The sequence below is a fragment of the Vulpes lagopus genome, chromosome 10, assembly GCF_018345385.1.
Source record: "Vulpes lagopus strain Blue_001 chromosome 10, ASM1834538v1, whole genome shotgun sequence".
Taxonomy (NCBI): Eukaryota; Metazoa; Chordata; class Mammalia; order Carnivora; family Canidae; genus Vulpes; species Vulpes lagopus.
Genome location: NC_054833.1, coordinates 86,087,897 through 86,575,483, shown reverse-complemented (window position 1 = coordinate 86,575,483; position 487,587 = coordinate 86,087,897). Strand labels below are relative to the sequence as shown.

At 52.1% G+C, this 487,587-nt stretch overlaps 3 protein-coding genes across 16 annotated transcripts; 2 read left to right on the top strand and 1 right to left on the bottom strand.

Moving 5' to 3' along the window:
- Positions 1 to 643: 643 nt before the first annotated feature.
- Positions 644 to 61,515, top strand: CHD5 (chromodomain helicase DNA binding protein 5). Of its 2 annotated transcripts, none has more exons than XM_041773131.1 (42): positions 644 to 821; positions 10,173 to 10,300; positions 15,692 to 15,871; positions 18,386 to 18,504; positions 19,152 to 19,390; positions 21,023 to 21,147; positions 22,506 to 22,629; positions 23,154 to 23,320; positions 23,483 to 23,704; positions 24,788 to 24,994; positions 25,213 to 25,424; positions 27,788 to 27,919; positions 28,004 to 28,112; positions 29,191 to 29,382; positions 29,468 to 29,668; positions 32,918 to 33,055; positions 33,155 to 33,276; positions 34,082 to 34,255; positions 34,633 to 34,774; positions 35,959 to 36,090; positions 38,283 to 38,400; positions 39,658 to 39,782; positions 40,849 to 41,080; positions 41,238 to 41,348; positions 41,697 to 41,869; positions 42,474 to 42,648; positions 43,053 to 43,145; positions 43,355 to 43,443; positions 43,733 to 43,866; positions 44,260 to 44,404; positions 44,787 to 44,946; positions 46,961 to 47,040; positions 47,294 to 47,411; positions 52,211 to 52,300; positions 53,072 to 53,086; positions 53,357 to 53,465; positions 55,269 to 55,401; positions 55,832 to 56,027; positions 56,858 to 57,021; positions 57,147 to 57,261; positions 57,360 to 57,413; positions 58,036 to 61,515. In XM_041773131.1, exons 1-41 carry the CDS (start codon positions 743 to 745, stop codon positions 57,365 to 57,367), a joined length of 5,727 nt encoding a protein of 1,908 aa, XP_041629065.1. In that variant the 5' UTR covers positions 644 to 742; the 3' UTR covers positions 57,368 to 57,413; positions 58,036 to 61,515. The 2 variants fall into 2 exon arrangements, with proteins under 2 accessions (XP_041629065.1, XP_041629064.1); XM_041773130.1 differs by having other exon boundaries at positions 52,949 to 53,086.
- Positions 61,516 to 62,024: 509 nt separating this feature from the next.
- On the bottom strand, positions 62,025 to 146,372 carry KCNAB2 (potassium voltage-gated channel subfamily A regulatory beta subunit 2). Of its 6 annotated transcripts, none has more exons than XM_041773124.1 (17): positions 146,272 to 146,372; positions 114,823 to 114,951; positions 113,702 to 113,743; positions 88,542 to 88,585; positions 87,817 to 87,854; positions 79,971 to 80,050; positions 77,229 to 77,273; positions 75,206 to 75,250; positions 74,469 to 74,512; positions 73,259 to 73,345; positions 72,391 to 72,435; positions 69,567 to 69,652; positions 67,746 to 67,866; positions 67,360 to 67,454; positions 66,414 to 66,534; positions 65,979 to 66,067; positions 62,025 to 64,717 (listed from the first exon to the last, which is right to left on the bottom strand). In XM_041773124.1, the coding sequence occupies exons 2-17, from the start codon at positions 114,897 to 114,899 to the stop codon at positions 64,439 to 64,441; spliced, it is 1,338 nt and encodes a 445-aa protein (XP_041629058.1). In that variant the 5' UTR covers positions 114,900 to 114,951; positions 146,272 to 146,372; the 3' UTR covers positions 62,025 to 64,438. The 6 variants fall into 6 exon arrangements, with proteins under 6 accessions (XP_041629058.1, XP_041629060.1, XP_041629059.1 ...); XM_041773127.1 differs by having other exon boundaries at positions 64,575 to 64,916; XM_041773126.1 differs by lacking the exon at positions 72,391 to 72,435.
- A 255-nt stretch (positions 146,373 to 146,627) lies between these two features.
- On the top strand, positions 146,628 to 263,378 carry NPHP4 (nephrocystin 4). Of its 8 annotated transcripts, none has more exons than XM_041772535.1 (31): positions 146,628 to 146,844; positions 147,841 to 147,908; positions 153,914 to 154,087; positions 159,857 to 160,009; positions 168,552 to 168,724; positions 169,778 to 169,842; positions 172,705 to 172,860; positions 181,910 to 182,046; positions 183,996 to 184,177; positions 184,848 to 184,974; positions 200,620 to 200,802; positions 207,023 to 207,161; positions 221,562 to 221,623; positions 223,557 to 223,667; positions 225,003 to 225,151; positions 225,300 to 225,491; positions 225,937 to 226,124; positions 239,362 to 239,522; positions 242,364 to 242,541; positions 247,934 to 248,059; positions 250,593 to 250,804; positions 254,402 to 254,628; positions 254,814 to 255,000; positions 255,804 to 255,887; positions 258,384 to 258,540; positions 259,117 to 259,202; positions 259,736 to 259,821; positions 260,909 to 261,080; positions 261,709 to 261,888; positions 262,118 to 262,261; positions 262,818 to 263,378. In XM_041772535.1, the coding sequence occupies exons 3-31, from the start codon at positions 153,953 to 153,955 to the stop codon at positions 262,956 to 262,958; spliced, it is 4,293 nt and encodes a 1,430-aa protein (XP_041628469.1). In that variant the 5' UTR covers positions 146,628 to 146,844; positions 147,841 to 147,908; positions 153,914 to 153,952; the 3' UTR covers positions 262,959 to 263,378. The 8 variants fall into 8 exon arrangements, with proteins under 8 accessions (XP_041628469.1, XP_041628466.1, XP_041628471.1 ...); XM_041772532.1 differs by having other exon boundaries at positions 259,114 to 259,202; XM_041772537.1 differs by having other exon boundaries at positions 225,000 to 225,151; positions 250,596 to 250,804.
- Positions 263,379 to 487,587: the final 224,209 nt, after the last annotated feature.

Here is a 487,587-nt window from a genome sequence, read left to right as displayed (position 1 = left end):
CGGAGGGGCCCTTCCCCAAGGGCCGAGCACCTTCTTCTTCCAGCCTTTCGAAAGGGCCCGCTGGGTGCGGGGCGGGGAGGTTCCCGGTGCCGCCCGCCGCCCGCCGCCCACGGGGCCCGCCGCCCTCGGGGCCCCGCCCCTGCGCCCGGGGGGCCTCCGGGGCAGGTCGCCTTCCGGGCCGGCGGCGGCGCGTTCCCCGCCTCCCACCGGCCCCGCTCCGTCGAGTCCCCGCCGCCCGCTCGGCCGCTCGGCCGCTCGGCCGTCGGGTCCCCGCGCGGGCGCCTCGACGGCTCCCCCTGGCGGAGCGCGGGCGCGTCCCCCTGCACGCGGGGCCCCGGACTAGTCCCCCCAACTTGTTCTCCGCCGTTAACTAGTCGCGCTGCCGGAACGATGGGATGGGGTTGCCACAGCAACAGACTGGACGTCACAATCCGGGCATGTGTGCCGCCCCCCCGCCGCCGGCGCTGCCGCCGCCACCCTCGGCCGGCTGCGGGACTCGGGCTGCGGGGCGCGGTGGGCGGAGCGGCCCGGCGTTGCGGGGAGCGGGGCGAAGGCGGCCGAGAGGAAGGGGGTCGAGACGGAGGGGTGGAGGTCCGGGGGGCTGGGGGGGCCGGCGGCCGCCATCTTCTCACCGAGGCCGCCTCGCCCGCCGCGCGCGCCCGTCCGGCCGCGCACGGGTTAAGGCTGGCACCGCGCCCGGCGGGAGGGGGGGCGCCCACCTCCCCTCCCCCCCGCGCCGGGCATGCGGGGCCCGCTGGGCACCGAGGAGGAGCTGCCGCGGCTGTTCGCGGACGAGATGGAGAACGAGGACGAGATGTCAGGTGAGCGGGGCGCCGGCTGCGCCCGGGCCGGGGGCGCGGGGGGCGCGGGGGGCGCGGGGGGCGCGGGGGGCGCGGGGCCCGGCGGCGCGCAGGAGGGGCAGGAGGGGCGCCCGGGCCGCGGGGCTGCGCTCCCGCCCTGTGGGCGCCGCGAGGCCAAGGGCGCGGGGCCGGGCGAGCGCCGGGGCGGGGTGCGGTCGGGGCCCGCGGGACGCGGCGGGGTCGGGCGCGGGCGGAGGCGCCCCGGGCGGGGAGGGGGCGCGGCGCCGCCGGCTCAGCCCCGCGTGCCCTTGAAAGGGGCGGGAATCGCGCTCGGCTCCGGGCGCCGCGCCCCCCGCCCCCCGCCCCCCGCCCCCCGCGGCCCCGCGCCCCGCGCCCCCCGCGCCGCGCGCCCCTGGCCTCGCGGGGGCAGGCGGGACCGGCCCCCGCCCGCCTCGGCCGGGGCAGCGCTGGGTGGGGCCGGAGGTGCGGGCGGACCGCGAACGCCCTGGCGGGGGGCGGCCTCCCCTCCCCGGGGCCGCCGGGGCTGCGGGCCGGGGCGCGCGGGCTCGGACTCGGGTCCCCTTACCGGCCGCGGGGTGCCGGCCCCGCCGCTCCCAAACACTTTCCCGCGGCCGCCGGCGCCTGCAGCCCGCGGTCGGCCGGGCAGTGGCGCTCCCAGCGCATCCAGCTTTGGCCACGGGCCTGACGCCGGGGGCCGCCGCCCCAGCCCTGCCGTCCCTCTCGGAATTGAGCATAAACAGGGCTTGTGCGGCAGGGGTAACCCTGTAGGATCATCCTCTAGTTAACTGCTCACCATTTGTTTGGGACGGTTTTCCTCCTGGCCCTGCAGGGCAGGGCCTCACCTCACCCTGTCAACCAGCCTCCCTCCCTCCCTCCCTCCCTCCCTCCTTCTTGGAGACTCTTCTCCTCTTCCGGGCACCAAGTCAAGGGCCCCTTCTGGGCTCCTGAGAGACTCGTGGGAAGTTCGGGGGCCCTCCCGAGCCCAGGAGTGTGCTGTCTGGCCCCAAAACTGCCTTGGAGGGAGGGCGAGTGGGACCTACTGCAAATTGGCACCCCCAGCCGCTGTGTGCAGGGGGTGAGAGGCGGAGGACCCAGCAGGCCGCAGTTCCCCAGGCTGCTCTGAGTCTTCCTGGAGAGGGGATTCCCCCCAGATGGCCCCGCCCACTGCCCCCTCCCCCTTATTCGCTTGCTTTAACGCTGTGACTAGGGCCCCTCCCGGGGCTGGCCCCACTGCCTTTCAGACAGTCTGGCCAAGTTTGCAAAGATCCTGCTCTAGTTAGGGGAGTGGGGGTGAGATGGCCCCTTGTGGGAGGGGGTGCTTGGACAATAGTTGACTGTTAAGTCTTTGGGTGCAAGGAATTAGGCCTATATCTTGGGAGAGAACAGAGAGGCCCATTAGCTGCACTGAAACCCATGGCTGTTTCCTACCTAGGAGGCTGACTCCCCCCTAAGCTGTTCTCTGACTTCCTCAGGCATTCAAGGTGGTGCTTGGGGCGTGGCCCCTTTGTGGCACTGATGGGGCAGTGGACAGCTGAACATGCATTAGCAGGCTTATTTCCGGGACTTCACTGAACCCCAGATGGGGTCCCCTGTCCCCTTTCCTCACATGCTCTGGCTCTTGGTGGTTATGTTGGGACTCAGAGCATGGGGAGGGTTGATGGGCACCTGCCTCACTCTCTTTGGGTGAGAGAGGTCAGATCACCTGCTCACTACCTAATCTCCCTGTCCCTTCCTCCCTCCCATGCCCATTGCTCCAGGGCAAGGTGGGGAGGAGGGGTAAGGTTGTCGCCAGGGCCTCTGGAAGCAACCCCAAAGCCCTGCAGACAAGAGGTCCTGCTCCAGCCCCTCTGGCCTGGGGATTGCAGCCCCATCCTTCTGCAGGGGTCTTCCCAAGCTCCCTTTCCACATGCCTGGCCCAAGGCTCTGTCCCCTGCTTCTGGTTCACTTCATAGCCTTCTCTAACTAGACCTCACTGACCACCCTCTCCTCAGGAGCCAGGGTCACCTTTGAAAACACAAATCAGGCCCAAACTCGCCTGACGGATGGATCGATGAGCTCTTATTCTATTCCACCTTCATCTACCCCACCCCACCTTGTTCCCAAACTACAGCCACCCTGGCCTCCTTGATGCTTCTGGAAACCCCCAAACTCCAGACTCCATCCTGCCCTTGAGCACTGGCTGTGACCTCTGTCTGACCCACTCTTTTCTCTGCTCCTGGCTGCCTCCTTGCTGTCAAGTAGGTCCCAGCCCATATGTCTCCACAAGGAGGCCCTCCATGAACTCCTGGCCCAAGTGTGGCCTCAGCCCTCAGGGCCATTATAATGCTTTATTTTCTTGGCAGCACTTCCTACCACCAGTGTGCTTCTGTGTCTGGGCTCACCCCTTGAGTGTGACCCCTTTGATCTTCAGCTGTGCCTGGCACCGGGCACCATGGGTGCTTGAGAGGTGGTCGTGGTCTCGAGGTCTGAAGGCAGGAAGTCCCTGGCTCACCCCTGGCCTCCGGACATGGTGACAGCTTCAGCCCAGACTCTGTGTGTCTCTCGAAGTGCTGGCCAGCTGGCCCCTGAGCCCTCCATTACAGCTGCTGTGCAGGCCTGGGCCTGAGCTCAGGGCTGTCACCCACTTGGACCTGGGGTCAGCTGGCTCTGAGACACCGCAGCGTGCGAGGAGGGAGGAGCCAGTGTGTCAGGAGCGGTCATACTAATTTTTGAGTCTGCAGCAGTTGGACTCGTTTTTGTCAAATTTTTCTCTCCATTGTGCCCATCTTCCCCTCCCCCTGGGCTGTGTTCTTGTTTTCCACACAGGACTCGGCCGGGCCAGCGCTCTGGCACTGTGGCAGGTAGGTGAGGCTGCTGGGAGGTGGAGGCATGGTGGCCGCCTGCCGCTCGGGCTCGGGCTCAGGCTTGGGCTTGGGTTCGGGGCCTGGCAGCTGCCAGACTCTCCAAGGAGTGCTGAGGGCTGGTCGAAGTGAGGACTCTGGGCTCAGATGGGTCCTGGCCCTGCTGCTTGTTAGCTGCCTGACTCCGGGCAAGCTCCCCAGCCCCTCTGCCTCAGTGTCCCCACTTGTGGAATGGGGATATGGCACTAACTACCTCACAGAGGGTTATTGTGAGGACTGGTGAGACAGTGCATGTGGAACATTTAGGTCACAGTACCCACACATAATAGGTCCCCAATAAACTGTGACTGCTATCAGTATTGTCCAAGGGAGCAGTTGACCTTCCTTCCTCAAGGAAATGCTTCTGAGACTTGCACCCTCATGTAGTAAGCTGGGGGTATGGAAGCCTGGGCTTGCAGAGAGAGGGAGAGAAGGAGAGTCCCCTGCCTTTTCCTTCAAGTTCCCAGCCTGGTTGACCCTAGTCCCAAGGGTGGGTTTCCCAGTGCTGGTGTGCCCAGCCTCTCTTCTGGCTGGGCAGTGTGACCACTCTGCCCCAGAGTCACTTGACTGGCCCATAACTACCACCACCCCATGCCCACAGGACTGGCCCCAGTCATGTGAGCATTTTAGGCTTCCTGCAGCCCAGGAGCCAGGAGGCAGCCATGATTGGGAATCATAGCCATGATTCCCAAGGTTCATGCCTTTTTTTTTTTTTAAGATTTTATTTATTCATGAGAGACACAGAGAGAGCGCCAGAGACGCAGGCAGAGGGAGAAGCGGGCTCCACGCAGGGAGCCTGACATGGGACTTGATCCCACGTCTCCAGGATCATACCCTGGGCTGAAGGCGGCGCTAAACCGCTGAGCCACCTGGGCATCTCGGTTCATGTTTTCTTAACTCACTTCAACCCCACGGGGAAATGTGGTTTTGGGGGGTCCAGGGAGCCTGTACTGTTTGCTGGGAAGAGGGAGGTGAAGTGACCAGCATGCTGTGCCCAGTGCCTTGGCCTGTGGGATATTCACATCATTCCAAATCGATCTATCATTTACCATTTCATTCAGTCACTAAGCCTCCTATTAATCTACCCACCCACCCTCCCATCAAATATCTCTTCAACCAACCAACCAACCAACCAACCAACCACCCCCAACCAACCCCAACCAACCATACACGTATCACTCCCCATCCATCCATCCTACCCACAATGTCCATCTATCCATCCATCCATCTATTCATTTTACCCACTCTCCATCCCTCATTTATCTCATCCATCCCACCCACATCATCCATCTATCCATCCATCCACCCATCCTACGCACTCTCCATCCCTCATCCATCCATCTGTGTCCCCAGCATAGATCTATCAAGTATCTTCTCCGAACCAGGTATGGAACACAGCATGTGATGTCTAATTTTCTGGGGCTTTTGCAGGTAAAACTTTTGAGACTTTCTGCCTTTTCTTTGGCTCTGTCTTTATTTCTCTCTCCCTGTCTCTTTTTCTCACTCTGCCCCCATGTCTGTTCCTCTGTCTGTTTCCATTTGCCTTCCCTGAGTGCTTGCCTCTGCTTCTCTCTCTGGCTGTCCCTCACTTTCCCTCTTTTTGTCTGTTTCTCTCTGGCCGTCAGGTATGGCTCCCTATCCCCTCCCTCCTTGATTCTCTTTCCTCCTCCCCGCCAGTGCTCTGGGTTTGCATGGGATCCTGTCCCTGCTTGCCCTCTCCTCTCCTCATCCTCACTCTCTCTCTGGCCCCAGGCCCTTAGGGTAAAACCTTACCTCTTCCCCTCACCTGCCTGCCCAGAGTGCTCAGAATTGACGCTTTCTTTGATGAGACGCCAATGAGGTGATGTCTGGATTTTGTTAAATGTCGTAAATAAATTACCAATCCTCTCTTGGGCAGGAGTACTGACCACCTATTATCAGCAGAGGGCCTATGGTGTAGGGGTCTTCCAAGGACTGATGTGAACCTTTGTTTTGGCACCCTCCTCTCCCAGGGTAGCCCTAGAGTGGCCTTGGGAATCCCTGGCTCAGCAGTGCTCAGACTGGAGACCCCCACCCTCTATTACCCCTCTTGGGGCCCTGGGCTCCATCTGCTATCACCGAGCATTTACTGTGCGCCTCACAGCTTCTAATTCTCCAATACCCTGTGAAAAAGGCACCGCTAGGCTCTTTAAGGATGAAGAAGAAATGGTCTCAGCTGGGAAGGGCTGGGGGCCACCTGCCAGGAAGGGGTGGTGATTTGACCTCTGTATTCCCCTGTCCCTCCCTCCCTCCTGGCCACCAGATGATCTTGTCCTCGGCTTGGGTGGTGGGTTGGAGGTAGAGAACAGAAGGAGCTTCCACTCCAAGCCCCAGAGAGAATGGTGGATGTTGAGCCAGGTCCCCATCACTGGCAGATTTGGCCGCTTCTCTGGACTCTGGCAGTGGAGTTCTTGTCCCTCCACTTGGCTTGGGCCCCCAAATCCTTCAACCACCCTCAAATCAGAGGTCCTGACTTCCTCCACATCACATGCTTTCCTTTTGCTCTGATCACCTTGCATCTGCAAAACTCCCTGGGGGGCTGCATTCTTGCCCAGAGGAGGGGGCAGGGGCTGGGCTGAGCAGAACCTGCTCTGGGGGTGAGTGTGGGGTGGACTAGCCCTGACCCCCTGAGGGACCCCTGTGGGACTTTCCAGAACCTTCCAGACCAAGGGCTGGCCCAGGGTGAGGCCCGAGCTCAGCCACAGGCAGTGCTATCAAAATGCCTGCTAAGTAAATATGGGGAAAGTCTGAATTCTGGGGGGAGTTCCGGTGCCTGGGGAAGGGTGGGGGTGAGGACCACGCATGGTGGTGGGAACTGCCTGTCTGGGTTCCACCCTGGCTCTACCAGCTGTTGGTTGTGAAGCTCCATGGCTAAGTCATGAGACTGCTGAGCCTCAGTTTCCTTCTCTGCAATTGGGGGTAATAGAACCATCTCTCAAGGTTCCTGTTTGGAGTAAATGCGTTAATACAAATTAACATACACTACCTGCTCCAGCCGAGTTGCAGGTGGCACGTAGGTACTGGACTGTTACAACATGTTACCCTGAGAAGGGCCCACCCAGCTCACCTGGGCTGCAGCTTTAAATGGCTCAGTGAGGCCAGCCCCAGGTTCCCTAGGGCGGAGCCCAAGCCTATGCAGGAGCTGGGGAGAGGGCTGTGGGGAATGCAGGAAAAAACAACAGAGATATCTCTCTTTGCTCCTCCGTCACCCTGTCTCTGTGTCTCTGAAGCAGCTTCCCCCGCCCCCTCCCCCTGGCCTGCTCCCGACCTGGAAGCTTAGGAGGTAGCAGAGATAACAAGGCTAATGGGTCCTAATTATAGCCCAAGTTGGATCGATGGAGCTTCAGGCCCTGGAGGGGCAGGGCTGGTGTGGGAGGGCAGTGCGGGGGCAGGCAGGGGGCTGTGGGAGCAGGCAGGAGGTGTGGGGAGCTGGCGGGACATGGAGTCCCTGGGGTGCTCTTTCCTGGGGCCCTCACCCAGGGTGAGTGGGATCCCCCCTTACCACTAACTGTGCCCTGAGGGGGGCCGGGCTGGGGGCTTGGGGAGCAGCCGAGGGGCACCAGGCAGGGTTGCTTAGCTATGACTTTCGAGGTCTGGTTTTAGAAAGCTCAGAGGCTGTTACAGGAGATGTAGGAGGTGGAGATGGGGCCAGGGTGGAGATGGTGTAGGGAATCATGAGGTGTTGGGAAGGAGTGTCACAGAGCTCATCCTGGGGTGTCCTCAGGGCTACCAGAATCTGTTCAGGAACCAGAAGGGTCTGTCAGAGATGGGGAGTGGACGGGGTGGGGTCCCTATCCTAGTGTGCCAGCTCTGGAACCTTCCTGGAGGAGGGATTTAATCAGGCAGATGGCCCTGGGCCACGAGGTCTTCTGGGAATGGAGGAGGGGCTCTGTCTCTGGGCAGAGGGTCTGGGATCTTATCCTCTGAGGATCGTTCTGGGCATGGATTAGGGCTACCCTGTGGGGCACCCCCTGGCCCCATACCCTCCACCCCAGGCAGATAACCTCCGGCAGCCACCTGTTCATCCCCTCTGTGTTCTGATGGCCAGTTGGTCAGTCAGTGACCTTGTGCTCAGCTGGCCTTCCCAATTTGGGGGACTGCCCTGCCAAGGGAACGGGTAACTTGGGGGAGGTGGCAGGAGGGAGATGGCCCCTCCCGATTGCATCAGCCCAAGCTTCTTACATAACTGGTGCTGGGCATTGCTGGGGTACAGGGGTGGCTCTGCCCAGGCAGTCTCCCTGTGGCTCTAGGGGAGGTAGGGGCAGGTGTGGGGGTGGGCCGGTGTGGACAGACAGCTCTGTCACTACCTCCAGACCCCAGGATGACTCTGGGGGTCTCTGTGCACATATTCAACTGGTTCAAAAAATCCCTGCCCCTCTGGTGCCAGGGCCAAGAGGGACAGGATGGGACAGGGTCAACTTGTGCAGCTCTGCCTCAGCCTGGCTCCGCTCAAGACCTGGCCCACATTAAACTCCGCTTTGGGCTGACCTGCCACTGCTTGGCCCTGTGTGCCATAGCCCTGGCCAAGCCCTGGCAGCTGTGTCCCCCTGTGCCAGCCAGGACCATGGAGTTGGCCCTCTGGGGACAGCCAGCACTCTGGCCACCTTCTCTGCAGCAGCTCCCAGTCTTGCAGGGAGTCTCTCTCCATACCTATGTTTGCCCAGGAGGATGGGGAGTGCTCTGGGGCTCTGGCGTGCCCTGCTGCCTTCCTCCATGGACTCCTGGTGGGGGAGAGCTCTATAATACGGCGACCTGGCCCTGCTAGAGGGGGCCTCAGGACCGAGGGGTGCCCAGACAGTGGTGTAGCCTGCACCTGCCCCCGGTAGGGACCAGCCCTGTAAGGCACTAGGGTAGGAGGCCTTGCACTTGGCCACTGGAGTCACCAGCGCCCTCTAGCTGCACCCAGAGGGTGGCGATGGGAGCCACAGGACCTGGGGGACTCTAGGGGACAGGGGTCCAAGGCAGGGGCGGGGGGGTGAGGGGCCCTGTTTGGAGGACAGGTGTGTCCATGTATGTCCGGGGATGTCTGCACTGTGATGTGCAGCTCACATGATCATTGACCACGATATGTGGTGGTAGGCTTCCTGGGGAGGGTGATGGGAGCTTTGTTTCTTTTAACTTGATTCAGTGGGGACACTGCGCCCTTCCCCAGTGAAGGTCTCCTGGGCACCCTCCTCAGGGGCACAGGGTGGCACACCCAATCAGGCTGAGATTCCCTGTTGTGTGTCCCCTCAACCCCTGTGGGGGTGGATCCCCAGTTGGTTCTTCTCTTTGCTCCCCTGGGTGCAGGGGCATGGGGTAGGACAGCCTGACTGTGGGTGCTCAGGGCCCCTGGCTGGCATGGAGCGCTGATCTCTGATGGGCCCCTTTCGTGGACCTGGGAGGTTTGGTGGCTTTCTTCTGGATGGATCTCTGCTCTGGAGGACCCTCCCCACTCTCCCCTTCTTCCTCATCTAACACCACCCCCACCCCCAGGAACTCAGGGCTGGCTGCCCTTTCTCATTTCTGATTTCCTGAGTGGGAGCTAGGCCCCAGGGCCACATGTCAAGCCCCCTCCTTTTTGGAGGGGGGAGTAACATGAAGCTTGAAGCCAGCTGCACACTCACACCTGTCCCGCTCCCCTCTTGGCCTTTTAAATTCATGGAGGAGGGAGGGGAGCTCGGAAATCGTGGCTGCTTTTGGAAAACCCACGTGTGGCGGATGCAGCATCTCTCTGAATTTCACATCTTCCAGGGTGCCCAGCCGGAATGGGTTTGGCATCCTGCATGTGTGACTGGGGGGTGCGTGTACCGTGTGGGTGTGTGTGCGGGTTTGGGCGGGAGAGGCAATGTGGTCTCTGATCCTCATTAAGGGGGAACCTGGCATCCTCTTCCTTGATCTCCCTCCAAAGCCCTCAAGGACCTTGCTTGTGGCTCTAGGTGGTCCTGAGGTGATGTGACCCGTGCATCCCCATTAGTCTTGCATTCACAGGCCATTTCCCAGCCACACCATGGGCAGAGGGCAGAAATAGGCCCTGACCCCTCCCTGGAGCCACCCAGAGATGGCTTCATGACTCTGTGGGGCTGCTTCCGCCCTGGGGGAGTCATGCCAATGAGGATTCTTAATTAGCTGCTCATTTTTGCTCAGAACATTGTTGCTGAGCTCTATCTTATCAGGGTGGGTGGTTATTGTCCATTTTACAGTGAGGAGAGGAAAGGTCTAGAGAAGTGGGGACTTGTGACACAGCCCGCCTGATATGGGACTCTGCTCATTGGGTCTGGTCTGGTGGCTCTGAGGGCTTGGGAGGAGGCTGGGGCAGGCAGAGGCACTGTCTGCTGGGAAGGGGTGGCAATCGAGGTGGCAGGTGGATGCCTGTGGAGCTGGCTGACCCTCTGGGCCCTGCCTCTGCCTTTGTGTCTCTGGGGGCTCCCCGAGGGGAGCACAGAGTAATCCCCTCCCACTCTGACTCCTCCAGAAGAAGAAGATGGTGGCCTTGGAGGCTTTGATGACTATTTCCCTGAGGAGCCGGTGGGCCTTCCCAAGAAGAAGAAATCCAAGAAGCTCAAGGAGAACAGGTCCAAAGGGAAGCGGAAGAAGAAAGAGGTGCGTGGGGTGCCCTGCTGGGGTCGGGCCAGCTGGCGGGTGGGTCAGGGCTCCAAGGGGTCTCGGCTGCTCTGTCTAGGCCTGTGGAGAAAGATCTCAGCTGGGTTTGAGTGCGAGATGCCAAAAGCAGCGTGTCCTTTGTGGGTTGGATCTGAAATGCCCTGACCTCTTAAGCAGGATGCTCCAAGGTCATTTATCTTTATGCCACAGAACGTAGATGGTTTGGGACTGGCAGGATCCTGGAATGCAGGGACAGACCTCCTGGTTGAGTCATTGACATGTCCCCACCCCCCAAGACCTGAGGCTCTGTGGATGTTGTGGGCAGAGAAGGGGTGGTGCTCGTGTGCCATGCCGAGGGCAGGAGCTTTGGCCCCCCGCTTCTCCTCAGCATTTTCTCTCTGGCAGCTGTTTTCACAGGCACTGGACCCGGACAGGAGGCCCAGTGCTCTCTCTGGTCTTTGGTCTCAGGCCTTCAGGCTGGGTCTGTCCAGTTCCCAAATGCAGATGTAGGACCACCAGTGGTGCCCCAGGCAGGGCTGAATTTTCTCTCTCCTTCCTGGGCACAGAGTGCAGCAGGATTCCCCCACCCTGCTCTGGCCAGGAAGGAGGCTAGAGGTGGGCAGTGTCTGCACTGTTGAGGCTGGGGCAGAGGGCACGTATTCAGCATCTGGGAAGGCCACTGGTGTCCAAACCTGGGGGTGCTGGTGCTTACCTCTCCCCTACCCTGTGCTGGGCTCACTCAGGTCTCATCCCTCCCTTCTTCCCCTGGACCTACCTATATCTGTGTTTTTCTGGGCCCTGTGTTTCTGTGTCTCCCTCTGCTGTTCTGGCCAGAGCTTGGCCTCTGCCTCACCCACCTCTTGCTCCCTCACTCTCTTCCCTCCTCCTCCCCATTTCTCCTCCCCATCCAGCCTGGTTTCCAAACCCCCAGTCATAGCCCTCTCCTCACTTGCTCACCATCTCTTCTTCCTTCTGCTTTTCACCAGGGGTGGAGGGCTGTGTGGATGGGAGGCCTGCAGATGACGACGGGTGGGTGCTGCCTGGCAGGCCCCCAAGGTGACCCCGAGGTCATGGCCACCCCCTCCCCTGTACTCCCAGCTTGGCTTGGCCAGCTGTCAAATCTTAGAGGATCTGGAGCAGGCTATAGCCAGAGAGCAGCATCTTGGCCCCACATGCCCCCCACCCAGCCACCTGGGTCCCTAGGACATGGGGAGGGGGATTTCACCCTGTGCTCGCTTCAGCTCTGACTAGGTGGCCCCAAGATTAGGCGGTACCCAAGATTAGGTGGTGGGTGGAGGCAGAAGAGGGGCCTCAGGTTTTTTTTCTTTTGGCAGGGGTGGGAGTTGAGGCGGGGTAGGGGGGTCGGGGGGAGGGGGGATAGGCCACAAGTCGTGGATCGTGATTTACATAAAACAACCGGGCTGCAGCCAGAACCTGAGCATATGTAGATGAAGCTCCTTGTCAGGCCCAGCGCAGGAGGGAGAAATGATTTCAACCTGTACTGCAGCGGTTACCATAGCAACCAATTATTCAGTGCTAAATTATAACTGTTTATAACACTCGTGAATGGGAAGGCTCATATTTCATTCTTTCTTTTTCCCTCTCAATCTTGAAGGACCCCAAATTGAGAATGACCAACTCTCTGAATCCTCCCTTTTGAGTGTAAATGCCGCCTTTATCGAGAGATGTGGTGTGTGTTGAGCGCTGGGTGCAGAAGGAAGGGAGAGGCGGGAGATGGAGGCCCGGATAAAAGGCATCCAGGCATCTGCAGAGCTGGAGAGGAGGAAGGGCGAGTGGGGACTGCCCACTGGGGGTTCCCGTGGCCTGCACAGGTGGCATGGTGTGGCCTCAGTGGGCCGGAGGTCAGGGCAGAGAGCCCTCCTGTTCACCCCCAGCTCCCCACACATGCAGTCTGGGTGTGGTGTTTCAGCAGATGGATTCTGCTGGGGACTCGGAGTCCACTAAGACTCCTGCCACCAGGCGCCTCCTCCCCTGTAGTCATGCCTGGGGCTACGGTAACCCAAAGGTAACCCAAAGGACATCATCGTAGCCCAAAGGACAGCGTCAAGGTCAAAGCCCCGATTCGTGTTCATAGCCTCTGGTGTGGCTTGGGGCTGAGGTTGCTTTAGGGCTTTATTAGGACGTTATCGCTCCATGCCTGTGTCTCCTCCCTTGAACAAGACTTGGCTCAAAACCCCTTCTGTAAGTTCCAAGATACTGGTCTACCCCTGCTTCTTAGCCATTCTTTCCTTCTTGCCTCTGGCTGGTGCCACATCCCTCAGGTCCTGCTCCTGGGTCACTCCTCTTCGTGTTGTTTTCAGAACCACTTGCTGCCCTTCCTCTTGCCCCTTTTTTTGCAAGGAAAGATTTGGGGGGAAGAAAAAAGGAGGCCCAGATCTTGAAGGGTCCAAACAGCTGGATGCAGAGATAATGCTGTGGATACAGACTTATGCCAGTGGGAAACCAGTCTCCAAAGACGTGTCCTGCACCTCCTTCCTCAGCCAGCACCACACCCCACCCTGAGCAGTCAGGAGGGCTTGGATGAGATTGGGGTGCAGGTGGGGGCGTGCCCAGGCAGTGTGAACTTCCATTTGGTGAGTGGAGAAGGCACTGCCTGGGAAGGATCAAGGAATAGGTGGTGAGTTGGGAGAACTGGGGAATCAGAGTTTTCTTTCCTACAAGGCTTTCTCTGGTGCAGGGAGAAGTCTCTCCTTTCCCTAAAACAAGGGGCTGCCACCACTGCCATCACCCAGGGGGCCACTGAGGCACTGTGGACCGGCAGATGTGCCCTGCCATAGCTCAAACTCGTTCCACCTCTCCTGCTCTGCCACTTAACCCTGGAGTGGACCAGGGCCAGCCCTCTGGCAGTGCTCAGCTTGGGGCATTTCGCCAGAAGGTGACAAGCTGTGTGCCGTCTGTGGAGACACACAGACATTGAAATCTGCTGGCGGTGCCTTCCCCTCTCCCTCCTTCCCTCCCTCCAGCTCCCTCTGGGCCCTGCATTTGGAACTGTGCTGGCTGCTCCTCATCTCTCCTGCACTTGGAGTGTGGCAATGCCTTCTTCCCATCAGATGGCCAGGTCAACCCTCCCTCAGGTGTTTGCCACAACAGCCTTTTCTGCTGGCATCAGGTTGCCCAGCTGCCCTGTAAGTGTCGCCCAGCTGTGGGCACTCACTCTGTACTTGGCTTAGCCTGGTTCTGACTGGCAGAAACAAGAAGGGTGAAACTAGTGATGTCCTTGTCTGTCATCTGGCCCACATCTTTGCCTTCCAGGAAGAGTTGGGGTCATGGGTGGTTGGGTCTCTCCCATTTCAAAATGTTTGCAGCCTCCTCTCACACCATCTCCTTTGTGCCTCTTGTCACCCTTTGTCAAATCCTCATTTCACAGATGAGGAGGCTGAGGTCAGACCCTAGTGACTTGCCTAGTTCCAGGCTAGCAAAGGACAGAGCTCTGAGGCATTCTGTGTCTTGTAGACTCCCCAGGGAGCCCCAGGACCCACGGTCGGGCCACTCGACTCTTAGCTGAGTGGATATCAGGCATGGGTCTTCCTGCCTCATTCCCGGTCTGAAGTGTGGTGTCCACCCCAGGGCAGCTACAGGGCCAGCCCATGCCCCTCCCTCCGGCCGCCCCACAGCCTCTGTCCAAGGTGCTGAAATTCTTGGCAGCCTCCTTTTCCCATCCTTACCTTTGCTGGGGTGAGGCCTGGGGTAGTGCCTGTCTCTCAGGTCTCTTGAAGGGTGGTCTCTTGAAACTGGCCGAACTTTACACCCTCGGGGTAAATAGATGTCCCTGTCTGACCCCTGCCTCCCTAGAGGACTGTGGCAGAGCTGGGAGCTGTGTCCCCATGGCTCTGCATTGGCATTGCATTGCCCTGCCTTGGGAGCAGGAGTGCTCGATAAGCTGTCCTGCCCCATGCAGGTTCTGGCAGCAGCCAGGACCGTCTTCACCCCTGGGGCCCCTGCACAGCGAGTCAGTATTCCGGGAAACACCCAGTTCCGGAAAAGCGCAGAGGCTCTGCTTTCTGCCAGCCTCCGGCCAGTGCACTGACTCAGCGGCTTAATGAGCATAAAAGGTTTGGGAGCAGAGAGCCCAGTGGGAGACAGTTGGGAAGTGCAGGGAGCCTGTGGGGGAGTCCTTTTCCAGCTGCATCTCCGGAAGAGCCTCCCTCCTGGGGAAAGACTCTCAGCTCTTTACAGTGTGCCTGGAAGGGGCAGAGATCTGCTGGGGCCCTCCCAGGAGCCTCCAGACAGACCTGCTGCCCTCTTCCCTTCTCTTGTCAGCTCTTCTCCTTCTCCTCCCTCATCCTGCCCCGTCCCCACCTCCTCTTCAGCCTTCCGCCCCCCCCAGTGGTGTCTTGAGCTCATTTTCCACCTCTCCAGTTCTCCATCTTTTCCATGACTCTCTTTGCTCACCTTGAAAACAGTAAACAACCAGCTCAAAAATGCCAAGCCCCATGCTGGTAACTGGAGCCTCAGTGCCCAGCCTCTCCCACAGACCCCAGCCAGGAGGGGGTTGGCAAGGGCTTTGCCAGTCCACTTGCATCTGGAAAGGCGGAGAGTAAACAAACAGCCTCCTCGGAGGGACAGTGCCTTTCTGGTGGGGATGCTCTGGCTGTGAACGCCCTTATCTCCATATAAATGGGCCATTTGCTGCCTGTACAGACGGGAAAACTAAATCAAGGAAGCCAAGCTTAAGAGCTGCCTAAATTACCTTGTCTCCTCTGGAGAGGAAGCGGCCAGGGTGGGGGTGGTAGAGAAGGTGGGCTCGTGCCATCACAGCTTCTGGAGAGTCCACAGACAGATGGAACTGGGACATGTGCTCTACATTAATTACAGGTTTCGTTTGACACATGCAGCTCCATTGGGTGCACATGCACACAGAGGTTGGGTGCTGGCTCACACCCCCGGCTCTTCACCCACCATTTCCCCAGGATTTTTCCCGTGCCCTTTGGGTTTTGGCTCTGGACATTAGGTTCAGCGTGAATTCCTGGGTCCCAGTCCTCTCCAGCAACACTTGTTAAAATCCTAAAGTCCGTAGAAATCTGATTCTGATTGAAGCAGAGCCTGAGCCTCACCCTGGGGCAGTCAGGGCAGGCAGCACTGAACTTGCCCAGGGGGGAAGTCTGACTTCACCAGGGCCTTGTCTCACCTCACACTCCACCAGGTGCTATGGCCCTGGCACTGAGGACAGGACCCTTGTCCAGTGCTGCCTTGGGGCAGCCCCTGTAGCTGGGCTTGTGTTGAGCTGTGAGCAGCAGGACACTGAACTAGCCGAGTGGGAAGCATGGGCCAAGTGACAGTGTCAGGGGCTGCTGAGGAGAGTCCTGCTGCCCAGGACTCTGGGTTTTCTTTGGGCCTCTGTTGCCCTTACCATCTTCCTCTCTCTTCTAGGGGAGCAATGATGAGCTGTCGGAAAATGAAGATGATCTGGAAGAGAAGTCAGAGAGTGAAGGCAGTGACTACTCCCCCAATAAAAAGAAGAAAAAAAAGCTCAAGGACAAGAAGGAGAAGAAAGCCAAGCGGAAAAGGAAGGATGATGATGAGGATGATAATGATGATGGGTGTCTAAAGGTAACCTCTGAGGCCTGGCTGGCCAGGGGGCCTGGGCTCCAGCAGGACAGCCCTGCCTAGATGGGCTGAGGCTTCAGGTCGGTTCTCTGCCTTCTGAGCCCCTGTGAGCAAAGGGCTGGAGCACCCTCCCCACGGGTGTGTGTGTGTGGTGGGGGGTTTGGGGGCAGGTGGGCCTGTGGGTGTGAGTGTGTGAGGATGTGCGTGGAGGTTGGACACAAGTGTTGAAGAAAACTGTGCACCAAGTCCTGGAGATGCTTTTGAAATAACGATGGGTGACATTTCAGGGTTTGGGAGGGAAGTGAATGGCCTCTCATGGACGCTGATGCATTTTCTGCTCTTCTACTGAAGCGCACAACTCTTTCTGAGGAGAGTGGTGTTCTGGCTCAAGTTTTGTGTCAGGAGCCTTTCCCTTGGAGCACTTTGGGCAAATAAACCAGCCAATGGAGCCTCTGCCAGCAAGAAGCGGCCAGCCAGTTCTGCTTATGGTAGAAGGGGAACTTGGTTACTCAGCATGTATCTTGAATTTCTGGCCATGTGGGCATCCAAGAGGGTGTCCCAGTGAGCACGAGTCAGGGCAGCTATGGATTGGCCTGCGGCTCTCCCTGGGGGGGATGTGGCTTTTCTGTGAGTGTGCAGGATGATGTGAATCCCTCAAGTCTCAGAAGCCAGTTCAGGGTTCCTCCGGGAGGGGCTGGGCTGGGCCCTGGGCCCAGCTCTTGGGCTGTGGCAGATGTCAGCATGTCCTCGACAGAGCACTCTGCTTCCTTCATTCCTTGGGCATGGTACGCAAGCTCAGTTTGGGCTAGCCTTGTATTTAGAGATAAGGTCTCTGTGAATATCAGTACTGCCTGGTGAGGCAGGAATGGTGGCTGTCAGTGGCTGGAGTTAGGAAGCACCCTGCTGTCCCAAAACCCAGAGGGGTTTCATTAGCCAGCAGGTGTGTTGTGAGTCATCTGTGACTGATAAGAGCTGAGGCCTGACAGCTTGTAGGATGAACTTGTGGGCAGGATCCAGGGTTCTCCTGTGGCAGTGTCACCTGCTCACGCTGCTCTGCTTCCTGCTGGGAGCAAGGTCTCAGGTGCCTCCAGGAATGGCTGTGTGTCATGGGGACTAGGGGCCATGGGAGGGTGTCCCACACGGGCACACCCCTGAACTGTCATAGAGAACAGGGTACTGGGAAGCAGGTTCCAAGCCTCGCTGCTTCGCTGGGCAGGCAGATCTGGTTCTCAGGTCTTGGGATGGAGGGAGGCTGAGTGTACCTCCCAGGTGGCCTCCTGTTGTGGAGCGGACAGCCCAGCTCTGAGGGGCTTAGGTAGTGATGCGGTCTGTTGAATGGGTGTCCCAGGAGTGCAGAGGCCAGGGGGCTTCCAGCTTGGGGTGTTCCTTGGGCCTGTTTCTTCACATCCCTCAACCCTGCCTCTGGAGGGTCAGCTCCGGGCTGGGGCCAGGCACCCTTGTGCCTGAGAGTGGGCTTCTTGTCCACCCACGGCCCTGTCCGGCAGCTGGGAAAGCAGGCCCGAGGTCCCTATGGGGACAACCCCCCGCCCTCCCCCACCGGCCCTGGACTCACTCCCACCTGGGCCAGTTACTGGGCTGGGGTGTGACCTGCGCCGGTTGGCTGAGTGGGTGGGTGGGGGGGTTGGGCTGCTCTGAACCCTGCGAGATGGGGTGGGGCCTGCTCCCAGCACATGTGCTGACCTGTTGGGGGAAGAGGGAGTAGGTGCTGTCACCCTGGTCTACCGCTGGGGAAATAGGCTTGGAGAGGTGAAGCAGCTTGCCCACTTCTCACTGCCAGTCTGTAGAGCCGTGTCCGTCTGGCTCCAGAGCCCAAGCTCATGGCCAGCACCTCACCCCCATCCAGACTCAGCTAGCCTGGCTGTCTGGAGAGCTCATTATGTGCCCTTGTGGGGAGGTCCCTCACCTCCTTGGGCCGTGGTGCCCCATCTGGAAAGTGAAGCAATAGCCAAGGAACCCTTTCACATGTCTGCCTTCAGCTGGGCTCTTGTCCCATGCCCCTACCCTGGCTGGGGCCTGCCTTCCTGGCTCTGGAAGCAGGAGAGCAGTCTGTCATTTCATGGGGTCCACGTGTGACCTACTGGGGGACATCCAGAGGCAGCCTCATTTCTCCCTAGCAGGGTTGAAGGGCTACCTGAGGCATGCTAGCTACCCAGGGGCAGCTGCCCTTTAGACTAGCCCTATAGGCTGCTGTTCTGTCGTGGTGCTCCAATTCCCAGAACATATTCTTTCCAGAGAGAGTTCTGTTACTTTTTCTGCCCTGGTGTGCACATAGCCACACCCTAAAGCCCCCTACACGAAACCCCAGGTTTGGCCCTGCACCCCATCATGAGTCAGTGCCTGAGCTGTGTCCCCCCCAATCAAGGGGCAGGTGGGTTGGAAGGCAGAGGGTGGGTAGGAAGTGCACACAGTCTTCCCACCCGTTCTGAGACCTCCTGGGTGGGGGCGCAGGTTAGAAGGACCCTGCTCTGACCCCCCCTCTGGCCTGGGTGTCCCTAGGAGCCCAAGTCCTCAGGGCAGCTCATGGCCGAGTGGGGCCTGGATGACGTGGAGTACCTGTTCTCCGAGGCTGACTACCATACGCTGACCAACTACAAGGCCTTCAGCCAGTTCCTCAGGTGGGCCGCACTGCCAGCCACTGTGGCCAGGCGTCCATGGGAACCGCAGGTCGGGGGACAGAGCCCTGGGCTCTTGGGGTGCAGGGGGGCCATCAGGCTGACACCACCCCTGGGCAGAGCTGGCAAGAAGGGCAGGAGCCCTTTCATTTTAATAGATGTCCCTGCTTTCTCTTGTTGGCCCTGAACCCCAGGGTGGTGGTCCTGGTCAATCCTCAGGGCCTTAAGCTCTCGTGGCCTCTTTTAGTTCTGTCTTGTGGCATCAGAGCTTCCATCTGCTTCCCTTTTGGGGCTGGCATGAAGCAGAGGAGATGGTATGCTTGGAGCTTTGGGACTTGTGCACCTGGCCCCTTTGGCTGGAAGAAATGGGGTCGGACACCCAGTGGTCCATGGCAGGCCTCTCCCTCTGGTCCCTCAGGGGGTACAGGGTCTGGAATCAGATCGCCAACTGCATAAACGGAATCAGGAGTGTTTCGGGGTAGACTGGACTCTCAAGCTGTATCTTCTCCCTTGCGCCCTGTCTTGCTTTCTGCCTGGTTTTCCCAGCCTAGGGGCTTCTTACCCTAAGTGTGGGAGAGGAGGGGGTGCCTAGGTCATTGCATTGGGGGGGTGTCTCATGCCCTCCACAGCAATGCCTTCACCCCACACAGGCCGCTCATCGCCAAGAAGAACCCAAAGATCCCCATGTCCAAAATGATGACTGTTCTGGGTGCCAAGTGGCGGGAGTTCAGCGCCAACAACCCTTTCAAGGGGAGCTCAGCAGCAGCAGCTGCAGCAGCAGTGGCTGCGGCTGTGGAGACAGTCACCATCGCCCCTCCGCTGGCCATCAGCCCTCAGCAGCCACCCCAGCCTGTACCCATCCGCAAGGCCAAGACCAAGGAGGGCAAGGGTAAGGCTGTGGGTGGGTGGGCACCCCCTGCTGGCAGAGTCCCACCCTAGACCCTCTAGCCTCGGGCAACTGGGACAACTGAAGTAGCCTTGACCAGAGACCCAGGGCCTTGGCCGACCTTGGACCCACTCACCCTTTCTCAGCTATCTTGTGGCATGGTAGCTTCCATCTGCTTCCCTTTTGGGGCTGGGGTGAAGCAGAGGAGATGCTGCGCTCAGAGCATTGGGACTTGTGCACCTGGACCCCTCCGACTTGGCCTGGAGGAAGGGAGAGGGAGACTCCCCATGTTCCTGGAAGTCTGGGGATTCTTGAGCTTGAGAAGGTATCCCAGGGTTAGCCTGTTGACACCTCTTATCTGAGTGCCCAGCCCCTGGGGTCATGGATGGGTATGAGTGTGGTCATGGTCAAGGCTGGCTTCCCTGGGAAGCCCGGAAGGAGGTCCAGAAACAAAATCAGACTCAGTGGTGGATATCTGGTGTCTGGGGGAAGAACAGGGACAGCAGAGGCTCTCTATGATTTCAAGTTCCCAGGGGAGGGGCCTTCCCTCACTGGAGGATTTCTGGTCCCATCGGGGTTGAGACTGGCATCAGGCCCAGGGCTCTCCAACATGGGGTCGCTGGTGGCTCAGCCCTTCTGGGGCTCTGACTGGATTTTGATGGGGGGCCGAAGGGGCTCTAGGAACCCATTGTTTCAGCCCCAAGGAGCTTTGGTTTCTAGAATAATGGGCCCCTTTTTCCAGGTCTCTGCAAGGGCCCGGAGGGCAGAGAGACATGGAGTTGAGTCTGCTCCTCTTCTCCTTCGTCACTGTCCTCCATCCTGGGCCTCTCCAGCCTGCCTTGCTTTCTCATTTCCTCTTGGGCTCCAGCCACCGAGCTATTGATTCTGAGCTGCCCATTCAGAGCTTGAAAAATTGAAATAGATTTTCCATGGCGCCACGGAGGTTACAGCTGGGTTCCTAGCCCCATCTGTGTGTGATACGGCTGGAGGAGGCCCTGGAGCAAGGCCACCTGCCTCCAGAGCCCCACCTTCCCTGCTCAGCCCAGTGGGAGAGGCTGCCAAGGGGTCATTACTACCCAGGTGGCTAATTTTCCTGTGGCCGGCTCCATAAAAACAGCCTCAACCCTGCTGGCCACCCAGGAGCTGGTGTTTGCTGTGGGTCATTGGCACAGATGGGGCAGTGTTGAGTGGTGTCAGTGTTGCCTGGGCCTGGGGATAACCTGGCAACCAGGGAAAGGGCTTCTTGCCCTGGGCCCAGGTATGGACCACAGGGGGTAAGTGTACTCTTGGTAGCCCTGCTGGCCACAGGGGCCCCATGGCTTCTTTCTGGGGAGAGGGGACAGGATGGGGCTGTTCCCAAGATGGCTGGCATTCCTGCCATTCATGGAACAGGGGCAGTGGTGGCCAGAGCAGAGATTGAGCAGGGCTTGTTTTCTGGATCCCCGTTACTTGCTATGTCACTTTTATGCAAGGATTTCATGGCTCTGAGCCTTAGCCTTCTCACTTGGAGAGGGGTGGCAGCAGAAGGACCCTTCTCTTATGGAGTCCTGGGGGTGGGTTGTAGGGGCTGACTGTAATCATGGCACTGGGTGAGCAAGCCATGGCAGGTGCAGATTATCCACTGTCACTTTTCAGGTCCGGGAGTGAGAAAGAAGATCAAAGGTTCCAAGGATGCAAAGAAAAAGGGAAAGGGGAGAAAGGTCGCAGGGCTCAAGTTCCGCTTTGGAGGGATCAGCAACAAGAGGAAGAAAGGCTCCTCGGTGAGTGTGTGTGTGTGTGTGTATGTGTGTGTGTGTGTGTGTGTATGTGTGTGTGAAAGAGAGAGAGAGAGAAAGAGAGAAGGACGGCTGGAATGTGTGTGTGGATTTATGGGCATGTGAGTGTGTAAATGTGTGTAATGTGTGAGTGTGTAAATATATGAATGTGTGATAGGGTATGCTGGGATGTGTGAGTGTGAGAGACAGCGAGACCACAGGTACTTGGCTGTGTGTGTGGCTGTGTAAGCAACCTTCAATACATTCTGCATGTGTGTGAGTGTGCTTGTGCACATGTGTGCGAGGTGAAGGCACGGTGATTGGAATGCAGGGCTGTTAGTCCACTGTCCTGAACCAGGACTCTGGAGGGGAGCTCCCTGTCTGCCCTGCTGGGCTGGGGGCTCAGTTCTGCCTCTGCTCCATCTGGGTAGCAGGTAGGAGAGTCAACTGGCCCTTGAGAGTTCTGATGAGGCCTGCATGCCCAGGTCTGCTGGGAGGCTGGACCCCAGGAAGGTGGCATGTAGGCAGGAACTGGCTGGGCTGGGGCTCTGACCCTCCCTTGCCCTTCCACGGCCAGCTCTGGCACCAGGTTCAGACTAACCCTAAGTCCCCATCTGAGCCTTTGGGCCTCCCTTCTCTATGGGGGGGGGCATACATGCCCTACCTCCACCCCCACAGGGCACCTGTTTCCCACACCTTGCCCTACCTCTGTAGAGGGGCAGAGTTGGAAGCCATTTCTCAGTCTCTTGGTAGAGGCAAATGACAGGACTTGAGTTTAGCTGCTCTAGAGGGGAGTACAGAGCAGCAGGTAGGACAGCCTGGAGCTGGTGGTGCAGCTCAGCTCAGCAAATATTTGTTGAGCACATTTCCATGTGCTAAGGCTTTCTGCTCAGCCATGGTGGGCCCTCCTCCAGAGATGTTCACAGTCTGGAGGGTGTTTAGGAGATACATTGGGAGGGATAGGCAGATGGGACAGACCAGACCTGGCACACAGGCTGTGCAACAGGTCCAGTTAAGGAGAGAGCTGGGAAGACTCCTTGGAGGAGGTATCCTTAGGGCTTTCCTTTGAGGGATGAGTAGGAGTTTGGCAGGGTGGAGAGCAGACCCAGGGGAGAGGTATGGAAAATGTGAGTTGTGTCTGAGGGCTGAAGGGAAGGGCTTGGGGAAGGTGGTAGGACAGCAGGCTGGACTGGTGGGTGGGGCTTCAGGATTTCTAGTCAGAGACTAACCACAGAGAACACTGTGCCTCTGGAGCCCTGACCATGCCCTACTCTACCCCAACCTGTGTCCAGGCCGGTGAGGCCCTTGGGGACAGGCCCCCAGGGCAGGCTCTAGGCTCACCAGGCCCTCCCCTACCCCTGCAGAGTGAGGAAGATGAGCGGGAGGAGTCGGACTTGGACAGTGCCAGCATCCACAGCTCCTCTGTGCGCTCTGAGGGCTCCACTGCCCTGGGGAAGAAGAGCAAGAGGCGGCGCAAGAAGAAGAGGAGTAGGACTTTCGGGGGAGGGGGTTCCATGGCTGTCCTGGTGGAGGGGGGTTGCAGAGCCCCACCCTGGGTTAGCAGGAGGGGGGGCATCCTCATGCCTCAGCCTTTCCTGGCCTTGGCCAGGCAGTTCACCTGTGCTTCCTCACCCCATCGGTCACTGTGGTCAGAGGGGTCTTGTCCCAGTGAGGTTAGATCAGACACTTTTGTTGTAGGCCCCCTGGGGCATTTGCACTAGCAAAGGGGCACTGGAGAAGGAAGTGCTTCTTAACCTCCTGCACCATTCACCCTCTATTCCTTATCCTCTCCCTCCTCTTCCCTCCCTCCCTTTTATCTATCTTCTACCCCTCTCTCCCACCCCTCTATTCCCTCAGCCTTTCCTCAGGCATTTGTTCACCCCGCCTGTCCATCCACCATCCATTCATCCAACTATTAAACACCTACCTGTGTGGGTCCAGCTGGGGGTGGAGATTGGTTGGGCACTGGGAGTGGGGACCAGGCCCTCCACTACCACTCTGCCCCTTCCCAGTTGACGATGGTGATGGCTACGAGACCGACCACCAGGACTACTGTGAGGTGTGCCAGCAGGGTGGGGAGATCATCCTGTGTGACACCTGCCCGCGGGCCTACCACCTCGTCTGCCTTGACCCAGAGCTGGAGAAGGCTCCCGAGGGCAAGTGGAGCTGTCCCCACTGCGTAAGTCACGGGCAGAGGTCCTGGGGCCTGGCCCCCATCGCGCAGTCCGCGGGGAGGTGCGGGATGGGAAGAGGGGCGTGCGGGAGGGAGGGAGCGAGTTGCACCGTGCAGGGGGGGTGCCGGGCCGGCCCGAGGTGCCTGCACCCCGATTCTCCCCTCCAGGAGAAGGAGGGGATCCAGTGGGAGCCAAAGGACGACGACGACGATGAGGAGGAGGGCGGCTGCGAGGAGGAGGAGGACGACCACATGGAGTTCTGCCGCGTGTGCAAGGACGGCGGCGAGCTGCTCTGCTGCGACGCGTGCCCCTCCTCCTACCACCTGCACTGCCTCAACCCGCCGCTGCCCGAGATCCCAAACGGTGAATGGCTCTGCCCGCGCTGTACTGTGAGTGTTACGCCCGCCCCGCCCCGCCCCAGTGCCCCGCCCCCCAGTGCCCCGCCCCGCCCCAGTGCCCCGCCCCCAGCGGGCTCTGCCCTCAAAGGCCTGGCTTCCACGGGGCTGGGCCACGCCCACCACGGCCGTGACGTTACAGGCCCCGCCCCGCCAGCTGGGCCCTGCCCGCCAAGGCTCCGCCTCCGTAGGGCTAGGCCACGCCCACCCACGGAGCCTTGCCAGGAGGGCCGGGTCTTTGCGGGACCGGTCCCCACCAGCGCTGGTCCGCCCCCTCGCCAAGACCCCGCCCACCGCGAGCCCCGCCCCCTGGAGTCCCGCCCACCATCTCACCGAGATCCTTTCGTCTGGAGACCCAGACAGTTTTCTCTGAGTCGTAATGAAGAAACAGGTGGTGATGACCCTCCCACCCCACTCCCAGCACAGCTGCTGCTCCTTGGGCATCTCTCTACCGCTTTCCAAGTTTCCCAGTATAGGCCTTGGTTATTCCCATTTTTATTTTTATTATTACTATTTTTTATTTTTTTGGTTATTCCCATTTTTAGATGACAGAACTGAGGCTCAGGGAGGTTAAGTGACTTGTCTCAAGCCGCACACAGCATAACTGCCCCCTCAGGCCCTCCTGCACCTGGCTTCTGTCCCAAAGGCTGGGGGTTATGAGAGGGCAGGAGGCAGGGAGAGAGTGGCACCTCCCACCTTGCCCCCAGTCTCTGTATGGATTTGAGGGCTTCATGCTCTGAATTGTCCCCCAGGCCCACCCCCAGTGCTGGGATGCCTGCCCTCTGAATCCTGGGAGGTCATGTGGCCAGTGCTGTTATTCTGTGTGCATCTGGGCTTCTGGTGTGGGCGCGTGTGTCCGTGTGCATGTGTGTGCACACACCCATGTTGCCCATCTCCTGTGTGTGCAGCATGTGCAGGCTCCCGAGGACAGGGCAGTATCATGGAGTCACGGTGGTCCTGACTTAGGGAGCAGGGAGGCTTGTTGGAGAGAGCCATGTGACAACCTGATGTCACCAGAGCCTCAGGGTGGGGCCCCTTGGCTAAACCCTAAACTTAGGGACTCCCCTCTGTTCACAGTGCCCCCCACTGAAGGGCAAAGTCCAGCGGATCCTACACTGGAGGTGGACGGAGCCCCCTGCCCCCTTCATGGTGGGGCTACCAGGGCCCGACGTGGAGCCTGGTGTCCCCCCACCCAAGCCCCTGGAGGGCATTCCGGAGAGAGAGTTCTTTGTCAAGTGGGCTGGGCTCTCCTACTGGCACTGCTCCTGGGTGAAAGAGTTACAGGTGAGGCCCCCTTACCCCCTGGGCAGGTGTGGCTGTGCTAAGGCTTCTGTCCTGAAAGGTGTTGGCTAGCACCGAGTACGGGGCATTATTGGGAGGCAGGGAGGGGGAGGCTAAAGGTAAGGTTGTCCTGCTGGGGACCCGGCAAGGGGAGCTGGGTCAGGGACATAGGGGGGCGACAGACCCTGTGTCTCCTGTGACCTCCGCCCCTCTGCAAGCAGCTGGAGTTATACCACACGGTGATGTATCGCAACTACCAAAGAAAGAATGACATGGACGAGCCACCACCCTTTGACTACGGCTCCGGTGATGAGGATGGCAAAAGTGAGAAAAGGAAGAACAAGGACCCTCTCTATGCCAAGATGGAGGAGCGCTTCTACCGCTATGGCATCAAGCCTGAGTGGATGATGATTCACCGCATCCTGAACCACAGGTGGGTGCCCAGTGAGGTGCCTGCAGGTCGGGGACACACCAGCTCCTGTACCCTGTGGAGTGGGCACAGGACTGTATGTGGGTGCAGCGGGGGCAGGAAGAGGAGATGGTGGGCCCCCTCTGTCAACAGTTTGACTGCCCCACTGGAGGGGGTGCCATATGCACATAAATCTGTTTGTGTACACATGTTGTCACATGTGGACACATGTCATGTTCACGGTGGGAGTACAGTTCCAAAGTCATGTATATAAAGGGCAACTTGATGAACAGCCTGTGATGCTTGTACAGAGTGGGACCATCAGTGGGTCAGGATGCTTGTGCTCCTGCAGTAGGGTCCTGGGCTCCAAGGTGGCCTCAAGTCTAGGGGTGTATATGCAATTGATCCTCCTTTATGACAACAGCTAACACTACTGAGCACTATCTACCTCGACAGGTAGATGTTTTATTTCTATCCCTTTTATGGATGTGCCAACAGGCACAGCAACGTTAAGTCTCTTGCCCAAAGTCACACAGCCAAGGGGTGGTGGAGCTGGGATTTGAACCTAATGAGTTATGATGGTAGGATTTCCTTTCTTGGCCACTATTCCAAACTCCAGTGCCCTGAAGCAACTCTTGGTTGAGTAATCTGGAAATGCCCCAGGTGAGAGTGATCAGAGGCTGCGGAAAGCTGGATAGAGACCAGGGCAGGAAGCCTGTGGATCCCTTGAGTTTGGCTTTGGTTTGGGGAGCAGTGGGAGCTCTTGCTGATTCTTGAGCTCAGGTGCTTGAGAACTGGCAGTGGCTAATGAGCTCTGCCCTGGAGGGGCTCAGGGTCCAGCCAACCAGAGGCGTCCTGAGCAGTGGTAGTTGGGCAGTGCAGAAGTTAACCTGAGCCAGACCCAGGTTCTAATCCTGGCTCCCCATTTCCTGGGCACTGTGCTTCTGTGTTTCTCCTGTGAAGTGGGATCACGGGAGTGCCCCCCAGGGCTGTTGTGAGGGCCAGAGGCACGTGCCAGCACCTGCTAGAGCAGCTTTCAGGAAGAAGGTAGGCAGGAGTGCCCTCTTCTATCCCCAGCCCTCACTTAGAACAGTTCATTTTTTAAAAAGATTTTATTTATTTATTTGAGAGACAGAGAGAGAGAGAGAGAAAGAGAGAGAGCGCAAGTGAGGGGAGGGGCAGAGAGAGAGATAAGCAGACTCCCCACTGAGAGTGGAGTCTGACTTGGGGCTTGATCCCAGGACCCTGAGATCATGACCTGAGCTGCCCAGGCACTCTGAGAATGACTCCTGTAAAGAAGGTTAGATCCTATGCAAACCTAAGCCTCCCACTGAACTGACCTGCAGTTTTTAACCTTTATTAAATTCCACTTTAAAAACATTCGTGGCAATCTTCCTCCCTGCCTTTAAGGCAGGGCAGGTGAATTTTTCCTACATTTTTTACCCCAAGTCTGAGTAATGACTAAATATTTATTAAAAAAAAAAAACCCAACCGTCAGTTTCCATGGTGATGGGGGATTGGTTTTTCCCTTAATGGTACCCTGGCTTGCAGCAGCCACAGGTTTTTTGATGGAGTCCTGGCTCTCCTGACCCCAGCCCAAGCTTGGGTACCCACTCAGCTCAGGTTGGGTGGGAGGCTTCGAGCACTCTCCCAGCAGCTGGAATCAAGCTGAAGTGCAGCTTGCTTCTCTGGAGTCCCCCTTCCATGCTGTTAGCTTGGTCTTCAGGTCCCCGTGTTCCCAGGGGGTTTCAGAAGAGGTGACCTCACCTACTTTGCAGAGATGGGACCAGGATGGGCATGGCTCTGGTCCTTTGAATTTTTTAAGTTGAAATACAAAGGCCTGGGGTGCCTGGGTGGCTTTGTTGGCTAGGCATCTGCCTTCTGCTTGGGTCATGATCCAAGACCCTGGGATCAAGTTCTGCCTTGGACTCCTTGCTCAGCGGGGAGCCTGCTTCTCCCTCTGGCTGCTGCTTCTCCCACTTATGTTCTTTCTCTCTCTCTCTGACAAATAAATAAAATCTTAAAAAAATAAAATACAAAGGCCTCTGGTCAGGGGAGAGGACTGTCCAATTCAGACCCCCTGCCCTGATAGGATTGGCCACTGTGATGGAGGTTGGAAGTGTCTCAGGCTCTCTCCTCCTCTGTGAGTGTGGCCTGTCCCCTGTCCCTCTCCAGCATTGCCACTCACCCCATATTCTCATCCCTGGTACTCACTGTGTGGCCTCAGGCAAGCCGCTTCACTTCTCTAGAGTCACTGCCCTGGTGCTTTCCTCTTGGCTGGGCTCATGATCCCTAGGGCATCCTGTGAGGTACCTTCCCAGACTCCCTATACCCCCACCCAGGCCACCAGCCCACCCCTCCCCTACCACCCATGTGCTGTGTTGCAGCTTCGACAAGAAGGGGGACGTGCATTACCTGATCAAGTGGAAGGACTTGCCCTATGACCAGTGTACCTGGGAGATTGACGACATTGACATCCCCTACTATGACAACCTGAAGCAGGCCTACTGGGGCCACAGGTATACCGGCCACCGGGCTATCCCCAGGCTGCTGCCTCCTGCTGGCCTGAGCTTGGCTCATCTGCCTGCCCTTTTCTTTCTCAGGGAGCTGATGCTGGGTGAGGACGCCAGGCTGCCCAAGAGGCTGGTCAAGAAAGGCAAGAAGCTCAAGGACGATAAACAGGAGAAACCGCCAGACACACCCATTGTGGATGTGAGCAGGGAGGGGGCAGTGGCTGGGGTTGCTGGGTCCTGCTGCCCCAGGCTGGGCCTTGGAGGCTGGCATGTTCTGTGGATGTGGTGCGCTGGGTGCCCTTGGGTTCAGTCCATTTAAGCCGGGCAGCGGACGGGACAAGGTGATGAAGACCCAGCCCTGTCCCACCAGGGCGAGCTCCACCCCAGGATCTAGGGCCCCCAGCCTGATGCAGAGTGGTACCTCCCGGGGCACAGAGGCCTGGCTTCCTGTGAATTAGAACAAAGTGGGGGGCAAATGGTCTCTGCTCAGCACACATGTTCACATTACTTTAAAGGAGCTAATTCCCAGCGTTTTAATCAATTTCAGGAGCACTGCAGCTGATCTGTAATTCCGCACTATTCTTAGCTTTCCTGGGAGAGGAGACCCTCCCCAGCTTGCCTTACCCCGGCTCTGAGCCCAATAGGGTGTGGAAGGTTGACCTTTATTCATTCAGCAGACTTCTCTGGGGTGTCTGCCAGCTGTTGGAACAAGGACTTTGGCCCCATTTCAAGAAGTGTTCATCTCCCCCGGGCCCATGGCGGGTACACACAGAACCTGGGGGTTCAGCCTGGAACTGGGGGATGCCAGGGGAAGGCACATGGGCCTGGAACATCTAGAGGACTTCATGGGGGAGGCAGCCTTGAGCTGCAGGATAAAGGAGACAGAGAGTGATGTTTAGGATCAAGGGAAAGAAGCACTCAGGCATGCACCAAACAAATGTTGACCAAGTGTCCACCAGGTCCCAGGTACCATGTAGGGCTTGGGAGGCAGTGGTGAACAGGACAAGTATGGTGACTGCAACCTGGGCTCAAAGTCAGAGAACCCAACAATCAGGAAACCACCCAATTGGAAATGTACAGGGCGGCCACAGGAGGACATGGGAACACCTAAGCCAGACTGGGAGTGTTCCAGCCAAGACCTGAAGGATGCATGAGTAGGCAGGCTTGAGAGGAGTGAAGATAGAATTCCAGGCAGGGGAATAGTGTGTGCCAAGCCCGGGGCTGGGCTCTTGTGCCCCAGATTCAGGGAGTATCTGGACCTCTCTCCTCCTCTGTAGCCCACGGTCAAGTTTGACAAGCAGCCCTGGTACATTGACTCGACGGGTGGCACGCTGCACCCGTACCAGCTGGAGGGCCTCAACTGGCTGCGCTTCTCCTGGGCCCAGGGCACTGACACCATCCTGGCTGACGAGATGGGGCTGGGCAAGACCGTGCAGACCATTGTCTTCCTCTACTCTCTGTACAAGGAGGTGTGTGGGCAGGGGCAGGGATCCCTGGGGGCAGGGGGGCAGCCACAGGTGGTCAGCCTCACTGTATCCATCTGCCTGTCTCCAGGGGCACTCCAAGGGGCCCTATCTGGTCAGTGCTCCCCTGTCCACCATCATCAACTGGGAGCGTGAGTTCGAGATGTGGGCACCCGACTTCTATGTGGTCACTTACACGGGGGACAAGGAGAGCCGCTCCGTGATCCGAGAGAATGAGTTTTCTTTTGAGGACAACGCCATTCGGAGTGGGAAGAAGGTGTTTCGCATGAAGGTGAGTGTCCCTTAGCCCCAGGGGGACCCTGGAGAGGCTCCTGGTCCGCCCCTGGTACCATCAACATGCTGCATCTGGGCAGGAGTCCCTCAGCTCAGGCGCCTGCCCGTGCAGGCCTGTGGCTGGCCAAGGGCTGCTCTTCAGGCAGAGTTCCGAGCCGTGTCAGTATCCTAGGGCCACTGTAACAAAGCACCGGAAAGAGGGCTGAAAACAACAGAAACTTACTTTCTCCTGGTTCTCGGGGCTGGAAATCTGAAATCAGGGTGTTGGCACAACTGTGCTCTCTCTGAAGGCACTAGGGGAGGATCCGTCCCGCCTGCTCTGGCTTCTGCTGCCTGTTGGCGTTCCTTGGCTCATGACTACATCACTCCCATCTCTGCCTCTGGGCACAGGGCCGCCCCTCATACTATCAGTGTCTATAGAGATGCCACTCATACTGGATTCAGGACCCACCCTGGTCCAGATGGTCTCATCTCAACTGATTATACCTGCAAAGACCGTAGCTCCTAAAAGGGGCACATTCTGAGGTACAGGGTGGACATGTATTCTGGGGGGGAGGGGGGGGGACATGATTCAACCTGGCACACCAGCTGTGTGACCTCTCTGTGCTTCAGATTCTTCTCACCAAGATGAGCTAAGAGATCTGCCCACAGGGTTGTGAAGGGTTCACTGAATGAGCTAGGCAGGGTCTCTCAGACTTGATTGTGTCACTGGGGGTTGAAGGGCGGGTTCTGATCCAGCCACTCTGGGGTGGGGCCTGAGACGCCACATGTGTGACAAAGTCTCAGGAGATACGGATGCCTCTGCTCCTCAGACTCACTTTGAGGAGCACTTGGGACAGTGCACGGCACGTGGTAGGCCTCAACTCATGTTAGCACTGACCTTAGCTGTGGCGCTCGGGGCTGGCAGTCACCTCCCAGGAACCCCGGGGGTTCTCACCCCAGCTTGCTCCAGCACCGTGGAACAGCTATGACCCCGGGGGATGCCCGGTAACTATTTGTTGAATGAGGGGATCACTCAGTGACCCCAAAGGGGTCAGGTGATGGGCCTGTGGGCCAGTAAGTCACAGAAACCTCTCCTGAGCTCACACTGGGGTCCTGTGATGTGCTGGGCATGCTGCAGACTCATCTCTTTTCTTTTTTAAAAAAAATTGTGGTATAATAGGGGTCCCTGGGTGGCTCAGTCAGTTAAGCATCTGACTCTTGGTTTCAGCTCAGGTCATGATCTCAGGGTCATGAGGTTGAGCCCCACGTCAGGCTCTGCCTTAGCATGGAGTCTACTTGGGTTTCTCTCCCTCTTCCTCTCCCTCTGCCCCTCCCCACCGCATGCTCTCCCTACCTCTCTCCAATAAGTAAATGGGTGCCTGGGTGGCTCAGTTGGTGAAGCGTTTGCCTTCAGCTCAGGTCATGATCCTTGGGTCCTGGGATTTGAGCCCCTCTGCCCCTCTCTCCTGCTCTGATCTCTCTCTCTCTCTCTCAAATAAATGAATAAAATCTTTATAAAAAACAAATCTTTTAAAGAATAAAAAATTGTGGTAAAATACACAATCACAAAATTTACCATCATAACCATTTTGGAGTGTTGTCATTAGGGCCACTAAGTACACTCACTTTTTTTTTATTTTTAAAATCTTTAATTTATTTATTCATGAGAGACAGAGAAGGGGGCGGGGTGCAGATACACAGGCAAAGGGAGAAGCAGGCTCCATGCAGGGAGCCCGATGCAGGACTTGATCCTGGGTCTCCAGGATCACGCCCTGGACCGAAGGCGGCGCTAAACTGCTGAGCCACCTGGGCTGCCCAGTACACTCACTTTTTCATGCAGCCATCACAGCATGTACCTCCAGAACTTTGTCATCTTGCAAAACCCAAACTTGGTCTCCAGCAAGCAGTAACGCCTCTGCCTGCCCAGCCCCTGGCACCCACCCAGCTTCCTCCCTCTCTAACCTCGACGACTCTCCATACCTCCTTCGCGTGGGATTGTGCAGTATATGCTTTTCTTTTTTTTTTTTTTTTTTTTTTTATTATTATTTTTTTTTAGTATATGCTTTTCTGTGTTTGGCTTCCCTTGCCGAGCGTAATATCATCCTCATCCATGGTCACACGGGGCTGGATGCCCTCCCTTCTTAAGGCCGAATAACGTTCCACTGTGTGAACAGACCGCATTTTGAAATCTGTATTCACTCATTTGTCCACAGATGCTTGGGTTGTTTCCACGTTTCAGTTCTTGTGAAACGTGGATGTGCCAATATTTGTTCAGATCCCTGTTCCACTTCTTTGGGGCCTTTCGGGTCTGTCCCCAGAAGTGGCTCTGTTGGATCCTGGGGGGACTTTGTGTCATTCTGTGAAGAACAACCTGTGCTCTTTGGATTCTCGTGGCATTCCTCACATACACAGGATTGTGCCCTTTTTACCAGATGGGAGACTGAGGCTCTGGAGATTGATGAACTTGACTGAGGTCTAGCTCAGAAGGGCAGGGTCTGCAAACCCAGAGATGCCCCTCTGCCCATCTCAGGCCCCTTCCCACAGGGACGCTGGTCACAGGGAGAGCCAGGACGGGCTCCTTCCTTTGTGGGGCCCAGTGAAGAATGAAGATCCATGGCCCCTGGTTCTAGTGCAGGAAACAGCTTTTCCCTGTGTCCCGTGGTCCCTCTCTCTCCCCAGGATGTGGTTTTTATTGGCTGTTTAATGTCATGTTCCCTCAACATGGGGCTACCCTCAGGGTGAGTGTCCCCCATGCCCGGACCTGGCCTCCACGAGGGGCTTGAGGTGTTGGTGTTTGCTGGGCAGAGGCCTGGGCACTGGAGGCTCTACTGTCCCGTCGGCCTCCCCTTATGAAACACCAATTCAATGATATAATTACTAGGAATTTCAAGTCAGTACCTGCAGAGCATTTAGCCTCAAATGCAGGGCCACTTCTCTGTTAGAATCCTGGCTCAAGCCATCCATGGGCCATGGGAGCCTGGGGGTGCTTGCCCAGCCTGAGACCCCACGGGCCATACATAGGGACAGGGGGGCGTAGCGGAGTGACCTGTGAGGATGAGCACAGGCTCATCTTCCTGGCTGCCCCTCAATGGCAGTGTTTCCTTTGCTCGGGGAGCGGTGCCTGGGTCTCAGCTTAACCCTCTGCCCATCCTCTCAGTCCCAGGGCTTCTCTGGGCCCTCGGGGGTCCTGCCACCCTTCCCGTATGCCTCCCGGTCTCTGGAGACCCTATCTGCTCCCCTCCCAGATGCTCTTCTTCCCCTCCAGAAAGAAGTGCAGATCAAATTTCACGTCCTGCTCACCTCCTATGAGCTCATCACCATCGACCAGGCCATCCTGGGCTCCATTGAGTGGGCCTGCCTCGTGGTGGACGAGGCCCACCGGCTTAAGAACAACCAGTCCAAGGTAGGTGGTGCTGGCTGCTGGCCCCTGGAGCCCCCACCCACCCCCTGGTGGGCCAGCTGGCTGCCCCATGCCTCCTGACCAGCCTCCTTCCCCTCCAAGTTCTTCAGAGTCTTAAACAGCTACAAGATCGATTACAAGCTGCTGCTGACGGGGACCCCCCTTCAAAACAACCTGGAGGAGCTCTTTCACCTGCTCAACTTCCTGACTCCAGAGAGATTCAAGTGAGCTGGGGGGCCGGGTCGGGGGGCCGGGCAAATGGGCAGCCAGGGAAGGAGCGGGAGTGTCTGATGGCGGCACCCCAGCTGCTTGCTGGAACTTGGCTTCCTCATCAGTAGAATGGGAGCGTGAGCAAGGCCTGCCCTGAATGACCTGTGCGGGAGGGGCCACGGGGTTGGCAGGTGCTCAGGGGACATGGTGACTGTTCCTCGAGGAGAACCTGCGAGTCCTTTGGGGCTCTCCTCCTTACCCCCATGCCCAGGCTTGTTCCTTCCTCTCCATGGAAACCCAAGTGACCACATGGGTGCAGAGATGGGCACAGAACATTGGGGGTGGCATTGGATATAGGGGCAAACCTGTGGCCATTGGGAATTCTGGGGTCTCCTTCCTTGGCCTCCCTGTCTTCACTTACCTCATTTTCCGGCTCAGAATGTAGGGGCTCAGGGTAGACAGTGCTGACTTTGGAATTGGGAGGATAGATTGGAGGGCAGGCTGGACCATACAACCTTGGGCCCCCCTCAGGCTCAGTTTCCTTTTCTGTAATATGGGTAAGCATTCTAGAGCCTTCATGTCCAGGATAGCTTTGAGGAGAGGAACATATCCTATGTAGCTGAGAGAGCAGTGCTGGGGCGTTGGGGGTGGGGGGGGGCCCTGACTTAGATGGACACCTAGGGCTCCCAGGCCCAGCAGCCAACCGGCCTGCCCTATGGCCCTCTGGTCCCCCCAACCCCAGTCCTGGCTCCTTCTGCAGAGGGCTTTGGCCTGCTTCAGTCCCCTGCTCCTGGCTCTTATCCCCATTCTTTCTTGCAGCAATCTGGAGGGCTTCCTGGAGGAGTTTGCCGATATCTCCAAGGAAGACCAGATCAAGAAGCTGCATGACCTGCTAGGGCCACACATGCTGAGGCGGCTCAAGGCTGATGTCTTCAAGAACATGCCAGCCAAGACTGAGCTGATCGTTCGTGTGGAGCTGAGCCAGATGCAGAAGTGAGTGGATGTCTGGCCCGTTGGGGCCCCACCACAGAGCAGTGGGCCTCATCTCCCCCTGGGCTTGTCTTCCCCCAGGTCTGACCTGACCTTCCTGCACTGCTTCCCAGGGTGGTGGGAAGGCTCTCTGGCCCCACTGAGGACTTGACTTGCTTTTTGCACACATTTCTTTGACCTGTTCAGTGGTTAGGGTTGGGGCTGCCCGAGTTCTTGCACTGTCCCCAGTAACTTGCTGGGTGACTCCAGGCCTCCCCTGGTCTCCTGTAAATTGTGCTGGCTGGAAGCCCCTGGCCTCCCTGCAGAGCAGAGTGTTCTCTCAGGGACTGTTGTGCCCTGGTGTCCAGACCGCCTCTCCTCCCCTCCTCGCCCTGCTGCAGGAAGTACTACAAGTTCATCCTCACGCGGAACTTCGAGGCACTCAACTCCAAGGGGGGTGGGAACCAGGTGTCGCTGCTCAACATCATGATGGATCTGAAGAAGTGTTGCAACCACCCCTACCTCTTCCCAGTGGCTGCTGTGGTAGGTCCCTATGGCCACCCCGTGGCCACTGTGGTAGGTACCCATGGCCACCATGGTCAGGGCATGAGGCTGCTGCCGTGTGTTCCTTTTGCCCACTGCAGTGTGTATCCACGGCTGCCACAGTGCCCCTGGCTGCTGTGGCAGGCCCTCTGCCCTCCACCCTCCCCGAGTATGAAGACTTAGAGGTGACATAGGTCCTCTTTATGCCAAGTTTCTCTATTACTACCTCCATCCATTGCTCAGGCAAGCCCTCTCCTTTCCTTGCCCCTTCCTTATGACCATAAAGTAGTGGGGGATAGGGAGGCACCCCAAGGTCTCCTCCAGCCTCAGCATCAGGGGACCCCAGGTTGATCTGGTTGTGCTCAGTCACGCAGGGGGTCAGGCAGGCCTGAGTGGTGCCCCGGGTGATTGTGATATGCAGCCCTGGGTGAGAAACTAGATCCCAGCCCTGTGATCTCAGCAAAGCCAATTGTTCTTCTCTGAGCCTCGACTTTTTCCTCTCTAAAACGGGGCAATAGTACCTGCCTGAGAGTGAAGGCCAGATGCAAAAGTGCACGTGAGGTGCTCTCACAGGGAGCTTGGCATGGCTGTCCCTGTCACCACTGTCACTACTATTCTGGTTCTCACTGAAACCCTCGGCAGTTTAGGGAACTCCCAAGGGGAACAGACAGATGCGTGCGAGGTGTGGGGGGCTGTCCTGTGGGTGATCTGCCCTTGAGGCAACCCAGGTCACTCTCACCACTCTGGCACAACAGGGGCTTTCAGACGGATGTAGGTCCTACCCAGCTGGGGTTCAGGGTTGGCCTGGCCAGGAGGTGCCCCACGGTGACGGCGGAGACTAGGCATAATTCCTTCTGGGAAGCCGGCTTAGTTTAAGACTCTCATCTGCCTGCTTCCTGATGTCCCTGGCATCTTGGTGGAGTGCCAGTAGGGGGAGACGGAGGGCGGGCCAACACAGCTGCGCTCTGCCTGGGAACACTGTGCTGGGAGGGGACCCGTGAGATGCATGCCCTGGCCGTGAGATGCGTGGCCCGGCTGCTTCTGCTGAGCCTGGCCTGACCCTGGGCTCGGGCTTTGTGCTCAGCCCATTACTGGGCCTCTGTCCATCCCTGCGGGCCTCAGTGCAGAGCCAGAGAGGAGAGGGGATGCCTCCCCCAGTGCCCCACCTTCTGCTGTGTCTGCAGGAGGCCCCTGTCCTGCCCAATGGCTCCTACGATGGCAGCTCCCTGGTCAAGTCTTCAGGCAAGCTCATGCTGCTGCAGAAGATGCTCAAGAAGCTGCGGGACGAAGGGCATCGTGTGCTCATCTTCTCCCAGGTGAGCTGGCCCTGAGTGGCTGGCTCACCTCTCTGCCTCCCCCAGCCTCAACCACACACACTGCAGAGGCCATCCCTGCTAGCTGAGAGCACAACCCTCTGGCAGCCCCCAAGGCCTGGTGCTGTTCCCATGTGAATTGCATGTCAAAAGCCATTCTGCTGTGTCCTGGCCTGACGTGGCCAAGGAAAACGGGCTGGGTGCCAAGTTCTAGGCACCCAGGGCATGTTGGCTACAAAGGCCAGTGTTGTCCTCACCACCCACCCCTTCTGGCCTGTTCCTCTCCAGGCAGTGAGCCCGCCTTGGTGTCCAGGCTGGGACGACAGCCCTAGCCCCTCACCCCTGCAGTCTGACTTGTCACAGAGGGGCAGCCTTGGGACTTGTTTGGGAGGAGCCTGCATGGGGGCGGCTCTGGGAGGCCATCTCCAGCACTTATAGCATTGCCTCTTGGGTGGTCAGAGGCACACTGCAGCCTCGGGGGTCTGCTGGTTTGTGGGCCCTGTTCTTTCATTCCTCTGGTTGCATTTGTGCTCCATCAGACTTTGTGCTCAGCATGGGGCCTGTCCCTGTCCTTGAAATACCCACGGTCCAGTGTGAGAGATGGAGGTAAAGAGATAGTTACTTAGTTCTGGGGTCTGTAGTGGAAGTCATAAGAACGTTCCTGTGGGGTCCTGGTGAAAATGCTCCTGTCTGGTGAGGCTGAGCCAGGCCCCTTGCTCATGGCCACAGGGTAGGATGTGTCTCCTCTGTGTATTAAATTCAACTCATAACAGCTGCTCCTGCCTGCAGTCCCCAGTCCCATCACGAGCCCACAGGAGGTCAAGGGATTTGGGGAAAGCTGACTAAGCCTGGGTCTGTGCACTGGGCTGGAGACCATCCAAATTCCTCCAGCCCCCTGCCAACATAAGACAGGATTCTGGGCTGAGGCCTCAAGGGACCAAGATAGAAGGAGCTGCAGAGGGAAAGTACCAGAGACAGAGCCTTCCCATCTGAAATGAGCCTACAAACTTCACCTCTGAAACTCATGACAAAACTGGACGTTGAGATGTCCCACAGAACAGTAAGTAGAATCCAAATGAAAGGAATCCTAGAATAGCCTGAAAAAGACTTCAGACAAACATGTTTAGGATCCTCAAAATTGATGGAGTTAATAGCCTCCCATCAATCAAAAGAAATCAGTTGAGCACAAGCAGGAAAAAATGAAACAAGAATACTTGCACAGGAAAAGGATCTGCGTGGAACTGAAATAAAACACTTCCAGATTGGATAAGCTCTCAACCTGGTGAAGGCAATGCTGAGGCATGGGACCCAGCCCTGTGGGATCTCCCCAGAATATAGCTGAGAGAGAGAGAGAGAGAGAGAGAGAGAGAGAGAGAGAGAGAGCTTAGGAATGAGAAGTTGCACGGAGGATCCCTGGAGAGGCTCCTGTAATCCTCTGACAGCCGCAGAAGAAGTAGAGAAAACAATGACTAAGCTGGACTCAGAGTTTGCATAAGGCCCCAGGCCCATCATGGGGAAATCACATCACTTCAGACTTACTACCTACAAAGGAATGATGATCAGACTGTCCTCAGACTTCTCAGCAGCAATAGGTGACAGGAGACAAGTGCAAATTTGCAGTACCCTGTGGGAGTAGATTGTTTTATATCCAGCTGAACTATCTCTCAAGAATGAAGGGAGATACACAGGGGTATGGGAGCCCAGAGGGGCTGCCTTCCTCTTATAAGGGGGAGCAAAACCAGGGAAGACTTCACAGAAGAAGTGCTGTTTGAATTCCCTAGGCAGTAAGGGAGTGGGCATTCCAGGAGGAGAGTCCATGTAATTTGAGATGGCTGGGGGTATGATGGAAGCATTGAGAAATGAAGCGCAGGTGGACTGGGCACTAAATCCTGTAAGCCTGGAATGCCAGAGCAAGGAACTAGGACTTTCTTCTATGAGTTAAGGGCAGGGAGACTGCCTCATGCTCAGACCTGTGTTTCAGGCAGATGGCTGTGGGGCTGGCATGGGGATGACTGTGGCTCCAGGGGTCGAGGTGGTTCTTCAGAGAGCCCCATGTCTGGTCTGCCTGGGTCCTGCCTGCCTCCTCACTCAGCACGCTGTTCTATCTTCCCCCAACTGTCATGGGGTCCTTGCCCACGGCCCCATGCGGTTCCCTGCTCTGCGGCAGCCCCTCAGGCATACCATGTCCCCTGCAGATGACCAAGATGCTGGACCTTCTGGAGGACTTCCTGGAGTATGAGGGCTACAAGTATGAGCGGATTGACGGTGGCATCACGGGGGGCCTCCGGCAAGAGGCGATCGACAGATTCAACGGTAGTCCTGCCTCATCCAGGGTTTTTGTTTTTGTTTTTTTTTAAGATTTTATTTATTCATGAGAGAGAGAGAGAGAGAGAGAGAGGCAGAAGGAGAAGCAGGCCCCATGCAGGGAGCTGGATGTGAGACTTGATCCTGGGTCTCCAGGATCATGCCCTGAGCCAAAGGCAGATGCTCAACCACTGAGCCACCCAGGTGTCCCATCCCAGGGGTTCTTGATTGGGATCCCATGTCTGCCTTTTCTCCCAGGCTAGGCTCTTAGCCAGGCCACCCAACTGATGTTCAGATTAGCTTCCCCTCTAGTGGCTGAAGAAAGCAAACCCATCCCTAGATCCTAACAGCTGCCCCTTATTTTTCAATGCTGAAAGGAATTCCATGGAACCTCTGGGGGCCAGCTGGGGTGCTAAGGGGCCCACGAGGTAATACCTGTTCAGGACTGAGAACCAGACAGGGAGGAAAGTACCACCTGTTACTAGATGGAGCTGACCACCGAGGGTCCGGCTGGTACCTGTGGGCTTCTGGTCCTGACACCAGATAAACACCAGTCATGAGCAGAGCAGGGCAGAAGCTGCCATCGTAAAACACAGCGGGAGGGATGATGTTGAGCACCTGCTCCCTGCGGGCTGCTTCCTGGAGTCAGGGAGGAAGAGTACACCAACATACTCCCAATCTGCTCTCTTCCTTACCTGGGAAGGAGAGGCGAGGTACGCTTGCTTGCTCTTCAGTGAAGGACACAGTGGAGGGGGGAGTGGTCAGGTGACCCAGGGCCTCTTTAGGGGCAAGATTTGCAGCAAGTAATGAGCTGTTTCCCTGGGGCCTGTGGCTGTCCCCTGCTTTCCACCGTCAGAACAGAGCTGGGGCCTCACTGCCCGGATGCCCAAAGGATGAAGGACTGAGCTCTGCAGGGCTGACCTTCACCAGAGATGTTCCCCGTGTTTGCTGGCTATTTGTAGTTTGTTCTTTGCCCATCTGGGCTTTGAGAATCAACTTCCTTCTCACTCTGGCTCCCTCCTGTTGGGTCAGGACTTGGCACACCTGGGGGCTAAGTGGGGCTCGAGTGGTGCTCTGTGCCCACCCTGGGCCCCCAGCCTCTTCCAGCGTCCCTGGCAGCTATGGTGGTTGTTGTCCATGGTGGGGTCACAGTTCCTGGCATCCCCCTCCCCTCTCGTATCCTCGCCTGCCCTGCTCTCTGTGGCAGCCTGGTCCCTCCCTCCCCTCTCTGACCCCATGTGCACCAGCACCGCCTCTTTTCTTCAGCCCCTGGGGCGCAGCAGTTCTGCTTCCTCCTCTCCACCCGGGCGGGTGGCCTGGGCATCAACCTGGCCACAGCGGACACAGTCATCATCTACGACTCGGACTGGAATCCGCACAATGACATCCAGGTCTGTGGCCCTGACACCAGAACCCTCTCCGAGAGCCCCTTACTATCCCCTGGTTCTGTGAACTTTCCATCCCTCACCCTCAGACTGTTTTGGGGTTTCATGTCCCCCAGGGCCAGCCTCATGGAGTCCCAGCCCCAACAGGGGCCCCAGGAGGTGAGTGGAGGCTTGCCCCCACAGTTCTGGCTCCCTCACTGTACAAAAGAGGAAACATCTAGAGAGGGCAGGCATCGTGTCCAAGGACAACAATTTAATTTGTGTGCCTGATAACCCCTGGTCCGTCCCATCACTCTTTGGAGCAAGGCCATGGAAGGATATAGGAGGGAGTCCTGGGGCCCAGGGAGAGCCAGTTTAGGAGGAAGAAAGGGAAATAGAGTTAGGAGGACAGCCTGTGGGAGAAAAGATGAAGGAGGGAGCAAAAGGGGCTGCTGAGGAAGGCTGGGAGGGTTGGGGGTAGGTAGGAGTTGTGGGAGTAGAGACATACGCTGTTGTCGCTTGGCTACCCCACCTGGGGCAGGGATGGATTCACACACATGCTGAGTACATGGGGCACACACATGCACACACACTCATGTCTCATGTGCATGAGTACCTATGTGTACCTATGCACAGTCACCTGCACAGATGGAAGTACACTAGGGTCGCATCATTACAACATGTAATGCACGGAGCCTCAGGCAGTCCTCATAGCACCTGGGACAGCTTTGCGGCCTTGCTGCCCTCCCAAGGCGGCTCTGCAGTCCCATTAGTGGCTCCCTCCAAGGGAGTTGCAGCCCCATCTCCCTATGATGGCCATAAGAGCCCCACATGGCTTCAATATATCCAGCACCTGGGCTCTACTGCCTCTGGTGTACAGCCCTGCCCACCTGCTGCCATGCCTGGTTCTACCTGTGCAGGCCCCCAGGAGACTACCCTGATGCATGCACTCCATGTGGTCACACAGCTGTTCCATGCAGAACATGCCCATGAGCACATGTCCATACCCCCTCTCCCCATGAGATGCCCGGCCCTGCACCCCTAGCCTAACCTTTGGCTGAGCCCCAAGCCCTGAGCTGCTGCTTGCCCCCAGGCCTTCAGCCGTGCCCACCGCATCGGACAGAACAAGAAGGTGATGATCTACCGCTTTGTGACTCGGGCCTCAGTGGAGGAGCGCATCACACAGGTGGCCAAGCGCAAGATGATGCTCACGCACCTAGTGGTGCGGCCCGGCCTCGGCTCCAAGTCTGGCTCCATGACCAAGCAGGAGCTGGATGACATCCTCAAGTTCGGCACAGAGGAGCTCTTCAAGGACGATGTGGAGGGTGGGTGTCCAGGGTGGTTGGGGGTGTGGCCTGGCCCACCCCACCCCACAGCCTCTCTCCTCTGTTCCCTGTCTCCTGGCCAGGGTGGGCAGGGCCAGTGTGGCATCTCTGGGCACTGCCCCCGCCTGGCCATGCAGCCCCTCTGACTGTCCTACAGGCATGATGTCTCAGGGCCAGAGGCCTGTCACGCCCATTCCTGATGTCCAGTCCTCCAAAGGGGGAGCCCTGGCTGCCAGTGCCAAGAAGAAACATGGCAGCACCCCGCCAGGTAGGGGCTAACTCAGCCTAGCTCCCAGCTCCTCCTGCACTCAGTGTGTCTGGTCCTGGAGAGAAAAGGTTTCTCCCCAGCCTGCTGCTCTCTTTCTGTGTTTTGTCACACTCCCCTGGCCGTCCCCACCGGCCCCTGCTTTGTGTAGTCACCGACTGTCCGTGGGCAGGCAGTGGGGCTGTCAGGGGGCAGGTTCCACCCTGGCTTCCCCCTGCGGCCCCTGCTGGGGGCTGAGAAGGGCCATGGTCCGGAGCCTATTCCTATGAGGTCCTTGCGAGGGATCCGGAACCCCCCCCCCCCCCCCCCCCCCCCCGTGAGTCCCTTCACTCTGCACCCCATCTGCCCCAGGTGACAACAAGGACGTGGAGGACAGCAGTGTGATCCACTATGACGATGCGGCCATCTCCAAACTGCTGGATCGAAACCAGGACGCCACGGACGACACGGAGCTGCAGAATATGAATGAGTACCTGAGCTCCTTCAAGGTGGCCCAGTACGTTGTGCGCGAGGAGGACGGCGTGGTAAGCCTGAGGCTGCGGCCTTATCCCCGCCCTGCCCCTGCCCTGCCCCCCTGCCCTGCCCCCACCAACACAGCCCCGCCCCCGCCTCCGGCCCCGCCCCCGCCTGCCTCTGACCCCGCCCCCACCGCCCCGCCTTGCCCACGCCTCCCCGCCCATCTCCACCCAGCAAGCTTATCCCCCACGGAGGGCCAGCCCCTGGGTCTCTCCTGAGTGGCCTCTCCACTTCCTCCTCAAGTCCCACCGCCCTCGGTGCGGACTCTGGGTACTAATTATCATTTAGGAAACAAGGAGCCTCCTGAGGGCAGGGGTGTGGCTTATTCAATTTTGTACCCCTGTGCCTGGTGAGGCTAGGAAATACTTAATTGGTGAATGAGTGAATGAACCAATGAATGAATGAGTGAGTAGACAGCTGTGACAGGGGCAGGATGAAGGCCATTTGCGTCTGGGGTGATCACAGTGTCGTCCTCGAGTTCCCAGAGGGTGAGGTGCAGTGGAGGCAGGACCAGGCTCTTAGGAGGCAGGGGTGCCCACTGTTGGCCCCACCCCTGAGCCACGGGGCCTGCAGGTCCTGCCCTCACCGGGGCCCCTGTGTCTGTGTGTCTAGGAGGAGGTGGAGCGGGAGATCATCAAGCAGGAAGAGAACGTGGACCCTGATTACTGGGAGAAGCTGCTGCGCCACCACTATGAGCAGCAGCAGGAAGACCTGGCCCGCAATCTGGGCAAGGGCAAGCGCATTCGCAAGCAGGTCAACTACAACGATGCCTCCCAGGAGGACCAGGGTACGTGGCCCCTGCAGGCAGGAAGCCTGTGGATGCTCAGAGTAGGGGCTGCACTGGGGGACGCCAGCCAGGGTGCAGTGTGTGGGGCTTCTTGAGAAAGGGAGTTTGGAGCAGGTGTGGGCTTTTGGTAGTCCGGACGAAGTAGATGGATAGTGGTCCAGTGACTTTAGCACTCTCACGGTGTGACCTTGGGCAAGCCTTGGTTTCCCCCATCTGTAAGAGAGGGTTGATCATGGGATGATGCCTTGGGATCTGGTGCAGGGCCGGTGGGATTCAGTAAGCTCTCAGGAGGTCCCCGGGGGGCTATTTTCATGGTCACTCCCTGCTTGGCTGGAGTTTAGGGGCTTGGCACAGCCCTGGGTGTGAGGGGCTCACTCTGCACTTTCCCTCATGGTCCCTCACAGAGTGGCAGGACGAGCTCTCAGATAACCAGTCTGAATATTCCATTGGCTCTGAGGATGAGGACGAGGACTTTGAGGAAAGGCCAGAAGGGCAGAGTGAGTCTGGGACCCAGACCTATGTCCGGGAGCTGGTGGTCAGCCTGGAGTCCCTTGGGGTCCCCTGGGAGTGTCAGGATGGTCATCCATCCTTTGGAAGATGTCCTGAGGGGTCCTGCTGTCTTGGGGTGAGTTGGTGGGCGGGGTGGGATGGGGGGGTCAGGACACCCCGGGCTCCAGTGAGGTGTTGTGATGGGGCTCCTTCCCAGGTGGACGGCGACAGTCCAGGAGGCAGCTGAAAAGTGACCGGGACAAGCCCCTGCCACCTCTTCTTGCCCGTGTGGGTGGCAACATCGAGGTGGGGCCCGCCTGCACACCACTTACCCACTCCCCTTCCCCCTCCTCAGAACAGAGAGCTCACCCTTGCTACAGCTCTGGGGTATGGAGTAGGGGTGGAGGCAGGAGGGCGAGGGGCTTGCCCAAGGTCGGAGCTGTGTAGAGGTGGGGCTGGGACACACCTCTGCCCTCTGGGTCCTGCCCCAGCCAGGGGCCTCTCTTCTGGGCTCCTCCCTGCCTCCTCCCCTCCAGATGTCTTTCTTTCTATCCCTGGATTGTCTGCTCCTGCACCCCGCTCCCTGCCCACCCAGGTGCTGGGCTTCAATGCCCGGCAGCGGAAGGCCTTTCTGAACGCCATCATGCGCTGGGGCATGCCCCCCCAGGACGCCTTCAACTCCCACTGGCTGGTGCGGGACCTCCGAGGGAAGAGCGAGAAGGAGTTTAGGTAAAGGTGGTGGCCCAGGGTGTGGTTGTCTGCCCTAGAGTGGGCAGGATCCACGGGGCGAGCCACAGGGCAAGCCACGGGTCAGGATCCATGGGTCATGCTGCATGACCAGACCTCGGGCCGGCCTTCTGGAGAATCCACTATTGTCTGAGCTCCAGACCTGGCAGGGCTCATTGTAGAAAACACTGACTAGCTCCCCCTGAGCTGGACCAGATCCAGGGCAAGGGCTGTCCTAGGAGGTGCCCTTCCCAGGAGAGGTGCCCTCTGACCTTCTATGGAGGCCTATCCCGTAGGCCTAGCTGGGAGGCCAGTGATGGATGATGGTTCCAGCCAGGGGCTTTGCTGGGGGTCCTGCCAGCCTCTCAGAGGGTCCTTGCTGGCTTCCCATCCCAGAGCCTATGTGTCCCTCTTCATGCGGCACCTGTGTGAGCCGGGGGCTGATGGTGCAGAGACCTTCGCGGACGGTGTGCCCCGGGAGGGCCTCTCGAGGCAGCATGTGCTCACCCGCATCGGGGTCATGTCACTAGTTAGGAAGAAGGTGGGTGAGTAAGTCTTGCCCAGGCCTTTCCTGGTGGCCCCCCCTGACCCTCGTGTGCCCCCTGGGGGTCAGCGGGCAGAGGGCAAGTGCCCGGCTCAGGACTCGGAGTCAAGCTGGAGGGACGACTCTGAGCGCCTGTCTGGGTGGGGATGGGGTGCTGGTGGAGATGGCAGGTCACAGGGCAGAGGACACACAGGGAGCCGGGGCTGGGGGTGGGCCTGCCATAGAGGTTTGCGGTCAGAAGTGCATCTGGCTTGACCAGCCTTGGAGGGAGGTGGCATTCACCCCAAGCCTGGGACACCCCCTGTTCCAGCAGCACCCTGAGGCCCTTTGGTCTGAGCTGAGACCATCCCCCTCTCTCCTTCTCTGCCTCCTGCCCCAGGTTCAGGAGTTTGAGCACGTTAACGGGAAGTACAGCACCCCGGACTTGATCCCCGAGGGGCCCGAGGGCAAGAAGCCAAGCGAGGTCATCTCCTCGGACCCTAACACGCCAGTGCCTGCCAGTCCTGCCCACCTCCTGCCGGCCCCACTGGGCCTGTCAGGTCTGGGCTCCAATGACCAGGGGGGAGGGCACCTGGGTCTCGGGAGGTGGCAAGGCCCTGGGAGATCCTCCCTTCCCCCCACCAGCTTCTGCCTGCAGATCCATCTCTCTTCTCAGAGTTTTTCATTTTCTTTTCTTTTCTTTTTTTTTTTTTTTAAGATTTTATTTATTTATTCATGAGAGACACAGAGAGAAGTAGAAGGAGAAGCAGGCTCCCTGCAGGGAGACCAATGCAGGACTTAATTCTGGGACCCCAGGATCACGCCCTGAGCCAAAGGCAGACGCTTAAGCACTGAGCCACCCAGGTTCCCCAGTTTTTCTTTTTAATGGCTAATCACATACCATGACACTCAGTCTTTAAAAATCTTACTATTCAGTAGTTATTAGTATATTCACAGGATTGAATTGCATCTGATTCTGGAATGTTTTCGTCCCCCAGAGAAAAACCCATACCTGTTAGCAGTCATTCCTCATTCCTTTCCACCCTAGCCCCCGGCAACAGGCAAACCTTTGTGTCTGTGGGTTTGCTTGTTCTGGACCTTTTGCGTAGATGCAACTGCATCTGCCCTCATCCTCTAGCATGTTTAAGAGGTTTATCCATGTTGTAGGGTACGTCAGAGTTTCCTTCCTTTTAATGGCTGAATAATATTCCATTGTGTGGATGAACCATATATATACATTTTTAAGATTTTATTTATTCATGAGAGACACAGAGAGGCAGAGACACAGGCAGAGGGAGAAGCAGGCTCCATGCAGGGAGCCCGACGTGGGACTCGATCCCGGGTCTTCAGGATCACACCCTGGGCTGAATGCAGCGCTAAACCGCTGAGCCACCCAGGCTGCCCATGAACCATATTTTTGTTTATTCATTTGTCAGCTGACAGATTTGGGGTTGTTTCTAGTTTTTGGCCAGTGGGAATAATGTGTCACTGCGAGCTCTGTGGCTATGAACATCTGTGCTCAAGTGAGGACACATCTCTTCGTCGCATTTCTCTTGGGGCTGTAGCTAGGAATGGCGTTGCTGGATCACAGGACGTAACATGTTGAGGAATTACCAGACTTTTTCAGTGGCCACATCATTTTACATTCTCCCCCACCACGTAGGGTGATCCCGGTTTCCCCACATCCTCACCAAACATTTGTTCTCTGACCTTTTGCTTCTAGCCATCCTAGGAGGTACAAAGTGTCTCTCTGTGGTTTTGATTTGTGTCTCTCTGACAGCTGGAGACATTGAGAATCTTTTTTCATGTGCATCTGGGGCATTTGTATATCTTCTTTGGCAAAATGCCTTTTCAGATCCTTTCCTTTTTTTAATGGGTTATTTATCTGAGTGTCTTTTTGGTGATGCATGTATTTATTTGGGCAAAGCATCTTCTTCCCTTGGATGAACCTCGGAGGCCTGGCACTGCCCTACCGATGCCCAGGTGACATATGAAGTCTGAGACACTTTGCCTCCAAGGACATGCATCCTGCTTCTGGGCACAAGTGTCCCTTTGGAGTGGACAGTCCCTTTGGAGTGGACAGGCCCTATGCGAGCCCCGTTTGCTCATTTATGATGTGGGACAGGATAGCGCCCACCTCCCAGGCTTCTCTGAGTATGAGAATCACCGGCACTTGGCAGTGTGTTGAGAATCAGCTCAGTAAGAGAAGTCACACAGCTTGTCAGCCAGCCTGAAAGTGGGAACCACATCTAGCTGTTCTGGCTCCAAGGCCAGCCTCCACCCTCCTCTCCTCCCTGCTTTTAGATGGGGGCCCTGCTGAGGGTAGCCCTCTCCAATCAGCCTGTGGCTTTGGCCCCACTGGGCCCAAGGTCCTGCAAAGATCCCCATGTGTGCAGGCTTAGACTGGGGTCTCTGGCTCACTTGGTTTGCCTGTCCTTTTCCTGGAGGCACCTGGCCCAAATGGAGCCTCCTGAGGCCAGGCCCTAGCTCTCCTCTCTGGCACCCCCATTTCCTGCCCTTTACCCCCTGCCTGCTCTCGCCCACCTGTCTCACTTCTTTCCTTTGATCTTTCAGACAAAATGGAAGCCCAGCTAAGCTACATGGATGAGAAGGAGCTGGGGGTGCAGAAACCAAAGAAGCCCCCAGAAATCCAGGTATGAAAGATGCTGTTGTCTGGGCCCCTGGTGGGTGTGGGTTGGGGGTTGGGTCTGGGGACTGTCTCAGCCCTTGCTTGGTCAGCTGGAACCAGGCCTTCTGGCTCCAAGTGTGGGCCTCCAGGTCTGGGGGAGCAGGTTGGGAGCACAGATGGGAACCAGGAGAGTGGGTTCCCAACCCAGTGCCTGTCCTCTGCCCCTGCACACTGCGGAGGCCCCAGGCCCTGCAGCATCCCTAGCCTGTCCTCCCCAGGCCCTGCCAACTGCCCTGGACAGAGTGGAGGGCGAGGACAAGCATGAGAGCTCAGATGGCAAGGAGCGACTGGAGGAGACGGAGAAGGCCCCGCCATCCCCAGAGCAGCTGCCAAAAGGTGTGGCTCCCCACAGTCACTGCCACCCCTACCCCCAAACCAGAGTAGCCTCTGGCCTCAGCAGCCTGGGCTCAGAAGAGGGCTGCCAGACTACACTCCACTCTGCCTCTCCCTGACCGGGTGGTGGGCTCCATCCTAGTATGATAGGATCCCCAGGATGAGGAGAAAGCCTGGGGCGTGGGTCTCTACAGTGGACTTTAGCATTTCATACCATGCAGAGTTTGGGGGTTATTGGGCTTTTTTTTTATATATATAGGTTTTATTTATTTATTCATGAGAGACATAGAAAGAGAGAGTCAGAGACACAGACAGAGGGAGAAGCAGGCTCCACGCAGAGAGCCTGATGTGGGACTTGATCCTGTAACTCTAGGATCATGCCCTGAGCCAAAGGCAGATGCCCAACCCCTGAGCTACCCAGGCGTCCCTGAGCTGTCTTTTTATTAGTGATTTCTGTTAAACTGTGGTTGGAGCACACGAGTCTAATGATACTGTTCCTACATGATATCGATGAAATCTGCTTCCCAGCATAATATGGTCAGATTTTATAAATGGTCATGTGTGGTTGTAAAGAATGCCTATTCTCTCTCTGTGTGTCTCTTAAAAGATTTTATTTATTCATGAGAGACACACAGAGAGGCAGAGACATAGGCAGAGGGAGAAGCAGGCTCCCTGCAGGAAGTCTGATGTGGAACTCGATCCTGAGACCTTGGGATCATGCCCTGAACCAAAGGCAAACGTTCAACCACTGAGCCACCCAGGCATCCTAGGATTTGTTATTTTGAGTCTCAATGTAGAATTTTTGTCTTTTAGCTGGCAAGTTTGATTTCTTTATATTTATTGTAATAGCTAGGTATTTGGATTAATTTTTACTGTCTTATTTTGTGCTTTATAGTACATTTGCCTTTTTAAAAATCTTTCCTGCTGTCTCTTGGATTGATCAGACTTTGTTTATATTTCCCTTTCTCTCAATTTGAAAAGTTTATAGTCAATCCTATTTTATACTCTTAAGATTTTTTTAAAAAAAGATTTTATTTATTTATTTATTAGAGAGTGTATGTGTGCATGCATGTGAGAGCATGCACGAGAGAGAGACAGAGAGAGAGAGAGAGAGAGAGAGAGAGAGAGAGAGAGAGAGAGACTGAGCAGGGGTAGGGGGAGAGGGAGAAGCAGGCTTCCCACTGAGAAGGGAGCCCAATGTGGGGTTTGATCCCAGGACCCTGAGATCATGACCTGAGCTGAAGGCAGACTGAGCCCCCAGGCGCCCCTACTCTTAAGTTTTTAACATGTAACCCTCTTGGATAAGAGAAAGACTGTGGGTGGCTCTACTCACTTCTCATTTTCCATGTGCTGCTGCTCAGTGTTTTAGCTTCAACTTGTTTTCATTTTCCAGATTTGTTGTGGCACTTATTTTTAAATTTTTTTTTTTTTTTTTCTAAAATTTTATTTATTTATGATAGGCACACAGTGAGAGAGAGAGAGAGGCAGAGACACAGGCAGAGGGAGAAGCAGGCTCCATGCACCGGGAGCCCGACGTGGGATTCGATCCCGGGTCTCCAGGATCGCGCCCTGGGCCAAAGGCAGGCGCCAAACCGCTGCGCCACCCAGGGGTCCCTATTTTTAAATTTTTAATCCTTATTTAGATCTTACCATTCTTACCATTCTTAGCACTTTTATGTTTGCGTCCTTGCTCTTCATTGCTTTGTTCAATGCTTTCTTCTTAAAGTATACCCTTTTAATGGTGCTTTCAACAAATTTTGTGTGTGGAAAATTCATTGTGCATTATTTTTCCCTTTACTCTTGAAGAATAATTATCAAAGCACAAGATAGGATAGAGGGGTTTCCCTCAGCATTTTTTTTTTTAAAGTAGGCTCCAGGCCCAGCATGGGACCCAACATCAGGCTTGAACTCATGATGCTGAGATCAAGACCTAGGCCTAGATCAGGAGTCTGACGCTTAACTGACTGAGCCCCCCCAGGCACCCCTTCTCTCAGCTCTTTGAAGATGTTTATTTCCCATGTATTATGGTTTCTGTTGTGCTGAGAAGGCTGCTCTCAGGGTAGTTGTTTTGCTCCTTTGTGGGAAACCTGCCTTTTCTATCTTCCCTGAAATGAAAAGACTGTTTTAAAGATATTCTGTTTATGTCTGGTCAAGCACGGTATCACTACAATGGAATTTTTATTTCTCTTGCTGTGACTAACTGTAATTCTTAAAGCTAAGTGTGATGTCTTTCACTGATTGTGAGAAAATTCTCAGTCATTCCCTCTTCGTCCCCATCCTGTTTATTTTTTCCCGGCCTTCCAATCATTCACCGATTCCTTCATTCATCCGGCACATATGTATTGAAGACCTGCTGTGTGTAGGGTACGACCCCGAGTACTGGGGCCATAAGCAATAGACCAAAATAGCCACAGCCTTTGCGTGGAATTTGTATTCCAGCGGGGGAAGCAGGCGATCAGTGATAAACAGAAACATGTCTTTGTTCAACAAACTCCAAATGCAATGAAAAAAAAAAAAAAAAGCAAGTACCAGGTTAACCAAAGAGGGGACTGGTGTATCTTTCACATCTTTTTTTTTTTTTTAAAAAAAAAGATTTTATTTATTTGCTCATGAGAGACACAGAGAGAGAGGCAGAGACATAGGCAGAGGGAGAAGCAGGCTCCATGCACCGGGAGCCCGATGTGGGATTCGATCCCGGGTCTCCAGGATCGCGCCCTGGGCCAAAGGCAGGCGCCAAACCTCTGCGCCACCCAGGGATCCCCTTTTTGAGTCATCTTTAGATCTAACTTCTGCTTCTTTCTTTATACTGTTTTGTTTTTTCCTACTACCCATTTGTGTTATATATATTATATGGCAGCAAAACAAATCATTATAATCTGTTCTTTTTTAAAAAATTATTTATTTATTTATTCATGAGAGACATAAGCAGGCTCCTCACAGGGAGCCCAATGTGGGACTCGATCCCAGGACCCCAGGATGATGCCCTGAGCCACTGGCAGAAGCTCAACCACTGAGCCACTCAGGTGTCCCTGTAACCCCAGTCTTTTGTTTTTTTTAAAGATTTATTTATTCAGAGAGAGAAAGAGAGGCAGAGACATAGGCAGAGGGAGAAGCAGGCTCCACACAGGAAGCCCAACATGGGACTCGATCCCAGGGCTCCAGGATCACACCCCAAGCTGCAGGTGGCGCTAAACCGCTGCACCACCGGGGCTGCCCTCTAACCTCAGCTCTTAAAACAACACCCATTTACGAGCTCACGGTTTGGTGGGTCAGAAGTCTGGCTCGGCTTGGGTGGGTTCTCTGCTGAGGGTCTCGAAAGACTGATGTTAAGGCATTGGCTCCGGTGGCGGAGTTCTCCCCTGGCAGCTCAGGGAAAAATCTGTTTCCCAGCCAGTTCTTGCTGGCTGACTTCCACTCCTTGGGGTGGGGTAACCGAGGGCCCATTTCCTTGCTGCTGTCGGATGGGGCATGTTCTCAGCACCTAGAAGCTGCCCACATTCCTTGCCCACTTGGTCTTCAGGCTTCAAGCCAGCAGTTGTGTGCCAAATACCCTTGATGTTTCGAAACTCTGATGTCCTTTTCTGTGACTGGTTGGAAAAAGTCTGCTTTTCAAGGGCTGGTGTGATGAGGTCAGGCCCACTCACATGATCTCCCTCTTTGAAGTCCCCTGTGTCCTATCCCACACCCCACTCCAGGGCCCGGAAGTCTTGGAGGACATCTCAGATTTCTGCAGTGAAAATGTTTAAAATGTTAATGATTGTGTATTTTATTTCTAGAAGTTTTAGGTGGCTTTTTCTAATTTTTCTTTTTTCGTGAACTTACGGATTCTCTCATCTTTCTTCTCTCTCTCTCTCTCTCTCTCTGGTGGATGGATAAATGGTTTCTGAAGTTTGGTTGGGTACATCTTCATGGGATTGTTTTATACACGGGAACCCATGTCACCTGAGTAGCAGGAATGTCCTGCTCCGTTTCCAGAAGCCCCGGCCCCTGTGGTCTCGCTAGTGGTCTGGCTGGTCTGGGACCAGTCTTTATGGGACTCTCTCTGTTGGGGCAGCACAATTCAGATTCCATGGTCCGCATGGACTCTGCATGGGGTTTGGGCTCCTTGCTGGAGACTTTCTGCCCCTGGATTCTGTGCAGGAGCCAGGCTTCCTCAGCTCAGCCATGAGGCATTGGATGGAAGTTTCTCTCTTTCACTGAGCACCTGGCATCTGGAGGGTGTTGTTGGAGGGTGTTGGATTCTGGTTCTCTGGTCTTCGGGGCTTGCAGTCTCATCCTCCCTGTCTGGGTGTCAAGACACAGCCCCCCCCCCCCCCCCCGCCCAAGCTTCTTCCTGGCATCTGCTCCCCACCTTCTCTTTATGGCATCGACAATTTCCTTTTCTCCTTGTGAGCTCACTGTGTATTTTTCCAAGGTGATAGGTTTTGCCTGACATTTCTGGGTGTTTGTAAGAGGGTTTTGATTTAATGAAGTCCTGCTGTGTTACCAGAACTTTGAGACCTCTAGTAGTTATCATTGTGGTAGGGAGGATATTGAGACTGTGCCTTGAGGAGTTTGGGGGTGGGGTACTGCTAGGGTAGGAGTGAGGGGAAGGGGCAAGCCGACAGGTGTCGAGGGGGTCCATGCCCTGTATCCCTGCCTTCCTGGAGGATCCCTCCCTGATGGCACTGGTTGGACTCCTCAGTGAAGTGACAGGTGGGATTCTGTGTGTGGCTGAAATGGAGTTGGAAAGTCAGCAGCCCAGAGCCCGTTTTGTCTGTCTCAGACCTTTCCCTACTCTACAAACACCCTTTGTCTTGCAGAAGAAATGCTTCCTGAGAAGGAGAAAATTCTGGACAAGCTGGAGCTAAGCTTGATTCACAGCAGAGGGGATGGCAATGATTTCAGGCCAGGTTTGGGGCTCTTGTGTGTACTCTGTCCTATGTCCCTTGGTCTCTTGAAGGCACCCTCTCTGGACCTTGCTGGGCCTCCTGCAGCTTCCATGGGTACCACCATCTACCCGTTACTCACCTGGCCCAACTGAAGCTGGTGGATGGGAGCCTGAGCCCACCAGCACCAGGAGTGGGAGTCGGGGTGGGAGGAGATGCCTTCCCCTTTCCTAATCCCTCCCATGGCCCCAGCTATCACCAGAAAGGAGAACTTGTCACAGAGTTTGGCCTGGAGCATTTGGGACTCCCATCAGAGACTTTGTGTACCTGTAGGTGCTAGAATGTTCTGGAACACTTGTCACATCAGACCCCCCAGGACAGAACTGCTGTCCTTTAATTTAATATACACTTTCACAGTGCTGTGCCCCATGTTCCCAGGTGGTCTTGAGTGAGGGAGTGGCACCTGGGCCTGGAAACCCCATCTCTGCTTGGGACAGAAGGAGGGGCTGCTTGTTTGTCTGTTTAAAATCCCTCTGGACAGTGAGCCCATGGAGGATGAGGAGATAGGGTCCCACTTGCCTTTGGGTCCCCAGGCCCCAATGCTTGGCACAGAGAGGTCCCTGGGTAGCACCTTTCAGATGGGTAAATGAATATGGGTGTGTTCTCCCGTAGATGACACCAGAGTGGAGGAGAAGGAGCCCATTGAAACACAGCAAAATGGTGACAAAGAGGATGATGAGGAGGGGAAGAAGGAGGACAAGAATGGGAAGTTCAAATTCATGTTCAACATTGCAGATGGAGGCTTCACAGGTATTGCGGTGAGGCGGTGGGCAGAGACCTAGTGTGGGTGTTGTCACAGTCTTCCTAACTATGGGAGTCCCAGGAGTCTGGGCATATGGTTATTTTATACTAAAGTGTGAATACTTGATAAAAGTGCATTATATAACCTTTCCTGGTAACTGGAACACTGAGCTTCCAGGGGTGGGGAGACGGTGGGTGGTGAGAAAGAGACCTTCCTATGCCTGCTTCTGTGAGGGACTGGGGGGCACCTCATTCTGCTCCCCTTGGCTGGCTTCCCAGAGCTACACACACTGTGGCAGAATGAGGAACGTGCTGCTGTGTCCTCGGGGAAAATCTACGACATCTGGCACCGGCGTCATGACTACTGGCTGCTGGCGGGCATCGTGACGTATCCTTGGCCAAGCCAGGCTGGGCAGGACTCTGGCCTGTTCCTCTGTGGACCTCAGGGAGGGACATGGGGTGTGTGGGATAAGGAATCAGTAGCCAGCGCTTCTGATCAGGTGCCGAGGACCCTTTCCCGCTGGTGATGGTGATGATGGTGACAACCATAGCTGCGGCTCATCCCTTTATGCTCAGTGCTCACTCCATCTGCACAGCAGCCTTCCAGGGGGCATCATTGTTGCCCATCACACAGGGGAGGAAACCATGCTCAGAGAGGCCACGGGACTTACCCAGGGACACACAGCTAATAAGCCACAGCCTACCTGTCTGACCACAACAAATACCCCTAACTCCCACCTGGGACATACTTCACCTCCTTCCTGTGATGACGCCTGGAGGGTGCATCACCATTTGTGTTTGGCTAGCATTCATTCATTCAGTCTTGATTGCTCGTGTCCTATGTGCCAGGCATGGAGGATGCAACTGTGAACAGCATTCCCCAGTCCCTGTCTCCCTGGGGCTCACATCCTGCTGGGGACAGTTGGCGAACGCTGTAAGTTAGCCAAGTGTGGCGTTCAACAGAACATGATAGGGCAGGCAAGGAGCAGGGGGAGTGCTGGAGGTGACCGTTGCCTTTTCTCATAAGTGGTCAGGGGTCACATTTGAGCAGAGACCTCCCAGAAACAAGGGGAGAGCCACACAACTGCCTGCAGAAAGCCCCTCAGCAAAGGTGACCTTCATGACAGCCTTGGAACTGGCTGGGAGTGTTCTAGAACAGTGGTCAGCAACCTTTCCTGTAAGGGTCCAGAGCACAAATATTTCAGGCTTTGCAGCGTGATTGCTCTGTCATTGTAGCAAAGGCAGTGATGGACGATAGTGATCCAGTGAGTGTGACCACGTTCCAATAAAGGTTTATTTTAAAAAAATTGGCCGGGGGACAGTTTGGCCTATGGATCGTAGTTACGATTCCTGTTGTGGAGGTGAAGGTGTTTGGAGCCAGTCTGCCTGGGTTCCAATCCTGACTCTGCCCCTTGCTCACCGTGAGACCTTGGGCGAGATCATTTTATTGAGTTTCCTTGTTCAGTTGACGGCTCCAGGGGAGGATTGTTCCTTGTTCCTCGCCAGCTTCTGGGACAGCTGTCAATCCTCGGGTCTCTTGGCCGCGAGGTCACGTGGCCATCTTCCCTGGGTGTCTGTGTGTCTGGGTCCAGATTTCTGTTTTTGTTTTTTTTTTTAAGATTTTATTTATTTGAATTAGCATGAGTGGGGGGTAGGGGCAGAGGAAGAGGGAGAAGCAGACTCCCCGCTGAGCAGGGAGCCTGACGTGGGGCTCCGTCCCAGGACCCTGAGATCATGACCTGAGTGGAAGGCAGATGCTTCACTGACGGAGCCAGCCAGGTGCCCTAGATTTCCTCTTATAAGGAGACCAGTCACTGGATTCGTGCCCATCCTCATCCAGCGTGACCCCTTCTTAACTGGATTGTAGCTACCAAGACTGTTTCTGAACAAAGTCCCAGCCCCAGGTGTGGGTGTTGGGACTTGTTAGGATGAAAGGGTTCAGTCCCCAAAGCTCTGTTGCTCTTGGGGCTCCTGAGGGCCCCTGCTGGTGTTTGTTGATTGTCAGGTTGTCATTGTCAACCTGCTCACCTCTTGGCCAAGGTTGATGACCGACTGTTCAAAAGCACACAGCCTGGGCTGCTGCAGCTGGGATGCTGGCACCGGCTGGCACTGGGTTGGTCCCCACTCGCTCTTCCCTTGCCCATTCCCTGCCATCCATGGTCGGGTTTGCCCTTAACGGAGCCACACCCAGGCATGGCTATGCCCGCTGGCAGGACATCCAGAATGACCCAAGATACATGATCCTCAACGAGCCCTTCAAGTCCGAGATCCACAAGGGCAATTACTTGGAGATGAAGAACAAGTTTCTGGCCCGTAGGTTCAAGGTCAGTCCCAGCAGGGCCAGAGCCTGCGGGGCAGGGGTGGGGGGCTGTTGCTGCAGGAGGACGGGCTGCATGAGGGGGGCCTGGGGCAAGGCAGGACTGACTGAGCAGCAGCCCGGCAGCCCCCTCCTCATTTCCGTGGTCCTGGGCCAGGCTGTCCACCAGGGTTGTCCTGTAGTCCACCAACAGTGTGCTGGGTCCTTGATCTGGGCCAGGCCCCGCTGAGTGCGTGTCCCTGCCCCGGGGAGGATGGTGCAGAGAACCCAGATTGCGGAGAGTTCCGGGGCTGGGAGCTCTAAGAACAGCAAGGGTGGACTGATGAGCAGAAGCACAGCTTCCCTCCTTCCCTTTCACCCATTCCCAGGCCCAAAGGGGTGGGTGCTGGTGGACGGGGGGTCGGGCTGGCACTCAGTCCCTCCTGCCACATCCCCAGCTACTGGAGCAGGCGCTGGTCATCGAGGAGCAGCTCCGGAGGGCTGCCTACCTTAATATGACCCAGGACCCCAACCACCCAGCCATGGCCCTCAACGCCCGCCTGGCCGAGGTGGAGTGCCTTGCCGAGAGCCACCAGCATCTGTCCAAGGAGTCCCTTGCTGGGAACAAGCCAGCTAACGCCGTCCTGCACAAGGGTGAGCCAGCCTACTTCCCGACGGTGGGCCTACCTGCCTTCCTCCTGCCCTGTGGATCCTTGGCCTTGATGAGGGCACTATGGGGCAGGGGCCAGCCCCATGAGCCAGTCAGGGAGAGTTCAGCCCCTCCAGTCTCTGGACTCTGTCTCAAGGCCCTGGGCTGGGGGTAGGTAACACAGAAGTCTATTTGACTTACACTCTTGCTTATGAGGCCCTGACAATATGCTTTAAACACGTTATCTCTTTAATGCTTGTGATATCCTAAAGTGGTAAGGTTTATTGCCCCATTTTATTTTATTTTTAAAGATTTTATTTATTAGAGCACTAGAGACAGCAAGCACGAGTGGGGGGCAGAGGCAGAGGGAGAAGCAGACTCCCTGCTGAGCTGGAAGCCCCATGTGGGGCTCAATCCCAGGACCCTGGGATCATGACCTGAGCCAAAGGCAGACAACCACTGAGCCACGCAGGTGCCTCTTACTGCCACATTTTAAAGACAGGGACGTTCAGGCTCAGGGTGGTGAAATTAATTGCCCAAGATCTCCCAGGATTCAGACCTTTGACTCCTATGCTCCAGAACTTCTGGAAGCTCCCAGGCTGGTCAGAGGGACGGGGGAGCAAGGTCAGGCTCACACGAGAGCCTCTGGATCTTCTGAGCACTGCTGTGTCTGGGTGACGCCTCCCTGGGAGCTGGGGGCTGGTGGAGGGCCTGGTGGAAGCCTGGTATTGGGGCAGAGTGTCTGGCTCTCTCCCGGCAGCCTTCCGGCCCCTGGGGAAAGGCTGCTTGCAGGGTGGGGAGCAGCAACTCCTCTCTCCCCCCTTCCCTCCTGAAGTCCTGAACCAGCTGGAGGAGCTGCTAAGCGACATGAAGGCGGACGTGACACGCCTCCCGTCCATGCTGTCCCGAATCCCCCCCGTGGCCGCCCGCCTCCAGATGTCGGAGCGCAGCATCCTGAGCCGCCTGACCAACCGAGCTGGCGACCCCACCATCCAGCAGGTCAGGTTTGGCCCATGCGCCCTGGGCCCAGTCCCCACCACGCACTGTCAGTCCAGGGTGCCCTGTGCTGGGGCTTGGGCGGGGTCGCAGGAGCGTGACCTCTCAACCTGGGTCCTTGCCTCCAGGGCGCTTTCGGCAACTCCCAGATGTACAACAACAACTTTGGGCCCAACTTCCGGGGCCCTGGACCGGGAGGGATTGTCAACTACAACCAGATGCCCCTGGGGCCCTATGTGACCGGTAGGTGCCCGTCACTTCTGGGCAGCATGTGCAGGGGCGCCCCTGGGGCCTGGCCTGCCCGCAGCACCCCGGCAGCCCAGCTTCTGTCTCTCCCGCAGATATCTAGCTGTCCGCGTGATTTCCCTCTGTTGCAGTGCTCATTTCCAGCTGAGGTAAGCCGGCATGGGCATGTTCCCGGGCCCTGGTCCCCTCCTCAGGGTGGCAAGTCTGGCCCTGCCAGGATCAGCTTGGATTCGCCCCTGGGTGGGGTCCTGCATGTCTGGGCATGCGTGTGTTCATGGAAGTGAGCCCCAAACCCAGGCCTCACGGTTCTGCCTCCACTGCCCAGCTGGGTGGCAGGCACCCCAGGACATCTACTCCTGTCTGGGGGGCAAGGGGGGTAGCTCAGGTTCCGAGGGGCAAGGGGGTAGCTCAGGTTCCGAGGGGGTAAGGGCTGATGACTGGGAGTAGGGAGCTCATTCCTCAAAAACTGCCAGTTTACTCAGGCCTCCTCCACCTGGACCGGCGCCCCCCTCCCCGCCCCTGAGTCCTGTCTGTCCTTATAAGAACTGTGGCTTCGGGTGGAGGCTTGGGGGTTTCCAGGCTGACTGCCCCCTCAGCACACTCTTCCTAGGGCCTCTCTGGCACCCTCAGTGTGACGGGGAGATCCTGGAGCTCCTTCCAATGGGAGTTGGCTGGGGCAGGTGGAGGGTGGGTGGCTGCATGGTGTTGGGTGCTCCCCTCTGATGAAGACCTGGCGCCTCAATGGGATGACCTGTAATCTGCCTCTTGCAGCCACGCCTTCCGGGCCACCTTCCCGACCCCCACAGGAGAGAAAAGCTCCCACCTTTTTAGGAGCCATGCCACCTTGGGACAGAAAGGGAAACTGAGTCATGCCATCACATGGGGGACGAGGCCCAGCCTGGCTGGGCTGGAGCCCGGAAGTGCCACCTCATCATATCGCAATTGTTCCACCCGGCGTCACACCCACACCACACTGGGACGTGCCCCTTGGCCACCTTTGCCAGACAACTTCTTAGAGGAGATTTCATTTATTTGTACATCTTTTGCACTTTCTTATTGAAGACTTGAACGAGTCTGTCTTGATAAAAGTTGAGTGACGTATGGAGGGATGTAACCTGCAGCATTCACGTCTCTCTCTGTCAACGGGCTCCAGACTGTACGGGAAGATCCTAGAAGCCCTGCTGCTGCCCCGTGGACTCAGCCCGCCTGGGGAGCCCTCAGCGTGCCCCCCAACCCCACCCCCCACCCCGTCTGTGCTGCCTGACTGCCCGTGTTCTGGCCCCCTGCCCCTTGGGGCGCCCCAGTGCTGAATGGGTCAGGACTGGGGATGGCTGTCCAGCCCAAGGGTAGAGACCTTGGCTGATGCCCAGGGCAGGGAGTTTATTCTACCCCCTTCCTGCCAGGGCTGGAGACCACCAGGTATGTGCTATCTCTGTGGGGGAGGGGAGCTGTCAGCAGGTACGTGGCCCTGGCCCAGCAGGTCTTGCAGGACCTGAACTCTTATCACCAGCGGAGGGCCTGTGGTCCCTGCCCTGCTGCATGGCAGGCCACGGCATGTGCTCCTGGGAGGGAGGGGAAGAACCTGTGCGAAGGGCATAGAGGCTGCTAGAGCCTTAGTCTCGGCCTCTGAGGGCAGGGGCTTGTCCTCTGTTGGGGTGTGGTTAGCATCCTAGCAGAGAAGGCCACATTGGCTCTGGGGATGGCCCTGGAGACCCTGGCCCTGCCCAGTGCCCTAGGAGGCCCGTCACACCCACCTCTAGATCCACACTCCCTGTTCATTCTCCTGGCCACACCTTGGAGCCTGGACTTATCCCTGTCTTCCTGCCCCTGGTGGGGTCCTGACCTGGTCACTTGCCACCCAGGTTGGGGCCACGGCTGCCTTGCTGTGTTGTCAGATGGCGTAGAGACAGGGGCCTGGACCTGATGACTCCCCAGCCCTCCTAGCTGGAGCATCCCGGGCTTCCTGCCTTGTCTCCTGTGGGGAACAGCCACTGGCATCCCTCCTGCACTCAGCCAGTGGGCTCCTGTGTGGCCCTAGCTGGTGGGGAGGAGTGGGCCAGGCCCAGGGGCTGTGTTTGATGCTTCCTCGGCCTTGGCTCAGCCTGGAAGGGTTTTCCCAGCTTTGGGCATGGGGCTTCCTGGGGAAGTGCCCCGGCTGTAGAATCCAGGATGGGCCAAGGTGTGGGGGCCTGTCTTGGGAGCTCTTGGGCAACTGGCCAGCCCTCATGGGGTCCCAGGTGTCCTCTGTAAATGGCTCTCTGTAAACCCCTTGAGGGCTAGATCCCAAAGCTGCTCCATCTTGGTGTCCCCTCGCTTTGGTCTCAATCAGCACCTCCAAGGCTGACTCTGCTCTGGCACCGTGGTGGGCACAGGGGCGAGTATCCTGAAGGTGGCATGCTGGTTTCTGGGACATTGCCCCCTGGGAAGGGCAGGGTCACCTCCAATCCACTCGGTTCCTGCAGTTCCTGCACGTGCCTGTGTCCTCTGGTCAGTGCCTCCCTGCAAAGGCTCCTGGCTCAGGCGACAGGCGAGGTGACCACATGAGCACCCCCCCCCCCACCTGCCCTAACCCAGAGCCCTGTGACACTCTCTCCCAGACCTCACTGGGCAGTCTTGCCTCTTCTGGCCACAGAGGATGGGTCTTAAGTGTCCAGCCAGGAGGCACATCGTAGGGCAGGGGTCTACATCTCCACTCTTGCACTGAGGGCCAACAGTCCCCCTGTTGTCAGCCCTTCCTCCCAGGAAGCCTCCCTCTGTCCCCCGATCCTTGCTTCCATGCCAGGCCTCCCCTTGCCCTCCTCTACTGGGCCAGAGCTGGGTACCCACAATGGCCAGGTCTAAGAAAAGCTCAGCTCTCCACGATCTGCACCTGGAAGCCCGGGAGGGGGGTACTTCAGGAAGTTGGAGAGTGGGTTTCCGACTGGCTGGTTTGGGAGAGGAAATGGATCTCGGACTGTTTTCTTAGTTTATCACTTATCTCCTGCCACAAGTGGTGGCGGGGAGCAGGGCGTCCGCTGTCTTTGACATCTCCCGGCTGGGTTTGGTTTTTGCTGCTGGCAGAAGGAGGGGCTTTGCGTACAAGCAGAATCCTAGAGCACCCGCCCGCATTTTTGTTTCCAGCCACCCTATTATTTATACCAGTACTGAGTAGGCTTTCTATCCAACCATCTTTGGGCCACAGTTTTGGAAAGCATTTCCCTCCAGGCTCCCAGGTGACGGGGAGCTTGGGCTGCCTGACCGGGTCTGGAGGGCACCCCCACCCTTGCACACACCTGCCCCCGAAAGTGCATTCCATGTGAGGAGACCCTCCCTGCAAGCCAGCTTCAGGAGCTCCTTTGCTTTCTGGAAGTTATGACCATGGTCCTGCTGGTCCCCATGACTGGTCCAGGTGCCTGCCCTCCTGCTCTTCGGGGGTCCCTTTCCAGGGTCCTCTGGGGCCTCCCCGGCCCAGACTGTGGCTGGTCGAGTCTTGCCGCAGTGACACTGTAGCTCTTGCTCCCAAACGTCGGGTCCCAGAGCTCTTGAGGGCCTGCGAGGGTCATGTAGAGGGTGGGCTTGAGGACAGGAGTGCCTCCAGGGCTTGGTTGCGAGGCGGGGATGAGGTCTTGGCCTGGCCGTGGCCTCAGGTCCCTCCCCACCCTGCCCTGAGCCTGCGGCTTGTCCTGTGCCCACCCCTGTCTCTGTTGAGGAAGCCGGCTCCTGCCCCATTTTCTATTTCTGGAAGTTTACAGGTTGTGGTGCATCAGCCCAAAGTCATTGGCTTTGTGTTTTGGGTTTTTTTCTTAGTTTTCAGATTTTTTTTAAACAAAGTATTTTTTTAGGTGCGATAACCCAGAAAGGGCCCGTTAGGTATGTGTGTATGTCCTGAACCCCTGACGTGGAGATGGGGAGCTCCTGTGTGCCGGAGATGAGGCAAGGGTCCTGCCCTCTGTGTGTTAGAGCATGGGGGTGTGGGGGAGCAGACCCCCACCCAGGTTGGCATCTGGCCCAGCCAAGGGGGCCGGGCCCCTGGCCCTGGGTACAGCTCCAGGCCAACAAAGGGGCCAGGGTCTTTGGGGTGAGTTGGGAGGGTCCCGGCCAGGGGGCTGGAGCTGGAAGCTGAGCCCCTGTGAGTGGCGACCTGTCCGGTCCCTGGCAGGACACACGGGAGGCTGGACAGGGACTGCAGCCGACACAATCCCCTTAACTTTGTACTCTGTGTGTGTGTCTTGGTTTTCTGTGTTTTAATAAATCCTTTGGGAAAGGATTCAATCAAAGTGTTTTCCTAGATTCTCATTCATCTAGGATGGGGTGGGGTGGGGTTGGGGTGTGGGGATGGAGTGTCCCCCAAAGCCACCTCCCACCGGAGAAGCAGGGCCTTGTGAGGCAGAGGGGGCTGGCTGGGAAAGGGGCGATGCCTGACTCTCCCCCCTGCACCTCTAAACGCCAACACAACATGGTGTCAGGGAAACACTGAGCTCCCAGTGGAGGGGAGCCCCCGCCTCCCGGGGCCCTGGTCTCTGTACCCAGAGAGCACAGCAGCCTCCCAGCAACCCAGCTTGTGTGTGTTGAGCGTGGGGGGTACCCCTGTCCCCAGATTACTTGGGCTGAGGGGGCCTCAGTCTCTGATCCCAGTCTCTCTCCCCAGGACCCTTCTTCTCAACCCCACCCTTTGCCCCAGGGACAGGATTCCGGGGGTGGGCGGGGAGCCCAGCTTTTTCCTTGCCTCCCTACTGCCAGCAGCTGGACCCCTGGAAATGAGAGGAGCAGAGAGCCGCAGACCCCCGACAGGCTGGGGTTTTATTTATCATTCCATAAATACGGTGGCTGAATCTCGGCTGGGTGTCCTGGGAGCGCGGGGCGGAAGGCAGTCTCTGCCTATGGTAGGGAGTGCAGTTAGCTGAGGAGCCACGGTCGGTCGTTAAAAAAAAGGGGAGAGAAGAAAAGCGCATTATTTACACGACAGGAGGGGGACAGAAGACGGAGTGAGCCCCTCTGTCATTCCTCGGGACCTCGGATTCGCACTGGATTTGGGATGAGAGATGGTGGGGGCTCCGAGCGTCTGCAAGGGAGACCGAGCCCCCCTGGCCCGCAGCCCCCAGCCCAGGCCTCTGTCCTGTGTTGGGCACACCCAGAGGGCTCCCCAGGAGCACACTCTGCCTCGACGGGAGGGCCAGAGGCTGGCGGGCGGGCGGCCGCTGGGGCTCCGAGGGCCTGCTCTCGACTGGGGGGGGGGGGCGTCAGGCCAGCTGGCCCTTGACCCGCGCTGGGGCATGGCCGCTCCTCCAGGGCTTGCCTCCTATTTCCAGACTCCGGCTGCCCTTGGGCCCGCCTGACCCCCTCCCCCCACACCAGCCCCCTTCTAAGTCCTGGGGTGCTCCCCCAGGGGGCTGAGCCCTGTCCTCCCTGCTAGCGGCTGTGGAAAAACTAGGACACCTTGGGCCCAGGCTGTGGACGGCGCCCCAGGCTGGGAAGCTGCTTGGGTCCCGGCAACAGGCATTTCGGCCTCGGCCCAGCTCAGCTTTGAGGGCCCTTGTCTCGTGTTTGGCCAACATGTGGCCAACATGCCTGGCCTTCCCAGCTGCGGCTCCTGGTGAGAGGGCCCCACTGCCAGCCCTGCTCTATCTCTCGGCAGTGGGCAAGCTAGGGGCAGCAGTGTGAGCACCCCCAACCCCGCCAGCTATCACTCTCCCCGGTGGAGGGTGGGCCATCTGGTCCCTCTGTTCAGCTGGGGCTGCCTGGCCCGAGTGGTGGTGGGGGGTGGCCACAGCTGGAGTGGAGGGGCCCTGCTGGGGTAGGCTCACTTCCTCCCCACCCCTGCAACCTGCAGCTTGTGGATTTGGTGGAGGTGATGCCCAGGGGCCTGGTGTGGGAGAAAGGGGGAAGGTTCTAAACTCCAGGGTCAGCACAAATGTCAGGAATGGAAATTGTCTGCCTCCCTACCTCAGGCCTCGGCCCAGCTAGCACTGGCCAGCAGGCCCTCTGGGAACGGCAGGGAGGAGCCCCTCCAACAGCAGCTTCTTTGAAGGGCGAAGCAGGACTGGCTTGCCTGCTGCAGTGAGGGTGGGGATGGGGGTGGGGGTGCATCAGGTGTGGGTGGCCAGCGCTGTCCGCCCAGACCACCTGGACTGGAGGCACGTAGGCGTCCTTCAGAGTGGGCTCCTGGCTCCTGCCCCCACCGCCAGCAGAGGCCCATACCTCAGGACCCCGGGGGCCGGGACTCCTGGCTATAGGCCCCTCCCCCATGTTTCTGGGGCGGGGGCTGACAGTTCTGTATGTCCTTCCTCAATCTGTTCTAGGCCGGGAGGGAATGCCTAAGTCCAGCCATCCTGGCCTCTTCACAGGGTGTGCAGAGAGCCGGGGGTGGTACTGTTGCCTGTCTGCCTGGGGGACAAGCTCCGGGCACCCTGACTTGGCACCCTACCATGGGGTGCCTTGCCCCAACCTGATCTGAGGCCTTGAAGAAGGCACTGCTCCAGGGAGAGGCTCCTGGGGTCTTTTCCTTGATTGTGGGGGCCACTGCTAGATGTTCAGGCCCCCTAGTCCCTGGGCATGCAGCACACAAAGCCCTAGGGACCCACCCTCACTGAAAGGGCCTAAGGGTGGCCTCTCTGCATCCTTGAGGGCCACAACCCAGGCAGAGCAGAGTGGGCTGCCCTGCATGTGGTCAAACCCAGTGTCTAGCTACGGATGCGCGACCTCAAGGCCTTCTGGGGTAAGGACAGAGCCCCTGGCAAGGAGGACAGTGGGGCCCTGGAGAGACCTGGGCTGGAGCCAGCTCCTCAGACCCCTCCTGTGGGCTTGGGGCTGCTCTGGGCACGGGGCTCATCAACTGTGTGCAGGGAGGCAGCTGGCAGGGTGATGAACTCAGACCCCCAAAATTCCCGTGGGCCCCAAACTGATAGTGAATCCCCCTGGATCTCTGCCCCTGCCAGTAAGGGTGGGGGTGGGGGTCAAGGGACAGCACGGAAGGCCCCAGAGAGACCCGCTGGGGCAGGTGGTGGTGCTGAAGAAGGTGCAGAATGAATCTGAGGTCAGGCCCATCGTAAAATCCTGGGAGCCCTTGACAAGAGGGAAGTGGAGGGGGACCCCACTGGGGAGGCCCTGCCCAACATCCAGTGCCCCAGCAGAGGGGGCCACAGGAAGGGCCAGCCCTGGTTTCCTCTTTCCCACCCCCAATACCAAGTGGGGGTTCTCAGCAGATGAGAGGCCAGCCCTGCTGCCCCCAGGACACAGGCCCGGCCTGGAGGCATCTCTGGGAAAGGCGGAGGCTGGGAGCAGCTGGGGTGCTTTCTTCTTGGAGGGGGAGTAGAGGCTGTAGGTGGGCTCGGGCGGGACCGCTCCAACATCCTGCCCCATCAACGCGGCCTCCCCGGCACGGATCTGAATTCGGTCCCGCGAAGCAGTGAATGGTGTCTTGCAGCAACTTTTGAGATCTTTTCCCCACGAGGAGGACATCTTGCCGTGATGTTTTCTGTTTGATGCAAACCACACCCCTGATTTGGCTTCAAAACGGCTTAAGCGAGCGAACAGAGAGACTAGGAGGGAAAGAGAAACTGTCCGGGCAAGCGGCCGGGGGCTTCTTAGGATCTGTAGTCCTTTTTGCTGTAGGGTTTATTGCCCAAAATACTATCAATCTCGTGGATAATGGAAGACGACAGTTTCGGAAGGACCTGCGTGCGAGGACAGGAGCTAATCAGAATCCCACCCCTGAGACTGGCCCGGCCTGTGGAGGAGGCTGGGTGACAGTCTTCGGGCCACTGCTGGCCTGGCCTGCCTCATCGCATCAGACTCTCGCCCAAGCAGGTGGGCACTAGGCTGCTTCTGTGTTCCACAAGTTCTGGGGCAGAGAGGAAGCCTGCCTGGGTTTATCGCTGCGCCTCAAGCTCCAGAATGCTCTAGAACAGTCTAGAAGGCATAAAATACAGGTTCCAGGGCCAGACCCCTGATACCTTCACCCCCAAACTACTTTTCCTAGCCTTCCATACTTCAACCAACAGCAAGGCCACCCTTGCAGGTAACGCAAGCCTGTGGGCGGCCTCTTCCTGTGCTCACCCTGGTCCCCATCCCGTTGGCCTCACAGTCCTGAACATCCAGGATCCAACCCTCTCCAAGGGGGCCTGCTGTCACTTCCCTGCAGATTTCTCCTTGCCCTCCTCCTGTTCCCTAAAGGCTTTCCTCCACTCAGCAGCCAGGGGGAGAGGGATCAGGCCCTCCTCTGCTCTGGAGGGGGGGGCTCCTGCTCACCCAACAACCACCAAAGTCCCTAGAACCCTGGGCACAGTCCCCCCTTCCCCTGCCCCGCCCCTCTGCTCCAGGCCACGCCCACCAGCGCCTCCTTTGCTCCTGGCGGTTCCTCCAGGGGTTTGTAGGTGCCACTCCTCACCCTTGGAGCCTTTGCTTACATGTCATTCTTTCAGCAAGCCTACCCCCTGACCCCCTTCAGCCTGGACCACGGCACCACCTCCCTTCTGCGCCCACCAACTCCCCTGCCCTTGCTCTGGTGCTTATCACCTTCATATTCCAATTTCCTCATTTCTTGCATTCAGAGCTCACTGTCTGCTCTTCCAGAGCAGAGCTTTTGGTGGCTCGCTGATGTAGCCCGGACACTTACAACAGTGCCTGGCACACTGTAGGTGCCCAACAACATGGGCTGGATGAATGACTGACTAGGACCTTGAGTTCGGTTCAAGGGTTTGGGGGTGACACATGCACAGCTCCCCCCCCCAACTCACCTGTATTGCTCCAATGTTCTCCATTAGCTGGTCTGCACTGGAAGCACCCAGGAGCACAGAGCTCACTCCCTCATTCCTCAGGCACCAGGCTGGGGCAGTAGAACCAGAGGTGAGGGAGACACACCCAGGGCAGGGGCCCTTCCTGGTTCTTCCCTGTCCCTAACTGGGCCACAGAGATCCAGCCTGTGGGCCATGGGGCTGAGGGTGCCCAGAATGTCCCTGGCAAAGGCCTGGTACTAACAGTGTCCAGGGGGAGAGGTGGCCCAAGTGCTCAGGGATGACCCCCCACCCTTGTCTCCCCATGAATGTAGGGGCCCTATTACCTACTGGCTAAGGGAGGCAGTGGCCCAGGCACTCAAGGACTCCTGACATGGCCCCAGGGCCAGTACTCAATCCTTCCCCCTCCACCCCCACCCTCACCCCAGGTCCTGTTACCTATGGCTAGCTGGGGGAGTGTGCAGCCCAGACGCTCGGCGATGGCCTGCAGCTCCTTCAGCTTGGCCTGCTGGCGCCGGCCCTCCTCACTTAGGATTTTGTCCTTCAGCCACTGGTAACCCTGGTTGTGGAGGGTGAAGAGCACAGCCTACAGGTGAGGGCAGGGCACCTGGACCTCTGGATGCAGATGGCTGATGGCTTGTGCCAAAGCAGCATCCACCCCCCTGCCTAACCGTGTCCCGCTGCAGAACAGGCCCGGGCAGTCAGAAGCATGGGGCGTCTAGTCTGAAAGCGCAAGCCTGTGGGGCCTCTGAGCCAGGCAAGGAGCCTGGCAGCCTGGCGACGAATGCTTTGGCCTTTGGCCCAAAGGTCTGGGGGAGCTGTGGTTTCACCTGCCCCCACTCACGGGATTGCAACGCTTTCCAGGGGACTCCCTGACTTTGCTGTGGATGGGGCAGGAGTGGGTGGACAGGCCATCCTGCCCTTGAACCAGGCCCGGGGCTCCCGTGCGGGATTTGCCCCGACCTGGGCAGGCCTTTCTCTGCCTGCTCCTCATCCCTCAAGCCCTGCATTTTGGGATCCTCCAGAGGTGTGTCTGTGCGTGGGGTCTTGTCTTGTCCCAGGAGACCTCCCCCGATGGACAAACGAAGCAGCCCTGCGGCCTCTAGCCCGGAGGTCTCAGTGATGGGCCGCGGAAGGTGGAGGGGCTACCTCGGGGCAGGCGCCGACCCGAAGAGTCGGTGGGCCCCCCGGGGTTGTGAAGGTTGAATGGGGGGCAGGGGGTGGCGAGGGAGGGGAAGGGCCTTCTCCCCGCGGCAGCCCTTCCAGAGGTGGGATCTGGTCAGCAGGGCTCCTGGTTCCCACGCCCTGGATCCGGCCCCGCAGCACCCTCAGTGCGAATTGCCTGTGGCCGGCCATACCCTCCCCGGCCTGGCCGCTCAGTCACCTTCAAGGAGGCTCTGGAGTAGGGCGGGATGCCACTGTCGTACTTCCCGGAAACGATGCCGCAGGCCAGGGGGGACCAGGTCATGGCGCCCACTCCTGGGGGAGGAAAGCCAGGCGAGGTCAGGCCCAGGGGCCCGAGGGTGGGAGGGCCGAGGGGCGGGGCCAAGGAAGGGGCGGGGCAAGCGCGGCGGGGCGGGGCCGGGCCACGGAGAGGGCGGGGCAAGCGCGGAGGGGCGGGGCCACGGCGGGCCGAGCCGAGGGGCGGGGCCACGGAGGGGCGGGGCCACGGAGGGGCGGGGCCACGGAGGGGCGGGGCCACGGAGGGGCGGGGCCACGGAGGGGCGGGGCCACGGAGGGGCGGGGCCACGGAGGGGCGGGGCAGCCCACCTATCTTGTGGAAGAGCTCGGGCAGCTGTACCTCCACCTTCTCCCGCTGGAACATGTGGTACTCGGCCTGCTCGCAGATGGGCGGGATGAGGTTGAACTGCCGGGCCACGGAGTAGGCCTCCTACGGATGCACACAGGGCCGTGGATGGTCCCTGTCGGTCAGGGGTCTCGGGGCTGCCCGCGCAGGAGGGGGCAGGAGACAGGAAACAGCTGGCGCACCTTCTCTCCCCCCCGCCCACCTCTGCCGGCAAAGGGGGGATGCTCTACAGCTGAAGGCATGGGGGAATGCATAACCCAGTAGTGAGCCTTGGGTTTGGGCACTTGTTGGCTGGGGTGCCTTGGGCAAGGAGCTTGCCCCTCTCTGCCTCAGTATCTCCATCTGTGAGATCAGTGAGCCAGCGCTGTTCACAGCCTTCAGGACAGTGCAGGCCCTGTTTTTATCATGATCATTATTCCAGGGCTCCAGCCCTGGGAGGATGGTGGCAGTGGCAGGAAATGCAAGGTCAGGAGGGGAGAGTGGCCAGCATCAGCCCATTTCTGGGAATTGAAACTCAAGGCCTGGACTCTGCAGACTCTCCCTCCACTCCCACCACATGGGTGTGAGCCAGGGCCGGTGTCTCCAGATGGACTCCTGGTGAAGCCCTGCCTGCCAGCCCAAGAGGCCCTTTCTCCTTTGGTGTGAGACTCAGCTACTGCATCTGTAAAATGGGGATAAGACACTGACACCTCAGTGAGCCCTGTGCTGGCTCCAGGCAGCCTAAGAAAAATGCCAAATGCTCATTAATGCTGCAAATGCCAAAGGCTGATTAAAATCACAGGCTTCCAGAATTGTGTTGAAGTTGAAAATTCTGCTTGATTTTTTTTGATGAAGCAGAAATCCAGGACTCATTAGAGGAGAAACCCCCTCCCAAGGACACCGGGGTGTGGGGAATTCTGGGGGGAGGCTTGGAAGCAGGGGTGGCAGGTCAGCCTTGGAGATAGTCCTGGGAAGACCTGGTCCCCAGGCCTCTGCTCTCCAACCCCCTGGGCTCCCAGTTGCCTGCCTCTGAGCACAGCACCACCCTGCTGACTCTTGTGGGACACCCAGAAATATGGAGAAACATCTGCAGCCCTCTGTCTCTATGGCTTCCTGGAGGGAAGTGACAAAGGAGGGGCTGCTTCCCTGAAAGTGAGGGTGAGGGAAAACATCACAGACTATGAGATGGAAGCCGGGTTCCTGGCAGCGGCTCACGTTCTGTACAGCTTGAGGATGGACCTCAGTATGAGCTGTGTGACCTTAGGTGTGTTACTTAACCTCTCTGTGCCTCAACATCCATATCTGAAAAACAGGACGACAGCAACACTCACCTTGTAGGGTGCTGTGAGAATTAAATGGGAGTTGGTCCACAGGAGCCCTCAAATCTAAGGGCAACTGGAGGGTCGCAAAAGCTCGGTGCAAGTGACTTGCACTGTTACTGTTGCTGAGCGCAAGCTGAGCTCCTCTGCTAAGAGCTTCACACCTGTTCTCCCAGATAGTCCTCAGAACAACTTCCTGGTCGGGGGGCTAGGTCATCCTAGCAGTTTTGTTTCACAGGTGGGGAAACCAAGGCTCAGAGAGGTTAAACCATCTTCCCAGGGCCACACAGTGCTGGGATTCAAGGTTAAAAGCCTCGCCTACAGATGTAGCTGCCACATATCACCATATTGTCCCTCGCTTAGTACCTAGTTATCTGTGCCACTGGGTTCAGGGACACCGAATCTGCCAGAGTCCAGGTGTTCATTCCTAGAAGGGTTTAGGGAGACTACGCCCCAGGACACACATACTCGGTGAGGTCACCCTACCATGATCTCCATGGAGCTCCAGCGCGACGTGCCCCAGTACATGGCCATCCCCTGGTTAATGACGTGGGTCATGGCGCGCACGGTCTCTGTCAGGAGAGAAGCAGAAACTGCAGGTCGGGGGTGTGGTGACCGGGGGGCCTGGGGCACAACCTGGGGATATTCTGCAAATACAGGTGGGGCACCGGGAGGAGGGGGGAGCTGCGAAGATGTCTTGCAAGCAGTGTACTTCCTCTCCAAAGTCGGGTGTGGCAAGGGCTTTCAGGGACCACAGGAAAAAGCGAACCATGAGCCAAGAAGCTGGTCTTGAAAATAACTTCCCCAAAGAGTAACAAGTCCTTTGGGATCTTTGAAAAATGGGTACTAGATGGACTGTGGCCTTTCTATGGCAGATTGGAGAAAGGAGGGGGGAAAAAGGTGAGATCAGAGAACGTGGTTTTAGACTCTTAAATGGGTGGACTCTCTAGTTTGGGGAAGAATCCGATTGGGAAAAGGCAACTGTGTAAACACAAGTTGTTGCCTGTTTTAGTTTCCTGCATCGATCTAGAACATTGAACAGAGCGGTCACAGGGCATCTTCCAGGATAAAGGGCTGGTGGGGGTACCCTGGATGCTCCCAGAGGCAGGGGCTATAGCATGGCGCTCACCTCGCATCCTCCAAGAGCCAGAAGTAGACACAGAAAGCCCTGTTTGTTGTATCTGCCCTGGATTCTCAAACCAACCCAGTGGCAGGCAAGGGACCCTCACCCCGGCTGCATCACAAATTCTTCCCAGGACTCAAAAAAATTTTGGAGAAATAAAAATCCGCCAGTGACAGTCTTCCTACTGCTCCCATGCCAGGCTGCTTCAGTCCACGGGGATGTAGTGGTTTTTGAAAACAGACTTGGCCTCAAATTTAAAAATCTCAAACGTCTCTTAGCTTTGTGGGGAGAAGGGCTGTCCCCTCAGATGCCTCCCTGATCCCATACAGTGCTTGCAAGTCCCGCTGCCAAAGCCAGGGCAGGAAGTAGGGCCGAAGAACAGGTGTCTCTAAAAACGAAGCAGCAACCTTGACCCCTGGAAGTCCCATCTATTCCCAGGTGGCTTGCTCCTCATCTGCTGCTGAGATGGGGTGGGGGGCTGGGGTCCTGGAAGACGGGCAGGGGGTAGGAGAGGAAGAAAGGAGAAGGCAGGCCCTGTTCCCAAAGCTTCCCCTAGGAAGGCACAGGCCCTCCGGCACTTTCTCCCACAGAGGGCAGCACCTCTGTTTTTTGGGGGGGTCACCCCTCCTAGGTTCCCTGAGCGCTCCTTTGGCCAAGGTCCCCTCTTTCAGTGGGTTTGCCTAGGACCCCTGCAAAACCACGCCTGGGCTTCCAGGCCTGCAGGCCAATCCTGCCCTCTCCTTCCTTCCAAGATCAGGGACTAGGCTCCTTTGTGCCCGTCCTCGGGAGGCGGGTGGCGGGGAAGCTGGAACCCCGGCCCCGACCTCTGGCCAGGTTGGACTGTCAACACCATTCAGTGCGAAGGAGAACCACCCCTGTGGGAAGGGTCGAGGGTCCCAGGAAAAGATCTGCCCACACCCAAGCCCAAGCTCAGGCTTCCGGCCAGCTGTCCTCATCACGTTCTTTAGAAACACTCTCAGCCCCCCACCCCCACCCCCCGTGACCATGCAGCATAACCACTGATTCTTTTCAGCCAAGGCTTAGGCCCACATGCCAGAGAGGGAAGTGGAGGACACCCCCATTCGCCAGCCTGGCTTCCTCTCCTCATGGGGGAAATGAGGGCCAGGACATGATGCACTACACTGCCCCTTCCATGCAGGGAGGAGAGGCCACCGGGGCACGAGCTCACAAGAGCCTGCAGCTGGCCTGAGAGAGAAGGGGTTCCAGGCAGTGGCTGGCTGGGTGTGCAGCCCACACACAGCGCTCTGTGCTTCTGCCCCAGCCCATGTCAGTGGCCCTAGACACAGGGATAATTAGGGAAACTGTCCTCCACCTCAATATTTAATGCTGTGGAACAGAAGCAGGACCAAATCCTTATAGCTGCTGCCAGAACCCACAGTACCTATCCCCTGGTCACAAATAATACATGGGAGGGGTCAGGTGGCAGTGCCAGTTGGCAGACAGGAGCCCTTCCATTGTGGGTCACAGCCTAGCTCCCAGGGAGGCCATGGCCTGGCCTGGGTGTGGGGTCCTGGGGAGGCCCTTAGCTTAGGGGTGGGCAGAGCCGAGGCTGTACAGCACGGGATGAGAGTGGCAGGTGGCCGGTCCTGTCCAGGGAACATGAGCACCCCACACACAGCCCCAATGTTCACGGTAGAGCCAGCATGCTGTGAGTGGGCAGCTTGCCCACCCGTGTGTGTTGCTTCTGCCTGAGGCAGGAGCTTAGCAAATGTGACCTATCAAGCTAAGACTTGTTGGAAGCCACGTGTTCTGGGGTCCCTGATCTCCCCAACCCTCTCCCAGACCATCCAGGGTCAAGGTTTCAGGCGCTGATGGCAGCATCCGCAGATCAAGAGGAGCCCTGGCAGACAGACAGCCGGCCCCGAGGATAACCACCGCAGTGCCAGGCAGGGGAGGGGCGCGTGGGTCATGCACAGGGGGTGGGGGTCGGGGGTGGGGAGGATGAAATGACAGCACGGGCCAGGCAGGGGGGCGCGGGTGGGGGCTCCACACCGCTTGGCTTTTTCCTTCACTTGCAATATGTTCTCATAGGGCACTTATTTTTCCTTTATGCATTTTATGGAGAAGTTTGTCTTGGGGGAAAGAGAGTGGTGTAAATAAAACCACCGTCTCATAAAATGCAGCTTGGACACAGAAGTCAATTGTCGGGCTAAGGGTACTGTGTACCTTCTATGATGAATGTCCTTGACTTGGAGGAACTAAATGGGTCCCCTGGTGATAAAGAAAGATTTAAAGAGACCAGAGTTTATAGCTGTGGGAACACGGAGAGGCACGGTATGACACAGGGCATGGGGGTTGAGGCACAAATCTCCTTCACAGAATATTTGTTTGGTTAAAAAAAACCCAAAAAACCAAAAACAACAAAAAACACCAATCCAACCACACACACCGCATACACATATATATACACACATGTGTGCACGGTGTATATATATATGTATATGCATATATATATATATACACATATATATAGACAAATGAAGAAAAAAATAACTTGAACACAACTTAATTTTCCAAATCCCTGAAGCAGCAAAGCACAAATGAGAAGTCTGGAGCGGGAAGTTGCAGAGGGGTTGGGGGTGGGGGCAGAGATCGCAGGGAAGGGGAGAATAAATAAGCGCCAAAGAAACCAAAAACTGCTTTCCAAAGCCCCTCGCGTTGTTTTTTCTCCTCTGAGTAACCGTTTATCCCCCAGAGCAAAAGGCCCCTGAAACCTCCCCTCAGAACACAGGGCGGGAATGTGATTGAAAGGAACACAGCAGTTGCAAACAGCCATCGTATAGTGACTTCATGTAGCTACAAAATATTAACAGCTGAGAGGAGAGAACATTCCACACAGTTCTAAACCCAGGAGGGCAGGCGTGGAACCGGGCAGGGGTGGGGGGCGGTCAGCCTGGAGGTGTCGGGGCGCACCTGCGGGTGCTGCGGGCCGTCAGAGCCCGCCCCCACCCCTGCCCCTACCACCCGCCGGTGCCCTGTGGCCCGGGGTGTCCCCGCAGGGTCCCGGTGGTGGCAGCAGCCAGAGACAACCTACCTTCCATGGGCGTGTTGGGGTCCGGGCGGTTGGCAAACACCACGTCCACGTACTCCAGCTGCAGCCGCTCCAGGGAGGCCTTGAGACCTGCAGGGAGGAGTCAGAAGGGGCCGTCAGCATCTTCACAGACCTTCCCGGGCACAGGGGGCTCAGGGAGCAAGAGGAGAGAGAGACACGAGGCCCATGGTGCCGGGAGCTGTGGGGCGGTGTGGGACACATGCGGGCACAGGCCACCCGAGGTGAAGGGAGGACTGACGTGGGCACACCCCCAAGTGGGTGGCGGTCGGTTCTCTAGGCCCAATGCTCTGTGACTGAATGGAGAGGTGACTTCCTAGGCCCCCTGGTGGCCCTGAGGTGATGGGGGGCTGCATCCACGTCCCTAAGCCAAAGGCACAAGTCACGCAGCAATGGGTCAGAGCAGAATTGCTGAGCCAAGTGCTGGGGCCCGGTGTGGGCATCTGGGGACCAGAACCCCTTTCTCATTGGATTTTTAAAGGAGCGAGTGTAGGGGCACCTGGGTGGCTCAGCAGTTGGGCGTCTCCCTTTGGCTCAGGGGGTGATCCCGGGTTCTGGGATCGAGTCCCACATCGGGCTCCCCACAGGGAGCCTGCTTCTCCCTCTGTCTTTGCCTCTCTCTGTGTGTCTCTCATGAATAAATAAAATCTTAAAAAAAAATAGAGGAGCGATTGTATTACCTTGATGACAATGAGCAAAGATGGAAAAAGCAGGAAGACAATGCAACCGTGGGATAAACCAGACCACCTACTCGACCTCCCTCCTCTCTCTCCATTCCTGTGAGAGGAGCCCCCCGCTGTGTCTGACATGCATCCTCCACCCCGGGGTTCTTCCCGGTTCCCCAAAGCCCCCCGAGGTGGACACTCTTCCCACACCCATTTTACAGATGTGGCCACAGGGGCTTGGGGAGGTGATATGTCCCCTCTCAGGATCACCAGTCGGCACAGGGTTGCAGCCCCGGCCTGTCCTGTCTTCCCCGAGACAACGCTGCCCATCTGAGGGTGTCAGGGGCCCTGCTCTCATGCCTCGGAGCCTGGGTGAGGGAGAGGGTGGGACCAGAGCATGGGGTGTCTGTAGGCTTAGGCCCCACGTGCATCGGCGGTGGGGTGGGAGACCTTGGCCTTCTTCACTTGTGCATCTGCAGGAGGATGCTGTGGGTTTGGGGGGCCATGTGGGGCCAAAGCGCCCCCCTCACCTTCTATTATGTGCTTCCTGGAAAGGCCCCTCTCGGTCTCCGCTCTGAAAAACAGGATGACAGTGTGTGTGATGTTGTAAGCGGTTTTGGGGGAAAATGTTTATGATTCGATGTTAGGCAAAAAAAAAAAAAAAAAATAGGTCAGTGCATGTCACGTGCGGTCTGATTCCACTTGGGATAAACCACAAGGCTATGGGGATATGCTCATGCAGGCTGGGAGGAGGGTCGCTGCTGCCTGGCTGTCCTGGGGGAGGAGGGTGGTGGTGGTGGTGGTGGGGTCTGCATTTCAGTTTGTTCTTCTGTTTCCCTTGGATTTTTTTTTTTTTTTAAATTAAGAACGAATTGTATTTACAATTCCTATGAAGCTGGTTTTTCCAGCCTTGGAGAGAATGTGGGGCTGGACCCCTAGAAACTGGCAGGGATGGCCAGGGAGGGTGGAGTGCTGTAGACAGTTCATGAATTTCCTGTGTTTTCTAGAATTTCTAGAATGTTACCTTTGTAATCAGAAAAAAAATCACAGACCCACAGAAGTAAAAATAAAAATCAACCAAAGTTTGAGTAAAAGGACACTCAGCCAAAGCTGCTTTTCTGGAACGTGATGTCAACACGGATGGGCACCAGCCAGGGCAGATGGCTGCACACAACTCCCCCAGCCCCCCTCCAGGAGCCTCCCAAATCAGGGGTTTTGGCTTCTGGACCTGGCCCCGCCGGGGAACATCGCCTGCCAGGGCACTTACTTTCCTCCCCAGAAGATCTTGGTGGTGATGACCAGGCTGGACCGTCTGCAGAACAGAAGAGAAGGGGTGTGACTGGACGTGGCTTGGAGGGGGGCTGGTCTTCAGCTTTCACAGAGGGTCCTGAATCCCTTCCCATTTGGGAGCATGGGGATGTGAAATAGGTACTTCTCGATTGTTCCATGTTGGTGGTGTGCAAGTCCAGGGTCCTGGGGTTCCCCATAGAGTCAGGAGACAAGCCACAGATGTGACCAACTCACTGTGTCACCCCAAGTCAGGCAGTGGGGGCTGGGAGAGGATGAGGTCTAGTGTACTGGAGCCCAGGGCAGGAGATATTAGGTAGACTTGGCCTGGGGAATGGAAGGCGCTGTCCCTGCTCCCGTGGGTTTTGTCAGGGAAGAAGCAGGTGCAGGAGGACGCTCCTGGGAGGTCGAAAGTCAGGGCTGCAGCACATGGAGGAGCTTCAGTGAGGATGGAAAGAGGCGAGGGGGCCCAGCAGTCCTACAGGCTTTTAGCCCTGGGAGAGCCGGGTGGCCCTGAGGGAGGGACAGTTGGGTGAGGCAGGATCCTGGGTGTGAGGGAGTTGGGGTTTGTGTGATGGAGACCCCACAGGGAGAGGAATGGATTCAGGTCTCCTGCTACAAACCCAGGAGAGGCAAGCACTGCCGCTTGGTGCTGGTGGGATGGTGGGGTGATGGTGGCCCCTCCACATCTGATGGAGAATGTCCTCTGTGGGAGTGCCTTCCTCCCATGGAGGGGTGGCGGCGCTCAGGAAACGGCTCCTCAGAGCCAGAAGCTGTGTACCCCAGGAGCTTCATGTCCCGGGGGGTGACTTAATATGTACCTCCCCCTGTATTCTTCTACGACATAATCAGGGCCCTCAGTAATATGTGCAATTTCCTTGAATTACAGAGTGAGGGGGAGTTTGTTTTGTGATGAACTAGAGCCGAGGAGAAACAAACAACATTGTTGGGATCAGAAGAGAGGTGTCAGTCCTCTGTGCCCAGTGGCCTCGGGGGCCTCTGAGTGGCACTTTCTGGGCAGGGGTGGGTGGGCCCAGCTTTAACAATGCTTCCTCTGAAAATAAAGACATGTGAGCCCCAAGGGGTCCCAAAGTGTAGTCAAGCGCCTGGCCTGGTCTGTCCCAAGGAGGGTGGGGACCCTGTGTGACAAGGGGCCTCAGGCTTCTGAGCTGCTTGGGGGCAGGGGGAGACTTGGTGGGTGGCTATGGTGAAGACCATTGTCTTGACCATTGGCTGCCACTCCCTGGTGAGTGTGATGCCCAGCCCTGAGCCCGGCAGGTATTCTATAGACTCAGGCCCTCAACCTACCAGGGAGTCAGACAGTGGTCCCTTGACAGGCAGGGACCGTGAGGATGGGTAGATTCCAAGCCCAGAGAAGGACTGTCCCTCTCCTCAGTGGCTCTACACTCAGCTTTACAACCAGGCCACCTGGGAAGTCTTCACGTCCAGATTGTTTTGGCCTAACGCAAGTCAGGCTGCAGCCCAGGACCCTGGCCCTCCGAATCCCTGCAGGACCAGAGGTGGATGTCAGGGCGAAGCAGGCAGAGCGCGATGTAGGGGGAGCCCCCACAAGGACCTCCACTTGACTTCCCTCTCCAGCAGAGACGCCTCTTGTCTTGGAGAGCTGAGTTTGGCACCCCACTTGGTGACTCAGCCTAAGCTTCCCACCTCTGCACAGCCCCCCACAGTGTGAATACTTCATCTCCCTGGAGGGAGCATGGGGCTGCCTCCATTCTAGAATATTCTTCCCCTTGCCAGTGAGAAAAAGTCTGAGGCTTCCAGGCTGTAGAAGGGCTGGCCAGCTGCCTGAGGGCCAAAGAGGCCAGATCTGAGCAAGCTCCACTTCTAAGCAGGCAGGAACAGCAACAGGACCCACACCAGCATGTGCCCAGAACCCAGCGGACGCCTGCCCCTGGCGGTGCCTCTGACCCTCCGACTGGCCTTCTGCAGGCTTTTCCCTGCGTGCACCCTGGACGCCGACCCAGAGAGAACACGGTAATTACCTCCATCCCTTCTTCTTGATGATGTTCCCTAACACCACTTCGGCCCTGCAAGAAAGACCGACACACAGGGATTTCATTACAGCGTGACAGAGACATTAAACCTCGCCCTGCCATGACAATCTGCCACTTGGTTCCCTCTGTGAAAATGCCACTGGGGCCAGAGCACTGGGCTGTTAACAATGCTCATCTTGGCTCGGGCAGCTCATTCCAGAAAGAGGAGAGAGCCCACCAAGCAGCCGTCATTCCCCATGCAGGTGGCCGAAGGAGGTGACCCTGTGGGCGCCTGTTTTAGCATAAGTGGCTCCGGCTCTCACAGAGATGGAAGGAGCCGATGTCCTGTTTGGCGAGGCCAGCACCACCCCATTTCCCATGTTATGTGGGCGACGTTTCCATAGAGGTGTATTTTTTGAAAGCTAAGTTATTCATCAAGTGCATCCTCTCTTTTCAGAGACAATCAACATGTATGCAGGGCCAGGGGCTGGATTTCCAGCAGAGTGCACGGGTGTGTGTGTGCGTGTATGTGTGTGGCTACATGCGTGTCTCTTGTTTCTTGCTCTTGAACAATAGAGAGACAGATGCCATGCTGACTGCTCTCTGTTCTTTTTGGCGTCACTCTGGCCCTGCACCAAACTCGGCCTAGCCGGGGTCATGGGTGGGCTGCTCCCGCCTTGCTTGGCACCGCAGCCCTGGATTAACTTTTAAGAACTTTCTGCTTGTAGCAAAATGTTTCTGAGCAAAAACAACAGACGGCGAATGATCCATACCCAGTGCTACATTCCAATTATAAAAGCGCCTGAGTCATCCACTCAGAAATAATGGGCTCTAATTTGCAAGCTGTTCAGCATACATTCTGAATGCTCTTCATTTATGGTCAAGATGTACAGAAATTCACTCAGCCCTGGGCCTCCTCCTTTTATTGCCTTGGTCCCTCATTTATGGGACAAAAGATTGGGATAAGGAGGAAGGGAGAAAAGCAAGCAGGGGTCCTGGGGTGATAGGAGCTACAGACAATCAGCTACCCAAAGCCTGTTGCTTGAGGCTATGAATTCCTGTGGCCCTGAATTTGGTAAGCCTGACATCTGCCGAGGGGGGTGGTGGTGGGGTGCACAGAAATCCTGCAGCTCTCTGCTAAGTGCCCAGATTAGCATCAGCATAAGCAGCAGAGGACTCAGCAAAATATGCACTTGGTGCTCTGGATAGCAAGAGGCACAGAGCCTGGCCCACTGGCCACTGGAGCTGCCCGGCAGCCCCCGGACCAGAGCTGCTCCCTGCCTGTCCCTTGGTACATGGTGCCTGGCTTCCCCTGGGGGTTACTGCTGGCACCGAGCCATGGATGGGGGGTGAGCAGGCATGTCCAGCTCTGGGCTGGACTGAGACGGAGCCACAGAGGCTGGTGGAGGAGCGAGGAGGGCAGGATGAAGGCAGGGGGCTCCAGGGGCAATGACCCACAGGAAGCCACTCCCTGAGTCCTTGGCTGCTGGTAAGGGGCCTCCATGAGGCTCCAAGGCTGCCTAGTACCTGGTGTGCTTGCCTTGATATGCCAGCGCTGGTATCTAGCTAACCAGGGGGAAGTGAAGACAGGGATGGCGAGGCTATGGCTGCTATGGAGCAGAGTGTGCGGGGCCCGTATGTCTGGAGCCAGAGGGGATGGTCCGGAGCTGCCTCCTGCACGCTCTCAAATGGGCAGCAAAACTGAGGCACAAGCAGGGCCAGGGAATGGCCTGGGCTGCTGAGGCCAGTGAGGGGCTGGCCTGAGCCTGGCATTTGTATTGGGCTTTTCTACCTCTGACCCTCTGGCTTTAGTTCATCTGTCTGGAAAGCATTTCACTTTGATGGGAAGAAGCTGCCAATATGGAGGGGTAGGGAGGGGGCTGTACATCAGGAGGGGCAAAGGGCTGCCAAAAGGGGCTGGAGAAGATTTGGGTATCCCAAGGAGGCCCCCAGGGCTGTCAGGTCCTCAAATCCTGAGTTGAGACTTGAGAAAAGACCCAGCTGGGCTCCCGATCCTCAGTGCTCTGGGCCTCAGGTAATGACCCAGAGGCTTCCAGGCAGATGCTGGCCCTGTGGCCACGCGCCCCTGCCAGCCAGGCTGCAGCCAACCCAGCTGATGGGAACTTGGCTCGCCCCAGGCAGGGGGGCCGGAGGGAGGACGAACAGAGAGCCAGCAGATGACTTCACAAACAAAAGCTGACTTTTGGAAACCCGATGCAGGAGAGTGGATGATTTGATTACAGCTAGTCTTTAAAATTGAAGCCAGCAGCCTTGGCTGAAGAGGGCTTTTACATAATTGAGTAGGGAAGTTCACTGCCAAGATGGGAAGTGCTTCCTACAGCGCTCGGCTGGCCAGACTCTGCTCTCCGCAGCTCGAGAGGCCCTGCGTTCCCTGCAGCCCTCACTGCACCGTGAGGACATGAGACTGTCAGACCTGTGGGGCTGGTCCAGGAGAGCCTGGGACCACAGCTTGATCAGGCTTTGGCCCAGCACAGCATCTTCGGCACCAGGGGGACTGTGGTCATCGTGGACACACGGGGAGTTTAGCAAGTGGCTGGTGTCCAAGTGTTCTGCAATTTTGGCCTCATAAAAACAGCACCTTCTAAAGCCATTTAGAATCTGAAAAAGCAGGCAGAGTGGGAGGCACATTTGTGGACACCTGGGACCCAGGATGGGAGGACTAGCAGCTCTGGCTCTTCCCAGGGAAGCCGTGGCCTGCACTGCATCCTCCCGGTGAGAAAAGACACGTACTTGCCCGCCGCGTAGACTTCTGCAGTATCGAAGAGGTTGATGCCATTGTCATAGGCCAAGGTCATTAGTTGCTCTGCCATCTGAAATGAGAAAACCAGAGCTGCTTGCCGGCAGCACGGTCTTGCCAGGCCAGGGGGGGCCCCTGGAGGCTCCAGGGCATAATCCCATGCACCCCGAGGCTCCCCTCATCCTCTCTGCCACAGGACAGGCATGGAGCTGCTCTCAGGAGCATACCCACAGGGAGGAAAGAAAACAAAGTGGGCTGTGCATTTCATGCGAGCAGGGACCCCATCTGTTGGGTCATCACAAATCTTAGCACCTATACTGGGTTGGAACAAGCCCCCAGGAGGAGTGTGACAGATCTTGGCAGAATGAATACTTTTTTAAAGCTATGGCTGGAATGTGTGCTGTGGCTGTAGGCCCCCCCAGATCCTTCCCAGCAACCACCCGAGGCGGATACGATTATTGTTTGCAGATGGAGAAACTGCCATCCTCAGCTAGCACTCCGGCCCCGGCTGGCGCTCCTCCACTGCCTGGCAGGCAGGAGTTGATGAATGGTGCCCAATCTGCACACGCCTTTGACCAGATTTTCCTCCTCAGGCTGCTCTAAGGGTGAGCTTGCGCTCCACCAGCAATGACCCTCTGGTAGTGGGGGTGAGGATCAAGGAGCTGGGGTTAGCCCCCCTGTAATTAATGACCTCTCCAAAATGCAGCAGAGAATGCTGGTCCTCCGGACCGTGCAGGTGTCCCTTTAAGAGTCACAGATGCAAACTCCTCCGCCCCTCACTTCTCAAAGCTCAGCTCAGAGTGCCAAGCCTCCCTCCCCAGCTACCCAGGGTGGGGTGAGTAATAGTTAACAACCCTCAAACACTGTGGGACGAAAAGCCAGCCATGTTCGGCTTCCTGCAGATTCTCTCAATACCAAACTCAGAGGCCCCATGGGCCAGGCAGATATGGAGAGTGAGGCTGGTGGCCAGTGGGGTCCACTGGGGTGGGGAACCAACACTCAATCATTGCCTGTGGGAAGGCTACATCTTTTGAATTTTCTTTTTTAAAGATTTATATATTTGAGAGAGAGAGTGAGTGAGAGAGCATGGGGTGGGGGGCCTGAGGGAGGGGGAGAAACAGACCCCACCCCTCCACTGAGCAGGGAGTCCCGACATGGGGCTTGATCCCAGAACCCTGAGATCATGACCTGAGCTAAAGGCAAACCCTTAACCAGCTGAGCCACCCCAGCATCCCTCTTTTGATTTTTCGAGAGAAGCCAGAGATCCAGGGTATTTGGGGGCGGTAAAAATCTCCTAATTTTCAAATGTTGGCAATGAACCCCAAAGATTTCTGATACTGAGCAGGCCAAAGTGAACCCCCATTTGTTAATGGCTGTCACTTGAGTCAGAAAGCCCAGGGTGGGTGGAAAGGCCATTGGTGGAGGATTTTCTGGATCCACCTGCAGGGCTGATTGGCTCCACTGCAGCTCAAGTGTAATCATGTGTCAGATGCATCCATGCACCCTCCTGGAAGGGCCTCTTCCTCCTCCTATGCATCTCTCTTCCTCCTGGGGCTCCTTTCTTCCTCTCCAATGCTCCAGGTATACACTAAGCTCCTTCACTGGCTCACCTCTGTCTTCAACCTGATTTTTCAGGGATGAGTCCTGCCAAGCTGCCCGAGCTCTACCCAGAAGAGCACCTCGTGCTGGGCCCCAGCCAGGTTATACAGACAATGTAGGGGGGCCTGCTGCCTCTGGAGAGGGTTCTGATTGGGTGACTCAGAATCAGGGCTTTTATTTTCATGTTTCAGTCCCTGTATATCTTCTTATATATACTCCTATCTTGCTTACCTGGAGAACAGTATGCTACAGGTATTCTTCTGAGCTTAGAAATCAGCCCGTATTGGTTTATGGAAAGATCATCTTTATTCTTTTAAAAAAATTATTTAAAATAATTTTAAAATTGTGGTAAAATACGGGTAATATAAAATTGCCCACTTTAGGCATAGGATGCTGTGGCATTAAGTACATTCACATTGTTGTGTGGCCATCACCAGCACCTGTTTCCAGAGCTTCTACATATTTCCAAACGGAAATTCAGTCCCCATCAAACACCAACTTTCCATTCCTCCTTCCCCCAGCTCCTGGCGCCCACCCATCTGTTCTCCGTTTCCAGAATTCTGATTCCCCTAGTTACTACATACGAATGGAGTCCTACAGTATTTGTCTTTCTGTGACTGGCTGACTTGATGAATTTAACACAATGCCGTTAGGGTTTATCCATGTTGTGATGTGTGTGAGCATTTCCAGGGCTGGGTCTGAAGGGTGGTTAGGAGTTTGCCAGGCAGGAAGGGGAAGCATGGAGGGTGGGGCGGGTTGTTGCAGGGAGAGGCTGGTGTGCGTGGGGGTGGGCCGTGTGCCGGGTCTCACCCGTCCCATGCTCAGGTCCAACACCGGGGCATCCTCCTTTACTCATCTTTCTCTCACTGTGGCATCAGTACTGCTAGCTCCTCCTTGAAGCTGATTCAGAATCGGACCCTCCTGCCCGCCTCCACCTGGTCCCAGACAGAATGCCCTCAGCTGGGTTTTTGTGGTAGCCCCTAACTCTCTCGGCTTCTGTCCTTGCCCCCAGTGCCCTACAAAGTGGGGCAAAGTGTGGTCCATAGACCATCAGCATCAGACATGTGGAATCCCGGGTTCTGCTCCCAGCCTTGTGCATCAGAACCTACATTTTAACTGGATTTCCAGGGGACTCATGCATACTTTACAGTTTGAGAAGCATCCCCTGTCCTTGGGAGACTGGCTCTCTCAGTGGAACAGCCAGAGTGAGCCTTCTGAGTGAAGTCAGGTCAAATTTCCTCTGTGGCTTCTGTCACAGACGGTCAGAGCCAGAGTCCCCACAGAGATCTGCTCCCTCACTTCTGACATATCACAACCTGGGGCACCTCCTGTGGCCTCCTGGAGGCTAGGTCCAGCCCCGTTCCCTTGGCCTGGAATGCTTTCCCTCTGAATCATCACATGGCTCACTCTTGCTTCCACTTTCCCTGATTAAAAGCATAAAATGTGAGCCTACATCCCAGTCCACCTTTCCCTGTGCTCTTGTTCTGTGTTTGATTAAATAATAGTCCCTTGGGGAGAAGAAGGGTCTTCATAACATGATGACATCAAAGGTCTTGAGATAGGGGACGCCTGAGTGGCTCAGCGGTTGAGCGTCTGCCTTTCAACTGAGGGTGTGATCCCAGGATCTGGGATCGAGTTCCGTATTGGGCTCCCTGCATGGAGCTTGCTTCTCCCTCTGCCTGTGTCTCTGTCTCTGTCTCTGTCTCTCTCTCTCTGTGTCTCTCATGAATAAATAAAAATCTTAGAAAAAAAAAAAAAAAAGGTCTTGAGATAGGAGCTGATCCTGGATTATCAGGTGGGCCCTGCATGGTGCCATAGGTATCCTCATAGGAGGGAGCAGAGGGAGGTCTAACAGGAGCAAGAATGTGACCACAGAGGCAGACATGAGTGAAGTGGCCACCAGAAGCTAGAGGAGGTGCAGGACAGTCCCACTCTACTCCCCAGAGGCGCCACGGTGAGTGTGACCCTACTGATGCCCCGATTTCGGCTCTGTGATCATGATTTTAGACTTCTGGCCTCCAGAGCCATGAGAAAAGAAATTTATCTAGTTCTAAAACCACATAGATGGTGGTGGTTTTCTAATGCAGCCACAGGACATGTCTAGCCCTTGGAGATAAGATGTGCTTACTGTCTGTCCCCCTCTCCAGAAAGACAGCAGCCTATGGCAGGGATCTGATACTCAGCAGGTGTGAGGTGAGTGGACACTGTCCTTGGCTGGCTCCGGTGGCCTCCAGACTAGCCTCCCTACCTCCTCCCTTCCTGCCCCAGGGAGGCCTCCCTCGTGGCTCCCTTGGCAGCCATGGCCAACCCTGCAAGGCATGCAAGTGGGGAAGATCACAGGCGCTGACACAGAGGCACCCACCCCCATTTCCCCTGTTGCCTAGCAGAAAGACGTACACAGGGTCTGAGAAAGAGAGTGAGGGTTGGGAATTCTCAGGGTTGTGCTTTATATTTTTTTCTTTGCTAGGATTTTGGCATAATTGGTCTCCCAGGTTTTTCCCTATTTAAAAAAAAAACTTTTTCCAGGTTTTTCCTTAAAGATTTATTTATTTTAGAGGTGGGGGGAGTGAGGGTGTGTGCGTGCATGAGTGGGGAAGGGAGGAGAGGCAGAAGGAGGCGGAGACAGAATCTTAGGCAGACTCCTCACTGAGCATGGAGCCTGATGCAAGTTCTGATCTCATGACCTGAGCCAATATCAGGAGTTGGACACTTAACTGACTGAGCCCCCAGGCGCCTCTTCTTCCAGGTTTTTCTATATGAATATATGCTTCTTCCCTGCCAGACTGCAGTTCTAACACACAGACCGCTGTCGGCGCTGTTTCCCACACGCTCGCTCCTGGACCTGTCCCCGTGTTCTTTAAAACATGACCCCTAAAGACTTGTGCTCTGTGGGTGCGCCCTACTTTGTGGGGGAGCCTCTATTTTGTGACTGTTTGGATATTTCCAACATCAGTGTTCCCAAAACCAAAGGCAGGATTAATTTTGGGAGACATGTGGGCCTCCTCCCTGCCCTTCCTTCTTGGGGGGCAAGGGAATCCATCCCACCCCCCTGGAGTTGGGAGCTGGCCATGGTGGGCTCTGAGGCAGAAGCCCTGCTGCCATTCTCTGGGATGATTCTCCAGGTAGACCCTGGGCACCTGCTCCACCTCTGGGGCTCTGCTTCCTCCAAGTGGGGTAATAACATTTACCTCCTTGGGTTGATAGGGGGCTGAGTGCCATAATAAATGTAATGTCTGTAGCCTCTACCCTTATTAGATATTTAACACCAGGCTGCTCGGGGTGGGGGGGGGGGGGAGTTCTTTACTTGAGCAGCCAAGTTCTTTACTAGAGGCTGGAGACCTGACTCTGACCAGGGCAGTTCCAATGGTTGGCCATGTGATCAGAGGTTTGCTAGCACTGTCTGCTTCCTCTGTGGGCTGGCTCTGCTCTGCCCGGCCCCCAAGGACACCCTCCCCAGGGCCACAGCCCCACAGGCGTTTGCGGACACCTGCTGTGGCCCCAACAGGGAGCACACACGTTAGTTTTTGCGGGCCAGATGGTCCCTTGGCAACTTGTAATGTGAAAGCAGCTACAGACAGTATGTAAATGAATGGGCGTGGCTGCCTGCCAATAAAAGTTTATTTATAAAAAAAAATGGTTTGTGGAATTCATAGACAAACAGTAGAACAGATGTTACCAGGGGGCTGGGGAGTTATTCCCTCATGGTCACAGAATCTTGTTTGGGGTGATGAAAATGTTTGGAGATAGACAGTGGTGATGGTGACACAGCAAAGAGAATGTACTTAATGCCATGGGACTGTACACTTAAAAATGGTTAATGTGGCAAATTTTATATTATGCATATTTTTACCACAATGAAAATGGTGAAAGTAGCAAGTTTTATATTTCATATATTTAATTAAAAGTAAAAAAAAACCCAGGGGCACCTGGGTGGCTCAGTGGTTGAGTGTCTGCCTTCGGCTCAGGTTGTGATCCCAGGGTCTTGGGATTGAGTCCCGCATCGGGCTCCCCACGGGAAGCCTGCTTCTCCCCCTGCCTATGTCTCTGCCTCTCTCTGTGTGTCTCTCATGAATAAATAAGAAAAATCTTTAAACAAAAACAACAACAAAAACAAAAGAGAAGAGAAAGAGGCTGGGGGCTGGATTTCTCCTGGGGGCCACTGCTCACTGACATTCGTGGAGTCCTGCCGCGGAACGCCTGTTGGCCACATTAAATCTACCAATTCCTCACTTCTATATTCCTGTGGCACCTCGGTGTCTTGTGCACAAAAGGCAACTCTATAAATGGGACTCTGTTTCTGGACTCCTTGGCAGGCCAACCATCTTCCTTTGGACACGGGCTTAGCAAGGAACACAGTTTTCTGCATGGCGCACCCATCTGGAATGCCCAGTGGGCCCGTGGCCTCCCTAGTTTTGGGGAGCACACCTGTCCCTCTGTAGTCTGGAATGGTCCTTGATTCCTTGTAGTGCCAATCCTGCTGGCTCAGACAGGGCAGGCGGCCAGCTAGAGAATAAAACGTGGCTATTCTTCATCTGAACCGTGGCGAGGTGGGCCTCTCATACTTGACGTATTGATTTTTTTGGACACTAACTGTAGGATTTAATACGAAAATTCTGCTGGTTTCTTCGTTCAATCATTTTCACCTGCCAGGACCTTTTGGGAACCTCGAATCTGTCATGTATTGTATCTGCCATCCTCCCTGCCTTGTGTCATCTGGAAATGACTCCTAATATCTTCATATATGTCACCATGTACATGATGGAGACACAGCAGAGGTCAGAGCCAGCAGGGCCACCACTGGATCGTTAATCAATACTCTTTGGGTGCAATGGATCTATTTGGTGAAAAAAAATCACCTAAATTGGACAGTTATCACCCAGGCACTTTTCTGTATCTCTCTCACAAGGGCATCACACACAAAGGAGCTACTGCCGTTTGGAAATGAAGTCATTCTTCTCCCCAGCAAAAAAGAGGCAGGGGAGTCAGACACTATTTATTTCGGGTGAACCACCTGGACTCGGGGGCGCTGACCTTCATTCTAGGTGCTTGCAACCAACCTGGTAGCTAAAGGCAAAACAATTCCCTGAACTTAAGGACTCCTAGCTTTACCCTGAAACAGTCCAGAGTCAGAACCTCAGAACAAGGGCAAGTAGTTCTACAACCAGCTACTGTCATAAAAGGAAAAAGGAACAAAAACACAAATTAAATACATTTTGATTTTGACAGAAGCGAAGCTTTTCCTTTGAAAACTAACTGAGCAATCACAGCTAACAAGGTCTCAGATGAACTCACTTATTAATTTTTAAACGCAACCTTTCCAAGAGTAAGTAGGGCAGACGTGAGGACAGCTTGGCATGCAGATGTCCAGAGCTCTCTGAGCGAATGCCACTGCTCCCCCTCCTGAGATATTCACTCACTGCCCAGGAGTGCACACTAGCCCGGGGTTGTACCAGCCCCGCCACCACAGTTGCCAGCAGCACCGCCTCATGGTGTGAAGAGAGGAGCCCTGGCGAGTGCATTCGATTGCAGTGCACAAGACGAACAACAGCCATGGGAAATGTGCGGTTCGGGGCTTGGTAAGATGTAAAGCTACTCAGAGTCTTCAGCTTGCAGCATAATTTGCAGAATCTGCATTCTGAATGACCTCAGCAGATACGTACTTAAGTTTCAAATCCATGGGGGTGTACGCTGTTGGAGCAGCTTAGAAAGACACTGGGCTGTGTAATTTGGAAAACATGGGCTCCAGGGGCACCTGGGTGGCTCAGTGATTGAGCGTCTGTTGGCTCAGGTCACGATCCCGGGGTCCTGGGATGGAGTCCCACATCGGGCTCCCCGCAAGGAGCCTGCTTCTCCCTCTGCCTATGTCTCTGCTTCTCTCTGTGTGTCTCTCATGAATAAATAAAGAAAATCTTAAAAAAAAAAAAAGAAAAAGAAAACATGTGCTCCCTGTTTCCTGGCTAGCGGTGGACTAGATGGTGTGCAGAGGAGGTGACCTCATGGACACCCCAAGGCACCCAGCTGTGGAGTGCAGGCATCAGATTTGGCTTCTCTTGACAACACCATGGCTCACCTCACCCTTCTCGCTGCCCCAAAGGGCCACGGCACCCTTGAAGAACAGAAAGAGGGAGGCTGCGGTGGCTGTGTGAGCACAGGCCCGCTGGTTCATGCGGTGGACTTTACCACGCGCCTGATGTGGCCAGCCTTTACTGGGACCCGGGGCCTGTGGGAGCCCTGTCTTACCTCATCAGTGATCTGGCCTCCGAAAGTCACCCATGTTCCTGGAAGGAGACACATGGGCTCAAGTCAGAGAACCTCTCCAAGGAGCTTGGGCTTCCCCCAGGGTGCTCCGTCCCCAGGCTGAAGGGCTTGTGGAGCAGCCGTAGGCCATCATGCCCCCCTGCTCTGTGGTGAGCATGTGTGGACACCTGGCTTTCGGGGCAAGTCTCCCTCCCTTGGGGACAGTGGGCGCTTGGAGCAGGCAGCTGGCTGCAGGTCTCTGAAATGCTTGTTGTGGCTCCAGCTGATGCAGCTCGCAGTCTGCTGACCTGCCACAAGGAGCAGGATGAGGGATACCTCCCTGAGAGCGGGCAAGATGTGACAGCCGTGCCCTCGTTCTTGCTGGGTGGTGTGTGTGTTGAGGGGTGTGTGGGGAGCATATTGAGTGTACCAGGGAGGTGGAGGGACAGTGTATTCTGGGAACAGAGCTCACATTCAGGGAAACAGGTAAAAGGCGAAAATCAAATTGCCCTTTATGAGGACTCGGTCATGTAAGGAGAGAAGACGCTCTCCAGACACACCTGGGGCCAGGGTGCTTCTCTGATTTTCTGGTGTGAGGCAGGGAGCTGTGTGTGCACAGGGCCCCCGGTACTCCCCTCCCCTCCCCCAGCCCTCCCCAATCCCCCCTCCTCTCATGCCTCCCTAAGCTTCCTTGGGTGACAGTGGACCAAGGGGGCCCCCACACTCACCGAGCCCCAGGCAGGAGACCCGCAGGCCGGACTTGCCCAAGTTCCTGGAAAACAAACTTGGTGTGAGTTCTCATGACCAGGACAAGACATGCCAGCCAGGCATGGGCACCCCCACTGTTCCCAATATCCAACCCCGAGCTTGCCCCCCCACTCCAGTCAATGTGTCTTTTGAGACTCTGAAGACAAGGGGTCCTTTGGGGAAAGGCCTGGGGCTCACCTGCCCTTGGGGGTAAAGAGCCAACTGTCTATTCCCCCTGTGTGCTGTCCCCACACCAGGGCAGAACACATGGCTGGGCCATGCTGGTGACCATGGCAGAGCCTGGAGGGCCACCTCAGAGAGACGGAGGAGTGGAATGGACACTGTCTCATTTAATGGGTTGAAACAAGGCTGACTGGGGCCTTGTGGTCCCGGCCATCACGGGCCTGCCAAGGTACCTGCCCAATGAAGATCCCCAGGTCCACACAAAGGGGCCACAGGCCATCACTAATGTCCTTAGGAGGCTGTGGAGGGTGGCAGTGCCCTGCTGAGGACTGGGATGCCCATCTGTCCTGGCATGTGTGACCTGGCAGAGGCTGGCTGGGGGCCTGCAGGGGCAGCCACAGGCCTGATGGTCCTTAAGCATCATGTCACCCATCTCCAACAGCTCTGTGGGTTGGTGTCTTCCTTTTCCCCATATTCCCATCTTAAATACGAGTACCCCGGACCTGCCCAGGAGCCGAGGAGTCAGGATTCCACCTGGACAGTCAGCCCCGCAAGCATGCGCCCCACCATGACAGCATTCCCCCTTCCTCATTCACAGGGAACACAAGATATGAGCCGCTCACAAGGTAAAGTTGGCCAGGACAGGGTGAGAGTCTACTACTCTCAGGGGAACCCTGATGCTGGCATCCCGGTCTTGGGACCAGCCTGGGTGCAACACCCAGGCAGGCCATGGGAAGTCAGAGAGTAGCAACAGACTCAGGGGTGAACCCCAGCCTCCTTCCCTGAGGGCTCCAGCTTTTCTTTAGGGCACCTCGCTTCCAAATTCAGGGGATGCTGTGTCCTCAGTTTCTGCACCCAAAACCAGCCCCCTTAGACCCTCAGCAGCCTGGGTTTCTTGGTTCCAAGACCCCTAGACCCTGCCATATCAAAGGGAGTCACGGCGTGTGGGGAGGGAATATAACAAACTTGTCAATGGTTTGAGCCACCGAATTTAAAGTAGTTCTAGAATGCCCAGGTTTCTTTTCAAATTTCCCATGAAAACTGGCCCAGCTGCCAGCCCACTGTTACCTCCCTTTTTCCTCATGTGAGAAACAATAGACAAATCAAACAGCTTTGAAAGTTACTGTGTTTAAAAACTGAAATCTCCCCCCGTTCTCCCCTACACATCAGAGAAATAATCTGATGGTGTCCTCAACACGGCCCATGTGTTCTGACCCAGAGCAGCTCGCATTGGTGGCTGCGGAAAAGGAAGGCGCGATATTATCTCGTCGTAAATGCACACAATGCTATTGCATCTCCATAAGCCTGTGGGAAAATACTTAGAATATTCCCAATTTAGCTTCAGATTTGCTACGAGAGATTAAAAATATAATACATAGGAAATGTAAGGGCTGAGTAGTCAAAGACATAACCTAAAAGTTTTCTTGTGCCCTTTGAAACATGCTGGAATCGATGTTGCTTCTAAGCAGAAAGTGAATTTTTGTTTTGTTGTCTATAAATAAACTGGAATTAAGAAGTCTTTTTTTTTTTTTTTTTTTTTTTTTTTAAAGAAAGAAAGGGGCACCTGAGTGGCTCAGTGGTTGAGCATCTGCCTTTGGCTCAGGTTGTGATCCTGGGATCGAGTCCTGCATCAGGCTCCCCACAGGGAGCCTGCTTCTCTCTCTGCCTCTCTCTGTGTATCTCTCATGAATAAATAAATAAATAAAATTTTAAAGAAAGAAAGAACGAAAGAGGCACAACCACATCACCTATAGATGGTGCATCGGGCCAGGCCTATTTAACAGTGTGGATAATTTTCGCCATGCTAGCTAGAAAGTACCTATGGTGGGAAATCAGAGCATTGTTTAAAAGCAGTCTGGTAAGGAAGCAAAAGGGATTGAAAATTCTTTTATTTTATTTTTATTTTTTAAGATTTCATTTATTCATGAGAGACAGAGAGAGAGGCAGAGACACAGGCAGAGGGAGAAGCAGGTTCCCTGTGGGGAGCCTGATGCAGAACTCCCCGGACCTTGGGATCACGACCTGTGGCAAAGGCAGACGCTCAGCCATTGAGCCACCCAGGTGTCCCAGGGATTGAAGATTACGGTCAGTGGCTCTTAACTGTTTGGGGGTCACAGGCCCCTTTGAGAAACTGACGAAGGCTGTGGATCCCTTTTGTGGAAATGCACACGGACATGAAAACCCTAAGAACCCTGTTTGCAATGCCCCGGCGTGCACAGGGCCCCGGGTACCTGGTCTCAATAAATACAGGCGCTGGAAGGGAGCCTGAGCTCCTAAATCCTCAAAACTAACTCCTGCTTGTGACAATGGGGAGCAATTTCCCAGCCAGGCTCTGCGGAAGGCTGTTAGGTATGTCCCCCTGAAGTTCCCTTTTGCCAGCGTGGAACCAGATACCAGAACGCGCTGCGTGTTCAGAGGGACGAGCGGCTTTAGCAACGGGCAGGAGCTCAGAACACCTGGCTGGGTCCGCCTGGGTCTGTGGCTGGAAGGGGCATCACCCCTTGCCCACCAGGCCGGGATCTTCGTTTCCACTGATGCCAGTGCTGGGACCCACAGCATCCGGCTCTCCAGCTGCTTCTCCACCCACTGCCCACAGGAATAATTTAACAAAACTAGGACACCGCGTGATGCTGTAATTACCTCGCTCAAGTTGTCTCCCCGATAAAATGACGGTATTAGTTCTGCCATCCGCTGCCAGGCCTCGGGAGAAGGAATGAGAAGGGACAGGGTATCTCGGGGCTAAAAGCTTTATAAGGACGGCTGCTCGGTGGGGGTGGGGAGCTCAACACATCTCTGCCTTGTCTGGACCAGGGCTGGGGACCCACGGCTCCTTGAAACTCCCAAGACCCCAACATTGCTTCCTACAGATTTTTCTCCCCTAATTAAAACTTGATATACTGATAAAATAGTTGGCTAAATCCCTAAACCCAAATAATGTTAGTCCTCATGAATTTGCCTTATGTCTCTCCTGTGGTCTGGAAAAATGCTAATGAGGACTCCTGGATTTAACCTCTGCTGGGGGAGGGGAAGAAGCACTCATGCCCATCGTGTTAGCTGCCGGATGACCCGCACCCCTTGACACTGCACCTCAAACCCCGGGGAATTACAGGTCCTTTAAAAAGAGTCCGAGGCCTTTAAATTCAGCCATCTGGGTGGAGGACAGCATTTTGGGATTGACGGATAGCCACGTGGCCTTCATGAGCTGGTATGATGAATGTGGGAGCCAGGGTGTTTTTTGACCAGCCATTGCACTGGCAGGTGACAACCTGTTTATGGGTCTGTCGCTCTCCCAGACTCCAGCCTCCCTATGGATAGGCCTGGGCTTCTGTGTCTTCATCCTCAAATTATTGCTGACATCAGCAGGGTCTCAGGGGTGCTTGTTGAGTAAGCGGGGGTGGGGCGAGAAGCCCAGGCACGGAGGCCAGGCCCTTGGGACTGAATGCTGCCCCCCCTTATTCACAGGGCTTGGCATTGTGATTCCCCCACATTGAGTCCCTCTTGGGGCTGGAAGGGGGACTCTGGCCATCCACCTTCACTTCCCTTAACACCAAAGGCTGTGGCTGGAGGTCCCTTCCTGGCCAGCTTCCTATAGAGGTGGTCAGAGTGGGGGGTAAATACCAATCAGACTCCCTGCAGCCCCTATCTGCATCCTAGCTGTGGCCCTGGGACAGTCACTATAGAGTGACCCCATGAGGCTCGTACCCTATGGGGCAGATACCTACTTGTAAGACAGGTATTCTGTGCTCAAGGGCACCCAGCAGTTTGGATTCTGGCTCCCACTTCAGCCTCTGTGAAACTACACTGCCTGCAGGTCTACGAACGTACCCTCCCCGCCCCCACTGTCAAGAAGGGCTTGACATATAAGCCCTACATGTAAGGACAGTTGGGGGTCCCTTAGTTAGGAAGTGTTGGGGCTGGATCTGAACCCAGCTATTTGGACTACAAACCCCCTAGCCTAGTGAGTGCCTCCCCTTACCACCTCCTTCCTGCCTCCTGCACACACAAGTGCATATGCACGCACACATGCACATCCAAACTCATGCATACATGCACCCATGGGCACACACACAGAGATACACACACATACATATGCACACATGGTAATCTTGAGCACTTGGGCTCTTCGAGATGTACCCCTTAATGGATCATAGGATCTTCGGCAGGAAATCATGTTAATAGCCACATTTTCCATTTACATAGCACTTCACATTTTTAGAAATGGTCTCACTTATATTAATTCCTTTAATGGTCCCAGGATTGACTTAAAAATAGCAGCAGGTAACAGGTATCTAACTCGATATATATAGTATGTTTATTCTTAGCTTTTGATCCCCCCTTAACAAAAGATATAAGCCAGCAGGGCTTCTAGACTGGAAAGAAGTCCATTCTGGATTGTCCTCACTAAGCTCAGAGGGTGGGAACACAAGCTTTTCCTCCAGAGGTTCATAAAAGAATATCAAATGCCCCCAAGGGCCCAGGGAAGGAGGGGATATGGACGGAGATGCTAAAGGACTCAGAGCAATTCCAAAATCCATCTCCAGGAGGCATGGGGCTCAACACGGTTCTTTCACGTGTGGTCCGACTTCAGGCATTGGTTTGGGGGAGATTTTAGATGTTGTTAGGGGTCTCTCAACACCTTTCAAGTTGGCAGCACCGCCAGCTAGAAACCCAGACACTCTTCTCAATTACAACTAGAATCTTCTGTGGCTCTTTCTGAGCCTATGTGACTCTTTGGGTCCAGATGATGCAGATTGTTTGCTATAAGAACATCATTTCCCAAGAACATCATTCTAGAAAGGACAAAGAACTAAGAAAGGCCAGACACCCAAGCAAGATGCCCTAGGACCTGCCCCCCACCCTGGCATCCTTTATACAAAGTTGGGACTCTCCTCTTCCACCGGGGCACATCCTACGAGCGTCTGAGCAAGACCCAATGCCTGTATACCCTCCTTCCCTGGGCCTGGGGGAGTCTAGCTCAGGTCCAGCAGGGAAAATTAATTTCATCACATGATTCACCCAGTGGTCCCTGGATATCAAACCAATGCCTCTCATGATGGCCTAACTGCAAAGACCACCCACGGGCCATCTTCTGGGGCCCTATGTGCCCAGCGGAGGGCAAGGAGGACAGGAGGCCTGTGGCCAGTGCTGGGGGTTCCTGGGAAGAGAAAGTATCACAGCGTCCTCCGTCCTCTGAGGGTGGCTTGGTTATTATTATTGCCCCCTGTCCCACCCCCATCAAAGGAAACAATTGAGCAGAAGGAAGGAAGAGAAGCCATCATGCACCTCCCTGCCGCAGGAGTGATGAAGAAGAAACCTGGGGCTGACCCCGAGACGTGATGGTATTTGTCACCCAGTCCACCCAGTGCTAGGAGCCCTCCCTGGCCTCTCAGTATGCCAAGTGCCCACATCTGACACGGATCTGCAGATCTTCCTGGCTCTCCCTGGAAGATCCCTGGTGGGGGTGCTGGGAGGCAGCCTTGACCCCGCGAAGCCACCCCGGGGCCCTGTACCTATATTTCATCCCGGACTGCTTCACGCTGTCGTCACCAGCGCACGGGAGGCTCTGCATTGACAGGTGTCCCAGGCTCCGGGCTACCATGGCCACCGCACGGAAGCGGCCCCGGGAGCCCAGGCTGGGGCTGCTGGCCGCTGGGCGGCCCAGCCGCTCCTCGGGGCCCCGGCCCTTGAGGCTGTGCTCTGAGCACACGAAGGACACCTGCATGCCGAGGCCGGTGCCCCGCTTCTGTCGGCGTCCCTCTCCTTCCAGGCTCTGAAGTCAACTGCTCCTAGAAGCCCTCCTTTCCCTGGGATAAGATTTTATCCCAGAAAGCCACGAAGCTGCAAGGCGTTCCTTCAGGAGCGAGGACTTCCCAATGCAATGACAGAAAAAATCCTGTGCAGTGTCCGAGGGGAGTGAATCAAATGTCCAGACTCGTCTAGAGATCTCATCAGAGGGAAGTCGGAAATCCAGGTGTGGGGGTGGAGTTGCCACCTCCTCTCCCCTCACATCTGTCTCGGCTCCGTGGGTCCTTCCCCTGCCCTCACCCTGGTCTGGCTCAGGCTGCCTGAGCCCCCAGCCCGCCAGTGTCCAGCCGGGCTGGGCTGCCAGTCACTCCCGACCTCTGCATGACATCGCTGTACTCCCAGGGAGAAGGCAGAGGGAGGGCGACTCCCGTCAGGGTGGCAGCCTGGGGGCTGAGCAGGCTGCTGCTGGGGGGTTTCAGGGAGCAGCTGCTTTTCCAGGCCTCCCGGAGCCCAACTCCTGGCTCTACACACCATGGGCTGTTGGGGCTCCCACCAAGTAAATTAGGTGAGCGGTGAGAAGCACAGGAGGCATCTAGCGATTCATTATTAATGACACGGGATGCAGAGCCGCCTGCCCTGGCCGATCCCCGGGAGACCGGCACTGGCTGCTCCAGGCTGACAGCCCGCACGCAGATGGGCAGGCGCGGCCGCCAGGAGGGCCGCCGAGCTTGAGGGCAGCTGGCCGTGGCCAACTCCAGCTGCTGTGGTTCGCACCCAGGAAAGCAGGGCTTCCAACAGGGCTTGGCGCAAGGAGAAGTGGAATCACTCAAAATGTGGGGAAAAGACCTCTCTGTCTAGACGATGTAACGCAGACGACCCGAGGAGAGAGAGCTGGGGGTCGTGGACTAGAGACCTGGGAAGTTCTGGCATGCCACAGTTCCTAGCTCACTGCAGACGCTCTGTAAATACTTCTGGAATGAATGAATGAATGAATGAATGAATGAATGAATGAATACACCTCTCCCCATTACCCCATCCTCCTTTCCCACACTCTTGGGTTCAGTATGAAGCTGGAAGCAAGGCTCTCCTTCTGGAACAAAGCTGATGGGGTGTCTTGAAACCTGAGGAAATGCCCCCAATGGCAGGAGGGGTTAGCTTCACCTTCTGACCCTGAGCATGCCATTCTTTCCCTGCAAGGTTAGCCCTGGCCAAAGCTGCTTTTTGGGTTCTTTCTTGCCATGTAGGAGGGGCAGAGAAAAAGAGCTAGATGGGAGGTAGGTGGATGGGGTCTCATTCAGGATCCGAGGCTAATTTGCTGTGTGATCACAGGCAGGAGGCCTGCCCTCTCTGGGTCTCCACTAACAAAATGAGGGGCGTGGTCTGAGAAGATGCTCTCTCTCCCAGCTTGGACCCACAGGGCCCTTCCACACCAGCTGGCTGTCCACTCTCTGCTCTGACAGGACCCAGAGAAGAAACCACCCAAAGATGTTCGTGATGGATGGTACCTGAACTTGTTTTCAGCCCTGGCCCTGCTTTTTTTTTTTTTTTTTTTAAGATTTAATTTATTTATTCATGAGAGGCACACAGAAAGAGGCAGAGACGCAGGCAGAGGGAGAAGCAGACTCTTCACAGGGAGCCTGATGTGGGACTCGATCCCAGCACCCCAGGATCACGCCCCAAGCTGAAGACGGACGCCCAACCACTGAGTCACCCAGGTGCTGCTTGGCCCTGTCTTTTTGACACAGATGTTAAGAGTGAAACCTTGTTCCTGTCCTGGTCTCCCTGCTCCGAGCTGGGCAGCCTAGGGCAAGTGATTTTCTCTCTGAGCCTCAGTGTTTTCAGTGTCCGACACAGATCACAGAGCATGGTCAGATCACAAATGATATATACTCCTGTGACCCCTCAGCATGAAGGAACAGCTTTCTGGAGGTGGGAGTCGGTCTAGGCCCATGTGTAAGACTCCCACCTCTTCACTGGTGACTATCTTCCTCCCCAGGTCTGACGCGGCAGCAGGAGACACCCTCTGCCACCGAGGGTGATGCCTGGACCCAGGGACAGAGCTGGGCCTTTGCCAAGGCAGCCCTAGCAGGTCATAGACATCATCTTCAGATGCCGGGGGGGCTCCTCAGGACCCAGAGGTCCAGCTCTGCCTTCTTCATTTACCTGTCTGTATAAGCCACGGGCCTGCCTGTCCCTTTCTGGTCCTCTCGAGTGGCAGGGGCCAGGAAGGTGAAAGGGCAGCTTGCATGAACCCTTCTAGGAGTGGACCCTGGTTTTAGGAAGCCCACAGGCCTGCCAAAGGGGCCGCAGAGGGGCAGCCTAGGGCAAGTGATTTTCTCTCTGAGCCTCAGTGTTCCCAGTGGCAGAGGGCAAAGTGTCTGCCTCCATTCCTCCAAGGGCTCATGGAGCTAATAGTCTAGGGCAAGGTTGCTCGACTACCTGGTCAGGATGCCAAGGGAGCTTGTTACAAATGCAGATTCACACTGACCTACTAAATCAGCAGCTCTGGGGCTGGGCCCAGGAAGCTGTGTTTTTATCAAGAGCTGCTAGCCGTGCTGTGCACCTGCTCTAGGGAATGCCAAAATCTCCTACTTCATTCTTCTGTATATATTTCATGTGTCTGTGTTCTGACAAACTATCAGATCTGGCATCTTACTGTTCCTCAGGGGTTCCTCGTTGGTGTGCTTTAAGCAGCTCCAGGTTAAAGTGAGATTTCACAAAGACTTAGTCACCACAGTGTGTAAAATATCATCTGCCTCACCATACAACCCAGCAATTCCACTCCTAGCTATGTGCCCAGAGAACTGAAAACATATGCCCACACAAAACACTTGAACACAAATGTCCACAGTAGCATTATTCATCATAGCCCCAAAGTGGAGACAACTAAAATGTCCATCCACTGATGAATAGATAAACAAAATATGGTCCATCTATACAACAGAATGTTATTTTGCCACACAAAGGAAAAAAGCACTGACACTCACTCAAACGTGGATGAACCTAGAAAATGTTATGCTAAGTGAGACAAGCCTGACATGTGACAAAAGGCCACATGTTATATGATTCCATTTATATGAAGTCTTCAAAATAAGCAAATCCATTTAGACAGAAAAGAGTTTCATGTTTGCCAGGGGTTGGGGGGAGTGGGGAATTGGGGAGTGATAACTACGTGGGTATAGGGTTTCTTTTTGGGGTGCTTAAAATGTTCTCAAATTGATTGTGGTGACTTATAATTCTATGAATATACTAAAATCATTGACCTGTATACTTTAAAGATATGTATGGTATACACACTATAAGTCAGTAAAGCTGTTGCCAAAAAAAGTGCCTCAACTCAAAATATGCCTCAAAAGCCACTGGGCCTCACTCTTGCTGTTCCCTGTGGGAGCAACCTTCCTATTTCTCTGTCTTGGAAGTCCTCCTAGCCCTCTGATATCACCTCAGATAATATACACCATGTGAACCCAGGCCCCCCAGGCACCACGTTTCCCTTCTCCAAGTGCCACCAACTACGCTCTACCCAGTGATGCATCAGGGTTCTGGGAACCACTTGCTGGTTCCTCTCGGCAAGAAGCACCCCTCCCAGACATTGGCAGGCCAGAGAAGGGTCCTGCACTAGAACCCCAGCGCTGGTTCCACCCCATTGGAACATATGGAAATGATAGAAGTGAATATTTTACCTCAGAACTCCCCAGGGAAATCTAGGACAAAGGGGTGCTGTTCTCAGCAGAGAACTGCCACATGGAGCAGGTGGGCAGATAGGTGTTTAAAGGCTGGTCAGAGTAAGTTTACACTTGCCTAAAACAGGGGTCATTGTGACTTGTGATACTCTTAGGAGGTCTCAAGAATTAAACAAGAGTGGAAAAGCCAGAAGTCTAAACCCTGATCAGAACTTGCCACACCTGGACACCTGGGTGGCTCAGTGGTGGTTGAGCATCTGCTTTTGGCTCAGGCCGTGATCCCGGGGTCCTGGGATTGAGTCCCACATGGGGTTCCCCACAGGGAGCCTGCTTCTCCCTCTGCCTATGTCTCTGTCTCTCTGTGTCTCTCATGAATATATGAAATCTTAAAAAAGAAAAAGAAAAAGAAAAAAAGCACTTGTCATGATTCAAGATCATCCTGAAAGGGCTGCTCCTTTGCAACATGTTTAGGTGAAGAGAATGGATTACAGACCTGCACTGGTCCACTTAAAATGGGCTTTAAGCAGAGGCATTGAGTGTGGCTGGTGGATTTTGACACATAACAGCTTGTCTGGTTCTTCTTCTGCTTCTCTAGTACCTGCTGTTGTTAAAACAAAGCAGCTAGTTCCTGCTGCGAGTAATCAGAGGAATGGCCACCCCAGTTAAGCTCTCCTCTTTGTCCACAGAATGCCACTACGGAGAGCTTCTTGGGAAACAAGCTTCTGGCTCAGCCACCTGGAATCCACCCTGTGCCTCACCTGCCCCAGGAGGGCTTGGAGAGACAGGAAAGCTGCAGCCCAGTCTGGCCATTCCTTTAAGATGGGACAGGCTCACAATGGGAGGTGGTGGGTGCTCTCTCCATACAGCAAAGCCCAGAGAAACTTGAGGCCTGGAGTAGAAGTTTTTTTTTTTTTTTTTTTAAAGATTTTGTTTATTTATTCATGAGAGATACAGGGAGAGAGAGGCAGGGAGAAGCAGGCTCTACGCAGGGAGCTTGATGCGGGACTCGGTCCTGGGACCCCCCAGATCACGCCCTGAGCTGAAGGCAGATGCATAACCGCTGAGCCACCCAGGTGTTCCTGGAGTAGAAGTTTTAAAGATGGCTTTAAAAAGCACAGACAGCAATATTCACTCAAGAGTGCGGAGGAACGGCTGCATCCTGCAGAAGCCGGGGTGTCTCCTCTGTACCAGCAAAGCTGCCCTGACTGTGCCAAATAGAGCATGTTTTGCACCCAAAGGTGACTTCCTGCCCAAGGACAGGGGGGTGAATGCTGATGGGTTAGGGGCTTCTCCAGTGGATGGGAGGTCCTGCCCCTGAAGCTTCTAAGAGCAAAGGGTGGCAGACTGGTGGCCTTCCTGGAGGAGGCGTCATCTGATAAGTAAGAGCTAAAGACCCCTCAGGGGCCTCCTTTAGGACCTCATATCCCAGTCATGTCCAGTGCTACCGGCCCTAGATGGGGAAAAAGTTAATGCCTGGTATAAAGCAGCTGTGCTGTACCCGAGTAAGTGCTTCTGGCACTTTCCTGAGAACATCTGAGGCACCACCAGCAGCACCCACACTGCCACTGAAGCAGTGCTTGCTGGGCCAGCCACTGTGCCCAGTACTTTTTGTGCAGTTGAGTTCCCACCCACCCTGCCAGGTGGACGCTGTGGTGGTCCGTGTACACTCGAGGGAACTCAGGCACAGGGGTTGAGTCAGGAAGGCTGATGCTGAGTCAGCCCCCATTCACAGAAGTGGCAGGCTGGGAGGTGAGCAGTGTGTCGGTGCCCCCTCCCACACAGGACCCCTGCTCTTGGACCCTTGATTAAAGGGTGAGGGCTGGGGGCAATCCCGGGGGGCTGCCTGGTGCTGTCTATGGATTTGATTGGGCTATGCTGACCCCTGCCTTTCCAGGTGGACCACGCAGAACCAGCTATGCTGGCCCCCATCCTTGCCCAACGAGAAGGGCCTCTTGGGGGTGCATCCCCCCAAATCCCAGGGTGGAGGCCTGAGGATCTGTCCTGCTGATAGATAAACCCCCTGATTCCCGAGGCAGGCCAACCGGGGAAACACCAGGCTGTGCTGTGAACCGGTTACAGAGCAATCCACCAGTGGAGGTGTTAGGATCACTATGGCCCCTCCTATTCTGAGAGGTGGAGGTGGCCATGCTGACACCGTGGTCCTGGTCAGCCGTCCACAGAGACCCCTGAAACACCCATGCCTGCTGTCATCCCAGCCCCTGCTCCTGTCAAGGCAGCTCTTCCTGAACCACTGGCTGGTCTCACCACCTCCCTCCCTGCCTTTCCCCTCCTTGTCTTCCACACCTGCTCCTTGTCCACACAGCTCCTTGTCTACACCTCCAAGTGCCACTGGTCCTGAGACCATGTTTCTCTCCCACCAGCGGCCACGCCTCGAACTCTGAGTTATATCACTTTCTTACATGGTCCTCAGGACAATCCCCTGAGGAAGTGCCTACAGTCACTTTCCAAATGGGAAACTGAGCCGTGGAGAAGCCAGGTGACTCCTCCAAGGTCATAGAGGTACCGGCAGGGAGCTGGGATTCCTCCCCAGGCACTCACCCACACTCTTGCAGCTCAAGGAGTCAAGTTAGCCCTTGGGACCTGTTGTGGGTAGAAAGGCACCCCTCCCCAAAAGCTATGTTGAGGTCCCGACTCCCTGTATCTGTGACTGCAAACTTATTCGGAAGGAGGGTCTTTGTAGATGTAGTCAGATTAAGATGAGGTCGTCCTGGAGGACAGTGGGCTCAGTGGTGGGCATCCTTATGTCCAGGTACACAGGGAAAACAGCTGTGTGAAGATGGGGGCAGACTGCAGTGGCACATCTGTGAGCCAAGGGATGTCAGGCTGGCAGGCAGCCTCCAGAAGCTGGACAAGGCAGGGAGGGAGCAATCTTCCCCTAGAGCACTTGGAGGGAACCGGGCCTGCCCACACCTGGATTTCAGACTTCTGGCCTCCAGAGCTGTGAGAGAATCAGTGCCTGTTGTTGTAAGCCACCATGTGTGGTACTTTGTTGTGGCAGCCGCAGGAAAGTGGTACAGGACCTTTCACAAGGTGGACTCATCCCCTGATTCCCCCTCAGATGGGTCCACACTCTGTCCCTCTCTGGTCTCTGCTCTTTCTCTCCTGCCTGTCCATGGAGGCACACCTGTCGTGCCCATCTGTCCTCAGGGATACACCTGTCCTACCCACCTGTCAACGGAGACACACCTGTCTTGCCCACCTGTCCATGGAAACACACCTGCCCTGCCCACCTATCCTCTTGCCCATCTGCCCTCTGAGACACACTTGGATTCCCTGTTCTTCCAGGAAGCTCTCTCTGACAGTCCAGCTGCAAGGGATTTCCCGTAAATAACCAAGGAGCTAGGTAGAGTCTGCTCAGTGAACCTGACCACAAATCAAAAACCGCATGGTGATCTTGCTGGGTCGTGGCAGGAGCCCATGGTCTAGGGCCAGAACTTGCAGGTACACAGGCCGGCTCACCCCACCAGAAGCTGACGGCCAAGCCTCCTCACCCAGGGCCCTCCTGCCCTCCCTGTCTGGGCTGCATCAGAGGCGCAGACGCTGCCTCCAGTCCTGTTGCCAAGGAAGCAGCAGGGAGGAGACACATTTTACAGGGGAATGTTCTGGAAAGGGGGTTCGGGACAAGACCATTCAGTACCATCCAGCAGATACCTATAGAGGACTGGGATGCTCTAGGTGCTGAGAACAAAGGAGGGGTGCAAGAAAGAGGGCCAGCAGGGAGTGTGAGGATGACAATGGGACAGGATGGTGGGTTTGAGGATGGCCTGGGAGGCCTTTGTTAGACCAGGTGCTCGGGAAAGCCTCCCCAAGGACCAAGATGTGATTGGGGGCAGGGAGCTAGCATGAGAAAATCTGGGGGATGAGAATGTACAGAGCCCCGAGGAAAGAATGAGCTTGGCACCTTCGAGATCCACAAGGAAGGAGTTTCCTGAGTAGGAGGCAGAGGGGTCTAAGCTGAAATCAAGGGCCCCTTGGGCCTTGAAGAGGACATGGGGTCCTTTCCTGGTGCCACGGGAGGAGGGAGGAACAGAACTGAACCAAGGTCTGGGGCCAGGCCTTGGGCTGAAGCTGCTGCCCGCTCTGGGGCCACATCTCAGGACCCCCCCACCCCTGCTCCCCAATCCCTACTACCAGGTGGGTGCGCTCACACGGGCATGTGTGGATTTAAAAATTCAACACATTTTTTTTTTTTTTAAACCACAAGAGTTGAGGAAAGTTAAAAAGAAGCGAAGGAAGTTAACACGAAAGCTTTTCCCCCAGCTGTGAGCTCAGTTCAGCTGATAAAATGCTCAGGCCTGGGGCACAGCTGTCCCCTTGCTCCACCGAGCAACGCTTATCTGGAGGCATTATCTTTTTTACATTAATATTTAAGACCGAGTTTAACGGAGTCACAGCCCTGCTGCTGGCAGGGACGTTAACTGTGGAGCGGCATTTATCTGGGATCTTTAATAACTGCAGGCATTAGTTGCAGAGGCCCCTGTTTCCCGATAACCGAAAACCCCCTAGAGGCAGCAAGATGAAATCCGCCAGATAAAGAAGGGGCCTCGCGGGTGTGACAACCTTTGGCCCATCGAGGCGAGGCACCGTGATTTTCTGTTCCCTTCTGCTCCCTGGGAATCCGGTTTTCCCCAGGTACCCCGCCCCCCTGGTTAGTCCCCCACGTTTCAGATGCGGCCCAAACTTTCCTTGGGGTGTCAGACAAATAAGAGATGCGTCGCCATCTCCCCCCGCCCAATATTGGCTTCCTGGTGCTCCCCAGAGCACCACAAACTGGGAGGCGTCAAAGAACAGAAATGGATTCTCTCCATATTCTGGAGGCCAGAAGTCTGAGATGCAGATGTGGGTGTGGGTAGGGCCATTTCCCTCCTAAGGCTCCAGGGGACAACCCTGCTGCCCCCTCCTCCTCTTTCAGCTTCTGGGGCTGCAGGTGTTCCCAGGCTCCTGGCCACGTCCCTACTCTGCCTCCAGGCTCACGTGGCCTCTTCCCTGTGTGTCTTCATCTGACCTTCTGAGGGCGCCAGTCATTGGAGCTGGGGTCCACCCTGCTCTGGGGGAACTCATCCTGACGTATGACATCCGCAATGACCCTACTTCCAAACAAGGCCATCTTCTGAGGTTTGGGATGGACATGAAATTCTGAGGACTTCACCCTGGTGCACCTGCCATCATGAACTGTGTCCTTCCCAGGGGAGGAGGACAAGCTCCAGCCGCCTCACCTCATCCTACTGCCCTCCACCTTCCTCGCTCAGGTCCAGCCCCTCTGGCCAGATGTCCTCCTGTCTCCTTGGCCTGGATGGTTCTACCTTGCATCCTCAGATGGTTCGGGGGTGTCTCAGCTGTACCTGGCCTGTCTTGCTGCCTTAGGTGGTCACTTGCTTTTTTCGACTTCCCTGCATGAGGATGGACCATCCACGAGGGTGAGGACCCGGTCCATCCTGTTTGTGTGGCATCTGTCCTGTTGTCAACAGACCCTTAATAAACATCTGCTGAATTAACGACTGAGTATCAATGACGAGTGCCTCCCCCTGCCTCCCACACCAGTCTCATCTCCCTCTTGAGATATTTCCATTAGAATTGGAATTAGAGCTGTTGGGGCCAAACTAGCTGACACTGTCCCTCCCTTACAGCTGGATTTAGAGTACAAAACCTTAAAAATTCTGCCATCTAATGGACTCACAGCAGAAGTGTTTATTTCTTTAAATGGCAACCACACATTCAAACAATGAGCCACAAGTCCAGACACGGTCACTACAAGCAAATGTTAAAGCCATAGGGCTGGTCTCTGTGCGACTCTCCCGGGAGCCAGCAGACAAACCCTGGGGCCTGCATTAGATAAAAGCCAAAGATCTAGGGTTGCCAGGTCAAATACGGGACACCCAGTTAAATCTGAACTCCAGATAAACAATGTTTCAGTATAAGTATGACCCAAATACTGCGTGGGATATACTTGTACTAAAAATAAGTTAAAAAAATTAAAAAAAAAGTTTATTTGAAATTCAAAGTTAACAGAGGAACAAAGCTGCGTATGTGCAGTTTATAAATGGACATGCCAGCTCTGGGGCTCTTTGGCCACTCTCTGAGGCTCTCACAGGAGAAAGTGGGCCGACCTGAGTGCTGCCCCAGATGCTGAATTCAAAGACGAGCCAGCTCAACAGAATGTCCTTCTGAAGTTCCAAGGAGAATGAGCCCTGCACGCCTATCACCCGGAGAACACGGGGGACGCTGAATCCACGGCCTTTGCTGCAGACCCATGTGCAGGTGCAGCCGCAGCTTCAGAGGCTGCCTGTGGAAAACCACTTCCCCCGGGGACGGCCCAGCTTGAGATCAGACAAGAGGGGGGCACATCTTTGCCCCCAGGACCCAACCTGGGTTTCTGGTGCCAGGTCGAATTTATTGCAAGAGATGACGAACAGAGCACTTGTGTTAATTCATTGTCTAGTCCACCCCGATCCTTAATCTGTCCCAGTGACGTCCCAGGAAGACCAATGAAACCATGCGGTTAACCCCTGCTATAAAGTGTTTTCAAGAAACCACGTTCTTTTCCTGCACAGAGTCACACTGGTGACAGGGCAGGACTGTCCCTTAGAGAATGGACTTTCATTTTCTTTCATACATTTCTACATGGTTGGACTTTTTAAGCCTAAACTATTTACCCCAATGTCTGATAATGTCACTCTCCGCGTTTGCTGAGTGGCAGCCGTGTCACAGCACCTGCTTCGTCCCGCCCAGCCCTGGCCCAGCCCTTACCGGTACTTCATGCCCGTTCTCCGGGCGGTGCAGCCATCCAGGGAGAGGCCGTGCATGCGGAGGAAGCTCTCCATGTTCCTGGCCTGGGCGGCCGCCCGCACCTCCCGCAGCCGCTGCAGCTCCAGCGTGTCGGTCTGGCGGACGGGGTGCAGGGCCCAGTCCGAGTGACACCTGCTGCTTACGCTCCTCAGGCTCTCGCTGTATGTCATGGACAACATGGTACCGGCTGGCCTGGGAGCCGCTGCTGTCCAGACGGGAAACGCGGAGTGGCGATGCATTAGATAAAGGGCCACCGTCCCCAGTGCTTAGCGGGGTGCTGTGCCTGGGGCAGGGGGTGCCACAGAGACACATCCTCCACCCAGAGCAGGCACAAAGGGGCTCAGTGCCTCAGGCCAGGGCCCTGGATGAGAACGCTTCCTGGCATTGGAATCTCAGTCCTCGATGTTGCACCCAGCTGGGGTACAGGCTAGGGTGGACACTGGCTAAGCCACGTCCTCGGCCCTCACAGCCCCTAGACAAGCACAGGCCAAGCTGCATTCCAGGAGTGAGAACCCAAAGGGGCTCCAAATGAAAAGAGGGGCAGGAGAGCATGCAGAGAAGCCCAGGCCCCCCCAGCCGAAGGCACCATGTCACAGCGCTTCCTGGAGGTGTTCCCAAGATCAAAGCAGGTATGGGGCTGTCTCCTGGAAGGAGTTTGAGCCACGCCTGTCAGGGAGGCAAACTTGAGGGTGAATACCCGAGAGGAGCCGCCCGAGCAAAGCCTTGTTCATTTGTTCACAAGAGAACGCTACCCATATACACACTCCCTGCCTGCAGAAAGTGCCACGGCACCGGCACATTCTTCGGGCTCCATCCTCCGTGATCATTAAGTATGTCACAATCCACAAATCTTGCAACAGAAAGACTGAGTGGGATGCGTTTAGGGGGAGTGACAAGAGAGGGACAGAGGTTTAGTACAGATACGCAAACTGCCTCGGAAATGTGCGGAACTGTTGCTAAAATAGTCCTCCTAAGGGAGGATGACCGTCTCTCAGAAACTAAACACACCACAGTGTCTGTCAATGGGGAACTGATTACATAAATGATGGTCTATCCCTATAATGGAAATTTGTGCAGCCTTCAGTGAGGCTTCTACATGGATTGATATGCGATGAATCCTAAGAGATAGTAGTGAAAAATACCACAAGGCAAGGAGAAGAGGCATGTGCACAGAATGTTAGCATCTGTGTTAATGCCCGTATGTATGTATGTAAGTGGGTGAATCAAGGAAGGACGGTCCCGAGGCCGCGGATCCATATTCTGCAGTGACTTTGGGCAGCAAAGACACGGTCCCAGGGTCAAGGGTGCTCTGCAATCTGGGTACTCCCCCCGCCGCCCCACCCCATGCCTGACCACAGCCCTCCGCCCTGGTGTGGATACCAGTGGGGTGGCTCCAGCATCATCACCAAGACAGAGGTGGGGTGGGAGTTGCTATTTTGCAGGGTCAGTGACAAAGCGGGATCCGGGAGCCCAGCCCCGGCAGCTGGAGGAACCGGCAGGGTCCCCACCTCTGTCACAAGGGACATCAAGTTCGATGATCCCTGGGAGGGGCTGGAGAAACTGTTGTGGGAGCTGAGGCAGCGGCAGAGGCTGCGGCTGGGTCCCTGAGGGGAGCGGCGGTGCCCCGGGCTGGCCCCCTCCTTGAGTAAGCTCTGCCCCACCACCTGACACTTCGTAGCTCCCTTTCCTGCTGTGATTTTTCTCCATAGCCATATGCTTACCTGGCCTGCTAGAATCACCTCTAATCACCTTGTTTCTCGCCTCGGATACCCTGAAGGTCAGGTCTGGGAGGGCGAGGACCTTTCCCTCTGCTTTTACCAGTGAGGCTCAGTGCCCACAGCAGAGACTGTGCCCTGCTGGCTGTGTGGACAGCACCTGGCAGGGGTAGACTGGCTCCCTGCCTCAGGCCTGAGCCCTAGCAGGGTGCCTTCTCCTGAGGGAGCAGGGTGGGGGGGTGCTCAGAGGCCAGGCCTCCTAATCACCAAAGCTCTGACCCACAGGGAGGGAGTCAGCAGGGCCCTACGACCTCTGGAATCCCCCAAGGGTTTGGATTAAGGTCTCTGATGGATGCTAAAGAGGGTGGAGATGTTCCTGGCCTGAAATTCCCACGTTCCAGGAGACTCGCTATGGAGGCAGTGGAGGGGCCCAGGGCTCCAGGATGGGGGGTGTCTTAGGAAAGGGCACCATGGAAGCCCACAGGCAGCAGCATGGCTCCCTCCCTCCCTGCCTGCTGGCTGCTCACCCCCTGCTAGCACACCCAGGGGCAGGACAGTGGCTGGCAGCTGCTTTAGATGTGGCAGTATGGCCAGCTGCTTGTCCTGAGTGGGGCAAAGGCAGGCCAATTCTGGCTTCCCTGGGGGTCCACCTTCAGAGAGAAGAGCAGCCTGGCAGGCTGGGGCCTCAGCAGTTCTTCCCGAAAAGCAGGACCCACCTCAGACGCACGTGTTCCCAGCCAGGCCCACCGAGGCCGGGATCAATAACCATTAGCTTTCAATATATTACCCACAAAAAGCAACCTAGTCTGGTTTGGCTCTGGAAGTCCGGTTAAGGGTCCTGGGCTGGGTTGGCGGCGTGGCTAAGCAGCTAGTGTTCTGGACAGGGGCAGCCTTCTCTGTCATCTACTCTGTGCAACCTGCGAGGGCACCTTGATGGCTCCAAGGCTCAGTCTCTGTGTCTGTGAAGTGGGATGAGCAGAGGCTGATAGCATCAGCTGTGCAGACAAGCCTGGACAGCTGGGCAGGGCCTGGTGGTGGGACTGGGAGAGGGCCGGGTGTGGGGAAGCGGCTGCCAACAATTCCGCGGCATGGCATAGGACATGTTAGGATAAGTGGGAGATGAAAACACACAGGCTGGGGGCAGGGGATAGAGGCTAGAAGGCAGGGCAGGCCGCTGGAGTGGGCACACATGAGCATGAGCTCGAATGATGTAAGGATGTGCTATCTACCAGACATTGCTAGGAAATGTTGCACAGGATGAACGCGGACATTAACGATCCGGCCCGGTCTTGTGCAGCACATGCTTTCCTAAAATTTCTAAATTCACATCACTCATTCTTAATGAGATGGATGCAGCGCAGGGTGCCGCCAGGATTTAGGGGGTACCCTCTCTGTGGGCGCTGGGGTCTCCTCTGCTTGTGACATTTCCTTGTAGCGTGCCTCATAGCGACCTTGGGAGCGGGCCTCTGGGTGTCACCTGCAGCATGGAGGGCGCCCAGAGCCTCCTGAGGAGAGCACCCCCACGACACCAGGACAGGGTTGGGCCAGGGGACTCTGCAAGAGTTGGGGTGTGGGAGAGCATGGTGGCCCTGGCCGGGTTGGAGCGGGGAGGACCTGGTGCCACGATGGCACACAGTACGAGAGGAGCTGGGCAGTGTTCCTCGGCTCCTCCAGGGAGACAAGACCCCACCAAGGAGGAAGGACACAGAAGGCACGCAGGTGCTCTGGTGGCTGGCAGTGCTGCCTTTCGGAGAGGACAGAGTCGGGGTCCCTGGGACTCCCTCATGCTGGGGCTTATTCCCAGCTTTCTCCCAGGGTGACTGGAGCAGGCTGGGGTAGTTGGAAGAAAGGACCCTAGGAAGTGCCTGCTGGGAGAAGGGAGGGCCCACTTCCGGGGCTCTTGCCTCAGGTCCCCCGCTTTCGGGGTTCAGAGGCACAGTGACTCTGACCTTGCGTTCCTCCTCCTTACCATCCGTACCCCGCCCCATCTCAGGGAAAATCAGCCCCCTCCTCAATAGCTAATTACAGGTACCTGCAGATTCCTCCCGGAGCCACAGCCGGGCCGCCTTCTGCAAATCTATTCTTGTGGAGGGAGGGCTCGCGGGGATTCCCGTAAAACGAACACGAACACCATGACAAGGAAAAGTGAAGGGGAGGCATCGGCCTCATTAAATCAACCAGGACCACAGGCTCCCCGAAGGGCCCTCTACCTGGAATTTCTGAACTTCGGTCTGTTTACCGAAAGCCCCCAAAGCCTGAAACGTGAGGCTTGGAAGGAATCCCGAACGGCTCTTTTAAGCGGTGACATTTGTTTCAATATTAGAGAAACCAGCCCAAGTTTCTGAAAGCGGGGATGCACGGGGAAGCTGCGTCATTCCGGAGTGTGGATGTACAACGCACAGCATCGCAGCAGGGCAAAAGCAAAGCCACCTTTGCTCGAAAACAGTCAGCAAACCAAGGCCCAAACAGGCAGCCCCCCAGCACCCCGAGGCATGTGTTTCCAGAAAGATCTTTCTGACAGCCACCAACCCCCACCTGCTGTCATTCTCGGGAAGCCCCCAAAACGCTGAATCTTAATGGTAAACCCAAGACGGTGAGGCTGGACGTCTAGGTCTCCCCGAGACGAGAAGATGGACATGGGCACCCGGCAGGTCAGGGAGGCAGGGAGGCAAGCGTGCTCAAGCAGCAGAATGCCCACCCTCCTTCCTCCCACTGTCACCCTGCAGTTACCTAGGGCCAGCTTCTTTGGGTTTTTTTTTGAGGTTTTCTGCCTTGAAAAAATATATAGGGGGTCTAATTTCAGATCAGCCAAATGCATCCCCCAATATGGCCCCTCTGTGACTTCCATTCCTGGGACACGTGTCCCCAGGCAGCAACCCCTAAGGAGGTGGCTGCCCCTGGACTCCTGGAGCTGCGGGGGCCACTCACCTGCCTTCCGGGCGTCTGCTCGTTAAAAAGGACACAGTCTAGTTTACTAGGGTTCACCAGACGCTCTAAGGATCTGGCGCAGCAGCTGTTTCATTAGGGAGTGTCACTGTAGAACGTCAGAAGCAATTGGTGAATGAGAAGCGCCCCACGAGGGTCGAGTTTGGAGGCAGGGAGTCCATTAGTCTATTAGGGCATTTTCAGCTCAGTGAGAGAGGCTGAATTATTCACGAGTGTCTCTTCCCCTAAAAGCCCGGGAAGTGCAGCTCCGTGGTGCAGCCTGGCAAGGCCCGCTCTTGGCATGGGGGGCTGGGAAGGGGCACTGACTGGGGTCCTGCCATTTCCCTTGGGTACACTCTCTCATCAGGCCTTCACTGCCCGCTCGCCAACAGGTGCCAGAGACATGGCCCACAGGTCCCCACAGGTGGGGAGGGGCAGGCCGTGCTTCTGGTTGTCTGAGGCCAGGACCCAGGGCTTAGAGCTCTGCCCACCACGTTCCCATGTCTGTGGGAATGCGCTGAGGGTTCCCCTAGGATGTGACCACCACCCGGGGTGAAGGGGTTGGGGCCAGGAGAAATCTGCCCTCAGCCATGCAGATGGACATCCCCCCTCCCTCCTACTGGGACGTGCCCCAGATTGGTATATCCTATACTGTCTGTACCTATAAATGGCCAGGAGGTTCTGGACGTCTGCTATTAGAACACACGCTACCACTCGCTCCAGACAGGGGTGCACCTTTCCTCACATCACACATTCAGACCCGGGCTTTGGAAGATGCTTTGAGGCTGAGCTCTGGGCTGAGGCTATGCTGAGGCCCTGCTCCAGGGTCATGACCCCAGAGGCACTTCTCATCATCCTAGGATCCCAAAGAAATCTCAGTATGACTATATCTTGCAGCATGAGGGATTCTGGATGGAGGCTGACTAGCTTCTGCAGTGACAAAAGTGCACATGGTAGCTGCTCCCCAGACAGGGAATTGCTACCAAGACCCAGAGTAGAAAGCAAACAAAATGGGAAGTGGGACGCGGAACTGAGAATGGGCAGTGGATAGTTCCCTGGAAAGGCCCCAGTGCTGAGACTGGGATGGCTGCTTTCAAAGGCACGAGCCTGCCATGTCAGGTCCCTGATATGCTCTGACCTGCCCCGTCCCCTTCCCCTCGGGCTCCGTGTCCCTCTGTCATTTCCACCTCCCTCTCAGCACCAGCTGTCAGTCACTTGGGAAACATGGCTCCTCACATCCTCTTCTCCTGCCCTTTACTCTTCTTCCTGTGGCTTCTGAGGCTCAGTCCTTCTCCATCATTCCTGGGCTCCCTACATTCAGCCTCTCCACCTGCCATCTTATTCCTTCCCCTCACAGGGCTCTGGTCTCTGCCCTGCTCAAACACCATCGATGGCTCCCCAGTGCCCACTGGATGTAGTCCAGGCTCCTCTGCAGGTGCTCAACGCCCTTCTCCACCTGACATCCATCTTCCTCTACAGTCTGGACTCTGCCACTGTCTGTCCCGCTCCTCATGGCGGGGTCTGTGTTTCCATCACTTCCTGTTCTTGGCACCTCTTCAAGCGGTAGCTCAGGCTTCTACTGGAATGTTCCTCCTGGGCTCTATGCTGAGGACTGCCTGGCCTCCGAGGCCCTTGCTCAAAGCCCTCATGCTGTCTCCTCCATGAAGCTTTCCTTGACTCTCAGCTGGCCAGGCCCGTTCCTTCCTCGGAATGCCAACAGCTGTTTGGACTTCTCCCAAGACAAGTACTGCCATCTACATATTATTGGTTATTTGGGTTCTGGGATAGATTGCACTATGGTTCCAGGTCCTCTAACCCCCCGGTCCCCGCTCTGCATCACGTGACAGTGGTTCTCCTATGGGGGTGGGAGTATATTTTCCTGCCCTTTCACATCTGGCAAGGTCATGAGCCCTGCTTTGGCCAGCAGAATGAGCAGAAGCACCAGCGCACCGCCTCTGACTATGGGCCTTTAGAGATGTGACACCCTCCTGCTCTTCCTCCGGCACTTTTGCCTGGAATAGCCTCTGGTTTAAAAGGACAGGAGGATGAACATCCGGCCCCACCTGCAGTTCAGACCATGTCCAACTGAGCCCAGCCTCCGTGAACTGACATAGACACAGAAAACAAGAAATGCACGCTTCTTGTCGTAGGGCACTGAGTTTGGAGGCTGTTTGTTACAAGGGATCCTCTGGAACAGCTGACAGACATAGGGTCTCGCGTCCCTTATTGGTCTGTGAACTGTTCTGAGGGTGGGGCACATGCCTCTAACAACACCTCTGCCTCGTCAGGGGAGGGGCCATGTCGCCAACTGTCTTAATCTCTTGTGGCTGACAAGAGGTGCCCCACTTGGAGTGGCACCCAGGAGGTTCAACAAAGATGCCACTTCGTTAGAGATCATCATCGGAGAACCCACAAGAGACACCTGAGTGTCGATGAGAAGAAACCACACTGGAGATGCAGAGGGTGGGATGGCTAGAGCCCGTGGGCATCAGGGACGCGGTGCTGGGAGGCCCAGATGGAAGTCTGCGCATCTGGGGGGGCGGTTCTCCAATAGAACTTGCCTCAGGGCAGGACAGAGGGTTCCCCGGGAGCGGACAATAGGTTGGATCTGTGAGACCTCGAGGGCCAGCAAGGGGCGAGGGACTCTCTTTTGCTTAAGCTCTGTGATACCCCACAATCTCCTGGGCACCCCCCTTGGCATGGCCCTTCTGGTTGGTGGTCTAGGCCGCAGTTCTGCTGCTGGCTGTCTCACTCCTCTGCCCTGAGGTCTCTGAGGATATAGTTCAAGGTCACATTTGGTCTTATGGGCGGGTTACATCTCTGGGACAAAAGTCTCATCTGCATTCTTATACACCGTGCTGTCATCCGTGATGGCAAATGAGTCATCCCAGAAAAGTATCTGTAAGGCCAAGTTCATATCTAACTGTTTTCAGGCAAAATCTTATCTAGCAAAAATCTCAGCCATCTCTTTGGGGCTCTCTGTAAGGGGTGAGACCCTGTGGGAGGCAATGAAGCAGTGCTGAAGTTCACCCGAGGACCCAGGCCCATGGCCACATTCAGAGGTGCTGAGGCTGTGGGAAGGAAAAGCTGGGTGGAAACCCAGGGCCAACCCCAGCACCCACTGCCCCCAATTCCCTGTGCATCAGTGGTAACCGCCCCCCTGGCTCTGCATTGGTAGGTGGGCAAGGCCCTGGGGGCTGTCCCAGACAGAGACCTCCCAGGTCTGAATGCCAAGGCACACACCACATACTGGGGCCCCACTCCCAAGAGCCACACAGAGTCCCCACAGTCCTGACGCTGTCGGGGCTGACCAGTGGCTTCCTCAACCCTGACACTTTCCCAACAAGAGGAAGATGGCCATTGGTGTAAATTCCCAGAGTTACAGACTACCTGAGAAACACACGTCTTTGTGGCACGCCTCCCCACTCCACAGGTGAACTGTCCAATGGAGGAACGGACTCGTTTGGGAGGACTTTGCTGGCTGACCTGCCTTGGCCTGGGCTGCAAAGCAGGGCCCCTTGATGCCACGTCTCTCTGGGGCACAGCCTCGCACCGAAGAACACGGTGGTCCAGTTCCCCAGTAGGGAGATGCACCAGAGAAACACCAGCAGGTCCACCCCTGGCCCAGGTCACAGTGGATCCACACGCCCCAAGAAAGGAATTGGCCTTTGATTGCAAATCAGCTCAAACCCAAAAAGAAGGAGAGATGGTTGGGTTTGGCCTGCGTCGTTTACTCAGATCACCCAAAAAGCACAAACCCCATGACAGGAAGCACAGCACCCATAGCCTGACAAGGGAGATCTTAATGTAGATCTGGTGAGAGTTAAGCAGGCATCAGAAGTCCATTTGCTCCAATCATATCAAGTTCTAGAGCTCAGCACACATATGGAACCCGACTTCACGCTGTTCATTGGGACATTACATCATGCTGTATGCGTGGGCCCTGGGAGGGAACCAGAGCCCAGTCTTACTGGGGACCTTTACTTCCCAGAGATCCCCAGCCTGACCTGGATGGGTGTGGCCCTCCCGCCGGCTCCCCTGCCTTTAGCTTCTGGGGTTTGGGGAAAACAGAGAGCTTGTTACCTGTAAAACTGGAGCTGTCTTTTGGGGCTCCCATACCGAGTACTGCGGACAGCGATGGAAGACAGAGAAAAAGGAGAGAGAGAGTCCACAATTGGCATTAGCCACAGAGAGATGCAGGCCCAAGGAAGCACCAGCGACACCCCGCAGCCAGGCCCCACCCTGCTCTGCTCCGGACTGCTGGGAAGATGCGTGCCCAGGTACCAAGTGCTCGGCGGCAGCGCCACCCAGTGGCACACGGAGGCAGAAGCCCGGTCGGTTGGGACGCGGGGGTCCTCTGGTGCCTGGTATCATTCCCACACAGGGCAGGGAAGCAAAGACAAGAGGTAAACCTGGGAGTGCAAGTCTGGTCGAGTCTTAATGAAATGTGCTTTAGAACGACCGTACAAAACCCTCAAACCAAGAAGTGGCCCGTCCCCCCACATGCTGGTGAGTCTTTCTGTGACCACGGGGCTCTTTTTAGGAATTTGATAAGAGAGGGACACTCCTTTTCCCTGTGGGTTCTACGGATACTTGCTCTGGATCAGGCCCTAACAGCCACTGAGAAAGCCCCAATCAATTGAGGGCTGATGGACCCCTGGGGTCCCACCTGGGTCCATCTTTGGTGACAGCTATTGCTGTCTGGGTGCTGTGTTCCGTGCTGTTATCCAATGCCTTGCGTGCTCTCCCCGTGGGTCAGCCTGGATTACTTTCCAAATGGAAAGACCCAGAGCTGGATTTGGCTTCCACAGAAGGAAGGCAAAGGGGGGCTGGTGAGCAGCTGGCTGTCCCCACTCATCTCCCCAGGGCAAGCTCTGCGACTCCCTCAAAGGGAGGTGCATGAGAAAGAAACAAGCTGGGGAGGGTCCCGTGCTCACTTCCAGGCCTGCTGCTACCCATGGAATGCTGCAGAAGAGTAGGGGACAAGTCTAATCCTGGCTCTATTCCACAGGGAAAATCCTGGATTTTAAAGGCTTCCATTCTTTCCTCGGAGAAAGTGCTTGCCTACACACACCTCAGAGCCCTGGGGAGCTCCCTCCATCCTTCCCTCTGGATCAAGGGCTGGTGACTGGCCTCGGGGACCCCTTCTCAGAGGCAGGACTGGACCTGAGGGTGGCCTGGGTAGGTGGGGGGCAGGGAATCACCTGTAGATCATGCCGGGGGAGCCTGTCTGCCGCAGAGAGAGCCGAGCCGGGGATCCTGTCGTCGATTCTGGATACATGGGGCCGGCCTCACTTGTCCCGACCTGCTCTCTTCTTCACAGAAGGAAGATTCTGTAGGAAAAGCAGAGTAGAGGGGAGGTAGTTCAAAAAACCAGTTTGGTTTGCCCACGAGGCTCTGTAATGCTGAAGGTCCAGTTTGTGGGGCATCTTACATCCCTCATCAGACAGACAGACAGACCAATACATGGGGGCTCAGACAAAGCTGATGGTTGGGGTCACTGGTTCTGTAAAAGTTTCCTACTCTCCCACCCTGATGTGTGACGATGTCCTTCCATCTCCACAGCTGCTTTCCTGAGGGTCTGGGAGCCTTTTTCTGGTGGTCCCAGGGACTTAGAACTTCGAAGTGTTTCTCCTGTCCCAGGAAGTGGCACCACCATCCCCCAGGCTCATGCTTGACTTCAGCTTCTCACCCTCTCCCAGCCCAGGGGAGCTTGCTGGTGTCACTGTGGAGCTTTCTGGAATGCAGCTGGTCAGATCGGCTCCTGCCCAACTGGTCCTGGCAGAGGTGACAAGCTATCATGCCTGTGATCAGGTGATATACTGTGCTTTCTGTCTTGCTAGCACTCTCTCCCTTGCTGGCTCTGAGAGGTAAGCTGCCATGCTGGAGAGGCCCATGTAGCCAGAATGGAGGCCCTCAGTCTAATCACCCACAGAGGAGTGGCTGATATTGAATCCAGGCTTTGGGCTGATCAGGTGATTCCTCACGAGCTGCAATGCTGCAACCCAGGCTGACCTCTCCCGGGGCTCCTTGTCCACATGGTCCTGTCCACCTGCACCTGGTGGGATGGCTCCAGGCAGACCTGAAGGCCTCCTGGTCACCTTTTCTTTCAAACTCTGGGGTTCTATCAGGGCCACTGTCACCAGATGGACCAGCCTGACTTCCCCGCTGCTCAGATCTATACAAGAGGCACAGTGCCTCTCTTGCAGAACGAGGATGGTTACATGGCTGCGGGGGAACAGAGTCCCTGCAGCCTTGGGGGTGGGGGGGCTTCAGAGGCAGCCTCTCCTTTACGCTCATCAGGTGCCCCTGGAGTGGGCTGTACCAGGTGACTCTGGGCATGAAACCCAACAATCTCACCAGAGTTGTTAACCTTAAGTCAGAGGGCGGTGGGTTCCCTGGTGAACAGAGCACTTGCTGAGGCCTTACTGTGTGCAGGTGCTGGTGGCTGCCCTGGACAGGAAACCACAGCCACAGAGCTGTCAGTATGCAGAGCCCCAGGCATTGCATCCAAACACAGTGGTCCAGAGGTCACCGGTGAGGAAGGGTGGCCACAGGCGGCTGGGGCGGGGGGGGCAAGATGTCTTCATAGGGTCTCGTGGAAGGAGGTGGTGGCCAAGCAGCCCAGAGCAGGCCAGGATGCCTGTGCCCTTAACTGGGCTTAACTGGGGGATGTGACCCACCCCATACCCCACTCTCTCCTCTCTGGCTCTCCCTGGGTCTACTGAGCGGTGGAGTCTCAATCCCCAGCTCAATGTCCAGAAATCCAGAATGGCAAACTCAATCTGAATTTGAGATGCTGTGGGGACCAAGAGTCTCTGACTCCATAGATGTGGGGTGTGCCCAGGAATCTGCATGTTTCAAAAGATTTATTTATTTATTTATTTATTTATTTATTTATGACAGAGAGAGAGAGAGAGAGAGAGAGTCAGGGAGAGAGGGAGAGACACAGGAGGAGGGAGAAGCAGGCTCCATGCCGGGAGCCCAACATGGGACTCGATCCCGGGGCTCCAGGATCGCACCCTGGGCCAAAGGCAGGCGCCAAACCACTGAGCCACCCAGGGATCCCCAAGAAATCTGCATTTCTAACTAGTTCCCAGATGATGCTCGTGTTCCTGGCCCAGGGACCACACCTGAGGACTGCTGACCTGGAGCAGGAATTTATAGATGATGAACAACGGGCCAAATCCAGCCTATTCTGTAAATAAAGTGTTACTGGGACACCTCAATGCCCATTTGTGTGTGAACCATGCCTGTGCTGGTGCCACACTGTGGCACTGAGCAGCCATAAGAGACACTGTCTGGCCTGCCAAGACTCAAACATTTACTACCTGGCCCTTTACAGCAGAAGTGTGCTGAGCCCAGTTGTAGGCCTCTCTTCTCTCCTCTCCAAGGCCCCAACGCCTCCCCTGCCACACTCCTCTCAGCCCTTGGCTTTGCTGCTTCCATTTCACTGACAAACTAGGAGCAACCAGAGGCCAGCTTCCCCAGCCACCATCGGCTCTCAGAACATTCTGTTTTCCCTCCTGCTGCCACCTGAACGACCCAGCCACGGCCACAACCACAGCGCCCACCTGAACACACAGCCCACTCCCGCCCTGCTCAAGGGTGTCCCAAGTCTTATGCTGATTCTTCCTTCTTTATGGGGCGCTGTCCTCTTCATATACCCCTTACTAATTCTCTTGCCTTAGAAACCAAAAAGCACAGTTTATTGGATCCCCTTCCTTCTCCACCAACTGTCCATCTTCTCTCCTTCCATTCACAGGAAAATCCCTCAATAGTTGTCCTTTCTTGCCTACGATTCTCCCTTCTGCCTTCCTTGCTCTGAGGAGGCTGCACTTGCCAAGGTCACTGTGACCTTCCCACTGCCATGTCTGGCGGGGCAGTTTGGGGGTGACAGCGGGGTTTCCCCCACGCTCTGGGCTCTGGGGACCTGCATGTTCCTGGCTCGCCCTCCTGCCACCCCACTGCTGCTTCTTAGTCCCCTTGGCTGTTCCTGCTCACTTCTCAGACTTGGAATCTTTTCTCTCTTCCATCACACGAGGTTCCTCAGATTCCCACCTGTCTCCCAGCTCTGAACTGTGTGGCCAGAACTCCTGCGGTTATATATCCAGGCCTCATCTTTCCCCTGGATCCCAGACGTATCTATTTTATTGCCCTACGGGCATCTCTCTAGGGCATGGAACTACCACCTGGGGTCACCTGTCCCACGCAGAGCTCCTGGTCGCCTCTACCCTGGCTCCCCTGTCACCATGGTTACCCCATCATAGTCATCTTCAGAAACATCCAGAATCCCATGCCTGTCCGAGTGGTCCCTGCTACCTCCTCCCTGGCCCAGGCCACCCTTTCCCTCTTATAGGTCCCCTCAACAGCTTCCACCTTTACCCCTCATTGTCCACCTTATAGGAGCCAGAGCAATCCTACTAGAACACCAATCAGATGTCATTATAATTCTCGAAACCTTCTAGTGGCTACTCATTTTATGCAGGGAAAGCCCGAAGTTCAGCAATGGCCCAGCTCCCCCTTCCCTTTGACCTCCTGGACCTCATCTCCCACCACCCCCTCGCTCACTCTGCCCTGGCCACACGGACTCCTCTATGTCCCATGACCTCAGCAGATGCTCCAGCCTTAGGGCTTCCTTCTTCCTGAAGCTCTCTGAGCTCCCGTGAACCACCCGAGGGCCCCCCTCTCTGACCTCTGCGTCTTTGAACAAAGGTCACTTTCTCAATGAATCTTCTCTAAACACCTTAAGTTGCAAACCCCATCTCCCCATGTTCTGCTGGTCCTTCCCTACTAATTTTTCTCCCTAGTGCTGTCAACTTGCAACGTGCCTCATACTTAGCTAGTGTCCCAGTTATGGTCTGTGGCTTCCTTGCCTTACGATGCCAGCACCATGCATTTATCTGCTGTGCTCTCAGCTGTGCACAGCACACAGAAGACTCTCAAATGTTTGCTGAATGAATAAATGAACGAATGCATGAGGACTCTGAGCTGGCCTGCTGGAGGTTCATCCAGGGAAGGCACAAGGGAAGGGGCCAGGCATGGTGTGCTAACGGCTCACAGACTGCCTGGGGACCCGGGGTGATGGGAGGGCCAGGGGACCCTGCTCACATGGGGCACAAGGGCAGTCTTCTCTGGATGCTGCAATGCTCTGTTTGTCTCAGGTGTGGTGCTTGGGGCGGCTGCAGGGACAGGGACAGCTGGCCACCGGTCCCACCTCTTGCCTCTGCCTTGGCTGGACTCTTGATGGTCAGACTCCCTCCTAGTCAGTGGCCAGCTCCCTGGCCCACAGCCAGGCACTGGCCATGCTCTGGTGCCCACTTCACAAGGGACAACAGGCTTCATCCCTCCTGGGGAGCTGCTACCTTTGCCACCTGCCAGAGCAGGGAGGGGGCTGGTGCGCCATGCCCCCCACCTCACGTTCCACTGACCTGCCCAGAGCCCACCTCCACCACTGCCACAGCCCAACCCAGTGGCCGAGCCCCAAGAAGCCGATGTCCCAGGAGGATGTTGCCAATCCCAGGCCCTGCGGAGGGAGGGAGGCAGGCAGGTGGGCAGGGCAGGGCATCATCCAAAAGTGATGGCACTGGAGGAAGGCTTCAGAGACCACTTGGGAAGTGACTAGGCCCAAGAGGGGCAGCTGGCTCAGGGTGCAGGCTGAGGGGTCTGCAGTCTGGGTGCCCCCGTCACCTGCACTCCCACTGGGTCTGTGCATGACCCTGAGCAAGCCATCTGAGGCATTCTCGGAGAACCTGAAGCATGGAGCCCATCCATACTCTCATAGGAGTGGATAAGGAAGACACCAGAATGCCTTGAACCCAGGAGGGAAGATGTTGGGTAAATCCTAGCTTTGAGTCGTTGTGGGAAGCGAGTCTGGCAATGACAACAGGCCCCTTGGAATCAGGGGCTCCCCCTGTGGGTGCTGCCTTTCTTTTCCTCAGCTCACTATGCCGAAAACTTTTAATCATCACTGTTGTAGAGAATCAGCACGGCCACCAACACTCGGATGTTCTTCATCCCGTTCACCCATTATCTGTAACTGGTCTCATTGGCACGCCTCCCCTCTGCCCTCTCCTGTCTCTCCACTCACACTCATACTCTCATGTTCACACACTCACACACTCACGCTCTCATGCAGTGTTCTCACACTCATGTACTCTCTGCCACACTCACTCATGCTGTCACACACACACATTCATACAGTCACACGTGCTTTGGCCAATGGAATGAGCAATGATAATGTGTCAGCTCCAGCCTCAGCCATGGAGACTTGCCTCCACTGTTGCCACAGACGAACATGCCCCAGATCACCCTGCGGGTCCAAGGGGACAGCTGCACATGCGAGAGCCACCCGGCCTAGCCTGAGCACTGCCAGCTGCCTCGGGATGGGGGCCAGCCACCCCACAAATGTGACAGAGGAGTGCTCATTGTGGCTGGACCCCAGCACCGTAATGTGGAAGTGCCTTCAGCCCTTCTGGGAGCACGTTCTGCTGGCTTTACCCTTTAGGGGCATCCTTATTACACGAAGATACAACTTTGGTGAGTCGCGAGAGAGACTTCCAGTTCCTGCAAAAGGCCTCCACTCATCTGCCCACTGCTGGAGCATGAGAAAACTTGGGTGGCGAGAACCTTCACTTAGCCAGATCTCCTGAGGCGAACTTAGCACTTCGAGCACTGAAGAAACTGTTTCTGACCCAAAACCTCACCAGGGCTGCCGTGCACACTCCTGTCCTCCAGGGCCTGCTGGATGACACAATCCCACCTTGTTGGGTGACCCAAGGAGACCATTTCACGTGTCAGGGAGGGAGGCGAGGCCCAGTGGGCTCAAATCTGCTATATGACCTTGGGCAACCCTTTCAACCTTCCCAAGTGAAACAGGAGAAGGGGAGTCAGGGGGAATCCGACAGGCTCCCAGGTGGGGGTGCACTGTGTGGGCCATGGGCTCGGTCTACCTGTGGCTGGCCCTGGCGGAGGGCAGGTGCTGGCCAGGGCCTGGTAGTCTCCTTCCTCAGCGTCTACACCACAGGCATAAGGCAAATGGAGTGGCTCTTGCACAGATGTGCCCCAGCCTCCTCCAGGTGGTGGTCTTCCAGAAAAGCACTTTCTAGGGTCCTCAGACTTGTTACCACATCTGCTTTCCCCTGCTGCCTCTCTGCTTTGCTCTCAGGGGCTGCTCATCTTTTCCACTTCTCCAGAAAAAGACTAATCTCTCGTGGATGCGACTTGTCACACATAGGTGTGACTCGGTGTCGTGACGGGACCCATGTTTCCTGGGTCCTCTGTGGCTGCATCCCAATTCCTGATCATCCTGGCAGCTCGGAGCCTCCAGAAGGCTTGTTGCTACATAGCTGAGGCCTTAAGAATGACGACACTGTATGAGTTATGTATTGCTATGTGACACGGGTCAGCAGTTGAAAACAATGAGGATTTCTCATACAGTTTTGCAAAGTCAGGAACCGGGGACTGTCCTGGCTGGGCAGGTCTGGCTTGGAGTCTCTCCTAAGGCTGCAGTCAGGGTGTTGGCTGGGCTGAGGTGTTAGAGGTTTCATGCACACACAGGTGAGGAGGGGCCCTGCTCCCGCTCCTCACCACCTGGGTCTCTCACACCAGTGCAGCTGACTTCCCCAGAGGGAGGGGTTGAGAGACAGAGTTGTGATGTCTTTTATGCCTGAGGCCATTCTCTCGGATGCAAAGACCAACCCAGATAAGGGGGTGGGTGTGAGGCCCAGGAGGTATGGCAAGGGTCATTACCGAGACATCAGGCATGCACTGTTCCCCACGTTCACTCCTTCCCTATGTCCTTGGAGATCCCTGGGACGTCAGCTCTGCCAGGGCGGGGAGCGTTGTCTCCAGAAGCACCAGGCACACAGTGGGTGCTCGGTGAACACTGCCTGAGAAGAAGGCAGGAGAGGTTCACACTGTCGGGTGTGGTGGACACTGGGTGGTCCCTCCCCCGGAAACCTCAGTCTCAGTGCTTGGACTCCAGCTCCTGCTTCTTGAGCTCATGTCACTTTGCATGTTGCTTCTTGAACTCTGGAGATCCTTCCTGCCAAAGCCCCAATGTACCACTATGACTATTATATGGCACGAAACCACTGCCTTGGATGAGGGCGAAGCTGCAGGAGCCATGGCAGCCAGTATGAGCCTCGCGAAGACACAGGAAGAGGTGTAACCGCTCACAACCACCCAGATCCGGAAGGGTGCTTGCGTAACACACCCTTCCTCTCTGTCCCACAAGCAGAGTGCCGCCAGATGAAACCCCACTTCTCCCTTGTGAGCTACAGTGGCGGGGAAGAGTGAGGGCTGCTGATGAAGGCCTGCGAGTCTGAGCATGCTTGGGGATTGGCTCTGCCTGTGGGGTCGTCTTGGGGAGCAAGCAGAGAGGCCCAGTCACTGGAGGGGTGGCCCAGGGGTCCGGGGGGCAGTCTGGAGATCCACAACCCAACTCCTAAGTAGCATCATCAGGTCTTGCTCAGACTGGGGTTGGGGGGCGGTCAGAGAAAACACTGAAAAATTAGTACAGGCTGCGTGCCACGGCCAGGACCCCCTGCTCTTTGCCACAGAGAAACCTCCATCATTCCTCCAAGCTGCTGAGCTGTGGGAACGGGGAGGTATGGTGACCTGCCAACCTCACGTGGTCAGATGGCAGCAGAGGCACTGGGACCAAACCATGGAGTCCCCATAAGAATTTCTTAAAAAGATGGCAGACTAGAATTTTTCCGTCTTCAAAGCAACATTCAAATGCCTGTCCCCTTATTACAACCCAGCATGGAGCTTGGCTCAGGCCTACACTCTTGCAGGCAGAGGCCCTGTTCTTATCTAGTTAGTGCCACAATTGATAACAAACCAAAACATCATGGCCAACAAATTCCAACTTTCCCAAAGCAACACTGAAACGCCTCTCGCCTCACGCAGCCCACCCAGATCCACACCTGCTTCTCATGCACCTGCAGGCTGAACGCCTCCCAACTCCTCCCGGAAGCAGAAGCCCTGCTGTAGCTCCCAGCTACATTCAGGGTATGCACAGTGATGGACAGGGGTCTGCCAGGGTCAGTGGCCAAGGGCCCCCAGTCTTTGGAATAGCTGCCCTCCCTCCCTGAGAGGAAATGGAAGCTTCCACCGTGGGAGCTGTGGCTCCCTGGGCTCCCCCCTGATCCTGTCACCCACAACTGGAAGAGACCCTCACCTGGCACCTGGGCGGAGGGGGCCTCAGGGCTGCGGCTGGTCAGGGCAAGAAGCAAGAAACAATCCCCCATGTGCTCGTGCTCCAGAATCTTTGTAACCACAGGCCTCCCCTGGGGTCATTCATTCAGCAAAGCTTTACAGCCCTCCTGCTCCACCTTGGGAAGCTCACGGCTCTTCCTGCTGCCTCCCTCTGGCCCCCCTGACCACACCCTGCACCCATATCCTGTCCTGGCACAGAACTGGAGGAGAGAGCCAGGTGGAGGGATGGGGGACAGCTCTCTAGGAGGCACTCAGCTATCTGGGTGGGGAGGAAGCCCCTTGGGCAGCAGGGAGCCCCCTGACTACCCCTGCGCTCCTCTCCTGCCCGATGACCACAGGCGGCCAGGTGGGGAGGGGCTTCAATGGGTCCTCCAGCTACCCTCTGCTTTGCCCTGCACTCAGCTCTGCAGGAGGGAGGAGGGGTAGGGACCCATTCGTTTAAGGCAGGGACCCTCACGTCTGCCTGTGAACCTACTTTCCACTCAGAGACGGGAAATCCCTGGCCAGGGGTTCAGGGGACAGCAGATGGGCAGGGATCCCTCCAGGAGCTGGCAGGGGTTGCTCGACAGTTGGCACATCCTCCCACCCCCCACCGGCAGGATAGAGGTGGCCCCACAGTCCTTCTGATCTCCAGGCAGCTCCTGTCTTGTTGCCCAGGGATGAAAGTGGACGCCAGCAGCTCCTGAAGAACCGTGACAGCTCTGCTGGGTGCCGTCCGCTATGCCCCACCCGCCCGCCCCAGCAGCTGCTGGGTTTTGTGGGGGGCCTGCCGTGTCCCTGAGCGAGGAGGATGCCTGCGGCTGCTCGGCTGAGCTGCTGCGACAGACGGCCACGTGGGCTCTGCCTGGGTGCAGCCAGGTGTCTGCAGGGAGGGCCCCCTGCCAGAAGCAGCCAGTTCCGTGCGGGCAGGGGGGCCCCCCCGGTTCTCAGGGGAGCACTAAGCCCTGCTCAGGTTGCCGGGGTGCCCACCTCCTCCAGCACAAAACCCATTCAGGGAACAGGACCCCCAAAAGACCCCAGGTACCTGCTCCTAAGACAAGGCCATTTGGGCCTGTGTGAGGTGGAAGGCGAGGTGCGGGACCACGGGCCGAGCAGGAAGTTGGTGGCAGCCCTTGTGGGAGGATGCCTGGCGGGCCGCCCGGAGGCGCTGGGGTGTGGCCTCCACTCCCAGGCGAACAGAGGGAGGGCCCCAACACCCTGACACCCCTCAGCAGCTCCCCTCCCTCCCAGGGCAGCAGTGAGCCTGTCTCTCAGCAGGGGGAGGGACAGATATGCAGCCACCACCTAGTCCTGGTGATCTCAGAGTTCCTGCCTCTTGGCACCAGCTTTGTACCCAGGCTGTGCTGCATGTCTTCCACCTGTGTCCCCTCCTCTGGGCACCCCCACAGCCCTCCAGGGGTATACTGCTGCTCCCTCACCCTCCAGATGATGACTCTGAGGGGCAACGCTCAGGCCCATGGCTAGGATTCAAACCCAGCCTGAGCTCTGCAGGGCTTTGCCTCACCTGTCTTCCATCCTGGCTCCCAACACTGTGCCAGGACCCAGCAGCTTCTAGTCAATGATGTGTGGGTGGGGTGGCTCAGGAGGATGGGTGCCCTGCCCTTCCCTCCTGGGGAGGCCCCTCGCCTGAGGGAGCTTGAGGCCAAGGCTGGACCTGAATGGAACATTCCAACGTCCCCTGTGGCAGCCACCTGCTTGTGCTGAGCTGCTGCCCCAGCCACCCCCTTACCCACGGTTCTGGAGACTGGAGTGGGCTCCCTCCTTCCCAGGGTGGGCACAGGGCTCTGAAGCCTTGGCAGGGAATCAACCAGCTTGGCCCATGTGCATCAGACCGAGGGTGCCACTACAGGTCCCCAGCAGGTGTAAGACCCAGGCAGGGTGATGGGAAAAAGAGGAGAGAGGGAGTCGTAAACAGTTTGGGGCACTCAGTATCTCCTAAGTGACAAGAGGTGAAGAGGAAGGAGCAGAGAGCAAATGAGATGATGGAGAGAGAGGTCGTGAGGGGGTGAGCCCCTCTGGGCTTCACTCCAGTCTCCCCCCAACCCTGTCACCCCCACAGGCAAAAGCCAAGGCCCACGAACACCACATGGCTCTCAGGGGAGAACTGGGATGGGAACCAGGTGTGTCTAGACTGGTTGCTTTCCTCCCGTGTCCCTGGAGCCTCTGCTGTGCATGGGGATGGAGCTGTGACCCTGTGGGGCTGAGGAGGCACCATCACAGATATCTGGGCAGCAGGCAAAAGTTCAACATTTCAACCCACTGACTGGCTGCTCTGCACTTCCAGATGCAGGGAAGCAGCACTCATACCTCAGCGTTGTCCCGGCCCTAAGTGTTCATTGTACCTTAAACAGGAGGGCATGTGACTGTGACATACCGGCTTTCCTTAGAAAAGTCTGCTGAGTCCAGGAGCTGCTCCTCTCTGGATCCTGAGGAGTCTGAGCCCCACATTCACGCTGGGTCACCAAACATGACTGGCTCAGCTGCCTCTCGTGAGCCCTACTTCCAAACTGACCTCCCAGCTGGTGTGGCCTGGACACATGGCCTCCCAGCTGGCATGGCCTTTCCTGGCTTCCAGGAAAGGTTTGCTTTTCTCATGGAAAGGGGTAGAGTCTTCTGGTACCTTCTTCCCTGTGGAAGAGGCTGCTGACCAAGTTCTGCCATTTTCAGCAGGAGTAATGCTGGGGGTTCGAGGGAGTCTCAGGCAGGAGCAGAGGTAGGAGATGGCACTGCAAAGGTCCTACTGGGGTGACCTGCAAGCAAGCACTGTCCCCAACGACTCAACCTGGTGGTCCCGGGACCACCAAAAACATTCTCCCATTAAGTGGGAGCCTCACAGTGGTTCTGGATACTTCCACAATGTAAGGAGCAAGCCTTGACGTAACTCACGTTCCTTTGTGTGTGTGGGGGCAAGTTCCTCAGGAACTTGTAGCAGGAGAACTGGTCTTGTGCATCCTAGACCCCCCTAGTGTGAGGGACAGAGAGTCAAGGTCCAGGGCGATGGAGACACTGGTTCTGTCTGCAAAATCTCCACGTTGGTGTTTCTTGAAAATCTCCACCCACAGGGAACTCTGAGCTGGTGAGTCTCCCTGGGACCATTTAAATGATGAAAACGATTCTTTTTATGTTATTTAAAATTGGTGTCCTTGTAACTATACCCACTAGGCCCACTTTTGTTCCCTGGAGACAAATCCGGTCTCTGTGTCTCAAGGCACACAGAGGACATCTGGCATTGCCCACCTGCCATGTCTTTCAATATTTCCACATGAGTTTTCTGACTTAATAAATATAATTTGGGTCAGCGTCACGCAATATGCTTCACTTGGCTATCACACAAAACCCTTACAAGACTGTAAAGGCGGCTGGATGACTCCAATCATGCTGCTGAGCACGCTGGGCCCGCGTCAGCTGGCTGGTAAGTGGAGGGTCAGGGATCTGACCCTGGAGGGTCTGACTTCAGAGCCTGGGCACTTAATTAGCCACTGCTGGGTATGGCCTCTTTCTGGAACATCAATACCGAGGTCACATCCTTCAGTTTGCTGTTTGCTGAGATCCTTCGGGAAATGACAAGTCACACGGACCCGAGAGCAGCACCTCATGACGGCCTTGGTCGGCAGTGAGGGAGGAGAGGGGGGCCTTGCTCTGGGAGAGGGTTTTGCAAGGTCTGCGGGTCCATTCCAGCCCATCACCTGTGTTTGCATGGCCTGTGAGCCAACAGTCATTTTCATAGTTTTAGGTGGTTGGAAGAGAAACAAAAAATGAGTATTTCATGGGAATGAAAATCATAAAATTCAGATTTCAGTGTCCATAGAGCCACGGTCATTTTTTGTTGGTCTGCTCTGGCTGCCGTAACAAAATGCTGTAGCCTGGCGGGGTGGGGAGTTGGCATAGGTAACAGACGTGTATTTCTCCTAGTTCTGGAAGGTGGAGGTCAAAGATTTAAGTGCCAGTGGATTCAGTGTCCAGAGTCGTGGTTCACAGCCATGCAGCTCTTGCTGTGTCCTCAGGTGGCAGGCTGCGAGCTTGCTGGGGTCTCATCGTCATCTTATAAGGGCACCAATTGCATCACCCTCACGACCTTCTGGAGTCCTAATCACCTCCCAAAGCCCAGCCTCCATATACCAGCACATTGGGGGAGGGGCAGCACTTCAAGACATGAATTCAACACAGCACATCCAGATCCAGCTTCTCCCCTCCCTGGCCTGTGCCCAATTTGCCTCTGGGCTCAGGTTTGGGTCTTTATCTCCTTCTGTATGCTGCTCAGCACTGACCAGCAAGCATGCCCTTGGTCTCCGTTGTTTTGTCTCTTGCATTTGGGTGCGTTGTGGGTGGTTTGGTGCCTTTCCAGCCAGTCCTGGGGTTCTGCTGAGTTTTCATCTCGTGACATCGCAACCTCCCACCTGGGGATTGGGCATGCTAATCTACTTTAACAACCCGTACCCAGAAGGCAGCCCCACTTCGGTGCTAGTATGACTTGTAGGATTCTATCCATTCCTGTCTGAACCTCACCATGAGGAGGAAGCAGCGGCAGGAGGGGCCCTTTGTTGATGTGGGTGCCACATGTCACAGTGTGGTGGGTTTTTGTTGGCACGTGCTCAGCAATGCTGCCACCCAGCCAACAGTCCTCATGCGTCGTGTCATGTAGGAGAGGCCTTCCAGAGTCTGCAGGAATGCAAGCCTTCACGGTTGAAAAGCTCCTTGTAGTTTTTTTTGGAGGCACCTCCCCAGTGACATGCCATGAAGATTTCCCAAGCGTTCAAGACAGGCCATGTAAAAGCACCCAATTGAGTCCAGGACTTGGTTCTAGGGTCTTTTGAAGGGTTCCCTCCCCAGAAGGCCCCAGAGCGGGTGGATGCACTGCTATGGACATGGCTGGAGGCTTCAAAAGGGCTCCACAGTGATTCACAGAACCCAGAGGGATAGCCCAGACTATGTCCTAGGGAAAGGGGCCTCTCAAGATCAAGGTCCCTCCAGGCCCTGCCCAGTGGGGTTCTGCCTGTTTCTCCACCTCAGATGGGCCTGGGGGGCTCCACCTGACCCCTGCGGGTCACTGGGAGGCCCCCTTTGCTTGGCTGGCTGTAGCTGTCCAAGGGGGCAGCTGCGCGTAGCACATGTGTTCTCCTTTCACGGCGGGGTCAGAGTCTAGTAGTATAACTCAAATATCCCTGCCCAAAACATGTTCCTCACATAAAAGAACCTAACATAAATTACTGCAAAATCTTTTTTCTCCCCCAAACACCTCTAAAGCCCTAAACCAACATCGGCACAGACACACCACCAAACAAAACCCTATCACTGATGGCTGTTTTTAGGTGGATGGGATATTTCCCTAGGGTGCAGATGATGAAAAGCATCTAGGGGCAGGAGACCACAAGCTTGGGCAGGTCAGGGCCAGAGAGTCAATATTTTAGGCATTGTGGGCCAGTTGGTCTCTGGCAAAGCTGTGGGAAGGCAACTAGAGACAGCATGTGAATGAATGGGGGTGGCTGTTCCAATAAACCTTTGTTTACAAAAAACAGGTTGTGGGCTGGAGTGATTTGCAAAACTCTCATCTATGACACTAAAAAAAGGTGACATCTGCTGTAAAGAAACTGAGAGACAAAAGTATGGACCCTCATGAGGTCCATGGCATTTGCAGCTCTGCTTTGCAGGGAGGTGGGGTAGCCTTAAGTGGGCGGGTTCTGGGTCAGGAAGGTCAGAGATGAGCTCACGTTGCCTGCAGGCCAAGCCTCGGCCCATGGCTTGGCAAGGGTGCCAGGGTGGAGGGTAGAGTCTAGAGGCTCATGTGCCTGGGGTTGTTATCTTGCTTTTACTTTGCTAGTAATTCTGATCTATCATCGGATTGCAGGCCTGATTAATCTGTTCCGGAATAAACATGTAAAGCCGTCCTCCTGGCCGCTCTCTGCGATGCCGCTCGCCGGGGACAGCTGGCCGAGGGACGCAGGCTGCTGCCTCCAATGCCGTACTATTTTTGGCTACTCTTTTTGCCTCATTTATTTTTGATTTGAGTTGCTCATACAGGCTGTACGTTCTCTTTCTCACTCCTGTGCTGAAATGAAATAAGCATAGTATATTTAAACCCTGCTTGTGTTGCTCATGATTAGTGCAGATGAGCCAGTGCACCTGGAGAGTGGCCTCTGTGGCAAGGCCGCCTGCCCTCTCGCTCTGGCCCTTGGTCTCTATGAAAACAGTAGGACAGAGACACCACTCCTTGCTCTCCCGGACACGGTGACCTGTCCAGTCCTGGGGAAAAGGTGGGGCCTTCAGGGTCTTGCCCTGAAACTGGACTTTGCGTGGACGGGGCCCAGGGACATCTGTGTGTCCTCTTAGTGGTGTGGGGAGAAGATGTGCCAGATGCCACCTGAGCAGCAGCCCTGGGCTGCCTCATTTTGTGGTGACCAGTGAGAGCTGCCAGTGAACCAGGTGGGGAGATGGGCTTTCATACATTCATTCACTCAGTCCTAGCCCCCAACCCTGAGAGGGTGGTACTGTACATGACTAGCCAGTGGTGCCAACTAAGGAAACTGAGGCCAGGGCATCTCAGCTGCCCTGCCCACAGTCGCTCAGCAGATGGCAGTACTGGGAGTCGTTCCTCTAAATCAGAGCCCTGTGCAGCCACCGGAGGGTGGGTGACCAAAGGCCTTCTTTTTAGGGATGAGCTTATCTATGCTTCCCGAACTTATCTATGCTTCCCACTGTCTCTGGGCAGCGGGGTGAGGACTGAGGAGTGGTCTAGGGCAGGGGCAGGGCTCTTGTCAGGAGGCCAGGGATTGGTCCAGGTGCAAGCTGGAGAGCCGTGGGCCAAGGTGGAGGAGGCTGGCAGAGTCAGCAGGTTGAGACCAAGGGGGTGACTGGAGGGTGGATGTGTGTGCAGGGACCTTGGAGAAGAAGTGCCAGTTCCCGAAGCAGGGGAATGGGTGGGTGCAGCGGGTTGGGGGAGTCCCGGAGCTGGGTGCTGGCTGCATCTGCTCCGAAGTGCTCACTGGATGTCCAGCTGAGAGGATGATGGTCTTCCACTGTTGTGGCTCCTCCTCAGGCTGTGGCCAGAGCAGCTTCCTCTCCTTAACCACAGGGCCTTTGTACATACTGTCCCTCTGCTGGGGATGCTCTTCCTTTGCATCTTTGCTCCAACGTCACATCTTTAGAGACATCATCCTGGACAGCTCACTCCAAAGTGTCCTGTCCATCATGTCAGCACATGGGTTTCCTTCAGCACTTGTAACTGTCCCCCAGCTAGACGCTGAGACCCAGTGGCAGGATTGGGTCTGCCTCGTTCCCTGTGGAACCCCTCGTGCCAGGACAGGCCTCTGCTGAATGCACGAGTGTGTTGTGCTGCTCAGGAAAGGCGGAAATTTCCTTCTTATTAACACAGACTCCCCATGAGGCTGTGCCATGCAGAGCGATGAGGGGCAGCACGAGCAGGTCGTCTCCTGGCGGCTCCTCCAAGGGACAGGCAGGCCATCCTACAGCCTTGGTGGCCTCCTTTAGGGGGCTGCACAATCCTGACCAGGATCTCAGGTAGAGCCTGTCGAGTCTCCACCAGGCCTGGAGCCCCCAGCAGGATGATGCCAGGTTCCTGAAGCATGTGGACAGGCAAGCACTTCATGGGCATGCACGCATGGCACAAAGACACATGTGTGCTTGTGCGCACATGCATACATTCTGCTGCCTCCACCTGGGACTCCATCACCTGCACCTCCACCACCCTTAGTGCCACCTCTGCCTCTGTCACCTGTGCCTCCATCACAAGTGCCCCAACCACCTTTAGCACATCTACCTGCACCACTCCGTCACCAGCACCACCTCCACCCTGGGCTGGCTCCTCCTCCTCCAAGCATTCTTGCTTTCAGTGATCTGCTTGTGGAAACTGCCCCCTGGATGACCCTCCAGGGCATTTCCTTGGCCCCCTCTGAGCTTCAGCCCCATGAGCCCCACAGCTAGCTGTGCCTCCCTCTCCTCTCTGCCCTGAGCTCTAGGTTCATACTCTCAGCTGCCTGTTGGCTCCGTCCACCTAGCTATCCCTGGAACATTTCCTCTCTTGCCCATTTCCACAGCTGGCCTTGGGAGCTCCTGCCTGGACTACAGTCGTCCACCTGTCACCAGAGTCCCATTCCTAGTGCTCACCCATGGATCTACCCCATCACGCCTTTCTCTAAAGCCCTCAATAGCTGCCCGGGGCCATGAGCATCAGGCCCAAGCACCTCAGCTTGGCGTGCCGAACCACTCATGACTCGCCCTGTCTACTTTTCCAGCTATCTCTTCTCTGGGTCTCCTGCACACTTACTTTCAGGCCTGCCTACATCTTTTTTCCTGCAGGGAAAAAACCTGACTTTGGGCACCCTGCTTACCTCTTCCCTCAGGCCCATGGCAGCCCTGTCTTTGTTCTTGCTGTTGTCTTGGGGGACTGCTACAACTCCTCATCTGTCAGACTTCATCAGCCTCGGGCATCAGTGCAGAGCTGGTTCCCAAGCCTAGACGGATCCCCCCACAGTATTTTCAGGGTGACCCTGGGGGTGGGAGGCAGCGAGGAGCGAGTTTGCACTTTCCATCCCTAACTGTTACCATCTGCATCTTTTTTTTTTTTAAGCTTTGTTTATTTATTTTAGAGAGAGAGGGAGAGAAAAAGAGGGTGTGCATGAGCATGAGGAGGGGCAGAGGGAGAAGAAGAATCTCCAGCAGGCTCAGCACTGATTATGGAGCCTGGCACGGGGCTCGATCTCATGGCCTTGAGCCGCAATCAAGAGTTGGACGCTCAACCAAATAAGCCATCCAGGCACCTCCTATCTGTGTCTTCTGAGGGACCTACCTAGAGTCACACAACTCTAGGAGGCAAAGAGCTGGGACAGGCCAACACTCAGAATTCTGTAGCTTTCTGGCTTAAGTCTTTGACACTTGAATGCCAGCGCAGCTTCTGGGCACCCTTTCCCCAGTAACTGCCTAACCAGCTCAAATCCAAGGAAATCTGGGATAGATGGGGCTAATGCCCCCAAGGCTTCCTTGTCTCTTGTATTCACCTGAGCAGGGGCAGGAGGGATGCCTCACCTTGCCCTTGAGAATGCAAATAGCCTTCCTGTGACCTAGGGGGGTGGGGATGACTGGAGCAGGAGGGACAGGTGGCACACCACTGAATCGCCAGCAGACAAGCAAGGGCTTGTCTCACATTCCCTAAGGCAGGGACATGCCCTGGTCACACTTGAGATGGTTCTTGAATCCAGTATCTACCTACTTCTCTTCTAGTTACCTCAAAATTATGACAAGTGATGCTGGATTTCTCTTTACTAGAGGGGCTGCAAGCAAGCTGAATTTCCAAATAAGCTTATTTAAGAAAAAAACTGACTAAAAGAAAAAATACTATAATGTCAGAAATTGGGCTGGTAGTGCACACACATGACCCAAATCCTCAGATGGAAGGCCAGTGACTGCAGTGTGGGAAATCTTGCCAAAGACTGAGAGACAGACAGAGAGCTGAGTGCGAGACAGTGTCCCTGACATTCTGGCAAAGTCTCATCCCAACAATCCCAGGAAAAGGAATGTAGCCTCCAGAGCAGAGCCCCAGGGCAAATGTGAATCCCAGGACATCATGCAGTTCTTGCTTTCCTTTGAAACTAATTTTACATTCCCTTTTGTGAAACCGTGTCAGGGTTTCTCACCTTACAGGAAGTTTATCAAGAGGATCCAGGGAGAGAGCAGAACTCTGGCGGATTGTGTGTTCCAGGCCAGCCCTGGCGAGAAGCTCTGGGGGCGGGGTGTCTAGGTATGGAAGCACATCCAAAGGGACGTGTGTGCACACACACACACACACATACACACTCACACATGTGTGCACACACATGGGCCCACTCCACCTATCAGCCAGGTGACCCACAGTCTGCTGTCACTCATGTACCCAGAGATACCGGGGAAAGGTCTGCCCTTGCACAGGCCAGACGCTCCATCATGTTTGGGCCAGGTGGGCAGTGCTAAGCATCCCACGTGTGGAAGGCCCTGGCATCCCAGACCACCCCTAGGGCCACCTCTTGGTGCTCTAAAAAACAGATGCCAACAGAGTAGGTGAAGACCAGGAGTCCTGGATCGCCACAGGGGTGTTGGGTGGCCAGAAGGACTTGAGAACAACACAATGCCACCTAGACCCTCAGGCTTGTGTTCAGGGGAAGTGAACATCCAGCTGCAGCACATTTCAGACAGACTTAGAGAGCATGTCCCACACTTCTGGAGGGAGGCAGGGGGGTCGGTTCCTACCTCCCTGGGGATGAAGTGTGCCCAAGGGCACTTTTGCTTTCTTCCCTCTGGGCCCTGGCCATGGCCAAATTACCTGTCTCTACAGCTCTTGCTGCAGCCACTCCCAGTGGAACGGCAGGGCTGCCCCAGTGCCTCCCTCTGGGGAACCTGCCACAATCAAGGCCACAGGCATCTCCCCACTAGGAAGGCCAAGGCCTGAGTCCCCAAGGGGCAGCCCCTCCCCCATGGCTCAAGGGGAGACAAGGGTTACACACAGCATGAGATCATAGCGTTGGGCAGGCAGTGTTTCTCCCCCATCCTGGTGTCAGGGCCAGCTGGTCTGGTCCTATAGGGGGAAGAGGTTCTTATAGATTATGAATGGGAAGCAAAGGAGATCTGTCCCTGGTGCTGGCTGTCCTGCACTGGGTGGGAGTGCAGCTTCCTGCAGCAGGACTAGAGGAGACCATTTCCCTCCTGAAACCCAAGCTCTGCCTTTTACACTGAGTAGAAAATCTGCAGGTTGCAATGGCTCACCTCTAGGATTCCCTCCTCCCTGGTGCTAGTGGGGGATCCTGGATGAGGCAGCAGTTCCTGGCCCTCCACACTCACCAGCTCCCATGGGGGCAGCCATGCAATCCTGGGGGACTCTAGGCAGCACCCGCAGGCTGCATGGAGCTGAGGGCACCCTGTGGCCACCGCGGCTTTAGCCTCTCCGGCCCCTCCCGCCCCGCAGCTGCAGCTGCAGTGATACTGAGTACCTGGCTGGCACATCACAGATGGAACCTCCGAATCCACTTCTAAGTGGGGTAATCAATGAACCAAGGGGCTGGCCACCCCACCCCCAGCCCCCTGTGATGGTGAGAGTGTCCTTGAAGGAGGGCCTGGCTTCCCCCCCCCTCGTTTTGGAACATGCACAATAAGAGAACATAAACACTGTCTCTTCTCACAAACGATCGTTATCTTAACTGAGCTGAGGCAGAAAAACATAGAGTTCCAGAGATGGGAAGAAAACAAGCAACCTTGCTGGTGGTAACAGCCATGATCACTCATTACCACATCTCAGAGCCTGACTCAGCAGTCAGAGCAGCTGACACAGGAGGTAGCAGAGGTAGCCCAGCTCCACGGATGGATGGAGCTGCTCCAAGCTTCCTGGGCAGAGGGGTGGTTTTTAACTGCTTATACCCCAGGATGGGAGAAGGAGAGAGGCCAGCATCCTGGTTCTCACATGCCCAATTTCAGAGACAGTCTGTTCATTTGAAGTGGCCACACTGCCATCATCCTATGCTACCAAGCAGCTGGACACCTGGCCCTCCCCCAGATGTAGCTGGGGTCTCTTCCTCTCTGGAGCCCTGCATGAACCCATTTGCTGGGTGGGGGGATTCCCCATGTAGTGACCAGGCAGTGCAGCCTGCTTGCGGGGCGGTGGGTGCTGCCATCTTGATGGCTGATGTGAGTTTCTGAAGCAACATGGGGAGTGGGGCAGGGAAGGCTGGTCCTGGGCTGTGGGGATGGGAGCCTCTTACCCCTGGCCAGGCCATCCTGGGACACTCCAGCCCTCATGTCCAGCCAGGCCTCCTCCCTATGCTTAGCATGGTTGCTGGCTGTCTACAATGATCTTGTGCTGATGCACACACAGTGGGGGCCGGGTCCCTGGACTGTAGCTCTTATCTTTGCACTTTAGATGTATTTTAATAGCAACCTTGGAAGTTGGGGGGACAGATCCTGGTTCCAGTTGCAAAGGGGAAGCAGAAAGGCTGAGAAGGATGCTGGCCAAGCAGCATGTCTGACAGATCTGGGGCCCCCTGAAGTCTGTAGCACAAGCCTATCCCTGCCAGGGGGAGGCACAAGCTGGCATCCTAAAAAGAGGGTTTACCTGAGGGCCTACCATCCATCCTGCATAGATACATCGCCCTGTCTTACCTGCTCACCCTGTCACCCTCAGGTGAGCTCCAGTAGGAGGGCTTGGGCTTCCTACATGCTCTCCAGGCTGCTGAGCCACTGCTGAGCCAAGACTGGGGGGTGGGTGGGGGTGGGGAGTGGGGGGTCTACCTTCCAAGTAGGTCAGCGGATGTGGCTGGGGAGACCCCATGCTTGAGAGCACAAAGCCCCAGTTCCAGGTGTAACTTTGACAACACTGCCCGCCCCCACTCCAGTGTCCTTGTGAACTCTCACTTGAGCCTACGACACCTGATGTGTAATCTTTGCCAAGGGGAAAATAAACAGCAGACTAGAAAGAGAGTCATAGAACTCTCTGGAGGGGGAAGGGGGTGGGTGTCAGTGGCAGAAACCCACTGGAGTGGGTTTCGTGGTGCACCACCTGTCTATATCTCAGAATATTAATCCCTGGCACCTATGAATATGACCTTATATGGTAAAAGGCTCCTTGCAGGGGTAGTTAAAGTAAGGACCCAGTGATGAGGTCATGCTGGATTGGAGGGGAGAGCCCTAAATCTGATGACAGGTGTCTTTATAAGAAGAGAAGATGATGCAGACAGGGAAAGAAGGGGATGTGAAGGTGCAGGCAGATGTCGACAAACCAGGGAATGCTGAGGATGACTGGCAGGACCAGAGCTGTGAGAGAGGCCTGCGCAGATCAGAACCTGCAAAGAGAACCAGTCCTGCCCACACCTTGATTTCAGACTTTTAGCCTCCAGGGCTGGGAGAGAATCGATATGGCTGTTTTGAGCCATCCGGTTTGCGGTGACCTGTTCTGGTAGTGCTAGGGAACTAACAAACCCACCTAACCTTTTAAACCCTGTAATGTCAGCAGGCTGTAGGGGAGGCAGAGAATGGCCTTCTCTTGGGGGAAGAGCCCCTTTGTGGGGGTGGGGGGCTGGAGCCTTGTGTCCCCAGCTCTGGCTTAGCTCCACACCTTGGTGGGGAGGAGGAGTCTGTAGGGATATTTCTGCAGCTCTCCCTGCATTAGCATCTGTGATCAGGCTCTTGGGGTTCTCTCTGCTCTCCAGGGGACTGTAAGAATAAATAACAAATGGTTTCAAAGAGGATTACGTCCCAGCACCACATGATGGAGGCATGAAAGATTAATATCCTGCCCGTGCAGCACTACACCAGCAATGTGAAAGCCAGCTTTACCCCATCACATCCATTAGAGGCTCTGCTGAATTAAAAGCCATGCAAAAGCAAGCCACCAGGCACTGCACCTTTGCAATCATAATTAACAGGAAAAATTTTTTTAAATGGAAATACTCATTGGCGGTGAGGTTACAATGGAGCTACTCCACTGAGCTGTTGCTACTTCTGGGCAAACAACTAGGGTAATACAGGTCCACAGCCCGGGACCCAGAAATCCTACTTATAAACATATTCTAAAGGCTTAAGAGAACAAGTAAACTTAGATGTACACACACATCACTATAACTGCGAAGTCCCTAAGGAAATGACGCTTAAGTGAATGATGGAATATATCATGGTTGCTCATAGTGACCATTGCTTCGTGTGGGAAATTGCTCATGAATGAGGGATGCCCACATCTCTGCGGGCAAAAGGGAAAGCAGGCAGGTGAGGGGGGAGGGGGTCCCTCTTCCTGACCACACTCTTCCTGCTGCAGATTCAGATTCAGTCCCCCTTTCTGGGGTATAGCGCCTGTGTGAACAAGGCAGGGAAGGCTCCACTGGCAACATGGGAATCCCACAGGGGGTTTTGCTAGCGCTGCTCCTTATCCACAGAGCTGCAGCAAGGATGGCCAGCTGGGGGCCAGGCTGCTCCTTCTTGGGGAAGGAATCCCATTAGGAGGGATCCTGATGACCCCAGCCCAGGAGTGAGGCTAGGACTATGCATCTGCCCTGCTAATGAGGTTGGTCCGGGCCATAGGATGGTGAGTCCTCTGAGGTCATGCTCTAGCTCTGTCCTTTGGTTGCACAACCCGAGGGAAGGCAGAGTGCCCATTCACCTCCATGAAGATCATATTACCTAATCCTGGGTTGGCTGGAGGATTAAGAGTAAATGCAGGTCAGGTTTAAGTAGGGGCTTGACAAAGATCTGTGATGGAACAAATGGCAGTTTTGGTATAAATAGAGACAGTGAGAACAAGCATTGCTGCTGTCATCCTCACCATTAACCCCATCATCATCATCATTACAATCATCACCACCATCATCATCCCCCTCATCACCACCACCATTATCTCCATCACTTACCACCATCTCCATCCCATCATCATCATCATCACCATCATTACCACCACCATCCCCATCACTCCATCCCTATCATCACCACCATCCTCATCACCACCACCACCATCATCCCCATTACCACGACCATCCCCACCCCATCATCATCATCACCACCATCCTTGTCATCCCCACCCCCATCATCACCAGTGTCATCATCATCATCTTCCAGCATCACACGAAGTGTCTGCTCCTTCTCACAGTGGGACAAAAGGCTTTCAGCTGTTCAGGCTTCCCCCTGGCAGCTCCCAGCTCCCCAGCAAATATGCTCATGGGACCATGGCCTGCCACCTGGGACCACTCAATCTTAATGCCCTGGGACAGTTGCTTCAGTTAGGAGGAATTATCTCTGCGTAATTAAGTGGCTTGGCTGTATAAACATGAGCGGCATCCTGGCTGCTGGGCACTGAACCTGTGGTCTATCCAGGGAGGCTGAGGGGCTGCAGGACAGAGGCTGTCCATTTAGATGCCAGGCAGCTGGAGGCTGTGGTCACTGGCTAGTGACACTAGCCCGAGGACCATGTTGTCTTGGCACACTAGGCCAAGTCCCCACTGCTGCCATTTCTGGCTAGGTGTCAGGACCCAGAGGTTGTGACTGCCCTGACCTCCCTGGGGCCCTGCCTGTTGTTCAGGGTATGCCAGGATTGCTCCCCGGATCCAATGGTGGGTGAGACACTTTGGGGAGAATCCACTGGTCAGTAGCCAGCATGGGGGAGATGAAGTCAGGGAGACTGCAGTGAGGGTGGCCTTTGTCTGGCCCAAGGAGCCCAGGCTTGGTCCCATGATTCAGCTTAAGGACCCAAAGCTCATGAGGTGGTAAGGACATTGCAGGTCAACTTCCCCAAGTAGGGCCTCTGGACATTTCCAGCAGGGAGGAATGGGCAGAAGGGGAGCCCACAGAGCAGTGCTGGGCGAGGGCATGACTTCATACCTAAGCCCTGCCTCACAAAGCACTTTCGGACTCATCTGGACAGTGGTGTTCACTGCTCTCTGCAGCTGAGCCCCGACAAAGACACTGTGAGGGACTGGGACACTGAGGCTGGTCTCTGACGTGTGGAGGGTGCTGGCTTCAAAGGACTGTATGCATTCAGGAGTTTGGAGTCAGGCTGGGCCAGGTGAGTGGATGCCCCTGGCCCTGTCCTTTGTACTCACAAGTTCACCAATACAGCGACAGGAACGTTCCCCTGGCGCAGGCTGTCTGGCTCAGGGAGTGGGTTGGGGATGCAAAATGGACATCCCCATTTTGGGGACCCCCACAATGGACAGTCTCATGCATGGAGCAGGGTTCTGGGACCGTGGCATGAGGTTTGGTTTCTGCCCAGAGGATTCCCTTCTCTGACCATTCTAAGTCAGGTGGCAGTCACGCATCCTTGGGCTGTGTTTCCACACCCCTTACCCGTGTGGCAAAGGATGCCTCCAACTGGGTAAACAGGAGCTTCATGTGCCATTTCCGATGCTGCTCTGCTTTCTGGGAGAGTCCTCTATACCGGATCGTGGCTGAGAGCCTGCTTCTGGCATGTGTCTGCCTGAGGGCTCAGCTGGGGGTCGGGCGGTGACACACAGATATGCCCCATCCTCACAGGCATGTGGTCAAGGAGTGACCATGACCACTGTGGAGTGCAGATACCTACAGGATGCCAGCATGGGGGTCCAGAGCAGCACTGTGACCCCACCCAGCTCTGCCAACAACTTGATTCTTCCCTGACCTTGGTTCCTCCTCTCTGAAATGAGGTTGCGGGACTACAGGGCACCAGAGTGAGGGGCCTGAAGGGACTTTCCCACTGGTTGGAGAAGCAATGCCAGATGAAATGAAGCCTGGTATCCGTTCAAGTGTCTGCTCACATTGAGGCTGTTATAGAGACCAGGCAGTCTGCCTGAGGTGGGGGACAGGAACCCTCTTGTCCCCTTGAAGGGCTGGCGGAAGGGCCCTTTGGCCTCTGATGTCTGTGCTTGCAGAGCACTGGGTGAGAGCTTGGGGCTGCACCTGCTGCCACCCCTCCTACTGCTCACATGGGCTGCTACCCAGGAACCCACACAGGCTTGCTGTGGGGCCCAGCCAGGCCCTGGGCACCCATACAGCCCAGCAGGTGGCTGGGCACCTCTGGTAGTTCCCTACTGGTTTCCATGGTTACCAGGCTGCAGGAGGGTGGGGAAAAACCCTTCCCCCCCCCCCCCCCCCCGCAACCTTCTCTGTGGCACCCTGCAGGCTTTGCCAGAATCTTCCTACCATGGGTGAGGCAGGGAGTGAGAGCCCAGCCCATCATGTGTGTGTTTGGGAAGGTGGTGTAACTATGGCAGGTGGAGAAGCTCAGGGTCCCCTGAGGGACCCGCAGGGCAGGGCTGGGGGCGGCTGGTGGAACCTGGTCAGCTTCACTCTCCCCAAGACGCATGACTGACCCAGCTCAGCCCCACAGGAGACAGGAAACACCTTCTAAAGATGAGCAGCCCCTCAAGAAGTTTCCTCGCTTAGCCCAGCGTCCTTCCCCTGAGGTCACCCCAGGACCCCTTGCCATCTCTGCACTTTTTACATGCAGCTCTCCCTGCCCTGCCCGTCCTATCTCCCTCTGACACTCCTTGCAGCCCCACTGGCCTCAGGCCTGGCTTCAGCCTCACCTCTTCCTGACCACATAGGATGCATGCCACTGCGGTGCCTGCCTGGCCTGCCTGGCCTGCAGACACTTCTGTGGTTGCCCAAGTGGCAGCTACATGTTCTGAACCCCGCGTCTTCCCTGCACCGACTATGACACCATCTGCACCTCCCCAGGGGCAGTGGAGGAATGGGTGAGTCCCCAGCACAGGCCTCACCTGCACAAAGCCAGGTCAGGGCTGGGAGCACAGGGTCTCCTATGTGCAGCCAGAGACTCTTGGGCTGCAACCTTGGGCCTGGGATGGTTGACGCATCTCATCTGAACAAACCCTTTTGTTAGGACAGTGGGTCCACATCCTGTGGGAGATGCTCTGCATGCCCTATGCCCTGGCACTCTCTCCCAAACCCATCTTTCAGGATAAAGGAAAAGCCCAGTGAGGCAGCATCCCGGGCACCTCCAAAGTGCCCTGGCTGGTCTCCAGACACCCCTCACTTCCTTTTTTCAACAGGCAGGTATAAATGGGGAGGTGTCTGCTACTTCAGGGAAGTCAAAGCATGCCTGTGGACATATAGAAAGGTAGTGATTTTTGGTTGGGATTTGCAATTCCTTTTCTGGGCATCGGGTGTTCTTTGCAGGAGGGGCAGAGATGGCTCCAGGCCTCCTGTCCCTGACGCCTGAATACCTCCTGGCCAGGGTGACTAGAAATACCTTCTGGTAGAGAGGGAAAGGCAATACCCCCGGGGTAGGGAGAGGAAGCCATGAGCAGAGGTGGGGAGGGAGACCATGGAGACAGGGGAGGGAGATGCCATAGGATGAGACAGAGTGACAGATCCTGCTCCTTTGCAGGGCTCCAGCTTCCTCCGTATCCCATCAGGCAAGTGCTCGGGCCATCAGCCTCACCAAACCAAACCAAACCTCGTTCCAACACTAGTAACAACAGCATCCTGCCATGCTTGTCAAGACAAGAGCATGAGGGGCGCCTGGGTGGCACAGTGGTTGAGCGTCTGCCTTTGGCTCAGGTTGTGATCCTGGGGTCCTGGGATCAAGTCCCGCATCGGGGATCCCCACAGGGAGACTGCTTCTCCCCCCTCTGCCTGTGTTTCTGCCTCTCTCTCTGTCTCTCATGAATAAATAAATAATATCTTAAAAAAAAGCACGATTTGAGGTTTGAAGATTACAAAACGTTCTCAGGTAGAACGTTCCTGAGAATTGAGGAAACTCCAGCAAAGCCCTTCTCATCAGAGCCTCCACTGATCAAAGCTACCCCCAGGAAAAGCAAAGGTGGGAAGCTCCCCGATAATCAGAACAAGCAGGAAGCTCCTGGATAATCAGAAAGGGAAAGACTTTCAAGCTGGCACGACTTTCTCACAGTGGGGTCTCGGAACCCCTGGACCAGTGCTGGCCGAAGACAGAGCTTGCTGAGCTGCTCCCGGTCCTTGGGAGACTGTGTCTGGGCACAGCTCTCAGTGGTTCTGGCTTGGCATGTAGGGGGCCACAGAACCCCCAGAGCCCCCAAGATTCCCCGCTCTGTGGTCTCACTATAGGCAGAGCTGCCAGTGGAGCTGGAGGATCAGAATCACCTTGTCCGTGCCTTTTAGCTATGTCTGACTCTCCTCCATCTAGAAGGGGGGGCACTATATCCAGAGAAGCCCCCACCACTATGGAGCATTCAAGATACCAAGGCTCCCAGCCAGAACTGCAGATCCTTCTGCCCCTGGCTGCACTGGACAGCTTGTGGACATCAGGGTTGGCGTTTGCTCTGCAAGATCACACAGCTGCCAACGGAGGGCATGGGAAAGCATACTGTGTGAAGGGGAGTGGACGCGCTTGGAGGTGGCTCCGTAGCCCTTGGTGCCCGTGGGCCACCGCACGGGTATGCAGGTGTGCAGACAGGGGCCAGACGGGGTGACCTGCCCTCCAGGAGTCCTGAGGTCTGGGGGGACAGGGTGATGTCCCTCCATTCACCGGGAGGCTCTTCTCTACAGACCAATGGCAACAGCCACCCCCCCAAAAGCAGTTGGCTGGGCTCTCCCAGGCTGTCCCCTAAGAACAGGCATCCTATTCTGAGGAGTGCTGTGGAAGCCCATAAAGTCACTCAAAAGGGGACCTGAGTCATGGCTTGAGCTTTCTGGGGAGCCACCTGGGTTCCAGGTAGGGCGATTGTTTGGGTTCAGTCCATGATTGGAAGCGGCGGGTGAGGGGGTAGACGACACTGATTGGCACCTGCTATGAGACAGGGATTGGCCTGATGATTTGATTCACAGTCTCATTCTGCCAATCGAGAAACGGGGGAGATGCAGAGCTAACTCCCCACCAAGGGCCACAGGCCAGAGTGGTGACAGAGACCTTGTGGATAAGACCTAGTGTTTAGGGGACCCAGGAAGCTGCTCATTTACTGTGGAAACTGGCCCTGGGATGGCTGGTTTGTCTTGAACTCAGCACAGGGATCTGAGAAAAAAGACGTGCCTGGCTTTCGGCCTCTAGTTGGAACACAGACCTCAACTGCCCAGCAGCCAGGGCCTAAGATGTCCTCAGAGGAGATGCCTAACTGAATCTGAGGTGAGGGTGTGAAGCTGAGGGAGACAGTCCCCCTCTCTGCTTCTTCCCTTGCCCCAACCCTATTTTATCTATATCCTACATGGCATCGAGAGCCAACACTGCAGGTGTCTGTGCCGGAGTGAGAGAGAAGTGTGCTGTCTGCAAGGAGGGAATCGAGGAAGGCAGGTGCCAGGGATGTAGGTGAGACAAGCGTTGGGGGGCTCGGTTTTGCTACGAGGGACACACACTAGCCCCCCCCATGCCTGAGGTTTCCAGGGTTATGTACCACTTATGTGGCCACTTGGCAGAGCAGGAAAGCCTCCTGAGACCCTATCCTGCAGGGCTATGAGTTAGAAAGCCAGATGTGTGGCCATGGAGACCCTCAGGCTGGGGGGGGGACGCTGGGCCAGAGCTCATCCTGGGTATACAGAGACAGAAAGGCCAGCTCTCAGCTGAGCCCCACAGAAAGCGGCAAAGAGTAAGAAGACATGGCAGCTGTTCATATCCACCGAGCAGGGCAGCTCTCCTATCTGCCAAGGGCAGGCTGAATGGAAAGCCTCGAGCTATCCCCATGGCGGACAGTACGACCAGGCAGGTCACATTCCCACTGGGTCCAGTGCGTGTTCTCTCCCGGGGAGGCCCTGTTCTCTTTCCCTCGCCTAGAGAGGCTGAGCCAAGACACTGCTGCCAAGGACCGCCTCTTCTCACAGGGTTGCCCCCAAGAAAGGGAGGGCACGGAGTAAGTAGAGAGCTAAGTGTGCTGGGTTTCCCTTCCTGAAAAAGGTGGGTTTCCATGTTTCTTGGGAGCTGGGATTGACCGCTGACTCCCCTATGCATCTGAGACCCATCTGATGTGTGTGTGTGTGGATTTCTGGCATTTCTGGAACTTGGTGGGACGGGGAGGTGGTACCTGTGCTTCAGTTTCTCCACCAGGCTAACCAGCCCACCTTGCAGGGTTATTCACAAGGACCCACCATGTAGAGCAAGGTTTAAAGTGCAAACCCAGAAGGAGAGACCTGAGTCTCTTTTCCCCTTTCATCTTGCTCAGTGTCTTGGCCCCCTGCCATCTCTTTGATGACATCTTTGGAAACATGGCACCCTTGCTCTGGGGACCTGCCAGGCTGGGCAGGATGGTATCACCAGAACTCTCTGTGGTTGATGGCATCCCCCACTTTCAACAGCTCCCCAGTGACTCAGACACACCCCAGGGCACTGGCTTCCTCTATGCATGTCAGCAACATCTCCAGAACCTTCCCCAAAGGCAGCCAAACCTGATGGTTGGGCACATCCACAGGATGCTGGCTTCCTCCACCTGGGAGAGCCCAAGAAGTGACCTGTGTTTCAATTAGTGGGATGCAGAGGGTCCATTTGGGATCTGCCCCTGCCCTGAATGACCTTGGAGAAGTCTTTGCCTTTGGCCTCCTGTGGACTCCTTTAGGGGGGAAGATGGCCAAGACCTTTCACCTCTATGAGGTGAGTCCCCCTGGCTGCTGGGAGAGGAGATGGAGGGAGGCACTGTGTCTCCGGCCCTCTGACACCATCAGAGACGATCTTCCTCAAATGCTGCGTAGCTGCCACTGTCCTGCCCTGTTATCCAGAGAAACCACTCTTGCTCTGGGACCTTTGGTGACGTGAAGGTCACTGGGACTTCTGTCAAGGACAAAACACGTGCTGCTTTCAGCCAGACTCCCCAGAAACGAAACATGTTACACTGGTTCTAAAAAGGAGGAGGCCTTCCTTTGCCACACGCTGGGCTGTCCAGTTGCCATGGGCCCAGTACCAACAAACAGGAAAGTCTGGAGGAGGCCCCCTCCTTCTGAGCCCCTACCGGAAACTGCCAAATCAAAACTTGTACCACTTACTTCCTCCTGAATCATTTGAGGTTTAGAAGATCATTGAAAAAGTAAAGGAAAGAAAGAAAGCCAGCCCCATGGGGTGAGGCCTCTCCAGCTGTCCCATGCACAGAGCTCACTTGCCCCTCACACCCCCAGTGCCCACGGCCAGCTGTGACCCTTCCAAGGCAATAAGTGGTATCCCGTCTTTCCACACTTGTGGTGCGCAATTGCTTTTTTGCCCATTTCTTCCCATCCAGGCTCCATATCCAGACCCAAAAGGGTTTTGAGCACAACACCGGGGTTTCATATTTTTTTGACCCCTATCCCCCATGCCCTGGCTCAGTCCTGGGGTGCTGAGCAGTGCCTACCGTATCTGGCAACTGGCAGGGCAGAGAGAAACAGAAGCAGCTGGACCCAGCTTTGCAAGGGATGCCTCCCTCAGCTTGCTTTCCAGGCAGGAATGCACTGTAGCCCAAACATCATCAGTGCCATTGAGGTTGGATGTGCACCTGGAGTGTTCCAAGGGATGGATGTAATCTGGGGAGCCAATGCCCTCTGGGCCCCCACTGAGAGGGCACACGGGCAGGAGCCCAGGGACTGCAAATGAGCCTGGCTCTGCAGGTGGATGCTTTTCCAAGCAATAATCAGGAGGGCAGATGGGACTCCCTACACGCAGGTCCCCAAACCCTGCAATGTGTTAGCAGAGTGGGAGCTTGCTCTTGGCATTGGAAAGGGGGATGGCGTTTTTTGAGGGGGAGGAGAAGTTGCAGAGAAAGAAGAAATCCTGAAATGACAGACAGTGGGACAGCTGTGGCCTGAACTTGGTGTTCTAACTCCTCCGATGTGGATGTATTAATTTCCATAAATGCTAATAGCCCATTTCTCCAGGAGCTATTACTTATGTCATCTCCCCTTGGATGCGGTTCAACACAGGACAGACAAATGAAAGGGAGAAGGCAACCCTCACTGGAGGGTCCCTTGTTCCCCACCCCTGTCCCCACCAGGCAACTCAGGTCTGTTTTCTAAGGTGGCCACGGAAACAAACTGCAGGGTCAGGACCCCCAGCCTTCAGCCCCACAGCCAAGTCCTGTCATGCCAGGAAGCAAAGAAAGTTTCCAACCCCAAAAATGCTGAATCACAAAGTGAGGCTGAGCAGGAAAGTGGGGGTGGGGTGGGGAGGGAGGTGGTGGCCAGGGAGGATGGCAGGAAAGGGTGCTGAGGGGCTTCCCACCTGAAACCCCCTAGGATGCTCTAGGCCAAGCACAGTCCCCCACGGGATCCTGCAGGACAAATGCCAGGAGGAGCGGAGCCAGGGTGTGCCTGGGTAGGAGAGAGGCAAGGTGGGCAGGTACGGGGCTGCTGCCACTGCAGCAGGAAGCAGTGCTGCTGCTAGGTCTCTGCATCCTGTGGGAGCAGCAGCAGGTAGGGAGGTGTGGAGAGGAGAAAAGCTTAAGCTGGGTAAGGGGCACAGGGACCAGGCTGGGTGGGGTTTGGTGTGTAGGGAGCCTGAGGAACTGGTGCAGGAAGGCAATGCCAAGGTCCTGGGGACCTGCAAGGTGGAGGGAGAGCGTGCACGGGAAGAGAGGTAGGGGCTGGGGAGCAGAATGCATGGGAGAATGGGCACAGGGATAAGGAGCAAGAGGCAGGATGAGGCTTCAGGAGCAACAAGGAGGCGAGACGGGGAGGTCCGTGACCGGGAGCGCTCGGATGGGGCTGCGCAGAGGCCGGGAGAGGGGACGGGAAGGAGGGATGGGGGCAGGGGGAAGCGAGGCTGCGGGAAGGGGAGGTGGCAGAGGTGGGGAGGGATGCTCCGGGACGAGGGGAGGCGCGAAGTTTGGGGCAGGGGTCGGGCATGGGAGCCGAAAGGTCGGGCTGGATGGGGGAAGGGAGATGATGGAGAAGGAGGTGAGCCCGCCGGAGAGGAGGTGAGGACGGAGGCGGGCGCGGGGACGCGCCGTGGGAGAGGAGATAGAGAATCGGCGCGGGCCTGGCGGGCGCCCGCCGCCGCTCTCCCGGCGCACGGCAGTGGACGGCGCGGCCCGCCGGGGTCCCCCCGCACTCACCTGGGGGCTCCAGCTCCGAATCCTGTAGCCCCGCTCCGGATCTTCCTTCCCGCCCTGCCCCGGCGACTTTAGCGCCCCCGAATCCCGCTCGCTCGGCCAGGTTCCTCCTGCAGCATCTTCACCTCGTGGGACGCCCGGGGCCACGCCTCCACTGGCTTCTCATTGGTTGGCCTTCACGCCAGTCATGTTCCAATTGGCTGAGGGGGTCGCCGGCCATGCAAATCAGGACGGGCCCGCCGGCGCGCCGATTGGCTGGCGCTGCCGGAGCGTAGCCCCGGGACTGGCGCTCCGATTGGTCCCGCGGCCCTGCCAACGACGCCGACGCGGGGCGGGCTCCCGGCCTGGGCGCGCGGCGCGCCGCCTGCCGACGCTCCTCTGGCGGTGGCGGCGGCGGCGGCCCGGCGATCCCCGGCGCTCCCTGCGCGCTAGGCCTGCGGCTCCGGCGGGCTCCGGCGGGCTCCGGCGGGCTCCGGCGGGCCTGCCAGCCTCAGGCTCTGGGGTCGCCGTGGGGGCTCGTCTGCTAGAGCGAGGGCCTCGGGGCGGGGGCGCGGCCGCGTCTGGCCCGTCTCCTAGGTAACGCGGTGCGCGGCGGGCGGAACCACGCCGGCGGGCACGGGGGGGGGGCGGGGGGTTGGTCGTGACTTGGAGCGCAGGGGGCGGTCGGGCGGGGTCCCCCGGGGCCCGGGGTTGGAGTGCTCCGGGCGTTCTCCGCGGGGACCAGGTGCTCGCTTTGGTTGCATCCCACCCGGCGTTGACACTTGGTGCGGCCCGGGGTTCCCGTGGGCGTCGGGGGCACCCTGGGGCTCAGCCTGCGCCCTCTGCCCTTGACCCTGCGCCCCTCTGCAGCCGCTCGGCTTCAGAGGCGCGGGAGGCGCGTGACCCGGACTTGTGCTGAGACCCTGACGTCGGCCCTCTGCGCTCGAGGTCCCGCTGCCCTTCCCGGCCGGACCTCAGTGGGGGACCCCTGCAGGGGGTCTGTGCCCAGTGCCCAACCTCGGCCGGAGCCCAGTGGGGGATCCCTGCATGGAGCCTGTGCCCGGCCTGCGCCCTTTCCCCGGCGGGACCCCAGTTGGGGTCCCCTGCTTGGAGTCTGGGCCTGGGTTGCGCCCCTTCCTGGCCTGGTGTGTGTCCCCTGCTGGCTCAGCCCAGAGCCACCGCCCAGTGGAGAGTGCGAGACTGCCTGGATCTCGCAGGAGGACTGTCTGCCCTGCTGGCCCTGCAGCCGCTCCTGCCTTTCCCTCCACTGCCCGTCTCCCTGACTTCCTGACCCACTCAGAGCTGGCCACCTGGGCCCTTCCCGCAGCCCCAGTGCTTGCTCTCCTGCGTACTCCATCCCACTCAGAGGCCCTACCTGTGCACGTATGTCCAGGGCCTGCCTCCATAGCAGACTGCTGCATTCTCAGACAGTCCTGTCTTGGGCTGCTGTGTCCCGTGATGATGGATAATGGGCTCCACTTCCAACCCAGTCTCCGTCGCTGTCCACTGCATGCTCCACAGCTCTGTTTTCATAGATCACACCGTGTCTTCCTTGTGTGCTAACTTATTTCCTGTCTTTCCGCCTCACACCAGATCCATTCCCTGAGGGCAGGGAGCTTGTCTGCTTTGTTCAGGATGGTTTCTCCAGGCCCTGGCACCTGGTAGGTATGCAAAGAAGATTGCTTGAATGGGGGGGGGGGCGGGGGGGGGAACTCTAGGCAGTGCTTGATTAGACTGCCACTTACTCCCAGGTAAGTTCCCAAAGCTTTTCCGTCTTGGGCATCCCAGATCTTGTTCACTTCTTGGAAGGAAACATCCCCCTGCCGGCACAGCTGCTCCTGCCCCCCTCTTTCTCTGGTGTTCCACTGTTGTTGAGATTTTATCCCAGCTTGCTTCTTCAGCGCCGGGATTCCCTCTTCTCTCTGCCCCACATCCTCCCCAAAAGGAGACTGAATTATGCTTGTCTTCTGTGTGCTGCTCACACTCGAACCCTTGTCTTTTCCCCACTGGATTTTTAGATTCTTAAAGATCTGACCTTTGGTATTGTTCACCATTGCACACAGTGGAACAGAAGAGGTGTGCAGAGCAGAGCCCTCTGGGAGACCTCACAGTTCCCTCTCATCCTGTAGGTGGGAGCAGATGCAGGGAGGGCAGGAGACTTCCCTGAAGTCTGAGGAGAGTGGGGCTTAGCCTGGGTGCTCCAGCCAGTGTCATGCTGTAGGCTCCGGAGCCTCTTCTGGCTTTGAGCCCGGTCATGAGCAGCCATGTGGCTTTGGCCTGGCTGTTTAGCCCTAGTCTCCTTGTCCTCGTCTGTGATACTTATCTGCACATTTGTTGGACTAATACACATGAATGGGTCTGTGAGTGGGAGAGCCACTCCCCCAGCTCTCTGTGGGAGCTGGTGTGTTTTCTCATGTTGTTTCTCCCCTGGAGAGCCCTTTGTGTTGGGCATGGGGCCTCACTGTTTTCTCCCTGTTCATCTAGCCCTACAGGCCTTCTGCTGTCTCTCTGTAGCAGTCTTAGCTCCTTCACAGCATAATTTAATTATTTACGTAGTCATCAAAAGATTTTCACTGAGGATCTAGCCCTGACCTGGCTGAGCTCATTCTCGCAGGACAACAGAAATGGGGAGCCTGAGCAATTGTGGTGACTTTCTGTGACAGGATCCTAGGGGGCATGGTGTCCAGGAGGAATTGGAGCAGGGGCTGAGCGGGGGCACAGTGGCCACAGAGAGGACAGAGTGTTAGGTGGGGGTTAGGAGGTTGGGAGGGAATTGGTCTGTGCCCACTAGGTCTCCCACTCCCAGGAGCCTATGTGGCAGGTGCCCTCTTCTCTATCGCCCACTCAGACTGTTGCTACCCGCCTCCATCTGCCTGGCTCACTGTTTTGGTTGGGTGACTGTCCCATTCAGAGTGGAGGCCTATCTTCCCAGTGTGCATCCTATGGGGACTGGGTACAGCCTGGGGCAGTCCTGTGGACATGCTTCCTCTGCTAGGAACAGAGGACTAGAACAGGAGTGTCCTTCAGCATCTGCCGGCCAAGTGTGGTAGCCAGGGGGTGGGGAGGTAGGTGCTGGCTCAGGAATCTGAGCCCAATGAGCAAAGTCTGGAAGGGCCTGCAAAAGAGACCCAGTCCTGGAGCCGGGGAAACAGTGCGGGCCTTGCACAGAGGCCCCTTTCAGAGGTGATGCTTGGCTACGGTGCTCCCTAGGCAGGGGGACTTCCTGACAGGGACTTTCAATCCGTAGTGGCACTCACTTTGTATGAATTAACACACCCCCCCTTTTTTTAAAATGAAAGTCAATGAGAAAAAATTTCTTTTAAAAATTTCTCTTTAAAAAATGCTTGGGAGTCAATTTTATTGAGACTCTGATTTTATGAAAATTTGTTGAGTTCAGATGGTGAGCCAGGTAACCAAGGACACAACAAAATAGATCCCCTCGTGTAAGTGATTGGCCAGTGGGCAGACCCTCACAGGACAGGTGGCGAGTGCTGCAACCATGGGAAGCACAGGGGCCAGGTGGGCCCAGTCACTGGCCCCCAGGGCCTCCAAGAAGCTCTCCATGTGGCCCTCCTGCTGGGTATCAGGCCTCTGCTGCTTACTAGTGGTAGACACCTGTGTGAGTGCCTGTGGCTTTTGTAATGATACCACAATCTGGGCAGCTCGAGACAACACAGTTACCCTCTTCCAGGTCTGGAGGTCAGAGGTCCAAATTCAATATCACTGGGCTCAGATCAAGGTGTGGGCAGGGCTGTGTTCCTTATGAAAGCTCCAGGGGAGAAGTCTTCCTTGCCTTTTCTAGCTGGTCGTTGGCCTGTGACCCCTCTCTCCCTCCCTTCTCTGTCTGCTTCGTGGTCACTTGACCTGTTCTGTTACCCTCCTGCCTCCCTCTTCTGAGGATCCTTGTGACTACATCAGGCCCACCTGTGTCATCCAGGTGGATCTAGGTGGATCCTGTCATCCATTCCCCTCCTTAAGGCCCTTCACTTAATCACACTCCCAGAGTCCCTTTTGCCATGCGAAGTCCCATATTCACAGATCCTGGGGATGAGGACCGGGACTTCTTTGGGAGCCATTTAGCCACCAGGGAAAGCCTCCATGGGCTTTTCTTGGCTGCTACACCTCGGCTGCTAGGGGAGTGGGGGCTGCCTTCCATCAGGCTCTCTCCACCTAGGGGTCTGGGCTCTGTGGGCAGGACACCCTTTGACCTCAGGCTCTCCCTGGAGTGGCAGGGTAGCCCCTGGGATTCAGGCTGGCCCAGCAGCTCCTTCCCTCTCAGCAGAGACAGCCTCTTCAGAGGGAACCGCGGGCTGGAGTCCTGGGGGAGATGATGATTGGCACAGTGTGGGTCCATCATTACAGTGCTCTGCCTAGATTTGTGGACAGCCTTCCCACACTGGATTGTAGGGTCATTCCTTAAAACAAGGGGATATTGAGCAGATGAAACTGCTCAGAACAGAAAACGCAATGCACGTGTGCCTCACTGCTCACGTGGTGACAGTCTAGATCCGGATGCTGCACTGCATGCCTGCCTGCAGGGGCTGTGGGGTGTGGGTGCTGGGGCTTTGTGCCTGGGCATGCTGGGTGTGGGAGAGCTTTTTACGCCAGCCATGTCCGCGCTCTGGGGGATCCTCTCCGCTCCCCACACAGCCTGCAAAGGTGGAGGGTGGCCTGGCTGTACAAAGCCCTTGTCTTTTGGGTCCTGTTAGAATAGCCTTTCTCACACTTTGTGGTCTCGTACCTTTTACCCTTTAAAAAATTGCTGAGGACTCCAGAGACCTTTTGTTTACTTTAATTATTATGTCTACCAGCTTTAACTGTATTGGAAATGAAAACTGAGAGATGTTAACAATGTTATTGCTCATGTAGAGATAACAATAGACCTGTTACATGTTAGCATAAAATGTATTTTTTATGAAAACCAGCTGTTTTCCAGAATAAAAAAATTAGCAGGAAAAGGGGTGGTTTTGCATTTTTGCACATTTCTGTAATGTCTGGCTTAATGGACAGCTGGGTCTCATATAGGCTTCTTTCTTCTTGTTTTTAAGATTTATTTATTTGAGAGCACTCACAATGGGAGGGGCAGAGGGAGAGGGAGAGGGAGATACTCTCAAGCAGATTCCCCACTGAGTGCGACCCTGAGGTTGTGGCCTAAGCTGAAATCAAGAGTCTGACACTCAGCTAAGCCATCCAGGCGCCCTTAGGCTTCTGTTTTTAACCTGTTGAGCAAAGTTGTTTTGGTTGAAGTATTTGAAAGAAACAGCCTCATGCAGAGAAGGGAGCAGAGTCTCAGGTAATTGTGGCATTCTCCTTTGATTCTCCACCCAAACGCACCACCAGCACCACTGCCAGTGGTAGTTTCTTAAAAGTTTGTTGCAGTGTGGGGTTTGGCACCCTGCCAGTAAAGTTTGTGTGCTCCGGTACCTTAAAGTCCTTTGGTCTGTCCTGCACTTTTTTTTTTTTTTTTTTTTAGATTTTATTTATTTATTCATAGATACAGAGAGAGAGAGGCAGAGACACAGGCAGAGGGAGAAGCAGGCTCCACGCAGGGAACCTGATGTGGGACTCGATCCCGGGTCTCCAGGATCACACCCAGGCTGCAGGCGGCGCCAAACCACTGTGCCACTGGGGCTGCCCTGTCCTGCACTTTGGATAGGTCTTTTACTCATGCAGGCTTTTTTATATCACGATGCACTGCTCACTTGGAGAACACTGCTTCTAAGGTATGCTGATCTTCCAAATAGTGTGCATTTAATCATAGTTTCAGAAGATCACTTTTGTCACAGTCACCATCCATCTCGTCAAGCACGTCTTTAAGGAGGAGGAAGCTGTCAGAATCACAGTGGAGGATACAGATTTTCCCAATTCTGATTTTTGCCTGAAAGCCCAATTCTTATTACCAGTTTTCCTTGAAAGTGACAGACTCATTTAGTTCACGTTTGAGAGACTGCAAAGTGCAAAGAGTCTCTCAGCTACTCTTTTAGTAAAGATGGTATTGCCAGGGGCGCCTGGGTGGCTCAGTCAAGTGTCTGCCTTTGGCTCAGGTCATGATTCCAAGGTCCTGGGATTGAGTCCTGGATCAGGCTCCCTACTCTGTGGGGCGTCTGCTTCTTCCTCTGCCCCTTCCCTTGCTCATGCTCTCTCTCTCTCTTTCTCAAATAAGATCTTAAAAAAAAAAAAAAAAAGATAGCATTACCAGACAACAGGAGCAGTGGGTCCTGAGTGTGCCACAGAGGCTCACAGCAGCCTCACCCTGAGGTGACCAGTACCCTTCATTTTGCAGCAGCAGTGCTTGCTGTGTCTTTCCCTTCTCTCTTTTTTTTTAATTTATTTATTCATAGAGACACAGCTAGAGGGAGAGGCAGAGACACAGGCAGAGGGAGAAGCAGGCTCCATGCAGGGAGCCCGACGTGGGACTTGATCCCGGGTCTCCAGGATCACGCCCTGGGCTGCAGGTGGCGCTAAACCACTGCACCACCGGGGCTGCCCTGTCTTTCCCTTCTCATCACAGAGTATTAAAAATGCCAGTCTCAAGGATCAAGATGTAATAAAATTCATAGTTTTCGCAGCTTCACTGGGGACTCTGCCCTTGCTGTGAGTGGTGAAGAATGCACGATGGCCAGAGGTTTGCCTCGGTGCACTGAGGCACTCTTCCCCTTTGCTTCATCAGCCCAAACATAGACACGGTGAAAAAGGCAAATAACATCTGAATATTATGAAAATAGCTTTGACATTGAGCTTTTGACAACTCCGGGGAACCCCAGAGTCTGGGGAACCCATTTAAAGTACCTCTGTTTTAGGAGACCAAATCCGCTGCCCTATCTTGCTTGTCATTTTAGTGTGCAGAATTCAGCCTCCTATCAAAGCCACGATCTTAAGATTGTGTGTCAGCCGAAAAGAGGCTAGAGAAGGTACAGATCCCTATCTGGTGGGAAGGTGGATGATGTCCTCAGTGAGCCAGGTCACCAAAAAGCCCATAACACTCAAAATCTGTTCCAAACCAGCTTTGGCAACAAGAGACTGTTGATGTAGCTGAGCAGTCCTGGGGTGCTTTAGGGTCTCCTCAGGCCAGGGCTCTAACTGTGACACTTAGATCCACTGACCCTTGCTTGTGCTTTTGCTCTGCTTGCTTTTTTCATGTGTGTCTCAAGGAAGCTGCTCCCACGGTGGTTCCGGACAGCCTCATACTGATGACCTCTCTTTCGAGGGTTGCAGAAGAGTATTCCCTTCCCTCAGCAGAGCCAGCAGAAACTGAGATTTGCATCTCCTTGGCTCTGATTGGGTCATGCTTCCTAGTTCCTTCCAAGATAGCCCCAGTCCCCAAGGCCTGGCACTGTCATGTAGTGCTCAACCTCTGCAACTGTACAAAGCAGCCCTGCATATACCTATTTCTGCACTAGTCACTGAGGCCAGCATGGTCATGCTGTAGTTGGCTCCTGAGAGCAGGGACAGAGAGATGATCTGGAGCAAGATGGGTGTGTTTACCAGGGGAAGGTGGCACAGATACTAGTGTGCTGCACTGGGGATGCAGGGGAGGAATTGCAAAGTGTGGGTTTTGGGGATGACGGTTCCTCTGGGATGCAAGGGGAGGTAGGAAACTTTCAGAATCGCTCTGTGCACTATGGCCTTCGTAACTCCTTTATTTATTTGAACACAAATTGTGCAGGTAATCCTAGAGGCCCAAGTGACCCTCAGGACTGGCAGAATGAATGACTGGCTCAGGATTTTTGACCAAAACGTGCTGGTCCCTCCCCACCCACAGAGAGCACGCCAGCCTTTAAAGGAATCAACAGCATTTCAGTGTGTCCTGAAGTGGCTTGATGGGCCACTAATTAAGCAGGTATAGAAATTTGCTATTTATTTTCCTATATATGTTGCTCCTGCTCTCAGCTGAGAGGGTATTGATTTTCACTTATTTATTTGAGTCTTACCACCATACCCATTACCTTGGGCCTTGGCAGTATTTGGAGGCAAAGTGGCTCATCAGCAAAGAGAACACATGCGTGATTCAGCAACTCGGTCAGCACTTTTGACACTGGGTGAAGGTTTCTTTCTGCCCACAGGGAGGCCATTTTAAAATCCAGGTAATATGATTTCCTGCATTATTTCTGAGCTGGGTGGTTTGCAGGAGGTGGGCTCATGCACGACTCAAACAGCCTGCTTGCAGCCTGGCAGTTAGAACCATAGGAGCAGAGCTCTGGCCGAAGCTGTGTGCCTGGATGTGCCATAGCGTCCTGCACACTCAGGCCCTTGCTCTGTGGCTCTGGCTTCATCTGTGTCCTTCAGGGGCAGGAAAACTGCTAGAGAAGCTGGTACTTCTGCGCTGCCCACAGAGCACCCGTGTAATTAGATGGTTCTAGTGAGACCCAGTGGGACACCCAGTGGGACGCATGAGAAGGATCCAGACCTGCCAGTGTGAACATGTGACTTTTCGTAGGGTTTGGCTTGGCAAGGCTATATTCTCCTCTGCAGATAGCCAAGTGATTCTCCATGTATTTAGTTGTTGGGGGCCTGGATCTGTAAGAGCTCACTTCTTTGATATCACTCACACCCTACAGCATTCGCTTGTAAGCCCTCTGATCCAGCGACTGCTGTGTGTGGCCACTGTGCTTGCCCCATGGTGGCTGCTGCTCTTCCAGCCTTACTAGTAGCCCAATACTTTCCTGTTCCAGTTGGCCTGCTCCTTGCAGCAGCCCTCTGAAGTGGGGTCCGTTGCTACTGGATTTCACAGAGCGGGAAACAGCCTGAGGGGACTGCAGCCGGCTGCGTGGGGTGCCCCAATCCAGGTGGCCAGCTGGGCTCCTGCCTGGTCACCCAGCGCCAGTGACTTCCACCTAATAGGAGCTCACAGAGTAGTGGACAGTGCTGTCCTCTCTCTTAGGAATTTTAGGAAGGAAATTTTATTTATTTTCCTATTTTATTTTGTTTATTTGTATTTATTTACTTTTGAAAAGGTAATTATCAGTGTTCAGAATTCACTAGGGTACATGAGGAGAGTGTGTAATTACACAGAATCCCTAAGGCAGCAGTGTCCCATCCTAGACTCAGCTAGTGTGACCTGCTTTTTTGTGTAACTTTCTGGAAACTCTAAGCAAATACAGCAGGTAAATATACCTGTATTATTTTGCTTAAAAAATATTCTTAGTAATATGTCTTATAGATTGTTCATGTCATTACATGAACAATCTCTCTTAAGACAACATAGTATTTCTCTGGATGAACCTCCCTGTATTTATCCAGACCTTTATTGATGAACATGTAGATTTTTCCTCAGTCATTTGCAATACAGACACAGCTACAGTGATTAACTTCATTTACACATATGTACATATATGTCTGTGGAATACTTCCTCCAAATGGAGTTCCTGACTCAGAGTTACGTGTTTCAAATTATTGTTAAGACCATTTATAGGTTGCTTATAAAAAAAACACACTTTAAGCAGAAAGAAATGAACTGTACCTATGAAAGTTAAAGGATGGAGAAAATACAGGCCATGTAGACCCTGTAAGAAGCCTTTGTGCTGTGATGTCAGACAGTCAGTTTCAAGGTGAGGAGTACTACCAGAGATGAAGGGGCATTTCATAATGATGCAGTCAGGAAGATAGGACAGTTCTAAATGTGCATGTACCTCTGTTGAGACCTGCGAGACCACCCCCCAGGCTCAGTGATTCCTTGGGAAGACTTCACATGTGTCAGCATATAATCAGCCGCATAGAAAAGGTTTACTGCAGTGAAAGGATATGGAGTAAGATCAGCAATAGGAAAGGCATATGGGGGAAAGTGTAGGGGGGCTAGGCATGTGCTTCAAGGGTCCTCACAGGACACATTCAGTTCCCTCAGTAATGAGTCATGACAACACGTATGAAATGTTCCCAGCAAGGAAGCTCGTTAGACACTCAGTGGCCACAGTGTTTGAGGACTGGTCAGGCGGGTATCCTCTGCCTAGCATGTTTCCAGATTCCATACTTCCAACAAGAAAGGAGGTGTTTAGCATAAACCACTCTATACAGTTTAGGCACAGGGTGCTGTTGTCAGTATGGTGATGGGAACCCTCCTGAATGCTAAGTGCCCAGCCTCCATTCAAGGGCCAGCCACCTATACTGGCCTTTTTTTTTTTTTTAAGAGATTTTATTTATTTATTTATCTGAGAGAGAGCAAGTATGAGTGGAGGGGGGAGGGGTAGAGGAAGAAGGAGAAGCAGAGTCCCCACTGAGCAGGGAGTCCAATGCGGCGCTTGATCCCAGGACCCTGAGATCGTGACCTAAGCTGATGGCAGACACTTAACCAATTGAGCCACCCAGGTGCCCCTATACTGGCCTTTCAAAGCACAATAGTTTGGCAATAGTTTGGCGTAATGGTTGGGCAAGCTGTGATTGCGCCTTTGTGCACAGCACCCAGTGACACAGCTTCCAAACACGTGAAGCAAAATTGTGTAGGACTAAAGGGAGCTCCATTCATATTCACCATCACAATTGGAGACTTTTAACCCTCCTCTCTCAATAATTGATAGAACAAATGAACCAGAACACTCATAAGGATTTGGAAGATTGAAACACCATCCACCACTCTGACCTGACTGTCATTTCTAAAACACTATAACCAACAAATAGAATACGCGTTTTTCTCAAGTGCATGTGGGACATTCACCAAGATAGACCATATGCTGGGCCATGAAAATAAGTCTCAATGGATTTAAAAGGATTGGAATTTATAAAGAGTATATATATGTTCACTGACTTGTATGATGTTAAATTAGAAATGAACAAGAAGATACCTAGAAAATCCTCAAACAGCAGGAAATTAAACAGCACACTAAACAACTAATCCTTGGGTCAAAGAAGGATTCATAGGGAAATTAGAAAATAATTTGAACTGAGTAATGGAAGAACAGACCAAAATTTATGGGGTGTGAGTAGTTTAGTCCTTGTAGGGAAATTTACATCTTTATATGACTATGTAAGAGGAGAAGAAAGGTATAAATTCGATGACCTCTATGTCCTCTTTAAGAATCTACATGAGAAGAACAAGTTAAACCCAAAGAAGAATAGAAGAAGGAAATGGTAGATTTCTGCTCATTTAGCAGAAATCAGTAAAGAAAGAGCAAATAATAGAGAAAATCAGCAAAGCCAGAAGTTGGTTCTTTGAAAAGATGAATAAGATTGATAAACTCCTACAAGACTGATCATGAAAAAAGAACAAGAAAACACAGATTGCCAATATTAGGAAGGAAAGAAGGAGCATTGCTATATATCCTACAGATGTTAAAAAGTCGAGGGATATGAATAACTTGTGTGCCAACAAATTTGATAACTTAGTTGAGATAGACACATTTCTTGAAAAGCTCGACTTACCAAAAGTGACACTAAAAGAAATAGAAAATATAAAAAGTCCTATATTTGTTGAATAAATGAATTCATAATTAAACAGCTTCCTACAAAGAAACTCCAGACTTCGATGACTTCATTGTTGGATTTTTATAAAGTATCAGAGGAAGATTAATTAATTTGAATTTTTGATAAACTCATTCAGAAAACAGAGGAGAGAATGCTTCCCAGCTGTTATTTTGAGGCTGCCATAACTGATAACCAGTTTGGGCAAGGATATCATAAGAAAGTACAGACTGACATCCCTCATGAATATGAACACAAAAGTTCTTAAACTATGAGGACATCAGATCTAGTGATATATGTAAAGGATAGTACCTCACAATCAGATGGGATTTAACACAGGAACCCCAAATTTTACAAGTTTTATTGTTGACTCTTGAACAATGTGGGGTTAGGGGCACTGACCCCACAATGCAGTAAAAAATCCACACATAACTTTTGACTTCCCCAAAACTTAACAAATAATAGCCTACTATTATTCCAGAATCCTTCCTGGGAATGTAAACAGTTGACTAATATGTATTTTTTTATGCTGTATGTATCATATCCTATGTTCTTATAATAAAGTCAGCTATAGAAAAGAAAATCCTGTTAAGGTGTAAGGAAGAGAAAACACATCTATGGTTCTGTACCATCATCATCAAAACATCATCAAAACAGAATGAAACCACATAGAAGTGGGCCTGTGCAATTAAAACCCATGTTCTTCAAGGGTCAGCTGTACGTACAAAATCAGTAAAAGGATAGCATTTAAAGGAAGGCCAAAGTCAAAAAAAAAAAAAAAAAGACCAAGTAGGAAACACATGAAAAAGTTTAGTCCTACAATGTTTGTACGAGTTTAATCACTTTGAGAATTGACAACTTTAGATGATAGCAAACATCCCTGAAAGAAATTGGCCCCAGAAACCACAGTTTAACCAGGTGGCTCAGTGGTTGAGGATCTGCCTTCGACTCAGGTTGTCATTCTGGGATCAAGTCCTGCATCAGGCTCTTGTAGGGGAGCCTGCTTCTCCCTCTGCCTGTGTCTCTGCCTCTCTGTGTCTCTCATGAATAAATAAATAAAATCTTTAAAAAAAAACCAGGGTCAGAGGATGGGCAGGTGTCTAGATGGCAGTGCTCAGGGAAGGCATGGGAGTGAGCTGGGGAGGTTCCTGAGAAAACATGGGTAGAGAGGCAGCCCGTGTGCCGAGAGAGGTCTGCAAAGTCCCGAGGGGCCCCCATACCTCTGTGATTGAAACGCGGCTCAGATGCGTCTTCTAGACCTGTCAGCTGTCTGACACCTCCGTACCCAACACTGCCTCATTCCCAGCAGCCCGGGGCAGAAAACATGCCATCATCCTTCGCTAGGGATGTAGGACTTGCAGCACTAGGCCCAGGTGAGGCCTGGGCACCCGGAGGCAGCTGGCCACCCCGTCCTTCCAGCTGCTGTTCCTCACCTCCCCACATTTGGCCCATCACTGGTATCACCCAGTCACCTCCATGTGGTAGCTGGAGGGAGGTGTAATGGATAAAACAGTTGAGAGCTGTGTAAGCATGCAGTGCGGGGATTTGACACCCATGTGCTTTGTGAGGCACCCCTGCTGAGTTCCATGGCACATTGGCAGGTGTGGGATTTTGTTTGTTCAGGCCCGGTGAGAGCAACCTAGAGAAGACCGTTTGTTGCCATTCCCAAGAGGTGGGGGTATACCAGGCCACATAGGGCCACGTGGGGTGGCATGTGGTCGATCGGGAGGCAGAGCAGCCGGAGAGACTGTGGCTGAAAGCCTTCATTGTTGTTTCTGTGGGGAGGAATGTGCAAGGCAGGCTGAGCAGATGACCAGGCTTAGGATGGCGGGTGTGAGTAATCTCAGTGGTCTCCCCGAGTCTAAGAGCCAGATGGAGGGCCAGGTGGGAGTGTGAACTCTGGATTGGTTGGTTTGCTCATCCTAGATGTTCTGGAGGGCAAGTCATTTACTCTGTATAGGAATTAGCTGGCCCCAGGAGGGGCATATATGCCCGTGTCTGTGCCTCGGGGCTTCAGTGGTCTAAGTGGCCGGGAGGGCCAAGCACTTTCATGCATAACCCTAAGACCACTGGCCATGGGAGAGAAAAGTTCCCCCCAAGGATATTGACACCTAAAAGATGCTAAGTGATCCGATTCTACCAAGCTGGTCGGTCAGCACACATGGGATGGCTCAGGATGTCAAGAACCCTTCAGGACCTGTACCCTTCTGTCTCCTAGGGAGTGCTGGAGGTGCTTTCGGAGGTGGGATGCCATCTGCGTGTGTCTCTCTTTGATGTCACCTACCGACACTTTTTCGGGAGGACATGGAAGACCGCGGTGAGGCCGGCTGAGCAGCTTTCCAGGCAGCCGTCCAGGATCATCTTTGATGAGGTGGGCCACGGTGGCAGGCGGGGCAGCTGTGTGGCCAAGAGCAGGTGTGCGGGGCTTATGACCTGGGGACACGACCAGTGCATCTCAGACCCGAGAAATGCCACTGAGCAGCAGATGGGTCATTGCAAAGCTTGTTTTAGCACTGGGGCACTTCATTTCTAAACAAAATCTATGCGGAGGCCAAACATCCTGAACAGATGAGAGCACATGGCTCTGGTCGAAGCGGTAGGGCAGGGGGCTCCTGGAGGTCTTCTTGCCTTCAAGGACCCTTGGGGTTCTTGGAACAAAGTTAGGAAATTATTGATCTCATCTGATTTTCCTGTTTTCCCTCACCCTCCTTGTCTGCCTTCTTTCATTGTGACTTTTTTCTTTGTTTTTAAAGATGAGCACTTGCAGCTTAGAAGGAGGGTGGCTTGCCCAGGTAGCAGGTGGCAGAGCCTGGACTCGAACCCATGCCTTCTGTTTCCATCCTGAGTGGCTGCATTGACATTGCTTGGTGACATGGTCTTGCCCGCTTGGTTGTGTCTGGCTGCAGCTAGATGGTTTGTCTTTGTTTGGCGGCACCCAATACGAGCCTCTACTCAGCCCTTGGACTGAGTGCCTAGTGGTGATGGTGGGTGGCATGGCCGTGGCACTCATGGTGTATATAGCAGGGGTGACACACAAAGGCAGGTGACAGGGTCATTGCAAATTGTGATAAGCTTCTGAAGGAGACCAGAACTGTCCCTGGGGGTGAACGGGGAGACCTGACGTGGGAGGGCGAAGAAGGAGAGTCCCCCCTGGCAGCGAGCATTGAAGCCGGACCTGCATCAAGAGGGACTAGTCCTTTGGATGTCTGTGAGCACAGGCACTGTGAGTGGAGCAGGGCTTGCACGCTCACAGGCTGCAAACACCGGGGGCAGAGCCCAGCGCTGGGGCACACTTCCCAACACAGTTGGTCTGCTTGATTGATGTGGGTGATGGTCACAGGTATGGAAAGGGCTGAGGCCCCGTTGATGTGATCTTTCTCATGGGCAGAGTGGGCTCGAGGGGCAGGTAGTGCTGTGAGTAATGGAGCTGGCTGTGACCATAGCCGTTCTTGGAGGTGTCACTGCCTGTAACCAGAGCCGAAGGTAGCCCTTTGCTGCTGGGGACTGTCCCGGCCCAGACGTGAAACAAAGTAAGCTGAGCATGTGCTGCTCTCAGCATTTGGCTGCCACCCAGAGTCCAGATTATGGTTGGATTGTGGTTGGGCGTGGATTGATTCTGATGGGAGCCCTCCCATCACAGGGTAGTGGAGGGTGCTCCTACCCCTTAGACATCAGGAATGTTGTCCTGGGGACAGAAGTTGTGCTGCTGAAAGCCCTCTGGCCTGCCATGCCGAGTGTGAGTCACCTGTGGGCCTGTCGGTGACTCCCTACAGGGTTTCATCAGCACAGGTGATGAGTGGCCTTCATGCCTCTGACCCGGCAGGTCAGGGTTCACCAGGAGCAGCATGGCCCCGGTGTGGCTGATCACCTGGCCCCAGCTCAGCCTCTGCTGCCTTTGAGGGTGGCCTTCAAGGGCATGGCTGTTCAAATTTCTCTTTGTCGTGGGTACAGTCTGGCCCTGGGAAGCCTGGTGTTGTGACAGTTACCAAGTGAATGATGAAGGCCATGGTGACATGGCTGTCCCCTACCAGGGAGTTAACTGTGGGCTGAGCGTTGGCTCGCAGCACATTTATGTGATTCCATTCCCACCCCCCTCCTCCAGAGGCTGGTTCCATGTTGGCTCGCAGCACATTTATGTGATTCCATTCCCACCCCCCTCCTCCAGAGGCTGGTTCCATGTCCTTCCTTGAAGAGTAACCCAGCACGTTAGGGGGCTGGGAGTGCCTGGGGCAGCGCACCTGCTCTGCGGCCTCCCCTGACCAGTGTCTGCTCCTGGACTTTCCGTTTGGAAGAGTCTTGTGGGTAGAGGGAGGGAGGCGGGCACTGAAATCAGTACTGAGTGCTTTGAGGTTGTAATTTTGGAATGAGTTCCTCTTCTACATCCTCTCCTCAGCCCACCCTTCCCTGGCCCATGGTGAGTGGTGGGGCGTCCCTGTCATAGGGTCATGTCCTCTGCCCAGGGTGGCTTGGCTATGGTGACCCTCCAGAACTGCAGTCATGGTAGGAAACAGCCCTCAGAGCAGACCTGCTCCTCCTGGACTTGTCAAGGGTTAGCACTGCTACCCCCAGAGACCTCGGCTGCCGTGCCACTTGTGGGACTGCAACACTTCAGGTGTCTCCCAGTCCTGAGCCCTCACGGCCAAGTCCCAGGTCCGGGGTGCCAAGCGCCACCCTGCTTTGCCTTGGCTGCCCTCACATTTTGTCTCCTGCTGAGCTGGGCAGGGTGATAGGGGATTCTGGGTTAGTGAGGACTTCAGGGTTTAATGTTTCTGGAAAATTCTGCACCCTTCAGTCTTGGAGTTGCTTAAGTGGAGTGTGCAGCATTAGGGCCGGGGGCTGGCCCGAGTGTCTTTGGCTGGGAGGTGAGGCCAGAGCCCGGACCTGCTCAGGGAGCCCTGCCGTCCAGCTGCTATGCCCAAGGCGAGCAGCAGAGGCCAGTGGCGGCCCAGGAATGAGCTCCAGTCGGCCGCGCCCTTCAGCTGCGTCCTCACGGAGCCCAGCACTACTCTCCTTTCCTTGGTGCTCAGCACACAGGGAAGTAGGTTCCTCTTGAGTTAAGGAAAGCAAAACCCCTGTGTGGCGCATGCATGCAAGCTTATGCGCACATCCATATTTCCATGCACACGTTTCCATGCGTGCTCTGCCCGCATACCCGTGGAAGTGAATACCAGGTACCCCTTTTCAGGGGGATTCTGAAATTTGATGAAGGTCTCTCTCTGGTTTTATTGGTTGTGTTTTCTGGTCTTACTGGCCAGCAGTGGCGTGGGGAGATCTGACTGGTGGTGGGCAGGCTGCATCTTTGGAATCACCACGGCTGTCCAGTCAAATGTAGATTAATGAACCCAGCTCCTGTGCTCAGGGTTTTTACTGAGTCGTTAGGTGTCATATGTGGGCCTGATTTTATTACTTGGCAAACACTGTCCTGCAGAAAGACCTTGCCTTGAACTTGAGCTGATGTTTCCGTGAATGATGAATTCCTCCCCCTCTCAGGCTCGGCCTCCCAGGTGCTGCCTGCTGGAGCCTCTCAGCTCCCAGCCCGCAGTTCTGGGCCGTCCTTCCAGACCATCCTCGTGCAGAGGAATTGCCTTTCACTTCTGCTGAGATGGTTAATAATTTGTTCAGCCTCTCAGAAAGTATCTTTTAAAAAATAATCTGGAAAGCCAAAGTACCGTGCAGTTTCTGAAATGGACATAATTCTCCTTTAAATTTTCCCCTTAACTAACTGCACACGGGCTTCCTGTGACAGTCTCATTTTTCCTCCTTCTCTTATGTTATGGGAGTGACTGGGCAGGAGTCCTAGGGGTCTCCACTGACCACCGCCACACAGACCAGGCTTGCACCTACCCAGAGCTTGCCTTGGCCCCAGGTGTTGTTAGAGGAGTAGTTAACCCAGGTGTTTGAGCTCAAGGTACAGCTAATTGGGTGGCTTCTGCTTCCCTTAAGTGACACCATGAGAAACAATTCTCAAATGTTATTATTTGTTAGAGTAACGAGAACCATGTAATTCCCTCTTTAAAAGTGGATGCTGTTAAGGAATATCCATGTAATCCCAAGGAAAGTCCTGGAAGCTCTTCCAAGTGACTTGATTAATCCCTTACTTCTTGAACACGTGCTGGTCCTCCCTCAATAGCCAGCCTCTCATGTGTTCTCTTTTTTTCTTTTTTTTTTTTTAATTTTTTTTTTTATTATTTATTTATGAGAGTCATACAGAGAGAGAGAGAGAGAGAGAGAGGCAGAGACATAGGTAGAGGGAGAAGCAGGCTCCATGCACCGGGAGCCCGACGTGGGATTCGATCCCGGGTCTCCAGGATCGCGCCCTGGGCCAAAGGCAGGCGCCAAACCGCTGCGCCACCCAGGGATCCCTCTCATGTGTTCTCTATGCAGCTCCCAAGCATACGTGACCATGGCAGGAGCCCTAGGGCAGTGTCCTTCACCGTGGCCCCTTACTCTCCAGCTCTATGGAAAGTACCCCCAGGACCCCAAGCCAGATATGGAGGAATGATCACTTTCCTGGATGTTTCTAGCACTGGGCCTTAGTCGTACGGAGATTTAAGTACCTGCCATGGGGGATGATAGAAAGCTTTAAATTTGTCAGCTTGTGTTGTCTATTCATAATAATATATACTGTGGGTTATTTGCGTTTGCTTACTCTTCTGAGTAAGCCAAGGAAGTGTCCTTTAGGCTGGAGTGGGATTGGCTCTGGCCTTGGATATAGGGGTTGATGTAGGATGGAAGTGAGCTCTCACTTATTCCTGTGGGGTTTTAGGCCAGTGACCCAAACTCTTGACTCTGATTTCACTCATCTGGGCGTGAGAGAGAACACTACGCATGTCATAAGGTTTACGTGGGTGCTAAATAATATGTTCTTCACCAACAGACACCCAGTAAGCAGTGGGCATCTGTTCAGCAGACGCATCATGCCAGGCTCTGTTCAGGAGCTGGCTGTAGCAGGTTGGAGAAGACAGTGTGTCCCCATGTCAGCCAGGGCTGAAGTTTACACTGTCACTCTGGACAGGCTCCTTAGCCTTGGCACGCTGACATGGGGGGCTGGATGAGTCTCCTAGTGGGGCTGGATCTATCGTGTTGTTTCCTGTGGGTAACAGTGGACTGAAGCTTCTGACTCTGGAACTAGAGACTTTGCATCTCTCAGCAGAGTTTCATGTAGCAGAGTTCCCCAGGCCTGGAGCATTCAGTCTTGAGGTGGGAAGTGTACAGGAAACCACCCAAGCCCTCAGGTGGGAGGCTGAGCTAGCAGGTAGGAACTGCAGGAAGTGTTACCTTTCTGCCTTCCTGAAGATATTCTATTAAAGGTTTATTTAAAAAAAAATTGTTTGGAAGGCACTGTTAGAATCTCTGCTCTGCTCTTCCCTGGCCGTGCCATCAGCTTTCTGCTCGGGGACTGAAGGGGGCAGGTCGAGTGGCAATGCCGTTGGGGACACGTTGGCTGCAGTCTCTCCACAGAGGCACATCATCAGAGGCCCAATTTCAATTCTGTCATGTGGGTGAGAAATGGGGACCTGGCCCCGAGGCAAAATGGTGTCCGTGTTTTTGAAGATGAAGGCATTAAGACAGGAGCATTTCCATGATTTATTAATCTGTTTATCCTGTCAGGGAGGAAACCTGTCAGATGTAGATGAGTGGGATGTGACTGGGGTGAACGAGGGTCCCCTCTTCTGTCTGGAGAGGCCCTCTCTTGCAGGTAATTTGATGGGCTTGACTCAAACTTTTAATCATGCAATTTCAGTTGATGCATAGGGTTTTCCTCTCAAAGCTTGCTGCATGTTGTTAATTAAATGTCCTTAGACTGAAGGGCTTATTTGCAGTTTTTGCTCAGCTGAATGCTAGCAGGATTTGTAGTGTAGCTTGTTCCTGGGCTGTAAGGTGGGAATATGCCTAGGTACCAGGTGAGCTGGACTGGCCCAACTTTACCCTCCTGGGGACAGTCCCCTCAAGGTGACCAGGGGATTAAAGCTTGTTAAAAACCAAAAATCATGGAGATCCCCGAGTGGCTAAGTGGTTTAGTGCCTGCCTTTGGTCCAGGGTGTGATCGTGGAGTCCCAGGATCAAGTCCCATGTCAGGCTCCTTGCATGGAGCCTGCTTCTCTCTCTGCCTGTGTCTCTGCCTCTCCCTCTCTCTCTGTGTCTCATGAATAAATAAAATCTTAAAAAAAAAAAAAAGACAAAAACCAAAAATCAGGGGCATCTGCATGGCTCAGTGGGTTAAGCATTTGCTTTCGGATCAGGTTGTGATTTAAGGGTCATGGGATCAAGCTCCATGTCAGCCCTGAGTTGGGCTCCCTGCTCAGCGGGGAGCCTGCTTTTCCTTTTCCCTCCTCACCCCCACCCCTGCTCCTGCTCCCTCGATCTTATCTCAAATAAATAAAATCTAAAAGAACCCACAACACCAAAAATCAACTGAGTAAATTTGAAGATCTAATTGGCTTTATACACGACTCATAAATTGGGCAGCATCCCATTTAGCCAACAGAAAGGAGCTATAGGGAGCTGTAAAAAGTGAAAGGCTTTTATAGATACAATGGGGAAGGAAGAAGTTTCTAGCAAAGAGAAACTTTTTCAGGCAAGGTACCTTCCTGTGTGTGTGGGGGTGCAGAGGGTCTACCAGGAGATCACCTCACTGGTGCTGACCAGGGAATTCCAGATCCACCCACTCAGAGCTCCAAGCCCGGGAGAGTGGGAACTGCAGTTGGGTCAGCGTCCCTTGGTTTGCTGACTTGGGCTTAGCATAGGTGACTATAGGGCCTGTTGGGTTTTCCTAACAAGCTGTGGAGCTGCCCTGTGCTCTCACCCATGGGAGGCTTTTACTTCCATGTGATTCTGGTCGGTCCTGAGCAGAATTTGCCATTTCTACCTGCCTAATCTAGCCTTTATCTTTGAACTCTGAACTTGAGGGTGGGATCGTGTTTTCAGGCTCCTTAGAAATTCTTTAGCACGATGCTGTTCCCACACCAAAGGGTCCATAAATTATATTTGGAAGAGACCATGTGCCCTTCACGGCCAGTAGTGCCAGGGCAACACCCCTCAGACCTCGGGTCATGTTCAGGAAGTGGCACTTCCACCACTGACCCTCCCACTTGAAGATGGGGTCTTTGCAGACAGACAACAGCAGGGCTCTGCTCCTGTTGTTTTGGTCTCAGAGCAGTTGTTTTTGGGGTAAACGGAAAGGAGAGGGAGCAGCCATAAATTTGAACCTGGGACGTGTAGAAGCAGCTGGTCCCAGGGCCTCCAGGCAGAGCAATTTCAAGGTGACCTCTGGGTAGGAGATGACTGTGGCTTTGCATCACGGTTTAAGGTATTTGTTTCACTGCCAAAGGAAAAGTGGGTAGTGTTCCTAACACGGATGTGCACAGGTATAAATATAAGAGGTGAGACAGTGACAAACCCAACTCTGCAGTGGGGCTCTCCAAAACAGTTCTTGAGTCTTAGAAACAGAAACATAATTCTCTTTTGGTCCAACCACCTGTCAGCTGTAAGTGGTCATTATTTCATCATTTTGCAATAAAAGATAATAGAATAACGATTTATATCTCATGGCTGATGTTTTAATGTGTCTCTCTGTTATCCTGGGCTGACAGTCTGTGATTACAGTAAACGTTTTCCTGGTGACACCACGGTAATGACTCGTTAATGGGGGATTAGTCCACGTTTAAATCACATCGCAGCAGCCCTGCCTTACCGCTACCTGCTTGGAGGGGGGTGGTCTTTGTGTTGGGGGCGGGTGCCACACCCATGCTGCCCCAGTGCAGATGCGATTCCGGGGACCTTCCGTGTCCAGAGCCACAGCTCAGTGCCTCCATCTAGATTTGTTCTGCAAACCCCGGCAGCGCCTCTGTCCCCATCTTCTGTGCCTATAATGTTTATTAGTTTTAAATAAAAGCAGCCAGACCGGGCATGATGAAGTTGAAGGAAGCAACTGCCGAGCAGAGGCACTGTCTCTCCTGAGCAGGAGTGCACATCGCAGGGAGGTTGGACGCAGGTGGATCTGACCCCTTCCACCGCCCCAGCTGGGGCTCCATTTGCATCCGAGGGAACATAACAGGTGGAAGAGAGACTTGAATACTATCTACTTAGCTTAGATTCAAAAAGAAAAAAATCTTGTAAGAAAATGATGTTAGGCGCTTTTTGTCATAAAAAGATGTTAGTCGGGCTCTGAACTGGGTATAATTACAAAGCATCTCCTAAAATCTAGGGATCCTGCTTAGTTTAAACAAAATTAGGGGATCCCTGGGTGGCGCAGCGGTTCGGCGCCTGCCTTTGGCCCAGGGCGTGATCCTGGAGACCCGGGATCGAATCCCACATCGGGCTCCCGGTGCATGGAGCCTGCTTCTCCCTCTGCCTATGTCTCTGCCTCTCTCTCTCTCTCTCTGTGACTATCATAAATAAATAATAATAATAAAAAAAAACAACAACAAAAAAAAACAAAAAAAAACCAAAATTAGTTTAGGTGGAACTTCATAATGGTTACCCACAAAACGGGTTAGATCCAATATTGGCGAGTTGTTTTGAAGTTTTACGTGGTGAGAGCTCTGTGAAGTAGCTCAGCAGGTGTGTGTGTTTGCAGTGACTGGGTCCTTGTCGGGCAATGGGGTGGTGTACGCGACAGGTGGTGTGTGGAGGGCCTGCCATCTGTCATTTCCTGTGGGTCAGAAGCTCCAGGAGCGAAGCAAATAGTCTGCTGTCTTGGGTGTTGGGTGCTCTGGAATGTTTCTTGACTCCGAGGGAGCAAGTTTACTGTGCCTGTTCTCTCCTACGGTGCCCTGGGAGGGACGCGGTGTTCCACACGGGCACACACATTCATAGGAGGGCAGAGCGAGGGCCCCTGTACCTTTTCTGTATGCTCTCTGCAGCTGGTGGATGGTCAGTCTGTCACCGAAGTTGTGGTTTCTGTTTTGCAGCCCTTGTACTTTCACACGTCCTTGAACCACCCTAATGTGGTGGCTGTGGTTGAGGTGGTCACCGAAGGCCGGAAGCAGGATGGCTCTCTCCAGGCTCTGTCATGTGGCTTTGGAATTCTTCGGATCTTTGGCAACAAACTGGAATCTCCTACCTCTGCCTCCCAGGACAAGCGGTACCTGCCTTGTCTTCTTCATCCTTGGAGTTTTCCAGCATTGTTTTGTGGAGATTTCCTGCTCCGTCATTGGCTGTAACAGAAAGCTTTGCAATTGTCAGCTTGTGTTGTGGTTTCTTCCTAACTGTGTGTTGCCTGGGAGCTTTTCTGCTGTGTGGTAACTGTTTGCCATTTCTCAGTGAGCCAAGGAAGTGTCCTTCAGGCTGATGTAGGAACTGATGTAGGATGAAGTGAGCTCTCACTTATTCCTGTAGGGTTTTAGGCCAGTGACCCAAACTCTTGACTGATTTCACTCATTGGGACATGAGAGAGAACGCTACACATGTCATAAGGTTGTGTGGGTGCTAAATAATATGTTCTTCACCAACAGACACCCAGTAAGCAGTGGGCATCTGTTCAGCAGACACATTGTGCCGGGCTCTGTTCAGGAGCTGGCTATATAGCAGGACAGAGAAGACAGTGTGTCCCCATGTCAGCCAGTGCTGAAGTTTACACTGTCACTTTGGACAGGGTTCCTCAGCCTTGGCATGCTGACATGGGGGCCAGGACAAGTCTTTGCTGTGGGGGCCGTCCTCGTGCCCTGTGGGGTGTCTGAGAGCATCCCAGGCCTTACCCACCAGATGCCAAAGCCCTCTCCCCCCTGCACCCACCCCTAGCCATGACAATCAAAAATATCTCTGGACATTACCAGATATCCTCTTGGAGATGGTATCATCCCTGGTTGAGAACCAGTGCTCTAGATACACAACCATGAAGATTCCTCAAATGCTGTCTTTCTTGGGACATTTCAGATATTAGAAATTTCCCTGGTGTACTTTTTCTAGGTGCCTGGGTCTTGCGTGTGTCGGGAGGAGTACTGTCTGTGTGTTGGAAGCATGTGGCCCCGGGGGCATGGGGGGCTGCTGCTTTGCTCACCTGTCTCTCCTGCAGAGGATGTGATTGTATGGTGTTGACACAGCTCTAGTAGGTGTGGAGTGAGAAGCATCACTGATGTTTCCTGGCTAAATGCAGGATGCGGAGGGTTGACATGTGCTCTGTGGTCTTGCTTTGCAGGTTGAGGCTGTATCACGGCACTCCCCGAGCCCTCCTGCACCCGCTGCTCCAGGACCCTTTCGAACGTAAGAGACAAGGCCAGGCCTGGCCTGAGGTGTTGCTGTGAAGTCCTCTCATTCTCCCTATGACTTTCCTGGTGTTATCTGCTTTGACTCCATCTTGTTCTCTTTCTCTGTGTAAACCATTATCAGCTTAGCTGATTTATTTAAGGGATTAGGGCAAAAAGTGTCTTGAGCTTAGATGGTTGAGGTAACTGAAGGAACTGTAAGCGCTAGCCTGAGGGGAAGGTGTTGCTTTGTGCAGACGGCCCTGGGAGAGGCAGCCCCAGAACCTCCTGGTGGGAGGGATGTGGGCCTCCTGGCCTCTGGGGCAGTGGCCTGTCCACCTGACAACCACTACAAGTAGTTGTTGTCTATCACTGGCCATGGCCATGCTAGTACCAGAAACCTTTCACCGTGAGGCCCACTGGTTATGTCCAGCACGGCAAAGCCTAAATGCACAGGAACGTCCTTCAGGGATGCCTGCCATCTTCCATGAGGCCCAGCAGCTGCAGGGGTGGGGGTGGGGGGTGTCTTAGGCAGAGCAGGGGGCTTCCTGCCATGCCTCTGTGACCTGAAGGGCATGTGACCTACTCTGGCTCCTGGCCACTTGAACGATGGGGAGGGGGCACCTGGTGGAAGCCATCTTGGAGGCCCCTGGTGGAGACCTGACCTGGCCCAGGGCCAGGATGTGGAGGGGTCCAGTGGTTGGAGGTAGATCTGTTGGGGAGGGTGACTTTCTGTGTCTTTGAGTTGTTGCCTGGATTCTGTGATGGGAATTTTGAGCAAGCCCCATCCCTTCCACTGCCTGCTGAGTTTGACGGAAATGTCACAATAGAGGAGCAATTAGTTTGAAGCTTAATGTTATTGATAAAGATTGGCTTTTACATTATTTCTCAATTGAGTCTGATCGTTACTTGCCAGTATTTGTGTCCTACAGCATCCTTAGAATCAGGGCTTTTTTTTTTTTCATTTAATTTTTAATTTTATGTTAAGTAGGCTCTATGCCCAATGTGGGGCTTGAACTCACAACCCTGAGATCAAGAGTCGCGTGCTCCATTGACTGAGTTAGCGCAGTGCCCCAGGGACAGGACCTTTGGAAGGACACACACCATCAGGACCTTGTCCCGGGCAGCATTGGAAGATTGTGTGGCTGTGGCAGTGCCTGAGGAGCTATGTGGCTGGTAGCTCACCTTCTCGTGGGCATTTCCAGAAATGTACACGTTTCTTGCCTGAATGGTCAATACATTCACATGATTCAGAATTAACATAAAAGGATGCCTGGGTGGCACAGTGGTTGAGCGTCTGCCTTTGGCTCAGGTTGTGATCCCTGGGGTCCTGGGATCAAGTCCCACATCAGACTCCCTGCAGGGAGCCTGCTTCTTCTTCTGCCTATGTCTCTGCCTCTCTCTGTGTCTCCCATGAGCAAATAAATAAAATCTTAAAAAAATAGCATAAAAAAGTATAACAAGGTTCAGTGAGCTCCCCTGCCCCTGCAGTGTTCTGCTCTCCTTCCCCCATACCCCAGGCAGCCCCTCTGAGTCTCCTGGACCCTGGGGGGTCTTTGTACCAGGACAGGAGCAGAGGCGCATGTCCATCTCATTTTTCTCATTAACAGTTTATTCTAGAGAAGGTTTGTTTGGTCTTGGTGTTGAGAGAGCCCCTCGTTCTCCCTATGACCTCATGGTATGTTGTTGAGTTGTTGAGTGTGTGTTCTGTGTTGACTGAGTGGCCCTGCCAGTGGATACCGGGCAGACCCAGGGCCCTGGGGCTGGGTACGTTGCTGGTGTGGACACCTCTCTTTTGTATATGTGCCCAATAACTGTGGGTTGAGCTCCTGGAAGCTGCAGTGCTCGGTCTGGGGGCTAGTCTGTAACATTTCTCCTGTTTGCCTTCCATGGAGGCCCAACCAGTGTGTCTCCAGCCGGCCACACGAGAGGGTACCTCTCAGGGCACTTAAAAATTTAAAGTTAGCAGACCCTATGTGTGTAGTCATTAGGTAATAAAAATATAGTTTTCATTAATTGCTTTTCCTAATGAATGCAGTTGGTCATATTGGGAAATAACCTAAAAGCCAATCTTTATCAATAAAATTAAGCTTCAGACTTTAGCTCTTTTCTTATGAAATCATGTAGCTTGCCTCAGGAGGTGGTGAGGCTCCTGTCAGTGGAAGAAATCAAGGCCAAGCAAGGTTTTGGCGGGGATGAGTAGAGGGCATGTCCTGGTTCCTCTCAGCTTCTGGGCCCTGTGATTCTGGACTCTGCCTCTTGCACCCCAGGGTCTGTTCTGTTGGTTTTGTTCCCTCCAGCTCCCTGAGCACTGTGTCTGGGCCTTTCTCAGCTGCTGCTTTCTCAGGGTGCTCTCCCTCTTCCCCTAGCTTGCTGTGCGTTATGTATACCTTTCTCAGGGTCCGATCGTATTGTCCTTTGTGCTGTGGGTATCTGTGTTTGTGTATCGGTTGCCCAGATGAGCACATGTCCTCGAGGCGGGGCTCTGTCTTGGTCTCCTGCCTCTCCCAGGGCCTAGTCCCGATGCTCTGTGGGACTCCAGGGTGCAGGTGCTGAGGGGAAAGGGTCCCTTGCAGTCCCCCGCTGAGCTGGGGACCAGGCAATGCCTGGACTTCACACCTTGGGCGGAGAGGCAAGCAGGAGAGATTTCACTATGTTGCATTAAAAGCAAGTATCTCTGTTATTGCAGTTTTAGTAGAGAGTTACTAAGGATTTAGTAAGGATTAGTTTGCTTTTTAGGCTGAACTAACAGAGCGATTCCCCCATATCCATGGAAAAATATGTTTCCTGTTTGTGGTGTTTCTTAGATGCTCAGTTTATTGGCTGGTTTGACTGAAAGGGCCTTTAGTACCAACTCTCATATAGGTGTTTTCTCCTACAGAAAATAAACACATGACCCCCATTGAGAGCTGCAGCCTGCAATACGCCCTGAGGCCACACCCACTCCTGGAGCCCGTGTTCCATCTTCTTCCCCAGAACCTTCTGGTGTCTGGTCTGCAGCACATCCCTGGCCTCCTTCCAGCTCATGGAGAAAAGGGTAAGGGGTGCTCTGTCTCCCTCTATTTGCTGAGTCTGTATTAGTTTGGTGGTCAGACCTTGCAGGGATCAGGCTCTGTGCTATAAGGTGGGCTGGGTGTGGCTAGGCACCCTTAGCAAATGGGAGGAGAGAGAGGAGAGGAGGAAGGGAGGAGGAGAGGAGGGAGGAGAGGGGAAGGGAGGGAGGGGAAGGTGGAGGTGGGAGGGGTGGAGAGGGAGGAGGGCAGGGCACAGGTCCCTTCAGAGCGGTGTCTCTCATCCCTCAAGTTGCTTCTGTGTCCTTACTTGGGAAATGCTGTCATAAGATCCATCGTTCGCATTTTCATGACCAAGGTTGGGAAAACGGGAAAACCACTGTTGTTAGTTCCCACCCTTGCTGGGCCGCCATATCCGAGGCTTGATTATCGTTATCTTTAAATTGTGGCAAAATAGACATAACATAAATCTACTGTTCTAACCGTTTGTAAGTATGCAGTTCAGGGGCATTAAGGATGTTCATCTTGTTGTACACCCACCACCACCACCATCCACTCCAGAACTTTCTCATGTCCCTGGACTGAAACTCTGTCAATCCCTCAATAATGATTCCCCGTGTCCCCTCCCCAGCCCTGGCCGCCCCACTGCCCTGCTTCCTGCCTCTGTGAATTTGACTCCTCCAGGCTCCTCCTCTGAGGGAAATAGTCCATATTTGCCCTTCTGTGGCTGGGTTATTCCACTTGGCATCGTGTCCTCAAGGTCCATCCTTGTTGGGTCATGTGTTGGAATTTCCTTCCTTTGTAAGGCTGAATAATATTCCATTGCAGGGATGGACCACATTTTGTTTCTCTGTTTACCTTTCAATGGACAGGATGCTTTTTGGCTGTCGTGCATAATGCTGCTGTGAATGCGGGTGAGCCATGGCTTGAGTATTTTTGAAAACCGAACTCCACGTGAAAGCCTCCGGGCTCTGTCTTGGTGTGTTTAGAACTAGGTTCTCCAGTGGTGGATTAACCAGGAGGTCTCTGCAGAGATATGCTCTGCTCCTCGGTTCTGCTGATGGGCCTCGATCTGAACTTCATGCTCCTTCCAGGCACTTCCGGAGGCTCTCCGTCTGGCTGTCTGAGGTACCCAGGAGAAGGTGCCACACTCATCCTTCCCCACCTGGTGCTACTGGAACCTCTTGTGTGGGGTGGGCTGGCTCCCTGTTCCGTTCTGGGGAGAGCAGGATTGGGCATGAGCGTGAGCTGGAAGTGCCGAGTTTTGACCTAGAATAGGAATACTCAAGACCCCCAAAAAAAGAAGTAGCTCAGCTCCAGTATGGGAATATTTTCAGTAACAACGTCCCTGCACATGGCTCAGTGTCCTAGTCAGTACTGGGGCCCAGACATTGTTATCTGAGTTGGTAAATTTCTGGGATGGGCCCATGGTGGTCAGCCCATTACCAGGTCACTATTTTTCCAGTGTTGCTAAGAAGAGATGATGACACACCAGAAATGATAGCTATGAACAGGAACAAGTCTGAGGAGGGTCCCACCTCTGGATTTGCCATGGCTTACCAAGCAACCACCCTCCCCCAGCCCCCCCAATCCCCTGCCCCCTGCCACCAGCCCCATATAGGAAGTCTTTTCACCCTCCAGAATTTGCTTATGTCCTCTTGAAAGAGAAGACGGGGTCAAACAGGGAGATAGAATGTTGCATGGTCACTGCCATTGAGATTGAAAACATGACAATCCACGTGTGACTCTGAGGCCTCGGCCCTCTCGGTCAGGGAGGGCCCATTGTGCCACTGTGCTATGTCCTGATGTCAAGAACCTAGGTGCACGCCTGCCTAAAACTCAGCTTACATGTCCTTCTGACCTGGGCTTCTGGGTGAGCAGAGTGTTGGTGGGGGCTCAGGTGTGTCCCTCACTCTATGACTTGCCAGTGGGTGTCAGTAGAGCTGCAGATAAAACCTGGACCTGCCGAAGCTCATCTGGAGCCTGGTCCTATGTCATTCCTGTGGTGGCAATGGGCAGCTCTGGTGGCCCCAAGTTTATTCTCAGTGTCTTGTGTCGGCCTGGGGCATCAGAGGGGCTAGCTGCAGAGTGGGGCATGCTCCAGCTCCTCACCCTGAAGGGTCATGTCTTCAGAAGCCATCTGAGCCCCCTCCTGTAGAGCGGCCAATTGGTCACTGGGACACTTACTGGGTGCAGGCAGCGTCTGGGAAATTGCTGTTGTTTTAATCTGTTGTTTATTTTTATTTATTTATTTATTTTTAAAAGATTTTATTTATTCATGAGAGATACAGAGAGAGGCAGAGACACAGACAGAGAGAGAGGCAGAGAGAGAGAAGCAGGCTCCATGCAGGGAGCCTGACATGGGACTTGATCCCGGGTCTCCAGGATCATGCCCTGGGCTGAAGGCAGGTGCCAAACTGCTGAGCCACCTAGGTGTCCCTAATCTTTTGCGTAAAAGCTAATGACCAGGGACCCTAGAAGTGGAGCCGGAAAGTGCCCGGATCGGCAGGAGCACTCACTTCACGTGGGCAGGAGCATACTCCCTCTTCTTGGGGAGAAAGGACCGGAACACAGCTTTTCACCGAGTCCTCCGGTGACCATCTGAGAAAAGGAACTGGTTTTGCTCTGCCTTCCCTGGATGTGCAGGACGCCAGGCTGATCTGTGCTCTCAGCCATGCAGGCACTGTGCCGGCTTTCTGACGCCGTTCTTGTCTGTGTTATAAATCCTGCCCAGGGTCTTTTGGGCTTTTGTGACTCACTCTTGGAAAAGTGTTTCTTTGCTGAATAGTATTTTATAGCCCTGAGAGGGCCAAAGGCAGTGACTGCTACCAGCTTCAGTGGTGGAATTCACGTGCAATTTGGAGAAGGTCTGATTTTATTTTGGTGCCATATGGGGATGTGGATATTTGTTCATTTGTAAAATATCACACAATACAGGAAGACTGAGTTGTTAACAAAATATTTATTGAGGTCAGTCTAGATTCACATGTGGTTTTAATAATGCAGAGAGACTCCATGTGTCCTTTGCCTGGTTTCCCCCAAATTGTAGCACAAAGTCACGACCAGGATACCGATGTTGACACGGTCTCCAACCTACCTCCGGTCTTTCACTTTGACTCACTCAGTTCTGTGAAGACTGACTTTGGAAGAGTGATTTTCAGCCTGGGAATGGCTGGAAATGAAGGTCTTAGCTGTGTTGTGCTGGTGGCTCTTTGTCACTCCCCAGAAGGGAGGCAGGCCTCTCCCCTCGGGTGGCTCTCAGAGGGAGGCTCTCAGCATCTGGCCAGATTAGCAGGTGCTGCCAATGCATCATCTCTTCCTGCAACTTGGAAATCCACGCACCCTCCCTCTCGTGGTCTCCTTGGCCTGGTTCTGACCGTTTCACTTGCTTTGGTTTGACAGACCTGGACAGCTGTGTCAGCACCAGGGTCGTTGCACACATGCCGTGGCTCCTGAAAGCTGCTTCTTTCAAGGAGAGCTCCCGTGGCCTGGCTCAGAGTGAGTCTCCGCATGGAGGCTCCTTGGTTGCAGATCTGCATGCTGCCTCTGTCTTTGCAGGGATGGTCTCAGGAGATCAGGACCAGAAAGATGTCTGTCGTTTGGGGGAAGGCTCAGATTGCTCATCCTGCCCTGGAGTGGGTGCGAGGTTTGCATAAAGTAGCTGAGTGCACTGGAGGCTTCGTTGTAAATATAATTTGGAAGCCTGTTTTCTAACAGTGGCCCTGAAGGCTAGGTGAATGCCAGGACTGCCTGGAGTCCTGAGCGAGGCTTCCTGGCTGGGTGCTCAGGGAGTGCAGGGCTCCTGGCCCACTTCTCACAGCGCTGTAGGGCTGGAGGAAGCAGAGGGCCTCACACTCCCCTGAGCTGGCTGACACCACGCAGGTATCTGAAGCAGACAAAGCAGCCTTTGCCGTGGGCTCTCCTTTCCAGGTCTGCCTCCTCATCTGTTACATCAGAGCTTGGTAGAGCTGAGAAGTGGGGTGTCAGAAGCTTGTGCCAGTCTGCCACGAGGTGGCCCATTCTGGTGGTATTCCACGTGGTCCTCCCAAGTCCCTGCTCAGGAATCTCCTGAGGTGCTCCTTAAAAATGCTGCTTCCCCCACCCCACCCACCCTCCATCCAAGTATCTCAGTGGCTGTGGGCCTTCTCCTAGGCTTCTCTGGGCTGCTCGGTCCTTGCTGGGATTCACCTTCTGGATTGTGCCATGTTACTGTGGGTTGTGGGTAGGTGGGGGTAGGCAGGGGTGGTGGTGGGGTGACAAGAGGAGAGCTGGCTCCTCCCCTGGTGTGAGCTCCAGTTTTAATACGACAGAGGTCATCTTTGCTGAAAGTCCTCCCTTCCAGGCTTGCTCCCTGGGGAACCTCCCTGGAGAAAGCAGTGCTCCGACTTCGGTGTATCCTTTTATCCTCTCCCTGGTTCACCAATGCTTGGGTTTGTCCATGATTCATCCGTGGAAGGCTCATTGGATGGATCCGTGTGCACAGATACTGAGCCAGGGGGGAGGGCACAGTGTGGGGCTCTTAGTGCTCCTGTCTTGGACAGATGGAAGCAAGGGCAATGTCACGTCTCGCCACAGCCATCAAAGGCAACAGGTGTTTTAGCAATGTGGATGGCTCAGACTCTTTCCGCTCCTGCCTGGGTCACCCTCTAACTGGTCTCATTCTGTTGTTCCTCTTGCAACACTGTTTGGTGGGGTGCATTCTGGGGAATCCACTGCCCTTCCAGGAAAGCTGCGTCCTGGGGAGGCCGTGGGACACTGTTAGGACCTCGTGGAGAGCTTGTTGGGCACCTGGGGGCATTTCTGAACGCTTCTCTTAAGGATGTCACTACAGGGAGTTCTTGCCTGTCTGCGCCTGTAATCCCTGGTTTCTCGGCAGTGCATGTGTGGGGATCCCTGAGGGCAGGGGTTCTGGATTCCTGAAGGAACATTGCTGTTTTTGGGGATTGCATTCCTGCCCAGAGCCTTGGCAACAACCATATGAAAAATAGCCCCAGTCACAGAGTGTGCGGGCCATGAGTCTCCCCGTCCCCCGCCTCACCCCAGTTCCCCAACCCCAGTTGCTGAGGTTGGGTGGTAGAGTGAACGGGGTGACACTTCAGAGTGAATGAGGTGACATTTCAGGGTGACACTTCAGACGGTGAAGCTGTTGTGAGGGGGATGCAGGAGGGAGCAGGGAAGAGGCTCTGAGTGCGGAGTGGGCCTCCAGGCTCCTAACCTCTCCCAGCCTCTGCCGCTGCCCTTTCCTGCATAAAATGGGGACTTTCTTGGGACCTGCCCCTGGAGATGCATGTGGGGAGCAAAGAAGTAAGCCGATGGAGCTCAGTGCTGAGAACTTAGGAAGCACCGGGCCCCAGGACCTGTTTTTCTTTATTCATGGGATACTGTCCTCACCCTGGCCGCTCTTCTGCAGTGGAGCATCCTGGGAGGCCTGCTCTGTCCTCTGAGTGAGAGCCATTCTCCAGTGCCTGTGATTTTCACAGGACATGGCCTGGAGAAAGCCGGCCAGATGCAACCTGGCCCTGCCCTGCCTCCTGGGCACCTCAGGATCTGGAAGGTTCTGCCCTGTGCATATGTGGCTCCTTGGTCTGATCTCCTGGTGGAGGAACCATCTTTCCTCTCCCTGTCTGACTTCTGTGTGTGGGGCTCCCTTCCTCACATCTCTGTGAGACTAGAGTCAAGGCTCCTTTTTGCTAATGGCTGTGGGCCTGGGGGCCACCTGTCAATGGGGAGCTGGGCAGAGCCTGCTTCCTGCCAGGACTGAGCCTCTTCCAGAAGCCCTGGACTCCGCCACCTTCTGGATGCCCAGATTTGCTCATCCTACTGTACTGTTGTCTAGAGGGGCAGGCAACAGCACAGTAGTGGAGATTGGTGAGGGACGGGTGGCTTCCCTCTCGGACAGGCAGTGGCCCCAGCACACCGGCAAGTCTGTCTCTGCTGCTGCCCCATCTCTGGAAGGGCTGGCATTGGCTGGCGCCCCTGGGGTCCCACCTGAGTCCCCTGCTCCCAGAGCAGCCCATCTTTGTTTCTCTTGGGTTCTGTATCTGTGAATCTATTCACTCCCTGAAGTTCTCACAGTACTTTCCTGGTCATTTGGGGATGTGTATTAGCAGCTTCAACATTTGAGTCTCCCTCACTCACATTCTGTGGGTGTGGTAGCCTTGGACAAGTCACTTAGAGTGTCTGAGCCCTGTTTCTCTTGTAAAATAGAGAATAGAATGTACAGGGATGAGCCATGCCTAGGCTTTAAGATTAGTCTGATGAGCTATGTGTGTACATGTGTGTGCCTTTCCTCGGGAGCTATGACCCTGTGTTCGTGGCTGTGAATGGTATTAGCTCTGTCCCCACAGCACTGTCCTGAGTGGGGGGCTGTCTCCTGGCTTCCACAGCTGAGGACACAGGTTTAGAAACTGGGGTTGGCCCCTAGGCCCTGGCCCCAGAGTGCCTGACCACCCGTTGCCTTCCCTTGTTTCAGGACACACGCCTTCTACCTGCGGGTAGGATGTACTCAGCACGCCCAGCAGGCAGTGGTGTCGGCTCGGGCCTGGCCTCTTCCTGCTGATGGGCCCTGGTTTGATGATGGTCCCTTGCTCCTTCTCTGTGCCCACAGGGCCACAGCTGCTCTGTCTCGTCATCCCCAAAATCCTCCATGAGCACCCCCGTGCTGCTGTGTGCCCTGTGGCATGTTGCTAGGGAGGCCCATGATGGAGGATGTGGCTTGCTGCCCTTGGAACTGGTGGTGGAAGTGTGCTGCTTTAGCTCCTTCCTCTCTTTCCTTGTCGGTCCTCTTTCTCCTTTTTTTTTTTTTTTTTAAAGATTTTATTTATTTGTTCAAGACAGACACACACACACAGAGAGGCAGAGACATAGGCAGTGGGAGAAGCAGGCTGCATGCAGGGAGCCCGATGTGGGACTCGATCCTGGGACTCCAGGATCACACCCTGAACCGAAGGCAGATGCTCAACCCCTGGACCACCCAGGCGTCCCTTCTCTTTCTCTGGTGGAGGGTCTCAATTCAGGACATGCCTCAGACACTTGTTGGCAATTTCATGAAAGGTTGGACTCTATGTTTTGCTCTTTAAAGAAAAATTGTGGTAACATAGATGTAGCGTCACACTTGCCACTCGAACTATGTAAACCATGCAGTCTGTGGCCACCACTACCGTTTGCCTCCAGAATGTCTCATCTCACAAAAACTGCAGCTCAGCCCCATGAGACACTAGTGCCCAGCCCCTCCCCAGCCCCTGGCACCCGCCCTTCCACCTTCTGACTCTGATTTTACCACCTTAGGGCTTCTTATGAGTAGATTGTCTAGGATTTGCCCTTTCGGTGACTATCTCATTTCACCGAGCGCCATGTCTTCCAGGTCCATCCAGGTGTCAATTTCCTTCCTTTTTATTTATTTATTTATTTATTTATTTATTTTTATTTTATTTATTTATTTATTTATTTATTTATTTATTTATTTTTAATTTCCTTCCTTTTTAATGCTGAATAACATTCTGTGTGTGGATGGACCACATTTTCCTTTTTTTTCATCTGTTGCTGGTCACTTGGGTTGTCTTTAACCTTTGGCCATGGTGAATAACTATACCTATACTTTGCGTGGGTTCTGATTCCTCCACAGAGCAGCTTCAACACTTCTTTTTAAATTCAGAAAGGAATGTGCAACGTTTCTTAGAAGCATAAGAAATTGTGAAATATGAGAATTTAATACAGATTTGTGATGAGGAAGGGGTAGAAAACCATAAAGAAGGAAATAAAGTCATCTGTGATTACTTCTCATATGTATCCATGTATGCATGTAAATGTAGATTTTCAAATAAAATTGGCTTTAAATGATCTCATACACAGTGTTACACACATCGTTTTTACCTGCAATATTATGATTATTTTTCAATCATTAAGTGATCTTTGACAATAGGAGTTTCATTCCTGTTTTATACGGAGGCATGGTAACTTGTTTAACATTCCCCATCCTAGGGAGCATTTGGTTGTTTCTTATTTTTTTCTGTTATAAATAATGTTTAAAAAAAATAAATAATGTTTAATGAGTATTCTTGTGCATAAAGCTTTGCTCCCACATTCGATTAATTTTGCTGAATAGGTTCAAAATGTGGAATTAGTGAGGCAGAGGGCGGCTGTGGAGATTCTGAAGGGTCTCAGTGCATGCAGAGGTGAAGATGGGATCACCTCTGGCTGTGCTGATTGACCTCCTGGCAGGACGACCAAGGGCTCTCACCACGACAGTTCCCTCTGCGCTGAGTCTTCTGCTGATGTTTCCTTTCTCTAACTTTGGAAATAGTTCTTAAAATCTAAGGCTTTGCTCCTTAATTCTTACGGGTAAAAGCTGGGGAAGAGACAGGGCAATAGGGCAGTGACGGGATGGGAGGGCAGAGTGTGGGGTGTGTACTGGTGTGGAGATGGTTGGCTTGGCCTTCGTGCCTGAGTTGGAGGGGAGGTCTCTGCTCAGACTGGACCATGCCTTTCACAGCCCATGGTTGATGCACCTGCTCTGTGCCGGGCACCCAGCTGCGTGCCAGGAACTACCGCCCCTTCTGTCCTCATGGAGCTCACAGTCCGGGGCAGCTCCCCCACCCAGATGGGGACTTTTCTTGTGGTGCCAGCCCAGACGGTGTTTTTGCTTGTTGGCTTAATGTGCTCATGAGTATTTCTTCATGTTTCCAAATGGTTCAAGGTAAACGTACAAAAATAAGAAACGGCATCACTGGCTGTGTTCTTGCTAGAGAGGAAGTTAGCGATAAAGGGAAACCAAGCTGATAGGAACAGATGTTACCCTGCATTCAGTGATCTGTGTTCTTTGGATTGCTGAATTATAAAATGTGTTCCTGGAGGAGGGTGGGGGCAGAAATTGGGTTGTAATTGAAATCTGGGCTTGGCGTCTTGGTGTGAATGGGGGTGGCTTCTGATTTAGGGCTCTGAGTGCTATGCCTGTGGTTTCTTCTCCGCCTGGAGGGCCTGGCACCATGGCCTGGACCTAGGTGGGTGAGAGGCCCTGAGTGCTTCTGGTGGTCCTGTCCCCACGGATACTCTACATGCACCCCCTCATTTTTTCAGGGGACACCCTCCGAAAGCCTCGCCTTCAGAAGTCTGTCACATGGTACTTGGATGATTTATTCTTCACGCTGTATCCTTCCCTTGAGAAGTTTGAGGAAGAGCTTCTGGAACTCCTCATCAGTGATAACTTCCGGGAGGTACTGTCCTACATGGTGGAGCTTAATCTGAACAGTGGAGATGTGGGCAGGGCAGAGGTGGGGACGCTGCCGGTCTCTGACACCGCCGGGGTGGACGGTCCAGCCACAGTCTTGTGTGGTTCCTCTTTTAGTGGCGGAAGGGGATGTCTAACCCGTTGTTTTAACTTAGGTGCGATTACCGTGAGACCCTAATGTTAGTTTTGTTATATCTTAAAGCAGTCTTCATGTAAAAGTAAATTAAATCACCAAATGAGCTTAGGGAGACCAATAAAATGATCAGCATTTATAAAGGACATTTTCAAGATATTTGGCTCATTCCAAGGAGACGACTAGAAGTCTTAGTCATTTTATCCCGGCAGACCCACTTTCTGTGAAAGGGACTCCCCTCACAGGGTGCAGGTCTGCCTACCCATCTGATGTGCTGCCGTGAAGTCTTGGTGGTCACAGGTCACAGTGTGTCCCCACTGTGGCCTTTGGGCTGGTAGCTCATTATCCTGGATGCTCTGCGTCTAGACCCTTGCATGGCTCCCCTTAGGCTTCAGGTCTCTGTGCAAGCTCGACAGTCCTGCAGGCCACTGGAGTGTGCTGATGAGGCCCCCCCCCCCACAAGTCTCTGTAAGTATGTCACCTGCTTCCTTTCTCCGGGTGCTTGGCCCTGCCCACGAGCACCTGGGTTCCTTACCTATTCCTTGCTCTGTTGCCTGTCTGTCTGTGGAGTATTTGCACCAGGAAGACAGGGATGTGGTTGGGTTCACTGCTGTGCCCAAGGTGCTTCAGTGTCAGCCTATCACAGGCCTTTGCTACCTCTCCATCGTGACAACGAGCGGTTCCATTGGTAGGTGCCCATCCTAGCAGTCTGGGAAGTCAGCAAGGTCTTAGCTGTACACACATGCACACAAGCACACACATACATGCACACATGCACATGTATGCATAGATGCATGTGTACAGCACACATAGATGAGATGGACTTTTTTTGCTTGCTGCCCATTCTTGACAAGGTAGTTCTATACGATGTCTCATGTGAAGTAGAAACACAGAAAAGAGGATTGACAGAGCACATTTTCTTGCTGTGTTTCCTGCTGTGTTCTTATTGCTCAGAGTGGATCACGTGAGGGTAGAGATGCTTTAGGAGTATCATTGTTGAATTTTGTGTATCCCCCCAAAATCACTTTATTACATATTTTTACTACGTTGTATTTTTGTCCTTAGCCAACTGGTAGCTACTCTGTTTCCTCCATCGCTCTGTTTTCATTACTCAGAGACTAATAGGCTGAATTTAGATCTGTTCAGCTTGATTAATGGGCAGTGAAGAAAACTTGAAAATTCAGGAATCATTTTACCACGATCACGTAATTTAATAAACAGTAATAGCCTGGAGGACTATCCTGACTCATTTGTTAAAGTGCCTATACATATTTTGTTAAGATGAAACACTTTAATATCCAGCGATCACTCTGGGGCAGATTCTGTGTTTATTGGTTTATGACTTACTGCATAAATGTGCTCCCTCTTCCTGCTGCCCCTTCCACCCCAAGCCTCTGGTGTCTGAGTCTGGGGGAGGATAGAGGCGCCTTGGGGGCAGTGGGCTTCTCTGCCTTGGGGCCCTGGGGCCCTGAGGCCCTGGTTGCTCATTTGCTGCATCCTAAGAATTGAGCTCAGCCATGGAAACCTGAGTAAGTGTTTGGTGATTCAGGTATCTTCTAGGGGGAGGGTGATATTGCTCTGAGAAGACTGTGCTATGTGTAAAGACCCAAAACTACCTAGAAAATGCCCTGAGGCTGGCGGTTCTCATAGGATTATTTGCCTGAATTCATTTTCACTGAGCACCATCTGATCTGGAAATGCCTGAGACTTCAGTTACAGTTTCTTCTCTTTGCTTGCCTCTCCACTGGGAGCTTCTGCCCTTCTGCACAGGGATTTACTGTGTGTGACATGTGCTCTTCTAGGGGGACAGTCCATTAGATGGCAGCACGCTGGAGATCTTGGAGCGCCGCCTGTGTGTGGGCGTGCACAATGGTCTGGGCTTCGTGCAGAGGCCACACGTGGTGGTGCTGGTGCCCGAGATGGATGTGGCCTTGACGCGCTCTGCCAGTTTCAGCAGGAAAGTTGGCTCCTCTTCGAAGACCAGGTATTCTCCCTAGGGTCGTGATGTCCAGCTGCATGGAATTAGGAGGTACTAGGGTGCACATTACTGGGGATCAAAGGGAAATGGAGCTGTTTTTGCATGTGAAGTATGCACTTGTCCACCTGTACTTCTTCCCTGGTACCGTTGTTTCCTCTTGCTAATTTATACCTGTTAGGAACAGACCTCAGTGTTATCAGGTTGGAAAAATCCTGAACTGTGCTGTGACAGTTCTGGAGCTAACATTATAGGTGTCTCCAGGTGTGGCTGCTTAGGATCTGAGGGGACCCTAGCACACTTTGTACCCCCACTGTGTCTGCGATCAGTCTCTCATGTGGTGGAGAAGCAGCAGGCAGGAAGTTCTGCCATTCTGTTCAGTCCTCTATTCCCAAGTCGGGATCAGAGACCTCTCCAAGGGGTGCCCTGGAGGACGAGCCTCCTCGCAGACCTGGCCATGTGGTTCTGTCCTCCTGACGTAAGCTCTGGCGATTTGGAATGAGTGTCGATTGAAGCATGAGAGGCTCTGGTTTAGGAGCTACCTTGGGGGCCAGACACAGTGCAGAGCTCTGCAGCATTGCTGGGGGAACCTGCCACAGCAGCAGGGCCTGGCACCCTGGGGGGTGCAGGGTGGCAGGAGCACTGCCTGATGTGCTGCTGCTCTGTGTTCTTGACCCAGCTCTGGAAACCAGGCTCTAGTTTTGAGAAGCCGCCTCCGACTCCCTGAGATGGTCCATCACCCTGCGTTTGCCATAGTCTTTCAACTGGAGTACGTGTTCACCAGCCCTTCTGGAGTGGACAGCAAGGTGAGAAGGCCCTGGGCTCTGTGCCCCAAGGAGAAACAAAGTCACCACTAACATTGTTTCTGTTCAGAGCAGCGTGATTATCAGCAGTATACATAATGGGTGTAGAACGAGATTATAGAAAATGCTTCTTCCTGGTTGTGGCTTTGTTGCAATCATTGCCCCTCTTTCTGGTGATGGAATGTTCTGCTAGCCGATGGTAATCAATAGTTCAATAGGCATGCATAATAGCATTAATTCACAAATATCAAATTGATAATTATTGTGAAAAATGAGTCTATTTTAATGTATTCTTCATATGATGTTAAGGATAGTAAAGCTTTACTATGCACTTTACCATTTTTACCATTACTAAGTGGTAAATGTTTTCTTACAGTGAACTTTGTGTGTGCCTGTATCATAGCCAAGACTCTGTAAGATTCACTTAGAAGAAATGTGGTTGACCCTTGAGCAACATAGGTTTGAACTGTGTGGGGCCACTTACAACAGATTTTTTTTTTTTTTGTTAGATACAGTACTGTAAGTGTATTTTTCTTCTCATGGTTTTCTTAATGACATTTTCTAACCTCTGGCTGACTTTGTGGTGAGAAAACAGCATATAATACATACGACATATGAAATATGTGTTCACTGACTGTTGCTGTTAGTGGTAAGGCCTCTGGTCAACTGAATGTTATTAGTAGTTAAGTTTTTGGAGAAGTCAGAAGTTACATGCAGGCTTTTGACTGCGTGGGGGTTGCTGTCCGTCAGCCCTGGGTTATTCATGGGTCCCTGTATAGCATATAGACATTGTTTTTTTTTTTTTTAATTTTATTTATTTATTTGTTTATTTATTTATTTTTTAGACATTGTTTATATCACTGATGGAGAGTCTTTAGAAGACTGAAATCATACTACCCTTAAGATTCAGTTTTCTGTTTGAACAAGTAAATATGAATTTAACATGTAAATTAGAAATAAAAGGATGACAAGGCACCTTCCATGGCAGTCGGTCTGCCAGCATTGCAGCCTTGCTGCTGGAGGACCAGGACCAAGTATGGTCTTGAGGGGAGCCTTAGGAAGGTGAAGGGGGTGCTGAGTGGAGGTGCTGTTTTATTTTCTCATCTGCTCTCTGCCGTCCACACCTCAGGTCAGTATAATTCAGAGTCCTGATCAGCTGAACAAATCTAGAGGCAGGTGTTCTGATTATGGCTGAACACATGGTCACAGTTGTTTTAATCAAGCCGTCGTTTCCAGCTCTGCTTTATTTATTACCAGAAATTGCCACTGAAATGCAACTGTATGTGAAGGCACCTGGCTGCGTGGGGAGGGCACCCTGGGCTTGGGTGGGGGACTCATCCAGGAGGGAGGGGGCTCCTGGGGTGACCCCCTGTGCTGCCCTTGGAAGGAGACAGGGAGGGAGCCAGCCAAGTTGCTGTGTGCGTTTGGCGCTCTCTGCATCTGCGGACGTGTCATTAGCATCCACTCCAGAATGTTGAATTACGGTCTGCTGGTGATCACAGAGTATGTATACAGAAACTGGTGTGTCTCACATGACGCTTTATTATTATTATTATTATTATTATTATTATTATTAATTTAATTATTTAATAATAAATTTATTTTTTATTGGTGTTCAATTTGCCAACATACAGAATAACACCCAGTGCTCATCCCGTCAAGTGCCCCCCTCAGTGCCTGTCACCCATTCACCCCTACCCCCCAACCTCCTCCCCTTCCACCACTCCTAGTTTCCCAGAGTTAGGAGTCTTCATGTTCTGTCTCCCTTTCTGATATTTCCTACCCATTTCTTCTCCCTTCCCTTCTATTCCCTTTCACTATTATTTATATTCCCCAAATGAATGAGACCATATAATGTTTGTCCTTCTCCGATTGACTTATTTCACTCAGCATAATACCCTCCAGTTCCATCCACGTTGAAGCAAATGGTGGGTATTTGTCATTTCTAATGGCTGAGTAATATTCCATTGTGTACATAAACCACATCTTCTTTATCCATTCATCTTTCGGTGGAACCGAGGCTCCTTCCACAGTTTGGCTATTGTGGACATTGCTGCTAGAAACATCGGGGTGTAGGTGTCCCGGCATTTCACTGATGATGCTTTATTATTATTTTGTTAACTCTTCCCTGCAGTGCTTAACCTGCAGGTGGTTTTACTGTGTGTTGCTGCCTTACGAAACACGGCTTATCTAGCTCATCGATTCTTAGTGGTGGGGAGGTTTCTCTTCACACAGAATACCGGATTCTACTGGACTGCCATCGGGTGCACTTTCTTGGGTGCAGTCTGGGAAGAAGGGTCCTGGCTGTGAGGTGGTGATCCGCCCAGGCTGCCTGCTGTGGGCATGGGGCTGGCCTGACTAGGGCACTCCCATCACAGACAGGTCTCCACGTTAGAGGGCAGGGCACAGAGGTGCTGCTGGCTGGGCCCCCATCCTTCCCCAGGAATGTGTGTTGTGGGGGCATAGCCCAGGGTGGGGGGACAGGCTGAGCCAGCACACCCCAATCCCTTGGCAGATAGGAGAGCCGTGGAGCACACTCTTTGCTTGCGTCCCGCCTGCCAGTCTTTCTCCCCTTTGTTCCCTGTGTCAGAGCTTCATACGATGGACATTTCAGAGGTAAACCAAGGCAGACCGTGTAGTAAAATGAACCAGCTGGCTCAGCAGTTACCAACTGCATGCGCAGGCCTATATTGTCTGTACCATCTCCCACGACCCATTTTGATTTATTTTGAAGCAAATTCCAGTCATTGTCTGCTTTGATTACTGTGAACATTGTGGCACATAGGTTCTTTTCTTCTTTTAACCTTTTTGTTACTTAAAATTTCAAATGAAGATAGAGAGAAGGAGGTGCCCACCCCCACTCCTCCCCAGTCCAGCTGGGTCAGTCCCAGACAGCCCGCTGCCACCTCTGTGAACGGGTCCCTCTGTGTCTCTAACAATGGGGCTTAAGCATGCTGCTGCTGTACCATAGTCACACCTAAAATACTGACACAGATTTGTCCAGTGTCACCCAGTATCTAGTCAGCCTGCCTGGATGTTTCTCAAGTACTCAAGTACAGAATCAGAAGAGCCAAAAAAAGTAAATGTACTTTTCTTTGAAAAATGATTTCTGAACCAATCTTCCTAAGTGGGGCAGCTGTGTGCTCCCTCACGGATGCCTCCTCTTGTGCCATGACCTGTTCTCAGGATGACCTTGCCATGGTCCTTATGTCTTGTGTTCTTTTGTGCCTAATGCTTGGAGACACAGAATGGGCCAGGCCTTGTCCACGGGGCGGACTAGGAGCCAAAAGCCTCAGTGTTCTGGTGCCCCGTGTGAGATTGGTCACCGATGAGTGGTAAAGGGGAGAAACCACCCAGGCTGAGTGTATCCCATTTAGACCTGCTTACCTGAGTCTGAGGGAACTTTTTTGGTCCTGAGTATTTTGGTAGTCATGGAAAACAAACTAGAAAGACCATTTTGAGAAGACACGCTCCTTGTTGGTAATCTGTTGTGTAATGTTTGCATCTTTTACTTAGACAACTAAAGCCATTTGTAATTTGTCTCTGGGTGAACTGTACAGAGACAGAGAAAGTATTTCTTCCCATCCAGATAGCTTCCTTCCCAGGAATTTGAATACGTGGGGACAGTGCACCTGCATTAGGAGGCCTGAAAATGCTGGAAACCACAGAGGTGTGGGCTCCATCAGCATTGACTGATTGTGAAAGTTGATAAAGCAGATTCCCTGGAGCAGAAGAGAGTGACACAGAATGACGGTAGCTGTGAAAATAACCAGGCCCGGTGTCTTCTGCTGCATTTTTATGTCAGAATAAGTTCAAATCCCCACGGGGCTGCCAGCGGTCAAAACAGTCCCTTTTTTCGGAGTCACATAGCAAAATAACTCTCAGATCTCTAGAAGGTGAAGATTAACTAATTTATTATTTATGTATTTTCTAGCATTCTTTGGACAATGTAAGTCCATATAACAAAGATCTGAGTGCTTGCCAGGTACCTGGGAATCCTCAGAACTGAATATTTTGATGTTGCATGTTTGGCACATAAGAGTTATGTCTCGATTTATTCTGAAAATGATGTAAAGTTAAACTTGTAAAACTTGGAAATAGGGGAGCCTGGGTGGCTCAGCGGTTTAGCACCGCCTTCAGCCCAGGGCCTGATCCTGGAGACCTGGGATTGAGTCCCATATCAGACTCCCTGCATTGAAGCCTGTTTGTCCCTCTGCCTATGTCTCTGCCTCTCTCTCTCTGTGTCTCTCATGAATAAATAAATAAAATCTTAAAAAAAAGTTTTAAAAAAGACAAAACTTAGAAATATAAGATATCTATAGGGTTTTCTGGAAGTCTTTCAGACTTAGGCTCCCCTTATAGCTTTAAGAAAGATATCAACTCACTTTTTTTTAAAAAAATATTTTATTTATTTATTCATGAGAGACAGAGAGAGAGAGAGAGGCAGAGGGAGAAGCAGGCTCCATGCAGGGAGCCTGACGTGGGACTCGATCCCAGGTCTCCAGGATCACACCCTGGGCTGCAGGCGGCGCCAAACCGCTGGGCCACTGGTGCTGCCCTCAACTCACTTTTTGAAAATTGTTTTTTTGTTTGTTTGTTTGTTTATCTTTTTCAACAATAGTTTATTTTACTAAGAAATCCACAAGGCCTAGAATAATTTTAAAGTGTATAGTTTAGTGGCATTCTGACTTACCTTTGTTTTTTTTTAATGTCTCTTTTTCCTTGTAATACACATAACACAAAGTTTACCATCTTAACTATTTTTAGGTGTGCAATTTGGTGGCATCAAGGACATTTACATTTGTTACGCAGCTGTCACCACCGTCTGTCCCCAGAATTCACATCATGTGAATATGGAACTCTGGCCTCATGAAGCAGTGACTTCTCATTCCTCACCCCCAGCCCCTGGCTCCCACCGTATGTTTGACATCTTTATGGTTGTGACAACTCTAAGGACCTCATGTATGTGGAATCATATAGTATTTGTCCTTTTGTGGCTGGTTTCTTTCACTCAGAATTGTGTGCTCATGGCCCATCCACGTTGTTGCATTTTAGGAATTTCCTTCCTTCTTACGAATGAGGAATGGATATGCCGCGTTTTGCTCGTTTAGTCATTGATTGATGGATTTGGGTGGCTTCCACATTTCAAACATTGTGAATAATGTTAACATGAACATGTGTATACACATATCCCTTCGAGATCCTACTTTCAGTTCTTTGGGGTATATACCAGAAGAATCATTGAATCATGTGGTGATTCTATTTTTAATTTTTTTGAGGAACCCCCACACTGTTTTCCACCACAGCTGTGCCATTTTGTGTTCCTACCGATAGTACATCAGGGTTCTGGTGTCTCCATGTTCTTGCCATCACTCATTGTTTTTTTTTTTTTTTTTTTTTTTTTTTTTAATAATAGTCAGTGAATGGGTGTGAGGTGGGGTTTCCCTGTGGTTTTGATTTGCATTTCCCTGATGGTCAATGATGCTGAGCATCTTTTTGCATGCTTGTTGGCCTGTATCTTCATAGGAGATATGTCTGTTCGAGTCCTTTGCCTGGTTTTGAATCAGGTGGTTTGTTGTTTTGTTGCAGGCTTAGGAAGTTCTCTCTGTGTTCTGGATGTTAATTTTTTTTTTTAAGATTTTATTTATATATGAGAGACACAGAGACATGGGCAGACAGAGAAGCAGGCTCTCCGCAGTTAAGTGTGATATGGGATTCAATCCCAGGACCCCAGGATCATGACCTGAGCCAAAGGCAGATGTTCAACCACTGAGCCACCCAGGTGTCCCTGGATGTTAATCTCTTATCAGATAATGTGGTTTGCAAATTTGTTTTTTCATTTTACCGTTGGTAGGCTTTTCCAGCTAATAAATAAAGCTGCTTTCAGCATTCTTGGGCAAATCTTTGTGGACATACATTTTCATTTCTTGTTATTGAGTGCTATGGAACCGTGTTCTGGGTCCTAGGTAAATACATGTTAAATATTTTCCCAAGGTGATTGCACCAGCACTGTTTGAAGCTTACAGTTTCTGCATATCCTCACCAGCTTTTGGTTTCTGTTTTTTGACTTTAGCCTTTCTAGTGGGTGTGAATGTGGTCTTAATTTGCCATTCCTTAATGACCAGGCAAGAATATATGTTCCCATGTTTGTTGGCCATTCCTATTCTTCCTTCATGAAGTGGCCAGTCCATGTTTTGGATTGTGTGTCTTTTTATTATTGGATAGATGGGAATTTCCTTTATATATTTTTGCTATAAATCTTGCATCAGATATATAGATTGTGAATATTTTCCATGGTCTGTCACTTGCCTTTTCATATTAACACAGTTCTTGGAAAAAGAAAAGGCATAGTAGATATTGCATAATTTCTTTAAAAACTTTTTATTTAGACATGATTTTAAACTTACAGACCCGTTACAAAATTACTAGGACTGCTGGTCTATTCTTAACCCAGATTCACCTGTTCGCACCTGCCACACTTGCTTTATCCATACCTTCTGGCCAGTATTTCTTCCTCCCACCTGTCCTCTGTGCATGTGTACGTATGTGTGCAGTTCCTACAATTATCTTTTGTGAGCTCTTTGGAGGTAACTTGCAGACGTCACAGCCCCTGACTTCACATGCTTCAGTGTGCATTTCTGCAGAGCTGAGATGCCCTTCCATGGGCACACACAGCAGCCTGCCTGGCTCAGCACTGAGTCTGACCATAATCTCGACTGTAATCCAGACCTGCCAGCGACCCGGTGTGTCCTTGGTGGCATTTCTCTCCAGTGCAGGGCTCATGGTGGTACAGTTCCTGCCTTCAGGGTCTCCTCTGATCTGGAGCTGCTCCTCAGCCTTTTTTGGATTTACTGATTTTATTTTTATAGGACATTTTCCCTCCTTTTAGAAACATTTTATTTTTAATTTATTTTTTTTTAGTGTTACAGATAGAGTTCAGGGATTCATCAGTTGCATATATAATACCCAGTGCTCATTCCATCACGTGCCCTTCTTTTTTTTTTTTTTCATCCCGTGCCCTTCTTAATGCTTATCCCCCTTCCCTCCAGTGTTCTTCAGTTTGTTTCTTAGAGTTAAGAGTCTCTTATGGTTTCTCTACCCCTCTGATTTCATCTTATTTTATTTTTCCCTCCCTTCCCTTATGATCCCCTGTTTTGTTTCCTAAATTCCACGTATGAGTGGAATCATATAATTGTCTTTCTCTGACTGACTTATTTCACCTAACATAATACCCTCTAGTTCCATCCATGTCATTGCAAATGGTAAGATTTCATTGTTTGATGGCTGATTAGTATTCCATTCTATATATACACCACATCTTCTTTATCCATTCATCGTCGATGGGCATCTGGGCTCTTTCTGTTGGTTGGCTATTATGGACATGGCTGCTATAAAGATTCGGGTCCAGGTGCCCCTTCAGGTCACACTATGTTTGTATCCTTAGGGTAAATACCTAGGGCAGTACAATTGCTGGGTTATAGGGTAACCCTGTTTTTAACTTTTTGAGCAACCCCCACGCTGTTTTCCAGAATGGCTGCACCAGTCTGAATTCCCACCAACGGTATAAGAGGGTTCCTCTTTCTCCACGTCCTTACCAACATCTGTTGTTTCCTGATTTGTTAATTTTAGCCATTCTCACCAGTGTGAGGTGGTATCTCGTGGTTTTGATCTGTATTTCCCTGATTTCATGTGTCTTTTGGCCATTTGTATGTCTTCTTTGGAGAAATGTCTGTTCTTCTGCCCATTTCTTGACTGGATTCTTTGTTTTTTTGGGTGTTTAATATAATAAGTTCTTTATAGATTTTGGTAAAAACGTTTTAAAGTACATGTTCCGGGATCCCTGGGTGGCGCGGTGGTTTGGCGCTTGCTTTGGCCCAGGGCGCGATCCTGGAGACCCGGGATCAAATCCCACATCAGGCTCCCAGTGCATGGAGCCTGTTTCTCCCTCTGCCTATGTCTCTGCCTCTCTCTCTGTCTCTCTGTGACTATCATAAATAAATAAAAAAATTAAAAAAAAATTTTTAAAGTACATGTTCCCCTGTTGGTTTAGTGATGCTTCCTCCCAATGGAGTCAGCCTCTGCATCTCTGCTAGAACACTGCAGTGGGGTGGGCTGTGTCCCGCAGAGTCCCACATCAGATGTGCGTGGCAGCCCTCCCACCTTGTTGGCCTGTTTTGATCACCAGTTGGGTGTCGTGTGATGTCCCCACTGGACAGTAACTGATTTTGTCCTTATAAGAAATTTGTGGGGAGACCCTTCAGGCCACACAGACATCTGCCAGGGTTGGCATCCTTGCTGCCTCTGAGTGAGGCTTTCCAGCTCTACATTGGGATGGACTCAAGGACACCTTTTAAAAAAACCAAACTATCGTTCCTGATTATTTTAGTGCTCAGATTGTCCTGGAGTTGTCCGTAGTCCCTTCAGGCTGTGTCCTTGTGACATCCTCCATGGTGTTCTGTTTTCCGAGCAGTTTCTTACATTCTGGTAGAACAAGATGCCCCAGGCTCATCTCACAGCTTCCCCATTCCAGCCCCGACATCAGCCATTTCTGTGGGGAGCTGTGGTCTCCCCACTCCTGCCTTTTCTCAATAAACTTTTTATTTCAGAAAAGTTTTAGATTTACAGAAAAACTGTGTGGATAATACAGAGATCCCACATACCTGTCCCCAGTTCCATTCTTATTAGCCTCCTTACTATGGTACATTTGTCACAACTAATGAACCAGTATTGATATATTATTACCAACTTAAGTCCATGCTTTATTTGAATTTCCTTTCCTGAAGTTCTCTTCTGTTCTAGGACCCCACCTGGGATGTCATGCATCATGTAGTCATCATGTCTTCTCACACACCTCTGGACTGTGACAGTTTCTGACTTTCCTTGTTTTTAATAAACCCTGGTTCTTTTTTTTTTTTTTTTTTTAAAGATTTTATTTATTCATGAGAGACAGAGAGAGAGAGAGAGGCAGAGACACAGGCAGAGGGAGAAGCAGGCTCCATGCCGGGAGCCCGACGCAGGACTCGATTCAGGGTCTCCAGGATCAGGCCCTGGGCTGAAGGCAGCACCAAACCGCTGCGTCACCTGGGCTGCTCCCACCCTGGTTCTTTTTAAAGGGGATGTATTTGAATCCAGATCTGGGTGCTGGTGTGTTTTGGTTTCCCAGATCCGATGTCAGTGGACAGAGCTGGGAGACTTACCTCTAGAAACACATATGCGCATATGCACACATGTGAGCACACACATGTGCACTTGCCATGTACACAGATTGACCTTAAGAACCCAGTTCTTGCCGATCCCAGCCGACTGGCAAGGTTCTTCGAGCCTCCTTCCCCAGGGAGAAGCCGAGGGCACCATCAGCCTCAGCGCAGGGTTGCCTCACCCACACTGCTGCTGCCAGATGGCCCTCCCAGCCGTTCAGGGCTCTGGCAACCCAGATGGAGGGGAAGAGTGTCCAGAGCCCCTAGGCCTGGCCCGAACGGTGTAGCCTCACTGCTCACTCGGTCACAGTGGGCCATCCTGTTTTTATTATAAATTCATTTTTTATTGGTGTTCAATTTGCCAACATATAGAATAACACCCAGTGTTCATCCCGTCAAGTACCCACCTCAGTGCCCGTCACCCAGTCACCCCTACCCCTCGCCCACCTCCCCTTCCACCACCCCTAGTTTGTTTCCCAGAGTTAGGAGTTTTTCACCATCCTGTTTTTATCTGTGCTCTAGTTCAGAGTTATTTCCCTCCCATCCTAGTGATTTCATTTCACTTCCGGAACATGTAGGACACTGATAGGCTTTTCTTTTCTTTTTCTTTTTTTTTTTTTTTAATTTATTTACGATAGTCACACACACAGAGAGAGAGAAGAGGCAGAGACATAGGCAGAGGGAGAAGCAGGCTCCATGCACCGGGAGCCTGACGTGGGACTCGATCCCGGGTCTCCAGGATTGCGCCCTGAGCCAAAGGCAGGCGCCAAACTGCTGTGCCACCCAGGGATCCCCTGATAGGCTTTTCAGTAAAAATTCTACCCAGAGCTGGTTTCAGAAGGGCATTGCTCCTCTGTGTCCCTTCCACTGTTCATTCTGGAGCCAGCCGCTGCTATTGCTCCCAGTGCATCCCTCCTGGGCTGCTTCTTGGGGTGAGGGAGGGAAGTGGCCATGCACATGGGTGACTCTGGGGGTTCCCTGGCCATCAGGCGGGGCTGGCCACAGAGCGTGTCTCCTCCTTTTCCAATGGCATATACTCTGCTTGTGCCCCCCAGCTTGTGCATGCATTTCCTGTGGTTGGATAGCTCAGCAATTTGCAGGGCCTATAGGTGGACCAGGTGTGGGTGGAACTGTCTGTGTGTTGGCTCACCTTGTGCTCTGGGGTGTCTCCAGGGTGCGCCCCCAGGAGGTGCCAGATTGAGGGGTGTGAGCATGTGCCCTGAGGGGGTGCCAGATTGAGGGGAGTGAGCATGTGCCCCCCGAGGGCATGCGGGATCAAGGGGTGTGAGCATGCACCCCAAGGGTGTGCTGGATTGAGAGGTGTGAGCATGCACTCTGAGGGGTGCTGGGTCCAGGGGTATGGCTGTGCGCCCTGAGGGGGTCCTGGATCGAGGGGTGTAGGCACGCACGCAGAGGGCATGCCACATCGAGGAGTGTGAGCCTGCACCCTGAGGGTGTGCGGGATTGAGGGGTGTGAGCGTGTGCCCCGAGGGCATGTGAGATCGAGGGGTATGAGTGTGTGCCCCGAGGGTGTGCTGGATCAAGGGGTGTAGGCATGCACCTCGAGGGCATGCTGGATTGAGGGGTGTGAGCATGCGCCTGAGGGCGTGCGAGATCGAGGGGTGTGTGCCCCAAGGGTGCACTAGATTGAGGGCTGTGAGCGTGCACCCCAAGGAGATGCTGGGTCCAGGGGCAAGAGCGTGATCCTTTGCAGGAGTGGCCTCTCATACTTTGGGTTCTGCTACTTGGAGGGGAGAAATGGCCTCATGGTGAGGGACAGTTTGTGAAGTGGAATGTGCAGTCGGGTTGTGGGTTGTCTGTCTGGTCACTTCTTTAACCCGTTTTTCTATGGTGATTTTTGTGAGTGAGGGTACCTGTTCTCCCTCGGGACAGTGTGTGACACCTCTTCCTGCTCTGCGGTCTGCCTTTGACCCATACCCCTGTGTTTGGCCTTGTCTTTATCTGCTGTGGCAGCCGAAGGAAATGCCAAGTGAACGTCAGACTCCTATCCCTCCAGGTGCTGGAGCCGCAGATGGGTTCCCAGTGGGGACCCACCTTGCAGCTGCCGCCCTGGTGTGTGTATATAGGGGTGTGTAGGAGTGTGTTGGTGTGTGTGTGTGTGTGTGTGTGTGTGTGTGTGTGTGTGTGTGGAGGGCGGGAGGTCTCTCTCCCCTCCTCTCCTTCTTGCAAGGACACTAAAAACACCCCCAACACTTTCATCGGATTTGTGTCACCTCCCAGAGGCACCCCCAACCCCACCGCAAGTGGTGTCCCACTGGAACTCAGGGTTTTCACCCATGGGCCTTCGGGTACACAAACCTCGGCCCAGGGTGTCTTGGCCACCTCAGCACCGTTTTTCCTGTAGGCAGATCTGCCTGCCTTGATGTCTGTTATGTCTTGATTTTTTTTTTTTTTTTTTTTTTTTTTGTTATGTCTTGATTTGAGGTGTCCTAGGAGAGCCCATCCTATTCCTGCAGGGGTTCATTGTGTCCACTTTCACCTTTATGCTCAATGCGTTGGTGCCATCCTGCCGCCCAGGGTCACTTACTGGGGAGACCCCGCATGCCACTGTGGTTTCGGTGTCTCGTCGTGGTGCATGAGTGTCTGCTGTTCATTGATATGAACTGGATGTGTCTTAAAGCAATCCACATTTATTCTCTCAGCTCTGGAGGCGACAGATTGACAATCAGCTGCAAATGGGGGCCGAAAGCAGTGGGCCTACAGGGTGGGGTTCCCTCTAGAAGCTCCAGTGAGGGTCCCTCCTGCCTCTAACAGATTCTGGCGCCTGCTGTCCTCCCTCTGTTCATGGCCGTGTTGCTTCAGCTTCTGCCTTCGCATGCACAGGGCCTTCCCTCTGTCTCAAATCTCTGTCCTGCTTTCTAAGGACACTTGTCGTTGGATTTGGGGCCTACCTGGATAATCTAGGTCTCCTAATCTCATAATACTTAATTACGTTTGCGTGGACCCTTTGTCCAAATCAGGTCACACAGGGTCCAGGGATTAGGCTGAGGCCTTGCCTTCTTGAAGCCACCATGGCACCCACCCTAGGGAACCTGGTTTACAGCATTCCCAGAGGTCAGGGTCCCTTGTCTGTTTGGGCTTTGCCTGGTGACTGTTGGTGCAGTTCTTCTGTTCCTGAAGAACCTGGCTTTTTATATATAACCCAGATGTACTCTTTTGGCCTCTTGTATATTATGTGGTGTTATAAATAAAAGTCTAAATGGGGAACAAGTCAATATTTTTTTTCTCTTTTTGGTTTGTATTTCTTTTCTTGAAGCCAAACCCAATTGGGCGGATAAGATGTTATAAAGCAACTGATTTTATCTCAACCACTAGATTCACTAACAGGAAGAGCCTTTTGTTGACCAGTTAAGTAGTTGCTTTTCTTCTGCCCACCTGCTTGGATGCACCTGACCTGCTCAGAGCCAGGGACCTAGCTGGGGGGATTCGAGGTGTGTGAGATTGAGGAGGTTCTCACCTGCAGGTGTCACCCCAGCCTGGCAGAAGCGGGCACAGGCTGATAAATTGCCACCAAGCCCTAATTGTCACAGAAATCTTTGCAAAGGAGTGATCAGTGACTCGCTAGCCATCTCTTCTTGTTGTAGCTGTTAGAGATGAAAGTGAGGGGAAATGGATATGTGTATAACTGACAGGTACTCCGCGCAGGGGAGAGCCATTATCGATTGAGAACTAGGAAACCAGAGGGACTGTGAAATTGGAAAACTGCATATCAGAATCGCCTAATTTGAAAGACTAAACCAGAAGACTTGCACGAATAGCATGTGTCATGCTTGGATACATACTTTATCTTATTTTTTTTTTAAATTTAAAACATTTTAAAAAGATTTTATTTATTTATTTGAGACACAGAGAGAGAAAGGCAGAGAGAGAAGCAGGCTCCATGCAGGGAGCCCGATGTGGGACTTGATCCTGGGACTCCAGGATCATGCCCCCAGCTGGAAGGCAAATGCCTAACCACTCAACCACCCAGGTGTGCCATTTTATTTTATTTTTGATCCAGTAATAAACTGGATTTTATAGGAGATGGCTGTTTATAAAGGTAGTCCAGAAATGGTTGAATCACATGGCTTTTTAGTGTCCAGTTTTGCCACTACATTTATAGTAATTTTGTTTTTAAAGAGCAGTGAGTTTATAGCCAACTTTGCACAGTTGCTCAGTACCATTTTATGTCACTGTCATCAGCTAACGGGATGAAGAGCGGCAGGCATTGGCTACGTATTTGACACGTTTGAAGTGTGGCAGAGTCATATGCTTAGGCTTCTTACTTTGCTGGTTCTTTGTACTTTCAGGATTGGTGTTTTTTTCTCATTGAACTGGCAGGGACCCGGTTACCCCTGTGACCCAGGCATATGTGGTGGGAGCCTAGCCTGTGATCTGAAGTTGGGCTCCAGTAAAGAATGAGAACAGGCCCTGCTGAAGTGAGGTTGGTCCACTTACAATGGGACTTCAGGAAAAGAGATTAATTCAAGACCACACACTGACTCTGGACATTTATCCCCATGTGACTAGGGATACAGCAGGCTGGGAGACTACCTGACTAAGGAACAGTCTGGATAGTCTGACTTGGGTGAGATGAATGTGCTTCCTTTTCCATGTTGGATGCTTCTCATGGATATGCTCGGCTGGGGTGTGGCCTGGCTGACCATTGAGCCGTCTGCATTGGGTTCTGGCCAGAGTCCTTTTGTGTATGTGTGCCACAGTCTGCCTTGGACTCAAGCTCAGTCAGTCCTGCCCATGCCACAAGTCCATGCCACAATGGCACGGCAGCTCACCCATGCCCAGCAAGTGAGCGGGGTCTGTTGGGAGCCTTAGCAGCTCTGCGGGAGTCTTGCCTTACTCTGTGGCTTCCGATACAGCTCTCTTCTCCTTGGGGACGATGTCCTTTACCATCAGATGAGGTATGGGCTTCCAACCCTTCTAAGAGCTCGAGGCCCCCTCCTTGTAGGCTGCCCAGCCTCCCCAGCCCGTGGCCCCCATTGAGAGGGCTGTCTGGGTTCACAGATGTGGCTGGTGGTTTAGAGCATCAGAGGGCTTTGGTCCCTCAGCCACCTGGATACGACACGGAGTAACCCAGTTCCTTTGCTGTCCTCATCCCAGAGGGGCACAGACAGCTGTCTGCCACCTGTGAAGAGGGCATTAAGAGGTGGAATGCTGTGTGCATGCTCCAGGTACTGCCTACACCTTCAGGTTTTCCTCCTCCCACATCACCACTGAGGTGGGAGTCAGGGCAACAGGTGTGGCTGCTGCCTCCTTGGGCTGGATAGTTTCAATGTGACTCTGGTCAGGACAGCTGTGCTCTGAGGCTGGAAAACACCTGCCTGGGCTCTTGCCAAGTGCCCCATGGCCTCTTCCTGGGTTCCTGATGTGCTGCCTCCCAAGGAACCTGCGGCATCTGTCAGTCAGAGCTGGGGTCTCTGATGTTGCCTCCCCCAAGGCGGCAATCGCAAGTCTCACTGCCCAGCTGAGCAGGGGTTCTAGGCCTGGAGTGTGACTTTATTCTTAATTCTTTCTGGGTGAATGGATGAAGGTGGTGCCATTAAAACTGCTGAGATGAGCCCTGAAACCGGTTTCCTTAGTGTCCTTATTGCTTTCACTTGGTCAGTGATAGAGAAGGCAGAAGAAGGGACGGTGCAGAAAATTGGACCTGGCCAACTTCCCAGATCCATGGAGAGTCACGTATATGAAATGTACCATTCATTATGAGCAAAAGGTGGTTGGAGAAAATGTGTGCAAATAATACCAAATTGAACTTCCATGGGCATTCTTCATTATTTTCCAGTTTCCTGTCACTAACACCAAGTGTCATTCCTAGTATTTTCCTAATGGATGTGGGCAGATGTAGTCAAGATACATCTTGCTTATACAAGCATGCATAGATCTGCACAACAGCCTTGGGGGAACAGGAGGGATCAGAAGGATGGTGTTGGTCTTTATTTTATTTTATTTTTTATTTATTTATTTTTTTTAATATATATATATTTTTATTTTTATTTATTTATGATAGTCACACAGAGAGAGAGAGAGAGAGAGAGAGGCAGAGACACAGGCAGAGGGAGAGGCAGGCTCCGTGCACCGGGAGCCCGACGTGGGATTCGATCCCGGGTCTCCGGGATCGTGCCCTGGGCCAAAGGCAGGCGCTAAACCGCTGCGCCACCCAGGGATCCCTGGTGTTGGTCTTTAAAAGAAAAGCTGCTACTGCCTTGAGCTAGAAGAAAGATCAGTATAGGAAAGGGTACTGGTTAGGTTGGAGGCTGCTTCCCTGCCCCCTGCCCCAAGCTTCCATGTTGCCCTCCTCCTGGTCTGGTTCCTTCTGTGTGATCCCTGCTTGGCTGCACTGCTCCCTAGTGACGTTTGCAGGGTTGGTTTGGTGGTAAGTCATGGTGGGTTTGGTGGTAAGTCATGTACCAATGTGCCTCATTTCCCTTCTTAGGCAGCCTCGGTCACCTCTTTGTCCAGTGTGGCGTGTATGCACATAGTTCGCTGGGCTGTTTGGAACCCCTTGCTGGAATCCGGCTCCGGGAAGGTGATCTTACCTCTGCAGGGTGGGATCCGGCCCAACCCCTCACACTGTTTGGTCTATAAAGTAACCCCTGCCAGCATGAGCTCTGAAGAGGTAAGTTGGTTCAGATACTTTATAAGTATGAATCTTTTCCTGTGAGCTTCCAGCAAGTCCACACATTTTCAAAACCAGAAGTTGACAGATATGTTTGTGGATATGTGATGAACAGAATTTTTTTCATGTCATGGATGTGCCCTTAAAGGACAAGCATGATTGCTGAGTCATAGTTGGCTGTGAACTCACTGAGGCAGGTTTTATCTCGGGGCTTAGGACATCCCCATTCACACAGAAGTCTCAACAAGGTGGCCTGTGGGGCCTGTGGCTTTTATTTGTATGCACTGTGCAAACAGCATCTGCTTCTGTGCTATATGTGTCTTTTCAAAAAGGACTCTTGGAACCTTTTGCTATGGAGAATGAGCTTTGGTGGTACCAGGGTTGTGGTCAGTGCCTGGCAATTGGTGTTGAGCCTGGTGCATCTCTGTGACTTGTTACTCTTGCCCACTGGCCCTTGGCTCCTTCCAGCTTTGCATGGAGGGCAGGCCACAGCAGGAGTTTTTAAAATCCATGTTTGGAATGAAGCTATCTCCAAAACCCCGGTGGAGAAGACAGGTAAAGGGTGGCAGGGCCAGTTGAAGTGTGAGTGAGGGGTCTCCTGCCAGGGAGCTGCAGGTACCCCACGCAGGAAAGCACTGCTCTGGCTGGCCCATCCTGACACCAGTGTCACGCAAGGGTGCTTGGTTCTCCCAGTTGAACTCCTGTACCACACTCTGCTGTTTCAGCAGTGTGGCTGTGAGCCATCTACAGCTCAGTTGTCTCATTTTTCTCAGGTGAAAGGACCATCCCTGGTATTCCATGTATCATCTGTGTGCTGACTCTCGCCACAAATGTTATTTTCAATGTTATTTATGATGTGGGTGATGCTTTGGGGACCTGGATCAGGAACAGCTGATTGTGCAGCTTCCCTTCTTATAAGGATGTCTCATTATGGGAGCACATTTTGCTGCCTTCCCCCATGGACTAGTCTGAGCCCTTATTATAAAACTGCCGTGAGAGATCCTGGAGCCATTGCCTCTGTCTCTCCCTCTATGGATGTATATGTGTATGTATTTAAATATATATCTATTCTATTTAACTTTAGCCTTGTCATGCCACTACATCTCCTTCTCTCCCTGAGTGTGTAAACTGCATTGGGGATGAGTATGGAAGGCTTGATTATCTTGAGGACACAAATATATCAAATTCTGCCATTTTTCACAAGGAATATCACTTCTAATTGGGTTATCTCACCCTCAGCACTGCTGACATTTTGGGCCAGATAATTCTTTACTGTGGGGGTTGTCCTGTGCATTGGAGGATGTTCGTTACCAGCCCTGGCCTCTGTCTGCTGGATGCCAGTAGCGTGCCCCTAACTATGATAGACTGAGTTGTCTGCAGACGTTGCCAAATGTCTCCCAAGGGCAAAATCGCCTCTAGTCGAGGATCACTATTCTAAAATACATAACTAATTAAAATAATGAATAAAACTGGCCATAAACTTAATTCTGCTTCCTCCTCTGCTTCTTCCCATTGTGTCTTCTACAGTAGCGCCAGCATGTCTGGGCAGGTAGTGTGGAGGCTTAGGGGCAGAGATGCCCCTGAGTGAGGTGCACCTTGTCTCTGCCCCTACGCCAGGTCATTCTGTGTCTTACCCCTTCAGTGAACTTTTACTGAGCACTTATACCCTTGGAAAAAGATCCCCAATCCTGTGAACTTACAGTTAAGGGGAATTGGCAGATACTAATCAGAGAAAAGTATAAATATTAGAAACATCCCATAATTTTTGGCTACATAAATCTGGGGGTTTCTGTTATTATTTTGATGTTACTGTGAAGCTAAGTAGTACATTATGATTATATTTTCTTTCTTAACTTCTGTATTTTTCCTTTGAGCAAATAATTGTCTTTTAAAAAAAATTTCTATCTCCAGAGGCAGCCATTTTCAACTCTTCGCTCTGACTTATGATATTTACTTTGTTTCCAAATATTATGCTTCTGCTATTTCTTAGGTTTATCAACTTTAGACATTATATATTGACTTCCAATAATGATAAATGAGAACTTGTTTGATACACTCCTGAGCTCTTTTAAGAAACTACTCTGTCCTCCCCCTGAGGGGTCTTGGCTTCAGGGACTGTTTGTTCCCAGAAGTGTGCAGCACAGTGGGGTCTGGCTGGAGGATTGTAAAGTCCCAGACAGGTTTGGGGAGGCTATGGAGAGGGAGAGGCTCGGAAAGCAATCCCATAACATTGTTTAAGAAATGCTGGGTTAACCCTCAGGCTGCCTGAGTCTGACCCCGAACTACAGTTCCAAAGACCCTGAGAACTGACTGTGGCTAGGCCTCCAACCCCGTTCCAGAGTTTCCCTGGGTGGATCACATGCAGGAGGGATCTGAAAAGCATTGCACAGGGGCTGACAATGCATAGAAGGCTGGTTGGAAACTGTGGCCTGAACCCATTGAGCTGATTCGTGAAGAAACAAAAATATCACCATTCTCCACAGAATTTAAATGAGACTCAGAGTCTCCTAACATAGTATTCAAAATGTCTGTGATATAATCTAAACGTAATTGAGATGCAAAGAGCCAGGAAAATCTCAACTTTCAGAGAAAAGACACTCAACAGACACCAAAACATTCAATGTAAACACCAATCAAAAGAAAATAGGAGGGCAGCCCGGGTGGCTCAGCGGTTTAGCGCCGCCTTTGACCCAGGGTGTGATCCTGGAGCCCCGGGATTGAGTCCCGCATCGGGCTTCCTGCATGGAGTCTGCTTCTCCCTCTGCCTGTGTCTCTGCCTCTCTCTCTCTCTCTCTCTCTCTCTCTGTGTGTCTCTCATGAATAAATAAATCTTTAAAAAAACAAAAACAAAAACAAAAAGAAAACAGGAGTGGCTGTATCAACACCAGACAGAGTGGACTTTGGAGCAAAGGAAATTTTCAGGAATTAGGAAGGATATGACATATGATAAAAAAGTCAATTAACCAAGAAGACATAGCAGTCCTAAAGGTGTGTGCATCCAGTATAGGCAGAGCTTCAAAATACATAAAGCAAAAACTAATTACTAGAAGTGAAACGACAAATAGACAAACTCATAGTTATAGTTGGAGACTTTAACATTGCTCTAAGTAAACCAGGGAACATAGAGAAAATCACCGAGGACATAAAACAGCTAAAGGACATCATGAACCGTCTGGATCAACATGACGTCTACAGAACTCTGCACCCAACAGCAGCAGAACACACAGTCTTTTCTAGGGCACAGGGAACACTCAGCCAGACCACATCCTGGGCCATAAAACAAATCTTCATGATTTCTAAAGAATTGGAATTATATAGGGTACATTTTTCAGTCATAACAGAATTTAACCAGAAGTCGGTAACAAAGATAAGATTAAAAAGTATAGGCATTTGAAAAGTAAATAATACATTACTAAATAACCCATTGATCAAAGAGGAAGACTCAGGAGGAAATAGAGGATGTTTTGGACTGAACAAAAATGAAAATACATCAAAAGGTGGAGGATGCACTTGACATGTGCTTCCAGGGAAATTGATAGCATTAAGGGCTTGTGTTGGAACAGAAGAATGGTCTTCATTCAGTAATCATATCTTCTACTTTTAGGAGCTTGAGAAAGAGGAACAGGGACACCTGGGTGGCTCAGCAGTTAAGGGTCTGCCTTCGGCTCAGGGCATGATCCTGGAGTCCTGGGATCAAGTCCCACATCGGGCTGCCCGCATGGAGCCAGCTTCTCCCTCTGCCTGTGTCTCTGCCTCTCTCTCTTTGTGTCTCTCATGAATAAATAAATAAAATTAAAAAAGAGAAGAAGAACAAAATAATCCTAAATCCAGCAGAAGAAACAGAACAAATAGAGAACGAAAACAGAGGAAATCAATGAAACCAAAAACTGAGGCTTTGAAAAGATCAATAAAATTGATAAATGTCTAGCAAGAGCGACAACAGGAGAGGAGGACTCAAACTGCTGATGTTAGGAGTGGAAGAAGGACCAGTACTACTGGCCCCACAGACATCAAACAGACAGCAAAGGAACACTGTGAGCAATTCTGTGCCTGTAAACTTGGCAATTTTGATGAAATGGATCAGTTTATCTTAAATCAGAAATGATCAAAACTCACTCAGGATGATGTAGACAACCTGAGTAGTCCTATGACCATTATAGAAACTGAATTCGTGACTAAAACACTGTTGAGAACATCCAGGCCTATTCACTGTGAATTCTACAGAATGACTTAAGGAAGAGAAAGAAGAGTAGTTTAATATGGTCTCCCCCAGGAAATAGAAGGATGGGAACATCTCCTAATTCATGTAATGAGGCTTGTGCTGCCCTGATAATGAAACCAGAGACAGCATAAGAAGACCATGGACATGTATCCTTCATGGACACAGATGCAAAATAACCAACAAAATGCTAGCAACCCAACAATGTGGAAGGAAGACTAGGCCATGACCAAGTGGGGGTTTATCCCAGAAATGCAAGAAATCAATAAATATAATTCACCATACTAATAGCCTAAGGGAGATGAACTGTATGACACATGAAAGGCATTTGATAAGATTTATTTAACACTGACTTATGATAAAAACTGTGAGCATACTAAGAGTAGAAGAGCAGTCCCTCTTCCTGCTCGGGGGGCATCCACACAAACCCATCAGTGAGCAGCCTATGGAGTGGTAAGAGTTTGGGTGCCACCCACCCTAAGATCAGGGATAAGTGAGGGATGTGCACTCAGTGTTCAGCATCATACTCAAAGTCCTAGCCAGGGCGTTAAGGCAAGAAGACAAAATAAAAGACACATAGATTGGAAAGGGAGAAACAGAACTGTACTTGCTTGCAGGCAGCATGATTGTGTGGAAAATCCCAAAGGATCTACAAAAACCTGCTAGAATGAATTAGTGACTTTATTGAGGTTGCAGGACACAACAGGAGATCAAGATAGAAAAATCAATCTTTTCTGTATATTAAGAATGGGCAGTTGATGAATAAAATAAAAAAAAAAACAGTATTACTTATACTTCCCACAGTAAGATAAATCTAACACAGTGTGTACAGGATCTATCTGTTGTGAACTGTAGCATATTCCCTTTGCTGCATGTCACAGTTCTCGTGTGGTTACTCTTGGGTGAGATCACAGAGGACCCTAAGTAAATGGAGAGACACAGCATCTTTATGCATGGGAATATTCAGTGTGTTGAAGATAGAAATTCTCCCCTAATTCATGTACAGATAATGTAATTTTATTCAAAATTCCAGTGGGATTTTTTTTTTTTTTTTGGTCTACATGTAGAGAAACTGATCCTAAAATTTATACAGAAAGTCTCAGGAATTAGAAGAGTCCAAAGAACTGTGACGATAGCAGTGATGTTGGAGGAATCCTTCCCCACAGTTTGACACTTGGAGTAGAGCTGCGACAACCACTGTAAGGTGCTGTTGCTGCAGGATTGGCATATAAATTGGGAGCGGAGTACTCCAGAAGTAAACCACGGTGTCCTATAGGATTAAATATACATGTACCACGTGACCCAGCAATCCTGTTCCTAGAGATATGAAGACTTAGGTTCACATGGACACATGTACCCTGGTGTTTGTAACCACCCAAACTGAAAGGAGCCTAAATATGCTTAAATGGATGAATAAACCATGCACATGGTACCATAGAATACTGCTCAGCAGGAAAAGGAACCAACTATTGATACGTACTACTTACTGGGGTGAGTCTCATCAGCATTATGTGGAGTGTAAGAAGCTAGGCTTAATTATATATCCTTGGGTTCCGTGTCTGTGGCATTCTGGAGAGCCGAGGCTGCCATGACAGGGAGCAGCTCAGAGACGGGGGGTTGGGGGAGTCAGACTGGGGCAACACGAGGGATTGTTTGGGTGATGGAGCCACGCTGCACCCCGACTCTGGTAGTGGGTACATGTGTTGAACAGAACTATATACCAACATTTAAAAGGTCAGTTTTGCATAGGTTTGTTTAAAAACGTGCAAAACTGGGGAAATGTAATTTCTCCTTGAGTAAGAGCCATTCTGTGCTAATGTGGTCTTCTGGGATTTCAATGCCACGGCTGATTGTTTCTGCTCAGAAAGTGACTTGATTATGATCTGAGAACCCGGGGCTTCAGGAATCCCTGGTTTTATGTAGACTTTGGGGCTAGTTGCATTGTAATAGAAGGGCACCGATGAAAGGAGGCAGCTGCCATTGTTCTTGTTTTGATTGTAGGTGCAGCAGGTGGAGTCAGGGACTGTCCAGTTCCACTTCTCGCTGAGCCCTGAGGGACACCTGGACACACCCACGGGGCTGGTCCACAGCCCTGAGGTGGAGCGGCAGCCCTCCAGGAAGCCACCCACATCTCCTGCAAGTAAGTGTTTGCAGAGAACTGACTTTTTGAGCACATAGCATGACTTCCATCTGTTCTTAAGGAAAAATAGTTAGTCCAGTACAATAACAATTATCAGATAATTGCTACAGATTGCTTTAATTGGAGTCAGTTGGTTGAGCTTTTGCTTAATACGGGGATGTAGAATTGGACAGTGACAGAGGGTGGCCAAGTGCGTTGTCACCTGTGTCTTGCAGCCCCCTGACTAGAGGCTTGTGGAAGGCTCTGCCAGTGACACCTAATGGGCACTTGGCATGGGAGTCCTAGAGACATAGCGTTGAGAGTAAGAGTTTGACCGAGAGCCACGGGCTGCCATCTCTGGGTGGTGTTGTTAACGTGCTGTACATTTGTTGTTTAGAAAAGGTGCTTTTTACTCCCTTGAAGCATTCCAAGAATGGGATGTCTGATCTCAGCTGGCGACTTTGAGGAGAGTGAGGGCTACCCTCAGAGCAACATCTTCCTGGGGGCAGTGATGTGTCTGCATGTGTGCAGGTGGCGGAGGAGCGAAGGTGGCTGTCAGCCTTGTGTCTGACTGGCCTAGCACCTGCTGGTCAGGGCCTCTTGGCTTCTGCCTCACAACCCCTAAGGACCATAAGGACCCCTAAAGATCCCTGTGCCAGCATGTGACTGAGAAGCCCATGGGTCAGGCCCCTGCAGGGCTGATGTCAGAGGGGTGTTGGTGAAGTTCACTTGGCAGGGCACTGAGCCTCAGGCACCTGAGGCTTCTAGAGACTGCTCCAGCTGGAAGAATGTTCTAGATATAGGAAGTTAGTCTCTTAGAAAGTTAGAAAGGTAGGCACTGAACTAATGTAAGCTCCCACAGCGGGGAGCTTAATCCTATCCATCTTCCCCATAGGTGCTTCTCTGTCCCCAGGGAGGACTTACTGGGGTCTCGGCTGCAGGTCCTGGCTGCTGGAGCAGAGGCACTAGTGGGTCCGGGACTCATTTGGGACTGATTTTTTCTGAGTTGAGAATCTAGTTAATGGAAGGTGGTATTGTTGAATTCAATTTTACTGTTGGTGGAAGCAGTCCCTTATTTCTTTGGCCTGGACCTGGACATGCTGGCCACTGTCTTCATGATCTTCCAAGGTTTTCTGAGGTATCTGAACATATTCAGGTACCAAACAGTCCGTAGCTTTGGGACAAACCACATCATTGAGTATTTTCCTTCTTCTCAAAAAGGCAGTGCATTTGATGGTTTTAGTTGTTTTGATCTTTCAATTTTTGAATATTGTGCTCGTCACATTGCTCTTGGGATTGCTGTTTACCACCAGTGTGTCCGCTAATAACCACTCTTACCAGTGTAGCCCTGAAAACGTCCAGCACCACAGCCCCGAGGCTGTTGCCAGGGTATCTGCTGGAGTCCCTGCAGTGGTGGGCGGAAGACATGGATTTTCTCTCAGGGTTTGTTTAGAGTGTTTCCAGTTTTACTTAATAAAGTCGAATGCATTGAAGGCATAGAACATATCGCTTAAAAATACTAAACAAAGGGTACAATTTATTTCCCACTCATTCTCTCCTGTAAATCTAGCGTCTCTTCTTCCTTAACATATATTCATAGTTACATTTAAAAAATAAAACAAGGGGTACCTAGGCAGCTCAGTCAGTTAAGCACCTGCCTTTGACTCAGAGCATAATCCCAGGTCCTGGGATTGAGCCCCCTCATTGGGCTCCCTGCTCAGTGGGGCGTCTGCTTCTCCCTCTGCCCCTCACCCTGCTTTTGCTCTCTCTCTTTCTGAAATAAATAAATAAAACCTTTAAAAAAATAAAAATAAAAATACAACAAATAGTAAGCTCTGAGAAAGGTAAATATGAAAGATAGTATTCCAGATTATAAAAATAGGTAAATGTTATGATTAAATATTTTTGGATTAAGCTACTCAAAAAGGACACTAGTGAAATGTAGTATGTGTAGTTCACCTGTGTCTGTGGAAATGCCAGAATAGATCATGTCCTTGGAGGACATGCCTGTACAGGTAGCTTTTATGGGGAAGATATACTGACTTTTCCTGGAAAGGAGTTTTCAAGGGTTAGTTTATGTTGCCACTGTGGTGCTGGAAGCAAGCAGCTGGTTTGTTTGAAGACCTTCTAATCAAATTAATTCTAAACAATGATGGAATTGCCTTATCACTTGGCTGCTTGGGGCGAACACCGGCTGTACCCGCTGTGGCTCTGCGGTCTGGAGGCTTGGGTCTCATTTTCCCAATTGCCTTGACTGTTGTGAGCAGATCTGGGCTTTAAACCCAGTCTGCTGCTTGCTCTGCTTCCCAGAATTATGTTAATTTATTTTTATTTTTATTTTATTTTTAAGTTATTTTAAAAAGATTTTATTTATTTATTTGAGAGGGAGAGAATAGGAGTGTGCAGTGCACCCATAAGTAGGGGGTGGGCAGAGGGAGAGAGAGAAGCAGACCCTCCGCTGAGCAGGGAGCCCGCCCTGGGACTCAATCCCAGGACCCTGAGATCATGACCTGAACCAAAATCAAGAGTCAGACACTTAACTGAGCCAACCAGGTGCCCCAATTCTGGCTCAGTTTTGATTGAGTCATTTTATCCTAATTTGGATTGTATTTTCCTGTTTATCTGCCGTCAGTATTTTTTATTGGATTACAGATATTGTGAATTTTCTTTGATTGAGAGTGCTAAATAGGTTTGTATTTGATGAATACTCTTGAGCTTTGGGAACAGTTTGATCCTTTGGGCTCTTGCCCTTAAGGGTTGTTAGGTGGGACCAGACCAGCTTTTAGTCCGGGGCTAATTATTCCCCACGACAAGACCCCTTTGTTTGCTCTGCCTGACATCTCCTGAATTACAAGGTTTGCCAGTTTGGCCTGTGCAGTAAGTCTATTTCTGCCCCATGTAAGCACTGGGGACTGTTCCAATGGCTCTGGCCCCAGCATTGGGTACTTTCCTGACCAGTCACCTACTGAATTCTAAAGGGGAGCCTCTATAAATGACCAGAGCTCTCTTTCTGTGCACCTTGTCTTGTCTGGCACTTGGCCCTGCAAATGGGAGCTTCCTCGGTCTTCTTGGACATTCAGCTCTGTTTTCTCCACTGGGGGCCCCTGCTGCCCCGTCTCCCTGTACTGTGGCCCATAGACTCATTAGCTCCTGAGAGTTGGGGTGGTTTCAGGGCCCACTTCTTTTGTTTCCTGTCTCTGAGGATCACTGTCCTTTGTTGCCTGAATTCTAATGTCTTGAGGCCAGTTGTTTCATATATTTTGTCCCTTTAAAAAAATTTGTTTCATGGGGCAGTCAGTCTGGTCCCTATTTGCTTATTCCACGTTGGTGGGAGGCAGATGTCTTTGCCTGATATTGGTGATTTCTGGCCTGCTGAGATCCTCCACCCTGGGCCTGATGGTCTAGTGGTTTTGAAAGTTTTCCTGGCTGCTCTGTGCTACTGTGATTCACCAGCTATGTTGTGTGTTTTCATGACTTCTGAGTTGGGCTCATGCTCTATGCTGCAGTGTAGTCCCTCGTGCACTGCATTTATTTTACTTTGAAATAGATTCTTTTTTTTTTAAATTAAAAAATTACATGGTCAAGAATAGCCAAGGCAATTTTGAAGTAGAAAAGAGGCTTCAGTTTTCCTAATTGGCAGATTTATAGTTATAGTAACTAGAACGGTGTGGCATCGGGGCAGAAATGGACAGATAAGAAGACAGAGTGTGATGACTGGACACTTTATAGATGAGTGTATTACTTTACTCTTATTGTTATAACAAATTACCATAAATGTAAAATGCCTTAAAATAGCATGAGCTTGGGATCCCTGGGTGGCGCAGCGGTTTGGCGCCTGCCTTTGGCCCAGGGCACGATCCTGGAGACCCAGGATCGAATCCCACGTCAGGCTCCCGGTGCATGGAGCCTGCTTCTCCCTCTGCCTGTGTCTCTGCCTCTCTCTCTCTCTGTGTGTGACTATCATAAATAAATAAAAATTTAAAAAAAAAAAAAAGCATGAGCTTGCTGTCCCACAGTCCTGGAGGTCAGAAGTCCAAAAGGGGTCTCACAGGCTAAGGTAGAGGTCTTGGTGGGGCTGGTTCCTTCCAGAGACTCCAGGGCAGGCTCCACCTCCTTGCCTTTCCAGCCTCTAGTAGCCTTTGGCTCCTTCTCCCCTCTTTGAAGGCAGCAGTGCAGTTTCCAAATCTCCCTCTGACTCTGATGCTCCTGGCTCCCTGGCACTTACCAGGACCGCTATGACTGCTATGATAGCATTGGGCCCACCCGAACATCTAGGATGGTCTCTCCGATCAGCAGCCATGATTACTGGCAGTGCAACATCACATTGCCAGGCTCTGGGGGTTAGGATGTGGGTATTTCTGGGGTAGGAAACATCGTTCTGCTTACCACCAGGAATAGGGATGGACCAGTCACTTAACAGTGCAGGAATGCTTATCCATAAGGAACATATAAAATTAGATCCTAATTTCATACCTTGTGCAAAAATAAATTTTAGGTGGATTATGAAATAAAACTTTAGAAATTTTAGAAAACTCTAGAATTAGAAGATTAGAAAGAAGGAAGGCTATAGAAATCGCTGTTCCAAATCAATAAGAAATAACGGTAACAGGAAAGAAAAATGGGCAAAGCACATGAATAGGGGATTTCTATGGAAGAAGCCAGAGGGGCCCGTAAGCATGAGACAGGGCTCAGTATCAGTCGTGATCAGAGAAATGCACAATAAAATGAAGAATCATCTCATACTTCACAACTGGAGAAATGTAGCTGCCTCATATACAAGGTTCATGAGGATGCTCATGGGGAAGAAGGGTCTTACCACGCAAGCAGGAACGCTATATGGACAGCTGCTTTGAAGAGCAATTTCATATTTAGTTCATACCCTGATAACTCAGAAGTGCTGTTTCTAGACACCTGTTGTTGAGAGCAGCTGGTTCCTGGGTACATGGTGGCCTGCTCACTCCTCCCCCTGGGGGTGGATAAACGAGCTGGTGTATTTGTACGATCAGATGCCGTATAGCAGTCAGAATGAACCAAGAAGGTCTTTACATGTCCTCAGGGGTGAATCTTCAAGACCACGTAAGGAGTGAGGACAAGTTCTGGAAGGAAGTGTACAACGTGGCGGCTTTCAGTAACTTTGAGAACAGTTGCATGTATCATTGACTGGTGCATGTGTGCTAATTGGATGACCCCGGACCCCTTGCTGACTGTCTCTCTTCCTCAATTTTTTCAGCTGTAAAATGGGATGCAACAAAGAACTGAATAGGAAAGAATAAAACTTGAAAAGCCTTAGAAAAAAAATTAGAGGATATTTTTGTGACTTTGGGGTTAGGAAAGCTTTCTTTTCTTCCTTCCTTCCTTCCTTCCTTCCTTCCTTCCTTCCTTCCTTCCTTCCTTCCTTCCTTCCTTCCTTCCTTCTTTTTAAAGATTTTATTTATTTTAGAGAGAGAATGAAAGAGCACATTTGCATGATCCAGGGAGGGCAGAGGGAGAGAGACAAGCAGACTCCCCACTGAGCACTGAGTCCTGCTTGGGACTGGATCTCAACCCCGAGATCATGACCTGAGTTGAAACCAAAAGTCAGACACTCAGCTGACTGAGCCACCCAGGCACCTAGGAAAGCTTTTTTAAACAAGCTAGACAATGCATAAACAAAGAAGACTAAGAAATAGGATTATGTTAAAATATAAAACTTTTGTAAGAGAGAAAACTCCACAAACAAGTCGATAGACAAACCTTAAATTGAAAGACAGTTACAGTGCCTACAACCATGAGAAGTTAATTGAAGGAATTAGAATATCAGAAAGAAGCAATATTATAGGAAGAGCTCCTGCAGATCAATAAGAAGGAAACAACTGGAAAGAAACACAGACATGGTCCACCAGAGGTTGTAGGGAGGATTGAGTGGGCAAACATCTGTGGATGCGCTCAGGATGGCCTGGCACCCTGGCACTGGGCAGGCTTCACGGCTGCTGCTGTCATCTCTGGCTGGCACCATCGCTGGGCAGTGCCACCTGCTCATTCCCCTTTTAGCCGCTGGCCCAGTGAAACAAGGCGGTCCCCAGGGCAGGTGCAAATGCGGCACATCTCCATGGAGAGTTTGACCCCAGAGTCTTCAGTGGACACAAACCAGTGCCCGTGACACCATCCAGGGAAGTGGGTCCTCATTGGGCCCCGCACATTCAGTGTTAACTCTGTTTCTACCATTATTTTTGTTTGTTTCTATCATTTTACATTAGCCAGAAATTAAGGCAACACTTACTAAGGTAGGGTTTGCTTAGTGGCTCTCTTTCTCTCCTCCCTCCCTCATCCATTCTGCAAATCCTTACTGGGATTCTGTGATGTGCCAGGTACTTTTTAGGCTCCTGTTCTCACAGAGCTTATGCTTTAATTTAATTTATTAGTTAATTTTGATTTTATTTATTTGAGAGAGAGAGAGAGCATGTACACCCACAAGCATGGGGAGCAGCGGGCAGAGGGAGAAGCACACTCTCCCCTGAGCAGGGAGCCTGATGTGGGATTTGATCCCAGGACCCTGGGACCATCACCTGAGTGGAAGGCAGATAGATGCTTAACTGACTGAGCCACCCAGGCACCTAAAAGATCGATTTTAAAAAGAGACAATAAAAAACTACCAAATATTTTAGGTAGCAAAAAGAATAGTGTAGCACCTTGGTACGGGATGTAGATACTAGGGAAGCCATGCATATCTGGGGCAGGGAGTACATGGGAATTCTCTGTACTTTCTGTTCAATATTGCTATGAATATAAAACTGCCCTAAAAATAAAGTCTATTTAAGAAAAGAAACAGAGAGGGAATGACTTTTAGGAAGCTTTATAATCATGTCTGTCTTGATTTGATTAACCTGTGTTCAGGATTTCTGTCTCATCTCCATAATTGAACTGCATCTGTGGCAGAGGTCAGCCGACTTTAAGGCCAGATAGTAAATATTTTAGGCTTTGTGGGCCGGATGCCCTGTTGTAGCTCCTCATCTCCAGTGCTGTGTAGTGGAAACCATATGAATGAGCTTGGCTGTGTTACAATAAAAGCTTACTCACAAACACAGGTTGTGGGTGGAATTTGACGAGTGGGCCATCACCTGCAGATCGCTCATCTATAGCTTTCTTTTTTGTCATGTCTTTATCAGGCTTTGGTATTTGGAGTGCTCGTTTTGCAAAATGAGTGCATAGCTAGGGCTCTCTAGAGAAACAGAACCAGTGGGCCATCCATGTAGGAAGAGATTTATTATAAGAAATTGGCTCACACCATCAGTGGAGGCTGAGAAGAGGCCCAGGAAAGCTGCTGGGGTAATTAGTCCAAATCCAGAGGCCTGAGAGTGGGGGAAAGCCACCATGCAGATTCCAGTCTGGGTCTGAAGGCCTGCGGAGCAGGAGCATGGAAGGAAGGAGATGTGCGTCCCCCATTGATAGGCAGGAACGCCCAGTTCTTCCTTCCTCCCCTCTGGTGTTCCTCAAGCCCTCAACACATGAGATGATGCCCACCCACACGGGGGCAGGGTGGGGGGGGGCAGAGCACGTCACTCAGGGGGAGTATTCAAATAGGAATTTCATCTGGAATCATCTCCACAGACACGCTCAGAATGATGGTTGGCCACCTGTCTGGGCCCCTGTGATTCATCTAGTCTACCTGACACATAAAATTAGTCATCAGTGGTTTAGTGCCGCCTTCGGCCCAGGGCCTGATCCTGGAGACCTGGGATCGAGTCCCACGTCGGGCTGCCTGCATGGAGCCTGCTTCTCCCTCTGCCTGTGTCTCTGCCTCTCTCTCTGTGTCTCTCATGAATAAATAAATAAAATCTTAAAAAAAAATCAATCATCACAGTGAGTTAGGATGCTTTCTCTCTTTTTCTGGGCTTTAAAATAATTTCAACAAAAGGCAAGACCTGTTTCTTGAAGGTTTGGTAAAACTTGTCTATAAACCATCAGGAACTCAGTGCCTTTGGGAAGGATTTTCTGACCATGCCAACCTTGAAAACAACGAAGTTATTGAGTAGCAACTCGGTTTATTCCAGAACGGCAGAGGAATTACAAAAGGAGATGTGCAGACCATGATGAACCATAGGCCAGTTGAGAGCAAGGGTCCACTAATAGAGGGGATAGAGGGAAGGAGGAGACTGGAAGGCATGGTTTTGAACAGGAGTTCGTGAGGAAAAGAGAACTCCATGTGGCGGCTTCTCATTGGTTCTGGGTCCCTGCAGGTACCCAGATGGGACCCAGTGGGGGATGGCACCTGTTGACCCTCCACTCCTTCTCCCAGCTCAGTGGGGTTTCCTTAGCTCGTTTTCACCACCTTCAAGTTTCTTTTTTTTTTTTTTTAAGGTTTTTTTAATTTATTCATGAGAGACAGAGAGAGGGAGAGAGAGAGAGAGAGAGGCAGAGACACAGGCAGAGGGAGAAGCAGGCTCCATGTAGGGAGCCCGACGTGGGACTTGATCCCAGGGCTCCAGGATCACACCCTGGGCTGAAGGCAGGTGCCAAATAGCTGAGCCACCCAGGGATCCCCTACCTTCAAGTTTCTATTATGGTTATGGCTCTATTTAGGTTTTCCATCTCAGCTCAGGTTAACTTTGGGGATATATATAGTCTATAGATGAATGGATCCTGGGATAAACTTGTATGTAATGTAAATATCCTAATTTCTATCTCTGCGTGGATTCCTTTGCCATTCCTGGTCTCCTGGTGAGTGTCTCCTTCTCTTGGGCAGACTCATCAGAGGTGTTTACCTTTTATCTTCTGTAGGGAGTCGGCTCTTGCATACCTTCATTAATTCCTGTGCTGTTTTGAAGTTTCTAATTGTGTCTTTCATTTTAATATAATTAATTGTAATTTAATTTTATATGCTTTTGCCTTTATTAATCCCTTCTTTTTTTAAAGTTTTAAAGAAGTTGAATGCTTAGCTTATTTTCATTTGCCTTTTTAAAAAAATTTTATTTATTTATTCATGAGAGACACAGAGAGAGAGAGAGACAGAGATAGGCAGAGGGAGAAGCAGGCTCCCTGTGGAGAGCTCAGTGCGGGACTCAATCCCAGGACCCTGGGATCCCAACTTGAGCCAAAGGCAGCTCAACCATGGAGCCACTGTCCCTCCATTTGTCTGTTTAATAAAACATTTCAGGTCCTGTGGTTTCTTTCCAAGTACTTCTTTGACTCTATTTCTGACATATTGATCTACAGTGTTCTTATTTTCTAAATTATTGGTTTCAATTTCTATTTTCCTTTGACCTTGAATTAAGAAGTTTAGAAAAAATAGTCTTGCATTGAAATACCCAGAGTAAACTGCTTATGTTTGGAGCCTGGCGCAGGCATCTCCCGGGCATAGTGTGCTCTTCCACAACTCTCTGATCTTGGGACACCTGTTGTTTATTCCATACTGTTGTGTGTCTCCTCCTTCCTCTGTTGCCCTCAGAATGAATCAGTCCAGTTTGCCATGGTGACACATAATCCCCAGATCTCACCGCTTTAAAACAAAAGGCTTTTATTTCCTGTTCTTGCTCCACATCCCCTGCAGGTTGGTAACAACTCTGTCTTTCGTGATCACAGATGGCAGGCGTAGTCTGAGTTCTGCTGGCCATAGCACCACGAGGAAAGGGACATGTCGGAGGTGCCTGCCCCGCAGTCAGTTGCTGTGGCATGGAAGTGACACACAGGACTCCTCCCGGCTCCTGGCTGAGAGTGAGCCGGGTGGCTCCATCTAGTGGCAAGTGCCCTAATTTGTGCCCTGATGGTGAAGAGGTGCAGATCTTTGGTGTGGGCACTTGTCCAACTCCAAGCACTGTCCTAGGAGCATCTCACGAATGGGGGCTGTGTGTACTCCTCTTTCTATTTCCCACCGGGGTCCTGGGCCAGGAAAGCACTGGGCACATGTTTGCAGAGCTGATGTGAGGCTGGCTGTGTCCTGGCACTCGGGTTCTGTCTCTCTGTCTGCCTTCCACACCCGGTCCCCTTACCGTCCAGCTCTCCCATTGTTAGCTTCCTTCCAGGAAAGGTTTCTCCCCATAGCGACCCCAGGAGCTCTGAGGTCACCCTGGGGCTTAGGAAGCCCAGCAGAGAGAAGTCCAGTTCAGGTGTTCCATGAACGTCTTGAGATGGAGCCCCTTCACTCTGCTGTGTCCCCCACCATTCCCCGTGTGGTTAAGAGCTGGGAGGGTGCTTCTCCAACTGGCAGCCATTGCTGCTGCTCTCTGGAGAGAGTGTGGAGTCAGGGCATGGAGCTAGCAGATGTGTCAGCCGTGGATTGAGGGCCTGACCTTGTGACTCCAAGTCCAAGGTCATCCCTTGCACTCTGCTGCTTCTGTGTGTGGTGGCACCCCAGCTTGGCAGCTGCTCGTGCATCTTGAGATGCTCAAACAGGCAGATACCAACACTTCATGCCCCTCCTGTGCTGTACGATCGGGATGCAGACCAGGGAGAGCTGGCCTGTCCCCTGGAAGCTGGCCACCTCCAGCTCCACATGGGCAGCTGGGCACAGAGCAGCACCCATGGGAGGCCAGACATTCTTAGGCTCCAGGGCATGTTGTGGAGGTTCAGGGGGAAGGGGACCCCTCCCCACAAAGACAGCTCGCTTTGGGCTCCAGATCCATCCATTGGCCAGCGGGACAGGTGTCTCCCTGGATGGTTGGGGGGAGGGTGTGTCTCCCCTGTGCAGAGCTTGAGTTCTTTGCAAAGAGACTTGCCATTCCACCCATTGGCAGGTTGCTGGAGGGATCGGGATCTAGTACCGACGTCCTCCATTCTCCACTGCCATGTGGGGCCAGCAGGTCTGCACCGACCCATCCTGATTGCATTTGCTTTATTTAATTTGGATTTTATTGCTGCATTTGTGTTACATTGATGTGATTGCCTTCATCCCAGGTTCATTTGTGTTTAATTGGTGATGGAAACTTTTTCTCCTTTGATATTTACCAACTTAGTCGGTTCTGTTGGAAATCTTGATGACATGAGGCTGTCATGTTAAGTGAGGGACTTCGGCTCTCTGTCATGAATGATCTTTGTGTCCTCTCTAGAATTACGAGGGAGCAGAGGCCCACTCCTCACCCTCCAGGAAGCAGTGCACAGAGCCACTAGAGGGCACTCGGTCTTGGTTTTTGGAAACTCAGAATTTCCCTGACCCATATTTTGCTCTTCAGTGTTCTGGTGGTGTCAGAATGTTGGTATGTTTGCTTCAGTAGATTTGACAAATAGCCGGGTCGAGGGAAATATGTCACCATGGCCTTTCCCGGAATATCCTGAGTCAGGTTCTTGGCATGGTTGTGACCTTCTGTGTGTCGATGCTGCGGGGATGTTCTCTCCAATGGAAGGCTCCCTGCCCCCGGGGCAGTCGTGTCACCCAGGCAGTCATGCAGGACCGGGAGTTTGAACCACCCAGCTGGAGCCATGTGAATGGGCAGATTTAAAGGGATCCCAGGGTGTGTGTGCTCTGCTGTAGGATGTTAGTGAGTGGCTCAGAGCAGAGGCCTTGATGGGGACGAGTCACTGCTTCAGCCAGCCTTAGGCTTTGGATGCCCCATGGGACTCCCCACTCCTCTGGGGCCTAGTTCGCCGAGGCAGGGCACCTTGCATGTCTGGGTTTTATTTTATTTTTTTTATTTTTAAAGATTTATTTATTCATTCATTCATTCATTCATTCAGAGAGAAAGAAAGAGAGAGAGAGAGAGAGAGAGAGAGGCAGAGACACAGGCAGAGGGAGAAGCAGGCTCCATGCAGGGAGCCCAATGTGGGACTTGATCCTGGGTCTCCAGGATCACACCCCAGGCTGCAGGTGGCACTAAACTGTTGCACCACAGGGGCTGCCCTATGTCTGGGTTTTATAGAACTGCCAGCAGCAGCATGGACAGAACCATGACACCTTTGTAGTGATGCTCCCTTATCAGCACCTGGGACATGCATCCTCTCCTGTGTCCTCTGCTTAGTAAACATCTGAGTACAGCACCAGCTTTATTAGGTGCATGCATCCCTTGCCCCAAAGAGCCCCATGCACCCCCCAGGTCCAGAGGGCAATGCCACTTCCCAGGTGCCAGAGTGCATATTGGTCTGGGCCTAACTTCACAGTATTCTGGAAGCAGCTGGTGTGGGCAGCGATGGGACCTTGGGACATGCAGGTGTGCTTGGGACACATGTTCCTCACTGTCCCTGCCTGCCCTGCCTGCCCGAGCAACAGGTGGCTGGTGTGGTGGGGCTGGTGCAGCTGCAGGTGTGGATGCTGCGGGCAGGCCTGGGCTCTTCTGTGTGCAAGTCCAGCCCCTCTCCAGCTACAGCCCCCTAGTGCCCTGGGCCACCCGGCATTCTGTGTGCTGGAGGGCCTCAGCCATCTTCACTCTGAGCAACTTCTGCGGTGAGGCCCATGGCCACCCCGTCACTGAGCTGCCTGTCCCTTTATCTCTACACAGATTTTGTTTATGTCCCTCATTTCCTGTGATCAGTGTCTTAGGGAGTATGGGTTTTTACCCCCAAATAGTTAGAAATGAGGTCTTCAGGTGGATTTGCTGTATGAATTCTTAGTGTCTAAAGAACCTTTAAATAGTGATTAAAGCCTTATTTTCAGGGCCCAGTGGGACACTTATTTTTCCCCATCTTTCTTTAAATCACAGTGACTCTGTCTTGAGCAACGATGAGCCCTTCTTCCCTCTGCCTTTTGGGGCAGCTGTTCCCCCATCCTCTAAGATCGCCAGACCTCTTGCTCCTGGGATGAGGCTTCTGCCAGTGAAGGCCTGACCTGCAGCTAGACCTAGGCGGACTTGTGAGCACCCTTCCTCAGGCCTGCCTCAGTTTCTCCCCAGAATGCACAGCCATGTTTCAGAGAAGCACTCCTAGGGAGATAGCTGGCATTTGGGACAAAGGGCTTCAGTGCTCCATGCTACTCAGGTCTGGCCCATGGTTGGTGATGATGGACAGGGAGGAAGTTGCACTGTGGGCTCCCCAGTGCTTCTGGGGGGACTTCTGTGCCCTCCAGCCTGGGGGCTTTCTCCAGGAAGACCGCTGCCTGGCCTTCTGTTCACCTGTGCACTTGTCTTTATATCCTCTGTGATCCTGTCTGGTCCCCTCACCAAAGTGCTTTCTGGGCCATGTGTGTGATGTGTGTGATTTCCCATCTGTGTGATGCTGCAGGTGTGCCCTCCCGGCAGAGAAATCACCTGGTCACAGGTCTTTATGTGACCCTGTGGGACACAGATAGCCCAGGTGTCAGTGGAGGCAGTTTGGGCTTCTAGAAGCTGGATTGACAGGAAGGAGGCTTGGACAATTGAGCTTCTGTTGACTGTGATTTTCAGCGAGTTGAGGCTGATGGGGGAGTAACAGAGTGTCTTCAGACAGGTGGTGAATCTTTCTGGAGCAGAAATGTGAGCTGCTCCTTTGTCTCAGGCAGTCAGTGGGGACCTGTCCACACAGCATTAGCCCTGGTGGTGGGGGAGCCACTGGTCTGGTCCCTTCCCATTTCCTGCAGTTTCATCCTTGTGACCAGAGTCAGCCTGTGGGGTTTTCCAGAGTCCCGGTATCAGGGTGGGATACGGAGGACTCAGTGGCTCTGTAATGCTTCCCACCTTGGGATGGGCAGTGAGCTGCCGCTAGCACTCTCAAGGGGAGGGAGAGGTTCTTGGCTGCTGGAATCCTCCTCCACACTTTGTTTCTGGTGAGATGACACCTTTCTTGGGAGCACAGCTGGATCCACGATCTGCTGTGAGCTGGTTTCGGGGGTGAAGGCTTGCAGGCCAGAGTGTTTCTAAGTTTCTGGGAAGCGCTCTGACTTGGCTTGTGAGGATGGGGCTGGCCCCTGGACTTGGCAGGAGGATGGCACCTTGGAGCCTGCAGGAGCCAGCCTTGGCATCACCAAGGTCAAGGACATGCATGGCCGCCGGCCCCTCCTGGGCCCAGCATGCCCACATCTAGAGTGCGCTGGACTCAGGACAGGTTGTGTGCACTGGGCATCTGCGGGGGTGGAGGCAGGAACAGCAGGGTGCGGCATGTGCATCTGCTTCAAAGTTGCTTACTTAGCACAACAGCAAGTCCACCCTAGTCAGAGGAGTGGGGGTGCCAGGCCAGCTGACCCAGGGCCCTAGCTCTCCAGAGTTGGGAGTATGAGCAGATGGGAAGATGGAAAGGCACAAGATGGGTGTGTGAGGACTTCATGGGTCATGAAGCCCATTCTTGGTGACACCACACAGTCAGAAAGTATGAGGCCAGGTCGGGTGGCCAGGGGTAGGGGAACTGGAGTGACAGCAGCCCGAGCTCAGCTCCGTCCTCTGAGGCTGTGACCTGGGGGAGCGGCTCTGGACCTTACTGCAGAGTGATTGGTCTGCCCAACGCCAGCGGGAACACCAGTCACAGCTGGGGGCAGACGGGTCAGGCCCTGAGTCAGGCCTCCCAAGGCTCCTGAGTGCCCCTCCCCACCTCTGTCTGCTTTCCCTCCAGACCTGCCAGCACTGCCGCCCCAGGGGCTCGCTGCCCTCCAGGACTCACCGGTGGGACCAGGGGTAAGTCTGGGCTGAGAGGCCTGTTTCAGAATTCCAAAATCCATTAATTAAAGGCCCCAGGGGCAGAACGTTCTCTGCATCATTAAGAACAGTGGTGTCTCTTTTGCTTTGCTGGGACACATTCAGTACTTTTAAAAAATGATGTGCTCTCTCTGGCAGTTATGTCTGATAGCTGAGAATCTTTCAGGGCTGAGTAGCCTTTGTTTTTTTCTGAGGTGCCACAGTGTGGTCTTCATTTTCTTTTCTTTTTTTTTTTTTAAGTTGGGTTTTTAAAGTTTTTTAAAAGATTTTATTTATTCATGAGAAACAGAGAGAGAGAGAGAAAGAGAGACAGGCAGAGGGAGAAGCAGGCTCCATGCAGGGAGCCGGACGTGGGACTCGATCCCAGGTCTCCAGGATCACGCCCTGGACTGAAGGCGGCGCTAAACCGCTGAGCCACCCGGGCTGCCCTGTGGTCTTCATTTCCTCCTGTCTTGTCTCTACCAGAAGAGGGTGCCTGGCACTGACCAGTGCCCCGGGCAGTGGGGCCAAAGCCAGGCCCATAGGCTGAGCAGCTGGTGCTGGTAAAGATGGGCCACCGCCTGTCAGACAGTGGATAGTTCTGTGTGCAAGGGTCTCCTGCATAGGAAGAGAGGTGCTGGTTGTTGGCTGGCCATTGAGTCCACCCCTTTGTAACCCCAAGCTTGTCATGGTGCTTGCCAGTGGTTCTGGCATCACCTTGTTCAGGGTCAGAGTTGGCTTGTCTTCCTGATGACTTTGCCAGCATCACCCTGGAAAATGACTTATCTAGAAAAGTCGAATAATTCACTATCAAAGTCTGTCTCAAGGAAGTGGGTTTAACGTGTACCAAGCAGCTTGGAAACTCGCTCAGAAGTGAACGTTTTATTTGCCTGAAGACACATGTCTGGAGACAGCCTCCCAGGCTTCCCTACTGGCCCGTTACAGCAGTTTCCATGTCACCCTAAGTGTTCAGGGCCACAGAACAGTGCTGCCCACTTCCTGAGGCAGGAAAGTCTCAAGACAGCTTGTGGGTCTGAAGGGAGCTGAACAGACCCCACAGCTCTTCTCTGCCCTTGGGGCTGCTGCTGGGTGGGGTCCCCCATTGCCACATGCCTACCCCAGCCACTCCTTTGATCTGTCTCGTGTTGGGTTCCTCTGTCCCAGTACTGTGCTGGGCCAGCTAACTGTGTATGTCATAAAGTGAGTCCAAGATTTGAGAGGCAGGTCTTCCATGGAGCGTAGGCCCTCCTTAAGCTGCATTCACTTTCCAGACATCTGCGACGTGACAGGAGGCTTACATGCACCAGGTTCTGGCCAAGCCCTTTCCACGACTTCTCATTTAATTCCCGTGATAGTCCTGTGATTTAGGTACTATTTTCACCCCCATTTTGCAGATGAGGAGACAGAGGTAAAGAAAGGACTTGATGGCCTGCCCTCAGTCACACAGTAATAGTGGTGTGGGGATTCAGTCTCAGCACCTGTCTCTAGAGCTCGTGTCGGCTCCCATTCCAGTCACTGCCTCAGTGACGGGATTGTGTCCCAGGCACAGCGGTGGTGAGACCTGGAAGGGACCTTGCACCTGTTCAGTCCCTGGCTGGATGTGAAATCCAGAGAAGTTCAAAGACCAGCTGCCCCCACAGCCCATAAGTGGCAGAGAACCTGTCTTCCTCGGCCCTTCCTCTTTTCCACCTGCTGTTTCTTGTTACTATTGTTTTTATGCCAGTGTTACCATGTGGTAGGGGCCACATTCTTGCCTCTTAGTAACTAGTAAAGGAACGAGAAGCGGCCACCCAGCAAGCGGTTGCAGACCTCACTGCCTTCTGTGCTATGTCTCCTGGGTTTATGCCAGTGTGAGTGTATGTGTGTGTGTGGGGGGGCGCTGGGATGTAGGGGGGCTGTGTTCCACCTCTCACCCACTCTTCCTCCCCCCTAGTTGTCCCTTTCCCAGCTGGCAGCTTCCCCACAGCCTGCCATCCGCTCCCGCTCAGCCACACCCCTTCCACGGCAACCCGACAGCTCTAAGCCCCCGCCGCCGGCCCAGGAGGTAAGCATGGCCACCCTTCCTCCTTCCAGGGAATGGCTCTGAACTCCTGACATCTGCTGGAGTCTTTGACTTTGTGAGCTGTGCTGGTCCTTGGGGAGGTGGCTGAGACCTTCGTGGGTTCTCTGTGACATGGGTGTAGGGACAGGGTGGCAGGGGGAGTGGGTGGGCATGGCTTACTTCCATGCCCCAGGTACTTGCCACCTTTCTGTCCTCCAGACCTGGGAATTTGGTGTGGGAGCTCTCCCTGCTATGAGGCTTACTTAGGCTTTTGCTCTGCCTGACAAGACAAAGTTAGACCCCCCCTCAGATCTCTGTACATGAAGGGGGAAGGAAAGTTTTGTTAGAGTTCCAGATAGAGGCTGATCCAAGCCTCCAGCGCTCCAGGACACTCTCCTCGTTGGCAGCAGCTGAAGGAGAAGTAGTGAACCGTCCTGGATTTGGATGCATCTAGTGGGGAAAACAGGCCTGTGTTTCCACTGACCTTGGGGAATTCACATAGAGTTTGGTTTCAAAAGTTGGCTGGCTCACCTGCAAACTGTATCTTCAGTCCTGTACTGGAAGTCTATTGAGGAAAAATAGCGCCATTAAATTATTTACTTGAAAACAGTACTGTGAGAAGCCTTATTCTAGAACATGTCTAGGGCTCATGTATTTATGAAAAGCCTGCATTTCTTATTATAGGCAGCTGAGACATGTCGGAGTTATCGCTGGTTTTGTGGTATTCCTTTTGAACTGAAACAGAAAGCTAGGTGAGCTGGTGTGAAAGAGAGCATTCTGATTCCCAAACAGTCTCTTCATTTAGACACGTCTTCTGCTCTGGAGGGACCTGGAAGGTGGAATACAAAGGAATGACTAGAATATTCAGGTGATGGGATCAGAGAAACGTCTATACAGCTGGGAGCTGAGTAGTGGTCTGTCTTGCAGTGTTGAAGGAGGGTTCATTTTTCTGGTCTATCAATGTGGTTTTTATGTTAATTGACCTTCTCAGACAGCAGATCTCTTAATGGTGCCAGTTCATAAAATTGATGATACCTCCCTCATTGCTTTTTGACTCACCTAAAATACAAAATGGCCCAGATAAATTAGAATTTCAGATAAGTGGTGACTTTTTAGTATAAGTTCCAGATATTTCATGAGACATACTTACATTATACCATAATTATTCATTGTTTGCCTAAAGTGTAAGAGGCACTTGGGCGTCCTGTATTTTCCTTTGCTGAAGCTAGCAGTCCGACAGGTGGCTCATCAATGAACACCCCCCCCATCTCAGCCTCCTCAGTTGTTACAGGCTGGGATCCTTGTTGGCCTCACTTGGGGCCACATTTTGCTCAGCAGGAACCCCCCTCGGAGGGCAGGATCTCTCACCTGGAGGCCCAGCTGAGCCAGGCGTCCTTGGTCCTGGGAGCCTCTGTTGCTGAACAGCTGCAGGAGCTGCCTTTTACGCCGGTGCACGCCCCGATTGTTGTGGGAGCCCAGACCAGGAGGTGAGAGGTAGCCCTGAGGCCCCTGGCATGCTGTGCTGGGAAGACTGACTCTGAACAACAGGCTTTCCCCAGAGAGGGGTTGTCAGCAGATCCTACCTCTTTGCCGGCCCTTTCCTGGAGGCCGGCCACCATGATCTTTCTGTTTTAGCTCTGGAAGTAAGCTCTCACGAGCCTCAATGGTGCTTCTGCAAGCCTGCGGCTTTCCTGAGATTCTGGATGCCAATAAGCAACCAGCCGAGGCTGTAAATCCTACAGATCCCGTGAAATTCAACCCCCAAAAGGAAGAATCAGATTGTCTACAAAGCAACGAGATAGTACTGCATTTTCTTGCCTTTAGCAGGTGCGATCTTAAATATTCTATTTATGTTACTCTTTACCTGGCTTTCACTTCCTTGCATTGAAGAAACCCCTCTGTATGGCTCTGAGTTGGCAGGACTCTCTATGCTGAGGTCTTCCTGGATTAAGGAATGCTATGTGTTTTTGTTTTCATTTGGTTAGGGTGCTCACACAGCTATCTCTAGATGCTGTGAAACTGGCTTTGCCTGAACTTCTGTCATTGACATGGACAGTGTTGTTGGCCAATTCTCGGTATTCACGTAGCTCTGAGAGCAGGGTTCTCCAGCTGGGGCTGAAATGGGTTGCTGTCTGACGGGCTCCCCAAGATCCCAGTAGAGCTGCTCATGTGGGTGGATGAGGCAGTGTCTTGCCTGTGGTGCTGGGCTCTTGAAAACCCAGGTTCTCTGCTATGGATACTTGATTAATTTGGGGATTTTTTTTGGATTCAGAGTGTCCCAGGACTGCCAGGGAGCACCGTGGCCAAAGACCGTGTATTTCACCTTCCAGTTCTATCGCTTCCCACCCGTGACAACGCCACGCTTGCAGCTGATCGGGCTGGACGAGACGGGCAGGACAGGCTCTGGTTCCCTGTTGTATCTCCTGGTTCTCACTGACAAAGATGGCTCCTCTGATGCTGGTAAGTGCTTATGTGTCTGGCAAAGATGTGAGAAATCCAGCATTGAGCCTTGTTTGTAAATTGTATTACTTACAAAATATTGTATGGTGAAAATATTCAAACACGTGTAGAATTTGAAGGAATAGTGTAATGAACCAGTGCTTCTGCCAGTGGGTGCCAGCAGCTGTCAACTGTGCTCCCCTCCCAGACCCTAGATCCCTCGAAGCAAAATCTATGACTATTTCCTTATGTATATTTAAAAAAGAGTCAACTCTGGGAAACGAACTAGGGGTGGTGGAAGGGGAGGTGGGAGGGAGGTGGGGATGCCTGGGTGACGGGCACTGAGGTGGGTGCTTGACGGGATGAGCACTGGGTGTTATTCTATATGTTGGCAAATTGAACACCAATAAAAAATAAATTTATAAAAAAAAAAAAAAAGAAATAGAGGGTAGTGGGATGCCAGAGAGAGGAAACATCTTGAACAAATTAGAAAAGCAAAAAAAAAAAAAAAAAAAAAAGATATCTGAAAAAAAAATAGTCTTGTTTGAGAGGACATAAACTCAGTATTATCCTGCTTAAAATTAATATTAATTCCTTAAATGTTATCAAATATTTAGCTACTATTAAAATTTTCCCAGGAACTTTATAAAAAACTTCTTTGAAGTTGATGGAAGAAGGATTTTTGTTTGTAAGAGGATACAGTTTTTAATAGTTTGTTCAGATCAAGATCTTGGGAAGGTGTGTGTTGCGGTGACATGACTCTCCAGTGTGTGTGTCTGCAGCTCCCCTGCTGCCCCTGGCCTTGGTTGTTGTGTTATTTGTTGAAGTAGCCACATTGCTTCATCCTTCAGAGCTTCCCACCGTCTGCACTTGGGTTTTGCCTCCCAGTGGTGACATTTACAGTGCCCTTCTCTGTCACCTGTTTTTCCTGGACATTGGAGATCTCTATGCACGGTCAGAGGAATGGCTTTGTTTTGGGTAGGAACTCTCTGGGGCTGGGGCTGTGCAGGGGCTGGTCCCTTCTTTCTGTGGCTAGTCAGTGGCTGTTAGGATGGTTGCCCATAGGCTGGTTAATTTTGCTGAAGGTTGAACAGTGGTGATGTTGTACTTCTGGAACACCTTTTTGTTTTTTTGTTTTGTTTTGTTTTTTTTTATTTATGATAGACGTAGAGAGAGAGAGAGAGAGGGGCAGAGACACAGGCAGAGGGAGAAGCAGGCTCCATGCTGGGAGCCCGACGTGGGACTCCATCCCGGGACTCGATCCCGGGACTCCAGGATTGCGCCCTGGGCCAAAGGCAGGCGCTAAACTGCTGAGCCACCCAGGGATCCCCATCTGGAACACCTTTTTGTTTCTCAACTGGAATCCTTCCATAAAGAGAAACTTGCTCTCCTCAACTATGGGGTTACTTTGAGGTGTAGTCCATGCAGGAAAGGCAGAATGGTGTTCAGTTCTTACCATTTATTTACGAATTTTCAAAATAATGAGCCAGTTCCCTAGCATTGTTTGAGAGTGGGGCCAAGGGCTTTTGTTTCTGGCATCATTATAAACCACACTGCAATGGGTCAAAACATACCAAATATGTTGTTTTTATCAATGATGAGTTACCCCTCTTTGGCCAGTGGCGGGGTGTTTGAGGGGCAGAGCTGGGAACCCTTGCTGCCCCTTCAGTAGAAAGAACAGGTGGGAAATGCCATATTAAAATGATAATCAAGTGAAAGTAGTTTGGTGACATTAGCATCAGACAAAAGAGACAAAAGGCAAATGCGGTAATGAGGATAAAGAAGCCTATTAAATATAATCAAGAGAATAATCACTGGGAAAATAAATAATTCTGAACCTGTGAACTGCCAACAAGCAGCTTCAAAACACAAAAGAAATATTGACACATTGACAGACTTTAGAAGGGGAAATTGACAAACCTATGGTTGTGGAAGGTGATGAACCTCTCAGTGAATTGACGCATCAAGCAAAAAATAATCAAGGATGTAATAAGATACAATTTAAAAAAATAATCATATAAAACCTATAGAACCAATTTAGAGGATGTGCATTCTTTCCAAGCACGCTTGAGACTTATTTATAAGAACTGATCAGTCGTGTATACGTGTGCATGTTTTAGGCCATGGTGCAGGCATCACCATGTTCCAGGAGACCAGTATCTGATCTGAATGGCATGACATTCTCTGACTGTAATACCACATGTCAGAAATCAACCACTCCCTCCCCTAAAAAGGCTCTGAACTGCTAGTTTTTGTTTTTAATTTTAAAGCATACTTTTATTTATTCTGTGGGTCAATGAAGAAATCAAAATAAGAATGGTTATTGAAAACGGAATCACAAAATCATATTGCAAATATTGCAAAACAAATGAGATCCAGGTAAAATGTTATTTATAGGGAAATTTACAGCTTTAAGTGCTTGTATTGGGAAAGAAGAAAGTATTTTTAAAAATTCTGATCTAATTGTTCAACTCAAGAAGTTTGAAGAAAACAACCAGAACAAATTCAATATAAGTAGAAGGAGAAAAATTTTAAAATAAGCATAAATGCTTAGAAAACAGGTAGTAGACAGAGTTTGTCTGGGCTTGGGGTGGGAGAGTCATAAGTACAGCAGGTTATGCTGTTCTCCCTTGTTCAAGGTCAGAATCAGTCAAGAGGGTCAGAGCTATTGCAGGCACTGGTCAGCCCAAGAGTTGGGTGTGCTTGCTGGTGCTCACCTCATCAGATGGGCTTTGCTGCCAACAGAGGTAGGACCACCTGGCCACAGACCCTGGGGTAGAGCCCTCGCCTCCTGCGTGTCTGAGGATCCAGCATCCTGGATTCCTGCAGACAAATCTGGAAAGAGAGAGGAGATGGGGGCACAGCTCAGGCCTTGTTCCTTCTCCCAAACCCTCCAGCCCATGAGCTGCTTTTGGTCTGGGAGAGGCACGTGCTGGGCAGAGGGTGACTGTAGGGGGTCCCCACTACATGAAATGTGTGGCCAGCTAAGGATGCTCTCTTGCAATACTCTAGGTTTTCTTTTCTCAACTCCCTGGGTTTCCTAACCATCCCGGGACCACTTGTCCCAAACCAACTGCCTTCCCTTTGCTGATGCTCCTGGGGGACCATTGGTGGACAGTTTAGCTCATGCTCCCAGAAGGCTCTGAAATGGATCAGAATAGTGCATCGATTTCAAGGCTCCTGGGCACCTTTGCTGAGAAACTGTCTCCTCTTCCATTTCCTGTTCCCAGCCCCATCTATCTGCTCTATCTGGAGTGGTTCACCAGAGGTTCTGTGATGAGGTTAAATGAATAGTGTTCAGGTAATTTAATTCAAAGGTCAACCATGGAGAGGTACTCCTGGTTCAAATATAAATCCTTTCCATTAGGAATTTCCCAGAGAGAAATTAGTCCAAAAATTAAATTTCCTTGTAAGTTGAAGTCCAAAGAAATTAAACTCCAAAATCACATTTTGTCATTATTGGATTAAGACTCGAAGTCCAAAAATCTTAAGTTGAAGTCCAAAACAAGTTCTTTTCAGTGTCTTACCTGATGAGGCTCAGCCAAAGGTCCACCACCCCCCTGCCTGGGCACCTGGCTGGGGCTAGGCTTCCTCCAGCAGCCCCAGCTCAGGTCCCCATAGCTCAGTGCCTAGCCCCACTAGAGTCTCACTTAGGATGTATTTTCTTTTGTTAATGAAATGTAACATGCATGCAACACAGTGTTCAGTTCTCCGAATTTTAAAAAATTTATAGATTTTACTTTTTAGAGCAGTTTCAGGTTTATGGAGAAATTGAGCTGGGGGTACAGAGTTCCCATCCACCCCTTGCTCCAGAAGCTCCCCTAGTTGCTGAACCAGTGTTGATGCTTTGTTGTTAGCTAAAGCTCAGAGTTCACAAGGCTTATTCTCGGTGGTGTATCTTCTATGGATTTTGACAAATGCCGAGCATCTGTATCCCTGTGCAATATCGTAGAGAATAATTTCACCACCCAAATATGCCCTGAGCTCCACCTCTTTGCCCCGTCACCCCCTCCTCTGTCCTCATTGTTTTGGGGTGTTATACACTTGAAATTATATAGTATATAGCTTGTCCCGACTGGCTTCTTTCACTTAGTAGTACACATTTGAGACTCTTCCATGTCTTTTTGTGGCTTGGTAGCTCATTTCTTTTTAGTGCTGAATAATACTCCACTGTCTAGATGGACATCCATTTGCTTACTTACTGAAGGGCATCTTCGTTGCTTCCAGTTTTTGGCAATTATGACTAGAGCAATCATGGACATTTTTGCTCAGGATCTGTTGTAGACATAAATTTTCAACTCCTTTGGGTAACATCTATAAGGATGGCTGCACGGTTGTATGGTAAGAGTATGTTTGGTTTTGTAGGAGACTGCCCAACTGTCTTCCCGAGTGGCTGTGCCATGTTGCGTTTCTGCCAGCAGTGAGTGAGCATCCCTGCTACCCCACATCCTCCCTTGGTGTTGATGGCGTTCTGGATTGTGCCCATTCTCATATGTACATGGTGACATCTCACTGTTGTTTTTATTTCCATTTCCCTGATGACGTGTGATGTGGAGCATCTTCCCATGGGCTTGCTTGCCATGAGTCTTTCTTTGGGGAGGTGTCTGTTCAGATATTTTGCCTGTTTGTAGAATGGATTTTCTTATTGTTGTATTTTTTAAGAGATCCTTCTTATATTTTGCCTGCCTGCACTATTATCAGATGTGTGCTTTGCGAATATCTTCTCCCAGCTTGTGGCTCATCTTTTTCACGGTCTTACCGGTGTCTTTCGGAGGGCAGAGGTTTGTAATTTTAATGGAGTCCAATTTATCAATTATTTCTGTCATGGATTGTTCGTGTCTTTGGTGTTAGAGGTAAACACTCGTCACCACACCTGGAATTTTTGTCCTCTACTTTCTTTCAAGAGCGTCTAAGTTTTGTGTTTCAATTTGGGTCTGTGACCCATTTTGAGTTAGTTTTTATAACAGCTGTAACTTGTACACAGTGAACACATCTGTGTGATCACCAGCCTACTCAGATAGGGCCGCAGACCCATCCCTAGGCCTCTCCCAGCCTTCTCCTTTCCCACCATCGGTGGCTTCCCCAGGGGTGACCACTCTTTGAATTCTGGCCCTGTAGACCAGTGCACCTGCAGTTTTGAACTGAAATAGGATCATCTTGCGTGTGCCTTTCCGAGTCTTACTTCCACTGGATATTGTGTCTATGAGGTCCACACAGGTTGTTGTGTGGGGCAGTAGTTTGTCCTTTATCTTGGCTGTATAGAAGTCTCTGTCTGAGTATTGCACACCATTTATCTGATTGGTTGTCCATAGACATTTGTATTGTTCCCAGCTTCTTTTTTTTTTAATTTTTATTTATTTATGATAGTCACACATACACACACACACACACACACACACACACACACACAAAGAGAGAGAGAGAGGCAGAGACACAGGCAGAGGGAGAAGCAGGCTCCATGCACCGGGAGCCCGATGTGGGACTCGATCCCGGGTCTCCAGGATCACGCCCTAGGCCATAGGCAGGGGCCAAACCGCTGCGCCACCCCCTGTTCCCAGCTTATTTCTTTTGAATAATGCTGTGGTGAGCATTCTTCTGGTGCATATGTGCCCACACTGGTGTTGGGGGTGTGCCCAGGAGTGAAATTGCTATAGGGTCGCACATGTTCATCTTTACTCAATTTGCCAAGCAGTTTCTCCCAGGGCACTCTGCTGGAGTAGATCTGGTCTAGCAGGAGACGTGGGGGCCTCCTGAACAGAAGCTTCTGGAACCTGCCACCCTGGGTCTGGTGGCCTCTGCCTGAGGCTCCTGGTTCTCGGTGTTCCTGGTTGTGAGCAGAATTGTTTCTTGTTACCTCCTCTCCTTAGGACGGGGGTGTGCCCCTAGGGCTTCCATGCTTGCTGGTGCCCCTGCTCCTTCCAGGGGTCCAGGTGTGTAGTGGGCCGTTCTCCACACACACGGTACCTTCCTTCCTTTCGTGTCTTTTGCTTTCAGGCCTGGAGTTGGATTTTTCTAACTTGTTCCTCCTGGTGTTTCAGCGACCTTCCTTAGCAAGGGCACTGGAGTCATTGAGCTGTCATCGGAGAGACCTCCCTCCCCCCTGGGCTAAAGTCTCATCTGGGGCTTGCCAGCCCTCCTCTGGGTCCATCTGGTGCTGCCTTGCCTGCGTTTTCTTCGGTGGATCTCCGCATCCAGTCCCATGTCCTCTGCCATGGAGATCGTGTCTGGGCCATTGGACATGCTTGAGTTAACTGTTCATCTTTTTCCCTCAATCATTTGAAAGTCAGTAGCAGGCGAGGTGATGGTTTGCCTCTGAACATAGCAACAGGCTCTATTGAAAACCAGCCTCCATCATACTGATGATGAGAGGGATCTCACTGTTTCCTTTCCTGGTTTTTCCTTGTACGCTTGTGACAGTGACTTTTTCACTCCAACATTCAGTCTGGGTCCTGGGTTGTGCTGGGAGTTACCTCCCCAAGCTCCTTTCATCTGGAATAGTCCCCTGCATTCTCTCCCCAGGGACAGTGGCCATTGGAAGGTACCAGACCAATTGTCACATAGAGCGTTGCTCATTCTGTGTGCATCTGCTGGTTTCTCCCCGAAGGGCTTGTGCACAGGCAGGTAGGGCTGACGTTCCCCCGGGGCCTGGATTTCATCAGCAGTGTGGAGGTCAGGCCTCTTATCCTCAGGGCGCTGGCTCCATCTGCCCCTCATCCCTCTGCGGGGCAGGGGGCCATTCCCCGTGGCTCTCAGCACGGACTACTCAGGCCAGTCATTGGCTTCATGTGAATATCCACCCAACAACCTTTTACCCACTTCTTTACATCCTGGGCCAGGTCTTTTTTTTTTTTAAAGATTTTATTTACTTATTCATGAGAGACACACAGAGAGAGAGGCAGAGACACAGGCAGAGGGAGAAGCAGGCTCCACGCAGGGAGCCCGATGTGGGACTTGATCCCAGGACTTCAGGATCAGGCCCTGGGACAAAGGCAGACACTAAACTGCTGAGCCACCCAGGGATCCCCTGGGCCAGGTTTTTAATTGGAATTTGTAATGGTAATTTTTCTTAATTTGTCATTTGGTTTCCCTTTATTCACTGACATTCTTTTATTAAAAAACCAGTTTTCCCTTATCAACCAAGAGTGAAATATATATACATCCTTCAAAACAGAGCAAATGTTTGATACTTTCCCTTTAATTTCCGGTTTTCAGAGTCAGAAGCTATGACAGTTACTCTGGTGGTAACAATTGAGGTTTTATATGTCTTTTTTCTTTGTTTCTTGTGTTGGCTTTTGAATCACTCTGATATCTATTCACTGTGATATATTCATTACTACTGCTTCCCCTCTGTTTGGCTGCTGGTGGCCTGGTTAACCTAGGAGCCTGGGCATGGCCTTGCCTTCTGGGTGGCCCAGCATCCTCGGCTCCTGTGGACTTCCTCTGCCTTTGACCTGGACCAGCCGCTTCTCCTGCATGGGATTTGCTTTTGGAGACCGAGGGCTGGGCTACTTTTGGTCCTGCCTGGCCTTGCTTCCAGGCCTTTACCTGGGCAGGGCTGGAGAATATATATTCAAACATGAGTTCACATTGATATTTCTAATTCAGATTTAGGGTTTTTTCCTTAATTTATTTTTATCTTTTCCATCTTATACTGAAAATCATGCTTCCTGATCATATGACTTGCTTTCCTTATGATTTCTATAATGTACTTTTAGAATTTCCTTGCCAGTGTTACTGCCAAGGGCACGCGTGCTGAGTGAAGAGGGTTGAGGTTTCTGGCATTCTCTGGGGCGGAGCCACATCCCGCTGGGGACGTAGTTAGTTCAGCATGTCAGAATCCCTGCAGCTCATGCTTTCCTCTGTGGAGCTGTTACCAATTTGATATTCAGTCAGATTCATTTATTTCAATTTGTTATCAATTTTTTATTGGCTTTCTTTCTCTTCTGATATAATTTCTTGGAATATTTACATGGCTCACAGTCTAAAACCGTTGTACCCTCTAGACCATGCGCCCCCTGCGTGGCCTCCTGGAGGTAACCAGGCTTCCAGTTTCTGGCTTTTCCTTCTGATGTTTCTGTTTGTTTCAGCAAGTAAGCAAATATATTTTTATTTCTCCTTATTTCCTTATTCAATAGGTAGCATACCAAATATGCTCTTTTGTCACTTTGCTTTTTTCCATTAACATTCTGTCCTGAGCTTGACTCCATGTGGGGACCCCCTGCACTGTTTTCACAGCTACATTGTCTGGCACTGGGCATGTGCTCTGTGATTGATTCAGGTCAACCTCCTTCTGATGGACGTTCAGGCTGCTTTCAGGCTTTGAGTTTCAGATAATGTAGTAGCTCGTAACCTTGTGTTTACATGTTCTCTGTGTGTGGACATGTGTTTGGGGGGCGTTACTAACAATCAGATTGTAGCCGTCAGCCACTCCCCTGTCATTCGGTGGCCTTCCGAGCTCCGCTTGCAGCGCATGGGGCTGCCTATTTCCTCAGGGCCTTGCCCACAAAATGTGGCATAAACTTTGGGATTTGTATAATCTGATCGATGTGAGATAGATCTTAATGAAGTTTTAGTTTGCATTTCTCTTATAATGAGTGAAATTGAGCATCTTGGATATTTGTCTATCTGCAAACCTCTATTCATATTTTTTCCCATTTTTTAAATCCAATTTTTGTTCTGTCCTTTATTTTGGGAAGTTTCTTGGGGAGATTAGCTATTACCTGTGATATAAACTGGAAATAGGTTCTCCTGTTTTGGTCATTTTTACTTTGCTCTTGGTGTGTTTTGCTATGTAAAGTTTTATTTTTAAGGTTTTTTTTTTTTTTTAAAGATTTTATTTATTTATTCATGAGAGACAGAGAGAGAGAGAGAGAGAGGGGCAGAGACACAGGCAGAGGGAGAAGCAGGCTCCATGCAGGGAGCCCCACGTGGGACTCGATCCCAGGTCTCCAGGATCACACCCTGGGCCGAACGCAAGTGCTAAACCATTGAGCGACCCAGGGATCCCAAGATTTTTATTTTTAAGTAATCTCTCCATCCAGGGTAGGGCTCAAAACCACAACCCTGAGACTGAGACTTGCAGATACCCCATAAAATTTTGCTGTTATGCCATCTAATGTGGTGGTCTTTAGTTTTATTGCTTCTAAATTCCTGAGTCATGGACGCGAACGTGTTCTCCTTGGTTCATAAAGAGATTCACACACATTTTCTCCAGGGGCTTTATAGGTTTCATTTTTTACATGAGACTTCTGGTCCATTTGTAGTTTGTCCTGTTGTGCTATGGAACATAGGAGTCCAGGTTTATCTTTTTTTCAAACGTCTGTCCTTTTGACCCAGTGCCATTTATGAGAAAGTCCATCTTTTTCTAAAGTGACTTGAGAGCCACCCTTACCTTATACCCTTTTTTTATGGCTCAGATTTATTTCTGGATTTTATGTTTTGTTCCATTAGACCAGAGGTTGGCAGACTGATTTCTGTTAAGGGCCAGATAGTAAATATTTCAGACTTTCTGGGTTATATATGTTCTCTCTGGAATCTTCTTCTTTTTTAACAACCCTTTAAAAATGTGAAAGCTCTTCTTAGCTTACAGCTGAATCAGCCTGTGGGCTGTGGTTTGCCAAGCTCTGCATTAGACCACCTGTCCACACAGTAGGTGTGCTGTGGAGCTAGAGGTGCAACTTTGCTCTGACTTACAGCTTTCCCTCCACTCCACCATGCTCTTCTTCCCTGCAGCCCCACTACCACCCCACATTCTGGCTGGGTTGGTTTTCCATGTGAACCTGTTAGCCCTTTATGGGGGTTCTGCTGAATCCAGGTTAACCTCGGGAGAAGTGCCCTCATGGGACATGGGACAGGGATATGGACATCCTCTCATGTCCTCACTCCTGCTTCCCTGACTCTCCAAAGACACACTCATGCAGGTTTTGCTCTTTTATTATTTTCTAACCAATTAAAATTCATCTTTATCTTTCTTGCCTTTTTTTTTTTGTATTCTTCAGTGTTATTTTTCTAATTTGAGTTGCTTAATTCACTTATTTTATTCTTTTGTTTTTGTGGATGCAAAGTATTCAAGGCTATGAATTTTCCTTTGATTACAGCTTTATGCTTTGGTGATTCAGATAAGTAGTATTTTCATTATTTTGTAGAAAATCTGTTTGGATTTTTTTTTAAGATTTTATTTATTTATTCATGAGAGACAGAGAGAGAGGCAGAGGCAGAGGGGGAAGCAGGCTCCATGCAGGGAGTCTGACGTGGGACTCGATTCCAGGTCTCCAGAATCACACCCTGGGCTGAAGGTGGTGCTAAACCGCTGAGCCACCTGGGCTGCCCTGGAGTTTGTTTTCCATTTGACATCAAGTTATTTAAAAGTAAACTGTAAATTAGTTTTTAAAAAATTGTTTCCAGTTTCTAATTTGTTGCATTGTATTCAGAGAATATTGTTTGTGTTATTTTCACCTTCTGGAGCATATTCAGGTTTTCTTCGTGGCCAGGTATATAGTTAATTTTTATTAATGTTCCAGATAGACTCGAAAGATATATTCAATGTTAGCAGGGACTGGTGTCATATGTACATGTATACGCTCTATGTGATGGATTATCTCGGCTGGCCTTCCATGCTGTTGTTTATTGCCCACTAGGCCTGCCCTGAAAACAAAGTGATTAGTTGATCTCTCCTATTATTATGTTTTTATCTGTTTCTCCTTGCGTCTCTAGATTTTTGCTTTGTCATATGGTGTGTAGATATTCCCAGCTGCTGTATATTCATTGTGGATTGTAGACCATAGTGTTATAAAGTGCCTGTCATCTGTGGAAGTTGTGGATGGCTTCGCAGAGTAGGGGTGTTTGTGGGTCATGAAGGAGAGATGGAGACTGAGGACCATCCAACCGGAGGAAGAGCACCTACCACACTTGGATGTGGGGGTGTGGCTGGACTGAGGCTCAGAATGGAGCCAGCTGGGCTGGGGGTTGGTATTTGAGAGGGGGTGAGGGAGGTAAGCTTGGGAATCTGAGTGGACCCTGGGGAGGTGCCACTGCCCCTGAGGTCTGTCTTGTGTGAGTAGATGGTCAGTAACATTGCTCACTTCTGAGCAGGATGGAGATGACACAGGGTTCCCTTTGCAGATGCTTTGGCTGTGTAGTGGGATGGACTGCAGGGAGTGTGGACCTCAGGGAAGGCCACTGAGGAGCCGGTTGTCTGAGCTGGATAGAAGTAAAGGGGCCCAAGCCTGTGGCAGGAGGAACTGGGAGCCTCCAGCATAAGAGCCCTGAGGCTGGGCCCAGACCAGGATGGCCCCCACAGCCCCACATGCCTCCCCCAGGTACTCAGCATGCCATTAGCTCTGGGCTGAGTGTGTTATCCTGTGACCATGAGCTCCATCAGGTGGGGACCCTCCCTGTCTGTCCTCTTCTCTCACGTTATCCCTGCGTGGTGCTTGGTGCACATGCTGGGGGCACTGCAGTTATTTGTTGAGTGTGAGTTAATGGTGTGTCAAAAGGACCAGGCAGCTGAGTGGATGCAGTGGTGGTGGAGCGGGAGCCAGCCTAGCAGGGGCGTTGTAAGGGCCTGGTGCCAAGGAAGTACTTTGGGACGATGTGACAAGGAGCTGGTGTGGGAAGGATGGAGGGTCCATCTGGGACATGCATCACCGGGGAGCAAGTAGAACTCTGGATGGAGAGTCTGTGGATCTGGGGGATGCTGGAGGTAGAGTATGGAGCTCCCAGGGCTGGTGTGTGTAGGCATCATTTGGGAAGTTGGCCCACAGAGGTCAAACCTGTTCTGTCTCCTCGAATCAGAAGTGTGACCAGTGTAGAAGCCAGTGGCTGAGCTCTTCCTTCTCCTGTAGCCCAGGTGGGCCTGGAATGGGGTGCCATACCATTCAGGCCATGAGCAGGGTCTTGGGTGTTTATAGGTCTTTGTCTGGTCCTCACCATGCATCTAAGGAGCCAGCCTTGGCTCCCATTATTTAGGGGGTGTCCTGAGAGTGACCAGTTTTCACAGGCCACTTAGGTCTCAGCTGGTAGGTGGCACTGGGGCAAGGGTGGTAGGTGTCCTTGGCCTCCATTGGCCCTGTGACTTTTGTCTGGTCACTGGAGATGTGATACTAAGGACTGGCCTGCCGCTGCATGATGTCATTGCCACCCCCTCTCTGAGCCTTTTTCCTGATTCCTTATTGCTGGGCTCCCTTAATGAGGTGTCCCTGTGAATTCTCACTGTGGTCAGAGCCAGGCCTATGGCAACTGGTCCTGGCTTAGTGTCCCGCAGGCCCATGAGAGGCCCTCAGTGCCCAGTGCTATGTCCCATCCCAACCCGCTTCCCTCCTTCAACTAGAAGCGCTGTTCTAGTCTTGAGAGGAGAGGGGACGTTCATGACTGTGTGCCCCCCCCCCGGGGGGGGGGCTGAGGTGGCTGGAGGCAGAGACTGACTTGGGTCGCACTTCTCAATGCTGAGTAAACATGCTAGTATTCTACTCATCAGAGGCTCTGAAAATATGTTTTTTTTTTTTTTTTAAGATTTTATTTATTCATGAGAGACACACAGAGAGAGGCAGAGACACAGGCAGACAAAAAAGCAGGCTCCATGCAGGGAGCCCAATGTGGGACTTGATCCTGGAACCCCAGTATCATGACCTGAGCCAAAGACAGATGCTCAACCGCTGAGGCACCCAGGTGCCCCTGAAAATAGGTTATTGATGGGAAGGGGGAAATGTTTGTGTTGTTCCCTGCACTGTAACTAATGATTTTAGTGGTGTTTTTGTCAATTTAGAATCGAGGGTGATGCCACCTGGAGAAGCTGTCTCAGAGATGACCTGGTAGCCGGGAGTGGCCACTGGGAGGTGCTGTGTGAGGGCAGCTCAGCCTGAGCTCCATGTGTGTGCGCGCGCGCTCATGTGTGCTGTCCCACTTTTGACGGCAGACCATGTTTCCCCTTAAACCCTGCACACAGAATAATGACCTCCCTCGGCAGCCCCGTCAGGATATCTGTCCCCATTCAGGATAGACTGTTTCACAAGATTCTTCCCTGGGGTATTCTGGGAGGAGTTCATTGTATGTATTGGAAAGAAATGTAGACTTCCTGGATACGACTCTGTATTTTGTAAGTGTGGATGTTTTATGATATTTTTGATTAATGTGTTTATTAAACTGTAGTTATGACGGAAGCAGAAATTAGTGATTGTGACCACAGCAGGAGTCTCTTCAAAATGTAAAGATGATAATGATTCAAATCACTTTTGGGCTCATTCGGGGCCTCTCTGAACAGGGGCACCTGGCTTTCAACTCAAGTACCTGGTGGAACCTGGGTTCCTGAAACCCGGAGAACAGCGCTGGTTCACCCACTACCTGGCTGCTCAGACCCTCCAGATCGACGTCTGGGATGGAGACTCCTTGCTGCTCGTGGGATCTGCGGCTGTCCAGATGAAGGTGGCAGTGCTCTGCAGCGGGCCGGTTAGGGTGGGGTGTCCCTCCTGGGGGGGGGAGGTCTGCTCAGTTGCTGGTTCTCGTCCAGTGTGGGCTGTCATCTGACGTCTTTGTTCATAAAGTCCGTTCTTCCCCAAAGGAAAAGATTTTCCCAGAGTCTCAGCTGTGTAATTAGAGATTATTCCTCAGTCATCAGCTCCTCCTACAGACTGACCACAGGTGCAGTCCCCTTCTGCCTCTGCCCCCCACCAGTGAGAGCAGGGGCCTGGCCCACAGAGGGTAGGATGAGTCATCGATTGGGTGTGCAGAGATCACCTGGTGCCTGCTATCTGTTACTTCAACTCTGCTTTTCTAATTGTAATTAGAATCTAATTCTTTCTCTAATTGTGCTTTCCATCTTCCTCCTACACTAAAACCTAAATCCATATGTTAATTTAAGATTCTTCCTGGGGCTTCTACCCAGAGGGTCAGTGTAATTACACGGCAGCTCCTGGGCTAGGGACTGGGGACGAGATGTCCCGGCTGTGGGACGGAGGTGGGAGAGGACACAGCTTCCCCTCTTCCCTCTGAGGGCTAACCTGGATTGTACCATCCCTTCTCCACCCGATTCAGTGTCTACCCCTCAGGAGTGATGCCCCCAGGGGAGCAGGAGGAGTGAGGGCAGGGGTCCCCCGTGGTGAGCACCTAGCAGATATTGGCTGATGTTCTCATTCCTCACCCTGGTCCCTTGGGCCTTTCTGGGTCACCGTACAACCCCAGGGGGTCATCGTGGCCATTGCTTGTCTGTCTCTGATGCTGGCTGGTGAAAGTTCTAGAGGGTAGGAATGGGACTGCTCTTCATCTTCAGTGCAGTCATGACCTCCACCGTGGGCATGGTGCTGTGTAGCTGGGAATGAGCAAATGGAAGGAGCATTGAGGGGATGATGGGGGGGGAAGGGTGAGGAATGGAGGGAGGAGGGAGTGAGGGAGGAGAGAAAAGAGGGAGGAGGGAGAGGAAGGAGGGATGGAGGGAGGAAAAAATGAGAGGAGGGAGTAGAAGGATAAAGAGGAGGGATGGAAGGAGAGAGTGGGGGAGGAGGGATGAGATATAGAGGGGGAGGAGGGATGGATGGAGGAGAGATGGAGGGAAGAGGGAGGGTGAATGGAGGGAGGATGGAATGAGGGGAGGGAGTGGAGGGATAGAGGGAGGAGGGATGGAGAGAGGAGGGAAGGTGGATGGAGGGAGTGGAGGGAGGAAGGAATGGGGGAGGAGGGATGGGGAGGGATAGGGGGAAGTGGGAGTGGAGGGAAGAGGGAGGTAGGAGTGAGGGGAGGAAGGGCACTGCAGGGGGCAGAGAGGAGCCCATGTGACCTTGGGATCCACTGTGGCTCCTGCCTCATCCCTTGCGGAGCCCGGTGTCCCTGTGTCCCTGGAGATGACGTTACTCTAGATTGTCCTCCACAAAGAGCCCCTGAAACAAATGCTGTTGTGATTATTGACACTTAACTTGGATAAACTAAAATTAAATTTTACTTTTTAAAACTAAGGTCTTTACCTTAGTAATTTATATAGAAGAGATGGGAGATGAGGTAAGAAGAGAGAACCACCTGTTAACTCCAGGTGCTGAGCTAGCTGTGTGCCTTGGGTAGGCACATTAGGCACATTTTCTGGAAGGTATGGATACACCAGGACTCGTCTCACTTGCTCTCGTTGCTGGGCACTGAGTGATTTTTTTTTTCCCCATGAGCAATGTTGCAGTGAACATCTGGACGTACATTTTGCCCAATCTTCAGCTCATTCCCAAGGCTACAAGGGTGTGTTAGGACAATAGTGACAGTTGCCACAGCATCTGATTGCTCTTGAACTTCGTGGATGGTGTCCTCAGCCCAGTCGTACTGCACTGTCTTCATGTGCTGCTGAGAAACAGGCCCACGGTCATGCGGACCACAGCAGACCCAGCCTTTTAGCCCAGTTCTGACTTGGAAGCTTGTGCTTATTACCGTCACTCTCTGCCCTCCCCAGATGAGAACTCGTCAGAAGTGTGGTTCTGAGTCAGAGGTGTGCCTGTGTGGGAGGTTTGGCATGCAGAGTAGGCGGGTGCATGGCTGGGGAGTCCGGCCAGGTCCTCATCCTCCTGAAGCAACCAGAAGCTGCCAGAACCACTACAGAGAGGTCATTTGGGGCACTTCCACTCCCAGAGCTGGGCATGTTTGCTGTAGTAGAAGTGCAAGAATTCCAGAAGCTGGGATGCTTGTGTGACCTCCACATGCCCATTTGTGAGTGGGAAGCACTAGTTGAAAGGTCAGGTGACTTTCCCAAGGCCTCCCAGGAAGAGGCCATTGCAGGCCTCACTATGACAGGCTCAGGCAGGGCACTGAGGGGTGAACTGGATTAGCAGAAAGCACTGGGTTTGGGAGGCCTGTCCTGGATCTGCTCTTGCCAGCTCTGACCAACCTGGGCCTCGTGTGGACCTCCACAACCAGGCCTCACCTGTCTTTCAGCCATGCTGAAGCCTGATGCTCCTGGCCCCGGGTGTGGGGGGTCTGCTCTGTACCCTGGGCCTAGTGTGCCCTTAGCATCCCCGGCCTGGTTCATACCTCCTTCTTGAAGCTCTCACTGACCGGGAGATGGGGTCTGCTCAGCCTTCTTCTATTGCTCGTTTCCCATTGTTCTCCCCATAGAAGGGGTTCCAGGAGGGTGGCTGCCAGGCCTGTTTGTGCATCCATGATATTTTCTCAGTGGGTGAATTGGGGTGCACTTAATTGAAGAATTTGTGGGAAAGACCCAATATCAAGAGTGTAGGTTTTCAGTAGAAGATGGGCTCTACCTCGGCTACCCTCTGACTGATGCCTTTTCCTCTGCAGCATCTCCTCCGCCAAGGACGGCCGGCTGTGCAGGTCCTGCATGAGCTTGAGGTCGTGGCGACTGAATATGAACAGGATGTGGTGGTGAGTGGAGATGTGACCAGATTTGGCTGTGTCAAGCCCATCGGTGTCTACACAGTGGTAAAGGGCTGGCTGCACCTGACGTTGGCCAACGTGGGTAAGAGTCCCTGGCAGCTTTACCTGGTCTTATGCTGCCTCCTGGGTGGCCCCTCATTTTCCCAGTTGGTGCATGAGCTCCCTCAGGGCAGTGGTCCTATTGTGGGCATCATATGATCAACAGGAATTCAGGGAAACTCTTACTGTTTGACTACTGAGTATCTGTCCTTGACCATATGGCATCTGTCCTTGACTACTCGGCTTGCCCTTGACCACTGAGCATCTGTCCTTGACCATGAGCACCTGTCCTTGACCACTGAGCATCTGTCCTTGACTACTGGACCTGTCTTTGACCACTAGGTCTGTCCTTGACCCCTGAGCCTGTCTTGGCACCAGTTGTTTGGTGTTCTTGGTTTCTGATCAGGACTTGGGATCATTAGTCATCTCAGTCTTGTCCACATTTTGTTTCTTGGTGCTGTCTATGTGACATCTCTATGAAAATCCTCAGATAAAACGACTGGTTCCAGGAGAGATTTTCATCTAGATTATGAGCCTACTTCATCATAGGACAAGAAAGCAAAATGTTTCTCAACTTCGATGCAGCTTGGGCATAAGGGAACAGAGAAACACACTTCTTTAGAGCCTATACTCTGACCATACATATAATGATGTCTGAGGGTCACTCTTCAGACACTGAGTGCAGCCCTGTGCGCTGTTGTTCACATGCCTGGGGCAGGGTATGGGGCTGGCTGTGGCTACAGTGGAGTTGGCTGGCCATTCTGGGGGCTCCACGGAGGTCCTGATCGACAGGGGATATGGGGCCTGAGATGTCTGCCTGTGCTCCCCACTGGGTAGGGGCCTGGAGTGAGCCCCTGTGGGGCCAGGGGACAAGCCCACTCAGTCTCTCTTGAGGAGACTATGGAAGGATTGAGGTTTTTTTTGGGTGAAATGGAAAGCAGGATGAAACCAAGCCATTTGAGGTTTCTGGAGCCATGTCTGTCTAGATGAGACTCAAACCTCTCATGGTTTATGGGGGAATTTTCCATTCCTCAAAGCCCAGGCTGGCTTTAAAGCCTGGAGCCCCATGGGCCACATGCACTCGTGCGGGCAGCTTGGAGGCGGGCAGGCTGGGGCGGCCGCAGCAGCAGGAGGCGTGCATACTCGTTAAGTTAGGCTGGAGGTTTCTGTCTGCTTGTTGACAATTGTAAGATCCGAGGAGGCCGCCTTGAAAACAGACAATATGGAAACAGCAAAACTCAATTAGGTTCTGGAGAAAAAAAGGAGCCGTATGTGAGAAGCAGACATCATTCAGAAGCTCCTATGAGTGAGGGAGCTGCAAGAAGCGTTCTGCTTCTGAGATTGCATTGGTTATTTTTATATTTATTCACAGCCCACAAATGTGCAGTGACTCCGTGCTTTAAATCTTATCTTCAGAAGAAAGATTAGCTCTATTATACGTTATCTTAAATTGTCATTTCCATACTTTGCCTGCAAGGGAGCGATAGCGCAAGGGGGAGAGTAGGAGACACCCACCCAGAGGCGCCAATGCGGAGGGGGATTGACAAAGGAAGAGCGCGAGCAGCTCACTGTCCATACAGCCGTGGTCTGGTTTCCTCTGTAAATTTTGCATTTTTTGGAAAAAAAAAAAAGGGGCATTGTGTCTTGTATTTCTTTTTAAAAACTGGGTGTTTAGCACCAAGCAGCAGGTGCAGGCCTGCATATTGGATGAGGCTGTGTGAGCTTCAGGGGACAGAAGCAGGGTCAGGCCAGCATCATGGGCCTGGTGTGGCCTTGCCTTGGACGGCGCTCCATGGCTCTGCACTCCCAGTGTATGCTGTCAAGTGTGAGGCTGCAGAACGAGGTGCCCTCTCTGAGCCCAGATCTCCCATGAATCTGCCATGGGAAGGGGGGGCGGGGTGCTTGTGCCTGGTGGCTTCTAGGTTCCGCGATGGTCCCTGCAGCCTTGTCTGCAGTGTCTCTGGTGCTTTTCTGTCCCCGGGATCCCGGTGTGGCTGTGGTTCATCGGGGAGCTATTGTCACTTGTATCTGCAGCCCTTCCAGGGCTCCTCAGGGGAGCAAGGGGCTGCCCTGACCCCTGGCTCCATATTCTCAGGGTTGAAGGAGAGCTGGGTGGTGTGGACAGGGAGCCTGGGTTTGGTCAGACGGGGTGATGTTCTCTGCTGCCACCGTGGAATGAAGGTAGCTGCACAGCTGAGTCAGGAACCCTGCTCATCTGGAGGGAGTCTCCGCTCCCACAGCAAATGTGTGGGTCCCCAGCTTAACCCCGGTGTCATGGAAGGGTAAGAAAGCCCACAGCAACTTCAGATTGCAGATGGTGCCCTGAAGTAGTGAGCGCCTTCACCACATCCAGGCCCAGAGTAAGCATGCGTATGTTGCCCTGATCTAGCTTATTGTGCAGCCTTCCACACGAACCCACGCTCTGAGTGCAAATACTGTTAGAGGAAACTGTGACACTCAGGGATGGCCCTTGTCTGTGTGGAGGGGACTACATGGTCCTGCTGGTCCCACGTGCTGCGATGACAGCCGTGAGTCCTGAGAGCCTGGGCTCTGACAATGCCGGCCATGCATTGTGTGCCCTGGCAGCGCACCTGTCTGCACCAGATCCGGACCTGCAGCCATTTCCCTGGTTCCTGTCCCTCCCCCTGGAGCTGTTGCCTGCTAAGGGTAGGCCGCGTGCATTTCAGCTTGACATGGTGAAGGCCTCCCTGCCTGTGCTTCAGGGAAGGCTACGGAGGGTCCCCAGGTTCCCGAAGGTGTGGCGTGAATCCGCTGTCCCCAACAGTGAGTGGAGGTGGTATGTGCCCCCTGCCAGGTGACAGATGGAGCCGGTCCTCAGGGTGGGATGGAGAGCTTGCAGGCCCTGTTTGCCCTCACTGGGAAGAAGCAGCTGAGAGCCAGGAGCAGGGACTGTCTCTGAGCTCCCGGCAGGAACTGAGCACAGCTGGGGCCAGATGGTGCTTTGTTCCCCTCTCACCTGGAAATCAGGGTGGGACCAGGGCAAGTAGTGTCAGTGCTGGGACTTGGGCCCTGGCACTAGCTGGCTGTCTCCTGCCCACTTAGCCAGGCTCTCTGTCCCTGCCCGTCCACCTACTGGCTTGTCTGTCCCCCTAGGGACTTGGGGGCTTTCTCAGGGACATCCTGGTTCCTGTTGTGATGCTCACCCAGCAGCAGCCACAGTGACTGGCCTGGTGATGAGAGGTTCATGAATGGGTGGATGAGCAAGTATGAGAGCCTGTCTTGCCTCGAATTCTGCTCCTCTTGGACTTCAGGTGACAAAGCAGGCCCCGAGGTGTGAGCAGCTGATCCCAGTGAAGGGGTGTTAACACCAGGCTCGACTCTTGGGGACGAGCTTTATTACCTTGTGATGCTGAGCTGTGTTGAGGGTAAATATCCCCTTGGGAGATGAGATGACCGTGTTTGGCAGAAGACATCGCAGCCCCTGCATCTGCAGGGGAAGAGCAGAGAAGCAGCTGTGGGTGGGTGGTGGGCAGACCCCTGTGGAGAAGTGTTCCGTGCTTCTCAACAGAGCAGAGGCTGAGAACATCTGGGCTCAAGAAGCTTGTTCTCAAGACACAGGGCTAGAGGGAGGAGTGGGACTGGCTGACAGGGTGTCTGCCCGGAAGTCTGGGCCTGCAGGTCCAAGTGTATGCTGCACATATAGAACTGATGTCCAGGTAGGGGCAGAAGAGCAGGAGACCAGGCTGGCACCGAGGTTACCCTAGGCAGAGACCCCAGGTAGGATGGTCACTGGCCACAGTGGCCAGGCAGGTGAGGAACCCGCTGCAGAGGAGACAGGCCTGCCATCTGGAGTCTCATGGCGAACCTGGGCTTTGGAGCCGACTTCTCTGCCTGTGGTGGGTGGGTGTTTGGGCTCCATGCTTCCCCATGCCCGGAGTGTGGTGCTGTGTCAGGGAAGGCCCTCAATAGTGGTCTTCCTGATGGGGAGCGTGGATGACAGCTGATGCACCGGCGCTTGCCAGGCTACTGGCTGAGCTGTGAACACCATTTGGCAGGCAGAAGGGTAGATAACCAGGAGCGGCTCTTGTTGCAGGAAGGCTGGGGGAAGGCCAGCCTGATTTGAGAAGCTCAGAAAATGCTCAAGATGACCAAGGGAGTTTGAAAATGATGAGAATGGAAGTCCCTAGGGGAGGACTCTGCTCACCTGTTTGTGGCCAGGCTTTAAACCATGCAAAGTAAATCACTTCTTGGTTTGGCCAGAGATGGTGTCAGTCTCTCATTTTTGAATCCAGCATTTTCCCCAATGCCGAGGGACGGTCAGCTATCACACCCATGTCTAGGGGGTCTCCAGCTGCCATTCCCTGGGGTCTGCAGGGGCGGCCCCCATTGGCATCAGGGCAGAGACCTCCCTGGCAGGATAGGCATTCCCTTCCCCAGCTCAGCTCAGAACTAGTCAGGAGGAAGACATTTCTGCTAGGCAGCTGGACATGAAAATGTCACCTTGGTCACCGCTGCTGAGGACCAGCCCACAGCTGTGATGGGGGGCTTGCTCCTGCACCCAGACTGTCCCACAGGACAGAGGCAGAGGCGGATGAAGCTGAGCAGAGCAGAGTGGAGGCGGGGTGGGAAGGAGACGCAGAGAGGTGGGAGACAAGCACCCAGGGGAAGGGGTACCTGTTCTAATAGCTCCCAGAAAGATCACCACCATCCTGCTGGAATCATGGAAGCCCACAGCATGAGCATTTGTGTTTGGAACTTGGGTTCATTTTGGAATCTGACTTCAGCTGTGCTCTTGGGAGTCATGTCCACACAGAGAGGTCATGGGTCCCGAGGGTATGATTCTGTCCTCCAGGAGAAGCATTTCTTCAGGCAAACAGTTCTTATCCCCTGAGCCTTGCACATGTTGGCTGGTTAGTGGGACACTGCTTCCCGTTCAGCCGGGGCAGGTGTGCTGTGTGCTCTGCCTCTGGACTTGCACTCGGCCCTCTAGGCTGCATGCTTCTCCCCAAGGCTTCTGTGTGAAAACAGCTCCTGAAGATTCTAGCTTGTGGAGGCTCTTTTACCTTCAAGTGTGTTTAAAGTCAGACATTTGCGGACATGCCCAAGGGCCTTCCACGAGCAGGGTGACATTGGAAAGGCTGGCGTGGGAATGTGTGAGCTGCCCCACGTCGCAGGGCTGCTAGGCGGCTCCAGAGACCAGGAAGTGAGTGTGTGTGAGAAAGTGTCCTGAGTACCTGCAGCCTTAATCCCCGTGGGAAAGCAGACACCACTGCCCATGTACAAGAGGACCCGCCTGCCCGTCACCTCTCAACTGCCAAGCAGACTCAGAACCAGAGTGCAGTTTTGGGGTGTTAGCAGGCCAGGGGGTATGGACAGGCCCTTTGAAACCCAGAACTCCCTCCAAGGGACATGGATGTGTCCCATCACACTTCTTTTTGGTGTTAATACCTTATACTGGGATGTTTTTAATTTAGGTCATGTGTGTGAGCAGAGAGTGAGAGATTCCAGCTCATTGCCACCTTCCAGGTCACGGGTCATTTCGAATGATGGAGCCAGACACTTCGAGGGAGGCAGTCTCATCTCGCGCGGGGGTCCGAGATGTGAGTGGGGAGCGGGTTGGGGTAGGTGGGTCATGTGTAGCTATGATTGACATGGGGGTGGGGTGGAGTAAGAGGTGGAAGGCTGCGTGTGTGTCTGTGTACATGCAGGTTCACGTGTGATCTGGGGGCGGGAGTGGGGGCTATTGTGTCCAGCTCAGCGCCCTGCCTTAGTGGCCCCTTGGGCTGGGTGGGTTAAGCATGTGTGTCACACCCGCGACACTCTAGAGCGGGCTCTGTGGAAGCTGTCTGGCCTGTTTCATAGGCTGACAATAATCCTACGAGGGGATCGGTTTTTGGTTAGCTGCCCATCTGCAGGGGAGCAAAAAATGAAGAAAAGGTTAGGATGAACAAACACTGGTTTTTAAAAACCGATTTGAAGTCCCTATGTTGGGGTGAGGAGGAGTAAACCAGTCAGGGAGCCTGAGAGATAAAGGCCTGGGCTCAGGAGAATGTTCACAGCAGGGGGCATCCAAAGATTTACATCCCATTAAATGACCCAAAGTAGTTGTAGGTAGGATGCAAAGTGGGGTGTGCCCTTTGGGTCTTTTGGGTAGTGTCACCATGTTGCAGGCCATCTCATGTGGATCTGCAGCTACCTCGAGCTTCCTGTGTTGATGGTCCTCGGATACTGTTGTCCTTGAACCTGTGCCCAGGGAGGGAGGCCCCTGGATGTGGCTGGTGAGAGCCGCGAGGCCTCCAGGACCCCACGAGAGTTCTCTGAAACTCCAGCCCAGACTTTGTGGGTGCTCAAATGTTCTTCTGGGAGATGGCCCTGGAGGCTCAGATGCTCAGAGGGGCCTAAAGGTCCATGATCCCGGCAGGCTGAGAGTCTGTTCTGTTTAGTGTTAAGGAAACCAAGGCAGAGACGGTCAGGTGACTTGTCTAATTGTGTGGCAGAGGGAGGTGAACTTGGGTGAGAATCTGGATTTTCCACTTTGGGGCCAGGGCCCATCCATCCCTGGCTGTCCCAAGAACAGGCAGGGAGTATTTGTGAAAGCCATGGCCTCAGGGCCCAGCAGGTCAGGGGCTCTGCCCGAAATGCAGGGTGCTGTAACCTGTGAGAGTTTGTTGAGAGAATTGAGTCTCTGGAGTCATTGGTTCCTCTCTCCCTGTTTGGTCAAAGACAGAGGCTGGGGTGCTCCATCAGAGAGCCTGTCTTCCCCCACAGGGCAGGCTTGGCAAGTAGGAAGTTGTACAGAGTTTTAGAAAGTGCTTCCAGGCTCTGAGCAGTGTGGAGATTTCATTTCTGATTTTGTTGGAGCAGAGTGATGCAGTCTGACGTGTGAGCTCATTGGCTTACCCCTAGCCTTGCTTGTCTCCTGCCCTGGCCCCTTCCCCCTGGCCTCTCAAACCCAACCTAGGCGGGGTTGCCCACCCAGCATGCTTGCACCTGAGATGTGAAAACAGTCTTTTTGGGGTGGCATTTTACTTGTCTAAACTGACTCATGGCATCTGAAAAGCAGTTGAACAGCTTTAAAATGGTGGTGAGGAACATGGAAATAGCACTTGTTGTTCCATGTGACAGAGGACGAGGTGGGCGAGCCCGGGGGAAGGACTGCTTTACCACCACATGGAGCCTTCAGTAGGAGGCTGGAGATGCGGTGACCATGTGCAATCCCTTGGCAGATTCAGGACGGCAACCCATTTCCTGTAGGCACTGCTGGTACCTCAGGGTCAGGAAGGGCCAGTGCTAAGTTGGGGTGCACCTTCTGCCTGCCTGCGCTGGCTTGAGTGGTGGTCTGTGAATCTCGTGTGTCAGCTTGTGACATGGCCATGTGCCGTGTGTGGCTTCATCGCCTGAAGAAAATGCAGCTCCTCTGCCTGCTGGTGTCTGGCCTGCTTCAGCTTCTGTTTGCCCACATGGCTTTTGTGTGTGTCCAGGATTTGAGCATAGTCTCCCAGAGGAGTCAGTGCCCGGGGGCCAGGCTGTCTAGAGGCAGCTGGTGGCAGAGTCAGGGGCATGAGCTTGGGAGCCAGGCCTAGTCTGGACCCCACCCCCCTGAGCCGCTCAGGGGGCTTCAGGCCAAGTGAGCAGCTCATCAGAGCCCCTGACTCTTGACCTGAGCACACGAGTGCGTCTGAGGACCTGGTGGGGCCGTGGGCCTGATTGCTCAGTGGTGCCTGTGTCAGGAGGCTCTCGCTGGTGGGGGCTTTTGTGAGCACGGTCGGTGGTCCTGGGTGAGGGTGACAGGTAGTGGTCCTGGGTCAGGGTGGCAAGGCCCTTGGGAATCCAGAAAGCATCAGCTTCTAGAATACTGACTTTTTTTTTTTTCCTCTGGAAAGTTATCCAATGGTGTATGAATTTGTCTCTAAGGATCAGAATCCTTTTATTTGAAAGGCTGGTAAAGTGGGGGACACTGTATAGACCAGGTTATAGGATTACCATCTTTATTAGCATCTTAGAAGGTGCAGGAAAGGGCAGGCTGCCTGCTGAGCTCCCTCCCTGGGTGAGGTGGCTGAAAGCTTGTTGCCAGGTCTGTTTAAAGAATGTAGACTCTGCCTTAACCTCTTGTTCTCTCTTTGAACCTTCTAGCAGTAAAAAATGTTGTCCAAGCACAGAAGCTGGCTGACGTGGACCGTGAGCTGGCCGCCATGCTGTTCACCCACATGCAACATGGGAGCAAGGGGCCCCAAGGTGCTTGCCGTGAGGGGGATGCCGTCCGCAGGCGCAAGCTGGAGCGGATGAGGTCCGTGCGCCTTCAAGAGTCCAAAGGAGAGCTCAGCTGCTGGGGGGCCAGCATGTTGGTGAGGGCTCCATCCGCCTCCCCCCTGCCCCCGGGTGTCCCCGTGCAGAGCCACAGTCATTGTGAATGAAAGCAGCCTGTCCTCTCTCTTCTCTTCCCCTGTGGCTCTCTCTCTCTCTCCCAAATCCTACTTGTGGAATGTATGGGAAATGGACCCTCTCAGCCACCAAGGGAGGTTTTCCTTTTTTTTTTTTTTTTTTTTAAAGACTATGTATTCATGAGACAGAGAGAGAGAGAGAGGCAGAGACATAGGCAGAGAGAGAAGCAGGCCCCATGCAGGGAGCCTAATGTGGGACTTGATCCTGGGACTCCAGGATTACGCCCTGAGCTGAAGGCAGGTGCTCAACCACTGAGCCACCCAGGCATCCCCCAAGCAACGTTTTCAAGTCTGGAGAGTTTTTACAAAAGCCGATTCTTGGCTCTACCCCAGGGAATTCTGTGTCCATTTGCTGCACCTGGGTCTTTACCTGGGCTATTAAGAAAGCTCAGCAGGGGATTCTGAGGGTCCCCCAGGTTTGGGGTCAGTGCTGTGAATGCCTTCCCTATCATGAATTATCAGTGCAAATCAAGTAACCATTCTGCCTGGAAAACTTCCCATTTTTGGCTAAAAAACTAAAGAAGACCCTACCATATTTACAGCTTAGATGTGGGAGAGAGGGTGGTTGTACCTGATGGGTTTATGGAATCAAGAAGCCACATGGGTAAGGATCACACTTTACATTAGGGCAGGCAGATATTTGAATAGAGCAAAACCTGCTCAGCCCTTCGTGCTCACAGCAGCTGGAGAGGCTCCCTGCTGTTAGGTGCTCCTCAAAGAGAGCCAGGCAGCTGCTGAGGGTGAGGCCCCTGGGGCTAGTGGCCCCAGAGACCCCTAGGCAATGCTGGCCCCCCACCCCCACCCCTGGGCTCCCCAGCAGCCCCGCCTTGGAGGGTGGTGGGCCCAGCACCCTGCCAGTCCTTGATGAGTTTGGTGCTGGTGTCCTGACGATTCTTACCTTGGTGGGCTTCCTCCTGTTGATGTGTCCTGGTAGAGATTCTGCAGCTCGCAGCCCTCATTCTGCTGACAGCAGTGAATTGGGAAGTAATTGGATTTCTAAATACAAGGAAATGTTCCACTAAATTCTCGTGATATTCTGGGTCAGCGGCCTGGAGAATTTAAGGTGAAAGTGACTTGTTTTTATGGAGGAGATGGTGGTTTCTCCGCACCTAGAGCTCTCTCAGCCTTCAGGAGAGTTTGGGAATTTACACGGTCAGTTGGCCCTCCGGGAGCTGGAAGTGGTGCTCAGCCTCTGGCCGGTCCTTGACCCCTGACATGCTGGTGCAGTCTGGTGGTCTCAGGCCCTGGGGGCTGCTCATCGGAAGACAGAGAAGAGCGCTGTGCATGGCTCACTCACCCAGCAGTCAGGAACAGCTCGAGGGGTGGTGATGATCTGGGGGCTTCTCGGGGAAGTTGTGGAGCAGAGTCGGGCTTGACATATGCTTGCGGCAGTCCCAGTGTCCTCATGAGGGTGGCTAGGCTTTCTGTGTCTGGCGCTCGGGATGGTGGCAGGTCCCACCTTCTGCTGTGGTCAGCGTCAGCCCCTATGCCAGCAGAGCCCCAGCCATAGGGAGACTGTGTGCTGGGCACCTTCTCTGTGAACCCTGCCCCCCCGCCCAGCTTTGGGAGAGGGCTGGTAGGACACCTCCCTGTCCAGTGGGGAGGGGCGTCCTCTGAGGTTGCAGTGACAGAGCCCCATGCACTCAGGTCTGTGCAGCCACGGGGTCCCCAGGGCCTGGGCCTGGGCTCTGGACCAGCCATTCCATGTTGGAGCAGGTGCCCTAGCACTCCAAGCCTGATACTGAGCAGGCAGGGCTGGGGCCCTGCTTCAGGCCCCTGGGGTCATCCCCCTACCTCTGCCACTTGCCCACTCCCTGCAGCCCCCAGGTTGTCTCTTATAGTAGCACTAACCCTGCTTCACATCATTCCATGCCAGGTGCCACAGAAGACAGAGCTTTATTTCCAGAAATCCCAGCAAAAGGCTCACCAGTCTCACTGCTCTGGTCACTGGGCTCTGCTGCCTGTTGGGACCTGAGGATTCCAATAAGTGTCTCACCCTTTGCCTGCCTGCCTTTTGAATTGATTGAGAAATTAGGAGCATGGCAGAGAGACCCAAGTGTCACCTCTGTCACTGATGACTCTAGTGATGGGTAAAGCAGATCTTGGAGACTTGGCTCCTATCTGTCGAGGTGCTTGTCACACTGAGTCTAGAGCAAATGCCAGACCCAAGTTGCCTGGGTGACACCATATGTCTGTGGGCCGCCTCCACAGGCAGGATCCTTCCCACTAACCCCACCACTGGTGAGGAGCAGTGCAAACACCCGGTGTTCCAGGCAGGTGGATCCCAAAAGGAAGGGTTGAGAGAGGGGAGGGCTATGTCTGGCTGGTTCATATCGGAGAAGTCACCCCATGTCCTGTGGGGTGCCAGGCTTCCCGACAGCCTCCTCTGTGGGGAAGGACACAGGACAGGCAAGGAGTCCCCCCCTCACAACCCCCAGGATCATGTTGACTCTCCTTGAGGCTTTTCACCACCTGGTCCATGGTAAACTGGGAGTGACCCGCACTCCATCAAGAAGCTCTAATCATCTCTGTCTGTGTGGGGAGGCCTCAAATATAAGCACAAATACCATCCCGTTTTCAAATCCCCAGGGAGAAATTAAAGACTTGGCCTCAACTCTCTTGCTAGGGAAAGGCCAAAGTTTTGGATGTTGGAAGTCAATATCCAAAGTGATTTAAGTCAGAAACCATATTGGATCCTTACTTCTTGAGTTGAAGTCCAGAGACATTCAGACGTCCTCTGCCTGCTGATGTCTGGGCCTCCTCAGGGTTCAGAGGCTCTTAGCACGGGGCCTGGCTCATTCCCCTGCATGGGGCATCCCCTCCTAGGTCCTAGATCAGGGTAGCCTCCAAGGATCTCACCTTTCAGTGTAAGTCACACAGGAAACCTAAGCCAGTCCCCAGCCTCTAGAACACTGTGTTGGCCAAGCCCAGTGAATCAGGGCATGGAGGAGGGAGGTGGATGAAGGACCGCAGGCTGAGCTGTGGCTGAGCCCCCTAAGGCAGCGTGCCAGCTGTCTGGACTGTGGCCTGGCTCAGGTTACACAGGCGCCTGCTCACAGACGGGGCTCCCGGCGCCACACTGGGGACCTGGCCAATGAGCACATAACTAGTCTTAGTAGCTTTGAGGTCATTCCCCCCCTTTTGTTAGAAACCTTTGCCTCTAATTCCCCATCATGCCGATGCCAGCCTTGAGGCCATGGGAAGAGGTGGCCTCATGGGTGGTTGTAGTCTTTTGGGAGCCTGCAGGGCAGATGCCGCCTTCTACAGGGGAGACCACTGCAGGGCTGATTGGAGCCAGGAGTGCCATGTAGACCCGTTTACTGTCCTCTGGACCTGAGGATGGGCCAGTCCCATCCAGCCCGGGTGTCTGGGGAAGGAGGAGGTGGTGATTCCAGAAGAAATTTGGTATTCGGCATGGGAGTGGGTGAGGTGGCCAAACAGCCCTCGAGAAGGAGAGCCAGCCCCAGGATGGTGGCCTCGTTTGGCATTTGTGTCCCACAGATTCAGCAGAATATCCGTGCACAGCACGCACGCGACCTGCAGGTGATTGCTGCCTATCGGGAGCGTACGAAGGCAGAGAGCATCACCAGTGCGCTGAGCCTGGCCATCACCACGATGCACACAATCCACGTCACACTGGGCACTGCCGAGTTCTTCGAGTTTGCCCTTAGGAACCCCCACAACACACAGCACACAGTGACCATTGAGGTGGACAATCCTGAGCTCAGGTAGGCTTGAGTGGCAGCCCCGACAGGGTCCCTGGGGGTGTCTACAGGTTCTCCCTGAAAGCCGGGCTGCTCTCATCCCTCAAGGGGTCCCACTGGTCCTGGCTTTCACCCCTGGTCCTAGGTGCCAGCTCTGAGTGGGCGGGCGGAGGACTCACTGGGAGTGCTGTGTCTCCCCTGCCATCTAGCATCATCCAGGACAGTCAGGAGTGGAGATACTTCAAAGACGCGGCCAAGCTGCACACGCCGGTGGAGGAGGACATGTTCCATCTGCGGGGCAGCCTTGCCCCACAGATTTTCCTGCGCCCACGAGAGACGGCCCACATCCCCTTCAAATACCAGACCTTCTCTGTAGGGCAACTGGCCCTGGCGCAGGTGGGGAGGCCATTCTTCCAATGCCAGATGGACTTGTCAGGCACGTGGGCAAATCCCACTTGGCTAAATAATAGTGGGACGTTTCCATGTGTCCCCCTGTGCTGCTCAGACCCGTTAGCCTTCAGGAGGTCACCTGCTCTCCCAGCCCCTATGCATTGGGCTTCAGGAAAGGCTGGACTGTCCCCTCTGAGTACTCTGGGTATAGGACCTCTCCCTTACCTTAGAAGAGATGATGGGTTGAAACTTTGCTGCATTTTGTGTTCACTAGTTAATGCTGTGTGCCCATGTCTTCTGTAGCATTTGCTCCTCTGCTGGAAATGCAGGCGTGGAGGTTTCCAGTGATGGGTGTGAGTGGTACATGCCCGTGTGACTGGTGGGATGGGTGGGCAAGGGTGCAGGGCATGCATTTCATCCTGAGCTTTTGGGGTCAGTTCTGTAGGATGGTCGTCACTTAAATGGGCTTGAGGAGCTCTCAGAGACACACAGAATCCTGAACAGGCTCTTTAGATGCACTTTTGGGATAAGAGATCGTAAAGACAGTGAAGACATCAGGGCTTTGACTTCAGGCAGAGCCAGTTACATGTCCGGTGAGCCTTCATAGTTCATGGCCACCCCTGTTCCCTCTTTGGGGCAGTGAGTCTGGTTCATGACAGTGGTCACCCAGACAGCCACCCAGTGAGAACCCATGAGACAGCGCACGGGAGCCCTCTGCCCTGGTGGCAGCTGTTCCTACAAAGAGAAGTCCTGCAGGTAGTGGCCATCACCCTCGGACTCCCATCTCATGACTGATTGGTTTCTCACAGCCCACTTCTGAGCTCGGATCTGAGAAGGACACGGATACCGGATTGCCCCAGAAATCCAGTGCAATGCCCACTAAGCATGCCAAGGTAAGGGGTAGGAGATCTCTGATCCCAGACATTCCTGGGGTTTTGCCTGAGAGCCAGGTGTCCTCTGAGCAGACCCGGTGAAGCATTCCTGCCTTCTGTTGTTCCTCAGGCCCCTAGGACCTGACCCTCTGTCCTTTATTGCACCTCCTACCAGGGTAGGGTGGACTTTTCATGTTCTGATAGGGCAGTGACTGCTTCAGGCGATGCTGGTATGGCCTCTGGGTGGGTGTCTGGCATGGAAGCCTCTCCCCAGCCACTGGCCGCCTTGTAGCCTTTGGTGGTCTGTGTGCCTGCCCCATGGCCCTGGGAGGACAGCTGTCCCAGCATGTGGCCACCACACACGGGGCTAGACTAGCCCTCTGACCCTCGTCCACCACATCCCACATCCCATTAGCACCAGTGGGAGTGGCATGCAGTTACTTCTGGAAACCTTCATTACTGCCTGGGAGGGAGGGCGTGTTTGCACACACACCTGCAGCCTGCCTTCAGGATATCCTGAGGGAGAGCTTAGGACACTTGTTTTTAGGAATTTCTGAAGCTCTTTTTTGGGTAGACAAATGCCTTTGTGAAGTAGTTTGAAAGTAAAAACAAAAGCAACGAGACTTTGCCTTGTCCCTGCCCCCCGAGAATGGGTTTTATTAGTGGGTTCCAGATAAGAAACGGCTCCCAATTGCAGGCCTGTGTTCCCACATCACCGTGGTGTCAGCTTGTGCCCACGGCCCCATCTCTAGTGGAACCTGCTGTATTTCACTTACTGTAGAGGCACAGCTTTGCCTTGGTCAAGGAATAGGTCCACTCTCTATGTAGGGCTATCAGTGGAATCTGAGAGCCTGGTACATTTGCCATATATGGATCTGGAGTCTGAAGGCAAACCCCAGAGAGCTCATGAGTTCACCCATAATGACCCCGGGATGTGTCCCTGGCCGATGAGGACTTTCAGCCTAGTACATGCCACTGTCCCTGCCCTGGTCAGCAGCAGGCCTTCTGAGTCTCCTGGTGTCCCCACTGCTCACTTCTCATGTTTGGTGTGTGTGAGTTGGGGTCCACTGACCCTGGCGCCCCGTGTCTGTGGTCCACCTCGGGTTCATTGCCTGTGCTCATTTTCACCCTGGGAAATGGGGACATTCAACTATTTTCATTCTTTCTGTACTTGTTAGCTGTGATTTGGCAATGAATGAGAATTTCCCCACCAGCAGTTTGGTTGCCCTGAAATATACGTTATATCAGAAAGTCAGGATAGATGTTGGATTCTTTTTCTTTTTTTAAGATTTTATTTATTCATGAGAGACACAGAGAGAGGCAGAGACATAGGCAGAGGGAGAAGCAGGCTCCTTGCAGGGAGCCCGATGTGGAACTCGATCCTGGGACTGGGATCATGAACAAAAGGCAGATGCTCAACCGTGGAGCCACCCAGGCATCACAATGTTGGATTCTTTGATTTTGTTTATCAGTTTTCAAGATAATAAACTATACCCTAGCAACCTCCAGAGGAGGTCATGTTTTTGGAGTCTCATTATGAACATGTGGTTTCATGTTTGCTGCTTCTCCTGTGACAGGCATTGGACGCTAGACCTGCCTGCTCTCTGACACTGATACCTAGGTTAACTGCTAAGGTGCTAACCAGGTCACTGGAAGGGTAAAACCAGCACTCCCAAGCTTTTAAGATGGTGGAAATGTCAGGAAGTGTCTGTCTGCCCCTTCTTGTGCTAGAGGACTCGGTTGAGCCCAAGACTCCATCTGAAGGAGGGTGTCACCTGTCGGTGCTGGGTCTGCAGTGTGGAAATAGGCTCCTGGACCCAAGCCCCACTGTGGGAGGGACTGCTGGACTGGGGCGGGTCACTGGATGAGGCTGACCAGAGAGTCCCTGTCCTCCCAAGCCTGGCTCTTCCCTGCACTTCCAGGAGTGGCCAGGGGGAGCAGACATGTGGATTGAGGGGGTGCCCAGCCGTGAGAGCAGGTGGGTGGGGTGGGGCAGAAGCCTGGTCTGCAGTGGGCACAGCAGCTGAACACACACGTGCTCCTGTTAGACCCGAAGTCTCAGAGTAGTGGTGCAAATGTGGCCAGTGTCAAGGCACAGATGATGGGGTGGTGGGTGTGTTTGTGGGAGCTTCTCTCCCAGCCAAGGGAGCACATGTGATGGGGGAAGACCTTTCAGGTGAAGTGTGACCTTGCATGAAACCCAAAGGTGGGAAGACAGCTAAGAAAAGATGGGACCAGGCCCACAGAATCTGGAAGGGTGGCTTCCTTGGTGGGGGGCTGGTGGGGCACCCAGAGCTCAACAGTGTGGATGGTGGGTTCATCCCAAGTGGGGATTTGGGCTCCTGCTGGCTGTCCTGTTATGATTTATGACTTAAATATGCTCTTACACAGAGCTTTTTACATATGTACACGTTGGGGCGATGGGGACTGGGCCCTATGGATGCTGGCCTGGTGCAGGCAGCTCTTCATGAGTCCACGTGCCAGCCCTGATGCTGGCAACCTCTGCTCTCCTGGCAGGTCTTGTTCCGGGGGAGTGGCGGTAAGCCCATCGCCGTGCTTTGCCTAACCGTGGAGACCCAGCCCCATGTGGTGGACCAGGTTTTCCGCTTCTACCACCCAGAGCTCACCTTCCTGAAGAAGGCCATCCGCCTGCCTCCCTGGCACACGCTTCCAGGCAGGTCCCATCTGTCCCTGCGGCTGGCATTTTGCAGGTTCCACAGATGGCTAAAGGTTTTTCCCTCAGGGTGACAAGTGGCATCATCACATTCTCCTGTGATGCTCTTATTCCAACCTGTGACCCATCTGTAAAGTCTGCCACCCGCCCTTATGGTTTGAAATGGTGACCTTTTTCACGTCCTCTGAGATGCGAGGGTATGCCCTTGGCTGGCTAATCCCACTTCCTAAAGCCCACGGCCCCTAGGGCTGTGCCTGGAGTGCACTCGCGCCTTCTGCTGCCACGTCACTTGTCTGCTTCTGGTCTGGTGCTTTAGAGTGCAGCAGCGTCCCCGTGTCTGGCGCCCTGCACCATAGCCGCCCCCCCCCTTTTGGTCACTCTCTTCGGATAAGTGCCTGCATGTGTGGCTTAGGGCGGGAGTGCCAGTGCCCACGTGGGCGGGACAGTAGGAAGGGTGGCATTGCTGTCTTCTGGTGTCTGTGGGGTACCTGTGATGGGCCAGGCCTGCCCCCGACAGCAACATCACGTGGCCCGGGCCTGTCCAGAAGATGTTTGCTATGATATTCCCTGCAGCAGGTGCTCCCATGGGAAGACCTGGTGAGGAGCCCCCAGTCCATGTTCGATGTAGCGACCCCAATGTCATCTGCGAGACCCAGAATGTGGTAAGTTCTGCCGAGCGTCTCCCAGCCAGTGCCTGGTCATCTGAGCCCCTGGCCTCCTGAGGCCTCTTCACTGCAGCTTTTTAGTTAAGTGGTGTCTTTCTAAGGTGCTAAGGGGCTATTTTGACATCCTTGTGGGAACTTTATGCATGAGTTTTCATCTTTTCTGCTGGCAGATCAGTTCTTGGATTACCTGAATTCAAATGAAAAAAAAAAAAAAAAGGCATGAAGCAAAGTGAATAAAGTGAGTGGTAATTAAGCCACTTATTAATTGCCATTGTGTAAAGAATAAAGGCAATAATTATGTTATGACTGGTTAGGAAACTGGATAAAATCTCCTGCAGAATATAATTATTGAACTCAATATGAAATCAAGAAGTTAATTTTCTTTTTTGCAGTGAAGAAAAAAACGAATTCTGCCTAATACTGAAAATGCAACACCTGTGGGAGGGAGGGAGCTGGTTCCTGCCCGCTTTCACCTGCCAGGGGTTTGGGGGGGAGGCAGGTGGTGTTCTCAGGGCGCCCATGTCCGCCAGGGCCCCAGGGAGCCTCGGGACGTGTTCCTGAAGGTGGCCAGCGGTCCAAGCCCAGAGAGCAGAGACTTCTTTGTCGCCGTTTACGCGTGAGTCCGTGAGCCCAAACCCGGGAGGTCTGGAGGGTTGGCGGGACTGGGAGGCAGCCACAGCATCCCAGGGGCTGCCCCGGCTCATGCTGAGTTCCTGATGGGGCACATCGTGGTGGGGCCTTCAGCCACGGGAGGTGAGACGGCTGGCAGGGGCCTCACAAAGGACGCCATCGGATCAGAGTGGCCCGGCGGCTTGCAGAGGCATGGAGAACCCACCAAGGAAAGGAACTTGGGGTGGCATCTGCCCCAGAGCAGTGCCTGGCTCCGTCCAGGGGACAGGGAGGGTGGCAGTCTTCATCCTCCGTGCCTGAGATGGTGATCACATTGCCTTCTTGCCTCTCCCACTCAGTTGAAATAACCCTGTTCCTTTACCTTGTTCTGGGAAGTCTCCTCTTCCAGTCCCTTGAGGATCTTCTTCTTCTTCTTTTTTTTTTTAAAGATTTTATTTATTTATTCATGAGAGATACACAGAGGGACAGAGACATAGGCAGAGGGAGAAGCAGGCTCCCTGCAGGGAGACTGATGCGGAACTTGATCCCAGGACCCTGGGATTACTCCCTGAGCCAAAGGCACACGCTCAACTGCTGAGCCACCCAGGTGTCCCCCTTGAGGATCTTTTAAAACTGGGGTAGGCTGGGGGCTTCTGAATAGGACATCTCGGATTGGGGCAAGTGTAGCCATGCTCGGTTCTGGTCTCTGGCTGTGTGGAGAAGCCCGAGGGGCAGGGTTATCGAGCCCCATTTCCAGGGAAGGGCCAGTGGCCTCCAGCACCAGGCAGCTAGGACGGGGCCTGTGAGCTCAGGTCTGGGTGGCCTCTGAACCCACATACTCTTCCACGGCACGCTTTCCACAGGCTTTGTCCCAGACCACCTGGTTTGGGACTGTTTTGTTGCTGGTAGAAGCCCACATTACCACTCACACAGGGTGTTGTGGTACAGTCACAGTGGGCCTTCAGAGTGGGGAAGGTGGCTGCAGGGATGATGGCAGCTGGGCTCCAGCCTGCCCCAGTTGTCCTGGCCACCTTCTTGGCCTCTTCCTGGTCAGTGCTGCTGTCCTCATTGATCACGGTTTCTGTCCTACACAGGGATCGTTGGCTGGCGACACCCATCCAAATATGGCAGGTCTACCTCCACTCCTTGCAGCGTGTGGACGTCTCCTGTGTCACAGGCCAGCGGACACGCCTATCCCTTGTCCTTCGAGGGACACAGACGGTTAGGAGAGTGCAGGCTTTCACCTCACACCCTCAGGAGCTGAAGGTAGGTCACTGGGTGTTCTCTGGCCTCTCCCCATCCTCATCCCACCTGGGGCACGGACGGTGTGGAGACTGGCTGCAGCCAGTGTGGGGCTGAGAATCAGCTCACAGCTCCTTTAGGACTCTTGGCAGAGTCTTCATTCAAACTGCCTTTTATTGGATCTGCCATCATGGAATGAGTGACATATAAACCCTATAGGCCAACTTTTAGAATTATTGGAAGGTAAATATTAATAGAATTTTGGAATTAATTTAGCCACAACTATGCGTCTGGGTAATGAGGGCAATGCAGACTCCTTGCTGAAGCTTACAGCTGGAGCCTGTTAAGATCTCCCTCTGCTGAGGCAGCTCTGGTGCTAAGGGGACTGTTGCCACATGGAGGGGCACTTGCCCGTGCGGGTGGTGATGCAGACTGAGATGCACTGCAACCCTGACTGCGTGGCTGGGTCTGGCTTCAGACCTGGCATCGTCACTCGGTCCCCTTCTGACTTCCTGCAGGCCACGTGCCCCCTGCCTCTGAATAGCTGGGGTCCCTTGGGATTCTTGTGCACTGGCTGCAGGTGTTCAGGGAACCCCTCTGCACAGCATGAGGGACTGCATCCTGACCCGCCTCTCTGCTGTTGTTCTGAAAGACTGACCCCAAAGGTGTGTTCGTGCTGCCACCACATGGGGTGCAGGACCTGCATGTCGGTGTGAGGCCCCACAGGGCAGGGAGCCGGTTCATCCACCTCAACCTGGTCGACGTGGACTACCACCAGCTGGTGGCCTCATGGCTTGTGTGCCTCTCCTGCCGCCCGCCTCTTATCTCCAAGGTCTGGAGGGGAACCTGCTGGGTCGTGTGTGGTATGGGTGCTGTGTCACCTCGCTGTCTCCTGGTCCCGTGACCGAGTCTCCTCCGCAGTCTGTGGCCTAGGGGTGGGGGCGGGGGTTGCTCCTGTACAGTGAGCCCCCTCGGCAGGTGTCTTGTCATGTCTATGGAGACATAGGTCGGGCTCTACGTGCAGAGCAGGCTGAGGAAGGCTGACACCCCTGCCCACACAGGCTTTCGAGATCACACTGGCTGCAGGGAAAGGCAGAGGCGCCAACAAGCGGATCACCTACACCAACCCTTACCCCTCCCAGAGGACCTATCACCTGTACAGCGACCACCCTGACCTGCTGCAGTTCAGAGAGGACTCCTTCCAGGTGCGGGAAGCGCTGTGTACAGGGTGTGCGCACTGCATGCGGGCACCCAGCCTCGGCATGTCCCAGGGGCCCCGAGGCACAGGGGTCTCCAGAGCCCCGGGAGGGGGCAGTGCTGATCTGCACCGGGGGTACTGGGAGTAGGGGCAGCCACCCGTCTCTCAGCAGTTCTGCCCATGCGGCTAGGGCCCCCACATCTGGGCACTGTCACAGGGCTTCTGGTGGCCAATTTACCCTGCAGTTTATCAGCGATTTTATTCGCAAGTGTCCTGCAAGTTAGCCTTTTCTCTGTTGCAAGTATTTTAACGACAGTACAGCAGATGGCAGTCTGTCTGTCATTGGAAGGTGTTTCTTAAGCTGTGAATCTCCCCTGGGGCGTGGGCAGAGCAGCGGTGTCCTGTAACACGGGGAGGTTGTGTTCAGAACCTCAGGTGCCTGGAGGCAGTAGGGGCCAGAGCCTCGGTTTACCCTGCTCTGTCAGCCTGGGTTTGCATGTGTAGACCGTGCTGGCATGGAGAGCAGGGCTGCAGTAGGGCTAGGATCTGATGCTTGCTTGCAGGTTGGGGGAGGAGAGACCTACACCATCGGCCTGTGGTTCGCACCTCGGCAGAGCCCCGGGGAGGAGGAGATTCTGATTTACATCAATGACCACGAAGACAAAAATGAAGAAGCGTTCTGCGTCAAGGTCGTGTACCAGTAAAGGAGCAGCCGGAGGTGCTGGTGGGGCTTCCTGTCCTGGGGGCTCTGTAGCCTTTTGTCCCCTCGATGACCTGCTAGGGCTGCTGGTGAGCATGGCCGAGGGTGGTGTGCGCGCCGTGCCCCTGCCCAGTCCTCCTGCCCAAGTAAGCGCTTCCGTCACCAGCTGTGCCATGAGCCCCGCGGGCGTCCTCAGGGTATGAGGCTCGTTTCTTCTGCTGCACTCTGGCTGTTGTCACTGTCTATGACATGTTGATTTATTTTTTAGGAATATATATTTTATGAATCATCTTAAGTGATAAAATTATGTATTCTTACTGGATTTTGTACAAACATTATTTGCAATGCAATATTTTATATTGGCGTCCTTTCATATCTTTTTTTAAGTTACGTATGAAATACTAAACTTTTGCCTGTTTTCTCTATTGATGGTTTTCTTGAGCGTTCTCTGTTGTTTTCACCCTTGTCAGATGCTCTGACATAACCAGGCATAAGCCCGGGTTTCCTTGGAGGACAGCATGGCTGAGGGACAGTGGGGTGGCCTCCTGGAGACTCGGCATGGGCCGTCCGAGGCGGGTGAGGTGCCTGCCCTCTACTGTCATGGCTCCTGTTGGTTCTGCCCTCCCCCGAAAGGACCCTTGTAATCACATTGGTCCCACCTGGAAAATCCAGGGTCACTGCTCCGTCTCAAGGTCCTTACCTTAATCCCACCTGCAGAGTCCCCTTGTCACTCATTCACAGCTTCCAGAGATTAGGATGGGGACACCCTGGGCAGAGGCCCTTTGTCCACCAGAATCCCATTGGCCAGAACCCAGTCACATGGCTGTGCCTAGCTCCAAGAGGCCTGGGAACTGCCGTATCAGGGTGTTATTACGACTGAGCAAATGGGAACAGGTTTGGGGGGATGTTTAACCTTGGCCACAGCTGTTGGTGGAGAAGCTGAGAAGAGGCCTGGTAGCACTCTTGGAGACAGAGGACTGGGATGGAGGATGGAGCGTGGCCCAGAGGCAGAGTATTGTGAGGTTTTACACCAAAAACTTCACTGTTAGTTCATTGCAGACTCGGATAAGAAGGGAGCACGGTGCCTGAACACTGGTGGGCGGTGAGCCAGGCTGTTCCTAATTCTGGGGTGATGAGAAGGTAGCAGAGTGGTGGCCAGCCATCCCAGTGTGCAGATGAGTAGCCGAAACTGCTGTGGAAGCAAGCCTGGGGTGGGTTGGAGGGGTGTCCCCTGGCACCATGAACTGAGGAGGCTTCCTGCAGTTAGGAGCAAGACCCAGGGCTCAGATATGCTCAGACACGACTGAGCAGGCCCTGGAGAGATGGTCAGCGAGGCAGTGAGGCAGCCCAGTGGCCAGCTGCCATGTAGGTGAGAGGTGCCCTTGACTTAGACCTTGGTCCTGTTGGTGGGGTTGAAGAGTACATCTGTGCTGGAGCCAACCTGTTCCCCATGGCTTCTGCCTGTGTGCAGGTCCCTAGCCCTGCACCAGGGTTGTGCACCACAGAATGGCATGGAGGAGAGATTCTGGGGAAAGTTCTTCACGTGTATTTATGGGTCTTTGTGCCATGTGACAATGTACCAAAGTTCATCTTTGCTGTTGTTTGGAGGCCCCACCTTGTATTTTCTTAAAGGGCGGCCTCTGAGTCTGCATACACAGGGCAAGAGTTGGACCCACACCCTATGCCGGTCCAAGCACTGGTAGCCAGAACAAGGGCACCAGCTGCAAGCCTGTGGGGACCCCTCCAGGCCTCTGTAGTGTCACCCTCTGAGCTCCATGTGGGGGTCACAAGGTCTTGTCACTCAACCACCACCATCTAGTGGCTCATCCATCCCGTCCCTTGTGTTCCTCTTGCCCATCAAGGTGCACGGGGGGAGATGGCATGCTCTGTTGGTCTTGTTTCATCGGTCTTCTGCTGTTTCTGCGAGGCCACACGGCTCTAATTAAGTATCTTCAGACTTGCTGCCACCTGTGACAGGTAGGGAGATGTGCTGGCAGAGTGCTGGGGTTTTATCCTCCTAGATGACTTTAATGTTTATGGATATGATTATGAAGCTGTTACATTCCATTTCTCTCCTGCTCCCTCACTGGGGAGGGTGATTGGGACCATTTTCTCCTCCTCTTGTAGAAAACCTCAGCCAGGCACACATGCTGGGGGGGTCGATGGCTGGCCCGATGCATCTGTGCCAAGGGTGGGGCGGAGGGCCTCGGCCACAGGAGAATCAGGTGAGAGAGGCAGGAGGAGTCGGAGGGCCTGCTGGGCTTCAGGGCGGTGGCTGGTGGGAAGTCTAGAGCCCCCCACTACAGAAGCAGCCCAGTGCTGCAATCATGGGGCCAGGGAGGGCAGACATGAAGGGAGCAGCTGTGGGGGGCGGGCGGCAAGGGTGACCTCCCTGGGGGCAGCTGATGCTGTGGTGATAGATGTGGGCTAGCTTCTCAAGAGAGCAGAGAAGGAGGTAGTCCTCTGTGGTGCTCCTGGAAGGTCTGCATACCCTGTGGATTGTGGGTGCATTCGGTGCTCCTTAGGGAGACCAGCTGTCCCTGAGGACCCCTCGCTCCCTGTTGTATGTGGCCCATGCCCTTCCTGTGCCCCTCGGTGCCTATGCTGTGTGGCTCCTGGTGGAAGGGCAGGATTTGGGTCTGTCTGCCTGGGGGCTAGGGTTTTAGGATGCAGGCTCCCTGCTTTCTATGACTGGCTTCATAGGCTGGGCCGGGCTGAGCTAAGACCCCCCCCGACTGTGCTCTCACACCTGCTGCATTGTTGAGCCCTGGCCAGAATGTCCTCCCCAAGGAGTTGCTGTGCTGGTCCCCATCCTGGCTGAGACGCAGTGGGAGGGAAAGGAGGGGGCAAGGACACTCGTTGGGAAGGGTGCCTGGGACCTTCCCCTCCCATCTCCTCCCATTCTGGATGCTTCCGAGAACTGGGAAGTCACCGGGTGACCCCTTTTCTGAGGGAGGCAGATCCACCGGGAGCCTGTTTTGTCCTTGCACCCCGGTGGGGCTGCAGGACCTTCCTTATCCCATGTCTGGGCTGTGAGACAGACTGTGCTGGGTCACGGGGGCCCTTCTGTGCTGGATGCCCTGGTGGGGTGCCACGGAAACCTGGCCAAGTCATCCTGACTATGCCTGTGAAACGTACTGTCATGCCACACCGGTGTCCCTTGGGACCCTGCCGTGTGGAAGCAGGAAGGGTGGCATGACAGGAGGGTGCTGGTGGCGGGTGCCCCTCCTGGACACACCCAGGCTGGCCCATGGGTGACTGGTTCACTGGAGCCCTGGGAGTTGGCCATAGCAGCAGGAAGCAGTGAGACGGATGCAATTGGCCAGAGCAACTATGCTCATTCACTTATTCGTCACTGACTCCATTGTTCATTCATTCATTCTTTCACCCAACATGGACTAGTGGGTGCCCCTCTGTGTTGGGCACTGTGCAGGGGTTGGGGCAGGTGGTGCCAGAGACGGACACGATCCCTGCCCCAGGTCAGGACCTGTCATCTTGTGGGGCTCAGACAATAAACATGGTGCATCCTATAGCGTCGGTCAGGTAGTGACAGTCTGAGGGGGAAGAGATGCAAAGGGCATGAAGAAGGGATTTTCGGTTTTTAGAAGGAGGCGGAGGCCTCTCTGAGGAGGTGATGTTGAGCAGAGCGAGGAATGAAATTGCGTAGGCAGGAGTGGAGGGTCTGGGCCAGCGCACAGGGGCCCATGGGCTGTGGGGAGGAGTCTGGATGTGGTTCTTGGTGATGGGGCTGGAGTGGACAGGTGCCCTGCCTGTGACCAGCACCTGGGACCGAATTAGTGAGCTGCTTTACCCCCGGGGCTGGCCCAGGGCCGCTGGAGCAAGTGCTGTGAGCATGGAAAGGTGGGCCTTCTCTCCTCTGTGAACCCCAAACGAGTTCTGAGCAGGTGCCCAGGATGAAGACTAGTGTTTGGGCTTCCGTTGCCAGTCGTGGGGTGCAGCTGGTGCTGTGGCAGCCCGGGATTTACATGAGAAAGCCGCCCGCCTCGGGGATCTCCCGATAAGGAGCGGTTGCTTTCTTCCTGCACACAAAACCACACCATCTTTCAACGGGAACGTTATCATTTCCATCAAGGGCATTTTTGGGTGTTATTATATTTCTTCCCTCTGCTCCTCCTCCTCTTACCCCTGTTGAAAGCCACTTTTAACTAAATGGAGTCAAATGAAAGCCAGATTAGCTGCTTTGCTTTTCTCATGTCTGATAATGATTTAATGCTATGTTTGTCTCTATTTAGAAATAAATTAAAGCACCTTTAAAAATTGTTGCTTCAGGTTTTAAGAGGTTGGAGAAAACAACCATTATGTTTCCTTAACAACCTTTTCTTCCTCCTCCTGCAGAGAGTCGAGGTCCATTTGTTGGCCTGACCCCCAGTAATCTCAGCGTAGCAGTTTATTCGCCGAGAGCTTCATGGAGAGAGGGCAGAGTGAGGGAAGCAGCCTGCAGCCCGCCTCGAGGGGGTCCGGGTGCGTCCTGGGTCTGGACATGGAGGCGGGGGGTCACACTGCCCTTGCCCCAGTGGTCTGGCAATGAATTTTGAGGCCCTTCCTGCTGATGAAGAGGGTGGAGGAACACCGCATATCCTGGAAACCTTGTTAGGTGGGATGCACCTGCTGGCAATGCTGCATGGGCCCTGTGACTTTGACCCTAAGGCCCAGCCAGGTGTGAACTAGTCCACGGGAGGCCAGAGGGGCCTTCTCTCCATGTTGGAGGAGGCAGCACGCTGCTCCGGGGCCGTCAGGGAGGATGTGAAAGGCTGGACTGAGGAACTGTCGCTCCACCCTGGGAGGGGTGAATTGTGTGTTCCAAAATTCCCGTCCACCCAGGACTCAGCATGTGGATTTACTTGGGAGTAGGGTCTTTGCAGCTGCCATGGATGTCACGATGGGGATGGAATTATATTGGATTAGGGCCGTCCCTACATCCAGGGAGAGCGTCCTTACAGAGATAGAAAGGAACACACAGAGAAACTGGAAATGTGATGACAGAGGCAGGGAGGGGAGGGATCCGTCTACTGGCCGGGGTCCCCAAGATCGCTGGAAGGCTCCAGAATCCAGGACAGAGGCATGCGGCTGAATCTCCCCCGGAGCGTCCGGAACCAGCCCTGTCTGCACCTGCAGTTCACATGTCCGGCCCCCAGAGCTGAAGGAGAATATGTTCATGGTGTTCCAGGCCACTGAGTCTGTGATAATATGTTGTGGTGGCCCTGGGAGATGAGCACAGAGGAATTCTGGTTGCATGCGGAACTGGGGGTCTTCAGGGTTCACAGAACTGGCAACCACACTTCTAGTTCTTTGGGGGCGTGGGGGACAGCATGCTGTAGAGCTAAGGAATGACCACCAGTGCAGGGATCCTTGATGCCTGGGGAGAGGCAGCAGCCTCCGCTTGTCTGTCATCCTGGTTTGTCAGCTGTCCTGAACCAATCTGGGCCTCAAGGTTCCAAAGACAAATTTCACTACAAGAATTCAACCTTGAAATAACCACACGCCAAAGTGATCTCCTCCATGGGAGGCAGCGTCGCTACGACATTTAAGGGAAAAGAATCCAAGGAGACTCCTTTCTTGTTCAAGTTCAGACACGTAGGGAGACCAGGTTTGGGTCTGTGCCTTCCACCCCTCCACCCTGCTGCTGCCAACCACCACCTCCTGGCTGCTCTCTATGCTTGCACATGGCTCCTCTCTGCCAGGTGGGGGTCCTCGGTCTCCCCTCTGTGAGTGAGGTGGGTCCACTTACCAGTGCTTACACGCTCAGGTGTTTAGCTCTTAGGAGGAAAGTCAAGGTCTCTGGCCTCAGGTCCCATGTGGGTCTGATGTCTCTAGGCTGAGCAGCTCTTCCTCGCAGGCCTCCTTGGGCTGTGAAGTATGAGTTGAATCCCAGCTGAAAGTCCTGACCCAATGCCCCTTTGGGGCAGCCACCCTGCCTCCCACCCAGGGAGTGAGAGCTGAGCATGTAGGGAAGGCCTGCCCACAGCTCCCAGCACGGATGCTGCCTTTCCTGAGTCCCCCAAGTCCTTGTACGACTGTGACCAGTGGGTCCCCAAGAACAAAATGCAGCCGGCTGCCACTTTGCCCCAGGCCTCTGTGACAGCTTCCTCTCTGTCCTGGTCCAGCTGCTCTGCTTTCGGAACTCCTGGCAAAACCAAATCCCCAAACTCCTGGCCTCATTCACTCAACAACTGACAAATGTGCAGAGCCCAGCCTCCATCTGTGCCTCTTTGGGACTCACACCAGCCTGGGCCTGGGGAGCCCTGCGGACATCCTGTTTCATAGGCTGGGCCCATGAGGCTGAGGCCCAGGTCAGCCGCCCAGGCCCACGTCCTGGCTCCTTCCCCCTAGTGCTGGGTAACAGTGGAATGCATGGTGCTGGTGGCTGGAAGATGTGGGAGGGGAAGGAGGGCCTCCTTGATGTCACCCGGTGATGAGCACAGCACCTTCCAGCTCCGTTTGGTGCTCTGGACTTTTCAGACTGCCACCCATGACCCCATTTCAGGTCCTGCTGGTAGGTTGGGGACCCCCCACTCAGTAGGCCCAGCCCCTACCTGTTCCTGTCTCTGGGCTTCCTTCCTGGTGTCTGACCCTCACTGGGGGTCTTGATACAAGTAGTATCAGGCTGGCCTCAGGGTGGGCAGGAGCTTCTCTCCCTCCAGCCGCTCTGTCCCCTGCTCCTAGTGCCAGGCATGCTTCGCTGCTTGGCTGTGCACCGAAGGACCTGGATGTGGGGGCACCCTCACTGGTCCCTGTTCCCCCCTCCCCCATTGGTAGTCTGCTCTCTCCTCCCACACAGGCCCCCGCCCCAATTCTTCTCTCTCTCCGTGAAGACCTCTGGTTCTGGGGCTCTGTCTCTCGTCCCAACATTTGTTGTCTCTGCCTCTCTGACCTGGCCTATCTCTGTCCTGGCCCCTCCCAGCCACAGCCCCCACTCTCCCCACCACCACTGTGGTTAGAGCCCCTTTCCTGGCCTGGGAGTCAGGCTGCTGCAGTACTGGGTATGGCAGGGAGCTGGCTGAGAATGTTGTAGGAACTTGCTGTATGGACCAGATATGGCAAACTGAGGCTCTGAGGCTCCATCCACTCAGCCTTGGGGCTGTGACCAGGGCCTACCTTCTGCTCCCACCCCCAGGCTGACCTTTCTATGGAGCCAGACCCCAGGGTCCAGGAGGAAACTGACTGGCCAGTCTCTCTGTGTTGTGTCCTGCATCCTGTGTCCTGGGGAGGCCCTGCTGGGACCAGTCTCCATCATGTGCTGGCTGCCATGCTTGGTCATTTACTGGGCCTCTGCAGCCTTCTTGACACTCACTGGTTCTAGCTTGAAGCCCCCTGGTTCCGTTCCCATAGCTCTAAGCTGACATGGCTGTGACTTGTGGCCCCAGGGCCACTGGGAATTCAGAGTCCTTGTCTCTTTAGAGTTAGCCCAGGCCTGTGAATCCAGCCTCAGGAAAGATGTTCGTGCCTGCCCACCAGTGCCACAGTGGCCCTGCTCCTGGCTGCCCCTAAGGCCGGTGCATATAGGCAGGTTCCTGGAGTCAGAGGAGCAGCCTGGAGCAGGGTGGAGGAGGGACAGCTTGACTGCTGCTTTGGACACAGTCTGCACAGGCGCTTTGGGGATGAAGGAGCTCCTATGATGTGTGCACAGTGCTGTGCCCAGCATGAGATGGGGACTGGCTGTGTGGGCGGGGTCAGCATGTGGCAGGGGCCATGTAGGAGGAGAGGACACCAGTCCCTGTCACAGGTTGTGGGGGGAGGTGGGATGGGGGGGAGGGGTTGGCTAGGCCTTCCAGAATACTAGCTGCACTTCTCAGGCACCCCCAGCCCTGGGGAGGGGGCGCTGCTCCGGGTTTGGTCCTCCAGGACCCTGGGGCCCCCCGAGGTTGGGCAGCCTGTGTCAGGTCTCATTGAGAGGAGGTGTTTGGACCTGAGCTAGGTGAACCCTATGGCCCATCTCAGGGGGCTCCTCATACAGTGCCTTCGCCCCGGCGGGGAGCAAGGAGGGCCTGGCACCTCCCCGCAGGCCAGGGCGCTGCTGCTGGGCTTTGAGGAGGCGGGTTCATGCAGGGTGAGTTCCGTCCGTCACCTGCAATAACCCATTGTGAAAGGAAGCTGGGAAAACAGAGACAAAATCGATGAGGATTTGGAAACAGGCACTGCTGGAAATAGTTTATTTCCCAAAGCAGCATGGCCTGGAAGAGATCTGAAGTCTTAGTCCCAAGGGAGGCCTGGGACAAATGGGAGAGAGAGGCCTGGTCCCGGGAAGCAACCGCGCCCCCTCCCCAGTCTCTCCCTGATCCCTCTGGATCCACCCCCACAGTGGACAGTGAGGGGCAGTGCTCAGACTGGGAGGGCGCTGCTGCAGGTGTCACAGGCGGGGAGGGGGTGCTCCAGGGGAGATGGACGGTAAGCTCTGAGGATGGGATGCCCTCGGTGCCTGCAAATGTCCCTGGGCACGTGGCCCTGCAGGCCAGGAAGTGACCAGGCATGAGCCTACTGGGAGGCCATGTAGGTTGGTTGGTTCATTCACTCATTCATTCATTCACTCACTCACTCAATCCACAGCTGCATCTCGGGATCCCCAGGCAGCATCCGTCTGTCCAGGCACTCTATCCTATCTCCACATCCCGGGAACACAGCCGGTCACTGCTGCTCGCTTACAGTCCCTGAGGTCAGTGCACTGATGGACGGGAGCCCTGGGTTCCTGGGGCTTAGGCAGAGGGCAGCCCTGGTTGCCTGGACTGCTGGTTGGAGCCACTCACTGCTCTTCCCATCTGCACCCAAACCCTCTCTGAGCTTGGGGAGATTTATGCCCCAAGGGGATCACTGTCGCTGGGTTTTATGGTGCATTAAGCTGACAAGCAGGCATCCATCCACGTCAGGGCCCAGGCTGGGTGCCTCTGTTGCTTCATGGATGGGAACGACAGCCAGTATTTCTGAAATGAATACTGTAAAGACCACAGTAGTATATCAATGGTCCTACACAGGGTTATTAAAGCAGGTTACCTGAGTAATTTTCCTAGAATAATAATGTTTCCTAAGGATTATGAATGAGTCTTGGTCTTTGCTTGGCGCCATGAGCCAGAAATGTCCAAGGGTGGCTCCCTGTCGCTGTGTGAGTCTGCAGGGCCTGTGAGGATCCCGAGGGAAACGAAAACTGATGCAGGTACTGGAGGCACACTGACAGGGTCACGTGGAGACTAAAGGCAATTTCCAGGTGCTGCGTCACAGATGCCTTTCAGATACCCCATGCACAACAGCTGCAGAAGTGGGCGATGCCTGGGGCTGCGATATGGGGGGTCTGAACAGGGAGGCTGGCTTTAGGGGCCTGGGGACTTCTGGGGTTCATATTAGCTTCCCCCACAGTGCAGAGACAGGAGCTGGGGGGACCTGGAGGGGCCCTGCTGCCTGAACCCCAGGTGGAGGGAGGGGCTGAGTCAGGTGCCTAGCACCTATAGGAGACATTAGCCGGCCAGGATGGGAGGTTTAAAGGACCCTATCCTTTGAGGATGTGTACCTGGCCCTGGGGGACCTCAGACCCCGGTCAGTGAGAGGCTACCTCGGGGAGCCTGTGGCTCTGAGCCACCCCTCCGTGCAGGAGGAAAGTCCACCAGTCATTGTCAGGCCCAGGCTGGATGCTTGCTTGTGGTAGGGACACTTCTGCCCCATCTCATGTGGCCACGCAGCAACATGGGACCTCGTGCGTACTTGGTTTAATGCTCTGTTGTTGGAAATTAGGAACAACTTTTCAGCAAGGGGCCCTGCAAAGTATGTAGCGGGTCGTGTCACTTCTCTGGGTGGGGGTGGAGCTTCCCCAGGGAAGGGCTGTGAACCTCTGAGGGGAGAGTTTGGGAGGAGCCCTGGGCCTGTGCAGCTCAGCCTGTCCCCACTGCCCTCTCTCCTCGGGGCTTGCTGGTGTGCGGCGAGCCTGCATGCTGGTGTGCATGCCCCTACCTGTTACAGGTGGGCAGTTCTACCCCAGTCACGGTGGGGGGTGTCAGGAAGCCGGTGTTGCCTCACACCTAAGCTACTGTCTGTGGACTCCCTTCCTGGGCAGAAACCTGCTGTTTCTGTCAGCCCCACGCTCCCTTTATCCCACTTGCTTCAGAGCGTGGTGTGTGTAAGGGTGTGAGAGGCAGCTTCAAGCTATACTAATGCTGCAAAACAAATATCTCCCGAGCTCAGTAGCTGACGACAGCAGTGCTGCTTTTTTGCTCCTGAATTTCTGGTTGCAGTGGCTGTGGTGCCTCTGCTTTAGGCTGCAGGACAGGGTCAGCCTGGCCCTGTGGGAATCTCGTGCTGGGACCAGTGGCCTCCCAGGGCCTGTTCTCCACGGTGGCAGAAGCACAGAGGGCAAGTCAGAGCACCAGGCATGTGATCACTGGGCTCACACCACACCTGCTCACACTCTGTGGACCAGGGCAAGCCCCACGGCAAAGGACATGATGGTGGGGTCCCGCTGTGAGGATGGAGGCGGGAGTTTGGGCAGTAATTCAGTGTGCCCCTGGGGTCATGTGTGGTGACCCTCTCAAGTGCCAGCAGGAGACTCAAGATTGGGTTCTCAGAAGATCCTTGAACCCTGGGGTCAGCTGACTAGTGAGTCGAGTCCTGGAAGATGAGCTGTGTGGGGCTGCTGGTGGAGCAGGACGCTTGCCATGGAGACTTTGGTTGGACAGTGTGGCTCGCAGTGCTGGTTTTGGTCAGGGCCCCGAAAGGGAAACTTGTGGTGCCCCTAGAAGGGATGCTCTGTGCTTGGGACTAAGGGGACAGAGTAAGGCATGGCCCTGCTCAGTGCTGCTTGTGAGCGGTGGGTGAGACAGATGTACCCTGGATGTGTGCCTGTGGTGCTGCAGGGGAGCATGTGGCTATGGGAACCCACACAGGGGCTGCTTGCCTGGCAGGGGTCTTCCCAGAGGAGAAAAGCCTGCACTGAGACTGAAAATTGGTGAGACTGAGGCTGAGATTGGTGTGTGCGTGGGAAAGAGTGTTCCAGGTGGAGGGCCGGGTGAGTGAATTCAATCCCAGGGATGGGGGATGGGTGAGACGCCAAGTTGCCATGTGGGGCTCTCGGGATCCAGTGGGGAGATCACGGTGAGGCCTGACCCTCCGGGGCTCACCGTCCAGCACCGCAGGAAGGCCCCGGGAAGCTGGCTGTGTCCCAGGTCGGAGAGGCCTGGGGTCTGCGGGGCAGGGGGCAGGCGTGAGGATCCCCACTCTGCCACCTACAGGGGCACCGCAGGTCTGGAGCAGAGGAGGGACTGGCTCTGGGGGCTCCGCTGCTCCTGGGGGACTGGGGGCGGCATCCCCCACAGTCGGCTTCCTGCACAACTTAAGGCCACCTTAGTGGCCTCATTAAGGCCCTCGCTGATTCAGCCTGGGCCAGATATATAAAGTGATAATGTGACAGCTTTAATTAGAGAGGCCTTTTCTTCATAAATATATGTGCCAGTTAATGAGCAGTGGGAAGGAGGCTGGGTTTGCAGCCGTTGCCAGCCATGAATCGTGTGCGCAGGAAGAAGCAAGGCGACTCTCCCTTGAGGCCTGTGCCCTCCCGCAACCCACTTCCACCTGGAGTCCCGGGGCCGAGGACTCACTGCAGAATCCGGGCCTCAGAGTCCCGGGGCTCCCAGGCAGGGGCCCCTCCTGAAACCGAGCGGGCTCTCAACCTGCAGGAAGGGAGCGAGTGGGTTGGTGGGAACCAGCTTAGCCCCATTGGGTCCTGCCCTGCCTGGGCCTGGGTGCCTGGGGAGCAGGGCCCGGCCCAACCCTGCCTCAGGGTGCTGGGCACTGAGCGTGGGGCTGTTGACGTCACCTGAGCCAGGGGTAGTGAGGCCACAGTCTGGGCCTGAGGCCCCTCTGGTGGTGGGCATCTCAGCCCGGACCCCTTCCTGCCAGGCCCAGCACAGTCCCACCTGGAGCTGCGGGGAGGCCCAGGGACCACAGTCCCCCACCCCACGTCCTGTGCAGGAGGCCCACACACACCTGCCAGGACCCTGGGCAAGCCTGTTAGTCTGTCCTCACCACACTGGCTCCAGCTGAGCAGCGAACTTTCTACAGTGCCCAGGTGCAGCCCAGTGAGGCCCACATCCCGGAGCACCTGGATCCATCAACAGATAATTGGGATGGCTCATCCATACAGCAGGATGCTGATTAGCCACGAAGAGGGATGAAGAGCTCACGCACCCTGTGACACAGCGCGCTGGGTGAAAAGCAGCCAGACCCAAAGGGCCGTGTATCGTCTGATCCCTCTTACTTCAATATCCAGAGGAGGCAAATCCCCAGAGAGAGAAAGAGGATTTGTGTGGTTGCCTAGAATGTGAGGGAGGTGGGATTGCTGCCAATGCCTCCTTTTAGGGGATCTAATGTTCTGGAACTGGGTACAAGTGATGTTGTGCAACACTGTGAATGTACCAAAACCCACCAAACCCTTTAAAAGGGTGAGTTTCACGTCTGTGAATTCTGTTAAGAGAAATGGAGCGAGGGTCGGGGCAGGGGGGGGGGGGGGGGGAAGCAAGGGTGGAGACCTCACCTGGCCCACGGAGATGTTCTGGTAGGAAGGTGAGGACACTGGGCCTGAGCCTGGCAGCACCGGTGGTGACCTTGGCCAAGAGGGGTCCTGGGTGAGATCCCTGTGGCCATAGCCCCCAGAATGCAATTCAGTGGACAGACTGCAGGGCAGCAGCCCCAGAGGCCTGGTGCATCCCTACCTCCTCACGCCCAGGTTGGACCTGTGGACATGTGCCACCTGCAGAGTGCAGGGACCAGGCAGCTTGACTGGGGGAAGCTGAAGCTTCCCACGGGCACCAGCCTAGAAGGAGCTAGTGTGACCTTTGCTCTGCTCAGGCTGGCTCAGGACATTGTCCCCGGTGACGGTGATGACTCAATGCTCACATCACTCCCAGCTATGGCTTGGGTGTCTTGTCATTGTCCTACTATCTCCTCCCCAGCAGGAGGAAAATTAGCTTCCTGCGAGTGTGAAATGAAGCATGGGTAGGACAGTCACCCCCTGCCTCCCCTGGGTGGGTGGGATGGGGGTCCCTGGGCTCATCCACCCTGGAGTTCCATTGGTGGGCTCTGCATCCCCAGTGCCTTGGCCTGGTGCTCAGAGCCTCTGGTAAACATCCTCCTGGCTGTGTCCAGCCCAGCCACCCATGTCGTATCCCTGCAGAGGCACATCAGTGGTTCAGACTTAATAAAACAGAATGGGGTGGGTTTGACTCTGGCCTGCTTCTGAAGAGAATTTTTCTAATTTTATTTTTATTGCTCCAGCACGAGCAGGGAAGTTGTAAAGTGTAGCTTCCTCTTGGCTTCCCAGATACCTCCTCGTATGACCAGTTAGGATGGCACTAGCGGCACTGTCCTGCTCTTGGAAGCCAACGATGAAGCAAGGTAGTGAGACAAGCACCACCGGTCGGCCCTGAGGGGCTCCTTGGGTGTGTGTGTGTCATTCTCTGGGTGAGAAGCTTCACCCCCTAAACTGCTAACTTTTGGATTTCATGGGTCAATAAAAATAATTTTAAAAAGTATCAGAGAAGCAGTTTAGAATTTCCAACTTGCTATTTGCTAAGTAAGGGCGTTGAAAGGATTCCTTCTAAACCTGAACGACTCCAGTCACCCCCATTTCATCAAAGGAAGAACATGTAAATGCTCAGAACGAGGAAGGAAGGATACACTTGAGAAAGGGCTGTCCTGTAAATGGGGTACGCTAATGGGAATGGAGAACTGTCCTCGGCGGCGGCTGTCACAATGCTACAGGTGGGGCCTTGCTGACAGCAGACCTGCATCTCTCATGCTCTGGAGACTGGAAATCCAAGGTCAAGGCCTGGACTGATTGGGTGTCTGGAGGGGAGCTCTCTAGGGTCCCTTCATAAGGGTGATAGTCCTGCCATGGAGCCCTTCCTTGTGACCTTGTCACCTCCCAGAGGCCCTGCCTCCTGACACCCTCACCTTGGGGGTTTGGTTTCAACACTCTAATTTGCGGGGGGCACAGTGTTCACGTTACAGCACCCCCATTTCTTGGAGGACCGGGGGCGGATACCTCACCACCGATGGGCCTTGGTGCTCCACCTAGGGTAGGCAAATCCTCTGCCCTAAGGCTGCTCCAGTTCCTGGAAGGTGCTGGAAGGGAGGAAGAGCAATGGAGGTGGAGGCAAAGGAGGGCCAGGGATCTAAGGCATTTCTGCTCCCAGCCTGGCAGGTGGGCAAGGCTGGAGCAGAGCCACATCTGGGCTACCATGGCCCTTGCCCCTTCCCTGCTGGCCATGGTGCAGAGGGAGCCCCAGGGAGCCTGAGGGCCAATGGGGGGGTCGAGGAGGGAGGAGGGTGCTGCAGGGCTCTCCAGGGCTTCTGCAGGCTGCGGAGAACAGAGCTGTCCTCTCTGGTTCAGGAAGCCAATCAATGTTGTGTGTGACCTCAGCCTGTTTTCTGCCCTGGTGCTGGAAGGTGTGGGGCCAGACCTGGCTTTCTGGGCCCCAGGCCGGCTGCAGTCCCCAGGGGAAAATGAGACGTCAAACATGGTCAATGAGGAATCTGGCTTCCCTGGGCCAAGCTCTTAGCTGGGGTGTGTGTGTGTGGAGGGGAGGGGGCTTGAAGCCTGCTCGCGCTGACAAACAGCCCGGCTGAACTCACAGCCGCTAGGGGCCTGATCAATACTGCATCTCGGGTCGCTCTGCTCAGCTGCCTGGGAGGAGGAAAGGGAGGAGGGAGAGCGGGTGCTTAGGGATCCTCTCCTAAGCAAGTGGAGGGAGAGTGAAGGGCAGATCTTTCCAGAAAGGGGCTCAACAGGAGAAGTCACTGGAGCCTCGGAGGGTTTGTACTGACCAGAGGAAGGGATACTGGTCCCAGGGGGAAGCTGAGGCTTTCCTTAAAGCTTAAAAATGTTTGGGAGGCTTTGAAGGCCAGGAAGCAGAGGGCATGGCGAAGAAAGCTCCAGTAAGTGGAGGCCGGAGCTGTGGGAGGCCTGTGTGTGAGAACTGGATTGTGCATGGGCTGTGGTGGGGGTGCCCTGCCCGTGTGAGACTTGGGGACCCAGGGGCCAGGGTGGTGAATGCTGCTTGGCTCCTTCTCCCCTGGGCTCTGCTGCCCATTCCCCTGGCCCCCAACTCACGGCCAGGGACCGATCCAGCCCCCTGTGAGCAGACAGGACAGTGGGTCCCCACAGAAGGGGACAGGTCTGCCAGGAGGAACCAGGCTGCGTGTCGGTGACATCCTGCCCCTGCTGGGCAGAGACCTGGGTCTCAGAGCTCCCCGAGGCTCTGGCAGCTGCCTGTGGCCAGTCGGGGAGTCTGAGCAAGTGGGTTCAGGCTGCCGATGGGACGGGGCTTGCCAGGGGTCTCCAGGGACCGTGACTCCTCAGCTGCTGCCCAGAGCCCAGCAGCCCCTGGGGTTGGAGATGGAGCTGAGAGCCCAGGACACTGTGTTGGGGGTCCCAGGGCAGAGGCAGGCTGCCTTTCTGTGTGGTGGATCCCGCCTCCTCCCCTGGACAATTCAGTCTCTGTTCTTTTTGCAAAGGCTCCTCTGTCACCTGGAAAGCTGTGGTCCATACTTCTAGGGGTCCCTCCATCTCGGTGGCCAGCTGACCTCCACAGCTCAGCCCGGGCGGCCACAGGCTTTCTGAGAAGAGTAGAGCAGAGGCGCTCCCTGCCCCAGTGGGGAACCGTGACCACTGGCCCTGAAGGCCCTTCCCCGCAGCAGAGGCCAGGTGTCCCCGCCACTGCATCGAGCCGGTGTGCACGTGTCCTGTCCTCGGAGAGCTGACCTTTCCTGGAGCACCACCTACGGGAAGCCCTGCTCCCAGGGTGACACGGCTGCTCCCTTCAGTCACCGAGTGACGTCTGGATGGGTCTCCCGTGTCAGGTGCCACTCTAGGGCCTGGACGTAGGGGACACCGCAGACGGAAGGTCCTATCCCCATGGAGCTTACATCCATCCCAGTGACTATCATGGGTGCCCTGCCTCCACGTCCCTCCTCCTCAACCCCGGCCTCATCATCGTGAGCTCACAGCCCGAGACGCAGCTTGGCGATGCCCACGCCGAGTGGGACTCAGGGCTGGGCTGCACGGAAGAAAGTGAACTGCTAAGTGTTGGCAGGAAGAAGCAGGCAGTTGCTTCTAAACTTGGGGCTCTGCAAGCCAAGCTTTGGCTTGGCGTGCCTTCAGGCATTCTTCCTTCCCAAAGGTTTGGTTAAAAAAAAAGTTAGTGACACTTGTTAAAGAGCAAAGTGAGGCAGACTTTATTCCGGGGTGGTGGCGGGGGTGGAAGGGTAAAGGGTGGACACCATGACAGGTGTGGGGACCACAGCGTGGGGCTTGGTGGTGGCGGGGAGGTTGGGCTCAAATCCAAGCACAAAACAGCCAAGTGGGGATTTGTGGCCATGGAGCAGGATGGGGGGAGGCGGAGGACGGGAAATCACCACAGCAAACAGCAGAAGTGAATCCTCCTGACTGGCTTTTTGGCTGAGGCTGGGCCAGGCGGTCACACAGGCCCTGGGAATGGTGGGCGCTGAGGGACCCGTTAGGTGTGGGGCATTCTGGCTAAATTTGGACAGTGGGGGAGACGAACACAGAAGGTCCGGTCCAAGGCCTGGTTGAAAAGGACTCAGGGGAGCCTGCAGAGTTTGGTCAAAGAGAGAATCTTTGTCAGGTTAACAAAATAATCATTGTCCAGGAGGCGTTAAGACCTTCTTCCTGTCCTTTGTACCTTGGGGTGACTGAGGCCATCCCCTCATCATTGGTTGTGGACTTGGGGTACGGTGTGGGGACACCCCTTCTTTCTCTCCACCAGCGGTTGGTTTCTGAGGGTTCTGGCTCAGTTATGGGTTGAGTCTGTGATTTGGGGAAGAAAGCAATCTAATTGGCTCAATCAGACATCATACACGATTCATCACAGGCCAGGTGGGAGCCGGGAGGCAGAGGGACAAGGCTGGGGTGCTGTTTTCACTTGCTAGGCATGTTTGTGGGGGTGGAGGTAGGTCAGGAGGGGGCAGGGGGTGAGGTGGTTCAGGACGGGGGAGGAGGCCTATGCTAGAGTTGGAACAAGCGGGACACACTGGGTGATGCCCCACCTCCTATGGGCTAGGCCAATGGTCCTTGTGAGGCCTGGTGTTTCCTCTCTTGGGGTGGCGAGCCAAAGCCTGGACAGGGGGTGGGTGATGGGGTAGTGGGGGCGGCCCAGCAGAAAAGCCCTCAAAGCTCAGGTGCCTCCTCCTCGTTGCCCCCACTGGGACACTCCCAGTGATTCTGGCAAACGTGCTGACACAATGTCCAGTACTGCCCTTCTGAGTTCTCAGTGACAAGGGTGCTGCCTGGAGGGCGGTGTCAGCAGGGCAGGGGGCCCAGGATGGGCCATATCAACATTTTGAAGCGCTTGGGCTGACCCATCTTGTTCTCCGACACCGACTGGGTGTCCAAGGGTTCAGTTCACTTCCAACACTGACTTCCTGGGATCAGACCCCACAGTCTAGGAGGCCAGTCCCACAGTCCCAGAGACTGCCCTCTCTTTCAGATGCTAGTCATGTGGCCCGAACCACCTGTACTTCTGATCGACTGACTATAAATTGGGGGTTCCCACAACCCCCTCCTCAGGTTTGATAATTTACTTCAAGAGCTCCCCAAACGAGGAAAGCACTTTCCATAGAGTTGACTCGTTTGTCATAAAGGACACAGCTCAGAAGAGATGCATAGGGCAAGGTGGGGTGGGGACGTAGACACCACCCTCCTAGCCCCTGCATGTGTTCCCCAGCTTGGAAGATCTCAAAACCTCATCATTTAAGGTTTTTATGGAGATTCCATTATGGAGGCATGGTTGATTAGATCACTGGTCACTGGTGATTGAACTCCATTCCCACCCCTTTCCTGAGGTCAGGGGGTGAGGTTGAAAGTTCCAACCCTCCAATCCCTGGCTCGGTTCCCCTGACAAGCAGCCCCCAGGCAGGAGCTACTAGAGGTCCATCAAGAGTCACCTCTTTAGCATAAACACCTGTAGGGTGAAAAGGGGGTTCATCATGAATCACAAAAGATGCCTGTCTCATGCAGGAAATTTCAAGTGATGCCACAACCAGTTAAAATGTCCTTCTGCTGTCCAGTGGCCCAGGATCCCTAGCATCACCTGAGCCATGAACTCTTGTCGTGCTGTGTTGTGGCATTTGTGTCTGTGTGGGCCTGTGGGATTTCTGTTCACATCCTCGGAGCCCCAGGGTAACCTGAGGCAGTCCTCTTTGGGGATGGAAGCCCATCTGTAATGTGATCATGTTGGATGTTTCCACGTGCCAGACCCTGCTACCAATGCTTCTGGGAAAACCTAGAATTTTGTCATTGTGGGTGTGGCTTAGCCACAAGCCATCTCAATATTGATTCATCCAGGATTATTCCCTGGAAGGGCTTGTATGAGGTTAGCTTAGTCTTGACAGGTGCATGCACCCCTGATCCTCTTTGGGGACCCTGGAGTCACCAGGAATAACCTCAGGGACAATCTGAAGGTCACTGTGGGGGAAGGTGTTAAAATCTTCCTTCTCTCTGAGCAGCAGCTCCCGATCCACACATCTCCAGGGACTGGAGCCCAGGTGGCAAAGTAACCCTGCGGAAGCTTCCCCTCTGCCCACGTGTAGTTTTGCCAGCTCTGGGATGCCAGGAGTGCCCTTGACACCTCCGAGCCTTACTCCCTCTTGTGTGACCCATGGAAAAAGAGACAGACAGCCTCGGATTCTGGTGCAAAGGAGTGGGGAAATCCCTAACATGGGTCCCTCAGCCCAGGTAACGTTTCTTATTCTTTGTACTGTCACCGACCGCAGGCCGGGGTCTGTCTGCCTTGCTCTCTGCTGGGCCTGCGGTGCTTGGAGATGGCCTGGCTTGTTACCAGCAGCCCCAGCAGTGTGCTCCAACCCGAGAACTGCTGAGTGAGGGCGGATGTATCTTTCAGGCTTCTCTGCGGACGCACTTGGAAAGGCCCTCACTGGGTCGGGGCTCTGGTTCCCAGGCAGGGGCAAGCTGTAGGTGCTGAGGCCCTGTTCAAAGCGTGGGACTTGGTGGAGTGGGAGGGAGGATTTCCCAGCTAGCAGCTGATGGTGGCGCTGTTGGCTCACACCAGGCACTGGGCCAGCAGCTCTGCAGCCTCCTGGGCCGGGGCCAGTGAGGGAGGGGTGGAGGATGGGGCCGCAGGTTGGGCAGCCAGTCCTCTTTCTTCCAGACAGCCGTGCAGGTTTCCTGGACCGAGTCCACCACTGAGTTTTGTTGAGGTCTCTGGCTTTCCTTGGTGGTGGAGAGGACAGTAGCTGGACAGTGGACAGGGGTGGGCCTGGGGACCAGGGGGGTGCAGGGATGGAACAGTTGGGCAGCCCTGGCGAGGGAGCCAGCATCTCTGGCCTTGTCCATCCCCCAATCTCCTGGCTTCTCTGGAGACTTGCAGTCCTCCTTCTGCTGGCTTCCTGGCACCCTGGGGACACCCTCTCTGTAGCTGGGAAGGGGGTGTGCAGCCAGCAGCTGATGGGTGGGGAGGGCAGCTGGTCAGGTCAGCCAGCAGCTGTCATTTAACAATTGGCCCAGCCCAGCCCTGGATGGTCTGACCTCCACGCCCCATTCCTGAGACAGTAACCGCAGTTGTCAGAAAGGCTGTTGTTGGGCTATACCGTCTCCTGCCAGAACCTTCCTGGAGCCCTAGGGGGCCCCTCAGTCTTCCCTAGAAACAAGACTTGATGCTCTGCTGGCTGCATGCCTGACATCCTTCCAGACTTCTGACCCATGCTGGGACTGTTTTGTAAGTTGATAGGAATTCAACAAATAGGAATGGAAGCCCTCCCGTGGCCCAGTACCATGTTGGCACGTAGCTCTCTGTGGAGAGGCGGGGTGATTAACTGCTCACTAGGAGCTGAGAGATGGGGCTTGGGCCTGAGCACTGATACAGGCTAGTAACCTTGGACCAATGGCTTTTTCTCTCTAGGCTTTGGTCTGGTCATCTGGGCAATGGGAGACTTGAACAAGTTTCGGTTCCTTTCTGCCCGGGGTTTCTCTTCCCCTTGTTAAGTTCCCTAATTTTACTAGTTACCTGGGCCTCCTGCCTAACATTTTCTGTAACGTTTCCTGGTCATCTGGCCTAACAGCCCATCCCTATCCTTGGGACCTCATCTTCCCCCTGCTTCATTATCATCATCACTATCGTCACCACCATCATCATCAGCTTCACCATCATCATGGTCATCATTCTCATCACCATAATCATCACCACCATCACCACCACCATCACCATCATCTCTATCATCATCCCCACCACCACCATTACTATTATCATCACCACCATCACCACCATCATCACCACCAACACTGTCATCACTATCACCCCCATCATCACCATCATCACCACCATCATCACCATCATCTCTATCATCATCCCCACCACCACCATTACTATTATCATCACCACCATCACCACCATCATCACCAACACTGTCATCACTATCATCCCCATCATCACCATCATCACCACCATCATCACCATCAAGTTTGCATCACCATTACCATCAGCAGCAGCCGCAGCTGCACATATACCATCTTTATTGCAGCCTCTGGGCTCATTTGGTGATTAATCACTCAGGTTCTGGAATCAGACTTCTAGGTGTCATTTTTGGCTCTGCCATTTACAAACTTGGTGGCCTGGGGCAAAACCTGCCTCCCCTCATTCTACCCTCTTGTAAAATGGGGCTAATGCCAGGGATCAGAGGAAGTGGAACAGGTTAAGGGCTTAGTAAAGGACTGTGTAGGTAATAATTCATTTTTCTTATTAAAATAATCCTCAACAACCTTGTAAAAACACAGTGACTCATGGAGGTTGAACACTTGCCCTTACATATAGCGATCACACATCGGGCCCAGAAGTCAGACCGAGTAGCTTCCAAAGGTCTTGTCACTCTGGGGCTTATCACCCTCCCTCAGGGACTGCTGCTCTGAGTGCATCTTTGCCTTGAAGTCTCATGTCTTGAAACATCAGAGATGCTCTGCTGGGAAAGAGGGTGGTTGAGTTTCTCTGGGATGAGCTGGCTCAGTGGAAGTGTGTGGATGACTTGTTCTGGGGCAATGTGGGGGCTGGTGGGAGAGATGGATAAACAGGGGACTGAAATTTCCTTGTCAGACCCTCTTCCACCCTGTTCTCACTTGCCTACTGGAGATGGGACAGGTTGGGGTGGGGTGGGGGGAGCAGAATGTATTCTCCTATTTCTGGCCACTATCAATTTTCCTGTTGGTTCCATTTCTTTTTTTTTTTTAAAGATTTTATTTATTTATTCATGATAGTCACAGAAAGAGAGAGAGAGAGAGAGAGAGAGAGAGAGAGAGAGAGAGAGAGGCAGCAACACAGGCAGAGGGAGAAGCAGGCTCCATGCAGGGGGCCCAATGTGGGATTCAATCCCGGGTCTCCAGGATCACGCCCTGGGCCAAAGGCAGGCGCCAAACCGCTGTGCCACCCAGGGATCCCCTTTTTTTTTTTTTTTTAAAGATTTTATTTATTTATTCATGATAGTCACAGAAAGAGAGAGAGAGAGAGAGAGAGAGAGAGAGAGAGAGGCATGTTGGTTCCATTTCTGAAGGAAGCAGAGGGGGCCATCAGTAGCAACAGATGCCTAGAACTCAAGATTTGATGAGGATCTTTTTTTTTGAGGGTGGTGGTCAGGGCCTTTTTGAGAATAACAAGAGCAATGGTAGCCAGCCCTCAAGGTGAACTCCTGACATTTATGCCCATGTGTGGTCCCCTCTCACACTGCATAGAATCAGCCCCTGTAGACTGTAGCATACTGCAGATGTGATGGAGTGTGACTTTTGAGGTTGGGTCACAGAAGTTATCTGGCTCCTGTCTCGCTGTTTCAGGGATCACTCACTCTGGGAAAAGCCAGTTGCCATGCTATGAGGACACATATGCAATCCTATACTCAAGTGGATCCAGATGATATAAAACTAGGTCTCCTGCGAGAGGCCAGTAGAATGGAGACCTCCTGCTAACAGCCATGTGAGTGAGCTGTCTGGGGAAAAGGTCCTCAGCCCCACCCCAGGCAAGCCTTCAGATGATGCAGCCCAGGCTGACAGCCTGGTTGTAGTCTTGAGAAAGATTCCGAGCCAGGACAATCAACCTAAGCCACTCCTAGAAACCTGACCCACAGAAACTGTGAGATGATAAATGTTAATAGCCATTAAATTTAGGATGATTTGTTATGCAGTTTTAGATAACTAAGAAATGTGGACTCCCCCCTCAGAAATACACTTAATGTTCATTTTAAAAAACATTTCCAGGGGATCCCTGGGTAGCTCAGCGGTTTAGCATCTTTGGCCCAGGGTGTGATCCTGGGGTCCCGGGATCGAGTCCCACGTCGGGCTCCCTGCATGGAGCCTGCTTCTCTCTCTGCCTGTGTCTCTGCCTCTCTCTCTCTCTGTGTCTCTCATGAATAAATAAATAAAATCTTAAAAATAAAAATAAAAAACATTTCCAGGACATTCAAGGAGCCTCTGATATCCAGAAAAATTAGATTAAATTGGTCTGCTCTGTTTGCAACCTCTCCAGGCATGGAAGAGATGGAGTCCTGGGGCTTCCTCACAGTGTGGCAGCAGGGTTCAGAGAGTGGGTTCCCCGAAGGACCAGGCATGGTACCTGAACATCTCAGTTATTCGGGAAGCTCATGAAATGCATGGCTGAAATGAAATGAGGTGCCTAATGGTTTAAATATTACTGGAATAGCTCCAGCTGGTAGTTGCTGTTTGGGCTGAAGCAGAGTTTATAAACCTTTTCATCTCTTGAACAAAACATTACGAACTTGAAGAATCTCAAGTCACATTCCTTATCAGCAAAGTGGAAGCAGTCTCATGGTCATCATTGCCAACTGTCTTTCAGCCATTACCAGCATCATCATCATCATCATCATCATCATCATCACCATCACTGTACTCTTGACATCACTGTCACCACTACCACCACCACCCACCACTGTCACCACATCACCATTACCCCAGGCATCACCAAAATCATCACCCACCATCACCACCTCCCCAGCCATTGCCACCCAACACAGCCCTGCCACCCTGACCATGCCACATCACTACTACTACCACCACCATCACCACCCTCTAGCAGATAGGATTCTCTGAGCTTCAAATGGCATAAAAGCCCTTTGTGACCAGCAGAAGATGATATTATTTGGTAATAATTTTTTATGATAAAGGGAACCCCACTTGGGAAATGAACCCTTTCCACAGAGGCAAATAGAGGTGACTTCTCACAGTGCAAAATAATTTTCAAATGGATTTCTTTCAGCAAACAGCCTGACCTGTGCATTCCCACTGCATTTCTCTTACCCTAAGGGTTTACTTTCCAGAACTCTGGAGAAGTGAGCCACACCTCCAGCCTCTGACAAGTGCTGAGCAGACCCCCTCCTCCTCCACCTTCCATGGCTGTGCCATGCCGTGTTGAGCTTTATGCCTGCTGGACCTTTGCACTTCAGCTCCCTGAAGAGGATGGATTAGAGAGAGGGAGGTGGCTGAGTGCTGGAAAGCCCCACTCCTGGGTAGAAAATGGAGACCCACCTATGAACAGGTCAAGAAGGACATCTTTGCCTGGAAGGATGAGGTGATTTCTATATTTTCCTGCCAGGGAACATGGTGCCTATCTGCAGCTTTTATTTAATACCATTTTAACAGTTGAACGGGCTTTGCAGTGTTCATTTCAAGCAGCTGAACATTGTAGAGTTTTTTGTTCTTGTAAACACAGGAGTGTTTTCTCTAAAGCTGCTAAAAGAGCAGGCACTGCTCGCTGGAGAGGTGTTGGGTGTGCTCTGCACTGTAGAGTTCCAGCCCTGCTCTTGGCAGCTATCCGGCTAACTTGTTCTTTGGGATTCTTGACCCATGGTTATTGCTCTGCCCCAAGCTTGGTAGAGTTCTGGCTTTCTACTGTCCCCTCTGAAGGAGCACTGGTCTACCATGGCCAGGCAGCGTCACATCTGTTGTTTAGCTTGTCTGGCACCTACACCACTTCCTCCATTTATTTTTTCTTTTAGTGGAGAGAATGCCTTTCTCCACTCTGTCTATGTGGGTCGTATGGACTGAACACCCCCTCTCTGCTTCACGACCTTGTTCTAGGTGTAAGGATGGCACCCAAATCCAACCAGTTGGAGTTTTACTCTTGGTTTTGGGATCTCCAGAATAACTGGATGCATGTTGACTCAAGGAGCTTCAATCCTGCTAGAATAGTTTGCAAAGAGAGAATCTCTTTATTCAATCTTGAACTGGTCAAATGTATGCTTACATTGTCAGGGGCTGTTTCCAGGAGTGAGCCTGCCTGGGAGTGATGCCAATGGGAAGGGCAGAAGTGAACAATACAGAGGGAAACTGAGTTCCAATGACATCGTCCCAGTGCCAGGCATCAGCTGTCTCAGACACATTCTGGAATTGTCAGTTACACGAGCCAAAAATGTCCCCTGAGACAGTTGAGCAAGTTTGAGTTGTGTTTCTATCCAACTGAGAAGGTCTTTAATTCAGCCAGGATCCCTCGTCTGAAGAAAATCACTGTCATTTGGAGGAAAGAGCCTCTAGGCATTGAGGGAACTATCCTTTGTGTTCCAAAGGATGTCAGAATAGCTTCTGTCATGGACCATAGCCCTGGTATTTTCCTTCCATCCGTCCTCTGGGACTTGGGCTCCTGCCTAGCCCTGGCCATTCTCTAGGCAGGGCTACAGAGGAGAGTGGCAGGGACCAAGTGTAGACAGCGAGGCCTGGTTCAGGGATGCAGATCCTATGGCACCCGCAGTTGAGGCTAGGGAAGCAGGGAAGACCACTTATTTGCTTCTGAATTTAACTTCTGATCTGGTTTGTGAATCTGACACCCAAAGAACATGTACCTCAAGGACTCAAAGATTTCTTTGTTAGAGCTACAAATTTGCTATTGATAGTTTGCTATTGAAATGTTTGTAGGGAACCCAAAGGAAGGAACCCTAAGTAGAGAAACAGGAATTAAGTGATCTAGATCCACATCTGCCTTTTCTTTCTCATAACCCTAAATCCATTATCATCCCCTGATGAACTCAACCCCTCAATTTCTAAGCAGCACACTAGTGTGGGAATATCCCAGAGATGTGTAAGAATGAATGAATTTTATACCAGGAGTGTTTCAGAAAAGGGTTTATTATAGAGTATTAAATGGCTTCTTAAACTGCTGGGGGCAGGGGTGTGGGGGGCTGAAGAAACAAACTCTGGTGTGAGCTCTGAGGCAAGATCAGGAATTTGCTTCTGTTAAATGGGGCCCCTTGCCAGTACCAAGAGGTCCCTGCTCTGAGCTGTACTAGCGCAGTGCATGCAGCATGTCCCCCACCCTTCCCCAGAGTTCAGGTCCATGTTCCTACCTTGTAGGAGAGCATCCCACTGATGATAGAACCCACACCTGGGGCGTGGGCTACAGGGGATTCTGGGAGATGTAGTTTTGTCCCCCAGCCTCTGTGGAACTAGACAGTCCCTAGGAAGCTGAAGCAGACACCTGCAGGCAGGACCCAGGCCTCTCAAATCTACCCTTTCTAGTTAAGATCTCCTGACCCTACTCCTTCCCCCAAAACAACTCCGAAACAAATAACATGAACAACCAGCTGCTCCTGTGTAGTGCCATGCAAATGGCATCATAAAAATTCAACTGTCCCCATCCTGCCCTGAAAGGAAGACCCAAATCCTACCAAATTCTAAAAATAGCTACCTACCACATTCGCAGTTTAAAGCAGTAGGGCAAAGAGAGGCAAAAAGTAAACCCAAGACACTCTCCTCATTTATGCAACTGGCCCAGCAGCCATCTAGTTGGTGTTTGTAACTTTTTCTTCTCCTCTTACTCTTTGTTCTTTTATCATCAGTGAACACCTCACTGAGGGTAGGCTCCTCACCTGGAGGTGGACTTATCTCTCTACCCCTGCTGGCTCTGAGCTCTTGGTGGTCCCACCACTATGGGGTTACTGTAGACTTGATCATCTCTATCACAAGACCCTGGAGTAACAGGATGCATCCCCCTAGATTGTGTTGGATTTAGAACACCCCTTCCATCCCTATCGATGTGAACAGCCCTACTTCCTCTTGAGTTTCGGCATCAGTTACCTTGGACAACATTCTCTCTGTTGATTCAGTGGCACGATTATCCCCAATCAGCCAAGTGGTCCTTTCTCTTCATTGGATGCATTGCTGCGTCCTCCCTTTATGTCTTCCCTCAAGCACCAAGCCCTCTGAACTGGCTGAGCCTGGGGTTTGGCAGGTGGGAAGCAAAGAGTCATTGGTGTATATACCCATTGCTTCCCTGACTTGAGTGTTCTACCGGGAAAGAGTGTTGCAGGGTATTTGCAGGTCCAGAGTACACACTGCATCCCACAAGATGGCACTTACCCTGAAATGTCATTGGCTTCCATCTGGCACCATAACTAAGTCTTTGTGAGGTCTTCTACTCACTCCATTATTCTGGAATGCCAACTACTTCTGGGTGTTGGATGTAGGGTAAGATCAGTGAATTCCATGTGCCATACCATTGCCTCTTTTTTGTCTGTGAAGTGAGTTCCTTGGCCAGGAGCAGCACAATGTGAGGTGGCACGCAAGGCAGTTGGCAGTTCCAAAGATTGGCAGAAGCATGATGGGTGGCTGGGTGGGGGGAACAAATCGATATTCCAGATAGAGATCTGTTCCAGGGAGGCTAACTGGCTTTCCCATCTCTGATGGAAAGAGCCTGGTTCCCGAGGGTATGTGCTCCTGTGGGGGCTCAGTTGATATCGCTGCCGCATTTGGGAGGGTGGTGGTAGAGCTGCTCTGGGAGGGACAGCAGGCCAGAATCTCCACCCTTGCCTCCATGGTTCTGTGTGCATGAGCCCACCAAACATGCATGGGGGCAGCTGGGGACAGAGGTTCACTGGCATCCTCAGAATGGGTCAACTTGTCTACCTGATTCCTGAGAGCCTCCTCTGCAATGGGGACCAGATGTCCTACTACCTAGGGTTCATTCTGAGAGACCCAGTCCCCAAACTCCCCCAACACTGTTCTTTACAAGCTATGACCACCAGACCAAGCCTTTAGACATTCCCCCATTCACTGGGCATTTGTGCTCTCATTTCTCCTTCTAGGACCCAGTAGAAAATCAACTGTGCCACTGGGGTTCTGCCCACTAGAAGATTACTCCTTTTACCCCTCTTCAGGGCCTTTCCAGGGAGGAGCTGTGGTAAAGTCTGTTTTCAGCTGGTGCAAGCATTTTGTGCAGAGCCTACAAACTAGGCTTGAGTTTCTTTTTCCTTAGTTGGCTGGTCACAGGGAGACCCTTGGATGGTAGGGTGGGTGGGGGAAGAGGTACTGTGCCATTGGAGTAGATATGCTGGAGTTGCCTCCTCATGCAATTTCTTGGGTTCTCAGGACCTGCTTGCCCTGGTCTCTTGTATATACCTTAGGTGGGGCTGCTGCTTGGCATGGCCCAGGTGGTGGCCTGGTAGATGAGATTCCATCCAGTGATACTGGGTCCCTTGGCGCTCTGTAGGGATCCAGGCATGACTAGAAATACAGTCTCTGTTAAGTCTAATAGAAACTGCTGAACTGTGTCTCTAAAGGAAATCGTTGTTTGCTGAAGAGGTGGTGATTTTGCTCCAAAACCCAAGGGACAGACACTGATTCTTGATACAGTCTCCCCAACCACTGCAGACACTTTAAGCCCTGCTGGATCTCAAGGTTCTTAAGTGTCAGGAGGCAATGCTGCTTGTGCTACAGCCTAGACCGGCCAGCGAGCCTCCCCCTGCTGTAGGCCCCACTTGGCGGAGGCAGAATGATGGGTGCCTTGCTCAAGGTGCTGGGGGCCTGTACCTTGTTTTATAAGGAGTTGTAGGGTATAGAAATCTCCCTTTCCCCCTCATAATTGGAAGAGATATCTGAACCTACTGCAGGTCAGTTTCCTGAATTTTCAAGAGGTTTGTCTCCTACTCTGTGGCACACTTGGGTCTTAGCAAGGTTTCAGACGTTTGCCTGAGACTTCTCACTATAAGACCTTGTCACTACGGAGGGAGTCATCAATGCAGTGGACCAGCATGTTGTCCTCCGGGGTGTTGGGGTGATGAAGGCCCCTGTAGATGGAATTAGGACTCTGAGAAGAGAGCTAATGTAGCTCCAGGTATGACAATGGAATTGTATGGCTGCTTTTGTCAGGATTAAGCAAAGTGTATCTAAATGAGACAGAGAAAACCTCTGCTCCTCCTCTCACCTTCTACCCTCTTTCTCTCAAAATAAATAAAAAATCTTAAGAAAAAATAAATGTGACAGAGAAAAAAAAGCACCTGCCAGATCCAGTGCCAAGTATCAGGTGTTCCATCAAGGGGACATTATCTGGGCAGCGATTGGAGTTATCACATGAACAAGTTCATGATGATCCCTGGTCACTGTCCAAGACCCATCAGTCTTCTATGTGAGTCCATCAGGTGGGCTTCAGTGGGAGGTGAGAAGACTCTTCTAAGTCTCTGAGGGTGACATGGGACCTGAATCTCTCCAGGGAGGCAGAGTTGCTCTCATTTGCTATTTTGGAAGGAAATGGTGGTTTCAGAGACCTGTACTTGCTCCTTCCTTCCATAGCAACCCTCACTGCATAGGTCGGGGCCAGTGTAGAATTGTGCCAGTCTAAGCGCTTGTGCTGCCCAGTCACTCTTAGGAAGTGCAGAAATAACTGGTGTGGTTCATGAGCCCATTGGGTTCACCATGAGGCAACTGAGGTTCCAGTGTCAACGTGCTGACAAGCCTGCACTCAGAATGTGGCCACCGTGGATCTCGGTCTCAGGGATTGTCCTTAGGTCAAAGCTAGTGTCTAAGATTCCCCCAAAGGTCTAGGTATTCTCTCCCATGTGGGCAACACATTGGCCAGTGGCCACAGGTCCCTTTGGGGAAGGCTAAGACGCTGGACAGAAGACACCTGTGGGGTTGCAGGAGGTAAACATGGCTGCTATTATTCCCTGTATGCACACTCCTTTGCAGTGTGATTTGTGGCAACTTCCATCAAAAGGTGAAGACTATTTCCCTTTAAATCTGGGTGGCCTTGTGACCTTTCTTTGATCAACTGGATGCAGTGTAAATGACAATGTGCCAGTTCTGAGCCAAGGCCTTCAGAAGCCTTAGTTGCTTCTATTCTTTCCCTGGCAACTCCACCTCCTCCTTAGGAACCAGCCGTGCCAGCCTGCTGGGGGATCAGAGGTCATAGGGAGCAGAGACAGGCCAGCCGGCTGAGCCTCCGGGCCACGTGATGCGCTGGCCAGGATGAGCTGAGCCTGGCTTAGAAAGCAGAATTTCCCAGCTGACTTCAAGACTCATGAGTGATAATCATGTTTTAAGCCACTCAGTTTTGGAGCCGTTTGTTATACAGCAATGCCTAGCAGATATAGGTGCTGACCCCCAGGGGAACCTGGCCTCCTCTATCTACATTCAAAGGGCTCGGGGCTGTGGGAGGGTCAGTAACTGCTGCAGTGCCTCAGGCTCCTGTTCCCAGGCCTGGAGGGCTGATTAGGCAGGACTATAGCAGGCTGCCACCTACTTTGGCCTCAAGGGTTCCAGGAGCAATTGATTGTTCTCAGAAGCCCTAGGAGTTAAGCTATTTTGATAAACATTTTGGTTGTGCGGCCATTTGGGGGTCACCATGCCCTCTGGATTCTGCGGGGTCAGTGCTACTGGTCCGAGATCCCAGGACAATTGGGTCACTATGTATACCATGGCCCTCTCTCCCCATCGGGCTCCATCCTCGGATATCCACACATCTATTGCTCCCGGTAGCCATAGTCAGATTAGATAACCAATCCAGATCTCATTCCAGGTGCTGGTTCCTGTGAGGCTCAGGTTTCAGGGGAAGAGAAAAGATCTCTTCTACTCACTTTAACTGTAAGGGGATTCACTGTCGGGGATTAAAAGGCTTAAGGAATCACTGGGAGAACTGAAATAAGAGATTGAAGGCTGAATTTCCAGGAAAGACTTTTAAAACATCACCACGGAATGCACCGGCCAGGGAGCTGGTGCCAGGAGATCAGGAAGCTGTCCAGGAGCTGGAAGAGCCTGCCCACCCACCCAGCTCAACTCAACCCTAAGTCCTGCGCAACAAATGCATTTGCCTGGTGCAATCTATATCTCACCCTGCCCTCAAGATGCAAAGGATTCTGGGAAATGTAGTTCTTAGCTTTCCAGCTTCCACAGTCCTGGTAGGTGTTCTCCAAGACTGAAGAGATGGAGATGCGCATGCCGGGTAATCCTTGGACATTGCACTTAGAAAAGGGCAGCATGGACTACATGCCATGTTGCTCTAATCTCCTACCCTGTCAGAGCAAGGGAAGTTGGCCCTGGAAACTCAGGACAGATGTGAGACACGGGGTTAGGGCCAGACTGGTGTTAGCATCTTAGCTGCTGCTCATTCTTTATCACTGGAGCTTCTGTGATCTGTCAAGATTGCTGTAAACTCATGGGATAGCGATTTTGTGACTTGTATCATGTCAAGTGTGTCTTTGACTCTTTTTATGCAAGAGGTGCCCATAGCTTGGTTTCCAAAGCTCATCTATCTTCCCTGGAGGTGTGACCTTGGGAAAGTTACTTCTTTTCTGTGTCTAGTTTTTCATCTGTAGAAAGAGCACAATTCTACTACACCCTATCCAGGACTTTTCTGGGGATTAAAGTAGATAATATTTATTAAGCCCCCAGCACTTTGGTTGGTAGAGAGTTTGCATTTAGCAAATTTTGGTTTTTGTTTATTATAATTATTGATATTGTTAACGTATCTGTCCTAAAAAATACTGGTCTATATCAATACATTACTTAAAATTCTCATACAAATACATGAGAACATGTTAAACTCTAATCAAATTTATTAATGAATGAATTAATGAACTAGCAGGAAGTTAAAAGTAGCTGATTTGAAGAATGAGTCAGGAGCAAGTCAGTAGGAAAAGGCAAGCTGAAATGAGCTGAAATAAGCTTGCTAAGTTAGATTCAAAACCACTTAATGGCCTACAGAGCAATAAAAGTATAACTTTTGGGGCCATCTTCTCCACTGGAATATAACCATTACTCCTTGCCAGTTTCTACAGGTTAAAACCCCTAACAGGGCTGCAGAATGTCTGGGCTCCTAGCCACTGTGCATTGTTAGGGAACAAAACAATGCTCCCCAGAGAATCTGATGCTCTGGGTGACTTAGGAAATCCTCTTGCAGGATATGAACAAATCAAGTGGTCATTGTATTTCCTTTCCCCAAGTTTAGGATACATCTTAATTATTAATGTGAGTATATGAAGTTCCTATCCTTCATAAGGATACAGAGGAAAAAAAAAAAAACCCTATAAGATGACTGGGTGATTTTGTTGTCTTCAAGAGGAGCCCTTGCCTTGACACTTCTGGGTTTGCACTCACCTGGAAGAGATGTGTCTGTGTGGGTGGGCATCCTGGGATCCCGGTGGAGGTCACCCCTTGGCAGAGTGATACCGTTTGGTTCTGATGAAACCCTAGTTTTTTAAAAATAAAAAATAAATGTGACAGAGAAAAAAAATAAATTTAAATAATTAACATATAGTGAATTATTAGTTTCAGAGGTAGAATTTAGTTATTCATCAGTTACATAAGTGCCCTCCTTAATGCCCATCACTCAGTTACCCATTTTCCCATCCTCCTCCCCTCTAGCAACCCTCAGTTTGTTTCCTATAGTTAAGAGTGTCTTATGGTTTGTCTCCCTCTTTGATTTTATCATGTTTTATTTTTCCCTCCCTTCTCCTATGATCCTCTCTTTTGTTTCTTAACTTCCACATATAAGTGAAAAACAAATAATTGTCTTTCTCTGATTGACTTGTTTCACTTAGCATAATGCCCTCTAGTTCCATCCATGTCATTGCAAATGGTAAGATTTCATTTTCTGATGGCTGAGTAATATTCCATTCTATATATGCACCATGTCTTTTTTATCCATTCATCTGTTGATGGAAATCTGGGCTCTATCCATAGTTAGGCTATTGTGGACATTGATGCTATAAATGTTGGGGTGCAGATGCCCCTTCAGATCACTACATTTATATCCTTTGCCTAGTAATGTAATTGCTGGGTCTTAGGGTAGCCCTATTTTTAACTTTTTGAGGAACCTCCATACTGTTTTCTAGAGTGGCTGTACCAGCTTACATTCCCACCAACAGTTTAAGAGGGTTCCCCTTTCTCCACGTAGATAATATTCAACGTGGAGAATATTATTCTCCGTGAATAATATTCATCCTCATCAACAGTTGTTGTTTCCTGACTTGTTAATTTTAGCAATTCTGACTGGTGTGAAGTGGTATCTCATTGTGGTTTTGATGTGTATTTGGCTGATGCTGTGTGATGTTGAGCATTTTTTCTTATGTCTCTTGAAGCCCTAGTTTTGATGGATCAGGGAAGCAAGGATGTCAGAGTTGCTGGTTCTGGCCACTCTGCTGTGAAAGAAAGTCTGGCAGATGATGGAGGTAGGTTCAAGTTTCTTCTTCTCTGGTCAATTTTCCAACCCAGCTGAGCCTGTTCATGGCACCCTAGGGCCACTTGAATGTGCTTTGGAGAATTTGAATATGTTTATTATACATACACATACAACACATTGCCAAACACACGGTGTAAAAGCTCCGCAGTAACTACCGCAGCTCCCAGTCCACAGGGGCCTGGATGCTCCGGGCGGTGGGGACACTGATCTGCACAGCTTGGGGGCGCCGGGCAGCAGGAGCGTCCTTGCTGTCCTGGGCCCTCCCGGCCTCCACCTGTCCCCGGGGGAGCGCAAGATCCTGGGCTGTGTCCCCTGGGGCCCCGGGATCTGGGGCCTGCACTGCTGGAATCGCGCTCCCGGGCCGGGGCTCCTGAAGGCAGCAGGGCGCAGCCCCCTCCGCCCAGAGCCCCCTCCGTCCACACTCCAGCGCTTTACCGAGCTCGGCCCGCAGGGTGTGGGGCGCTCTCCCCGGGGTGCACCAACTGTTAGTGACCCGGGGAGACTGGAGGCTCCACTGCCCCTCCTGCGATTCTGGCCGATTTCCCTGCTGAGCACCTTTCCATCCGCGAAGAATGCAGTGCAGATTTTTTAAAATTCCTGCTTCCCTGGGGCTGGGCTTTTCCTTTCACCGCGGGCCTTAGCCTGGCTCCTCCTGGGGCCCCTCCCCCACTTGATTCTTTTTTATTTTTTTCCTCTTTCCTACCTTGTTAGAAGCAAAAACCCTTCTCTCTGTAGCGTTCCGGCTGTTCTCTCTTTAAATCTCAGGTCAGATTCGTAGGTGTTCAGGGTGATTTGAAAGTTATCTAGGAAAAAAAAAAAGAAAGTTATCTAGGTAAGTTGGGGGGGCCAGGTGAGTTGAGGACCCTACTCCTCTGCCATCTTGCCTGCCTCCCAATTTTTGCTGTTATCACGTTAACACCTGTTAACACTTCTGCCGAGTTATCATTATTATTCTTTAAATGCCCTGGGCTTTTTAGCTAAAGACACTTATTTCATAAGGGAAATGTACATACATCATGAAACACCAGAATTCGCTTTTCAAAAATAGTAGGGTAACTGTAAAAATAAACTTCGTGAATATAAAATGCTGTTTTTATTTGCAGCAAATACTAGCTTTTACCTGAGAGCAGTTTTTGTTGCTGTTTTTCTTTCTTTTTTCTTCCCTCCGTACCACCCCTGCTTTTTCTCTCTCTCCTTTCCCCTTCTCTTGTTAAGGGGAGAGGTCAGCATGGTTAGAGAGAGCTGTTGAGGTTTTCTCCTGGTCACTCAAGCTCTCTCTGCATGGGAGTCTAGGGCGGATGTTATTTAGAGCAGCATCTGGGCATGGCTTCCCCACTTCACTCTTTTCTGAGCCTTTCTTGTCTCACTCTGAGGAACCCAGACCCACATGTAGCAAGAGGAGAACACTTCCTAAGTCCCTTGTGTCTCCCTCTCCTCCTCGCCACCTCCTCATACCACTTTGGGACAGTCTGATTTTAACTTGAGTGGGAGCTGCTTGTCTCAATTTGTCCTGGTAAAAGCAAATCAAGTGTATAGTCTTTATTTTTCAAGTTGGAAACTTGATTTTCTGTGGACATTTGCAATGTATAGGGACCATTCTCCTTCAAAACAGAAGCCACCAGCGATGGCACTCCTGTCACGCACGTGTTAGACTTTGAACTTAGCGCTTTACATTTGTTGTTTTGCTAACTCATCTCAATAATTGATGGGGGAAAGTATCAACTCCTTTTAATGGATGGGAAAGCTGAGATTTGGGAAGTTTAAGCCTTCTCCAAGGGAGCACATCTTGTAGGAATCAGTTTAGATTGATACCCCGGACCCTTTAATTCCCAAAGGCTGTTTTCTCTCTATAAACCTGGTGGATTCTAAAACTGTTGAGCTCCACAAAGAGTGGTAGAGTGTGCTACTATTTAGCTACCTTGGCCCCATTTCCAGTCATTGGTGGGGTGGGTGGGGAGTTCAGATATTTGACTTTTTTTTTTTTTTAAAGAGTTTATTTGAGAGCTCCTGAGCAAGGAGCTTGATGGGGGGGCTGGATCCCAGGACCCTGGGATCATAGCCTGAGCCGAAGGCAGAGGCTTAACCAATTGAGCAACCAAGGCACCCCAGATATTTGACTCTAACAGAGATATTCTGCATAGATACTGCACAGATATCCTGATGCCTGTTCAGGGGTGCTGGCCAGTAAACCATACCTTGCTCCCTCCTTCCAGGAACATATATGTGGCCACTTGATCTCCGGGTTAGCTTTTTTGAAAAGTAAAATGAGTTCTTCATATCGCTGATTTCTAAATGAAATTTTGAAGTGAAATTTAGATTGGAGCAGAAATAACATTTGAACGAACCAATTCTTCTCCTCTTGAAAATGTCTGGCAAATGTCTGTATCAATTTTTTAATAAAAGTTTCCCCATAGAATATACTGCTGTCAGTATTCATAGAGCCAAGCAAAAAAATTTCACACATCTCCATTAATGTCCTGAATGATGACCCTGAAATCATTAGAGAAAGTCTGGACTATTATTCATCACAATGTTAGACTATGTGCATTAAAAAAAAAAAAAAAAAAAAAAAAGAGAGGGATCCCTGGGTGGCGCAGCAGTTTAGCGCCTGCCTTTGGCCCAGGGCGCGATCCTGGAGACCCGGGATGGAATCCCACGTCGGGCTCCCCGCCGGTGCATGGAGCCTGCTTCTCCCTCTGCCTGTGTCTCTGCCTCTCTCTCTCTCTCTCTCTCTCTCTCTCTCTCTCTCTCACTGTGTGCCTATCATAAATAAATAAAATAAAAAATAAAAATTTAAAAAAAAAGAGAAGAAAGAAAAATAAGAAAGAGAAAAAAGAAGGGGCGTCAATATGGCTCAGCTGGTTCAACATCTGACTCTTGATTCTGGGTAGGTCGTGAACCCAGGGTTCTGGATTGGAGCCCCTGGAGGGCTCCCAGCTCAGTGGGGAGTCTGCTTCTCCCTCTCTCTCAGCCCCTCCCTGCTCATGCTCTCTCTCTGTCTCATATAAATAAAATTTTTAAAAAGAGAGAAAAAACATAAAAAGACAATGACTGAACAACAAAGACATGCAACTTACTTAGATGATCATCAGTTGCATTTCCTCTTCCAGTGCACACAGGAGGTCTGAACTTCCCAGCATCCTTACGGTTGGACCAGGGTCACATGATGCGGCTCCAGCCAATGGGATGAGGCCAGGAATGGCCATACTTTGCATTTCCTACGGCATGCACTTCCCAGCTTCCCTTGCTGTTAGACCACGGTCACATGATGCGGCTCTAGCCAATGGGATGAAGCCAGGAGGAGTGGTGTGTGCCACCTTCAGTCAGGGCTGTGGTTTGCACTTCCTACGGCAGGGACTTCCCAGCTTCCTTTGCTGTTGGAAGAGGGTCACATGATGTGATTCTGGCCAATGGGATGAGGCCTGAACGTGACCTCGGTGGCTCCCACTTCCCCTTCTTGGTGACCTCAGTGGTATCAAGATGACATCAGAGAGGAGCCTAGAGTTCTGAGTCACCGCCTGGAGGAGACCCGCACGGGCCACCTGCTGCTGCAGACTGCGGCCTGAGAGGGATAGTAACGTCATTATGAGAGACGCTGATGCTGTTGCGGTTAGGCTGGCCGCCCTGCCGGGCCCACGCAGCCCGAGGGTCCGGCCCACCGGGACACACGCCTTGCCAACCATCGTTATGCGCGGGGCTGCCTTTTTGTTTTGAATCGTCGATGTTTATGTAGCACTTACTAGGCGAGCGCTGTGGTCTAGGCTTTCTTACCTCGTGTTATGTGGTCCCGGGACAGCTGGCGGAGGCGCGGGCCTTCGTGGCTCTGGCTTCAGACCAGGTGGGTCTACACTGGCAGGGAGTGCGGGCGCTGCAGCACAGGGCATCTTCCGACCCGTGGGCCACCCAGGCCTGTGCACCTCCCTGTGCAAAGGTGAGAAAGGACGCGATGTCTGATGGAAGGGATCTGGAGAGCGCAGGCTATAGAATTTCTTTTTTTTTTTTTCTTTCATGATTGTATTTATCCACGAGAGACACAGAGATAGGCAGAGACATAGGCAGAGGGAGAAGCAGGCTCCATGCAGGGTATGGGATCCCAGGACCTCGGGATCAGGACCTGAACCAAAGGCAGATGCTCAACCACTGAGCCACCCAGGTGCCCCTGGTCCTATAATCTCTTGTTGTGGCATCTGCTTTGGGGATCCGAGTGTGACCGTATTGTCTCAGGCCTCACTCCTGGGCCAGATCACTCTGAAATCTATGTCTCCTCTCAGCCATCTTACACTTGATTTTTCCCAGTGAAGATCCAGCTCGTGTGCAAAGCCTCTCTCTTTTCCTGACGTCCTTTCATCTTATTTCACATCTGGACCCAGTGAAGCAGAATTTCAGGTCTTGAGTTGGCCTGATCGATACACCATATCACCTTGATCTAAAAATGGCTTCTAAGGGCATTTCCAGTTGAATGACCTCATTTTCAGTGATAGGCTAGCCCTACCATTGGGTAAGGTCTCTTCTAGTTGCGCACAATTGATTTCCCTTTTCAGGTTGTCTTGACTTAAAAATTTAACCTCCCAAGCTCAAATTTGTGAACGGTATCTTTATCCCCTCTGATCCAGAAGCACCAAATGCAGCTGGGATTTCCTCGTGTGGAATGGTTCTAGTCATGGTGATCCCACCAGCTCTCCGGAGGCTCCTTCCTTATTGAAAGGGGCTTGAGCAACCTTAAAAAGCTGGAAAACAGACACATTTGGAAATTGCCTGGGAGTATCAGAGCTCTGACAGATGCCTGACTTCTGCTCTACATATGAGAAATTTTCAACTTCTGAGGATTCGAGAGTGCACCTGCAGACCCCAGAAGGGAGTCTTGCTTTTTGGAAAATGGTAATAGCTCTGAAATGGCCAACGGCACTGTTTCTGAGCTCCCAGGCTAGCTGTGCTGTTGCCCATTGATCCTGTTGGAGGCCATTAGCAGTGCTGACCACCTGGTCCCAGACACCTGTAATGAATATTTATGGAGCCAGTGGCTGGGAGGAAGATGAGCTCTTCTTTCCTTACCAGGCAAGACCTGCTGTGGGTGTGATGCTCTAGATTCCTAACCAGCCCCTGTCCCCATCAGGCAGGAGCCCACCTTGTTTACCTTAAGGTCAATCTGCACAGGGAGGAAGTTCTTGGCAAATGTGGCACAGTCAGAAAGGAGGTGTCATCTTTTCAAGTCTTCAGACAGAAACATAAAGCAGGTGTTTTGCAAGGGGAGCCTTCATACCTGGTGGGTGCATCAGGTTCTGCAGGGGAGAATCTGGGGTCCACACAAGCATCTGCACCTCAGAGTGAGTGTGTATGTGTGTGTATGTGGGTGTGGACAAGGTGTACATGGGTGTTTGTGAGAATCCAATGGGAAACCATACAGTAGCCATCACAGAGAACTGGAACTGCATTGTAGAATAAGGAGGTAAAAGAAAGTCATGGGTCAGCCTGTGGGGAAAGACCCTGTCCCCACTGGATTCTCCAAGCAGAGTGCACCAGGAAAGTAAATGGAAGCTCAGGGAGGTCAGGTGACTTGCCCAAGGCCACAGGGCTTTTAAGTGGAGGGTGCCAACTGAAAGAGGCTTTATGGAGAACCGACAAGCTCTCTGGGAGTCAAGGACAATGAAACCGACATCAGCTTAAGTGAAGGTGGGAGAAACCCCAGAAGGAAGCATTCCTTGACATAAAGGTTTTTCCAGGGCCCTCCAGTCACCTTTCAGAGTCTAAGACTCTCTTGCTCCTGGATTCCAGCATATTTTCATTAAAAAAATGCTTAGAGAAAAACTGAGGGATATTATGTTTCCTGGTTTTGGAGTTTTTATCTTTGACCTCATAATGAATTTTTAAATAAGACATCTTGTCTCTGACCCTGATGAAAAATGGAAGGAAATGAATAAGTGAATACTTTGTTCCTACAGATACTCTTGGCTGTTTTCAGATCTCCCCTCCAAAACTGCTCACCAGGTTAACCATATTCAGATTCAGACAAAGATGTGTTCTTTTTTTTTTTTTTTTAAATTTTTTTTTTAAATTTTATTTATTTATGATAGTCATACAGAGAGAGAGAGAGAGGCAGAGACACAGGCAGAGGGAGAAGCAGGCTCTATGCACCGGGAGCCTGATGTGGGACTCGATCCCGGGTCTCCAGGATCGCGCCCTGGGCCAAAGGCAGGCGCCAAACCGCTGCGCCACCCAGGGATCCCCCAAAGATGTGTTCTTAATAACCACAGTAATTTTCATCCAGCATTGGCAAGTTTACAGAGATACCACCCCCTGATCCTTCCCGAGGGGCTTAAATGATGGAACACACAATCTGGAGTGAACATTTTGGTTTTCACTTCTTGTTCTGCCACTTAGTGAGTGTCTTGAGCAGGCCCTGAAAGTGGAGGGAAAATCTGGGTGTCTTACCTCACAGAACTCTTGTGAAAATAGAGAAGGAAGGTCTGGTGGGGGAGGTGTTAGATTTCACCTTTTGTTTCTGACCCATTCATCCCCCACCTAGCACTGAGCACAGAGTAGGCATTTGACCCATAGTCCCTTGTTCATCTCTTCGACCTATCTTCACTGAGGGGTTCCTGTGTGTCAGGAATGGTTCTAAGTGCTTGGGACACATTGGTGAACAAAAGAGACAAAAATTTACACAAGACACCAATGAATGATATACTAGATTAGAAGATGATAGTGCCATGCAGAAATGTAAAACTTAGGAATATTGATGCCAGGATTAAAGGGGCAGAGAGCTGTAAAAAAACAGGGTAGCTATGCTAGGGCCCCAGAAGAAGATGGCATTTGAGCAAATACTTGAAAGAGGTGAGGGAATCGGTTGCAGGTCTGGGGAAGAGTATTCCAGGCAGAGACAGCAGTGATTGCAGTGAACCCGGGTGGACACCGACTGCTCTGTCCAGGGAATAGAAAGGAGGTGGTTGGAGTGAGTCAGAGCTATGGAGAGCAGATCATGTGGGCCTGGGGGTGGACAGGATAGGGATGTTTATTTTACTCTGGGTGAAATAGGAATGACTTCCTGAATGTGGTAAACATCACTCCAGTGGATGAATTAAGGACTCACTGCAGGGGTCTTAGGGCAGAAGCTGGGGAGATCAGGTTGGAGGCCACTACAGGTATGAGATGATGGGGTAGAGGTGGGGGAAGAGCTTGGATTCTGGATCTGTCTTGAGGGCAGGGCCAGCAGGATTGGCAGATAGATCTGGTATTAGGCACAGAAAAAAGAGAGGAATCCAGTGGGAGGATGAACTAACTTGCCATCAGCAGAGACAGAGAGATCTAAGGTAGAGCAGGTTTGGGCAGAAGTCTTCCCCTATGAGCTTTACATGTTTCATCTCATCTAAAGCTCATATTCTTGTGCATAGACAAGGAGACCAGTCCAGAGAGACCAAGCAAGGGTCCTGAGGTTGTATAACTGGGGTGTAGCTGAGGTTCAAAGGCAGGCGGAGCCACGGGTGGCCACTTCTTTTGCCTGATTCTGTAGAATGAAGGCATGAAACCTGATGCCTGCTTGGTGGGGGTGTGCTGACCCTGCCCAGAGAGTCTGTATGGGGAGGAGTGGTCAGCCCCGAAGGGCACCACTACACACTCCTTCTATGGGAAGGGCACAGAGGGAGTCAGGAGCCTCAGGTTACTGATTTTAGATTCTGGACTTAAATTACATAATTTGTACTTTGTGCAACAAATACTGAGCACCTACTGGGTGTCTGGTCACATGCTGACTATTGGTGATACACGAATAATTCCTCGTCTTTGGAGCAGAGTGCTCAGCAAGATGTGGATAAGGTTGCTTGCTGCTTTTGTAGGTTAGGTTTTCCCAGTCCCCTCAATTGGCATCCTAGACATGGGTCTGGAAATGAATTCGTATTCTTTAGCTGAGTGTAATATGTGCTTTGTGTTGGTGTGTGAGCACGTGTATGTGTGTGCATTTGAATGTGTGTGTTTGGGCCTATTCTGTGCCTGTGTGCATCTCAGTGTGTGGGAGAATGTGTGTGTGCCTCTGTCTCCGTGTGTGTGTTTGTATGTGGGTGTGCACACTGTTCTGTGCTTGTGTCTATGTGTGTACATGTGTATGTGACTGTATGCATGTGTGAGGTGTGTGTCTCCACTAGTGTCTGTGTCTCTCCGTGTGCTGTGCATGGGCTATGTGCATGCATACTCATGTTCTCTGATCTGAGAGGCCTTATCCTATGCGGATTCCTGGGGGGGGGGTAGGTCCTTGCCCCTCCTCACCTTCCTTTAGCGCCTTCTGTCTCTTCTGTTTGTAGGTTTCCCATCACACTTTTTATCCCTTTTCCAGACATTCCCACCTCCGCTTAGACCCCAGTCACTGTTGCCATACCTCTTTTCTCTACACCTGGAGGCCATTTTCAGCTTCCTTTTTCCCCCAAGGATTGTGTTTCCTGCTAAGGCCATGTGCATTTTCTGAGTAGCAGGAGGTTCTCTGGGGGCTGCACCTCTCTTTAGCAGCTTGAACCTTCCTCATTTAAAAATTGTCCATCTAAATGGATTCATCCAAGAGAAAACTTAACAGGTAGAAACAAATCTCTTTGTCCTTTATGATAATAAAGGAGCCGCTAAATTAATTATGCCAACTTTCATTTTATTAAGTATGGCATTCCTTCTGATTTAAGAATATTTTTACCTCTCCAAATGCTTTTAAGAAGGTTGTGGCAAGAATAAGTCTATTCATCTCTGCAGTATTTTTGGTTGCTTTTCATAAATTGTCTAGATTGCATTTTAAGGGGGTGGAAGTTGAATCTAGTCTTGTAAAAAAATTGTTGAAGCCAATTAGCTGCTGAAGTGTTTAATTATGAGAGAAGCACTCAGACCGACAACCGAGTGGAGCCTTCCTGAAGCTTTCAACACAGTTCTACTGACTCTTTCCTTATTTTCTTCCCCATTTGTGTTTTCCAAAGAGCCAGCTTCTCTTACAAACCTGGTGTTCAGACCTGCACCATTGCTGAGGTGCATGGGGGTGTGAGTGATGCTCTGTTACCAGTATACTAGTGAGGGATCAGTAGCCTTTTTGCTCCATGGAGCTCTCTCCAGCCTTGGGATGACCACCTAGGTAGAGGGTAGAGGAATGATTTTTAGAGAGAGGCTCAGTGGGATCTCGTCTTCTTCACTGTTCCAGTTCTTATCACTAACTGTCACGGTTGTGAGGTGAAGCTTAAGGAAGAAATCACTGGATAAACAAACAAACAAAAAAGTGTATTGATAGGTCTTTGTTGAGTATCAGGAGATACAATGCTGATTTTTTACCAGAAGGTAGTTCCTGATGAGTCATGACCCGGCTACACGATTACAGTCCTAAAATTAGAGATGCCCGAGAATTCCCATCTGTTTGACACCCCACCTGTTTCCTATTTTGACTCTTACCTTAAAGCAGGTGTTAGCAAACTACAGCCCACAGACAAAATCTGCCTGCTTGTGTAAAGTTTTGTTGTAACATAGCTGCACCCATTTATTTATTACACATTGTCCTTGGCTCTTTGGATTTGAGTAGTTTCAACAGAGGGGTTACAATTTGCCAGGACAAAATACTTACAACTGGTTCTTTAAGAAAACTTTTGCTGACTTCTGTTTAAAGAATTAAATATGAAAAAATATCTAGTCCAGATTTGATTTACTCTTTTTTTTTATTTTCCTGTAAGAAAATGGATGGGAAGACTACAATTTTCTCCCCAGAGGGAACACCGTGGATTCAGATCCTGTGCTCTGTCCACGGTGCTGGACATACTTGACCTTCACTTGTCAAAACCATTGTATGTTACAAAAAACCAACCAACCAACCAAACAAACAAACAAAAAAAACCCAAAACGATTTCTAGGTGGGTGAATACATAGGAGGACACACCACTTACGCTCCTTGTCCCTCCAGCCTTCTTGAAGTGAATAGGCGGAGGTGCCTCTTGTCGAGGGAGGATTCCATATGCCTTTGCTTTTTAATGAAGAGAAATGGCTTTATGAGTGTTTGCACAGCTAGAAGATATTATATTAGTGATGAAAGGAGGTTCCAGTCCTGGCATATATATAAATTATGTTTTCTCTAAGTGCCTGAAGGTCAATCAAAGTATGTTTATGCTTTCATTGTTGCACTGTGACAGTGAGGTATAATATTTAGACAGCATGGTAGCATTTATGTTCTAAATGTGGACATAAACTTCTTGTTTTACTCTGGAACTAAAATCGATAATGAAACAGAGCAGCATTACATCAAATCAATTCTGAAAGGCTCTTGAAGCCAATCCAAATTGCAGAAAGAGAGATGAAGGTAGTCAAAATATTTAGGCCAACTAATTTTGCAAAGTTTGCAAGAGGATGAAGCTCGTGAAAAATAAGAGTAATTTTAAGCTTGTATCAATAATTCTGGTCCCTTAAAATCAACTACTTTTTTTTTTTTTTTTTGCCAGGATGGTTTCTTGAATGGGATATCACTAAGTCTGCTTATTTTTACAGTCCTGCAAAGTTCGAACCCGACGAAAGCTAAAGAGGCAAACTGAAGGATACCTATGTTGATTTTTTTTCCTATGTTGATTTTTAAAAAGGTTTAATTTATTTGCTTGAGAGAGAAAGAGAGAGAGAGAGAGAGAGAGAGAGTGTGTGTGTGTGTGTGTGTGTGCATGCACGCACAAGCAGGGAGAAGGGGCAGAGGTAGAGGGAGAAGCAGATCCTCCCTGAGCACAGAGCCCAACACAGAGCTCCATCCTAGGACTCTGGGATCATGACCTGAGCTGAAGGCACATGCCTAACCAACTGATCCACCTAGGTGCTCCAACCTATATTGAGAAAAAAAAAAAAAAAACGAGAAGTGGGGGGGGGGGGCAGGGACACAGGCAGAGGGAGAAGCAGGCTCCATGCAGGGAGCCCGACGTGGGACTCGATCCTCGATCCCGGGTCTCCAGGATCACGCCCTGGGCTGAAGGCAGCGCGAAACCACTGAGCCACCTGGGCCACCCCCATATTGATTTGTTGTTAAAGTATATACAAAAGTTTGATTGCCTAGCCTCAGAGTTAAAAAAAAATCTATGCAGAGCAATATTAGATGCTTCTTTTCCTTATTTCCTTAATTTATTGCTGTATTCCTAGGGGAAAATTGTGATTTGGCATTATTCAACTTCGTCATCACCTAGAATCATTCAGTCAACTGCTGTGCCAAGGTCAAGTGGGAATCCATGCTGACACTGGTAAGAGGGTCCCATCTGAAGGACCAAAATGCTACAGTGGAGGTTGTGTGTGGAGGGACAAGAAGGGATCCCAGTGAGGGCAAAGTCTGCAGGGTCTCCAGCTGGTGACAGGATGAGGTTTCTGAGCACATCTTAACATTTGCCTAATAATTTGCCTCCAGGGAGAGCTGGCTTTTCCAAATACTGTGATAACCTTGTAAGAACTGAATCAAACAGGAGGAACAAAGTAGGAATATCCCAAACAACTATTTTATTGCTAAGATATGTAAAAAAAAAGTCTTCATGTTTTTCTGAAAACATAAAAGTCTTACATTTTTGCCACTATTTAAAAATGCCCCCTGGAGCCTTCTGTATCTTGAGTTTCAAAGAACACAGAGCGGGTTGACAAGTCTGCATTTGGGGGATTTTCCTACAATGACCAGGTGCTGTGTGAGGTTCTAGTCTGCATGCAAAACCCTTTGGGAAAGAATCACTTCTGAGTGAACAACAAAAAAATGGACAGATGGATGAAAGAGTGGAAGGATGGATAGGTAAATGGGTGGATAGATGGAAAGGAGGGGAAAGCTGTGTGGGTGGATGGGTGGCAAGAAGAAACGACTTCTTTGGTGGACTATAGTAACCATAGGATACCCCCAGGGTCTGGCAAAGAACCTGGAAGCCCCCAACTCTTGCCCCTCCCATCATTTCTCTTTTGCTCTGAGGAAGTACTTGCCAGGGTGGGGGAAGTTCAGGTGTTAAGCATCTTGATAGGCATTGACTTCTGTCTGAGGAGGAAAATCATGTTTTTTTCTGTCTCTCTTTCTCTCTCTGCTCACTGGGGGCTCCAGCAGAGAATGTAGGCTTCTGAATGAGACTCATTCAGCCTCTCTTAAATTGTTTATGTCTGACCCAATGGGCTTGACATTTTCAGGCGTATCATGTGATGCTAGCTGATGTCTAAATGCATGGCACTGATGAGAGTGGTTCACTGGGGAGAGGCCAGAGACTTGGTGGCATTTTGTTGTGGCAGATGAGAGACATTATAAAATGTTAAGATATTTTTAGGGAGGGGAGGTTTTAGCTTGTTGCCCTAATTAATGTGTAGTTCCTTGGCCAAGGAGGTGGTGTGTGTGTGTGTGTGTGTGTGTGTGTGTGTGTGAGCATTCACAGTGGTTGGGGGCAGAGGAAGGCTAAGTGTTCAGAGGTCAGAGGCTCAATCGATACAGTGGGTGTTTCCTTCTGGTGAGGCTTGGTTCTGGCCGGTGGGGTGTGGGGTAACCTGTCTGTACCCTGAGAAATGGGTGGGAGCCCTGGGTTGAGGATGGTGCGATACTTCTGGTTCACGCAGCTGAGAACCGAAGGGCAAATACCTCAGTAACCATAATGCAGGAACTTGGAATCTGTTTTTGAGAAGATGTATTCAGGGGTTCAGGGAAGCATAGCTCAGCTTTATTGGGGACCAGAAACAATAGAAACAATGCATTTATGAGGTATTTTTGAGTTTCAGTTGCCTTCCCTCCAGCCCTGTAAAGTCAGGGGAAAGACACTGCTGGCCCCTTTGCCTATGCATAATGAGATGATTACAAGGATCATGAAGACGGTGATGATGGGGCCATGTTCCAGGGACTCTGTTAAACCACCATACCTCATTGCATTTGTTCTTCAGGGTAATTCTTTGATTTTATAGCTGGAAAGCTGAGGCTCAGACAGAGTTTATTTCTTACTTTCTAACTTTACAAATACTAGTGCGTCCATCCTCACATCAACCCTGTGAGATAGGTATCATCATTGGTGTCATTCTCAACTCACAGATGAGAAAGTTGGGGCACAGAGAAGGTAGGTAACTCACCTTAGGCCACACAGCTATTAAGTGGCCGTGGTTGGATTCAAACCTAGGGTCTGAGCCGTTCAGGGCCAGATGGTGCTCCCCTATCGTGAGTAGGTGGAGGATGTGAGCTGCATGTGTGGGGACCCATCTCCTAGTCATGTGAATACTAGCAGTGACTGTCTTGCCACATCTTCCCTCTCCACCCATTTCCCTGGGCAAGACAAGGAGAGCGCCCCCAGGCATCCCACAAGGGGCAGACTACCATGGCTAGTGCACCTGAGAGCACTGTGGGGAGTCTTCTGGCCCCTGGGACTTGGAGCCCGGCTGTGGATAGAAATGGTCTGGGGAGTGGCTATCCCTCACACATATCAGAAGTGAGGCGAGGGTCCCAGCTGTTGGACAGAGGAGCAGCGGGGGGCTGAGCTTTGCGGAAAGGAAAGCTCATTGATTGCCCACCAGGGCAGGATGCCGTCAGCGGGGTCCCGGCTCTCTTGAAGCCAAACTGTGCAGCCTCTGGGGCAGCCGGGAACAGTGCGGGTCCATGTAGCCCTGGGTGCTTTGTCCCAGTGAAGGTCTCTGAGATCTGCTGAGACTGCGTTCTGGGGCTGCCATCCACTGGCACCTGTCCCCCTGGACACTGAACCCCACTGGTTCAGAGGTGGTGCCAGGCAAGGCCAGTGGAGGACCAGGGGCCACGGCTGGTTAAAGTGAGAAGTCACCTGTGGACTTGGGGTCCTCTTGTCCTGCTGTGGTCTTCAAATCCAGGAGCACCCCAGAAGGGACCAGTGTGTGCCCCCACTTCTAGCATTTGGCTCGTCAGGGTACATTGAGGCTGCGTGAAGTTGGAGCCATGGCACATGGCCTAAAGAATCTGATTTTGATTGTGAGGGTGACAGGGAGTCAGAGAAGTGCTTGAGCAGGTAGGGGGATGGTCAGACCCAGAAGAGCCAGGCTGGCCAGGGCCAGGCATGAGGTTCCTGTGGCTGTTGTAACCAATTTCCACAGATGGGGCCCCTGAAACAGTGGGGACAGTCTGGAGGACAGAAGTCCTATCATGTGAAGGTGTCACAGGACGGCACTGCCTCCAGAGGCTCCAGGGGAGGATCCTCCCTGCCTCTTGTGGCTTTTGGTGCTTCCTCTACCTCTGTGGTCCCACGACGTTCTACTTTGCCTCCTGTGCTTCTCTTGTGAGGGCCCTTGTCAGCGAGTTCACGGCCCACCCAGGTAATCAGCACGATCTCATCTGGAGACACTCAACTTCGAGTCATAATTGCAAAGACCCTATTTGCAAAAAAGTAACATTGACAGGTTCTAGGGGTTAGGATGTGGGTGTATCTTTTGGGGGGACCATCATTCAACCCACTATGCTCTCCCATTGGCTCCCCTGGCCCAAATACCAGGAATATGAGTTTTGTCCCAGGGCTTGCTTGCATCAGTGTTCAGGGAGGACAGCCAAGGGCAGGGGAGAGAAGTGTTGGAGTGTTTCTCTTCCCTTGGGTATAAGGGATTTTTTTCTTTTTAAATAATGGGTGTTGTTAGCACACAGACCTCACTAATTGAGGCTGGATCTGGGGGTACCTGCTGGCCTCTCAGGGTAATGACTTCCCTCTCAGGGCCCTCAGTAACCAGACTCTGCTGCTGGTAATTCCCCTGATGCATCGGACATCTTCCCTTTTAAAGCGTTCCTGTCTTGTTAAGTGTTCTGTCTAGCACAGGCTGTAATTATTTCTAGAAACTCGATTTCAGTATCAATTAGCACATCTTCAGATGTGTAGGAGGGTGAGCTCATTCCTCGTGCCCTGGCCTCTTGGAAATGCTTTTGGGTTGCAGCTCTGGGAAGGGCAGTGAGGGGGGTGGCAGGTACCCTCAGATCCCTTGTCACTTCTTGTGGGGGTGGGAGCATGGTCTTTGCGAAAGTCAGGATCCCTGGTAGGAGATGGGCTGGGAAAGAGGGCGGGGCTTTGCTCTCACTGGCAACATGCCTTTCCACCCCACCCTGGAGACAGTAGAGGGGACTGTGAGCTCTCTTGCAGGTACATTGCTCAGAAAGCCTCATTTCTAACCGAGGTCAAGTCAGGGCTGACTGGATTGTTTGCAGAGGAGCCTTTGCCTGTCGGAGGGCAGATGAGATGGATGACAGGGTGTTCTCGCCCCATGTTGGGAGGGATGCCCAGGCAAGCAGCCCCAGTGTGCTGGCCCCAGATGCCCTCTTCGACCCTGGCTGCTGGCTGGGGCTGGAGCTGGGGCTTTGGTAAGTGGTTGCCTGAGCTCCTGTCCTCAGGTGATGTCCTTGGGCGGGTGAGTGTGCACCTCTGTTTGCTGGGACAGTCCGGGTTTACACCTGCTGTCCTGGTATCCTCTTCTGTTGAGCACTTAACACACCCACTTCTATTCTTTCTTCCTCCCTCCCTCCCTATTGCAGGAAAACTCACATAATGTTAAATTAACCATTTTAAACGAACAATTCAGTGTTGTTTGATATGTTCGTAATGTTGTGCCAATATCGCCTCTTAGTGGTTCCAAAGCAATTCTTCCCCCCAGCGGAAGCCCTGGACCCGTTAAGCCATCTCTCCCCCGTACCCCTGGTGCCTCCCATCTCCTGGTAACTGCTCATCTGTTTCTGACTCTGTGGAGTCACTGATTCTGGACACTTGTTATAAATGACCACAGAGCCTTTGGCGACTGGCTTCTCTCACCGAGTGTGATGTTTTCTTGGCTCCCCCGCATGATAGCAGGCATCAGGTGTCTTTGTCGTCAGAGGTGGAAAACACAGGAATAAGACTGTGGCCACCTGTCAGGGGGCCTGGCTTTTCTCCATGAATTCCCGGCTCCCCAGGCACGGCTCCTGGAGTTTCTCCCTGGGGCCACTGTGTGTCACCCTGGGGAAGACCTGTCCAAAGGCTCCTCCTCCTGGTCCTCGGTTCCCGGTGGGGATTTGCAAGCCTCTGCTTGGAGTTTTAGTTGCTTGTTGACAGGGAAAGGGGAACCTCCCTGCTTCCACTACACTCTCTTGCTCATCAAAGCCTGGATATTCATCTGCCACTGGAGGCCGAGCTTCTTGGGGGGAAAGCTGAACACAGGCCCTATGCAGGCATCTCAGGCAGGACGAGCAGCTCTGTCTGGTGGGCGAGCCTAAGGAGACCGTCCTCCCAAGTTGGGTCCCCATTGGAGGCAGCTGGTAGGAAATGGAGCGCGTTCGCTGATGCTCAAAGCTGCTCTGATTGTACCGTTCTGGGCCTGAAAAGCTGCTTCAGTGAGCCAGATGCCTAGTTTCCAGCCCTGCTCTGCTGAGCTCCCCTGGTCCTTGTTGAGAACCCCACTGCCACGTCGGGTGTCTGGTCTGCAGAAGTCCCCAGCAGCTGCTCCCTGGGTCTCCTGAAGGTTCTGCCCTAATTCATTAAACAGCTGCAGATTTTTTCACTGATATGTTACTGTCCGGACATTTTTGCCTGTGCTGACTGGGTCCCATATGCATGTGGAGGCCCCAGGCAGAGCTTTGGGAGCCCCCTGGCTCGCCCTAGGTAAAGGGGCTATTATAGATCTGCTCCACTCTCTCTACTTCCTCCTCAAGCCTGGACATGTTCCTGGGGCCCGGACAAGAGAAGTGATGGGTTCAGCTGGGTCCCCTCTGGTCCTCAGAATGAGGCGGAGGAAGAGGGCTTGAGGTGTGATTCTTGGCCCGGTCACCCCCTTCTTCGGCACTATGGGTCTTGGCATCAGCCTTGGGAGAATCGTTAGGATGCTGGGCAGCTACCAAGCTACCAAGAAATGCAGAACCATCCTGCGGTGACTGCGCTACTGTGGAGACCCCCGCTTGCAAGCTGGGGAGATTGAGGGCCTGTCTGGGCTGCGCAGCTCCAGCGGGGCGGAGGTCTGGCCCAGTGCCCAGATGGGGGCCCTCTCCACTCCATCACGCTGCTGGCAGCTGCCAATGAAGCTGAATGGATGGGGGTAAAAGAGCTGGGCAAAATATCAGCCCCTGAAATGGTGCGAATGAAAACGCTTTGGGGTCTTGGGGAAAAATAACTAAACGGTGTCCTTGCTTAGCTTACATTTCTCCCATTTTTCTAAGAGAGCTGTCAGTGGGTTTGATTGCTTTGGACAGAGCCTGCTGATTGCCTGGAGAAGCCTTGAACTTTCCTGGGGGTAGGGAAATGAGATCAAAACTCTAGACTCTGCTGGAGACCGGTGGGCGTTGGAGCCTCTCTGGCCAGGGGCTGCCTCACGGTGCTTCTTGTCCCGGTGGGGAGGGTGAGTCCCCCCTCCTGCCCAGCAGGCAGGGTGCCCGTCCCCCAGGGGACCGCAAAGCCAGAGTCAGTTACTTTTGCTGCACGCAGAGCTCTCCAAGTACTGTGCGTCCCCTTGCCCTCTCCCGGCTCACGCTGTCTATACTCCGGTGGGATTGGGAAAGGTGATCCAATAAGGCACATCCATGATCCACCGAGCAAGTCCCTGTTTCCCCCGTGCCGCTGTCTGATCTTCAGGCTGATGCCTTCCCTTTGTTTGCTTTCATTTCTACATTAAAAAAAAAAAAAATCTCAGTCTTCATGGATTTTATTTTCTTGACTCTAGGAAACTAACCTTTTCTTTTGAAGGAAGAAATGAGATTCTGGATTCTTCAGCACGTCCTAGTTACCTTTGCACGCGTGCAGTCCTGACTTCCCAACAAAGCTGGGCTCACTTACTGGGCGGAGAGGCTTGGAACCCAGGTGGCGTGCAGCACGGTGCTGGGCTCACATGGAGCTCTGGTTCACTGTGTTGAACGCAAGTGGTCTCCCTTGGAGACCCTCGGTGGTGTTCACCGGCCCTGGATGGCGTGCCATCTTCAAGGACCAGCCTGGCCCTGGATCTGGGGGTGTGGGTCGCCTCCCTTTAGCTGCTGCCACTAGCCAGGCTGACCAGACACAAGCCTTGGATGAAAGTCCTGGCCTCAAGGTGTGGGATTTGGCATTCCGAGTACACTGCTGGGGAACCAGAGCCCTGGGCGGTGACTGTTGACCAATGGGAAACTGGGCGGATACTTCCTTCCCCGCCCCTGCCCCTTACTGTGGGACAGCTGGGAGCACAGTTTCTTCTGGAGGCCTGGCTGGAGGAGCACATGTGCCAGATTGACACGCTGGCCAAGGGACATGTGGAGCTCTGTGGCTCATCGCAGAACAGCAGGCAGCCCATGGTGGGCCACTCAGCCTTGCCTCACGCTTCCCCTGCCCCTCTTCTCCCTCACTGTGGCTGACCTGGGTTTTTACCTCCTGGATAGAGCCATAGCACTTTAATCCTTGCCTCAGGCTTGACGCTCTGGAAAACCTAAGACCTAGTGCTTTTGCCCAGCTTGGGGAGGAGGGGTCTTGCTTTGTTCTAGATTCTCCTGGAATCTGCTAATATAAAGCATCACAGCTCACAGCAGTGCTCAAGGCCCCTTGGAGAATGGGCAGCCACCTGCCCATCTCCTCTCTGCTGCTGATGGTCAAGACCCCCAAGAGTCTAGGTTGATGCATCATCAGTAGGATAGAGGGCTGTACTCCTCGGGAGCAATTGAAGTAGAGAGGAACTGTTTTGTGTGTGCATGTGTGTATGTGCATGTGTGTGCACACGTGTATGGCATACCCATGCACACTTAAGTGTCTGAAATGCACATGTGTGCATGTGTACACGGGCATGCATACATGTCCATGTATGCACACACGTGCAGGTGTACATGTATGCACTGTGCATGCACAGCAGCATGCCTGCACACATGGGTGTGTGTATGTGGCTTCATGTGTGTATGAATGTATACATATGCATGCATATACACATGTGTGTCTTGTGCACGTGTCCGTATGTGTGTGCACATGGATGTGCACGTGGATGTGTATGGACACACGAAATGGCCTGCCCTCAGAGGCGTCCCTGGAGGGGACACTTCTGCGCCCTGCATCACTTAGGATCCTGGCCTCCTATGGGGACCAGGAACAGCGCCAGCCAGCCTGGCCAGCCCCATATGCCTCCTGTCCCCGGATGGCCACCTCCTCGCTTGCTCTCGCCTCTGCTTGCTCACTTAGCTCCCCGTGATGGATTCCTTCACACAGTTCTGATGACTCGCTCCTCCCGTTTAGCTTTAATTAGGTTCCATAAAACATCTCCTGCTGTGAGTTCTGGTTCAGTAATTACTATATCTTTCAGGTTCAAAGAAACCTGAATCTTTCCTTTTAGTAATTTAACAGAACATTTCACGCTTTGAGGGCTAAATGCCCTCCAGATTCTGCAGTCCTCTCCAAAGTAACTCTGAGAGGTATTGTTTTTATTTCTGGGAGAGCCTAGTTTTCCTCTTAATTCTCTCCCCAACGTCTTTTCAGATGCTGCACGGGGCCCTGGCCTCCTGTGCAGGAGACAAAAATCTCCGTGGTCTGCTCCCAAAGCCAGCAGCGGGAACCCCAGGGAGACGAGCTGCAGAACTTCCACTCTGCTGCAGCCAGCCTGGGGAGAGAGCCCCCGTAGTGCTGCCTCTCATTAAGATTATTTCCTTTCTTTCCTCTAATACTTGCTCCAAATAATTGTGTTGGAGGTGCTCACAACGGTATTCTCAGGGTGGGGAGACTCGAAGCTGTCCTCCTTCGGGCAAAATGGGCCTGGCTTGTTCACGCCCAGCAACTCCCAGGGTCTCTGAGGCCACCAGCCTCCTCTGAGCTGCCACCACCACTGTCCTGGGCCCTCGGAGCACTCCCTGTGGCCTGGTGCCCCTGGGTGCCCCCACCTGCTCTCCTCTAGTTGGCAAGGTCCACCTTCTGACAATATAAGTTTGAACAATGAAGATCTAATCTCTTAGCAACTTTGAAGTTCATAATCTGGTGTGGTGGACTGTATTCGCTCTGCTGTGTGTTCGATCTCCAGAATTTATTTATTCTGCTAGATGCAAGTTTGTGTCCTTAAACAGCAAAGGATGATTACGCAACATGACAGAGGTCGCTGATTGTATTGCAATATATAAATGTATTGAACTGATGTGCTGTGCATAAACTCACACAATGTTATATATCAATTATATATCTTGATAACAATAAATATATTAAAAAATAAAGTAAATCTCCCTTTGTTCTTGGGAGGAGAGTCCAGCACTTCCTCTGGCTCTGTTCTCAGCCCTGCCCCTTTGGGCGCTGGGGGTGGAGCTGCCTCTCTGGTGGGGGGAGCTAGTCAGGGCAGCACCCCACCGCTCTGCATCTCCAGTCTGTGGCTGACTTTTGGGTTTGGTGGGGAGCTGAGTCTGTCACCCTGTCCGCCATTTCCTTCAGCTCTGCTTTTTGGGGTAATGAGGGTGACAGTTCTGATCTCCCCTGCCTGCCACTTTATCCTGTTTCCAGTTGGTCCAGATCCCAGCCAGGGAGAGGGGATGGGTTATTTCTCAGCCCTTCTGGGGCCCAAGTCCCCGGTGTGTGCTGTCTCCCTGCCTAGTTCCCTCCTTCTCTAACCACCATCCTCCTTGGCCACAGTCTCAATTCTAGCTCCCCTGGTTATTTCTTGGGCAATGGTTGTGATTGGAATGGTTGACGTATTGGGGTGTTTTTGTTTAATGGCTGTCTCCCCACCAGGCCCTGTGCTCCATGGGACGAGGACAGCATCTGTCTTGCCACCCCACCCCCCACCCCCCAAATCTGTAGCACCTGTCTCCAGGGAGTTGTCAGTCTGGGGAGGAGGAGAAGCAGCAAACAATAGATAAAAGACTCATCCTCTGCACTGAAGGGTGCCACATGGGGCAGGTGAGGGGCCGCTGGGAAACACCCCAGTCACCACCTTGTCTGTAAAATGAGGACCCTAACAGTGGGGGAGTTAACTCACAGCACTTCACTTTATCCATGTGATCAGTGTGCTCTGAGAACCTTTTTGTCTTTCTCCTATTGTGAGTGTGTTGGGACCAGGTGTGGATGCAAACACTTGTGGAGGCCTGGCTAGGGTGTCCCCATCTGCTTCTGGGGAGGGGAGGATAGGAAGAAAGGTCCTGTAAGGACACCCGTTTATCAAAGCTGCTGACTCCTTCCAGCAGGAGGGAGATTCTGCTGCTGGCTTTGGGGCCTCCCAGGGCACCCAGAGATGGAATGAGGGAGTGAACCCCAGTGGAAGGCAAGGTTGGGGGGGGGGAAGTGGGGGCGGGGGGGGGTCCTGCACCCTCCAGCCCCCTGCCTGACATTATTATAGAATTTTTCTCTTTGCTCAATTTAGTCTGTATCCTTTGCTGTGGTAGACCATCACCATGACTGTCAAGATTTTCCTGAGTTCCTTGAGTCTTTCTAGCAAATGACTGAAACTAGGGGTGGTTTGGGAGACCCTCTAACACACCACGACTCTGGAGGGGGGAATGGAACCAAGCTAGAGTTCTTGAAACATTAAGTTTTGATGTAATTCTAAATTAATGTCAAAGTTGTACGAATAGTGTGAGCAAGTGTTGTGTTCTCCACCCAGATGCAAACTCTTCACATTTCCCCCAACGTGCCTCATCATTCTCCTCCTTGGTATATGTATTCAAATGTATTCAACTGTCCCATCACGGGCTTTCTGCCTGTTTGTCATTATCCAGGATCCGGGTCCAGGTCGTGATTGCGTCTCTCCAGCCTGCTGCCATCTGCGGGTGTTCTGCGGCCTTCCTCTGGGAACTTTGATGTTGGCATCTTAAGAGAGACTAGGCTAGTCATTTTGTATTATCATTTATTTTGAGTTTTGTGTCATAACGATCAGATCCGGGTTATGTGTTCTGGGCAGGTGGACTCCCGAAGCGGCGCTGTGTCCTCGCCAGCCAAATGCGTCAGGAGGCACAGGGGTGGCGGGGCCTCAGTAACGGAGTACTGATCACTCGGTTGTGGTTGTGCCCCCCAGGATTCTTTGCTTGCTGTGAGTTACTTGTTTCCTTCTGCAATTACTAGGTCATCTGTGGGGAGATGCTCTGAGAGTAGGTGAATATCGCGCCTCTAAATAAACCTTTACACCGACTGGTTTGGGCATGGCTGGATGATTCCCTAATTTCAGCATTCCTTATGTATTTATTAAAAGGCATTCTGTAAGGAAGAACTCTCCTTTATTTCCCCAATAATTTATTGGAGTTATCATATTGATACTTGTTGAATTTATTTATTCCATCTGTTCCATTTTTATTAAATATATTTATTTATTCATTGATTTATATGTGTATGGACTCATGCAGTGGGCTATAATCCATTTTTTTTTTTAATTTTTTTTAATTTATTTATGATAGTCACAGAGAGAGAGAGGCAGAAACACAGGCGGAGGGAGAAGCAGGCTCCATGCACCGGGAGCCTGATGTGGGATTCGATCCCGGGTCTCCAGGATCGCGCCCTGGGCCAAAGGCAGGCACCAAACCGCTGCGCCACCCAGGGATCCCGGCTATAATCCATTTTTGCAGTGGGCTATAATCCATTACTCTCATTAGTGTTCTGCACAGATTGCCTAGGATATGGTTCAGGGGAGCCCTTCCAGACATTGGCTTCCGGGTCCTTTGAAAGCTCTCCATCATTCTTGGAGCATCTGCTCTCTCCTGGGGCTCACTGTGCATCACCTTGCCTCCTGGAGTCCCAGTGGGACTTTCTCTTTTGTCAGATGCCAATCCCACTCCAGGGCCCTGGGGGGCCTCGGGGCAGGATCCTCATGGGCTCTGGTGGATGGCCCCAAACAGCTCACATTTGTGGAGTGCTGATTGATGGTTTCATCTCTTGGAAATGGATGTGTCTCCTACTTTCAGTCTCAGAGCATGATTTGGACTAATTCATCTCTGATGAAGATGCCCAGTGAAATGGGCAAGTCAGGCAAACACCGTTGGCCACATACATCGGTACCTGACTGAACCCGTTCTCACAGGATGAGGGGCTGGATGTTGTTGAGCCTTTTCAAATATATGCCTGTGATGTGTCTCCAACACGCAGGCACCTACCACGTGTTCATTCCCTCCTTGTCTTCTCCTTTGCTCTGAGGGCAGGGGCTCTTGTTCCCTGCAGGCTCCAGATACCCCTGCAGAGTCTCCCAGCAAGCAGAAGCTCAGCAGACATCTGCTAATCCTTTTCAATCTGCGTTTGTGTGCGTATGTGAATGCATGTGTGAGTGCCTCTTTTATGCATGCACACACGCACAGCAAGTGTGCACCTACAGAAACGTGTGTGAATGTGTGTGTGTACATGTGATGCATATGTGAGCACATATGCATCTGTGTCTGTGGGTATGTGCGTGTGTATATAGAGGTAAGCATGTATGCATGTTTGTGCATATGTATGTGTGCCTGTGTGTGTGTGTGAGAGAGAGAGGATGTATGTTTACATGCGTGTCTGTGTAGGATACTGCATGAAGGAATCACTGAACAGTTGGCAAGCGGGATCATCCAGGCTGCTCCGAAGAATTTCTGTGCCTCAGCTCTAACCCCAACATTGCCCTGACCCTGCCCTTGGCAGGAACATTATTTATTAGGATTAGAAAGGATGTGAATCCATTCTGCTTAGGGAGGGGGCCAAGAATAGGCACACATATATTTAAGAGAAGGAATGATGCTGGAAGAAAATACTATGTTGTAAGTGACACCAACTTTCACACCAGGTTTGGAGAATCTGGCCATTGCCCACCTGCCATTTCCTGCATCTGAGAGTGAGCTCCTCATCCTTCGGGGTGTTTGAGCCTAGAGGAGCCCTCTCAAGTAGGTTGGACCGGCTGACCCCTGGGATTCCTTATGACTTGGAGGGAGAACAGCTTGCTCAGACAAGGGTGCAACCCTGAGAGGAGGTGGGGCTGGCACTCTATTCCCCTCCTGGAGGTCCCAAGGAAAGACTCTGATGCTACTTCTCACTAAAGCAGAAGTGACTGATTAGGCTCAAAGTGTTTCTCCTTCCAAGATTCCTCTTTTCTTTTCTTTTTTTGTTTTTAAAGATTTTATTTATTTCAGAGAGAGAGAGAAGAGAGAGAAAGAGTAAGCACAAGCATGTGGGGGCAGAGGGAGAGGGAGAAGCAGACTTCCTGCTGAGCCCAACATGGGGCTCAATTCCAGGACCCTGAGATCATGACCTGAGCTGAAGGCAGATGCTGAACTGATTGAGCCACCCAGGTGCCCCAGCTTTTTTCTTTTCTTTTTTTGAATGTTCGCTGAGTCATTTCATGTGCTGCGCTCAATGCCAGATACCTTTGTGACTTCTCATTAAATTTTTACAACATCCTTGGGGATGTGTGTATGTGAATCTTATCCCTTTTTTATGGGGAAGTGCATTGAGGCTTGGAGAGGTCAGGGATTTCTTAAGAATTTTCCCTGCCAGACAGAGACTGCTGGTATAAATTCCACGCCAGTCCCACCTGGAACTACAGGGCAAGGTTGCTTCTTGCCTCAGTTAATAGGCCAAAGACCTTCACTGTGGTGAACCAACAGTCCTTGGTCCTCCCATCCTCCCTCCCTATCTCCCACTGCTTCCTGGAAGAGGTGTTCCTGGAACACTCCTCCCATGCTCCCACCCCAGGGCCTTTGCATCTCCTATTCCCACTGTCTGGGACGCTCTGCCTGGTGTCAGCAGAGTTCCCTTTGTCCCTTCCTTCAGGTGTGTGTGATCTCTGTCAGCCCTTCCTGATAGCTATGTTCTCTAGTCTGCCCTCCTCACAAAATTACCACCTGACATCCAGATACTTAATTGTCAACTATTTTCTGCTCCCCAACTGGAGCATAAACTGTTTGAAGTCTGGTGTTTTGACTGCTCTCTTCATGGCCTGACTGGATTATTTTTTAAAGATTTTATTTATTTACTCACGAGGGACACAAAGAGACAGGCAGAGACACAGGTAGTGGGAGAAGCAGGCTCCCTGTGGGGAGCCCGATGTGGGAGTCAATCCCAGGACCCTGGGATTACACCCTGAGCCGAAGGCAGATGCTCAAAGCCTGGCCAGACTGGATTCTAAAGGAAGTGGGCCAACACGAGGCGGAGCTGTGTCTGCTTGGCTCTCTGGGGTCCCCGGGATCGCATGGGGTGTGGCCTGCTGGTCTCCCTGGAGCACCCGGGGCCATTGCACCACCAGCCCTGCAGCACGAGGCCTCTGGATCATACCTGCTCACAGGTGTTAACCTCCACACTTCTCAGAAATTTCCAGGGGCTTATGGAGCTTATTCATTCAGCTGCTCAAAGGGTGGTCCCCAAACTGTTACTGGTTTGGTCAAGAAAATACAGAAATTGAGAGCAAGCATTTAGAAATCCTTGTAATTTTCAGGGTAATTTTATGTCTGTTGAATGTAATAAAAAAATTGTGGCTTGTATTTTGTATGTTTCCTCATTTCACTTTTCTATTCATCCATTTTTACCACATTTTATAAAAGTACTGGTTCACGATGAATAGGAAATAAAAAAAAATGCGTCCTCCACAGATAGTTCATAAGTCTGCCTTAGAGAGCAACTTAATTATGGAGGACCACATTTAGGAAAAGTCTGTGGCTTTAGAAAGTGGCCTGGATGGAGTGCCAAAGGGAACAAGGGCAAAAGGCAGAGGAGTCAGGCAGGAGGGGGGTCACCAACGACTACTAGAGCTGCTGGTCCCTCAGACCCGGGGATTAGATTAGGGGAAGATATGACTGTTGGTCTTCCAATATGTGAAAGGCTGTCCTGGGTGGGGCCAACCAATTCTATGTAGCTCCCATTGATAGGATTAGAATTTTGTCTACAGCAGGTATTCAAATATTCACTGAATGAGAGTATCAATTCATGGTAATGGTTTATCTGTCCATCTCAATCCATCCATCCATCCATCCATCCATCCATCCATCCATCCATCTATCCATCCATCCATCTGTTCATCTATCACATATTTGTTAGGCACTCATTATGCTGATTATTAGAATAGACACTACTCTAGCTGGTGAGGATACAACAGTAAGGAAAAAAACAGCACTCTTTGCCTTCATGGAGCTGACATCCTAGTAGGGGAGGAAGATAAGCAAGTAATCAAATACAACGTTCCCATATTATGCTAAGTGCTCTGAGAGAGAAGGAGAATGATAGGTGGGAGGGATTGACTTTGAGTTGAGTGACTGGGAAATCTATTCAAGGAGCTGATGTTCGTGCTGAAACTGGAAGCATAAGAAGGAGGGAGATTAGGGAGGGTGTGCTGGAAGAAGAGGCAGAGGGGTGCATACAAGGAGCCGGGGAAGGCGCTGAGCACATGGGTAGGACAAGGTGAGGCTGGAGCATTAGACAGGGCCAGACTGGTCCAGGCCTTGTGTGTCATGGAGAGTGCCCCGGTCCTGGAGGCATTTCAGTGAAACATGGTGAGCATCTGTCGGGCACACTGTATTCCTAAAGGGGTGGGGATCCTTCTGAGGATACTCCGACTGCTGAGACTCTGGGACTGCAAAGCCTGCAGGGGTCACAAAGCCAGTGTCCCTGGGGACTGGCAGGTAAATCGTGCAAGTGCTGCCCGCCAGATGGGATTGCCCAGTGGGTGGGGCCAGGGGCCTGGGGTGAACTGGCTCAGTGCTACCTGCTGGTAGCCCTGCATAAGAGGGGGCTGGTGTCAGCAAATCTCCAGCTTTCTCAAGAGAACCCAGAGGTTAGGTTTTTATATATATAACCTTCTAAATTTTAAGTGTGACCTCAAATGGAAAACAAACTAACCACAGGACAAACAACTTTGTCTCTGGGCTGGGTCCAGGCCATAGGTGTTTGTTTGCAAGCCCCCGGTGCCTGGCACTCAGACAGCCCACACCCAGCTCTGCTTCACTGTTGCAACAAGAAGGGAGCTGCAGGGTCCCTGGGCGTCAGGAAGCTGTCTGCACTGGGCTCCTGGGGCCGTTCCTGGCAGTGCGGGTCACAGCGCAGTGGCTCTTCCAGGTGCTGCCCCCCCCATTCCAGGCTCACAACAGAGGCCTCATGGGAGGGGGGTGCAAGGGTGGTGCTGGAAAGCGGGGTGGGGAGGCCCTGACTTAAATTCGTGTATCCATTCCCGGTGTAAGGAAGTCATCCATGCTTATTGTAGACTGAAGCAGGGAGCAGTGGAAGGAAGAATGCCATCTGGAATGTCACCACTCTTAGAAAGTGGCCATGACATTCTGGCCCTTCCCATCTTTTTTCAGGGAGGATGTGGCCGTTTCCAAGCCATGGCCGCAAAGGCTTTGGCTCTCCTCCCAGTGAGAGCGGGTCAGTGCCCTGCCCTTGAGTCTGGGCAGGTCCTTGTGACCACAGCCCCTCCACCAAGGGAAGGGGTGAGAGTGACCCTGAGAGTCCCGGGATTAAGTCCTGAAAGGCCACTTCAGAGGACACTGGAGCTTTGAGTCCTGAGCTACTGTGTGAGAAGCACGAGCACCCGGATCCTGCCATGCTGGCATCCACCACAAACACTCTGGCTGACCATCCCGGCCGTGCTTGCCTTAGGTCACCTCTGCCCAGACGCCAGGTGTGAGAGTCAACAGGCCTCCTTGGATGGATCCTCCAGCTCACCACCCCTTCTACCCGACCCGGGCCAACCCAGCCGAGGCCCCTGGTCCCCTGAAGCAGGGGGGGGGCCTTCCTGCTGTGCCCTCCCAAAGTGCCTGGCCCATGGAATCCAGGAGTGGGTCAAATGGCACCAAATTTGGGGCTGGATTATTGTGCAGCAGCAGGAAACCAGAATAGGGGTCATGAGGGTCATTAGGAATTTAGCCTTGTGTAACTTGCTTTTTCCCCCCTCAGTATGTCATGAGCATCTTTTTGTGTCATTAACTGTTTTTCTACAACATTGATTTTAACGGCTACATAATATCCTGTAGTGAGGATGCGCTATGATTTATTTGACCAATCCTGCAGGCTAGAGCTGGTTATAACCAACCTCTCATCACCGCTGTCCCTCCTCCCTCGCCTGTGCTGGCTCCCACCCCACTTCGCTGGGGCTCCCGTACCCCCTGTCTGGTTGCTACCAAGAGACCACTCGTGCTGGGTGCCACGGTCCCCTTCCCTCCAGCCGCTGCAGATGCTTGCCTGGCTCCGGCCTGGCTGACTGCTCTGGGCTGTGCCGTTCCCGAGGACAACAGGAAGATTTCAGAATGCTGTGGACCTGTGATGGATGCTGAAAGTTTTATCCTGGGCTGCACATACCTATTTGCCGAACACTTGAAGAATTTGTTTTTCAATGTCCTGTAAGTAAGTGAAGCTATGTGGTCTCTGGAGAGAGAGCACTTACTGTGTTGCTCTCTAAGGAGGTTGTTACAGGCATCTCCAGCTCCTGTGCTGGCAAGTCAGTTCTTTCCTCCAGAAACTTCTTTGCCTCCCTCTAGAACGACATCATCAGGGTGCCTCAGTAAGCCTCCCAAACTGCACTGACAGACAGTCGTTTGGGGAAGCTCATTTCCCCCAAACAATCCCTTGTGGTTCATGATAAAGCGACAGAGAAACCCCCCTCTACTGGTAATTGGAAGGATGAGAATGTCAGGTTGCTCCCTCGTTTCTGGCAGAGACTGGATTTGAGCTGGTCCAGGGTTCGTATCATTAAAGCCAAAAGTTCTCTCTTTAGATTCATCCCCATGGCAGAGTGGCTGGTGGTGGCTTTCTTTTCCAGCTTTATTGAGATATAATAGACATATAACATTGTGTAAGGTTAGCGTGTAAGATGTTTTGGTCTGATGCACCTATTAAATATTTTGTGTGTGTGGTGAGGACGTTTAAGATCTGCTCCCTTATCGGCTTTCAAGTATATGATACAATATCATTAGCTATAATCAGCGTGCTGTGCAATAGATCCCCACAACTTGTTAATCATATAACTGGAAGTTTCTATCCCTTGACAAATATCTCCCCATTTCCCCCACCCCCAGCCCTCAGTAACCAACCCTCTATTCTCTGTTTCTCTGCATTTGGCTTTTTTTAGATTCCACATCTGAGTGAGACCGTGCAGTATTTATCTTTCTTTGTCTGACTTACTTCACTTAGCATGATGCCCTTAAATTCAATCCAGATTGTCAAAAATGGCAAGCTTCTCACTCATCTTTGTCGTGCCTGGATAGTTTCCCACTGTGTATATACCACACCTTTATCCATTCATTCGTTGACAGACACTGTTCTTGGGTCCGTGTCTTGGCTATCGTCAACAACGCTGCGATGAACACGGGAGCACAGATACCTCTAGGAGATCCCGATGTCCATTCCTATGACCATATACACCCAGAAGTGGCGTTGACGGGTCATATGGTAGTTCTATTTATAATTTTTAAAGGAACTTTTATACTGTTTTCCACAGTAGCTATGGCTGGTGTCTTGACTTCATCATTGAGGGTTCTTGCTACATTGTTGCTGATGGATCTGGACACGTCCCCAGCCCTGGCCTGACACCTGTTAGGAACAGCATGAGATGATGGCTAATGGGGTCAACTGACTAGAATTCAAACTCTAACTTGGCTACTTATTTGCTGTTACCTGACCTCTCTGAGCTGCTTTATCCTTCTCTGTAGATGGTGTTAAAGGCGGAACCTACTGTCATAGGTTGACGTGAAAATTTAATAGGATCATGTAAGTAAACTCCTTATCATGATGCCTGGCACAAATAAATGCCTGATATAAATTCTTCTGGAGCATGTTAGATAAAGTTGTTCATGTGAGCAGCAGCTCTGGGACCCATCAGTCAATGCCCAGCTACTCGGGTATGAGGAGTGATTTCCAGGTTAGCTCTCCTAGTCATGACCACTGCTGCTTTCTCTGCCTGTGGCATCTGCACATGCCTCACATAACACGTTGCCCCTGGATAATATCCTATAATTAAAAATAAAGTAATAGAACTCTCTGCATTTGAGAACCTTTGTAAAGACCAGAAGATAAAGTGACTCCTCTCTCTTTTCTTTTTGTAACAGCATTATTGAAGAATAGTTGGTGATAGCAGGTGGCAGTAGCCCTCCCACTTTGTTCTCTATCAAAGTTATTTGGGCTATTCTAGGTGCGTTGCATTTCCATATGAATTCTGGAATCAGCTTGTCAATTTCTGCATAAACCCTCCTGGGATGTTGATTGGGATTGTGTTGAGACTGTAGAGTAGTTGTGACTTCCTCTTTTCTGAGATTTTTTTGAGGACTAAGTAAGTAAACTTGCCTGTCTGGAATGTGAAATGTATTGTCTTGTCTAGTAGTGTTATTAATTTAATAGGAGACTTCGAGAAACCTTAGCACCTTCATGCACACACACACACGCACACACACACACACACACACACAGCAACTAAGCAGTCCAGTGGTGTTTGGTACATTGACAATGCTGTGCATCAGCACCTTTATCTGGTTCCCAAACACTTTCATCCCCCCAAAAGGAGACCAGTACCCATTGGCAGTCACTTCCCACCCCCCCTCACCCAGCCTCTGGCAGCCACCAATCTTCACTCTGTCTCTATGGATTTGCCTGTTTAGCACATTTCATATAAACAGAATCAGACCATATGTGATCAGTCACGTCTGGCTTCTTTCATTTAGCAGAATGTCTTCAATGTTCATCTGAGCTGCAGCGTGACCAGAATGTCACTCCCTTTCATGGCTGCATAATATTCCATTGAGTGGCTGTGACACATGTTGTTCACACATTCATACATCCACAGACACTGTTGTTTTAAGGCATGGATTTCTAGTGTGCAAAGGTCTGGCACTGGTACAGGGATGGGCCTTTTTTTTTTAAGATTTTATTTATTTATTCATGAGAGATACAGAGAGAGAGAGAGGCAGAGACACAGGCAGAGGGAGAAGCAGGCTCCATGCCAGGAGCCCGATGCGGGACTCGATCCCGGGACTCCAGGATCATGCCCTGAGCCAAAGGCAGATGTTCAACCACTGAGCCACCCAGGCATCCTGGAGGTGGGCTTTGAAGTGTGCTTTCCCTCTGACTTTCTCTCCTGCCTTGGCCTGCCTGAGGCCACAGCTGCAGGTCAGGGCTAGGGTTTAGATGCCGGGCGCAGGAGCTTTAGTCCCTGATTTCTAGCATTCTTGTGCCTCTGTGTGAAAAAGGGAGGGAAGGCTTTCCAAGTAGCCAGCCAGAGGTGTTGATTAGCATTTGGAGCCTTTTTAGCTTGGTTTCAACCTCACCATCATTAAAACAGAAGATGTATTAAAAACCAGAGGTGAGCCTGGCAGGGTTGGGGCAGGGCGCGGCGGGGCAGGGCCGGGGCTCTCCGGGGGGCATCCATCCTGCAGTGAGCCATCACTCTGCTACCTCGTCCTGGCTGAGGGGACCACACAGCCAGATCCACCTCCCAGGCTGCAGCACCCCACCCCCAGCCATCCCCATGGCCCTGCAAGGAGCAGAGAATCCTTCCTGCTGTTGTTGTGACTGATGAGCAATCTCAGCCAAGATCACCCTTTTCAGATTCAAGGACATGAGAGCAGGAGGGACACGGCAGACAGAGGAATGGGGGGAGCCTGGGTCTTCCAGGAGGAGCCCAGACAGCCTGGCAGGCATGTGGTCCCAACTGCTTGGGAGCCCTGCTATCCCCTCCCCTTCCCAGGTCCTGCTCATAGCCTCCTCCTTCAGGAAGCCAGCCTCAATCCTTCCTTCGGTAGCAAGGGCCGAATCCAGGCTGAACGGAGACCTGCAGGCCAGGAGGCTGAGCAAGATGATATGTGGGCACGTTACAAACCATGTTCCACCTTGGGTCGCTGCTGCTCACGTGTTTGATGTCTGCAGAAAGCCCCGGTGACAGCCGCATGTTGTCACACATGGAGGTCTGGGCTGGTGGCCTGCAAAGCTCGGTGCCTGGAGAAGACAGAGCCGGCAGAGACTGCTTACAGTGGGGACTGCACTGGGCCCCCTCCCCCACCGTCCTGCTGCTCATCTCCATCCTCAGCCAAGGGGCAGCCCCTTCCTCTGCCTCTTCTGCTGCCATGAGGATCACACGCAGTGGGGGCTGTGGGTGCAGTTTGCACAGGGATGGGGCTGCATCTGCCTCTTGACCTTGAGTCCTGTGAGATCTCTGATTGCCCATGAGCAGGAATTTCTATTTGCATTCTCCCTGGAAGGAGTGAACAGAAGAGATGATCTTACCCAATGTCATGAAGACTTCAGGGTCTCCTCAAGGCTGGATGATTAAGTCACTTACGTGACAAAAGTGAAGGAATCATAAAGATGCAATTAAGGTCCCAATTCAGTAGACTTTGAGTTTTTTCCTGGGTGGGTCTGACCTAATCAGGCAAGTCCTTCAAAGGGACCAGTCCTTCCTGAAGTCAGAGGTTCTCCTGGCCTCTGACAAGCAAAGCGCCATGGGTGAGAAGGCTGGGTGGCTAGGACTGGAGGGTGGCCTGGACAAGGAAAGAGTGATGGGGACCTCAGTCCCACGAGTGCTGGGAACTGGGTTCTGCCAACAACCTGAAGGAGGTTGGAAGAGGACCCCAGCCTCCAGGTGAGAATGTGGGCAAGCTGACCCCTTGATTTCAGCCTCTGGGACCCTGAGCAGAGGAACCAGCTTCCCTGCCCTCAGACTGCTGGCCGATGGATGCTGTGACATGACGTGTCTTGTTTTACTGTGTAGTAATTTGTTAGGTGGTTAACAGAGAACTACAGTGTGATGTCGGTTGCATTGTCTCACTTAGAAGGTGGAGCCAGCTACAGTCAGCTAAGGCTTTATTCACTTCTTTCTGGTATGATTCTTACTTTAGGTTTTGAATAATTTCTTCTTTTCTCTTCTCTTCTCTTGTCTTCTCTTCTCTTTTCTTTCTCTTCTCTTTTCTTTTTTCTTTTCATTTCTTTTCTTTTTTCTTGTCTTATTCTTAAAGGACAGCAGCCCATCTCTGGAGCCCTAGCTCTGGGCTCTCCCGGGCTGCCAGTGCCTCATCTTCTCCCATGCATGTAAATCTTGTAGCTTTGTTTTTTTTAAATATTTTATTTATTTATTCATGAAAAGGACAAAGAGAAAGAGAGCCAGAGACATAGGCAGAGGGAGAAGCAGGCTCCCTGCAGGGAGCCTGATTTGGGACTCAGTCCCAGGCCCCCAGGATCATGACTTGAGCCAAAGGCAGACGCGCTCAACCACTGAGCCACCTAAGTGCCCCTGAATCTTGTAGCTTTGAAGCCTTGGACACATTTGGATGGAACCAAAGACCAACCCCCATTAACTCATTAGCAAATCCATGAGTTAAGTTCCGTTTGACTTTCAGTTGGCTGATGAAGTTGGCCACTTGTTTTAAATAAGATGTTCTTCTTTTAAGGCTGTTAACATTCATGAGTAAGTGAAAATTTGTTTGAATTTACACAAAGTATGTTTGAAATGCATGAACATTGCGTGTTGAAACAGAAGACTGGACTTGCTGACATCTCCCATGGTGGGACCAGCTCCACCTTGGTGTCCCCCCTGCTGCCTCCTACTCCACACAGCAACAGTGGGGGCTCCATGGAGCAGGGATGGAAGGACCATGCTGCTCCAGCTGACTCGAGTGGGAAGCAGGTCAGGGCCCAGAGCAGCCTCAGCCAGGGCCAGGGCTGCAGCCCCATCTGCCTTCTGTTTCTGCTTCTCTGTCTTTCCCCTCTTCATTTTTGTCCATCTTTGGGGCCCGGGTTTCTCTCCTGTCTACATGGCCACCCACAGCAACTAAGATTGCAGGGACAGGCAAGCCACCCAGACAGGAAACTTCTCTTGGCTGCAACTCAGTGCTCCCAGAAACCTCAAGGGCTGTGCATGGCAGCTGGGAGCACCCAGGACAAGTGCACTGCCAGGGCTGACCCTTGTGGCTTGGGGTCACTGCCTGCAGACAGGTGGTGATCTCTGCCTTGTGCACAGCTGTATTGACAGGGCAGTGTGTGCTATACCCCAGCCATGGCTGACCACCTACCCTGGATGCTGAGGGTCTGAGGGCCCATCGTGGTTGGTGTGCCCACCGTCCACGGTCTAGACTGTCCTCTTCTCTGCCCTGCTTGCAGCCCTCCAGACTCTGCAGAGCCCGCGTGGCTCACTGGCTAACTGAGCCATTGAAGCTGCCTGTGATGTTCAGCCCTCCACCATGGCCCAGGCCGTAGCCATGCAGGGATCTTCTTCAAACAAGTTCATTGAAACTCGTGTTCCTGTGAAAATGCATCCCTCCTGAGGGCAGCTTTTAAAGTTGGGAGAACCTAGCTATTGGTGCAGGAACCAGCCTTCCCTCTGACCTGGTTGCTTTTCGCTGGGGGTGGTGAGAATGGGTTCTCCTCCCCCCAGAGGGTAGATCCTGCCCATCTGGAAAAGCATGGTGCCGTGATCCTGTGTTTACATGGCTGAGCCATGGTGAGGTGCGGCTGGCCTCCCTTAATGGTTTCTTTTAAGATTAAAGCATCAGCAATCAGATACTGAGATCTTTACAGGGTATGAGCAACTCTATCAAGTGTTCTCAATCACAGCCAGACCGAGGAACTTCTAGATGAAATAACAGTTCAACAAAAAGTGCTTTCGACAAGTTGCCAAAAGTAAAGAATAAGCCTCGATATAGGAAATGACACAGATCTCAAGCAGAAGCTGTCAGGACATAATAAAGTGGAGATGGATGATGCTGGAGTGGAACTTGGGTGCGAGCCCCTGCTCCCGTCTGTAGCGGGATCAAGAGGCACTGGGCCCATCCATCTCTCTTCCTGGTTCCTGTAGATGCAGCATGAAGAATGGCCGGGGAGGCAATGAGTAAACATCACATCCTTCACTTCCCAAGAGCGCAGGCCTCCCTTCACTCTGATGGAGACACCGAGTGAAGACAGATTACCTGGGAGGCGGAGGCAGGTGAGTGTCACCACACCTGTAACTCCTGTGCGCTGCCAGAGGTTTCTTGGATAAATGGCAGGAAGACTTTCATAGCTTGAGGCGATGCATTTGTCGTTAGCAGTGGAATGTTTGAGGCTTCTTTGCGCACTGCAGACCCTCTCTGCTGGTGAAGGGTAGCCCATGGCCTCACTGTTCTTCCCCGGGCACCAGCTGCTGTCTCTGCCAGGCATCCCTACAACGGGCACAGGCTCGTGAGCACAGGGCAGGGCTATGTGTTTTCTGGCCCCTTCCCCTCCCTAGGTTTCAGGTCTCCCTGGGGCAGAAACCATGTAGCATCTCCAGCCCAGTGCCCAGCAGAGTACCTGTGCTTGAGAAATGGTCATTCAGTGAAGGGCCAGTGCTGAGGCCACAGGGAGGGCCTGTGTGCATTGGAGGTGCCACTTCTAGGCTCTGCAATGCATCTTTTTGGTTTTTGTGGTTATTCTGGTCTGAATGTCCCCCCCCCCGAATTCATAGGATGGGATCCTAACCCCCCCATGGTGATGGCATTAGGAAGGGATTAGGTCAGGACCTAAGCCCTCCTGTGCAGGGTCCTTACTGGGGGGGGACCCCAGTAGCTCCCTGGCTCCTCCTGCCATGAAAGGACATGGGGAGGAGCTGGCGTCGTGGGAGAGACCTCAGCAGAGCCCGGCAGGGCTGCTGCTCTGATTCTGGACTGGGCACCAGCCTCCAGAGCTGAGGAATAAATGCCTGCGGTTTACAAGCTGCTCCGTCTGTGCTGTCATGTTATAGCAGCAGAATGGATGGAGACACTAGCAAAATATACACAATGTGGAATTTACCCCGTTTTAACCAGTTTTAAATGTATGGTCCAGTGGCAGGACCAGTATGTTCACATTGCTGTGCCACCGTCACCACCACTCAGCTCCAGAACTCTGTCATCTTCCCCAAATGGAAACTCTGTCCCTGTGAAACACCCATGCCCCGTTTCCCCTCCCCCAGACCCTCCCCCATTATGTGTCCTCTCTCTGGGAGTTTGACTCCCCACAGGACCTCAGATGAGTGGAGTCCTACCATGTCTGTCCTTTTGTGACTCAGCGTGATGTCCTCGTGCTGCATCATGACATAGCAGGTGTCATGCTCTCCTTCATTAAGACTAACATTCCAGGGGCATGTGGGTGGCTCGGTGGTTGAGCGTCTGCCTTTGGCTCAGGGCATGATCCCGGGGCCCTGGGATTGAGTTCTGCATCGGTCTCCCCATAGGGAGTCTGTTTCTCCCTCTGCCTATGTCTCTGCCTCTCTCTGTGTGTCTCTCATGAATAAATAAATAAAATCTTAAAAAAAAAAAGACTAACATTCCACCGTGCACTGAAATGCATTCATCAAATTGAGTGAATGCACCGTGCAGGCAGAGATAACCTGAGCAGGTGACCACACTGGCTTTGGAGCTGGGTTCACTGGGGTTTAGCCGAGGCCACAGAGCTAAGGGAGAACAAAGTGAGGACCTGCCTTCTCCTTCCTAGATTGGCCTGTGGACCCCAGCCTCCCGTCTCACCCTTGTTCTGCCCGCTCCTTGGTGGCCAGCGGAGCAGCTCTCAGTGACAGTTGTCAGGGCTCAATGAAAACCGGTGATCTACAGATTAAGGCTGGAGCTCCACTGCCCACTGCATGGCCACCCCAGGCTCATTCTGGGGCTGCCAAGTGCTGGGAGAGCTGCCGGGTCATGAAATCTGTCACAGGGCTGGAGCCCCCCCCACCCCCCATTCTCTGAGGACTGAATTTGTCTTCCCATTTGTGAAAGTTATTTATTTATTTATTTTTTAAGTAATTGCCCATTTATCCTCCATTCTTCTTGTCTGTTGTGAATGTCCTTATTTAAAGTGAAACCGGGGAGCTATTGTCAGCCCAGGGATGGATCAAAGGACCACACAAATGTGTCAAAATGTGCCATGACAAATGGAGGTTATTTTTCTGCAAAAGTATTTTGCAGGCCTGGGTTTAGAGTCAAAGGGAGCTTCAAAGTGTAAAATGTTCAAACTGTTTTCACGGTCTTTGATATGAGGGAGGACATCTATGGCATCTGATGGGTGGCCTTGAGGTAGGGACTGGAGGCCTGTGTGCAGAGGCACCCCCGTGGAGTCCCCTTGGGGAGGAGGCAGCCACTTCCCGTGTGGCCCCGAAGGCAGAGACCAGATCAGCCTGCTCTGTGGCCCAGGACTCTGAGTGGCCAGGCCCCTGGAACTGCTCTGCCTGTCTCCGTATGACCTTGGGCAACATGCATCCCTCCCTGGGCCTCATCCCATCTCTGAAATGTGAGGGCTGGGCTTCATGAGCACCAGGCTCCTCTGGCTCTGGCCTTCTCTGAGGGGGATGTGGTCTACTCTCACTCAGTTCCATGGGGAGAGAGCTTGCAGGTCCGGCCCCCAACAGCTTCTGTTCCGGAACACAGGGCTGGTATATAATGCCCAGTTTCTCTCCTGTGGTTTCCTTCCCTGCCTCAAGGAAATTCTCTTCTCAGGGTTGAGCTCAGTGGTTCTTGGGAAGAACATGCCAAATGGTCATGACTCAGATTATGGGTCTATAAGTCTGTGATGGGTTTGGAAGACAGATCACTGTGCTTTGAGCCAGAGGGTGGGCTGTGCAGATAGATGAGAGGGCCTGAGGTCCCTGGGGAGGGCTGTCCTTTCCCTGGAGCCCCTGGGCACCCCTCCCGGAATTGGTCATGGGGCCACGGACAAATCCTGACCTCTCAGAATCTCAGGTCGGCATCCGTACAATGCGCTAAATGCCTCAGAATGTTGTATGTAGGAGTAAATGAGACAATCATTCACGTAAAGAGCACAGTCTAGGGGCGCCTGGGTGGCACAGTCATGTAAGCCTCCAACTCTTGGTTTTGGCTCTGGTCATGATCTCAGTTTCATGGAATTGAGCCCTGTGTTGGGCTCCGCACACAGCGTGGAGGTGGCTTCAGACTCTCTCTTCCTCTTCTGCCCCTCCCTGCTGTGTGCTTTTTCTAAAACAAATAAATCTGAAAAAACAAAAGCACAGTCTACTGTCACATAGTAATATTATTATATATTATAATTATAATAACATGATTTGTGCTATAATAATAGAACATATAATAATGATTATATACGATATAATAATTATAATAACATTTATATTATAATAGTATAACACTCTAATTATAATACATAAGAATTATGATAATGCTAGCCAGCACATGCAGTGTGCTTTCTGGGGCAGGCACCAGCCTGAGTGCTGGACCTGTACTACTGTCCAGCCCTCCCAAAGGCGCCTGAGATGCAAGCCTCATTAACAGCACCAGCTTCCATTTCCCAGAGAAGTTAATGTGCTCAATTAATGTCCAGTAGAAAAGTGGCAGAGCTGGGATTGGAATCCAGGTTATTTGGTTCCTGCCTCTGTGCCCTGAGTGTATATACCACCATGTGGCCTCTCCTGCTGGGACTCAAGTTGATCAGCTCAGACGGCCTGGTTCCAACATCTATTGTGCATCTGAAGCTTGAAGCTGTCCCAGGGGTTTTCTTGCAGTTCCACTGGATCCCAGGTCTTGGGCTTTCTGGACAAGCCCAAATAGGCAGAGGTGGAGTGCGGACGAGGGGGCAGCCTGATGAAACCCTGAATGGCTACAGTCTTGTGGAGGAAACCAGGGCACTCGGTCCCTGCCGGCACCCACCAGGGCCATCCAGCTTCTGTTCCAGTGGCCCTCCAGCCCCTGATGGCAGCTCAGTAATAAGCACAGTGGGCTAATGAGCTTGTTGTGGGTGCTTCCTGGGTGTGTGCACCCCAAACACAGCAGCCAGATCCTTTGGCTTCAAGTCCCTTTGGCTCCTTCATACCAGAGCCAGCCTTGCCAGGAGCAAAGTAGCAGCAGAGTGCTTGCAAGTGGGATTAATCCTGTTAAACAATCCACAGATCTGATGCCAGACACCCTTTTTGAAACTGGAGGGTACATTCCGCAACCTGAGTGTGAGTCTCACATCTTGTTCAGTGGCTCGTGGCCCGGCAGGGCTGAAGGGCCAAGGGGAGCCAGGCCGATGAGGCGGTGCTCATGCAACTTCACTGGCTGGTTTCATGCTCACTGTGAGCTCTTCTTTCTGTGACTGATGTGCAGAGAAGAGAAGGCACATGAAAGGGAGAGGTTGCCCCTTGCCTCCCAGTCTCTGTCAGGGCCAGTGTGAGAGAAGTAGTCCAGGCTGAGTCACTGAGCGCCCAGGGTAGCACAGCCCAGTGGCAAGGGGTGGAACTGAGCTGCACCAGGTCCTTCTTGCAACTTCAAAACTGATGGGTTGGGCCAGATCCTACCTCATTCAGTCTCACTTTCTCCATCTGCCAAGTGGGGACCATAGTTGTGATGATCTCATGGAGAAGGGAGCAAGTTTGGAATGTCAGGTGTCCCCCAGCCCAAGGCATCAAGGTGAGGAGTGAGCAGGGTCCAGGGGCTCCTGTGACCCACAAGGAAATGGGATGGAGTAGAAGGTGCTATGTCCATCATCTCAGATGGGGCTGGCTCTTAAGCAGTAGTGTTCACGGACCCTTTGGGGACTCTCTCAGAAAGGTGCACTAGTTAGGGACATGGAATTCTGGCTAAATATTCCAGAGGGCTTATGAGTCCTGTGCAGGGTAAGAGCCCCCAGGATATGCTAGTGATCTTCTGAATGTCTGTGGAGACACCCTGATGCTCTTAGCCCTCTAGTTCCTCTACCTGGCTCCTCAGGGCTTCCCCGAGTGGCTTTTTCTGTCCTCCAGAGCATGCATTCCTGAGCAATCCACACCCCATCCACCCTGCAGGCTTCCTTCATCAGTTCTTTCCTCTGCATCTACAGAGCTGCTTGTGCCCCAGCCCCATTGGCTGCCTTCTTAGGCTGCCTTGGCAGTGGGCAGTGGGCCATGGCCAGGGTAGGGGCTTTGAAAAATCAGACGCCTGTACTGAATTCCAGCCTGTCTGCTGACTGTGGGGCTGTGGGTATCCTGCTTCACCTCCTGGTGGAAGGAGACAGGGATCACAGCCGTTGGATGAGAGTTAAATGAGCTTGTGAGTCCAAAGCACTTCCCACAGCCTGAATGTTGGTGATCTCATCCTCACCTCTGATAGGGGCTAAGATCCAGGGTCAGACAGCTGAATCTGTGTGTGTGCATGAGCACCCAGCACTGCTGGTGCCAAGGAACTGTGTGGCTGTGGATGCCAAGAGCCGGTGGAGTCTGTTTTGGTAGAATGGCAGGTGATGCTGGCTGAGAGATGTGTTTCTTCTGGGACATCCCTGCTGGGCTTGGTGCAGGGGCTGGTCCTCCTCCCTGTCCCCTGCTTATTTCTCAGGCAGGGACCCTTGAACTTAGACCGATTTCTCCCAGAGGTTTTATGGCTCTTCTGTGCCTGGGCTCTGATGCTGTTTCCAGGCAGGGTGGCATACAGGGCTGTGCTGTCCTTGGGAAGTGCTCCAGCAGCCTGTCCTGGCAGGCGGTGAGGGCCCAGGTTCCATCCTGTCCCCCCAGACCTGCAGCCCCTTGGCACAGACCCAAGACCCCCGGCCACACCAGGCAGCCCCCGACTGCCCAGCAGCCCATCCCGCCGTTCAGGGCAAACAACAGAGACTGCTGTCCCCAGGCGCAGCCAGGGTAGGGCGTGTGCGGACATTCACCGGCGGTGGAGCGGGGTAAGACGCACGGGGCCAGGGAGCGCGCCGGGCGTCGGGGCGAGGCAGGCCCGGGCACCAGCCGACCTGTGGGCAGCTCGGCGGCGGCGACCAAGCACCTGGCTGCAGGCCCGCACCAGGCAGAGGGCCGCACGCGCCCTCGTGTGTGCACATCACGGCCGCAGCCCCGGCTCCAGGGCTCCCGCCCCAGGACGCGGCCCAACTGATAACCTCTTACGGTCCAGCGCGCCCCGAGCCCTCGCCCCGCCCATCGCAGGGCTCCGCCCCTGGGCCGTGGCGATTGGCTCAGAGGTGGGCACGTGGCCCCGCAGGGCCAATCAGGCTGCGATTCGTCACCAGGCGGAAGCCCGCGCGTGCTCCCCGCGGGGAGAGCCTGCGGGAGGGTGCGGCCGAGCCAGGGCCGCGCGGAGGAGCGGAGGGCCGGGGGCGGTCGGCAGGGGGCGGTCGGCAGGGGGCGCCCCGGGGCCCTCCTGGGCAGCCCCACCCTCGGGACCCTGCCGGGAGACGCAGGCACCGCTGTGCCGGGCGCCGTGCCAAGCACATCGGCACGTGGTGGCCTCGATGCCCACGACGGCCTGAAGGGCAGACGCTCCATTCTTCCCGCTTGCACGCGAGCAGGGACCGCGACCGAGGGTCGGGTGGTTCCCCGGGGCGGGAGGCCCCGAGCGCGATCCCAGCCCGGCGCCCCGAGGCCCGCGGGGGACGGGCGTGACCCCTGCTCGGGCGCGGCCACCTGCCGCCCTGCAGGGACCTTCGCGTGTCTGCTGCATCGAACTCGTCCTGGCCGACGGGAGACGGCGCTGGCTGTGCCCGAGGCCTCTGCCCCCTGCTCCCGGGCATTTGCAGAGCAGAGCCCCTCTGCGCGGTGCACGTGCCACGGCCCAGCCTCGGGCGCTCGGGCAGCAGTGCATCTCCAGGAACGATTTCCGTGCACGTCGGAGAGTCTGAAGTGGGCTGGGCCACCGCAAAGTTAGCTCAGAGAGAAACCCTTCTGTACGGAGCCTTTGGGTTTCTTGTCCCCCTTTAGAAGCGATTTTCTTGTTTGATGGGAACAGAGACGGTCCTGTAACACCTAGGTCAGCCAGTTCTTTGGGAAACTTTAAAAGAGGCCGGAGGTGTGTTCTGAAAGCAAGCAAAAAGTCCGGATTCTTGTCCCCATGTGGTAAACTCTGAGCAGTTTGGAGAAGATCAGAAACTGCTACATTTGTTCCTTGGCCCAGGAGGGATCAAAGCCACAGCTAGCGAAGGTGATCTCATCTCCAAAAATGCCCTCCAAAAGGCCGGGTGGGCTTGGTCAGTCAGCAGGGCCAGGTGGGGGCTGGGGAGCCCACTTTCCTCAGCTTCCATCCAGTCATGCCGCCCCTTCCCTCTAAGCCTGGCAAGGTCTGGGGAGGGCCAGGGAGGTGGAGCTGATGACGGGAGATTGTGGAAAGCCAGGTGCTGGGGCGGGGGGGAGGGGAGTGGGCTGCTCTCTGGGGGACCATGCAAGGCTTGTCCCTCACCTGTCCTCTCCTTTCCCCAAGGCCCATGTCTGTCTCTAAAGGCAGTCAGCTTCCCTAGTGCCAGGGGTCACAGGGAGCTTCCCCTGAAGGAGCCCCATCTCTTGGCCCCTCTCTTCCTTCCATCGCCTGCCTGGGTGTGATGAGCTCATAGTCAAGTGTTTTGTTCTGACAAGCACAGGCAGCCGAGGGCTATGGTCTCTCCAGAGGATCAAGATTTCTGGGCCAGACAGTCCTGGGCCTCGACCCTGTCTTAGGTAGGGTCCAACAGCAGACACTGAGCCAAGGATATGAGTGCAAGTGATCGATGGGGAAGCAGACCCTAGAAAGTCACAGAGAAGGGGATGCAAGAGGGCTGGGAAAGGTGATGGGGTTAAGGTTGAGCACCTTGGGGCCTCTGGGGGCTTGTGAGGTGCAGATCCTGGCCCAGCAGGTCTGGAGTAGCTTGAATTCCTCACCTCTAACCAACTCCCAGATAAAGCAAATGCTGCTGCTCTGTGGTCTGCATGGGAGAACACATTGCTGAGCTCCCCCGGGTGAAGGGGTTGACTTGTGTCCCCCCAAAAGATATGCTGCAGTTCTAACCTGGTACCTGTCAGTGTGACCTTATTTGGAAATAGAGTCTTTGGAGATGTCATCAAGTTGAGATAAGGACATACGGGGTTTGAGTGGACCTTAATCTAATGACTGGGGTCCCTGAAATAAGAAAAGAGATGAAGGAGGGAAGAAGGCCATGTGGAGACAGAGCAGAGATTGGAGCGATATGGACACTCCCCGAGGACCACCTTGAGCTATGAGAAGCCGGAAGAGGCAGGAAGGGTCCACCCCTGGAGCATTCAGAGGGAGTGTGGTCCTGCCCACACCTTGATTTTAAACTCCTGGCTTCCAGATAGTGAGAGAATAGATTTCTGTTATTTTAAGCACCTCCAGTTTGTGGGGCTTTGTTATGGCTGACCTAGGAATCTAACGCAGCAGCCAAGGGATGAGGGAGCTGGTCCCAGGGGCATCTGTGCTCCCAGCACTTGCAGCCTGACCAGAGAACTGACAGAGCTAGCAGGTGCAGGGTTGGCTGCCCAGAAGTGGTCAGTGCCGAGGGAAGGTGGATGCGCCCTGCAGGCCTCTGCTGCTGTGCTGCTTGGAAGATGACCAGGTGTTTTCCTGGAGGGTGAGGGCTGGGTGCCCTGGGCAAGGACAGGTGGATGGAGAGTTCTGAAGAATAGGGCTGGGCTGGGGTCCATGTGGGCCAGGAGAGGCTCCCTGCCTTCTACCACGCACAACGATGTGTTGCCCATTCTCTGTACCTGGTGGGCAGGTTTCCCTGGGCAAGGTGGAGGCACTGTGGGGCCTGGAAGGATTTGAACCCAAGGCCGCCACTTGGAATCCTGCCTCCACTGCTGACTTATGTGTCCTAGCCTCCATCTCCTTGGTGGCACGAGAATTTAATAACAGCCTGAGATGATGCACGTCGTTGTCTAGGGCAAGGCCCTGCACAGAGGAGGAGGCTCCACAGCAGAATGCAGGATGCAGTGGGGCCTCTCCTGCCCAGAGTCCCTGGCCCAGCACCTTCGGAGAAGACACGCTCCAAGGGGCAGTAGATGGCCAGCAGCGTTCCCTTATTTTCCTGGGATGCCTCATTGCTCCTGACTAAAAGAGACTGTCTTCTTCCCCCGGATTCCTGCTCCCCTGCATTTTAGCTCCAGAGTTCTGGAAACTCTCTAGAGAGGCGGGTGTTTGCAAGTCCGCCCAGTGCTATTGATTTGTGCCTTAGTAAGTCTTGCCTTTACGATGATTAATATTTGATTTACACCCTGGATTTGTCCTGTTTCTGATCTCTTTCTAACTCATTAAATATTCTTTAATTGAGCCTCTAACTTCATCCTTTGGAACTTACCCTCCAGAGGAAACTTCCAGTTCCCCTTGTTGGCTTCTGACCCCTTTATTTGCTTTTTGAAAAACAAAACAAAACAAAACAACAACAACAACAAAAAACAAAAAAACAAAAACAAAACCAACACATTTGGCTAGAACTAGACCTAGAGGCTGACTGCCAGGAGGGGCTTGGCTTGCAGATGTCACAGCTGTCCCACTGCCGCGAAAGTTTCTTCCACTGATTGACCTTACTTGTGCTGAAAGGCCTGGCTCTCCTGTCAGGAGATGGGGCTGACTTCTGGAGCTGGGCTGGGTGAAGGCCAGGTCAGGGACTCCGGGCGGGCAGGGCTGGCAGGGGCCTCACCCAACATGTAAGTCTGTAGTTGGCCTGCTTTCTTTTGGGTCTGGGCAGGTATGTGGTTAGAAAGGCGGGCCTTCAGGTAAAGTTGATGATGAGGTTGAACTGACCTTTGGGTCTGGGCCCAAACCCCAGGCTCCTCAAGGCTGCACCCCGCTGCTCCCTACAGGGCACTCTTGCTACCATATCTGCTCCCTGCAGGGCACTCTGCTACTGTAGCAGGTCTGGGATGCTGTGAAACACCTCGCCGTGGATGGCCCCCCATAAAGCATTGTCACACCGAGTGTTGAGAGTGCTGAGGTGAAAACCCTGTTTTGGAGAGACCTGCCTTGGCTTTGGATGGCCAGTCCCACTTGACATCTCCAGTTGGCCAAGCAGTCTGGATGTGGCCAAGTATTGGGTTCACTCATGGAAGGATGGAAGGCTTTCTAAGAAAGAGAACAAGGGATGGGGGTTCTTATTATAAACCGAACACGCCATCTACCTGTGTTGAGATATAGATATGATGCAATTCAGTCACAAAGACCAGACTGTCTGATTCCATTTATATGAAATGTCTAGGACAGGCAAATCCATGGAGGCAGAAAGCAGATTACTGTTTGCCAGGGGCTGGGGGTAGGTGTGAAGGGGTAAGGGGCCACAGTGAAGGCACTGGGCAGTAAGTGAGCCCCTTTTGGTGCCCGGAAGCCAGAGAGCAAGGATGCTGGAGTAGGGAATGCCTTAAGCTGCATTCACCCTTGGATTTTGCTTCTTTCTTTTGTGTTCTAGGCTTTCTATTATGCAGCTTATATTACTTTATGTTTTTTATTAGGGTGGTAAAATGGTGTCTTTTTTTCCTTTTTCTGTGTTACCTGATGTTTGTAAAAAGTACATTTATAGTGCAAAGAGAGGGAGCTGATGAAAAGAAAATCACACATTCCCCTCCCCTGTGAACAGATACACTAAGCAAAATCAAAGCAGTGGAGTCCTTGGGTCATAGCGAACAAAGTCTGGGTTAAGCAGATGGCTCTTGTGCTAGGCACAGGTACAGGCACAGGGCAGTGGGCTTGGGTGTCAGTGTGAATGTGGGTTTGGGTGGGCACAGCACAGCACCCACAGCCCTCTTGCCCTCTTGGGAAGGGAGCATCTCTTCGCTTTGCCCTGGAGCCTGTTCTCTGGAAGGGCCACATTAGAAGGACAGGCCAGGACACCATGAGAACTGAGGGTGTGACCACCTTCTCCTCCTCCTTCCCAGTGGGCATGGCCAGCCTCAAGTCTCTCATTTTGGGGCTGGCAAGTGGCCTCTCACTGGCCTGATCCTCCTACAAGGGACCCTAAAGCTGAGATTGAGGGTGGGGAAGGAAGGAAGTCTCCACCTGAGCTGCCTCCTCTGAACCAGCTTTTCTGCTGTGTTGGGTTTTTATCCTTGTCTGGTCCAGGAGGAGTGACCTGCTGGGTTCTCACCTCAGCTGGGCGAGGTCTCTCTGGGCACAGCTACATGTGTGGCTACATCTGTTCCTGGCACAGTGCAAGGAAGCCAGGCAAGTGAGAATCTTGGACTGCCTTTGTTCCTTGGAGGGGTGCTGGGGGTCAGTCCTCTTGGGGCAGGAAGACACAGAATCTCAGCTCCCATCAACCCCAGACTTGAGTTGGTTCACAGGCCCAGAGCCCCTTGAGTGAACTGAGGGCCATGTCCCCTTGAGGAAAGACCCCACCCCACTGCCGGAAATTCATATTGTTAATTTTTCTGCCAGTCTCCCCCAAAGGGACCTATAGCTCTTTCCCAGTAAGACTGGGGGTTAGGGGACTATTGGCCCCTGGCAGGAGACGCAAAATGGGTCCCTGGCCTTCTAGGAACATATTGAGATCAATGCTTTCCTAGCAAAAGGACTGCCATAAGGTAGGGGGTCAGGGAGGACCCTGCAAAGGAGGTGTTTCTGCTAAGACCTGACTGGCTTTCTTAGGGCCCATTACTGGCTTTGGAAAGGAGGCTGGGAACCAACCTCACCCTTCTTGGCAGTCAGGATTGGGCTGGAAACCCCCAGCAGCAAAGCTCTTCCTACACCTGCCCCTGCTCTGGCCAGTATCCAAAGTCATCCCAGGGTACTTAACGCACCGTGGGATGTTTGCTCATTTTAGAATGTTTTTAAAAATATATAGAAAAAATCATGGGCCCATGTGAGCTGTAGTGATTTATTGGTGTAGATTTAGATTAATAGGTAGAGAGGAAGTATTTATGTATATGTCCACTATTCAGGCACCATCTCTTCCTGTGCAGGTCCAGAAAACTTCTTGTCCTGTTTCCTATTGTTAAATGAACCATTCTTGGCTTATCTCATCTCTCCTGCCATGAGAAGAAGGCAGCAGTGCTGTTATGACTCAGAGTGCCATGGCACTTTGGAGCCTGTTTGCATTGAAGCAATATAGATCTTCTCAATTCTGCAGTTCCATTATACCATGTGTTTAATTCTGGTTACATCATTACTCACAGCCCTGCATCATCTGTTGCATAGTCTGTGAGTCCTGGCTTCCGGTGACTCTCTTAAAGGACCATGTGCTTCATCAGTGATAATCACAAATGCCAGTCTTACTCAGAGTATGTAGGAAAATGGGAATAAGAATGTGCTGTCTGGCTCTCACATAACACTCACTGTGTGTAGTTTCTCAGTGCAGTCACAGAACAACTCTTTTTCCTGCCATATTTTCTCCTGACTCTTTAGGCTGTAATCTTCCTTAGAAAGAGATCTTTGTGTCAAAACCTCCCTTATTTTCAAACACTGAAACAGGCAGGGAGGATAGGCAAGGGCCCCATTTGCATAAAGAATGTCCCTCTGTCATTGTTCAAAACTCAAGACTGAAAATACAATGTGACCACTTGATGGGAAACAAGCGGAAACATCAATAGGAAAGGCCATCTGCTTTGAGGATCAATGCCTTAACAGCCCTAAGCACCCCCTGGAGTGGTGCTAGAGAAGGCCAAGTAGAGAACCAAGACTTTCATCTGCTAGCAAGTATTAAGGACCCGTTTCCTATGGAATCAGTGGGGATGACAAGGGGAGCCTGGACTTCTACTCCCACCTGGAAGTGTCTCCTCTCTGGAAGGGTATTACAGGTGGCCCAATGAAGAGTCTGGACTTTTACCATCACTAGGCAGTCTCCAAATGTCACTCCAAATGTGATGTCAGTGGAGACCAAGGGGGAGACCACCCCTGGAGATCCCCCCACCCTCAGTCAGGTGTCAGTACAGGCAGACTGGGGAACTTCCATCTCACAGGAATGAAGCAGAGCTCCTCTCCTACTTCCACTGCTGGAGTGGAGCCAGAGAAAGCCATCTAAAACAGAAGGTTTACATAAGATCCAGAGTCTCAGCATAAAACAACAATATCCAGGTTTCAGGGAATTAAAAAAACACTCATCATACCAAGAATCAGGAGCATCTCCAACTAAATAAAAAATTATAATAAATATCAACACTGAGATAGCAAAGATGTTAGAATTTTCTAACAAAGATTTTAAGGCAGCTGTGATAAAAAAATGCTTCATGAGCAATTATGAGCACTCTTTAAACAAATGTAAAAATAGGAAGTCTTATCAAAGGAATAGAAAGTCTCAAGAAAGGAATAGAAAATATAAAGGAGAACCAAATGGACATTTTAGAACTGATAAATGTAACAACTGGAATTTAAAGCTTAGTGGATGGGCTCAAAAGCAGAATGAGGAATGAAGAAATCACTGCAGACCCCACAGACATCAACAGCGCAGTAAGGGAATAACTACAAGCAACTGTGCATGCATATATTAGATAACTTAGACAAAATGGACCACTTCTTTCAAACATACAAACTACTACAACTCACTCAAGGTGAAATAGATAATTTGAATAGCACTGTAGCTATTAAGGGAATTGAATTACAATTTAAAATAACTAAAAGAGATATTTCTATACCCTGAAGTTTTCACTGGAGAATTCTGTCAAATGTTTAAGGAAGAATTAATACCAATTCCACACAATCTTTTTCAGAAGATAGAAATGGAGAGAGAGAGAGAGAGAGAAAAAAGAAATGGAGAGAAAAAGTCTCAATTTATTTTATGAAATTAGTATTACCCTGTTGCTTAAACCAAATACACTAAAAGAAGAGAAAATTATAGATAAATTTCTGTCATGAACATAGATTAAAAAAATCTTCACAAAATATTTGCACATAATTTTTGGCAACATGTAAAAAGAATTTTGTATCATATTCAAGGATTTCCAGGAATGCAATTCAATACTTGAAAATCAATCAACATAATCCACCAAGTTAACACGGTGCTAAAGAAGAAAAAGTCACGTGTTTATATAAATTGATACAGAAAAAGCATTTGACAAAATTCTATGCCTAGTCATTACTAAAAACTCTTAGAAAAGTAAGAATAGAGGGGAATTTCCTCAACCTGATAATGAGCATCTACAAAGACCTACTGCTAAGTTTGTGCATAATGGTGGAAGACTGAATGCTTTCCCCATAAGATCAGGAACAGTCTAAGATGTCTCCTTTCACCACTTGTACTCAATGCTGGAAGTGCTAGCCAGGGTTATAAGGTAAGAAAAGGAATTAAAAGGCATATAGAATGAAAAAGAACTAAAGCTGTCTCTGTATATGATATTGTTTATGTAAACTTTTCCAAGGAATCTATAAAAAACACCTAAAACACCTAGAACTAGTAAGCAAGTTCAGCAAGGTTGCAGGATACAAGCTCAACACGTAAGAATCAATTGCATTTCAGTATATTAGCAATGATTACATGGACTCCAAAATAAAAAATACAGTACTATTTACAAGTGCTCAAAAAATTTAGGTATGAATCAAAAAACAATTGCAAGACTTGTTTGTTATATGCTACACAATTCTGATGAAATAAAGAACTAAATAAAAGAAGAAATATATTTTGTTCATGGCAAATAAGCACATGGAAAGTTGTTTAGCTTGATTATTCTTTAGGGAAATGTAAGTTAAAATTATCATGAGCTATCCCCTATACATTTTCCAGAATGGCTAAAAAAAGAAAAAAGGTGACAGTACCAAATGCTGGCAAGCTTGTGGAGAAACTGCATTCCTCATATGCTGCTGGTGGGAATGTAAAATAGAATAGCCACTCTGGCCAACAGTTTGGCAGTTTCTCAAAAAAGTGAACCAGGCAACTACCATACATCCCAGTGACTGAGATCCTGGGCATTCCTCCCAGAGAAATGAAGACTTATGTTCGCACAAATATCTGCACAGGAATACTTACAGCAGCTTGATTTGTAATCAACAAGTCAAGTCAACCCTGGAAACAACCCAGACGTCCTTTCACAGCTTATGGGTCACAGACTGTGGTACCTCCACACCCGCAGGGGAATAGTATGCAGCAGTACAGCTGTACACAACACCCGGGTGAGTCCCCAGAATATCGCTGGGTGAAGAGAGTCCATCCCCAAAGCTTACATATATGATTCCATTTCTGTAACATTCTCATAATGACAATATTACAGGAATGGGGAACAGAGTGGTGGTTGCAAAATGTTGAAGAGAGGTGGGCATGGGAGAGGATGTGGCTAGGAAGGATGGCAGGCGGATTTGGCCGCAAAGGGAACATTCTCGATCTTGACTATATCGATGTCAATATCGTGGTTTTGATATTGTCCTTCAAGTTTGCAGGATGCTACCCACCAAGGAGAGCTGGGTGAAGGATACATGGGATCTCTGTATTATTTCTTACAACTGCATGTGAATCTGCAGTTATCCTAAAATAAAAAAATTCAAAAGATATTTTGAAGACAGGTTATGCAATAGCTTTACAAGTTCAGCATTAGTCTGTGTATTTAGTGAGCAACCAAGCAAGGATATATTGACTCATCAGAAAGCTCTTAGTAGGCACTTCGTCCCCCATCAGTGTCAGGGATGGATGAGCATGGTGCCTTCATACTATCTGTATCTGAGAGAGAGTGGCAGGGGCTCGGGACGACTGTGAGAGTGAGCCTAATTCCACACCACTGAGTTTTTAATAAGCGCTTCAAAAGGTGGAAAAAAGGCCTGGAGGAGACCAGCCAACCCTGCTGGCTGCCCGACCCATGCATGGCATGGAGACCATGGAGAGGGGATGACCACTGTGCAGCCAGTGGTGGGGTCACAGCATGAAGAATGCCAGCCTGGGGTCAGAATGGAGCCAGGCAGGAGCTGACACGGAGGCCCACACAGGGATGCGAGCCCCAGGGCAGGGGGGCACCATCTGCAGCCTGCAGCCTTCAGTCATCTCAAGCTCAACATGAGTGTGAGTCACCTAGGATGGGCATGGTGACTGGGTCTCATAACAAAGGCACCACACTGGCCAGCGGGAGCCATCAGTTCAGGAACCCCCCACCGTCCCCAACCTGGAGCTGCGGCCCAAGTCTAAGGCTCCAGGATGACCACACAGCCATGAGTCTCAGAGCCTCTTGGGGCATCTGTGTGATCCTAGGCTCTGGGCAGAGGACAGAGCACCCCAGAGGAGACAAACGGAGGTTCATGCGGGCCTAGGAATATTCTTGGGGCACCCTGCCTGTTTCTGGCCACTGGGGGAGGGCTTAGAAAATTTGAAGGAGGATGACTTGGAAACATAGGGCTCCCTGCCACTGGGGACCAGGTCAGGGGCCCTCTTGTCTGGTTGCTGGGCAGTTGCGCAGTCACCTGCAAAAGCAGGAGGGAACCCCACCCCCACCCCACTGCCTGCTCCACTCCAATCCAAAGTTTGGTTCTAATGTGGAGACTGATGATTACAGACTAACATAGACACACACACCCACGTGCTAACAGGGTGTGAGAGGCGTATGACTCACGCTGACAGGTTCCTGGGAGCCCAGGGCAGGGCTCTCAAGTGGAGAAAGGGGTCAGACCCCTCCTGACGTGGTACTGCCAGGAGTAAGAAAACATCTGGCTTCCCCTCTTGCCACCAGCAGGAGAGGAGCCACTGGGGCCACCGGCATTGTGACTGTCCAGTAGTCTGGGCAGCCAGTGGCTCTGTTCCTGAGCTCACCCCGCTGAGGCTTTGCACCTGCCAGGACACAGGTACCCACGCCTACTTCCTCTGTTCCCACAGCTCCTTCCCAACTGCTCTGCTGCCCCGGTCACCCCTTCAGAGCTTGGGAGGCCCTCTGTGGGGGTGGGAGGGAGTGACAATGTGTCTTGAGAAGGGGCACTGGAGGCAGCCCCCAGGGCCAAGGCCTGGGTCTGGGACCCCATGGGCTCCCTGGGCAGGTCTGTCCCTGTGCTGGGCCCTCTGTAAGGGGAGCTTGCATTATCCTCAGAGGGGGAGCACTCAGGGAAGGACGGGAGAGTGGAAAGGTGGAGTGACCAGAGGGATGAGTGAGGGGTGGCAAGGAAGTCCCTCCAAATTCTCCCTTCAGTGGCCAGAGCCATGCTTTTAGAGTTTTTCAGTGACTCCCTTGCACCTAAAAGAAGATTCCAGGAGTGCTTTCCTTCCCAGGCCCCAGGGGCCAACATCATCTGCCCTGACCACTGGGGTGCCCCCAACTTCCCAACCTCTGGCTGCAGTGGCCCCACCTGAGTCACACCCACTCAGGTGCTGCACATGGGCCCTGCCTCTACTGCAGTTCCACTCAGGAAACACCCAGGGGTGGGTGTGGTGTTGATCACAGTATCGTGTGTGCTAACTGGGGACCCTCTCTCTGTCCTCTAGCAGGGGATGGCTACAGGACTCAGATCCTGGATGCCCTGCCGTTTCTCACGATGATGTCATGGGAAAGCATGGTGGCAAAGATGCCATTGGAGGAAGGTAGTGGGGCCCTTAGCTGGCATTTGGCCAGGGGAGCCAGGAGCCCAGTGGTGGGTGGGAGCAGGAACAGATGGGCAGGCAGGGGGTCTTGGTTGTGTGCAGGCCCGTGACCACTGTGCTGGGTTTTCCAGAGAGTGCCCCGGAAGGCAGGGCTTGGGTTCAAGGCCTCATTTCCTCTCTCAGGATTGGATCTGCCCACCTTGAGACTGCAGAGAGCATGGATGTGGCCATGGGAGGACACGAGGGCAGAGCCCCATTGTCAGTGAGCCCAAGAGCAGCTCGGAGCAAGAGATTTCCTGGTGCGGGGAGAGGAGGGTGTGTGTGTGTGCGTGCATGTGGATATATGCACATATATGTGTATGTGTGCATGCAGGTACAGGTGCGTGTGCATGTGCCCATACATGAACCTATATGGGCACGCACGCACATGTGCATGTGCAGGTACATGCATGCATATATGCACCATGTGTGTGCCTGTGTGCATGCATCCTTGTGCGGGATCTCTACCTCACGGCCACTCATGTGGGTTGTGCCCTGCCAGCCCCCCTTTCTCGGGGAGGAACTGAGGGGGAGGGCAGGAGAAGAGGAGAGCGCTTTCTCCCCCACATAGTCATGGTACAGTCAGGAGAAAAGGCACTTTGCCAAACAGGAAGGAAAGTGTGAGCCCATTTTTAGAGAGCTCATTTTAGAAAAACATAGAAGTGAATGCTGGGGAGCGTTACTGGAAGGATGTAGAAAAACATGTCAAGTGGTGCATTTGCAGTTTGGGGATTTGGGGTAATTTTTATTCCCTTCTTTTGGCTTGTCTGCATTTTCTAAAATTTCTACAATAAACATCTATTACTTTGTAATAACAACCAAAAAGTTATTTTAACAGTTGGCCCGGAGCTGTGACAAGTGTTGGGATGAGCCGCCTCTGAGGTGCCACCGCGACGCGCTGTGTTCTCGCCTCTGCGGGGGCCCGGGGGCCGCGGGGGAGGCGGCGGAGATGATAACCGGCTTCCTCGAAGACTTCTCAGCTCCCACCTTCGCGCTGCCCAAGTGCCGGAGGAGAGTCTGTCTTTCTGGGCTGCGCAGGTTCCGCGGGCCCCTCCTGCCGGGCAGGTGCTCGGCAGGGCGCCCACCCCTGCTCCCGGGCCCCAGAGTGCGGCCGGGTGCTGGTTTCTGCCGCGGGGTGAGCTTGTGCTCAGAGTTCTGCCTCCAGCTCCACAGCCTCCAACCCCTTCGCCGTGTTCCTTGTCTCCTGGGACTCGGTGTCCTGGGTCGGGTGCCTGGGCTCCGACGTGGTGCTGGGGACTGTCATCCCTGAGCCTCCCAGCGCCTTGGCTCCATCATCTATAGGAAGGGGACACCGGTGCACCTGCTGCGCGGGACGTCTAGAGGAATGGCACTGCGACGGGAGCACGGAGCACAGTTCCCGGCACACAGTAAGCACTGCATAAGTGCTTGCTATTGTCGTTGTCCTTGTCATCTGTGCCATGGCCACATGGGCCCGCAGAATCCTGACTTCAGAGACATTCAGCCCCGAACCCCCAGAACCTGGGACTGGGGTGGGCTTCATGGCCACGCAACTGTTGTTGCAGACGGAATCAAGGCTGCTCGTGAGCTGACCTCACTACGGGGAGAGGAGCCTGAGTCACGCTGGTGGACCCAAAGTGATCACAGCGTCCTTGTAAATGGACGAGGGAGGCAGGGAGGCAGGGAGATAGGTGATGACAACAGAAGTGGGGTCCGAGGGGGCATAGGTGCTGGCCTTGGAGTTGGAGACAGGGGCCATGAGCGAGGGCCGTGGGCGGCCTCCGGAGGCTGGAAGGGCAGCTCCCCCAGAGCCTCCAGAAGGAGGCAGCCCTGCCCATGCCGTGGCTTGAGCCCAGTGACACCAGGCTTCTGAACGACAGAGCTGCGAGAAAACGAGTTCGTGTGAAACCATGAACTCTGCACTGTGTATGGCAGCCACGGAAAGCCACCACAGGGGTGTCTCAGCTCTCTCAGCGAAGGAGGGGTGGGAGGAGGGACGAAGCCTCAGGTACCCGACATGCCTGCTCTCCTGCAGCCTGCGTTTGGAGCCTGTCACAGCCACCTGCATGCGGGCCCCTTGCCCACCACCTCTGTGTGCCTGGTTTTGGGGTCAGGAGAGGGAGGTTTGGCACTTGGGAGGGGCTGGCACCCTCAAGTTCCTGAAGTCTGTGGGGGCCTGCCGAGGCCTCTGAGCAGCAGGCCTGATTTGCAGAGCTCCTCTCTGTCACCCCTGCCTCTCCCTGGATGTCACCTTTGCAGGTGTTTCTTTGAGTTTAGAACTTCGGGGGAAGGGATCCCTGGGTGGCGCAGCGGTTTGGCGCCTGCCTTTGGCCCAGGGCGCGATCCTGGAGACCCGGGATCGAATCCCACATCGGGCTCCCGGTGCATGGAGCCTGCTTCTCCCTCCGCCTGTGTCTCTGCCTCTCTCTCTCTCTCTGTGACTATCATAAATAAATAAAAAATTAAAAAAAAATTTAAAAAAGAACTTCGGGGGAAGCCCGTTTCCGCTGGCTCAGAGTGCACAGTGCGCTGTACCACTTGACAAGTGGCTGCACACAACACGATGCCTCGAAATCTCCTTAAGTCTGGTCCTTGAAGCGTGCTTGAGGGGGAGACAGCTCAGGCACGCGGCTCTGATGAGTGTGTACTCTCTTGCCGTGAACGGGGAGAGGTTTGCAGCCACTCTCATTAAAAGCTCCTCTTTCTGTGTGAAATCCCAGCTTCAGAAAGTCCTGCCTAGGAAGTGGGAGGGGAGGGAACCCCTGGTGACCCAGCGTGGGCACTGGGGTTGCCCCCATCACCCCACCTGCACCTGCTTGGGCCTCCAGGAGCAGGGCAGCAGGACCAGGGGCTCGCCTGTGTCCCCCTCTTCTGGTTTGTCTGCTGGGACCCAGATGGCCTCATGAGTGCTGCAAAGAGGCCGCCTGAGTCCCCATTCCCAGCCATCCCCACATCCTCCTGCAGGGGATGTTGACCATTCTAGTAATAACCACCACTGGGTGCTTCCAGGGCCCAGCCCTGTTCTGAGCACGTCCTGCGTTAGAGGGTTTAGCTTCCCCAATTCTCATTGAAGTAGGCACCATTATTGCTCACTATTTTACAGACAGGAAAACTGAGGCAGGGAGAGGTGACCTAACTTCCTCAAAGTCACACAGCCAAGAAAGTAACAGAGCCAAGACCTGAGTTGAGGCACCAGCACACCGAGCCCCCCTGCACCACTGATGTGACACGTGCCGGGCAGGAGGGGTCCAGAGTCTTGCTCTGCAGCCCCATCCACTGGAATAAGAGGCAGCTCCAGCATCAATTTTCTGCAAGGTTTAGGGCACAGCATTACTTTTGTGTTGAAAAGTGTAGCTATATGAGGGGTGGAAGGCAGAATGGGCCTGAACTTCAAAGCTCCAGCAGGAAACTCTGCAGATGCTTTGGGTTTGGGGTGGCCACCTCGGGCAGGGGCCCCCCAGCAAATGCTCTGCGCTGCACAGTCAGGTTTCTCCACAGGTGGAACTGGGTACTGGAGCCCTGTGAGTGCAAGGTTCTTGGGGGTGAGGTGGGGTGTTTGGATGTTTGGCCCTTCTCACCTGCTCCTTGACATCTCCTGGGCCCAGCGTGCTTTCAGGGGTCAGTCGGTATGTCAGACTGAAGTGTCCGGGAACAGGGGAGCTTTATGAATGAGAAGAGAAATGTTCTGTGAGAGCCTGCGGCTCATGCACCACAATTCCCACCAGGGCGATGTTTACTGTTCTGCTAAGTCACTTCTCCAGCAGACCCACACCTTTCTCAGCGGAGCGGCCGGTGTGGCCTCTGGACAGGCAAGCAGGGGCTTTGGGCTGTGGTCCTGTTCCCAAACAGGGCTCGTCTGCCCCTCATCCTCCCTGAGGATGTGCCCCACTGGCTTGTCACCCCTGAGACCCCGAGCAAGCTGGGCTGCTTCTCAGGGGCTTGTGTATCTCCAAGGCCTCAGGTCAGAAGGGGGGTTTCTCATAAGCTCATCTGTGTAGTCCTGCTCGGCAAAGCAGGGATGGTAAACATTCCAGGAGTCAGCATTTGCTCAATCCTTTCTCTCTCTGGGCCCCAGTCAATTCCCCTGTGAACTGGGGAGGGGATGAGGCCAGAGGTCCCTCGGGGTCGTTTCAAGCGCCCCACGGTGTAGCTTCACCAAACAACTGCCCAGCCGGGGGAGGTTGCCGGGACAGGGTCTCCAGGGGCAGGTCAGGGCTCAGGACCAGAACAGCGTGTCAGGATAGGGGTGGGCAGGACTCTGAGCCAGAGGCCTGGGTTTGCCTCCTGGCTGCTTTACCACAAACTGGGGAAAGTGAGTCCATTCCTTTTGCTTTGCTTTCTTGGATTGCAAAATGAGAGTACTGGTAGTTCCTACCTCAGGGGTTGGTGTGTGGTTAAATGCCATATTTAATCTTAACAGGAACTTTGCAACCACTTTAGCTATTCTTTTCCATTAGTCTGATTTGAGCTTTTATCCAAACCCTTAATTTCTCTTCACTGTGTCTGGGTATCTTTCAGGGCCCTGAGTGCTGGCTGTCCTGGCAGCAGATCAAAGATGTCATCCCTGGGGACAAGGGACATGGCCATCTGTATTCAGACAGCTGCTGTGTTAGTGCCAGAGGGGTGGATGTCACTTTCTGATTCAGACCCAGAGGACCCGAGGCACGGAGGGATCAGACTGTAGATAGAGCCGACATTTCCTGAGTGCCCGGTGCCCTGGTGCTGGGCTGGGGATGTCAGCATGGGGCTCTGAGTTAATTCACCTCCAGGAAGCAAGCTGTACTCTAAGTCAACCTCTTGTGCTAAGCCGGTGCCTTGATTTCTACCCTTAGTTTCTGACACTGCTGCCTGCTTCCTCCGGCACTACACTGTGGTGCCCCCACTTGGGTCTTTTCTCCAGCACTTTGCTATCAGTGAGCCATCCGGTCTACCAGCCATGTGGCCCATAGGGTCCAGAGCCTTTTTGTTTTTGTACCTCCCCTGCCTCAGGGAGGATACTCAGGGCCTGGGGAGGAGACGGGGCCCCTAGCCTCGTGGCCTCATGCCAACAGTGGTGGGGTCTGGGCTCAGGCCAGCAGGTGTTTCTGTGCATGTGGCCAGCAGGTGACAAAGGGGGGAGCTCTTGTCCCTGGAATGGAGGCGGCGAACAAGTATTTCTAATTCGAATGCTTGTTCTACCCAAAAGGCTCTTTAAGGAGCTGATTTGTGGGGAAAGAAAAGTGGAATTTGCACAGAATTTGCAAATATTCATGCTCCTTCAGCTCTGAGAGCTTTCTTTCTTAATAACAGAAACTTGTTGCCACTGTAGGAGTGACACACACTGAATCTGAGGCTTTATTTAGAATAATTCCAGATAAACAGTTCTGTGACCCTGGTAAGTGCCTGTGCTTGAAGCTTCTCAACTTGCTCTGATTTTGAAAAATTTCTTCCCAGCCTGGGTTGATGTAGATGCCCATGGGAACGTCTGCCTCCCGCTGTGCCGGTCCTCAGCCTCTGCTGACCTGGGGATCACCTTGAGGCAGGAGGTGAGATGACATTCCTGCCTAAAGTTTTAAGTGTTATGGGTCCAGGGCTGAGACAAGTTTTCGGGATTCTTTTCATTCACCTCGGGCTCCCCTCCCAGAATGAAGGCTGGGGGCAGTGGCATCTTCAGGGGACATCTGGGTGGGTGGCTGGTTATTCTATTTGTCAGAGTTTCTACTGCATTTGGCCAGTTCCAGAAACCCTGATCTGGTCATTGGTGTTAGTTTGCTAGGATTGTTGTAACAAAGCACCACAGACCGCATGGCTTAAACAGCAGATATTTTGTCCCCCAGTTCTGGAGAAGTCTGAGATTAAGATGGCAGCAGGGTGGGTTCCTTCTGGGGGCTGTGAAGAATCTGCTCCGAGGCTCTCCCCCATGTGTCTCTATGCCAGAATTTTCCCTCTTTATAAGGACACCAGTCATGTTCGATTGGGACTCATGCTCATGAATTCACCTTAACCCTCTGCAGAGACTCTGTCTCCAAAAAAGATCATCTTCCCAGGCATTCAGGTTAGGATCTCAACACCTTTGGGGTGGGGTGGGGGACATGCAATTCACTCCATAACATTGTCTTTTTGGACGGAGCTCTTGTCTCTGGCAGGGAAAATATGGCAAGCATTTTTGGGGCAAACCTGCTTTCTAAATGATGCTTGTACAGGAGATTCTGTCAAGTTCTGTCAAAGGAGGGCTTTGTGCTAACTGCTACTTCTGTTCTAAAGACAGAAGAAGGGGCTCTTCTCAGAGTAAAGAGGATTGGGAGCCAGAAGCCACAGGCAAAAAGCAGGTCCTCAGAAGCAGAGAAATGAACACAAGATGTGGCATCACAGGGCCTGGGTTCAAATCCCAGCTTTGCTGCTTACCTGCTGTGTGACTCTGGAAAACTTATGGAACCTCTCTGAGCCCTTTCCCCAATCTGTGAAGTAAGGCTAATGGAAGTACTTGCTTCATGGAGTTGTTTTGAGGCCAGATGAGAAGATGTTAGCAAAGTGCCCAGCACCGTACCTGATGCCGACCAGATCCAGATGCTGAATCTTGGTGGGGGGGGGGGGTCTCACCTCACCAGATCTGGCTGTTGGGTCTTGGGGGGACTGTATTTTCAGCATCATTGTCTTCTGTGTCCTTGCAGCACACAGTGACCCAGGCAAGCCTCACTCCTAACCACCCTGGGCCCCCTTGGGAACAGCACAGCCACTTGTCAAGGAGCCTAGGATCTTGGTTCTGGGCTGACCCATTCTGAGGGGGGAGCCTCCGCTTTCTTGGGGCTCTGGTATCAGGAGACCCAGACAGGGGTGGGGGATGGGCCAAGATGTGAATGCCTCCTCCTCCCAAAATGTATATGTTGAATCCTAACCCCCAGTGTGATGGTGTTAGGAGGAGGGGCCTTCGGGAGCTGATCCATCATGAGGGTGGAGCCCTCAGATTGGGTTCTGTGCCCTTATAAAGGGGACCCCACAGGGCGCCCTCACCCTTTCCACCACTGAGGACACGGCGAGAAGGGCTGGCTCTGAACCAGGAGGCAGGACCTCACCAGAGGCTGGATCTGCTGGCGCCTTGAGCTTGGGCTTCCAATCTCCAGAACCATGGGAGAGAAACTTCTGCTATTTATAAGCCTCCTAGCTTATTGTTATAGCAGCTGGACTGGACTGACACAGGGTAGGCACCTCGAGGGGAGTCCGTGATGAGGCCCGGGAGCCCACAGCCACCTTGTGGGTCACATGGGGAGGGGGAACTCTCTTGTTTGCTTCCCAGCCTCCAGGGGCAGGTGGAGCTTCCATGGGCTCCTATGGGGTGGGGTGAGGGAGCTCAGCCCTGCGCAGAGTCAACCTCAGGAGTCAGGGCACACGGTTGACTTGGGTGGCCTGCTGCCACCCCAGGGGATGCCCATGTCCCCCTCCCAGCTCAGGGGCTGGGGTTATGGCAGAAGAAACGTGGGGTTGCTCTTCCCTAAGGCAAAACTACTCTGGGAGCACCCCTTAGTCCCTGATTCCCCCAGTCTCCGACCTGGAGAACAGCAGGAGGATTAGTTGTGCTTTTCTGGAACTGGAGTTCTAGCAACTGTGAAGCAAGCCCACCCAACAGCACAGGAGATGTTGGATGGATGGATGGTGGGTGGGTGGATGGGTGGATGGATGGGTGGATGGTTGGTGGGTGGGTGGGTGGATGGGTGGATGGATGGAATACCGTTGGGGAAGAATCGCCTTCCCAGAAGAAAGGGCCCAAGCCAGGCTCCTCTTCCCAGTCTCCTTGCCCTGGATGTGGGCCTCAGGGGCAGAGGCCCCTGTGCTCTCATGCAGGGGAGGCGTTGAGCTCCTCACCTGCTGCCAAAGACGTGGCTGCCCAGGGCCCCTGATATGGAGAACTGGAGAAGCTGAGAGTTTTCAGAGTTAGGGGCTCAGAGTTGAAAACAAGTTGCCTGCCCAGCCCTCAGCCCCAACCATGGCTGCTCGCAGGTGGTTGGTACCCAGCCTCTGCAGGGCCGTGCGAGCCCTGGGGTCCCCTGGGTGGCCCTCCCTGCCTAGCTGTGTGGGTGGGCTGGTGGTCAGGAAGTTTGAGGGTGTCACTGCCACCTTCCACCTCCAGCAGGGTAACCATGGTGCCCTGGCCTAGATCCCAGGGGTGAGCGGTCCCCGGGGGGCTGGAGCAGCCATCCTTCTCAATAGGAGCTAGAGTTGGGGACGTTAGAGGGCTGCCCACCTGCTCCCTTCCTGCAGCCACACATGGGATTGCATCTGGGAAGAAGCCCCTTTCCTGCTTCTCTGCTAGCTCTCTGCTGGGGCTCTGCAACAAAAGAAGAGAGAAACATGCAAATTTATTTAATATGTTTTATGGGACACGGGAGCCTTCGTAAGGAAATGAAGAGCCAAGGAAACGATCAAACCTGAGTGTCTGTGGTAGGTTTGATGAAGAGTGGCAGTGGTGGAAAGCCTTTGGGAAGAAGTGTGTGAGCTCAGGGTGGTGACCTGGGGGGTCTGGCAGGGTCAGCTCCTCCCTCTACCCCTCCTCTCACAGGTAAGGATGCTCCTTTTCTCCCCAAGTGAGGAGGGCACCTGTCCCAGGAGGGTCGGTGACAGTCTTGCTTCCAGAACAGGCCAGAGAGTCCTTCCTGCCTCTACCATTCTCTAGTTCCTTCAGTTCAAATACTCAATATGCTAAGGCCCTATGTTTTAAGGGGGCACGTCCTGAACCCTGTCACTCTGAAGCCTCCTTTCTCTTTGAGAAAAAGGGAAGCTCAGTCTTAGTCACCACGCAGGGGGGCTTCAGAGCCGTTTGGAACAGTCTAGTTCTTGTCTGGGCCCAGCTAACTGGCAGGGCTGTTTGGGAAGAGGTGCTCTTGGGTGTCTGGGGTCGGGGGAGGCCTGTCTGTCCACTCGGGCAGGTGGACAGACAAGCAGAGGGTGGCGTCCGAGGCACATCAGGCCCACTTATGGCCCAAGTGGACATCTGCTGGGCTGGCTGCAGTGCTGTGGGGGAAGGCGTTGCTGAGTGGGCCCCTCTAGGTGCAGCGTCCGGGCTGGAGGAAGAATCTGGAATGTGCAGAGTTGTATGATCTGGGCTCTGTGTCTGAAGCGGAATTTAACCTGGACCTGGGGGTGCAGCCACACCCCAGAAAGTGAAGGGCTGCGCCCAGCATCAGGCCCAAGCAAAGCTCAGCAGCCGGCGGGGGTGGAGGCACAGTGGTGGCGGGTGCTCAGGTGAGATGCACTCTGTGGTCACCTCCAGGACACCCGTTACCCTGAGTGTCTCCCCTTCTCTCCCTCTCTCTGTCTCTGTCTCTCTGCCTCCCTTTCACTTTCTCTGTCGTGTGCTGAAAAGCACCTCCGATCCCCTGTGGAACTGTTCACTGCCTCCCCTCCTTACCTGTGTGCCGGGCCCCAGGCCCCAGGAAGGCAGGGATCTGCCCTCGGCTGTTCACTGCTCCTTCCGACGCACACACTTGACATCCAGCGGGTGCTCCACGCACCCTCAGGGAGCGCTGTACGTGCCTGGCTGCTGCACGCTACGCCTGAGGGGACCTCGTAGCTCTGGCTGGTCTCCTCATCCAGGTGCGGGTGAGGCCTCGGTCCCATTTGTGTCTCCTGCTGTCCCTGGAGTCTGCTCCAGGCCTGGCGGGAATCTGAGGCTGCAGGAGGGGCTCAGATGGCAGGAGGTCCTGCGGGGTCCTCCTCGGGTCCTGTCCCAAGGGGGGGGCTCTGTGGCAGCTTCCCGTTTCTGCTGGTGCCCCCTTCCCTCCTGGAGGGACCCAGATGGAGGGGTGGATGCACCAGGGCCCTGCTCCCTGGCAGAAGTCAGAGGCCCGGGGGTGGGGCTGAGTTTACATCGGGGTGCAGCTGCTTCAAACTCAAATTGCTGCGGCTCCCAGCGTCTCCTCTGTTAGGTGGGGCCAAGCATAATAATAGTAATCATCATACTCAGACTCCTCAGCTCATCTAGATTTAGTGGAGGATGAGGTGCCATGGTGCTAAGTCCCAGGGATGTTACCGACACTCAGTAAATGGCAGTTATTATTGCTACGATTATGGCTCTTGTTAGGTTTGGGGGGCACAGCAGGAGCCTGAGTGTCGGTGGCTGATGACCATGAACCCTGGGAACTGGTGGATCAGCCTGGCTCGCAGCAGGCAGATGCCTCGGATGCTGCGCATCTGACTGCTGTCCTGGAGCCGGCCAGGCTCCCCCCGTGGGGGCCAACCCTTTGGATCTGGACTCTGAGCTCGTGGTCTCCATGGTGGTGGGGACTTTCTGGTGTTCTGGGGGACACAGCAGCCTACTTTGGAGACTTTGTGTCCGAGCTTTGGGGTTTCTGCTGGGGAGGACTAGCCACTGCCTTTTCTGGGGTGACCCAGCCCCTGGGGGCCAGCTGTGGGGCACCTGCTGACAGCCCCTGCCGCCTGCACAGTGCTCCAGGGCCGCCCATCAGGGACTCAAGCGAGCTGTGGCCAGGCCCCCTCCAACCTTCCTAGGTCTGCACTCCTTTGAAGATTTGTAACAGGCTTCCAAAGGATTCAGCAGCTAGCGTGGTGGTGCCTGCTGTCGGGGCCTCCATCCTGCCTGCGTACTGTCCCATCATGCAGCCCCAGAGCCCACAGCGGATCTTTTCAAGGACCTCCCACCCACCTGTGCTCTCTAGCTGGCTCCCTCTGACCTTGGGAGACTGTCCTCTTTTATCCAGACCCACTCCAGAGCCCCAGGATCCCTCAGGATGAAGAGTATGTCCCTGGGTCCAGAGGAAGGAGTCCAAAGCCTGGGGGGCCAGCAGGAGTGCCGGGGATCACACTGCCAGCGCAGAAGCCAAGCAGGTGTGCTGGGTGGGGCCGAGGCCAGGCCAGCCCCTGGGTGTGGAAGGAGATTTACCCTTGAAGGGAGGAAGGAGTCCTGGAGGAACCTGGAGGAGGGGCTGCCCACGGACCCTGAGCAGTAGGAGGGACTGCTCAGAGGCCCCATGTGGGCCCTGTGCCACATGCTGCACATGAGCAGCGCTTCGGGGTCCGTGAGGAGGAGCCGCTGTAGATCCCGGTTAGTGGATGGGGAAATGGAAGGTCGGAGGGAGGTGACATGGCCAAAGTCACAATTAGCAGACTGCAGGGCCAGGTGCCTGCCCGGCTGCTCTGATTCCTAGGTCTGTTTCCTTCCCTCCGCCTCCCCCCTCACCGCCTCCCTCCATTGGTCTCCTGGAGCACGGGTCCTCCCTGGAGAGGAGGCTCTGCCTTGGGACTTCTTGGGCTGCTGGGAGGTCTGAGCCTTAGAGCTATTTGCCCTATCCCCACGGGCTCTGCTGCCCTCTGAGTTGCACACAGCCCGTGGGAGGAGACCGGTCAGCCCTTCCTGACTTCTCTGTTAGGGACGTGACAAGGGGCCAAGGAAGCCCATGGTCCCACCCACCTGTCTGGGTGACTGAGTGCTGCCCACCCCCACCACCCGCCACCTCCACCGAAGGCAGGCTTGCAGGGGTGGGAGTGGCTCTGGTTCCGTCCTTCTGGCTCAGGGGCGGGAACCCACAGTATCTCTGGTCTCCCCAGGGCTTGTGCTGGGGTGACCCTGCTGTGCTCCCGGAGCCTTACAGGAGACCAGAGCTCCCAGCTCTCAGCAGCAGGGGCCTGGGTCCTGGGAGACAGGGTGTGGGCCTCTGGCCCCGCACCAGCTCCCCCACCCCTAGCTCCCTGATGGACTCACGGCCTTCCCTGTTGTGGCTTCCAGAGGGACGCTGGCTGCTCTGCACGCTGCTCCCTCACTGTTTGAACCGTGAGTCCTCCTATTTGCAATAACAGTGACTTGCATATTTGAGTAGTTCAGGAAGGGGAAATTCAATAAGATGCCAACTGAGTAAATGCCACTCGCTTTAAAAAAGTAATTTAAATTGCCAGGTGGATAAACGTTTAGGTGAAAGTACTGTTCTGGTGCTGGTGGTCATGGCGGGGCCTGTGTGCTCCTGCCCGTGGGCCTCAGCCTCCCCACGGGGGGTGGTGGCAGAGAACGCCTGGGCGCTCGCCGGCCTCTCCCGCCTGCTTCTCTCGGCACTCCTGCCCGCGGCCAGAGTGCTGGGTGCTGGCTAGGCTGCTCCTCTCGCAGGCTCCGGGACCTTCCCTCTTCGGGGTGTGGGAGGCAGCCCGTGGCTCCATGCAGTGCCCCACGGCTGCCACCAGGGGTCACCAGGCCCAAGGGCTGGAGGGTGGACGCCGGTGGCCCGGAGCCGAGCAGGACAGGACAGCCAGGGCAGGCAGTCGCGGCAGCCTGGATGCAAGCGTTGGTAGGTATGGGGAGGCCAACCCGGCCAGCCCCTCAGGCCAGCTGAGCTGTGGGCTTTAGCACCTGGGGTGCCCTGGCGTACCAGCTGCCCTGCAAGGGCTGGAGGCTCTGGGGCCCTACACTGGTGGCTTTGGGGAGCCATGAGGCCCACACTGCACTTGAGAGCTGGTGGCCTTTGGAGTCATTCTGGCTGGCTCTAAACCTGGGTGCAGATGGCCGCCTCCTTAACCTCGTTGAGCCTCAGTGTCTCCATCTGTAAAATGGGAAAGTGATTGAAGGGTTACTGGAGGGGTCAAGGAAATAATGTGTGCGAGGGCTTGGCACAGGCCTGGTGTGGGAGTGTCACTCAGCAGATGGCAACGACACTTACCGTTCCTGTCGGGGGGTTTTCAGGGGGACCATCCTTCCCGTTGTTGACTCCTCCAAGACGCTCTGTGGCTCCTGCTGGTTCTTAATGTCCCTAATCTCCTGTTGATTATTCCTGGGGTTTCAGCCAAATAAGCACTTCCAATTAAAGCTCCTGCCACCGCTCCAAGTTGAGTTGCCATGGCAACGGGAGTGGGGATTTTACTTCTTCCCTGGAATGTACACATGTGCATGAGTCTTTGTGTGGGTCTCCGCTCATGTGTCTGGCTGTTATCAGAGCTCACCCCCTGTGGGGCCCAGGGCTGGCAGGTGGAGGATAGAAGGAGGCCGAAGACCCTTCTTCCCACGAGCTTCCTGGCAGCCCAGGAAAAGCTTGGCCCCAGAGCTCCCGAGGCCAGCGTGGGAGAAAATCGTGGGTTTCTACGTGTTCCCTGCAAACGTGGCCTCAACGCCCCTGTCCAGCCTGGCTGCTGGGATGAAGCCATCCTGCCCGAGGCTGGAGCATCACACGTGTGAGTGCGAGTCTGCTCGTGTGTCTCTGTCTCTCTCTCTGTGTCTCGAGCTGGTCAGTGGAGCTGGATCTCAGACAGAGACAGAATTCTGAACTCCGCTCAGGCCCGGGCTGATGGAGGTCCAGGGAGGCACCGAGCTGGAAGCAGAGCTGAGAGGCCTGAGCTGACCTCTGGGTTCTCTGAATTCCAGATGCATTCAGTGTCGGTCTTACCCTTCGGCACTGGAGGTTCCTGGAAAAGAGGATGTCCGCTTCATTTGTGGATTGGCTGGGACTCTTTCAGTGGAGAGCATCTAAGTGGTTTGTGCAAAATAAAATAAATGAAAGGAGAAAAAGAAAGAACGTGTATGCACACAGAGACAAGACATAGACACACACACACACACACACACACACACACACACACACACACGGCCCAGGGAATGGGAGCCCCGGCTTGTCTAGCTCCCTGCACACCTGGATCTGAGGCTCCAATGAGCGTGGGGCTCTGAGGGTCCCAGGCCTCAGCTCTGCCTGTCTTGTGGGAGCCTCCCTCCGTGGGGTGGAAACACTTTCCACCCAGATGCTCAGTGCATGGAGGGGGGTGGGTGAGAGAGCTTCTCCCTGACTGTCGAGAAAGCAGATCTCATGGAGGGATCCGATATGCCCATCCCCACCTGCCTACTCTGGACGCTGAGGGAAGAATGTGCTGAGCTGGAGGCTGGGCCTCAGGCTGCGGCCACGTGGGAGGAAGTGGGGTCGGGAAGCAGCTGGAGTCTCTCTCGGAAGACCTTTATTCCCGCCTCGGCTCCTCAGTCCAGACAGGGTAGTTGCCCCACTGGGCGGGCTGTGCTCCTCCCAGGCTGCAGCCTACTTCCTGATGTGCTGGGTGCTGCTTGGGTCCCGAGGAGGAGGAGGAGGGTCCCCCTGGGGGCAGAAAAGCACAGTGGTGGCTTCTGGGCTCCCTCTTTGGGCACCTTATGTGTGCTCCGTGCCTCACCTGCAGACCCATGTGCTAACGCCCGTGTGAGGCTTCCGACCCATGGCTGTCTGTTTCAAAGACCAGTGCTCGTGGGATATTTTCTCTTAAACTCCGGGAAATTTGCCGTAAGCTTCTTCATGGTGCCTGTTGACTTTGAAAACAATGAGGCTGGTTTTCTGAATGAACCAGGGATTCACTGAGTCAGGGGTTTGACAGGCGGGACAGGGATGTGGACCAAATTCCCGATAGCTTCTCTCCTCTGCATAGAGAATCATTCCAGCTTTTTGGGATGATTGAGAAAATAGTCGCTCACATCATTTTTGGGGTGGATGGTCCGGGTGAGAAACCTGGTTGGGAACTGGTTCAGAAAACTGGTTGGGAACTGATAAGTACCGTCTGGGGTTCTCCTTAAGCAGCTCTCAAGTGCTTTCCCACCGTTAGGGATCTTCTGAATCTCTGTCTGGTGGAGCACCCCATAGAAATGTCTTAGCATCCCTGGAGTCTTTTTGGGTCCCTGCTGGCACCACCACCCTCACTGTGGATGGAATCCCAGGCCTTCCTTGCTTTGTTTTAGAACTATCACCCCTGAGCCTCCAGCAGGGCTGGTGACAGGCGGGCGTGTACCTGACAGGTGTCTGCTCTGTGTCTAGTTCATTTCCTATTGGGAAATGAACACGCCCCCTCTGTCTTTGTAAATGGGAGACTCAACCACGTCCCCCGGTCGCCTATGGTCATCCTAGTTTCCCGTCTCAGGTCTGTCTGTCCGGGACAGACTGGATCACTATCTCTGTCCTACTCACCCAAGGCAGCAGAGCCTCTCGAGCTCCCCTGCAGTGTCCCTCCCACCGCTGTGTCACACTGGATTGTCGCCACCAATTTCCCTGTCGTTCCAACGAGTTTGAATCTTCCCATCTTCACTAAATATCCCCAGGTCCTCACAGAGTTGGGCAGGGAGACCCATACAGTGTCTGTTTGCCGAACAAGTAAACAGATGAACTTCAGGAAAGGCCTTGATAGAACTTCAGAACTGCCCACCTTCCCCCCACCTGGTGGCCTCATGTCTTTTTCTCCTGTGACACAAGCTGGTTAGTTGATGTGAAATACCCAGGTTGTTCATTTGTGTTCTTATTGTCTAGAAGCCAGCTGAGGGGAGTAAGGTCCCTTTCTAAGTCTGCCCTTTGGCTCTCCAGATACCTGGGGGCTAAACATGTGTATAGGGGGGCATGGGAGCCACCCCAGAGTGCTCAGGGCTCAATGGGGGTGGCTGGGGCATCCGTACGGTTATCTCCAAACTGGCTAGATGCTACTAAACTCTTTCTTTTCCTCCCGGGCATTCAGCTCCAAGACATTTCCCTGCCTCTCATGAGGCCAGGGCGGCAGTGAGCGGGGTGGGGTGGGGGGTGGGGTGGATGGAAGAGGCAAGAGCAGCCCTTCCCGTCCTGACCCATGATGCCCTCCCCGGATGTCTTTTAGTCCTTCTCTGAAATTAACATTACAAAATGAAGATCCAAGTGCCCCAAATGCCTCAAATGTATACCTTGGGGGCACACCTGGGTTTCTTTTAAAAGCTAATCTTCTCCGTCACATCATCTATCCATTAAAAGATTGGATCCCTTCTCTCTGGTCCATCTTTCCATTTATGGATTTGCCTTTAGTTCTGTTCTCACTCTTGTTTTTGTTATTACTCTTTCATTCACCTCTCATCCCTGCATCCCTCTTCCCTCCCCCTACTGTGCATCTATGTATTCATCTATCCACGCATCTGTGTATCCATCCATCCATCCATCCATCCCTAAACTATGCATCTATATATCCATCCATCCATTGTCAAATAGTTTTGCTAGAAGTCAAAGCATGTGCTTGCTTTGGCCAATGAAATATGAGCAGAAGTGATGTGTGTCACCGCTGGGCAGAGGTTGAGAGGTGGTTCCTATATTGCCACATTCCTTTCCCTCCATCACAGATGCCAACAACATTCTAGGTGTTTCCTGCCTGATCAGCATGGGTCCTGGAGCGAGAAACAGGACAACGTGCAGACCACTCTTTCCTCCAGCTTGACAACCAAACTGCTCTGGACATGTGGCAGGAGAAAGAATCAAGACTTTGTTATAAACCATTACTTCTGTTGTTGTTTTTTCTGTAGCATACCCTGGCCCAGGCTGGCTGATAGATACAAAGTGACAGATTGTTTTCCAGATGGTTATGCCAATTTACATGCCCGTCCTCAGTGATGGAGAGTGCCTGTCTTACTCTGTCCTCACTGCCTGGAGTAGCATCATTGGAATATATTTTTAAAAATCTGATCAATTTGAAAGGTGAGGAGAAATCTTATTTTAATTTCCATTTCTTCGATTGGCAGGCAGGTGGATCCTATGGGTAGTGGTCATTTGCTTTTCTCTGCCCTGAAAGTGATGGATAAGACGGTGAGGAGTTCAGTTTAGCCCTACCTGGAAGAAATCGGGGGCGAGGATGCAAAGTGCTGGGAAGGACGTTCCTATAGAGGGTGAAATTCCTGCGGGAAGTTCTCTCCGGGGGAAGAGCAGGTTTATGAGTAGTGCAGGGGCTGGAGTTGGGGGGCAGGTGGAGGGCAGAGTGGCTCGTGGAGCCTTGGAGACCCCTGGCTGTCTCCTCTGCAGCCTGCAGCTCACGCCTGCCTCTTCCTGGTCTCTGAGTCTGTGGGTGGGCGGCGAGACCTAGGGGGGCCCCATGCGGCCCTGCTCTGGCTCTGCCTCCTGACAGCTCCACCAAGGGCCTGGATGCCAGCACAGGGCCGTCCATCCCAGCAGCTCATTATCCCCCAGCTTATGTAAGCCGTCGCCAGGTTGCGTCTCTGGTCCAGGTCTTTAAAAGAAAGCTGCTTACATAACTGTTTCGACAGCACATTTGAATTAATTTCCAACATTACCTTTGCTTTAGAATGAAGCCACCGGAGACCAGTGGGAAGCGGGGGGTGGGCTCCAGGGAGATCATTCCCCCTCCCACCCCGCCTCTGCCCCCAGCCTCTGCCCCCAGCCTGGCTAATGCTGGGGACTCCGGGAATGCTGCTAAGTGGCAGAGGTTTGGAAGAGGATTCCAAATTTCCCTCCGCCTTTGTGCCATGATAAATTATTCAGGTAAATTGCTTCAGCCTGTGGAAAGAGCCAGATCATGAAAAGGCCTTCAGCCACGAGGTTGACAGAAACAGAGGAGATGCTGTGGGCTGTGAAGGAGCAGGAGACGGGAAGCCAGTTACTCCTTAAAGGAGGAGGGTGGGTGCCAGCAGGGGGGTGGTCATGTGCGACAGAGACCTGGCTGTCAGGGCGGTGGCTGCTCTCCTGGAGGTCAGCTGGGTGTCAGAGACAGTCTCCCTTCAGGAGGGTCTCTCCCCAGCAGGACACCGAGTGGGAGGGAGGGAGGGAGCACCGGCAGGGCTGCATGGCTAGTGGGAGGACGCCTGGCCACCTCCTCAGTACTGAGTCACACCTGCCCACTCATGTGCCCTCGAGCCCACAGGTATTACTTCTCTGACCTGACACGACTGGGGTTCTTCCTAGAGGCCTGGGAGGGACCTGAGAGCTAGGAGTCCTCACAGTGCCCCGGGGAGTGTGGGGGCCGGCTACTGACCCCCAGCATCTGCCTGGAACACTCCAGCCTGCAGGGAGCTGAAGCCTGGGCGGTGCACACCCAGAGGCAGAGCGACATCTCTGGGGGCCTCCGGGGGCCTCCATGGCCAGAGCTGACCCAGGGCCTCACTAGCTCTCTGGAGGGTGATAAGTACCGTCTGGGGTTCTCCTTAAGCAGAGACGCAGGTTCAGGTTCTGCAGGGGAGCGGCCTGCTGGCAGGTGCTACTTATATCTCCAAAGCTACAGAGACTCTGTACTGGAGTTCTGGAGACTCTCTCCATCCCATTTCACTGGTGGGGGCTTCTAATTGCTGTTACCCAGGAGAATCCTCCAGAAAGCCCAGCCTTTGGGAAGTGTCCGAGCCGCCAAAGGACCTTCAACACTCCCCTTCAGCTGACTACACGCATCTTCTCCAGGTGTGAGAGCCCTGGGCAGAGACAGAGACGAGTGAAATGCCTGGTGTGGGGGGTTGAGGATCACGAGCTCCATCCCAGAGACCAGAGGAGAAGTGGGGGCAGCAGAATGGAGAGGTCAGGGGAAGCCACACTTGGAGCTGACAGGAGACCGAAGATGCGAACCACAGGGAGTTGCAGGAGCCTGTAGGTTTCTGGGGGAGGGCGCCGGATGCCGCCCTGGGCATGAGAATGGCTCTGGGACCCAGTTATGCAGGGTCCTTGTGGCCAAAGCACACAAGGGTCCTGGAAACCCCCTCCCCAGCTGGAGGACAGCACGGCAGACAGGGCCAGCACGGTCCGCACCGCTCTGCAAGGACAGAGGCAGGAAGGAGTCTGGCAGTTTGCTTTTTCAAAAAATATCTCCTAAAACCCTGAACCAAACCCATCGGAAAGCCTTTCAGTGGAAGCTCAACTCCTAGATAAACATGTTTTCGGCAAACCGGGTGGTGTCCTGGGAGACACACTGGGGTGCTGTCTGTGCTCACTGGCAGTGCCGGGCTACTCTGGCTTGGGGCTGAGGAGGTGGAGGGGGGCAGGGGCTGTATCTTCCCGCAGAAGGTCCCACAGCTCTCTGCCTGGGAACTTTGTTCTCCCTTTAATTATTCAGCATGTGCACCGTGTGGGGTGCGGCCCCGTGTGCAGGGAGTGGACGTGGCCGGCCTTTGACGCCAGCAGCAAAGCTTCCTAAGGTTGTGTGACGGCCGCGATGCTGGGGCAGAATGTGGCCTCTGCAGCCGGCAGCCCGCCTAGACACGGCTCCTGGAGGGTGCTTTCATTCTGCAGCACGAGGCCCTCCCCGGGTCGGGGTGGCCAGAGTGGCTGGGCGCTGGAGGGGTGCGCGGGCATCCTCAGCCCCATGGGGAGCCAGGAGAGCTTGTAGCATTGTCCTGCCTCCCCCACCTCCTCCGGGCTGGCTCCCGGACAAGATACCTTGGTCCTCAGAGCCTGTTTCGTTCCTCACCAAGGGTTTACTAACAGCCCACGTGTGCTGGGCACTCTGTGCGTGCATCCTTTTGGGCAGTGACATGGGCAGTCCCGGGGCTGGTGGCTGTCTCCAGCTGGCGCATCATCTGGAGCCCTGTACCTGCAAGCTGTCACTCATGCTGCAGAGTGCCATGTCCACCGGTTCCTCCAGTCACCTCCTCACTGATTTCCTGAGTGTCCACCACAGGCAGCCTGGCGCCAGGCTCCGAGGGCTCTGGGGAGTCTGACTAGTGGGCCTGGCAAGACTGAGTGGCTTCAGGGTGGCACTTTCTAGGGCTCTGGGATTTGGCTGAAGAACCCTAGTCTCCATCCTCAGGAGCACCCCACTGTGACTCCCTGTCTCTCCTTCCTCCCTCTTTCTCTGTCTCTCTCTCACTCTCCCCTCCCTTTCTCTAATAATTTTTGAGCACCTCCTAATGTGCTGGGTGCTCTTCTGGGTAGGGGGATCCAGCAGATAATAGAGTAAAACAAAGCCCCCTCTGTCCTTGCTACCAGGAGGGCTGGAGCCGGGCGGCGGGGCCCTGTGCAGCCAGCACCTCGGAGTCCCAGGCTGGGGTTCTGGCTCTCACAGCAGAGGTGTGGCTCCATTGCCCGCTGCAGGGCTGGGATGGGGGCAGAGCCCTGGCAGCAGGACCTCCGCCCCCAAACCCAGGTGTCCATGGCTTGTGCACACAGCAGGACGGAGAATGCTTCTGAGCTGAGCTGGGGGCACTCCTCGGAGGGCAGCCCCCAGGGCCCCCTCTAGAGTCATGACTCTCTAGCTCAGCGGTACAGCCCAGGAGCCTGGTGTCTAATGAGCATCCCCACCCCCTTCCACCCCAGCAGTTCAGTCTGACTCCAGTGGCCCCCTGACCACAGCCTGGTGTGGTGTAGACCTGGCGTGGACTGAGTCCTGGCCTGCTGCTTGCTTTTCTCCTGTGTGACCGCAGGTGAGCTGGAGGGAGAGCAGGCCTGCAGACCCGGGACAGCCCATCAGGCTGTGGCCCCGTCGTGCATCCTGCCGCTGACCTGTGGTCGGCACGTCTCTCCAGCCCCTGTCCACCAGGACCCCCTGCTCCAGGTGCTGTCCCATGGTCGTCGGGGGGTGGGGGCCCAGCCCATACGCTTCCCCATCGTCAGGGTGGCATCGATGACTGCCAGTCCGAGAGATGTGTTCTTTCTGCTTCAGTTCAGCATTTATGTAACACAGTCTACATTTCTAGCTGTTAATGAAGAATTAGAGATGGGCGAGAAAAAACTCTACTCTGATTGTAAATGAAATCCTAAGGCTCCATTTTCAGGTTTTACCTAATAGCACAGGGTCCTTACTTGGCACATGTCTTCCCTTGCCGTCCCTCCCTCTGCCCCTCTCAAGGGACGCTCTGGGGACAGGCCCCAAGGCCCCCACCCGATGAGCCCTGTGGGCTCTGGCAAGTGTCCTCTGCAGGGTGAGTTCAAGATGCTGGTGGCGTGCCTGTTCCTGCAGCTCACACTTCGTATTCAAGAGGATAGAGGGTTCAGAGCAAGAGTCAAAGAAGTAAGTGTCTAGGCACACCTGAGTGCCCCTCTACTGCAGACAAATGGGGTGTTGATTGCCTGTGAATCCCGGCTGTCCCCAGCACCCAGTGCAATAAAGTTGTTTAAAAAATATTTGTTGGAGGAATGACAGAGCATTCTTTATTTTTCTTTAGTCTCTTTTGGAAAGAGGCCTTCAGCATTTCCTCTCACGAATCCAGCAGTTCCCCACCCAGAGTGATTTTGCTCCCCGCCAGGGACCCCTGTCAATGTCCGGAGACATTGTGGTTGTGAGGTGGGTGGTGTGTGGGGGGCAGAGGCAGGAGATGCTGCTAAACATCCCACGATGTCCTGTGCATTCCTCCCCTCCCTGAAATGTCCAGAGTGCTCAGGGGAAACAGGTGACAGCACGAGTATTGGGGGTGATAGGTCTGGGGCTGGAACCACCGCGGGGGAGGTGGCTGGCCACCTGCAGCCCGCGCTCACCGTCCTGTTCACCTGAGGCTGGTATTTGGTGATGGATGAGCTCAGGACCCCTTCAGCACCTTGCCTTCTGCTGCTTCTGCTGCCCCATCTCCCTGCAGCCCCCTGGGACCCCCCACCCTCCGGAGTCTCCTGGACTCTCAGCAAGTCCCAGCTCTGGGAGCCCATGTCCTTCTAGAGCAGGAACCGGCGGGGAGGGGTCAGAATATCTCCCCATCCTGCCTCTGGCTACTCTAGCCACTGCCCTCCCCCCATGTGCCATCCTCACTCACCCCACCTTGGGACTTCTCTGTCTCCCTCCAGGGCCGTGTCCATCCAGTTCCCATCTGTGCACCAAGCTGCCTCGGAGCACCCTCCCTAGCCCCGGCTCAGTCTCCCCTCCCTGTTCCGTGATACCGACGGGGCGCATCGCTCGGCCTCCAGATGATCCTCCCGGGCGGTGCCGCCTCCTTACTGCCCATGAGCTGCGTGAGGCCGAAGTCACGACCCCTCGCAGAGACCTTCACACCCCTGAAGTCCCCGATGACTTCTCTGTCCCAGGCCTCCTGCTAAGTGCCGTGCATGTGTGATCGCAATGCTCGGATAAGCTGAGGACCCTATTGCCAACTTCTGTGGGGGGAGGCAGAGGCTGGGGCCAGAGAAGTAACTGCTCCCCCTGCCCTTCCCGGCCGAGGCAGAGCTGGGACCCGGATGGGGTGGCTGTGGGACCTCAGGACCTGGACCCTGCGCTCCGGGACAGCTGTGGGTATGGAGCAGACTCCCAGTGAAGGCTTTGCAGCGTGGGGCAATGTTGATGTGGACGGAACTGGGTGGGGGGCGCTGATGACCTGGGCAGGCAGCAGCGGTGGGAGAGACCTGGGAAAACTGCTTGGGCGTCTCCCTTGGAGTCTCCTGTTCCTTCTCCCTTTTCCACGCCAGGCCCTGCTCTAGGCGCAGAGCTGGAGGTGGCTGGCCAAGGGAGGAGTGGGTGGGGGTCCCCCTGCCCCTGGAGGCTGGGTGCCTCCCTCACCAGTGGGAGCTGAGCCTGCAGATGGACGCCACCCCCCACTCTGAGTCAGGTGTCTGTTTCCTCGGGAACCTGGGGCATCTGCTCTGCTCACGGAGCCCCTGTGGTGGGAGGTGGCTTGCTGTGGTGCCAGGCAGGGCCCAGGGGCTCAACTCCGGGGACAGAGGGGGACAGCTGTGTGACCCTGAGCTCAGATGGGAAGCCACAACCCCCCTCGTCAGCCTGGAGAGACTTCGAGCTGTGTGTCCCCCTGTGCCTCAGATTGAAGGATGTTCATTTTGTTCGGGGCCAGGAATGATCTGCCCCTGTTTCAGAGTTTCTTCCTGGGTATGGGCATCCTCAGGAGCCACTGGGTGGAAAGCGGGTTCCACCTTGCTGAGGTCACAGGGGTGTGAAAACAGCTGGCCAGCCCTGGGCCTCTGGGGTGGCTGTGGTCCAGCTTCCCTGACCAGTGAGGAGGGCTGGGGCTCCAGTGGGCTGACCAGCAGCAGGCGTGTGGAGGTCCCTGGAACCAGTTGGAAGTACTCAGAGAATCATAGAACTCAGGGCTGGCCCGGCTCCAGGGGTTCCCCTCATTATGTTGGTCATTGCATAGGCCAGAAGAGCAAAGCCTCAGGAAGAGGGGGGGCTGCCTGGGGCTGGCAGTGCATGGGCTGAAGTTCGGGGTAATGGTCTCTAGGACCCACTTGTGGCCTGTGGCTGGTCTTGGGGGTGGTGAGGACCATGGTATCATCCATACCAGGGTTGAGCCTGGGTTAGTTCAGCGAGGGGCTCAGAGCACGAGCTTTAAAGAGGGGAGCTCACTAGCAGGCTGTGTAAATGCCTCCCTTGCCTTGCCCTGGTCCCGACCCTGGTCCATGCAACTGAAGACAAGCAAGTCCGAGAGCCCAGTCAGCTCTTGCACTTGACATTCCTCTCTGGCAAAGCTGGACTTGGGCGGGGTCCCAGCGCTGGGCTGGCCCTGCTGCCTACAGTCTGTTTGTGTCTCAAGGAGGGCAGTGAAATACAGCAAAATACATGTCAGAGCAAACTGCCCTAAAACTCCTTTAAAAGTACTTGAGACTAGTTATTAGCTCTTGCTGCTAGGGCAAGGGGATGGTTTCTATCAGCACAGTCCTGGTTGGGACATCTTTGTCAGTTGCTAGTGACAAAAACCCCACCACCTTGTGGAAAAGAGGTCTTCATCCAGGGGCTCACACAGAGACCCTATGGGGCCACCTTCTCCCTTTCCTGCTTTTCCTGCTCCTTCTCCATCTTCTCCTTGGTGTGCCTCGTGGTGGCACGGTGGCTGCCACTGCTCCAGTCTTGCCTTCATCCCAGCCTTCCTCCCAGCAGGCCCTGCAAACATCCTGTGGGGTCTGTGGGCTCAGCTGGGATCGTGTGTGCATCATGGGACCAATCACCATGGCCAGAGAAATGCAGTTCTCTGCCAGGCCAGGTCTGAGCCACACGTCAACAAGCCACCCTCACAGTCCAGGATGGGGGCAGGGTGGCCAGAGAGCTGTTATCAAAAGAGAGGGAGAGGGAACCATATGGACCGCGGCGTATACGCAGAACAGCGCCACAAACCTGGAGAGACCCAAACCCGCTGGACAAGCACGTCCCCTCCAACCCTGCGTCCATCACTGTCCCTGTCCCCGTCCAGCCGCCCTCCGTTCCGATCTCTGCTCGTGTTAAACACCTCTTCAGTCCGATCCAGGAGAATCGCCTGTAGCTGATCTACACCCGAAAGTGAAATTTCAAAGTGGCATTTAATTTAGATTTAATCATCGTGATTTCAGTGGTTTTGCTGGCATTAATTGTTTAAAGACCCTTAATGAAACTCCATCAGTCCATCCAAACATCCTGGGCCAGGAACAATTTGTCCGCACCACGGTCAGATGCTTCTGGAAGCCTGCTGGTGCAAAGTACAGGCACAGATGGGGGCGGCTGGCGTGGGGGGCCTCCAGGTTTGTCTTCCCTCCAGAGCACAGCCTGGGTGATTTCTCAGGCCCCCCAGCTCCGCCCACCACCAGCTCCTCTGACCCCTGGGGCTGGACTCTGGCCCCTCCCTCCACCCCCAGGCGCAGGGGGGTTTCTAGGGCTCCCCAGGAGAGTGCTGGGATTCCCCTCATGTCTGTTCAGCCTTAGGCCCTTCTTAGAACAGCAAACCCAGAAGCCCCGGGTGAGTGTGACCTCTCCGGTGCCAGGCTTGGATCTCCTCACCCCAGAACTCGTGTTCACCTCCTGCGGGGGTGCATGGACAAGATGCCCCGTCCCTCACTGCCCTACCCCCCCCCCCCCCCCACACCCCGCCTAGGGCTGAGCTCACTGCCGCGCTGGGAGCTGACAGTCTCGGTCTCTGAGTGGCCACGTGACTTTGGATGAGTGATTTAACCCATTTAAGTGGTCCATCGCCTGCCACCTGCCGGTAGAGGAGTGGCCTCTTGGGGCTCAGGTGGGGAGAGTCTGCACGTGCTGGCCTGGAGCCTGCAGTCCGTGTTGGCTATTATCATTATTATTAGATCTGTGACATTTATTATTTCAGCTGTAACAATGGGCAGGCACCTCGCCAAGCTCTGGGCATGCAGTGACAAACACGGTCTGCGCCCAGACAATTACAGTTCACTGGGACATTAGCTTTTGTACCCATCTTGCTCCAAATGGGATTAAGACAGACACCGGGTATGTTATGAGTGTCGATGTTGGGCGGTGTGTCCAAGCGCTCTGAGGGCTCTAGTGGGGCCCCTATGTCATGGAGGAGGTAAATCAGGGCGGACTTCCTAAAGGAGGAGGTGCTGCTGAATGTCCTGCCGTGAGAAACGGCCTCTCCCTCGTCCTCCTTGGGGAGGGCAGCTGTAGCTCTCTGGGCAGTGGACTGAGCCTGCCGGAGCTTGGGGTTGTCTGAATTACCCCGGGCTCAGCTGACTCAGGGCCAAGGAGTGCCCTCAAGCTGTGCCTTGATTTCCTGGGGGACAAAAAGGCTGGCTTCCTGCTCCCCCGCCCGGTTTCTTAATGTCTCAAACAGAAGAGCTGGGCTTCCAGGCACACTTCAGCTTCTCCTGGCTTATGGCTACGTGGAGCCATCAGTGGGGTTTGGGCCCCAACACAGCATTAACTCGAGGCCACCCAGCAGCGTCCCTTCCACCTGTCACCCAAGCCACTGTGAAGCCCACAGGGGCGTCTGGTGGTGCCAGCCCAGGGCTCCAGGGCCAGTGTGCTTTTTTGTTCTCGTTTGAACCCAGATTGAATTTCTCCCACAGTGCCCAATGGAAGGTTCTGGGGACAGGGCGGCAGCCACAGCATCAGTGGGGCCTCTGGCAGAGACTTTATCTTCCTAGCGGCCGGGCTGCTCGGCACGCTCAACCCCCACAACACACAAGGCTCCTTGGAGCTCCTGGTTCCTTCCAAGTCACCACGGCACAGACGCATGGGGGGGGCCTTGACTCAGCCACTTTCCTTCCACTCGAGGAGCTGGTCAGCTGTGCAGTTAATGGGAACTATCATGGAATTAGTTCTTGGCCGGGGCGGCTTGGGACAGTGGGAGCCACCAGGGTAGTCTCAGTGGATTCATTTGGGTGACTCGAAACACAGGATTTCAAAGGTGGGATCCAGGTGCTTCAGAAGTATGCGGGCTCCTTTGGTGATGACGGCTCCTTCTGGCGGTCCCTGTCGTGACGGAGGATGCAGCCCTGCGTCTCCATCACTGCGGTGACCGTGGAGGACCCTTGCCTCGCTCTGGGTCTGCCCCTTCCCAGAAACTGCCGTAGGATGGAAGACGTCCAGGGACCTGTTCACTTCTAAGTGTCTCTGGCCACTTAGTCTTCTTATGTTTCCTTTCTTTCTTTCTTTCTTTCTTTCTTTCTTTCTTTCTTTCTTTCTTTCTTTCTTTCTTTCTTCTTTCTTTTCTTTCTTTCTTCTTTCTTCTTTCTTTTCTTTCTTCTTTCTTTCTTTCTTTCTTTCTTTCTTTCTTTCTTTCTTTCTTTTTTTTAAAGATTTACTTATTTATTCATGAGAGATACAGAGAGAGAGGCAGAGACATAGGCAGAGGGAGAAGCAGGCTCCCCGTGGGAAGCTCAATGTGGGACTCGATCCCAGGACCCCAGGATCACACCCTGAGCCAAAGGCAGATGCTTAACCACTGAGCTACCCAGGAGTCCCCCTTTTTATGTTTCTAAAATTTGTGTCTGAACACGTGGTTTGTTACAGAGACCACTCTGAAGTCTCCCCCGAGGCTGGGGGTCAGGTGGGTGGGTAGGGGCTCCTTTGAGCTGGCCTTCTCTGGGTGACCACAGTTGGATATGACTTTTAGCAACATCAGTCTGAAAAAGAGCAGAACTAAATGAAATCCAGAGGTCCCATTTACACGTCCTGACTGAACCCCAACCGGCTCCCAGCCCCGCTGGAATCCAGGGACTGACACCCAAGCTCCCTGCCTGGTGGCTGCTCCTCTGAGGGATCCGGTTTTAGAAACAGCGTTCTCCTTTGGGCTGACCTTTCTGCCTTGAAATTGCCTTTCACAAACATGCTCCATCCCGAGGTTAGGACATCACCTCATTATATTGTTTGCTGGGGGAAAAAAAAAAGTCTCTGCAAAAGCAGAACCTACAACCCTGACCATTGAACCACACTGCACACAGCTGTGCTCAGGGGAGCCCTTCCTTTTGGTCTTTTCTGAGGAAATGGGAGGGAGAAGCTTTATTCTTTACTTTCTGAAGGGGAGCTGTTGCTTTTTCCAGGGAAGTGTCCCCCTTGTCTACGGAAAGAGGCTCAAAGACGGGATTCACCTGCAGGAGCCCCCAGTCGGGCACTGCTGCGGAGGATGGGTGGGACTCTGAGCAGATACTTCTGTTTTTGTTAAGAGCTTATTTACTTATTCATGAGAGACACAGAGAGAGTCCGAGACAGAGGCAGAGGGAGAAGCAGACTCCCTGCAGGGGACTTGATATGGGACTCGATCCCAGGACCCCAGGATTATGACCTGAGCTGAAGGCAGATGCTCAATCACTGAGCCACCCAGGTGCCCCCCAAGCAGACTTCTCTCCAGAGACCACTTGTTCCTCTCTGATGGTTTCACCCCTGCTGATATTTTAGGAGCAGGATGTTTACCCCCAAGAGTTCTGAAGCATAGCTTTGCCTTGCTTGGAAGTTTTAGACTTGTATCCAGAGCATGAGCCAATAGGATACAGGCTGGTCAGGGGTGCTCTGTCCCTGTGGACACTTTCAGAGCAGTGGGGCCATTTGTCCCCCAGGGATGGCTGGACTGGCCTTGGCTTGGGAGGCAAAGCAGGGCCTCCCAGGGCCTCTGAACTGTTGTGCTGGTTGTGCACTGCTCAAGGGTGCCTGGGCCTAGGTGGTGAACACGTACTGAGACTCAGCCGGAATCTGCTGGCCAAGCCTGGTGTCTGCCTGGGAAACGGGGACATTTCTTGCACAAAAGCCTTTGTAGAGGTCATTGGTGGCCCTAGGACCTTCTGGGTCTGATTTTGACCACATCTTTTATTTTCTGTATTGTGATGCTTTGGGAGCTGGGGCCTTGTTGGCACTGGGCAACTGCCCTGCCAGGGTAATCCAATTCCCAGAGATAGTAAACAGCTGGCTCAAGGGAGGGTGCCTTTCAAATGCAGAGCATCCAATCCAGAGCCCCAACCCCCAAGCACTCTCTTGATCAGATCTGCCCCAATCACCCGAGGGGCAGGTACGGATAATCAGAGGCAGCATCTATGTCCCATAACACCCTGAAATTATTCCAACTAGCCAGCGTGAAGCCTGCTTTCTCTGCTCCTTCCCGTAGAAACCCCAGTAAAGTCTTTGGCTCACACACCCTCTGCCTCCTGCCTCCTGGCTGACCCTGGTACTTCCCCGTGTGGCGTGCCCCGTGCTCTGGAATCTGTGAGCATACCAAGTTTCTTCCTTCACGGCAGTCACTTTCATGTCTGTGTGTCTGACCATACCCGATGAAAACAGATCCTTGGAACACATTGCCAGAGAGACTGTCTGGCGAAGAACCTGCAGGGACCAGCCCCGGTGACCCCTGCCCCTGGGCCTCACCATTCCGTGGTCAGTCTGAAGCCAGGTGCTGCCAGCAGTCCTGAGGATGAGGGTCAATCTGGGTGAACATGTTTCCCACAGGGACTGGGGGTTGTGGACCGTGGGTTCCTGGAGAGAAGTGGGCAGGGGCTAGTGAGAGGAGTCTCACAGACCCAGACTGTCATCCTGGCTTCCAGGGTAGCCCAGCAGGTCAAGGTCAGTCTGACCTTCAGTGTTCTAGGTCCTAGAGTGACGGTCTCCAGACGCACCCACTTTCCCGAAGTGCTCACTGTACAGGCGACTGCAGGGAACCAGGCATCTAGGGGCAGCTGTGTGGTCACCAGCTGGGCTCACGTGCACCTGGTAATGGCCACCAGAACCCAGTGCCCACCTCTCCCCTGCCCTGTCTCCCGCCTGCCTCTTGCAGGTCAGAGGCCCTCTCACTGGAGACAGATCAACAGGACTGTTCCTCATGTTACGTGCTCTTCTCGTGACTTTGAGCTGTGATCTTGCTGCCACGGGTAGTGTGCACGTGAATGATAGCCAACCCAGCATTAGGGAAATGAGTTAAAAACGCTTTTTCAGAAGCCTTCCTGACCCGAGAAGGCTATGGTTCATCTTAGACATTTGCTGTTGCATCAATGTGGGTACTCACTGCCGAGGCGGCGGGTATCATTTCCAGTTGTTTAACTCTGAAAGGCACTTGTAAAACATCACGGAGAAAAACAGCGCATGATGAGGGCGAGGAGGTAAATCCACGGAGGGAGTCAAAGAGGCCGTGTGCAAGAAGTGTGCTTTTGGAATCAAAACCCTTTGCACAGATGCTCAGAAAGGGCAGATCGGGACCACTCAGGGGACTGGATGAGCTGTTGGAGCATCGGGGATTGATGATAATGCACCGATCAGCCCCCTGTGCATAGGGTCCAAGTGCCTGTAGCTATGTTCTCCACCCCCCCCCCCCACTTGATTCCTGCAGTGTTGTGTCTGAAGACACAGGACTCAGGAAGTAAAGTGACCCCAAAGTATGACTTTGGGGACCTGCTTGGGTCCAGCTCAGCCCTCCTGCACCTGGTCCTTCCTCGGTTCTACTCTAAATTTTGAGGTGCGAGAGGTACACACTTGGAGGGAACCTCCTCTGGGAGTGTGGTAGGACAAGCCAGCTGCGGGGCACGGTAGTGTCTCAGAGCCCAGGTGCTGACCTGGTGGCCGCATGGAGGTCCAGTCACCTGATCGTCATTCCACAGGGAAGGTAAGAACATCCCAAAGATGAGGATATAGGAACCACTCTCTTGTTTGATTCAGAGTCTGGTCCGTTGTTAGATCTCTGCCCCCGTGCATGCACTTGACAGGTTCACTAAGCACCTGCTACATGACAGGTACCGTGTTGGGTGTGGGGATGCGGCAGTGAGTGTGGAGAGCAAGCCTGCTCCTGCCGAGCTAGCCTGTGGTCCTCCCAGAGCCCTGGGACAGAGAGAAAGTGCAGGATGAGGGCCTCAGATGGTTCTCATTCGCTAGGAGAGGCAAAGGCACAGGGCTGGGCATAGCAGGGGGGTGTGGGGGAAGCAGAGGAGCAGTTAGACCAGAAGGACAGACCGCTGCACCTCAGGGTCAGAAACCATCACTGGAGGCTTCTGAACATTAGCAATGAGAGGAAGCAAGAAGCGGGCTGGGGGTGTCCGGGAGCTGCTCTGGTTTTCAGCTGCCCTTCCTCACTCCTTGGGGGCGTGGGCATGGCCTACACAGGCTACACAGCAGCCGTTCCGGTCCCTAACCCGGGCCCGGGAGCAGGCTCTTGATATGTCCCAATTCAGAGGACACTGGGGAACCTGTCTTTCACCTGCCTTGCTTGGGGTGCTGTCCCATGCTTTCACATTTGGACACCTGTGGTCCACGGACCTGACCTGCTGCATGGCTTTAGCCTCAGTTTCCCCAACTGTGAACAGAAAGCTGCCTGGATGCCCCTGCGGGCTTTCCTCACCAGGCAAAGACTCTCCACTTGAGCCAGACGCCGCTCTATGGCCAGCTGCTCACGAGCCGTGATGCAGTACCGTTCTCTGCCAAGGACAGTGAGATATTTATTTGATAATGGGCCTCCTTTTCTCCCCACTGCATCTGGCAATAATGACGAAGCACTTGGGAGCACCTGAGCCATTTTATTTTTATTTTATTTCTTCCTGAAGTTCAATACTTTCCCAAGCACCTCCGCGTGGTAATGCCATTTTCCTGGCAGGAATGCATTTATTGGAGCTGTCACTCACTCCGGAGCTGCTCCGTCTCGGCTCTGCGGCAGGCCTGATGGAGGGATATGGCCCTCTATAATTTAAAGGCTGATAGACCCAAATTGCCTGCGTAGACCTTGCCAGTGGCGCAAGTTAAGAACAGACTCTGCAAATTGGTTGCCTAGTAAGTTCGCAGTCCTAAGTGACTGAGTTATCTCTCCTGGCCAGTTTCCCTCCCCACCTCCCAAGATCATCGTTGCCAGTCTACCTTGCCATAGTGAGGTGGCCCTGGGCAGGGGTGGGGGTGCCCTGCTGCTGCATTTTGATTGACCGTGAGGGGTGGACCCCCATGAGGGAGCTTGGGAGTGGGGGTCATGACCTAGCAATGACTCAGAGCAGGTGGTAGAGGGAATGGAGTTTTGAAAGCCAGGTAGACCTGAGTTCGAATCCAGACCTGCCCCCTGCCAGCAGTGAGCCGTAGGATCCCTGTTTGTATGGGTGATGGGGGGTGGGCTGCATATTTCCCTGGTGTTCATGAGAACTGCAAGGGGAATGGGCAGAGCACAGGGCTCAGGACATGGTGGGCTCTCCTGCCCGGATGGCTGTCTTGCCCAGCAGGTGTCGGCTCATTTCTCTTCATGTCAGGCAGGATTCTAGGTCTGGGGTGCAGTGGTCCCGGCCCCCCAAAGCGAAGGAGTCTTCCCTTGCTCCCTGAGTCCTGTGACTGGCTATGCTGGCTGGCTGAGATTCTGCACCCAACACCTTCTCTCCCCACCATGGGGATCTCTACTTCCCCCAGAAAAGCACTTATTCCACCTGCTTTATTGGGAAGCCAGGACGCAGTCCACTGAAAACAGGAATCTGCAGGAAACCCACTACAATGGGGACGTTAGGTCGAGACAGGTTGCCTGCAAATGGATCTCTGCTTAAAACATTCACGGGATGCATGCCAGTGAGGGCAGCCGTGGTTTCAAAAACACTTTAAGTGGTTTGTTTTCCTAAGTGGACCCAATCTACCCTCCTGCTAATGTGGTCATGTTAACTTGCTAAATATCATTTCTCAGACCTGTTTTCTTTTATTTTTTTCTTTTTTAAAAAGATTTTATTTATTTATTTTAAAGATTTTATTTATTTATTCATGAGAGACACACAGAGAGAGGCAGAAACAAAGGCAGAGGGAGAAGCAGCTCCTTGTGGGGAGCCCGATATGGGACTCGATCCCAGGACCCTAGGATCACATCCTGAGCCCAAGGCAGATGCTCAACCACTGAGACACCCAGGTGTTCCAAGATTTATTTATTTGATAGAGAGAGAGAGAGAATCAGAGAGAGAGCATGAGCCAGTGGGGAGCAGCAGAGGGAGAGGGAGAAGCAAACTGCCCGCTGAGCAGGGAGCTCAATGCGGGGTGGGATCCCAGGACCCTGGGAGCATGACCTGAGCCGAAGATAGACATTTAACCAGCTGAGCCACCCAGGCGCCCCATTATTATTATTTTTTTTCTGAACACAACCCTCCAGCTGAGTGCCTGCACCTTTCCCATGAACCATGAGGGTGGAATAGGGGTGTCAACACTTGTTGCATGTGCTTGAGAACAGCAGGAATGCAGCCCACACAGCCTTATGCAAAAACAAGGAACCCACTGGCTCATGAAATTGAGCTGGTCCAAGGAACTGGGGGGTGTGGGGGGGAGTGTTCACCAGCCCGGAGCCCCACCTCTGCCTCCCTGCTGGGTGGATCTGTTCCTTCAGCCTCTTCCAGGGACAGGAGAGGCCTCTTCCCTGAGCCTGAGGGAGGAAAGTCCTGGGTAGGCCTCTCACAGGGTCTGCTCACGTCACATGCCTGCCCCTGGACCAATCACTTTGGCTTTGGGATTCCAATGCCCAGAGGATCAGTCCCTACCCGAACCCGGAGACTGGCCCCTCATGCTGCCAGAGAAGCAGAGCATAGAGGTGGCCCGGCCTGGGCCTGGGCTGAGGAGAGGACCCCAGAGGGGGGCCTCTCTCATTTGCATCCCTGAGTATTTCTCTTCAGGCTTCTCACTGGAGACAGATAGTAGACGTGGTTTGGACCTACATTTCTCAAAGAACAATCCCCAGGAAGCGTCTTCAAGCGACATTCAAGGAGCAGCCCGAGGATTTCCACTCTGCCTGGCTCCACTGGAGAGAATTACCGCAGCCCTAATTGGCTTTTCCCCACATTCACAGAAACGCCAGGTTTTTTATTTCAGCTCCCTCCTGTCTGCGGGAGGATGATTAGTTGATAGAGCAACATCCTAATGTTTTGGCTGGAAACCAAAGCATTTGGGGAGTGCATTCGGGCTCATCGAGTACATGTGTTCCTGCACATCTCCCCTTGCCCTGCCCCTCAGAGGATGGAGGGGAGAAGCAGAGGGGTCAGAGGGAGGCTGTGTGTGCCACCAGAGCAGGGGTGTGCCGTCTGGAATTCGGCACATCTTATCAGCCATGGTTCTGGCTGGAGGAAGTGTTTTGAGGCTAAGCCATAGTGTATTCCAAGGGAGCACACACAGGGCTCTCTCTCTCTAGGGAAGGAGGGGAAGCAGGAGAAGGGGATGCGTGGGGCACAGGTGCCATCCCACTCATGCCTTGGGCTTTCTCTTCACCTCAGGGAACTTTGTTTCAGGAAAGAGGCCTAGATGTCTGTTTTCTCTGATCCTTGGAGACACGTGGGGAAGCACAAAGCAGTGGGAGGCTGGGCCCAAGGCAGCCTGGGTGGACAGAGTCCACACTCCAGTGTCACCAGCTTTGGGACCCGAGGACACCTTTTCAGGGCTGAATGGGAAGGGCTGAGCCCAACAAAGCCAATCCCCCAACCTGAGCCTGTGTTCCATCTCTCTACACAATTGATTAATCAGGTTCTTAGGTTTTAATAAGTCAGTAGGTCCAGATGTTTCCCATTGTATGTTACAAATGTTAATTATCTTCTAATTACTTATTAGCCGAGGCCACATTGGCAATGAGTGCCCCAGAAGCCCAGCCAAATGAGTCCGGAGCTCCAGAAAGGAGTAGATTAACCAATGGCTTTTCCTGGCATCGCTTTCCAGAGACTTCTCACTGTCCATCAGGTTTTTTCCCCAACAGTTATTATGTTTGGAGGGGAGAAACCCTGTGGCCTGTGCATGGGGGAAGAGGCACAAGTAAGTGTTTGGAGCCGTAGGGGCAGCATGACAACCACTGTGTTGGGTTATTTCACTCAATTGCTCAGCCAGGCTGCTCCCATGGCTTGGGAGGGCTGGTGAGAGGCAGGGCCCTTGTTCTGGGCAGGATCATCCGTCTAAGCCTCACTCCTGCTTGCTTCTTCTGAGGCTACTGGACATCCGTCCCCTGGGACCTGTGTCAAGGTCCACAGGAAGGGTACTTCTCTAAGCTGAGCCTTTGATGAACGTTCGCCCCTCCAGGTGCTCATGGTGGGAGGGTTTATCATTGCTCAGTCTCAAATGCCTGGATGTGCTCACGACAGAGGGCTGTGCCCCTGGTGCCTCCATCTCATTCTCCTTAGTGGCCAGACGCTCTCATGCTGGAGACCAGCAGCACCTGCTGCTGAGGTGGCTCCCATGGAGGATGGCACACCTGGGGGCTGGCACCTCCCTCTTGCTGCTCCTCGCTCATCTCACCTGTCAGGCAAAGATGTCATCCTCTGTGAAAGGACCTGCCCCATCACCTCCCTGGGGGATATGCACCCAGTCCCCCTGCAGCAACCCTTACATCTTCCTCTAAGACCCCTTTGTTATTCATGAGGAATAAAAATAGGTGGTGTGAAGAGTAAAACAGATGGATGCAGTCATTGATCAGGGCAGTTCTTGGCAGTTTTACAGAAATGATGGCCTATTTTTCCCTGGAGGTGAGGTTGCATTGATTTCTGTAGAATCCACGGGCATGATGCAGCCACTCTGCCAGCTGCACATGCTGGGATGATCTGTGAGCACTTGTAGGCCTGTGAGGCATTTTGCAGAATCCTTGTAGCATCTGGTGGCTGCCCTGTGTGTTCTTGCGTCCATGTGTTCATTTATTTGTTCATTTTCTTACTCACCCACCCACCCATGCATTCACATCTTCATATTCATCCGTCTATCCATCCATCCATCCATCCATCCATCCACCCACTTCTATCCAGGAACACTGAGCACCAGCCAGTCAGTGTGCTGTGATGCCTGGCATGGTAACTCCTGAAGGACAAGGTGATGTGGGTATAACCTGCTGCATGAGTTTGCTGGGGCTACCATGACAAAGCACAAGCTGGAATTTGTTGTTTCATTGTTCTGGAAGTCAGAAATTGAGATCAAGGTGTCAGTAGGGTCATTCTCTCTCTGAAGGCAGGTCCTGGGGAAGAATCTGTCCTGGTTTCTGGCAGTTCCTTGGCTTGTGGCATCATCACTTCAGTCTTCCCAGGGCTTGTGTTCTCTATGTGTGTGTGTGTGTATGTGTGTCCAATTTCCTCTTCTTATGAGTACACCAGTCATATTGGGTTAGGGACCTATCTTACTGACCTCTTCTTAATTCATTACACCTGCAGCAATCCCTTTTCTAGGGTTAAAATGTCATTTGAATGGGAGGGGCACAGTTGAGCCCACGACACCTCCTGTGTTTCATCTCCACAGAGAGCCATCCCAGGCCAGGGTTAGAGTGCCATCTATGACCTAGAGACCCAGGGCCAATCACAGCTCAGGCCTTCACTCCTGGGGTGGAGTCACGATCATCTCCACCAGCATATGCCACATTGTCACCTGCCTCTGAGACCATTGGGAGGAGTTTTCACTGAGCTCGATGAATCCCCATGGCATGTGTACAGAGCCCAGGAAGAAACCCCCAAGCCACACTTATCCTGAAACATGCAAGGGAGGTGGAGCTAAGCCTGGTGGAGAGCCCACTGCATGCCAGGCTGGCAGTGTCCTTGGTGAGGTGTGGGAAGGAGTCACTGTATATATATATTCATCAGCCAAGATTAGGTTCTGTAGCATTTAATAAAAATCTTCCCAGCATCAGTGTCTGAAACAAGACAGTTATTTTATGCCCCTTTTCATGTAACAGCCGTTTGGAGGTGGGTGGCCGTAGGAAGCTGTTAGAGATCGACGCTCCAGTATGCCCTCATCCTTGTGGTCCCACATGGTGCTGGAACTCCAACCACCCCATCCACATTCCTTAGGGACGCTTTCTGAAAGTACCATGCAAGGCTTTGCTCGTACCTCATTGGCCGGAACTGAATCACATGGCTACACCTAGTGCAAGGGAGGATCATCACGGCTCAGCTAAAAATCAGGCTCTATTCCTAAGGGAGAGAGTGGGGATGGACGCTGGGCGGGCAGCGAGGTGCCTCTGCCACATCTGCGGGAGGTCTTGTCTGCCACGACCCGGGCAGGGGGCCGAGTGCTCTGGGGCGTGCAGTGCGGGGAGGGTGGGCAGAGGCAGCCGTGTCTGTGTCAGAGGGTTCATTCCCAGCCGCTCAGGAGGCCCCAGTTCTCGAGTGGTCAGCTCAGCGTCCCGGGGTCCCCAGAGCCTGGGAGAGCTGCCTCTCTTCTCAGCATCCCTGTTGTCAGTGATGCCCCTTTGGGCTCCTGAAGGCCTATGTGGAGTGAACGGGGCGCATGATGGGTCATGTGATGTCTCTAGTCCTTCTCAGAACCGGAAAGTCACCTTGTCTTTCTTAGTCCCGGCGGAAGTCGGAGTTCTCTCTAGAGTGGTATGGTTAGTCCAGGAAAATGACTCAAAACCCCATCTTCACTGTACTTCAGTGTCTCTGCTCTTCTGGAACAGGTCTGGTCAAGGCTGGAAGCGCAGGGGGGCCGTGTGGCAGACCCAGACCCCAAAGCCCTCGCAGGCCCTGGGCACGTGGTCCTTGTGAGGCTGGAGGGTGAGGCGGGGGCAGAGAGCAGAAGGGAGACGGGGCACTCAGAGCCCCAGGCCCCCTTGGAGTGTCTGTCTATGCAGCCCCGGGATGGAGGCTGGCCCTCTCCTGGTTCTGTTGGGGCTCCTTGGATGGTCCCAGGGCACCTGGCCCCCCACTCTGCACAGATGTTCCCAACCTGTCAGCCCTCCAGGCATCCTCCTGGGGACAATCTCTGTAATGTGGCCCCAGACATACGCATGGTGCCATCTGTCTCCAGGAGGCCCACAGCTGGTCCCCGTCCTTGGTGGCACATTACCCGAGTCACAACCGTCCCGTCCTTGATCCTCCTGGAGGCAGTGTGGCCCTGACTCTCTTCGGAACTGAGCTGACTTGCATCTGTGTCCTGCACGCTCTTGGGGACATACCTCAAACCCTCCAGGGGCCTCCTAGGAGCCTCTCTCTTTTACTCTGAGTGAGGGGAAGGCTGTGGCATGGTGGGATTCACAGCAGAGCCATATTTTCCCAAAAAACAACGTGCTAATTTCTGGCCTCCTCCCTTTGACAACTCAGCCCCAACTCTCAACACCCTCAAAGTGGATCAGGCCGAGGACTAGAAAATAGTTGGGAATCACGTACAGGTACTTGGGCTCTTTGCTGTGGACTGTGGAGGTCCACAGGCCTGGACTTTGGCCTCCATGGAAACTGGGTCTGGAACCCAACTGTGGCACCCTGTCACCCCATGATGTGCACGGGAGCTGCTTGGGAAACCTGTTGCAGCTCCTGAGGGCCACGTCCAGAGGTCAGGGTCCACCAGGTGTGGCATGGAGCCAGGGAGCCTGCATATGGGGCCAGCACCCTGGATGACACTGATGCTGGGGCCTGAGAGGGTTTTTGGGGTGTCATCAGGGATGGCGGCACGTGCTTCCCTGCCAGCCCTGCCCAGCCACCCCAGAGCCTGGACAGGCCTGAGGATTTCCGTGGCTCAGCTGCATTTCCAGGCACGTATTTAAATGGACGTTTTATTTTTCCCTAGCCCTGATGGAGTTCAACGCCTATAATACTGCCGTGTTATCTGAGGGAGACGCGCACACTTTCTTGACTGAATTTCCAAGAAATTTCATGAAAGGCTGGTTTTCTTTGAGAGGCCCAGCTCCTTTATGAAGCCGAAGAGTCTGGGATTGATATGCACCAGGACAGCGAGCCTTCCCCATCCTCTGCTGTTCTAAGCCATCCCTGAGGCTGAGGCCTCTTCACCTTCAAAGCACAGCATAACTTAGAGGAAAAGCAGTTTCCTGCACATCATTTAACTCTCCCTTAGTACTTGGATGATCTCAGCCTTGCTTACATGGTTGGTGAGCATGACACTAAAACCACAGTGAGATTTTTCTTTAAAGAAAATACAGCAGAGGGAGCGTCCTGCAAATTCCCATCAGCACCCCAGAGCCTCCCTCCAGCCTCTGTCCCCACCCTGGCTCCTGCCACCTCCTCCATCTGCCCCCCACCCCCCACCCCGGGGATCTAGCCCCGTGCATTCTCTCCAGGTCTCTGGAGGGTCTCGGGCCTCTGCTCGGCTTGGGCTAACTGTTCACATTTCTAAAAACAAATTTAGTTTTTCTCTTCCTCCTTGATCCGGGGGTAACTTCTCTGGGCTCTGCATGTACCATCCTAGATCGAAGGTTAGTTATGTCGTTTGCCTGGCGGCGGGCAGGATGGGCAGGTGCCTGCAAGTGCCAGACACGGGGCCCGGGAGTCGGTGGTAGTCTGTGTTTAGTACGGAGGTGCTGTGCTTATTCAAGTTTGCCACATTTATGCGTGGGCAGCCGTCCACGGTATTCCCTGTTGTCACTTGTAGGTACGTTTCTGAAGACGAGCCCTTTGTTGGGCTGATCTCCTGTGTTGTTTCTCTGTTGTCAATTTCATCGATTCCTGTTCTTCTATTTATTATTTCTTTCCCTTCTGCCTGGCTTGGGTTTATTTTATTTTTTAATTTGTGTGTGTGTGTGTGTGTGTCTTTTAGAGAGACACAGAGAGAGAGAGAATATGTGGGAGGACGGGCCGAGGGACAGAGAGAATCCCAAGGAGGCTCCCTGCCCAGTGCAGAGCCCACCCGATGTGGGGCTCGAACTCATGGCCCTGAAATTGCCACCTGAGCTGAGATCACGAGTCAGACACTTAGCCGGCTGAGCCACCCAGGTGCCTCTGGTTTATTTTCTTCTTGACTAGATTCTTGAGCTAGGGACCTCGATGATTGATTTGAGACAGTTTCTTCCTAAATGCATGCATTTATTACTACAACTCTCACCCTCAGCTCTGCTCTCATGCTGTCGGGATGTTATATCTTCATAGTCATTTGAATGTGTATGTCTTTGGTTCCCTGTGGGGTTTCCTCTTTGCCCCGCAGAAGTGTGCTTGGTCCCCTAGATTTGTGGCTTGCGCCTCCTCCTCCAGCCGTGGACGTCCGGAGTGACTCCATCGTGCTTGGAGAATACATGGTGCCTGGGTTCAATTATTTCTCATTTCTGAAGTTGGTCTTATGGCCCAGGATGCGGCCCTACCTTGGTATAGGTTCCCAGGGCGTCTGGAAACGACGTGCACTGTGTGGTGGTGAGATGCAAGGCTCCGTAAATGCCGGTCAGTGTTGTTGGAGGGGGTATTGCCGGGTGCTCCTGCGTCCTTGCCTAGCGCTGCGTACATCTAGCGTTGCTGAGATGGGGATGCTGACTTTTGCAGCTACACTTGTGGGCTTGACTATTTCTCCTTCTACCAGAGTCTGCCTCACGTCGTGTGCACTGAGCACGGTTGTCAGGTTGCTGGGTGCATTCACGGTTACGATGGCTAGGTCTTCTGGGAGGACTGGCCCTTTTGTCCTTATTTCACCTTTGTCTGGTGACTTCCTTTGCTCTGATGTCCACCTTATCTCTTATGAATGAGGCCACTTCTGCTTTCGTGGGACGGGGCTTTGCAAGCTATGCGTTTCTCATCCTTTTGCTTTCTGCCAATATTGTCATAATTAAAGTGAGTTTCTTATAGACGGCGTCTTGTTGAGACATGTTTTTAAATCCACTCTGCCAATCTGCGTTTTAATTGGTACGTTTAACATAATTATTTATATGTTCGATCTTAAGTACCATATATATATGTCTATTTTTACTATATGTGTTTGTTTTCTCTGTGTAATTTTTTCCACCCTTCTGCCTTTGTCCCTTGCACATCTTCAGAATTCCATTTTGTTTATTGAGAGTGTTTTTGAGTGTCTCTCTCTGTCTAGACTTTTTGGTGATTACTCTGGGCATCATATGATGCCTGCATCACTCACCACAGCCTCCTGGCTTTGCCATTTTGTAGCTTGAATGAAGCAGAGAAGCCTTTCCATGTTTTATGGCCTTTTAAGAACCCCCGCGTATAATATAATTGTAAATATTTATGCTATATACGTGTAGAACCACATCATGCTGTGTTGGAATTTGTGCTCAACTATTTTTTTAAGATTTTATTTATTTATTCATGAGAGAAACGAGAGAGAGAGAGAGAGAGAGAGAGAGAGAGAGAGAGGCAGAGACATAGGCAGAGGGAGAAGCAGGCTCCCTGTGGGGACCCTGATGTGGGACTCGATCCTGGGACTCCAGGATCACACCCTGAGCTGAAGGCAGATGCTCAACTGCTGAGCCACCCAGGCGTCCCTCTTTTCCTTCTGTTTAGAGACTTCCTTTTGCCATCATCTGAGGCAGTTCTGTGAGTGGCAAAGTCTCAGTTTTTCTTCGTCTGGGAATGCCTTGACTTCCCTTTTATTCCTCAGGCATATCTTCACTGGTTACAAGGTCTTCGGGTTGACATTTTTTTTCTTTTACCAGGTGGGGAATATATGCCACCTCCTTCCAGCCATTAACAAACAAAACATTTGCTCTCATTCTGATAGTTATTCTCTTATAGGTAAAGCTTATTTTCCTTGGGCTTCCTTCAGTCTTTTGAAGCATTTGAAGAAAAGAAGACTTTCTGTGTCTTCGATTTTCAGAAATTTAAGCACCATGTGTCTTGGCATGGATTTCTTTGTTTGGGGTTTGTGAGGTTAATTTTATGCATCTGCTACTCTGGGTCATGGGGCCCAGATATGTGGTCACACATCATTCTGGATGTTTCTGTGATGGGGTTGATGGATCAGATTAACATTGAAATCAGTGGGCTCTGAATGAAGCAGATTGCCTGCACCAAGCAGCTTGGTCTCATCTGGTCAGTTGGAGGCCTGGACAGAACAGTTGAATAGCTACTATGTCCCAGGCACTATTGCAGACCCTGGGAACAGAGTGGGGAACGCGGCAGTGCCTCCCCATGCCTGCTGGGGGCCTGCTGCCTAGCAGAGGCAGGAAAAAGATTGGCAGATTTGCAAGAGTGGAGCGGGCAGTGCTGGCTTTGGGATCAGGAGGGACTGCAGGTAGGAGAATAGAGGTCGGTGATCAGGGTGGGCTTCCCTGAGGGGGTGACATTTATGCTGGAGGGAAGGAGGAGCTCATTGTACAGAGATTCTGGATGATAACATTCCAGGCTTAGGGAACAGCTAGAGCAAAGGACCTGAGGCATGAACGAGCTTGGAAGCATTGAAGAAAGAAAGGAGGTCCAGCGTGGGTGGAGCTGAATGAGGGGCAGGAAGGGACAGGATGAGGTCACAGAGGTCACATACCATGTTCCCTGAATGGGGGTGGAGAACCCATTGACATTTTTGAGCAGAGGAGTAGCTGTATCTGATTTTGTTTTATAAAGCTGCCCACTGTGGAGGGTCATGGTGGGAAAGGAGTCAAGAGAGGTAAGGATCAGCCTCTCATGGCTCCCCCTGTCTGGAGGCAGTGGCGGGTCCAGGAGAGAGGGGTGGGAGGCTGGGGACAGTTGCCATGGCCACCAGAGCAGCTATGGGGCACGCATTTTGCAGATGGAGGGATTGGCCTGGCAAGTTCTGCTGCACACCTCATGACTTTTCACATATTAAAAAAAATAAAATGGGATGCTCAGCTGGGTGGCTCAGTTGGTTGAGCATCTGCTCTTGGCTCAGGTCATGATCTTAGCATTCGGGGATTAAGCCGCACATCGGGCTTCCTGTTCAGCGGGAAGCCTGCTTCTCCCTTTCCCTCTGCTGCTCCCACCGCTCGTGCTCATTTTCTCTCAAATAAATGAATAAAATCTTTAAAGAATAAATAAATAAAATGAACCCTAAAGTGAGACCAGGCAAATCACCGTCACTGCAGAGTGACGTATTCCTGCCTCCTGAGGGTGGGACTCGTTATGACACAAAACCTGAGTAAAGACCTAATTGACCTTATTTGATGATTCACGAATTAGGCAGCATCCCTTCTAGCAGGTGGGAAGGAGCTCTGAGAAGCCACACATGATGGAAGGCTCTTAGAGGCAGGAGGGGAGCGGGGGCGAGAGTGAGTTGTTCCAGGCAAAGTCACCATCCTTAGGGGATGAGAGGGGCCTATCAGGTAGCTAAGCTCACTGGCCCTGTGCAGCCCATGCCCGCTGACCAGGGCAAGGTTGCATTCCTGGGAGGTGCCACAGCTGCGGATACTTAGAGGCTTTGGTTTTTGACATGGGGCTTGGCACAAATGATTCCACTTGGGCCCTGTTCTTTCTTCTTTTAACAAACTGGATCTCCATCATCTCCCCACCCCCACCACCCCATCACTCGCATCCTTACCCCTTGGAGCATAGCACTGTTTCATTGCTGTGGATCTGCTGTTGTGCTGCACCTGCTTAGGCCATGGGGTGGGGGGCAGCTCTGTCCTCTTGGGGTGGCTGCAGGGCCCAGAAGTGTTGGGTGGTGGCTCCCATCTCAGCCACATAGCATTGGGCCCTCCAGCCCCTGTGGGGGGTTCTCGCCCTTCCTGCTGAGGGCAGACCCCCGTGCCCTGTGCTTGAGGCCCTGTGTGGGTGCTTGGAACTCACCCACCATTGCCTGTGTGGGGAAGGAGGGGAGCATGAACCAGACCCATGAGCCTGGATTTCCCATTGCTCAGCTCTGATTGTTCACCCATAAGGTGGGCTCGTGAGAACACTTGCATCTTCCTGTGAGACCAAGTGAGACAGTATGTGTGGGGCACAGCCACAGGTAGGGTCCTTTGCTGGGGAAAGAAAACATTTTAAATCTAATTACATCTAGAAAATAAAGCTGCTTCTCTTTTTCTCTGCCAAAGATTTTATTTATTCACTTGACAGAGAGAGAGGGTGAAAGAGAGAGATAGAGAGAGAGAGAGAGAGAGAGCATGAGCAGGGGGAGTGGCAGGTAGAGGGAGAGGGAGAAGCAGGCTCCCTGATGAGCAGGAAGCCCAACGTGGGACTCGATCCCAGGACCCCAAGATCATGACCTGAGCCAAAGCCAGGTGCTCAGCCACTGAGCCACCCAGGTGCTCCCATAAGGTAATTTTTAAAGCACAGTGTGAGACTTACAGAAAAGTCGCAAAAAGATAGTTCAGAAAGTCCCCACAGACCTTCCACACAGTCCTCCCATCATAACACATTACATTTATATGGCCCTCTTGTTACAAGTAGTGGACCAATGTTGATGTATTATTATCGGCCAGACACACGTTATTCAGATCTCACTGGTTTTCCCCTAATGCTCCCTTTCTCTTCCAGGATCACACTCAGGGCACCACATGACATGTAGGCATCACGTCTCCTTAGGCCCCTCTTGGTGGTGAAAGTTTTTCAGACTTTCCTTGTTTTTGATGACCTTGACAGTTTCGAGAACTGGTCAGGGATTTTGTGGAATGTCCTTCGATTAGGATTTGTCTGGTGGTTTTCTCGTGGTTAGACTGGGTGACAGGTTTTGGGAGGAGCCACAAAGGTGCAGTGCCCTTCCTATCATGTCAGGAGTGCCTGCTGCCATGACTGACCAAGGCTGATATGGCCTTCGTCATCTGGATGAGTCTTTTTCTCTCCCCTTTCCGCATGATCCTCTCTGGAGAGAAGTCACTGCACAGCACCCATGGAAGGGGAGGGCTGTGCTCCACCTCTTTGGGGGGAACGTATCTATATAAATTGTTTAGAATCTTTCTGAATGGGAGATTTGTCTATTCTTACCCATTTATTCATTTATCCAATCATTTATTTTTATCAGTATGGAATTGTGAATTTTCTTTTTATGCTTTGGGTTATATTTATTTTGCTGCTCAAATTATCCCAGCTTTGGCTCTTTCAGCCAGCTCCTGTGTCCCTTTGATATATCTCCATCATTTTATTTTTTTGATTGCTTTCTTATGTTCTGGCGCTACAAGATGCTGTGGGCTCATCTTGTATATGTTCTATCCCAGCCCTAGAGTTAGCAGTTTTTCTAAGGAGCCATGGTTCCTTTTATTGGAGAATGGCATATAGAAGCCAAGATCTAGGTGTTGGGTGTGCTTGTTGCTGCTGGGGCGTCACTGCTTCCAGGCCCTCTCAGCGGACAGAGCAAGGACATAATTTTATGTTTACCAACTGAAAAGTGTTCTGAGGCCAACTTCCAATGTGTGTGAGAGTGTGTATGGGAGTGTTCCCCACACCATCCAAGGAATTCTCTGCAGCACCAGCCAATTCTGACACTGTCTACCTGGAGACAGCATCAGGTCCCACAGAAAGGCTCAGTCCCATAAGGCTGCCCTCTCTTGCAGGTGCCAATCACAAGTCCAGGTTGTTACCTGTGCTACTGATCAATCAGCTATGGATAAGAGTTCCCAGTGATCCCCTCCTTGGGTTTGATGAATTTGCTAGAGTGGCTCACAGAACTCAGAGAAACATTTTACCTCTTAGATGACTGGTTTATTATGAAAGGATAAAACTAAGAATAGTCAGATGGGAGAGCTACATGGGGGTAAGTACGAGGTGTGGAGCTTCCATATCCTCTCCAGGCACACGTTTCTCCCCACATCTCCCTGTGTTCACCAACATGATGCTCTTTGAGCCCTCTCCTTTTGGGATTGTATAGCAGCTGCACCACGAAGGCATACTTGATTAAATCATTGGCCATTGGCAATCGATTCAACCTCTGTCCCCTCTTCCCTCTCCAAGGGGTTGGGGTGGGGGGCAGGTCTGAGAGTTCCAACCCTCTAATAACATGAGTGGTTTTCCTGGCAACCAGCCCCTAGCCTTAGATGTGGTCCAAAAGTCACCTCATTAACAGAACAAAAGACACCTTCATTGCTCTCATCACAAAGGAAATTCTGAGGGTTTGGGGAGCTCTGTGGCAGAATTGGGGATGAAGAACAAGTAAATATTTCTTATTATAAATCACAAAATCATACTAACCCATGTATATACACACATTATCTATCTATCTATCTATCTATCTATCTATCTATCTATCTATCTTCCCACCTACCTAATTTATCAATCTCTCTCTCCCTCTATGTTTCTATCTCCAGCTCTAATCCATGACCTCACAGAATCTTCTAGCCTCCTCCTCTTGCTTACCTGTAACCTTCACTCCAACAGTGGGGAACTGGATCCTATGCTCCTCCATCTATTTACTTCTTCAATCTTAGGGTATATATACAATGGTTCCAGGATGGTTACCCCCTACCCCTGAAGGAAGCAGCTTCATCAGCTAGAGTACAGTGCTATGGACAGCTCCCTTTGTCTTTCATTCAACAGACTCCACTCATTTACTTAGATCAGTGCCTCCCCACCGCCTTCAGTGAGGTCATGTCCTGCATTTGTATTATGTTGAGTCCTCTCTCACAGTCTCCATTATATCCTGGGATCCCTGACCTCCTAATTTTTTTTTCTAATTTACACACATTAAGTTTCACTCCTTGTGCTCTAAATGTCTATGGGTCTAGACAAAGGGCAGTGTCCTGTACCTACTAGGATCACATAGAATTCCTTCATTGCCCTAAAATATTCCCCATGTTTCAACAGTTCAACCTCTCCCCTCCCTAAACTTCTAGCAATCACTAATCTGTTTTCCATCTCTATAGTATTGCCCTTTCAAGAATATCATATCAATTGTAAAGTAGAGAGCATTTTAAGACTGATTTCTTTCACTTAGCAATACTCACTTAAGGATCCTTAATGTCTTTTTGTGGCTTAGTAGCTCATTTCCCTTTAGTGCTAAATAATTCTCCATCGTCTGGATTAACCACAGCTTATTTATCCACTCACCTATTAAAGGACATCTTGGTTGCTTTCAGTTTTTGGCAGGGATGAATAAAGCTTCTATAAATATCCTGTTGCAGACTTTTGTGTGGTCAAGTTTTCTGCCATTTGGGTAGATACCAGAGAATAATGATTGCTGATTGTATAGTGAGGGTACGTTTGTCATTGTGAGAAACCGCCCAACCGTCTTCCAAATTGGCTGCACCATGTTGCATTCCCAAAAAGGGAGCAACAAGGGAGCACTCCTTTTGCTCCACATCCTCCGAGCATTTGCCATTGACAGCGTTCCGGATCTGGGCTGTTTCAATAGGTGTGCAGTGGTATCTCCTAGAAGCATAATTTTAGTTCATCTTTACAGATGGAGAATATTTGAATGTAGTCAGCGTGCTTGGCAATCCTTTATTGTTGAGGGACACTTTTGTGAGACATTGGAGAGTTCTGAAATCCTGTTAATGGTCTTTGTTCTTTTTTGTTTGGGTGGGAGGTGGTCCCTGGGCCTTTGTGGCTTCAGGTTCACTGTCAAGAGTGTACATAACTGTCCATATGAAAGCACTCTGTAAAGACCCAGAAGCACAGTGAATCAATGGGTAGCTTAGTGTTTATGCAGCAATTACCGAACCTGGTAACGTCACTTTCACGCAGGAAATATAGATCTTTCCCTCCCGATAAATCTGCTGGCCTTCACTGCCATGGGCATTTGTTTGCAGGAACGGGTGACAAATAACCACCACTAAATTACATGAGGACTTCCTTTATTTTAAAAATATGGATTGTGATTTCTAACCAGCAGGGGAAGGCAGCAGAATGTGAAGTAGCTCTGACTTGAAGCAAGTTAAGCGGAAACACAGTGGACTTTGGGCGAGGCTTATGAATGAAGCTGCCTTTTTCATTTTTTTCTTTTCCTTTTTCTTTTTGTATGTGTCAGTTTTTCAAAAGGGCTTGTTGATTTGATTTTTGAGATAGGAAGCTTTCGACATTTCTGGTAGCATTTCTCAGCAGAGCAGAAAGGCTGGATCCTATGAACATGATCTGATCCTGCTGGCTGCGTGCGTGTGTGTGAATGCACACACATTTTTGATGACTTTAAAAAAGATTTTGCAAAGTGGTGTCAGGTGCAGACCTGGGTACTTACAGAAAAGTAACCAGGGCTCCATTCAAAGACATGTCCCTGGTGGAATGAGCTAGATGACAAAAACAGCACGTCATTCAAGGGAACCCGTTGTGCTTGGGAAGTGAGCTGCTTGGTATGGGTCAGGCGAGATAGCTGGGCTGAATGCAGAGTAAGGGCAAGGAGCTTTCAGAGCTCCCTGCAGACCCCAGCTGTGGCTCAGCCCCTTATTGCTCACATGTGATGCTGGGCTTATGGCAACTTGCCTTTTGGGGAGGTCAAGTTCACCCTGGTACACGGCTGAGTTACAGTAGCAATAATAACAAACCAAAAACTTGTAGTTTATAAGGTGCTTTCAGACCTGTTTTCTTGTCTGGTCCCCGTGACATCATGAGGAGGTACCCGGAAATCCTGAGCAGGATCAAGGCACAGCAATGTCATGACTTCCCGAGGTCACACAGCTAGGAAGTGGTGGCTGGGTTCTCAAACTTGGTCTGTTTGATTTAAGAAGGTTGTGATGAATAGCTTTCACTCCTTGGCTAAAGTGATCCATGCGTTGTGAGGAGTTTCCAGTACCAGGGAGAAACTTGCTGTAGCAAACATCCCTAAAGGGAGGACTTTGGAGGCTCACCCATCACAGTGTTCAGCCAGCCATGCAAACCATATTTACTGATTGTCCACCATGGGCCCGGTCTTGCTTAGTGCCAACAACCAGCAGGCAAAGCTCCAGCCCTCCTGGAGGGGCAGGCGGTGAGCACACACACAGATAATGTGCATTAGTTAGTCTGGTGAGGAAATAGAGTGGGGAAGGGGGTTGGGGGGGGGGGGCTGTGATGCAGTGGCCAGAATCTCCTGGCACCTCTCTGGCAGGGTCACTCCACCCACCCAGAGGCTGTTGTCTGAGTGCAGACTCCTTGGCCTAGGGTTGGCTCAGGCAGAGAATGGCTGGGTGCCCATGGGGATAGAGTGAAGGCAGGGGACTCATCTGATGCAGCAGAGCATCCTGGCCGGCCTGCTTCCTCTAACCCCTCAAGGGAGCCAGTTATTCCCAAGTCCGATGCAGTTTCCTACTGAGAATCTCCTGAGCCCCGTCTTTGGTCTCCCAGCTCTGGAAAACTTTCTCTGCTGCTTCTCGAGGGGAGCAGCAAGTGGTATGTGGGACCCAGCTCTGAGCATCCCACCTGCAGCCTTTGCCTGCCTTTTCTGGCCACAGGCATAACGCCTCTTTCCTCTCCTGCCCCACCTTTATTTCTTTCACTCAACAAACATGAGCACCGACTGTATTGCCAGTTCTGTGCTGCATTGTGTGTGGCTCCAGCACTCAGGGACCTTTGGTCCCTTTGCTATTGGTCAAAGTCAGTTTCAGCAATGCCAAGGTGGAGAAACCTGGTGGTGGTGGTGGTGGGGGGAAGCACTGCTTCCAAGGGGCAGAACTCAGGGTGTGGGTGGGCAGCAGAGGTTCCCTGTGTCCAGGGGGATAGAGGATGCCAAGCCGCCGTCAGACACCCAGACTGCAGGGTTGAACCACCCACAGGTACCCAGGAGTCCACAGCTGACCTGCCTCCCACATGCAGGAGCTGTTCTGCTGGCTCCTGGTGAGAGCCACCTGACCCTGAGCGCTCGGGGCTCTATTAAATTGTTAATACAACATTAGAGTGTCAGCATATTATCTCTGCCTGAGAGGGATCAGATGCTGTTTGCACTTCTATCGGTTCATTTTAATTTATCTGGCTTTCACCTTGAGGCTAACAAGTTGCTACAAAGCCCTGGTGATTGGAACCAGGAACCAGGAACCAGGAACCAGGAGTGATAAACCGGGGTACAGCTGCATGGGGTTTCATGTGAGCAGGCCCGGGGGTTTGGACATCATACAGGGGCCTATTCCAACTCCAGGAGCAAGAGGGAGGTCAGGCTACAGCGGAGCCACCAGAGCCTGGACTGTGTTTGCCAGTTCTCTTGTGCATTGGTCCTGTTGTCCCCTGCACATGGGCAGCTTCAGGGACTGGGACCCCATCTTGGTGCCAAGCGTGCAGTGCTGAGGGAGGCAGGTGCTGTCCACGCCTCCGTGGGGTTGACAGTTGAGAGCAGTGGCCCTGAGCTACAGGTGATTCTGTCCTGGGGATGTTTGACAATGTCTGGAATTGTTTTTAGTTGTCATAACGTGGCAGGGGGAGCTCAATCTACTGAGTGGAGACCGGGGATGCTGCTAAGCCCCGTGCAATTTCCAAGACTGCCCCCCAGACAGAGGCTGGCCTGGACCTACACGCCAACAGAGCTGCTGGAAGACAGAACGGGGTTCAGGCAGGGCCTGCTGAAGCGCGTGAGCCACGCTGGCACATGCTAGCAGAGAAGTCCGCGGGTGGAGGTGTGTCAGCATTGTGTTTGTGTGCGATCTCATGTTGGGGGGAGACAGGGGAGTGGGACGAGTGTCCCGTGCAGAGTGTGAGCAGGTGACAGAGCTGGGAGGTGGGAAGGACAGTCGTCATGTGGGGAAGTGGGAGCATCGTCCTGGAGCTGGAGTGGCAGGAGGGCCTGCGAGCCGTGGAGGCTTCCGGCCTCTGCTAAGTGCCTTGAGAAGCTACTGGGAGACTGTAAGCACTCGTGGCATGCTCCGGTTAAAAGAAAATCCACTTGACTGCCTTGCAGATGAAGGGCTCCTATCAGTTTCCTGTGGCCGCCCTAAGAGCACCACAGATGTGGGCTTGGCCAACAGGAACCCACTCTCTCAGCTCTGGAGAGCAAAGTCTGAGGCCCAGGAGTGGGCAGGGCTGGGCCCTCCCAAAGCCTTCCTCCCTGGTGCGGGGGCACTTGTGTTCGACCTGTGTTGTCACGTGTCCTTCCCTTTGTGTGTGTCCTCTGTGTCCACATGACCCCTTTTTTATAAGGACACCGTCGTACTGGGTTAATGGCCTTGATGGCTTGGGGTAAAGGTCCTATCTCAAAATATAGTCACATTCTGAGGTCCCAGGGTGAAGACTCCAACATGTCTTTTTGGGGGATGTGATTCAGTCCACCACAGGGTTGACAGGGGCCGTGTGAGAGGCAGGGAGACTGGTGTGCTGCAATGAATCAGGGATGAGGGCAGAATGGCTGGGAGGGGGGAGGGCGGGTAGCCTGGGGGTCAGTCAGAGTTTGAGTCAATGGTCTGGGTTAATCGGGCCCCATGGGGTTGGCGTTAAAGTCCTGGGCTTCCACCTCGGGAGGAGTCCCCTCCCTTCTCTCTGCTGCTCACAAGGTGGCCTCTCTGTATTAGCAGAAATGTGACCACGGGCCAGCTTCTTTAATTGGGCCTCAATCACCTTGTGTGCTGTTTTCAAATGCTGAACTCCCTTACCCTTAGGCATACCTTAAAAAATTCATTTATTTGCTCTTAATAAAGTCATGCATTCTCTTTGTAGGACCCAGATGATTCAGAAAGTGCTGAAAAGTATAAATGTAGAAATAATAAAACAAAGACCAGTTGTAGTCACATAAACACAACGTGGAATTCCTCCGAATGGTTATTTATCTAACTGTTCTCCCAGGGTTGGATGTTTGAATTATTGAAAAAAAAAAACCTTCCTCTCTATATTAAAATGTCAGCTTTCCCCAACCTCATTATCATAAAAATGTTTGCTGCTAATTGAAAGGAGCACTTTATCTGGGTTATACTTTGCATTTCTTTGTGCGAGGGCTGACATCTCTCCTGCTTTTCTGCAGTCACCCTGTGTGAATGGCCTTTGTCCTTCTCCCCTTTGTTTGCAGGGTCTTGGGTGATGTTCTCGTGGCTCTACATGAGTTCACTGTGAAGCAGGAGAGAACGCTTCCAAAAAGAGAGTGGATGCCCATTAGAACCTGTGCTGGGAGTACCCTGGCCGCGACCTCGACCTCGCATTGGTGGGGGTCCAACAACATTCTGCCCAGGTGTCCCGCTGCAGGTGAGGCTTGGGAAGAGCGCAGGCTCCTGGGCACCAGGCCACGTGGTTTGTTGCATTTGGTCCTTGCTGCCGGGGGAGAGGGGACCTTGAGTAACTTGCAACATACCACACACTTGGAGTTGGCGGAGCTGGGGTTTGAACCTCAGTGGTCAGACTCAGAGTCCCCCCACCCCTCATCCCTGCCCCTGTTTCTGCCTTCCTGTGTGCAGCAAGGCGGGGTCTATGCAGAACCTGGTGGGGCACCTCCTGTCCCGAGGGTCCCCCCTCAGGGATGTCCTGCCTACACAGCCCAGCCCTGACCTGCTGACATTCTCTGGCCACACCCCAGGCTGGAGCCTGCACTTCCCTGCCATCCTCAATACCAGCAGCCTGCAGGGCTCCAGGGGGGAAAGCGGGTCAGTGTGTGCACCCCAAAGGGTCCTTAGCTGCACAACAGTGTAAGATGACTCCCATTTTACAGAAGAGCAAGCAAAGCTGGAGATGCTAAGTAATTGCCGGTAAGGTCTGTCAGCGAGCAAGCTGCGGAGCTGGGGTCTGAGCTCTGTTGCCTCCCGCTGCCTGCCCTGCTCCCCTGTGTGACAGTGGCCTTTGGGGACTCGTTGGCTTCGGGGTCCTCCTGTGTACTGTCACTCACTTCTGATCACATGCAGGTGAACACACATGTTCGCATACACACATCCTGACATGGCCCCACATACATACTCACACCTTCACACACTCATGTGGGTCTGCACTTTATACATACACACATCACACTCGTACATGCACACTTGCCCGGCGTGTGCTTCGTTTGCTCTCCCCACGGTTTACGAGCTTCTCCGCGCAGACACTGGTGCTGTCCGAGGTCTTTATCGCACCAGGATATCGACTCTTTGTCATGTTCGATGCTATTATTTCTCCCAGTCTGCTGTTTCTCTTTTATTCTAGTTTTGTGCGCTTTCCCCGTACGGCTCTCCTTTCCGCTTTATTTCTCACTGCCTCATTCTGGATGTGTTTCTATTACCAGTGACTGCAAATCGTTTTCCAAGGAACGTGCTGACTCACACGTGCATACAGAGCAGGTCTGGCTCCCGCTCCACTCGGGGGTCTCAGCTGCTGGAGCCTGAAGGGGATCCTTCCCGACGGTTGGGGCCATGGCCCAGCTGGGGGGGGGGCGCATCTGCAGAGGGGACCCCAGTATAACCAGGCGAGGGGATGGAGAGGATGGTAGGGGGTAGGGGGGCAAGATGGGAGGGGGCAGGGCGGTGGGGATCTCGGCTTCGCTAGGGCCTGCATTGTAAAAGGGCAGTCTTTCAACTGAAGCGTGACAAAAAAACATTTTTCTAGGAGCTATTGTTCTAGTGACTTCATGTGGCTTCAAACACAGGGAGACTCTTTTAAGGGTTTGGAAACAGTTTTTCCTCCTGCTGAAAAGGGTAAATTTCATACCCTCTCTATGGATTGCTGGAAGAAGCTATTCTTGGAAATATTCTGAAAAATTCTATATGCTTGGAAATGCCATACATTGCAGGAAATTTGAAAGGGAGGGAAACTATAATTCCCCCAAACAATTGTCTTCTTATGTTGAACAAAGATATCATTAGTTCTATTTTTATTCAGCAAATGCTCTATTTCCAAATATAAATATAAAAGGCCCCTGCCAGCTCTCAGCCCACTCAGGAGACGAGCCCTGGAGCCTGGGTCTAGCCAGCAGGGCCTGGGCCAGGTCCCTGGGTCAGACGTGGCCCCTCTTGCTCAGGAATATCTGGGCTAAAAGGTTGAATTACCAACACCTCCTTCCTCCCTGGTCTTGGTGTTAGAGTGACCGGAACCCTGCAATAAACGTGGCCATTCAGAGAGAGGCAGGGGGGACCTGCAGAGCACTCCAGGCTCTGAACCCCGCCAGAAAACATTCTGAGGACCGCCTTTACTTCCCAGTGAGGAGCTCCCTTGGGTCTCTGCAGCCCCTGGCTGCACCTGTTGGGGTCTGTGCCCGCCCCGCCCTCCTGAGCCAGCTCTGTAGCTGTGGCTCTGCCGCAGGCCAGGGGACTGTGCTCTCCCTGGGGGATGAGCGGCTTTCCCAGCCCCCCTCCTGCTGTACACGCAGTGAACGCTCATTGCGTCTGCAATGCATGTGGCCCCCTACTGCTCGGGTCGCTGGTCCCCGAGGCCCTGGAGCTCTCCCAAAACGCAGGGACTTCCTCCTGTCCAGTCTGGTCAACTCCACGTCCCAACAGCCAAAGTGCGGCTTCCTAGGGAAGGTGCAATTCTCACTCCCATGCCCCCCTGTATCCTCTCCTGAGTTCATCACCCCCCCCCCCCGTCCCCGGCACCACCACATCAAGCTCTGGACGGAGAAGCGTGCCGACAGAGGTCCACCCGGACCTCATCCTGCTGGCCGTCATCCCCCTCCCTGGGCTCCCACTGGGACCCGGTTCCCTCCACCTGGCTCCTCACCACTCCCTTCAGGGTGCCACAGCTTGCTCTGAGGGTTCAACACACCACCTGGGCTTGGGAAGAAGTTGGCCCTTCCACACCTACGGGTCTCTGAGTTCGGGATGCCTTGTGCTCCCCTGCCGTGTGTCTGCAGAGCTGCCGGCGCTCTCCCGCCCTCCCCGCGCTTGCAGACCCGCCAGCCCTTCCCCGGGGGCAGCAGGTCTCTGGGCGCACGGCACCGCACGGGCATGGTCACCAGGTGCCCCCGCATGTCCCCAGCCCCTGGCGTCCGCCGGCCTGGTCACGGGCACAGGCCGCACATGCTGTTATTCCGCTGCAGGGCGCCTTGCTGTGAGGAGTCCCCGTATTAGTCAGCACGGGCTTGACTCCGATGCCGATGCCGTGACAGTCAGCCCCAGGCTTCAGCGGCGAGCGACAGACGCTTATTCATGCGCGGCGTCCGGGCGTCGGTGGGGCTCCGCGGCACCCAGTGCCCTGCAGGGAACGGCCGCCCGGCCCTCACCGTCCTCACCATCCCAGGCGGCCGCGGGAACCGACCACAGACCCTCGCAAGCCCGGCGGCGCACACACTTCCCCCTTTTTCCCATTGGGCAAAAGATGTCACATGACCAGCCCTGGCTCAGCGAGTCACGTGCCCACACCTCGCCCCTGCTGCCCTCCCATTGGCCAACGCCGGTCACACGACCACGCTGCTCCCCGTCCATTGGCTGCAGCGGGTCTCATGACCACACCTGACTGCAGCGAGGGCGGGAGAAGCAGGTTGTGGGCGCGGAGCGTGAGGCCCTGGCCGCGGGGAGCCGCTCTGAAGACGGTGCTGGGTTGGGACGGACGGCGTGGTTTCGCCTCGGTATTCCCTCCTGCTGGCGGGAGGCCCAGGCTCCCCAGCCGCAGCTCCTGGGCTCCGACCCGGGCGCGCCCCGGAAGCCCCTCTGTGCTGTTGTCCACGTGTCGTGGAGCCGCCCGGCCCGGGCTGTGCTGCTGCCGGGACAGGGGAGAACGGGGCTGCCCACAGCCGCGGTGGCGCGATGCAGCGTGCGGAGAGCCGCAGCCGCAGCGCGGCGTCCCCGGGGGACGGGGGGCCCCTTGACCTTCTGCATCCCGTCCAAGAAGCATCCTGCGAATTATCGCTGCACGCACACCTGCGCCTCCCTTGGAGAGCCCGAGCTTACCTGGGCAGCCTGCTCTGCGGATCTGAGAAGCCCCAAGTCAAAGAACCTCCTGAATTTTAATTTTTTGCCGTTTTTTCCAGTTTGGTGTGTCCCCGACATACTTGACCAGACAGTTCGCTCCCGGCCCCGCACGTTAGCCTGGAGGTGCTGCTGCGGCAGGACCAGAGGCTTGCGTGTCCCGCTGGAGAAAGCCTTCCCGAGTCAGCACACTGCTGCAGGCACCGGCTGCTGGGCACAGATTCAGCGATGCTCTGGCTATTAATCAAAGCAGGCAGCTGTTTATTGTTCTGTGTACTCCAAAGTTGGAGAGATTCTTTCTTAATTATAGTTTGGAGGATTCATCCAAATGAATTAGTAACTGCAGCCTCCTCCCCCACCCTGCTGCCCCCCTGCCCTATGTCCTCCCCCTCTGTTGCATTATTCTACTTGTGCGCTGTGTCCCAAATCCACTGGACGCTTCCCTACAGCTTGGGTTTTCTCAGGTCAGCTTCCGAGGCGCGAAGGATGCATGAGCATCATCAGATCCTTAAACCCGCAAATTTAGGGTGTCCCTGGGTCTCTGGGATCTTTGTATCTCTGTGCCTAAGGTGTAACAATTGCTTAGTCTCTGCTCTTGGAACGTAATCTACTTCTTTGCAAAGAAAGATGACGTTTCCTTTACAGATAGCTGCTGTCTTCCCAGGAAGAACGGGGGGGGGAGATGTTGCATGCCGCATGCTCCCCTCTCCTGTCCCAGCCCCACGAGGTCAGCCAGCTCAGAGGAACTTTTAATTGCTCAGACACAGGAACAAAATGACAAGTGGAATCCCTCGTCCAACCTCAGTATGCAGGGCCACTCCGCCAGGCTCTCTCTCGCTCCAGCACCACGCAGCCAGCCCCAGGCCCCGACATTAATCTCTTCTCTCCAAAAGGTCAGTGCCTTCTCTTTTCTGAACGTTTTAAAAGGCAGTGAACAAATCAGATGATTTTTAAATAGTTATACCCAGCCTCCTCACAGCTCCTCTGGTCCATGAATTAAGAGTGTGATGTGGTAAAGCAGCTCAAGTACAGTTTATTGACTCACCCAGCAAATCTTCTTTGTGGTCAGATATCATGCATCACAGGTGCCTGGCGGAGGGCTAACTTTGGGGACTCAAGGAGGCATGAGCTTGGATCCTTGCCTGAGGTAGGTACGGGGTCTGGTGGCTGGAAAAGGTGGGAAGACTCTGAAGCCATCTGAGCAGGGCCTGGAGCCATGGAGAGGAGGGAGCCGTGAGTCTCTGCATCTGATGGGATGGGGAAGGGCATCTGAGATGTCTCCAAGGGCTGCCCAGTCCAGTGGAAGCTGTCTCGGACACACACGCATGTGTGGGCGACTCTCCCGTGTGTCTGTGCTGTACTGCTCACGGGGTGTGTATGTCAGTGCCTGGGCGTCTGAGTAAAAGGCACATTTGGGGTCCAAGATTCTGCATTCCTAGCTCCTTTGGGCTCCTAAAACGTTCTCTGCACATGTCTACCTGAGCTTTCATCACACTTTCTGTGGCTCCTCCAGGTATGTTTCTTTTCTTCCTTTACGTGACACCTGAGATGGGGCCACAGCTCCATCATCCTGACACCCGAGGGCCTGGCTTGAGAACACAATGTTTGTGTGGTGATACATCCTCCTGCCTTCTCTGGTCTGGTTGGCAGGACTAGATCCTATTCACTCAGCTTTGGAGCTCTGCCCTCAAGACAAAGGGATTGCCCAATTCATGCTCCTGGAGTTTAATTTACTTCTCTGCCTGTGCATGTAAAACTTCTTAGCTTGCTTGCATTGGAGTCCTGTGACAGTGGGCAAGGTTGTTAGGTCTGATTGCCCCGGTTGGACACTGCACAAAGATTCCCTGCCAATGTGATCCATATAAGCAGGGTGGAAATTGCCTTAGGGAGGTGCGAGGACTTGCTCTGGAGCTTGTATTCTTTTGGCCTAAGGTAGCATCTCACCACCAGCAATAGCTTCCTGCTTAATCTCTATCCTGGCCTGATGCCTATTTAAAGTGGGAAACTAGTGTTCACTCCCCAGCATGGTGGCAGTGCCATCCATCTGAGATGGCTCTGAAAGTGTGAAATCTGGGCTCCAGCTCTCCTATCATGGCACCTAATGCACTTGTTGCTTTATGTATTAGGAAATGTGTGCTCCCGATGGATGGGGTGGCCCCTCGTACTGTACTTGGCTTCCCAGCCCCAAAGTGTTGTGCACAGCTGGGGACCCATGAGGTGTGATTGGCACTGGGTGTATTGGTGGCAAGTTGAAAGAGGAGCACCCCCGGCCCAGTTCTCGGAAGCCAGGATGGCGTGGTGTGACAGTCTGTGGTATGCCAGGTCCTATGTGGGGTCAGTCATTGGGGGAACGTGCCCTCTTCAAGGCCCACGAGCCTTCTGCTGAGAGGTCTGAGGTCTGAAGAGGCAAACATCGAGGTCTGGTGCTCCACCACCGCCCCCCCCCCCCCAGACTCCCCAAGCCTAAACAAATGGGTCCAGATTAAAATGACAAGAGACTCATAGTGATAACTGCCACTCAGTCCTCTCTTCTAACAGAGCAGCTTCTTGATGTTCTGGTGCAGTGCTGTGGACACTTGGCGGCGGGCCCATGGAGTCTGTGCTGGGGGACTCAGGCCACCCAGAGGGAAGGGACAGGCTGTAGCTGTGGTACAGCCACTTTGATTTCATCTAAGTGGAATCCATGTGCCAATGCCCTGACCCTGCTTTTGCTGGTCACCTGGTTCTTAACAGGACCCTCTTTATGGGGGCGTCTTTGTGACTCTGTAGAGCTGGGCGCCTTCTGTTTGGAGGCAGGTATCTAGGCAAGAGCCTGGGGAGCTGAGATGTGTGAGTGACCATTATCATTTCAACTAGGGGCACGGAGGTGGGCGTCTCAGTGTCTTGCTCCCATGTGGCTTCTTCTGCCAGGAGCAGGGTCATTCTCTCATTCTCTTCTTTTCTTTCAGCATCTTTGCAAAGGAGCTTCTGGGTTGGGATGGAGTCCCTGGTGAGTGGTGCTGGCCACAGGCTGGAGGGTTGGCTGGGATTTGCACCAATCAAAACCTCTGACAGTGAGAATGTGAAACACACACCTCGGGCTCTGGGTAGAGTGGTGGCTGGGCAGTTTTCCGCAGATGCAGACCCTTGCTGCTCCTTCCTCTCCGGGGCTCTTCTCTCCAGCCTTCCTTTCCCAACAGGAACCAGGAGGCCATCCTAGGGAAGGTTCCAGGCTCCTGTCTGCATGCTGGCTCCCCAGACTGATCCTGTTTCTAGCTCCACAAAATGCAGTTGCTGTGAGGGTGAAATGGGGACATTGCAGGCAGGCCTCACACGGTGGGCACTCAATGCTCTTAGTATGTCTATGACTCGGCGTGGTGGTGGGGAAGGCGGGTCACTGCCCAAAGCCCTAGGGCTGGTCTGCGACTTTTGCATCATCAGTGCAACTGCTTTCAGCAGTTTTACCTTGGCTCAAGGTTTTTACTTCCATGGTTTCTGGTGAAGCTAATTGCTAACACAGTGTAAGAGGCGGGAGGTGACGCTGGCTGCGTGGACGAGTTAGAGCCAGGTTTGGGGGCCGGGGAAACAGACAGTGGGTGCCATGGATCTATGTCCATGCATAGATGCTTGCTGCAGGTGATGGGGAGGGGACGGACAGAAGAGGAAGATAGATTACGGGCCGGCAGTTTGCTCCCAGTTAGGCCTGAGTTTTCTTACCTGGGAAGGTTGTGGTGTTAGAGCTTGTGTTGGGGCTTGTGGGTGGGTGCCAGGAGGTTTGCAAGGCTGGAGCTGGTCCTGGGTGGACTTGCCAGGCCAGAGGGTGTGGAGGGGTGGCCGCCTGGCAGTCTCCAGGAAGCCCTGGGCTCCCCTTCTTCCCCCTCTCCCTGGCTGAGCTGGGCAGTGCCCCCAGAATCCCCACAAGGCTGTGGACTTAGGACCTGCCTCGTGCTCCAGCTGTCATGGCACCGTCTGGGTCTTCCAAGCCCGACTCAGGCTCCAAGCTGCCCTCAGAACGTGTCCGTAGCCAGCCTTTCTGGACCTCGAGGCTCCAGGACAACCCCAAGTCCCCCACCCCCCCACCCTGCCCAGGAGTGAAGGCTGGACTTTCACTCACTTAGAACATCTATCTTTTTGGTTTAAGCCTCTGTCGCTGACCTTTTTGCAAGAGCAACTATTCTGCTGCATTGGTCCAAGCACATCCCTTGTCTATTGATGTGAGGTTGCTGTGGTAACTGAATTGGGAACATTGTGTCATCAGCCAAGATATTGACAGGGGACCTGGTCCCCAACAGGAAGGGGTGGGGGAAATTAACATCACTTTTGGGGGAGATTTTTTGGGGGGTGGAAATAAAATACTTCATGTTTATCTCCTGATACGTTACATCTTCTCTTCAACTGGCACAAAGAATTCATCCTTCGATTCCTCTTAAAATGCAAACAGGGTATGACAAGGATCTGTGGCCGGTACCTTTAGTGGTTATTGGCCATCTGGACCTCAGTGAGAATGAGTTTCAAGTTCCTTTCTCGAGACTGTGGTTGTAGGGAATGGTGCAGCAGTGGCCTGGAGGAGAGCAGAAGGCAGGATGCTGGTGGTAGGGGGATGAAGCTGGCTAAGAGGGCGAGTGGGTGGGGATTTGCAGAAAAGGAAGGCTGGTTGTCAGAACTAGCCACTGAGACTCAGTGATGGTGGGCCCAGGCGTGGCTGCTGCCGGTTGCTCAGCAGCCTCTGGATGGCTGTGGGGCAAGGAGGGGGTTGTGGGGGGCCCTGGACCTACTCCTCTCGGGACGGGGGCTGGAGAGCGGACTTGAGGACAGACATGGTAACTGATGCTGCTTCTGGACAGCATCAGTTACTTCTCCTCTTCAGGTGGACAAAAGCCAGTGGCCGCTCCTCTTCAGGTGGACAAAAGCCAGTGGCTGCTTTCATTCAGCCAATGGCATAGGGGCCGAGCATAAATTACAGACCATTAGTTTCACTCCAGTTGGAGAAGGACCCTCTTGGAGGATGGAACAGTGGCTCCTGCCAGGGGTGTGTGTGTGTGTTGTGGGTGAGAGAGAGAGAGAGAGAGACAGACAGAGATGGTGGTGGGAGGGGTGGTGGCCGGCTAGCTAGTGAAACTAGTAGGTAGATGTGGCCAGGTGGGCAGGCGTGGGCTGCAGGGACACAAGTCCCGTGGGCAGGACAAGATGAGTGGCCCTGCCTCTCAGGACAGCACCCCTGCTCCGTGAAGACTTCTCTGCTGCTAAAGATGGGTCTGCGAAGGCTGTAATTAATTGGGACAGGACAAGATGCTTTAAAAATTTTATGATCGATTTGCATAATGGATCTTTGTTTTGAAAAAAGAAAAGCACAAAACGCAAGCTCTCAGGCATCCTGGCAGCGCTCCACCTGCAGACGCGACCTGACGGGAGTTGGTGTTTCTCACCACAGAGCTTTTCTAAGAAAAATCAGTCTTATTGCCTTCTCTCGTCTGATTATAAACACAACGCAGGCTCACTGTGTAAGGTTTGGAAAGTGCGGGAAGGGACAGCAATGTTTTAATATCTTGCCACGGGGAGGATGTGGCAGTGATGGATGGTGTGTTTTTTGTTCTTACCTCGGAAGTGGTCCCCTGACAGACTCTCCTGTAGCAGCAGAAGCTTCCGTGCAGTTCATAAATTCCTCTGGCAGCCCAGCGACGGCCCCGTGTACTTTTATTACTGAAGGCTAATTGCTCCATCTCTGTCTGCTCCTGGGATTGGGGGGGCACTGCAGGTGGGGAGCGGGAAGGAGTACTTTGTGGGGAGAGGCGTCTCAGTTCTGGCATGGCACTGGGGAAGAATACAGAAATCAGGCCGAGTCATCACAGCAGGTGGCCGCTGAGTGCTTCCTGCATGCTCAGCTCTGCTAGGCAGACCCCACGCCTTTGTCACGTGACCTGGAAAACACCTTACCAGGTGGGTACTGTTAAGGGACCCTTTTACAGATGAGGAAACCGAAGCACAGATAGCTTGCCTGAGGCCACCCAGCTAATAGGAGTCAAAGCAGAGGTTCACCCCAGATGACCTGAGTTGCAGTGCCACTGAGGCCAGGCAGGGATGGACAAAAGATGCTGTAAGTTGCAGTGGGCACATTTATAAGCTGGCTGCCTTTATAAGGGGCACTCCTTTATATATATCTCCTCTTTTCAAGTGGGAGGGACTGTGAGTATGATGAGGTTGCATTATATGGCAGGGTGAAGTATTTTGGCAGATGTGATTAAAGTCTCTACCTGGTGGACTTTTAAGTTCATTAAAAAGCAGATTGTTCTGGGTGGGCCTGACCTAATCAGGTGAGCCCTTTGTGTGTGTATGTACATATGTATAAAGTCTAGAAGTCAGAGAAAGAAGTCAGATTTGAAGCAGCAGATACTCTTCTGTTGACCTTGGGAAAACAAGCTGCCATGTTGTCTAGAGGGAAAGGGCAGGTGACCCCTAGGAGTTGAGGGTCTCAGTCCTAGAGCTGCAAGGAACTGCATTCATACAGCAGCCAGGACATTTGGAAGACGACCCTGAGTCTATCACCCAAGATCTGTTGTAGGAGGTCGTCAAGAAGGTGTGAGGCTCACCATTTTCCCCCTGTCTGGGGAAGATGCATTTGGCTTGCCTCCCCCATTTCCAGAAGCTCCCTAAGGATACAGCCTTGAGATGGTGATGTGCTGACAGCCTCTGGGTGATATATGTGACTGGACCAATGTTAGTTCTCTACGTAAGCTTTTAAGAGTTGGTTGGGGAGTGGGGAGAGCCACTCATCCTGTGGATTCCAGGACAGATCTCGTTAAGTCAGTGACCTTCCTGAAACTGCCACCCACCAATCTGGAGTGGTCTGCTTCTTTCTTTGCATTCTCTCTGCCCTCTGAGTATGGGAGCTGGTTTCAGATCACCCCCTGGGGAACTCCCAGGCCTGGCTGTCCCCTGGATTTCAGCGTGGTGGGACTCTGAACAGGGGGTATAGCTAAGCTTACCTTGGCTCTTGACCCATGGAAACTGCAAGATAATAAGTCTGTGCTATTGTAAGCCTGCTAAATTGGTGGTGATTTGTTACTCAGCCTAGCTTACTGATACACGCAGAAATTAGTGCAAATTAGAAAGGTACAGTGTCGTTGCATAGTAGGTGCTTAATTAGCATGGCCCTGCCCTCCCCTTCATCCCAGAAGCTACCTGTCTTGAGCAAGGGCTGGGCTTCTCCAGGCAGGCAGGTGGATGTGAAGGCAGTTGTATTCAGGAGCATTTCACCACTCCTTTGTCCGTGTCAGGTGGCCCGCGCACTTAAGACTTAAGAAAAGTCAGCCTGGGCTGGGTTCCTTTCCCAGCTCCCAAAAGGCTCTTAAGAAGCCCCAGCAGTCACATGATTCCATAACTTTTTCCCCTGTAGGCTTAGAGGCTTAGAAATGAAAATATTTTGTCTCTTTTGCATGGTGGGGGAGTGTGGGGGTGTTGGAGTCTTCAGCTGTAATACATAGCACTGTAGGCAGCCCTATTACCAGCCCCTAAAATATGCAATCGGGCGGAGTGGGGGAGGGAATGGATAATGAGATGAGGTTTGAAGACTGAGCTCTGCATGGCTTAGGATGCAGCCAGAAGACAGAAAGGGAGTCATAAACATCAAAAGTGGAAGAGAAAATGTAGCAATCACGTCCTTTGAACAAATACCCTAATCATCTTTCCAAGGCTGCATGCCGAGCTGCCACAGGGCATGTGTATTAAGAATGACACCCTCTGCTGCTTCTGTTCCAACAAGTCACCGCTTAAAAGCCCCTCTGTGTGCTCAGCAAGACCCAGCCTTGCAAGGCAGAGGGAAGGACTTTTAAGGACTCCAAGATGATGTGCTTTAAGCTGGAGGCAGCACTGCTATCACAAACGAATGAGTCTCCTGGGGCCTGATAAGGGGTCTGCAGGGCTGGGATCTATCCCACCCCACCCAGACCTCAGTGTGAGACCACAGGGCACTGTTATCTCTTCCTCATCATCTACCTGATCTCTTCTTGTTCATTTGTGGGAGCCACCTCCTCCAGGAAGCCTCCTTGACTGCAGTCTGGGTCAGCCTCCCAGGTCAGGGTCCTGTTGCCCCCCGGACTTTGCTTTCAGAGCAGCAATTAAAACTATGATTGGCAACCTTCTTGATTTACTCTCTGACTTTACTGTTAGGACTCTAAGCTCCAGCAGGGCAGGGACAGTGTCTGTGTGGCTCATTGTTGTACCCTAGTGTCTAGCCCAGTGCTGGATGTGTAGGAAGAGTATGTATAAAATCAACAAATGAAGAAAATACTGGAAAAGTACGTAAAGGGTAGTACAAGTCCTCTAAGGAGGGGTTACCTTGAAGGTTTTGGGGAGCTTCCTACCTTTCTTTTCCACCCCTATTTTGAGCCAGAGGTGAGCCCAACCTCCTTTGTTTTACAAAGAAGGAAACTAAAGCCCAGAGAGGGAAGAGACTTTTTCAGGTTCACACAGAAAGCTGATGACGTGTTTCTGGATCCATAACCATGGAGGTGGTTGTTCTGTTCTGTCACCTTGACTTACTTGGTGAATGGCAATGAATGGGAGTGGAAAGACCATTGGGACACCCTGGGCATTTGCACACTGACGGAGCCATCCGTCGGATGGAGGGTCCATTCCCTTTCCAGAAGTGTGTGGGTAATGCTTAATGGGGCTGGGACTAGGATGAGGTGATTGAGGTTCGTAGGGCACCAAATTAAAGGAGGTGTTCACTTTCAGGTATTTGCCTGACTCTAACAGTGAGCCCCTCACCGCAGTTTGTACCCTCAGCACTTCTCTCACCTCACCTTTGTCCTGGCCCTGACACATGGTGTCTTAGCAACAGAAAAGGTGATACTAAAGGACTGCATACTTGAGGACAAAGCCAAATGCCAGCATCTCAGGAAGATTTATCCATCCATCCATCCATCCACTCACTATCCATTTACCATCCATCCATGGATCCATCCATCCATCCATCCACTCACCCAATCATCCATCATCATCATCACCTATTCTCCCATCAACCCATCCATCCATCCACCCATCCATCCGCCCACCTGCCCACCATATGTTTGTTTACCATCTGTCCATGGATCACGCTTGCATCCATCTATCTATTCATCTGCCCATCATCCATCTGCTCACTGTCCATGCATCCATCCATCCACTCACCCATCCATCCATCATCATCATCACCTATTCACCCATTCATCTATCCCTCCTTCCAAACATTTATCTATCCATTCATTTATCTATCATTTCATCCATCCGCCTCCTTACTTCAGGAAGCTTATATTTTCGATAAATCATCCTCTCCTTCTCTCCTTCCTTCATTCTTCCTTTTATCATCTTCCTTCTCCTCCTGCATCATCATCATCTATCCACATACATATATATTTTACTCTCTGTGTCTTTATATAGAGATCAGTTCTCTTTCCTCTAAATAATGGAATTCACCTCACAAACTTTCACCTCTAGGCCTTTGCACATGCTGTTCTCACTTCCTAGATTGCATTTCCCTCCAGTTTCAAAAGTTGGTTCCTCTTGATTCTTCAGTCTGGATTCTAGCCAGTGTCTCCTCCAGTGGGTGATGTTTCCATCCATGCAAAATCAGTTCTCCATTCCTAGCAGCCCCTAAGTTCTTTGTTGAGAATCTTCTCCATCTTGTTACAAAGAGCCTCAACAAGACAACAAAAGTTAAGATGTTCTGCGGTCACCCAGTCAAGGAGTGTGATCCAGCCTAGGCAACTGGACTTTCCCTTTCCTCACCCCGCTTCCCAGGATTTTTGTCTTGAGTAGAGAGAGGAAAGGAAGGGAGAGCAAGTAGTTAGAAGGCATTCATTCCCACAGCTTCACCAGGAGTGATTTCTCTGCCACACACCAGGACGACCCCATTCCTGACCTCCTCTGAACTCCAGCCCCTCTCCTACTCTTGAACTACCCACTGATCCTCCAATGTGCCCATTACCCTGAAGGTCACAGAGATGGTCTTCTTGCCCAAAGACTCCTAATAGACCTCTTTTTTTTTTTTCTTCAGACAGACCTCTTCAGAGAGAACTCTGATGACTTTCCTTTCTCAGACTGGTCCCCTGATGCCCCAGTGTCTTCTCTGTTTTGTAGAAGCAATCCACAAAACTTGCATTTATTTTATTTATGCCCATATACTTCTTTTGTTTCTATTTGTGATTTCATTGTGTCTATCTGTCTCTTACAGTAGAATGTAAATTATAAGTGTCCTTAAGGCAGGAGTGCTATCTGTCTTGATCAGTTTTCTCAGGGTCTGACACAGTGCCTAGCACATAGTAGGCACTCAACATATTTGTTTAATTGTGATGAAATTTTGAAGTTGCTGTCAAAGAAGTAGATTTTCCCAAAGCTGCTTTCTCAGTTGTGGAATCAGGGCACTTCACCTTCTGGTCCTCACCTCTCTCACTCTCTGTCCTGTATTCCTATTTACTTCTTGAAGTATTAATGCAATCATAGATTTAATGGTGCCTTAGAAGAATAAAAACCATAGGGGGTTGGAATCAGAAAGGCCCAGCTCAGGAGTCAGAGAGACCTGGGCACTGGTGCTGTTCTTACCGATAGGTTATTGAGCCTCAATGTTCTCATCCTTAGAATGGGAATAATAGCACTGCCATCAAAGGGTTGCTGTGAGGATTAGATAAGGTAAAGTGGAAGGAGAGTAGCATAGTATGTGACACACGGAAAGCATTCAATAAGTATTTGTTATAAAAATGAACTCATGAATGGAGTTTGAAACAGTATGCTTGGAAGAAAATGTTCTCCTTTAGAATTCTGATGAACCATAATGCATTTAAAATGCATACTGTTGTCACTGTCCCCTTACTCCTCCCCGTCCTCCTCTTCCCTCCCCACCTGGATAATCATGGGGAGCTATTTTTATATCTGACGTAGTGGAAAAGTAGCAGATTAACAACCCCAGAGACGTACATTGCCTCTATTAATATTAAACAGGGTATTAATTTTACCAGTAACTGAAACATTAAACATGTATATCCATTAGTGGTCATTATTTTAATCTCCAGAAGCTGTCTAGCGTATTCCAGGAATAGGTCTGGTCCATTCTTCTCTACCTCCTTTTCCTAAATTCACTGGTGAATCAAGGATCATGGTTTTCATTTCCCTGAGGGGACATAGATAATTATAAACTCATAGTTGTTAAGGGAGAAAGTCTGAGAAGTCCTCACACTCAGTTCCCTTTTCCAGGACTGCAAGCCCCCCAAAGATGAGATTTCAGTATGTGGAGTACCTGCTGAAAGTGGTCTTCTTAAGACCCCCCGCCAGCCCCCACCGGGGCTGCCTACCTGATGTGCGGGCTCTGAGCACTAGCTCTTGACGGTAATTGGTAGACATCTCTGTCTTGACTGCTAATGACACTGTCAGTGGATCTAGCTCAGCGCCTTTGCAGTGACAGTAAGAAGGACTAAGACTAGTTAATAATAATAGGACACATGGTATAGGGTGAGTGATTGGCAACTTACTGAGTAGTAACATAGAACATCCAACAACTGTTGATTTAAACTCCTAATTACTCCTCAACCAGCAGCCGCTGAAACCCTCAAGGTGGAATTGAGGGACAAGTATGGCCCGTGGTTAAGGATGGCCTCTGGTGTCAGACAGTTTGGGTTTAAATTTAACTCTACAGCAGGCTATCAGACATCAGGCAGCACAGGACAGTGATCTCTGAGAGAGAGCCAAATGATTGTCTCAACTCTGCCTGAAGAGCTCCTAGGGCAGCTGGGAGTGCGAACCCAGGCTAAGTCTGGTGGTATTCCTGAGTTGAGGAGGTGGATCTGGAAGTCTGGGGAGAACAAGACAGATGATTTATGTAGGATGAGTATCCAGAGTACCAGAGAAGAAAACGTTGCAACAGAAAAAGCTCCAGAGTCTTCAGGTAAATACTAATCAGTGCATGTATATGAGTCATCAGGTCTGGAAGAAAAAAAAACACCTGAGCAGAAGGAACAATGCTTGAAACTCACACAGAACCAGATATCTTTCATGTTCCCACCAGCAACAATGGAATTATTTATAATTCTCAAGATGTGCAGTAGTTTATGGAGAAAAAAAATCATCTCAGCAGTGTAGACTATTAGCCTTAGGCCTCAGCTGCCCTAGTCCCACTTAAAATGCTTAAAGCCTTCAAAGCACCCAAGTCTTCCCAAGTAATTTAACTTAACCCTAGTACAAACTCAGAAATATTTAAAGAAACATAATAATATACAGTATTCAATACAGTAAAATTTACATTGTCATTTAATAAAAAGTTTCCAGATATTCAAAGAAACAAAAAGCTAAAAAAAAAAAAAAAGCTACTATGAAGAATGAGAAGAAAAGTCCATCAATAGATACAGGCATGGAAGTGACACATATAATAGAACTAGTAGAAAAGGACATTAAGACTGTTATAACTATTTTTCTACATCAAGGTTGAGCGTGTTAAGTGGAGACATGAAAGACCAGAATTGAACTTCTAGAAGTGAAAAATACAATGACTGAGATGAAAAAAACACTGGGTGAGGTGATCAACAGATTTGACAATGTGGAGGAGTTTATTAGTGAACTCGAAGACAGCAATAGAAACTATAAAAAATGGAATGCATAGGAAAAAAACGATTACAATAAATGAGCAGAGAATCAACTTTCACAGACTAATATATGTGTAAGTGGAGTCCTCTGAGAAGGCATGAATGGAGAAGAAAAGATATTTGAAGAAATTAATGGGTAGAAAATGTCAGATTTGATGACAACTATAAACCCAGAGATCCAAGAATACCAATGAGCTCCCAACACACACAAAATATGAAGAAAACTACATCAAGGCGAGTCATAATCAAATTGCTTAAAACCAATGATAAAGAGAAAATTTTGAAAAGAGCCAGAGGAAAAAGAAGCGTTAGAGAGGAATAAACATGAGAACCATGGCAGACTTCTAGTCAGTAACAATACCACTCAGAATAATGGAGCATATCTGTAAAGTACTTTAAGGACAGAAAAATTGTCTATCTAGAATCCTGAACCCAACAAAAATATCACTCAGGGGCACCTGGGTGGCTCAGTTGGGTAAGCATCTGACTTTTGATCTCAGGTCAGGTCTTGATCTGTTGGGCTTCACTCCTAGCATGGAGCCTACTTAAAAAATATTATTCAAACATGACAGGAAAGACTTTGAGACACACAAAAGCTTAAAGAATTTATTGCTTCTGATTATCACTATAAGAAATGATAAAGGATATCCTTTGGGCAGAAGGAAAATAATACCAGATGGGAATCTGGATTTACAGAAAGGAATGAAGAGTACCAAAAATGATAAATGTTGGGTAAAAGTGAAACATTAGAAAATTTCTTGTAAATATAATTGTTTAAATAAAAGCAATTACATATAGTAGGAAATACACAGCATATGTAGAAGCAAAATGCATACAAATAACACCAAGAGCCAAAGGGGAGAAATAGCAGCATATTATTTTAAGATTTTTATACTACATATGAAATAGCATAATAACATTTGAGAGGAGCCTATGATCTGTTAAAGATGCATACAGTGAACTGTAAAACAATGACTAAAAGTCAAAGCCAAACGGAACAAAATAGTTGTACCTAATAAGCCAACAAAAAAGACAGTGAAATAAAAATAATCCACAAGGAGACAGAAATAAGAGGAAAAAGGGAATAAACAACAGATGGGACAAATAGAAAGCAAACAGCAGGATGGTAAATTTAAATCCAATTCTCCAACATCCTACCAGTTGTGCATGATTGTTGAAGAACTCTGTGCCCCAGACAACAGCATGATGTCCGCACACCAGCAAGCACTTGTTACCACTCCCTAGTCTTGCCATTGATGGATGGAGAGCTGTGTCCATGTATTGGTCATGTTGAGAGGTTCCTTCTCATCCCGTTGCTCCAGTCCTTTGATTCCTTCCTCAACTTCCACACCCCATGCCATCTGGGTCTGCAAGTGCTCCAAGTCCATGAACTTAAATGGTCAGCAAGTGTCTTCATGTACATTTAGCTGCCACCACTCATGGACCCAGGAGGAATACTTTCTTTTCTGCAAAAACGTTTGTGGCTGGTCATGCCAGGAATGTGCTCTCTCTGTCCTCTTCTTATCTACGTATTTCTCAGCTTCCCTGCATCTCTGGAAAGGGATAGCTGCAGATTTTGTAGGAAAAGGAAAAGCTGCTCATTTGCGAGCCACCCATGAAATATTCCTGATTGTGTAGACATGCCATGCTTCTTGCCTCTGTCCAGCACCCACCCCCTCCCATGTTGGCCATAGCAAGTTGGGTTTGATGTTCAGGTGTCGCAGTGTCTACCTTGGGGGACTGTGACCTATTTTATACCTCAACCAATAAGGCAGTATCTCCTTGTATAAAGCAGGTCCTCAATAGACATCTCTTGAAGGGATTTCATCATCCCTGAGCCTGTGTCAGGGGGCGACCAGTGGCTAAGCGAATTGCTCACTTTTCAGAGGTTCAGCTGGGCCTGGGTCTAGGACCTTCTGCACCCTAGTCTGGTGCTATGTTCATGCTGTACGTGGTCTCTCACAATGCTCCTGCCCTGTGATACTGCCACTGGAGGAATGGTTCTTGGGATGGTGGTTCTTGGGATGGAGGAATGGTTCTTGGGATGGTGGTCCAGCTTTATGCTGCAGGCCTGGAGGAACCCATTCGCTGCCTACCCTCCTTCCTGATTCAGGTTTGTGGGTCCTTCCAGGCTCATGTGTCAGACAGCTCCACCCCATCCTTACCTGTCCCACCTTTCTTGGTTCCCTCTTGCAATTAGTGGCTGCTTGGGGAGCCAGAGATCATCACTGTTAATTCATGCTCTTGGCAGCTGTTTGGTAGCAATGCCCGGGCAAGAGAATCTCTTCTCTGTTGTCTTCTAAGAACACATGGGCTTCCTCTAGTCTCTTGACTCCACTCTCCTGATTAACTCTTCCCCCTTGGTGACAAGGGGCAACTGGGGACACGGCGCAAGGCTTTCTCCTGTGTGAAGAGCTTCTAGTCTGTGGCTCTTGAGTTTTCTGCTGGCATCCAGACAAGACACTAAAGGTGAATGCACTCCAGAATCCCAAAGCATTGTCAGTTTCCTCCCCTTAGCTCAGAGCACTCCCTCTGCTCTCCACTTGCCACCCAGGGCCCCCTCAATCCATACCATAAAATGTACAATGTCAGTTTGTTCGACTAAGGATCCTGCTGAGTATTTAATCCTTACTTAACGCTGATGTTTATTTTATTTTAGAGTTTAAATTAATCAGCCTCAGGATACAAAATTAGATAAGGCAAGGATTTAGCTCCCCTGGAATGATTCATTTCACGTCAAGCTTTCTTAACTCTTTGGCTTCAGGGGAGAAGTGTCCACATACTTCTAGGCAGAGCTGCCCAGGGGCTGGCCAGGTGAACAGCTGTGCTCTCTCCTCACCATTCTCCCAGCCAGGGCATAGCATTCTGTGACACAGGGGTTTTTAAAATACATTCTTTTCCATCTTAACTGTAAGAGAGCCTCACAAAAGGAAAGAGATAATATGAAAGTAGAAAAAAAAGTCAAAAGAACCTCCCTATAATTCTACCGCCTGAAGATCACAATTGTTACCATCTGGGCATGCTTCCTCTCATACTTGTCTGCCCTTTGAAACAGTTACGTGATGGTACAAACATACAGACCTGTGTACAGAGCAATGATATCAAACTTTCATGTACTTGCCAGGTAAGCGTAATGCATAGTAGCTTTATGGCACGTTTGCTTCAGAGTACATTTTTGAGGACATGATACAATACAGCTTTTATTGATGCTTGACTTAGATGCCCCTTAATGTAATCTACTTGCCTCTTTCCTCCCCACAATTCTGAAGTCAGTGCCTACCCTTTCCATGCACCTGTTTTACACCGAGTATGCATGTGCGTGAAGAATACAGTCTTTTGTTTATTTTTGAATCTTTATACAAACAGTAGCCTGTACATACCCTTCTGCATATGCTTTGTCACTTCACCAGCATTTTCCAGAAGGGTATAGAATTCATCTCTGACAAGCGGGTGGTACTCCCCTCCTCGGGCTGCTGGTGTCCTGGTACCCTGGTGAGGTGATGTTTTGGGACATGTCCTTTATCTCTGCCAGTGAGATGTGGCCCATGGGTGTCTGAGGCTGCCATGCACTGTAGGCTTTCACCCGCGGCTTGTAAAACTGTTTGCTCATCTTCATCAGTATTTGTTGGCACACCTAACATTTTGTCAATCTGATGGATGTGAAATAATATTTCCTTGTTTTCCCCTAATTACTATGCAGTGGCACAGCCTGCATTATATTTGTTAACTTTTGAGTTTCTTCCTGTGTGAATTGTTTCTTTGTCTCTGGCTCATTTTTCTGTTGGGTTTTTTGGTTTTCCCTTGCTGACTTGTGTCATTTTTTGTGATCTGGAAATCAGTGCTTTTGTGGCCAGATCCTTATTTATGTATTATGTTTGTCTTTTTTTTATGTTTGTCTTTTAACTTTATTCATGGCTTCTTGTCAGATCAAAATGACTGCTTTTAATATTTATTAGTATTTTCCTTGATGGTGTTTGTTTCTTTGTGTTTAATTAGAGAAACACCTTTGTCTGTCTACTCTATTGTCCTAAAAACACTATCCTACATTTTCTTCTAAAAATTGAAGATTTGTTTTTTATCTGTCATTTTTAATGCTTTAGTTATGTGTTTGGTAGGAAGTGTGAGGTAGGGATCTGTATTCTTTAGCTGCTATGCATCACAAATGGCCCCACTTATTGGAATCCTACAGTGATAGGCAGGTGTCTGGGTTGGCCCAGCAGTTTGGCTCAGGATACAGCAGGTGTCCAGCATCACTTTTCCTCTACCACCCCCTCCCAGGCCAGGGGTGAGCCTGGGCACGTCCTTCTCATGGCCATGGCAGAAGCACAGAGGGCAAAGAGAGGTGTGGAGTTCCCTCGAGTCCCAGGTTCGGAACTGCCCGCTGTCGCATCCACCACGTTCTGTTGGCCAAAGCAAGTTGTGTGGCTACACCAGCAGCTGAGGTGCAGGAAGTTCACGTGTGGTCCTCATCTCCACTGGTTATCACAATGCACATTTCAGAAGGTGCATTTGCAGGTGGGTGGTGCTGAGTGGACACAGATGCAGGAGACATTAACTCCAAGGGAGGAAGTGAATCAAACGGTCTTTGACGTGAATGATCTGAGTATTTGTGTTGATTACTTGGGGCCCCTTCCTGAGACATGTTTCATCGATTGCCATTCTCTAACTTGAGCATTCTGAGCAGCAGCCTGTGAGCAGGAGGCTGTGGACCCCTCTGGACAGAGATTTAAGGGGCAGCATGTAGCTGATCCTTGTTTTCTTTTCTCAGCTTGTGGAACTGTGCCAGCACCTTTGGGATAGGTGTCCATCTGTCTGAGTCCCTGGGTGACTGTGATGAGCCCCCGACTCCTGTCTCCCCCTGTTGTCCTGTGACAGATGTGAAACCTGAGTGGAGCCAACTTTGTTGGTTAAACGCTGAGATTTTTCTATGTTCCAGCAGCATGAATGGTCTGTCCTGACTGATGCGAGGTCCCACTGAATCCTTAACACAGCCAGTAAGTAACGTTTATCTCACAAATGAAGGAAATGAGCCTTGGGGAGGTAAGCAATGGGACTGTGCTCTTGCAGTGAAGGGTGGCATTGGGATTTGAACCCAGGCCTGTGTAACTTCAAAGATGGGGGCACTTGACGCGATGAGCACTGGGTGTTATTCTGTATGTTGGCAAATTGAACACCAATAAAAAATAAATTTATTATTAAAAAAAAATAAAATAAAATAAGAGAAGCCAGCAAAAACAAAAAACAAAAAACAAAAAACAAAAAACTCCAAAGATGGGGATGAGAATAAATTGTTGACGTGTGAGTTGCTGGATGGTGCTGGGAAGTGTTTCTGGTTCAGAGGTAGAAAGAGGATTATAGGTCATGTCAAGTTACTCCTTTTGTAAAAAAAACCAGGAGTTTCACATGTGATGATGCACAAGGTTGTTGGAAAGTGGAAAGGGCCAGTGGTTTGGACTTTGTCCTTTGTAACCCTGGAATGAACCTCCTGTTCCTTTTTGAGAAGCCAGCCATGACCAAGACCTCACATGAAGCTGCTGCCTCAGGGTGCAGCTTCCCAAATTCTCTGGGGTCTGTTGTTACAGACACACCCATTCAGCAAGTGCTCACCGTGTGCTTGCATGGGCACAACACCACTCTGAGCCCCAGAGATGAATAGGGCTTTGGTTTGCCTTCGGCTCAGAGGAGGATGGTTCCCTTCCTCAAGGTAGGCTTCCCTCCCCAACCCCAGAGAGGGTTGGGTGCGCCTGTGCATTTTCATAGAGCCCCATGCAGATCTTTATGCTATGATACAATTGCTGCTTAAGAGGTCCCTCTGCTTAGACTGCACTCCCATTTCACCCCAGTCCCCCCTGCTCTCACCCTCTGCCTGCACATAGTAGGTGCTCAACAGACACTGGGGAGGGAGAGAAGGAAGAATATAATACACCTGTCTACCCCTTTGCCCCACTTGTGAACACAGGCACATGAACACATGTACATAAATGTTCACATGTATCACAGATACATAACATGTCAAGTAGGTGTGCGTACACATGAACACAAATGTGACATGTAAGCGTGTGTTCCTGTGGCACATGTGGACACAGATGCACAGCCCGGCTGCGGCTTATGGCTGGGGGGAGGAGGGCTGGTCCTTGGGCTGACTTTACCTCTGGTCCACACCCCCAGCAGTTAGGAAAATTCACTTTGCTCAATCATAGGCTTTACCAAACCTTTCATTCATATTTTAGAAGCAAGTATTTTCCTGGGCAGATAGATTTATTTATTTATTTAATCTTTTTAAAAGATTTTATTTATTCATTAGAGGCAGAGACACAGGCAGAGGGAGAAGCAGGCTCTCTGCAGGGAGCCTGATGCAGGACTCAATCCCAGGACCCCAGGATCATGACCTGAGCCAAAGGCAGATGCTCAACCACTGAGCCACCCAGCTTATCCCAGGCTGGGAAGTTTTAATTTTGCTGTCAGATGCTTGGTTCTGAGGCCAGAGGGGCGCTGTGAGATCATGACATTTGGCTGAGCACTTTCTGAGGTTTCTGTGTTCTGGCGGAATCCTGTTGATGAACTCTGAGAGCTGAGGCCTGGCACCCCTATTCATGCTCAGTTTGGAAGGTATCTTCTGAGCCACCAGCTGCTTGCCGCGGAGGACACTGTGACACCCCCTCCCGAGGTGCTACATGCCCTGCCTGGCTGAGGCCTCTCAGCCCCTTGCCCCAGGCACACTGGTCTGCGTGCATGATAGTGGGGCCCCAGGAAGGGGTGCCCAGGGCATGCGCAAGAAGCAGGAGTGGGGGATCCCTGGGTGGCTCAGTGGTTTAGTGCCTTCGGCTCAGGGTGTGATCCTGGGGTCCCAGGATCGAGTCCCACATCAGGCTCCCTGCATGGAGCCTGCTTCTCCCTCTGCCTGTGTCTCTGCCTCTCTCTCTCTCTCTCTCTCTCTGTGTATCTCTCATGAACAAATAAATAACATTTAAAAAAAAAAAAAGAAGCAAGAGTGGTCTTGAGATGATGCTCTTTCTGGGAGGAGCTGGATGCCCCTGTAATTTGCAGGGGTAAGGTCACCTACTGAGGCATATGGAAAAATGGGTGATTAAAAGTGAGTGATTACAATTCCACACCTGGGCTTCCCCTTCACTGCCCCTGGAGTCCGAGTGACTGTGCTCTGGCCCATGAAGAGCACTTGGGGAGCAGGAACTGTGCCTCGCGGTCTTGTCAGAGACCAAAGGCGTACTGAAGTCCCCTCAGGGTTCCACAGCTAGATGGGAGGAAGGGCCCCACCTGTGGTCATAAGCATTCAGGAGACATTTATAATCAAATTACTCAGGGCCTTGGGAGCTTTGGCCCAGCGAATGCAAAGTGAAGGGCATTGGCAGATCGGGGCATGGAGGCCTCTTGTGGAGTTGCCAGCATTTGGGGGTAGGGGGGCTTGCTGTCTCAGCAGCGTGTGGGTGGGGAGACTCAGGCTTTGGGCAGACGCAGCACTGGGTCCTCATTTTGGCTTTGGGAATGCTTCTGGGCCATTTTGTCACTGAGCTCTGGCCTCAGTTTCCTGCTCTGAGAAGTGGGCTGGACCGTCTGCTCTACAGAGCTGTCCGGGCAATGCCTGGCATTCGAGGGGTCTACGTGAGAATGGGGCTTTGGAGGCAGGCAGCATGGACCCCGCCTGAAAGCAAGCTCTCTGCCCTCTGTAATGGAAGTGATGACAGTTCCTCCCTTTTCCTTAGGCTGCTCTTCGGCACTGCTCACACAGAGGACAGGATTCTCTTCCTCGGTCATCCCTTGACTGATGTTTGCTGCAAGCCAGTGCCACAGGAGGGGTGTAGGGTGTGGGGGCCAGAGCCGGGGGTTGGCCTTGTGGTGGATGGGAGGGCAGCCTGTTGGTGCTGAGGCTAGGCTGCTCGTGGGTCCCCAGAGCAGGGCTCCAGGCAGCTCATGATCACTAATTTCCCTAGTAATTATGGTAATAACAATAATCATGAAGGTTCATTTGCTTTCAATGTGTGTGTGCATGACATGTCATTTTGCAGGAGTCATGGGGTGGTTAGGTGGTGCTTGGCAGGGACAGGTTGTCTTACAGAGTCTGTGGCATGGGGAGGGGTTGTTGACCAAATTTCCCTGGAGGTAAGGGGGGCAGGCATATCAGAGATTAGACGGAGAGGGAGAGAGAGAGAGAGAGAGAACGAGTGTATGAACACACATCCAGTACCTTGCTGCATGGGAAATTCTCAAGCAAAGATTCACTCCCCCCAGCACCACCAGGCTGCAGATGCTGTTGCAGATATGGCCAGAAGCAGGGAAGGGATCTGGGCTATACCACATGCCTGGCAGGAGCCCAGAATATTCACTGAAGGGTGCACAGATGGACGTGTATGTTTGGGTGTGAGGGGACAGTCAGAGGCCGTCCAGCCCAGATAGACCTGAGCAGCGGATCCTGGGGGTGAGCACACAGGATGAGGGTGTGTATGTACCCAATAAACCTGAGCAGCATTTTAGGGGTGAGGGTCTGGAGGCTCATGGAAGTGGGATGTCCTTCCAAAGTTACACCCCACTAAGTGCAGGAGGTGAGACCAGAGCTCAGGTCCATCTGGGTATCTCATGCCCAGGGATAGACTTGGCCATGGCAGCAGGTGGAGGCAGCTCATGACAGCAGGTCTGGCAGCCATGGCTGACTTCCAATGCTGCCAGGAAGGCTTGCAGGGATGGGGCAGGCCAAGCCTTGGGTTACTAGGTATTAGACTATGTCTTCCTCCCATCACCCCCATTCACATATTCAAGTCTTAACCCTGAGACCTCAGAATGTGACCTTATTTGGAGGTAGGTTTGTTGCAGATGTAATTGGTTATGATGAGGTCATACTGGAGCAGGGTGGCCCATATCCCATAGGACTAGTGTCCTCACAGAAGGGAAGTTTGGTCACGGAGATACACACACAGGGGGAATGCCACGTGAAGATGAGGCGGAGATCTGAGAGATGCTGGTACAGGCGGGTCATCACGGGGGCTAGGCCTGGGACCGATTCTCCCCAAGAGCCTCCAGGGGGATCTGGCCCTGCGGATGCCTTAATCTTGGACTTCTGGCCTCCAGACCTGGGGGATGATACATCTGTAGTGTTTAAATCAGTCTGTGGTTCTTTGTTCTGGCAGCCACAGCAGCCTAATCCACTGACCCGGAGTCTCCAAAATCCCTCTGGTCAGGGTGGGGACAGCTCGGCTGGGGGTGGGTGCTGCTTAAAGGGTTGGGGAAGCAGGGAGATGCCATCTATGTCTGAGCAGAAGCTTTCAGCAGGCCAGGACTGGGTCACAGAGCAGTCAGTGGAGATTTGCTGGGAGGCGGAGGAAGGTGGCTTGCGGGAGACTCAGGGGTGAGGGAACCTTCTTGTCCCAGGCAGCTGTCCCCCAAGGACTAAGACGGTTATTTATTTATTTATTTATTTATTTATTTATTTATTTATTTATTTATTTTTATTTATGATAGTCACAGAGAGAGAGAGAGAGAGAGGCAGAAACACAGGCAGAGGGAGAAGCAGGCTCCATGCACCGGGAGCCCGATGTGGGATTCGATCCCGGGTCTCCAGGATCGCGCCCTGGGCCAAAGGCAGGCGCCAAACCGCTGCGCCACCCAGGGATCCCTATTTATTTATTTATTTATTTATTTATTTATTTATTTATTTATTTATTTATGATAGACACAGAGAGGCAGACATAGGCAGAGGGAGAAGCAAGCTCCCTGTGAGGGACCCTGATGCAGGACTTGATCCCAGGACACTGGGATCACGACCTGAGCTGAAGGCAGATGCTCAACCACTGAGTCACCCAGGCGTCACTAAGATGGTCTTTTAGTAGCAATGTTATTTATTAATATGCTAATAAATGTCTCATGAGGTTACCGCATGGCCAGAGTGGATCTGCAGGTACTAACCAGCGGGCCTCTCAGTTTTCCTGTCCACATAGAGAGTTTTGGCTAAATCCTATTTTTTTTTTTTAAGATTTTATTTGAAGTAATTTCTACACCCAACATGGTGCTCGAACTCACAACATAACCTGTAGATCAAGGGTCACATGCTCCTCTGACTGAGCCAGCCAGGTGCCCCAGGAGAGTCTGCTGTATCATTAAACAGAACCACAGGAAGGTGCCCCAAAGTGAGTGGGCGTCCTGCCTACCTGCGGGGATGTGACATCGGGTGCAAACAGCCTCTGTGCCAAGGATATATCTGATCATTCACTTGTTTAGCCAGTCTTCAGTGAGCACTTCCTGGATGTCAGGCACTGTCCTAGGTGCTGGGTGTACAGTGGTGACTAAGACAGATGAGATCTCTGGCCTTGGAAGCTTCCATTCTCATGAGAGAGGCAGATCATAGAAAAGTTAAGATAATTTCAGCAAGTGACAAGGGCTGAGGGGAAAACAGAGCAGAGTTCTGGAACTCATGGAGCTAAGAGACAGAAAGGTCTGCCTCAGTGTTACTGGCAGGAAGACTGGATTGGCAAGGGCCGGCCAGCCCTGCAGGAAGGGCATTTTAGGGAGAAAGAACAGCAAGTGCAAAGGCCCTGAGGTGGGTGTGGCTGAGCTGCACGGACAGGTGAGGGCCACCACGTGGCAGCTGAGTGACCCCACTTCTTGGGCATCAGCTTATGGAAACTCCTACACCCCCCTGAGGTGGCCTGATGGATGGGACTTCACAGCAGGGAAGGGAAAGAGTTTCCCTAGAAGGGGTAGAGGAAGGACTGTTTCATTAGAGAGGCTGGTCACTGCCACCCTCTGTGAGGTCTTTGTGTGCCACGCCCTGTCCTTAAACTTGTTTTGTTTAATCCTTGCCCCAATGGAAAGTAGCATAGTGGAGGAGCACAGACCCTGGCACCACTCAGTCTTTCTGGTGACCTTGAAAGCCCTCTTCTTTTCTCTTCCTTCAGTTTCCTCACTGGGAGGATGGACTGATGATGGCTCCCACCTCAGGGGGTTGTTCACACTTGTGAAACACTTAGGACAGTGTTTGGCACTGAGCACTGCTGGCCCACTTTCCAGATGAGCAGAATGAGGCACAGAACAGGAAGTTATGCTGTGCACCCAAGGTTACTGGCCAGGCGGTGGCCAAGTCAGCATCGAGTCCAGGTCACCTGGTCCCACTGGAGCCACTTACCCAACCTGATGTGCATTTTCCACAGCAATGGCTTTACCCTGAGTGTAATGGCATGGTCCCCACATGGCCTCTGGCTCTTCTCTTGGGCTTACTCTTGTCTGCTACCTTATCTTTCCTGGGGCATCATGTTGCTTGGCTCCACAGATAGACTCTTTGGAGGCCCCCTTCAGACCTGCTCTGTCCCCCAATTGCTGACCCACTGCTCTCTCCTCCCCTCCTTCCACACCCCATGAGGGGCATGGGATGGGATGACAATTGCATAAACTCAGAAATCAGCCCTTGGCACCTATCTCACCAGCTGAATGAAACTAGGGGCCTGAGACTATTTGCTCCATAATTAGCCCAGGATGAGGATAAATCCTGAAATAATACATGGCTAAAGATTTACCCAATTTCTCATCTGGAGTCCATCTTTCAGGATCATATCCTGGCAGGATTGCAAAAACATATTCTTTCATGGGCCAGAAAGTCACATAAATGAGTGAATTGAACCCACTCTGATACAATACAATAGAAAAGTGGGTAGTATGGATAAATGTAAAATATTTAGGCTAAACTTCCAGTCTTGGACCACCATTTGAGACCCCTGGTAGATAGGGAATGGGGAGGCTGACCCCCTCAGGGATGTTGTATAAGACTGCAAGCTCTAAGTCATGAACCTGCCAATGGGGATCACCACTCTCCATGTAATAGGGGATTGATCAAGTGGACAGTCATAAACATTTTGCAGAGGGCTGTGTTCTAGAAGCTGAAGCCATAGTCCATCTTTGGACTGACATTTTGATTAGCAGGCTACACATAAATCTCTGAGTGCCCTGAGAAATGAACATTGGACAATGTGACTCATGGCAGAGGCTGAAATATCTAAACAGGTCTTAAGCAGGACTGCCTAGGCACAGAAAAGCAATAGACAAGGAGCCTGTGGCTTGTGGCTTTCTCTCTCTCCCAACCATGTCTCTGACCAACATGCTCTGATCCCAAGCACACTGTGTGGTACCAAGATTTACGTAAGAATCAAGAAGAAATAGAAAGACTGAGGAGTCCTATAACATTAAGAAAATGAGATCTTCCACAAAGAAAGCACCAGGCCAAGATGGTTGCATGGATGAGTTTTACAAACTTTCAAAGAATTGATGATTCTAATCATGTGCCAAACAAGTGTAGCTGGAATATTACTACCAATTTTTCACAAGCCACATTTCAAAAACCTGTAAGTGTGAAGGTTGATTGGCATATGTGTTGGAAAATCCTCAAATGTGGGATTCCTTGGAGTTTTATTTTACTTTTTAAAAAGATTTTATTTATTTATTCATGAGACACACACACACACACACACACACACACACACACACACACACACAGAGTGGCAGAGACACAGCTAGAGGGAGAAGCGGCTCCATGCAGGGAGCCCGATGCGGGACTTGATCCCGGGTCTCCAGGATCACGCCCTGGGTCAAAGGCGGCGCAAAACCGCTGAGCCGCCTGGGCTGCCCTTCTTGGAGTTTTAGTGTTAAGAAAAAAAGGGCTTGTCTGCATTAACTTTTCATTTATTAGTAGTTACCAGTTATTGGAGATTCTTTATGCATTTATATATATATACTGCTGTTTTACGGGCACAAAGGCACATTATACACATTATTCTGCACCTGGCATTTTTACCTTAGAACATACTTTTGACATGGTTTTTGCGTGTGCTGTCTTTATTTCTTATTTCAAAAAATTAGCTGGAAACTCTTCTGGGTGCTAATACAGATGTCTATAATTTAAATAATCCAACTTCCGTTGAAGAACATTGAAGGTATCTCTGGACTTTTGTTCATTAAAACAATAATTAAATAATTATCCTTTGAGCCCTCCATCAATGTTGGGTGAGATACATGATTCAGACATGAGGAGTGTGTTTGTAGGCTAAGTTTCTGGAAGTGAAATTGCTAAATCAGATACATTCATTTGGAGCTTTGGTAGACATTGTCCAGTCACAATAAAACTCTACCAATTCATAGTTGTAGCAGCAGTATTTGAATACTGCTGTAACTACTGCAACCATGTTTTATCAAATTTTTGATCTTTGCCAAGCTGCTGGATGAAAAAGTGAAAAATACTATCTTGTAACTTTATTTTGATTTTCTCTTTTTATAGGTGAGGTTGGTCATATTTTCATACATTTAAGAGCCATTTAAAGTGCTTCTTCTATGAGCTGTCATTTTCTATTGGGCTTTTTTCTTTACAGATTTTACAGGGACTCTTTATTTAATACAGAAATTAAGTTTATATATAAAGGAATTGTAGATGTCTTTGTGGTTTATCCCTAGGGGAAAAAACAAAACACTCATTTATGGTAGCTTTTACCCAGCAGAAAAGTTTCACCTTTATGTGGTTGTTTTAGCATTTGTTCTTTTGTGGCTCCCAGATTTTGTATCTTTGTTAGAAAGACAACATCCTCATTGTGAGATTGCTTTTTTTTTTTTATTTAACTGCGGTCATCAAATCCTTTAATGGTTCCTTCCTTCCACCACCCTCTGTCTCTGCCTTCTTTCTTTTCTTCCTTTTCCCTTCATTTAAATCTTTGAACCACCTGTTAATCTTTAGTGTAAGGTGTGAGGTAAGAAGACAACTTTCATATATTTTTTTTCAGATGGTTCCTGAGTTAGATTTATTTCTACAACACAAGTCAGAGCCATTTCCTACTATGGATATTTTGTACACACCTCCTGCTACCAGGGCATAAAGCTGACTCCTGCTCCTGCCATTTTGGCTCTAGCTCGACCCTCATACTCATGCTGCCCAAAAAATAAGACATGTGCTTCTACCAGTGTCGCTCCCACCTTTTCACCTAGGGAGGTAGGTACTGGGATGCAGGGTGGGGTTAGAGAGCAGGGCAGATGCATAAATCTGCCAGGAAACCAGACCGTTGGAATATGTATTTCCTATGCAGAATATAGGCTGCTGTGGGGGGACATGTCTTGGAGGGGCTTGGCCAGATGATGATTTCTCCTCTCCTCCTCCTCTTCCTGGGAATGCTCTCTTATTCTCTCTCTGGCTTCTGTATGTTCTTTGTTCCCTGCCAGGGCAGTGCCAGTAAACTTTGCCCAGAGGATCAGGGAAGGCATCCAGCTTCTTGATATTTACCAAGTGCAATGGCCCTAATACCAAACCAAAACACCCACCAATTAGATTTCAGATTATCCTTTGAGCCCTCCATCAATGTTGGGTAAGATCTAGGTCATTGGAATCAAGAGATTGGTGTCCATCCATCTATCCCTCTGCCCCTTGGATGCTGGCTATGATGCCTACTGATGTTCTCTGGAGCCCCCTGGTCCTGATGCCCTCTGTGCACCTCCTCCCTGTATCCTGGCAACACTTCCCAGCAGCCTCCCTCCCTCCTGTGCTCAGGTGGTGTTTCTGGAGCAGGTCCCTGCCAGAGATTATCTTGGCAGAAGAAGGATGAGTGTTATCCAGACCTTAGACAGGCTGTGTGAACTTCAGAGATCAGATGAGCTGGGGTGCATCTCCTTGTGTTCTGTGGCCTGGATGCACCCCTAGTCATCTATACCCTGCAGCCAGCAGGGCCTGGTGCATTCAGATATTGTATTATGCCTCTTATCTCCCCAGCCTGGGTCACATTAATCATTTTCTCAGGGCCCCACAGATATGTCAGCTCATTTTGGTTTGCACCTTTTTGAGCGCCAGACTTGGAGGTGTGGTTGTGCAGGAGGTGGTGCTCAGCCACCCTTTTCTCTAGCAGACTCTACTGCTGGCCAGCTGGGTGCCTTTAGGCACGGACATGACTGCTGTGCCTCAGTTTCTTCATCCACAAAATAGGGATGCTTTTAGCACCCACATATTAGGGGTGTCTTGACAGCTGAGTGATGTGATATGGAAAGGTGCTCAGACTGATCCTCTGTTTCCCATTAGGGCTTAGCAATTACTGTTCTCTCTGGTAGGAGGTATCAACTATAACCAGCTTCCACATAGTTATCTTGGGTGCTTTGGAGAAGGACAGATGGTCAGTACTCCCTAGGAGGGGAAGGACACACACATCTGCAGACCTAAGTTCAAATTCTGCCCTGCCACTTGCCAGCTGAGTGACCCAGGACAGGTTACCTTCCTTAAACTCTGAGTTTCAGTCTCTTTACATGCAAAGAAGGGATTAGAATGCCTGCTTGCAGGGTTGTGGTCAAGGTCAGAAGTGCCCAGCCTGGGGCCTGGCATACAGGGAACACTCAGAAAGAAAAGGCAGCTGCCTCTGTGAAAGTGCTCTCATCGCGGTCCTGCTGTGGCCTGGCTCTCCTCCACAGAGACGGCTCGTGCTTCGGGGCTCACACAGACATTACCGCTTCTGAGTCACAGCCCCGATTCCCACTGCTATTTCCTAGCACCTAGGAACAGTCTCCTTGTATGCACCTGACCCCTAAATAATCCTCTCCTCTGGGGACCACTGGGGAAACTGAATCTCCTCCCACAGGGGACTTCCTGACTTGGGGTCAGTCTGTGTTTTGTGGCTTTCACGACGACTGCTTCTTCCTCCACCTCTGGCTCCTCGGTTGCCCAGAAGGCAGTCTCAGGGCTGGTCTGGCCCATTTCTACAGCAGTTTAGCCTGCTTGCACCTCTGCACCCCTGCAGGCACAGGTCTCCAGCTGGAGATGCCCTCCCTGTCAACTTCAATGTCACACTTTCCCAGCCCACGCACCGCCCTGCCTGGCCAGCCTGACCCTCCTCAGCCCTCTTTTCCCTGTCCTTGTGAGCCTGGACAGGATGGGGCCCCTGGCACCGCCCACCCCCCCGTGCTAAGTGCATTTCCTGCATCATTCCAGAGACACCCTTGCTCCACTTTACTGAAGAGCAAACCAGAGGAGGTTGGAGTTCAACCGTCCAGCCAGCAAATGTCACAGCCGGGTTTGGACTCAAGTCTGTCTGATGCCAAGGTCATGCCGCTTGTGATGATGGATACACCAGGGGGCTTCCTGGTTTACCCTTGCAGCCCAGTCCTTCCTGTCCTGTCTTGGCTCCTCTGAGAGCCTGGTGAAGACCATCGGGAGGCTCTGCGTGGTGTCCTCTACTGGGATACAGTCTTGGGAGGTGGGGTGATGTGAGACTAGGGGGTCTACACCCCCAGCTTCAGTTATTCCTGCTGTAGCCCACCCGAGGTTCCCATTTCCAACCCTGAACCTACCCAGCCTTGTGGCTCTTGTGCTCTCCTTGACCTTCAGCTGGGGGTTGGCTGGCATGTGTGGTGGCTTCTCCGGGCAGGCTGAGAACTCTGTGATGGGAAAGGTGACCCCAAGCTGTCCCGAGCCTCCCCATCTTCCCGCAGGCCGAGCTCACTGCTAGATTAATGGTGTGTGTGCAGAGCAGAGATACACATCACTCACCCAGTGCAGCCAGTTTCCACCTCTGTCAGAGACAAATGTCCCTGTCCCAGGCTCTGGGAGTCCAGAGCCTGAACTCGGGGAGAACACAGGGACCCCTGAGTCTGTGGGTCCCCTCAGATACCTCTCCTGGGCTGGGATGAGTCTAGAGAACATGCCCCAGTCCTGCCACCCTCCTTCCTAAAGCCAGTTACATCCAGCCAAACAAACCCTGGCCTCTAGTTTGGGTTAATTACTGACTTTTCTAGGCATGAAGATGTTTTTCTATTTTTTACTGACTGCATGCTCTGGAGAGTTTATTGATTACCCGACTCATCCGAACTGAAGATCTGGCTCTAGCCAGGGGCCAACTGAGGAAGGCAGCTTCCAAGTCTGGGTCCTGGGCTCTGTCCCCCAGCCAGCCCTGTGGCCCATCAGGTTGTCAGGGAAGGGGGTCTTCTGAGGCACTGTCTTGCCCATGAGAGGCAGGAGGGCACAGGGATGGCATGCTGGGGCTGGGCTCTGCCCCTGGCTAGCGTGGTAACCTTGGAGGCTGGCCTCTCCCCTCGTAGGTGCCAGGGCTTCACAGCTGCACTTATGGCCTGTCACTCCTCTGGGTCCCTTTTACAGGTTTACTCAGATAAACCTCACAAGTCCCTCATGGGGGAGAAAGTGCCGTCATGCCCACTTTGCAGAGAAAAAAGTAGGTTCTGGAGGCCCCTTGCTCATCTACCTCCTGGGTGATGGTGGATCAAGTGCTTATCAGGACCCAAGCACTCATCCTTGCATAGTAAGTGCGCTGCGAGTGTGAGCTACCGCCAGTCCCGTGAAGGCTCTGTGGCTGACTGTGCGCCTGCATTTAAATCAGAGGAAGCTGGCACTCCAGGCACCATCAAAGTCATGGTTTTAGGTGAGGTTCTTCCCCCAGGGATCTCACCTAGGTTACCTCTTCCTTGTCGTCTTTGCTAGAGCCCTAGTCAGATGCGATCTGTACTGGCTGACAGGTGGTGTCTGGGGACCCCTGGTTGATATGGAGGGAGGTCTCCAGTGAGATGCCCCAGGGCTCTGACCTCAGCACTATTCTGAGAATAGTGACTTGGTTGCCAAATACCAGTACTCATCCTTAGCTCTTTCTAAGAGCTAAGCCAGATCTAAATGCTCCATATTTTTTTTTGGAAAGATTTTATTTATTCATGAGAGACACAGAGAGGCAGAGACACAGGCAGAGGGAGAAGCATCCAGGGAGCCTGATGTGGGTCTCAATCCCAGGACTCCAGGATCATGCCCTGAGCCGAAGGCAGATGCCCACTGAACCACCCAGGTGTCCCTAAACTCTCCGTATTTAATGAGCCCTCCACGTGTTTCCCTCATTTTCCTCACACGACCCTATGAAGGATGGTCAACATCCCCCTCTACAGCCAGGGAAATTGAGGCACAGAAAAGCCAAGTAACTTGCTTAGGACCTCACATTTCCTGACGCGTGTGTCAGGGTTCTAACTCAGGTGGTCTGGCCCAAGTCCATGTTCCCAACCCCCTACGGCCTTCTGGGATCACTCAAAGCAGGGAGAGAATTTCAGGTGACAGAACCAGGATTTAAAACAGCTCTGACAGTATCAAATGATAGAATCGATTCTAACAGGATGAGACTTAACAGGGTAACATGGAAGGTCGTGAGCCTGGGTCCCCAAGCCAGCGGCATGCTGGTGCAGAGGTCGTGCTGTGTGCCAGACGGGAGTGCAGGTGTGAACTCCCCGGGGAGCCGCCTGTCCTGACACCCTGTACTTTTGGTGGTGTTTATAGAATAGTGTCCAGAGGAAGGGGGATCAATATCTGATGAATCCTCTATACAGCTCAGGCCACGCGCTGTAAGGGAGGTGGCTGGAACGGCTGTGTCTGGAGACCAGCCAGGCCGTCCAGGTGGGCAGGAAGCAGTTCAGAACCACTGGGCCATGCGTCGGGCTCCCGGCATGGAGCCTGCTTCTCCCTTTGCCTGTGTCTCTGCCTCTCTCTTTCTATGTCTACCATGAATAAATAAATAAAATCTTAAAAAAAAAAAAAAGAAAAAAAGAACCACTGGGCCACCCGCCATGGAGTGGTCCCAGCAAGGCTTCTCATGAGCTTTGAAACAGACCAGAGATTGGCAGATTATGGTCCTAGGGCCAGAGCTGACCCATTGTCTGTTTTTTGTAAATAAACTTTTATTGGAACACAGCCTTGACCATTCATCGGCGTGTGGTCTCTGGCTTGCTTTGGCGCTGCCAGGGCCAATTTGATGAATCACAGTGGATATCGCACACCCTGTAGAGCCTCACACACTTACTCTCTAGCCCCTTCTAGAAACGTGTTTGCTCTGGAGAACATGGATAGCTCCACTGCCTGAGTGCCCCAGGTTCTCTTTGCCCAGGGCGTTCATGGTGCTTTTTCTTGGAGGCCTGGGATTCCCTGACCTTGTGTCTCACCAGGTCACCAGGCTGGTCCTGCTCTCAGTCCCGTGGCCCTCTTCTGCCAGGCACCATCCTCGTGGTTACGGGCCCTGCCTGTTGCCTACTTGCCAAGCCTTATCCTTTTCGTTCACTGCTTCCACGTGGGCGTACAATTTGGTGTGGTTTCCACGCATCTGGTGGACACGCAAGGTGCGTGTCCCCAGGCTGATCCCTGTGTTCGGCCTGTGTCCCAGCGATCCCGACTCCCTGAGGCTGATGGCTGCAGGGGGATGAATACCTCCTCACCCCTCCCAGCGGACTTCCCAGAATGCCTCACAGGTACCTCAGACTCCCCATGTGCCACAGTGACGTCACTGCCACCACATTGGCCAATCTGTCCTGACAGGCACCCTCCGGCTCCTGGGCTTGGCCCCATTTTGGGTGGCATGCTGTAGTGTTAGGGACAGTCTTAAAGACGGCCCTCACATTGGATGGTTGATGGCTCACTGGCCTTGCAGCTCTCTGAAAGCAGTTTCACTCTTGGGTGTGCTTTATAATAGCAATAAGACGCAGATTAACATCAGTCCAGGGAAGAGATGCACGGGCCAGAGTCCAGGGACTTTCCAGGAGCTTCCATTGGAGGTTGTAGACAGCACAAACTCCTCCAGGTGTGACATGGATGTGTGGCCCTCACACACGGGGTGCTTCCCTGAACCGTGGTGTCTGGTGTTCTTATTGGGGCCCACCCAGTCACGTAGCCCCGCTTGGTCACCCACACGCCTGGCTTCCAGCCCCTGCTGAGGTTGAGCTGATGCCCTGCAACCCAAAGCTGCCATCCTAAATCACAGTTAGATTGGTGCCTGAGGCCCCCATTCTGACAAGGACACTCTTACCTTAGGGATCCCTTCCCAGGAGCTGAGGGCAAAGGGCAAAGGTTACATTCTTACTGCACACAGGTCACACCTGCCAGCTCCAGTTTATCACGCCGTCCCTCCCCTGGCTTATTGATTCTGTCTTCATCTGTCTCCTGGTCCAGCTTCTCCCTCAAGCTCTCCTGCTTGAGCAGAACCTTCATCCCGTCCTGCTTGCAGTTCCTGCGCCAGTCTGCTAACTCATGAGTCTCCTCTTCTTCCCCACTCCATCCTGGGGCGTGCATTCCTGTGGACTGTGCCATCCCACAGCCCTTGGACCACACTGACCACCCCTCCCAGCTGGCCAGGGCTGCCTTTATGCTGGCTCCCCCTGCCTGGAGCCGAGATGCCCTTTCCTCCTCCTCAGGCTGTCTTATCAAGGTTGATAAGACAAAATGCAGCCCATTTCACATTTGCAGATGATGCCGGCTCTGTGTGGTCACTCCTTGGAGGACCACAGTACCCTTCTCCAGGGTCGTAGGCCCCAGGAGGGCCGGGACGTCGCTGTCTCACTCGCTGTGGTTTCTGGGGCTGCAGGAACTCCTGGCTCCTGGCAAGTGCAGGGATGCAGGAAGGAATTCATAGAGGAGGTGACACAGGGCAGTGGGACCTTGGATCCCCTCACTAGGGTCTCAGGTTCCTATGGACTCAATGGGGGCTTTGGGCCACAGGAGCCCTTTGGATAAGTTGTGTCTCCCAGAAATGGAGCCCTGTGGTGCAGGTGACTCCAGCCAGGTCCTGTCCTGAGGAGCCCTGGTGTGTGAGATGAATGCTCCCACAGGGTAGCGCAGGTGCTATGGAAACTCAGGGCGCAGGATGTCCCGTCAGAGTGTGGGTTGCCCTGACTGTCCTCTCCTAAGGCGGATGCTGCTCCTCCTCTACCTCTGAGCAGCTGCTGGGCCCCACAGGGACAATGGTCCACTCTGCCTCATGTGGTTCAAGTTCCAAGATGCGGTGGAGGGACTTGGAGCCCACAGAGAGTGGCTGAGGAAGGACACCGGGCTGTGCCAGGTGCTGACCTGGCCACCCCCAGACGTCCCACCCCAGAGCACGTCTCTGCCCCTCCTGTTGCCACCCATTCCCTCTCCCCTTGGTGCTGGCTCACATGGCTTGGTGGGCACTCCTGAAAAGTGTGGCTGCTGGGAAGCTTGGTTTTGGCTCCTGTTCCTGCTGTCTGTTCCCAAAGAGGACTTGGGGCCCAGGCAGAGTGGGGGCCTCATGGGGTTGGGGAAAGGAGTGTCTTCTCTGGCAACCGTGAAGCTGGAGTGTCTCCATGACCTGCCGTTGGCTTAAGGAATCCCTAACTCTAGCAGGTGTCAGCAGATGCCAGCTGCCTGCAAAGGCCCTTGGGTCCCCCACCTCCATCCCTGCACCAGGGCATCTTGGGGCGAGGTCATGAGGCTGCTTCCTTTCCCTCTGGCTCAGCTTGTGGGGCTCTTTTCCTGCCTGTTTGGCCAGCTGCTGGAGGGCAGGTGCCTCAGGCCTCCTCTGGGGCTAGGACCTAGGATGTGCTGCTGTCCTGTCCCGCTTGTGTTCTCAGGAGCCTGCAGATGTGCTTGTCTGTGCACCTTTGCCATCATATTGAATTATTTTGACCTGTTCCTCACTCAGAGCCGCAGACCCCGAGGGCTACAGAAGCGGGCACCCAGCACTGGGGCTGGGCACATCCCAGGCACCTGGCAGTGGTTGCTAGGAGGGAAGGGGGATGCCAGGCTCTGGCAGAGCAATAGCCGCAGCCCCCATCCCCATGTGAGGAGTTGTCCCGGAGCCCGGCCATGCTGGGCAGGGTGCTAGATGGGGTGGAGGGACGTCTGCAGCCCCTATCCCCATGTATGGAGCAGAGCAGTCCTGGAGCCTGGCCCCCATTGGGTGGTGGGACGCTTCCAAGTGCCGCCACCTCCCGGGGCTGTGGTGCGTGCCTCTGTCCACATGGCCCAGCTAGTTCTGAGCAAGTCTGTCTTCTCCCACCTCCTTGTTTCTGTCCTTTCGTTTGGCCTCTTCACCTAGGCCACTCATTCTGCTGCTGCCTGCCATGTGGACCTCAGAGTCTGGGTGTCAGCATCCCAGCCTATGTCCCAAACTCAGTGAAACCAGCTCTGATTGACCAAAAGTTCGGGGGGAGGGGCAGGGTGGCAGGCAAGTGCCCCGATGTGATGCCTCACTTACCAGAGAGGATCTAAAAATACGTCTTGGATTGGAACCTTTACTGAGTCTTTTTTTTTTTTTTTAAAGACTATTCCTCAGAGCAGTTTTAGGGTTATAGAAAAATTGCACAGAAAGTACAGAGACTTCCCACTATCTTCTCCCTCCCCTCCCCCCGCCTCCCAGCCAGTGTCTCCTGATATTAACAGTCTGCATGGCTGTGGGACGCTGGTGACCGTGGAGGAGCCAACATCAGTGTGTTGTTATGAACTAAAGTCTGAACCCATGGTTTTGGTGTGGTTCACTCTTTGTGGTGCTGTTTGCTGGTCTTTCTGTCCTGCCAGCAGGAGCAGGCAGGCCTAGTGGCTGAAGGATAAAGCTGGGCCATGTGCAGTGAGGACCCTGCATGCATCCAGAAGTGCTTTTCCACATTCACCCAAAAGCAAGGTTCAGTGGCATCTGTGGCCAGGCAGACTGCCGGAGACTGGCTGTCCTCTGGGCCTGGGTCCTGCAGTGTGCAGATGGCCTGTAGTCTGGGCTCTGCAGTGTGCACAGCAGCCCATAGACCTGAGCATGTCACTAGAGGTCCCATGGTTCATCTACCTGAGCGGCCAGCAAGGCACAGCTGTGGGTCCCCAGACACCCATCCCAGGAACTAGCCCCGAGCTGGAGGAGCAGTGTTGCAGCGGGGGGCGGCGTGGGATGTGGGTGCTCGGCCCCTCTCCTAGCCCTTCCCTCCCCTCTGGCTCCTGTGGCCTCTCCAGACCTTTAGCTCAAACCCTGGTCTTGAAAGCACGTGGTCAGCTGTTCTGAGGGGGGCATGAGACATCGCAACAGAGTCGGTTCCAATTTACTTTCAAAGTGTGCTCACAATTTCTGGAAGCAGAAAGGTGATGATGGGGTGCAGCTGACACACCGGGTTGGCAGTGGTGGTGAAGGAGGGAGGACAGACCAGGGCTCTGGGCGAGGACACATTTCACAGCAGAGGGACCAGTAGGGGCCTTGCATGTATGAGAAGTGAGTGACCTCTTTCTTAGTATGGAAACTGCCCCTCCCCCCAACAAGTCTGTTTTAATCTGCTGGATGGACAGAGACAGTAAGGAAGCAATTGTTCTTATGGTGGAAATGTAAATTGGAATCACCTTTTTTGAGGAGAGGGCAATTTACTGACATCTGTCACAATTTAAGATGCACACACCCTTTGTGTTAGCAAATCCCAGCATAGGATTTGATCTGACACATATTTGCACATGTGCACGAATGTGTATGTGTGAGAATATCTGCTGGGGGAGAATAGGCAGGGCCTGGATCCATCCCTTATGGGGCATTCTTGCAGTGGAGCCCTCTGGAGCCTTTAAAGAAGGAGGCATCTACATGTGGTGCAGTATTCAGGACACACCATGAAGCAGCCACAACACAGACCCCATGTGCTAAAATGTGCTGCTTTTGTGCTGAAGAGGGACACATGTGCACATGTGGCACGGATGGGTACTCAGCTTGTCTGAATAATACATGAGAAATGTTCTCGTTGTGTTTAACTTTCAGTTTCTTCCTCATTCTCTCCCTTGTGTATCACCCACTTGAAACTGATAACAAGACCAGCCAGTCCATCCATGCTCTTTTGTGACAAACCCTAACTTGCATATTCCAAAAGGGCTTCCTGGTTGAAGACTGCCCCACCTTCTCAGTCTCAGCAGCCAAGAAGATGCTGTGCACGTTTTACTGTGTGGTTTGCCCTATGCCAATAACCAGATTTCTGTCATTTAATTTAAAAGGGTTTCCATGTGAAGCATGGGGCTGTGCTTCATCCCTCCCCATAGGGTACTGATGCTTCACACGAGGGCAGGGCCCTCATCTGCTTTGTTTATTGCTCTATCCTTGAAGCTCGTCTGACACAGAGCAGGTGCCCCACGAGGACTCGAATCAGCAATGAGTTCCCGTAAGCAATGTGTCTCACCCCTGAACCCCCAGATGCTGGCTGAGGATCAAAGACCTTCTCCCATTACCTGTGATCCTTGTCTGCGCGTTTGGAGCGGAGCCACCAGGACCAATGAGACATTGGCTAGGTCCTTGTTAAGAATAAGGGAAGTCGGAACAGAAATGGAGAAACTAGCCAAATAAGAGTGTGGTCATGAGTCTGCCCACGTGTTTTAATAAGGATCTGGGAGGTGAAACCCAACAGCTGATTCCCTCTTTTGACTCAAAATATTTAAATAAGTAGTGAGAAATTGTGCTCCGTTTCACAAACCTTTGAGCTATTTGCTTCGTTAATCTTGCTACAACGGCGACTGGAAGCTGGCTCACAGGGGAGATGGGGGCTCGCGGCACAGGGCCTGTCCTCTGTGTCCTGCAGGAGCTGCATGTCAGGGCGACCAGCCGCAGACTGGCTCCCAGGGCCCCCTCCTCCTCAGGGGCTTCCTCAAATCTCACACGAGCCTTGGAGGTGGAGGTGTTTGGCACATCCATGAACATTTCCTGATGTTGGATCATCTTTGCAGAGCTTTGGATGTCCATCAAAACACGTGTTTTTCAATACTGAGCTTCACCCTACAATTTAAAAATGATTTTCCCCTGAATACAACCTGCCCAGTGGAAATGCCTTAATTGTCCTTGAGCCTCGGGAAGTGCTGGGGGTGGGGAAGCCGTTTTCTGATCGACCAGATAAGCTGTCAGTCGCCTTGTGTTGGCTCCTCTGAGCTGGGCTGGGGTTTTCTGGGTCTTGGGAAAGGGTTTGAGTTCTCAGGTGGGGCGTGCCTTGTTATATCTCAAGTGGATAGTAGTGGATAGTATTTCTTACACTTGTTTAAACCCAGGACCCTTGTTGGAGACACAAGCATCTCACAGCGCATCCCGTTGCCCACTTGGCACATCCCCTCCTGAGGTTGGAGCCCTGGAGGGGAACCCTGCTCCCTTCTGTGTTTCTTTGCAAGCTAAGAGGACTTGGTTGAGGGATGTTTACTCTCAGAAATTTACTACAAGGAGCAAGAATGTGGGTTCTTCTCAGAATGTAAATTCTACTATTGCCTAAGCCGTACAGCCTGCATCCCACCTGCTTTCCCCTACCTGAGCGTCCATTCAGCTTCCTAACTAAACTCCCTGTCCACCAGGGCCCCTGTACCTTCTCCCCTCAGCTTGTGCTTCTCATAGGACAGACGCCGAACCACATGGATATTGGTGGGTTTGTTTCCTGCCCTCACTGTAGGGTCGTCTGTTTTCCTGGCTCTGTGGGGCAGACAGCACACACAGAACGAGGGTTCTGGGCTCCAGGCTCCACCCTCCATGTGAGGCAGGGCACCTGGCACCCGGTAGAAGGTGATGCGTATGGACTGTGGTGCACTGATTGTGTGTTTGTTTGTTTGTTTCTTTTTAAAGATTTTATTTATTTATTTATTCATGAGAGACACAGAGGGAGAGGCAGAGACACAGGCAGATGGAGAAGCAGGCTCCATGCAGGGAGCCCAGTGTGGGACTCAATCCCGGGACTCCAAGATGACTCCCTGAGCTGAAGGCAAAGGCTCAACCGCTGAGCCACCCAGGAGTCCCTGGGTGTTCCTTTCTTAGGGCTTTTGGACCCAACAGCCATGAACGGGGTGTGGGTGTGGGCTTAAAACAGCAGAAATGCATTGTCTCGTAGTTCCCGAGGTCCCACTTCTGCTGTTGGAGGCATTCCCTGGGAAGCTCTCCAGCTTCCGAGGGCCTCTTCCCTCCGTGCTGTCTCTTTGTGTGGACTCCCCTATTCTCATAAGCACACTTGTTCCTGGATGGGGCCCAACTTAATCTACTCAGACCTCATCTCACCTCGAGGCCATCCGCAGAGTCTCTATTTCTAAATAAAGGTACACACACAGGTATGGGGGCCAGGATTTGAATAAATCTGGGGACACAGTTCAACCCATGATTCTTACAGATGCAGAAGTGGCAAAAAGAGGGAGGCATGGCTTTGCAAGCAGGTGGCTGCAGGATTTTGAAAGGAAGGAGTGGGTGGCAGGCAGCACGCAGGGCTCACGCAGGGCCTTCTGGGGCCATCCACTGCGGCTGCGGGGGTGATGACGTCTGAAGTCCACAGGCTGTGTCTAGTGTGGAGGAGCTACCTGGTTTATGAGCTAATCCCTATGATCGCTCTGCAGCGGACTCATCACCCGCCTGCTTTCTTATCCAAAGCTCCCTGGGGAGCATCTCTTCTCACTGCTGCCAACGCAGCCACCTTCACCGCTGCTGGGGGGTTTCCTGTCTCCCTCTCATCCTCTCGCATCACCACCACTTTCCGGAGTGCGCTGCCTCCTCATAAATCTTGCAACCCTCAAATTACATTTCTGTCATCTGCCCATTCATTTTAGTACCTGCCGATAAAGGAAAGGTCAAAGTCAGTAATCCCAGATTTCAGAAGCATTTATTCATTGCTGATAAATAGAAATCCTTTCTCTGAAAAGGCAAAATGATAACATTAAAATGAGAAAAAAAATGTTGTTGGAATATTTTTGAGAGCACCGTAACCTTTCCATCTGACCTGCTCTCTGGTGAGCAAATCAAATGACACAATTATGTCTTCCTTGAACTTTAGCAGCTTTGGGTCTTAATGCGGGGGATTTGGCTTAAGGGAAAGAATGGCTTTATACCAGTTAGTGCCCCCTGGGTGGAATGAGTGCCCTGGGGAGGCAGCGCGTCCCTGTGGCACAGACTGGAGGCTTCCAGCTCCTGCAGTGACCGCAAGGGTGACAGAGGAGGGGGTGGCAGGCAAGAGCCCGAATGTCCATCAGATAACCCGAGGATTTATTTTAGTTTCAGCCTTCAGCAGATTAGCCTACTGCCTGGGTTTATTTACTACTCCTTTCATTCATTTGGGAACTGCACTGTCAGGATACTCTTTTTTAGCTTTTGAGCTATCCTTGATGTGCAAAAAATTGCACCCTTCTGGGGTGTGCCTTGTGATGAATTTGGACATACACAAATACCTGTGATACTGTCAAGGTGCTAAACATATCTGTCCATCACCTTTGAAGATGCCTGTGTGTCCTTGTGTGCGCGCATGTGTGTGCTTGTCTGTGTTTTTTGAAAAGAATATAACATGCCATCTACCTTCTTCATGTATTTTAAAACACATACTACAGTATTGTTAACTGTAGGTATTCTGCATGTCAAGCATGGGACTAAGTGATGGGGATGCAAACAAAGTCTCAGCTCTCAACAAGCTTCAGGAATCTAGGCGCATGATTGGGGTCCATTGTGAGGTGTGGAGCTGCGGGTCGGGGGTAGCCCTCGGACCTCATCTGGGAGCATAGCTTATCTGGCTCACAGATGCAGCAGCCCTCACCGATAGAGTCCTTGGCACTGACACAGTGACCCCCACCAGTGCTCCAGGCACTTGGGGTCTTGCTCTGTCTCAGTGCCAGCACCTGCAGGTGGAGTGAAGGGGCCGTGCAGGAAGAGCCCCAGAACCCGGGCCTGTTCAGCTCATCAGGGATGGTGAGGTCCCAAAAGGCCACCTTCTACCCATGGATGGAATCCTCGCTGCATTGCTTTAAAGGTATTTTTAAAATGCATGGGTCTCCCTCCCCTACTCTCCCTGGAGACTAGATTCCTTTCTGGCAATGTCTGATGTGTTCACTTTGGACCTGGTGTCACAGCGGCAGATTTCCAAGCCTGTGATCTCTGGGGACCTTTGAAGACCCGGAGAGGCCAGTGCTCTCTGTTCCCTTTGGAGTCTGGGATTGGAAAGTGCTGCTGAGGTGGTGGTCAAGAGGGCCTGAAAGCTGCTGTTGCCATGGACACGGGCGGCCATGGGGATGTAGAAAGCACTGGGTAGCCATAGAGCAGGGCTGTGAACTCTGTCTCACGGGTGCCTCGGGTGCAGAGGGGCTGAGCCAGGGCTCTAGGCAGGTTCACTTCAAGAAGGAGGCAAAGGGAACTGAAGGCCCAGAAGCCGGGAGCTCTGGGGTCCTGCCCAGGCCCCACGGCGGGTGGGCTGTGCTCTTGGAGAGCCCAGTCAGGCCTGGGGCCCGTGACACAGGGCTTCTCCATCTCTGCAGGCCAGGTGGTGTTACTTAGATGTGAACTCCTAGGGGACCTCTGAAAGCAGGAAGGGAAGAAATTGCCCAAGAGCTGCCTGACTCTCCAAGAGCTGCAGAGTGTGGGGATGTGGGGCATCCTCCAGCCGTAGTGAAAACAGCACGAGCTGTCTGCAGTGTTGCTGCTTTGCTTGTCCCTGCCTTCCTACAAGAGGAAGCTGAGAGGCCTGCAGGGGGATGGGTCACTGGTGGTCACTGTTACCACCCCTACTGAGAGGCACCTGGGAAAGTGTCCACCAGCTGCTGGAGGACATCTGGTCTTATATCACTGGAGGGGTGAATGGCAGGTGGGGGTGCTGAGGGGTGGCATTAAGCAGGTGGCCTCTGGGCACCGCTCTGGGGTCGGGGAATGCCCACATCAGCCTTCATCCCCCTCACCTCATGTCACTACTAGTAGTCTTGGGAGGAAGGCTGGTTGGCCCTGCCAGTATTAGGTGTACATCATTCACGTTAAAGGCTGTTGAGGCATTCCTGTGGGATCGTTCATTCAGTGCGCATGGCAGCATCTGCTCTGCAGACATGTGAGTTTGGCCAGGCTGTGGACACAGGCTGGGGAGCAGGTCCTCCTGGGTGTCGGAGTGGACAAACCCACAGTGAGGAACAGGTGTCACAGGTGGGGATCTTTTTGTGCTGGGGCTGTTCTGTATCTGCAGTGTGGTGGCTCTAGGGGTCTGCACTAAAATTGTGTAGAACTACATATACACACACAGAGACACAGTCAAACACACACACATGCATGGAGACTTGCACACACACATATATGCATGCACACACAGACACATGCTCTCTCCCACATACAGACACACACACAAGGATATGGAGGCACTGGTGAAATTTTCTCATGCCCATAGATCACGGCAATATTAATTTTCTGCATCGGATTTTCTACTACGGTTATGTGAGCTGTTACCACCCAAGGACGCTGGGGCCTGGGTATGTTGGAACCTGTCTGTACTGTGTTTGCAACCTCCTGTGAGCCTGTAATTATGTCAAGTGTAAATATGACTTAATAGTTCGACATTTAACTCAGTCTTTAGCATTTAATAAATTTTTCTTAATTCAATCTAATTTATATTAAAAATAAATTAAGTTAACTTTAATAAATTTATATAAATATAGATAGCAATCAACAAATGCTTGCAGCGGTGGTTTAAATATTTAAATCACATTCTCGTGAAGATTTTAGATGATTTCTATTCCTAATTATAAAAAAATTAAGTAACTAAGGAAGCACAGAATCAACCAGACTACGGCAGCTTTCTGTGAGTGCTAAGTAGCAGCTCAGGAGGTGCGCGATAGAGGAGGCAGGGCGGTGTGAGCAGGGCTGTCTCACAGGAGGTGCCCGGGGAAGCAGGCTGGGGGATGATCCCGCCTCCATCTCCCTCTCTTTGCTGGTATCTCTATACCTTGTCTATACCTTTCAGCTGTAAATTCAAATTTGGGGGAGCCCACTTGCCTCCCCTTCAGGGGGTCATGGGGTAGAAGCACCCTGAGACCACAGGTCAGGTCCCTGAGGGCATCCTGCAGCCAGTGCAGGGGTGAGGCCCACTTGGCCATGGAGCAGGAGTAGGGTGGGGGGACGGGGTGGGGAGCACATCCTCTGGGGCCTCCCGACTTCTTGAGCTCCCTTGGCGTTTTCAGGCCATGCAGTATCAGCCATAAGGGAAACATAAAGATCACTTTGAGTAACCATTTAAAAAAAGTGATGAAACCACCTATAAACCAGCAAATTATACAGGGGAGATATTTTATGTCTTGTTTTCTTTACAGCCATTCTGAAAGGCAACATAAAAGTCACTGGGAAGTTCCGGCTCCTGCCACCTTCGGGCCTCTTTTGAGACTCTACTGCATGACTCATTTGTTACCGGGAGTCCCTGCCTCCATGCCAGTGCTGGGAGGGACAGACTGGGGGCTGCCTTTAGGATTCTCTTACCAAGAGAAGGAAATATTGTCCCTGTGTCATGAGGAGTGGAATTTCCTGGCCGTGGAGTGAGAGGCCTGTGGGCTGTCAGGCACGGAAGGAGTCAGAGGGCAGACAGCACATCTTCAAGCCTCACATTCACCCCTTATCTGGGGCCTCCAAACCTTCCCTTGGTGGTGCCACCTCCGGTAGCCATGTGTGGACAGAGATGATGACGGACAGCAGCCTTTGGTCTCTGCAACTACGCCATGGGAGGTGCATTTCAGAACAGTGAAGAATCATTCTTTCTAGGGATAAGGTTCAGTTCTGGGTGGTGGAGGGGGCTTGATGGTTCAAGGTAAGATTGAGAACCCTCTACCAGCTGACATTGGTGATCCTCTGGGATCACTTACGACTCTGTGCCTTACTTTTATCATTAGTAAAATGGGTGAGTAGAGCATTTGTCCTGATAAGAGTTGATCTGGAAGAGCCATGGACACTGTATGTGACGCTGAGCCTCAAGCAGGGAAAAGAAGCCTCTAGTGCCTTCCTGGAACAGATATGTGTCTCCAGCTCTTACCCAAACACACCCTCACACAGTGGCTTCAGGCTTAATCATAGATAGCCCTTGGTAATATGAAGAATCATGGAGAATGGGGGAGGCTCCAGAAAATCAGAGATAAGAAAACACTCTAATTTCAAAATAGGAAGAAAGACAGATTCTAGAAAATCTGCAGACCAGAAAGCATTTGAATTGGAGTGGCAGGAATCTGGGAACTCACCGTCTCAGTGTGTTCCATACTGGTTAGACATAACTTGCGATGCCTTTGGTGTTTGATAACACGTTTAAAACTATCATTTATAAATCTAAACACATTCTGAAGAGGGTTGAAGCAAGAAGCAATGTTTATCCTGTGTAGAAAACCTGAGTAGTTGGCATGATGTCTGCCTTTGAATGTTGGATGGATATTTCTGTGGATGGGGAATAATTCATTTCTCTATGTGACCCTGAGGGCAGAATTGAGGTTTCAGAGAAATAGATTTTCAACTGATAAAAGGAAGGAGCTTCTAAAAGTCTGAGCTCTTCAAAGTTGGAAAGGGCCACCCAGTCAGGCAATGAACAGCCTTGTTCCTAGGGCTGTCCCAGTAGAGGTTGGGTTGCCACAGGTAAGACTCATGCAGGTAGATCCTTGATGGGCTGAGGTGAATGGATTAAATGGTAACCCAAGTTACTTAGAAAGAGCGGAGGTCTAGGAGAGTTGGCACAGGAAATTTTCTTTTGTGGGATTTTTTTTAAGGGCAGTCTTCTAGCATTTTCCCAATGGGAATCCAGTGTGTGATTCCAGTACGTGGCTCTCTGCCTGCTGGTCATTACTGTCCTGTCTCATTTGATCAGGGCTACAAAGGATGATGCTCATGTGGCGATAAAGCTCTACAGTTAGCCAGGCGCTCTCTACCAGGGAAGTAGGCTCTGGCTTTCATACAACCAGAGCCCCGCCTTCACGGTGGGGCTGGAGCTCATCTCAGAGAAGCTGCCCACGTTCTGTTTTCAGCATGAATTCACCATTTTGTAAAGTTCAGCAAGTCTAGGAGCCAGTCCTTTGATCTTCCTGTGTCTTGTGCTTGGAGCATTTTGCCCCACACCTAAATATCATTCTCCACCAGGAGGATGGGGAGAGAGAGAAGGAAACATTGTCTAAGGCTGCTCCATTATCACCCAGTTGGTGGGTCAGTAGTATGTCCCATGGAAAATGCATGTCCCATTGTAGGCATGGGTTTTATCATCCAGAAAGTGAACCTGATCTGAGCTGCTATGTGACAGAAGGATCACTCTGAAGAGGTTCAAATCGCTCATAACAGAGAGTAGGACGATGGGAAAACCAGAAGCCATTTGCACCTGGAGGAAGCCGCCAGTTCCTTCTCTCCATTCTTGGCACTGGAGCTTGCTTCCCGCTCTCCAGCCCCACCGCACCTACGTTGTCATTGCTGGCACCTTCCAGTCTGCTCTGCGCTCTGCACACAGCAAATTTCCTCTCAGCCGCCTCTGCCCCTCTTTTATTCCTATCTGCTTTTCTTTTGCTTTTGATCTGGGCAGCGTTATGCCCATCTTGCCAGCCTTTGATGAAAGCAGAGGAGAGATCGCAGCACCAATTAAACATGGTAGATCCTCTCTAGTCCAACCTTCTCTTTCAGACTCTGGAACAAGCAGATTCATTGGTTTGTAAAATGTTCTTCACATGCAGTGATAGAGAAAATATTGTGGACTCCATTCCTAAGATCTTAAAGGGATGGCATCTTGAAGAGTGTTGCTGCTTCGGCTTTGCCAAAAAACACAATAAAAATGGTGTGACGTCTTTCTTATTTTAAGTCTACATTGGTGATTTGTAGACATTTAAAAAACAAGGATATCCTTTTTTTCTTTAAACAAAAATTTGCATGGAACCGCAGTATATAAGCCATGCAAAAATGAGGTATTCTGATTGAGGTAGGGGCGGTGCACCCACCCCCGGACATCTGAGGCAGCTCCTAAAGCAAGATTTCCAGCCTGCTGCTATAAATAAGGGACAGTGGCTAGGTTTGTTTCAGGCGGGAGCCTTCCAGTGGCACAGGCTTCCCATAAGGGTTTACAGCCCAATTTATTCATTAAAAAAATATTTATGGAGCACCCACCATGTGTCGGGTTTTGTTAGGTGTTTGGGATAATGTAATGGATGAGGAAAACATGGTCCCTGCTTTACAGGGTTTACATTTTATTTTATTTTTATTTTTTAAATTTTTATTTATTTATGATAGTCACAGAGAGAGAGAGAGAGAGAGAGAGAGAGAGAGAGAGAGAGAGGCAGAGACACAGGCAGAGGGAGAAGCAGGCTCCATGCACCGGGAGCCCGATGTGGGATTCGATCGCGGGTCTCCAGGATTGCGCCCTGGGCCAAAGGCAGGCGCCAAACCGCTGCGCCACCCAGGGATCCCCAGGGTTTACATTTTAATGACTGACACAGCCATGTGTGCTAAGTGTGGCGAGGGAAATGAACAGATTAATTAATGAGGTAGAGTGATGGGGTAGGGGCTACTTTCTAAAGGGCTGTCCTCATTGACTTACATATTTGGACTGGACAGAGTCCTTGTTGCCCTGGCTCACTTGTGGTCCTGAGCCACATGTTGTCAGGACCAAAGCAAGACTCAGCATCACCTGAAAGGAGGGCCTTAGAGCGTCCTATCCAGTGATTCCTGGGCAGATGCATATATCCCACAGTCCCTGAAGCAAATTCGGGAGTAGAGACTCCATCTGGGAAGGATGGAAGGAGGAGAAGAAATCTGTAAAACATCAGTCTTTTCTTGAAAATGATTGTGATATCATGCACACATACTCCCTTGTGGACAGATGGAGGAGGATGGTGAGCTTAGTTCTTCTCTCCAGGAACTGTAAGCTGCTTACAGGGACAATATGTCCTGCGTATGGGTCTGGGAAGACTCTCAGGGAGGCTGCTCAGCTACTGGAACATCTGAAAAGTCATGGTGAGTGGTTAACAAGAGATGGTCTTGCCAATACGTGCTGAGCACGGAAATGGCGGTCTTCATCCTGCTCCTGTTCTTTCACAGGGCCGCAGTGAGCCCTTCTTGTTCTCCATATGGAACACAAGGAGGTCAGTCTGCAGGGCAAAGCTAGTAGAGAAAGGCATGAAAGGTTACAAGAAAATGTGGAGAAGGGACTTGTAAGTGAGGGGGCAGGCCTCCTCATAAAAAGCTATTTTATTCCCAACAGTTATGCTCCAACCATACTTTGTTGAACCAGATTGCATTTGGTTCAACCAATAATGCAAGAGCTCATTATTAAACAATCAGGAACAAAATAGCCTGAGAGTAATATATTTTTATATGTATATTTTTTTGTTGGAGTTCGATTTGCCAACATATAGCATAACACCGTGCTCATCCCGTCCAGTGCCCCCCCTCAGTGCCCGTCACCCAGTCACCCCATCCCCCCGCCCACCTCCCCTTCCACTACCCCTTGTTCGTTTCCCAGAGTTAGGAGTCTCTCATGTTTTGTCACCCTCTCTAATTTTTCTCACTCATTTTCTCTCCTTTCTCTATAATCCCTTTCACTATATTCCCTGTATGAGAGTAATATTTTTAAAAAATCTGCTTTATAGAGGTATAGTTAACATAAAATACATTGTACATATTTACAATGAACAGGGACACAGATGTACACCTGTGAAACCCGCTCTTATGCATGGAATTTCATACTTCCGAATTCAAATTCAAATGCTGACATCCTAACCCCGAGTGCACCAGAAGATGACTGTATTTGGAGACAATGCCTCTAAAGAGGGAGTTAAGTGAAATTAGGTCATTGGGGAGGGGGTTCTAACTCAATCTCCTGGATATCCGTATAAGAAGAGGAAATTAGGACACAGAGAAAGAACCTGTGGGAACATCTCTACGCCAGAGAGGATGCCGGAGAAACCAGCCCTGCCCACACCCTGATCTCCCATGTCTAGCTTTCAGAACTCGGAGAAAACCAATTTCTGTTGTTTAATCCACTCAGTGTGCAGTGCTTTGAAATAGCAGCCCAAGCAAGCCAAGACATCATCAGAACAATGCAGACAATGACCATAGCCACAGCCCTAAAAGTGTCCACATGGTGCTTTCGAATCCTTCTCCCTGTTTGTCCCTCCTGGGCCCCGCCAACACCAGGCACTCCTGGTCTACTTTCTGTTACTACAGATTAGTTTGCATTTTCTAGGATTTTATAGAAATGGGGTCACATTGCATGTACTCTTTTTTTAGGGGTGGTGGTGGAAATCCGGCTTCTCTCATTCAGCATAATTATTTTGAGGTTCATTCACGTAACATGTATCAACAGTTCATTGCTTTTTATATGACTGAGAAGTATTCCACTGTGTGGCTATACCATGACTCACTCATTCACCCACCGATGGACAATTGGCTTATTTCCCATTTTTGGCCATTGCAATATACAAGCCTTTGGCATGAACATATGCTTTCTTTCCTCTTGACCAAATGTAAACACATTTCACAGGAATTGTGAAATGGCTACATCACATGGCTTGGCTTGTTAAGAAGCTCCCAGTTATTTCCCAGAACAGTCTTACCATATTACCCTCAGTATGAGAGTTCTGGTTCCTCCACTATGCACAACACTTGGTATGGAAAATCTTTTCAATTGCTGATGTTCTGATAGATATGAGGTGGGATCTCAGTGTGGTTTGAGTTTGCACTTCCCTGGTGACTTATGATGTCAAGTATCTTTTCACACACTTATTTGCCACGTGGACATGTTTGGTGAAGTACCTACTCAAATATTTTGCCATTTCATACGCAGGTCACTGATTTTCTTTTTATATGTTCTTTAAGTATTCTGGAAACAAAGTCTTTGTTAGAGATATGCTTTGCAACTATTGTTCTCTTGGTCTGTACCTTGCCTCTTCATTTTATTAACAGTATCTTTCATTGTTAGTAAAGACAATTATGGTTGCAATCATGTGGAATATAAGAAACAAAGCAGAGGATCACAGGGGAAGGGAGGGAAAACTGAATGGGAAGGAATCAGAGAGGGAGACAAACCATGAGAGACTCTTAACTCTGGGAAACAAACTGAGGGTTTCTGGAGGGGAGAGGGTGGGGGGATGGGGTAACTGGGGGGTGGGCATGAAGAAGGACATGTGGTGGAATGAGCACTGGGTGTTATGTGCAACTGATGAATTATCGAACACCGCATCTGAAACTAATGATGTACTATATGTTGGCTAATTGATTTTAAATAAACTCTTAAAGAAAGAAAAAAAAATAAACAGATTTGTTTTTCACACACACACACACACCCAAATCCAGTATCTTTCAAACAGCAGAAGTTTTAAATTTGATGGGGCCTAATGTATTAATATGTTATTGTGAGGATTGTGCTTTTGGTGTCGGATAAAAATTCCTGCCTACTCAGGGACACAAAGCTTCTGATAGAAGCTTTATAGTTTTATATTTAGGTGTTACATTTAGAACAGCGATCAATTTTGAGTTAATTTTTATATACCGTGCCAGAAATGAATTGAAGCTCGCTTTTTTTTGGGTCTATGGATAATCAACTGTTCCAGCACAATTTGTTGAAAATGTTATTCTTTCTCCCACTGAATCGCCTTTGGACCTTTATATATATTAAAAAAAACCCCAACTACCAGTTATCCATATATGTGTGGGTCTATTTCTAGGCTCTATTTTATCCCACTGGTCTGTTTGTTGATATTGATGTAATACTACACTCTTGATTGCTGTATCTTTAACAAATCTTAAAATCAATCACCATTTAAAAATGGTTTTGAGGGATCCCTGGGTGGGTCAGCGGTTTAGCGCCTGCCTTTGGCCCGGGGTGTGATCTTGGAGTCCCGGGATCGAGTTCTGCGTCGGGCTCCCGGCATGGAGCCTGCATCTCCCTCTGCCTGTGTCTCTGCCTCTCTCTCTCTCTCTCTCTATGTCTATCATGAATAAATAAATAAATCTTTAAAAAATAAAAATGGTTTGGCTATTCTAATTTCTTTGTATGCATTTCTATATTAATTTTAGAATCAATTTATCAATTTCCAACAAAAAGTGTGCTGTCATTTAGAATGGGATTGCACTGAATCTATAAATCCAATGGGGAAAACTGTCATCTTGACTATAATGCATATTATAACCCATGGACATCACATATCTTTCTATTTAGTTGGTCATCATGAATTCCTCATGGCAATGTTTTATGGTTTCCTGCGTGCAGATATTCCCCATCTTTTATCGGATTTATCCTTAAGAATTTCATTTTTGACACTATGTTAATGTTTATTCTTTTCAATTTTAATTTCTCATGGTTTGTGGCCAGTATATAGAAATACAGTTAACTTCTATATGTTGGTCTTGTGTCCTGAAACTCCCTTATGTGTCTGGAGAATTTGTAGGGACAGTCCTCTCTTGTTCCTGATACTGGTAACTTCTCTCTTCTGTCTTCTTTATTCTGATCAGTGTAGCTAGAGGCTTATCAGTTGTATTGGTCTTCTCAAACATCAGCTTTTGGTTTCATTGATTTTTCTCCACTTTTTTTCCCCTATATCACTGATTTCTGCTCAGATACTTATTACTTCCTTGCTTCTACTTACTTTGGGCTTATTTTCCTATTCCTTTTCTAGTTTCTTAAAGTGGAAGCTGAGGTCATTGACTTGTACTCTGTCTATGGATTATTATTCCCCTAATTGAGGCAAGACCCTTCTATATATTGTCCCCTAGGCCCTAGGAAGTATGGGGTTCTCCGGGCCAGCCAGGGTTAAAGACAGTATCAGTGCCTTGTGTGAGCACTGGGTTCTGTTCTCTCTAATCTTTGGGGTTGTCTTTCCATGGACTTTAGAAGTTTCCTCACACACATGTGCTGGCCAGTATCCAGCTGGGTACTCAAGGGGACCATTTGCAGATCCCCAGAACTCCTTATGTCTGTGCAGCTCTCTTTTCTCTGATCTCTGTCCTGCAAACTCTTACTTTGTAGGTTTTCCAGAACTCTTAGCAAGGCTTATTTCACCTGGGGGGGGGGGGGGGTCCACCATGCTTGTCTGTGCCATGACCTGGAAACAGAACACAGTTATCGCAGGCAATTTTTAGGGCTCACCTCTTTCATTTTCCATCTCCCAGGGATCACTTTATTGCCAGTGTCCAAAGTCTTGAACTTTTTTTTTGTCCTTTTAAAATTTGAGCTGGAACATTGACTCTTCTGGGTCTGGAGCCTGCCAGCTTTTGGACTGGAACCACACATCGACCCTCCTGGGTGTCCTCTTGCCAACTCAGGCCCCAGGTCCTGGGACTTGTCAGCCTCCATGATCATGTGAGCCAATTCTTTACAGTAAATCTCTTTCTTTGGACACATCTATATCTAGATATCCTATTGTTTCTGTTTCACTGGAGAACACAGACTCCTACACTGATTTTTGTCTGTTTCAGGTAGGAGGACCTCATCTGAGTCAGAAGTGAAAGTGTTGAATATCATTATTTACTGATACAAAGAATTATTTTGCATAACGTGGATAGTGTCTCCATCTTTTGTTGATTTGGGGAAAGTCGGGTTTTCTCATGAGGGAACTCATGGCTACCATGAGGGAAACGTCAGCAGAGTTCTGTGTCCTGCTCAAGAGGACTCTGTGAAGGAGCTCTGCGATGAGTGGTGGGCATGCTCTGCCTTCAACTCGAAAATGCAAGCCAGATGGTGCACGATTTACTCAAAATTTCCCAATCCTCCACTAGTTTGGCCAAATGGTTGCACGGTGGCCAGGGTGCTGGCGATGGAAAAGTTGAGGTGTGTTGGCATGCTTTCTACTGCCCTCTGCCTTGTCAGAGCAACAGCTTCAGCCCCCCGTCTGTGTATTACAGGCTCCATAAAGCAGGCTTGATGACATAGTTATGTTAGCTTGCTGACACGTAAAGACAGCCGACCCTGGGATTAATCAGCTCGGAGCTGGGCTCTCTGGGCACAATGACTGTCCTGAGTAACATTTGACGGCATGTCTGCCTTGGGTATTACACGGACAAAAGCCATTTCTGTTCCTGAGAGAGTTTTCCATCCTGCACTTACGAATTTTTATGGGTTTGTGGTGACATTTCCATTTTAATTTGCTAATTATTATTGGTGAAATTGAGAGGCAACTCCAGATTTATTACATTTCACAGTCTGTTGTGTTCCATGTATAGCTGTGAATCTTAACAGCCAGGAGGGCAACCTGCCCAGCACAGTGAACATTAACCCGCTCAGCACTGGGGGAGCGCCGGCTGCCAGGTGGGGCCTTGCTCCTGCAGCCCTGGACACATGCAGGGGGCAAGTGAGCAGCTGCTGGCATTCACCTCCATCCTCCGCCTGGGGCCAGACAGCATCTTGGAGGACCAGCGACAATGCAGAGAGAGCCCCAGGCCTCTGGCTGTTCTTGCCCTGTGGAGCCCTCTCCCCATCCCCAGCCTGATCTTCCTCGCAGGCATTACTGGCTCCCTGGAAGCTCAACACAGACAACACAAGGCTGGACACAATTCTCTGCAACACACAACATACACCCAGGAGAGCGTTTCCCAGGGCTCTGCTGTGACTGGTGTTTACAACCATAAGTGCAGTTCAGCGTTCCTCTGGCATTAGATTTCTCTGGAGTCAGTGTGAGATACACAGACACCTGCACTTTTATTTATGGTCAGTGCTATTTTTTCCAATACTTTTATCCATCTCTTTCTAATTTCTTTGCACCATCATCTTTCTCCTACCTACATATGCTCCATCATTTTTGAGCACATGTTGCTGCCCCCCTCATAGATGACTCTTTTAGGACATAGATGAAGTCATCTTCTCATGCTCCTGCCCAGTTGCACAAGGCTGGGCGGATGGGAAATGGGGATGCTTTGATAATGAGTAATTTGGTTCATATGTTTACAACACAGAAACCCTGAAAATAAATGACCAATCACAGACAAGGGTTTTAGTAAATTACAGTGCTTGAAGAAACTCAATGGTGATTAAAAATTAGGCCTATGAAGCCATAGGTTTAGGTATGAACCTAAAATTAGGCCTAAAGGGAAAAACTTATACCTTCATGTGGAGTGAAAAAGCAGGATTAAGATATAGGTAACCTATGATTGTAACTCTGTGAATATATTATTATTTTGTTATTCATTTAAAACTGATCTGTTCCAAAAAGAATTTAAGGCAGATTGTGCTATTTATATGGTTCCACACATCTGAAAAAATATTCACCCAGGAAACTGCCCATTCTCTCCCTTACCGAGCACCATCTGGTAAAAGGCAGTGCCCGTCATTCAGGAGAAGTCCTCACTGTCCGAGCAATGAGGTGATGTTGGGGTTCTTCACTTCCCTGAGGGGGCTGTCTGTGAACAGGTTCTGAAACCCATTGTCTGCCAAGATGATTAACCATGGACATGTGTACTCTGAGCCCTTGTGGTGAACAAGGTCTGTTTCCCCGTAGGGTCTCTGAGGGCATGCGGGGCATCTTCACCATGCCCGCTGCTGCCCATGAGTGCTCCGCCAGGGAGAAGAGGGTGTTTCCAGCCGGGCATCTGTTTCTTGGCTGAGCTTCTTGGAGGCAGGTGTGGCCCCCTCCCATGGGAGCTGTGGGCGGCGGGAATCCTGCCAGGGACCCTCTGCCACACTGTGTCTTCTGCCACTGGAGCTGCCACCTGCTGTGTCTGTGCTGGTGCTGGACACTCACCCTCAGACGTCTGTGGACTTTGGCTCTCTGGCCAGAAGTGGGGAATTCAGTCCTGCTGAGAATCTTGAGAATCACAGGGAAGTTTCTATTTTGGGGGTAGGGGTGGGAGGCCCTTGCTAAGTCTCCCCAGGGTCCTGGCAGAGGGAATGCAGTTTCTAAAGGCTGGGTGCTCTGGCTTTGGCACTGGGTTCAGATGTGGGTGCTTAATGGGGTCTAGGGCTGGCAGAGGCTGCGGGCAGGCGGTTAGCACAGTGACCAGGCTCTGTCTCCTCGACTCTCTGAGGGGCTCCTACAGGGGAGGGAATAAAATCAGTCCTCCTTGGATTTACACTGAACCCAGGACTATTTAGCTCATGCAGCCTCTTGCTCATGGGGTTCTGCACCCCGGGTTTCCCTGGTCACTCTGTACCTGTCTCTGGGACACCCATGGCCTCTATAACCACTTTGCAGTTTCTTTTCCTTTAAGGAAGTCCAGTGTTTTCCTCACTGGACATCCTGCTCCTTCCTGGGTGGACCCCCTTATCAAAGCCTCTCCAGCTGGGCAGACAACTGTAAGTCAATTTAGAGCTCTTTCATGGCTTCTGATACACTGTAAACTAGATTTAAATGCATAGCAAGTGTTTTCATGTATTTCCTGCTCTATGGAGCATGACTTGTCAGTGGACACATGGTGTCAGGACTGCAGCTATCCTGGGGGCTGTGAGGATACTGAGGTACCATTGTCCCCTCCTGAGGGCTACTGTGTGCACCTGTGGCTGCCCATCCTCTGTACCATCGCACAAAGGCAGCAGGTGGTCTGGAGTGCCTCAATCCATGTCCCAGGACACATCTGCTAACTTGCTACCTGCTACCATGTCCCTGACAGACACAGGCTGCCCCTTTCTGCCCCAGACAGGCTGCGGAGACTGAGTCACGTGGGGCACAGGCTGTGATGGATGAGAGCAGACTGTAGGCTGCAGCATGCACTCCAGCACCTGCTGATGGATTGAGAGCTAATGGCATTGCAATGTGCAGCACCGAGGAGTGCCAGGTAGTGAGAAGGAATGATTGGAGACCAGAGCACGGAAATTAGTTTGAGGGAGCCTGGGCTAGCAGCTGAAAGAATCCAATCTGTCAGCGAGCCCTCTCTGTTCTCCCTTCAAGGCTGACCCAGGGTCCCCTGCTTCCCACACTTGGGCAGGTACGTCCCCCTGGGTCCAGGCCACTCCCGTCACTTATCTAGGTAACGGCAGCAGCATCCTAACTTGTGTGCCTGTTCCCGCCCTGTCTCACTGTAGCCTGTTCTCAATGCAACCAAAGGATCCTTTAAAGACCCGATCAGGGGATCTCTAGGTGGCTCAGCAGTTTAGCACTGCCTTCAGCCCAGGAGATCCCTGGAGACCCGGGATCGAGTCCCATGTCGGGCACCCTGCATGGAGCCTGCTTCTCCCTCTGCCTATGTCTCTGCCTCTCTCTATGTGTCTCTCATGAATTAATAAATAAAATATTTTTAAAAACATAGAGACCCAATCAGATCAGGTCATCCCTGTTCCCAAGACCCTCCAGTGGCTCGCTCCCTGCAGTGGGCTGAATAGCGTACAAAAATTTGTGTGCACCTGCAACCTCAGAATATGGCTTTATTTGAAAATAGGGTCTTTGCAGATGCCATTAGTTAAGGATAGAGATGCAAGCATACTGGCATAGGGCATGCCCTAAATCCAGTGGCTGGTGTCCTTGTGAGGAGAGAAGGCAGACACAAGGAGAGCACCATGGGAAGGTGCTCGAGGAACATGTAGGGCCATTGCTGCCGACAGGAATCAGAGGCAGGATCTTGGAGTGGGGAGCATGTCCCTACCAACACCAACATTTTGGGATCCTGGCCTCCAGAACGACAAGAGAATACATTTCTGTTTTTTTCAGTCACTTAGTGGGTGGTCATGAGTTACAGCAGCCACAGGAAATGCACAGTCTCCAACTGCCTTAAAGAAAACTCGAATGTTTGTGGTCTCTGGACCCCATGCAGTAACCCCTGGCAGCTCCCAGAGTTACCTCTCAGCCTTCTCTGCCGTCACCCACTATCCCAGCTTCTGCCCCTTCCCCTCTCGGGCATCCCCCCACACCATGAGACCTCTACACCCACAGGTCCTCCACCTAACAATCCCCTTGTCCCATCCACATCTCAACGACCCTCAAGTACTTTCCCAGACGGCGCCTTCTCAGGGATCCTACCCCGGCCACCCTATTTCTGTTTCTCTCTCTCTGCCCAAGTGCTCTTGTCTATTCTAAAATCATATCTATGAGTAAGATATGGAAAATGCACGCTTCCCAAAGCATCCGGCGTAAAACATACATTTTATTTGATGGTCTGTCTGTCCCTGATGGAATGTGGGCACCAGGAGGGCAGGAGGGGTTCAGCAGGTATGTGATGAATTAACGAGGGAAGACTGCCCCCACTTCAGGCCCATGCTGGACGGCTGCCCCACAAGCTCCTGAGCCCAGGCCAGGCCCAACACAGATATCAACCCCACATCCAGTCAGAGTCCAGCCCTGCCCCCTGATGAGGCAGTGATTCCTATCACGAGGGGCAATTTCTCCTGGCCTTAAGAGCTGGGGCAGCCGTGCAAACATTTCATGAAATTAATGCTTCAATTGTATGTGTTACAGCCAACCCTGCAACAGCATGGGGGCTGGGGTGCCCACCCCCTCGCAGTAAAAAATCCAAGTATGAATGACCTTTGACTCCCCCCAAAACCTAACCACTACTATCCTCCTATTGACCAGAAGCCTTACTGATGCTAACGTGAACAGTCGATTAACACACACCTTGTGTATTATATGTATTGTATTCTGTATTCTCACAATAAAGTAAGTGAGGGAAAAGAATGTTATTCAGAAAATCACAAATCACAGTACTGGACTGTATTTATTGAAAGAATCTGTACATAAGTGGACCTGCCAGTTCAAAGCTGTGCTTTTTGAGGATCGACCACACACACACACACACACACACACACACACACACACACACACACACAGAGTTTGCATATGTAGTGAGATTATGAACACATGAGGCTTAAATGGAAAGAACAGGTGTGGGTTTTGGGCAAATGTGTGCAGCGGACAGTCTCAGGGCCTGAAGCTGGCTCTGTCCCAGGTCCTGATTTGCCCATTTTGATGGTGCCTTCTCTCACCCTTCCTCTTTCTGCTTCCAGGACCCCAAGCAGCTCCCGCCCTGCAGGTGTATGAGCAAACATGGGAGCAGATGCCCTGGGAGTGAGATCTGCTGCGGGGACCCAGCTGGGGCATCTCCCCTGCATCCCTCCTGCGGACGCCAGTGCCAGTGCCCAGTGGGCCCCTACACAGCTGAGTTGCAGGCTCTGCAGACTCCCAGGTGAGGAAATGTCCAGAGCAAGAAAGAAGTGGGGAAAACCCTCTACCACAGAAGGGCTGCCAGGTATGCTTTTGCCCGTGGCTTGAAGCAGGCAGAGTGGAGAGGCCGCCAAGGCTGATGACCAAGGACAATGTGGGGGTTTTCTAGCTTGTGGGCCGCCCGGCTCCTTGCTCTCTGCCAGTGTCTTTAATGGGTCATTTCACTGCTCATCAGTGTTGCTGTTATGACAAGGCCTGAGGTAGATGGAGCCAACAGAGGCGTCCCAACTGACGCTCATTGGAGGCTCAGCGGGTGGGACATGGGCAACAGAGGCTCCCTTGGAGCATCAGCCTATTTTCTATCATTTGCTTCCTCTCTCACATTAGCTAATCTGCGAGTGTGCTGTATCTGAGCCTGGACCCTGTTGTCTCTGCAGGGGCCAGGTCTTGGGAGTTGGTGCTGCATGGCCACGTACATGGGCTCAGTCCCCATCCTGATGGCCTTACCCTGTCTGGGAGTGGGTCAGACCACATGTGGCCCCTGTGGATGTGAACTGTGGCTCCCGGGCTCCCATCAGGCCCCTCTCCAGTGCACCTGCTGGCTCTCCTTGGGGCACCTTCATCCTCCCATGCTCTTGTTTCTTTCTCTTTTGGGTTGAGTCTTATGGCTGCTAGCCCTGGACTTTCCACCCTTAGCTGTGTCACACATGCTCTCCCTGTCCCCACTGGGTCAGACTGGTCACATGGAGACACCAATAACCCTTGGCTATCACCAAATCCAGTGGACAGTTCTCCTTCCCTCCTACCTGGTATTGTGGGATCATCACCTATACAGAGCTTTGCTCTCCTGACCTCTCACTGGTCTCTTCTTCCATCTCCCCTGTGAGCTCCTTGCCCCTTCACACTCTGCCCTAAACTCATCCAGAGCCCCTCTTGAGAGTGGACTCAAAGAATCTTGTTCCATTGCTCTTGTGCCTGCCATTTCCCACCAACACCTCCCTCTAGGTGTGCCCAGGGTTCATGAGGCATCCTCCTTCCTCTCTCCTCCCATCTTCATGAATAGAATTCAGAATCTTTCTGGAATCTTCTCTTCTGCTCCCTCCTTCTAGCCTTTGCTTAGTCTTTAAACAGTTTCTTCCTTTCATGTCCACCTCCTTTCTTTGGTTCTACAGGTGTCACTGACCCCAGAGCATGCACAGTGGTCCTGAGCTAGTGCTCAGACTCCTGTCGACCTGCACAAACCCATCCCCAGCTGCTTAGGTGGGAGTCTTTCGTAGACCTTTGTCAGGGATCTCTGAAAACATGGGAGGACTTCCAGGCAAGGTGCACAATAGCTGGCAGAGAAGTAAGCTGTCCTCCAAATCTGCAGATCCCAGGGTTAGGAAGACGAGAACCTGCGATTGGGGACAAACAAAGGAAGCCTTTCTCACCCAGACCATCTTCAGCTACTGAACTGACCAAAGAGGAAGCAGAGTGCATGACAGGGGACCAGTGTGAGACTTCAGAAGAGGCCCAAGGACATGTTCATGGCACTTTTTCAGAGGCTTGAGAGAACCTCTGGCTCCTGGACTATTTTTCTTTGGTTTCAAAGTCATGTCTGTCCCATTGCTGTTACTGTTACTGGGAAAATGATCATATGACATTTATCAGATGTCTGGGCATTTATTACATGCTAGCCCTGGGCATGTACTTTCTCATCTGGACCTGCCAGAGGCCTTCACTTTTTACATGCTGAAGCTGAGAAGAAGGGGAGTGAGGACCTGCTTGGGGCCATGTAGGTAGTGAGGTAGTTAGTGGTCATCCTATAATCAGACCCCGAGCAGCCTAGATCCCAGAGCCTGCACTCCTGACCTTGGACACATGGTAATTGGTCTGCACTGGTGGTTTCTCACTCAGCCTTGCTCTTCTGCTTTTCCCATCCATTCTCACAGACCTGCTTTCCATGGAGGGAGGTAAGAGCTTGTCAGGTCCTGCCTCCAGCTGCTGTCTGTCCGGGCTGTGTGTGTGTGCAGGGAGAATAGATAGTTACTCAGCGCTTACTGTATGCCAGGAGCTTTACTGTGTGCCTCCTTTAGTCCCTGCGGAGACCCTATGGAGAGGCTGCTGACTGCAAACTACCCAAAGCAGGGACTTTTTCCCACCTGAATTTTGCTACTCCCTGGCACGGAGGATCTCCTAATAGTTAGCATATGTTCCCTTCTGTTACAGCTCCCACTCACTGCCAAGGAACTTGGGACTCATGTCACTGCTGTGGTGAGACCACTCCCAGGCCAAGGGGGCTGTCTGAGGGCCCACACTCACCCCTGACCAATCCCTCATCACAAAGAGGCTGCGAGCTTCCCACTTCTCAGTGACATTTGGCCGAGAAACAGATTTCTCTTTCCCCAGGCGTCACAGCCTGGCTGACCATTAAGCATTATTCCTTCCTAATATCTTTTACCACAATTTATTTGGTGGTTTGATGGGCAAAAAAGATTCCTGGTCCATACCTCTAATGTAACGAGGGCATTAGGGATGCGTAATGGAGGTGGAAATCACTTTCTAATACATAAAACATAAATACAGCAAAAGTGCACAAATGAGCTATAACTCTTCCTTCTTTTCATGGTCAATAAAAAAAAAAGCCCCAATCTTTCCTCATTAATTTGGACCAGGATGAAACTGTGGGGCTGCTGATTTTTCAAAGTACTTTCTGCAAAATAATGAGGCTGTTTATTAACATCCAAAAGGCGAGGGAGGGCTTGTGGCTATGACAGTTTCTATAGTAACAGCAAAGAAGGAAGTGAGGCACAGCTGGTGAAATCTGTGCCACCCCCTCCCCCACCCCTTAACTGCAAGGGGCAGGCCTGGGGAGGTCACTTGACACTGTGTCCCTTGGTTGATCTTTAGGTAGAATGCAGAGGATTCTAGGGTTTGGTAAAGTGGCATTTGATAAGAAGGGACATTGGTTTTATGCTCGTAAATAGCATGCAATGTCTTAAAATCATGGTTATTTGTGTGTTGCCTGTCTGTAAAAAAGGCTAAAAGCAGATTCTTGAATATCAGTTCACACCCACCGTGATGTCTACAATCAAAAAGACAGACAATAGCAAGTGTTGGTGAGGGTGTGAAGATATTAGAACCTTCCCGCATGGCTGGCGGGGATGCAAAATGGCACAGTCCCTTTGGAAAGCAGTCTGGCAGCTCCTCAAAAAGGTTAATCATAGAGTAGCCATACAGCAGGGCAATTCCTCTTCTAAGTATGTAGCAGAGAGAAATGAAAGCATATGTCCACACAAAAACTCGTGCAAGCGTGTCTACGGCAGCATTATTCACAATGGCCCCAACGTGGAAACAGCCTGCATGTCCATCAACTGATAAATAGATAAAGAAAATGTGATATATTCATATGATGGGATATTATTCAGCCATAGGGAGGAATGAAGCCCTGATACTCGCTACAACACAGATGAAACTTGGAGATATTATGCTAAGGAGATATTATGGAAGAAGCCAGTCACAAAAGACCACAGATTGCATTAGTGTCCTGAGACTGCCGTACTAGTGGCTTGAACAACAGAAATTTATTCCCTCACATTTCCAGAGGCCATAAGTCTGAGATCAAGGTGTTGGCAGGGCTGGTTCCTTTAGAGAGTTGTGAGGGAGAATCTGATCCATGGTTTCTTTCCTGGGTTCTGGTGGATTATTGGTGATCTCTAGCATTCTTTGTCTTGTAGACAGTCTCCTTCCTGTGTATGTCTTTGTCCAAATTCTCGCCTTTTAAAAGGACAGGAGTTACACTGGACTAGGCATCCATCCTGCTCCAATATGATATTATTTTAACTAATTACATGTACAATGGGCCTATTTCGGAGTAAGATCATGTTATGAGGTACTGTAAATTAGGACTTCAACACAGGAAATTCCGGGGACACACCCCATAACAGCTTCCATTTATATGGAATGTCTAGAATATGCAAATCTACAGAGGTGAAAAGTAGCCTAGTGGTTGCCAGGGATGAAGCGGTTGTGGAGAGTGACTGCTAATGTGGGTAGGGGGTTTCTTTTAGGGGTAATGAACCTGTCCTAAACTCGACTGTGGTGTGGGCTGTGCAACTCTATCAGTGTACTGAAAGCACAGAGTAGCCATTTAAATTGGTGAATTGTATCATATATGAATTCTATCTCAACAAAGCAGTTAGAGATCCTTGGCCATCTGAGAGTGGAAGTGTTTTCTTTGCAGATTTCTGCCTGGTGGGCTTTCCTCATTGCTGCCTTAACCAGTGACCACAGAGCCTGTTTCAACCTCCCTGGGTGCCCTGGCCACAGTGTTCCCACTCCTTGCTCTTTCTCCATCCTGACCATCTTCCAGGGGCCTTTCCAAAGGCCCTCTTCCCAAGCCTTTCCTGATGATCAGTTTGCCCTGAGTCCTTTTTTCTTGAGTTTCTACAGTACATGACTTTGGTTCTTGAGTCTCAGTAGGTTACCTACTCTATTCTCTGATTGTTTATGAGTCTCTTGCCTTCTTGACTAGATTGCACACTGCTTCTGGGCAAGGACTGTGGGTCCTTCACCTGTAGCCCCTATGGTGCCTAGGTGAGATCTGGGCATGTATACCTTTAATAATTCGATAATTTGACTCATCAATTGCACTGAAGACAAAACATCCCTGGCCCCAACCCCTGCCCCAGGGGAGCAGTTACATATAAGAGCATGTAACTTGCTTACTTATGACTCACTGAGCCATGATGTAACCTGCTTGCGGTGGCTGTGAGCCAGGGTCACTTCTATTCAGAGAAGTCCCTCTCTTCTGTAGGAAGCTCCTAGCTCCCTGAAGACCTGAAGCCCCATATACTGTGGTCTGGGCTGGCCTGGGGGACATCATTCCAAATATATGAGAACCATTTATTCTCCATCCTGTGCAGCCTGCTCCTTGAAAGCCTACAGTCAGGGAAGTAACTTTATTATGTTCCTTTGTCTCTATAGCTTTTCCTTCCCTGCTTGGGGGGTCCCTGGAACCTCTATCTCTTTCCAGACAACTTAAATTTCTATCTTGATTTCAACTGGCTCATAGAAAATACCAACTTAGTGTATGATTCATTTGCATCTTAATTTCCAGTTCCAAAAGCTAGGAAAATCTTTCTAGCTCAAGGTCTTGGGCATTCTAGTGGAGTGTTTTCCGAGTGATGGCATTTCAGGCAGGAGGAAAGAGTTAGTTGGAGACACAGAATGCTTTACATTACTCTTACTTATTGGGCCGAAGAGACTTCATTGTCAGTGTTTCCTGTCCTGAAACCCTTTCTGCCAATTTCCAATCATTTTTCTATATTAGAAGTGAGACTTTTCCCCAAAAAATATTTCATGAGCTTTACCGTATAAAGCAGATAAACAAGTGGACCCCTGGTCAAGATGGCACTATAAGTATATACTTCAACTGCAGACCAAAATCTGACAAAATATAAAAATGGGAAAGTCACAGAAGCATAACCATGATAGTAAGAGATGTTAAGACATATTTCTCAGTAGTCGATAGAACAAGCAGACAAAATAATCTGTCAGGATATGAAAGATCTAAACAACACAATTAATCAAATTGATCTAATTGACATATATAAAACACTGAACCCAACAAAGACAGAATGTACCTTCTTTTCACTCAAATAAGTGCACATGAGTCATTTGCCCAAATTGACTGTACAGTAGCTCATAAAGCAAGGCTTAACAATTTTCAAAGGATTGAAATAATTCAGAGAATGTTCTCTGACCACAGTGCAATTAAGCTAGAAATCAATAGTAAAAAGATAACTAGAAAATCTCCAACTGCTTAGTAATTAAGCCACACACTTCTAAGTAACCTGTGGTTCAAAAAAGAAATCACAATGGAAATTTGGAAATTAGAAAATATTTTCAACTAAATGATGATGAAGACACATCATATTATACTTGTAGATTATAACTAAAGTAGTACTTAGAGAGAAATTTATAGCCTTATATAGAAAAGAAGAAAGGCTGAAAAATCAATAACTTCAGCTCTCATTTTAAGAAGCAAGAAAAAGAAAATCAAACCAACTCCTAAGAAAAGGGAAGGCATTATAAAGAGAAAAGCATAAATAAATGTAATAGAAAGCAAGTATACAATAGAGAATACCAATAGAGCCAAAAGTAGATTATTTGAAAAAATCAATAAGACTGATAAACTCCTAATAAAACTAATCAAGAACAAAAGAGAGCAAGCACATTACCAATAGAAGGAATGAAAAAGGGAAAAAGAACAATTTTGCAGATATTACAAACATTATATAGAAAATAAGAAGATATGCACATATATCTGCTAAAGATCTTATATACCAAATATATAATGAATTCTTACAACTCAATAGCAATAAAGAAAAGAACCCAACTAGAAGTGGGCAAAAGATTTGAACTGATATTTTACCAAAGATGATATACCAAAGGCAAATATGCACATGAGAAGATGTTCAACATCATTAGACACAAAAATTAAAACTGATGAAATACTACTGCTACACACCCACCACACTGGCTAAAATTAAAAACACTCTCTATACCAAGGGTTGTCAAGGATGAGTAGTAACTCTATATAAAAATATTAACTCTAAGCAGACCATGACAGGTTAGTTACAAATACTATAGGCCACGATCAAGTACCAAAAAATACTAAAAACAAGTATAGCCAAAAAATCCAATAGAAAAAATTAAAATGAAAAACCACAAAAGAATAAAATAGTGCAGTGCAAAAGAACACAGAAAATGAGAAGAAATTAATAAGAAAAATGAGAATGTAAATAATAACATGGTTGAGTAAAATTCAGCCATATCAATAATCATGTTAAATGAAATGGTTAAATATACCAAATAAAAGGCAGAGACTGTAAGATTGGATAAAAATATAATAAGCAGTTACATACCAAATATAATACCTTGTAAAATATTATTCACAAGAAATCCATTTTAAATATACAGATATAAATAGGTCAAAAGAAAAATGATAGAAAAATATATTTTGTGCAAAAACCAGTAAGGAGAAAGCTATACTAACTCCTGACAAAGTAAACTTCAAAATGAAGAATACTTTCAGGAATAAAGAGAGTGTGTAATCATAAAGGGGCCAATTCACCAAATAGAAGTAATAATTCTAAATGACTACTCACATTACAGTAATGCTTCAAAATACTGGAAACGAAAACAGGACTGAAAGGAAAAAGAAACAAGCCACAATTATACTTAGGCACTTTAATACTCTTTTCTTAGCAATTGAGAAAACAAAGAAAATCAGAAAGAATACAGAAGACCCAAGAAACATTTTCAACCGATAGAACCTAGTGATATTTGCAGAACGTTGTACTTAAAAGCAATAGAGTTCACATTCTAGTAAGGGATTCTGGAACATTCATTGAGATAATGTTCTCTATTCTGTGGAAAAATGTAATAGATTTCAAAGATTTAAAGGAGTTGAAATAATAGAAATTATCTTCTCTGATCATGAAGATTTAAACTAAAAAATCAGTAAAAGAAGGATATCTGGAAAATCTTGGAAATTAAGCACATATCTCACCTTTGGGGTGAAAAAGAAGCCAAAAAGGAAATTAGAAAAGTTTCAAGTTGAGTAAAACTAAGAATACAATATATCAAAATTTGTGAGATGTAGGTAAAGCAGAGCTTAGAGGAAATTTCAAGCACTAAAATTGATTAAATATTAAAAATCAATCCAGTAATTCAACATTTAGTCAATTATATTAGATTAATGAAAAGCCTTACATCAATAACCTAAGCTTTCTCTCTAAGAAAATAGAAAAGAAGAGCAAATTAAATGGAAAAGTGTAGGTGGAGGGAAACATAAAGAGAATTTTAAAAAATTAAACAGAAAATAAAAAAGTGATAGGAGGAAGTTATGAAACCAAAAGCTATTTTAATTTAAAAGATCAGTAAAGTTGATAAAATTCAAGTCAAACTAAACGAGAATAATAGAAAAAAGATACCAGTTGCCAACATCATGAATGTAAGAGAAGGATCACTGAAGACACTATGATCAGTGAAAGATAACAAAGAAATATTGCAGCAACTTTATGCCCATAAATTTGGCAATTTAGATAAAAATGGATCAATTTCCCCAAAGGACACAAACTCCCCAATTTCACTCAGGAAGAAATAACCTGAATAGTTTTATGCTCCTTTCTTCTTGAATCTGTAGTTAAAATCCTTGCTATAGAACTCCAGGCCTGGTCAGTGTGATAGGTGAATTCTACAGTATGTTTAAACAAATATCAATATTAACTGTACAAAGTCATCCAGAAAAATAGAAGAGGGGTGAACATTTCTCAACTTAGACTCATACCACTTGATTTCAAAACTTGCTAGAAAGCTAAAATAGTTAATACAATATAGTCCTGGTGAAGAATAGTACAGAGTAGAGTGTCCAGAAATAGATCCATGTGAATGCGGCTGATTGATTTTGACAAAGGTGCAAAGGCAAGACAAAGGAGAAAGGAGCATCTTTTTAATTAATGATGCTAAAACATCAAGACCTCCAAATCTGAACCCATCCTTTTCTCCTTATAACCCCTAAGTGTAAAACCTAAAACCTTAAAAAATTAGAACAATGCTGTTCAATATCCATGCTTTCCAGTATGGGGGCTACCAAACATATGTAGCTACTGAGTATTTGAAATGTAGCTAGTGTGACTAAATTTTAAATTTTACTTTACTTTAAATTAATTTAAATTTAAATAACCCCATGTAGTTAGTAGCTACCATATGAGACAATGGATTTTGAGAAGAAAACACCAGGGAAAATTTATGTCATTGCACTAAGCAAAAGTCCCTCAAATATGACACTAAAATTATGATCCCTATAAGAAAAAATGGGTAATTTGTATTTTGTCAAAACTAGAAGCTTCTCGAAGAAAGACTTTTAAGAGCATGAAAAGACAAGCCACAGACTGGGAGAAAATATTTGCAAACCACATATCTGATAAATGGCTCATATTCAGAATATGTAGAGAATTCTCAAACTCAATCAGAAGAAAACATCTCAATAAAAAATGGGCAAAAGATCGAACAGATACTTCATCAGAGAATACAGGTAGAAAGCTAACAAGCACACAAAAAAGGGTCAATATCACTAGTTACGATCAGAAATGCAATTTAAAAACCACAATGAGGTACCATTAGAATCTTAACCATTCTTAATCATCTGACAATAGCAAGTGTTGATAGGGATACAGAACAATTGGAACTCTTACATATTACTAGTGGCAGGAATGCAAAATGGTGCTGATGCTTTGGAAAATATTTTGGCAGTTTATCATTACTTTAAATATAAACTCACTATATGAGCTAGCAGTTCCACTCTTGGTATTTACCCAAGAGTAATAAAATCATAATTCACAAAACATGCATACAAGAATGTTGATATCAGTTTCATTTGTATTAGCCCCAAACTGTAAACAGTTTAAGTATCCACCAATAGGCAAATAGATAAACTGTGGTACAGCCATATGTTGGAATACTTCTCTGCAATAAAAAAGATAAACCACTGATACATGCAATTACATATTTGAATCTCAAAAATATGCTCACCAAGAGTCCGTACTAATTCTAGTTTATATGAAATTTAATAACAGACAAAAATAATCCATGGTAATATAAAGCATACCAGTGGTTGCCTGTTGAGGGTGGTTACCCGTGGTGATAGGGATTGATTGATGAAAGCACAAGAGAACTTTCTAAGATGATCTATCTAAAAATTGGTCTCGATTGGTATATCTTGATTGAAGTGTTGATAACATTAACATTTATACTTGTAAAAAGTATTAAAATTTAGACTTATGATTTGGACAAAATACTAATTTTAAATTTTTCCTTGATTATAATAAATGAGAGAAATATGTATTCACAGATTTGAGATGACTTCCAGAATAAATTGTTAAATGGAAAAAAGTCAAGGTGTGAACCCATGTATAATTTTATCATTTTTGAATAAAACTAATAAAAATTATTTTCTCTTTAAAAAAATGATTACTTCTTAAGGGACAGTTGGAAAACAGAGGAAGTAAAGGATGGAAATGATACTTTTCTGAATTTATCTTGTTCTATAGTTTCTGCTTAGGTATCATGTGTATAACTAAATTCATAAGTAAATTTAAAAATCCCCAAAGAAATGAAAATTAGGGGAAGCCTGGGTGACTCAGCAGTTGAGCGCCTGCCTTTAGCCCAGAGTGTGATCTTGGAGTCCCGGGATTGAGTCCCACATCGGGCTCCCTGCATGGAGCCTGCTTCTCCCTCTGCCTATGTCTCTGCCTTTCTCTGTCTGTGTCTTTCATGAATAAATTAAAAAAAAATTTTTTTAAATTGGAAAAAAGGAAAGAACTTCATAATATGACATTTATAACATATATAGTTAATAATACTGTGCTCTATAGTTGGAAGTTGCTAAGACAGTAGCCCTCTCACCAAAAAGAAATGGTAATTACATGAAGGTAACACTATGGTGGTAATTATTTTGCAAAATAACATCAAATCAAAACATGTGCACAATATTCTATGCCAATTAGATCTCAAGAGAGCTGGGAAGAAACTGCATAGTGGAAAGAATTATTTCATGTTACATTAGAATATAGTACTATGGTTGTATATCCTTACTTAATACACTGATTCACTCAAAGTACAGGTAGTGCTGCCAAGAAATCTTAAATTTCATTTTGAAAGTTGTATTATTTTTAGTAATATCGGTATTGCTTTTAAGAAATATTATATAAGAAAATAAAGAAAGATCGAGTACAGCTCTCTTGAGCGGTACTAGATTATGTTCATATTTTTAAGGTCCAAGATTTTTAGTATAAAAGAAAAAAGAGAGAGATACCATTATGAAATCAAAGAAATTAAATAAAATCCATATGCTGGTAAGTCTGAATTGGAAATATCAGTATGATCTTGTATCTTTGGTTTTGATAAAATGCAGGGGGTTGGTGCTACCCACTAAAAATTCCCAGAAACAAGAAGCATCCTTAGCACCAGGATTATGGTCGCTATATTCCATTCCTCATGAGCAGGTACCAGGATCTGAGAAAAAGTCTGATTCCGGTTGTGGTGCAGGAAATATACAAGATGAGTCTGCCCTAGGACAGTGGGTCATGTCCCAAAGCTGGGAAGCTATTAAAGACTATTGGGATTCTATCAAAGAACACAGGGGCCAGCATGACAGAGCTCCCATTGTTCAAAGATGGGACAATTTGAGAATAAAAAGTAATGATTGCAACACATGGAATATATAAACCCTCATAAGTTTATAATAATATTCCAAAAAGAGGAAGCAGAGTCAGATAAAACAGGAGTGGTAGAGATCGAAGGGATGGGGGAGAAGGACAATTCGTCGGCAGCCATTGGAAGCATGAAATTCGTACTCTGAAAATAAGCAATGAAAGGCAAATAATTAAGCATTTATCCTTCCTTTCCTATGACAACTGTATAGCCTTGGTTGATGGGAGGAAGTTAAGAGAAGAATCTTAGCTATTACAAATGCTTGATAGCATCAGATAATAATCATTTTTCACCCCCTAGTGGAATAATTGATTAGATAGAGGCAAAGATGGTCAGTGAATGGGGCCATTTGGTGAAAGGCACAGAAAGGTTAGGGATTTGCCTCAGGTCACACAGCTAATGTGTGACAGAGGCAAGATTCAAACCCAGTCAACTGGGCTCTAGTCACCACAGTTGTAACCACTGTACCATGTTCCCTCATAAGATGCTAATAGTGGTTAAAATTATTCACTCAAAAGAAAGATTATTCACTTACAAGTACTCATGATGCATTGGAAGTGTTGCAGATGCACCTGTGAACACGATACAGAGTTCTTGCTCTCCTGACGACCACATTCTCTGGCGTTTAAATCCATGTTTGTGGGTACGTGGATGTTTGTTATACTACTATCTGGATTTTGTGGTATGTTTGAAAGTTTTCATAATAAAAATAAGAAAAAGTGAATAAGAGATTAAATTAGTATTTTATTGGCATCACTTAATCTTAGCGGTCCAGATTCACAACGATTACTTCTTACCATGTCAGAGTGGAGCTATATGGATGCACATGACATTTGAAATTAGGGGTTTTGGAAGCCACGACAGCATCCAGCTTCTTTCAGAAGCTCCTTTGGTTGGACCTTGGCAGGAAAGTTTGCCTTGCAGTCAGAAGATTCTCTTCAATGAAACTGGCACCAGAACTGCTCCTTATTATTAAGACCAGAGTTGGACAGGAAGCCATCAGGTTTTAGGGACATAGCTAAGCCACCTCTAACACAGCAGCATCTCCTGCATCCATGCCAACCAGTTATGTTTCTGTGATGAGAGGGAGCCTGACCCTTGTCCGGCGCTAGCACAGCCTGGCACGCGGGCATGTCAAGTGCTCTAGCTTTGCAGCACCCCTCCAGTCAATGACACTAGACTTTGTTCTAAGTTCACCCCCCACCCCAGAAAGGAGGTAACCTGTCAGCCAGGAAACAGGCTGCTGGTCTCTGAGGTGTGAAACTTTCCATTTAACACCTTGGTGAATGTGTTGATTATTCATTGTATCTCAAAATAGTTCAAATATAATTACAATGAGATTTTGTATAATCATTTTTGGAACCTTCTAATGAATTCTGAGAGGTCCTGGGCTGCACGGTTTGAGAACCCATTTATACCCTCCCTGGGATGCCCCTCACTCAGCCATGGGTTATGGTTATGAGTTCTGAGTTACTCCAGAGGTAGGATCGTAATCCTGAACTAGAGCTTAGCGAGTTCCAGGGCTGTTGTTACAAGCTTAATATGTATCTGAGAATGCCATTCTCCTGGCATTCAGGGGACTTGGCGTAGGGCCTGGCAGGTGGTAGTGAATGAGTGAATGAGTGAGTGGAGAGGGTCCCTGCCTCCTGGTGCCCTCACCACATACATGCCTGTTAGGGAAGGGAGCTGGTCCTGTTACTCATGCCACTGGGTCCTGGGCTTTAGAACTCCTGCCCAAGGAACCTGTGGCCTCAACCCAAATCACATGCGTGGCTGCCAACCCCTGCAAGGAGTCATTCCCACCAGAAGTTTCCTTACCCATCCCTCATGGGTTGGGGCATCCACCTGCAGCCTGGGCCTTTGAGCTGAAGGCTGAATTTAGAAGAAACGATTTCAGGGTTCTGCTGCTTTTCTGAGATGAGGGTCTCCTGGGGAGGAGGGCTCATGATTGGTGCATCTGGGAAGATAGACAGCATGGAGCCGGGGGCCACCTGGCCTGCTCCCCCATACACCTGGGCCTGCATAGAATCTGCCAACTCTGGGAGGCCTTTCCTTTGATAGATTCTACTGAAACAATTGGACTTGTCAGGACCCATCAGGGAAGGCTGGTTTCAGGCAGTGAATTGAATTTGCAAGCAAGATAATCAGTTATTGATTGGAAGGGCGAGCCATGGCTCCTGCCTGCTTCTGAGGAAATGAACTTCTTCTCTTTCTAGAATATTTACTGGTGGGAGTGAAGCAGTGATCACTTACGCCGAGACAGCCAGAGTCAGCTTTGCAGAAGTGATGTGGAGGGAGCCACATCCATGATATTTACGTAGGTGAAATGGGGCTAAAGATGCCCTTGGGGGCACGGGCGGCTCCGTCACAGCCCCAGGTGGGAGAGAGGGTTGGCTTGAAAGCCCTAGGGGTCTGGATCCCCCTTCTCTTGCAGGTGTGGCTGCCTTGGACCCAGGTAAGGACAGGGGAGCCCACCCTGCCCCTCCAGCCCACTCCCCTCACCCCCCAGCATCTCTGGTCCCGTATAGCCCCACAGGGCCCCACACTTGACACCTCTGGCCTCCAGATTTCCCTGGAGGGTCTCTACCCTGAATGGGGGCCAGGACCTCGGTTTCATCGTGATCCCCGAGAAACCCCGATTCTAAGATGCCATTGACTGTAGGGGGCACCATCGACTAAACAACTGCTTCCTGGGAGAGAACGTGCAGCCCCATTGTATTTAGCATTCATCATAATTATAAATGTGTCCCAATTCCAGACAAGCTAAAAAGAGAGGAAAAAAGCGTGTCTTAGAGTCAGGGAAATGTGGTGTTGTTATTCTCATTGTTCACATTATTAATTTGTTTACATTCTCACTTTGCACCCAAAGGATTTGCTGTGGGGAGCTAGGGTGGCGGCTTCCATGTCCCTCTGACACGTCTTGGCTGAGAGGCGCTCAGTTGAGGAGACTCAGGCAGCAGGTGCACGTGTGTGCTGGGCCTGGCACCCCGTCCAACCTCAGACCTGCAAGCTCCCCCAGACCTCCTCCAGCCCTGTGCAAGGTCTGTGTGACTAGAGAGCACCCTCATCTGCAGCCTGTGCCCCCCCTCGCCCCCATTTACTTCATGCTCTGGGTTCTAGCATTTCCATCCCTAAGGTCCTGAGCCTATTTCTAGGGCAGACTCGAGTCCATCCTCCATGGACAGAAGAGAGGGAGCAAAGGGGTTCTGAGTGTGGCCAGAGCTTGGTCTGTGGTGCTTACCTGAGGCCAGGCTGCTTCCTGCACAGCACAGATCTAGGATGGGAGAGATGGGGGTAGTCATGGGCAGGGCCAGGGCCCAGGGCAGCTCTCCCCTTGCTGCCCTGCATATTCTGATGCTTCATTTGGGGTGGAGAATTCTGAACTTGAGCCTGGCCTTTGGGGTCGTTGGTAAGTCTGTCTGTCAATGTGGGAGGCCAGAACATGTTGGAAGCTTGCTGGCCTGACGTGCTGCGGGCCTCGTTTGTACTCTTGCCCTCAGCCTGCAGGAGTTTGGGGGCCTTATGTTTAGCTGGTGAGTAAAGGGACGAAACAACTTCACACAGCACATTGTCTGCTTTCCCCAGGTTCTGTGGCCGGAGGCTGGCGACTGCATAGACTGTGCTTCTATGCATCAGGCAGATTGAAGTCCACTATTAGGAGCTTTCTGATTCAAAATCCAGGTCTCCCCTTCCTCTCTGGATGGACCATCAGGGGCCCAGTCCTGGCAGGATAATATGCTCCCAGGTGACCTTTTCCGTGGTGGCTTCATCTTTGCCCGGTAGGACTTTGGAGAAAGCTTGCTGAGCTTACATCCCCCTCGTTCACGGGAGGCTTTATGCTGAGGGCTGAGCACAGCACCGGCACCCATTCTCCATCCTGTGCAGAGGTTTTGTGTCTTGGTGTTCTGAAGTGATGCTGCCTTCTTTTGATTCCTGGCCACGTCCCACGAAAAGGGCGAGGGAATTCTACGACTGGATCCCAGGCTGGCCGGAGACCTGGGCGGAGTGGTATTTGTGTTTATTCTGGAGGGAGCCCTTTCTATCTGCAAATATTAACTAATCCTTGGCTTCACTCAGAGGGAGACTTGGCGAGCAGGACAAAGGTGGGGGCCTGGGTCAGGAGCGGAATCCAAGAGCAGCATGCAAAGTCCTCTGGGGAGCAGGATCAATATACACAGCTAATCCCCAGGCCTCTGATCATCCTCCGGCTCATCAGAGTGTGGCCTCTGGTCCCTGGAATGCCCAGAGAACTGGGAATACTGCCTCATTAATTTTCTGGTCACCTTGGGGTAGGCTGGGGGAAAGGAACTCCTCCCCTTTGCAGATTTTGTTGTGGAAAATCACTGAGCGTGGTTCCCTTCCTGGCCTTGGGAAGCCAGCTGTAGGGCCGAGATGGAGTCTGGGGGTGGTGGTGGTGGTCAGGTCCTCCTTCGGAAAGCAGTTTCTCGAGGGGCGGGTGCCGGAGGTGTAGGGGTTTGGTGTGCTTCTCTTCTGGCCCCAGGACATAGCCCTTGGCTCTTTCATGTTTCCAACAAGCCCTCCGGTATGAGTTAGCTGATCTTGTCAGCTGCCTTTCTCACCCCAAAAGCGGGATGGGGTAAACCACTCCCCAGTAACGCCAGAATGTTGCCAGCTGTTCTCGGCGATTGAAGCTGCGCTGAATTCTGTTTTGTTTTCTTTCCCATCCTCCTGGATGGTGGCGAGGGGGAGAGGATATATGTCCAGCAGTCACTGCCGATTGGATGTGGGGGAAGGGAAGCTGGGGGTGCTCCTTAAGCTGGGTCTGAAGCTGGGCCACTGCTCTGGGCTGAATCATGTCCCCCAAATTTTCCTGGGGTGAAGTCCCAGCCCCAGGGCCTCATAATGCAAATGTATTTGGAGACAGGGTCTTTAAAGAGGTGATTAAGTTAAAACGAGGCCACTAGGCCCTAATCCAATCTGACTGATGTCCTTATAAGAAGAAAACAGGATGCTCTCAAACAGAGCAAGGGCCTTGCGAGGACAGTGAGAAGACTGCCATCTGCAAAGCAAGGAGAGAGGTCTTAGGGGACACAGACCCTGACCACACCTTGATCTTGGACTCCAGAACTATAAGCAAAGCACATTTATCTGGTTTGAGTCACCCAGGCTGTAGGACTTTGTTTTGCCAGCCTGAGTGCACAGATGCAGGCACCCTGGGCTTGATGTGGTGCCGTGGGAAATCCTCTTGCACGGATGCCCTGGGATGGCAGCAGCTTCTGGGGTGTCTGTGCCCAGCACCCCTCTTCCCCCTGAAGGGCTGCCCCTCCTCCGTCCCACCTGCTCCTGGGAGATGTCGCACACCAGCCCTGCCAAGCCTCCAGCAGCTGGCCCAGCTGGAACGCCGAGTTCAGGGTATGTGGGGCAACTGCTCATTTTTCTCCACTAATAGAACCCCATTGGAGAGCCGTGGGCTGGGAGAGCTGCCTTAGACAATTTCCTGTTCCACGAATGCTAATATTCCAACCAACTGGCCTCAAGTGAGAAATACGTAATTAACTGAAAGAAGATCACTTTTAAATCATCCCCAGGCACCAATTTTGGAGACCAGCTCCAGGGCTGGATGGGCTGTGGGCTTGGCCCAGGGCGGCTATCCTTATTTTCTTAACTAACAGGAAAGGACATGTAGTCAGGGCAAGGAAATGTGTCTCCGTGAGTTTTTTAAGGGACAAAATAAATGTGTCCAAAATTCTGATGATAGAATTCTCTGGAAGAAGAAACCACTAAATCTATGACATAAGAGCAAGTGGCTTGGGCTTCAGAGCCACGTGGCCACCTCCGGGTCCTCTTCTGAATCTGTGAATGGAGGGACTGCAATGGGCACCACATTTCAGGTCCCATCACGTTCTCCTAACACTGGGTGCTATGGAGTCTCCTTAAAATATGTCCAGATGCACCTGGGCCTGCGTGAGCAGGGTGTGTCTGGGGACACACTCTCCCGAATTCCTGGTCTTGTTGGCAGTTGGTGGTGGGGTCAGGAGATCAGGATTTCAGCTCCCACCTAGCCATGGTGCTCATTCCCTACAGCTGCTGTAGCAAGTTACCCCAAACCTGGGGAATCGAGTCTTACGGGAGCCAAAGGCAAGGTGTTGGCAGGGTTAGTTCCTTCTGGAAGCTGTAGGAAGAGTCTGCTCCTTGCTTCTTCCAGCTTCGGGTGGCTGCTGGCCACGTCACTCTGATCTGTCTCTGTGGCCATTTCGTCTCCTCCTCTTCCGTGTCAGATGTTCCCCCCCGCCACTTCCCTCTTATAAGGACACCTGTGATGGCATTTCGTGCTCCCCCATAATTCAGGATCACTTCCCCCATGTCCTTAAGATCCTTAACTTAATCCTCACTGTGATGTCAGATCACAGGTTCCACTTCACCCCGAGTGGGCGTCCCAGGACCGCCTCAGGGTGACCTCACACACACAGTCAGCAGCCTGCTGTCCCCTCATTACCTCCTGGGCTTTCGGGTCTCCCTTTTGCCCCACCTGCATGCCCCATGCTTGTCCTTCTGCAGAGCCTTCTCTGTCACATTAAAGCTCAAGTGTTTCTTCCTGCTCTTAACTGTCTTTTTTTTCCAGTTGAGGTAAAAGCCACATAACATAAAATCACCAATTTGGAGTGGACACATTATTGGCACTTAACGCGTTTACGGCGTCGTGCAACCACTACCTCTGCCTCACCCCCAAACATTTTCATGATCCCAGGGAGACCCTAGTCCTGCGAGCAGTTGCTCCCCCTCACCTGGCTCCTGGTAAACACGGCTTTCTAGCTCTGCAGAGTTACTTACTCTGGACATTTCATAGAAATGCAGTCAGATGATGAGTGAGACTTGACGTCTGGCATCTGTCACTGAGCATCATATTTTCAGGGTGCTTCAGTGCTGCCACGTGTGGCAGGGCTTCCTGCCTTTTCTAAGGCCGAATAATGCTCTCTCCTGTGGATCCCACACTGGTTTTTCCCCTGTCTGCTGGGAGGCACCGGGGCTGCTTCCTCCTCTTGGCTACCGTGACCCGTGCTGTGTGAGCATCTCTGTGCCTGTCCTGGTTTGGGACCCCGTTTTCAGTTTTTTGGGGATTGATACTGCTGGATCCCATGGAAATTCTAGGTTCACTTTTTTGAGGAACTGCCTGACCTGCTTTTAGTTTTTGTATTTTCCTTTGTTGTGGGTTTAAAAAAATATATTTTATTTATTTATTCATGAGAAACACACAGAGAGAAGTAGAGGCATAGGCCGAGGGAGAAGTAGGTTCTTTGCAAGGAGCCGATGCGGGACTTGATCCCTATTGTGTTTTTTTTTTTTTTTTAAATGTTCTTGAGCCTGAAGAAAGGAGGGGAGGATGCTCTTTTGGAAGGATCAGTGGAGGTCACCCCTTCTTGCCACAGGTTCTGCTCTGGTTGGTGTCTGTTCCCCAGTGGCTTGGGCTTGGGTCATCAGCATGTGAGGCAGGTATCCTGCAGCACGACTCACTGGCTCATGCTCACAGGAACCTGGGTGTCTTGGGCACCTGCTCTTGATGAAAGCAGGGTTTGGGCAGACTGAGTGGCTCAGTGATTTAGCGCCACCTTCAGCCCAGGGCGTTATCCTGGAGACCAGGGATCTAGTCCCATGTCGAGCTCCCTGCATGGGGCCTGCTTCTCCCTCTGCCTGTGTCTCTGCCTCTCTCTCTCTCTCCCCTCTGTGTATTCTCATAAATAAATAAATAAATAAATAAATAAATAAATAAATAAATAAAATCTTAAAAAAAAAGAAAGCAGGGTTCACAGGGGAGGGTGACTTCTAATAACTGGGTGAAGCCGTCTTTATAGCTGGGCTTCCAGGAATGTGAGACAGAACTTGTGCACATAACAGTACAATCCTGGGGTCCTGGGGAGAGCGGGTGGGGGCCAGGCATGTACTCCCTGATGGTGATTTCAGAGGGTCTCCTGGCTGGGCTTTGTGCATTTGGCTCCATCTTGTAGAAGTGAATTATGTTTTTGTTTCTCCCGGTTCAACTTCACAACCCTGGGAATGAACTGTGGATGCTCCGTCTCTGTCACTGCAAACAGCACCAATTCATAATGATGACGGCGGATTATGGGTTTGCTTCTATTTCTCACTCCCGCCTCCCTCTCCTCTTCTCCCTCTTCCTCTCCCAAACCAGGATTTCCTCAATGTTCTTGCATGTTCTCCCCTTTGGAGGTACTGCTCACATATGCAAGACTGGCATTTCAAGGGCATTTGTCCTGGTCACCCTCATGGGATCAGCCACCAGGTCCCTCTCCTTTCTCCCCAGAGCAACAGTGGCAGCCTCCACCCCTCATGTGTAACACCCACAACCTGTCCTGTTCCTCCCTGCCACTATCCCCACCTATTCTGTCCCATGCAGAGAAACGCACACAGTAAGATGCCATTTTAGTAAAACCAACTAAAATTTAAAAGTGAACATCTACGCAAGTGGTGTCCTGGTCTATGAGTACTACATATGTGCGCATGCACGCATTTATATATGCAGAACCTGGGACAGAGCCTGGCACACCGTCTCCTCATTCAGCATGTGCCTTCATTCAGTCTGCTTGGAGGTTCGACCCCTCTGGCTCTCCACCAGCTGCTCTGCCCAGCTGTGCAGGCAGCTGTGGTGCTCACGGCCCAGGGAACTGCATACCAGTTTGTGCTCAGGTGGCTCCAGAACCTGTCAAAGGACTTTGTGTTGGCTGCTTATGGCCACAACAGGTGTGGTGCTTACGGTGTGCCTGGCTCCATCCCAGGTTCTGTATGTATAAATGTAGGCATGCATGTGCACATGTGTTACATATACAGTCTATAGATAGTACTTGTCTGTACGGTAGTGTATATATTGTATTAGTTTCCTGTTGCTGCTTTAACAAAGCTCCACAAACTTAGTGGCTTTGAACAATACAAACTGCTTCTCTTGCAGTTCTGGAGGCCGGGTGTCCAAAAGCATGGGGTCAGCTGAGCTGAGTCTGCAGACACTGAGGGAAAATCTGTTTCCTTGCCCTTCACAGTCTTTAGAGGCTGCGGATCTCCTTTTTTTTTTTTTTTTTCTTTTTTGCAGATGTGCCCTTGTGGGCACTTTATTTATTCAACAGAGACACAGAGAGAGACACAGAGAGAGGCAGAGAGAAAGGCACAGGCAGGAGAAGCAAGCTCCATACAAGGAGCCTGATGCAGGGCTTGGTCCTGGGACTCTGGGACCACACCCTGAGCCAAAGGCAGACACTCAACCACTGAGCCACCCAGGGGTCTCAAGGCTATGGATCTCCTTAGCTTGGGGCTCCTTCCTCCATCATTTGAAGGTGCCAACAGAGCACCTTCAAGTCCCTCTTGCTCTCTGCCTCCAACCTGCTTCTGTCCTTACATCTTCTCTGGCTTCTCCTGCTGCCTTCATCCTGATAATGGCAACAAGCCCACCTGGATAATTGAGGATAATCTCCTCATCTTAGGATCCTTTCATGTCTGCAAAGTTCCTTCCTGCCATGGGAGGTCTCATACCCACAGTCCTCATCCATGGATGTGGACATCTCCGGGGACTGTTACTGTGTCTGACACACACCCAAACATATGTGTATTGATAGACAGAGATGTTTACCTTTCTATCTCCCCAAATTTATAATTATATATACTTAAGGACAGGTACCATTATTCTTGCTCTGTTATAAATGAGGAACCTGTGGCACAGAGAATTTGAGCAACCTTCCCAAGAACATCCAGCTGACAAGTATGGGACAAAGATTTCTGAACCCAGGTGGTACTTCTGGAGTCCAGGCTCTAAACCACTTCTTTTCTAGACTCTTCCAGGGACAATACTAATAGAAATCAAGGATAAGTATTAATCATCTATCCAATAATTATTGGAAATGCAAGAGACATAAAAAGTGAAACTTCTAGATAAATTGCTCACAAGGGAGCTGAGGGGAAAAGGCTAGCTCAGCCCAGAAGATGAGAGAATGTTCAGGTGTGAGGGAGATGCAGGGTTTCGTCCATCAGATGCTTTAGCTCTGGAAAGTTCTCATGGGTGATAGCTTCATGTGCATGAGGTTCTGATCAGCAAGGATCAGAGTGTGGACGAGGCCAGGGGATGCCAAGCTTCCCCAGCGTGGATCCTTTCCTGAAGCAAAGAACGATTTGGCCATGCACCCAAGCACACATTCATATATATGTTCACACACACACATATATATTGGGTACATAGTCAATGTCACCAGCCTGACCTACCCTACTTAATGGAGAAGCAGGTGAGGAACATTAATACAATTCTATTGTGGAATATGTTCTTTTTTAAAAAATGAAGCAAAGTTCTTATTATTTTCAAGTATGTACAGTACCAACCAGGCTACCAAACATAATAATTATTTGTCATCATCTCTTCCTGTGGACGAGTCCCCTTCCACAAGGTTAACGACCGCTCTTGAGTACTGCCGTGATCCACTTATGAGCATGTTTGCTATGGGCGGCTGAAGACAGCTCACAACGAAATGTCTGCCTGGTCCCCAAGATAATTATCCCAAGTTCCAGCTGAGGATGAGAGTTGATGCCTCCAGGCATATGGAGGGGGCCCTCACAGAGATGTGGAGATAAGATTATCTCATGATGGAAAAAAATAAGCAGGTGAATGTGCAGACATAGAGTGGGGAGGGGGCGGGGTCCCAGGCCCTGTGCTACCCTTGAACCTGAGCAGATGCATTGACCTAAAAATAGAGACTGGCTCAGTATTATCAGCAAGACAAAAACAGTGACCAGTTGGGCTTGTCGATGCGTAGTGTGCTTTTCACCAGGGCTTTTGTTGGGGTTTGAGTTGGCCCATTCAACAGCAACACACCTCCCTGCCTGAGTTCTGGAGCAGTGGAGAAATTACATAGCAGAATGAGGCAGATAGAGACTCTAAGTTGTCTTTGTTAGGGTCACGGCTTGCCGCTAGAGGATGTGGCTGGTAGCTGCAGTCATGTAGGCTTCTTGGAAGTGAGCCTGGAATTAGGTAGACTCCCCTTCTTAGGTGTCCCTGGGTTGTGCTGGATGCAGAAGGCTTCCCTGCAGGGCAGGCCCAAACCAGTTGTGTTCTTGATGGCTCTGCATGGATCTCTGACATTGCACTCTCGTGCACTCCCCAACCCGGTCTGTGTTTGATCTTCCTTGTTGGACAAACATGGGGGTGGGGTGGGAACTCCTGCTCACTTCTGCAGTTTCCCTTGGGGTGGAGGCTCCACTGCTTAGGCACTTGTTCATTCCCTTCACTGACTCTGCTCAGGGAAGAGACGACTTATCAGGGAAGAAGTCAGAGTGGGGCTCACTTAGCCCTGCCCTTCTTCCTCTTGGGCATAGTTCTCTGATCTGTCTCCCAACATAGGTGGTCTTTTGACTTCCACCCGTCACTTAATAGTTTTATTTCTCAATAAGTGGAGAACTCAGGTCAGGGATCATGCCCTAGAAGCTCCAACATTTCTCAATGGACACCAGTACCACTTTCTACTTGTAGTTCAAGCCAGAAACCCAAGACCTCTCTCTTCTTCCTTCCCTCCATCCCACACCCAGTCCCCTAGCACGTCCTGTAGCTCTTCCTCAAAGTGTTCTCGAGCCTCCTTCTCCCCATGCCCATTGCCTTCTTTCCAGGCTGAGCCAGCATTTTTGGACTGGTGTAATAGTTTCCAGTGGAGCTCCTTCCTTTCTCTTCAATTTACTGAAATAGAAACCAAATTCAACAGGTTCTCATTCTACTTAGAATAAATTTCAGATCCACTTCTTTGGGCCTAAAGGCGATGCACACTCTGCCTCCACCTGCCTGGCTACCACTTTCTTCTATCTCCATGTGTGCCAACCATACGGATTCCTTTCTGCCCCTCAAACACCCCATTTCCTCCCCAAGGCTGAGACACTGTAGTATGTGCTGGCTTTCCAGAAATATTTTCCACGTGACTAAACTGTTTTATGTACTGCCCAGGGGAGAAGGAGTCTCAAGTAGTGGATGTGGGACATTCTGGGGCCTGGGACGTCATCTCTACAATGAGATGGAAGTATTGGGATTTCCCAACTTAAACATTTATCTTCACTCTGACTCCATGCTCACCAGACAACATTCTGATTAAGGTTAGCATTTCTGGTCAGTCTGGTTCTTCTGGCTGCACATTTTTCTTGGTAAACCAGTGCTGTGGTGTCGTATACAGCAAGCTACCAGCTTTGTTAACTAGGACACACATCTGCGGGATACAGGTGCTCCTGGTCTCTCAGCTTGCAGACTGAGAGCAAGACCATGGTTCTGGCACATTCTCTAAGTAAGAGAGGTTTTCTTGGGAAGTTCTTGAGTAGCAAGTTACAGGTTTTCTTATGGCAACCCAGCCCCATCAGAATGGCTGTTTTGCTGAGACTGTAAATCTTTCTTGTTTTGAACTTTTTATAAGTGGTGTGAGGTTTCAAAATTTCCATAAGCAAAAGCTTCCTGGTTCCCATAGTTACTCAGGCCCTCCGGTGTGGCATGAGGCCCTGGGGGCTGAGATGGATCATCTCTACAGTGTATCACAATAGATGTGGGTTTCTGTGTAGCACCCTGATTTTCCTTTCCAGAGAATCTGCTCATTGGTTTTGGTCTGCAGGGGAAGCAGACCCCTGCACCTGCACAGCTAGCTGGTGAATGCTTCAGCTACTCTCAGCCAAGAAGATGCCAGCTGGTGGATGTGCAACCTACTCTCGGCCAATCACTTGCCAGCTGGTGGATGCATGACTTACTCTCAACTAGTCAGATGCTCACCCACAGATTGAACTTCCCCCTTCTTCTTTTTTCAAAATTTATTTATTCTTGAGAGACAGAGAGAGAGAGAGAGAGAGAGAGAGAGAGAGAGAGGTAGAGACACAGGCTGAGGGAGAAGCAGGCTCCATGCAGGGAGCCTGATGTGGGACTCCAACCCGGGTCTCCGGGATCAGGCCCTGGACTGAAGGCGGCACTAAACTGCTGAGCCACCCAGACTGCCCGAACTTCCCCCTTCTTATAAGGACAATAGCTATTGCATTAGGGTTTACTTAAAGCCTGTATGACCTCATGCTAACTTGGTTACATCTGTAACATCCTATTTCCAAATAAGGTCACACTCATAGGCATTGGGAGTTGCCCTTCAAGACAGTATAGATGTAATATATGGTACCCGCCCTTTATCCTCAGGCATCTCAGTTTGCACAACAACAAAAGCAAGCACCACTTATTGAATTTTCTATGTTTCAGGCACAGAGTCTTATATGGACTTCTTCATCAGACACAGGGAAAATGGTTCATGGCCTGGCCTGGCTATGGGCTACCTGGAGGGTGAGTGGGCATGGGAGTCAATCAAAGCAAATGAGATGCAAAGATGTGCTAAGTCCAAGTACCTAACAGCCTGAGGATAGACTCTGGATGTTGGTCTTGCCTCTTAGGGGTGATGTGGGCAGGTTTTCCAAAGTATGTTGGTGGATTGGCTGCTAAACTACAAGGATGGCTTATCCTACCTAAGTGCATCGCCATCTATCTTGTTTTTCCAAAGCTTGGTTTGAAAGCCTGGGATGAGTGTACCAAAAAATTGGTTAGCTGCACTGACTGCTCACAAGGCTCTGATCATCGAGGACGGTCCTTTTACCTACTGAGATCAAGAGATGCCTGCTGACTGCTGCTGCCCCCAGCATCTATTCTCCTAACTTCTTGTAAATATAACTTTGCTTTGTAGAATAAGTTTGCTGTACTTGCATGCAGCCTTGGTAGGTTTGTCAATCAAGAAACCTCACCTTCACCTGGCCAGGTAGACGCATGACCCAGGCTCAGCCAATCAGGCTCCTGGAATTCTGAATTTCACATAAATTGGAAATGGTTTCAGTGACTTCAGGAGCCTGTACTTGCTGGCTAAGTGGCTGGAAATGGTTGGGTTTCTGTTCTTTATGATGTTTGGCTTGCTTTACTTTTTCCTCTCATTTTATAAAAACAAGTGTCACTGTATCCTCCCAATAGTTACTTAAATTGTCCAGGGTCAAATTCTGCCTTCAAAGGACCTTGCCTGGTACAGATGGATTATCTTAATATTTCTCACAGTACCTTGGAGACCAGGTGTTGTATTGTCCCTTTTGACGGTGAGAAACTGAAGATTGGGAGGTGTGTCACCCAGCGGGTGGGGGACACAGGCAGGTAACTTCGAGCGCTCTGCTCCAAGCAGCTGTAATCTAGGTGGAGAGCCAGCTCCTGCCCCACATCCGAGCTCTGTAGTTTTCCTCTGAGGAGGAAGCCTTAAGAGTGGAAGTCCCAGAGTGCTGGGACAGCCTTTGGATGGAACATCTCTTCTAATAGTTCCAGCAAAGGCAGGCTGAGGATCTGATCACACTTGGAGAGATCGGCCAGTTCCTAAAGCATCAGTGACCCTGTAACGCCTGAGGTCTCCAAGGGGCTTGTTGGCCATGATAGAGCCTTGGTGGTGCCCCCACTGGATCACATAGTTGGTGACCTCACATGGGGCAGAGGCAGGGGTGTGAGGCAGGATGGGGTTGGGCATTGAGGAGATTTGGATGAATTACATCTGAACTGATGTTTTTTAAGAAGGTGCATTCAGCTCTGTTGCAACTCCATCACTGATGTTTATCACTAAGAAGTAGAGAACATTAGAGCCACTTATCAAGATAGCCCCCGAAGAAGCCGGCAGGTGAATTGGCTTTTTGTCAACAAGCTTTCATGAGCCTGTTGGGTCTAGAAGGGATATAGTTTGTCTTCTTCCCATCTGGGGGAGATATGCCTGATGAAGGGCCTTGGGACTGAGGGTAAGTGGCAGGAAATATCCATGCTTGGGGGTGAGGGTGTGTGAGGAGCCCTCCCCCTCTCTCAGGGACCTCACCGCCTGACCTGGGGGGTTGTGAAGCTGGAGCAGGAGTATAGGACTCTAAGCAGCATAGTGTGGGATGTAAAACTCCTAAATAGGGAAGAATTGAGAGAAGAAGCAACAAACGTGGGTGGGGGGAGATGTGGGAGAACGGCTCTGGGGCAAACCTACCAGGGGTCTTCTTCTATCACTTCTACCTAGGGTCTGACCCTTCCCAGCTCCAACTTCTGTCTGGTGTCGGGCTTTGTACTCCATAGAAGCAGTGGGTCTGCAGTCACCATCTTGCTACTCCAGAGGCTCTTCCTGATGAGTTTTGGTTATAGCCACATCCCCAGTGAGGCTCTGGACAGATGGAAGCACCAAAGACCTGTTTCTAGCCCTCTGCTCTGGGAAATCCAAGGCTTTCTCTGCAGGGAGTTCATTGATTCCAACAGGAATCAAATGTCTGCCTTGGGCTAGGCTTGTGGACATGCTGGATTTCAATTGTGAACAAAATAGACTAAGGTCCTGCCTTTTGGAGCCCACATCCTGCAAGTAGATAGGGTGATAATTACTAATGAGCAAGGAGTGAGATAGTGGGCATGCCAGGATGCAGTAAGTGCTGTGGGTCAGGGAGGTGGGAAGGGCACTTGTGTGCATGCATCTGTGTGTGTGTACATGCCTGTGTGTGTGCATGCCTGTGATGTGTTCATGTCCATAGTGTATGTGTGTGTATGTCCCTGGTGTGTGTGTGTGTGTGTGTGCATGTCCATGGTATATATGTGTGTGTGCATTCCCCCCCGTGTGTGTGTGTGTATGTCTATTGTGTGTGTACGTATATGTGTGTATGTGTGTCTCTGGGGAGGGACAAGGAGGTAGTATCAAATAGGGTGGTCAGAGCAGAATTTACTGAGAAGGTGATAATTGAAGGAAGACTGGCTGCAGGTGAGAGAATTAGCCCAGCAGCCATCTGAATGAGTTTGTTCTAGGCAGAGAACATTGTGTACAAATCCCCCACAAATGGGAGTAGGTTTGGCAAAGTCAGGGAAGAGCAGGGAGCAAGTGTGACTGTTAGGGATGTAATCAGACTTTCCAGAGAAGGTGAGGTCAGACAGCCAAGGGGGTCATACAAGGAGAGCTTGAAGGCCATTTAGGACTGGACAGTTTTCATGTTTGCACTGGGGAGCCTTATCAGGCTTGCATGAAGAGTGCCATGGAGGGAGATTGCCGAGCACCATGTATGACCAGAGGATGGAAAAAGGAGAAGCAGGGAGACCAGATGGCAGCCCCAGGCTGGGAGACATGGTGGAGCTCTGGACGCAGTTTGAAGGTTGGCTTTCCCGCTGGATGAGATTGTAAGAGTCAGAATGGCCCCCCAAACTTAACTTGAGAAGGTGTTGCCATCAAATGAGAAAAGGAGAGTCAAGGAATGGAGCCAGTTTGGCAGGAAGTTTGGGACAAGCTGGGTTTTAAATATCTAAAGTCACCCAGGAGTTGTCAGTGGTGAGTCCAACCCCATGAGGGTGGGGTGTCAGGGTGTCATTTTCACTTCGAATGTAGTGAGGAGGCTTCAAGTTGACCATTTGGAGAGTGACATCTTCCCCCTTCCCTGACCTTAGAGGCAGGTAAACTACCACCAACAATGGGGAAAGAGTCTTAGTGTTTCTTCGAGACCAGACGTAAATGCTGCAGAGAGAGCTAGCCTGGAAATACTTAAAATCCTGGCCAGGTTGTCCTCGGAGAGATGCAAGGAGAGCCCAAATGGGGTGATGAACCAAGTTTTCAGGGTTGGGAAGTAAACAGAAGTGGCCAGATGGAGGGAAATACATCTTCTGAACCATGTAAATTATGTGAATCACATTGGCACTTGTTCCCTTGGGGGCGTCAAAAGGACCCACAATGAGTCCCAGTTGTAGGAACTGCTTTGATAATCTGAGGGTGTCCATGGCCAGAAGAGAGCAACACCTGCTGAGACTAGTGCTAGATATCAGGAGGCTTCCTGCCCTCCTGCCTGCCTCCCTGCTTTAATCAGAGATGTGTGAAGTCTGAAGGCATCAAACTGGTTCTGGCTGGGGTTGGGGACCTTTAACCTTAAAGTGTGCTTGGGGTTTTGCATATTAAATCATAATGGACATTTTAATTACTGAAGTGACAGATTTTTGTGACCAAAAGCGAGTGGAAAACTTTTTATTATCTGAGAATAAACATGCCAGATTTGGAGCTCTCTTGAGATTTGATGCAGGGTGAGGGGAAGCACTAGCCCAGCAGGCACGTCTGGCCAACAGGGAGATGGTGAGGAGACAAAGGAAGTAGTTCCTTTGTTCAAGGTAGAGTTACCATCAGTCATTCAGGGAACCAGGGGAATGGGAGAAGGAAGAGACGAATGGGAGGATGGGGTATGGTCTGTGGGGGAGAGTTCAAAACACAGAGACGAAGGCTGAGCACATGCTGTTTAATGATAGTCCAGCTTTAATTTTCTTAAATATATTTGTCTTTTTTTGGGAGACAAATTATGTTTATATTTTTCTCTGGTTTGAAAAGCAATACACGTTCATTATGGGAAATTGAAAAATACAAAAAATGTGAAGAAGAACACAAAAATTTATTAATAATTCAGAACCAATTATTTAGCAGTAACGATACTCTTACATTTTTTTGTGTATCATTTGGTGTATTTTACAGGGTACTTTTTTTTGGGCACTTTATTCTCTAACGTTTCATGGAGAGGATAGATGTCACATAGACAAAAAAGATCGCAAGTTCAAACACTATGAGCAAATTTAAGCCAGTAGATTTGAAAACTTAGATGAAATGGACAAAAACCTTGGAAAGTACAAACTTCCCAAACTGAAGAAAAATGAAAAATCTGAATATTTCTGTAACCGCTAAGGACATTGAATTTAGTTATCTTCCTAAAAAGAACACAACAAACCCAGAAAATTTTACATTCAGGTTTTACTATTCAAGGAATAGATAATTTTCTTTTTACACAAAATTTTCAGAGAATAGCTATACAAAATCAACATATGAGAAGTATATAATCTTGATATCAAAACAAGGACAATTTGAGAAAGGAAGATTACAGACTAATCTCAAACATGAACATGCATGCAAAATTCCTAAAAATATGCCAGCCAAATACAGCAGCAAGGTAGGAAACAGATAATCTATTGTGACTAAGTTGGTTCTATTCCAGAAAGCAAAAATAGAAAATGTATTAATTTACTTTTTCTACATTAACAGCTTAAGGAAAAAGATCTGTTCAGCTCAATAAATATAGGGTAAGCATTTACTTAAATTAAATGCTGTATTATGATAGAAGCTCATCTTACTCAAACTCTAAATCAGTGATGCAGTCTCTAAAAACCTTCAGCAAAGATCACACTCAATGACAAAAATTGGTAAGGCATTAATTTCTCTTCAAGGCAAGAATGCTCACTATCCCCACTCCCTATTCAAAGTGTATTGAAGAACTAAACAGTGGAATAAGATAAGAAAATAAATAAAAATATAGAGATTAGGAGGAATATAAATAAAATTGTCATTATGTGGAGAATGATATACTTGTTTTAGAAAAATTCTGAAATAATGTAAAGACAAATTACACAAAAGTTAATTAAGTTTAGTAAGAGTACTGGATATAAGATCAATATACGGGTTAATTGCATTTCTGTATGCAATCAATGATCAGGTAAACATTTAAATTAAATAAAATTTACAAATAGCAATGACAATAAAAGGAAACTAAGAATAAATCTGATGAAAGATATATAAAATTTTGTACTAAAAATCATAGAACTCTGTTAAGACATCTTTAAAATGCTTAAATAAGTTAAAACATATTGTATTTTTATGCTAGGAAAAGACAATATTATAAATAGTTCAATTCTCTCCAAATTGATCTATAGATACAATGTAATTTAAGTCTTACCCCCAGTACAGTGCTATGAGAAAACTGATGCATGATTTCAAAATTTATATAAAATACTCCTGAAGGAGAAATATAGAACTTACCATTTCTGATATGAAGATTTACTATGAAACCATGGAAATCAAGACAGAATGGTCTTATCACAGCAATAGACAAAAGGATATATCACAGAGGACAAAATGGTATATTATAGAGGTTGCATTTGTTGATCAGTGGAGAATGGAAGGGCTAATCAATCAATAATACTGCAATGATTAT

Coding starts and splice junctions, on each gene's coding strand:
- CHD5 (XM_041773130.1), top strand. CDS start 743: ATGCGGGGCCCGCTGGGCACCGAGGAGGAGCTGCCGCGGCTGTTCGCG. Junction 29,383..29,467: donor TCTACTCTCTGTACAAGGAG/GTGTGTGGGCAG, acceptor GCCTGTCTCCAG/GGGCACTCCAAGGGGCCCTA. Junction 43,444..43,732: donor GTGTGGGTGGCAACATCGAG/GTGGGGCCCGCC, acceptor CTGCCCACCCAG/GTGCTGGGCTTCAATGCCCG.
- NPHP4 (XM_041772530.1), top strand. CDS start 153,953: ATGAATGACTGGCTCAGGATTTTTGACCAAAACGTGCTGGTCCCTCCC. Junction 259,822..260,908: donor TTCTTTGTCGCCGTTTACGC/GTGAGTCCGTGA, acceptor TGTCCTACACAG/GGATCGTTGGCTGGCGACAC. Junction 262,262..262,817: donor TCAGAGAGGACTCCTTCCAG/GTGCGGGAAGCG, acceptor GCTTGCTTGCAG/GTTGGGGGAGGAGAGACCTA.
- KCNAB2 (XM_041773124.1), bottom strand. CDS start 114,899: ATGTATCCAGAATCGACGACAGGATCCCCGGCTCGGCTCTCTCTGCGG. Junction 80,051..87,816: donor GAGGCCAGATCACTGATGAG/GTAAGACAGGGC, acceptor TTCTCATTTCAG/ATGGCAGAGCAACTAATGAC. Junction 75,251..77,228: donor ATCAAGAAGAAGGGATGGAG/GTAATTACCGTG, acceptor TCTGTTCTGCAG/ACGGTCCAGCCTGGTCATCA.